Consider the following 576,716-nt stretch of genomic DNA (forward strand, 5'->3'; position numbering starts at 1 on the left):
AGGATATATTTTCTATGTCTTTAAATCATTGATAAAAATATCGAACAGTACAGGACAAAAATAGGCCCTTGACACATGTCACTATAGAACTCCCTCTGGGATAAAATCAATACATTAATCAATATTCTTTGGTTATGCTTTTAAAATCAACTAGAAATTCATCTAAATGTACTATTAACCAGCCCATATTTCTCCATTTACAATCCTCTTCCCCTCAGGATACAGAACAGTGTTTGTAACCTGGCGTCCTTGAACTTGGATGGAAAAAATGCCGTGTTTATTTTCACTAGCCTCTAACTGAAATTTAGCATTTCCTTCCATTATTTAAAACCATTATTCTGAGAAAGGGTCCATAAGTATTGCCTAAGGAACCCATGACACACAAAATACTAAGAACCTTTGATATGATCATTCAATGTTAACAGTGGAATTATCATCATTTTATAGGTGAGGAAAGTGGATTCCCAAAAGGTTAAGCACTTGCCCCAAATCATGAAGCATTTTATTAAATCCTCATCATGTACAAAGCAGTTTGCTAAGCAAAAGAACTACAAATAGAAAAATAAGTCAGTCTCTGCTTTCAGAGAAGTCACATTCTTAATATAAATATTATATGTAGAGAAGCAATATACAGAGACAATATAAATGGAAAGTTTCCATTTCAAGAGAAATGAAAGAGTCCTATAGTTCTTAGGGTACAGTAGCAAAGCAGCAGTTAGTAGTAGACTTGATTCCACATTTTAAGATTTTGTGAAATATCTTGCTAAAATCCCTGCATCTACTGATGGGGCAGGTAAGGCAAGCTAACTAAAACAGCAAAGCACCCAGAGGAAGAGAAAGAAGGCAACATGTATTGTCAACACCTTCCCTCCACCCTTTTGGACACAGCCTAGGACCCTGAACCCAAGAGACCCAAGAAGAGCAGTTCCCACCCCACCCCCCCCAATTACTGTCCCTGCTTCTACTTCTCTCCCCCTGCGATCCTAAAGGAAATAGTGATTGTCAAGAAAGTACCCACCATACCTACCACTAGGAATGCTGAAGGCTGACTAACTGATAGCAATGGAGAGATAGGCCCCAAAATTATAGGAATAGTAGCACCCACCTCCCACCCCCCATCAAAGTATCCTGATTTCAGTATACTTGGCCAACATCCACAGGAGGAACACTTGAAAATGAAACCTTTACCTTGTTACTGAAGATCAGAACCCACAATGCTTTTCTATTTCACAATTTTTTCCATTCTTTTAATTTTGTTTTATTGTTTCTTGATTTCTTATAATGTCATTAGCTTCTACTTGCTCAATTCTAATTTTTAAGGAATTATTTTCTTCAGTGAGCTTTTGTACCTCTCTGTTTGGCCAATTCTGCTTTTCAAGGTAGTCTTCATTGGATTTTTGTACCTCTTTTTTTTTATCATAAAAGTATTTATTATTTTACAGTTACATGTTAACATTTGTTTTCATGAGATTTTTAGTTGCAAAATTTTCTCCCCGCCCAAGAAGAAAGCAATCTGATATTGGTTATATATGTATAATCACATTAAATATAATGTGCATTAGTTATGTTGTGAAAGAAGAATCAGAACACAAGGGAAAAACCTCAAAAAAGAAAAAAACAACAACCAAAAAGTAGAAATGGTATGGTTCAACCTGCATTCAAAATCCACAGTTCTTTTTTTGGATGTGGAGAACATTTTCCATCATGAGTTCTTTGGAATTGTCTTGGATCATTTGCACTGATGAGAAGAGCCAAGTTTGTCACAGTTGATCATCACACAATGCTGCAGTTACTGTGTACAGTATTCTCCTGATTCTGCTCACTTCACTCAGCATCAGTCCACTTAAATCTTTCCAGGTTTTTCTGAAATCTGCCTGCTTGTAATTTCTATTTTTATTTTATTTCTTTGCAAAGCAATGAGGGTTAAGTGACTTGCCCAGGGTCACACAGCTAGTAAGTGCCAAGTGTTTTAGGCTGGATTTGAACTCAGGTCCTCCTGAATCCAGGGCCAGTGCTTTATGCACTATACCACCTTGATGCCCCCTCCCCATCACTATTTCTTACAGCACAGTAGTATTCCATTACATTCATATACCACAACTTGTTCGGTCATTCCCCAATTGATGGGCATTTCCTCGATTTCTAATTCTTTGTCAGGATTTTTGTACCTCTTTTGCCATTTGGCCTATTCTGGTTTGTAAGATGTTATTTTCTTCAGTATTTTTTGTGTGCCTCCTTTACCAAGCTATTGACTCTTCTTTCATGATTTTCCTGCATTGCTCTCATTCTCTTCCCAATTTTTCCTCTACCTTTCTTGATTTTTGAAATCCTTTTTGAGCTCTTTTATGGCCTGTGACCAATTAATATTTTTCTCCAAGGCTTTAGATAATAGGAGTTTTGACTTTGTTGTCTTTGTTTGAGTTTGTGTTTTGATCTTCCCTATCACCATAGTAACTTTCTATAGTAGGGATCTTTTTCTGTTGTTTGCTCATTTCCCCAGCCTATTTCTTAATCTTAAACTCTATGCTAAAGTGGGGCTCTGCTTTTGGAATGGAGGTTGTACTGTTCCAAATTTAAGGTTTTTGGTGCAGTTGTTTTCAGAGATAATTTTGGGGATCTATAAGTTTTTAGTTCTTCCAAGGTGGTATGATCTAGGGAGAAGTGTGTTTACTATTTTTCTGGCCTGTGCTCTGACCTGGGAGTGACCACAAGCAATCTTTTCTGCCTGGGAACTGTGACCAGGGTCCAAGCTTCCCTGTAGCCACAGGCTCTGGTGTGTTGGTTTTCCTCCTCACCCTGGAACTGAGACCTAGGACTTCAACCCAGATCCAAATATGGGCAATGCAACAGAGTCCTGTCCCCAGTGTCAGAAAAGGGACTTCTGTAATCTACTTCTGACCCTCTTACAGTCTGTGGGCTGAGAGAACTGGAAGTAAATGCTGCCTCTACTGATTCATTCACACCCGAAGTATACTGCTGGTTTGCTGGGGCCCATCTGCATTGGTATGGCCTGTGCTAACTGTGCTCTAGAATTTATTTTGGGGCATTATTTTTAAATGTTTGGAGGGACTTGGGGGGAGCTCAGGAGAATCTCTGCCTTTTTTCTGCCATCTTAACTCTACCTTAACTATCATCCACAGGGGCAGCACTTAGAAATGAAACCTCTGCCTCCTCTGGGCCATTGCCAGTCCTCTTTACATATGTCTTGCCACTGGACCCTGATGACTCTGGGGAAGAGAGTGAGGCTAATGATTTTGCACAGTTCTGTCTCACTTAAATCTAATTCACTGAAAGTCATGACCTCATCTTCCTGATGCCATTGGTCCTCTTTGAGAATGAAGGATGAATAACAATAACAATCTACTTCCTCAGCAACCTCCTGGTTACTGAAGACCCAGAGAAGAAAGTTCTCATGACCAAATACCTTAATGCTGTCAAATGGTTCAACATTAGAAACAGATATGGTTTTATCAATGGAAATGACATTTTTTTTTTTTAGTGAGGCAATTGGGGTTAAGTGACTTGCCCAGGGTCACACAGCTAGTAAGTGTTAAGTGTCTGAGGCCGGATTTGAAGTCAAGTACTCCTGACTCCAAGGCCAGTGCTCTATCCACTGCACCACCTAGCTGCCCCAGAAATGACATTTTAAAAGAGGCATTGCCATTCACTTTACTGCTGCGACTTAAGGACCATGGACCTTTCCACATGAGTTGCAACTGAAAACTCCTATGTGTATTGTCTCCCCCTTTTAGAATGGGAGCTCTTTGAAAAGAGCCAGAACTGACTTGCTTTTCTATTTGTAACCTAGCACTCAGCAAAGTCCTCTGCACATAGTAAGTGCTGGGGGCAGCTAGATGGCGCAGTGGATAGAGCACCAGCCCTGGAATCAGGAGTACCTGAGTTCAAATCCGGCCTCAGACGCTTAACACTTACTAGCTGTGTGACCCTGGGCAAGTCACTTAACCCCAATTGCCTCACCAAAAAAAAAAAAAAAGACATAGTAAGTGCTGAATAAATACTTATTCATTCATTCATGGTATCCTTTAATGTATCAATCCAGTAACTATTTTTAAAAAGAAATGAAATTAATTTGGTATGATTGTTCTTAGTGAACCCCTTCCAACTCTTCTTGATCACCTATTTATTTTCTTTTCTTTTTGGTGAGGCAATTGGGGTTAAGTGACTTGCCCAGGGTCACACAGCTAGCAAGTGTAAAGTATCTGAGGCTGGATGTGAACTCAGGTCCTCCTGACTCCAGGGCCAGTGCTCTATCCACTGTGCCACCTAACTGCCCCACCTATTTCTTTTCTAAGCACTCACAAACCACCTGATTAATAATTTATTCAAGACTATAGGTATAGAATATGGCCAAAGTGATGTAATATTTTGTTTAATTACATTTACTTAACTAACTTTCCTTTTTTTGGTACAAAAAAGGATGACTATGGGGAGTGACACTGGGAAATTATAGCATTAAAAATCAATAAAACAGGGGCAGCTAGGTGGCACAGTGGATAGAGCACCGGCCCTGGATTCAGGAGTACCTGAGTTCAAATCTGGCCTCAGACACTTAACACTTACTAGCTGTGTGACCCTGGGCAAGTCACTTAACCCCAATTGCCTCACTAAAAAAAAAAAATCAATAAAACAGGGGGCAGCTAGATGGCGCAGAGGATAGAACACCGGCCCTGGATTCAGGAGTACCTGAGTTCAAATCCAGCCTCAGATACTTGACACTTACTAGCTGTGTGACCCTGGGCAAGTCACTTAACCCTCATTACCCTGCAAAAAAAACCCCAAAAAACAAAAAAACAAAAACAATCAATAAAACAAAAAAATATATATTCTGGAATTTTGTCAGGGTCTAATTAAAATAGCAAATTTATAATTTCCATAATATTTCCTTTCTTCCTTTTGAAGAATCAGGATATTTACCAATCTCTGGCCTTCTGGTACCTCTTACTTTTTTCTAGGTTTTCCCAGATTACTGATAGTCTATCTGCAGTCATATCTTCAAGTTTTTTTTTTTCTTTCCTCACACTGAGGACCTTTTTATCTTTACATTGTATGTATACCAAGGACTTACCTACTGGTCATACGTTTCTTTGATAACATCTTTTATATCTCAATTGTACATTTCTTCATTGGCAATATGCAGAAACCTCTTCATGCCACCCACGTGTTTCTTCATTGCCTTTTGGATGACCTGTAATGTCATTAGAGACCTTAGTTTTCTCTACTTTACAACCATGTAAACATCGCTGGAAGAATACTAGTGTGTATTCTTTTAAAATTTGACCTTAGGAAACAACATGTTTAGCCATATTGGTTTCCTTGTGTCCACCTCATCCCATTTCCTTTCTCACTAGGATTGTTTAAGATTATACACAATCAAGAATAACTGTTCAGTTGCTTTTTTTGGGGGAGGGGGAGTCTTAGTGTTTTTGAATCTCCATCATACCTCTTTTCTCTGGATACATTTAAATCTGCATCATGCTTCACCCCCGCCCCCCATCATGTGAATGGATTTTCACAGAAGTTTATATCTTGTCATTGATAGTGTTTTCCAGCTGCCCTTTCTATCAGCTCTACTCTTTTTGAACAAGATATTTTCTCTATTTACAGTATGCTGCCTATGAGGTCAGATTTATTTTTCCTCTAGAATTTAGAGTCTGACTTAGCTCAACAATCTTTTCTTTCATTATCCCAAACTCCAAGCTTTAATGACTTTCTGGTCAGTTTACAGTAAAGTGAACTTGAAAATTTAAAAATGAGAAGCTGAATCATTAATCCGAATTCATTGGTATTACTGAGACTTAGAAAGATGGAATTCATACCTGTGTCTTGCTTAAAAAAGAGAAGCCCGATTTTTGCTGGTTATATTCACAGAAGCCAGAGACAAACTATATTGCAGTCAAGCTATTGTCCTGTTTGAACAGGTGAAAATCCGAAGAAAGCCTCTCTCTGCTCTGTCTCATTAGAGAGAATGAAGAATTTAAAGGCTATAATTAAGAAAACCTAAGAAAAAAGGTTCTGAGAGAGTGTAGTAAATTCAAAGCAAAGGTGAAGAGGTTGCTGAGCAGAAGAATGTGAAGTAGGAGAAAGAGCAAAGATTCTGAACCCAAAGTACTGTACAGCTGTGGTGGCAAACTCAACTAGAAATGGGGCCACTAAACCATACATTGGGACAGCTGGGTGGCTTCCTGGATAGAACACTGGGCCAGGATTCAAGACCTGAGTTCAAATCTGGCCTCAGATACTTACTACCTCTGTGACCATGGGCAAGTTATCTAACCTCTCTTTGCCTCAGTTTCCTCATCTGTAAAATAATCTGGAGAAAGAAATAGTAAACCAATCCAGTATCTTTGCCCAAAACAACAACAACCAAATGGAGTCATGTAGAGTCATATACAATTGAAACAGCTGAACTTAACAACAAAATATACTTAAGGATCCCTGCTGGAGGTACATTTACTCGGGAAACCACATATTAACATCACCTATGTTCTATTGCATTTTTATTATTTTGTTAAATGTTTTCCAATTACAAATTAATCTCATTCTGGCAGCATGCTGGGAATATTGGGGGTATAACTCATGGGTGTGCATTTGATAATTCTATTCTACAGCAAGTTTGAGGCTTTTCCCCAGAAGATAGACTTAACCCATCTAAAGATGTGTTTCATGTCCCGTAGAATAAGGGATCTCCATAGTTCTAGCAGTTATAAGGAAACTTGTCACTGACTCCTCAGAGGTGGTGGTCAGTGACTCAAATATAGTTAACAAACAGTAAGCATTTATTGAATATCTTACTGTGTACAAAGTACTGTTGTGACTTAAATTTAACAAAGGGATAAATTGAGGCAATTATCCAAGCAAAATAACTTCTATTAACACGGGCATACTGCCTGTCAATAAATGGGTCAATAGGGGTGCAGCTAGATGGCGCAGTGGATAAAGCACCAGCCCTGGAGTCAGGAGGACCTGAGTTCAAATCCGGCCTCAGACACTTAACACTTACTAGCTGTGTGACCCTGGGCAAGTCACTTAACCCCAATTGCCTCACTAAAAAAAAAACAAACAAACAAAAAAACCCAAACAAACAAAAAATAAATGGGTCAATGACTTGCCTCCTTCCATTCATGCCATTTATGAAAAAACCAAAACCAAAACCCAGTTCCTCTAATTTAGGTTTTGTTTAGTACAGAAAAAAGAACACAACAGGGTGGATGACATCATGGGTTTGAGGGCAACATTACTGGTTATAGAGCTGAGGTGCAGGGAATGACAAGATTGGTTGGAATTTTGGTAATGGGGGCTATCAATGACTCCCCTTTCACAAGAGACTGAGAAGTGCTCATTATGCAAATATAGCTGCAAGGTTTAGAGGTAACAGACCAGTCATTTTTGGGCAGTAAACCAGACATCCTTGAAGGATGGTATAAAGATACTAGCCTGATTTCCTTGCACTCACACACATACCCCAAGGTCTGTTCAATTCCTTGAGGCAAGAGTAGATCAGAGATGAGGAGAGTTGGATTTTTTTTTTAAGTGAGGCAATTGGGGTTAAGTGACTTGCCCAGGGTCACACAGCTAGTAAGTGTGTGTTAAGTGTCTGAGGCTGGATTTGAACTCAGGTACTCCTGACTCCAGGGCCGGTGCTCTATCCACTTCGCCACCTAGCTGCCCCGAGAGTTGGATTTTTAAAAGGTAAACCCATTACAAACTTGATGATTTCAGGACAAATTTCAGTGGCAGAGAACCATGACTTAAGCAGTTATAGGACAAAAGCAATTAATTGTAAATAGGATCAATAAGAAAATGATACAAAATCAATTCACTCTCCTCAGTACTGTGCATAGAATTTATAATCAGTAGAGAAATGTGCTGTTTTACAGTGGGGTATGAAAGCCTTTTGAAACATCAAAAATGGAGATCCATACCCAACCCTGGTAATTCATGTAGTCCTACTCTTCCTTTCTAGCCATATTATACATATCCCCCTACACTTTCTATGGTCCAGTCATGCATGCCCTTCTTCCTATTCTTCACACAGAGAACTTCAACCTCTATCTTCACCCTGGCTTTCCCCCAAACCTTGAATGCAGTTCTGTCCATTTGCCAAGTCTAGGAATTCTTGATTTCTTTCCTTTAAGACTCAGCTTTGGTGGGGGGTGGCTAGGTGGCACAGTGGATAAAGCACCAGCCCTGGATTCAGGAGTACCTGAGTTCAAATCTGGCCTCAGACACTTGACACTAACTAACTGTGTGACTCTGGGCAAGTCACTTAACCCCTGTTGCCCCACACAAAAACAAAAACAAAAACAAAAACAAAACAAAAAAGACTCAGCTTTGGGAAAATGGCAGAGAGAAGCTAGGAACATTCCTGAGCTTTCCCATATTTCCCTCGAAAACAACATTAAATCAAGCCTCTAAACAGATTCTGGAACTACAGAACCTACAAAAAGAGAGACAAAATCCTGCTACATGAGATAATTTAGAAGACTTCAGAAAAGGTCTGTCTCACCTGGGGTAAAAGGGGAGAGCAGCACACCTCAGTAAAGCTCGGCTCAGTGGCAGCTCAACACTGTTGCAACTCGACACAGCTGAGAGTGGGGCAGCTGAGAGCAGTAAGAAGCTTGAAACCCTGAACTCTGTGCTCCAGGAGCAGATTTCAACTTGGTAACTTAAAAAATAGCCTACAACATGAGCAAGAAACAAAAAAGGACCCTTACCATTGACAACTTCTATGGTGAAAGGGAAAACCAAAATTCAAACACAGATGAGTTAGTCAAAATGCCCACAAGTGGAAGACTCAAGAGAGAAGATGATCTTTTCTCAGGACCAAAAAGCCATCATTGAAGAGCTCAAAAAGGCTTTTAAAAATCAAATAAAAGAGGTAGAAGAAAAAATGGAAAAAGAAATAAGAGAAATGAGAGTTACACTGCAAAAAGAAGGACAAAAAGTGACTGAGGAAAACAATTTCTTAAAAAATACAATTGGCCAAATGAGAGAAAAAATGAGCCAAACAGAAAAAGAAGTGTAAAAGCTTACTGTGGAAAATAAGGCCTTAAAAATTAAAATTGAGCAGATGGAAGTGGATAACTCCATGAGACAACAAGAATCTGACGAGCAGAATCAAAAGACTGAAAAAATAGAAGAAAATGTGAAATACCTCATTGGAAAAACAACTGACCTGGAAAATAGGTCCAGGAGAGGTAATCTGAGAATTATTGGACTACATGAAATCCATGATCAAGAAAAGAGTCTAGACACCATATTCCAGGAAATTATTATGGAGAACTGCCCTGAAATTGTAGAATCAGAAGATAAAATCTTCATTGAAAGAACCCACCAAACACCTCCTGAAAGAGACCCCAAAAGGAACACTTCAAGGAATATAGTAGCCAAACTCCAGAATTATCAGGTGAAAGAGAAAATATTCCAAGAAGCCAGAAAGAAACCATTTAAATACCATGGAGCCACAGTCAGGATTGCACAGGACCTGGCAGCTTCAACATTAAAGGATCGCAGAGCTTGGAATTTGATATACAGGAAGGCAAAGGAGCTTGGATTATAACCCAGGATCAACTACCCAGCAAAACTGATCATTCTCTTTAAGAGGAAAAGATGGACATTCAATGAACAGGGGGACTTCCAAGGCTTCCTGAGAAAAAGACCAGAAATGAACAGAAAAATTGATCTCTAAATACAAGACTCTAGAGAAATATAAAGAGGTAAACAGGGGGGAGAAAAGGGTAGTTCAATGATGTTAAACTGCTTGAGTCCATATGAGGGAGGATAATACTTTTAACTCTTGAGATCTGTATCTCTGTAAAGGTATTGTTATTAAATCAACTTCGATATGATGATATAAAGAAACTTAAGGGACAGAATAAAAGAAAACTAGGGGGAAGAGAGGAAGGGAGAAGTGGAATTGGGTTAATTATATCAAAGGAAAGGCACAAAATAACCCATTACAACAGAGGGAAAGAAGGGAGGGGTGGGCATTGTTGCAACCTCACTCTCATCAGACTTGGTTCAGGGAGGGAATAAAATACACTCCCATTTGTATAAAGAAACTTAGCTTACTCTTTAAGGAAACAAAAGGGGAAGGAGAAAAAGGGTGGTATTGATAGAAGGGAAGGCATGGGGGGGGGAAGGGAGCAAGAAAAAGAAGGGCAGCTGATAAAAGGGAGGGCAGATTGAGGGAGGCAGTGGCCAGAAGCAAAACACTGGTCAAATGGAATAGGGGGAAAGAAGGGGGAAAAAGAGTACAAACAGGAAAAGAAGATGGAGGGAAATAAACAGTTAATAATTTTAACTGTGAATGTGAGTGGGATGAACTCTCCTATAAAATGGAAGTGAATTGCAGAGTGGATTAAAAAACAGAATCCTACAATATGCTGTTTACAAGAAACACATTTGAAGCAGAGAGATGCACACAGAGTAAAGGTAAAAGGCTGGAGCAGAATATATTATGCTTCAGCTAAAGTAAAAAAAGCAGGGGCAGCAATCCTTATCTCAGACAAAGTGTAGGCAAAAATAGATCTCATTAAAAGAGATAAGAAAGGAAACTACATCTTGCTAAAAGGTACTATAGATAATGAAGTAATATCAATATTAAACATGTATGCACCAAGTGGTATAGCATCCAAATTCTTAGAAGAGAAGTTAAATGAATTGCAAGAGGAATTAGACAGTAATACTATACTATTGGGGGATCTGAATCTTCCCCTCTCAGAATTAGATAAATCTAATCACAAAATAAATAAGAAAGAGGTGAATAGAATACTAGAAAAGTTAGACATGATAGATGTCTGGAGAAAACTGAATGGGGATAGAAAGGAATATACCTTTTTCTCAGCAGTACATGGCACATTTTCGAAAATTGACCATGTATTAGGGCACAAAAACATCATAGTCAAATGTAGAAAGGCAGAAATAGTAAATGCATCCTTCTCAGATTGTGATGCAATAAAAATTACATGTAATAAAGAGCCATGGAAAGGTAGACAGAAAATCAATTGGAAAATAAATAATTTCATTCTAAAGAATGAGTGGGTCAAACAACAAATCATAGAAACAATCAATAACTTTATCCAAGAGAATGACAATAATGAGACAACATACCAAAATCTATGGGATACAGTCAAAGCAGTGCTTAGGGGAAATTTTATAGCTCTAACTGCTTACATGAATAAAAAAGAGAAAGAGGAGATCAATGAATTGGGCATGCAACCTAAAAAAGCTAGAAAAAGAACAAATTATAAATCCCCAATTAAATATTAAATTAGAACTCCTAAAAATTAAAGGAGAAATTAATGAAATTGAAAGCAAGAAAACAATAGAATTAATCAATAAAACTAAGAACTGGTTTTATGAAAACACCAATAAAATAGATAAACCACTGGTTAATTTGATTAGAAAAAAAGAAAGATGAAAACCAAATTACCAGTATCAAAAATGAAAAGGGTGATCTTACTACCAATGAAGTGGAAATTAAAGCATTAATTAGGAACTATTTTGCCCAACTGTATGCCAATAAATTTAACAATCTAAATGAAATTAATAAATATTTACAAAAATACAAACTGCCCAGGTTAATTGAAGAGGAAATAAAATCCTTAAATAAGCCCATATTAGAAAAAGAAATTGAAAGGTTTTGTACAAACAGAAGCAATGCATCCAAAACTAGAAGGGATGCAGAAAGCTGGGAAACAATTTTTATGGCCAGTACCTCTGATAAAGGCCTCGTTTCTAAAATATTTAGGGAACTAAATCAAATTTACATGAATCCAAGTCATTCCCCAATTGAGAAATGGTCAAAGGATATGAACAGGCAGTTTTCTGATGAAGAAATCAAAGCTATCTATTGTCATATGAAAAAATGCTCTAAATCACTATTGATTAGAGAGATGCAAATTAAAACAACTCTAAAGTACCACCTGACACCTATCAGATTGGCTAATATGACAAAAAAGGAAAATAATAAATGTTGGAGAAGCTGTGGAAAAATTGGAAAACTAATGCATTGTTGGTGGAGCTGTGAACTGATCCAACCATTCTGGAGAGCAATTTGGAATTATGCCCAAAGGGCTATAAAACTGTGCATACCCTTTGACCCAGCAATACAACTCTTGTGTCTTTTTCCCAAAGAGATCATAAAAAAGGGAAAAGGACCCATATGTACAAAAATATTTATAGATGCTCTTTTTGTGGTGGCAAGGAATTGGAAGTTGAGGGGATGTCCATTAATTGGGGGATGGCTGAACAAGTTGTGGTATATGAATGTAATGGAAATCTATTGTGCTGTAAGAAACAATGAGCAGGGGGCAGCTAGGTGGTGCAGTGGATAAAGCACTGGCCCTGGATTCAGGAGGACCTGAGTTCAAATCCAACCTTAGACACTTGACACTTACCAGCTGTGTGACCCCCAGCAAGTCACTTAACCCCCATTGCCCTGCAAAATAAAAGGAAAGAAACAATGAGCAGGTGGAGTTCAGAGAAACCTGGAAGGACTTGCATGAACTGATGATGAGTGAGATGAGCAGAACCAGAAGAACATTATACACAGTATCATCAACATTATGTGTTGATCAACTGTGATAGAGTAGATTCTTCTCACTAATCCAATGGAACAAGAATGTTCCAAAGGACTCATGATGGAAAAGTCTCTCCAAATCCAGAAAAAAAAAAAAAAAGGAACTGTAGAATATGGATGCTGATTGGACCATACTATTTCTTTTGTTTTTGATGCTGTTGGTTTTCTGATTTGAGGTTTTTCCTTTGTGCTCTGATCTTTATCATATAACATGACTAATGCAGAAATATGTTTAATGTTATTATGTATATATAACCTATATTGGATTGCCTGCTGTCTAGGGGAGGGGGCGAGGGAGGGTAGGGAGGGAGAAAATTTTGAAATTGGAAATCTTATATAAACAAATGTTGAAAACTATTTCTACATGTAACTGGAAAATAATAAAATACTTTTATTTTTTTAAAAAAAGACAGCTTTAGGACAGCTAGGTGGCACTGGCCCTGAAGTCAGGAGTACCTGAGTTCAAATTTGGCCTCAGACACTTGACAGTTACTAGCTGTGTGACCTTGGGCAAGTCACTTAACCCCAATTGCCTCACCAAAAACAAAACAAAACAAAAAGACTCAGATTAAATGTCACACTATTAACCAGGACTTTCTTTTTCCTCCTAAGGTGGTGGTGGTGTTCCATCATTTTTTCAATTGCATTTGGCTCTTTTTGATCCCTTTTGGGGATTTTCTTGGCAAAGATACCAGAGTGGTTTGCCATTTTCTTCTCCAGCTCATTTTACAGGTGAGGAAACTGTGGCAAATATAATTAAGTAACTTGGCCAGCATCACATCAGCTAGTAATGTCTAAGGCCAGTTTTGAACTCAAAAGTTGAGTCTTTGTGACTTTCAGGCCCAGTCATTTTATCTTCAGCACCACCTAACTGCCCCGCCCCTCTAAGGTCTACCTTGTATCTGTTTTGTATATTCCTTATGTAACACCAGTTTCTGGCCTCTCCAACAGAGACTATAGAAATTGTTTACTATCTCTTAGAGAGGTGTTTGGAATGTTTATAAACTTTTGAGAGTTTATCTTCAATCCTTATGAAGAAGGAGGAGCATGAGTTTTATCTTTGTTCTATGAACAATCATTGAGAAGATGGAGTTTAACTTGTCTGTGAAAAGACTTTTTTTCTGTCACGGTTAAAAACTGTGAAAAAAAAAGATCTTATTTCTTATATAGGACTGAGTTTTACCTTCATATTCTGAATAAATTACAGATTCTTGAGAAACTTGGGGCTACTATTCTTTCAGAGAAGTTTAATTTTGCAGAAGTTAAGTCAAAAATTAAAGTAATAGAATTCACTGGTGATGATCTTTCTCACAGCTAAAACAATGTAATAAGTTATATCTTCTTGTTATTATTTACTCCATTAACAGTTTTTGTATATATAGTAACTTTGATATTTATTTAAACCTAAGAGATTAGGGGTTTTGGAATAAGTTGTTCCAAAAGTTTCAGTGAAGTTTTAAGCTTCTGCTCAGGAATCTTCAGTGATTCCCTTTATCTACTATTATCCACCTGACATTTAAGGCTATCTCCAACATGGTACCATGCTACTTTTATAACCTTTTCTCATACAACTCCCTTCCATACACTCTACATTTCTACCAAATATGTATTGTGTGCTCACCACTCCATTATCTTACTCTATTTCTATACCTTACTATTCTCTACTCTATTACTATGTCTTACCTTACCTATTACTCTGTTTCTATACTGTAAATAACATCCCTCCTTCTTTCCACCATTGGACTGCCTTTAAAGCCCAGCGCAAATACTTTGATCTACAAGAAAGCTTCCACTGTTCTTCTTGGATCAATTCAATTCAACCGGTCTTTATTACATGCCTACTATGTGAAAAGCATTATGAAGGGGCTGGGAATACAAAGATAGAGACAAAAACCAGTCCCTGTCCTCAAAGAGCTTTCTTTTTACTAGAGGATGCAATATAAAAAGTTAAATGAAAGAAAGATAATTGGAGGAGATGAACATTGAAAATACAGAGAAGAAATATAGGAAACTGTTTGAAAGGTGTCAGGTTCACAAAGTTTTGCCCTAATTCTCTTCTTTTCTTCCTCTATAATTACTTCACTTAATGATTTCATCAGCTTCCTTGCATTTTAAGACAATCTCTATGATGATGATTCTTAATCTACTTTTCTTTTAGGGGCAGCTTGGTGGCACAGTGAATTGAAGCCCTCGACCTGGAGTCAGGAGGACCTGAGTTCAAATCCAGCCTCAGACACTTAACACATTTACTAGCTGTGTGACCTGGGCAAGTCACTTAACCCCAATTGCCTCAACCAAAAAAAAAAATTTAAATCTATCTTATTTTCCCCTAACTTTCTGCTGTCCTCCAATCTCAATCAGACATCTTGAACTATATGTCCAATCTTCAACTCAATATGTCTAAAATTCAAACCCATTTTTCCTCCTGAATTCTCCTACATGTAACTGGGAAAAAATAAAATATTATTAAGATTGAAAAAAAAATAAAAGTAAATTATTTTTAAAGTAAAAAAAAAATTATCTTACCTCCACTTCTCCCATTACTGTAGAAGATGACACCATATTCCAGTCTCTCATACTCTCAACCTAGATGCCATTCTTAACTCCTCACTATCTCTCATTCCCCATATCCAATCTGTTGCACAGGTCTGCTGATTTAACCTTTGTTAACATCTCTTGAATACACCCTCTTCTCTCCTTTGACCTGCCACCAGCCTGGTGTAGGCCCTTATCACCTCATGCATGAACTATTGCAAGAGCTTCCTGGTGAGTTTGCCTGACTCAAGTGTCATCCCACTCTAATCCATCTTTCATTCGGGCATGAAAGTGATTTGCCTAAAGTTCAGATCTAGCCATGTCACTTCCTATTTACTAAACTCCTTTGGCTCCCTATTACCTCCAGGACAAAATACAAAATCCTCTGTTTGGTATTTAATGCCCTAATAACCTAGCCTCGTCCTACCTTTCCAGTCTTCTTTTATCCTACTCCTAAATATTCTTTGATTCAGTGATCCTCCTAGCTGTCCCATGAACAAGACATTCCATCTCTTGCCTCTGGGCATTTTCTCTGGCCACCTCCCATGCCAGGAATGCTTTCCTTCCCCTTATCTCTCTCTGCCTTTTGGCTTCTTTTAAGTCCCAGCTGAAAGCCCATCTTCTACAGGAAGCCTTTCCCAAACCCTCCATCCCAATCCTCCTTTAATTATTTCCTGTTTATCCTAGTCTGTAAATAGCGTTTTTTTTGTATATAGCTTTTTAATATTTGTTTGCTTGTCATCTCTCCCATTAGATTGCGAACTGCTTGAGGGAAGGGACTATATTTTGCTTCTCTTTGTATCCCCAATGTCTGCTCAGTACAGGGTCTGCCATATAATAGATGCTTTATTCAATGTTGACTGACAGATGTTTTGAAGATAGCATCAACAGGGCTTGTTACTAGGTTGGATATAAGAGAGAGGAAGGAAGAGCTCAAGGATGACACCTAAATTGCAATCCTCCATGACTGTGAAGATGATGGTACCCTCACTAGTAATAGGGAAGTTAGGGAGAAGAAAGCATTTTGGAGAAAAGACATGTACAGGATACTTTAAAGGTGATGTCAGAGATAAGTCACTAGAATTAAGAGGGAATGGGAAAGACTTCTCAGAAGGTGTGATTGCAGCTGAGACTTGAAGGAAACCAAGAGGTAGAGACTTGCATTATAGGTGTGAGGGACAGTATTTTCCTAGGCTCTGTCCTTTATCTTCTTTTTTTTTTTTTTTTTGTGAGGCAGTTGGGGTTAAGTGACTTGCCCAGGGTCACACAGCCAGTAAGTGTTAAGTGTCTGAGGCCAGATTTGAACTCAGGTACTCTTGACTCCAGGGCTGGTGCTCTATCCACTGTGCCACCTAGCTGCCCCTATGTCCTTTATCTTTTTAAAAAATCTTTTTACATCTTTTCTTTTGAAAAACCCATATACTTTTATGACTTTAGCCATCACCTATATGTTATTAACAATCACCTTTAGTCCTAACTTCTGTCCAAATTCTGTTCTTCTACTGGACATTTGCACACAAATATCTCCCATCACCTTGAAATTAACATGTATAAAAGATAAACTTGCAATTCCCATCCCCCCCCAACTAGCTCCTCCCTATACCTTCCCTAGTTGTCAACCATATTTCTCTATTTCTCATTTTCCCTCTGTCACCATGCCCCTGTCAACCCAACTAAAAACACATCCAACAATTTATTTAGCGCCTGATTTAAAGGTAGGTGCTGGGGATACAAAAACAAAAGAAAAACTATGCCTGCCCTCAAGGAGATTATAGTTTGCTTTCATCCAAGTCTGAAACCTTGATGTTATCAATGACTCCTGCCTCTCTATGTGCCATATACATTAAGTCACCATAATTTCTTTATTCTTCTTAAAGTAAAATCTTTTGAATAATCTATTCTTCTGCATCCTATTACCCAAATTTGGGCCCTTATCTCTTCACTCCTTGAGCTCTAATCTCTTCTCTCTATTCAATGTATCCTATCTGTACATTGCTGACAGATTAATCTTCCTAAAGCATGATGGCACTTGACTTCGCAAAAGACATTGAACATTCCTGAGGAATCTCTAGATTCCTGAGTCAGGCCTTCAGTGCCCTCTCCCTTTTTAACTTTATCCCTGACTGCTCTTCAGATTGTTTTACCTGCTTCTCCCCTGCACACAACCAGTGCCATGTTCATTACTTCATTACTGAAATAAGGAAGTAATCGTTTTGCCTTTGCTCAAACCATTTCCCTGCATTCTTGCCATAGGCAACTTCCCTCTCCTTGGAGACTGTACCATTGGTCTCTGGTCCACAGATTATACTACCTTCTCTCCTTTCCATCAGTTAGATGATTGAGTCCTCAATTCAATTCTGTAATTTCTGGAATCTCCATTTGAACAGTGCCCAGGCTAGTCATATCCTTTCTTTTTTTTTTTTCTTTTCTTTTTTTTTGGTGAGGCAGTTGGGGTTAAGTGACTTGCCCAGGGTCACACAGCTAGTAAGTGTCAAGGGTCTGAGGCTGGATTTGAACTCAGGTCCTCCTGAATCCAGGGCTGGTGCTCTATCCACTGCGCCACCTAGCTGCCCCTAGTCATATCCTTTCAAACCAGCTCTTCTCCAGATTTTCTGGACTTTTACACCTTGCCCCTGTGTGGGAGCATTTCCCCCTTTCCTCCCTTTTATGCAGACTTTCCCTATTAGGATATAAGTTTCTTGAATGTAGGGTATGTTTGTCTTTTTGCTTGTATTTTTTTTTCTTTTTTTGTGGGGCAATGAGGGTTAAATGACTTGCCCAGGGTCACACAGCTAGTAAGTGTCAAGTGTCTTAGGTTGGATTTGAACTCAGGTCCTTCTGAATCCAGGGCCGGTGCTTTATCCACTGTGCCATCTAGCTGCCCCCTTTGCTTGTATTTCTATTCTCAGCAATTAGCACAATGCCTGGAACATAATCAGCACTTAATAAATTCTGTGTGTGTGTGTGTGTGTGTGTGTGTGTGTGTGTCTCTCTGTCTCTGTCTCTCCCTCTCCTCCCTCCTTTTCCTCCTCCTCCTCTTCCTCATCTTTCCTCCTCCTCCTCCTCCTTCTTCTCTCTCTCTCTCTCCCCCTTTCTTCCCCTCCTCCATCTGCCTACTAACAATAGTTTCTCCTAACCACTCTGACCAACAATGAATATTCCTAGTCATGAACTCCCATAGCATTTACCATCTGTACCAATCACCATACTTAGCTTTGCACTGCTATTTCATGTTATTTGACTTTTAAAATTTGTGAATATATATATTTTTCCCATCTAGATTGTAAATTCTAAGCCATGTAATTCTTTATATTCTTGATAGGTTATTGCACAGTGCTATTGTTTTTGTTATCTTAAAAATATTTAAATACTTAAAACTATTTCCAGTCACATGTAAAGATAGTTTTCAACATTTGTTTTTATAAGATTTTGAGGGGGCAGCTAGGTGGCACAGTGGGTAAAGCATCGGCCCTGGATTCAGGAGGACATGAGTTCAAATCCAGCCTCAGACACTTGATACTTACTAGCTGTGTGACCCTGGGCAAGTCACTTAACCCCCATTGCCCCGCAAAAAAAAAAAAAAAAGATTTTGAGTTCCATATTTTTCTTCCTCCCCCCTCCCCAAGACAGAAAACCATCTGATATAGGTTATATATTGCACAGTGCTATTGTAACCAGGGCTTAAATGGACTGGTATGGGCTAGGGTCAGAGTATGAGCTCTAGCTAAGAATCTTGGGTTTTATAGTCCCACGCAATGGCCAAGATTCACTGCGGAGCTAGGAAGATATACTAGGGGAGCTGAGGGGCTAAATCATGGCAGTCAATCAGGTCCATGGGGCCATCTTGCAATGTCTGGTTAAGGATAAGAGGCTGAGTGGCAAGGTAGCCTCAGGGGCTCCCTCCTCTCCAGAGGGGGAAAAAAGATGAAGCTGAGTGGGAGGAACTCATGGAGGGGTGGGTGAAGTGGGGGTTGGAGGGGGAGAAGAAAAGGTAACAGGGATAGGGTAAAAAGAGGGTCTGAGAAAGAAAATAGTGAATAAAAAATAAGCTGAAGGGAAATTCACAGAGAGTAATTATAACTTCAAATGTGAATGGGATGCATACAGCAGCTCTCTTTGTGGTGGGAAAAAAATGGAAATTGTATGGGTCCCCATCAATTGGGGAATGGCTGAACAAGTTCTGTTGTGTGGTTGTGATGGAATACTACTGTGCTATAAGAAATAATGAGTTCAATGATCTTTAGAAAGACATGGGAAGACTTGCATGAAGTGCTGAAGAGCAAAGTGAGAGCAATATTGTTGTTATTGTTGTTGTTGTGGGGCAATAGAGGTTAAGTGACTTGCCCAGGGTCACACAGGTAGTAAGTGCCAAGGGTCTGAGGCCAGATTTGAACTCGGATACTCCTGAATCCAGGGCCAGTGCTTTGTCCACTGTGCCACCTAGCTGCCCCAGCAATATTGGATTTTTTGTTTGTTTTTGTTTTTGTTTTTTTTTTCACCATAAATATCATTATTAAATGTGAAAATACACTGGCATAAAAATAGTACCCACATTTGTAGACATGACCGAGACCCAGTTCATTGCATTTTTAGGTTCCTTTCCTTTGTATATAAAACATTCAAAAATTTTAAGGATGCATTAAGTTAGTCATCTCACTCAAATTGCTGAACTATAGCAGCAATATTGTTTTAAGAATGACTTTGACTATTATAAATACACAAATTAAAAATAAAGGACAGGGGCAGCTAGATGGCACACTGGATAGAGCACTGGCCCTGGATTCAGGAGTACCTGAGTTCAAATCCGGCCTCAGACACTTAATACTTACTAGCTGTGTGACCCTGGGCAAGTCACTTAACCCCAATTGTCCTGCAAAAAAATTAAAAAAAAATAAAGGACATATAAAGAAAGGCACCATCTGCATCCAGAGAAAGAACTGATAAATAGAACTAGTACAGAATAATTTTACATACATGCATACATACATGTATTGTACACACATACACATATACATACACATACATACCTATTTGTGTCTAATGGTAGCCATCTCTAGAGCAGGGGGAAGGAGGGAAGAAAAAAGGGGGAAAAAGAAATTTACATGATAACCTGGTTGTATATTTGGAGGGAATAGCAAGATGTGCATGGTAGATTTGCAGTTCCATGTGCAATTGTATTTTTTTTTTTACATTGTTATAGACATGCTTGTTTTGTTCCATGAATTGAAAATAAAATAAATAAAAAAGATTAAGTTTGGTAAGTGGTCACCTTTCCAGAGCTTTAGAAGAGCAACTTAAGATTTCTCTTCACTTCTACCCCTTTGCATCCCTTTCTCTAGCTAGGTGCATCTGGTAATTGTTTCTGATTTATTTCCTTACTTTATTATTATAAGTTGTTCTTTTAAATTGACCTTATTTTACTTCTCATAAATATCTATGATTGACCAGGAAAGCTATGCACTATTTGTTTGTATCTTGCCAGGATAATAGAAAGGTTAGGGGAAACATGGTTGAGTGGAACCAACACAAAATTTAAGATAGGGCAGAGATTTGAGTTCTTGGCTGATGTTTAGAGGGAATTTATTCTCTAACTTTGGGGCTCTGAGATTTTTCTTATTACATTTGATTAATAACCAGTTTTAAGAGCCTGTCTTTTGTAATCTCTCCAAACCAGCAGAGAAAGAGATTAAGGACATTACCTCTGGTGGGAAAAATAAATGTGATGTCATTTCTGTTATCTGTAGTAGTCTGATTTGCTCTTAATAGGATAGTCTGAGCAGTATCCACAGCCTGTCAGTGGAGGGGAGAGGGAGGAGAAGATTATAACAGGAACCAGAGGCCAAAGTCCTTTCTCTGAGCCAGCCCTTCTGGTGGAGACAGGTGTGGTTTGGGAATAATTGGCCTTTCTCCTTTCTGTTGGGAGGGAGGAATAAGGAATAAATGCCAACTCTACAACTTTCTTTAGTCATTATAGTAGAGATTTGGACAAGTATTTAGCGTGTTTATCGAGTGAATGAGGTGACTAGAGAGCCTTAGCTTCAAAAGTCTCTTGTGGCTACTAAACCAAGAGACTGATGATGCCTCAAAAGTGTCCAAGTAGGAAAAAGAGAGTGGGGGGGGGGGATGCATGGAAAATGAAAGGGATATCCTTTCAATAACTTTTTTTCCTTCTGATTTAATTCCTGAGTTGCAGGTATTGGCTTATCAGTTTATCTTTCCTCTTTCTTATATTCATTAGCCTCACTGTGAAGTGAGGTAAGACCTTCACATTGATTTTAAAGCAGCAGCTAATTTGGTCTCCGCTACTAACAATAAATGATGTTGAGTTTATTTGAAAAGATGTAAAAAGAGATCAGCAGAAGCAAAGTGTATACATGCTCACGACAACTCTTTAAAAAAGAAAATGAAAAGTTCTGAGAGAATTTTAAATGGACTTCGCAGGGGATGAATAACAAAGGATTTTTTAATCTTTGCTGATTCTGACTAAATAGATTTCATTTGGTTAAATGTGTAGTACTATAGCGAGGGTCTTTGTCATTTTTTTCTTATTTTTTATGTTTGGATTTTTTGCTTTTGTTGATGTAGATGTCGATTAAATTTATAATGGAAAATGTAAGAACTTCAAAATCAACAAATTTGACTAAATAGCAGCTTACACATGACCCTAAATTCCTCATTTTCTCACTCCATGGTTCAGGTATAGAGACTCATGATAAGACATGGAAGGATGCATGTAATACTACAGACAATTTTTGTCAACCATAATTGATGACTCTTTCATGTGCAATTGAAGGTTTTTGTATTAAAGCTGATAGCTTTGGGGAGCATTTCAATCAAAATTGTTATGATTAGTCTATCTTGGGCAGCTAGGTGGTGCAGTGGATAAAGCACCGGCTCTGGATTCAGGAGGACCTGAGTTCAAATCTGGCCTCAGACACTTGACACTTACTAGCTGTGTGACCTTGGGCAAGTCACTTAACCCTCATTGCCCCACCCCCCAAAATGATTAGTCTATCTAGACAATTGTGATTTTGCAGACTGTCCCTTAAGAAGCATGTAGATATGAGAAGAGAATAAGGCATTTTAAAAGGGGAGATAAAGTGCACTAGAATATAAAATAGATTCCAGGGATTGACTCATCTCATTGAAGGAAATAGAAAATATAACATTTATGCATTCCTTTAAGGAGCTGTATAGCACAGGAAGCCAGCAAAAAATGTTTTTGTCATTCCATAATAGCAGTTGTTCTCACTGACAGTGGTCAAAATATTTATATGTACACAGAATTTTTCTCTGATACATTCTACATGATCTCCTACTCAATTCTTCACAGCAAAAATGGTACTCAATTTCTGACATGTCAGTCTTTTCTCTAGCAACAGTAATGGCATAAATACAGAATGATGATTTCCATGTAGATCGATTAGAAAGAGAGGCTAGGAAATAATCATAAAGAACAATTGCTACATTTATGGTAAATAGCTATGAAATAATTTTAACACAAAATTAAAATGGATTTGGCTGGTTGTTGTTATTGGTGGTTTTTTTAATGACAGGTTTTGAATTTTCCTATATGTAGCATAGTTCTGGTTCCAGAATGGCATTGAGGGGCCTTCTGAGCAAGCTTCTACTGCATCTCCTACTGTGTGGGTGGGCAGCCTCCTTTATTGGCTCTCTCCATCTTTAAAAATGGTGAGACTGAGCTGTTTGCTCTCTTTTCAGTGACTTCTATCTCCTGTGCCCAGCATGGACCATAAACCAAACCAGAGAGGGGGAAGAGGCTTGTCTTTCCCTGCTTGCACTCTTTTTACCCCAGCTCTACAAAAAATTGGCCCCTGGGGCCGATTGTTTCTGCCCTATCTTGTTTATCCTCTGTTTCAGGTATCAGAGAAGATCCTCACTGGATACAGAGTTGAAGCCATGGTGACATTGAATCTAGGGTTGCAGGTGATTCAGTACAGCCAGCTACATCAGTTTGGAAGTCCTGAGAAGCCAGCATGCCTAGAACTGGAGCCTGAGGGGGCTTTGGGGCTTGGACCTGGGACCATGCTCTATGGGAACTAAGCTAATTTATTTATTTTTTCTTTTCATTTAATTTCTTTTCTTTTGGTGAGGCAATTGGGGTTAAGTGACTTGCCCAGGGTCACACAGCTAGTAAGTTTCAAGTGTCTGAGGTCAAATGTGAACTCAGGGGGTAGCTAGTTGGCTCAGTGGATAGAGCACCAGCCCTGGAGTCAGGAGAAACTGAGTTCAAATCCAGCCTCAGACACTTAACACTTACTAGCTGTGTGACCCTGGGCAAGTCACTTAACCCCAATTGCCTCACCAAAAAAAAAAAAAGTGAACTCAGATCCTCCTGACTCCAGGGCCAGTGCTCTATCCGCTGCACCACCTAGCTGCCCCTAACTGAGCTAATTTATGAACCTGAAATTCCCTTCCAGGACCTAGAGAATGAGGTTATAGTGCTAGAGATGTGTGTAAAGAGCATTATGCCTCCCACATTTTGGGAGGAGTAAGTATGTTTGTGACTATCTTTTTGTTAATTTAATAATATTTTTTTTCCAATTATTTGTAAAGATGGTTTTTAACATTCTTTTTTTTTTTTTTTTGCCGGGCAATGAGGGTTAAGTGACTTGCCCAGGGTCACAGAGCTAGTAAGTGTCAAATGACTGAGGCTAGATTTGAACTCAGGTCCTCCTGAATCCAGGGCCAGTGCTCTATCCACTGAGCCACATAGCTGCCCCCTCAACATTCATTCTTGCAAGATTTGGAGTTCCAAACTTTTTTTCCCTCCCTCCCCTTTCCCCCTCCCCAAGAAAAAAAGCAATCTGATATAGGTTACACATGTACAATCACATTAAATCTATTTACACATTAGTCATGTTGTAAAAAAAAATCAGAACAAAAGAGAAAAACCACGAGAAAGAAAAAACAAAAAGCAGACCAAAAAAGTAAAAAAAAAAAGTATGCCTCCATATGCATTCAGACTCCATGGTTCCTTCTCTGGATTTGGAGAGCATTTTCTCTCTTGAGGCTTTTGGAATTGTCTTCGATCATTATGTTGCTCAGAAGAGCCAAATCTATTGTAGTTGATCATTGCACAGTATTGCTGTGTATGATGTTCTCCTGGTTCTTCTTACTTCACTCTGCATCAATTCATGTAAGTCTTTCCAGGTTTTCTGAATTCTGCCTGCTCATCATTTCTTACAGCATAATCATTTTCCTTTACATTCATATACCATAACTCTTTCAGCCATTCCCCAATTGATGAGCATTCCTACAATTTCTGATACTTTGCCACAACCAAAAGAGCTGCTATAAATATTTTTGTATATGTGTGTGACTATGTTTTGAAGTAAATATTCCTTCATAAAAGCCCAGATGTGTATATGCTTGCATGCATACATACGTACACATGTGTTTATATGTATCTGTGTATATACACATATATGCAGATAATTCCATAACATATACATGTGCATATACCACATAAAATTTTTGTATGTCTGTTTTCTCAGGATATAGATGTCTATAAAATATATGTGGCAAAAGACTCTGGGGGGCAGCTAGGTGGCGCAGTGGATAGAGCACCAGCCATGGATTCAGGAGGACAAGAGTTCAAATCTGACCTCAGACACTTAACAATTACTAGCTGTGTGACTGTGGGCAAGTCACTTAACCCCAATTGCCTCACCAAAAAAAAAAAAAGACTCTGGAGCTATCTTCCAACCTATATTAGTAATGTTGACCCCTGAGGTCTTGGGGGAGTTATCTTTCTTATGTGATCAACTTGAGCCTCCCTGGTGTATTCCCGAAGTGCCGCAATATCATTTAATCCATTAATATCTCTTCGACATCATTGATAACCAATTAACACCAATTAGCTTTTAGAATAAGGTATTTAGTGAGAAGATTATAGCAAAAATAAAAGTACAAACATCTCCCTGAACCAGGGGTACATTTTCCCTTCTAATATCTCAGTTCCTGGAGAGACCGGGCCCAAGCTTAAAGTAACCACCAAAAATTTTCCTTTGAACACAAAATTCTCTTCCAGGTCATTGCAGAGTTAAGGGGAGAGCTGATCCCTTGTTTGCAGGGACAGTACATCTTGGGTGACAGGTCATTTCACTACTGTGTTGGCTTAAGGGGATCACTCCTCAGGGCTGGCTCCTTGGGGGGCTCAACTGCTGGACCTTTGGTGGATCTTCATACCTTTTATAATTCAAAAGATCATAGCCTGGTCTGATCCATCACCAATACTCATTCACCTAAAAGCGGTAAATACATTCAAAAAGGACAGAAGAAATAGCAGCACCATGTATTTAAGATCATATGCCTCTCTCCCTCCCCACTCTACTTACAGTAAAAGTTTTCTCATCACCAGGAAAGGAAGAGATCTATTTTTTGAGCTGGGGGAAAAATGAATGGCTAACATATATATATGTAAATGGGCTCTGATGAGAAGAGGAAGGCATGACTTAGTCTCACGTTTAATATAACCACATACACAAAATGGGTCCTCATGTGTAAATAATAATACATATATAGCATCACTTGTGAGACTTAATGGGGAACTTGGGTTGATGCTAGATGTCTTTCTAGCTCATTTCCTAGCAACAATATAAAAGCAAACAAATAGCCTTAATTTAAGTCAGCAGCTATTGCATCAGTTTCCCGACCCTGGTCCTATGTGATCTCTCTCTCTGTCATTCTTTTTCTCTGTCTCTGTCTCTTCTCTCTTTCTCTGTTTCTCTCAGTCTCTCTGTGTCTCTCTCTGTCTTTCTCCCTTCTCTTATTGGATTAGGGGATAATAGGATAATGATGGCTCATATTCTCTCTCTCTCCTATGGGGATTCAAGACTTCCTCCTCATTAACCTACCCCCCACCCCACCCCATTTCAGGGTCATAATGTCTTCCGTCTCATTAAGGACCAAAACCTTTTCCAGTCTCATGACATGACAGAAGTAAGTGGCCTCCTGTTTTCTTTTATGTGAATGGGAATAACTAATAAACAAGGAAGTGATAAAAAAATCACTCTAGGAACAGTTTGTTTAATTTACCAGTTGCCTGTACTCACAACTGGTTGGGAACAGAATAGGCTTCCATCCCTTAATTACAACCAGGGAGGGGGGAACAAGCAGTGAATCCTCAGTGGTCTTGGATTTGATTCCTCTCCACATGCTTGATGATCCAGGAATACCAGCCAACTTGCTGTTCCTTGAACATGACCCTTCAACTTCTATCTATGCACCTTAGCACTTTCTAACCCCCATGCCTGGAATGTTATTCCTCCTCCCCTCCACCTCTTAATTCTCTTGGTTCCTTCAAGATTCAGCTCAAACCAGAACCAGGAGAACATTGTATGCAGTAACAGCAACACTGTGCAATGATCACCCTGATTGACTTAGCTCTTCTCAGTGACACAATTATCCCAGACAATTCCAAAGGACTCGTGGAAAATGCTCTCCACATCCAGAGAAAGAATGGATGGAGTCTGAATGCAGACTGAAGCATGCTATTTTCACTTTTTTCCATGTTTTTTTTCCTTTTGTTCTTTTTTTCTTTAAGAACATGAGTAATATGGAAATATGTTTTATATGTGTTAATATGAATGTATAGATCACCTGGATTTGATGTAGCTGCCTTATTTATTCAACACATGATTGCACATATAACCTGTATCAAATTACTCTCTTCAGGGGGAGGGGAGAGAGGGAGGGAGAAAAATTTGGAACTCAAAATTATATATAAAAATGAATGTTGGGGCAGCTAGGTGGCACAGTGGATAAAGCACTGGCCCTGGAATCAGAAGGACCTGAGTTCAAATCTGGTCCCAGACATTTGACACTTACTAGCTGTGTGACCCTGGGCAAGTCACTGAACCCCAATTGCCTCACCAAAAAAAAAAGATGTCAAAAATGAATGTTAAAAATTATTTTTACATGTTATTTGAAAAAATACAATATTATAAAAAAAAGATTCAGTTCAAACCCCAACTCTGCAGGAGACCTTTTCTGGTCCTCATTATGAGAATACCTTTCCTTTACATTGTATTTTCTTTCCCTTTTTTTTTTTTTTTTTGGCGGAGCAATGAGGGTTAAGTGACTTGCCCAGGGTCACACAGCTAGTAAGTGTCAAGTGTCTGAGGTCAGATTTGAACTCAGGTCTTCCTGAATCCAGGTGCTTTATCCACTGGGCTACCTAGCTGCCCCCTACATTCTATTTTCTATGCATTATTTGCACATTCCTTCCTGCATTAGAATGTGAACTCCTTGATGATGCATTCAGCCTCTTTTACTCTCTTTGCACCCCTAGCATTTAACCATGTCCGACACATAATAAGTGTTTAAATGCTTATTGACTATGATTAAGTGGAAAGCACACAAACAAAAACTCAGGTGTTAGTGACAAGTAGAAGTACATCCTCCCTCTCAAGATGGTTGTTACCTAGGGCCTTGCAGAGCTTGAATTGCAGCCACTTGGTGGTGCTTCTTCTCTGGAAACCCAGACCTGTCAGTGTGAGGAAAGGTTGGCATGACTGAGTTAGCTAAGAGGATGGTTGCTCTATGTGAAGAGTTATACTGTGAGAGTCCGTGCCAGGTGTGTCATGTCATGCCAGGTCCATGCCAAGTATGTTACAAGGTGGAGGCTCATCTGAGGTAAGCTTCACCTATTTACTTTTCTAGGTCCTAAGCTCCCACCAATAGGTTCCCATTCACACATACCAGTCACTTGGAACGATGTCACTTTTAGATTTTAAATATTACCATTTACTTAGGAATAAGGCAAAATACATAATGGCATTGCAAGCACTAATATATTAGGATAAATGCAGGAGTAATAAACACATAATAATACACACATAAACCTAGGTCATACTGTCCTATTTATGCACCCAGTATTTATGGGAGAGAGCAGGGACACAGAAACTGGCAGGAAAATACATGAGTAAGGAAAACCAGTGTGCTCAGAGTAACTCCCAACTCTCAACTCTCAACTCCAGGGTGTTATACCATTGAGCCATTTAGGAAATTAGTATCACATGAAGGTGTTTTTCTACTAACTTCTGTTCTGATCGTCACCATGGTGTAGCTTGACAAACCCTCTCCTAGTCCTGCTCTGACAAAGTATTTACAAGCTCTTTCAGCTCACAAATCACCTTTAAAAGAATGCTGAGAAAGTGTTAACTCTGATTTTGGGCAGTAGTTCCCTTTAATTCTCAACCACAGCTCCACTTTTTTTCCTGCTCCTATGGATTGCTTTTGCAGCTCTTGCACTTCCTTTTTTAAACCTACTGATTCTTCATTATATGTCAGGGCCAACTGTAGTAAAAGTAGCTAAAAGGTCATAAGCCAGAGAACTGCAAATCTCATCAGGCTCTCTCTTCTCTCTCTCTGTCTCATTCTCTCTCTCTTTCCCTGTCTCTCTGTTGCTCTCCTGACTTTCTCTGTTTCTCTCTGTCTGTCTCTTTTTGTTTCTATTTCTCCTTTCTCTCTTTCCCTGACTCTGTCTTTCTCCCCAACTCTCTGTCTTCTCTTTGTCTCTCTCCTTGTTTCTCCTCTCTGCTCTCACTGACTGTCTTCCCCCATCTCTCTGTTTCTCCTCTCTTTCATTTTCTCTTTCCCTGACCCTGTCTCTCTCCCCAACTCTGTTTCTCTGTCTCTCTGTCCTCTCTCTCTGTCTCTGTCTCTGTCTGTCTCTGTCTCTCTCTTGGCTCTGTGTCTGTCTCCCCTCCCCACCAAGGCAGCCCAGCCCAGCCAGCTCTTCACTAACCAGAACTGTATATTATCCAATTATATCTCAACATTTCTTCCAATAGAGCAAAGAAGTTGTAAACATTCTTTGCTCCTTTTTCTTTTCCCTTTCAAAACACAGAGGGCAGCAAGGAGCAACTAACACACTCTAGGTGCTACTGACAGGTAGCACTGACCCTGAAGCTCTCATCCAAGGAGTTCCAATGCCGTTTTAGCCAATCAGGAATCTCATAGCTGAAGCCTTCTCTCAGAGGACAGTGCCACCTGACTGAGTTGACTTTTCCGGGCTCTGCTGCCTTTTTTTTTTTTTTTTTTTGCCCATTCAAGATTAATCCTGCAAGTGTTCTTTGGGCTCTTTATTATATTTTCAGCAACTCAAATCAGTATCTCCTGATATTCAGTGCTTCATTTCTACTTAGGAGGTTAAAACTCACCAAATTTCCCCTATAACACCAACAATTCTTAAAATTACCTTTTAGTCTACAAAGATTTGCATGATTTTTCTTTTTCAGAGCTTTACTCTCTTAGACCACTACGTATAAATGAACTAAGGGACCACAGTGCTTTGCAGCTCCAGCCATTAATTAAACAGTTCTCCATGTACTTCTTTCAGTATTTCTTCATACTCATATTTTATACTTATGTATTTCTTCATGTTCACATTTTGTAAGTTTTTAATAAACAAACATTTGTCCTCTTAAACTGTTCACCTAAAAAAAAAGGCATCACCCAATATCCTTTAGAAGGTGGTTTAAACCTTTATATTTATGCTACAGGTATTTTTTTTGCCCCAAAGTGCTCATGTCTCATTTGAAAATTTGTTTATTTATTTATTGGGGCAATGAGGATTAAGTGACTTGCCCAGGGTCACACAGCCAGTAAGTATCAAGTTCTGAGGCCGGATTTGAACTGAGGTCCTCCTGAATCCAAGGCTGGTACTTTATCCACTGCACCATCTAGCTGCCTCCTTGAAAATTGGTTTTTAAGCAGTTTTATTTGTAATTCACTCATGTCTGATTCTTCATGATGCTATTTGGGGTTTTCTTGGCAAAGATACAGGAGTGGTTTGCCATTTCATTCTCTATTTACAGATGGGGAAACTGAGGCAAATAGAGTTAAATTACTTGCCCAGGATAACCCAGCTAGTAAGTGTCTGAAGCCAGATTTGAACTCAGGAAGATAAATTTGCCTGACTCCAGGCCTGGCACTCTGTCCACTCTGTGACTGTTTAAATTATACTAAAGTTCTTTTCCTATGCCTTTAAAGTATTGGATTGTTCATGTTTTATCAGTTTTATTTTTTTCTTTATGCAAAAGTAATTTTAATGCCTCTTTCAGTACAACCTACTCTCTATATAAAAAGGCTGTATTAAAATTTTTTTCACTTAATAGTATTTTATTTTCTCCCCAATTACATGTAAAAATAGTTTTCGGGGGCAGCTAGATGGCGCAGTGGATAGAGCACTGGCCCTGGATTCAGGAGTACCTGAGTTCAAATCCAGCCTCAAATATTTAACACTTACTAGCTGTGTGACCCTGGGCAAGTCACTTAACCCCAATTGCCTTACTAAAAAAAAAAAAAAAGAAAAAAATTGTTTTCAACATTCATTTTTGTAAGATTTTTGAGTTCCAAAATTTTCCCCCTCCTTCCTTTCCCTTCCCTTTCCCCAATACAACATGCAATCTGATATAGGTTATATATGTTCAATCATATTAAACATATTTCCACATTAGTCATGTTGTGAAAGAAGAATCAGAACAAAAGGGGAAAACTACAAGAAAGAAAAAAAACACCCAAAAGTTAAAATAGTATGCTTCAATCTGCATTCAGATTCCATAGTTCTTTCTCTGGATGTGGAGAGCATTTTTCATCATGAGTCTTTTGGAATTGTCTTGGATCTTTGTATCACTGAGAAGAGCTAAATTTATTATAGTTGATCATTTCACAATGTTGCTATTACTGTGTACAATATTTTCTTGATTCTGCTCACTTCACTCAGCATCAGTTCATGTAAGTCTTTCCAGGTTTTTCTGAAATCTGCCTGCTCATCATATTTTACAGCACAATAGTATTCCATTACATTCATGTACCACAACTTGTTTAGCCATTCCCCAACTGATGAGCATTCCCTCAATTTCCAAACTTCTATAAATATTTTTGTACATGTTGGTCCTAACAGGGCTGGATTTAAAAGGGATAGGATCTTTTTTTTAAAGGGGATAGAATCTTAGAGAGATAGTACCAACAAAAAGAAAGGCCAAAAATAGAACTTCAGAAAGATCTGAAAAGCAAGACAGAAAGAAAGCTTCTTTTTCCTGTTTATTTGTAATTTATTTTTTCATTTGGTTTTATCCTGTTAAATTGAAAGGATTCTACGTAAGATTTTATTTTTTATTTTGAATATTCATAAAATCTGTATAATTGATAGATCTTAATTTTATGACAAAATTAAAATTAAGTAAAATAATGATAAAATATTTTGCTGAAACATTACAGAATTTATAGTTGTACAATGATTGTCTAGAAAGGCCATAATCACTAACTGGAAAAATGACATACTGTTAAAATGTTGCACCTTGTATCCATATGCAACTGCCTATCAGAAGCCACTTAGTTACTTATTTTCAGATTACAACATATTTACATTGTAGGGTGCTACAGTGCTACAGTAATCCATAAAATAGCTGTCAAAATGAAGTTAAGGCTTGTCTGATATCTTTTTTTCTTGCTCAGATTTTAAAAAATATTGCCCTCCATGTTCCTTCAAAGTTGAATAAAAGTCTCACCTAAAGGTCAAAGAAGATCTTTGGGTCTGGGGTCAAGCTTACTTGGTTTTAGTCCTTGTCAAGGCAGTCCCAGAAAAGAGGGGGAGGTGTGTGTCAGACTGTTCTCACACTCTCTGACTCACCTTGGAGTTTCTAGAAAAGCCTCTTCAATAAAGTTTATGTATGGCTTATATCTAAGTTCTCCCATGAAAGGGGGTGAATATCCCTTCTAGAAAGCCAATTAATGTACAAAGTAGATATAAAGTATAGAATGACTAATTTATTTTTTCTGCCACAAGAGAAATGCTTAAATCACAAAAACATTTGTTGACAAATATTTAAAACAGGAAAGTAACCTGTTATGGAAATATCACCTATTATACCCTCCTGGGAGATTGGTTGTTGTTCTTTCTCAAAGAGGTCCAAAGTGACATCACTATATTGGAGTCAAATTATAGTGTGTCTGACTGTGGCTGATCAGACCAATATAAGTTTGGAAGGCCCTAGCACAGGTTGGGCACAAATAGTCCATATGAACTTTTGGGGTGGATTGTCTAAAGTTTCTTTTGAGCTACTTTAATTCTGCTTTGTTCATAGAGCACAGCACCTTCTCTGATGAGGACATGGCATGCTGGGTGGCCCTGTGTCAGTGTCTCCCATGTCCCTCAATCAATCCCAAAGTTCTTCAGAGAGACATTGAGAGTGATTTGTATCACTTCTTCTGACCGCCGTGTGAGCGATTGCCTTGTGGGAGTTCTCTGAGTCTTTTAGGAAAGCATATATTTGGCATTTGAGTTTCAATGCTTGGCAGTTTAACGAAGAAAGGACTTCAGTGTCTGGTACCTTATTCTGTGAGGTGATTGGAGGTGTTTTTCAGAATCTTCCTAAGACAATTCAAATGGAAGCAATTCAATTTCCTGGCATGGCTCTGGTATACTGTTCAGGTTTCACAGGCATACAACATTGAGGTCAGTGGCTTTGCAGAGCTTCAGTTTGGTAGGCAGTCTAAAACCTCTTCTCCCCCACACTTTCCTTTAGAGCATCCCAGGAGATAAACACAACTTGGTAGGACTACACAACAGCTATTTCACAAGTCCCCTGACTACCCATAGCAAACTCCTGATGATGGTGATCTCCTTAAAGAAAGGTGTATTAGTGGGGGCAGCTAGGTGGTGCAGTGGATAAAGCACAGGCCCTGAATTCAGGAGGACCTGAGTTCAAATTTGAACTCAGATACTTGACACTTACTAGTTGTGTGACCCTGGGCAAGTCACTAACCCTCATTGCCCTGCAAAAAGGAAGAAAGAAGAAAGAAAGAAAGAAAGAAAGAAAGAAAGAAAGAAAGAAAGAAAGAAGAAAGAAAGAAAGAAAGAAAGAAAGAAAGAAAGAAAGAAAGAAAGAAAGAAAGAAAGAAATGTGTATTGGTAAGGAACATTTCCCATTAGGCAATCAACATTCAACTTCTCAAAATTATGACATGACTTATAAGGCTGGAAATGCTCCTTTCTCCAAAATTCTGTTGAGTGACCTGGACTCAGAGAAAGAAAAAAAAGGCACTTGAAGGTCAATCTTTTGTTTGGCTGGGCAGTCTCCTGCCACATCCATACAGTAGCCATTGCTGTTGTGGAGGGGGAAGGGAGAGAAATCACCTCACTTCACATTGGAGATCCAAGGGAGAGCTGGTGCTGGCATCTTGAAAGAGAGGGAGAGTTTGTCTTTAGCATCTTTTACATAACTGTGGAGTGGGTGGTACTTCATGGTTCAGGAGTCAATCATCTTTGACATAGACTTCAGGTATGAAATGTGTAAAAGCCAAACAGGAGTTGCTAGCTCTCTGTCTCATTCTCCCTGTCTCTGTCTCTGTCTCCACCCCCTCTCTCTCCTTTAGTTGAATGGTGCAATAAAATATGTCCCTCCCCATGTAACTAATGTCCATATATCCAGCTCTATGGGAAGTAACATAGTCCAAGAGATTAGAATTTCTCCTATCATCCTCATTACAAAAGAACATGCTATATATATATAACCTATATCATATATATATATAACCTATATCAGATTACCTGCTGTCTAGGGGAGGGGGGAGGGAAGGAGAAAAATCTGAAATTGGAACGCTTGTATAAACAAAAGTTGAGAACTATCTTTACATGTAATGGGAAAAAAATACTTTATTAATAAAAAAATAAACAAACAAAACAAACAAACAAAACCCAAAAGAACATGCTAAGAAAAGACCACTCTTCATTCTGTTTCTTGGACTTAGCATATATAACCATGTGATAATTAATGTAAGGGTTTATTCTTGTTTTCCCTAAAGTCATGAACATTCATGACCTTGAAATCTATGTAATAAGTATTTTATTTGTGTCTTCCTAGGTATGACTTCAACATAGAAGAGAGATTGCAAGAGGGTGAAAATTAAAGTATGGGAAGTATGGAAGGAATCAGAAATTAGACCTCAATGAAGAATAAATATAATCAAAATAGAGGATGGGCCAGGCCTAGCTCTTATGAATGGCATATATAACTGATTCAATCCCTTTGAAGCATGGGTAGACATTCTTTTTTTGTGTGTGGGGGGGCAATGAGGGTTAAGTGACTTGCCCAGGGTCAAACAGCCAGTGAATGTCAAGTGTCTGAGGTCAGATTTGAACTCAGGTCCTCCTGAATCCAGAACTGGTGCTTTATCCACTGCGCCACCTATCTGCCCCATGGGCAGACATTCTTTAACTGGTTTCCATCCACTAATCACATGGTGAAGAGATGGACTTTGTATTGGCTACTTTGCTGAAACTGGGGTGCATTCAAAAATTTTTTCATGCCAGACTGTACTGGAGTGAGAGAGACATGCTGAAAGTCTCTGGTGAGGAAAAATCAGATTCTCAAAGTCTAGGCCTTACATATGGCCAGTGAAGAGATCCTTATATTAGTTCTTTTACACTAGCTTAGTGCCTCTTTTCATTTGCTTTTTCCTACTTCTAGGTGAAGGATGATTAGAGACAGTTATGACCTTCAGAGTTTCAAAAAGTTGGAATGGAGAGTCACCAGAAGTTTGAAAGCCAGAGTCTATATCAGATTCTGCATTCACCTATGAGGAACAAAATCCCAAGTGATCTATTTGACTGAGAACAGATTGAAGACAGCCAATAGGGAGTGACATCAATTCATACATCAGCTATGCCATATTTGTTTTGTTTTGTTTTGTTTTGTTTTTGCGAGGCAATGAGGGTTAAGTGACTTGCCCAGGGTCACACAGCTAGTAAGTGTCAAGTGTCTGAGGCTGGATTTGAACTCAGGTCCTCCTAAATCCAGGGTCAGCGGTATATCCACTGCGCCACCTAGCTGCCCCCAGCTATGCCATATTTGGAAATGATTTTGGTAGAACAATGTTCACAGCAGCTATAATAAGCTTGAACTCATTCTCCCCAGAGCTTTAGATGGTATAGGGAATAATGCAGTTCTGAATGTGTGTGTGTGTGTGTGTGTGTGTGTGTGTGTGTGTGTGTGTGTTTGAGAGAGAGAGAGAGAGAGAGAAAGAGAAATTATAATTCTGTTGTTGCTATATTTTCCCAGCAACTATTTCTTTGTAAAAGTCAACTGATGTTAATTGATTAAATGAAATAGGAACACTGGTAACCATCAATTAATAATGGGGAGAAAACATCAGAATGAAGGCTTGAGCCAATAATAATTTTTTAAAAGATGCCCCCAATCTTTAAGAGGGGGAGATGATACTGGTCTCACTCTGGGAATTTAAGTGCAGAATCTAGCCACATAATGAAAATGGACCCAAAAGGAAATGTACTCAGTAGGTCTTACAGTACCTCTCTTGGCTACACTCAGGCTCAACCTGATATTTGGAGATGATAACTAACCTCAATCTAAGCCTCAATCTGTTGCCAGCCTATGCCAATACAGAAAGCCAAAGGGGGAAGGGAGGACATTTAGTTAAAACACAAAGGAGGATAAATAGCAAATAAATGAATCAGATAGGAAAAAGTATTCTCAGTACCACACAAAAAGGGATACAAATATCCTATATTTCTATGGGAATTATAGTTTATTTCTCCTCCAGTGCTTCTGGCTCCCCAGCATGGTGGGACAACACAGTCACTTTGCACTTACTGGCACACCAATCAATCAATCAATCAATACAATTCAATTCAATCAGCATTTATTAAGTGACTACTCTGTGCCAGGCACTATGCTAAGCACTCTCTCAAAAGAGTCCTTGTCCTCAAGGAGTTTATAATCTAAGAAGAAACTTGACATTCACTGCAATCTCCTGAAGAATACTGACATTTAGTGCAGTGATCCAGGACAATTCCAAAGAACTCATGATGGAAAATGTTCTCCACATCCAGAAAACAGAACTGTGGATTCTGAATGTGGATTGAACCATACCGTTTCTACTTTTTGATTGTTCCCCCCCCCACACACACTTTTTGGGGTTTTTCCCTTGTGTTCTGATTGTTCTTTCACAAGATGACTAATGCAGAAATATGTTTTGTTTTTGTTTTTGTGAGGCAATTGGGGTTAAATGACTTGCCCAGGGTCACACAGCTAGTAAGTATTAAGTGTCTGAGGCCGGATTTGAACTCAGGTCTTCCTGACTACAGGGCCAGTGCTCTATCCACTGTGCCACCTAGCTGCCCCTAGAAATATGTTTAATGTGATTATACATATATAACCTATATCAGATTGCTTTCTGTCTTGGGGCGGAGGAAGGGAAAGAAGGGAGGGAAAAAAATTTGAAACTAAAAAATCTTAGGAAAACAAATGTTGAAAACTATCTTTACATGTAACTGGAAAATAATAAAATACTTTTATGATAGAAAAAAAAGAATACTGCTATTTTTTGCCTTGGCACTGTATTTGTCCTCATAGTCCATTTGTGGGGTTTAAGATGCCATGGCTTCTGTGGGTATTACGGTTTTCCCTCCTTATATTACTTTGGTAGCTCTTATAATTCCCTCTCAAGACTACTGATTCTTCATCATATGTCAGGGTCATCTGTATTAAAGTGGCTAAGAGATCATAAGCCACTTACATGTCTTTGTCCTAGGCTGGAAATAGATACTAAGGTTCTCCTTGCATCAATACCTTCTCAGTATTCTCTGGACCACCTGGCAAAACTTCTCCCTTTCTAGGAGTCCCAATAATGGGGTGATTCGAAATCTTTGCTCCTTTAGAGTGTCTGCTATTTTGCTGCAAGGATATGTCACAGTTTATTTAATCATTGCATAACATTTCTTCCTCCTTCTTCTGAAGAGGCTGAATATAAAGATTCTCCCTCACCTCTATCCAGGTGGTGCTGTCGCTTTTGCTGCCAGTGCTGTCTCTACTGGCTCAGCTGGTGCTGGGGCTGCCCCTGCTGTTACAGAGGAGAAGAAGGAAGAAAAGATGGAGGAGTCAGAAGAGTCTGATGATGACATGGGCTTTGGTCTCTTTGACTGAGCAACCACCCTGATCCTGGAGTGAACAAACCTTTTATTAAAGGAAAAAAAGAATTCAGAAAAACTTCCTATAGGAAGGATTTCTCTGAATTATCCAGATGGAAAAGAGATCTGCCAATTCAGGAGGACATAAGGTATTTCCCCAGGGTGTATGGAATGCCCAAATGGAGCAATGACCTTGAGACCCAGGTGACTCTGTATAGGAGATGTGACAAGAAAGGACCTGAGAAGGTGAATAAATATGTATAAAAGTTATCTATTCTTGGGCAGCTAGGTGGTGCAGTGGATAAAGCACCGGCCCTGGAGTCAGGAGTACCTGGGTTCAGATCCAGCCTCAGACACTTAACACTTATTAGCTGTGTGACCCTGGACAAGTCATTTGACCCCAATTGCCTCACTTAAAAAAAAAGTTATCTATTCTTATTAGGTTCCTTCTTCCTGAAGCCAGAACCAAGAAACCACTGGGCTAGAGAGCCCTTCCAATTCTGGGATAGTGTTAATTGGTTGAGATTTTTGGGAAGTGAGACACTGAACTATAATATTAAGGAATATGATGATGAAATTGTTTCAAGAGTCTATTTCTGCATTCTAGAATGTCAGTTACCTCAGGATGGCACATTTAGGAGGAAAACTCAGCAGATGTTATGGTGCTAAGCCTAATCTCAGACCTCCTTCATGGTGAAGTGAGTCCGCTGATCTGAGCCAATGGCACACAGGTGCGATAATGTCATGTTTTGATGATTATGCCATGGTAGCCGACAACTGGTGCAACAATACCATAACCTGAATAAGAATGGGCCGTCAGGGTAACTCATTTTGCCTTGAGAGGAAGGGAGGGGGCCAATATAACCAGTTTTCCAGTCAGAGGCAGGTCAGGAACCACCTGGGATCATGCTATACTGGTATTTCAGAGATGGGTGCTCTGACTGGCATAAGGAGCACATTTGAGTAGAAGTAGCTGCATCATCCTTTGTTAGTGGGATAATGTGATATGGCACCAACCACTCCTTGACATCATGGCCTTTTTGTGCAGATTATTGATAGAGCTACTACCCAACTTCTGCTGTTCTCATAAGGGCATGGAACCTACTTATTCACTTAAGTGGAGGGTATATGATGTCTCTGATGGATTCTGACAGGTTCCTCCCTTCCCCCATACACACAAATGTATTTGGTGAGATGCATCAGCGAAATTCCTCCATTGGTCCTGATCCCAAGGAGAGAGCCTCTGATTGTCTAGACAGTCCTGTATTCTCCCGGCTCAGAAGCATATAGCCATAACCATGACCATCACTCAGGAAATAGTGGAGATGATGAGCTGATCTGCCAAATTCCTCAAAGCCAACCATCCACTGAGAAGGCTTGCCAAGACCCCCATCCCTTAGGGTCTCTCTTGTCATTAGATTAATGGCTGATGAAGCCAAGTTTTACACAACTCTCTTGAATCAGGAAGAGCTCTCAGTAAAACATGCAAAATAGTATTCCCCAGGAGCCAATTTCTCATAAATGAGGTCCCCCTGGGATGTCAGAGGAGGCAGGGTGTCTGGGATTGGACTGGAAGTCTCAATCCCTGCCAGACTTGCAACCTATTTGTGAAGGACACTAATGCCCAAGGACCTGGGCTGGCTCAATCTTGAATGTACCATTTCTGTTTAACCACAGAAACCTCCCATGCTTTACCCACCTTGTGAGAGCCATCTTGGAATGATCAATTCTTTTTGTTTGTTTGTTTGTTTTTGGCAATGAGGATTAAGTGACTTGCCCAGGGTCACACAGCTAGTAAGTGTCAAGTGTCCCAGATTTGAACTCAGGTCCTTCTGAATCCAGGGCTGGTGCTTTATCCACTGTGCCACCTAGGTGCCCCCAATGATCAACTCTTAATAGGCAACGCTAGGTGAAAGCTAATGGTTTGATGTTGCATCATCTTCCCAGGAGGGGAAGTAACAACATAAAGTAATAAGAGAGTAACTACTTTTTTTTAAAATTTTAATTTTAGTTTTATTACTTTTTCTTGGTGGGGCAATGAGGGGTTAAGTGACTTGCCCAGGGTCACACAGCTAGTAAGTGTCAAGTGTCTGAGGCCGGATTTGAACTCAGGTCCTCCTGAATCCAGGGCCAGTGCTTTATCCACTGTACCACCTAGCTGCCCCCGAGTAACTACTTTTTAAAAGCTGGTATAGCAAATGAATTCTTCAAGAGACTTTTGACTCCAGAAACTTAATGGTCATTTCATCTGGCCATTCCTACATGCCTGGCAAAGGTTCCACTCTACCTCTTCATTGTGGACAGAGACCTTCAAAAATATGGGCCTCACAGGGTCAAAGGGCACTAGAGGCAGACATTACTGTTCATTCTATCTTAGGTCTCCAAGGGCTGTAGTCTGTTGTAGGCCCCATGTAAAAAAGTCAGCAAATGGGGGCTATCAGAATGCCCAGGTGGGGAATGTGGGTTATTTAGAACCTGAATAATCTAATTAGCATCTAAGTTTCCTTTTTAGATTGCAAGGAAATGAGTGTTAATCGCTATATCCAGGGTTATATAGATTCTTTCCATTCACAGTATTCCAGAAATCCTGATTAAGTTGGACTCTAGATTTTCTTGTTGTTAATTTCCTGACTATCGTCCCTCATACAGACCACCATTTGATGCTAGGGGCCAAATCTTTGCTTTCTAATTTTTGGCTACCATGAAAAAAGGCTGCCATAAATCTTTTTGTGTCCACATATCCTTTCCTTCTTTCTTGATTTTTTGGGAGAGTGCATATAAGTCTACCAATGGTATAACTGGGTCAAAGAATATGCACTTTGGTAACTCTCTGGTCATAGTTCCAAATGACTTTCCAGAATAGAATAGCTGGACCAATTCATAGCTCCACCAATAATGCACCAGTGGAACCATTTTCCCACAGTCCCTCCACATTTGTCATTTCCCTCTTGTTATTTTTGCCAATCTGATAGGTATGAGGTAGAGCTTCAAAGTTGCTTTAGTTTAAATTAATCTAATTAATATTGATCTGGGTCATTTCCCCCCATTTGACTTGGGTATCATTGATTTCTTCCGAACTTTTGGCATGTTTCAGATTCTCAATCTTCACATTCTACTTGACTGAAACTGCTCTCTTCCACATCACCAAAGATCTCTTAATCACCAAATATGATGCTTTCCCCCTCAGCCTTTCTTGACTTCTGTGTATCATTTGGTACTGTTGACTACTCTCTCCTGCAGGATACTTCCTTTCTTCTCTTTAGATCACTGAAAATGACACTAGTTCATCACATTTGAAAAAACAAAGGTGTTCCTAACCTATTTAAAAAATTTCCTGTAATGAGTGTTGCACAGAACACGTGCAGAGATTGTTTGCCTCCTTCCAGCCAACCACATGTGCATGACTCAGTGCTTGAGCAAGGATCTTGCTCTGAGATGACAAGGTTTCTGGCCATGTATGACTCAGTGCTAAAAGGATTCAGTGCTTTGAAATAAAGCAGCAAACCCTGGGTGGTCCCTTGATATCCCTGCCTCCTTCTCATGACAGTAATACGGGAGCAGGGTGTAGGTAAAAATAAAGAGACATCTGGCTCTCTCTCCTCCTTCAACTCTCACTCGGTCATTATTTGGCTTCTGATGACTTGTGGTGAGTGTAAATAGCGATTGTTTCTGTTTTGGCCAGAAACCTGGAGGTTCTTCATCTCCCAGATTGATTTTTTGTGTGTTTGTTTTTTGACTAGGTAAAAGAGGCCATTCTTTGCCTCATCTCTTTTTGTGGTGGTGAAGAATTGGAAATTGGGGGGGTGCCCATCTTCTCAATATATATAATTCTAATGGAATACTATTGTGCTATAATAGAGTGATCTGACTTCAGAAAAATCTGGAAAGACTTATACCAACTGATGCAGAGTAAAATGAGCAAAACCAGAAGAATATTGTGCACAGTAATAGCAATAATGTATCATGATCAACTGTGAATGACTTAGCTATTCTCAGAAATACAATGACCCAAAACAATTCCAAAGGAATCACAATGAAAAATGTTCTCTGCCTCCAGAAAAAGAATTGATGATGTCTGAATGCTGATCAAGGCATAATCTTTTTCACTTTCTTAATTTTCTTTCAATTTTTCCCCTTTTTGGTCTATGTTTTCTTTCACAACATGAATAATATGGAATATGTTTTACACGATTACGCAAATATAGCCTATATCAAGTTGCTTACTGAATCAGGGAGGGTAAAAGGGAGAAAGGGAGGGGAGAAAATTTGGAACTCAAAATTTAACAAAAAATGAATGTTGGGGGCAGCTAGGTGGTGCAGTGGATAAAGCACTGGCCCTGGATTCAGGAAGACCTGAGTTCAAATCCAGCCTCAGACACTGGACACTTACTAGCTGTGTGACCTTGGACAAGTCACTTAACCCTCACTGCCCCCCCAAATGAATGTTAATTTTCTTAACATGTCCTTAGGAAAAATAAAATATAAAAAAAACATTTATTTTGTTTGAAGTATATAATATATGTACAAATACATATATGTATATATGTATATCCTATACCTGATCTACAGTGTACACCAAGAACCTTTTCATTCCCCAATCTCTCCCCTCTCTCACACTCTGTGAAGATGCTAGACATGAGCCTAAACCTATACTTAAACCTAAGCCTTGAGAATTTTCCCTGCAGAATGCTGGGATGGAAATGTAGTGACCCAAAGATAATGAGAAAAGATAGCCTAACCTCCTTCTCATTAGAAGCTACAACCTCCCAGGGTTAAATCTGGTATGGATTATATGTGATGGTCCAGAGAAAATATTTCCTTTAGTGGTGAAGGGAGTAAGTACTATGATGTTTAAATTCTAATGTGGGTCCTTACCTGCCCCTGCCCACCCAGTTTTGCAGGGAAACTAGCTAAGATTTACTCATAAATTCATCAAGAGTTTAGGCTTTTAAGTATTTATTAAAGTGTATTAGAAGTTAGTGAAGAGAGAGGGTGAGAACAGATCTCTTATAGAAGGGAAAACCCTCGCTTAGATCTATGCGGGATAGACAGAGAGAAAGCCACACCTTTTTTCTATCTGCCACCAAACCAAAGTCCCATACTAAAAAGAACCAGAGCTATCGAACCAACCTCCCTTCCTACTTCCTGTCTCCCTTCCCCAAAAGGGGAGGTCCTTCAAGCTGATTGGTTGAGGGCGGTCTCCTGTTGATGTAGTAGTCCACAGCCTCTGAGTACAACACCCCACTCAGGGCCAGCCAGGTATGGTCTTGATTTAATCAACCTTAAGTAGGTTTAGCCTCTGAGAACAAAACTCCACTCAGGGCCAGCCAGGTGTGGTCTCCATTTAGTCATCCTTAAGTAGGTTCCCAGTCAGTCTCTTAGTCTCAACCAATTCAATCAATTCCAAATGAATCTTCAGGTGGGGCCCTGGGGTATCTGCCAAATCCCATTATTTTATCACAGTGCTATAGCAGAGCCCCTTTGGGCATACCAGTGATTGCTAAATTAGATTATAATTGAGGTGTTTCCATTTTTTTTAAAAATAGGTTTTTATTGATATTTTCTCTGTCTTATATCACAATAGTTATCCCATATATCCCTTCCCTCCCCCTCCCAGAGAACCATTTCATATGACAAATAGTATTTTTTTAGAGAGGGAAAAAAAAAGTCAGTAAAACAGATGAATACATTGAAAAAGTCCAGAAGCATGTGTAATGTATAACACCCTTCCACAAGGGGGTGGATTGAGAATATACTGATATCTCTTCAAGCAAATGCTGCTTAATCTTAATTATTTTGCTACATTTACTTTTGATTTTTTAGTGTGGAATTCTTTCCATTTACATTGCAGTAGTTATTGTGTATGTTGTTTTTTGACTACACTTACTTCACTCTGAATCAGTTCATATAGATCTTTCCATGCTTCTCTATATTCATCACACACATCATTTCTTAACAGCACAGTAATATTCCATTATATTTATGTACCACAATTTGTTTAGCCATTACCCAGTAGATGAGCATCTACTTTGTTTCTAATTCTTACCTATCACAAAAATACTGCTATGGATATTTTGAAATATAAGGGGATTTTTTTTTTTTGCCCTTATCAATGGCTTCCTTTGGATATAAGTCCAGTAAGAGAATCTCTGGTTAAAAGAGTATGGACATTTTAGTAATTTTATTTATGTATTTCAAAATTGCTTGCCAAAAGAGTTGTACTATTATGCTATTATTGTACCATTACAGTTACACTGCAACATATTCAAGTGCCCTATCTTTTTTTAAGTGCAAAATATATTTTAAAAGTGTAATGATTGGAATGATGCCACCTACTGGAGACTTGCTGTGGGAAAGCTCCACCATGAGGAAAATGCCTCAGAGACACTGTGGCTTTTCCTTGGCGTCAGGAAATGACGTTTGCTCATGGGTGCTGTCTATCAAGGCTACCAGCCAATCAACTTGAGGAGCCTCCTATTTTCTGGGAGGAGACAGGAAGGAGGAAAGGGAGCCTGCGTGGAGAGCTCTGGGGCTTTTTGGGTTCCTGACTTGGTGGTGGTGGTGGCAGAGGACTTCACAGGAAATTTTAGGAAAGATAGGAATGCCAGGCTGTTGGAATTCTGTTCTCAATCTTTTTCTTTCTATTTTCTAATAAACCCTTAAAAACCTAAACTCATTTTTATCAGTGATTTTAGTTAGTTTCCCCCAAAACTGGGGGAACAGATTAGAATCCACATTTAGAATCTTAAATTACACAAAAGCTAATAGGCTCACTCACTCCCCCACGCACCTCCCCCATCTTCCCCTCCACTCCATAAGCTTTTTCTTGCTTCTTTTATGTGAGATACTTTACCCCATTCCACCTCTCCCTTTCCCTTTCTCCCAGTGCATTCCTCTCACCCCTGAATTTAATTTTTTAAAAGATATCATTCCTTCATATTCAACTCACACCTGTGCCCTCTAAATAAATATACTCCATCCACCTGTCCTAATAATGAAAAAGTTCTTATGAGTTACAAGTATCATCTTCTCATGTAGGAATGTAAAAAGTTTAATCTTTTAATATCCCTTATGATTTCTTTTTCCTTTTTTACCATTTTATGCTTCTTTAGGGTCTTGTATTTGAAAGTCAAATTTTCTATTCAGCTCAGGTCACAAATGTCTGAAAGTCTTCTCTTCATTGAATTCTCATTTTTTCCCCTGAAAGATTATATTCAGTTTTGCTGGGTAGGTGATTCTTGGTTGTAATCCCAGTTCCTTTGCCCTTAGGAATATCATATTCCAAGCCCTCCAATCCTTTAAGGTATAAGCTGCTAGATCTTGTGTTATCCTCACTGTGGCTCCACCATACTTGAATTGTTTCTTTCTGGCTGCTTGCAATATTTTTTCCTTGATCTGGGAGTTCTGGAATTTGGCTATAATATTCCTGAAGTTTTTCATTTTGGGATCTCTTTCAGGAGGTGATTTGTAGATTCTTTCAATTTCTATATTACCTTCTGATTCTAGAATATCAGGACAATTTTCCTTGACAATTTCTTGGAAAATGATGTCTAAGTTCTTTTTTTGATTATGGCTTTCAGGTGGTCCAATAATTTTCAAATCATTCCTCCTAGATCTATTTTCCAGGTCAGCTGGTTTTAACATTTTTTTAAGTTAAAAATTTTTTTGGTCTGTTTTTGTGGGGCAATGAGGGTTAAGTGACTTGCCCAGGGTCACACAGCTAGTAAATGTCAAGTGTATGAGGCTGGATTTGAACTCAGGTCCTCCTGAATCCAGGGCTGGTATTTTATCCACTGTGCTAACTAGCTGCCCAGCTATTTTTCCAAAAATACAATCTATCTACAGAGAAAGAACTGATAATATCTGAATACAGATTGAAGCATAATTTTTTTGTTAGTTCCTCTAGCTGAAGTTTTATTTTTCTCTGTTTTCTTTCACAACCTTGCTAATATGGAAACATGTTTTGCATGACTACTCATGTATAACTTATATTCAATTGCTTGAGTTGTTGGGAGGAGGTTGAGGGAGGAAGAGAATTTGGAACACAAAGTTTTAAAAAATTGATGTCAAAATTTGTTTTTACATGTAATTTGGAAAAATAAAAATTCTAAACACAAAAACTAATAGGTAGTAGAAAATAGTGTCATAATAAATCATTTTATGTGATTTAATCAGCTTTCCCCCTTCTACTTATTTTAAAATTTTTATTATTTATTTTTAACATTAAAAAATTTTTTTTGAGTTGCAAATTCTCTTCATCCTAACCTTCTCCCTGTAATGATTGGAATGACGCCACCTGCTGGAGACTTACTGTAGAAGAGTTCCACCCATAAAACGAAGGTCTCTGAGGGCAAGACCAGGAGTCTTTTCTTTGGCGTCAGGAAGTGATGAGGGCTAGTGGGAGGAGGAAGGAAGAGACTGGCACTCGGTCTCACGCTCTTGCCTTTGGACTCTGGTGGAGAGCGGAGCTAGAAATGTGCTCTCCCTTTAATAGATAGGAATCTAGGCCTTTCTCTCTCTCTTTAGCAAATTCTTATTCTCCTTAATAAATGCTTAAAAGCCTAACTCTTGCTAAAGCTTATAATTTATTGGTGACCACTCATTAGATATTTTAGACAGTTTAGCTAGAACTTTAGCCCTTAACATCCCACACATGGTAAAGACAAGAAATGTGATATCAATTATACATGTGAAATCATGCAAAACATATTTCCATGTTAGCTATGTTGCAACCAAAAAATAGCAAGAAAAATGAAGAAAAAAATTATGCTTCAATTTGCAGCCTCCATTCATTCTTTCTCTGGAATTAAAAGCATTTAGTGATATACAATTACTCCTAAGTAGTACTCTGGTTGCATCCCATAGATTTTGGTTGTTGTCTCATTGTTATCATTCTCTTTAATGAAACTATTGTTTCTATGATTTGTCTCTTGACTCACTCATTTTTCAGAATTAGGTTATTTAGTTTCCAATTAATTTTTAATCTATTTTTCTAAGGCCCTTTATCAAGAGTAATTTTGTATCGCATTATTATCTGAAAATGATGCATTTATTATTTCTGCTTTTCTGCATTTGCTTTTGAGGTTTTTATGCCTTCATCGATGGCCAGTTTTTGTGAAAGTGTGATGTATGGGTGAGAAGTATTCCTTTCTATTTCCACTCAGTTTTCTCCAGAGATCTATCATATCTAACTTTTCTAAAATTCTATTCATTTCCTTAACTTCTTTCTTATTTATTTTATGGTTAGATTAATCCAGTTCTGAGAGGAGAAAGTTGAAGTCCTCCACTAGTATAATTTTACAATTTCCTCCTTTAACTCATTTAACTTTTCCTTTAAGAATTTGGATGCTATGCGATTTGTTGTATTTATGTTTAGTATTGATATTACTTCATTGTCTATTGGACCCTTTTAACAAAGTCTAGTTTTTCTGCTTGTTTCTTTTAAATAGGTCTATTTTTGCTTTTGCTTTGTCTGAGATCATGATTGCTACCCCTTTCTTTTTTTTTTTTTTTTGTTAACCTCAGCTGAAGCATTATAGATTCTGTTCCAGACCCCTTATTGTTATTCTGTGTGTGTCTCTCTGTTTCAGGTGTGTTTCCTGTAAACAAAATATTGTTGGACTTTGATTTCTAGTACATTCTGCTTCTGTTATATACAGGAGTTCAATCCATTCACATGCACAGTTGATTTCTGTGTATCTCCCTCCATCCTTTTTTTACCTGTTTATCCATCTCACTCTTTTTTTCACCCTGTCCCTCCTCCAAAGTCTGTTTTGCTTCTTACTATCAACCCCTTTAATCCATATTTTCTTCTATCAGCCCTCCTCCTCTTATCCCCTTCCCCTTCTATTTCCCTGTTAGGTAAGATTTCTATACTCAACTGAGTGTATGTCATTCTCTCTTGGAGCCAATTCCAATGAGAATAAGTGTTGCCAACTTCCCCATTTTTTCCTCCACTGTAAAAGCTCTTTCTTGGGACTCCTCTTTTATGTGAGATAATTTCCCCTGTTCTTTCTTTCTCCTCCCAACTTCTATTGTAATGTTTGGGTTTTTCATATGATTAATTATATTGATTAATCCCCTAATGTTGAATCATCCTTGCATCCTTTGTATAAGTCCTACTTGATCATAACAAATGATTTCTTGGACAAATTGCTGTATCACAAAGTATTAAACAAATAATTCAGCAGACTCAGTCATGCCATTCTTATTAAAATATCATTATCAATAATATTTTAGTGAGAGCATTCACATATACCATTCATATGCAAAATTATTTTCATAACATCATTACCTTATCCTTTAAGTTTTTATTAGCATTTCATGATCCTGTGGCTTAGTGATCTTAATACCTGCCAATCAACTGCCACTTACAGAGGTGGTCCAACCTAGTTCAAGCAACAGGGCAACCTGCAGGAAAGACAGGAAGCAGAATGTGCAGACAGTGATCCACCAGCACCACCGACCACCATTTCCCCTCAGACCCTGATGGAGACAGCCCAAGAGTCTTGGAAAAGCTACACTTCCAGACCAATATCCCCAGTTATCATCCTGGAAAGCAACCACTGAAGGGATGTAAGCTGGCAACTGTTCCTGCAGATAACATATAGCCAAAGTTAATGAAGACCAGAAAGAAAAGTTTTGTCACCAAATTCCTTGCCATTGTCAAATGGTTCAACATCAGAAGCTGATGTAATTTTTGTTTTGTTTTGTTTTTTTTAGTGAGGCAATTGGGGTTAAGTGACTTGCCCAGGGTCACACAGCTAGTAAGTGTTAAGTGTCTGAGGCCGGATTTGAAGTCAGGTACTCCTGACTCCAGGGCTGGTGCTTTATCCACTGCCCCACCTAGCCGCCCCAGAAGCTGATATAATTTTATGAGTGAAAAAGACATTTGATTTTTTTTAACCAGTTCTGATCTTTTAAAAACTTTTTCCTAATTACATATAAAAACAACTTTAACATTCCTGTGAAGGGGGAAATTGGTGGGTGTGGAGGTCTTAGGTATTCCTCTTTAAAGAATTACACCCTGGGGGCAGCTAGGTGGCGCAGTAGATAGAGCACCAGCCCTGAATTCAGGAGGACCTGAGTTCAAATCCAGCTTCAGACACTTGACACTTACTAGCTGTGTGACCCTGGGCAAGTCACTTAACCCTCATTGACCTACAAAAAAAATAAATAAATCTACAAACAAAGAATTACACCCTCTCACACACAAATCCAATTTGAATAATCTTTTATCTGGTGCTAGAGAAAGGAAACCAAGAGAAAAGTCCTTGGACTTCTCTCATGGGGAGATGCTTCAGAAACCTGGTTCTCTGAGATACCTATCTCCAAGAACAGGAGAAAGGCAAAAGCTTTTATAGAGGATGGATGGTGGAGGGACAGATGGGGTGATCATCTGACTCTGAAAAGTTCCCTTTGGGATTGGGGGAAGCTGGAATGAGGGGAGGTGGTCCTGACTTCTGGGGTTATCTGTCCCTTTGGTGTCACTCAAGAAGCAGTCTTGCCTAATGGGCTTATCTCTCTTGCTTCTTAAGGTGTCCTTCAATTTAGCTGACCAGTTTAAACTTTAATCCATGGGGTTTGAGGGTTGTTTTCTAAAGTCAGTTTGTCAAGTGAATATCCTAGTTAGTCAAAATCATCCTCTCCGTGGCATTTCTTTAAGGTGAACAGCCTCTGACATTTTTTTTTTTTTGGGGCAGGGCAATGAGGGTTAAATGACTTGCCCAGGATCACACAGTAAGTGTCAAGTGTCTGCGGCCGCATTTGAACTCAGGTAGTCCTGAATCCAGGGCCGGTGCTTTACCCACTGTGCCACCTAGCTGCCCCCAGCCTCTGACATTTTGCAAAAATGTAGGTGAGGAAAGCCTGCAAGCCTGATAAGCACCTTGAGAACAAAGGGAGGTTATTAGGACTGGGTGGAGGACAGAAGACTGGGCAGCCTCATCTACCACATGCTGCCCTATCACCTCCTCTCTCCTCATATGTCTGCCCTCATCCTCCTATGCCCTTTAGTGCAGTGTGGGAAGGGGAAAGGAAGAGAATTCAAAGTTCACTGTATGTATTTTGGAGCTGGGGGGTGGCTAGCTGGCTGGACAGCAAATTCACTCTCTCAGCTCCTGATCACGTAGGGGTATCAAATGGTGGACAGAATCAGTGGCACGATTTAAATACTTATTTCTCTCTGTTTTTCCTTGGTTTGTCTCTACCTCTTTCTCTGTCACTCCATCTCTGTCTCACTCTTGTCTTGCTCTTTTTGCCCAATTCATATGGTTGAATTAGAAGAACACATGATATGACTCCATTTAATGAAGCCTAAAAGCACATTACCTTTCTGGGTCACAATGCCATACTGTTTTCATAAACTGAATGTTCAGTACATGAGCATCCTGCCTGTTTCACATGAACAACCACACCTCCATCCTCCACTTGTACTGTTCTTTTTTTTCTTTCTTTAAACCAGAGCACAAGACTTTATATGTATCCATGTTAAACTTAATCTTCTTATATTGGGTCCATCATTCCAGCCTGCTCTGGTGTTTTTGGATCCTGGCCCTATCATTCACCATCAGTTATCTCTCCCAGTTTGGGGTTCTTTGCAATTTTGATAACCATATCATCTACCCCCATCACAGAAGTAATGTTAAAATGCTGAATTAGACATGGCCAAAGATAGAACAGTATATGCCTTGGACACCTCTCTGTGTGTTGACCTGAATCCACTAACCATTTTTATTTGAAAAGGATCAACAAAGCAGTTCTAACTTTTCCTTTTTTGAGACTGACTTTTCGTATCTTCCAGCTGGGTGGAACAGTGAATAGAGCCTGTAGTCAGGAAGACCTGAATTCAAATCCAGCCTCAGACACTTACTGACTGTGTGATACCAAGCAAGCCACTTAACCCTCTTTGCTTCAGTTTCCATATATTAAAATGAGCTGGAGAAGGAAATGGCAAACCACTCCAGTATCTTTGCCAAGAAAACCCCAAATGGAGTCATGAAGAGTTGGACATGTCTGAAACAACAGAACAACCAATAGATGCAGTTTCAAATTTAAATTTGTTTAAAACTAATAATAGCAACCTTTTGTAATTATTTATCTTTTCAGTAATATTTGTAATTTAATTTTCAATATTTATAAGTAGTTATAATCCTGTCAGTGTCCATTATTCATCATTAAAAAGGGGACTTTGATGAGCAGAACCATACTCTAAAGATATTGACTTATGCACACACATTTATTTATTTATTTATTCATTTATTTATTTATCCATCTATTTATTTGTTTGTTTGTTAATTTTTGCAGGGCAATGAGGGTTAAGTGACTTGCCCAGGGTCACACAGCTAGTAAGTGTCAAGTGTCTGAGGCTGGATTTGAACTCAGGTTCTCCTGAATCCAGGACCGGTGATCTCTCTACTGCGCCACCTAGCTGCCCCCCACACATACGTTTAAAAAGAAAAACAAAAAAGAAAGTCCAGACTTAGGGACCAAAAGGAGACATAGAGGCTCATTTGCTTGTATGCTATTTATCGAGCCAAAGATTTTTAACCAGAATGAACCTTTGTCAGAAGTAGGCACCCTAAGTGAGTTCAGGTTTGATGTTGGGATGAAATAAGGTACTCTTAAGCTTCTGAGCAGTTAATAAAAGGAGATTTACTTGCACAGATATGCAACAAAGATTGGTGGAGCTTAGTTTCTATAGACACAGTCCCCCAGTCTCCATTTGGAATTCCATCTGTTCAACAGGACTGGGTGTGGTCTACAGATATGGACCAAATCAGAGTGGCCCAATCCCAGGAGGGTAGATTCTTTTATTTCCCTAGATGACTAGGAAGCCAAGTCAGTCAACACAGGCAGAGGCGACCAGTAAATAGTTACAAGGAAAGCCCAGCTTGAGACTTGCCACACCCCTGGGTCAATAGACTTGGCTTTGTAGACTTTTTCTAATGCAAGTGGATGTGCAGAGAGGGAAACCCTGGTAGATATTGGTTCTATCACACACCACCCTTAGCTCCTAAGAGGGTTTTTGGTTTTTTTTTTTTTGGCAGGCAAATGAGGGTTAAGTGACTTGCCCAGGGTTACACAGCTAGTAAGTGTCAAGTGTCTGACACCAGATTTGAACTCAGGTCCTCCTGAATCCAGGGCCTGTGCTTTGTCTACTGAGTCACCTAGCTGCCCCTATCCTAAGGGTCTTTTTAAAGGATCTCCCATGATTTAAATGTTTTCAGGCTTTTACTAAATATCCTTACAATGTTGTTTAGTCATTTTTCTGCCATGTCTGACTCTTCGTGATGCATTTTGGAGTTTTCTTGGCAAAGATACTGGGGTGGTTTTGCCATTTCCTTCTCCAGCTCATTTTACAGAAGAGGAAACTGAGGCAAACAGGGTTAAGTGACTTTCCTGGGGTCAAACATCCAGTAAGTGTCTGAGGCTGGATTTGAACTCAGGAAGAGGAGTTTTCCTGATTCCAGGCTAGACACTCTACCCATTGTGCCACCTAGCAGCCCAATCTCCTAGCATAGGCAGTACTAAAGGGGAAAAAATATACATAGTCTTCCCCCTGAAGACTCACCATAAAGAAAAGGAAGACAAGAAAAAAAGTGGGAGAACAAAAGTCAGAAATACTTCCTTTTTCCTCCCTTATTCAGAACTGAATCATAGACTGCAACAATCTGGTCCATGTAGTGGGTGATGCCAATTCTTTGCAGTTCACAGTGGGTCTCCTAAGGCAAGGCACCAGCAATGAGTCAGAGTAGCCCCAGAATCACCAGGGCCATTACACAGATGATAATACTTCAGATACAATCAACTATCTTCCTCCTGAATCAAGGTGTGATGTTTAAAATCTAAATGTGTGATTGCCTTAAATTAGAAACTTTAGCACCAGTCTTTGGGCATTAAGCATTTATTAAAGCATACCAGGTATTCACATGGAGTTCAGAAAGTTAAGAAAAGGCCTATCTAGTCTAGAGTTCCAGCCTGGTTGGGTTCTTCCTCAAGTTCTCCACCATGAGCCTACTTCAACCTCGAACTCTCCTCAGACTGAATGTGGAAGCTTTTTATAGTTCTGGAGGTGGTCCTTACACAGTGCTTCAAGCTGATTGGTAGGTGTCATCCAAATCCATTGGTTCACTGGACCTGAAGGTGGTCTCAAGTTGAGTTCAAAGTCCTCAGCTTCTGAGAACAATACCTTCTTAAGGGCTAGCCAGGTGTGGTTACAATCTATTTAACTTGAAGTAGGCTAATCAGCAAAGTGTATCACTCTCACTTAATTCAATCAGTTTAGATTAATCTCCAGGTGAGCCTTTGAGTATCTGCCAAATCCCATTATTTTCTCACAAAGGTCATCCATGGCTAAGTGAACAAGAGGACAAAAGCCTCTTGCATGTAACCTCAGCAATCTAAACTGATACTGAGGTTCTCTCCCACATTTAGTAATCCCTGGTTCACTCCTGAAAACTACCCCTTCCTTGAGAGCCACATCAAGGTAATAATACTAAATCTTGGCCCTTTAGAACCTCTGTGGGGATGTTGTCCCCTTCTACTGAGGCTAAAAAAGGACTCTCTGAACTGTCCAAGGACTTAGAATTACCAGAAAGACAAATGAATACATATTCAGTATATAGTTATATAGAGACAATGTCATCTCTCCCATTCAAGCTATTTTACAACAATCTGGTCCCCCAAGCCCAATCTGGTAAGGGATTGCTTGTACCATCCCAGAGGAAAGGAAGCTTGCCAATTTAGGAGGACCTGAGCTATTTTTCTAGAGTTTATGAAGCTGTCTGAGGGGCAAGAATCTTGAGGACAATGCAGACAAAGAAGGGCCAGAGAGGGTCAGTTGGAACTATGTTCAAAAGCATTCCATTCTTATCAGTTAACTCTTCCTGGAGATAATTCAAGAAACCACCAGACCACAGAGCCTTTCCCCTTACTAGGGTAGAATTGATTTGTCACAGTAAAGGCTTCTGGGATGTTGGACACATGACCCAGCCAGTCATTTATGCATGCTGATGAATCTGTTGATTAACAGGAACAGATCTTTTGTTCTGAAGTGGGAGAGCGCCATTTTGCCAGATGGGAACAGGTTGAGGACCACTTGGGTTAGGTTGGTGTTCCAAATGGCAAAAGGAGCCCATTCATGTAGAAATAGCTACCTTATCCTACACTCAACACAATATGGCATCACCACCCTAATGTCCATATGAGCAATGGACCCACTCCCTGACCCCTGCTGTTCTTGTAATATCAAGGCAGTCAGGTCATTTAGTATCCGATGTTCCTGACATGCCCCATAAACAATTGTATGCAGTGGGAGGCCTTGGCAGAATTCCTCCACTGGCCTGCATCCCAAAGAGGAGAGCTTTTCATTGTTTGCTTTGCCAGACCCATAACTACCTTCATCCCATAAAGGAGTATAGATGAAGATCTTCTCTGCAGCACCCCTCAGGATTCCCTTATATATCAGCCATACAGCCTGGAACTCACCCCACTGGGAGGACAGGCTAGAAATGGGCTGGTAGAGGAGGCAGGGTTCTAGAACCTGGACTGGAAGTCCAGGTGTTTGTCATAGTTGCAACCTATTTGTGATGAGCACTAATACCAGAAGGACCCAAACAAACATGATTTTGAATGGACTATTTCCATTTAGCAACAGAAACTTCTTCTGCCCTACCCATCTTGTTACAGGGACCAGCTTTCATCACCTAACTTATAATAGGCAATTCTGGACAAAGGGGAATTGTATCACTCTGAATCATCTCTTTAGGAACAACTAGGGCCCAGTAATAGGTAAGCAACTGATTTTCAAAAGTGCAATAGCATATGGGGGAACTTGTAGGTTCAGAAGTCTAACAGTTGCTTAATCTGACCACCCATTGGTGCCAAAGACTATAATCAACCTGTTCTTTAGGGGCCCATACCTCCAAAACCATGTGCCTTGTAGAGTCATTAAAGTCCCCAGGAGAGACATTAATGGGTTGTCCGCTTTAGATTTTCCAGGGCTGTAGGTTATTCTGTGCCCCACTTAAAGGAGGCAAACTTCAAGTGCCTCAGAAAATGGAGGCCATTAGGATGCTCAGACTGGAAATGTGGTGTCTCTAAAAACTGAAGAATTCAAAGTCTCTGGGCTTCCTTCTTAGAAACAGTAGGGTCAATAGATTATTCTGCTCTGTGCCTAGATTCCTGTTTCTGGGGGCTGTTAGGTGGCACAGTGGATAGAGCACCAGCCCTGGATTCAGGAGGCCCTGAGTTCAAATCCGGCCTTAGACACTTGACACTTAGTAGTTGTGTGAACCTGGGCAAGTCACTTAACCCTCATTGCCCCACAAAAAACAAAGGAAAAAAAGATAGATTCCTGTTTCTGCCTTCCATTGTATTCCACCAAATTTAACTGAGTAGGTTGGACCCTAAATTTTCATAGGGTTTATTTCCTACCCCCTTGTCCCTCACAGGGGGCACAATCAGATCTAGGGCCTCTGCCACTGTGGTCTCACCTGACTCAGTCAACATTATATCACCAACATTATGGCATACATCAGTGCCCTAAGGAAGGGAAGACTCAGGTCTATAATGTGGGAATAGGAAGGAGAATTCAGGTAACTGTGGGGTAAGGATGGTGAAAGTATATTAGACTGCTTCTAAGGTCAATGCAAACTTTCTCTGACTACCTTCAGCCACAAGGATAGAGCAACAAGCATTGGTGAGATCAATAACTCTATACTACTGACTCTGAGTCTGGGCCAGAAACAGCTGGACTAATTAGGCACGAGGACTTTGTTCTGCTCCCTGTGGCTCACTGTAAGCTGCCTTCCTCATGAGAAACACAGGGCCATTGTAAGAGGAGCTTAATTTAAAGAAGCACTCCGGCTTCCTTCATCTCCATCCCTAGAGAAGAAATATCTTTCAGTCTCTGGGGGGACCCAGTACTGTTTGGTGTTGACTCTGTGGGATGATGGTGACAATTCTAATGGTTTCCATTGGGTCCAACCCACAGTAACACCCATAGAGAATACAAAAGGGTCTGCACAGATACTGAGTCCTAGGATTCCATAATACAGTTATCACTTCTACATCAGCGTTTCACTATATCTTGGATTAGCATAAGAATCAATCCTTCAACTCCTTCCCCACAAAGACACAGCTCAGGAGCAGATCTAATTGTGACCAACCTAGGGTTTCCCTGAATCATGGGATTTTGTTGGCTGGTGGGGGGGGAGGTAAGGGGGAAGAGAAGCAGACTTCTTCCTCAAACAGGTCTGGATTGAGAGGAGCCCAACCCACATTTCCTCACAGGATCCCTTTAGCCTTTAGGCTTGTTAAGCCTCTGGACTCATTCTCTGAATAAAATGTTGAAATGGGGGCAGCTAAATGGCACAGTGGATAAAGCACTGACTCTGGATTCAGGAGGACCTGAGTTCAAATCCAGCCTCAGACACTTGACAGTTACTAGCTGTGTGACCCTGGCCAGGTCACTTAACTCTCATTGCCCTGCCAAAAATAAAATAAGATGTTGAAATGCATAAAACAAAATACATAGTGTTGTTAAGGAAACCAGTGATATTGAAATAGTTATCTGTCATTCATCCATCTATCAACCAATCAACCAAAACGAACCATGTTCATAGAACTCAGGCGAAGAATTTCTGAATTAAAGTGACATGAACAAAAAAAGTGAGATCCACTAAGGGAGACAATTCAGGGAATAATGTGCTCATTAAAGGGAGTGCAAGATCTCCACTATTAAAAAGACAGAAGTCAAGGGAAAGAGGAGCAAGGTGACAAAAAGTACTATAAAATCATGAGTAATGAGAAAAAAGTGTAACTATCCATAAATGTAGAAAAATGAAATAAATTAATAAGTATTTATTAAGGTTTACAATATTAAACTTGAAAGGGATTTTTAGGGGCAATTTAAGCTAATTCTCTCCTAGTAGGGATGAGGAATGCCAAAACCTGGGATTGGAATCCTGCTTTTCTAACTCCAGACCCAAAGATAGTTTCCCTGTACCCTGTTTTTGGATTAGGAAATTCCTGCAATATTTGGAATGCTAAAGTTAAGTGAGACTCTGTGTGTGTGTGTGTGGGGGGGGCAGCTCCAACCTTGATTTTGAAGGAAAAAAGGGAAAGGGCCTAGAGGAATGAATGAATGAGTGAGTGAGTGAGTGAGTGAGTGAGTGAGTGAGTGAGTGAGTGAGTGAGTGAGTGAGTGAGTGTGTGAGATAAAGACTATTTATGGAGAACTGATCCCCACCAAATCCCCATTCCCAGGCCAAAGAATTGCCTGGGGACTCTTGATTGCTTTATGATTCCCCCCCCCAAACAAATTTGTATTCCTAGGACTTAGAATTATTAAAAGGATCTATTTACATTAAGTAGTTTCTATCTAGAGTTAAGTAGCTTCTGTACTTAACTCAAGGGCAGTCTCATAGCTCCCTTTTTTAAAGGTTCATTTACAATAAGTTTCCTTTGTTCTGTTACCCCATCCCCATCTTTGGGTATTCCTAGCATTCTTGCTTTGTCATACTCCGAGTTATGGCTCCACTGCCCTGATTAGATTAAAGACCTTATTTCTCCTATATTGATTGTTTCATTAATTTTCAGGTTAACAAATAAATGAATGAATGAAAGGTTACTAGGTGCCAGAGAATGCGGAAATATAATTTAATAAGGTGTGTGTTAGAAACCAATTTGCTTCCTCTTTGCAATATTTAATAAAACAAAAAAAGACAATATTTTTATCCAGAATGATACCTTTCATGTTCCCTTTAACTCCATAATCAATCATGGCATAGCGATTATTCAGCCCTAAGTGTGATTTCCTTTCCTCCTCCTTCCCCCTTTCCCTTCCCCCTCTCTCTTTCCTCCCTCCCTTCTTTCCCTCTTTCCGACAAAAGCAAAAAAGGGGAAAAAAGAAAAGAAAAGAAAACCAATCCAGCAGAGACACAGTTGTTAACATATATAAATTATCAGTCAAGACAGAGGATCTCTCGGGAAGTAAGGTAAAGGAGCAGGTAATCTCATTACAAAGATAGTATCTGCATATCAAGAGAGGCTTGAGACCGGTCTAAAGTGACTGCCTACAACAATCTTGCCCGAGGGATCCCGAAATCCTTCTTTACCCTCCCCCCGCCGAAATACCTAAGAAATACGCCCAGTGGGAGAGACCTGCGGACTATCTCGGCTAGCAGCTCCTCTCCCTCCCAGGCCGACTTCATAGATAACTTATTGACAGACTCTCTCTCTCTCTCTCTCTCTCTCCCCCTCTCTCTCCCTCTCTCTCCCTCTCTCTCTCTGTCTCTCTCCAGGGCTGCGTCTGCCCGGGAGGACCCCGGCGGGCTGCCACCTTCCAGGTGGGCGGGGCTGTCCGCGGAGCCCGGCCGACTTGCTCCCCGCCCCCTCCCACCCCCCTCACCTGCAGCCCCACTCCGGGCCAGCTCACCCGGGTTTGACTCATCCTCAGTGGAGGGGTGGCGGCAGAAACCGAGAGCGGGAGGAGGGAGTGGAGGCGGCCGAGCCGGCCCTTCCCCCAGTGCCAAGGAGGAGGAGCCCCAAGGGTTCAGGTGAAAACCGCGCACGCACGAGCCAGCCCGGGCACCTTTGCCGGCCAGGACGCACCGCCCGGCGATCGGCCCGAGCCCGCGCCCCCGCCCCCCACCGAGGGTGCCGGCCGGCGCGCCCCCAGCCCCGGGACTCGGCGCCTCCAGCTGATGGAGGGCGGCGGGCCTGCCCCCGGGAGCAGGTGACACGCACCGGCGGTCGCCCGGGCGCAGGAGGAGGAAGATGGCCCGGGAGCTGAGCCAGGAGGAGCTGCTGGACTTCCTGTGCCAGGCCGGGGGCCGGGTGACCAACGCCGCCCTGCTGGGCCACTTCAAGCGCTTCCTCCGGGACCCCAGCGCGCCCCCCGGGCAGCTGCAGCAGCGCCGCGAGCTCTTCAAGACTTTGGTCAACTCCGTGGCCGCCGTGCGCCAGGACCCCGACGGCACCAAGCTCGTGGTGCTCAAGAAGAGGTACCGGGACCTCGTGGGGGAGGAGGGGCTGCGCGGGCCCCGCGGCGACCCCCCGCCCGCCGCTGCGGAGCGGCCGCAGCCGCCGCCGGGACCCTCGGGAGCCTCACCGGCCGCCTCCCCGGGAGCCTCCCCGGGAGCCCCGGCCGCTTCCCCGGGAAGCCGGCGCCGGGCGTCCCGGCTGCGGCAGAAGCCCCAGTCCCCACAGCAACAGCTTCAGCTTCAGCAGCAGCAGCCCCAGCCCCAGCCGCAGCAGCCCCAGCAGCCCCAGCCCCAGCAGCGGCCCCAGCGGACCAGGAGGCAGCCTAGGGAGAAGGAACTAGAGACTGAGCCTTCAGGTGCAGGAGCCCCGGAAATAGAGTGCAATGGACTCTCGGCCAGGCCCGGGGATGCTCCAGAGTCCACCGAAACCGGGAGAGAGGGAGGCAGTGTCAGCCCTGGGAGGCCGGGGGAGGCAGCCGCTGCAGGCCCCTCACCTCAGGCTAGGGTGCGCTGTGCTGCGGCCGGGGCTCAAGGTGGCTGCTTTGGGGACCGTGTTCAGGAGAGCCCTTGGGTTGACTCTACAGAGCCACGCCCCCATTCACATGGGAGCCCTCGCTCAGAAGGGCAGCAGGCCGTGGAGCCCAGCTCAGGGGGACCACTCGAAGGTACACCACGTTCTAGCTCCAGCTCATCCACCAAACCCTCACCGGTGGTCACAGAAACCTTCAGGGCCTCAGGAACTATCCCTTGCTTGGCATCCCTTGATTTCCCTGGGGATGGCACAGAACTATTGACTCCAAGTGGACCACATTCCTATGCAGCCCAGCAGCAGCAACGCACCCTCGAGTGGGTGGCCAACCACTCCCAGCTCTCTCCACGCAGTGTGGCAGAAAGGATACAGCAAAGTCCCAGCCGGTTTTGGTGTGTGCTGCCTGAGAACTTCCCGGAGCTGCCCTACAGCAGGGGCCACCCAGCCTCAGAGAGGTTGCCACCTGCTCTCCCTGTTTCCCCTCCTCTCTTACCTGCTGGGCCTTCCATTTTTCGGAGCATCCGTTGTCAACTAGATCTCCAAGATCTGGAGAACTTTGTGGAAGAAGAGAATCATGACAGTGAGGAGAGTACCAGTGGCCCAAGGGAGTCTCCAGGGGAGTTGGAGGAAGCCCCTAGGGTTCCCCTAGAAAACGGAGGCCAGCAAAAACTCAGGACGCCAGCTGGCCATTTGATCAAATCCCAACAGGACAATAAATCCCAGGGACCCATATTTCGGGGTAATTACTCCCTTCAACAGATCCCAGCAAGGGTTGATGGTCCTGGTGTTATCTCAACCAAATCACCCAGAGAGTCCCGTAGCCTGCCTCAAGACCCTATGCCCTGTCCAACTCTCAGGTTAAAGAGATCTCTGAGGAGAAGTTCCAGAGCAGAGAGGGGCAGAATCTCCTCCTCCGATGAGGAGTTGCTAGATGAAGACTTAGTAAAAAGGAACCGTAGGCCACCCCGATCCAGAAAGTCATCTAGGGCAGGAGCAGTGCCCTGTCCAAAGGTGGATGCCCCTTTGACCCTGAAGCCAACACATTCCAAGGGTGTCTCCAGGCAAAGACTGGCAGATAGAATTTGGGTTCCCCCTGGGGATGTGTCTTCTGTCTTAGTTTCACTTAGACCTACTGTACACAAATCCTCTTTAGTGCCCTTGGACTCCCGGGAGCATGAATGGATTGTGAGACTAGCCAGCGGCTCGTGGGTACAGGCACTGGCTCTGTTTTGGGAAGACCCCCAGCTGGCTCTTCACAAAGACTTTCTGACTGGGTATACTGCATTGCACTGGATTGCCAAACATGGGGCTCTCCAGGCCCTTCAAGACTTGGTCAAAGGGGCCCAAAAGGCAGGGATCGTCCTTGACACGAATGTGAAGTCCAGCTGTGGGTATACCCCTTTGCACCTTGCTGCCATCCATGGCCACCAGAGTATCATCAAACTTCTGGTGCAGAGGCTGGAGTCTCGAGTGAATGTACGGGACAGCAGTGGGAAGAAGCCATGGCAGTATTTGACTAGCAATACCACTGGGGAGATATGGCAGCTTCTTGGTGCCCCTAAGGGGAAGCCCATTTTCCCAGTTTATTCCTTGGTTAGAAGTCCTTCCCCCACTAGGAAGGCCAAGAGTCATGATGTAGCAAGGAACATAAGCAGAAAGGCCTCCCTTGCTGCATTACTCAAAAATCAGCACAACAGATGGAAAATGGCCCACCAGCATGACAAATCCCGCTCATCAGGGGAGAGAGAAGAGTACAGTGACTGAAGCGTCCCCTCACTCAAGTGTGCCGGGACATTCTGATCTGGAGTTAGCTGGGGAGCAAACTCCACACTCTGCCAAGACCAGAGTCGCTTCTGGCTTAAAAGACTCAGAAGATGAATTGCTGGGGAATTGGGTAGCTGATTTGCAGGGCACATCTCCCTAGACTTGGGTTGGTAACCCTGCCAGGACTTGCCTAGTCTTGGAGGCTCTGCTTTCTTAAGCATGAATAGAAGACAGGGGGCCATGGGAGAAATATGGAAATCCTCAGGACAGACTCTCCTTTGTTACCACTGAGTGAAGCACCAGACGCTTGAGCAGATGCCCCAACAGGAGAGCCAACCATCTAGAAGGCACTCAGGGCTCCAAGACTTCAACTATGGCTCAGCCTATTTTTGTTCAGTGCCACACCCTCCCCCCCCCCATCCTTTGTAATAAATCTTTCTCAAGGGTATTGGGAAGGCACAAAACCCCCCCATATTTCACAAATCAGTGTTGACCTTTATTTTGTGTACTTTGGTAAAATCCATTCTATGTATGAAAAAGAGGAAGTAGGTTCAAAATCCCTCCACCTCCAACCCCTAGTATTTGGTTGTTTCTGCAGTTCCAGGTGGAGGGGATTGGTGAAGCTTTGGAGAATCATTTCTCTGACCATTTTTTTTTTTGTATCATGGACCCCCATCCCTACCTCTGGTCAGTCTGGTGAAGCCTATGGACCCCTTCTCAAAAAATGTTTTTAAATATTTAAAAGAAATGTTGAATTTTGGAGGTTAATGAAAATAAAGATGTATTTTTTTCCCATCCAAATGTAGGGACTCCCTGAGATATATCCATAGACCTCCCTTGAGGGTTCATGGACACTCCCTCACTTTTAGGTTAAGTGGGAAGGATGGCTGATTAAGGATTTGAAAGAGATCCAATCATGATCTTGTGCCCCTCCAAAAATGCATCAAGTTTTGAATGGCCAACCAAGGAGTCCCTGATTATAGTGGGTACTGAATAATTGAGTTAAAGGATGAATATTGCCTTATCCACATTGTGGGGAAGGGGAGGGGATGAAATGCAATTTCTGGAGCTGCTGGTAAAAATTGAATTTGCACTAAATGTATCCAGTGAAGACTGGATGGAAGCACATCATCTCAGATCTATTCTAGGAAAGAAGTTAGCCCATGTACCTTGTAATGGGATGGAAAGATTTCAGGACATAAATGGAAAGAATGAATAGAAACACAATCTAATTCTATGCAAAAAAATGTTAGTTCTAAATGAATGGCAGAGGGGAATGTTAATTTTATTCTGCAGTCTTTTAATGGACAGTCAATAAAGCAGTATTTTAAATTATGTTTTTGTTTCATTTGTGTTTAAGTTCAATTACCATTAAATAGCAATGAAAATTTTTGCAGTTTAGGATAGAGAAGTCCTTAACACATTTTGCTTTACATGTCCTGTTTCCCATACTGAATGAAAAAATTCTTTGAGAATAGGGAATGTCTTTGCCTTTTATCCTTATGGTTCCCAAAGGTAAGGCTTAGTGTATTAAGTGCCGGGCACTGCTAAACATCACTGATACAAAGAAAGGTAAAAACAGGGTCTCAGCCCTTTAGGCATTCAGCCTAAATGGGGACATAGCCTACTAGCTACATGTAAGATGTATACAGAGTACATGGAAGGCACTAGCCGTAAGAGGAAAGACCTGCTGCAGAAGGTGGGATTGGAGTTGTTTGTCCTTCTTTCTCCAAGAGGACCAAGGACAACACGAAGGCAATTTTTTGACTTGCAAGTGAGGCAGGACTGTGCCAAGTCATCAGCCTCACTCTCTCTGGAACCATCTGGGTCCAGTGGCAAGACAGATCAGGATGACTGGAGATGGCCCCCAGGATTTGAGCTAAGTCTTGAGGGAAGCCAGGTGGTGGAGGTGAAGAGGGAGAATGTTCTGGGCATGGAGGAGAGCCATTAAAAAGACATGGAATTGGGGCAGCTAGGTGTCGCAGTGGGTAAAGCACTGGCCCTGGATTCAGGAGGATCTGAGTTCAAATCTGGCCCCTGTCTTTTTACACTTACTAGCTGTGTGACCCTGGGCAAGTCACTTAACTCTCACTGCTCCACAAAACAAAACAAAAAAAGAATATTGAGTCCAGGCTTACACAACTATTAAGCGTTAGAGGCTAGGTCTGAACGCAGGTCTTCCTGTCTCCAGGCCACCTAGCTGCCTGTTTGATCTTAGGCAAGTCATCTGAGCCTCTATTTCGACATGTAGGTTGGACTAATTGAATTGCTATGGCCCTTTCCACTGTTAGGATCCTAGGATTGCTCAGGGAGGGCTTCATGTAGACTCTGAAAACTACAATGACTCATTTATGCTCCCAAACCAGACTTATTGGTTCTGCCACATTCTTATCTTCTTCAGGGCCTGATTTATTGCTAGCACTTCTATTAATTGGTTATTGTCTTCTTTAGGGGATAGGACTTGGTCTCATATTTGGATCATATATGCTAGTTAGGTATCTTCCACTCCCTGGCCTTTGACTAGACCTCTAATTCCAGTCAAGTATTCTCTATCTGTGTGTGTGTGTGTGTGTGTGTGTGTGTGTGTGTGTGTCTGTCTGTCTGTCTGTCTGTCTGTCTGTCTGTCTGTCTCTCTAAATGGGAGTTAAGTGACTTGCCTAGGGTCACATAGTAAGTGTCTGAAACCAAATTTGAACTCAGGTCCTCCTCCCCAGGGCTACTGCTGCACCATCTAGCTGCTCCTTCTGGCCAAGTTTCTTTCTTTTTCTTTTTGTTGTTTGCGTTGGTTTTGTTTTGTTTTTTAATCATAAAAGTATTTTATTATTTTCCAGTTACATGTAAAGATAGGTTTGTTTGTTTGTTTTGGTGAGGCAATTGGGGTTAAGTGACTTGCCCAGGATCACACAGCTAGTAAGTGTTAAGTGTCTGAGGCTGGATTTGAACTCAGGTCCTCCTGAGTCCAGGGCCAGTGCTCTATCCACTGCACCACCTAGCTGCCCCTAAAGATAGTTTTAATATCTGTTTTTTATTATTTATTTGTTTGTTTATTTATTTAGTGGGGCAATGAGGGTTAAATGACTTGCACAGGGTCATACAACTACTAAGTGTCAAGTGTTTGAAGCTGGATCCGAACTCAGGTCCTCCTGAATCCAGGGCTGGTGCTTTATCCAGTGAGCCACCTACCTGCCTCTCAGCATTTGTTTTTATAAGATTTCTAGTTCCAAATTTTTCTCCCTCCCTTCCTTCCCTTCCCCCTCCCCAAGAGAGCAAGCAATCTGATATAGGTTATATATGTACAATCACATTAAACATTTCTGCATTAGTCATATTGTGAAAAAAGAATCAACACAAGGGAAAAACCTCAAAAAAGAAAAAACAACAACCAAAAAGTAGAAACAGTATGGTTCAATCTGCATTCAGAATCTACAATTCTTTTTTCTGGATGTGGAGAACATCATGAGCTCTTTGGAATTGTCTTGGATCATTTTATTTGCGTGAAAAGTGTTTTGTTATTGTGTTCATAGAGTTCCTAGGTTTGTCTGGGCAGGTAGACTCCCAACTATTTTATATGGTCTACAGTTACTTTAAATGGAATTTCACTTTCTATCTCTTGCTGCTGAGTTTTGTTGGTCATGTATAGAAATGCTGATTATGTGGATTTATTTTCTATCCTGCAACTTTGCTAAAGTTGTTAATTGTTTTAAGCAGTTTTTTAGTTGATTCTTTAGGATTCTCTAAGTATACAATGTTCTTCTGGTTCTGTTCATTTCACTCAGCATCTTAAGTCTTTCCAGGTTTTTCTGAAATCTGCCTGCTCATCATTTCTTAAAGCACAATAGTATTCCATTACATTCATATACCACAACTCATTCAGCCATTCCCCAATTGATAGGCATTCCCTCAGTTTCCAGTTTTTTGCCACCACATCGAGAGCTGTTATAAATGTTTCATGCACAGTCCAATGGCTACTTGGTTTATCAAATAGTAGATTACTATAGTCATTTACTACTCTGTCTCCTGTGCCTAACCTATTTCATCACTCTATTTCTTAGCCAGTACCAAATAGTTTTGATGACTGCCACTTTATAGTATAGCTTTAGATTTGGTACAGCTAGCCCACCTTCCTGTGCATTTTTTTTTTCATTAGTTACCTTGATACTCTTTTATCAGTACCACCCTTTCCCCCTTACCCTTTTACTTCCTTAAAGAGTAAGCTAAGTTTCTTTATCCAAATGGCTGTATGTTATTCCCTCTTAAAGAGATCTGATGAGAGTTGAAACAATGCTCACCCCTCCCTTCTTTCCCTCTATTGTAGTGGGTTTTTTGTGCTTTTTCATATTATGTAATTAACCCCATTCTCACTCCCCTTCCCACTCTTCCCCCTATTATTTTTATTCTGCCCATTAAGTTTCTTTATATCATCGTATCAAAGTCTGTTTAGTAACTATACCCTAATAGAGCTACAGATCTCAAGAGTTAAAAGTATTATCTTGGGTGGAGCCAAGATGGAGGAGGAAAGGAAGTGACTCCTCAGAGCTCTCCCCCAAATCCCTCCAAATCCTTTCAAATAATGCCATAAGACAATTCCTGGAGCAGCAGAACCCACAAAAGGATGGTATGAGATCATTTTTCCAGCCAAAGATGGCTTAGAAGGTTGGCAGGAAAGATCTGTTATACCAGGGTGAGAGTGGAGTGCAGATCCAGGCCATACCTCATAGACCTAGCCCCAACCCCAGAGAATCAGGCCTCCAGAGCCTTGGAATCAGTTGAGGCAGTGGCTACTTCTGGAACTCAACTCACTGGTGAGGGAGTAGAGGTTGGAGGGGGAGGGGGGAAGGAACTGCAGGGGTCTCTGCTTGTGCTGAGGTGGAACTCTGTTGTGTTGCCTGTGCCCAGGTCCAGGAAGCAATCTCCAGTGGTGGTGGCAGGGGGGTGGGGGTGGGGTGGGGTGTAGGCTTGCAACCACGGTGAAAAAGAATTCTATTCCTGGGTTAAAGAACAAGCAGGTGTAATGTTTAAAATCTAAATGTGTGGTTACCTTAAATTAGAAGCTTTAGCACCAGTCTTTGGGTGTTAAACATTTATTAAAGCATACCAGGCATTAGAAAAAAAAAGAATATGTGGATTTAAGAAAAGGCCTATCTAGCCTAGAGTTCCAGCCTGGTCTGGTTCTTCCTCAAGCCCTCTGCGATGAGCCTGCTTCAACCATGAACTGCTCTCAAACTACCTATAAAAGTTTTTTCTCAGATGATTCTTGGGATGTCCTCTGGGTGTAATTGCGGAATCAAAGTCTTTCAGGTGTGGATGCTGAAGATCAACTAACAAGTCTCAGCTGTAGAGTTTCGGATGTGATTATAAAGTACTTCAGGAGTTTCAGATGCTGGTAATCAGCTGGTAAAGTTTCCTACAAGTTTTGCCAATAATCAAATCAAACAATGAGAGTTCTCAAAGACATGTCTAAGGAAATTCAGAATATTTTTTAAAGATTTTACAATTATTGTCCAGTTGTTATGCATGAAACATAATAAAAACAAAAATGGAAACATTCTCTAAAACTTAATATTACTACATTCCCCACTGTGGGGAATAAATTGAGAAGACAATTGTGATATTAAGAAAAGATTTTTTTTAATCTTCATTTCATTACTTTTTGCATCATCTGCCTAATTATCCTCATGCCATTATGAGAAATTAAAGGATCTAATATAATTGGTAACAGATGTCAAGGCCAAATCTAACATTGTATTTATCATGACACCTGAGATAATTATGGGGGTTACCATAAAAGAATGGAAAAATAATTGAGTCAGGCTTAATCAGATGCATAGGATTGAGATGTCCATGACATATAGGAGGGGGAATTGAAGTTAGGAGTCAAATGAGATGGTATAGTCCGGCCACCCAGTGCCATGTGGGGAAAAATTAAACCAAAAGAATCCAACCCCAGCTCTTGCCAATAGTCGTTCTCTCAGTTTTTTTCCCAAGGCAGTGCACTACCTGAACTTTGTGCAAGTTTCAGGCATGAGGACTCCTGGTTTGTTCCAAAGCACCCTTCTCTCAAACACCCATTGGTATTTAGAATGTGCTTTAATCTGCTTTCCAGGGATTCTGAAAGCTACTTTCCTGCTGATAGGTAGAGGTGCTGGGGGCCATAGCCCCAGAGGTACAGTGAAGAGAGTGGGGTCATCCCCCAAAGTACAAATGCTTCAGAGGCCTTGACTGGTTTACACAGTACTTTCCTGGACTTCTTTCTTGGTGCTTTCTTCTGTCTGCTCTCAGTTCTCGTCCTCCAGGCCCTCTAGAAGAGAAGTGTCCTCCTCCAAGCTCCCTGTGCCCTCCTTTTATATCAGGGGGCCCAATGTAAATCTGACGGTCAAAGCGCCCTGGTCTCACCAGTGCTGGGTGTAGGATGTCTGGGCAGTTGGTTCCCACAGGTACCACAACATTGGTGCTGGAGTTAAATCCATCCATCTCAACAAGCATCTGGTTTAAGGTGTTTTCCTGTTCATTTTGCCCTCTGACCTCATTTTCTTCCAATTGCATCAATCTCATCAATGAATAGGATGCAGGAAGCATTTTTTTGAGCCATTGCAAGCATGTCCCTAACCCTCGCAGGCCCAACTCCCAAGGACATCTCCAGGAACTCAGAGCCATTCACAGTGATAAAAGGAACATTGGCCTCCCCTGCAGTTGCTTTGGCAAGGAGGGTTTTCCCAGTACCAGGAGGCCCAGTGAGCATAGCCCCCTTTGGAATCTTGGCTCCAAGGTCCTGATATTGTTTGGGGTTCTTGAGGAAGTTCACAAACTCCATGACTTCCAGCTTGGCTTCTTCGCAGCCCGCCACATTGGCAAACCGCACATTGATGTTGTTCTTCAGGATTCTAGCAGTTGTTTTGCCAACACTGAAGAGGCCCTCTCCTCCTTATCCTCTACTTCCTGCTCCCATTGGGCCTAGCCTCAGAGCATAGAGGAAAATCTCAATCAGAAGTAGAGTGAGAATCAGGCTTTTTAAGAAAGAGCCATCACTCTCAGTGGTATAAATCACTGCTGCCTGATTGGCAGCTTCAATTCCCAATTCCCACTGGGTAGATTCCAAATTCCTCTCAAACATGTCAACACTGCCAATGTTAAACCACCCAGATTTCTCAGAAGATACTCCAGGAGTAGGAATCACATGCACAAACTGTTCACAACTTTAAGCCAGTCCACTAGTCCTCTGGCCAAGTAATAGTGAACAAAATGCTTCCAAGTGATTTTTTCCCCAGAATCTAGAAAATGCAAGTAGAAAAATCCCATGGCCAAGCCTGCTCCCATCTGATCCTTTTGTGAACTAAAGCTTAGAGGCTCCTTTCTTATTGGCCTGGGAGAAATATCTAAAAAGAATAGTTCAGAGGGGAGATTAAACCTAAAAAGGCCCCTCATATTTCTGGGACCCCAGTAATAAGGTGAGCCACCCAAATAATGCTCAGTATATGTAATTTTGGCCCTCACAAGTAAGAGGGTGTAGATGGTTCAATCAAACCAAGCTTCACTCCTGGAAAAACAACTAAAAATTGTACCCTACTAATAATGAGCCAGTGTCAGAATTTTCCCATTTCAACATCTTTACTAGTAAATATTATGCTTTCCCCCAGCTCCCTATTCCATTTCACAAGGTTCCAATTCTGTAGTGTTTGGGCATTTCATGCAAAGCAATTGTATCAAATGTAAAGAACCCAAGAGACCCAGGGGCTTTTTAAGCTATAAAAGTACATCTTTAGATAGTTCTATGACTATGATGACAGTCTAGGTTCATGGTGTTTGGAAGACATATGTTTTAGGTTCAAACTGTGTAACGCTACTTAGCCTTTTTAAATCAAAAAAGAAAAGGACAATTCTATTAATGATGCCAATCTGCTTCAGAGTCTTGGTAGTGGTGTTAAAATATACATAGATTTTTGTTTTAGAAATAATCAAAGTAGAAACACAAGAAACCTGAATTTGATCTTTCCTTCAATCAGATCTGGCTTTTGGGGATTCTTCTAGGAACTGGGAGAAGGGCTAATTTTAATTTTGTTATTTGTGGTTTCAGGAAGGATTTTGGGGGAGGTTGGGGGGAGAATGAGGCAGGTAAAAAGCACTAGTTAAAATTTAACTTTTGGGGGCAGCTAGGTGGCACAGTGGATAAAGCATCAACCCGGGATTCAGGAGAACCTGAGTTCAAATCTGATCTCAGACACTTGTGTGACCCTAGGAAAGTCACTTAACCCTCATTATCCTGAAAAAACAAACAAAAAAGACCAAACCCTAAAATTAAACTTTGGATTATCCACATGTTTTAAGAATGTGAGAAAATAATGGGATTTGGCAGATACTCAAAGGCTCACCTGGAGATTAATCTAAACTGATTGAATTAAGTGAGAGTGATTGACTTTGCTGATTAGCCTACTTCAAGTTAGATTGTAACCACACCTTTCTGGCCCTTAAAGAGGTATTGTTCTCAGAAGCTAAAGACTTCAAACTTACCTCAAGACCACCTTCAAGTCCAGTGAACCAATGGATTTGGATGATGCTAACCAATCAGCTTGAAGCAGTGTGTAAGGACCGCCTCTGCTCCAGGCCTATAAAAAGCTTCCACACTCAGTTTGAGGGAGTTCATGGTTGAGACAGGCTCATAGTGGAGGACTTGAGGAAGAACCAGACCATGCTGGGACTCTATTTTAGATAGGCCTTTTCTTAACTTTCTGAACTCCCCACGAGAATACCTGGTATACTTTAATAAATGCTTAATGCCTAAAGACTGGTGCTAAAGCTTCTAATTTAAGGTGACCACACATTTAGATTTTAACATCATAATAATCTGTACTTTACTCTTTTCTAACACATAAAAAAATATATGTAGCAGAAAAAAAAATTCTGCACTTTGCATTTTGGGCATAAATCTGGAAGAGATCATTTACTGATCAAACTATTCTAATCCCAAGCATCTCTACACAGAGAGGAAACTGAAAAGGGACAGAAATTTATCTTACTTTTGAAAACCTGTCTCTGACAAGCCATTTTGAAGTTACAAATTATAATATTCCTAAACAAAGACAAAATTCCATCTGGAGAGAAAACATGGTTATAGACTGCAGGTGAAAGATGAGTTGGCATTTTGATTCATCAAACAGAATGATAAGTCACCTAATTGTTGGTTCTCCCTTTGTAATCATTTTCCTAACAACATTGAATTCTTCTTTGACCACTGTCTGGAAGGATTTTCCTTTCTACCTCAGTAGAGGTAAACTCGAGACATTTCTATTAACTGGGAATGATCAAAGACTTCTTTCTTCCTCTGGTCTTACCATTGCTTTAATCATGTGAGGAGGACTCCTTCCAGCACTGAACTGGACTCTCCTTTACTAGCTAAGTCCTTGATAACAGTGTTTTCAAAATGTCAGTATAGGGCATTGTTTGGAAATTGATAGTTAAAGAAAGACTGATAAGGATGTCTCATTCAGGTTAGACAAAGGACCTCAGATTATAGTATTGTCCTAGTTGTATTTTGTTATACATAGCCTGTGAAGGGAAAGGGGGGGAGAGGGTAAAGAGCTGTTTATATCTAGATACATCATTATTTTTATACATTATTGATGCCTTGTATGATGTTATTTAATACATTCTTTTTTAAAATAGAAAAGAAATTTGATAGATTAAGGGAAAAGGCATCAAATGGGAAGGGATTAATTCCCCAGCTTCAGGCAAAAAACAAAACAAAACAAGAACCCCCCCCCCCCCAAACAAACCAGACATTTAATTTCACAGTTGTAGTTTTGTCCTCATTCCTATAATCATAGAATCTTTCTGTTTATGTCATCTGATACTTTCTTGTGGTCTCCAGGGGCCAGGTGCTTATCTGTTTAAAGCTTCCTAAAAGCTCCTTGAAAAGTACACATGCAGAACAGATGGAAAGTTATTCCCCGGAAATCCTTGAATTGTGGGCACAGAAATGTCTCCTATTCCATCATACTTATCATTTTGCTTGTTCTCTTGACATACATCTGTCTCTGGGAGTTCCCCAGGTCCCTGTGGGGGGGGTTCTCAAGTTCAAAGCTTCTTGGGTCTTTGTTTCTTTCCTTCCAATTGAAAAAATAACATTTCCCTCTGCTCAGAAACCACCGGTTAATCTGTAAGAATCTGGATCATTCCTAGCACCTGGATAATTACTGAAGATACTATTCTAAGTTGTAGTTTGTTGATGTTCCTGACAGAAGTAGGGGGAAGGAATTAATTGGGTAGGAGATTGAAAACAATATTCCATATATACAATACTTGTTTCCAAGGTTTCTTTAAAAATGTTTAATTTCTTCTTTTTCCCAGTTAATAATCAGTCAATTCATAAACATTTATTGGGCAGTTACTTTTTTTTTTTGAGGCAATCAGGGTTAAGTGACTTGCACCAGGTCACACAACTAAGTGGGTGAAGACAGGTGCTTCTAACTCCAGGGCCAGTGCTCTATCCACTGTGCCACCTAGCTGCCTGGTGTACTTACTAAGCTCCAGGCACTGTGTTATGTACTGAGAAAACAAAAGAAAAGAAAAGAAATGAGAGGAAAAGAGAAGAGAAGAGAAGGAAAGAAAAGAAAAGGCTTTCCCCATACGACTCAAATTCTAATATGGGAGACAACAAGTAAACAACTATGTACAAACTCTGTGTGTGTGTGTGTGTGTGTGTGTGTGTCTGAGAAAGTGAGAGAGAGAGAGAGAGAGAGGAGGTCATCTCAGAGGGAAATACTAGGAACTAGGTAGGATTTTAGCTAAGACTTGAAGGAGGACAGGAAAGCAAAGATGAAGATGGAGAAAATTCTAGGCAGAATTCTAGGGGACAGCCAGGGAAAAATCAGGGTGAGAGAGAAATGATAGAGGGAGGCAATCTGCTACTGATGACAGGGTACAATGGGATCACTTGTAGAATTTTAGAAATTTGTGGGTTTTTCCTTGGCAAGGACTATATCTTTATATGACACAGGGTAAAGCTGGAGCTGAGAGAGTAGGGGAAGAGGGAACTGTTATGGGCACAGAGCACCCTGGAAGTTCTCTAGGGTACATCAAAGAACCTTCTCCTTGAGAAACTAATCCAAAGGACAGACATACCTAAAGAGATAAGTGAAACCAGAGCTAGCTCTGAGACCCCCACCCTTCATTCTAGTCTCCCTCACCCCATGGGAGATAAGTTTGTGTGTGGCTGCTGCCTTTGTGTCCTGAGGAGAGAGATGGCTTGAGAGATCTGCAGTGACCCCTCACCCACCTCTCCCAGCCACCACCAGTGGGGGAACTTTCCACAGTCAGACGATCACCTCATCAGACCACCATCAGACCTTTATAAAATTATCTGCCTGTCTCCTGCTCGAGGAGATTGGTATTTCAGAGCCATGCTTTGTGCCATGCCTTCTCCCCACGAGAAGTCCAAGGATTTCTCTCTTGGTTTCCCTTTCCCTGCCCCTAAATAAGCTACTATCTTATTCTATTGGTTTTGTGTGCAAGAGGGTATAATTCTTTAAAGTGGAATTCCTAAGGACCCCAACCCCTACCCCCATCCCCAACCCCCTACCCTATTTTCCCCATATCAGAACTATAGGAAGTTTGAGAGGAATTAGTGTGTTAGTGGCATAGAGTCAATTAGAGAGGTATAAAAGGACAGTGAGGGCCCAGTTGCGATTATGTAACATACATTTGTTGTGGATCTAATCATGGTGGTTTCTCAGTTTTCTTCATCTCTGTTCAGCAGTAGGTGAATAGGAGCAGAGGCAGCAGGGGCTGGGAATAATCCAAGTCTGGGGCTTGGCAGAGCAAGATCAGTGATAAAATAATGAGGCAAAGGACTAGAAAAGAAGATAGTACAGTACTGAAACTCATTCACCAAGGGATGAACATAGGGAAGGGTGAAGAGTTATAGCTATTGCAAGTAGTGATAAAGAGTCAATGGGCATAGGGGCAGCTAGGTGGCGCAGTGGATAGAGCACTGGCCCTGGATTCAGGAGTACCTGAGTTCAAATCCAGCCTCAGACACTTAACACTTACTAGCTGTGTGACCCTGGGCAAGTCACTTAACCCCAATTGCCCCCCCCCCCCCAAAAAAAACCACACACACACACACACACAAAATATCTGTGTAGGGAGCAGCTAGGTGGCTCAGTGGATAAAGCACTGGCCCTGGATTCAGGAGGACCTGAGTTCAAATCCAGCCTCAGACACTTAACACTTACTAGCTGTGTGACCCTGGGCAAGTCACTTAACCCCAATTGCCCCCCCCCCCCCACAAAAAAACCACACACACACACAAAATATCTGTGTAGGGAGCAGCTAGGTGGCTCAGTGGATAAAGCACTGGCCCTGGATTCAGGAGGACCTGAGTTCAAATCCGGCCTCAGACACTTGATACTTACTAGCTGTGTGACCCTGGGAAAGTCACTTAACCCTCATTGCCCTGCCCCCCCCCAAAAGAATATCTGTGTAGCTGAAGTAGGGTGGAAGGGTAGGATCATATATGATCTCATTTCTGCCTACTCTTTCCTTTGAGAATGTTTATTTCTGAAAGAGGATGCCATGTGTTTATGGAGGTCAGATTTTCTTACCCCCTCTATTTCATTAAATGCCATTGCCTTTGAACTAGTCGCTTCCTTTAGCTAACGTGTAAAAGTAAAGATATTGGGCAAAGAGTGGCTATGGAGCTGTGCTTTTCAGTAAATGGAGCAGCACAGAGTACCTTTGACCTGGAACAACATTTCTAAGGTATGTGGGCATGCCCCAGGTGCTACATATATTATTCATAACATCCAACATAAGGAAATGGTTAAGAATGATCTAAGTAAAGACCGTAGAGGCAATTGTGTGCTTCCTTCTCTAGAATTCAATCTCTGAAAGTGGAGCAGCTTGACATTCACAAACTATCAGAATTTCTTCCCCAACAGTAATTTTTTCACAACCATCTGTTGCACCATGGTCCTGTCTTAAATTCAGGTTGTCCTCCTTGTTCTGCCCTCTCTGCCCCCTTTTCCTTCCCCTCCCCTCTTGCATTCTCCCCTCTCTTCTTCCCTTTCCTCTTCCCTACTCCTACCATTTTTTTGGACTGAAAACAATGATTTATCTTATTTCTAATCAGGATCTCCAGCTGATTACCACTGGGAATGTAACAGTGCTGGGGTGGGGGTGGGGGGACCACTCCTTCAGGAAACAGCTTTGCAGAGCTACCAACCGGAGCAGGAAGTAAAGGGAGAGAGGGAGAGGAGTGTTTGCTGCTGATTTACCACCAGGGATAAGCACTAGTAAAAACAAAACAAAAACAAACAAACAAAAAACAAAAAGCAAAATTTCTGTTTGCTTTTGTAGGGGGAGGGGATTAAGGTGTAAAATAGGTGTGGGCTAAGTATGATGGATGGGGCATACCAATGCTTGCTCAAGAATTGAATGAGATCAACTCTCCCAGAATAATTTGTCTGCTCTCTTTTTCCTTTTCTGTAGAGAAATAACCTGGAAGATACTTTCTTGGTAAAGTGGGGATAAGAATTGGGAGGGAGGGGTGAGTGAGGGATCATTTCCTCTATGCTTATCATTTGAGCTGGGATTCTTTTAACCTTTTTTGTGTCATTCATACTCCCCTTTGTTGAAGCCTGTTTCCCTTATCAGGGTGCTTTTAAATGCCTAAAATAAAATACATAGAATTTAAAAATTAGATTGAAATACAGTTATCCTGTGAATGACTTAACTATTCTCAGTAATACAATCCCAAAGGACTATTGATGAAACATACTACCCACCTCCAAAGAAAGAGCTGATAGTGGTTGAACACAGACTAAAGCATGCTATTTTTCACTTTCTTTCATTTTTTTCTTTTATTCAAGTTTTTTTGCACAAAACGACTAATATGGTAACACAATCGCACATGTATAACCCATATTTAAATTGCTTACCTCCTCAGGAAGGGTGGGGAGGGAGGGAAGGAGGGATAAAAATCGCAACTCAAAACTATAAATAAAAATGCTTATTATTTTTTCTTTCTTTCTTTTTTTTTTGGTGAGGCAATTGGTGTTAAGTGACTTACCTAGGGTCACACAGCTAGTAATTGTTAAGTGTCTGAGGCTTGATTTGAACTCAGGTACTCCTGAATCCAGGGCCAGTGCTCTATCCACTGCGCCACCTAGCTGTCCCCCTTATTATTATTATTATTATTATTATTATTATTTTTGCAGGGCAATGAGGGTTAAGTGACTTGCCCAGGGTCACACAGCTAGTTGTGTCAAGTGTCTGAGGCTGGATTTGAACTTGGGTACTCCTGAATCCAAGGCCAGTGCTTTATCCATTGCACCACCTAGCTGCCCCCCCCCTTATTATTTTTTAAAAAGGAAATACAGTTATCAAAATATTTTTTTAAAGTTCACAGACCCTACATTAAGAACCTCTAATTTAGATTCTTTTTCTAATGTATTATTTGGAAGTTGTTGTATACTGATTAAAGTGTCTTCTTTTGGGGGGTTTTGTTACCTGGTGTTTTATATTGCAATGTTCCAAATGCCCAATTGTTTTGTAGTATTAACAATAAGCAATGTAGCCAACTTTGTTAAGGGTTTTCCCTCAGTTTATTTGCTCATCTGCTACCTTACTCAATTTCTCTGCAGAGGAGAATGACGCTTACACTGGAAATGAGAGAACAAAAATGACTAACTGGGAGCTGATACTTGAGATGAGAAAGGAGATGATAAGGGAGCACCTAGCTGCCTTAGGTGAATTCAAGGCACCTGGCCCAGATGAACTAGATCCTTGAGTGCTGAAAGAACTGACTGATGTGATTGCTGAGCTACTATCAGTACCTGAAAGATTATGGAAGACAGAAGAGGTACCACAAGACTGGGCAGCTAGGTCATGCAGTGGATTGAATGCCTGGCCTGGAATCAGGAAAATTCATCTTCCTGAGTTTAAATCCGGCTTCAGATGCTTACTTAGTTGTGTGACCCTTGGCAAGTCACTTCAACCTGTTTGCCTCCGTTTCTTCATTTGTGAAATGAGAAGGAAATGGCAACCCCCTCCAAGTATCTTTGCCAAGAAAACCCCAAATGGGGTCATGATGATTTGGGTCTGTATGATAACTATTGGACAACAAGAAAAACCACAAGATGGTGGAAGATAAATCTCATTTTCAAAAGAGTGAGAACAGAGTCTGCAAACTAAGGCCAGCTATTTTGATGTCAATTATTGGGAAAATCGCAGACTGGATCATTAAATAGGTAGTTGGCAAACATATATAACACTTTTTTTGTGGCTCATTCACCCAACTCACACTGCAACTGGATAGTTGGGTCACCTGAATGTGGCTTTTACTACTCTTAAAGTTCTAGGAGTAATCCTATAGGTGGCTATTTTCCCAAACAGTAGCTCACAGGCCCTTCCTTAAATAGTGTGCTTCCCCATAATAATCAGCCAGTACATTTAATAGAATTGCAAGAACACTACAGTAATTATAATTCATTTCCTCCAACACTAGTGGGCGCCATTTCTGACAGATACATACAGAATAAAGGGGATGAAGAAGAGATAAGACCCAAAGTACAAAGGTAGTGAAATAGTCATATAGGGCCAGAATAACTCACAACTTCATAAGGGAGGGACTTTCATGTCTTTTCTCTCTCTCTCTCAGGAGTCCTTGTGAAATTTGTTGTGAATTGCTCCACTCTTTAGCTGGACTGAACTTTTGAAGGGCGTGGTGTCTTCACTGGACTCATAAATTATTTGGGCTTGCTTTTCCTGGGATGTGATATTTAAGCTGGATGGACTGAGAGTGGCTACTAGGCCACTGGGAAATGGCTTCCAGATAAGGTTGGGCAGTGGCTCTTGTATGGAGCAAGGCAGATTGCTATTAGTAGAGGGCAGCATCTCCCAGGCTGGGCTGAGTGGGCTGTTCTTCCCTGGACTCTTCTCAGGAAGTGGCATCTCTGTTTTGTTTTTGTTTTTGTTTTTTGTTTTTTAGTGAGGCAATTGGGGTTAAGTGACTTGCCCAGGGTCACACAGCTAGTAAGTGTTAAGTGTCTGAGGTCAGATTTGAACTCAGGTCCTCCTGACTCCAGGGCCAGTGCTCTATCCACTGCACCACCTAGCTGCCCCCTAGTGGTATCTCTGTTGAACCCATTGCCCTACTGGTCTTCTGGGCTTGCTCTTTGATGGGTAGCTCCATCTTCAGCCATAGACTAGACCGAGGGATGCTGGGATCCCTTTAGCTGGAGGGTTAAACCTGTTTTGTATTCAGCAGGAGTCTTACAAAGGTAGTTCAGTGGGGACAATGATCTTTAGTTTAAGACTGGCAGAAGCTTGACTCCCTCAGAGCCTCTAACTCTTAGCCAAATACCTGGCACATGATAGGGACTTAATAAACCATGGTTGATATTTTTATGAAGACCTTCTCTTTTACATTTTAGTATCTGTCTTTTAGCCTAGAGAGACTTTAGTCTCATTGGAATACCCCCTCCTCCTTACATATGCAATGGAAAGCAAGGGATTACAAAGAGCTAGGAAGATTTCATCAAGAACACCTTGTCGAGGGCCAACTAGGTGGCTCAGTGGATAGAGCACTGGCCCTGGATTCAGGAGGACCTGAGTTCAAATCCAGCCTCACACACTTGACCTGGGCAAGTCACTTAACCCTCACTGCTGCCCCCCAACCCCAAAAGAATGTACACATGTAACTCAATTACATGGGTAAGATGCAAGTTGCACAAAGAATATACCAAGATGCCTTTGCTGCTTCTTGCCATGGCAATCAGTGCTTGGCCTTTTGGGGAATGACTGGGCCCTTGACTGCTGCTAGTCATGTGATAATTTAGTGCTGAAAGGGGTGAGGAAGGGGTATCTTGACTCAAGAAGAAGAGATGGCTTGTGGGCTCTCTGTCACCAAACTGCTATCACAGGATAAGAGAATGGGGACTACTCTTTCCCCAGCTCTCTGGCCATTCCACATGGAGTATGGAGTCTACTGGAGCTTCTTCCTCCACCCTCCTGGCTACCTTTTCCACTGTGAGGATGATCCTTTCCAAAGTAGATGCCCACACTTGGAGGTAACCTTGTCAGCTTTAGAGGTCTGGAGGTCCTTGGTCCAATGAGTGGAGCTGATTGGCAGCAAGGGAAGCTTCTGTTTGCCTTGGTTTCTTTGACTAAAATGGAAATAGCAATAGCACCTACCTCACAGGGTTGTTGTGAGGATTAAATGAAAGAATATTTGAAAGAAAAAAAAAGCACTTAGCAGAGTATAAATGTTTATTCCCTTCCCCCTTTATATCTCGGAGGTCTGCCACCAACAAGAGGAGGATCCCAAGTCTTGGTTTGCAAGAAGACATGATATTTTAGAGAAATAAGGAAAGAGAGGGAAGGGAAGAGAATGGAAGGGAAAAGAAGTGAAGCATTTAGAGAGTGTCTATTATGGGCCAGGCACTCTGCTAACAGATATTAACAGATATTATTATTATTATCATCATCATCATCATCATCATCATCATTTTTCAGGGCAATGAGAGTTAAGTGACTTGCCCAGGGTCACTCAGTAAGTGTCAAGTGTCTGAGGTCAGATTTGAACTCAGGTCCTCCTGAATTCAGGGCCTGTGCTTTCACCACTGCACCACCTAGTGGCCCAATAGTTATTATTTTTAATCCTCACCCTAATTCTGTGAGGTAGGTATTATTTCTACCCCCATTTTACAGTTGGGGAAACTGAGGTAGAGAGAAATTTGAATGAGTTGCCCAGGATTACACAGCTACTAAAGCTAGATTTGAACTTAAGTCTTTCTGACTCTAGACCCAGTACTCTAACCACTGTACCACAAAGCTGCACAGCAGAGGTAAAAATGTAAAACACCAATAGGCAGTCCTTCAAACTGCTTCTTGTTTAGATGATGTTTGGGTATTAGTTTAGCCTCCCAATAGATTGCTAAAGTAGCTATAATTTAAGTGACTGAATTCTATGTTCTCTTTATTAAATAAGTGCTGCAACTCTTTTGTGTCCTTTACCATTTCTTTTGGGTGCAGGAAATAACTGTCCCATACCAGACCTATGTTGTAAATTTGCATAGCTTTCACTTTTGGGGAGCAAAACAAAACAAGCATTTATTAAGCTCTTACTATGTGCTAGGCACTGTACTAAGTATTTTACAAATATTATCTTGTTTGATCCTCACAATGACTCTGGGAGGTAGGTGTTGTAATTAATCCCATTTTACAGTTGAGGGACTTGAGGCAGATAAAAGTTGTGACTTGCTCAGGGTCCCAAAGCTAGTAAATATCTGAGGCTGGATTTGAACTGTGGTCTTCATGGTTCCGGGCCCAGGGCTCTATCCATTGTGCCACATAGCAGTATAACCTGTGCTTTACATAATTTATACCCTAGCATCAGGGTGGTGTTTAAAGAGTAGAGACCATGAGAAAATGAGCCTAGTTTCCCTTCTTATTAAAAGCCTGGCTCCCTCAGGACTGAACTGGATCTACACTGCTATGTTTGGGGGCATAGGGCTGAGGGGTCACTTAAAGGAGAAAGGATAGTGCCCCGGTGCCTCCTGCCCAGAAGCCGTTATCAATATGAGAACTGTAAGAAGTCTGAGACACTTCACACGCATGGGGAACTTGATCACTTGGAATGTGGAGGTGCTGACCCATTTCCCAGCCCCTGGGGCTGAGTTGTCCTTACTAAACAGTGGGGCTCTATCTGAGCACTCAAAATTAGTTTAAAGTACAAAAAAAGTTACCATGGCTTGTCCAAAGTCCACCTTCAAACACTTATTGAACATCATGGTCTTAGGAAAGGCTATTGAACATATTTAAGTCCTGTTTTACTTTTATAACCAATCCAAGAAAAAAGGGCAGAGTTAGAGTCTTGGACTATGGACTGTTTGTTTATCTTTTATATTATTGGCAGGTAATTTTAAGTTAGATTAGTTCACAAACAGAAATTCATTCGGAAGTTTGATGGGAGCTCTGCTGGTAAGACTCCCCAGTTCCCAGAGGCCCCTGAGGTCAATTGTTCTTAGGTAAGCTGTTTTTTTCTCTCCATCCTCCAATAGCAGAGGTTGTTTGTATTCATGGCCTCTGAACTAGTGAGCTCACAAAGCTCTAGATTTCCCAGAACATTAACCCTGACCCTGACTTCCTCTGTGGCATTATCACACTTAACATTCTCCAAGTACTATGTAATAGAGAAGAAAAAAAAATCATAAGCAACAATGCCAACTATTCCTTGTCTCCTAGCAGTAATATAACATTTTAGTTGCTTTTTAATTAAGCATCTTAAAAATGCTATGCGCCACAGAGTATTATCTTACAGTATTTATTTCAGCTTTGACTTAAACTTTTCACAGCATCCTGCCAAAGGGAACATTCCGACCAAAAACTGCATTTGAAATGACATTGGCATTTGCCTTTAAAGCCGTTACCACAGCTGGGCATTTTTTCTTCTTCTAATCTGGGTGCCATAGACAGGACTGTCTTTCTTCTTGCTATAATTTTGATGGGTCTGTACTCAGTCCTTCAATAAACATTTGGTGAATATGCACCATGTGCCAGTGCCTGGGCTAAGCAGAGGGGATAGATACAAAGAAAGAAAGGTTCCTGCTCTAAGGGAGGAGAGATCATGTAAACAGCTGTGAACCAACAAGCTATAGACATTGGGAATAATCAACAGAGGGAAGGCTCTAGAAAAAGGGGGATTGGAAAGGCTTCCTGTAGAAGGTGTGGATTTTTGTTGGGGCTCGAAGGAAGCCAAGGGAAACCAGGAAGTGGAGATGGGGAGTGACATTCAATGAAAATGTGCAGGCGGGAGACAAAGTGTCCTGTTCAAGGAAGAGGAGGAAGTCAGTGTTACTGGAGGAAAGAGTCTTGGGGGTGGGGAATATGTGAGGTGCACAAGACTGGAGAGGTAGATGGGAGCTAGGTTATAAAGGGCTTTGAACATTAAACAGAGCATTTTGTATTTGATACTGAAGGCAAATCCAGCCTCAGATACTTGACACTGTGTGACCCTGGGCAAGTCACTCATTGCCCTGCAAAAACCAAAAACCCAAACCAAACCAAAACAGAAAGATACTGAAGGCAATAGGAAGGCATTTATTGAGTAGGAGGGTGACATGATGGAGTTTCGCTTTAGGGAAATCACTTTGGTGGCTGAACAGAGGATAGACTTGAGGCAGGGAGACCCATCAGCAGCTGTTAGTGTAGTGCCCACGTGATATGATGAGAGCCTGCACCAGAGTGGTGGCAGTGTCAGAGGAGAGAAGGGGGCTGTCATTTTGGATGAATAGACTTAGCTGGAAGGACTTTAAAGACGATCTAGTTGAATGTGGTGCTGTTTAGGTGTTGGCAAGGAGACCAGAACACTGGAGGTGGATGCCTGCTGGTTCTGGCTGAAGTCACATGAACATTTCTCTTCTCAATTCCTGGAGAATTGGCCTTAACTTGAGGATTGGTAGACAGGGTCTGATTTGACTCATGGACCAGTGTAAGGGATGGGGAGGCAGCTGACATCATCTGAAAGGAGGAGGGGAAGTGGGGGGAGACTGGGATGGGGGTGGGAGGTAGGAAGGGGTGAGGAGAAAACAGAATCTTTTGCAGAAACAAGAAGGATATGGAGAACTACCTTAAAAAGCAGGAGAAAGGAAGAGGGAGAGTTAGCAGCATTAGTAGTGAGATACTTAATGTCAGTCTTGGGGACCCAGGGCTTGCTCTCACTCTCTCTCTTTCTTTCTTTGTTTTGTCAGCTAGGAGTGTTGGGATGTATGCTGGATTACTTAAAGTTTCCTGGACTGTTCTCTCCTTTCCCTTTTTCCCAAGAGGATGTGGACCTGTTTCCTGAAACTTTCCCCTGTTTGTTAAAAGTTTACTTATTTGGGGGCAGCTAGGTGGTGCAGTGGATAGAGCACTGGCCCTGGAGTCAGGAGGACCTGAGTTCAAATCTGGCTTCAGACACTTAACACTTACTAGCTGTGTGACCCTGGGCAAGTCACTTAACCCCCAATACCTCACTAAAAAAAAAAAGTTTACTTATTTTTCTACTTTAAGTATGCTAAGTGAGGGTAATTATTGCATTGCTGGAGCCAGCTAGGAGGCAAAGTGAATAGAATGCTAGGTCTGATGCCACAAAGACTTTACCTTCCTGAGTTTAAATTCAGATACTAGCTGTGTCACCCTTGTCCAGTCACTTAACCTTGTTTGCCTCAGTTTCCTCATCTCTATAATGAGCTGGAGAAGGAAATGGCAAACCACTCCAGTATCTTTGCCAATAAAACCCCAAGTGGAGTCACAAAGAGTCAGATAGGACTAAAAAATGACTACACAACCACATTGCATGGCTGATCTATACTCAAATGAGTATATAAAGTGTCTGGAAGTATATTGTCTGAGTGGTTATCTGACTAGGGGCTCAGAGCTGAAAATTTTAAAAATGTTTTTAATTCATCTTTTTTTATTGAATAGAATTTTATTTTCCAAAATATATGTAAAAGCAAATTTTAACATCAATTAAAAAAAAAATTGTGTTCCAACTTCTCTTCCTCCTTCATTGCCACCCTCCACCCACTAGAACTCGAGCATTTCAAAATAAGTTATACATGAGTAGTCATGGAAAACATTCCCATATTAGCTGGGTTGTGAGAGAAAACAGTCAAAAAACTCGCAAAACTTCAGACTGAGAAATTGTCAAAGAGAAAATAAAAATTTTTTAGAAGGTGTTTCCAGGGGCAGCTAGGTGGCGCAGTGGACAGAGCACCAGCCCTGGAACCAGGAGCACCCAAGCCCAAATCCGGCCTCAGACACCCAACACCCACCAACCGTGTGACCCCGGGCAAGCCACCCAACCCCAATTGCCTCACCAAAAAAAAAAAAAAGAAAAGAAAAGAAAAGAAAAAAAATGTGTTTCCATCTATTTTCAGATACTACCACTTCTTTCTCTGTAGATGGGTTGCCATTTTCATAAGTCCTTCAGGGTTATACTGGACCATTGCCTTGCTGAAAATAACCACATGCTTCCCAGCAGATCCTCTTACACTATTGCTGTTATTTTGTATTAATTCATCTTTTACAATTTCTTAAGGTCTTGGAGGGAGCACGTTACTCTGGGATTTCTCTCCAGGCAAAGAGTCAGCGGTACAGTGGGAGCTGGGGACTTGTGACTGGCTGAGCTGGTACTAGAGGCTGACCCTTCATTCCTCTCCCATCTTTTAGAGAAGAAAACCCTTCTCAGGGGGTGGAGCTAAGGGAATGGCTGAGAAAGTCGTGCCAAGGGTATGCCTTGAAAAGGTAAGGGGAATAAGAACAAGTCACAAACTTGCTCACCAGCACAGCACGCCATTGTACTGTGCAGATGGTGTATAAGCTAATGGGAGAAGAAGGGAAATTGCTGATGTGAGTTGGGATCTATACTGTTGTTAAGTTGTATTGGTAAGCAAGGATGTCTGGGTGCCCTTCTGCTCAATATCTCAGGTGACCATTTGATGGGGATGTTGTAGGGAGTGGGGGTGGGATACTCAAGTCCATGTTGGACTAAATGGTTCCTTCCAATTTTGAGATTTTGTGATTCTCAGATTATGAGTGAAATAACATTTGATCATGGGGACCTGGTGATTACTTCACTACGATTAAGAAATGTCTAGTGGCAAATGTCCTTGTGAAGAGCTCAGGAAAAAAAGACAAATTATGTTTCTTTTTTTTTTTTTTTGTGGGGCAACGAGGGTTAAGTGACTTGCCCAGGGTCACACAGCTAGTAAGTGTCAAATGTCTGGAGTCAGATTGGAACTCAGGTCCTGCTGATTCCAGGGCAGGGGATCTATCCACTGCACCACCTAGATGCCCAACAAACTATGTTTCTTTTTTTCTTTTTTCTTTTGGTGAGGCAATTGGGATTAAGTGACTTGCCCAGGGTCACATAGCTAGTAATTGTTAAGTGTCTGAGGCCGGATTTGAACTCAGGTCCTCCTGAATCCAGGGCTGGTGCTCTATCCACTTTGCCACCTAGCTGCCCCCAAACTATGTTTCTTAATGAACCATTCTAATTATATCACTCCTCTGCTAAAAACAAAACAAAGCAAAACAAAACACCCAAATATTCAATGATTCTATATTGCCTGTGAAATTGGGTTCAAACTCTAGAGCCTGGAATTTAAGGCCTCTGCTACCTGGTTCAAATCCATATCACCAGGTTATTGTCCTAATTCCATTTCTGGACTCCCCTCTCTCTTCTCTTAAGTCTTACTTCCCACAGTTCCCTTCTTTTTCAAGTCTGGAATTCTTCCATGCTGCTACTGTTTTCTCCAACCCACAAAGCACACCACCCAGCCTTGCTCTCCCTTTAAGTGCTTCATGTTCTTGAAGCCTATATATGTTCTGAGGCATCCTTATTCCAACTCCCACTTGCATTGGCAAGTTAGTTTTTCCTCAAGACAGTGGTTACTACTACCCTTCCAGCATCCTAGGAATAACCCTGAGGGGCAATGAGTGATTAGCACCCCACCATCAATTTAACCAGTTAATATGAATTTGCTTTTACAAAGGGATATTTGCTGAAAAGATATATCCAGTATAGATAGTACAAAACATTCCTTCCCCTTAGCACTAGGGACAGAGTCTGCTTCTACCACCTTTATGCCTGGGGAGGATGAGCTCAAACTTAAAGCAATTGCTACAAAGCATTTGCTCCTCCCAGTTCATTTCCAAATGTGACATAACTACTGGACAAGTTCCTCCATTGCTGTAGGACATGGTATGTCAAATATTTGGGGAACAACTGTTGGGTTAGATTAAGCTGGTCACTCCTGAGAGCTATACTCACAATGCTTTGGACTTAGCGACCAACAGACTGTGGTATGCTCTTTAATTTCTGGCTCTCCTGACATTTTGAATCTCACAAGGTTGTGGTCTAGTCTGGTCCATCTCCAATACTAAAAGTGGGAAAGAATAGACACAAAAGGGATACATGCAATGATAGGGCTGTGTACTCCTAGACTTTCCTACCTCTTTTTCTCCTGCCCACTCATCTCTGGAGACAACATTTCACATACCTCACTTGGGCATGGCCAAGAAGAAATCTCATCATGGTGAAGAATGACTCAGGTTTTGATACTCCACACCTCCTCAACCTTATCACCACCACTATCACATCATCCTCACCATAACAGGCACTGTCACCATCACAGTCGTTGTTGTCATCATCATCATCATCAGTTGCCTCTTCTCTCTGATTGGAGGGCTGGAGGGTGAGCACTAAAATCCTCCAAAAGCCTCCCTAAGAGGACTCACAATTTTCCTGGTACCTCCATTTTCCTTCAGCAACTCTACTTGGTTTCAACTCCATAAAACAACATGCCCCTGTATCAGGAACCCACTTTGCCCCCTACCCCTGTTTTTTAGCTTCCTTTTGTGTGTTGTCTTCTTGCATTCAACTGTAAACTCCTTGAGGGCAGGGGCTGTCTTCTCCTATATGTGCCTGGCATATAATAGGTGCATAATAAATTACTGAAGTGAATTGAAGAGAGAACAATTTGCCTGGTTAGTGCCATCTATGTACACATCATTTCTGGCTCAGGAATTCACCAAATGGGGCAGTTAGGTGGCACAGTGGATAACGCACCAGCCCTGGATTCAGGAGGACCTGAGTTCAAATCCAGCCTCAGACACTTGACACTTACTAGCTGTGTGACCCTGGGCAAGTCACTTAACCCCAATTGCCTCACTAAAAAAAAAAAAAACAACAACCAAAAAACCCAAAAGGAACTCACCAAATAACCCTTTCTTCACCAGGTAGTCAGTGAACTGGAAGCAGTTAGAGGTTACCTACACATTCACTGAAGGGGAGACCTGGGCCTTTCCATGCCATGTCATCACAAACTTCCATAAGCAGCCTCCCCAGACATCCATAGGAGTCCCCTGCATATGTCCTCAGGCCTGGGCTTTCATTGGCCTTATTATACTTCAAAATTCCATTTTCTTTCTCCCTTCTCTCACCATCCCATCCATAGAACAAATGCTCGGTAATGGTCTGCCTGGGACTACATTTCATCTCTGTCTCCCTAACACTATTCAAACTTATGTCACTTATGGCTTTTCAAGATTTCTCTGTGATCACTAGACTGTGAGTCAGAAAAACTCAATGTAGGGTAGAGAGTTTGGGATAATCCCAATGTAATCCCAGTCCCAAAGCCCATTGGTATGGGACTCTTTCCAAATTGGTAGAGATCAATGTCCTTAGTCTTTGTGAACAGCAGGACAGAGTAGACAAGAGTGGGAGAAAGAGGAGCTCTTAATTCTCTTCGAGCTTTGAGTTGTTTCAGGTGCTTCTGGCTTCCAGCTTCAAGAGACAAGATGGAAGATGCCAACCCGTCCTTAGGATGCTGAAGGAAAAGACTCTGGGGAGAAACCAGCATGAAAGGAGCTGACAGTCTGCATCATGTCCCTATGCCCAGGTTGCTACACTAGAGACTTTGGGGAACTTCCCCTTGGGTGAGATCTGGGACTTTCTGTCTTGGTTGAGCTGAGTTACCTCATTCCCAATGGGAGTGCTCCTTCATTAAGTATAGTCTGGTATATATTCTCCTATAGATACTTTCTCTGACTTCTCTTTCGATAAATGGGTTTATCTGATAATTGCTATATATGTTCATGGTGACACTGATGTTTGGTGGGAAGGGAGTAAAACCTTGGATGGAAAGCTTGGGTTTCTCTTTCTCCCAATAATGAAAAAGGAATCAAAAGTTAGCTTGAACCTGAAAATCTCAACCCTTAGACAAATAGTATTTAAGGGAGCTTTTGTTGCTTTTCAGTTGTTTCAGTCATGTCCAACTCTTTGTGACCCCATCTGGGATTTTCTTGGCAAAGATAATGGAATGGTTTACCATTTCCTTCTCCAGTTCATTTGACAGATGAAGAACCGAGGCAAACAAGATTAAATGACTCGTCCAGGGTTAACACACCTATTAAATATCTGAGGCCAGATTTGAACTCAGCAAGTTGTCTTCTTGACTCCAGGCCAGGGGCTCTATCACTGTGCCACCTAGCTGCCCTATTTAAGGGAGCAAATAGATGTAATTCAAGTCTGGTATTGCCTCTCCTTCCCCCTGCCCCCCCCCCCCCCCGCGTTCCCCCCCCCACCTCTAAGGAGAGCAGAATGGCCAGCTTTTGCCCTCCACTTCCTGTTTCCCTTGACAGGAATTAAAGTCTTCCTTGAGGAAGGACAGAAGAGGCTAGAGATGTCTGTCTTACCTCCCTTCCAGTCATACAGTGAACTTCCCTTGATGTATGTGGGAGATAGCCCTTACCACACTAGGTGTGCAAATATAGCTCAATCTCCCCAACCAGTAATTCTTTACCATCAGACCAGGGGCTATCAGTCATAAAATAAGACTTCATTAGGACAAAACAGCCAAGTAAGGAAAAGAGAAAATTGCTCCTTGTATAGTGTGACACTGTATGTGTATATGTGTGTGTGTGCGTGTGGGGGGGTATTCTTTTTTTTTTTTTTTGGTAGGGCAATGAGGGTTAAGTGGCTTACCCAGGGTCACACAGCTAGTAAGTGTCAAGTGTCTGAGACTGGATTTGAACTCAGGTCCTCCTGTATCCAGGGCCAGTGCTTTATCCACTGTGCCACCTAGCTGCCCCTGGGGTGGAGGTATTCTTATAGATGTTTATGTTACCTAGTGGGAGAGGGAACAAGGAAACTTGTCCCTTGAACAAGTCAAGATTTCAAGGCTTGAACAGCTCCTCCTAGCTTTGGCTTTGCTTCATGGCTGGTCCACTCTGCCTCCAAAGCTGCCTCATTTGCATTCACATAGATCTGTTTTCATAATGTGCTACTGGTCACCTTTATTGCTGAACTGTCACCATTAGCTGCTGGTTTCTTCCCCACTGCCATCTGCTGGAATTGTCTTCAACTGCAGGGATTTCTTCCCCAAGGTAGTGTTACTCCCTCCTCCCTCCCTTCCTTCTTTCCTCCCTCTCTCTCCTCTCTCTCTCTCTCTCTCTCTCTCTCTCTCTCTCTCTCTCTCTCTCTCTCTCTCTCTCTCTCTCTTTCCCTCCCTTCCTTCCTCCATCATGTTTACCTTAGTTTTATCAGTCAAACCCAGCGCCAACCCAGAAGAATGATACTTCTTGTCAAGGTCTTTCTTTTCCACCAGAACCACTTGGCATTTAGGTTGTGGTGGGTAAATTCTGGTATTGAGTAGCCCCTGGTGGCTTTCACCAAGACCACGCAACCTGCTTTAGAAGTTTGCTATGTCTGGAGGAGGCCCTCAGCCATACTGAAGCTGACCTTTGGTCTACAGGTACACTAGATCCAGTGGTATGCTGGGAAATGTTTAACAGCTAACTGGTTCTCTGGGGAAAAAAAAAGATGTATGCAGGACATACTTTAAATTCAATCTGTAATAACATTTTCTCCATTACTTCATTAGGTCTAAATAATCAACAACAAACAAATAACAAACAAATAGATAGTTAACAACAAAATAGTTACTCAAACCTTGATTTGTTGCATTCACTAATTTCCAAGGTTTAAATGCTCACACTGAGAATTCTCTGGAGCTAATGACAGTCTTTTTACACTGGGTTGGAATCCTCTCTCACCCTACTTTGTTGTGAAGCTTTGATTAGATATGAGGTCATTTAATCTTCCTGAGTTTTATTTCTCTCAAAAGTAAAATGTAGATGATTATATCAGCACTACTGATTCATGGGGACATTGAAGAGATAAAATGAAACAATACAGACTAGGAAGCTGGCTGGGTGGTGTGGTGGATAGAGAGCCCAACTTGGAGTTAGGAAATTCTGATTTCAAATCCTGCCTCAGACACCCGTTAGCTGCATAACGCTGCCTAAGTCATTTATTCTCTCTCAGTCTCAATTTCCTCATATGTAGAATGAGGACAATAATAGCATCTTCCTGACCGGGTGTAAAACTACTCTGTAAACCTGATAAGTATATAATCATTGGGAATTCTCTAATGCAAAAAGACTTTGCGGAAATTTAGTGCTTTGTCAATTTTTTCCCTTTCTCCCCTTCCATAAATTTAAAATTAAACAAACAGATAAATAAATGAACAAATAAATAAATAAATTTTAAAAAGAAATTAAGTGTTTTGTAAATATGAACTAGTATGAATGTCTGAGCCCTTATTTCCAGGTGTGGGCATCTTTCTGGCCTCACCAAAGAGTCTCCACTTACTTTGTCAGGGATTAGATAAGAGGCAAGGAGGTTATCTCCGTTCCTTCAGTTGACAGTGGGCTGGAGCTCAAAATAGGTTCATCTGACAACGTTCTGACTACCAACTTTCTTGTCCTGAATTTCCCTCTTTTGCATATATTTTAAAGCTGTTCTGGAGCTAGTTCCTAAAGAATAGTTTTATAAATCTAGACATTGGCCCTGAAAATGAGGTGGTGGAGAGAGGGGAATGTGCCAAGGAAACATGTCAATCACAGTCAGGTGGTGAAGTATGGGGGGAAGAGCACTGGAATCGGGTTCGATACAGCCTAGGTAACCTCAGGCCTCAGTTTCCTTATCTGTAAAATGAAGCAGCTGGACCAAATGGCCTCTGAAGGCCCTTTCAACTCTAGAGCTATGATGCTTTCACCTTAACCCATCAGCTCATCTTCATTGTGGTCCAAAGAGCATGGTTCATCTTCATATAAATGGAAGTTCAATGCAGATAAAAGAGATTTTGGTGGAGTCAGGAGTCCACTAGTAGATAGAAATTTCTCTGCTATTTACCAACTTGAGCTTCTGGAAAGCAGTGAAACTAGGACTGAATGCCTTTGAAGGAGCTCCTAGGGAGTGGGGGCTGTAAATGGATTGCTGGCCTGGGCTTAAATAATGGTTTAACAATGGGCTTGGGGGGGTGGGGCCGGAATGTACACATGACACACTTTTAAATATCATCAGCATTCTTAACATTTTCTCCATGACTTTCTTATCAATCTGGCTCTGATTTGTGGCATTTGCTGATTTCTGAGGTGTAAAGGGTCACATTGGAAATTTTAATTATCTGCTCTACCAAGCTGGCATGAGCTGGCTCTAGCACACCCCTGCAGGTACAGAATGTGGAGCACACTGGAGAAAGAAAGAGGAGACTTTTTTTTTTTGGTAGGGTAGTGAGGGTTAAGTGACTTGCCCAGGCTTACACAGCTAGTGAGTATCAAGTGTCTGAGGTCATATTTGAACTCAGGTCCTCCTGAATCCAGGGCTGGTGCTTTATCCACTGCACCACCTAGCTGTCCCAAGAGGAGACTTTTAAAAACATAACTTTATTTGGCTGTGAGAGAAAAATATGGATTCTCTAATCACTGGGACATTCCTAATTCTTCTTATAGTGGTAAAATATTGTCCTTAAAAGAATATCAAGGGTCAGCTAGGTGGTGCAGTGGATAAAGCACCAGCTCTGGTTTCCTTTCTTCTCTTCCTTCCTCCCTCCTTCTTCCCTTCCACTACTATTAAATAAACACTGAGATAAATAAAACCTATCAGCTAGGTGGCAAAACAGGTAGAGTTCTGAGTATAACCTTGGGAAGACCTAAGTTCAAATACTGCCTCAGATACTTAATGGCTGTGTGATGCTAAGCATGCACTTAATTTCTGTCTGCCTCAGTTTCCCCATCTGTAAAATGGGGATAATGATATCTATCTCCCAGGGTTGTTTTGAGGATCAAATTGAGATAATATTTGTAAAATACTTTTCAGACCTTAAAATACTATAAAAATGGTAAGTTTTATTATTAGAGGGACTGTGCAGGGGAAACTCAAACTGTGGTGGGAAGAATATGAAGTTCTTCTGCTCAGTCCAGCTCCATTTCCTCATGTGGTGGCATTACTCAGCACAAGAGCAAGCCCTCCATCATGATCATCATGGTTATAACATTATATGATGATCATGATGGAGGGCTTGCTCTTGTGCTGAGTAATGCCACCACATGAGGAAATGGAGCTGGACTGAGCAGAAGAACTTCATATTCGACTGGTAGAAAAAGATGCTTTAATTTCCTAAATTATTGAGAAAGTCAAGTAGAGGTGACTAGATCAAATTCCAGGTGCTGCCAAATGTTGCAAAGACAAGAATGTTGTTCTCTTATAGTGGTAAAATATTGTCCTTAAAAGAATATCAAGGGTCAGCTAGGTGGTGCAGTGGATAAAGCACCAGCTCTGGTTTCAGGAGGACCTGAGTTCAAATGCACCCTCAGACACTTGACACTTACTAGCTGTGTGACCCTGGGCAAGTCACTTAACCCTCATTGCCCTGAAAAAAAAAAAGAATATCAAACAGCCTACTGTAATCACACCCTTTTAAGGAGGAACACAAAATGGAGTCTTAAAGGAAAGAGAAGAGTTCAGAGAAACTGGAATACCAGAGGAAAATAGATAATTGGAACTTGGTCAAGAATTTGGAATAATTTTCACTGATATCCCAGTTATCTGATTCATCCAGGTCAGTCTCCTTTGCTGGCTTATTATCATGCTTCCTAACTCTGGGTTTTCCCCCAAGGCTCTGTCCTTGACCTTCTTTCTCTATATGCTCTCAGTGACTCATCAGCTCCCTTGGGTTTTTAGTATCATCTCTAATGATAATGCAGATGACTATCATCACATTTATATAACTATGTTCAGTCTCTTCCCTGAACTTGAGTCCTGCATCACCATCTGTCTCCTGGACATTTCAAATGGGATGTGCCAGAGATATCTCAAACTCAGTATGTCCCAAGCAGAAAGTATTATGTTCCTCCTCTTGTGAACTTTCCTTATTCTGTTAAAAGTGCTATTATTCCCCTAAGCCTCCCAATTTCATGATCTGTTCCTTTCCTTTGCCCCATGTAAATTAGTTGCCAAAACTTATCATTTCTTTCTTTCTTTCTTTCTTTCTTTCTTTCTTTCTTTCTTTCTTTCTTTCTTTCTTTCTTTCTTTCTTTCTTTCTTTCTTTCTTTCTTTCTTTCTTTCTTTCTTTCTTTCTTTCTTTCTTTCTTTCTTTCTTTCTTTCTTTCTTTCTTTTTTTTGGTGAGGCAATTGGGGTTAAGTGACTTGCCCAGGGTCACACAGCTAGTAAGTTTCAAGTGTCTGAGGCTGGATTTGAACTTAGGTCCTCCTGACTCCAGGGCCAGTGCTCTATCCACTGCACCACCTAGCTGCCCCAAAACTTATCATTTCTGCTTCCACAACCTATCTTGAGTCTGACCTCTCCTCTCTATTCATATAGCTACAACCTGAGGTCAGGCATTATCATGCCTTACCATGTATGTGTGTGTGTGTGTGTGTGTGTGTGTGTGTGTGTGTGTGTGTGAGTAAATTGGGATTAAGTGATTTACCCAAGGTCACACAGTTAGTGTCTGAGGCCAGATTTGAACTAGGTCCTCTTGACTGCAGGGTCAGTGCTCTATCCACTGCTCTACCTAGTCCCTGACTAAAGTCTCTCTACACTGTATTCCATCCTCTAATTTCTAATAATTTCCACTCAACCTTTATTAAATGCCTACTATGTTCCAGGCACTGTGCCCAACATATTGTCCACACTCTTGACAAAGTGATTTTTATAAGCAAAGAGTTTAGGGAGCATAGACTCCCTATTTTCTCTGGAATAAAATAAAAATTCCTATCTTTAGATTTTATTTATTTACAGATATTAAAAATTTGGTAGTTGAGGAACATAATGAAACATGAGGATTTCCATATAAACAAAAGAAGAGAAAAATAGGATCATTGATGAAACCATGAAACAATAGTTTCATGTATATAATAATATGTAGCTTGCATTATATATATGATATATAGATATATATATACACACACATACATACATAAACTAAAGCTTGTAAGTTAGTTTCAAAACAGTCCTGTTTTAAAATATACAATGACTCATTTCTTTTCTTCTTCTTCTTCTTCTTCTTCTTCTTCTTCTTCTTCTTCTTCTTCTTCTTCTTGTCCTCCTCCTCCTCCTTCTTCTCCTTTTTCTTCTCCTCTACTTCTTCCTCTTCCCCCTTCTCTTCCTCCTGTCCATATCTCTAATATCCCTTTCTTTCATAATTAAAAAAGTAAAAAAACAAAACAAAACAAAACACCCTTCTAAAAAGAGGCATAACAAGCAAACCATATCTATACATTACCATGTCCAATAATATTGTTTCACCAGTACCCCACCTCTCTGTCAGGTGGTGAGATACAACCTTCACCATCAGTCCTTTGGAGTAAGTAGTTCATTGGCCATTGACCTGATCAGAGGTAAGTCTTCCAAGTTGTTTTTCTTTACAGTGTTGTAAGTACTGTATACATTACTATCCTAGTTCTGCTCACTTCATTCTGCATCAATTCACTAAGTCTTCCTAGGTTTCTTTAATTCTGTCTCTTTTGTCATTTTTTAATAGTGCAATAATATTCCATTATATCAAAGTTGTTTTTTTCTTATAATGTTGTTATTGTAAAAATCAATCTATTTCAATTCACTCTAGTTTGTATCAGTTCATAGAGGAGTTTTTAAAAAATGAAACTGTCTATTTAGTCATTTCTTATGGCACAATAATATTACAATATGTTTTTTAGCTAGCTATTCCCCAAGAGGAGGACACTCTCTTGGTTTCCTATTTGGGGCTAAAAGTAAATGTACTGCTATAAATATTTTGTACAAGTCTTGTCATTTCTACCTTTGTAACATCTCTTATATATGTCCCATTTTATCCTCTGACACTGGCATTACCCTGGAGCTAACCCTCATCAACTCAAGCCTAGGTTATTTCAATGGTTTGCTGCTTTCCTGCTCCCCAAATCCCTTCCCACTCCATTCCACCTTCCATTCAGCTATTTAAAATAATATTTTATTTTTCCCAATTACATATAAAGACGACTTTTAACATTTATTATTTTTTTTTAATTTGAGTTCCAAATTCTTTCCCCTCCTCCCTCCTCTCTTCCTTCCCTGAGATGGTAAGCAATTTGATATAGGTTACATGTGTGAAATTATTCAAAACATATTCCCATATTAGTCAAGAAGACATAGACACCCCTCCTTCCTGCTTAAAAAAAGCCATGAAAAAAATTAAATTAAAAACAATATGCTTTGATCTCCATTCAGACTCCATCAATTCTTTCTCTGGAGGTGGATAACATTTTTCATCATGAGTCCTTTGGAATTGTCTTGGATCATTGTAGGGTTTTTTTTTTTTTTTTTTTGGTGAGGCAATTGGGGTTAAGTGACTTGCCCAGGGTCACACAGCCAGTAAGTGTTAAGTGTCTGAGGCCGGATTTGAACTCAGGTCCTCCTGACTTCAGGGCCAGTGCTCTATCCACTGTGCCACCTAGCTGCCCCCATTTAGGGTTTTCTTGGCAGAGATACTTGAGTGGTTGGGCATTTCCTTCTCCAGCTCATTTTACAAGTGAGGAAGCTGAGGCAAATGGGGTTAAGTTACTTGCTCCTTAGCATTTGGAGTCCCCAGCAGACTAGAAATGGAAGCCAAGGAAAGGAGAGTTAATATATTGGATCAGTGTCAGTAGTTAGGGATGTACATTAGAGACCCTGAGATGGCATTGTGGGTAATGCTAAAGTAATAGATAAAATGCCAAAGAAGATAGGGATGTATGGCATTTTCTGTGTGTTCTGGTCTAATAGTCAGACACTGCTTCTGGCCCCACAGGGGCCAGGGTATTATGTAATTCTCTTCCCCCTTAAGGGGATCTCTGCTCTGGGTCCAAGGATGCTACTTGTAGAATTCTGTCCTGTTTGTAATTAAGGGGATTAGTTTCTCTTTCCTTACATTCTTCAGTTCATCAAGTTCCCTCTCTAGTGGCCTGGGGGAAAGCTGCTTAAGGCTAGGGTATTGGCTCATTTTTGTGTCCCTAAAGAGGAGAGAAAAAGAGATACTCTGTGAACAGTGTAAGTCAGGGTATGGGATAGGTGATTCATTCCCACCCAGAAAATGTGTCATGTTAACAAAACAATTAGAACAGAATTCAGTAACAACTTATAATGTGTTCCAATCATGTGTTTCATCAGAGCCCAAAGCAATTTGCAGGGCTGCTAATCAGGCATTTCACATTTTACCTTGTCTTGGCACTGTCCTTCAACTCTGCTGGCAAAATGGCCACACTTGGCCCAGTTCTCCTGTTGGAAGTTTCCCTTGCCACCAGCCAGCTCCAACCCAATAAGACACAAAGCCTCTAGACCTTTTCAACTCACAAGATTGCTTCCAAACCTGGAAGCACCTAAAAAAAAAAAAGAAAGAAAAAAGAAAAAAAAGAACAAACACAAGGGAGAAAGAGGTTGCCACTTAGAAAAAGCCCTCACCTCTTGTCAAATCACATAATGTGGCCAGAGAGTTGTAATTGAGAGGGACTCAGCCCGAAGCTGATTCCTCTTTGAAAATATCCACTGAGTCATTAATTTTTCCAGCTCCACAGGCAGTAAGGGGACTCCTCATCACCTAAAAGTGTGAACCCTATAGTTCTGAGTCATATGTGGCTGGAAGTTATACATGCCCCAAAGTTCCCACATTGCTGAGCTGAAGAAGGAAGAGCAGCTCTGAGCACGCTCAGGGAGATGAATGGCCCCTGCTACCCTCATCCTTGACATTATTATTGGTTCTTTCATTGCTTCAAAGGCCCTGCTCTCTGCTTAGCCTCATTCCTAACCATTTCATTAGCAAATACAGCCAGCCAAAACTTAAGAGGGCCTTGGAGATGCACACACTTACACTTGAATTGAATTGAAATCAATTAAGGGCACATCTTGCATTTCTTCTTTGTGGATGTTTGGGGCTTCTTACATTTCCAATTTGCTTTTTGCTCTTCACCCCAGGAATCCCAGGGTCATGCTCTTCATTTCCTTTGTCCTCTGTTGTACAGAAACCTTTCTCATGCTGCATTCATTAATCCATGCTAAAGCCTTAGCGGAAGGCACTCTGCTTTGGGCCATCAGTGACTGGCCGATGCACCATCCTGATATCCAAGCCTGGTTCTTCTTGATAACCTTGTTGAGGGGAAGCTGCAGGAGACAATTTTTCTCCTTCTCCATGGGCTTACTCTTTGTCTTCCATTACTGTGCAAGGCCTGGGGAGGCTCAGTTCTCAGAAATCACCAACTGGGTGGTAAAGTTTAAGATTCTGGGGTGAGCCAAGAAATTATCCATCACAAAAGAAAGAATGCACTTCAACTGAATGCTAACATCAGTTTCCCTAGTTGCACTGAAGAGTATTTTCTTTGCAAACCTACCCCCAACAGTGCAGGCAAAAAGACAAGTATCTGGAATGAAGCAAAGAATTCTTGAAGATGTAAACAGTATTTATAATTATACTTTACTTTGTGCCCTTGGACCTTGAGGGATCCTCGGATTGTCATCATTTAAGGGGTACCCAGACAATGTGGCTAGGATCCAGCGTCTGCTCTGTGGGAAAAAAAAATGAGAGAAGCCACAGAGGATTGTAAAAAAGCCTGCCTAGAATTTCCTTCTGGAATTGGGGAAAGTGGCAAGCCATTCTCCCAGTTGGAGTTTAGTTATCATCACTGAAGTCCAGGCCTGCTATTCTTGTGAATGCTCTGGGGCCAGGACTTCTACAGATTAAATTCTTACGATTACTGTTTAATATTCATGGAACATTCTCTGGGTTTATGACCCTTTGGAGTTTTCACAGGACATAGAAAACGTGCATTTCTTATCCTCAAGCAAATAAGCATTCGTGTACTCTAATCTAGGAGAGATAAACTGGGGAAACCTATAGCTCAGAATATCAGCCATTGTATTCACATTGGTGGAAGGGAAAACATAAAAAAAAAATGGACCTTGATGTAGTACTACTGGGATCATCAAGTCATTCATCAAATTTTAATTGCTTTAAGGTATTTCTGTCATATGTCTCTGGGAGATACTAAGATACACAGGAGATAAGGATGAAGGGTGTGTCGTCGTTGAGTCATTTCAGTCATGTCCAACTCTTCGTGATCCCATTTGGGGTTTTCTTAGCAAAAATACTGGAGTGGTTTTACCATTTCTTTCTTCAGCTCATTTTACAGATGAGTAGACTGAGGCAAAAAGGGTTAAGAGACTTGCCCAGGGCCACACAGCTAGTAAATATCTGAGGTTAGATTTGAATTCAGGTCTTCCTGATGCCAGGGCTGGCCTTCTAGTCACTGTTTACAATGTAGTATGAGAGACACACCCACTAATAACTATAGTAGAAGGCAGCATATGAGGAGTAACACATAAAAGAATCAGAGAATTTTTCAGGAACTGCTGAAGCCATCTAGTCCAACCCATCCCTAAACATGAATCTCCATTCAAAGATGCCTAACAAGTCTCTGGCTCTCCTTTAGTGAAGAGGAATCCATTACCCCCTGAGACAGCTTTGTTCCATTTTGAGCGGCTCTAATCAGTAGGAAAAATTTTCCTGAAATCAAGTCAAAGTTTGCTCTTTGTAACTTCTAGCCATTGCTCCTTGGCCCTTCTGGGGTCAAATGAAACAGGATTCATTTCTCATCCATGACAGCCCTTCAAATACTTGAAGACAGGGGGCAGCTAGGTGGCGTAGTGGATAAAGCACCGGCCCTGGATTCAGGAGTACCTGAGTTCAAATCCGGCCTCAGACACTTGACACTTACTAGCTGTGTGACCCTGGGCAAGTCACTTAACCCCCTTTGCCTCGCAAAAACCCCAAAAACAAATACTTGAAGACAGCTATCATGTACTCCACTAAATTTTCCCTTCTCCAGCTTAAACGTCCCCAGTTTATCCAACCACACCTAATATGACACTGGATTTGAGGCCCTGCTGTTCAGGGTGTCTGAAAAGTCTTAGTGCAGTTGAGTTCTAATAGCTTACAACTGCACTAGGACTTTTGGGACACCTTGAATATCAATCAATTCTCATTGTAGTTGGATAATCACGTGGAGCGTTCCTCTTTGCAGCCTCTCTAACTTGTTATTATCCTTCTTTTTTTTTTTTTGCAGGGCAATGGGGGTTAAGTGACTTGCCCAGGGTCACACAGCTAGTAAGTGTTAAGTGTCTGAGGCTGGATTTGAACTCAGGTACTCCTGAATCAGGGCCAACGCTTTAACCACTGCGCCATCTAGCTGTCCCATGTTATTATCCTTCTTAAATTGTGGTATCTAGAATTCAACACAATGCTGCAGATGTGGTCTGACAAGGGCAGAGTATTATCATTTCTAAGATTATTATTATTATTATTAATTTTTTTTGTGGGGCAATAAGGGTTAAGTGACTTGTCCAGGGTCACATAGCTAATAACAGTCAAGTGTCTGAGGCTGGATTTGAACTCAGGTCCCCCTGAATCCAGGGCTGGTGCTTTATTCACTGCGCCACCTAGCTGCCTCCCAAGATCATTATTATTAACATATTATCATCATCATATTCTTCCAGGAAGTTATAGCTTCCCTTAATTCAGCACCCAATTGAATTAGCTTCTTTTAGCTTCCACATCTCACAGCTGACTCCTATTGTCCACTAAAACCACCCCCCACATCTCTGTTAATTCAACTGTCAGTTAACTATGCTCACTCCATTTTGTACCTGTTTTTGAAGTTTGGGGAGTTTTTGAAGTTACAAAGATTCTCTATGTATTCGTATTGAATTTCATCTCATTAGATTCAGTCAGATGCTGAATGCTTATCAAAATCTTTTTGGATGCTGTTATGTGGGTCTCAACTAGACCTTTCAGCTTTGTGTCACATGCAACTCTAATGAGCCTCTCATCTGTGTCTTCACATTCAACAAGTTGGGGTCAAGGCCAGAAGTGCCCTGGGACACTCCTCTCCATACTTGACTAGAACTATCAGTGGCTACACTTTAAACATAGTCATTCAACCAGTTTCAGATCTATCATACAATGTTCCACTATTGTCTCTACAAAAATAGTTTGGGCTATAAATATCAGAGGTTTCTGGCAATCTTAGAGGGAGCTTCCCTCATCTGAGAGTTCCCTTTAATCAACAAGATCATGTCTGCATCCTTTCCTCATCCTATTATATGCTACTATCTTGGGTTTTTGAATGCTCTTCAGACTTGGCATAAATTATTCCCTAAACTTGAAATGTCCTTTCTCCCATCTATACCTATTGAAATTTATACTTGGGGCAGCTAGATGGTGCAGTGGATAGAGCACTGTCCTTGGATTCAGGAGGTCCTGAGTTCAAATCCGGCCTCAGGCACTTGACACTTACTAGCTATGTGACCCTGGGCAAGTCACTTAACCTCAATTGCCCCACAAAAAAAAAAAAGAAATTTAAACTTAAAGGCATTCTTCAAGTGACACTTCCTTCATGGAGTCTTCCCTTATCTACCCAGAGTTCCCTATTCTGAATTCTCACAGCATTTTATGGGCCTAGTATGTATTTGTGGTTATTTTAGTTTGTATTGTATTTATTTATGTTCATGCCCTATCTCCCCATTTTAGCTCTTTGAATACAGAGGCTAGTTGTTGTTGTTGTTGTTTTTTCTGTGCATCTCCCCTGGTGCCTAGTAAAGTGCCCTAGACTTAGTAACTACCAAAATTGATATTTGTTAAAGACATGAATGAAAAAATATCACCAATTCAAAACAATTTAGTCAATTCAGCTAAATGTAGCAAGAATATACTGAGCAGTATTGGAACTTGATCATACATACAAAATTAATTCTATATTACTAATTATATTAATATAATTGATAATTAATCATACTCCATATAGTTGAAATTTAATAAATCTTTATTCAATTGAATTTGTTTATAGATACACTGTGTTGTGTATTCAATGACTGTGGCAATATTACTATAATTTAAAGGAATTTGATGGGGAAAAAAGACTTAATGAATATAAGTAAATATTCCAAAAGGAAGGAAACTCAAATGGCATTTGGATTTCAGCTTCTCTGTGTGCTGTACAAATACTGGGAACTGTTTCAGCATTTTTGGAAAGGACCTGAGTAGACTTCATTGTTTACTTTGTCTACATTTGTGTAACCAACCCATTTAGACTTGAACCAATTAAAAAATAACTCAACAACACAGAAACAGGAAAAAGCAAATATCAAAGAGCAAGGAGCCCCCCAAACTGGATGACCGATATTATTTTCACCTTTTTTGATGAGTAGGACACCTCCCAGACATGGTCCCCTTCCTTAAGAACTCTGCATGCAAAATTGGGAGCATCCCAGTTACTATTTTGCATTTGTTTCCCCTCCTCCCCAAATTCCTACCTTTACTGACATCCCAGGCAGCATCCTCCCCCTGTTATAGCTGGGCTGAGTCAGCAGAACTGCTTCAAGGGGACATTTCAAAGGGATGTCTGCCATGAAATCGGTGAGATAATGCAGCGAGTCCACCCCTTGAACTCCCAGGCCAGGGCTAGAATCTGTGGGAACTGGAACTCTCCAGTTGAAGAAGAAAAGGGAGAAGTTGCCAAGTAATTAGAAAGCTTTTCTATTTAGCCTTTTACATATTCATGGTATCCCCAACCAGAGGCTAGTGACACTTAGCTCCAATGGGGCACAGTTCAGGCTTCAACTGTCCAAGATCCCAGATTGCTAAGTAAGATATCTGGACTAGAAAATTGAGGACCCATATTTTTCTGTCTTTTTTTCTTATGCATTGGGCTCTCATGGTTTCTAAGTTTCCCCCCTTAAATTCCTCTCCTCTAGGAGTTTGCAATTACTTTGCTGTTAAAATCCAGGTCTACTCTTTCTTCCTTTCTTTTTTTGGAATATTCTTTCTTATATGAATTCTGAAATGATTCTTATTTTGTATTTCCTGTCGACATTTATGGCTCATTGCCAGAGTCCTTGTTTTTTCCCATCATCTGTCTAAATAACATATTTCTAGTGGCACTACCCTTTGGCTTTCTAACCTCTAAAGCAGTCTTTCTGCACGTTCTAAATGTGATGTTACTGTGTCAGGTCAGTAATAGCTATTTTTGTAGCCTCTTTAAATGCAGCCTGTGCTTACTGACAGATGAGGGCTTTTTGCTCACACATGGGAGTTTCACACCTCAGTGCTCAGGCAGCATCTCCTATGTTATGTACTTTTAGTTAAGGGGTGAGGTTGAGAAAAGGGTCTGAATCACAGTATCTCAGCCATACTTGATAGTGACCAGCCAGCCAGCCTCCTCTTGAACAGTTCTAGTAAGGAAGAACTCATTATCTCCTTGGCAACCCATGCCACTTTGGTACAGACCTAATTGTCCAGATCGTCTTTCTGACATCAAGCTTAATTTGCCTCTTTGTATCTTCCACACATTGCTCCTAATTCTGCTCTGTCAGGCTATGTGGACCAAGTATAATTCCTCTTTTACAAAACAGCCTTTCAAGTACTTGAAGACAGACATTTGAGTTCCCTTTTCATGTTCTCTTCTGCAGGCTAAATATCTGTATTGCTTCCAATTGGATCCTGCTATGGTATGAAAGTGAAGCTTTCAGTCATCCTGACTCTCTGAACATCCTTCAGCTTATCAGTGTCCTCCCTCAGGATGCGACTAGATAGCTAGGTGGTCCAGTGGATAGGGCACTGGCCTCTCTAACATTGATTATTTTTAGTTTTTGGTCATCTTTGCCACACTGATGGGTGTGAGGTGGAATCTCAGAATTGCTTTAACTTGTATTTCTCTAGTTAATTTCTCTAATTAATTAATTTCTCTAATTTGGAGCATTTTTCACATGTCTATAGATAACCTGGGTTTCTTCATATTTCTTTGTTCATATCCTTAGGCTATTTATTAATCTCATTTATCATCCTTATTTCTTCTTCCTAGCTTTAATTTCTTCTTCTTTCTGTATCCACTCTCTATTTTCTCAAGTAATTTTCAAGTATGGGTCTGATCTGGTCACTGAGTATATCTGCTTTGTAAATTCTGATGCAAACAACTGGTACATCAGACGTATTAGCATAGAGGGTGTCATGGGAGGATTATGGGCCCCGGCTACCCCAACAGTTCTCTGGGGGGGGGGTTCAAGGAAAAAGTTCCTCCCATGACAAGGGTATTAGCTGAAAGAATATGTATTTGACTATTTCTGATTGAGAAATACCCTGATCTTTTCTTAGATAACAGGTAACAATCGAATGGGGGGGGGGGACTATAGAAGGCAAGAGGTTTATACCAAATTATGTTGCAATGTTCTTTGGATTTCTTTTCTTGTTCCTCCTAGCTTTCAGCAACTTGGCTAAATTGGATGTTTATTCTATAACCCAGGGGACCATTGGGGATAGAAAAGAAGGAGGAAGGGGAAAAATGAACTAGTAGGAGAAGAAAAACAGCTGGAAAATATCTCCTGGGGCAAGGCAATGCAGAGGGGGCCCCAGGCCATGGGAAATTGTGCTGCCTGTTCTTGCTCAGAGACCCTCTTGAATTTCCTCTTTAGCCTCTGAGATCCACAGGGGCTCTGGCTACTCAGCTGCCACAGACCTGGCAGATGTCCCAGCAGTTAATGGAAGCTCCAGTCAGAGAGGAGGAGGTCATGGGGAAGGCAGAGATGTGTTACTGGACCAGGAGCAGCCGTTTGCCATGAGCTACATACTGAGTTTCTGTTAATATATTTCTACATTTCAGAGTGAAAGCAGATTTCACTCGGTCATAAATCCTGTTAGGTTCAGAGAGAAGTACCACTGACAAAGACATAAATACTCTGTCTAAAGGTTACTAGAAATTCACTTTCCTTATTCCTCCAAACATTTTCACCCTCTGAGGTAATGATGGAGGAGGCTAAAAAGGGTTAACAGACAACCTAAGATCGATCTGAGCTCTAACTAAGACCCGAGCTCTAAAAGGGGCTAACAGATAACCTAAGACTTGATCGATAGTAACTAAAAGGGTTAACAGAGAAACTTAGGTTTGTGTTCTTACAGTAACCAAAAGGGTTTGTCCCTATCAACCCTCGCCATCAACAGAGACAGTAACTAGGGACCATTAACCATTAATAGCCATTAATATTCCTAGATGACAGGACACCTAGAAACCAGATCTTAAGTAGAGAGAGATCATAAACACAGAGACTCTCTGGGTCTGACAAGTTTAAGCATATCTTTAGGAACATGTGCAGAAAAGGCCAAGTGTGTCTTTATGATGTGAAAAACCCCCAAAACATACCTCCAAGGAAACATACCTGCCTTAGGAGTTGTCTTAGGACCCTAGGAAGTCCAAATTAGGATATGTACCTCCTTAAGGAAGAGATTAAGATAATGAGGAGATAATCTACTTTTTCTTACTATAAATATAACCATTTCATCCGCCTATTGGAGATACTTATTTCCTTGGTGTCTCCCTGTGGTCATCACAGTATTTCAATAAAACTTGGGAAACTGAATCACTGAGTCTTGTAATTCTTTGGGATGTCTCACGATCAATTTGATCAATTAAACCCATCCCTATTACTACTTCAGTAATAAGACGTTGAATGGAATGGGAGGAAAAGAAAATATGATAATGACCAAAAAGGAATATAATAAACTATCTTCTCTTACAGTTGGGGGTGAATTAGTTAAGTCAAAGAAGTTACAAGTGTCTCAGTTATCAGTGGATAAGGCCAGGTCAAAGAGAAAGTGAAGGAGTAAGTAGGCAGAAAGGAAGAGGGGAGGAAGAAAAAGGAAATGTTGATTTATGAGGAAAACAAAATTATTTGGTTTAGTCTAAATCCCAAAGAGAGGCAGCAGCATAGTGGCCATAGGTTCACAGTTAAGGAGTTCTGAATTCAAATTCTACCTCTGAATGCTCACTGGTTGCGTGACCCCAGGCAAGTCACCTACTCTTTTGGGTCTATTATTAGCCTTGAGGTTCTTCCTCTTTTGTTCTTCCAGATGAATTTTATTATCTTTTTTTCTAGCCCTATGAAGTTCACAGCATGTTCTTTTTAAGCGGGGGGGGGGGGGGGGGTGCGGGTGAAGGGCAATGAGGGTTAAGTGACTTGCCCAGGGTCAAACAGCTAGTAAGTGTCAAGTGTCTGAAGCCGGATTTGAACTCAGGTCCTCCTGAATCCAGGGCTGGTGCTTTATCTACTGCACCACCTATCTGACCCCTAATAAGCATTTATTTAATGCCAAGTGTTAGGCACTGTGAGTACAAATATGAAAGTGAGACAGTCTCTACCTTCAAGGAGCTTGTATCCTAATGGGAGGAGACATATTCATATACACATATAGGATATACGCATATATATTATATGTATTTATGGATATATGTGTGTATGTTTATGTGTATTTATGTGTCTATCAGTGTATCCCTGACCTTAAACATGTAGTTAAACTCAGAGATGATATGTACATATATAAAGCCTTAAATACATAAAATTTAAATACACAACCTTAAATTATATATATACACACATGTAATATACTTTATACAAATATATACACATATACACATGTATATATAATACACATATATTGGAGAACCTATGTTATCCCTGTGGATTATACATGTTCACATTAGTCTGTCTATGTGTCTCATGGCGATGCATGAATAGACATCTCTAGAATCTCTTCTGACTACCCTTCTCCAAAGAATACTTTGATTCTTGCCAGAAGAGGAACCAAGGGGTTGAGACCAGAGGCTGACCACCCTGCTCTTCTCAAAGAAAGGGTACTAGGCTAGAATTATATCTATACTATTGTTAGTCTAGGGAAAATATATTTTAGGTTCAAGGTGTAAAGATTTTTACTAAGGCTTTGATTCCTTTCCTACCAAATGCCACTTACAAAAAGACCACACATAGTAAATAACAAATCAACCCACTTATAAAAGCAAACAGAAATCAGAGAAGGTATACATGACAATATAGGAGATAATATACAGAGTGAATAAGCTGTCCCTTTGGGAGCATGGAATATCATCAGTTCAACCAAGAGAAAGATAGTCCCAGATCTCACCCAAGAGGAAATTACTCAAAGTCTCTAGCATGGCAAACTGGTGATGAAGGTGATAGAGGTGATGGCTCCTCTACACATCAGATTCTTCCCAGGGGTCAATGACCTCTCCTTGAAGAGAATCTAGAACCTCATGTCTTTTCTCTTGAAGCTGGAAGCCAGAAAACCAAATTCCAATCATTGGAATTCCTCCTGTAGGAGCAGAGCATTGAGTAATGTTTCTACCAGTGGGGAGAGTCTTATGCCAATGGAATTTGAGCAGCCGTTTACATACAAAAAATAGATAGTGATGGGGAACACTGGAGCAATCAGAAAAGTCTATGAAGGGAAGTGGTCCTAGCAGTGATTCTTGAAGGGAATTATGGTTTCCAGGAGGTAGAGGTGAGTGGGGAGAGCATTCCCGGCTTGGGCAGCAGCCTGTACAAGGCATGGAGGTGTGGGGAGGGCTATAGTGTGTGGGGAACAGCAAGCATGTCAAAATAACATTGACAATGTTCTGTCCTCTCAAGCCAGGATACAAGAACACCGATGTGCAGCATCTAATCTTATGCTAAATCAATTCAAGCTTGTATGTGTTCCTTAGGCTTAGATAGTAACCACAGAATTACAGCCACTCCAAGGAGGGTGTGAGCTGTCTCATAAAAGAAAAGGAATCTTTAGCATCAGCAGTTTCCAGAGCATGTTTTCTGTGTCTGTGCAGAGCAGCAAGAGTTCACAGTAGCTCAGACCTAGGGCAAGTAAGGAATTCCCTTCCTAGTGCTTGCTATGAGGGAATTTGGCAAAGGTAGGGCTAAGCATTGCTGCCAGGTTGTGTGATGCCAGGGGACCAGGAATTCATCCTCCCTCTCTGTGAACATTCCCTGTTCCACCCCTAGGCTAGGCATGGGGACCACCTGGGGCTGTGATCAGGGGAGAAGTGGGTTTCCTGGGAGAAGGACAGTGTTGATAAAAGGGGAGGCTCAATGAGATTTAAAAATATCTCCCTTCTAACCTTTCCTACATTCCCAACATGCACTGCAGACTCCAGAACTCCCATATGGAAGCAGGAAGACCTGAAGTGCTTGATGCTGGGAGGGGGATGGGGGGAACCGGGATGGGAAGAAAGGAACATGCACATAAGAAGTGCCCAACAGGATCTCAGATGGACTAGACAATGGAGAGATTCCAGCAGGCAGCCCTTTGATGAGCTCATCTGTCTGGGCAGGTGGAAGTCTTGGCACATAAGAAACATTTCACACGGCATGCTGGGAGACCGTTCAACAATACTGTATGGCGCAACTACTGTGGGATGGTTTCCATTAGGGTGTGATTCATCAGGGAGGGGGAAAGAAGGCAAGAAGTCCAAGAGAGAGAATGTGTCTTTCTTTTTCACTGGCAGAGGTATAAAAAAGAGAACAGTGTAATCTAATTTAGACATTTTATTGCAGAATTGTTTTTTGTTTTTGTTTGTTTGTTTGTTTTTTGGGGGGCAATGAGGGTTAAGTGACTTTATTCCAGAATTCTTAAAGCAAAGTGATGACTAGTTCTCTGAAAATAATCAATGACTTAGTGCCCCTCCCCCAGCTTTTGACCTGGAATCAGGAAGACGAGTTCAAATCTGGTCTCAGACACTTACTAACTCTGTGACCCTGAGCAAATAACTTAACTTCTTGCTGCCTCAGTTTTCTCATATGTAAAATGGGATAATAATTGGACCTACCTTCCAGGGCTATCTTGAGGATAAAATGAGATAATATTTGTAAGATGCTTTGCAAACTTTTAAGCATTATATTATATATTACTAACTTTTCTCCACCATTTTTTTTTGGGTGTGGGGCAATGAAGGTTAAGTGACTTGCCCAGGGTCACACAGCTAATAAGTGTCAAGTGTCTGAGGTCAGATTTGAACTCGGATCCTCCTGAATCCAGGGCTGGTGCTTTATCCACTGCTCCACCTAGCTGCCCCCCACCATTTTCTTAAGTCTAGACAGTCAACAAAACAATAAATCAAGCCAATCTGATTCAATAAATATTTATTAAGTAACTACTATGTGCTAGGCACTGTCCTAAGTGCTAGAGATACAATTAATAAAAAGACAGTCTCTACCCTAAAGGAGATTCCAATCTAAAGGGGGAGGCAACACAGAAAGGGAAGCAGAAAAGGGCAGGGGGAGAAAAGAACCAGGCAGTACCTGGTTCAGGGGCATCTTGTTCCATGGAGTAGAAACCAGGCAGAGCAGCAGGTGCAAAGAAGAGTGAGATGAGCGCTCAAGGAAGAGGAAGGGATTGCAAAGAGCTTGGTCCACCCCCCCTTCAGTCCTCCAATCAGAGGGGAGAGGAGAGTGGGGGAGGTAGCGTCAATCAAAGCTTGAGTTAGCCCCAATTTATGGTGTTTATTGATTTCTGAGGTGAAAATGCTCATGTTGATTTTTTTTTTTTGGAGAAGGGCAATGGGAGTTAAGTAACTTGCCCAGGGCCACACAGCTAGTGAAGTGTCTGAGGTCAGATTTGAACTCAGGTCCTCCTGAATCCAGTGCTGGTGCTTTATCCACTGTGCCACCTAGCTGCCCCTTTCAGGCTGTTTTGAGTTTGATCCCATACAACCTACTGATATACAACCTCTCCATCTCCCCTCTCACTTTCACTAGGTTTTGAAATAACCTCATTTCCTTCTTCCTCTCCCATCTGGTCACTCTTCTACATAACAGTACAGGCTTGTCAATGACCTTCTTTGTCAGGTATTTATCTTTTTTTTTTTTTTTTGGTGAGGCAATTGGGGTTAAGTGACTTGCCCAGGGTCACACAGCTAGTAAGTGTTAAGTATCTGAGGCTGGATTTGAACTCAGGTGCTCCTGACTCCAGGGCCAGTGCTCTATCCACTGTGCCTCCTAGCTGCCCCAGATATTTATAACATACAAATATACCTGTACAGATGTCTTTCCATGGCACTGAAGAAGAGTAGATAACATAATTCAGAGGTTTAATGAAGGTTAGGAAATTATATACTTCCTAGGTTATGTTACCAGATAAATCCTTCTTGAAATAGAAAGGAGGAGAAACTACATTTTCTCTTGTCATTTCTTATAGCATAATAGCATTCTATCACAATCTTGCTTAGCTATTCCCTGAATGGTGGACATCCTCTCAATATCTAATTCTTTGCCACCAAAAAAGCTGCTATATATTTTTTAATATATATAAAGATCCTTTTCATTTTTCTTTCATTTCTTCAGGATACAGACCATGTAATGGTATTGCTGAATCAAAGGGCATACACCTTTTTATAACCATTTGAAATGCCAAATTGTTCCCCAGAATGATTGGAATCAGTTCACAATTTCACTAACAGTGCAATAGTGTCCTGGTTTTTCCACATTTGCTCCAACATTTGTCATTTTTCTTTTCTGTCACGTCAGCTAATCTAATAGATTTGAGGTGTTTTAAATTGTATTTCTCTAATCAATAGTGATTTAGAGCATTTTTATTACTATAGATAACTTTGATTTTTTCTTCTTCTGTTCAATAAAATGACAACTATTGGAGGCAGTGTGGGAAAATTAAAAAACTAACATTCTATTGGTGAAGTTGTATACTAATTCAACCATTCTGGAGAGCAGTTTGGAACTATGCCCAATGGGCTATAAAATCATTCATACGCTTTGACCAAGTAATACCACTACTAGGGCTTTATCTCAAAGAGATAAAAAACAAAAAGGAAAGTGACTATATATACAAAAATATTTATAGCAGCTCTTTTTATTGGTGGCAAAGAATTGAAAATTGAGGGGATGTCTATCAACTAGGGAATGACTAAATAAGCTCTTGTATATGATTGTGATGAAATACTATTGTGTCGTAAGAAATGATGAGCAGGATGCTCTCAAAAAAACCTAGAAAGACTTACATGAACTGATGAAAAGTGAAATAAGCAGAACCAGGAGAACCCTGTACACAGTAATAGCAATATAATATGATGATCTACTTTGAATAATTTTACTATTCTCAGCAATACAATAATCTAAGAAAATTCTGAAGGACTTATAATGAAAGGTGCTGTCTATCTCCAGAGAAAGAACTGATGGAGGCTGAATGCAGATTGAAGATACTTTTTCTTTGCTTTCTTTGTTTTTCTTGTGTTTTTAAATTAAATTTTATTTTTTTATGGCATGACTCACATGTAAATGTGTTTTGCATGACTGCAAGCAAATTGCTAGTCTCCTCAATGTGGGGGGGAAGGAAGGAGGGAGAAAATTTGGAACTCAAAATTTGAAAAAAGAATGTTAAAATTATTTTTACATGTATTAGGGAAAAATAACACATTAAAAATTTAAAATAAAAAATAAAAACTTCATATCCTTTAACCATTTATCAATTGGGGAATGACTCACATATTTATAAATTTAACACAGTTTTCTATATCTTTGAGAAATCAGGCATTTATCAGAGAAACTTACTGTGATTTCCTCCTCTCAGTTTCTTGCTTTTCTTCTAATCTTGGCTGCATTGGTTTGTTTGTTCAAGACTTTAAAATTTAATGTAACCAAAATCATTCATTTTACTTCCTGTGATCCTCTGTAACTCTTGTTTGGTAATAACAAATTCTTCCCTTATCCATAGATCTGACAGGTTAAATTTTCAATACTCCCCTCACTTGTTTGAGTTATCAAAATTTATGTTTAAACCATGTATTCCTTGACCTTATCTTGGTATATGGCATAAATGTTGGTCTATACCTACTTTATACCAAACGACTTTCCTGTTTTCCCAGGAATTTTTGTCAAATAGTGAGTTCTTGCCCCCAAAACTCACATCTTTGGGTTTTTCAAACACTAGATTGCTGGGGGGCAGCTAGGTGGTGCAGTGGATAAAGCACCAATCCTGGATTCAGGAAGACCTGAGTTCAAATCTGGCCTAAGACACTTGACACTTACTAGCTGTGTGACCCTGGGCAAGTCACTGAACCCTCATTGCCCTGCAAAAAACCCAAAATAAACAAACAAACAACCCCCCCCCCACCACTAGATTGCTACAGGAATTTACTATTATGTATTGTATTCTTAATTCATTCCACTGATCTATCACTCTATATTTTAGCCACTACCAGATTGTTTTCATGATTACCACTTTGTAATAAAGTTTAAAATCTGGCATGGTTAGTCTGCCCTCCTTCACATTTTTTCACTGATTCTCTTGATGTTCTTGACTTTTTGTTCTTCCAGATGAATTTTATTATTATTTTTCTAGCTCTATAAAATATTCTTGGTAGTCTGATCAGTATGGCATTGAATAAGTAAATTAATTTAGGTAGAATCATCATTTTTATTATATCAGCTTGGCCCACCCATGAGCAATTAATATTTCTCTGTTTGTTTAAGTCTGTCTTTGTTTGAATACTGTACATATAGTTTTGTAGTTGTGTCCATATAGTTCCTGGGTTTCTCTTAGCAGGTAGATGCCTGAGTATTTTATATTATCTGTAGCTATTTTGAATGGACTTTCTCTTTCTATCTCTTCCTGCTGGAATTTGTTGGTAATATATAAAAAATGCAGACACTGGGAGGTGGAGCCAATGGTTTTTGTGGATTTTTTATATCTTTGCTACAGTTGTTAATTGCTTCAATCAGGTTTTTAATTTATTTTTTACAATTCCCGAAGTATATGAGCATATCATCTACAAGGAGTGACAGTATTTTTTCCTCATTGACATTCTAATTCCTTCAATTTCCTTTTCTTCTCTTATTGCTATAGCTAGCATTTCTATGGCAATACCAAATAATAATGATGATGATGGACATCCTTGCTTCATCCTGGTCACGTTGGAAAGGCTTCTAGCTTATTCCTATTATAGATAATCCTTGCTGAAGGTTTTAGATAAATAGTACTTATTATATTAAAGAAAGCTCCATTTATTCCTATGCATTCTAGTGTGCTTTTTAAAAATTGGATTGAGTATTATGCTTTATCAAAAGCTTTTCCTGTTTCTATTGAGACAGTCATATTACTTTTGTTGTTTTTGTTATTGATATAGTCAAATACCTTCCCAAATATTGAACCAGCCTTGAATTCCTGGTATAAATCTAGCCTGGTCATAGTGTGTGATCTTTGTGACATGGTGTTGTAATCTCCTTGCTAGTGCTTTATTTGAAAGTTTTGCTTCAATAATCATTAGGGAAATTGGTCTATAGTTTTATTTCTCTGCTTTTGCTCTCCTTGATGTAGGTTTCAGAAGCATATTTTTTCATAAAAGGAATTTGGTAAACTCCTCCTTTGCCTATTTCCCCAAATAATTTATATAGTATTGGAATGAGTTGTTCTTTAAATGTCTGACAGAATTAATTTGTGAATCCATCTCTTCCTGGGGATTTTTTTCCCCCAGGGAGCTCATTTATGACTTGTTTAGTTTCTTTCTTTCTTTCTTTCTTTCTTTCTTTCTTTCTTTCTTTCTTTCTTTCTTTCTTTCTTTCTTTCTTTCTTTCTTTCTTTCTTCCTTCCTTCCTTCCTTCCTTCCTTCCTTCCTTCCTTCCTTCCTTCCTTCCTTCCTTTCTTTCTTTCTTTCTTTCTTTCTTTCTTTCTTTCTTTCTTTCTTTCTTTCTTTCTTTCTTTCTTTCTTTCCTTTCTTTTCTTTCTTTCTTTTTTTGAGAAGCAATGGGGATTAAGTGACTTGCCTAGGGTCACACAGCTAGTAAGTGTTAAGTGTCTGAGGCTGGCTTTGAATTCTGGTCCTCCTGAATCCAGGGCAGGTGCTTTATCCACTGCATCACCTAGCTGCCTCTCTTTCTTTCTTTTTTAATGATAGGGTTATTTAAGTATTCTATTTCCTCTTCTGTTAATCTGGGCAATTTATATTTTTGGCAAATTTATATTTTTGTAAATATCCACCCATTTCACTTAGATTGTTAGATTTATTGGCATATAATCAGGCAAAGTGGCGCCTAATAATTGCTTTAATTTCATCTTCATTGGTGGTGCATTCATTCTGTTCATTTTTTATACTAATGATTTGGTTTTCTTCCTTTTTTTAAAAAAAAAGTCAAATCAACCAAAGGTTCATTTATTTCATTGGTTTTTCATAAAACCAGCTCCTATTTTTATTTTTAGTTATTATTTATTTTACTATTTAGTTATTATTAGTTCAATGTCCTTTTTTTTTTTTTTTAGTGAGGCAATTGGGGTTAAGTGACTTGCCCAGGGTCACACAGCTAGTAAGTGTTAAGTGTCTGAGGCCGGATTTGAACTCAGGTACTCCTGACTCCAGGGTCGGTGCTCTATCCACTGCGCCACCTAGCTGCCCCCCCTTTTTTTTTGCGGGGCAATGGGGGTTAAGTGACTTGCCCAGGGTCACACAACTAGTAAGTGTCAAGTGTCTGTGGCTGGATTTGAACTCAGGTCCTCCTGAATCCAGGGCCGGTGCTTAATCCACTGTACCACCTAGCCGCCCCCAATGTCCTTTTAATTTTCAATTTTATTAGTCTTTCCTTTGATTTTCATTGTGGTTTTTAATTTGGGACTTAATTGTTTTTCTAGTTTTAAAAATTGCTGTCCAATTCTTTGATCTATTCTTTCTATATTTTATTAATGTGTTTATTGATATAAATTTTCCTCTTAGTACTACTTTGACTACATTCCATAAATTTTGGTATGGTTTCTCATCATTGTCATTCTCTTTAATGACATTATTGATAGTTTCTATGATTTGTCCTTTGACCCCTCATTCTTTAGGGTTAGATGATTTAGTTTCTAATTAACTTTTAATCTATGTTTCCATGGCCCTTAATTGCTCTGTTTTTTCTTTTTAAAGTTAGTGATTCCCAGTGGAGTTGGAACTCTCTATAACCTTCTTTTCCCTGACCTCCTTACCACTCAGTGTTGTATAGCTTATGATCACTTCAAAAAAAGAGACAATTGAGGCAGCTAGGTGGCACAGTGGATAGAACACCAGCCCTGGAGTCAGGAGGATCTGAGTTCAAATCCAGCCTCAGATACTTAACACTTACTAGCTGTGTGATCCTGGGCAAGTCACTTAACCCCAATTGCCTCACCAAAAAACAAAAACAAAAAGGAAACAATTAACATTTAGGTTTTTTGCTATTGCCCCTTGAGATAATTGAAAAAAAGGTTAGGGCAGGGGCTCTTAACCTGGGGTCCATGAACTTATTGTTTTAAAAAAATATTTAATAGCTATTTCAATATACTTAAAATTTTTTTTGGTGAGGCAATTAGGGTTAAGTGACTTTCCCAGGGTCACACAGCTAGTAAGTGTTAAGTATCTGAGGTTGGATTTGAACTCAGGTCCTCCTGAATCCAGGGCTGGTGCTCTATCTACTGCACCACCTAGCTGCCCTTCAATATACTTTTTAATCAATCAATTAATATACATTTATTAAGCACCTATTATGTGCTAGGTACTATGCTAATTGATGGGGATACAAAAAAAGGCAAAAAGTCTTATCTTTGCCCTCTAATAATCTTCTGCTATATATTTTATTTTATGCTTTAAAAAATATTCTTCTGAGGGGGCAGCTAGGTGGCGCAGTAGATAAAACACTGGCCCTGGATTCAGGAGGACCTGAGTTCAAATGCAGCCTTAGACACTTCACACTTACTAGCTGTGTGACCCTGGGCAAGTCACTTAACCCCCATTGCCCTACCAAAAAAAAATTCTTCTGAGAAGAATATTGGACTTCACCAGACAAGGAGTCTGTGAGGTTAAAAACCGCTTCCTGGCAGGGTTGTAAAAACTAGAAGGGGAATTAGAACTATGAATTGGTCTGATTATTCTGGCAATCATTTTGGAATTTTGCTCCTAGTTACTAAAATGTATAGACCCAAAGATATTAAAGTGAGAAGAAAAGGACCCATATGTAGAAAAATATTTATATCAATGAGAGGAATGGTGTGTCTGCCTCATTTGGTAGGATACATTATTAAAGTCCTGAGGGCTTCTCTCCCCCCTCCCCCCATCTCCAGCATTCCTTCCATTTTCCTGCTGAGTTGACAGCTAACTAATAGAGCATGTTCCTCTCAGATAAGAATAAACTATATAATTGAAGCCCTAAAGGCTTATTACCACTCCCCAAAATTTCCCTTCCTTTCCCTGCTGAGTCAACAGAGGTTTTCTAAAGTTAGAGAACAAAGAATCATAAAATCTCAGGGTCTGGTTGTCCCACGGGCTGGGGGCAGCAGTGGCATCACATCTTGGGGGGGGGGATCTACATGTTTAGAAGTGTTGTGAAGAATGTGAACTCAGATGGGGGAGGGACCTTGAGTTAGATCTAGGATAAAAAGGGTAACTTCACTGGGGCAAGTTGCACCACTCCTTTGGAGTGCCTGCCCAATTTTGCAAGATTGTAAATAAATGGCTTTCCTTTTTTGCACCAGACCGGAAGTCATGCCTCAGTTTACCTATTTCTAATAGTCAACATCCTTTTTTGTAGTAAATAATTTTGTTGTGCCTGTCAACTGAAGAATGACTTAATTATGGTAAACTAATGTAACAGAATAGGAAAAAAAGATATGATGGAAGGAATGGATCAGAGAAACCCAGGAAGAACTGTATGAACTGATGCAGAGTCAAATGAGCAGAACCAGAACTATTTCTACAATGGCCACAACATTATAAATGAAAACAACTCTGAAAGGCTCAACAATTTTTTGATCAATGCAATGACAAATCCTGACTCCAGAAGACTGATGAGTCATACTTCCCACCTGTTGGTAGAGAGGTGGTAAGCTTTAGGGGCTGAATGTAAAATACATTTTCAGATATGACTGGTAAAACATAAATATGTTGTATTGTCTGTCTACTTATTTGTGTATGTATATCTACTTGTTACAAGGGAAGGTTTTTATTTGGTTTGTGGGGGATAGAGATGCTGACAGTGACAAAAAAAGAAAATAAAGAAAAAAGTATTATTGAAACATAAACTACATAAAAGAGAACAGAAGGAGGTTTTCCAAGGAGACACCAAAAAGTAGGGCTGTGTTGGTCTTACTGTGTTATCTTTGTGCATAGAGAGCTTTTCTTCCTCTTTAGACTTTTACCCCATCCAACTGTCTTTTTTACATTGCTAGGAGTAATAGTGAGGCTTTATATAGGTGCTTAATAAATACTTATTGATTAATTTGTATATGTTGTAAGTCATAGATTCATGTTTTCACCAATAATTCTCTTTATCTGGCCTTCTTTCTATACAGAAGTTATTTTTTTAATTAAAAAATTTTCCCCAGACCTTTATTTTTTCTATTACATATAAATATACTTTTCTTTCTTTCTTTTTTTTTTTTTTTAGTGAGACAATTGGGGTTAAGTGACTTGCCCAAGGTCACACGGCTAGTAAGTATTAAGTGTCTGAGGCCGGATTTGAACTCAGGTACTCCTGACTCCAGGGCCGGTGCTCTATCCACTGCACCACCTAGCTGCCCCATAAATATACTTTTCAACATTCACTTTTGTAAGATTTTGAATTCCAAAAGGGAGAGGTGGACTGAGGAAAAGTAGCTCACAAAAAAGAAACAAGAAAAAGCTTATGGAGTGGAGGGGACGATGGGGAAGGAGTGGGGGAGCGAGTGAACCTTACTCTCATCAGAATTGGCTCAAAGAGGGAATAACATACACACTCAAGTGGGTATAGTAATATAGTGTGCCCTGAGGGAAAATTGGAGGGGAAAGAGATTGGGCCGGGGGGGGGGGCAGTTGAGAGGCAAAGGAAGGAAGGGCAGAGTGGGGGAGGTGGCAGTAAAAAGCAAAACACTTTTTTTTTTTTTGCGGGACTATGGGGTTAAGTGACTCGCCCAGGGTCACACAGCTAGTGTTAAGTGTCTGAGGCTGGATTTGAACCCAGGTACTCCTGAATCCAGGCCCAGTGCTTTATCCACTGTGCCACCTAGCTGCCTAAAAGCAAAACACTTTTGAGGAGGGATAGGGCTAAGGAAGATAGAAAATAGAATAAATATCAAGGGGAGGGAATAAGATAGTAACTGTGAAAGAAATGATGAACAGTATCATATCAGAAGGATGTATAGAAAATGCAAACCATCAACAGAGAAAGAACTGATGGTATCTGAATACAGATTGAAGTATAATTTTATTTGTTAGCACCTCTTTCTAAGGGTATTTTTTCTATTTTCTTTCACAACTTGACTAATGAGAAGATATTTTGCATAACAGCACGTGTATGACTTATATTGAATTGCTGGATTTCATAGGGAGGGACGAAGAGGGAGGCAGGAAGAAAATTTAGAACACAAAGTTTTAAAAAATCAATGTGAAGAGTAATGATGAGCAGGAGGAGTTCAGAGAAACCTGGAAGGACTTACATGAACTGATGCTGACTGAGAGGAGCAGAACCAGGAGAACACTGTACACAGTAACAGCAACACTGTGTGATGAACAGTGAAGATAGACTTGGCTCTTTTTAGCAATGCAATGGTCCAAAACAATTTCAAAGAACTTCATGATAGAAAATGTTCTCAATATCCAGAAAAAAGAACTGTGGTTTATGAATACAGATTGAACCATACTGTTTCTACTTTTGGGCTGTTTTTTTCCTTCTTTTTTGAGGTTTTTCCCTTGTGAGCTGACTCTTCTTTCACAATATGACTAATGCAGAAATATGTTTAATATGATTTCACATATATAACATATATTAGATTGTGTTCTGTCTTGGGGAGGAGGGAAGGGAGGGAGGGTTGGAGAAAAATTTGCAACTAAAAATCCTATGAAAACAAATGTTAAAAAACTATCCTTATATGTAACTGGAAAATAATAAAATACTGAACTATAATTGTTTGTTTTTTTTTTTACCCAGGGTCACACAGCTAGTAAGTGTCAAGTGTCTGAGGCCAGATTTGAACTCAGGTCCTCCTGAATCCAGGGCCGGTGCTTTATCCACTGTGCCACCTAGCTTCCCCCATTACTGAACTATTATTTTTACAAAAAGGTTTTGAGTTCCAAATTTTTCTCCTACTCTTCCTTCCCTCCCCCTCCTGAAGGAAGCAAACAATCTGATATAGGTTATATATTACAATCAAGTTAAACATATTTCTACATCAGTCATCTTGTAAGAGAAGAATCAGAACAAAAGAAAAAAAGAAACATGAGAAGAAAAAACAACCAAAAAAGCAACGACAAAAGTAAAAATGGTATATTTCAATCTGCCTTTAGACTCCATAATTCTTTTTCTGTATGTGGAGAGCATTTTCCATCATGAGTCTTTTGGCTTTGTCTTGGATCATTGTAAGTGTTCATGTTTCTTGATGTTCATAATATTTTTTTTTAAAGTTGGGAAATCAGGACTTGAAGTATTTATATTCTTAAAAGATAGGTGATATTCCCAGGTAGCTAGTAAATAGAGTGCCTGGTCTGGAGACAGGAAGACCCGAGTTCAAATTTGACCTTAGACACTTAATAGCTGGGTGACCATGACCAAGTCACTTAACCCTGTTTACCTCAGTTTCCTCAGCTGTAAAATGAGCTGAAGAAGGAAATGGTGAATCACTCCAATATCTGTGCCAAGAAAACCCCAAATGAGGTCATGGAGAGTTGGACATGACTGAAATGTCCTAACGAAAACAGCAGCAGCAACAACAACTGAATAGACACACGGTGGTGAGAGAGCATTTCACTGAGTAGAAGCGGCAGGTTGGTTAACATGCAGGAGCATCCTGAAGACACCTCATTTAGACTCCAGAAAGTTGATTGTAAAATTTTTAGTGTAAGCGATTACACTTTAGATATTGGCAAATGCTCCAAATTGGGGCTTGATTTATTGTTTTGCTGATTGACTAGAGTTAAGAAAGTGATGGAGAGATGTTAATACTGAAAATTTAAAACCCTGGATGTGTGAAATTGTGTCCTACATATATTTTTTTTTTTGGAGAGCCAGTTCTTAAGCATTGCCAACTCACTCCTGTTCATACCATAATGTAAGAAGACTTGTACAAAAACCATTCTCTATTCTCCCCCTATCCCCCAACCCTCAAGCTAATGCTTCCCACATCAACCCATTGCTCCTGGTTCAAATCTGTTTATAATCTTTAGATATTTTGCAGAGTAGTGCATGCTCGAAATCTCTGACTCACTACAGACAGGCGCCTGCTATTTTCCATCCTAGATCAAAGTATCACAGGAATTGTTATTCCTAGCAAAGAAAGGTGTAGAGTTCGATGAGCTAAAAGTCTACAGAAAAAAATGCATAAGGTTACAGGAGCATAAAAAGAAACGCTAGCATAAAGGAAAGGTCCTTAACATATACATATACATACATATATATATATATATATTTGTATATATATATTTGTTCTTCAGTTGTTCTTCAGTTGTGTCCAACTATTCATGAGCCCATTTGGGGTTTTCTTGGAAAAGATACTAGAGTGGTTCACCATTTCTTTCTACAGCTCATTTTACAGATGTGGAAACTAAGGCAAACAGGGTGAAGTGACTTGCCCAGGGTCACACAGCCAGTAAGTGTCTGAAGCCAGATTTGAACTCAGGAAGCAGAGTTTTCCTGATTCCAGACCTGGATGGCAACCCAAGATGATGACACCCATGTAGAAGACTCTAGGAGGGTTGCTTTTGGGAGAACTGGAACATTCTGCATTGGCTTACAACCTGGTTGGGAGCAGCTTTTTTCCATTGGCTATGTGGCCAGAACTGTTGGTGTCCTTACATCAGCCTGACTAAGCAACAGTTGGGGCTTCTGTTGTGTTCCTGTCAAAGGATTCCAGTCACCCCATGTGGTAAAGGGGTCGGCCTGGAGGGCTGCTTCAGTCTGTGACCCTCTCCTTTAGGTCATGTGGCCTTGAGAAAGGGGTAGGGGTCTTTCACTTTTTTTGGTGGGGGTGGGGCAATGGGGGTTAAGTGACTTTCCCAGGGTCACACAGCTAGTAGGTGTCAAGTGTCTGAGGTTGGATTTGAACTCAGGTCCTCCTGAATCCAGGGCCAGTGCTCTAGCCACTGCACCACCTAGCTGTCCAAGGGGTCTTTCACTTTTTACTAATTCTTTTCCATCCTAGGTGACTGGAATGGAATCTTTAATCAGGCCTGGGAATGTGTCATAGATTTCTTGGAATCAGGGGAATATAAGCAGGATGTTGCAGCTAGCCCCGTATCTGTGTCTTGAGGAGGGTCCTGGGTCCTAGGTCCTGGGACCCAGTCTAGCAGAGGCCAGCACTGGTGGGTTTTGGCTTGAATTTGGTGGGACTAATGCTATGGAGGATTTGAGCTAAGCTGTGAGCCTAACACTTCTCTGTTAACCTCCATACGGAGGTGGTAGAGGAGGGATTATGCCCAGGGGGTGTTAGGGAAAATTGCATTTGCTCTTCCTATATCTGTAAAGTAAATGTCTCTTTATAAAAGCTAAGTGGTGGGGCAGCTAGGTGGCATAGTGGATAAAGCACGGGCCCTGGATTCAGGAGTACCTGAGTTCAAATCTGGACTCAGACACTTGACACTTACTAGCTGTGTGACCCTGGGCAAGTCACTTAACCCTCATTGCCCCGCAAAAAAACAAAACAAAAATAAAAGCTAAGTGATTAAATAGAAGTTGGGGGGGGGGCTACTCACTGGGCCCTTAAAAATGAGGACAACTTTTACAGTGAGGACTTGAAGTTGATGGCAGAATTCTTACAAACTCTTCGAGGTCTTTTGTGTGTGTGTATGTGTGTGTGTGTGTGAAGTAAAATGTAACAGGTCTAGCCCTGAGAGACTGGGGGCAGAGTGAAGCATTATAACACATCAAATAGCTGGTTTGTCACCCCACTTTGCTCCCAGCATACCCCTTGTCTCCAAGCATCTATTTTCTTCCCATCATAACTTGTGCTGAGGAAAGGATCTGAAATATTTACAACAGTTCTAGACCTGTGGACCCTAACTTTATTGAAGTGTCTGGGAATGTATGAATTAGCAACTTTCCTTTAGCCTGAAAAAAAACCACACATAATACTTATTGTTTTTCTTTTTGAATTCATTATTTTATTCTGAACTTTTTTCCCTTCCTTCCTTCCTCTTTCTTCTTTCTCTATCACTATTTCTTTTCCATGAATAAAAAAAGAAACCCTTGAAATATATAAACATATTCAAGCAAAACAAACCTACACAAAAGCCATGTCAAAAAAAATGTTTATTTTCATCTGCTCTCTGAGTCCCTCCCCTCTTTTTCAGTAGGTGGGTAACATGCTTCATCATTGGTCCTCTGGAGATGTGGTTGGTTATTGCATAGATCAGAATTCTTTCAAAGTTGTTTTCTTTATAATATTGTCCTTATATAAATTGTTCTTGTGACTCTGTTCACTTCACTCTACATCAGTTCATACTTCTTGGGATTCTCTGAAACTGTCTCTTTTGTCAATTCTGAAGGTGCCATAGTACTCCATTACATTGATATGTCCTTTGTTCACCCATTCCTTAATTGATGGGCACTCCTTTTCCCATATAATCCTCTTGCTAAAATCAAGAATTTTAGTTTTTCTTACATCTATGCCTCCTTTGGAATATCCTTCTTCTTAAAACATGCTCCCCCTCCGCCATCCTTTTCTTTGTCTCTTTCCTTTTGGGCTTTAATTTGTTTCTACACCATACGTTTTTGGGTGCATATATTCAACTCTCTATTATCTAGTTCAGATTATCTCTGAACCCCCACCTCCTCCGTATTTGTACATTTGTCTTCTCTTACTAAATTATGAGAAATAGAAAGTTCCAATCCCCTTTCCCTCCTTTTTATACTGGTGTAGTCTTCTTTTTACTTTCCCTCTTTTTTACCTTTTCAAATTCTCACAACAGAACCAAACCAGCCCAAAGTACTATTTAAAAAATATATATATATATATATATATATATATTTAACACTCTCAATACTCTTTGAAGACATTAAGGTTCTGAAGGGATAATTATTTCTTCTTCCCCATTAGAATGTTCACCCTTTATCATCATATAAGTCATTCTAACTTATCAAATAAATTTATCTTTCTGTATTTCTCTTGTTTTTATTTCAAAGTCCCCACTCTGGTTTTTTCAATGGGGATGCTTAAAAAACTTCAATCTCATTAAAATTCCATCCCCTCCATCCCTCCCTCCCAACACACACCTTAGGCTTCTACACAGCTTTGCAGGGTAAGGTTTTTTGTTTTTGTTGTTGCATACACACACACACACACACACACACATTTAGAATACTATATTCCAAGATCTTCTCTTGTTTATAGTAGAAACTGCCTGGTCATGTGTAAGTGATTCCTAGTTATTTGAACTCCTTGTTCAAAGGTTTGAGGCATTTTTTTTTTCAACGTGGTAGTTCTGAATTTTGGCTATGATGTTCCTGGGATTTTTCCTTTTGGGATTTTTCTTTTAGGAAGTGATTGGCAAAATATATCTTTATTTTTCCTTCTTTTTTTTTTTTTTTTAGTAAATCTGAGCCATTTTCATTTACAATTTCTTGAAATACAATGTCTAGGCTTTTAAAAAAAATAATGATTTTGAGGAAGTACAATGACTTTTAAATTCTTTCTCATCTATTTTCCAGGGTCAGTTTTGATATCAAATAACTTAAATTTTTTCTATTTTTTCAATCTTTTGATTTTGCTCTACAGAGCAATTTCTGTTTCACAGAGTTATTGATTTTTGTTTGATCTATTCTAGTTTTCAGAGAGCCCATTTCTCAGGTAAGTATTCCCACTATCTGTTCTTTTTAAAAATTATTATCATTATTAGTATTTTTTTTTTTGCGGGGCAATGAGGGTCAAGTGACTTGCTCAGGGTCACATAGCTAGCAAGTGTCAAGTGTCTAAGGTCACATTTGAACTCAGGTCCTCCTGAATCCAGGGCTGGTGCTTTATCCACTGTGCCACCTAGCTCTCCTATCTGTTCTAATCTGTTCTTGTTCCACTTCTTTCATCCAGAATTAAAAAAAAATCTCTTCCTTCATTCCTTCTAGGCATTCCTGTAATCCTTGTAGAAAATCCTAATTTCCCTTTGAGTCATGGCTTGCAATAATTACAAGATTGCTTTCTTCCTACAGGTTGGATTTTGCATGTTTCTGGATCTATTAAAATTCTTTAAAGTGATTGATGATTTTTCCCCATTTATTGATCTATCCAGTCTTAGGGTTTTTAGTTTTGTTTTTGTGAGGCAATTGGGATTAAGTGACTTGCCCAGGACCACAGAGCTAGTAAGTGTTAAGTGTCTGAAGCCAAATTTGAACTCAGGTCTTCCTGACTCCAGGGCCGGTGCTTTATCCACTGTGCCACCTAGCTGCCCCCCTCCCCCCTTCTTAGTTTTTGAATTGGGACTTTGTCCCATAATTAGACACAGTCCCTTGCTGTGCTTTTTGTTTAGGCAGTTGAACAATGGCTTGGTCTCATCCTGTATCAGCTGGGATCCTGTGCTGACTTCCTCTGGTTAGCTTCATCCTAGGTCTTTGAGTTTCAAAGTGCTGAATCATGAGGAATGTTGATAGTCTCTGAGGACAGAATATTAGAGACCTCCGAGGCTCTGGGGTGTTTTGATGTGAGCACTGTGGCAATCATGCTGGTGGTGCATAGGGTGGTTTTAGACAACCCTGGGGCTCTCCCATGGTAGCTATGGGTATCTCTAGCCTGTCTTCCATCCTGTTCATCTGCATGTTGATATTGGCTTTTATGGTGATTCTCCTCGCTCCTCCCTTTCTGAAGCCTGCAGGCTTCTGGCTGTCTTTTTCTTCAGTTCTGGGGTGAATTAAATCCATTTGAAATTTATCTTTGGATTTCCTCATAATAATTTTTCTACTGCTATTTTTTGTTTTTCTTTTCTGTCCTTCCTTCCTCCTCCCTCCTTTCCCCCTCCTTTCTTTTTCTTTCTTCCTTTCTTTCTCTTTCTTTCTTTTCTTTCTTCCTTCCTTTTTTTCTTTCTTTGTAGGTATGTGAAATGATTGCTGAATTTTGAGTCAAAAGATTACTACTACCTCTCTCTCTGGGCCTCAGTTTCTTTATTTGTAAAATGAAGAAGTTGGGCTAGAGGCTTTTCTAATGTCCTTTTCAGTTATAAATCTATGATCCAAATGATTCTACAAACTATGGGTAGTTGGGGGGCGGGGATGGATGGTGTGGGAAAAGGTAGAGATAACAGAATATCTATTCTGTAAGAAAAGGTCCCATATCCCTAAAGAATGTTTCAGTGATTTCTAACTTTCCATTTTTGTGACATTCTTGGCTTTGAGGTTGAAGAATTTAGGGGTAATTTAGGGGAATGCTTTGGAGAAAAATAAATGAAAACAACAACCTTTTTATTCAAGAGCTACAAGCTGCTGTTCATTCCATAGGCGCATTCTTGTCTTTATTGTCTGTAAAGCTTCTTAAAATGTCGGCAAGTAAAGAATTCTGCTTAATACTGCTAGATAATACCAGGCTAAGAAACTTGCAAGTATTGATCCATTAGACATCACTGGCAAACACAGCAAGAACAAAGGTCAACTGAAAGGTGATTTTATGGGACTTTAATCTCAATGTTGGTGATCAGACACTGTCCCAAACAAGAATGTTGGCTGTAAGCTGATCAAAAAAGGTGAAAGCTTAACAAATCTCCTTGGCAAGGCACATCAGAATGCTGCATAGTCGGTTGAAATGAAGAAAATAAAAAGAGCAACAGAAAACAAGCCAAAATACATTAGATCATAAAGAAGAAAACCTTGGTACCAGTTCAATTTGTAAGAGAAACAACAAGGAGTTTTCCTGAGAATTCCCAAGGAATCTTTGAATATTAGTGTCTTGTGCTCGGAACTTGTTTTGTGTAATTTCAGCTCCTTGGAATGTCACTATGGAAGATGTGTGTTTTTCTAGAAGGGTTACTAGCTAAGGAATAAGGGAACAAGTATTTATCAAGGGCCTACTATGTGTTGGGCATTGTGCTAAACACTTTACAAATAATTCTCTCTCTCTCTCTTTTTTTTTTTTGAGGCAGGGCAATGAGGGTTAAGTGTCTGTTAAGTGTAGTAAGTGTCAAGTGTCTGAGGTCACATTTGAACTCAGGTCTTCCTGAATTCAGGGCCAGTGCTTTATCCACTGCGCCACCTAGCTGCCCCCAGATAATATCTCATTTGATCCTCATAATGATTCTGTGAGATCAGGAGATCATAATAGTGTAATTGGGGCAGCTAGGTGGCGCAGTGGATAGAGCACCGGCGCTGGAGTCAGGAGTACCTGGGTTCAAATCCGGCCTCAGACACTTAACATTTACTAGCTGTGTGACCCTGGGCAAGTCACTTAACCCTATTTGCCTCACTAAAAAAACAACCCCCCCCCCAAACCCATAATAGTATAATTATTCCTTCTGAATTGTGACTTTTCCCACCACAGTTTTGCTAGATCCTGGGTCAGCATAAGAAATTTAATGGGAATTTTGGGGAAGTTTTGCAGAAGCCCCAGCTTTTGCATGAAGGCCAACAGATGACACAGAGCCTATGGCCAAATACTTAACCTAAATTTTATAATTAGGTGCTGTAAACACCCCACAAAAGATTTCTTCTCTGGTATGAAGGAAGGGCCAAAAAATTTTATATGGATTTTCCAGATCCAGTGTGGGGTGTGGAGGTGTGGGAGGCTGTGCTGTGCCCCTAACCCTGCAATGTGGAATGGATGAATGTTCTATTATGATTTCCATTTTACAGTTGGGGAAACTGAGGCAGACAGTTGTTCAGTGCTCTGCTTAGGATCACACAGCTAGTAAGTTTCTGAGGGTGAATTTGAACTCAGGTTTTCCTGGTTTTAGGTATAGGAACCAGAAATATAGCTGGGCAAAAGCTTCAAGGGCCACCAAAAATAGCATACTGCTTGGAAGCTGTGGTTCCTTTGGTCTCATGAAATTAGAAAGTTCTCATATGGGGCAGGAAGAGAGGGGAAAGAAACTAGAATTCTACCAATGTGTATTGTGGAGTGTGAATGTCTCTTGACTGAGGGAACCTGAGTTAAGATCTCATCATTGATTATAATTACTCTTTTGACCTTTATGACTTTCCATAGTCATTCCTCCATCCCTGATATTTGAATCTCTAGTTTCTGTCAAACCTTTTTAAGGTTGCATAACTTGTTCTCTTTCCACCATTCCCAAACTACCTTATTTTAAAATAGATTTCACATGGAATATCGATTTTGTATACATACATATTATATGTATATAATACATACGTAATGATTATCACATTGCTGAACTTAAGAAATGCTTATTGAATGGAATTCTAAAACCATATGTGTCAACCTTGTGCACAAATCAGCTTTTCACAGCATCCTCCTGTGCCTACTTTGGAGAAATACTTATTCTGAAAAAAAAAATGGAAATACTATACCTTTCCTGATAAGTGTTTCAGTAAGGTACCCCTGAGATGTAATATTGTGCCCTAAGAAACATCAAATAATTCAGAATAATCCAGAACATTTTTTACTGGGGTCCTTGGTACAGAAATCCATCAACAGGGTATATTTGTTAAAAGAATTCAGAAGATGGGGGCTGAAGATTGTAGCTCTCTGAAACAAAGGACCATTCTCTCCTAAAAAAATGGGTAACTGTTAGATTGATCAGGAAAGTTAATGTCCAGAGGACACATGATCCAAGAGGTGGTGATGTAAGATGGAAACAATGTTAAGCTAAGCAGTGGGAGCAGGAGACATTCTTGGATTGTTATCTTGACAAAGGCATGAGGAAAGCCGGTGAAGTTTTCATGTGATATACATTCATGATTGTTTTAGGAATGAAAGTATACACAGGTGCCAATAATTACCAGGTGCCCTGAATTTATGGAGTATTGATAGGGGTTCCCTTCTCTTCTAGACTTGAGCTTTAGTCTCTACTCCCATACCCCCCCCCCCCAAAAAAAATCCCTTTCTGAAAAATACCTCTCAGCTTCAGGTACCATCTTGTATGCTCCATGGATTCAGATTGTTATTGGGTTGTTTCAGTCCTGTCCAACTCTTTGTGACCCCATTTGGGATTTTCTTGGCATAGACACTGGAGTGATTTGCCATTTATTTTTCCAGCTAGAAGAGGACAGGGTTAAGTGACTTGTACAGGGTCATATACCTAATAAGGCTGGATTTGAACTCATGAAGAAAAGTCTTCTTGATTCCAAGCCCAGTGCTCTATCAACTGCACAACCTAGCTGACTCTGTAAATATAAATGTGGGAAAGGGCATGCTAATTCTCTTTGGGAAAAAAAAAGGGTCCAAAACAGGTACAAAGTAGGAAAGATCATAATATTTTTCATTTCCTTCTCCCTTTCTCTGCACCCCCACTTACCTTTTTTTTGTGGGGAGGGGGCAATGAGGGTTAAGTGACTTGCCCAGGGTCACACAGCTAGTAAGTGTCAAGTGTTTGAGGCTGGATTTGAACTCAGGTCCTCCTGAATCCAAGGCTTGTGCTTTATCCACTGTACCACCTAGCTGCCCTCGCACTTACCTTTTCTTTTTTTTTGTTGTGGGTTTTTTTTTTTTTTTTTAGTGAGCCAGTTGGGGCTAAGTGACTTGCCCAGGGTCACACAGCTAGTAAGTGTTAAGTGTTTGAGGCTGGATTTGAACTCAGGTACTCCTGACTCCAGGGCCGGTGCTCTATACACTGCACCACCTAGCTGCCCCACGCTTACCTTTTCTAATGAAAAAAAACTATGGTCACTTTCTGGCATTTTCTCAAATTGGTAAGATGCAAAATTGATTTGTCATTTTAGGAACTGTTTATTACTTCTCCAATCATATGAAGTAAACTTGACTGACTCCATACAGTTTGAATAATGCTGACCTTTCACAGAATGGCTGGGGGCCATTATAGAGAAACCGTAGCATTCAATTCAGTTCAGTGCTTCTTCTCTAAACTAATTCTGACTTGAAATTGGATTTTAGCCCTTTTTACTCTCTCCGAGTCTCCACTTTACAAAAAGAAATCAATAAGCTAACCTCCTCACCCCTACTCACTTTTTCTTTGGTTAAGCAGATGTCAGATCTGAGCCAAGGGAAATCCTAACTGGTACACACAGCACATGACTACCAGAGACGTTTCAAAGATCTGGGTTAGGGTACTGTACTCTGAAAGGGTTAGTTGTGGCCAAACTAAAATCAGTTCAGGACTCTGAATCACTGGATTCTTTTTCAAACTCTATCACTTAGGGACAAAAGGCTTTCAATTTGTTTGACTTTTCAACAGCCTGTGGGGAGTAAACAGAATTATCTTCCATGCATAAAATGGGAATAGGGGTAGTAAAGAGGTTAGTCTGGAAGACTAAGCTTTTGGGTATAGTGTATAAGGGAGGAAGCTTGGTGATGCCATAGAGTGCATAGAGCACTGGGCCTGGAGTCAGGAAGACTCATCACGAGTTCAAATCTGACCTCAGCCACTTATTAGCTGTGTGACCTTGGGCAAGTCCCTTAACCCTGTTTGCCCTAGTTTCCTCACCTGTAAAATGATCTGGAGAAGGAAATGGCAAACCACTCCAGTACCTTTGCCAAGAAAATCTCAAAAGGGGTCACCAAGATTTGGACACGACTGAGCAACAAAAATAATAAGGGTATAAGAGATCCTTTTTGGACAAGAAACTGGGTTTACTTTTGATCTCTGTTTTGGGTGACCTTCTTGAAGGTAAGTAGGGGAGGTGGGGCTACCTCTGTCCCTGCAGAGAGGAAAACAAATTGGCCATGGTTTGATATTCAAAAAGGAGAGGTGATCTGGAGGAATGGAGAAAGAGCTGACCTTGATACCCAAAAGCCCCAAGCTGCAGTCCAGCCTTTGGCATCTATTGCCTGAGTGACCTTGGGCAAACTGAGAGTTTAATTGGTGCTCCCAGTTAACTCTCTAAAATGATAATCTACAGTTAGGGGTTGGCAAATTATATGTTTTGTTGTTGTTCAGTAGTTTGTAGTCATGTCTGACTCTTCATGACCCCATCTGGGGTTTTCTTGGCAAAGATACTGGAGTGGCTTACTCTTTCCTTTTCTAGCTTATTTTACAGATGAGGAAACTGAGGCAAACAGAGTTAAGTGACTTGCTCAGGGTCACACAGCTATCCAGATTTGAACTCAAGAAGATGCTGCCTCAGAAGAGTTTCAGGGAACTTGTGATGGAAGAGGATCTCCAAATCCAGGAAAAAAAAAAAAGAACTGTAGAGTATAGATGCTAAATGAACCATACTATTTCTTTTGCTTTCGATGCTGCTGTTTTTTTCTATTTTGAGGTTTTCCATCATTGCTCTGATTTTTTTCTCTTATAACATGACTAATGCAGAAATAGGATTAATGTTATTATGTGTGTATATATATATATAACCTATATCAGAGTACCTGCTGTCTAGGGGAGGGGGGAGGGAGGGAGAAAAATCTGAAATTGTAAAGCTTGTATAAACAAAGGTTGAGAACTATCTTTACATGTAACAGAAAAAAAATAAAATGCTTTATTAATTAAAAAAAAAGAAGATGCTGCCTTCCTGAGTCCCAGGCCCGAAGCTCGGTCCACTGGGCTGCCTATTTAGATTCTTTTTTTTTTTTTTTTTTTGCGCGGGGCAATGGGGGTTAAGTGACTTGCCCAGGGTCACACAGCTAGTGTCTGAGGCCAGATTTGAACTCGGGTCCTCTGAATCCAGGGCTGGTGCTTTATCCACTGTGCCACCTAGCTGCCCCACCATTTATATTCTAAAATAAAGTTTTATTGTATTTAAAAATGTAAAAGTCCCTCTTAGCTAGCTGGGTGGTTAAAACAAACAGCTGGCAAGGTTCAAGTTGTAGTTTGACACCCCAAGTCTACAGAGAAGCTTCAGCACCAGTTTTCTCCACTGATAAAAACACAGGTGTAGATGTGAGTCTTCCCTACTTCCTTTCCCCTCCTCTCTCCCTCCTTCACACCCCCTTCAAAGGATGCCTACAATAGCTCTACTCTTGAGAAAGTATTCAGTAATGAATGAGAGCTCATGTTTGAGTGGTTATGAGAACACTTACTGTGCTCCAGACTAGCATGGACATCAGAGTGTGATAATGGTTGGCAGAAAGCTCCCACAAGATAGGGAGGTCTAATGCCTTATTGTACCTTTGTAGTGACTTGAACTATACCCTTCGTATGGGCTCACAGTATGCTATTAAGTGAAGCTTACCTACAGAGGAGGGGACGATTCCAGCGCTCTTTTCCAAGGTGGTTAGACAATAGTCAATACCATCATCAATCTAGAGTGGACAGCTAGGTGGTGTTGGCCCTGGAGTCAGGAAGATTCATCTTTGTGAGTTCAAATCCAGCTCCAGATATTACTAGCTGTGTGACCCTGGACAAGTCACTTTACCCTATTTGCCTCAGTTTCCTCATCTGTAAAATGAGCTGGAGAAGGAAACAGCCAACCATTTTGTATCTTTGCCAAAACGAGGTCATGAAAAGTCGGACACAACTAACAACAATAAACAACCTAGAATAAAAGTAATAATAAATTGCTCTTTCTGAATGAGTCACACCCGGAGAGGACTCTTTTGGTGTCATATTACTTCACTCAGTGAGATAAATAAAAAGGGAAATTATTTCTCTTGGAAGAGACTTTTTTTTCTTTGTAGTTATAAGGGGTCATTTAGGAACACTCAATGTCTCAGCTGAAAGATGCTTCTGCTTATCTTTAGAAGTCCCATCCCTTACTATATCTGGGACCAGGATATGAGTGAATGCCAGGTTCTGATGTGAAGATCTCATCACATGCTAGCCAGGCAAATTCTGAGTTGTCTTCCAAAACCTCAGTCTCAAGTCTGCTCACGATTAAGGGGAATTGAGCCAGAGAGAAATGAATTTGAGACAGCACAAAAATCAAATTGGACCTTTTCCAGATACCAGGAAAAGCTTCAGTTGCTACTTTAGACATATCAAAAGGCCTTAGAAGGAACTTATCAATGGGCAGGGAGATGTCCCAGGGTGAGAAGACCCCAGAAGCTGAGGGAAGTCCCCTGATGAGACAGCTGAGTCATGATGGAATTTATCTTATATTGTAAAAATATAAAAGTAGTTCAATCGCTCAGGAGACCTGTGGAACCCTGGGCAATGCTAATGTTTATTGCAATGCCCATCTTCATGACAGGCAACTTTACCTCTTAAGATTCCATGGAAAGTCCTGCTAGGTGACACAGTGACTGCCCATTGTTTCTTCTAAGGCCTCCATTTTGGGAATGGGCCCAGGCTGGTCCGTTATTGCATGCCTGGCAGGAATTCTGACTCTCTGAAATTTGTCACCATGAGCACAGCATGGACACAGCCCTCCCTTTTTCAATGCTCTCTTCCTTTATTAAGAATGTAAGCTGGGGCAGCTAGGTGGTGCAGTGGATAGAGCACCAGCCCTGGAGTCAGGAGTACCTGAGTTCAAATCTGACCTCAGATGCTTAACACTTACTAGCTGTGTGACCCTGGGCAAGTCACTTAACCCCAATTGCCTCACTAAAAAAAAAAAAAAAGAATGTAAACTCAGGGGCAGCTAGGGAGTGCAGTGGATAAAGTACCAGCCCTGGATTCAGGAGGACCTGAGTTCAAATCCAACCTCAGACACTTGACACTTGTTAGCTGTGTGATCCTGGGCAAGTCACTTAACCCTCATCGGCCCAGAAAAAAAAAAAAGAATGTAAGTTCCCTGAAAGCAGGCATTGTGTTTGTCTGTTTTTTGCTTATATTTGTATCCCTAGTGCTCAGCACATAGTGCTTAATAAATACTTGTTAGCTGTCTGTTTGCCATAAGCTCAGAGATGGATAGGAAGAGTTAACTACCTGAAGATGAAAATTGAAAGGCAGCTTGACAGTGAACAAACACATCTTCAATGAAGATACCTGTGACTAAAGTTTTAAGTCACATTTCCTTGGTAATGTTGGGAGGAAAAGGAGGCTCTTTTAGGGATGGAATTGTTAAGCAGAGAAAGGGAGAAAAAATAAAGGAATGAATGAAGTAGATGTCCTTTTCTAATGGGTCCTAAGAGTAAATTTACCCAAACTGGTCACTATCAATAAGGTGGGGGTTTTTCCCCCTGAAACTTCCTGGCATAGAAGTAAATTCTGGTTACAAGAGCTGTTATATCTGCATAAGAATTAGATTTTAAAGATCCAGTTGGCCACTTATTTCAAACAATACTTAATACAACAAAATTCCATGACAACAAAAGAATTAGGAAAGAATTTTGGAAGATCACAAGAGGGGTCTTTCTTGAGGTAATGTTAAAATTTTTGTACTTTGCACTTTGAATATTTTGCACTTTGAATTTTTTTTTTTGCACTTAGAAATTTAAAAAGTCAGCAAGATTTACTGGACTATTAAAAAAAAGAAGACTGGATTATTTAGAAAATGTTCTGACTTGGTGTTGGCATTTTAGCCCCAACAGCACTGCTGAATTTCACCAAGACAGAGAGCCAGAAGCCCACAACCACCCTTTCTCAGTGAGACATGCAGTTGATTTTCTGGAGTCTTCCTCCTTCAGTTTCATTCTATAATTTCACTTAGATGACCAATTTACCTTTTTTCCTTTTAAATTATGGAGTTTTGCTATTAAACACTCTTGTATGTCTATGATAGGGGCTACTTGAATGTAAGTTCACAGAATCAGGACTGGAATAATAATAACTAGCTTTGATGTAGCACTTGCTATATATGCCAGGCACTGTGTTGTGCTTTACAAATATTATCTCATTTGATCCTCACAACAGCTCTGGGAGGTATTATCATTCCCATTTTATAGATGAGGAAGCTGAGGTAGAGAAGAAATGACTTGCTAAAGGTGATACAGCTAGAATGTATCTGATTTAAACTCTGATCTTTGTAATTCCAGATCCAGCCCTGTATCCGCAATGCCACCTAGTTGTACTTTCAATTTATGTACTTGAAAAACATTAAGGGCCCATCCACCTTGATATGCACTGAATTGGATAAGCACACTTAACACTTACTAGCTGTGTGACCCTGGGCAAGTCACTTAACCCCAATTGCCTCACTAAAAAAACAAAAAAAAAATGTTGAAAATAAGACTTTCCTGATCCACTTATTAAAAAAAAATCTTGGGGCAGCTAGGTGGCACAGTGGATAGAGCACTCTCTATGACTATGAAAAGCTAGGTGGCACAGTGGGATTGAGTGCAGACCCTGGAGTCAAGAGGACCCAAGTTCAAATCTCACCTTAGACACTTACTAGCTGTGTGACCCTGGGCAAGTCATTAATCCTGATAGCCTCAAACATCTGGGGCCATCTCCAGTCATCCTGATATCAGATGGTTCTGGAGGAGAGAATGAGGCTGGTGACTTTGCACAACCCTCTTATCCAATTCCACTTATCCAATTCAGTGCAAATCATGACATCACTCCAATGTCATGATCCTCTTTGAGAATGAATGACAAACAACAACAATGAAAAGAATGGCTATCTTGGAAATAAAGTCTTAATGTTTTTCTAACATCAAAACTTTCATAGAGATGATCAACTATGACAGATTTAGCTCTTCTCAGCAGTACAAGGATCCAAGACAATGCCAAAAGACTCATGATGAAAAATGCTCTCCACATCCAGAGAAAGAACTATGGAGTCTAAATGCAGATAGAGGCATACTATTTTCCCTTTTGATTGTTTTTTTCTTTCTTTCTCATGGTTTTTCCCTTTTGTTCTGATTCTTCTTTTACAACATGACTATTGTGGAAATGTTTAACATGATTATAGTGTATAACCTCTATCAGATTGCTTGCTGGATTGGGGAGGGTAGGAGAAAATTTTGGAAATCTTACAAAATCTTACAAAAATGAATGTTGAAGGGGTAGCTAGGTGGCGCAGTGAATAGAGCACCAGCCCTGGAGTCAGGAGTACCTGAGTTCAAATCCAACCTCAGACCCTTAACACTTACTAGCTGTGTGACCCTGGGCAAGTCGCTTAACCCCAATTGCCTCACTAAAAAAAAAAAATGTTGAAAACAAGACTTTCCTGATCCACTTATTAAAAAAAAATCTTGAGGCAGCTAGGTGGCACAGTGGATAGAGCACCAGCCCTGGATTCAAAAGGACCTGAGTGCAAATCCGGCCTCAGACACTTAACACTTACTAGCTGTGTGACCCTGGGCAAGTCACTTAACACCAATTGCCTCACACACAAAAAAACCAATCAAACAAACAAAAACGAAAACAAAAACAAAAAAAATCTTGCACAGAAAGTGGAAGCTTCCAAGTGTAAGTCAACATACTTTGGTGACCTTTGAGGTTTTGCCTTATGAAAAAGTTTAGGGTGGATGTATTGGGGAGCAAAAAAAAAAAAAAGTGATTATTTTGTTTTAGAGTCCAAAAATCATGACTTTTTTTTTAATGAATAGAATACTACCAAGAATTAAAAAAACACACACTTATTACCATTTAATATACACCCCTCTGCTGCAAATAAATTAACTTCACTCTTCATCCTCTTACCTACAATCCATGTTCAGTGATCTATAGATGCCTTACTTCTGTGCAACCTGGGAAATACAGTAAGGCACAGAAATCAACTGTATCTGGTGGGCCACCAAATAGAAAAGATATCAGAGCTATGAGCAGCTGACCCAAGAAAAGTGAATCTAAAACACGGATTGTGCACTCTTTATTTTTGTCTTTATAGATCACATAGTAATAACAATAATTATAGCTGGCATTTATATGGTGCTTTAAGGTTTGCAAACATCTTGCTCTTTCATTCAAAGCAACCTAGAGAGGTAGGTGCTGTTACTGAGTCAGTGAAGTGAGAGTCACATAGTTACTAAGTGTCTGAGGCCACATTTGAATTCAGGGCTTCCTGACTCCAGGCCCAGATCTCTCTTCATGGCAACACCTAGCCGGATGTCCTTTTTTTTTTTTTTTTTTTTTTTTTTTTTTTGCGGGGCAATGGGGGTTAAGTGACTTGCCCAGGGTCACACAGCTAGTAAGTGTTAAGTGTCTGAGGCTGGATTTGAACTCAGGTCCTCCTGAATCCAGGGCCAGCGCTTTAACCACTGCGCCATCTAGCTGCCCCCCGGATGTCCTTTAATGGAATAGTTTGGCCTACCTAGCTACTACCAATTAAGTAGGCACTTAATAAATGCCTTTTACTTGATTCAGTGGCAAATTCACTGAAAATGCTGGGGTGACCAGAAGTTCTTGGTATTTTGCTTTCGTTTCCATCTTTTCTTGATGTACTTGTTGATGTTTGTCCTTCATTCTTGAAGAGGACCATGACATTGGGGCTATGTCATGACTTGCACTGAATTGGATTTAAGTGAGGGAGGACTGTGCAAGATCACCAACCTCACTCTCTCCTCCAGAGACATCTCGGTCCAGTGGCAAGATATACATCAGGACAACTGGAGATGGCCCGGATGTTTAAGGCAATTGGGGTTAAGTGACTTGCCCAAGATTACACGGTGTCTGAGGTAAGCTTTGAACTCAGATTCTCCCAACTTCAGGGCCAGTGCTCTATCCACTTCACCACCTAGGTCAAATCTATCTCCATCAAATTAATGGCATGACAATCCTGTGAGTCTGAAATATTCTCTTAAAAAAGAACAATAAAAATAAAATCCTCTGACATAAGGAAGAGAGGTCAGATAAACATTGCTAGAAGGTTCTACCCTTTCAGAAAAAAAAAAAAAAGCAAGCAAACAAAAAAGCATCCTTAAGACATCATGCACATTTCATTAGGAGGTTAAAACAAGCACACCAGAACACCAAGTTGTCAGGCTGTAGAAATTCCAGGTATGTGCCAGTAAGTGTTTAACGACTGGCTCTCCCTCCCGTGACACCTTACTTAATTTTTCTCCATCACTTCCATAAGTCTAGATCATCAGCAGAACAATAAACCACACCCTTCTTTGTAGCAGTTTGCTGACTTCTGAGATAGAAAGGCTTGGACTGAAAATTTAACACTAGGATCTCTATCAAGCTGGCTTGAGCTAGTTCCAACATATGTCCAGTTTCAGTCCAGGTCCTGAACTGGGGGGATCGGGAAGGAGTTCAACTCTGCACTGCCTAGGGAAATGATGTCATTTCCATTTTGAATTTCCCTCCTCCTTTAACAGACTGTGGCTGTATCCTGTACTGTGGTGGGAATGGAATGAACATTACGAATTGCTGAGATGATAGGTTAGGAACTGGACCGTAACTGCTTAGGGAACTCCCAATGAAGAATTCTCTACCAGGGCAGGTCCGCACCTTCTCTGCAGTTTAGAGTTGCTTGGAACAGTGTTGTCCGATCCAAATAGAAATTGATCCCTTGGGCTGCATGTTCACTTAAAAAAACCACACATCAACATCACGTTGTATTTTAATTTATTTTTTGTTGAGCACTTCCCAATTACACTTTAATATGGTTTTGGTGGCACAGCTACTCGGCCGAGTTTGACACAGCTCAGAGGTGAAGCGGCTTCCTCGGGAAAACATAGTCACACTAAGTGTCAGACATGGGCTTTTGGGCTGTGATGCCAGTTCTAACCTTCATGACAGTGATGAGATGATAGCCCGGGAACATTGTCTGCTCAGGGTAACCTAAGTGGGAATAGAATATTCTCCTTGTCATTGTGTCCCTTAGAAAACTTGGACAAAGAGACATAGACAGAGACAGAGATGGGGGGGGGCAGAGAGAGCAACAGAGAGACACACACAGAAGAGACAGAGGCAGAGACAGACGAGATTACATATAGAGGGAGAAAAGAGGAAGACAGGAGGAGAGAGAGAGGGAGAGTGAGGGGAGAGAAGGGAAGGAGGGAGGGAGAGAGAAACAGAGACAGGGAGAGGCTGAGAGAGAAGAGAGAGATAGAAGAGAGACAAAGACAGAGAGGGAGAGATAAGAGAGAAGGGGAGAGAAAGGAAGAGTGATGGGGAAGACAGAGAGAGAGAAGGGGGTGGGGGGAAGGAGGATGGGGGGAGGAGGGAATGAAGCAGAATTCCCAGGCTTGGTGTAATTATCTAGGCTTTTTTGTCACATTAAAGATTTTTTACCAAAGGCATCATTCCAACAGGATTTGCTGTGTCCACCATAGAGTCAAGTAACCGATTAGCATATAAACAAACATTTACACATCCTCATTCATTTAAAAAATATAAATAGTGACAATGTTAGGGCCTTTCCCCCCTTTCTCTTCATATTTTTTAAAAGACTTTATGTTACAGACCCTTTATTGCATAACTCTACTCTATCATATATAGGGCACTTTGCCCAGGAGAAGGCAGACCAGGACACATTCCTGAAAGTGAAATTTACTTGTTTCATGTTGACCCAGTCTGGTTAAAAACTAAAGAATCAACCACCCCTTTAACCAACCCCCAGTTTCATTACTTTTCTTCCTACTGTGGAAAAATAGAAAGAGTTATATTTTGGGCAGCCAAGAGAAGGAAAAACAAACCAACCCACAACTGTGTATTTTTCTGTAGTTACCTTTCCTCCCCCCACCCCCCAATTAAAAAATGCCCAAACCCTATCATTTTTCTAGTGGACTGTAATTTGAAAACTGATCAGTTTAAATAATCTTGAGAATCAAGCTGAGTTCTTCATTGGGTCTTTCCGGAGAGGCTAAAGTGAAGAGGTCAGAGTGCTTCTGAACGTGCAGCCCCCATTGGAGGGGACCTCCGCTTCAGGAGGCGGAAGGGCAGCCGGGGCCCTGGCCTTGGAGAGGAAGTCCCTGGGAAGACTTTCCAACAGGCAGTTGAGCTGCTCCTGCCCTAGTTTGATCTTGTCGTCCAATTTCCGCTGCTCAATGAGGAGCGTCGACTTCATCTTCACAAAATGTTGATAGTCTTGGAACTGCTCCTTGGTGAGGTAATTGGCCAAGATGTCCAAAACCACCCGCTCTCTCCGGTCCAGGTTCTCCTTGAGTTCTCGAGCATCTTCGTGCTGGCCAGCCAACACCTTTCTCTTCTCATTTAGAGAGCTCTGCCACATCAAAAGACGGGGAGTAATTAGAAAAAGGCAGGAAACAGTAAGGAAGGAGCAACTTGAGTCTACCTAGAAAACACAGAAACTGATTCTATTAAAACCTCTCCTAAATTTATTGTTTCTTTTCTTTTCTTTCTTTTTTTTTTTTTAAAGTGAGGCAATTGGGGTTAAGTGACTTGCCCAGGGTCACACATCTAGTAAGTGTCAAGGGTCTGAGGCTGCATTTGAACTCAGGTACTCCTGACTCCAGGGTCGGTGTTCTATCCACTGTGCCACTTAGCTGCCCCACTAAATTTATTGCTATACTTTTCTAGCACCAGGCCCGAAGGCAAGAATTCAAATCTAGCAAGTCATTTAGCCTCTGTTTGCCTTTGACAGTTTCCACAACTGTCAAACTGAGATAAGAAAAAGCACCTCTTTCCTAGGGTTGTTGTGAGGATATGCCCATACAACTAGTAAGTACGGTAGGCAGGATTCAAACTCAGGTCTTCCTGCCTCTGAGTCTAACAATCTATCCACTGTGTGACCCAGCTACCTAAAAGAGAAAAGATATTGATAAAATAAATTTTTCTTTAAATCAAGGTATCAGACAATCCTATTACAAAACCAATGCAGGCAAATTCTCCTGAATTCAGCATTTGTTTTAGGGCAAGTAGGGAGGTGACAGGAAAACCCTGTGGGAACCTCGCCCTTCAGTCAAGTACGATGAGGAAGGGCTTGGCATTTTTGAATGACCAAGGTTCTATTCCTGGAAAAGTCCTGGATATCTGTGTTAAAAACCAACCTTTCTCTTTTTTTGTCCTGCTCCTAGGAACCCAGTGAGCTAATTGTGTGAAGGGTGAGAAAACAGAATGTTGAAAAATAATTAGAGCATGGGTTGGAAAATAGCATTGATATAGCACTTTAAGGCTTAGAAAGCTGTGTGTGCGCGTGTGTGTGCGCGCGCGCGCGTGTGTGTGTGTATGCGCGCATGCACACGCACAAACACACACACATTGAGAGGGAGAGGGAGAGGGAGAGGGAGAGGGAGAGAGAGAGAGAGAGAGAGAGAGAGAATCAACCTCAAAGGGAAAAGGACATTATATGAAACTAAGTTGGAAAAAACCCCAGTATCATATATTTATATCCCAGTAGGTTTATAAAAAGCTTTAATAGGGTTTGGTCCAATGTGTGATATGCTAAGGGATGGTTTTATTTTATAATTTCAAGTTTAACAAGAAAGGTAAAAAGAAAAGATTTTTGACATTTAGGAGAAAAATTATTTGCAAAGGTTAAACCAGAAACCAACCAATTCAAAGGTTACAAAGATGTACTCAAGCACGCACACACACACAGACACACACACTCACATGGGGGGAATCCCCTAAAGATTAATTAGTGGCTCCCTGCCCCAAACCCCCCTGACCTTCTCCCCAAAGACCTGATCTAAAACTTAGAGAAACATAAAAACAGAAATTTTAGAACAAATCAAGAAAACAATTTTAAAACAGTACTGGCAACTTAGAACATGAAGTTGAAAAGACAGACTCTAAAACATCCTTGATATTTACATTTAATCCGCTATCACATTTCCCTCTTTAAACATGTGATAGCCATGTTGCAAACCAGATCAAGATGGCTTCTTTGCACCACTCCCACAATTGAGATATCAGTATAGCAGCTGAACAAGTGAGGACTAGATTGGGGTTGAAGGGGGAGAAAAATTTGGAAGGAAGGAAGTAAGAGAGGGAGGAAGGGAGGGAGGAAGGAAGCAAGGGAGGGAGGGAGGAAGAAAGGAAGGAAGGAAGGAAGGAAGGAAGGAGAAAACACTCTTTTCAGAAATGTCCCTTAGGAGTGGTGAACGTTCAGAGCACCCCCATCTCCCCTGTGTTTATGGAATGGTGAAATCGAACTAGGTTAGCAATCTGGTGCTTGCAGTTAAACTGCTAGGTTTCTTTTCAAATGAATTTTTTTCCTTTGGGAAGAAACAAGAAAAGACTTTGAAAGGATTCTATGGAAATCATTCTTTGCTCCCACCCAACTGCCACTTTGACTCCCTTTATGACTAGTTGAATGAAAGGTGATAGAAATATGTGGGGGAGGAGGAATAAAGAGAGGCCACAAAAACACCTAATGTGTTCATCCTATAGCTGCAATTCCAGTTGTTTGGCATCTGATAATCATAATAAGTGACCATCATACTAGTCTTTAAGTTTACAAAGAGGGGTACAACCCTTATGGTCCCTGCTACCAGGGAGGCAGAGGCTGGTAGATTGCTTGAGCCCAGGAGTTCTGAGCTGAAATGGGGATAAAGACAAATGGATATCCACTAAGTCCAGCACCAATATGGTGAGCCCTAGGGAGCAGTTGGCCATGAGGATGTTTAAGGAGGGGCAAACAAACCTAGATTAAATGTGGAGCAAGCCAGAGCTTCAGAGCTATTTGGGGGGTGCGGGGGTGAGGCAATTGGGGTTAAGTGACTTGCCCAGGGTCACACAGCTAGTAAGTGTTAAGTGTCTAAGGCTGGATTTGAACTCAGGTCCTCCTGAATCCAGGGCCAGTGCTCTATCCACTGTGCCACCTAGCTGGCCCTTCAGAGCTATTTTGTAGTGGGATCACGCCTCTGAGTGGCTGGTGCATTTCTACACTGGGTGAAATAGGGAGACTCAGTCTCCAAATAAAAAGGATCATGTTTGGTGGCCTTGGACGGCTTCTAATTTCTCCCCATGCCTATCTAATTTGTCCTATAACTCCTCTAAGACTTCAGAAATGTGGCAGTACATACTGATATTTAGCAAATTTTTAATCCAAACTCTGAATTCCAGTCCAAGTGCCAGTATTAGATTGCTATGGAATCTTGGATAATTCATGCCCCCTCTGCAGATCTCAGTTTCCTTATCTGAAAAATGGACAAAAGATCTCAAATGTCCTTTCTAGCTTTAACAGTCTATGATTCTATGATTGAAAAGGCACGTGGTTCTCCTCTGGGTGCCATGGTAGTTGGGGAAATTCAATGGCTAATGCTCATGTATTCAACAGAGCATTGTAAACACGGTGGCAGAGTTGGGGAAAGCTGCTGGGAGACCCCCAAATAGTAATTCATTTCCCAAGGTGTCAGATTTGGGCCTTATTGCTCAAATTAGTTCTTTTCTTGAGTCCACTGCACCTTGCCCCAGCTCTCCCACAATGAATACAACAGGGCTCTGTAATTAGAATCTCCATGACAATGATCCCTTCTTCCCTTGTTGCCATGGTACATTTGTACTCAATGAGATGCAGCCAACCCATGGTCCCAGATGCAAGCCTTATACCCTTGTTAGTTTCCATCCTTAAAGTTTTCTTTTTTTTGCTTTTGTTTTAAATTTTTTTGGGGGTGGGGCAATGAAGGTTAAGTGACTTGCCCAGGGTCACAGCTACTAAGTGGTAAGTGTCAAGTGTCTGAGTCTGCATTTGAACTCAGGGCCTCCTGAATCTAGGGCCGGTGCTTTATCTAGCTGCTCCCGAGGGAGCAGATCTTAGGAGAAGTCAATTAGTCTGTGAGTTCCTAGAGAACAAGGACTGTCTTTTGCCTTTCTCTGTACCCCTCAGCATGTGTTGACCTGACTTTTATAGAGGTGATAGGTACACAGCAGGCACTCCATAAATGCTCAACTGATGAGTTAGGTTACCTACCCGCTCTTGACTATCAGCATCTTCTCCCAGGCCACTGAGGACATTTTCTACTCGGGCCAGTCGTCCAGAGAGGGAAAGCAAGAGGTTCACAACCTTGTCCAGGTCTCCTATGAACATCTTGTATTTGTCAAATTCATTGGGTTTGCAGAGTTTGCTGATCAAAACTTCCACGTCTTCTCCCAGGGCATTGTTGAGCTTGATGTCCATCAGCAAACTTTCCTTCGCTTCTTTCAGGGACTCCAGTTTAAGCCTCAGGCTTCCAATGAGTTTTGCCTGTAACAATAATGGAGTAAACACACTGGGATGTTAAAAACCAGAGCAAAATGGGGGCCGGTACCAAGCTTCAGTGCCTTTCCCTCCCAACCCAAATCCCACACTGCCAAGGAGCAGTTGGAGAGAGAGAGAGAGAGAGAGAGAGAGAGGGAGGCTGTGCACAGCAAATGGGAAAAACACTGCTAGACCTGGATTCAATTCTCAGCTCTTCTATTTACTCCCTGTGGGACCTTGTGCAACATTAGCCAGCATCTGAGCACTTTGAAGGCTTGCAAGGCTCTTACAAATCCCTCGTTTTATGCTCACAACAACCCTGTGAGTTAAGGGCTATATGTATCCCCATTTTGCAGATGAGAAAAAGGAAGCAGACACTGTTAAGTGACTTGCCCAGGGTCATATAGCTAGTAAACATCTGAGGCTGGATTTGAACTCAAGTCTTCCTGACTTTGTGTCTCATGCTCTATCTTTCAACCTTTTTTAGCTTCCCTGTCTATAAAATGAGATGGCTGGATTGGCTACCCTAACATTTTTGCCAGCTCTAAATGTAAAGGTCATAGCCTGTATCCTTGAGTGAACTCTAGTCAGGTACTATGGGCTGTGTGGAATACATGATTTAAGGAACACATTGCCTTTCCTTCAACAGTTTATCATTTAGCTGGGGAGGCAAACAAAACAACTACAGAACAAAAGAAGAAAATAGAAGTGATAGTTCTAGAGGAGGTGGGATATAGGAATGAATGACTTCTAAAGTCACTTTTTTTTAAAACATTTTTTAAAAAACATTTTCAACATCCATTTTTTGATAAAGTCACTTCTGGCCCTAGACCTCTTATTTGTGTCCCAGTGAGTAAGTACTTGGGAAGATTGAGAAAAGTGAGTGTCCCAGTTCCTTTTATTTTTATTTCCACTGGCATTCCCTCTACTCCAAATGTGTTTAGGTATTAGTGGCCATCATTAAAGAAAAGATGGAAGAGTATGGAAACTGTGAGAGCATCTGTGGAAATAGACGCAGTTGCATCTCAGTGATTAGAGACTCCATCAGGGAGGGTGGCAAGACCACAGCTATGGAAGATCATGCAAGAGATTCATCTCATGCCTTGCAGGAATGCATGTAGCAGGTACATTATCTATTAGATCAAGAGCTAGCTGGAAGAGAGCTCTAGAAGTCATCATCTGAACTCTTCCCTGCCTGTCTTTGCCTACTTTCTCTTCATTTCAACATCTACATTGGGTGGTTCCACCCAACCCAACACTTCCTTATTTATATCCTTATTTTGTTCTCTAGCTGTTTTGTGTTCTTCCCTGACTAAATTGTCTCCTCAAGGGATGATGCTGTGTCCTCTAATTTATGTATTCCCCAAAGCACATAGTCACTGAATAAACTTGGTTTTAATATTCTTAAAGGAGATAAATATTAAAAATACCTTCTAGGGGCAGCTAGGTGGCACAGTGAATAAAGCACTGACCCTGGATTCAGGAGGTCCTGAGTTCAAATCCCACCTCAGACACTTGACATTTATTAGCTGTGTGACTCTGGGCAAGTCACTTAACCCTCATTGCTCCACTCAAACAAACAAAAAAAATCTTCTAACATTAATAAATATATTTGGGTGTATAAATGGTTGAATTCTTTGTTATTACCTACCTCTACCTCTATCTACTTGGATTATCACATGACGTGAAGAGATCTAGTCTATCCAGTATGTTGGATAGACCCCTTAGTGGGAGGGCATTTGATGGGAAGGCATGGAATATGGATTCATAGGACAAGAAGATCTAAATAGATTGCAACCCTCAGAGAGTTTACTCACAATGATGAGATCAAGAACCAAAATACAGAAATAGCTACTTACCTATTTCTAGGGGGAATTATAATATGAATGAATATGGTTTTTTTTTTTTCCCTTAAGTGAGGCAATTGGGGTTAAGTGACTTGCCCAGGGTCACACAGCTAGTAAGTGTTAAGTGTCTGAGGCCGGATTTGAACTCAGGTACTCCTGACTCCAGGGCCGGTGCTCTATCTACTGCGCCACCTAGCTGCCCCGTGAATATGTTTTTGAAAAAACAGAAACAGGCAGTCATTGCTAAAATCAAAGGTATTGTCCAATCTGACTGCATCTGTATCACCTCTTCATCACCTTCAAGATCAAATATTAGTTTGTCCATTTGGTATTTAAGGCTCTTTACAACTTGCCCCCCTCCTACCTTTCCAGCTTTATACCTGACTGACTCCTCCCTGATCCAAGATTTCTACAGTCCAGGCATGCTGAATTACAACTAGGATTTTTTTTTTCTGTTCCCCTTCCTTTTCAAAGGCAGTGCTTTGTTCCTACAAATTCATTTTGTTTAATCTATTTTAATGAAACTCTATTCCCACAGGCTCTCCTTTAGCCCTCCATTAAATCTCTCCATTCCTGTGTGCAAACCTTTTCTCCAGTTTTGGAGTTTTACTTAAGATATTGACTTATTCTCCACCAAGAGAATAGATGTAACACACACTCTGGTCCATTGAAAAGAAAAAAGATATTGGTTTACTTTATTTAGTTATCTAATTCATTGACTCCCCAAGAAAACTCCAAATGGAGTCATAAAGAGTCAAAACGAACTATTCCCCTCTTCTACTACACATATCCACCTCTGAAAATCTTTCTCTTCTGTCAAGGACCAATTCAATTGTCACTTACACAGTTATCTGTGTTCTCCACACAGGGAAAAGTGATTTTTTTCTCCTCAAGTTTCCAGTAATACTTTGGAACTCTCCTTTGTGCTGACCACTCTATGCCTTCTATCATAGTTTTTGCAAATTTCTTTCCCCTTGAATTAAGTTGTAAGTGCTCTCTGAGGGAAATGTTTATATCTTCCTCCCTCCCTCCCTCCCTCCCTCCCTCCCTCCCTCCCTCCCTCCCTTCCTTCCTTCCTTCTCTCCCTTCTTTCTTTCTTAATACAAATCTGTTGGAACTTAACTTGGAACAAATTGGAAACATTTTCCACTAATTTCCAAGTAATCATCAAACTAGGGGAGGGGGCAAAAAGCAACATGTAAATTGTCATCCTGGCATTGTAAGATAGGCAACCCAACTTGCAAAGATGAACTGAAAGTTTGGTTTACAAGAGACTCTGGCCAGAATATGGTGGTGAATATCCAATAAGAAATGCCGGGGGTGGGGGTGGTGGGGGGAGGATCTAGTAGATCAGCTCCCCTGGCCCCACATAGAATTGTTTTTAAAAGGAGACCATATGGGGGCAGCTAGGTGGCACAGTGGATAGAGCACCGGCCCTGGATTCAGGAGTACCTGAGTTCAAATCCGGTCTCAGACCCTTGACACTTACTAGCTGTGTGACCCTGGGCAAGTCACTTAACCCTCATTGCCTCACTTTAAAAAAAAAAAAGGAGACCATATGAATCTAACACATCTGATAAACGAACACAGGAGCCCCATCCTGACAAAAACATCCAAATAGACCTTTTAAAGGAGGCTGCTCAGCACATAGTCCTATCACAGGAAGATGCCACGCAGTGGGTATGCTGTGATGTAGGTGTTAGAAAAAGGGTAAAATGATCACTCTCCAGGAGGAGATTGTGTCACCCTAATCACAGAACCAGCTGAGGAGCTGCCAGCACCCAATGCCAAAAGGGAAGAAAGGAAGACCGTGCTCTTGACATGAGTACCCAGACTAGAGACACTTCTGCCCATTGAGATAACTAGCTTTCTAAAAGAGGAGCAGATAGGTTTGAGAGGTCTAGAAGTACAGGGGGGAGTAGAGAGAGGTGCAAAGGGCAATAGACTCATGTTAGAGGCGTCACTGGAAAAAATCAACAATAACCCATATCCAAGAGGGAGTCAAAACCTTACAACCAATTCCCATTGAGTGTTGGTATCTCAGCCATGCAGGGACAGGAGGCAGCCTCTGGAGTGGGGGGGATGCCCCCCACACAGAAAGCAGCCCACTGTGAATTCTCCCTATTGAAGACCCCAGATTAGGGATGGGAGTGTGGGTGAGCACCTTCACCTTGAGAATGACAACACAAATGTTTCAAGACAAATCCCATGACCAACATTTTCTGTTGTTGCTGCTTTGAACCTTCATGAGGGCCAGGGTAGGGAAATCTTATTAGGGTTAGACAAGCTGTGAATTCCTATAAAGAAGTACCTTCTGGTAATTAGCAACCTGCAGAACCTGGTTCTAATTATCAGGGAGGAGGGACTTAAAGATACAAAATCAACTCAGATTTTTGTCTTGCATGTGGTAATAAGTGACTTTATATAGGTCTAAGCTTTGTAAAGTGTTGTAGACATTTTATTTGCAGGGAATGCAATTATAATTACCCCCACTTTACAGATAAGGAAACTGAGGATCTGAGTTTAAGTGACCTGTGAATGGTCTGTGAGTACCTAGGCAAGATTGGAACTTAGGTCTTCCAGACTCCAAACCAAGTACTCATCCCTTAAAACAGAATTTTAACAAAAAATTGTTGACCTTGCTCAATTAAGAACCTTGGGGTTTTCTTGGTTGGTTGTTTTTAACTAAGTAGCTTATTATATATTTTGGATTTAATTTGCTACGGGGTTTTTTTGGAAAAGATAGTGGAGTGGCTTGCCATTTCCTTCTTCAGCTCATTTTACAGATGAGGAAACTGAGGCAAACAGGATGAAGTAATTTGTCCAGGGTCACACAGGTAGTAAGTATCTGAGACCTGATTCAAACTCAGGTCTTCCTGACTCCAGGCCTGGCATTCTATGTACTGTGCCCCCTAGCTATGTGTCTGGGTAATACCATCTATCCCTTAAGAATATAAATAATTTAAGTCTTGATTTCCCAACTGCTGCAAACATTTTTATCCCCTGTATCCCCTAACTGCCCTTAGAAAGGGGCCCCTTACTTCAAATGGCCAACACAGTTATCCCTAAGTCTCATCATATAGTACAGGTACCCTGAGCGACCCGAGAGTGACCTGAGTCACTCTGAGTGAAGCCAATGGACTTCCTTCTTAGAAGGTTTTAAAATTCATAAAATAAAACACAGGATTACAAAGGAAATCAGTGATACCGTATTGCAGATATTAAAGTTTGGGTTTTTTTTTTTTCAGTCCACAGATCCAGAGGCAGAGGATGTGGATCCAAATCTCTTCTTTAGTCCTCAGTTTTCTCATCTCTACAATGGGTGGGTTGGGCTCGGTGGCCTTTGAGGTCCCTTCCAGGTCTGGACCAAAGTACCTTTGGTCCCTTGTCCTATTGAAGTTGGGCAGACTGACTATGGCACAGGTGTCAGGCCAACCACTGCCAAAGTACCAGCCTTCATTTTCTGGTGCTTGTTACCAGCCAGGTAATGGCTGACTTAGGAGACAAAGATTGTCTCAAGTGTGGAGAAGGTGAGAATGTGATCTGGTAAAGGAAATACTCCATGGACAAAACCGAAGATCTTTTGAAGTCCTGGAGTAACATCTTGTTAGTAATAAGTGCTAGTTGGTGTCCCTGCCTCAGTCTCCCCACTCTGCTGTCATTGTGATCTTCTGGCCTGACTAGCACAGGTCTCACCGTGTCCCATCTCCCCCTCTCCCAGCCTGCCCCATTCGATAAACTCCAATGGCTTTCTATTACCTCCAGTATCAAACATAAAATCTCTTTTTTGGTAAAAACCTGGCCCCTTCCTGCCTTTCCAGTCTTCTTACCACTTACTGCCCACTACATACATTTTTGCAAAGCAGGGACACTGGATTGTTTCTGTTTCATCTCCTGACTCCTAGCATTTTCACTGGCACTCCCACCAGGGATGCCCTCCCTCCTCACCTCTGCCTCCTGGAGCCCTTCGAGCCTCAGCTAAAGCCCCACCCCTGCAAACAAGCCTTCCCCAGTTCTCCTTAATCTCAGTGCCTTCTCTCTGAAATGACCTCCATTTTATCCAGTATATAGCTTGTTTGCATGTTGTCTCCCCTTTTAGACCGGGAGCTCTTTGAGAGCAGGCACTGGTTTTTTGTTTATTTGTTTTTCTTGGTAGCTTAACACCCAGTGCCTTAATAAATGATTGTTGACTGACTGACTGACCACATTCTTGCGTATAAAACAGGGGAACCCAGCTCTGAACTTGCCTTCTTCTCATTGACGTCCAGGTGGTCATCATCCTCATTTCCCTCTATAGGCATGGATTTGAGTTTGTTCAGAAGCTCCGCCTTGGGTGCAGACACATTATAGTAGGCAGGACAGTTGATCAACATTCCTGCTCTTTCTTTTTCTGGGCCCCTAGATCACAAGGAATAAACACAAAAGCACAGTTACACCTATACATAGAGGCAACGTCATTTCCCCTAAGATGAATTTTTATTCTAGTCCAAGCTCCTTTCCTGGCAAAGGAGAATTAAACACTTAATAAATGTTCATTTTTTTTTTTTGAGATGAAAAGAGGTAAATAGGGATTAAGGGACTTGTCCAGAATAACACAGCTAGTATGTGTCTGAGGCTGGATTTGAACTCTGATCTTCCCGACTCCAGGCCCAGTGCTCTATACCACCTAGCTGCCCCTAAATTAGGTACTTTTGGATAAGTATGACTTCATTAGCTTTTTGTATTATTGAAGCCCAGTTCATAATTTGTCACTGAAAGGCCTTCTAGTTAATTCCCTTGTATTTATGCTATAACAGGCCAAACCAACACAGATACCACTTAGCATGGCATATGGTAGGTATTTAATAAATGCTAGTTGCCAACAAAAAGGCAACTGTTTTCATAAACTAGCTTGTTGGAAATGAGGAGGAAATAAAGTCACACCTATCTGTTCTAGTTAACTCTAAATGTTTTTTTTTCTGTCAGATATTTTATGTGACTGAATATGATACATTCTGATTTTTTGATGTTTATAGAAGCTTGTGCTGAAACATACAAAGTAAAATGCTTCCATCCACCAGTAGGTGGCGCATGCCTGCCTGTTGGAAATTTCAGTCTCAAGTACTTGAAACAACAAAAAATGCATTAAAATCTCATTTGTGTTGGTAAAATCAAAATATGTCCTTAATAATTCACCAAATTTAACATTTTATTGGGAAACCCCTTTAAAGGGACTTATTTTAAAATAAAAATGTCATTTCTGGTAACTTCTTCATATTGATAGGCTGAACCATTTATTTCAGAAATCCTAAAAATGGGTAAATTTCTGAAGTATCATAATGATTTGGTTGCTCAAACAACATCTTTCTGATTTAAGAGTTCTTTGAGTCACTGGATAGGAGGACAAAATGGTGGTACACAGGCTCAGTTCAAACAATTGCTTTCCCACCCCAGCAGTTGCTAGTACTCCAAGATTGCCTTGCATTTCCTTTGTCTTTCTGTCCATCCATCTATCATGTATCTATCCATTCTTCTCTCTATGAAAATTAATAAATATTTATTCCCTTTTCTTCCCCTTTAATTAGTGGCATGTTGGTCTGCTAGCTAGTATACATCTGGGAAATAGTCTAGTCTACGGTTACAGAACAGAGGTAAATTCCCTGGCCATTATAAAGGTGAAACCTATGAATGACCATGTTCTAACTAGCTGGTGGTTAATGGAACTGGGAAGAATTTATGAGCTCATACAAAGTCAAATAACCTTAGAAATAAGACACAGCTCTTTTACAGGGGATTCATATTTTAGGTGGGGGCAGATGGCTTCTGAGGTTCCTTTTCACTCAAAGATTATGATTGTTTCCCTTTCAAAATGCTATTATTTCTGTTTGTTATTTAGAATGAGTTGGAAGTTTCTAATAAGCCAGCTCATATTTGAATAAATGACTATTCACTTTTATTTAGTCTGGAATGTTTGCTAGATTTGTGAGACTACTTGTTGCCAAGTACCCAGGATGTCAAGCCACAACATTTTCATTTAAAGATTGAAAAAAAAAGTTAAAAGAAAAAAAAACACTTTAATGAAAGAAAACAGACAAAAGAACATCTCATTATCTTGGAGGACTAGATTGATCTAAGTAAAAGAAACCAAAAGACTTAAAAACAAAAAGGGGTACGATGGGGTGTTGTGGCTCATTAATGTTGCAAAGGCATTCATTAAGTGGGGCTCCTCATTAGCTTTATCAGTTTGCTCTCATTCAGAAGTTCCCAGATTTCCAGGATGAGAAACACCTACGTGATGAACTTGACCTTCCCCCAACTCTTTGGAGACAACCAGTGGTCTTACTTTTTATTCCTTCCCTTCCTTTGCCCACACATTGAAATTCTTAATCTAAGTTGTTTTCTACCTCTTTTTCTGAACCCATTTTTCATGAGCTTTTGAAACTTTCCATCATGTCTTCCTTCCCCAGGAAACTCATCATTGGGAAATCTCATCTGCTGCAAGACTGAATCTGCCCCAAACTGACATCTGATCAGTAACCCCTGCTTATATGAATAAAGGACAGAGCCCTATTGAAAAGGGTGCTCAGCACAGTCTTCTCTCTATTTCTCCAGCTACGATGCTTTGGACTTCTTCACCAGATGGTTTCTGTTGCCTTCCAAACCTACTTCCTGCCCTCCCTTCCTATCTTCTCTTTTACCTTACTTTTGTGTCATCTTGTGCCCCATTAGATTGTAAGCATCTTGAGGTCAAGGACTGTTTTGTTTTTATTTGTATCCCTAGCACTTAGCACAGTGCTTGGCACATAGTAGGTGCTTAACACATTTTTATTGACTGACTGTACATTGATCCTGGAGGGGTAAACTGCCTGTAACCATAGTGTAACTGGCCTATGAAATGAACCCTTAGTTACCAAAGGTTCAATTATGATCTATGGAAGCTAAGGGGCAGCTAGGTGGCACAATGGATAATGCACCAGCCCTGGATTCAGGAGGACCTGAGTTCAAATCCGATTTCAGACACTTGATACTAGCTGTGTGACCCTGGGCAAGTCACTTGACCCTCGTTGCCCTACAAAAACCAAAACCGAAACAAACAAAAAGATCTATGGAAGCTGAGTCTGTCTCTTTCCCACCTTCAGCCCCCGCCCCCCATTTAAAAAAATTGGACGTAGGCTTAATGTTGGGAGGGACTGTCTTTTATTCTACTGCTGTGATTAATAAATGTTTGTTGAATGAATAAATTGAACGATACTTGGAGAAAAGCTTTCAAGGACAAAATAACATTATGGCATTTGGGCAAGGAAGATATCTGTGGGTCTAAGATCTTCACTAGTCACATATTGATTGATTCTAGGAGTTGAGGCCAGTCATGTGCCAATTGTCTCAAGAAATTTGAGTTTAGGGGCAGCTAGGTGGTGCAGTGGATAGAGCACTGGTCCTGGAGTCAGGAGTACCTGAGTTCAAATCCGGCCTCAGACACTTAACACTTACTAGCTGTGTGACCCTGGGCAAGTCACTTAACCCCAATTGCCTCACTAAAAAAGAAAAAAAAGAAATTTGAGTTTATTTATAAGCTCATAGGGTCCTAGAGGATTCAGAGCTGGAAGGGACCCTTTAAGTCACCTTATCCAACTCTCCTCCTTTTATAGATTAAAACCACCAAATCCTGACTCCAAATTCAGTGATCTTCCCACTATGCTACCCTCTCTCTTGTCAAAGGTACTATCGACATTCCCAGTTTTTCAGATGAGGAAACTTGAGTTGAGAAAAGTAAAATGATTTGCTGCAGGTCACCCAGCTAGTGTAAGAAGCTAAATTTGGATAGAGTTCTTCTTGACCTCTGAGTCTACTACTTTTTCCATTTCCTGCATGCTGAGCCAATAGGCAAACTGTAAATCTTATGCTTAGTGGGGACTTACCTACTCCCTTCAGATACTGGGAAACTGGTATTTCTCTGTATTGCCTTCTTCCGCATATTGTTTTCCTTCAGGAAGCTTGGGCCCTGTGGAAACAGACCTTCCATCAGATCCATGGTAGTCTTCATTCTGGAATCTGGATCCAGAATACCTGCTAGGGATTTGTCTTGGTGAACAATCTGCTTGGCCAGAGTCTCTCTCCTGATGTCCTCTGGAGTCTTCTCAGAGCTGGGGCTGCCCTTTTCTGATTCCTGAGTCAGGTCCCCCAGCTTCTGGATGAGACTTGAGGCCTGGGTGGGAAGCATCTGCTCTGGGCTAGACCGCTCCCCAAGAGTTTCAATTGGCTGGTTCTGGGCATTGGGAGTGGATAATAAGCTTGTCTGTTTGGCTCCTGGAACCTTGATGAAAGGGTTGGGTCTGGAAGCTGGGGTTGGGCTGCTCCTTTGAGTATCTGTAATTGTCAGTTCAGACAATCTGATGGAATTGCTGTGGGAAAGCAAAAAGGATGAATAGTGAAGTAAGAATTGAGAGCAAGGGGCTATGGGAGGGTGGGACCTTTCATAGAAAAGTAGAGAAGGGACAGGGAGAGTGGCTCCCTAGAGGGCAGAACTATGACAAACGGGTACAAGGAAGTAACAGGGAAATTGTAGAGGAAGAATTTCAGACTTCACAATATAATCCATCCTCAAATGGAATGTGTTATTTTGTAAGTTCCCCACCCAACAAGATTAAAATGTAACTGGGAAATATTTAACAAAATAAATAAAAATACAAGGCAACATAGATAGAAATCCTTTTCTATTTGAATTTGACATCACTTCCCCTAGGGTGATCTGTAAGTTTATTTTATCTATCTATCTATCTATCTATCTATCTATCTATCTATCTATCTATCTATCTATCTATCTATCTATCTATCTATCTATCTATCTATCTAGAGTGAGGCAATTGGGGTTAAGTGACTTGCCCAGGGTTACACAGCTAGTAAGTGTCAAGGGTCTGAGGGAGGATTTGAACTCAGGTCTTCCTGAATCCAGGGCCGGTGCTCTATCCACTGTGCCACCTAGCTGCCCCTGCAAGTTTATTTTTTTTAAAAATTTATATCAACTCTGAGGTTTCCTAAGCTTCTAGGATCAGGACTGTTTGTTTTGCTGAGCTAATAAGCACGGGGTTTCTTTCTTACCATGAACTTGTTACTTTAAATATTTTGATGACTATTTTAACATGATCAGTTTCCTTTGTAATTCCATGTGTTTTATTTGAAACACAAAACCTGCTTTTATAAAAGATTTTTCTGAAACGGGGTTGTTAAACTGTCAAAAGGGTCCATGATATTACAAAACAAGTGAAGAATCTATAAGAAGACGGTTGCTCTGATGATTTTATTTCCTTAGGGATTCTGAACTCTAGTAATTTTCCTCTTCTGTAAATAAGTTGCAAACTACTGAAAGGGAAGCCAAATAACTTTTCCCAAGCTCTGTCAGTGAGAATGTAAGTTGTGGCATTCTTGCCGCTGAATTTCCAGGACCCTTAGCATGGGTAAACTAGTAAGCGGTAGATGAGTAAATCTACTTTGATGGATCTATACTGGGCTTGTTTCTTTTTCTTTTCTTTTTTTTTTTTTAAGCAAGGCAATTGGGGTTAAGTGACTTGCCCAGGGTCACACAGCTAGTAAGTGTTAAGTGTCTGAGGCCGGATTTGAACTCAGGTACTCCTGACTTCAGGGCCGGTGCTCTATCTACTGCGCCACCTAGCTGCCCCTGTTTCTTTTATTTATTTATTTAGGGTTTTTTTTTGTTTTTTGCAGGTCAATGGGGGTTAAGTGACTTGCGCAGGGTCACACAGCTAGTAAGTATCTGAGGCTGGGTTTGAACTCAGGTCCTCCTGAATCCAAGGCTGGTCCCTTATCCACTGTGCCACCTAGCTGCCCCCTGGGCTTGTTTCTTATTTCACCTAGATCACCTGTCCAAGGAAAGAGAAATCACTCCATGGACTGGTTTTCTCTGATCACTGGCTTTCCTCTCTACAATCCGTCAGCCCTCTGGAAGGATAAAGTTGGGGCACTCTTTGTAAAGATTCCATGGGCAAACAGTGGGACAACCCTAGTGGCATCTCCCCCCTGGGTTGGTTTAGTATACATTTTCCTCCAAATTAGGCTATCTTGCAGACATTAGAAAGAGCATTAGCATGAGGTAGAGTCTGAGGAGGATCTCATATGATGTGGAAAGCTTATCTGTCCTGAAGGCACGGCCTGTCCTAACCAGAATTCTCCTCACCTGGTACAGGTCTCTTCACAAGTCTCATTGCTCGGGGTCCCCAATGCTTCATATATAATTGAGGGAGGGGGAGGAGGAAAATCTTCCAGGCTGGCCCCCAGTGCCTTCAGGTCTATTGGAGGAGGTAATGGGGGTGGTGGAGGTGGAGGTAACACGGGCAAAGTTTTCAAAGTGGGACTGGACGTGGAATTGGGTCTCAAATTCTGCACAAACACCTCATCGTCGCCTTCTTCCTGAGGGCATGGGACGGCCTGAAGGGCTGACTCAGATATTCTGAGGGAGCCCTTTTCAGGTGTAGTGAAGGGTCGTAGGGGACTGTTGGGGTTAGATGTGGTGCTTGGGCTAGGCAGACTCTGACGTTGCTGATAGTGCTTCTGATTTGGTGTCCCAGGAGATGAAGAGGGCTCTGAGAAGACGTCCTCTCTGAGTGAGTGGGCCCATTTCACTCGGGGGGGAGGGGGCCTCTGAGGTAGAGGGCCCTTATTTTTCTTCACCCCATTTGAAGCTAAATTCTCAAAGCAGTTGTCCTCAATGTCGCTTGGACTCTGGGGCCGTGGTGGGATATGACCATTACTTCTGAGGATGGCGGCAGGTGCGTCCACTGGAGAAGGCTGCTTCCCAGCCAGGACATCTCTTTCTGCATGCAGATAAGGCTGAGGAGAGTAGGTGGAGTTGGCCCCAGAGGTCTGAGCTGATTTCACAGGGTTGATCTGTGAGTTTTTTGCGTCTACGAAAGGACCTGGCCTTCCTGCCATTGGTGGCCCAAAGGCTGGAGATCTGCTGCTAGGCCTTTGAGGTTCCAAAGTCCTAGAACACTCCATGAGAACCAATGACCCATTTGGTACTTTGTGAGACCCTGGGTGATGTGTAAGTGATGACTTCTCTTCATTGCTTCTTTCAGAATAACTGAACTGCCTGGAGTGAGATATAAACACATGGGCAGCAAATGTGAAATGATTGAACAAAAGCTGAGGGAAGAACATACCTCAGAGATGACCCAATGCATCCAATGGGTTAAGAAGGCTCTCTCAGGGAAATGGCTTCCTCTGATCTCAGAGGAAGTCAACTATTTTTGCAAAGTCAGCTCAGAGATAAGCAATGGATTCTAGGAAAAAGCTGATGAGGCATTTCCTATTAGGTCAAAACCAACACCTGAGGTGATTTTGAGGAAAATCTATTAAGAGGAGAGAAGAAGAATAGAAAGCAACTCTTTGGCTTATGAGCAGAGAGTCACTCCTCTTGTATGCATGCATGCATGTACACATACTGTATTATATATATTATACATAAATCACATACATAATTCTTCATTGGGAAGGAAGACTTGGATAGAAAAATATTGATATGGGCTGGTTAATTTAGAACTTTTATTTACAAGCTTCTATTAAGTTCCTAATATTCTTATTCTTCAAATATGAAGAAAGGAGTTTTGGGTCCTTAAAAATGCATCATTGAGAGGGGCAGCTAGGTGGCGCAGTGGATAGAGCACCGGCCCTGGAGTCAGAAGGACCTGAGCCTCAGACACTTAACACTCACTAGCTGTGTGACCCTGGGCAAGTTACTTAATCCCAATTGCCTCTCTTAAAAAAAAAAAAAAAGCATCATTGAAAGGTGTGTGTGTGTGTGTGTGTGTGTGTGTGTCTGTCTGTCTGTCTGTCTGTCTGTCTGTGTGTGGGGGTAGGGCTGAAATGGGAAAGGCCCAGGATGAGAGTGAGAGAGAGAGATCCTAAGTTGTTGTTTCTGCCAAAGTGAAACATCTGGTTGGGGTCTCAGATTCTAAGGAGGGAGCTATCAATGTATTTGGGGGGGGGGCAATGAGGGTTAAGTGACTTGCCCAGGGTCACACAGCTAGTAAGTGTTAAGTGTCTGAGACCGGATTTGAACTCAGGTCCTCCTGAATCCAGGGCCGGTGCTTTATCCACTGTGTCACCTAGCTGCCCCTCTTCCCATTTCTTCTTCTTCTTCTTTTTTTGTTTTTGCTGGCAATGGGGGTTAAGTGACTTGCCCAGGGTCACACAGTTAGTAAGTGTCAAGTGTCTGAGACCGGATTTGAACTCAGGTCCTCCTGAATCCAGGGCCGGTGCTTTATCCACTGCGTCACCTAGCTGCCCCTCTTCCCATTTCATCTTCTTCTTTTTTTTTTTTTTTGCTGGCAATGGGGGTTAAGTGACTTGCCCAGGGTCACACAGCTAGTAAGTGTCAAGTGTCTGAGGCCGGATTTGAACTCAGGTACTCCTGAATCCAGGGCCGGTGCTTTATCCACTGCGCCACCTAGCCGCCCCCCCATTTCTTCTTAAGCACATCTCTCTGGCATGAGAAATACTTTCACTCTGAAAATGTTATTTAATTTCAGTTTTCCTTTAAGGCTTTTGAATTTGAAGTTAAATTTAGCTCTCAGTTTTTCTTATTGTTTTCTGGAAAGAATTTGGGGAGATTTCAAAATTTTGATATACAATCTGAGAGATACTCCCCTCTTTCACTAGTTTTATAGTCTGGTTTTTAAAATCCTATTAATATTTTTTAGTTTTTATTTTTGAGATTTTAGTTTTGAATTTTTTCTTGATGTCCTATACCTAATTCCTTTATAAAATCAATCAACTGCATTCCTCTGATGAATACAGATTTAAAGGTATGCTATTCAATGTTGCTAATAATGCAGTATGTTTAAAAAACAACCACTCTATATGGCTATGCTGGTGATTGTGAGTTTAATGCATTATATAATTAGATATAAATTATGAATATATCGGTGTGGTTCTTCAAAAGTAAAAAAGGTAGCAAGGTTCCCCAAAAGAGGTAGGGAATAATTACTTCTGGAAAATAAGATTAAAGAGCAGATAGAATTTGATGATTTGTGGGAGGAGCTATTTTATGCTAAAATGCTGTGTAAGAATTAATATCACGATTGGAGAGGGGAAAAATTCCAGTAAATTCACAGATTGTAATGTGTAAATTCCCTGAGGATACTTGATTATCTCAGTGAGTTTGAAGACAAAGAGAGTTTGATATTTACACACTGGGAATTGCCAGTCCGTAGGCTCCTTCCCTAATGAGTAGGTCTAGATTAGAGGAATAAGCAATAATCTTTAAAAATCATCAGATGCCACACATGAATAATACAAAAAGAGGAAAGAAAAAATACCATTAGAAGCCTCCAACTATATGCAATCTGGGCTGGTTCTTTTGTTGTTGTTGTTTTTAAATATCATTGGTTGATTACATGTTTGTAGGTATGAGTTCTGACAGATCAGATGTAAGATGTGAACCTTCTAAACCAATACAATAATCTCTTTCCATGGATCCTTATTGAATGAAAATAGCTGATCTATTCCTACTCAAGGGTTTGAAAATTTACAGTAGAATTCCCCAATTGAGAAATGGTCAAAGGATATGAACAGGCAGTTTTCTGATGAAGAAATCAAAGCTATATATTGCCATATGAAAAAATGCTCTAAACCACTATTGATTAGAAAGATGCAAATTAAAGCAACTCTGAGGTACCACCCAACACCTATCAGATTGGCTAATATGACAAAAAAGGAAAATAATAAATGTTGGAGAAGCTGTGGAAAAATTGGAACACTAATGCATTGTTGGTGGAGCTATGAACTGATCCAACCATTCTGGAGAGCAGTTTGGAACTATGACCAAAGGCCAAAAAGCTTTGCATACCCTTTGACCCAACAATACCACTATTAGGTCTTTTCCCCAAAGAAATCATAAAAAAGGGAAAAGGACCCACATGTACAAAAATATTTATAGCTGCTCTTTTTGTGGTGGCAAAGAATTGGAAATTGAGGGGTTGCCCATCAATTGGGGAATGGCTGAACAAGTTGTGGTATATGAATGTAATGGAATACTATTGTGCTGTAAGAAACAATGAGCAGGCAGATTTCAGAGAAACCTGGAAGGACTTGCATGAACTGATGATGAATGAGATGAGCATAACCAGTAGAACATTGTACACAGTATCAACAACATTGTGTGTTGATCAACTGTGATAGACTTGATTCTTCACAACAATACGATGGTCCAAGATAGTTCCAAAGGACTCATGATGGAAAATATTCTCCAAATCCAGAAAAAAACCAAAGAACTGTTGAATCGGGATGCAAATCAAACCACACTATTTCTATTGTTTTTGTTGTTGTTGTTTTTCTTTTTTGAGGTTTTTCCTTTTTGCTCTGGTTCTTCTCTCATAACATGACTAATGCAGAAATATGTTTATTGTGATTGTACATATATAACCTATATTAGATTACTTGCTGTCTTGGGGAGGGGGGAGGGAGGGAGAAAAGTTTGAAACTAGAAATATTATAAAAACAAATGTTGAAAACTATCTCTAAATGTAACTGGAAAATAATAAAATATTTATATGGAAAAAGAGGAAAATTTACACTAGAGGATGCATATGCTTTGTGGTTGGTTTTTATCTTTGGACTGCCATATTATCCCTGATCTGACACTGATCCTCAGGGCTTGCCATACCTAACCTAGTTTTTAAAATTAGATTTCTCCAGCAGGATAGTAATTGAAATCATAATCTGATGTTTAATGATACCGATCTTTTAATTAACTTCATTACACTACTTGTATCCTGAGGCTTCTTAGAGATGTACCAGTTTAAAACAGGCAAAAGCCAAACATTAACATTAATCTTTCAGATATCTAGTCTAAGAAATGATAAATAGGAAAATTTTAGGGAAGCGTGAGAAGATTTATATGAATGGGTATAATGTGAAGTAGGGAGAACTAAGAAAACAACATACACAATGACTATAACAAAGAAACTGGAAAGAAGAGTCATATATCCCTAATACATGGTCAATTTTGGAATATGTACCATTTACTGCTGAGAAAAAGGTATATTCCTTTCTATGTCCATTCAGTTTTCTCCAGACATCTAGCATATCTAACTTTTCTAACATTCTATTCACCTCTTTAACTTCTTTGTTATTTATTTTGTGGTTAGATTTATCTAATTCTGAGAGGGGAAGTTTCAGATCCCTTACTAGTATACTTTTGCTGAAACAGTCATATATCCCAAAGATGCCAAAGGCACTAGAAAAGAACCAATAGTCACAAAAACACTTAGCAGGCAGGCAGACAGACAGACAGACACACACACTTTTGAGCATTTTCACTGGTTGAACCCAAGCCTGGAATTTTCTCCTTGCTTCTCTTTGCTTCCTTCTAATTTCTGCTAGAATTCTACTTCCTGCAAGAAGCCTTTCACTTGATGTTAGTGCCTTCCCTCTATTATCTTCATCTTATCCTGTCTACATCTTTCTTTTTTTCTTTGGTTTTTGGGTGAGGCAACTGGGGTTAAGTGACTTGCCCAGAGTCACACAGCTAGTAAGTTTTAAGTGTCTGAGGTCAGATTTGAACTTAGGTCCTCCTGGATTCAGGGCTGGTGCTCTATCCACTGTGCCACCTAGCTGCCCCCCCCCTTTCTTGTACATATATGCAATTGCATGTTTTAATCACCCATAGGACTGTGAGCTCCTTGGGGGCAGGGACTATTTTTTTTTTTGCCTTTCTTTGTGCCTCCAGTGCTTCATACAATGCCTAGCACATAGTAGGTTCTTAGTAAATCCTTGTTGACTAGTTGCAATGACCAATCATGACTCCAGAAATTTGATGATAAATCATGGTCCCACCTCTTGGCATGAATGTAATGGATTAGAAGTAGAGAATGAGTCAGCCAGGTGGTGCAGACCTGGAGTCAGGATGACCTGAGTTTAAATACAGCCTCAGACACTTACTAGCTAGGGGACCCTAGGCAATTCACTTTAACCCCATGTCTGCCTCAGTTTCCTTACTTATAAAAAGAGAATAATAATAACACCTGTCTTTCAGGATTGTTGTGAGGATAAAACAAGATGACATTTTTAAAGTACCATGTAAAAGTTATTATGCTTTCAGACACAGCCAACATGTGAATTTGTTTTGTTTGACCATATTTATCTGTTATTAGGGAGGATGTCTGTTGGGGTGCTGGGTAGTGATAATGGTGGACAAAGAAAGAATAGAATGTCAGTGGAATATTTGAAAATCCACCTAAGAGAACAGACATTCAGAAAGACTGAGAGAAGGCAGGGCAGTTTGGTTATTATCACGCTAAATTTAGCAAACAAAAAACCCAATAATTGCTCTCACAATTTCATATACAATCTGCCTTTTCTGTTCTTTGTATATTGAAATGTTCAGGTTTGTTGATGTCTGTCTAGATCATAATTAGAAAAAAACACTTTTTAAAGAAATGAGTTATGCAAAAAAAGATATTAACAATTTTCAAGTCAAGATTCAGTCTTACTTGGTGATTATTCTGGAATCAAGAGAAGGAAAAATAAATTTTTCACAACGGCCCATTTTGTAGAAGGGGGCGAATGGTCCCCATACCTCTTGCATGTCATCAAAAACCCGAGGAGTGTGAGAACTGGAAGGTTTCGTGTTGGTCAAGAGGTCTAGCTCTTGATTTCAGACCAGACAACCCTGAAATTGTCTTTTTTTTAACCCCTTCTCATTTTCCACCCCAACTCTTATGGGTCTGGATAGACTCTCAAAGAAGGGGCTGAGCTTTGACTAGGGATGAAAGATTAGCTTAGCACATGCCTCACCCTAAGTCCTGCAGCCGGAAAGACAGCTTTGAGATGAAATTAATCCTGGTTAAGGCAGCAAGAATAATCTTGGAATGCTGCTCTTGGCAGACTAGCAGGTAATCTAATAACCTACTTCCTGTTGGAGTGCATTGCAGAAAGGACTAATATAAACTGGGAAAGGGAACAATGGTTGTTTGAGATATGGAACACAACTGTGGAACTGGGATAGAATTCAGGAATAGAAGTGGCAAGAGCATTTTAATGAAGTCACGCAGAAGCAAGGAAGGAAACAAGCATTTATGAAGACCTACTATCTGCAAGGCCCTCTGCTAAGTGATTTACAGATGTTACCTCATTTGATCCTTACAACCCTGGCAGGTAGGTATTATTATTATCCTCATTTTTACAAATGAGAAAACTGAGGCAGACAATGGTTAAATGACTTCTAGACCTGGTGTTCTATCTACTACATCACATGGCAACACACACCTGTAATCCCAGTTATAAAGGAGTCTAAATCTAGAAAAAGTGGGAGTTCTGAGCCCCAGTGGGCTGAGCAGATGGGGTGTCCATATTTAACTCAATATTAGTATGGTGTGCGTTTAGGAGGATGAACCGGGCCCAAAGCACTAATGGAACAGATCAAAGCTACCAGGCTAATTCAAATAGGACCAGCTTCTGCATCCCCCTGGTCCCCAGCTATGGACAAATTCCTTAAGCTCTCAGTGTCTCAAGCAACAACTTGAAACTCTTATGTTACAGCAGGGTTGCTGACCTGCACCAGAGGACCAAGTTTCCACACCTATAATTTCACACATTCAAGACCAAAATCCAAACAAAAGCAGAGCAAGACCACACGGGATAGCTCTATTCTGACACTAGAATCACAGCGGAACACTGCACCACCTCGCTGTCCCCTGTCAAAGGATTTTTGACAGCCAATTCCTTGGAAAAAATAAACAAACCAACAATACCACAAACAATATTAATAAATGCTTATTCTCTTCCCTTTTCTCAAAGGATTTTTTTTTTTTTGGTGAGACAATTGGGGTTAAGTGACCTGCCTAGGTCACACAGCTAGTAAGTGTCGAGGGTCTGAGGCTGGCCTCAAAAGATTTTTAATAGTTAATTCTTTGAAAAACAAGGCAACACTCTCTGAAGTCCATTATTCTAGGATTCTAGAAATTCTGCCTCTGAGGTAATTTTCCATTTCACATTTTCCCTATTTCAGTGTCTCATTTTGTGGACTAGCTTATGAAGGGTTTCTTCTTACAAGGGATTTGATACTCTTGGTATTAAGTCAGTGAATATGTAAGACTTCCTTAGGACAGATAGGAGAAAAGGAGTCTGTCCTGCCATCAGGACACTGACCTCCAGGAAGGGAAAAAGAATATATTAAGTGGGGGCAGCTAGGTGGCACTATAGTGGATAAAACATAGGCCCTGGATTCAGGAGGACCTGAGTTCAAATCCAACCTCAGACACTTCACACTTACTAGCTGTGTGACCCTGGGCAAGTCACTTAACCCCCATTGCCCTGCAAAAAAAAAAAAGAATCTATTAAGTGCCTTCTTTATGCTGGGCATTGCGTGAAGTCAACTACAAGTATTATGTCAAGGTTGATCCTCTAAAAGCAAATGAATTTTCTTCTAAGGGTATCACACTCAAATCTTCATAGAAAAAGAATATCAAAAATGCAAAAATAAAAAAGATGCATTGATTTAAACAAGTGGAGTGTTAAGTTCAGGCAACACACTGGCTATGGTGTATGGTACTGACAAAATTCATGGATCCTATCTCATTCGGTTATAGGGTTGTGGGAAAAAAGTGAGTAAGAAAGAGAGGGAGGAAGAGGAAGAGAGGAGAGAGACAAAGAAAGAGAGAGAAAGCAGAGAGAAAGACACACAGAGAGACAAAAACAAAGAAAGATAAAGAGACAGAGAAAGAGGGAAGGAGGGAGAGAGAGGGAGGAGAGGGGGGGTGGAAAGAGAGACAGACAGAAGGAAGGGAGAGAAAGGAGACAGAGAGAGAAGAGAGACAGAGATAAGAGGGAGGGAGGGAGGAAAACAGGGAGACAGAGAGAAAGACAGAAAGAAAAAGACAGAGAGAGGAGAGAGACAAAGAAAAAGAAAGAGAGAGAGAGAAGGAAGGAGGGAGGGAGAAAGGGGGAAAGAGGAGGAGAAGGGGAGAGGGGAAAGAGACAGACACAGAGGAGAGAGAAAAAAGAGACAAAGGGGGGATGGAGGGAGAGAGGAGATATGGAGATAAAGAGAGAGGGGGAAGGGAGAGAAAGAAAGGGAAAGGGAGACAGATATGGGGAGCGAATGAGGAAAGAAAGAAGAAGGAGAGGGAGGGGGGGAGATAGGCACACACACACACACACACACACACACACACACACACACACACACACACACGGAAAGAGAGCACCAACAGCTGCAGGAAAGGAGGTGTGCGTACCTGGATCCCGGGCCAGCAGTGCAGGAAGGAGACTTTCCCAGAAGGCTGTAGTCACTGTTCCCCCTCAGAAGCACATCCTTGAACACAGAAGGATCCCAGCATCACTGACCACCCAGAGGTTCCATCCCAGAACAAGGCTCTTCCTTAGGAAGAGCCTGTGCTATCTCCCAACCGCCACCCCACCGAGTTGAGTTAGTTGTGAAGTTTGGCCTTTGATGCCCAGATCAAATTTTAAACGGGATCTTTTGTTTTCCACTGGTTTTATCCTCTATGACATCTTAATGTATGAAGCAGCAGGAGGGAAAGAAGGCAGATAAATGGGAGAGGCAGGTAACACACCTGCCTTTTAAAATGAGAAAAACCAGGGGCAGTTAGGTAGTGCAGTAGATAAGGTACTGGCCCTGGATTCAGGAGGACCTGAGTTCAAATGTGACCTCAGACACTTGACACATACTAGCTGTGTGACCCTGGGCAAGTCACTTAACCCTCATTACCCCACAAAAAATAAATAAAATAAAATAAAATGAGCAAAACCCCTCAACTGAACTAAGTTGGACCCAGCTCACAAAGTTAAGAGGATTTTGGCCTAACTGATAATCAGAGTGAAGGAAATTCTTTTGGAGGGATTCCCCATCCTATATCATTTCCCCTTGGCAACACAAGATCATAATTTTAGAGTGAGAATAGACTATAAAGGCCTTTAAGTCCAACTCCTTTCCACCCCCGTCTTTATTTTACAAATAAAGAAACTGAAACAGAGTGGTTAAGTGACTTGACCAGAGTCATACAGCTAGCGAGTATCTGAGGTAGAATTTGAACTCAATTTGTCCTCAATTTGTGTCTTCTCCAACTATCCCAATGCTGCCTCTCACAGAGGCATAGTTTGTTCCATAGGTGTATTTAGATGTCAGTATTTTGAAAACAGCACAATTCGATGCTTGGAATCAGGCTTGATTATGGTAATGATGTTAATATCATCCTTGTCTTTGACTTTTCTGAGATGAAAGTCACATAATGATCCCTTCTTTTCTTACCTCAAAACTTTATTTATTTATCTTCTTTATTTACACATTCCTCACTCTCCTCATTAACTTTGGCTGGACTTCTGAAAAGCAGATAAATCCTCAAAAGCAGAGAAAATTCTACTTAATTACTGATACTTACACCCAGGGAGGTACTGATTCATGGGGCTTAAAATTAAATTAGCATCCAGAAATGTCGACCACCCACTTTCTCATTTTAATTGGCAGGTGGCTTCTGGGAGGTCATTTAGATCTCTCTATGATACAAGGGGCAGCTTGGCAGCACAGTGAATGGAGCCCAGGCTCTGGAGTCAGGAAGACTTGCATTCAAAACCAGCCTTAGACCCTCACTAGCTGTGTGACCTTGGAAAAGTCACTTTACCCTGTTTGCTTCAGTTTTCTCTTAAAATGAACTGGAGAAGGCAATGGGAAACCACTCTAGTATCTTTGCCAAGAAAACCCCAAATGAGGTCACAAAGAGTTGGAAATGACAGAAAAATACCTAAGAACAACAAAAAATACATATCACAAAGACCCCTCATAAAAACTTTATGAAATGATGTCAAAGAAGTCATTGGTCCTTTGGAGGATTAGACCTATAATCAATGTACTGGGAATAAATAAGATAGTCATATTGAAGAAAAAATTCTGCTTTTAATAATATTAGCCATGAGGGGCAGCTAGATGGCGCAGTGGTTAAAGCACCAGCCCTGGATTCAGGAGTACGTGAGTTCAAATCCAGCCTCAGACACCTGACACTTACTAGCTGTGTGACCCTGGGCAAGTCACTTAACCCCCATTGCCTGCAAAAACAAAAAAACCAAAACAAACAAAAAATAATATTAGCCATGTATGAGCAGAGGGTCTGATAAAAGTGAATTTGGGGCTGGATCTCTTATCCTTTGGAGGACTTGTAGAAGGGAGAACAGATATTATATAAATGCTTTTTTTGGGGGGGTGGGGTGGGGCAATGAAAGTTAAGTGGCTTGCCCAGGGTCACACAGCTAGTAAGTGTCAAGTATCCGAGGCCAGATTTGAACTCAGGTCCTCCTGAATCCAGGACCAGTGCTCTATCCACTGTGCCATCCAGCCGCCCCATGCAAAAAAACAGTTTTAATCTTCCTGTATGAAAAGGAAAATGCGCAAAATAAGGGAGGAAGCTGAGGCCATTAATGGCTACACTTTCCCATGAGAACAGAGTTACAATTTTTTTTTTTGTAGAGTTACAATTGCACATACCTGACATTTCTTATCCGAGATGGGGGACGACCTGGACCTCGAATGACAAGGGACAGTCAGAACATCTGACCTGTCCAGCAGATCTTCAGCAGACATGGACTTTCCTGCCCTCTTGGTCACAGTGACCAGGGCAGAATGCTTGTCAAGAGCCCAGGTGACTTTCTGTGGATGACTGAGCTGGTCACCGGCCTCTCCAAGCCAATCTGCCTGTGCAGGTTCCCTCCTGGGATGCCAATACCTTTCAGCACGGAGATGACCGTTGGCGAAAGAACTGCTCCGATCTCGTGGCATGCTCCGTGTCTCGAGGCTGTGTCTGTCCAAGTTTCCCACCAATTCTGGGGGCAGGGTGGCAGACCCTCTCCTAGAGAATGGGATTTGCTCCTGCAAGGAGTTCACACTGGAGACTGAAGTGAGGCTACGGCTCTCTCGTCCGTGATTGACCGAAGAGGATGGTCTCTTCCCGGTTTTGCGTTGAATGTAGTCGGCCAGGGCGGTCTGCTGTAGTTGCTTCAGCTCAGGCCTGGAGAGGTTAAGGGTGGAGCAAGCTTTCCCCTCTCTCTCAAAGATGCGGCGCCTATCTGCCACTGTGTTCTCTGGGAAGCCAAAGGGAAGATCCTTCCTCTGGGGACAGCAGGCAGCTGGCTCTCCTGCCCCAGATACCCCAACTTCATTCATCTTCTCAGGCTCTGAATAGGAACGCTTCTTTTGTTCAGCTGTGAGTCGCTTCCGGCCTCCAACCCGGGCCACCAGGGCTGCTGCGTCTTCCCTGGGTGGGCTCCCCTCAGTGGGAGTGATGCTGTGTCGTTCCTTGGGGATATGAGGTGAAGCAGACATCACTGTTACTTCTGGGCTCCTCATCCCCAAGTGGGCAGAGGCTGGCCTCTGCCTTGCCCCTCGCCTTGACTGGGATACTACGGGGGGACCCAGATCGAGATCCCGACGTTGGAAGGAAGTGGCTCCCAGGACCCTGGACTGAGCATCCTTGATACTATTCCGATAGGCCTGGTTTAAGGGAACCTCAAGAAGTGGTGACTCAGGGCTAGTAGGCCTACCTCCTCTCCACAGGGTTTCCTCCTCCACCTTGTTGGAAAGCTGGAAGGTGCTTTGGCTGCGTTGTAGGAGAGGCCCACTTCTGAGTGGCTTCGTCTCTGGGTGTGCACGGCCACCATTCCCAACCCTCCTTGGCTGATGTTCAGGTAGATGCCAGGAAACGCCTTCAGGTTTCTTCTTACCCTCTTTGACCAGGTTCTCCCCAGTGCTCCCAGAACTTATGGATGAACCTGCTTCCGAGAAGCTTATTTCATCCTGGGGATCTTCAAGGCCGATCATGGAGCTTCCACTACCAGGTGTGTGTTCCAGCTTGCTGGCCCTGTAGATGTAGCTGCTCACACTCAAGGGTCTCCGGTTCCTTTGTTCACGTTGCTCAATCTTACTGACCTTCTCCAACACGGAGCAGTTGGGTTTACCATAATGAGAGGTCTGGAGGGTGTTGCCTGAACTAAGCCGCCTCCGGTTCAGGCTGGATGTCTGCCTGTGGGCCTCATGCCTTGGTTGAGAATTATGGAAAGGGGGCGAGCCTTTAGTTCCTCCCTCAGTCCTGACATGGGAAGCTTGCCAGTCGGAATGGTCCCATTGTTCAAGAACTGTCTTTTGGGGCTCTTGTTCCATTGGACTCACGTTGATCCTACTGTCAGGGTTTCCCTCCTGAGGACCCATTGGTAGGTCCAGGCTCTCTTGCTTCCTGGTGCTTTCGGAAATAGTCTGTCGAGATAAAAAACTTGAATTTGTTTTGCCTGAAGTGCTCCATGAGTCTTCTCTTTCTGGTCGTGGTTGAAGGCGGGCATTTTGAGACTCCTGGAATTCTGCCCTTCTGGGTTCTGAGGGTCTGCAAAGTACCTGGCCTTCATTGGCTTCCTGAACCTGGATCTGCAGGGTCTGAGGGATGTGATGGTTGGAGTGCTGTACACTCTCGTGCATGCTTTCTCTCCCATTGGAGAGCACACTGTTGCCCTCTGAAATCTGCAGCTCATCCTTCCTCAGGGAAGTGCCCCTGATGTTCTCAGACTCTGATATGAAATGTGGCTTATATGGGGAAAACTTGACTGTGGCTTCTGGCTTCTCCACTGGGGGTGGTGAGATATACTCTGGAGCCTGGTAGAAGATGGCTGCAGACTTACTGGGGCCATTTTGATTCCCATTCTCAAGATGAGCCCCCTTGTCACAAGTGCTCAGTGTGGCGGTATAACTGCATTCCTTGACGAGTGCTGGGTATACCATCCCATTGCTGCTCACAGAAGGCTGGGGCATCTGGGCAAAGTGCGGTTCAGGTGAAGGTACAGGGTAGATGCCAGTAGGGAGCAGTGGCTGGCCTGGTTGGGATGCTTGGCCATAGTTTTGCTTGGGCTTCACTGGGGGACTACTCTCTGGACTTTTCTCTAGAAGAGGATGCAAATGTTCTTCTGGAAATGAAGTCTTTAGAGATCCAGGGAAGCCTGAGTGGGGCCGGCCACACCTGCTGTACTCGAGGCTAGAACAAGAGCTGGATCTCTCATAATGCCTGAGAACCGCATAGCTGCCACTCCGAGTTGGGGGCATGGGAGCACCCACCTTGTGGGGTAGGCTGTTGGATTTTGTCTCATGGGACCTGCAGTACTCTTGGTTCCAGGAGAGCAGGGGTGTCCGGCCCCCTCTAGGATGATTATGCCACCCATCATAATCCCGACCATCCGCTGACTCCTGGGATTCTCCTGTGGGGAGAAGCAATGCTGAAGAGTTCACCTCATACTCTGCTGAGACGCCTCGCCTGGTGTCGTAGACTGTCTTGACATACCGGATGTCAGCCTGTTTCATGCCTTCCAATAGGCTGCCTTGGGCGGGTGTTGTGGCCACTGTGTCAGAACACTCCTGGGCAGAGAAGCTGGTGGGGGGATACTCGAGGATGCTAGAACTGGTAGAGAAGGAACTATAAGCAGAGTCTCTCTTGTTGTGGAGGTGGGTGAGCTGGTCGATGCTACTGGTAGACTTGGCAGGAGAGAGGAGGTGACATGGGGGGTAGCCACCGCTGTGGTCCAAACTCTCCATGCTCCCTTGGGAGCTGTACTGATCGGGGCTCCTTCTTGGATAAGCATGGCTATAGTTAGAGACATCGCTTGTAGAGGAACTGCGAGGGAAAAGAGAGAAAACCGATTAGTGACATGGGAGAGTTATGATTTAGCAGACTCTGGAAGCCAGCTCTCAAAGAGACATTTTGGGACAGCAAGGTGGATAGAGCACTGGGTCCGAAGTCAGGAGGACCTGAGTTCAAAACTGGCCTCAAGCACTTACTAGCTGTGTGACCCTGGGCAAGTCACTTAACCCCAGGTGCTTCCACCCTCCTAAAAGAAAACCAAATTAAAGAGACTATTCAATGTGTGTATATATGTGTGTGTGTGTGTGTGTGTGTGTGTATTTAAGAACTGAATAGCCCATAGAAACCTTTCCTTATTGAGATAAGTGAAAAAAGGTACAGGAAAAGAAAACTAGTCGTGTACTTGTATGACCCCTGTCCCATCTTCTGTGAGTTATTTGCACTTAAACAACTTTCCTTTAAAAGGACTCATAATAGAAAAGGGAAGGACATGTTTCCCAAGGAAAGAAGATGATCCAGCTTGGCCAGAGCAAAGTCTGTGGAGGTGGAGCCATGGGAAAAGATTGAAAAGGTGAAGTGCTGGCAGATTGTGGAGTGTTGACGTGTTGAGCAAAAGGGTCTGAATTTTACTTGTGAGAAAATAGGGAGCCCCCAGAAGTATTTGAGCAGAAGGACGGAATATAGGATGGCACCAGAATCTGGATCCATTGGAACAGGCAACCTGAGCTGACTCTTGAAGTGCCTTGAGCTTCATGGAATATTTCTCTGTAGATTAAAGCAACTTCAACTCCTGAAATGCAGTCCCCTCAGGTCTAGGAGAAACTCCCTCCTAACATCTGCCTTTTAATCTGTAGTTTCATTGACCATTCAGCTCAAGGACCAAGCTCCTACACGAAACCTTTCTTTATATTCCTCCGGCTGCTAGTGCCTGACTCTCCTCACCATCACCTTTTAATTCTTTTGGATCTATTTAGCTATGCACATTGATTCATAGTAAAAGATTGAGAGATCAGAGGATCATAGATTTGAAGCTGGAAGAGACATGTTGGGTCATATAATTCAGCTCCCTTAATTTTGTTATGGAAACTGAGGCCCAGAAAGGTTAATTAACTTGTCCAATATCAAATAAGTATGAAGTTGCAGAGGTAGGATTTCATTCCATGTTCCCTGACTCTTTATCAAGTGTTCTTTCTAGCACATTGCCTACATGTTATTTCCCATGACAGAGTATAAACTATTTTGGGGCAAAAACTCTTCCTCCCTCCCTCCCTTCCTTCCTTCCTCTCTCTTTCCTCCTTCCTCCCTCTCTCTTTCTTTCCTTCCTCCCTCCCCTCCTCTCTCTTTCCTCCTTCCTTCCTTCCTTTCTTCCTCCCTCTTTCCTCCTTCCTTTCTATCTTTCCTCCTTCCTTTCTATCTTTTCTCCTTCCTTCCTTCCTTTTTGCCTTTATCTTCCCAGAATCTAGCACAGTGCCTAATAAAAGTGTGTTGATTGCTTGGGTAGCTTGAAGAGTTCTGAGAATTATTCCTTCTCATTCTCCCCAATGAAAAAGCCTCCATCCCCACAGAATCCCTGGTTCTTGGATGACTTGGGAAGTTGGACTCAGAGGTTCTTGAGATCGGTCTCTAGATGCAAACTCTTCATTTAGCTCAAGGAGTCAAGTATTCCCAAAGTCATCTTGTTCTCCCCTTCCAAAGTAACTGGGCTTTTAAAAGATGCACGGGTAGAATTAGACACTGTATCACTCGCACTCACATACAAGCCCTGCTATTGCTATGTTGCTTATGTGTGTGTACACAGCAAGATCTCTTTGGGAATTTGTCTTAGACACAATGTGAACATTTTGTAGCAACATTACACTACACAGATGGGGAGATGATGACAACACAAGTAACTATGTTCAGAAAATTATTGCTTCTCCCATTCATCTCGGTTAGAAACATACAATATATTGCACTTGGGCAAAATAATGGCAAAAAAATTAAGATGTTACACTTTTTACCCAAGCCTCATCACATCTTCATTTGGGAAATGGGATGCAAGAAATAACTAATAAAATCGTTTGGGGGAAAAAAAGAAAGAAAAGAAAAACTATCATAAAACTGTAATTATGTTAATAGTTGAAATGAGCAGAACCAGGAGAACATCAAACACAGTAATGACAATGTTGTATGATGATCAACTGTGAAAGTCTTAGCTACTCTGATCAAGATATTGATTCAAGTCAATTGCAAAGAACACATGATGAAAAATGCTATCCCCTCTAGAGAGAGAACTGATGAAACTTTGAGTGCAGATTAAAGCACATTCATTTTATTTTTCATGTGTGTGTTTGTGTGTGTGTGTATATGTATGTGTGTATGTGTGTGTGTGTTTTCTTTTACAAAATGGCTAATACGGAAATATGGGGCCAGTATAGCCAGTCTACCAGACTGTGCCCTGGCATTATTTTTTTAAATTTTAAAGTATTCATTCATTCATTCATTCATTTACTTATTTACTTACTTATTTATCTATCTATTTATTTATTTATAAGCAGGGCAATGAGGGTTAAGTGACTTGCCCAGGGTCATACAGCTAGTAAGTGTCAAGTGTCTGAAGCTGGATTTGAACCCAGGTCGTCCTTGGGGGCCAGTGCTTTATCCACTGTGTCACCTAGCTGCCCCCTGCCCTGGCATTTCTTGTTGGATATTTACCACTATATTCTAATCTAGACCAACAGTATTACTTCCACCTGACTTCAAACTCTCCCTCCCTCCCTCCCTCCTTCCTTCCTATAGTGCTTTTCCCCATTTGACTTGGTCACCTCCTGAATACTACTGAGTGAATTATATTATTGGGTCTTATATGAATGAAAAAAAAAATTAGTAACCCTATGTGATAAGCTCTGGAGAAACAAATGGACAAGACAGTCCATGCCCTCAAGGATATCACATTCTAATGTGTTACATAACAAAGAGGAGGTTGCAGGTTTGAGTCAGAGAGAAAGATCCAGCGGGCAGCTAGATGGCGCAGTGGATAGAGTACCGGCCCTGGAGTCAGGAGTATCTGAGTTCAAATCCGGCCTCAGACACTTAACACTTACTAGCTGTGTGACCCTCGGCAAGTCACTTAACCCCAATTGCCTTACTTAAAAAAAATAAAAAAAGAAAGATCCAGGTCCCACACTTCAGTTTCTTATGTTGAGCCATTTGACAGTACCAAGGACTTTAGTGACCAAAACTTTCTTTGCTGGTTGTCATGTGTTGTCCTAGGAATGGCCTCATCCTCTTGGGGTTTTTTTAGAGAATGATGACTGTGGTGGTCTAGGATGAAAGCAGCACTCATGGTCTAGGGGTGCCATCACTTGCTGGGCACTTGAGCTTATCTGTCCACTAGTGGGAAGTGGTCAGCAGCTGGTATGGGTGATTAGCAGCAAGGGTTGCTAGCTGCTTCTATACAGTGATAGGCTATAGTCAATGGGAGTCTGCACTGGAAGCAGATCTAGCGATCTTAGGGCCACTTCTATTCCCAAGCCTCTTGGGATCAGGGTCCAGGGCTATTTCCATAGGTGTGTGAGGGGAGGTGATGGAAGGGGAAGGGAGGTCAAGAGATTAGTTAACTATATGACCCTAGACAAGTCAGCTGACATCTCTAAGCCTTAATTCATAGCTATATAAATTATTATCTGTCATATCTACCTAACAAGATTTTCGTGAGGATAAAATGAGAAAATGAAAATCCTATAAAAAGTTTAAAGCTCCTTCCCTTCTTCCTTCTTCTTTCTCTCATGTATGTGTACATGTGCACACACACAATACACACACACACACACACAGTACATAGTATGATGCTATCTTGAGATAATGCTGCTTGAATTCAGGGACTGTTTTGTTCACAGTCATTTTCTTTAAAAAAGCATACAAGAGGGGTGGCTAGGTGGCGCAGTGGATAGAGCACCGGCCCTGGAGTCAGGAGTACCTGAGTTCAAATCTGGCCTCAGACACTTAACACTTACTAGCTGTGTGACCCTGGGCAAGTCACTTAACCCCAATTGCCTCACTAGAAAAAAAAAGCATACAAGGTGGCAGCTAGGTGGCACAGTGGATAAAGCACCAGCCCTGGATTCAGGAGGACCCGAGTTCAAATCTGGCCTCAGACACTTGACACTTACTAGCTGTGTGACCCTGGGCAAGTCACTTAACCCTCATTGCGACCCCTCCCCAAGCATACTAGGATTCTACTGATACCACTTCATTACTGTCAGAGCAGCAATCTAGACCACGACGGGCTATAAAAGGGAGAGTGTTGAGAAATGTTGATTTATTTTAAGTATAATCAGTAGAATGCAAACTTCTTTAGGGAAGGGACTGTTTTGATTTTGTCCATTGCCTAGTAAAATAACAGGTATACAGTAGGTGCTTAATAAACGCTTGTTGAATTATTGAATCTTTGCAATGGGCAGTCACTTTGAACCCCTTGAAAAACATACTCATGCTAAACATAGTATTGTGGCATCAGGTCTCACTAAAACCTTTTTGTACCTAGTTGTTTGCACATTGTCTCCCCTATTAGATTGTGAGCTCCTTAAGAACGGGAACTGTTTTGTGCCTTTCTTTATAGCCCCAGAACTTAAAGTTCCTGGAACAGAGTAGGTACTTAATAAATATTTACTGACTAAATGATCTGATAAAGGGAGTATTAGAGGGTTATCTCAGCGAAATCCCAAATGTAACAGCTTGTAGGCACTCAGCTTTCTGGTCTGTATATTCTTCTCCCTACTGTCATTACCATCCTGCCCCCACTGCACCTTCCTCCTTACCCATTTCACTTCCTGCAGCTAAGTCCCTGAGCCAGGGCTAGGGTTTGGCAGAACAAGGATGATGACCATCCACTGACTTGGCAACTAGACCACTAGATGCCACTGGTGTGCCTCGGAAAAGCTCCTGGCAAACACATAGGCTCCATACAGCTGAAGGCAGGCCTGGAGGCTGGGTTCCAAGCGGGATGGGATGGGGCCATCTGCCAGAACTGCCGTTGCTATCATAGAAAGCCTTCGGCATGAAATGAACAGATTACGGGATGATTTGTGTGGGGTGATGGGAGAGAACACAGATTTCCACTGTAGTTTTGGAAGTAATATGAGCCTTTCTTTCTCTAACCCCACCCCACATGGTGCTTTTGAACTGACAAGTTGTTGTATTAAGAAAAGCCATTCGAGAAATGGATGGGCAGCTCAAATGACAAGGGGCAAAGGTGGCGGAGAAAGTTGGGACAGACACTCTTGTCAAATCACCTCCAGCATGTGGGGAAAAGGGAAAAGGAGAGGAATCCCCCTAATGCAGAGCTCTGCCCTCCCTCCCAATTGACCTGGAAAGGGAAAAGGTGGCACTAAATCAAAGGGTCTTAACTTGGGATTCACAGATTCCCCGCAGGGGTCCATGAATAGATTTCAAGGGACTGATAAGTGTGGATGGCAGAAAAATAACTTTATTTTTACTAGCCTCTGACTGTAATCCAGCATTTCTTTTAATCATTCAGAAACATTCCTCTGGGAAGGGGTCTATAACCTTTACCAGACTGCTTAAGAGGTCAGTTACATACAAAACATTAAGATGAACTAGATTTAAGTCCAGGCTGTGATACACAGAAGTCACTTAACCTCTCACTGCCCCAGGAAACTCCTGAAGACTATAATATGTCGAAGAGGTAGCTCATCTGCCTTGGAAGATTTCCTGAGAATTCCTTTTAGTAAGGAAATCACAGGTTCTATTTTTAAAAAGCACCATAAGCACACGGTACCTATGTGGCACACTGGATAGCATGCCTGGTCTAGAGTGAATTCAAAAATGGCCTCAGACATTTACTAGCTGGATGACTCTGGGTTAGTCACTTAACCTTGCTTGCCTCAGTTTTCTCATCTGTAAAATGAGTTGGAGAAGGAATTGGCAAACTGCTCTAACATCTTTGCCAAGAAAACCCTGAATAGGGTCATGAAGAGTTGAACGTGATTGAAACAACTGAACAGCAACAGAATTCTTCACATCTGTGGTGGTGGATAAATTCTTTCAGGGCCAAGGGGGGAAAGGTAATGGATAAGGAGGAAATAGGGGGTGGTGAGGAGGGAACATTGTAAATTCTTATTTTTCCTACCAACCAAAGGCTATCCAGATTGACTGAAAGAAGTTCATTCTCAACTGATTAATCAGTTTTCTGAACAGTGAGGTCTGGATGTATGTTTAGTGCTCACCAAATACTTGACCATCATCCATTAGGTAAGGTATACACTTAGCCTCAGACAAGTTTTTATGATCCTCATTTATATGGGTGGCCTGCAGGCTGTTTACATTCCCTTTGTTCACAAGAAAAACCCCAAACTGAAAAACATTCCCTTGGAACTCCACCTCTGCAATTTTAGGAAAGCGATAACCACCCCCTCCAGTATTGGAGTCTGGTGTCCTGGACAATGAGACAACTAACTGATTCTAGTTCACTCAGGTTCCAAGTTTGTAGGCCTGAGGGAGCTCTGACTTGGCTTTCTATCCTAATGCTCTTGGAAGTTGGCACTTGGCCCTCTCCTAAGTGACAAAGAGATTAAAAAATTATTTTATGAAGGGGGAAGAGGAAGAAGAAATGTTAGGGGGTAGGGAGAAGGAGGCTGTCATATTTAAACAATATAACAGACAAAGAATAACCGTTTTCCCTCAGAGACGCCAATGGTTAACTTTTAGAAATCTCTCAGTAAAACTCGTCACCCATGGAGGACTATAAGAAATCATCATGATTTCACTTAAAGACACTCATCAAAATGACTCCATACTCCAATGGGCAAGGCTTCCCTGCTGGCTGAGCCCTTTATTTTATGTGGGAATCTGGATTTACTTCTCTTTGGGAGGTGGCCAGTTGCAGAAGCAACAGAGATAAGGAATGTTGGCTTGGATTAAGCGTATCTTAGCGAGGAGGTTGGCATGGTTTTTGGATTGCCCCTTTCCATTCCTTGCTCCCCCTTCTCCCAGAAAAGCATGTGTTCAGTCCATCTTCCACGCTTCAGTTTTAAACCTTGCTGGAAGCTGGAGTCATCTCTTCTAATTGTATTTTTAAAAAAATATTGCCCATTTAAAAAATTGCCATTTAAAAAGCATCTACTAAAGTTCCATTAAATTTGACAAATACTTATGGACCTACTCCATGCTAGACCTGGGGCCAGGTTCTAGAAAGAGGGAGATGATGGTGGTTAGGTGGAGAATGAAGTGGTAGTAATGTCAGGAGAAAGGTTTACTTTCTTCTAACTTGCCACATGACCTTCAAAAACCTGGATGAAACACTTTTCTGTTAACTTAGTGGGAAAATGTCTACTTTTTTTGGCAAGCACAAATCATGGGATAAGTCAAGGTTTATTTCCCTGGCTTTGGAGTCATTTGTCAGTAGCTTTGGGAAACTCTTTTAATCCAAGAGGAAGAATAACTCAGTGACTAGAGTCCTGGACCTGGAGTCAGGAAGACCTCTTTTCAGATCCCCCCTCAAACACGTACTAGCTCTGTAACCATGGGCAAGTCACTTAATTTTATAAGCTGCACTTTTGTCTTTTGTAAAACGACAGAGTTGTCTTGGTGACCTTGGATCTAGAATATTACTTCCAGATCTAAATCTATGATCCTGGGGGCAGCTAGATGGTGCAGTCGATAAAGCACTGGCCCTAGATTCAGGAGGACCTGAGTTCAAATTTGGCCTCAGACCCTTGACACTTACTAGCTGTGTGACCCTGGGCAAGTTACTTAACCCTCATTGCCCTGCAAAAAACAAACAAAAAAACAAAAACAAAAAAACCAAACCCAAAAAACCAAACCAAAACAAAATCTTTTCTATAGTTTTTCCTAATTATGCACTAATCCTATTAATTACATTTGGCAGACAGTAGGTGCTTAAATACTTGCTGACTGGCATAAAATAAACTGGTTCAAGACCCTGACTATATTATAAAGTAGGCAATGATTTGAAAAGCAGGGAGATAAGAAAAGGGAAAGAAGAAAAAAAAATTAAGTAGGATACCTAGGTAGAGGGAACAAAGCCAAGGGAGGGGTATAGTAGAGTAGAAAGAACATTCTAATGAAAAATGGGTGTGCTTTTTAATCCAACAGGCAAAGCCTCTGTAATTTTCTCTTTGAAATAAAGAAGAAAGATGTCTTAATGATAAGCCAAAATTTGGTAGTATTCCCCTCAGCAAATAGGCTTTGGCAGGGATGGTGGTTTATGTTTGTTGTTCTTTCTAGGATAGTTTTAAAATGGTTTAACAGAGAAACATCCAATCTGAAAATGTATAGATTCTGCAAATGAGCAGTCAGTTCTTGGAATGATTCTGGCTTCTTTGCTTCCTACTCAAAACAAGGATTTAACATCAGTTTCTCCTCACATATAAAGTTTTTGGGAGGGAGAGGTTGGTAGGGGAGGAGAGTGGCAGGAAGGATAATTTAATCCTTAGAGTTCATAGAAAAGGTATAATCTTTTTAAAATTTTAAAATAATACTTAATTTTTTCCAATACATATGAAGATAATTTTTGACATTCATTTTTTTAAAAATTGAGTTTCAAATTTTCTCCCTTCCTCTCTCCCTAAGACAGTAAGCAATTTGATATAGGTTATATATGTGCAATCATCTAGAACATATTTCCATATTAATCATGTTGAGAGAGAAGAAACAGACCAAGATGTGGGGAGAAACATGTAAAAAATAAAGTAAAAAATAGTATGCTTCCATCTGTATTCAGACTCTATTAGTTCTTTTTCTAGATGTGGATAGCATTAAGAAAGTATTGGGTGGGCAAAAAGTCATGTTTTAATAACTTTTTGAAAATTATCTTTTCTTTATTTTTCGCCATTTATGAGATTTGCTTTTTCACACATAAGGGAAATTCATTTCCTATATATGCTGTATATGATGCTATGGTACAACAAATTAAAAACAAAAAGTAAAAGCGTTATTAAATATTGAAACTTCTTCATGACTTTTGGCCCACCCTGTATAACCTTATGGAAGAGAGAAAGGGACGCAGGCTGGGAATGATAGACAAAGGGAAACTAGAAGAGAAGAAAATGTTCCTTTCTGGAAGAGTTGTCATTCTTTGAGTCCATTCAGTCATAGCTGAGGTGCCTGCTACGTACCTGGAATGATAATTTTGGTGCCAAGGAGTACCAATCGTACCCTGAGATATTTGCATCATGCTGGCATCAGGCTTATCCTCCCCAGATTTGGTTGAATGCCAGGAGTGTGGTTGGCTCACAGGTTCACTGCACCTGGAGAGAGATGGGAAACACATTCCTTCAGTGTCAACAACATAGACTCTCCATGAAGGATAACAACATGAATTTAGAAATTTAAGCCAGTATATTTTCAATTATCTTGATGCAACAAGGCTCCTTATAAAGACAGTATTTCTACCAGTAATGCTCCTACATCTTCAAATGGCCATGCTACTTTCTAATGTTGTTACTCTTGAAGTTGATGATGATCATCATCACCATTGTGTCTCTCATTCTGCTTCAATTACTGCATGGACCAAAAAAACGTGAATAATAACTTTCTTTTCGATCTCTGGGAAGATGAATTTTTACCTACAGGAGTTGAATTCCTCCTCTCTGCTAGATAAATACAAATGTTATCATCATTTCAAATTCTGGGCAAGAATCGGGTAAGGGGAAGCAGCTAGGTGAGTACCAGGCTTCTTTACTCCTTGGGCAAATGAGAGTAAGACTCGTTATGGTCCTCTGGTTTGCAAAAATTGTCCTCATTTTTGTAGTCGACTGGCTTTAACTTTGGACCATCTTAAATTAAAAAAAAAAAAACAATAGACAAGCAGAAAGAGAAAATGGGCATAGTTGTAGTTGTAGATTGGTTGGAAGGCAGAAGAATGAGTTTGGTGAATGATGCTATGTCAAGCTGTTCATCTTCCTGAACCTCTGCCATCTGGACGTCTTATATGTGGAGCTCTGTGAAGTTTTTTTTGTTCTACCCCCTGGACTTTAGATGCCTTTATCAACTTTTTGCTAATGATACTTATGTTGTGCCTCTCTGTGTTTTCATGTTCATGTGTTTCTGTTTTCATGCATTAAAAACAAAAAACCACTTTATTCCCACATTCCCATTCAAAAAATAATGAGGGGCAGCTAGGTGGCACAGTGGATAAAACAAGGCACCTGGATTCAGGAGGACCTGAGTTCAAAACTGGCCTCAGACATTTGACACTTACTAGCTGTGTGACCCTGGGCAAGTCACTTAACCCTCATTTCATGCCAATAAACAAACAAACAAACAAACAAATAAATAAATATTTTTTTAAATAATGAAAACTCTGGCCTTGCTCTATTTAGACCACCAGCCTAATGATGAAATCTGGCTGGCCTTTTAATAATAAGCTGGCATCTACCTTTTAATAATAAGCTGGCATCTAAATCATACTTTATGATTTATAAAACTTTTCCTACACAAGGTGCCTCTTTCTAATTTAGACAGCTGTATTAAGAAATAGGAAAGAAAGAAAAATAGTTGTGAGAAACACTGAAAAGGGAGCTCCTCAGAGGAAAGACATGTACTAAAAATAAAGATAATTGAACTATTGTATTTCCCAGGATCTAAATAACATATGAGTTAGATAAGGACTTTGAGCTTGATTGTTGGGAGTCTTTAATACCTAGAACTGTTTGGTGACTATAGGACAATTGTATGTTGCCTAGTTTTGGTTGAGCTATTAGAAATATGGGTTCAGTTTCTCATCATAAGATAAATGATGTCATTTGACAAATGATACTTTGGATTGCATTGGTAGGGTTGGTGGAGACCATAACTCAGAGAAGGAAAAAAGAAAACCCACTAGATTTCTGAACAGGTCTGACAGAGTGTGACTAAGTTAGCCATGAGGAAAGTGGGGATGGAGTGCTATGCTCGCCACACTACATGTCCATTCTCATTTGCTCCAAACAAGTACATTCTGAGGTAGGTAGAGGCAGGATACTTATTTCTATTTCATAAATGACTAAGCAGAGACTCAGAGAAACTCAACAATTTCTCCAGTTACATAGTAAATAGCAAAAATGGGAACTGAACTCAGTTCTGATCAGAAAGAGTGTTACTTTATATATAAGACAACACAAAACAAAAACCACACAGCCTTCAGAAATCTGCCTTATCCTACCCCTACCCATGCCTTAGTTCTTTTCTTTTTTTGGTGGGGCAATATGAGGGTTAAGTGACTTGCCCGGGGTCACACAGCTAATAAGTGTCAAGTGTCTGAGGTCGGACTTGAACTTAGGTCCTCCTGAATCCAGGGCCTGTGCTCTATCCACTATGCCACCTAGCTGCCCCACCTTAGTTCTAAAGAAGTGGGAAATAGATGATTTGTTACCTTAGGGCAAAGTTTAGGGAGTGCCTCTCAAGCTTACAGAATAATAACCAGTATTTATATATCACTTTAAGGTTTTCAAATGTTTACAGATATACTTTTATCTTCAAAACAACTCTGTGAATAGATGCTATTACTATTCCCATTTTATAGGTGAGAAAACTGAGGCATATAGAGGTTAAGTGATTTGCCCAGGTTTACAGAGCTAGTAAGTAGCTGGTACTGGTATCAGGAAGACCCTGGTCTTCCTGGCTCCAGGTCCAGGCTCCTATCTACTCTGAAGCACCTAGCTGTTTCATGTGAAGGGCAAGTCTATAGATTCCCACATATTGATTCCAGAGAAGATTTTTGCCTTGGAGGCAACTACTTGTTTAAACTACAGGACCAACAGCTTCTCAGGGGTGATCCTCTAACTCCTGAACTGTTTCCAGTTTCAGTGGAGGTCTTGGAACTTTCCCCAGTACTTCCGAATTCAAGTGCCTTCCCTCTGTTAATTATTTCCTATTTATCCTGCATATAGCTTGCTTTGTATATATTTGTTTACATGTTGTCTTCCTCATTAGATTGTAAAGTTCACATTCTCTCAAGTCTTTCCCTAGAGTAACTTCCCCTGGCCTTGATTGTATGTTCAGCCATCAAACCTAACCTAACTTGGTGGGTATACTTACTCTATGGTCCCTTCTTTTCCCAGTCTAACCTGTTCAGTTCCATTGCAATCCAAGCCTCAGTTCTGACAAGAGGAGCCTGAGGACTAGGGAAGGAGATCAGAGAAGTGAGCATTGAAAAGAGATTATTTGATCTTTTAAATATGTGCCAAGCTCACTTAGTAACATGAGATGGTACCATTGACTGGCATCAACTGTACAAAGTTGAACCCAGAGATTGCCCCATTAAGTCAGGAAAATTTCGTTTATGTACCCATATTAACCATGCATGATCAACTAGAGTACCCAGAAGGGAAGAGGGATGGATTAAGGAAAGAAAATGGACAAAACTTAAGAACCTAAAACAACAATCTTTGGAGGAGAAACATTCCCACTTTTAACCCTGGGGTGGTGAGAGAAGAAGCTTATGCTGAGAACGGTAGTAGTACAATAGTGGGTGAGTCCCCTGTTTCCAGAGAGGCTGCCCAAGGTTAGGGAATCTTGTTTTGTTTCCAGTTGAACGGACATTGTTTACTTAAGACTTTAATGAGAAAGAGAAATTGAGGAAACAGAAATTGAGGAAAGCAGAAAAAGAAAAAACACAACTATTGCTTTCTGCAGATGAGAACGTAGAAAATTCTAGAGTCAAGCAAAAAATTAATTGCAATAAATTCAACAAGGTTGTAGAATATAAAATAAATGCACAGAAATTCTTGTTGTTAACATAAAGCTTTATATTACCCACAAAACCCAGGAAAGAGTTAAAAAAGAAATGGCATATAAAATAGAGACATAAAATATTAGAGAGTCTATCTATCCAAGACACATCCCAAACTAGAATCCAACTATGAAACATTATTTGCAGAAATAAAAACTGACAAATAACTATATAAATATTTATTGCTCATGAGTAGGTCAAGGAAATAATAAAAAATTACAGTAACAGCTAAATTTACCTATTCAATGCACTACGAGTCAAACAATAAAAAGATTACATTACAATTAGAAAAAATAATAAAAATTTATAGAGGAATAAAAGTTCAAGAATCTCAGGAACAAAATGAAATGAAAAAAAGTGGCAAAGAGGGAGTCTATCAGAACTAGATCTCAATCTCTATTACAATCAGTGATTTAAAAAATAATTTGATACTGGTTAACAAAGAGATTGATTAATAGGACAGAGTAGGCAAACAAAATAGGAAAACACAGCACCCTAGCATTCAGAAACCCTAAAGACCCTAGCTGCTGGGGGTAAGGAATCATTATTTGAGAAAAATTACTAGGAAAGCACTTTGGCAGAAATTGAATATAGTCCAACCACTCACACCATATACCAAGATTAATTCTAAATGGACATATGACTTAGACATAAAATGTGACAGACATTAATAAATTAAAGGACAAGGAAGAAATCACCTTTCAGATCTATGGACAGAGGAAGGGTTTGAGTAAACTAGTGATAGAGAGGATCACAGTACATAACATGAACAATTTTGATTACAGAAAGATCTATTATCTATATGTACAAAAATATTTTTAGCAGAACTTTTCCTAATAATCTCAAATACGAATCCAACATTGGGGAATGGCTACACAAATTAGAGTATATTAATATAATGGAATACTACATAGAAATGGCATCGTTTTAGAGAAATTTAGGAAGAACCATGATCTGATGCAGAGTGAAGTCAGTTGAACCCAATGAAAACAACATTAAAGAGAAAAACATCTTTGAAAGACTTTAGAATTCCAATAACCCAAAAACAAAGAAATACCACCCTCCTCCTGTCACAGAGGTAAATGGAATTAAAATTTGGAATAAAAACATGCATATTTGAACTTGATTGATGTAAGAATTTGTTTTGTTGGACTGTGTTTGTCACCAGGGCTTTTAAGTATTTCACAGTTGGGATGGAGGGATAGAGGGAGGTAGATACAACAAATGCTTGTCAAAATAAGCTTTTTCAAAATGAAACAATGTAGTTTGGAGATGGAGCGCACTATGAACAGGGGAAGAGAGGGGTGAGAAGTAGGAAAGATGTCACGCAGAAGGTGGCATTTGAGGTAAATCTTAAAGGAAACCTTGGGTTACGAAAGGCAGAGAGGGATAAAGAAGTTCATTTTAAGCATCAGAAACATCTAGTGCAAAGGAATGAAGATAGGAAATGGTAGTGTTGTTAGAGGAATACTTCAAAAATGAGAGGTACGGGGCAGCCAGGTGGCGTAGTGGATAGAGCACCGGCCCTGGAGTCAGGAGTACCTGAGTTCAAATCTGGCCTCAGACACTTAACACTAGCTGTGTGATCCTGGGCAAGTCACTTAACCCCAATTGCCTCACACCAAAAAAAAATGAGAGGTATGCTGGATCCCTGACCTCAGAGAACTTACATTCCATTGTGGGAGAAAACATGGGACTGCAGAGACTGATCTACATTGGCAAAGAAAGTTTCCTCACTGGAAGTTCTCTATACCAATGACATTAGTGGTCCAGTTCCATATCTCATTGTGATTTTCCTTGTGAAGATCTATCTGACCATGTCACCGCCCCGCCCCCAACACACACAAACACTCAATAATTCTAAATTATTGCACAATGTATTCCATGAATTTTAGCATGTCATAATTTGTTCAGCCCTTCCCTAGTTGATGGGCATTCCCTCAGTTTCTGATTTTTTTTTTTGCCACCACAAAAGGAACTTATATAAATATTTCTGCAGGAACACAGCCTGGGAAATGAGTCTCAGATCTTCAGGGAATCAGGACAAGTGTTAACAGCTTTGTTCTTTTCCCCATGGCTATATGTGAGGTGTCCTCTTCTAGCTTAGCCTGGTAGAGATGTGGCTCCTGAACCTGGGGACTGAGTCCTTAGTTTCAGATTCCTCCCACTCCATGTCCTAAGACCCTGTTCCTTTGGGGACTGAGTTCAAGATCCCAGTCCTGCTATTTTGCTGGGATCTTGTTCCACCATCCTGGTTCGTACCTGTTCTACAGGCCCTGCCCTGTGGAAGAACCACGTGCTTGTGGTTCAGATTTGTGATCCTGAGCTTGAAAAATGACCCAGTGTGGTTACTCTTGAGATTTTTATCACTACTTTGTCTGACATCCATCAGAGATGTTTGGTTGGACAGTTTTCAGGGAGGCTGAGCTCCAATGCTTCCTCCAATTTGGCCATCTTGGCTGGTCTTTGACTTTGTCTTCCAGCCTCATTATACATTATTCCCCTTGTTTTGCCTGATGACACAACCTTCCTACCTCCTTTTTATTTTGTATTTTTTGGGGCAGCTAGGTGGCATAGTAGATAGAACACCGGCTCTGGAATCAGGAGAACCTGAGTTCAAATCTGACCTCAGACACTTGACACTTACTAGCTGTGTGACCCTGGGCAAGTCACTTAACCCCAATTGCCTCACCCCCCAAAAATATTTTGTATTTTTATGTATGTTGTTCTACACATAAATCTGTGCACATATGTCTCCTGTGATAGAAGGTAAATTCCTTGAGAGTAGGGATGATTTCATTTATATTTATATCTCTAGTTCTAAAACAGTGCCTGACACATGGTAGATAATTATTAAATGCTTGGAGATTGATGGAAGAATTCTACATGCCCTCAGATTTTGTGACATCTTTAATTTTTAGAAGGAAATATTTTCTACAGCACATCATACTGAGTATATTAAGCCAGACCATGACCCCTTCTCTCCCTCCACTCCATATCCTTTTTCCATCTGCCCTCCTTCTTTCTCCTGTTCCTGTTCCACCCACCCATCCATCCCTCCTTCCCCCCACCCATCCATCTACCCATCCTCCCTCCCTCCCTTTCTTTCTTTCTCTTTCTTTCCTTCCTCATCTAAGACTAAAATTTTCTTTTACATAAAATTTGAACAGAGCCTTTTTGTTCTGTTCTGTACCACAACACAAGGAAGCCAATACTACACAATAGGGGAGGACGATGAAACCAGATTGTTAACTGACACAATCTCACCCTGTCTGGACCCTCTTGAGATGCTGCTGTTATATCCCAGGGACAGGGATATTTTTGTTATATTTGTATCTTGGAGGTTTCAATTTAACTCAGCTATCTATTGAGCACTTACTACATTCCTTCCAACATGCTAGAGGAGATCTGGGATACAGAAATAATATATGGCCTAGTCCTTGCTTTCAAGGACCTTCTAATTTTGTTGGGGATAAATTGACATACTCATATATAAAACAAGGGACAGGGTAAGACAGCTTTAAATGAATTGCCAAAGTAAAGATGGTCAAGCATCATGGTACATCAAGTAGAAGAGGTAACCAAACACATGATTAGTCTTGCCTGGATCTAAGTCTTCCTAAAGGAGCAACTTGAGATGGGTTGAAGATGTGTTCATAGAAAGAGGCAAATGATAACAACATATGTATAACTTATATTGAATTGCTTGCCTTCTTAAAGGGGTCGGGTGGGGAGGGAAGAAGGAAATTTGGAACACAAACTTTTTTAAATGGATGTTAAAATTGTTTTTACATGTAACTGGGGGGGGAATAAAATGTTAAATAAACCAATAAATTTTTTTTAAGTTAAAAAAAAAAGAAAAGAAAAAGGCAAATAACATTTGAAAAAGGAACAAGGTAGAATGAACATTACTCCTTTCCTCGTGCTAATGATTACCCAATTGGGGAGAGGGCTTACGGGGACACCTTAGCAAGCCTAAGGATGGGGAGGCTATGGCTTGGATTAGGCTGAAGGGCCTCTACTGTCCATGGGCTGGATTTCACAGTATAATTTTACTAGCACTCTGATGAATTATGGATAGCTTATTGATCATCTTATCAACCTCTTGTTTTGGGAGTTACAAGCAAAGTTCTCTGGGAGAGGGCGTCAGTGCCATTTACTCAGAGAAGACCATGACACTGGAGTGATGTCATGACTTGCACCGAATTAGATTTAAGTAAGGGAGGGCTGTGCAAGGTCACCAACCTCACTCTCTCCTCCAGAGCCATTGGGTCCTGTGGCAAGATATACATCAAGACAACTGGAGATGACCCCGGATGTTTGAGGCAATTGGCAGATACGAAGAAAAACAACTCCAACAAGGAAAAAATGGAGTGGTTATCCAAAAAGACCCATGTAGATGAACTAGGAATCACCAACCAACCAACTTACATTTAAAAGACACAAGTTCAGAAAATGGAAACAAAGGGAAGATAATAGAAAATAAAAGTGCAGTGAGGGGGCAGCTAGGTGGCGCAGTGGATAGAGCACCAGCCCTGGATTCAGGAGTACCTGAGTTCAAATACGACTTCAGACACTTAACACTTACTAGCTGTGTGACCCTGGGCAAGTCACTTAACCCCAATTGCCTCGCTTAAAAAAAAAAAAGTGCAGTGAGATCCCATAAAAATCATGTCAGGAGGGGGCAGCTAGGTGGGCCAGTAGATTAAAGCACCAGCCCTGGAGTCAGGAGGGCCTGAGTTCAAATCCGGCCTCAGACACTTGACACTTACTAGTTGTGTGACCCTGGGCAAGTCACTTAACCCTCATTGCCCTCCAAAAAAATTAGCATCAGGAGTGCTGAAGCTCAGAATGGTAATTGAAGGAAACTAAAAGATTTGTTGGAGAAAAGAAAAGCACTGAATAAGGGTAAATAAAATAACTAATTGGAGCAAATGGGATAATGAGGATTAATAACTGAGAAGTCAGATCTAATCAACTTTCACTGTATTTCTGTTTTCCCTTCCAAGAATTCTCTTTAGAGTGGAAAAGCAAGTACAAAAATGGCTGATGGGGCTTGGTAAGTAAAATTATAGTAAGAAAGGATCAACTGTCCTTGATAAATGACATCTTAGATGACTGTAAGAAGTGGAAAAAGTGATTGCTGAGTCACTGTTAGTGACCATTTTAAATTCTCAGAGGACAGAAGAGTTACTGTGAGACCAGATGGGGAAATTCTCCAGTTTTTTTTCTCATTTCTTTTCTTTTTTTTTTTTTTTAGTGAGGCAATTGGGGTTAAATGACTTGCCCAGGGTCATACAGCTAGTAAGTATTAAGTGTCTGAGGCTGGATTTGAACTCAGGCCTTCCTGACTCCAGGGCTGGAGCTTTATCTACTGCCCCACCTAGCTGCCCCCAATTCTCCAGTTTTTAAAAAAGGGAAGATGATTAACAGTCTGGACACTATAGGGTGAGCTTGACTTAATTCCTATTAAAAATTCTAGAATGGGGGGCAGCTAGGTGGCACAGTGCATAAGGCACTGGCTTTGGATTCAGGAGAACCTGAGTTCAAATCTGGCCTCGGACACTTGACACTTACTAGCTGTGTGACCCTGGGCAAATCACTTAACCCTCATTGCCCTTCCCCCTCCCCCCCATTCTAGAACATTTTCTGAAGGGATGGTTAGTGAACAACTAGAAAAGGAAAATTCCAAATCTCTGGCTATCTGTAAGGTAGCAGAAGTCCACCTTACCCAAACACACTCCAGAAAATATCTGAAAATCCTCCTAAGTAGAGGAAAGAGAAACCACATGATAAAAGCTTCAAAAGCCCATTTTGAACTGCACCAAAGGAAGTAAGCAGCGACTGGGAAAAAGATTATTTATTCCTGGGAACCAGAATAAATTCAGATAAATAGACCTGAGGCCTGAGGACACTGGGAAAGGCCTGCTTTAGGGAAGCCAGAGCAAACTCTAGTAAAACAGGCCAGAAGGCTGTGGGTGATGAGAGGACTCTGAATGAGGATGCTCTAGGGATACCACAAGCCAGTGTGAGTGCCTATACTCAAGGTCTGAAGCCATATCCTGGTCTTGGCCTGGCAGAGCAGAATTAGGGGACAGAGCCAGTCCCCATAAACCCTCTACAAGGAGACAGTCCCTGGCCATGTATGTTCAGATCACTGGTATTAACAGAAATTAACTGAAGATCCTGGGGACCTGCTGTGGTGTGACTCAGAAGAGACCCCAAAACATCAAGATCTCCAACACTGAAGGTCAGCCTGGCAGGGCTACAGCAAGGAATGGGTACCAAGTCCTGATTGTAGATTTTGCAAAAACAAGACAGAGACAGGTGAAAACTGAGATAAGGGAAAGTGTAGTAGGACCTAGTGGGAGCCACAGCATCCAGGCTACATAGGGAATAAGTTCTATCAGGGCTTTGTCAAACCATTCAAAAGTGCTGAAGGGGACAGAGCCTGGTCCTGACAAAGTCTCAAAGCAAGCACTGAGACTGGAAATATAAGTAAACAGGAGAAAATGTAAAACGCAATGAATAAATTCCATGAGTTGAAAAGTACAAGAAGTAAACGCAGGGGCAGCTAGGTGGCGCAGTGGATAGAGCACCGGCCCTGGAGTCAGGAGTACCTGAGTTCAAATCTGGCCTCAGACACTTGACACTTACTAGCTGTGTGACCCTGGGCAAGTCACTTAACCCCAATTGCCTCACTAAAAAAAAAAAAAAAAGTAAACCCAGATGAATGTAATGCCACAACAAGTACAAAGTCACAAGGTGAAAAAAAGTCTCGGTCACAAGGACCACAAGAATGGATGGGAAAAAAATGGTAGTAAAATTTAAAACTCATGGAAAAACAATAGAAGGAGATGATATAACTCAGAATAGGGTAGTAGACTCTCTGGGATGAAGCAAACCAAATTCAGTGAATCCAAGGAAAAACAAGAAATATTAGAACAAAATAAAAATAACAGTAAGAAAACTATGAAAAAGATTTTCAATAAGATATTTTTGCCCTCAAAAAACAACCATCTCTGTCTTGAAAAGAGGTCAAAGAGAGATAAATGAAGAACCATCAGGCCTCTGAAAAGCACGACCAAATGACAAAAACGAAGACAAACCGAAGCCCTAGACCACAAATACAGATACCACATTTCAAGAAATCATGATAGGGAGACTACCCAGATCTAGTGGAATCAGAGGAAAAAGGAAAATAGAATCTAATTCAAAAGGGTTAAATGATGTAGTATCTTATTAGAAAATGGGATGAATAGCCAATGTCCCATCAGAATCAGAATTTCAGAAGCTAAGAATTGAAAAGTACTCACTCGTTTCAATGGTCACAGAGGGAGCTCAATTAGACAAGCACAGGGACAAGATGTTTTGTTTTTGTTTTTTACTGTTTTGTTGGTTTTAAGAGAGGAAAGAAAAGGAAGGGAAAAGGCATACACTAGGGAAGAAATGAGGAAGAAGGTGCAACTGTTGTTTTATAAAAGGCATCTCACAAACCTCCCTCTTAAGTGAACCAGAAAAAGAGTTGAAGATGTGTAGAAATACATTAAACTCAACAGAGGGAGAAAAGGAGCTCAAGAGGTAGAAGGCATAGTCAGAGAAAGAATAAAAATAAGCAAACAAACTTCCACTTCAGAGAATGGATCATAAAAGGAGAATTATAAAAAGAATAAGAACCAAAGATTGCAGGAAGATTTGGAAGTGAAACTGAGAATTGGGGGAATTTTTTTTTAAGTTTGCAGCAGATTTACTTCATAAATATTTCATATCTGGGGGCAGCTAGGTGGCACAGTAGATAAAGCACCCACCCTGGATTCAGGAGGATCTGAGTTCAAATATGGCCTCAGACACTTACTAGCTGTGTGGCCCTGGGCAAGTCACTTAACCCTCATTGCCCCACAAAAACAAACAAAAAAATTAAATATCTCATATCCAAGAAATTCAAGAGAATTTTACAAATATTTAAGATCAATAAACATTCCCCAATAGATAAATGGTCAAATAGCAACATGCAGTTTTCAAAAGAAGAAAGACCAACTTATGAACTACCCTATGAAAAAAACGTTATGAGAAAAATTCAGATTTATACAATGCTGAGTTTCCACCTCAAATCCATTGGATTGTCAAGGATGATATAAAAATAGAAATGCTATTTGTTAAAGGGGTTATGGGAAGTTAGGCATACCAATGTACTGTATGTGGAACTATGAATAAAGAATCCAGACATTCTGGAGAGCAATTTGCAACTATCACCAAAACCTTACTAAACTGTGCGTACTCTTTGACGCAGCAATACCACTACTAAGCATGTATCTCAAAGGAACAAAACAGGGGAAATATCTCTATGTACAAAGATACTTATAACAGCACTTTTTGTTATAGCAAAGAATTAGAATCTAAGGGGAGTGGAAAGTGAATGAACCAACTATGATATGCAAATATAAAACTATTGTTCCATAACGATGAAAGGGTCAGATCCAGTGAAAGGAAACCCAGTAGGACTTAATGAACCAATACAGGTTGAGGTGAACAGGCTGAAGAGAACAATTTACATGGTGATGATAACATTGTGAAGGAAAATTAAGCTTGTCAAGACTTAAGAACACTGACCAATGCAATGACCAATGATGATTCCAGAAGTGTAAGGATGATTACCTTTTGGCACAGAGAGGAAGAATTAGGGATGCAGAATGAGACATAACTTTTTTTGGGGGGGGGGAGGGCAATGAGGGTTAAGTGACTTGCCCAGGGTCACACAGCTAGTAAGTGTTAAGTGTCTGAGGCCGGATTTGAACTCAGGTATTCCTGACTCCAGGGCCGGTGCTCTATCCACTGCGCCACATAGCTGTTTTTTCTTGGCATGGTCAATGTGTAGATTTTTATGTGTGTAATTATATTTGTGTCAAGAGAGAGATTCTGTTTTTGTGGAGGGAGGGAGAATTATGGGGGAAATGAGGGATGGTGATACAAAAAGAAAAAAAGAAATCAAAGAAATTTTAAAAAATATACACAAGAGATCAAAAGGAAATTCAGTTGGGGTACAGATAAGCAGGGAAATGTTGTAACTATTGTACTAAATGTAATACATGTCACAAACAACTCTGTTTTTTTGTAAGGAAATCTTTGTTGATCTATGTGAAGTGCATAATAATATTTTTTTCTAAAAGAAAAGGAAGTAGTGATAACAATGAGCTTGCACAGGTTCACTGAGAGGTTTTATCAGATGAACTTTATCCTCTTTCTTGATGGGATTTCATTCAATCCAGAGAATGGTGTAGATGGAGGTTACATAAATTTTATATTATTTTATTTTATTTTTTTGCAGGGCAATGAGGGTTAAGTGACCTGCCCAGGGTCACACGGCTAGTAAGCGTAAAGTGTCTGAGGCCGGATTTGAACTCAGATCCTCCTGAATCCAGGACTGGTACTTTATGCACTGTGCCACTTAGCTGTCCCCTACATAAATTTTAGAAAAGCATTTGACAATATCTCTCATGTTTTTTCCGTGGAAAAGATGGAGAGTGAGGACCTAGAAAATATAACAGCTGGTTGAATTCAGATTCAGTATTCAGAACCAGTAGAGTGGCTGGACCCAAAGAGTGATGGTATGCTATCAACTTGGAAGGAGGTCTTTAGTGGATGTCCCAAAGATCTGTACATTAGACATTTCTATCAGTTCCTTGGATAAAAGCACAGATAGCATGTTTATCAAATTTGAAGATAATGATGATGACATCAAGCTGAGAGGGACTGGGCTGAAAACAACAAAAACAGCTAATATTTTCTATAGCATTTACTCTGTGTCAGAAATTGTGCTAAGCATTTTACAAATATTACCTCATTTGCTCCTTATAACACCCTTTAGAGGGGGGTGCTATTATTATCCCCAATTTATAGCTGAGGAAACTGAAGCAAAGAGAGGATGTCAGTTTAGTAAGATTAAATTTGATAGGGACAGATTTGAAATCTTATAATTAACATTAAAAAAGTAATTAGTGTAGAATGATGGAAGCTGTGCCTAGCTAGAAGTCATCTTGTCTAAAAAAGATCCAGGAGTTTGAGTGGACCACAAGATAAATATGAATCTATAACATGATATGACCGCTGGAGTCAGGAAGACTCAACTTCCTGAGTTCAATTTGGTCTCACACTAGCTGTGTGACCCTGGGCAAGTCACTTAATCCTGTTTGCTTCAGTTTCCTCATCTATAAAATGAGCTGGAGAAGGAAATGGTAAATCATTCTAATATCTTTGCCAAGGTAACTCCAAATGGGCACACAAAGAAACAGATATGAATGAAAAGGACTGAACAACAACAAATACCATGATGTACCTTCCCCTTCCTACATGTTTGGGGTTGAGGAGGACACAGCACACAACATTCTCCCACTGCTACATAAACCTACAGAGTCCATCCTCTGAACATTTTATGGGAACACAAAGGCCAATTCACAGATTTGCATTTATTTACTTGTTTTAAGTAAAGATAATGAAATTTTCCCAAACAAATGAAAAAAGTGGGCCTGGTCTCCTTTGTGACTTTTTACACCAACTACATTGGCCAAGTATTTTCTTTATTCCTTCATGAATCTACTTTGTTTTAAGTAACATCATTTGCTTTCCTTCCTTTTTTCTTCTTTTCTTCAGTGGAAAAGTCATGATTGCCAGAAGGGGAAAGGGTCAGCCACAGAGAGAGGACCAGAACTAGAGCCAAGCGTTTATTGAATACTACAAGGCGGGCACTGAGCTAAGCACTCATTTACATATATAAGAAGAAAGGCAGTCCCGGCCCTCAAAAAAACCTTACATTTTAATGGAGAAAGAAGCAGGCTGAAAAAGTAGGGTCTATATTATGGCATGAAAATAGACCTTTTTAATCCAGGTGAAACTTGAATGAAAACATTAAGTAAATCCTACTAGTGAAAATATGAAAATGCAGGAGTTGTTCAGTGTTGAGAGTCCTCACTATTTTTGGCTTCAGAGGACCTGGGTTCAAATTCAGCCTCTTACACTTCTTTGACTTTGGGAAAGACGATTCCCTGCTTAGAAAGAACAACTCTAATAAGCATCAAAAGAATGCTTCCTTGTTTACTTTCAAGTGAATAAACACTAAGCAAAAACTGGAAAAACCAGCCTCGTGACTCCTGTAGATATACTTGCTGCTCCTATGCTTGGTAATGGAGTAGACTTCCCTTTGAGAAGCAAAAACATCCTTAGCTGGATATGTCAAAAATAAATGGGTTTCTTACTAGCTGTGTGGCCCTGGGCAAGTCACTTAACCCTCATTGCCCCATAAAATAAACAAACAAAAATAAATGGGTTTCTCACTTTTGGCTGTCTATAAATTTGAAGGAATTATCCCTGATATAACCTTTTCAAAATGGGAAAAGAGACAAGGATGACCTCAAAGTTCAGTTTAGTAAATGCAACAGTGTGAGAAAGAGGTTCATGGGATTTGGAGTGCAAAGGGACCTGGGAGATCTCGTCCAAAGCTCTCTCCTCCCAAGGGCTGGGAGGTGACTCGTCTGAAGGTCAGAAGAGGTAGACCCAGGGGTCCCTACTCCTACTCTAGACTCCCTAAGACACCACAATCTGGAGTCAGTAGCCATGTAGGCAGAAGGACTCGGTGACCTATACAGCAGGAATGTGCCTGGCGCCAAGATGGTTGGTTCCTCTTAGATTCCTCAGGGAAACTGTGCCAAAGTCTCTAAGCAAAATGGTAAAGTAAACATCACACACTAAATTCAACTTCTGAAGCACAGAACAGGATATACACCAGAGGTTCTGTTCTTAGGAGGGGAACAAGGAAGGAAAACTGCTTCCTAACCCAAGAGGCAACAAGTACCTAGAACAGCAGGCAGCCAGGCTCAGCGCATGAGGAGTTAGATAGAGATAGAGATAGAGATAGAGATAGAGATAGAGATAGAGATAGAGATAGAGATAGAGATAGAGATAGAGAGAGATAGATATATGGATAGATATATACACATACACACACATATACATACCTATTTAAATTTTTATTTTTAATTTATGGAAGAAAACAAGCATTTCCATAACACAGTACAATAAAAAAAGACGATTGTACGTGAAACTACAAATCTACGATGAACAACTTTCCATTCCTTTCAAGTATACAAAATTAACGTGTAAATTTTTTCTTTCTATTTATAAGTATTTGAGTAAAACTCCTAATCCCTAGCTGAACTCTGTGTGTATTCTGTATGTGTAAGCATAAGCTATATAGCTATTATATAGATATATATCTAGACACACACATATATGTTGCATATATATAATTGTGAGTGTATAATTATATATAATGTATGTATAATATATATGTAAACAATATGTTCTGTATATTAGAATATATAGGTATATATATAGGTATATTATTCTGTAATATTTCCCCTAAACATATATTATAAGCATTAAAAAGATGCTTTGGCAAAGGCCTTTCAGCTGCTCTGATTTTTTTTTTTTTTTGCCCACAATATGTAAAAATTAAGAGGATGGGGTTGGGCAGCTAGGTGGTGCAGTAGATAAGTAGATAGTAAGCACCGGCCCTGGATTCAGGAGGACCTGAATTCAAATCCGGCCTTAGATATGTGACCCTGGGCAAGTCACTTAACCCTCATTGCCCTGCAAAAAAGAGGATGGGGCAAACCCAACATAGAGAGTCTAACTAGCAGAAAACACAAGCACCTCTGACTGCATCCCTCTGCCCAGCTTGATAAGATGCCTACAAGGTGCTGCAGAGAAACTGTTTCCATCAGCTCCTGGGCTTGTTTTACCCCCCTCCCCCTGGGGTGTAGAAGCCTTCTCAGCAGCCCCAGGGTCCACTGGCCTCAACCGTGCTGAATGTGCTGGCCTCAGGATGGAGGGAGTCTCATCCCCAGCCATCCGTTGAAGCTTGTCTGGGACAGCCCCATTCTAGCTCTCGGTCTGGAAAATGCTCAGAACCCATTCTCCCCAGGAAGGGTTAATCAGATGCTCGCTGAGCACACTCAGTAAAGAAATATGTATCCTCTATTCTTGGGAAGAGAGAAAGGCCTATCAAGAGGGAGAAGGAAACCTCTGGTAGGCAAAATGTCTCACAGAAAACGCAGAAAATTGCTTTCAATGTGTTCCCAGGCCAGGACTGTAACCTCCTACACACACAAAAATGACAGTCTGAGTGTCTTCAGCTGGGATTTTTTAAAGCTTCCGACAGAGTTGGGCTGGGGGACGGGGCACGTCTCAGGCCCCAAATGAGAAAACTCCACCAGCTGGTTGTGTCTCTTTCTGCTTACACTTTGTCTGGATGACACGGGAGCCTAAAGGTTTAAGCAGCTTTTTCTATTTTCCCTCCAACTAACACAGACAACTTGGAATTCTCCTGGGGCCCTGGTTTCTATTCAGTAAGAGCTCACAGCTTTCAGAAGCCAATGTGTCTCATGGTTTCTGGGAAGGCACCACATCTGATGCCAAGAACAACAGGGCTACCTGAGCCACCTCTGACCCATTCTCTAATTTTATCCTGCATTCTATGTTTCAAGGAGAAATAGCAGAACTGTTTTGTGTTCCCTGAACCAAGTCTAGTGCCTGGCACATGGTAGAAACCTAATAAAGACTTCCTCAATTGAATTAAACTTTCTCCACCCCCCCCCCAAATTGGGTGAAGTGACTTGCCCACGGTCACACATCTAATAAGAGTCTAAGGCAGGATTTGAACTCTATCCATTGAGCCACCTAGCTGAGCCTTTGAAGTGAACTTTGAAGAAGGAACTCAGAACATTCCCTCTTAGAAGGCAGGCACTGTTTCTGTCCAACTTGTCTGGGGCTGGAGAGACTTAGCACACCTTACAGGATAGTGTTTAAGATGTTCTGTTTCACTTGCATGATATGATTAGAGGCATGATGCATCGTGGGAGGTTGGGGAAGGGGTCAGGCGCGCTACCTGTCCCGTACTCCATGTGACCACATGTTTATAAGGATAAAAGAAAAGCAACAGAATCAGTTTAAAAATGCCACGTTTGGAGTCTGCCCATTTTTCTTCCCTTGCTTGGTGTTCTCACCCTGCTGTCTCAGTGTGGCTTAGGGAACCTCGTCTCTGGGAAGTCCTACCAAGTGGCAAAGTCGTCAAGGGCAGGACCGGAGATGTAGTACATTTTTGTCCCATAGGAACCAGCCTGGCCCATAGCCAGAATACTGGACACCAGGAGATTATTATTTGGTTTTTTTTTTTACTATAATAATTACTGAAAGTGTCCATTGTAAGTGTCCATGTAAAGGGCTTGTGATTTGCCTTGATGGAGGGCATACCTTGCCAGATGAAATCATGGGACCTTGAAGCATTCACTCATAGACAGATGTGTTGATTACACTACAAAGAAATCAAACAGGACTGACTGTTCCCCGTCCCACTTCCAGGTCTCTGCTGGCTCCGATTCTGTTTCCTGGAATGATTTCCTTTCCCCTTTTTTGCCTGCCGAACTTCCTCCTCATCCTTTAAAGCCCAATCAAAGCCTTCCCTGAGTCTTTCAACAACAACCTTCCCCCTTGTTCCCTCCATGGTTAGGACTAAGGGGCTCTTCAAAAGCCTGAAAATTATTTGTTTTTATCATTCTTGCACCAGAATGTAAACTATGTGGGGTCAAAGACAAGGTCTTTTTTTTTTTTTTTTTGCGGGGCAATGGGGGTTAAGTGACTTGACCGGGGTCACACAGCTAGTAAGTGTCAAGTGTCTGAGGCCGGATTTGAACTCAGATACTCCTGAATCCAGGGCCGGTGTTCTATCCACTGTGCCACCTAACTGCCCCAAAGACAAGGTCTTTTTCAAACTCTATTTCCCTTGGAGACTAATATAATAATACTCTCACACAGTATGTATTATAGAAATTTCCAAAGAGGTCATTTGTTTGTTTTTTGTTTTTTGCTGGGGCAATGGGGGTTAAGTGGCTTGCCCAGGGTCACACAGCTAGTAGGTGTCAAGTGTCTGAGGCCGGATTTTGAACTCAGGTACTCCTGAATCCAGGGCCAGTGCTTTATCCACTGCGCCACCTAGCTGCCCCCGGTCATTCCAGTTGGCAAGGTAGCAAAAAGTGAGGGTCTGGGTGGCTTTAGCACTCAGTGAGAACTGGGTCTTGGTATTTGGGAATATTAATCAGTAAGGCATCTTGCTATCAGTAAATTATAATACCCTCCCATCAATTTGCTGGATTGCCCCTCACTGGCCTTGGGTGCTTTGGACTCTGAAAGGCAGGGTGGATTTTGGAGATAAAGACTATTACAAAGCACCAACCCTGGATCCAGGAGGACCTGAGTTCAAATCCGGCCTTAGATACTTGACACTTACTAGCTGTGTGACCTTGGGCAAGTCACTTAACCCTCATTGCCCTGCCAAAAAAAAGGAAAATAAAGACTATGGCAGCCAGCAAGTGAAAGTTAGAGGCTCCTGGTTGGCACGGTGAATGGAGTCCTCAGCTTGGAGTTAGGGAGATCTGAGTTCAAACAATTCATACCAGAGTTAGAACAAGCACAGGAAGAATATAGTTTTGTTTCCAAGGAAGACAGATGGTACAGTAGATGGATGGTATAGTAGATGGAACACCTTGCCTTGAGTCGGGAAGGCCTGAGATCAAATCTGGCCTCAGACACTTACTAGATGTGTGGCCCTGAGCCAGTCACTTAACCCTATTTGCCTCAGTTTCCTCATTTGTCAAATGAGCTGGAGAAAGAAATGGCAAACCATTCCAGTATCTCTGCCAAGAAAACCCCACTCGGGGTCACAGAGTCAGACATGATCTAAACAACCATAAGATGCTGATACACAAATTATAACTGATGGTCCTTCATCCAGCGGTTAATCTGAGATAATTTGTTAAAGTCACAGACTGACTTTAGTCCACAGAAAGGCTGAAGAGCAAAAATGTTCCTGGTACTTATCCATTTCCCTCTTCAGCCCTGTCTTAGCAGCATTCCCATGGAGCCTTCATTGTGCAGGACATAAATTTTCCTAAGTAGAAAAGGAAATATAAACCCACTCTCCAAACTAAACGCAGAAGTGAGAACACGGATTATTTTTAGGGTGGACATATGCTCTAGTCCCAGAAGATGATTATGTCATGTCCGTCATGACAGGACAGAAGAGCGATATCTTGGGTAATGATTGTTACCCCCAACAGGGATACAAGGCGAGCTATCTGTGCGGGCAGGAAGGCAGCAGCCATTGCCAATGGCCTTGATGAAGATACCCACCTGTCTTTAGCTATGAGGATTCATATAAGCAGCAAGGGAGAGTGGGATGAGCCAGGGCCTCTGAGCGGATGCTATTTAGGCTGGCATATTGTACTGCAGTGGGAGAGTACGCGGTTGGAAGGAGAAGAAAGAGAAAGAAAGAGGAAAGAGAAAAAGAGAAAGGAAGAGAAGAGGGCTTTCCCCGTGGATTTGTACTTTCCACAGGCATCTATGTCCCTGGGCAAGTCCTGTGTGGAGGGCTGTGCTACCAGCTGCCCAAAGTCTTGGGCACAGAGAACACAGAAAGGTTAGGCACTCCTGATTATGTTGTTAAAAGGTCAGTGACAGCTGTGTCACTGGGGGTATGCCTGTTAGTGCAGCGACAGAGCCTGGCAATGAGAGCTCATGGGATTCTCATAAGTAGGACCACCCATTGAACAGGGAGGCAACAAACACATGACTTGCTGGTCCTGTCTGGGGGACGGGAATTGGGTGGGAATTACAGAATCCTGAGGTTGTAGAAGTAGCCCCTGTACCAGCTATATTTGGTTTCTCCCTCTACCTTCTATAACTCTGCACATTTATAAGGTATTTCCTCTTCACTTCTCCTCCCCTTCCTCAACCCACCCTCCAAGATCACAGCAAGAGGTGCTAAGATCCTGCCCTTTCTCAAAGACAAATACAAAAACTCCTAAGAATGACAAGACTAGTGGCCTTCTAATCTAGCTCCTAAGTGGCCTCTACTTCTTCAAGAGGAAAAATAAAATGGTGTCCTGACCTAGAATCAGAAGGGACCTTAGGTGCCAGCTAATCCAAGCTTCTAAATTTACAGAGAAAGACAAGGACCCAGGCCATTTGGAAGACTTGCCCATGGTCACACGGTAATTGTCAAAAGTTGGATTCGAACTCAAGTGTTTTCAACTCCAAATCCAGAAGTCCATCGATGACGCCATGATTCCTTTCCACATCAGTCCAGGCAGAAAACAGATGGACCAATGAATATTTCTGCAGAGTGAACCACCCAAAAGTTAGTTCACTCAGAATGTAGGGGTAGCTATGGATCATCCACATGAACAGTCCTCTGTTGCCCACACTTTGACCATGAGTGTCCCATAATGCTTGGTAAGAGGTGATCTAATGTACCTAACAAACATACATGGAAGTTCATATGCAGCAGCCAGATGTGTGTGTGTGTGTGTGTGTGTGTGCACACACACTTGCATGCATGCCAGAGAGAGAGAAAAAGAGAAAATGGATGTGTGTGTCATCTTGTTATCTTGTGCCCTGGCATTCACCAGCCTTGCTAAATGGTTCTTTCTTGGGGTAGCTAGATGGTACGATGGATAGAGCACTGGCCCTGGAGCCAGGAGGACCTGAGTTCAAATCTGACCTCAGATATCTGACACTTATTAACTGTGTGACCCTGGGTAAGTCACAACCCTTATTGCCTCAAACATCTGGGGCCTTCTCCAGGTGTCCTGGTATATATCTTGCCACTGGACCCAGATGGCTCTGGAGGACACAGTGAGGTTGGTGACCTTGCACAGCCCTCCCTCACTTAAATCCAATTCACTGCAAGTCATGACATCACCCCAATGTCACAGCCCTCTTCAAGACACTGAAAAAGCTGATACACAAATTACAGCTCTGATGGCCCTTACTCCAGTAGTTACTCTACAAATATCTGAGAAAATGTTTTAAAGTTACAAAATCACGGGAAGGAACCTTAGGTTGGTCAGTCAGTCAACAAGCTTTTGTTAATGCTTTACTGTGTGCCAGGTACCTGTCCCCTCCGCCAAAGAGCTCCCATTTTAAAGAGGAAACTAACGTGCAAATAACATATGTGCACAAGACCTATCTATGTACATGACCTATCTAAGTACAATCCAAAGGCCAAGGAAGACATATGATTTCCCCATGGTCACACAAGTCCTTCTGCTGCATCTAAACATTCTTCCAGAACAGTTACTTCCCTTTTCAGAGCTGACTGAAACATACCCTGATTGAGAACGTTTCGATCTCGTGGGATTTTATACCCACCCCCATGCCCCTCTGACATGACTCCAGCTGTCTCTGGCGGGCCGTTGCCCAGAGAACAAGAAGGGTGGAATGTGACGCTGGAGGGGGGCTCTGGCTTCTCTAGGGCCTCTCTCTCTCATTCTTTCCTGTCTGCTTTGATTTCACGGTACTGTTCCCAAAGGGAAACGGAAAGAAGAGAATGGGAAAGCAGGAGCCCCTTGCATTGGGACACCTTTGGCATCTTTTTTCAGTAAGAAATTGCGATTTAAATCTCCTCTTTGCTGAAAGGTCCATGATATTTCTCAGTGCCTGGGAAAAGAGGCAGCCCATGTTTTGGTTTGGCCATCACCAACTACGTCTCGAAAGTACGTTGCCCGGGGGGCAGCTAGGTGGCGCAGTGGATAGACACCGGCCCTGGAGTCAGGAGTACCAGAGTTCAAATCTGGCCTCAGACACTTAACACTTACTAGCTGTGTGACCCTGGGCAAGGCACTTAACCCCAATTGTAGAAAGAAAGAAAGAAAGAAAGAAAGAAAGAAAGAAAGAAAGAAAGAAAGAAAGAAAGAAAGAAAGAAAGAAAGAAAGAAAGAAAGAAAGAAAGAAAGAAAGAAAGAAAGAAAGAAAGAAAGAAAGAAAGAAAGAAAGAAAGAAAGAAAGAAAGAAAGAAAGAAAGAAAGAAAGAAAGAAAGAAAGAAAGAAAGAAAGAAAGAAAGAAAGAAAGAAAGAAAGAAAGAAAGAAAGAAAGAAAGAAAGAAAGAAAGAAAGAAAGAAAGAAAGAAAGAAAGAAAGAAAGAAAGAAAGAAAGAAAGAAAGAAAGAAAGAAAGAAAGAAAGAAAGAAAGAAAGAAAGAAAGAAAGAAAGAAAGAAAGAAAGAAAGAAAGAAAGAAAGAAAGAAAGAAAGAAAGAAAGAAAGAAAGAAAGAAAGAAAGAAAGAAAGAAAGAAAGAAAGAAAGAAAGAAAGAAAGAAAGAAAGAAAGAAAGAAAGAAAGAAAGAAAGAAAGAAAGAAAAGAAAGAAAGAAAGAAAGAAAGAAAGAAAGAAAGAAAGAAAGAAAGAAAGAAAGAAAGAAAGAAAGAAAGAAAGAAAGAAAGAAAGAAAGAAAGAAAGAAAGAAAGAAAGAAAGAAAGAAAGAAAGAAAGAAAGAAAGAAAGAAAGAAAGAAAGAAAGAAAGAAAGAAAGAAAGAAAGAAAGAAAGAAAGAAAGAAAGAAAGAAAGAAAGAAAGAAAGAAAGAAAGAAAGAAAGAAAGAAAGAAAGAAAGAAAGAAAGAAAGAAAGAAAGAAAGAAAGAAAGAAAGAAAGAAAGAAAGAAAGAAAGAAAGAAAGAAAGAAAGAAAGAAAGAAAGAAAGAAAGAAAGAAAGAAAGAAAGAAAGAAAGAAAGAAAGAAAGAAAGAAAGAAAGAAAGAAAGAAAGAAAGAAAGAAAGAAAGAAAGAAAGAAAGAAAGAAAGAAAGAAAGAAAGAAAGAAAGAAAGAAAGAAAGAAAGAAAGAAAGAAAGAAAGAAAGAAAGAAAGAAAGAAAGAAAGAAAGTTGCCCTTGGTTGTCAAGGCCCAAAGAATTCACTACCAAGTGGTCGTCCCAGTAAGCATCGAGGTGACCAAGTGGGTAACGTTGGGTGTGAAGTCAGGAAGACCCGAGTTTGGAATCCTGCTTTGGGTACTTTTAGCACTGTGGCCTTGGAAGAGTCATATGGCCAGCCTCAGCCTCAGTTTCATTACATGTAAAATGGGAATCGTCACCATCACCACCACCACCACAATGGCACCTAGCTCACAAAGTTGTTGGGAAGATCAAATGGTAACAGAGATGACAAACCTGAAGTGCTTCAGAACCGTAAAGCTTTCTATAACTGCCACTGTCATTATTCATTACTAACACCATTTCTGCCAAAGATGGGTCTCTCTAGGCTGAGCTAAGTTGGTCTTGGGAAAGCTGACAGTTGGCTGCTGGTACCACCTTGCAAACTTGTGCAGCAGACTCTTCCAGGACCTTATGATCTACTGGCATGGTCTCCAAAGACCAGGGGCCATCTCCATGCCATGACAGGGCACCCCAAATACACCAAGAAAACCATCCTGCTGATAAGATAGTTGGCAGGCAGGTAGACATAAGAATGGGGAATGACACTGTAAGTAGAGAAGGAGCAACACAACACTTTTCAGGAGCAATACTAAGTATTAAATAAACACAATATTTTTATAAGTAAAAATATTCTGATAAGGGGGGCAGCTAGGTGGCGCAGTGGATAAAGCACCGGCCCTGGATTCAGGAAGACCTGAGTTCAAGACCAGCCTCAGACACTTGACACTTACTAGCTGTGTGACCCTGGGCAAGTCACTTAACCCTCATTGCCCCTTGCAAAACAAAAATAAAAACAAAATATTCTGATAAAGATGAAGTGCTTACTCATTTTATTGGGCAGGGGGGCAGCTAGGTGGCACAGTGGATAGAGCACTGGCCCTGAATTCAGGAGGACCTGAGTTCAAATCCGGCCTCAGACACTTGACACCTACTAGCTGTGTGACCCTGGGCAAGTCACTTAACCCACAAAAAACCAAACAAACATTTTATTGGGTGGGGCAATGAGGGTTAAGTGACTTACCCAGGGTTACACAGCTAGTAAGTGTCAAGTGTCTGAGGCCAGATTTGAACTCAGGCCCTCCTGAATCCAGGGTCAGTGTTTTATCCACTGAATCATCTAGCTGACCTTCAATTTCTTTTTTTTTTTTTTAGTGAGGCAATTGGGGTTAAGTGACTTGCCCAGGGTCACACAGCTAGTAAGTGTTAAGTGTCTGAGGCCGGATTTGAACTCAGGTCCTCCTGACTCCAGGGCCAGTGCTCTATCCACTGCGCCACCTAGCTGCCCCTGCCCTTCAATTTCTAATAGTTTGAATGGAGGTGAGAAATGAAGTGTGAAAAGTGTGGTTGTTGGTACTTTGTTTAAATCCTACTCAAGTATTACATGAGAACTTTGATTCACCTCAGCCACTAGTGCCCCCCCCCCCAACTAAAATGACTCCATTTACATGTGCATGCAGTCTCTGAAGATGGAGTGTAAGCTTCTTGAGGACAGGTAGTGTTTCTTTATTTTCTTTCTTTCTTTTCCAGGGCAATGAGGATTAAGTGACTTGCCCAGGGTCACACAGCTAGTAAGTGTCAAGGGTCTGAGGCCAGATTTGAACTCAGCTCCTCCTGAATCCAGGACTGGTGCTTTATCCACTGTGCCACCTAGCTGCCCCCATTTTTGTTTTTGTAAGCTTAGTGGCTAACATCATGTCTGGCACATTGGAGCGTAATTAATGCTTGGTGGCTGAGAGTAGAATTTGGTGTGCCAACACACAGACCTTGATAATTGTATGTGAACCTATGGGCAATTCCCTGTGGAAGGGGGAGGGACTGTGTGCGCAGGGCACATAATGGGGGCTGAAGGCTGCTGGCCACAGTGAAGGAGAAGAAACCTGAGGGAGGGGGGGGCTCAAGAGACTGGTAAGAAGGTTTCCTTCCATGTGGAAGCAAACATGACATCTTAATGAGACCACATTTCCCTATTCTAATGTGAGTCTTTCCTATGCCTTCCCAGGGGGTGGGCTGGGTGGGGGAGGGCAAGCCAACTCAACTGCCTACCCAGGGGATGTGCCTGTGCCTCCATTCCCCTTGGAACAGTGGTAGACTCTGGTTGCCAATGTAGCCTAGTTTGTCTGAGTTTTGGAAACAGTAGGTATGCAGGGAGCCCTGAACCCCAGTGCCACCCAGGGGGATATACATGTGCAGAGTGACCACAGCCTCAACTGCATCTCGGTAGAGGAATCCTATTCCCCGCCAAAGCAATGGCTCCTGCAGAGATCCTGGGCTCCTAACAAATCGGCAGAAAGTCCACTGAAAAAACAAGGATCAGGGGACTATAGTTCTAGTCCAAACCCCTCATTTTACAGATGAGGGAATTGAATTGAATTGAATTCCCAGAGAAGAGAAATGAATGGCCCAGGGTCACACAGGAGTTGTGTTTCCTCTAGTATCTATCTCTGAAGAAAATGTGCACTCGCTGAGGCAAGGGGAGATATTTTTGCCTTTCTTTTTATTCTCAGCAGTTAGAATAGTGCACAACACATAGTAAATGCTTAATATTGTCTAAGGAAAATAAAATGTTTCCAAGCAGTATCACATTAGGGCCCTAAAATGAACATTCATCACCCCAAATGCACAACAAAAGGACACATCTTGGAGTAAAATTATTTCCTACCATAGAATAAGCCAACAGTTTCCAAAGCAGGCTGTCAGACAGAGAATCTGCATTTAATCAGTGCCTAATATGAGTCAGGCATGGCACTAAGCACTGAGGATACAAAGAATAGCAAAAGACAGTCCCTGTTCTCAAAGACCTCACCCTCTAATCACTAGACTCTAGCAGGGAAGGACTCCATGGGGCAACCAATTTCAGAGTGGGAAGATGGTTTTTATGCTACTTCTCTGAAAATAAACACGCTTGGGGCTGGTATCCAACATCCCCTTACCACACCATCATCAAGACACCCTCATTCCAATGCCTCTGTGCTTGTCCCCCATGGCTCTGCAAACTCACTCCCCCTCCCCCGCCATTTTAAGGAATTACTCCCTGAGCACCTCGGACAGGCTCCATTCAGGCAAAATCCCTTCTACCCCACTGTATCCACACCCAGTCTCCAAGACAGCCTCATGGCTGTGATAGGACCCTTCGGATGTCTCTGAGGTCCTGAGCAGAAGCTTGTAAAAGCCCTGCCCTGCCCCCATTCTTTTTTCTTTTTTTTGCATGGGGCAATGAGTGTTAAGTGACTTGCCCAAGGTCACACAGCTAGTAAGTGTCAAGTGTCTGAGGCTGGATTTGAACTCAGGTCCTCCTGAATTCAGGGCTGGTGCTCTATCCATTGAGGCACCTAGCTGCTCCGCCTCCATTTTTTTTTTTTTTAGTGAGGCAATTGGGGTTAAGTGACTTGCCCAGGGTCACACAGCTAGTAAGTGTTAAGTGTCTGAGGCCGGATTTGAACTCAGGTCCTCCTGAATTCAGGGCTGGTGCTCTATCCATTGAGCCACCTAGCTGCCCTGCCTCCATTCATTTTTTTTTTTTTTTGCGGGGCAATTGGGGTTAAGCGACTTGCCCAGGGTCACACAGCTAGTAAGTGTTAAGTGTCTGAGGCCGGATTTGAACTCAGGTACTCCTGAATCCAGGGCCGGTGCTCTATCCACTGCGCCATCTAGCTGCCCCCTCCATTCATTTTTAATGAGAGTGAATACAGAATGAACTACAATCTACATCATAGATCTCTCATTACATGATATTTCCTCAATAATCCACTTCTTATTTCTGTTGAGGACACCACCTTCAGTTTTCCAGGTTTACAACCTGGATGTCACTGGCCTTGGAGTCAGGAGAACCTGAGTCCAAATTTAGCCTCAGCTACTTACCAGCTGTGTGACCCTGAGCAGTCACTTAACCCTGCTTGCCTCCAAAAAAACCAAGCAAACTGCCCCCCCCCAAAACCCTTGATGTCATCCTAGACTTCTCTCTATCCCTCATAGCCAATAAAGTCTTGTTGATTCCATTCCTACCATAGCTCCTATGCTCTCTCTGTCTACTTACATGGCCACTGCCCTTATAACCTCTCACCCAGACTAACTGGTCTCCCTGCCTCCTCTCTCCACACTACAGCTGATTCTATACACAGCTACCAAATTAATATTATTTTTTTTTGTGGGGTGGGGCAATGAGGGTTAAATGATTTGCCCAAGTTCACACAGCTAGTAAGTGTTAAGTGTCTGAGATTGAATTGCCTCAAAAATAAGTAAATAAGTAAGTAAATAAATAAAGTAATCTTTACATTTGTAAAGAGTAAAGTATCTTGTAATTGGAATTATGGTCCTTATGACATTTAAGGCTTGGCCTAAAATAAGTACTTTGGACTTCTTTCTACTCATTTAACACTTCCATTCGGGGAAAGGAAGAATGAGTAAATTCACCAATTAATCAGTGTGGAAGTCTATGAATTTCTTAACAACCCAATAGAACTGGGGACTCATTTTCTTTCTCCCAACCCTGGCCCTCTCATCCAATTTTCAAAATTCTGTTAACGGTACCATGACTTTCTTAGGCACTTGTGGGCAAACTCTTCAACTTCTCACTCAAGTTCTATATGTGACCATTTTCTAAATTATTTTTATCCTTAGCTTGATGTCTCTTGCTCTAATTCTCTTTTTTTAATTGAAAACTTGTTTTTTATACTACCCTCATTTCTGAATATCTCTCGCCTTCCCATTAAAATTAAAAGCCAGCCACCACATCAACTTTGAGAATATATTTGATATTCCACAATCCCTTACCCCCAACTCTTCTCTGAGCCACATTGGATCATGCTGATCATACAGCACTTGGGGTTTTTAGTCTGTTTTGTTTTGTTTTGTTTTTCTTCTATAGTCATTGTGTAACTTGCTTTCCTGATTCTGCTACTTTACTTTGCAGCAGTTATAGGAGAAATCATAGATCAAGAAGGGACCTCCCAGGCCACCGAGTCCAAACCCCTCAAGCTCAGGGAGAGGAAGGATTCTGCCAAAGGTCACCCAGATAGCAAGGTCAGAGGCAGAAACAGAACCCATTTAATTCCATTCTGTTTATATGCCACTATTTGTTTAACACTTCAATTGTGCCATGTACGAGGTTTCCAATTATCTAGAATGAAAAGTGCTGCTTCCTGGGTCATGTGTATGCCTAACAATGGGCTATCTTCCCCCTTCTGCCCCACCCCCCTTTTTTAAAGGGCATGAATCTATACTGATTTTTCGTATATATGGACCAATTTACAATAAACCATCATTTGTGTGCCTTTCTTTTCACAAACCCTCCAGTACCAACAATCTATCTTACACGTCATTGCCAAAGAAATCTTTAATGTTTGTTGACTTCTTCAGTAGCTCTTCACTGCAGAAACAATTAAGTCCAAACTTGAAGCTTGTCATTTTTGCCTTTAAGGCATCTCTCTCTCTCTGTGTCTCTCTGTCTCTGTCTCTCTGTCTGTCTGTCTGTCTCTCCTCCCCCCTTCTGTCTCTCTCTCTCTTTTCCAATGGGTCTCCCTACCTCTTCCCCCTCACCTCCAACTTGATCCTACTGATCAAGCCCTCTCCCTTATTCAGTAGTAAACTCTAGTGCTTTCCTATTACCCTTAGGATTAAATATAAACTCTACTCTTTGGCATTTAAATCCCATCATCTCTTTCCAATATTCTTTTTGTTGTTGTTGTTGTTGTTGGTTTTGGTGAGGCAAATGGGGTTAAGTGACTTGCCCAGGGTCACACAGCTAGTAAGTGTCAAGTGTCTGAGGCCGGATTTGCACTCAGGTCCTCCTGACTCCAAGGCTGGTGCTTTATCTACTGTGCCACCTAGCTGGCCTCTTTCCAATCTTCTTACATTTTGTTCTCCAGGTTCCAGCTACCTTGGTGTCTTGTTCCTCCCACATAATCCTCCATCTTCTGATTTTTTAAAAAACTCAGTTCAGATCCCACTTTCTGCAGGACACCTTTACCAGCCTCCTCCTCCCCCATGTCCCCTTTCATTCTAATATACCATTTACACTACATATGTTTTCCAGCTTCCTTTAAGTGTCAGTTCAAATGCTATCTTCTCCAAGAAGCCTCTTGTGGATGTCCACAATGCTGTGTCTTTCCTCTGAGATTATCTCAAATTTACCCTGCCTATCTTGAATGTATCTAGGTCATTATTTCCACATTGTCTTCCCCATTCGAATGTGAGCTACTTCCACTTTTGTACCCTTAGTGCAAACACAGGGCCTTAAACAAAACAAAGGCTTAATAAATGCTTCATAACAGAGTATGACACTGCACAATCCCGAACCCCTGTGTGTACTGCTTTATCTCACCTACTAAATTGTGAACAACAAGTCTTGGGTATCTCCTCAGTGCCTGACACACTAATACACATAAATATTTGCAAAATTAGAGCAACATAATATAAACTTCTCTTGTCTTTCTCAGATACCTATGAATTTTCTGCTATTTTCTACTGGGCAGTTTAAATAGGAAATTTTTACTAGCTGTGTGACCCTGGGCAAGTCACTTAACCCTCATTGGCCAATGAAAATAAACAAACAGATAGATAGATAGATAGATAGATAGATAGATAGATAGATAGATAGATAGATAGATAGATAGATAGATGAATAGGAAATGCTTGTGCTTTCTGTTTGGACTAATAACCATATGAAAATGAATGCTCAGATCTGGTCTTCAAAACCATGTTGTCAAGCCACAAATCACACGCAAAAAACCCAGTGAAATAGGTCAGCTGACTCATCTCAATGACTGACCTGGATTTCCATGCTGTTGGTTCAACTGACTGATCCAAGATCAGTTGCTGGGATAATCTACAGTAGCTACACTGTACGTGGTCCTGGTGGCTGGGATTGGAAGTGATCTTTGGGATCTATTCTTTGGTAATTTCAGTGATTCAGTCAAACACCTAGAGGGTTCTAGTATATAGATTGCTTCAGTTCGATGAGAGAAAAAATACCTCTCCGTAAAATGAGGAGTGTAGTGAAATGATCTCTAAGGTGGAATCTGTGAGCTTTTTATTTTTTTAATTTATAGCTCTGGTTCTGGAGTCAGGAGGACCCTGAGGTCAACTCTAGCCTCACTTACTAGCTGTGTGACCTTGGGCAAGTCACTTAATGCTCTCCCACCCCACCCCCAAATGGGTAACTATTTCTATATAACTGGTTTTCTTTGCAATTCTATGCACTTAACAACAACATTAATATGGGAAGGGGTCCATTGGTTTCATCAAGTTGTCAAAGGGGTTCATGGCTCAAAAGAGGTTAATCCTTGCTCTTTTGATGCTAACATTCTGTAATTACAAGTATTTGTTGAATATCTTTTTCTCGTAGAGACCCTAAACCAAGAGATGATCAGGAGTAAAAAAAAAAATACCTTTGATACCTTAGACATGCCTTTCACCTAGCAGAAGTATCCAGCAGAAACCCTGCAATTCTATCCTCTTCACTCAGAGCATTTTGCCCTTGAGTGATCTATATCCTATCAATTTCTATATGTCTACATATGAAGGGATCTCAGAAATCATCTAGCCCAACTACATCCTTTTATAGAAGATGAAAATGACACCCAGAGAGGTTAATCAACCTCATAAAGGTCCCAAAGGGAGAAATATGGACCGGGGGTCTTTGACTCCAAATCCATCATTCTTTGGCATTTACTGAACCCAAGTTCCTTTCTAAGACTCCAGGCTCCCAGTCTTCTGAACTGGAACATTCTAGCTTTCTTCATTCAGAAGTTCTAATAGGAACATGGTAACTGGGGAAAGTCTTCTGTCTCCTTGGGCCAGTCCCCAACAGCAATATCCAGAGTCTTGAATCCACTGTATAGTCTCTGTTGGCCTCAAATGTTTTTCCTTGTACCTGAGTCTTAGCTCTGAGCAAAAAGTCTTTCCCAGTTTTCCTTAATCTGAGTGCCTTTCCTTTGTTGATCATCTCTAATTGATCCTGCCTATATCTGGTTGGTTCAGTCATTGGATTGGTGTCTTCCCCATTACACCAAGAGCACCTTGAGAGCAGGGGCTATTTCTCCCCCTTTCTTTGTATTCATAGTGCTTGGCACATAGGAAGCACTTAATGCTTATTGAGTTGACTTATGGGCCATTGGTTTTCTTATACCCTCAGAATTCTGGCCTCCTCATTCTAAGACCATGAGCTGTATTCTGACCCCATTTCCTGCTAATCTTCTCTGCCAGTTGGCCAATAGGATCCTCTTCCTGAGGCTTACAGACAGTATCTCTTTGGGTCTCTTACCTGTTCCTCAAAATCAGTTGAATTCCTCCATCTGTTGCTATCCTGTGCTGGAAGTCAGGGGTGAAAGACCCTGGGCTGTGAGGGGGAGAAACTTCAGGCTTCTGGTCTGCATCTGCATTCCTGCAAAAGGAGAAAGACAAAAGGCTACCAATAGAGCTCAAGGAACATGTATTTATTTTAAGCATATACACTGAAATTTGTCAAATGCCGTACAGAAGAAAAAGCCATTGCTTTTGCAACTATATTTCATCCCACCTCACCTCCCCAAATCTCTAATCTGGGCATACCCTTTGAAGAAGCAATAGCACAGTGGCAGCTAGGTGGTGCAGTGGATAGAGCACCGGCCCTGGAGTCAGGAGTACCTGAGGTCAAATCTGGCCTCAGACACTTAACAGTTACTAGCTGTGTGACCCTGGGCAAGTCACTTAACCCCAATTGCCTCACTAAAAAAACAAAAAACAACAAACAAACAAAGAAAAAAAGAAGAAATAGCACAACAATCCTCCCAAAGAGATCAGAGAAAGAGGGCAAGAACCCACATTTACAAAAGTGTTTCTAGCAGCTCTTTTTGTGGTAGCGAAGAACTGAAAACAAAGAAGATGCCCATCCATCAGGCAATGCCTGAAATAATTAGGTTATATGAATATGATAGAACTCAATTGTGCTGTAAGTAATGAAGGGAAATGTTTTCAGAAAAACTTGGAAAGACTTGTATGAACTGATGCAGAGTGAACAGAATGAGAACAATTTACATAATAGCCAAAAGAACCTGCAATTTTCAAAGACTTGAAAACTCTAATTAGTGAAATGACCAGTCACAGAAGAACTGATGAGATAACTCGCTATCTACTTCCTGACAGATAATCGACTGACAAAACATAGAATTCATCCTAGGTCAATATTACCATTTTATTTCTTTGTTGACTGTGAATGTGATTTCAATATCGGTAATCAAATAACACATTTTGCTGTTATCAATTAGAAAGTTTTCTTAATTTGCATATGACCTATTGTCTAAATGTTATGCACAGTCTTTTAAAAACTAATAAATTATTCTGCTATATACAATTTTGGGTATTGCTAAATATATATATATGAAAAAATAAGCTTGAGGGGCAGCTAGATGGCGCAGTGGATAGAGCACTGGCCCTGGATTCAGGAGAACCTGAGTTCAAATCCGGCCTCAGACCCTTGACATTTACTAGCTGTGTGACCCTGGGCAAGTCACTTAACCCCAATTGCCTCACCAAAAAAAAAAAAAATAAGCTTGAATCTGAATCTGCCATTTTTTTTTTCTGTCGCTTTTGTATTCCCAAATGTTTTCATTTCCAAGCATTGTCAGACATAAATGGAGATTTCCTTTATTTGACTAAATGATAGTGAAGTCATATATAGCATTTTTGTTACAAGGACTTTTTTGGGGGGCTTTGTTTTCTTCTTAGGGGTAAGAGGGAGAGCTAGGGAGAGGGTATTTGGAAGAAAAAAAAGAGAAAGAAAAAGCATCATGGAAACATTTAAAAATGCTCAAGAGAAGATAGAAGGAAGGCCAGAAAGATTAGTGACAAATAGTAGAGCTCTAGAGGTTACATGTTGAATTTATTATCTATTTTTAAATCAATGCAATCTTATCATAGTAGAAACTTGCTGTTTCATATACAAATCCTCCTTTTCGATTCTACTATGGATATGGAAATGTCCATTTTATTTTGTTCAGAATATTTAAAAAATATTTAAAATCGATTCTACATTCTAAAAAGAAAATAGAGTTTAGGGGTTTCACTTTCCCCTTTTCTGTTCTAATTTCCATATAGAAATTTTTGTTTAAAACCACTAATAGGTGTCAATAGCTCCCTTTTCTACTCTTTGTTTATTGAAGAAAAGTGTGGAGGTAACATTGTTTTTCCCTCAAAAGAGTAAATCACAGATCCCTAACAAAGAAGACAGATAAATTAGTTATTCCTTGGAGGGTGGTTCACCCACAATTTAGCAACTATATAAACAAATAAAAATCAGGTTCACTAACTCAAACAACCAGAGCTGTTACTGAGTAATAAGACAAGTCTGAGTCTCTTAAAACCAGACGATGTTTCATCTTTACTATTTAATGCTATGCTAACTAGCTCTGTTGATAACTGCCTTTCTTTTTTTCCTTCCCTCATTCTCCTTTCTTTTTTCTCTTTCATTCTCCTTTTTTCTCTCATTTGTTCTTCTCCTTCCTCTTTCTTTCCTTCTCTTTTCCCCTCCCTTCCTCTGCTCCTTCTACCTAGGCTTAACTTCTCTCCTAAAACTGACTTTCCTCCCCCTCACTTGATGCCTTTTGTCTCTCCCCTCCTCCTAGCTCCATCATCCCCACTGGTGACACCCAAGGAAAGCTATGGCCCAAAGAGTGGTGTGATGGGCCTTTGTTCTCTTCCATTCAGCTGCAGCCCAGAAATCACTGCCAGTTTCTGAGGCTGGGCTACTTCAGATTGTTCAGATTCCAATGCTGTAGGAGACAAACCTTCATTGTGTCTAGTTAAATCCACCCTTCCACCATTCCTGGGACACCTTTCCTCCATGCCTCCCATAGATCAGGCAAAGACATCTCATGGCCAATGGGAACAAATGCATTTTCACCCACTTTATAGAATACTGTAGGTCCAGCGTTACCAGATGCCCTGGTTGTCCTCCTGCCCTTGAAGGTCACCTCACAACCTCCTCTGACTTGGTTTTTGTCTACATGCCTCTCTTGGCCTTGGCCTCGTGGAGCTTTTCCTGTTTCTGTCCTCAAGGACTTCTCTTTGGCTCTGAGTGGTGACAGCAAGGATCATCATATAAATAGTACCATGAAGGGAGAACATGAATGTGAGCCCCCTGACTTCCATGGAAACTGTGGCTGAGAGGAGCTAGAAGACTGTGGGGCAGCCCTTCACACTAACTCCATTTTTTTCTTTTTGGGTGAGGCAATTGGGGTTAAGTGACTTGCCCAGGGTCACACAGCTAGTAGGTATCAAGTGTCTGGGGCCAGATTTGAACTCAAGTCTTTCTGAATCCAGGGCCAGTGCTTTATCCACTGTGCCACCTATCTGTCCCTGAATACAAGTATTCTTCATTTAATTTACCTAAATTTTATGTAAGCATTTGACAGTCTCTCCAACCATTCTTTCAGGAAAGTTAAGAGGGTGGGTGGTTGAGACAGATGGTAATACAGTTAGGTAGAGTCAGAGCTGGTTGAATGGCTAACTCTATTACTTAACCACTAGTCATTGTCAGCTTGGAAAGAGGTCTCTCACAGGCTACCCCCAGGTCTCAGAGATTGCTCTCCACAGGCTATTATATGTGTGTGTGTACATACATGCATACACATATACATATACATATATATACATTATATGTGTGTGTGTATTTATCAATGACTAGGATAAAACAGAGATAAGATCTTCCAGTCAAGATGATGACCCTAAAAGGTTACAACTGAAGCTGGTTCCCCTAAGCATCCTCCTTGCAAAATTTTTTTAAAAATATATTTCAATTTCCCCCCCAAATATATGTTACAACAATTTCTTAACATTTGTTTTTTTTTAAAGCTTTGAGTCCCAAATTCTCTCTCTCCCTCTCCCCCTACCCCCACATACTTGCAAAAATTTAAAACAGCATCAGATGAAGCAAGAACCAATAAAACCAAGGGGAAACACCATGAGCATGTTTCATCCAGTCCAAGACTGCACAATGTTAAGGGCTAAAATTCTAGCTAAACTGTCTAAAATATCTAATGAGTGGTCACCAATAAATTATAAGCTTTAGCAAGAGTTAGACTTTTAAGCATTTATTAAGGAGAATAAGAATTTGGTAAAGAGAGAGAAAAAGGCCTAGATTCCTATCTATTAAAGGGAGAGCACATTTCTAGCTCCCTTCTCCGCCAGAGTCCAGAGGAAAGAGCGCGAGACTGAGCGCCAGTCTCTTCCTTCCTCCTCCCACTAGTCCGCGTCACTTCCTGACTCCTGAAGAAAAGACTCCTGGTCTTGCCCTCAAAGACCTTCCCTTCATGGGCAGAACTCTTCTACAGTAAGTATCCAGCAGGTGGCGTTATTCCAATCGTTACAACAATAACAAAAGAAGTAATAGCTAACAGTTTTTTGAGAGCTTTTAAACGTTTGCACAATGCTTTACATGTATTATCTTATTTGAGCTTTCCAACAAACCTGTGAGGCAGGTGCAATTATTATTAGCCTTCACAGGGGCTCATAGCTATTAAATCTGGGTCAGACAGAACTCAAGCTCAGGTCTTCCTACAGATGTTCTGAAAGAGTCATGTGATGGGGGTCAAACACACACCCAATGACATACTCACAGGCTCCTTGACTCCAACCTCCCCCACCACACACATAAGAAGAATTCTTCCAACAAATCAAAGCAATTTCAAAGCACTCAGGGTCATTTCATTTTTAGGTAATCTCAAAGAGGGGAAGACTCAAAAGTTCACAGTTTGGGGGCAGCTAGGTGGCGCAGTGGATAAAGCACTGGCCCTGGATTCAGGAGCACCTGAGTTCAAATCCGGCCTCAGACACTTGACACTTACTAGCTGTGTGACCCTGGGCAAGTCACTTAACCCCCATTGCCCTGCAAAACAAACAAACAAACAAACAAAAAGTTCACAGTTTGTACTTTTACTAAAACAAGCAAATGAAAAAATGCAACTGAGAAAATAACTGATTTTGCATATTTCTTTCATGAAAACAGGAGAAGGGATTGGGTGAACTCTCATACACAATTTTTTTCAAGTAGAAGACAACATAAATAACAAAAATAACATTACACAGTTGCTTGTATCTTTACTCTTTATCATATACTTAAGGAATGAGGAAGCCAGGTTATCCGACTGGACCTATTAATCTCCCTATTGAATTAGTAACCACATTTATTCATAATCTTGTATTTTTCCTTTAAGTTTTCATGGAACTCCCCCAAAATATCCTGTTTCTTTCCACTGTGGCCCATTGGATTTTAATTCACCAGTTAGCTGCAGCTAATGTCAGGTCTTCTGAATTTTAATAATTAATTTTTTAAAAAATTACCAGATGTTCCCGTCTCAGTATCATGCCCACTTCTAAAGAGATTGAGGGGAAAGAGAAAGACCTGAAGTGCTGTATTATTATGCGTAATTTAATCCCCCAGCCAGTATTAAAAAGGCCAGCCTAGATTCCTTAAATGCCTGGCTGGCTTCTCTACATGTAAAATACTCTTTACTTTGTCCATTGCAAATAAATAACTCATGAATTGTTTTGCTTGACTACACTTATTTAAAAGGGTGAATTTCTGGACTGGGGTGGGGGGGCAAGTGGTGGTGATAAGTTAGTCAGTCAATAAACATTAAGCACTTACTATGTGCCAGGCACTCTGCTAAGCACTATGGGGATACAAAAAGAAGCAAAAGACAGTACTGCCAGAGACAACAGGTAACAAATATGCACATAACAAGCTACACACAGAACAAACTAGAAATAATTAAATAATTAACAGAAGGAAGGCATTAGAATCAGGAGGGGTTGGGAAAGCCTTTTTGTAGAAGATGGGGTTTTAATTGGGACTTAAAGGAGATGGGGAGGAAGAGATGGGAGTCTTGTTCATGAAAGAATAAGGAAGCCTATGTCAGTGGATCCAAGAGTATATCATGGGCTTAAAGTATAAGGAGATCAGAAAAGTAGAAGGGGGCTAGGCTGTGAGAGCACGTGATTGCCAGTTTTTTTATTTGATCCTAGAAGCAATAGGGAGTCACTGGAGTTTATGGAGTAGGGGAGTGACATGGACACCTGGACTTTAGGAAAATCACTTTGGTGACTGAAAATGGAGGATGGATTGGGGTGGGTAGAGACCTGAGGTAGCAGACTCACCAGTAGTGACTGTAATAGTCCAAGTGTGATTTGATAGGGTCCTGCACCATAGTTCCGTGTCAGAGGAGAGAAGGGGGCATATTCAAGAGATGTTGCAAAGGGGAGAAAAGTCTTGGCAACACATTGAATATTGGGGGGGGGGGCGGGTTGAGAGATAGTGAGAAATCCAGGATGACTCCTAGGTTGTAAGATAGGGAGTTGTGATAAATTATGCAACAAAAAGAAAGACTCTCAGTAAAACACTGTAAAAAATACATAGAAGAAAATTGGGGCAGCTAGATGGCGCAGTGGATAGAGCACTGGCCCTGGAGTCAGGAGGTCCTGAGTTCAAATCCGGCCTCAGACACTTAACACTTACTAGCTGTGTGACCCTGGGCAAGTCACTTAACCCCCATTGCCTCACTAAAAATAAAATAAAATAAGAAGATAAATAAGGGGCAGCTAGGTGGCACAGGAGGACTGAGTTCAAATCCGGCCCCTGGGCAAGTCACTTAACCCCAATTGCCTCACCAAAAAAAAGAAGAAAAAAATATATATATACATACATAGAAACACACATGTGCAGACACCCCTGTAAATGTGTGTCTAATAAACATACCCCACAAAAATGGCTTGAGACCAAATACTTCCTTATGGTCTTAAGAGTAGCTTTTGGTTTAATTTAACCTATAAAACCAAGTAAGGTTTCTTCTGCCTGTTACCAATTATGTTAGTCCAATAAGGAATTTTAAAACCTGCTGGTGAGGATTACAAAGGGGGTTGATTGATCGTCTGTGTGGGAATAAAGCCTTTAACTCAGGACTCAAGGGGTAGGATAGTTAGCCCAGTGCAAGGGGGATGACTGAGTTCTTTCCTCTAGGAAAAAAGATTGAGCTTGGTGGGGGGAAGGTGGGAGGCTGATCAAAGGGTTGACAAAAGACCTTGGGAAAGAGAACAGGAATTTGCTGTGGGAGGCTGTCAGATGGTTCTCCAGAGCCAAGCCTGGGCAGTGACTTCACCCAGGAAGACAGATGGCTGACATAGCATGGAGGGGCTGCTCACATGCAAGCCAGAGGAAGCTGGGCTCTGTTTCTCTGTTGAGTGGCGCTGGTTTACTTGTCAGTCCTAAGGTAAAAATTGCAGATAATGTGTGAAGCAATAGTCAGATCTGACTAGCTAGAAATGTGGATGATCTGGTAGGTCAAGTAAGTCTCCCCCCCCCCCAAAAAAAAAGCAGACCAACATTCATATATTTATGAATTCTCCCCCTAAACCTATCCTTCTCTTCAAACTCCAGATCTTAGAATATGACCCTCCAAACACCCTGTTAGGATAATTAGCTCAATTTGGGTGGAGGAACATAATGTGCAATTAAGGGTTCCTTCCTGTATGCTTCAGGTAGTTTCTAATGAATGAAAAGTTAGGAAAAAGTATTGTTTTGAGCTTGCAAATTTTCTAACATTTAGACAAAGGTTTGATTCTTTCCCTTAATTCCATTTATTTATCTCTACTTAACTCCTGACCACTTTATGACTGTGGCAAAATTCAGGTTATTGGAAAGGTTTAGGTAAAGAAACAGCAGGATACATTGTATGTCTGGAGGTAGTCCGGCAAGAGCAGCACTTTTTTCAGCCCTTTCCTTAATTCTAGAGGAGGTTCATATGATTGGAACTGATAGGTCTTCCTGACTCCAAGCCTAGAGTTTTAAGTTTGAATCTGCTTTCACACACTTACTAGCTGGGTGACCCTGGGTAAATCACTTCATCTGCTTGCCTCAGTTTCCTCAATTGTGAAATAGGGATAACAGCACCAACCTCAAGGTTTGTTGTGAGGCTCAATCAGGATATCTGTAAAGTGCCTGCACACAGTGGGTGCTCTATCAATGTTTATTCCCTTCTTTTCCCTACTCCTAGATTTTTTGCTCCAAGATACCTATGGAACCAATGGAACTATTTCTTTCCCTTCTTTGCTAGGGCTCAATCCTACCTTCTCTTTCTCCTTTTTGCCATTTGTCCCTGGGCTGCCAATTCTTTTCTGCTCAGTTCCAGATGTCCCCATTCTTTCCTCTCAGCAACCAGACCTGGGAAATCTCTCCAGGGTTCTGAGTTAGCTCCTCCCTCCTTCTTTATATAAGCTCCTTAGGGCATAACAAGGGCCCTCGCCCAGTCTGAACAGACTTCCTGTTTCAATTGATTGACTCGTCTTTGATTGACTCAGTGAAAAACCCGAAATATTCTCACCTGATAAATGGAGCAGGGCTTAGCCTCTAGACGAACTTAAATGGGGGTAGGGATGGGGTGATTTTTATTGGTCTCCTCAGTCCATTCCTACCCTTACACTCTCCTATCAAACTTGAATATAAGCTGTAGGAAAAATGGCAAATTACTAGTCTATAGACATTTCAGTCGGGGTGTTAAAATAATAAGGTAAGAATAACAACAATAATAAAGCTGGAAGAGACTTTTGAGGTTAGACCAAACCCTTAATTTTAATGATGAAGAGACTGATGGCCAAAGTCACCGATACTAACATTTCCTCAATAAAGAAGTCCAGGGGACAGCTATTTGGCACAGTGGATAAAGCACCAGCCCTGGATTCAGGAGGACCTGAGTTCAAATGCGGCCTCAGACACCTGACACTAGCAAGTCACTTAACCCTCATTGCCCTGCAAAAAACAAACACACACACACACACACACACACACACACACACACACACACAAAGAAGTCCAGTAGTAATCCTTCTGTCCACTAAGATATGTCCAAGACATGCCCCCTCCTTAGCAAAAGGGATAAGAAAACAGACCTAATGGAGGAACACCTGGGCCATAGGATCACCTTCCTTCCTCCTTTGCTGACAGAGGCTGCCCAGATATCATGGACAGGAAAAGCCACTAAAAGTGATGCCCCCACCCCACCCCCATAAATCTGTGAGCCCTAGAGAGCAGGAACAGTCACCTCCCTTCCTTCATATCCCCAGCACTTAGCACAGTGCTAGGCACAGAGCAGTCACCTAATAAATGATCATTCATTGACTTGACTTCTCTTTCTGACCCAGGTCATACAAATCCCATCCAGGCTGTCTGGGAGGAAACGACAATCAGGAAAGCCCTATTTCTTCCAGATTCCCAGATTGGGCCCCACTCTCTTTCCACTTTTCAGGCTGAATGCTACACCTCCCCTCCCCATAATTCCTATCCCAGCAGGAGGAAAGCCAGCATCCCCATTAACTTGGACCCTCAGACTCACTCCCAGCTTCCTAATGGTAATGGGTTAGGCCCCCCACCCAGGGCTATCCTTTCCCCTAATTTCTGGTCCCCATTAGACAAGCAACATTATTTGCATCTTGATTTTCCTTCACCCCTAGAAACCTGAGGTCAACCATGAAGGCCTGGAAAAAATTCTTAATTTGTGCAGAGAAAAGGGGAATGGAAGAAACCAGAAGATAGAAATAGACAAAATTTAAAGTATGGCACAGAGCTAAACATCTGTCCAAATACAGCTGGGAGTTCTGCACAATTGTGATTTTATTAATACATTTTCATTTGATAGAAAAGAGCAGAGAAAGGGGACATGGAGACTTGAGAGTCATTTATATTGCCACAAGGCTAAAAGTGAGCTAATTGTTATAAGATCCTGTGCCAGATTAATTCTCCAGAAGAAAGGCAGAGAGGAGAGAGAAGTGAATAAGAATAAACATGTAGGGGCAGCTACATGGTGCAGTGGATAGAGCACTAGCCCTGGAGTCAGGAAGACCTGAGTTCAAATCTGGCCTCAGACACTTGACACTTACTAGCTGTGTGACCCTGGGCAAGTCACTTAACCTCAATTGTCTCACCAAAAAGAAGAAGAAACATGTATATAGCACTGAGCACTTTACAAATATTATCTCATTTGGTACTCACCATGACCCTGCACAGAAAATACTATTATCCCCATTTTCACAGCTGAGGAAACAGGTGTAGGGTAGTGAAGAAAAGATGACACCCTAGACTACCCCCCCTCCCCCCAGAAGGAGCTAGACTGAGGTCTGGAAAGCATTTGGTTCTGCCTCTTTCCAGAAGGGAGGAAGTAGTAGAAAGTACCAAGTACCAGGTGGCCAACTCAACACTCTACAATGATGGTGGCCAGTTGAGTTTCACACAGACACATATAGACACAAAGATTTTCCCCGGAGCAAAAAAAGAATTTAAGTCCTTCAGAAGGAGATTTTCTCGGAACTATTTAAGGATGATGATGTTGATAACAATTAGAATGCATATGCACATGTATTTTATAGGTGAGTTTGTTGTTCTTCAGTAGATCTTGTCCAACTCTTTGCAACCTGTACATGATGTGGTGGAAAGAGCGCTGGGCTTGGAATCAGGAAGACTCAGCTTCCTGAGTTCAAATCTGGCTTCAGACACTTACTAGCTGGGTCACACTGGGCAAGTCACTTCATCCTCTTTGCCTCAGTTTCCTCATCTGTACAATGAGCTGAAGAAGGAACTAGCCAACCACTCCTGTATCTTTGCAAAGAAAACCCTAAATGGGATCATGAAAAGTCACTGAAAAGTGACTTAACAACAAATCCAGCTACCACAAAACAAAACACAGTAAAAAACTAGTTGGTGAGGAAGAGATACGGAGTGGTAGGTTTCACTTTGGATTCTCTTATCAGTGGCTACCCTAAGGTATTTTTAGGGCAATCAAATCACATCAGGCAATAGCCAATAACATTGAAATCAGCTAGAAAGAGCTAAACTATGAGTCAGGACACCTGGGTTCTAATTTCACCTATGCCAAGTCACTTCATACAATCTAGTCCTTATTTTATTCTTATATTAAAAAGGGAGTTAGACTCGATTTCTCAGTAACGTTCTTTCCAGTTCTAAAATCAATGATTATATGCCCTCCAACAAAATACAACCTACATTTCTTTTTTAACTACTATAAGGGAGGAGGAGGAGCAGCAGCACAACTGATGTTGAACTTACTGCATTTAGCCCATTTGGGAAAGCTGAAACCACAGAGTTAATGTACTCCCACTCCCTTCAAAACTGACAAATTAATGTCATGGCACTATCAGCTCAGTGTGACTATCTGAGAAGATACTTGGGACACCTGAGTAAGCAACCCAACCATTGTGTCTTCACTTATTGGCAATCTAGTCTTTAGCCCTAGAGTCAGGAGGACCAGAGTTCAAATCCAGCTTCAGAAACTTACTAGCTGTGTGACCCTAGGAAAGTCACTTAACCCTGTTTGCCTCAGTTTCCTCATCTGTAAAATGAGATTTAGAAGGAAATGGCAAACCACTCCAGGATCTCTGCCAATAAAAATATCTGAAATGGGGACACAGAAATTCGGATAGGACGGAAACAACTCAACAACAGCTATGCAGTAGATATTTCATAAATGTTGGTTGAATTGAACATTCTTCATGTAATGAATAGTTTGCATTCTAGTGGAAGCAAAAAAGAAAGTGACTAAGTAAGATGAACCACAACTCAGATTCCTGAGATATCCTAGCTCCCACATTCACAAGATAGGTGGTTTTCTGACTTTCAGAAAGTCAGTGTCCTCATGACAGGACTGTCCTGGCTCCAACACTACCAGATAGGTTATTTTCTGATCCTCAGCTCTCTCACACCAATGAGTTTCACATGGACTGGGGGCAGAATTGGCTGAGTTTGTCCAAGATCCTACCAGCAGATTGGGGCAGAGCAGAATTCTTCTAAAGTCTTTTCTCCCAGGGGAAGGTTTAGGGTGTGACCTTTTTTCTAGTCTTCACTTTTCCCAATCCAGTACTCTAAAGGAGATTTACTCAGCCACACCTAGTCACAACAATTAGACCACTTTTAAATTAGAGACATTATCAAGGCCCTCAAATCCTTCTCTCTGTGTGTGTGTGTGTGTGTGTGTGTGTGTGTGTGTTTTGGAACTTAGACAGAAAGTTATTAATGTAACCATAATAGCTCAGAGTCCCCAGTTAGGAAAATTCTCAACATTCAGACACAGGGTTTTTTTCTCTACTCTACTCTAATTTTTTTTTTTTAAATCTCTAACTAACCCCTGTCTTCTTTCTATTGGAAACAAAATCAGGATCCAGGAAACATTGATGCAAGACATAAATACTACGGTGACTATTAGCTAAAAAACACAGGGAGGGGGGCAGCTAGGTGGCACAGTGGATAGAGCACCGGTCCTGGAGTCAGGAGTACCTGAGTTCAAATCCGGCCTCAGACACTTAACACCAGCTGTGTGACCCTAGGCAAGTCACTTAACCCCAACTGCCTCACCAAAAAAACAAAAACAAAAACAAAAAAACAAAGGGAGGGAAAGTTGAGGGAAGTACAGACCTTTTTCTTGGACTTCTGTCATGGCCAGTAGCTTCAGGCTGAGCTCTTTGCTCCAAGATGTTGGTAGGGGCCAATTGACCCTTCCTCATCTTTCTCTTCTGTCTAGCAGCTTGAGTCTTCTTACCTGGTTGGTAGTGCTACCACTTCTTTCTAGCTAAATTAATTAAGTCTTGAGAGGGGCTAGTGAAATTGTCTCCCCACTGCCGCTGTTGATCAAAGCCACAACTCCTTCCTCTTCATCTATGTCTCCCGAGACTATACAGTCCCCTTAAGTACTTGGGAGCAGGACTCAAGTATGCCTTCAGGCTTTAAAGATCACAATAGCCACAAATTCTTCTCTGGGACGGAGAGTGAATGAAAACTAGTGCGTGAGAACTATACAGACTGTCCAGACCAGGACAGTCAGTTCTCACACCTACTAGAAGCACTTTACAAATATTATTTCACAACTCAGGGAGGGGAAATGATGTTATCCCCATTTTGCAGATGAGGAAACTGAGGCAAACACAGGTAAAGTGACTTGCCTAGGATGACACAGCTAAAAAGTGTCAGAGCCCAAATTTGAACTCAGCTCTTCATCACACTAGGTCTAGGATTCTATCCACTTCCACCAAATACCTCTAAAACAACCACAGACTTTTAAGTTGGGAATCAACAAATATTTCCCGAGTACCTGTCAATATAAGGAATGTTGGTGAAGGTATTGGTGTGGGATGGAGTACAAGGCTGGACGAGACAGTACCTGCCTTGCAGAAATAAACCATCTAGTCAGGGAGATACAACATATACCTATGAAAAAATTATGCACACAGTTTAAAGGAATGTAGACCATGTGAGAAAGGCAGATAAACACAAGACTCAAGCAGACTGATAATGGCTTCCTTATGCCATTTTTCAAGCTAAAAAAAAAAAAAAGCTTTCTGAAGACCTTTATGACAAATGATTCCCACTAGTAGAATAGTAAGAGAAAAATGCATTTTATAGTGCTTAATATATGCCAAGAACTGTGCTAAACACTTAAAAAAAATAACAAATATATCATTTGGTCCTCACAGCAACCCTAGGGGTGGAAAGGGAGGGAGGAAGAGAATTTGGAACTCAAAAAAATTTTTTTCAAGGCAATGAGGGTTAAGTGACTTACTTGCCCAGGGTCACACAGCTAGTAAGTGTCAAGTGTCTGAGGGTAGATTTGAACATAGATCCTCCTGAATCCAGGGACCGTGCTTTATCCACTGCACCACTCAGCTGCCCCAGGGAACTCAAAATTTTTAAAGACAAATGTTAAATATATAAAAATTATTCCTCCCCCCACCAAAGAACTGTATACAATTTGTCCTAAAACTCCCCAAACAGAAGAAAGACCCAAAGTACTGACAAATAAAGCTTCTGTGGTGCTATCAATAAGAGGAAACAGAAGGCAAAGTGTGGGTTCAGCAAACAAAATCTAGGAACACTTAACAGTGCTACTACCGATGAGATGTTTGATAAAATGGAGGCTGAAACATGGGAATAGGCATTAATCACCTACACCATTGGCTCAACTGTATGAAAAGGGTGAGCTTCTATTGAAGGACTGGATATTAATTAGGAGATGAAAGTAATGGTGAAAATGGAAAAATGGGAAACTTTGAAGGAATATTTAACAAGAGTGGAGTCATTCATAAATCAATGCTGGGATGGGAACTAGAAGCAGAAAAACATTTCTTAGTCTGTTAATTTCCTGTGGATGTACTTCACAAGATCAGTTAGTTGATAGACATTTATCAAGCACCTACTATGGTGCAAGGACTGTGCTAAGCACTGGAGATACAAAGAGGCAAAAGACAAGCTCTGCCCTCAAGAAGCTTACAATCTATTGGGGGAAGAAAACAAGAAAATAACCATGTAAAAATACACTGTTGACAGATAAATAGGAACTCAGCAAGAGAAGGAAAGCACTAGAATCAAAAGGCATTAGAGAAGCCTTCCTGGAGAGGGTGAGATTTTAGCTGAGACTTGAAGGAAGCAGGGAGGCTGAAGACCACTCCAGGCATGGGTGATAGCCAGAGAGAATGCCCTTTGAAGACATATTGAATGTTTTGTTCATGGAATAGCAGGGATGTTAAATGTATATGTTAATTTTTTCCACCACGAAATGAAATGTTTTCAACATCTCCAAATTCAATTAAAAATTAATAAAAAAATAAATAAAAATAAAATAAATAAAAATAAATTTAAAAAAAGGGGGGCACAGTGGATAAAGCAACGTCCCTGGATTCAGAAGGACCTGAGTTCAAATCTGGCTTCAGACACTTGACACTAGCTATGTCACTTAACCCTTATTGCTCTGCAAAAAAAAAAAAACCCAAAACAAAACCAAAACAAAACCCCACAAACAACAACAACAAAAGCTGGGGGTGGGGGTGGTTTGAATCTCAAATAAAGGATTCTGGTAGGTATCGAATGGGTGCAAGTATTGGCCTATCAAAAGAGCTAACCAAGATCTAAGTATGGACAATCATGATCCACTGATATTCCCTTTTAAGAGGTAATTCCCATTAGTCAAGGAAGATGAGCTCTAGCAAATAGCATCAGGAAAGAAAGAAATAAGCAGGCATTTAATACCACTGTGTTAAGTGCTTTCTAAATATGATCTCATTTGATCCTCACACTTTGCAGCTGAAGAAACCAAGATAGATAAGCGTGAAGTGACTGGCCCAAGATCAGACAACCTGGAAGTGTCTGAAGCTGAATTTGAACACAGGCATCCCTGGCTCCAGATTCCAAACTCTATCCAATGTGCCACCTAGCTGCCTCGACTGGCCATTTAATAGAGTAGCAACTTTATTGGGAAGCCTCCAGCTGTTAGGAGTTTTTTGGAGAACCCAGTGAAGTCCACTGGGTGACAGGAAAGACTAGCCAATGGAATTCTTATCAGTTCTCAAGGAGTTAATTACCATTTCTATGATGATTCTCATATCTACCTTTCCTTTCCCGATCTCTCCGCTGACCTTCCATCTCACATCTCCAATTGTCTTTCTTTCTTTTTTTTTTTTTTGCAGGGCAATAGGGGTTAAGTGACTTGCCCAGGGTCACACAGCTAGTAAATGTCAAGTGTCTGAGGCCGGATTTGAACTCAGGTCCTCCTGACTCCAGGGCCGGTGCTTTATCCACTATAGCGCCACCTAGCTGCTCCCCTACAATTGTCTTTCAAGACATCTCAAACTGGATGTCTAGTAGACATCTTAATTTCAATATATCCAAAATTGAAGTCATTATCATTGCCCTTAATCCCTCCTCCACCCTACCGTCTCTGTTAGGGTAACAAGGCAATACCACCCTCCCAGTCCCTCAGGCTCACAACCTAGGAGTCATCCTGGACTTCTCACTCTCTCTTACTTGCCACCCCTTCCCCAAATCCAAGCTGTTGTCAAGATCTACTGATTTCACCTTTGCAACGTCTCTAGAATATGTCCCCACCACTTAGTGCAGATCATCTCCTCATTCCTGGGTAACTGTAATAACCTGCCGGTGAATCTGTCTGCCTCTAGTCTCTCCCCACTCCAATCTATCCTACATTGAGCCACTAAAGTGATTTTTCTACAACACAAGTTCAAATATGTCACTAACCCACCCCCACCCAATCAATAAATTCCAGTGGCTTTCTCTTGCCTCCAGGAGCAAACACAAATCACCATTGAAATACCTTCATAACGTCTACCTTTCCAACCTTCCTCCCCAACACATACTCTTCAATTCAGTGACACAGGCTGTTCAAAGAACAAGATATCCATCTCTCATCTCCTGGCATTTTTTCTTACAGTTATTCTTCCTCTTTGACTACTGATGTCCCTGGCTTCCTTTAAGCCCCAATTAAAGGGGCAGTTAGGTGGTTCAGTGGATAAAGCACTGGCCCTGGATTCAGGAGGACCTGAGTTCAAATCCAACCTCAGACACTAGACACTTACTAGCTGTGTGACTTTGGGCAAGTCACTTAACCCCCATTACCTCACACACACACACAAAAATCCTTCCTTCTACAGGAAGCCCCACCCTTTCTTAGTTCTAGTGCTTTCCTTCTTTTAATGATTTCCTATTTATCCTGGATATAACTTGCTTTGTATACATTTGCATGTTGTTTCCCCATTAGATTGTAAGCTCCTTGAGAGCAGGGGTTGTCTTTTGCCTCTTTGTGTGTACCCAGTGCTTAGCACAGGGCCTGGCACATAGTAGGCACTTAATATTGACTGAATTATGAGAGGAGCTCTAAGAGGATGGTATTTCCCACTGACAGCATGGAAATATAGAAGGGATTATGCATCATTTTTCCTTGCTACTCTGTGGCAGTTAGGTAGCAAGGTGTTAGAGGGTGAACTAGGAATAAGGAAGATCTGTGTTCAAATCCCACCTAAACCACCTAAGTGCTGTGGAGATAAATCACTTAAATTCTTCAGACCTCAGTTTCTTCATCTGTAAAATGAGAGGGTTGGAATCAATGACCTCTAAGTTCCTTTCTAGTTCTAATTTCATGATCCTATATATATATATACAATTTGCAATCTTAGTCTGACAGAAAGAGATACATTGTGGGGGGTTTGAAACTATAATCTAGAGGAGGAGAGTATGCCATGAATTGTAGTTGAGTCCAGATTACACTCATTAATATCTTGGTGATTGCCCATTGCTGCCAGCTCTGTGACGTATTTATCATAGGCTAGTTTGTATTGTAGTTATTTGTATATGTCTCACACCTCTCCCCCTAACCACCACCTCCCATTAGACAGTATACTCCATAGAGACAAGAACTACCTAAATTTTGTCTCTTTCCCTAATAATTGGCACCACATTCTACACATAGTAGATGTTTTATAAGATATTTAATTATATCATTAGAGATTTTTTCAGTGGTACAACCCAATACAACAGTGCTGTTCTTAAATTATTTCAGTGGTGTTTGACTCTTCATGACCCTATTTGGAGTTTTCTTGGCAAAGACAGTGGAGTGGTTTGCCATTTCCTTCTCCAGCTCCTTTTACAGATGAGGAAACTGAGGCAAACAGGGATAAGTGACTTGCCCAGGGTCACACAGATAGTAAATGTCTGAGGCTGGATTTGCATTCAGGAAGCTGAGTCTTCCTGACTCTAGCACTGGCATTCTATCTATTACGCTACCTGGCTGCCCCAAATCTGACAGAAATTATATGTAAAACAGCATTTACTTTTCAACAGAAGTATCTGGTCTTCTAATTATGAACAAGGTGGACATAACTCTGGGTGCCACCATTTTCCTATGCTCTCATGGGTGGAAGGTTTTTGTCCAGAGATATATATATATATATTTTTGGAGACACTTTCCCCTTCCTTGGTATAAGGGGTACTGGATAAAGGTTCCAACCCTGGGGATAGAAAAAGTAAGGAAATCTCCCTGTAGTGACAACTTCCAGAGCAGGGTGGGGTTTATCTTTCTGGTTCCTTGGAGTTCTTCTCAGCTCAGCCCCTAAGTATGGGTTACCCCAAAACAGACAGAGGGCAGAGAAGCTGCGCCATGCTCTGTGGGCGTAGGCAGTGAAGCATTTTGGCTCAGCAGACATCTCAGCTTTCAGCACTTTCCAGATGCCATTCTTTGGGAACTGGGTTTGGCCCTCCCATTTACATGCAAACAAATTGCTTCCATTCTGTACCTACCTGCAAGACGGTGGACATTAAAACTCTAAATGGAGATTCTTTCATTTGGGGGAAAAATGGGTTCCTTGCTAAATTTGGCACTAACTAAGGAATCTGAGAGAAAATGAATCCACTCTCTTGTTTGTGAGGGAGGCTTAATCCTTCCTTACTTTGCCCAAGAGGATTACTGGGATTTAGAAAGATGCTCACACAAACTTTTTTTTCAGCTTGTGCCAACTTCATTTGTGACCACAACATCCAAGCTGCGTTCTTCATTTTAGGGTAGATAATGGGCATTCCATGCTCTTTAAATACCTCCACATTTAAACTTAAATGTCCCTGACCTCTGCCATCTCCCTCAGCTAGGGCCCTCTGTCTCTGAAGCTTTTTTTTTTATCCAGCTGTAGTCTCTCAGTTGCTGTTAGAAGCTGCTCAGTTAGTAAGAAAGATGAAATGCAAAAATGCAGGCAATAGGTTGAAAAAGCAACACTGCAGCTTCTAGAACACCTTCCCTAGGTGCTTAGGACACTATGCCAAAGGTATTTTAATTTTTTTCCTGACATTCTGCTAATGTCAGCAAAGTCTCCATGTGCCATCATCATTACCTTCATTTGTTGTTAAGCTGGGTTATTTTAATTTATTTTAGTTTTAAACTGCCTCAAAATTCAGTGGACTCTCTTGGTCTATAAATAAACACTTTAAACACAGAGTAGGTTTGAATTTATGGCAATAATCAGTCTTAGGGAGTTGGGAAAGATAATTAATCTCTTCAATTGACTACTCTCAAAAGTAATCCACTCATCTTAGATTCAAATGGCATCAATTTCTCTCTGTCTCTCCATCTTTCTCTGTGTCTCTGTTCTCTCTCTCTCTCTGCCCCTCTGTCTGTCTGTATGTGTGTCTCTCTCTCACGCGCGCACACACACACACACACACACACACACACACACAGACACAGACACAGACACACACACACACAGACACAGACACACACACACACACACACACACACACACACACGACATGCATACCTGTTCCCAGAAGAACAGCAGCAGCCAGATCACCTGGGGCCCCATCTCAACACCAGAAGAACTGAATGCCCTCCACACAGTAGCCTGGCACATTCCCATGATGGCAGGCGACTTGGCAGAGTGTACCCAGATCAGTGAACACTTCTCCCCATCCCGAATAGAAAACTGCATAAAAATGAAAGTCTTTATACAGATTGCTCAACATGCCGAGCCATCCTCTGAAGAGATTCCACCTTAAAGGCCAATCTCAGAAAAAGCAGCACTGTGTTCTAGAAATCAATGAGCTGGCATTTCTGAGAGAAAAGCTCAAAGGGAATTCTAAAGATTCATGGGGCAGTAGTGAATAGAGAACTGGACTGGGAGGCAAGAAGTTCCGTTCAGTCATTTTTCAATTATGTCTGACTCTCCATGACCCCATTTGGGGTTTTCTTGGTGAAGATACTGAAGGGGTTTGCCATTCCTTCTCCAGCTATTTTATATATGAGGAAACTGAGACAAATGGGGTTAAGTGACTTGCCCAGGGTCACACAGCTAGAAAGTGTCTAAGGCCAAATTTTAACTCAGGAAGATGAGTATTTCTGACTTCAGGCCTGATGATCTATCCAATGTAACTAACTTAGCTGCTCCAGGAGAGTCAGGAAGACCCAAGTTCAAATCTGGCCTTACATACCGGTTATGTGATCCTCTACAAGTCACTTAACTTCTGTCTGCCTCAGTTTTCCCAACTTTAAAATGCAGATCATGGGGCAGCTAGATGGCGCAGTGGTTAAAGTGCTGGCCCTGGATTCAGGAGTACCTGAGTTCAAATCCAGCCTCAGACACTTGACACTTACTAGCTGTGTGACCCTGGGCAAGTCACTTAACCCCCATTGCCCTGCCAAAAAACAAAAACAAAAAAACGCAGATCATAATAGCATTAGGATTTGGTTTTGTCTGTGTGTGTGCATGCACGCGCGTGATGATAAAACGAGACATTTGTAAAAATGCTTTGCAAACCTTAAAATGTCATGATAAATGCCAACAATATTAATGGAAATGGAGTTGTTCAGACCTAGGGATCAAATATAGCTCTCTTACTTCTTGGCTCATACATATGTAATAGTCTGATGACATAATTAGAAAGGACCTCTGAACTCATCTAATCTTATTCATATCTGAAAAAATCTCCTTTATAATATTCCTATGATAAATAATCATCTAGCCTCTATCTGATAACAAACATCTAGTGGCCAGGAACACACTGATTCCCAAGAGATGATCTCACCTTTATGCAACTTTAAAGTAGAATTCATTACTTTACCATTTCTACCATTTTTCTCATCCTCTAAGTTTGCACTCTTAATCATCTCCACTCTCCCCTTTCCATCGCCTCCCATATCCAAATAGTTGCCAGATCTTGTTGAATCTATACACCCACAACCTTTCATATTCATCCCCTCCTTTCTCCTCACACCTTCTCTACTCTAGTTTGGGCTCTCATCATTTTTTGCTCTGGCCATTGACATGAATGTCCTCCTAACTCTCCCTGTCCTTTACTTTTTGAACTGATCCTTCACATAATTACCTCCATTTTTCCCCCCTACATCACAGACCTATGTCTCTTCTCTAATCTACTCAAAAATCTAGAGGTCTTCCTTTATTTTTGTACTCTGCCTCCTGCTTACCTTTCCGGACTTTCCTTTCTTAGCCTCATCTTTCTCATCTGTAAAATGGGGAAAATGATAACACCTCTCTCATAGGATTGTTGTGAGGTTTAAATGAAACAGGATATGAAAATAGTTTGCAGAATTCACTCCCATTGTGCTTCTATAGTTTTCTTCAGTAAGAGAGCTTGAATTTAATAGAAGTTGATAGACCATTCCAACTAGAAAACAGGATAATAAAATGTGATCCAGAATTTTTTCCTAATAGCCACCTCTGAAGAATGTCAGATTGTAGCCCATAGAAAGAGACCTTAAAACCTCTCAGGACAAACCTTAAATCACTACCACTTCTCTTCATATTCCAGAAAAACTGCCCTACTGGCTTGTTCCTGAATTCTGCATCCTATCTCCCACTTCCATCTCTTCCAATATGTGTTGTTTCCTTATTTCTACCTCTTAAAAATCTTTAGTTCCTTTCAAGGTTTACCAAAGCTGCCACCTCTTACAAGAAGCACTTCCTAAATTGCATCACAATGTCCTTTGGAACAGAGGCATTAGGGATGAAGGGGGAACCCAAGGAGACAAGCATTCAAATTTATGTGTAATATTAAGGCCTGACTTATATGTTTCTCTGAGGAGTTAAAGATGGAGATGTGGGCAGTATCTCTGACATGGAGAAAACATCTCAGATACTGCCAGATTGTCAGCACTAATGGGGACTATTTGCTTACATTTAGAATTGATTTCAGGTTTCACATCTTCTATAGATTTGTCACTAAGTCTGAACATATCCTGACAAAACTTCCTCTGTTTGACTGCTTGATCAGTTCTGAGAGGTCCTCGGTGGCCAACCAAATAAGAGAAAAGATCAGAAACAGGAGAAAACAAACCACTTTGCCTCATTGGGTAAACTACAGTCAACCACTACCTGTCGCTTTAGTCGGCTCCCTTACTTACACTGTTTGAAAAACAACTAGCTCACATTGTGCGTTAGGATTGACTTAGCTCTTCTCAGCAATACAACAATCCAGGACAATGCCAAAAGATTTATGACAGAAAATACTCTCCACATCCGGAGAAAGAACTATGGAATCTGAATGCAGATCAAAGCATACCATTTCCACTTTTTTAAAGTGTTTACCCCCGACTTTTGTTCCATTTCTTCTTTCACAATATGACTAATATGGGAAAATGTTTTACATGATTACATATACATAATCTAGTTATCCCTTCCACATCGCAACTTTCCCCATTCTGGTTTTGATGTATCATTGGTTGGTATTAGAAATTGAATGGGAATTTGGGGGGAGTTTTGTGGAAGCCACAGATGACGTGCAAAGACTATAAAACATAGAAAAAGTTTAGAAACTCCAAAATGCATAAAGTATATGTGTAGTATTATAGAATACCAACTCAGATTTTACAATAAGGTATCATAAACACCCCCATAAAATAGAGAAAAAATTCAGACTTCTTCAATGGTATGAGGGGAAGGCCAAAAACATGTAAGCAGATTTTCAGATCAAAGAGGCACCACACCCCTAACCTCTTTGATGTGGAAGGGATCAAATTTACATCAAATTGCTTCCTATCTTGGGGAGAGGGGAGAGGAGGAAGGCAGAAAATTTGGAATTCAAAATTCTATTTAAAAAAGAACGTTAAAAATGTTCTTTACATATAATTGGAAAGCTAAAATACTATTTAAAACAAAGAAATACAACTAGCTTGGAGACAGAAATGTATAAAGGGGAATAAACATTACTTAGCAGTTGGCTAAGGCCTTTACAAATATAATCTCATTTGATCCTTGGGGATGGGGGGGGGTGCTATTATTATATCCATTTTACATTTGAGGCAAAAAGATTAAGTGACTTGCCTAAGGTCATGCATCAAGTAAGTATCTACAATTGGATTTTAATCCAAGCCTCCTTTTTCCACCTAGCCACCTAGGAGAGAAGAATACAGAATGTATTCTATTTTCCTTCTCTCTATATCCCCCAAGGCACATAACATAGGAAGGTTATAGAATAGTAGACAATGAGAGGGAACTAGACCAGACCAGTGTTTTATGAGTCTAGCTAGGGACGAATGGCTTCCAGGTTCAGCAAGACCATGCCCGGTAGGGAAAGAAAAAAGAAAATACTTCCAACACTAGGGCATTTGATTTTCATCTAGTTAATGTTGTTGTGAGTCAGCCTAGTGTCAAAAGGAGAGAACTCGAGCATACACACACACACACACACACACACACACACACACACACACACACACACACACGCGCGCGCGCGCGCGCACACTCACACAGACATGACCAGGATATTAGAAAATTCAGCCATGTCAAAATTACTGCTTAGCCAAAGACACATCCCTGAACTACATGATTGCAAACATCATATTGGCTGGCTTGAGAACACAGAAGATAGAACACTGGATTTGTAGTAAGGAAAAACTAAGTTCGAATCCAGCCTCAGACTTTAACTCTGTGACCCTGGACAAGCTTTTGACCTCAATTTCTTCATCTGTAAAATGTGGATAATCACAATAATACCTAACTCACTCACAGACTAGGCAGCTAGGTGGTGAAGGAGATCAAGTGCTGGGCATAGAGTTGGAAAGACCAGAGTGCAAATCCAGCCTCAGACACTTACTAGCTGTGTGGCTCTGGGCAAATCACTTAATCTTGTTTGCCTTGTTTGTTGAGCTGGTGAGGAAATGGTGAACCACTCGAGTATCTTTGCCAAGAAAACCCCAAATGGGGTCATGAAGAGTCAGACGCATATGACTGAACAACAATAACAACACTAAGGGAGTTGTGTCAGTCTAATGATAACATATGCAAAGTGCTTTAGAGTACTATTTCACTTTTTTTCTTTCTTTTTTTTTTCCAGCAGGGCAATGAGGGTTAAGTGACTTGCCCAGGGTCACACAGCTAGTAAGTGTCAAGTGTGTGAAGCCATAGAGTACTATTTCAATTCATTCCCCTCCCTCCCTCCCTCCCTGTTTTCCTTTCCTTCCTTCCCCACTTCAACCCTTCTTCATCTTTTTAGGAAAAAAAAAGGTTCCATGAAACAAATACCATCTCAATCTACTTCTGGTCGTTAGTCCAGGCTTATGACTAAGGAGTTCTTCAGAATTTTAGTAGAAAGTTTGTCTAGGAATTTGGACGGTAGATCTACAGGAACCAGAATTCCTTCCATTTTAACATCTCACAGGTCGAGCATTGTCCTCACTTCCTCTTCATAAAAATCAAGAAAACAGTGAATCTATGGCAATACCCTTTTTTCCATGTTATGCAATTTCCACATCATTCTGTGATCGACTTACTCAGTTGGCTAACCAATGAAGATCGCAAAGTGTCTAGTGAACTGAGAACTAAATCCTATTATGCAGCCCCTGTTGTCCATATTTGTTACTTTAAGTTAGAATGACCGGTTTCTTAATTGGGTGCTGGAGGGGGTGGGGGATGGGGAGAGTACAAAGAGACACAGAGAGTACTCAAGAGAGAAAGAGATATAAGCAGGTCAGGGTGGAATCATGGGAAGCTGTAGGATGACTCTGCCACATTAACTATCACATCTCTTGTCTGTGTCCTCCAGGACTAATGTAGTAAATCCATTAACCACTGAAGCTCATGATTCATAAAGGAAGTTCATCCTGATAATTCTATTTCTTACATTTAAACTGCCATCTTAATGGTGGTCAAAGCCATAACTAGGGTGAGACAATCAGGTCTTTGCCCCAGGTTATCTGACATTAGGGTGTATTTCCCTATACTTTCCCCAAGGCTGTCTTATGACCCCTAGCTCCCAGGGTCCTTGTAAGGATCAAATGAGATGATTGAAAACCCTTAAAGGCACAGTGCCTGGCACATAGTAAGCACTATGTAAATGTTAGTTGTTGTTGCTGTTACCTTGAGATCTTCAGGTAGCCTCAAGCTGCTACAACACCCTCTTTGCTTCATTCTGCAACCTTGCCCCCACATACCCTTTTTCTGTTGACTCAATACTTCCCATCTCTCCCAAGAGGGTATTGTTGTCCTGGAGTTTCCTATGCCATGTGGCCTTATAGGCTGAGGTTAATGGTCTCTCCTGAAAGATACCTAGCTTTCTCCTGGTACTAGAATTGCTAGTATAATATCTACTTCCCCCTAAGTGAGCTGGGGGAGGGGCTGCTCTCTGCAGCATGCGACGTATGCGGAAGATGTGACTCCTGAAACGCTGAGAGAATGCTGTATGTGTGTGTGTGTGTGTGTGTGTGTGTGTGAGAGAGAGAGAGAGAGAGACAGAGAGACAGAGAGAGACAGAGACAGAGACAGACAGAGAGACACAGAGAGAGACACACACAGAGACTGAGAGATAGAGAGACAGAGAGAGACACACACAGAGACTGAGAGACAGAGAGACAGAGAGAGAGACACACAGAGACTAAGAGACACAGAGACACAGAGAGAGACAGAGAGAGACAGATAGAGAGGCTGGTCATGTATGGGGACAGTATTCCTTAACTTTCGACTCTAGACTGCAAAGTGTGGACCTCCTCTCTGTGTGAAATACTTCACCTTCCTCATATCTCCTTTGATATTCTCTCATAAAGATTCTGCAGTCAAATATGAATGAACCCTTTAGTCAGGTCTACTTTGTCCCTTTCAGCATTCTCTCAGCCAATGAGGAGTCACAGCTCCCTGCAAATTCACAGCATGGAGTAGAGGTTGTCCCTCCCCTACTTCATGGGTACAACACTAGTTATGAGACTTGATATGTTGACAAAGACTTATTTTACTTTACTTTCTCCATAAAAGCCCAACGAGGTTGATCTGACCCGCTTCTTACTCTGATACACTTGGTTTATTTACTTATGCATTATCTTTGCATTGTCCTAGGCTTGGCAATCCCAGAAGAAAAACTCTTTGATGCCACTTGCATATAGAAAGATGTGACTTCTGATTGACGGAGTAATTGAAGGAGAAGCAGACTTCAAGAAAGGGAGAGAAGCAGAGAGAAGGCTCTGCCTTATCACACACTGCCACACCAGAAGCCAGCCCCAGGCATTTTGGAAAGCTCCCTTGACCAGGTCCCTTGAACCTCAACACTTGTACCCCCAGAGAAGGCTAAGAGCACACTGCTTAGCTAAAACTGTTCTCTCCTTCATTGAGCTAAGATTTCATCTTGCTTTCAACTCACAAATAGATGCATATGTATTTATAAATACATGCACTCACTCATATTGCCTATATATTACATGTACAAAATAGAAATACTTAGTCTATGTATATATGGTGCAAAACCCCTTTTTCTATCACCAAAAGATTTAAAATAATGTTTTTAGTAAGAGCAATTTGATTGAATATAGTTTTGGGGGCTTTAAAAAAGTTTTTAAAGGTTCAAGAATTCAAGTCAACTATCAAGGTTGATTATAGTTTTTAAAAAATATTTGAAGAAAATTTGATTTATTCTTCAGTTATGTCTGACTGTTTGAGACCCCATTTGGGGTTTTCTTGGCAAAGATACTGGAGTGTTTTGCCATTTCCTTCTCCAGCTTATCTTTCAGACAAGGCTAAGTGACTTGTCCAGGGTCACACAGTGTCTGAGGCTGGATTTTGAACTCAGGTCTTCCTGACTCTGGTTGAGGTGCTCTATCCGCTGCACCACCCAGCTGCCCTTGATTAATCTGATTAATACAATGACTTAAAGGTCTTGTTCTAAGTTCTGTATTTTTGATCATTGGTTTTAAGCTGTCATAGATGGAAAAAGATACAACACAAAAATACCAATTGAAATGGAAAGAATATATGAGTAGGGGTAAGGGGAAAGGAATATACATTTTCTGAGTGCCAGATAAAACCTCCCTTCCCTGAGAGGTCTTCACATTAGATTATAACCTCCTTGAAGACAGACCTTTTGCCTTTGAATCACCAGGGTACACAATGTGTAACTGCTGAGGAAGGTGTTAAATGTCCCTTGATGATAAGAAGCTGACCCTTGGTTGGAATTCTCTAAATAGCTATTTGAATTCTTTCTTCCCAAAGGAGTGATTTTTATTTTAGATAGCCTGAGTGGGTTCTCTTCCTACTTTTTACACATTTGGAGAACAAATGCCTAACTCGGCCAGGAGTCAATTTCATTTCTTTATTTTCTTTGGTCTAATTATTGGCTAGAAAAGTAGTAGCCTAACCCTTTTCCTTCTTCTAGACAGTAATGAGCCTAAATTGTTGAAAATATGGATGCTTACTCTAGTCTTAAAAACTTCAGGGAAGTAGATTCTCTATAACCTTTGTAACTTGCTCTAATGATTTATTGCCCATAAAGTTATAAAATTCTTACATAGAAACCAATCAAGGATGTTGAACCTATGTATCTATCAAAGGATCCCTGAAATTAAGTATAAGCCAAAAAGAGAGGCATGATTTTTAGCTCCTTATCATTAATGGAAGAAAGATGTGTTGACATGACACGGTATGTAAACAGAAACCGTTTGCCATGAACAGATGTAGAAAGCTGACTTAGGAGAAATGACCCCAATGAATTCTGTTTCAGTCCATGAAGAGTGGAGATAACTTGTTGGCTATAAAATTAAAAATAAAGATTTCCCCCATGAACATTTTAAAAATTTCAGCTCTTAGTAGAAGTTTATGGCAAAAGAAGACACTAGATAGAAATATAAACAAATGTTCTCATAGCTATGAAATATATTTCAAAAGATACAGATTTTATTTGGAAATAGGCCTTAAGGTAAGTTAATTAATTATCAGAGCCAAATGAAAACCCATTTATCTTGGTCTTTATTGTGGGGCAATTCATGTGTGACTAATGCTATCTCTCAGAGATGTTATTCCTTCCTTTACCCTTTTAAAAAAAATCAAGCCTTAAAGAATCGGGACTAGGAAATAAATGTCCTACAGAGAGGAATATAACATTTATATATGTGTGTATACATATGTGTGTATATATATATATATATATACATATATATACATATGTATTTAAAGGCTCTCTGCTGAGAATTAATATTCTGCAAATTATGAATAGATACCACTACACTTTGTGCAAATTATCCAAAATAATAATATATTTGTGGAAGGAATGTTCAATCCACATGCAAGGATTTTATATCTTTAAAGTCTAAAAAGTTATATTCTTTTATTAAATTTTTTTTTGTAGGGCAGTGAGGGTTAAGTGACTTGCCCAGGGTCACACAGCTAGTAAGTATCAAGTGTCTGAGGCCAAATTTGAACTAAGGTCCTCCTGAATCCAGGGCTGGTGCTTTATCCACTGCACCAACGAGCTGCCCCCTCTTTAATTAAATTTAAAAATTTAATCCAACTCTAGTTAAATTAAATAAATAATAATTATTACATGCAAAACAGGTGAGGCCATTTGTCATAGAAAAGCAGACCTCGGTCAGAAAGTTCTGCCTCTTGATTGACTTGGGGAAATCGTGTATTCCTTATGAGGAGTTCTAGCTTTTTCCTGAAGACACATCATGTTGACAACATCTATGAATGATGCATTATGGCCATAAATCATGAAATGCCACAGCCTCTGAAAAAATGAAATTATGGGTAATCTAAAGGATAATGCAGGGAGGTATGGCAAGAGTAGCAAAGTAGTTAGCAAAGAGACAGCATGTCTGAAAACCAAGGGTAACTGAGATGGCCCATCTGCTCCCCCCGCTTCCATGCAATATGAACAGAACTAGGAGACCCCCAGTAGCTGGAGTGGACCTTCTGTAGAGGATTTACAAGAAGACACAGACAAGAGCCTCACAGAATAAGAAGGCCCATGAGGGCTGACATCTGAACCATGGGAGGGAATGACCATATCAATAGATTGTGGAAATATTAAAGTAAGGACAGATTAAGTCATCCAACATGCCAACTCAAATTTACTCATTAGGAATTGGTTCAGGAGAGCAAAACACCAACTCTAAGGCTCTTCTCCAATATTGCTGAACCTGCTAGAGGAGGTCTATGATCATTCAAGAGTTCAGTATAATGATCTACACTGGAAAAAACTGTTCAAGAAATCTCCATGCCCCCTTTTTCAGGCTGGGATCAGGTATAGCAGTTGCAACTCTCTGTTGAGCCCCATAGTAAAAAATGTCTCCATCAAAGATTCTTCCTGAGTCCTTTATACAGACCTTTGGAGTCTATTGAAACCTATGGACCCCTTCTCAGAGTAATGTTTTTAAATGCAGAAAATAAAACCCAAAGGACCACAAAGAAAACCAATTATACTGAAATCGAGGTATCAAAAATATTTTTAAAAACAATTTAACAGATCCTAGGTTAAGAACACCTGGTATATAAAATCAGATCACTTCATTTCAGTAATAAATTTTACTTCATTTATTTTTTACATTTAGCTGTTAAAAATATCTTTGAAAATCTCATGCAATTTGCCAGAGAATATGTAGTGGACATAATAACCTACTGTCCTGAATGAATTATAGATTCATCTTTTCCTCACAGAAAACACAGGGAAGATGACAGAAGGCAATAATTTGGTACCAGTTAAAAAACAGAGGTTGATCAGTGGAACAGATTAGGTACACAGTGTACAAAACCAAAAATTAGTAGCCTAATGTTCAATAAACCCAAGGATAATGACAGCTAGCATATTTATAGAACTTTAAGATTTGTGAAGCACTTTACAAATATTAGCTCATTTAATTCTCACAACCCTTTGAGGCAGGTGCTATTATTATCTTCAATTTAAAAATTAAATTGAGGCTGGCAAGTTACATAACTTGACCCCATTTGCACAGACAATTGTTTTAGGCTGGATTTGAACTCAGGTCTTCTGGACTCTGAATCAAGCACTCTAGCTACAGAGGCACCTAAGAGGAAGGATTCATGATTAAAAAAAATTTCTGGGGAGACTGGAAAGCATGTTACAAATCAAGTTTAAACCAACACCTCACACCCTGTACCAAGAAAAATTTACAAATACATGTACAACTTAGGTTTTAAAAACTTTATATCATAAACAACTTAGAGAAGCAAGGAAGAAATTACCTTTCAGATCTATGGATAGGAAAATAGTTAAGGACTAAACAAGGAACAGAGAAGATCACAGAAGATAAAACAGATAATTCAAATGACATAAAATTTAAAAGTTTTTGCATAAACAAAACCAAAGCATCTTAGAAGAGAAGAGAAACAGGAAACTGGGGGTGTGGGGGGAAGGCCGGACTGAGAATCTTTTAGCAAGTTTTCTCTGATAAGGGTCTCATTTCTGATATTTATAAGGAAATGATTCAAAGTTGCAAAACTAAGAGCCATTCCCCGGCTAAAAAAATGATAAAAGGAAATCAACAGGCAGTTTTCAAGGAAAGAAATCCAAGCCATCAGCAATCATATAAAAAAATGTTCCAAATCACTAACAGAGAAACACAAGTTAAAACAACTCAGTTTACACCTCCTCTCCTCCCCACATCAGATATAGAAAAACAACAACAAAAAGAAAAATAACAAATGCTAAAGGAGGTGTGAAAAAATAGGTATATTAATGCACTGTTAGTAAAGATGTGAATTGACCTTGCCATTCTGAAAGATACTTTTAGAACTATGTTCCAAAAGATACTGAATAGGGGGCAGCTAAGTGGCACGGTGGATAAAGCACCAGCTGGATTCAGGAGGACCCAAGTTCAAATCTAACTCAGATACTTGACACTTACTGGCTGTGTGACCCTGGGCAAGTCACTTAACCCTCACTGTCCTGCAAAAACAAAACAAAACAAAACAAAAAACAAAAAAAGATACTGAACGGTATAGCCTTTGACTGAGAGATGCCACTAAGTTTACACCCCAAAGAAATCAAAGGAAAAGGACACAAAGAACTGGAATCTAAAGGAACTGATTATCAAATGGGGAATGGCCATAAATGGTATATAAATGTAGAATATTTCTGCATTACAAAAAATGATGAAAGGGGAGGTTTCAGAGAAACCCTGAAAGATTTGTATAAATTGATGCATAGTGGAATAGAATCAGAACAATTAAACAACAACCCTGTAAAAGTAAGCAATTTTGGAAGAGTTAAGAATTCAATGATTTGGGCCAGCTAGGTGGCACAGTGGATAAAGCACTGGCCCTAGATTCAGAAGGACCTGAGTTCAAATCCAGCCTCAGACACTTGACAGGAACTAGCTGTGTGACCCTGGGCAAGTCACTTAACCTTCATTGTTCCACCAAAAAAAAAAGCTTAAAAAAAAAAAAGAATGCAATGATCCAGTGTACCAATGACAAAACAGGCTGCTTCCCTCCTGACAGAACAGGGAAAAGATAGAATCAAGATGAAGACTAAGAATACACTACTAAACATGCCCAATGTGGAAATGTGTTTTGCTGGAGTTAAGACTGATTTTTTAAAAAATAATTTTTAATTTTTGGAAAGAGAGGCGAGTGGGAGAGAGAAAATAAATGCTTGTCAATAAAAATTAATAAAACAAAAAAGGAATTCTAACTCAAAATGCATGTTCATGTAAACTCATGTATTAAAACCAAATACTGAATAATAACTTTCATTAAAAATGTTAATGCTGTTAATAATAATCATTTAGTAGTTCTTTTTCTGTGGGCATGGCATAGTCTAACAAGTCTCTGTGACAGAGGGAGGTACGGGCCATCAGAATCCCTTAGTTCATGGTTATAAGGAGATCATGGCACAAAGAGATGTTAACTGTGAAAATCTAGCCCCGGTAAACATTTCCTTTTTACAGCCTGGGTAGAAAGTTAAGTTCTCCGACGAAAGGACTAGCACTTATTGTGAGAGAGCAGAGGGATATCGGGGTCAGGCCTGCTTCCCATTCTTCCACCACCAATTCAGGGTCGGTTTATATCCCTTTCAGTCACTAAGGATTGGGGATGCTTTGGGGGTAGAGGAAGAATCGAACCCATTGGGCACAAGAAAGTCCGAAGGCTTAGAACGGGAGAAGAAAACCATTCTCAAAGCAGTAGCACTTACCGATATCCGATCCCCCTTGAGCTGGAACCTTCCCCAGTGATGTCTGGAGGGAGAGCTAAGTTCTGTCAGAAGCCCAAGTTCAAACCTCTCCCGCTCCAAAAGCGGTGACAAGAGAAATCGAGGAAGCTGAGAAGTTCCCCAACGTTAGCAAGATTCCCCTCGCTCGTTTTCCCTCGCGGCAGCGGAGGCTCAGAGCACGGACAGCTCCAGCAGCCCGAGCAGCGTGTGCTCAGAGCTCCTGACAGTAGTGATTAATTTCATCCCGCCCCTGCGAGAGAGGCCGGCCCCGGCAACTGACCGGCGGCCAGGTGGACAGCACCAGTCACGAGACTTCCCCGGCACTGGCTCCCAGAGCCTTCCGCAACCCGCGGATCGAGTAGGCAAAGTTCCCTCCTCCTCTTCCTCTTCCTCCGGCTCTCCCACTCTTCCTCCCTCTCCCCCCTCCCCACAGCCCCCGCCTCCTTTCTCTCTACCCAGGTAATCCCACAGGCAACTTCTCTGATTGGCTCCAAGATCCCCGGCCCTCATTTGCATTTCAATGGCAACCGGGGCTCCGGAAAGTTTGAAAATGGATTCTAGCTCTGGCCAGTCAGGCTCCACTCTTTCTCTTCTCTCCTCTTAACCCCCCCCTCCTCCTGTCATCCAGTTCCAAAGGATGCCCACCCACCCACTCACTCACACACACGGGGAGAGAGAGAGAGAGAGCGCGAGAGCGCGAGAGAGCACTTCCTCCAAACACCGAGTGTTTTAATGAATTTTTCGACTTTCTCTTTTTTGGGAAAAAAAAATGGATGTGAAACTTTAAGACGTTCCAGCTCAGGTTTCAGCTTCCAAACAGTATGTAATTGATGAAATGAGGCATAAATAACATAAGGTAAAAAGTTCACAGCTTTAAAAAAAGAGGTCACATTACAAGGAAAATAATCATCTTTTCCAGCAAATGCTCTCTTTTGCCCATAAGTCAACCAGGGAGATCTGGGTCGAAGTTGATGAGGTAGGGCCGATTAAAACCTCTTTCTCCCAGTTGTTCTTGGCTGGCATTGTGTCTGACTAGACATGCACATTATTATCCCTTCCTCGCCCCCAGCCACCCCCCACCACCTCCTTGCTGTTCTTTGCTTGCATTGTCTGATTAGACGTGCACATTATTATTACAAATGTTAAGATGATAATCTTCTGATTATCAGCAAAATCTTGGGCTTCGAGCAACACGAAGATGCACAGAAATGCAACCCCCAGCTTCCCTCCAGCCACCTTTTCGACAGGAAAGTGTTACTGGCCCTTCTTTCCATTTTTACCTTTTCCCAAACTCTTTCCAATTAGCATACTTCTGTGGAGTTAAGACTTTTCCTTGGAGATCTAGTTTCTTAATTGCCTTCAGTTGTCATTCCTCCAGAGATTAAATCAACAAAAACAACAACGGTTTGAGACTAGCTTTCCTAGCTCACTCCCCTCTCCTCCCCGAAATGGAATCTCCCAAGCTAAATTTCCAGGTATTTGCAAGAAAAGACTCACATGTATATAAAAATATGCTGCTACTTAGGAATAAGAAGACTCAGTTAATCAGCAGTCAAATACATTCCATCTACTTGGATGTGTCCTTTGTTAAAGACTGCCCCAATGTAGGAGCACAACCGAGGGGAGTAACAACTGATGTGACCTCCCTTATCCAGCCCTGCAGAGAATTCTTTATCCAACAGGGCATTTTTGCCCCTTAGGCAAAACACAGCTGCCTTTTGTTTTAAGAACATGGTCCTGGGTCCTCCAATGACAGGGGGTGTACGCATATGCTTTATCACTAGGAATTTGAGGGTTAAAGTGAAGGATCTACCCTTTGGGAAATCCACCTTTAGATCTGTCTGGCAGTGTTCAGAATTCAAATCCATTAGAGTCTACCACCCACAGCACATAACTTACTTTGCTATACATTTTCACATCGAGAAACTGGAAGTCAGAAAGGAATATTGTGAGCAGAATAGAGCTCAAATCGTCTTCACAGGTTTTCTTTATCTTAATTTCCTGTGTGTTCCAAGGGAATTAGTAAAGCTCAGCTGAAATCCCTTATTTGGATCATTAATTTAGATAAGCGATCAAAAACTTTAGGGTATAAAACTAGTCGCCTATATGATCTATATTTATCCAAGATACCAGTGCAATTCATCATTGTAAGTCAGAGACCTTCAGGTATGCTTAGAAGTCTGAAAGAGCTTTCATTTTACATGTGGGAACTAACGTGCTTAACAGGGCAAAGAAAGTTAAGTGATACACAGACTTAAAGAATAAAAACAGCCATTATCTCTTTTGGTTCTCACAACAATCCTGTCAAGTGGGTTAATCCCATTTTACAGAGAATAAAACCGAGTCCAAGAAAAGTTATATCTTGCCCAGGAGTACAGAAGTCTCATATGAGACTTTCTGTTTTTTGTTTTTTTCTGTGGGGCAATGGGGGTTAAGTGACTTGCCCAGGGTCACACAGCTAGTACATGTCAAGTGTCTGAGGCCGGATTTGAACTCAGGTACTCCTGAATCCAGGGCTGGTGCTTTATCCACCGCACCACCTAGCCGCCCCCTTCATGTGAGACTTTCTAAGGACACATCCACCAGCCTATCCTCCAGGACAAGATTAATGGTATCAAACATCAAACAGAAAATGAAATAAATAGCAGCTGAAATGAGTTGTCATTAGACATAGTGCTTCACTCGACCATCTGTAAAACTTTGTTGTCATTAGATTGTAAACTCCTTGACAGGAAGGACTGTCTTTTACCTCTTTTTATATTCCCAAGAATATGGAACAGAGCATGACATGCAATAGATTTATTGATTGGTTGACAGTTACCCTTTCCTAGGACTTCCGGAATAAAGATCATGAAACATTATGGCAGATAAAAAGGGTTTGCTACATAAATTCCAAGCAACTGCCACTTTGAAAAATTTTCTGTACTTGTATAAACTTTCCAAATCCTGAGTCATAATTGCTTTTGGAATTGTACTTTAGATTAGAAACTGGATTATTCATTTTATGTTCATTCATTCACTCACTCACTCAACATTTATTATTGTCGTTTAGTCTTTTTGAATCATGTCCAACTCTTTGTGACCTCATTTGGGGATTTCTTAGCAGAGTTACAGGAGTGGTTTGCCATTTCCTTCTCCAGATCATTTTACAGATGAAGAAACTGAGGCCAGTGTCACACAGCTATTAAGTGTCTGAAGCCAGACTTGAATTCAGGAAGAAAAGTCTTCCTGACTCCGGGCCCTATCCACTCTCACTCACTCAACATTTATTAAAGCAAGCTAAGCACTGAGGATACAAAAGAAAGGCAAAAGACAGTCCTAGCCCTCAAGGAATTTACAATCTACTTGGAGAGAAAAGCTAACATAGACAAAGCAAGCTATATACTGGAGAAAGGGGAAATAATTAACAGTGGGAAGGCTCTAGAAGTGGAAACAAATATGGGAATCAAGAAATCCCTTAAATAAGTGACATTGAGCAAATGCACTTTATATATAATGGGAATAATCTAGGAGTCCCCCAATATTCTGAACCAGGCCATCTCTCATGCACTTTAGGATGACAAAGTGCATGAGAGATGCACTTTATATGCACCTTATTGGTGCTCATATAACGGAACAGGTGGGGAGGGGAGTATGTCAAGGAGAGATGGCAATTGAATCACATTTATTTCTTTTCCTGAATAAAAGATTAAGAAAGCCCAAACTGTTCTGCTGTTGCTCTGAAGAGCCCAACCTTGGGAGTGATACAGTCAGGCAGGTTCAAGGTGAAAGTGGAATATCTGTTCTATAGTTGTTTTTACCTGTAGTGAGAGTATAATTGGGGTGAAGGGTTATTGTTTTATTACTTAAGTATTTGTTAATGTATTTGTATCAGTCACTGAGGTTTTAAGCATATTTTTGTTTGTGGTGGAGGGAAATAAATAGCTGTCCTATACCTGATATTTGTTGTTGTTGTTTGTCCTATATTCTCAAAGAGGACCATGACATCAGGGTGATGTCATGACTTACAATGAATTGGATTTAAGTGAGGAAAGGCTATGCAAGGTGACCACATTAGGAGGACTGGAGATGGCTCTGGATGTTTGAGGCAATTGGGATTAAGTGACTTGCCTAGGGTCACACTGCTAGTAAGTGTCTCAGGTGAGATTTGAACTCAGGTCTTCTGAACTTCAGGGCCAGTGAGTGCTCTGAGTCACCTAGCTGCAGCTGCCCTTATCTGATATTTACTTTGTACCTTAACCTTTTCTAAAAGATACTCTGTCGGGGGTGGCTAGGTGGCGCAGTGGATAGAGCACCGGCCCTGGAGTCAGGAGTACCTGGGTTCAAATCCGGCCTCAGACACTTAACACTTACTAGCTGTGTGACCCTGGGCAAGTCACTTAACCCCAATTGCCTCACTAAAAAAACAAACAAACAAACAAACAAAAAGATACTCTGTTAACTGAATGTTGACTGAGTCAGTTCCCTTTTGGGGGAGACCCTAGACATGAATCCCACCTACAGTTTGTTTTAGATATTTTTCCTTGATCTATAGAGTTGGGGTACATAATGAGTGAGCCTGAGAGAAGTGAAAAAGAACCCTGACTTACCCCTTTAGTAAGGAGACTTCCTGCATTGATCATCATCTAGTAAAAGTTATTTTTCTCTGAAGGACTTTGGGCCTTATCTGGGATCTGTGAGGTAAAATCAACCCTAAATATTTAGTCCTTTCTGGGAATGTCACATATGTTCAGGAAACTTCCGAATTTATCAATATATTTTCTGAATTAGCAGCCTGCTTGTTGTATTGTCAGATGGGTTCAGACCTTAATTTGGAACCCACTATGTTTCTGCAGGGATCCATTGGAGATGTGGGATATTCTGTGTGTTGTAGGAATCCCTGGACAGATTTTGTCTGGAATACCATTTGGAATGTCATGTGCATTGCAAGTTTAGTGGAGAAAGCTATGTGCTGGAGAGAGGGTTTAACATAAAATCCCCAAATTCCTGATAAGAGAATCCCACCTGCTCTAGAAGGTTATTGGTGACTAGACTTTCTGATGGAGGAAGTTTTTTTTCCCCCTTCCTTTCCTTTCCTTTCTTATTTTTGTTGCTTAATTTTATTCTTTTCTAATTGCCTTTGGCTTAGGATAGGTCCTTACATAGGTCAGACAGGTGGAGGCTGATGAGAATCTTGTGAAATTCTTTTGCCACCCAAGGGCATCTGAGCAGGCCTTCAATGGAGGCAACATGGCTGAAAGTGTTAGAAATAATCACTTCCCCTGGAATTACACAATCTTGGAGAAACCCGCAGATACCAGTAGCTTTTTCTTTTTCTTTTCTTTTTTTTTTTTTTGTGAGGCAATTGGGGTTAAGTGACTTGCCCAAGGTCACACAGCTAGTCAAGTGTCTGAGACTGGATTTGAACTCAGGTCCTCCTGACTCCAGGGCCAGTGCTCTATCCACTGCACCACCTAGCTGCCCCCACCAGTAGCTTTTTCAATCAAAGGGCTCAAGAAATGAAAGATTCCTTTTGCATGACTTCAAATTCTAGGTTCAATAATTATTGTGTATGGAAGGGCTTTAAAAGCTAACCTATCAGGGGCAGCTAGGTGATGCAGTGAATAGAGCACTGGTCCTGGAGTCAGGAGTACCTGAGTTCAAATCCGGCCTCAGACACTTAACACTTACTAGCTGTGTGACCCTGGGCAAGTCACTTAACTCCAAATGCCTCACTAAAAAACAAAAGCTAACCTATCATTCATATTACACTCTAGGTCAACTCGGTGTTTATAAATTCCCCTCATAATTTGTATTATTATATGGACTGTGTGTGACAGCGGTAAATGACTTTATTTTATAAAAAAGATAATGTTTCTAAAATGCTTTGCCAATCTTAAAGGGTTATAGAAATGCTAGCAATTATTATTATCATTTCTATAATTTAGATCTCATAGGCCCAATGGGAGGTAGCTGTGTGACCCTGGGTAGGTCACTTCATATCTGCCTGACTCAGTTTTCTCAACTATAAAATAAAGATTGTAATAACACTACCTCTCAAGGTTATTGTAGGATGTCAGTATTTGGAAATCACTTCTTAGCACTGTTGGGGAACCCAGGAGGCTCTCTGTTTCCCCTATGACTGAGTTCCCCCTCCCCATGCTTGGGCTGTGGTCACTGAGGCAGCAAGAGATTCCAGAGACAATGCTTGGCTGGCCTCCTGGGTCTGAAGATAGCTGTGCAAACTTTGCTCTGCCTAAGCCTAGAACAGGTTCTGACAGGTCAAGGCTGAAAGGTTGAAAGATTACTCTTATTCTCTAAAATTATTCTTGCAGAGATTTTATTCGATTAATTTTGTGGTTTTCTGCTATAAATACTGAGCTATCCTGGATAATAAAGTGCACACAGTTTATCACACATAATGCGGTGCTGATGTGTCAATGATTAATCGTCTCTGATCCTTAACCCTGTCATTAGGGCATTGGCCCGAGACCCCAACATAGCACAATATCTGTTAATAGTCTAAGTCACTTTTTAAATGAATAAAATACACAGTATTACAAAGGAAATTATTATACTAACTATACTCTTTGACCCAGCAATTCCACTATTTGGTTGATTTCTGTAGATAATTAGGGAAAAAGGAAAAGAATTTATATGTTTTAAAATGTTTATAGCAGCTCTTTGTGGTGGCAAAGAACTAGAAATTGCAGGGATGCCCATCAATTGGGGAACAGCTGATCAAGTTGTGGTATATGATTGTGATGGAATACTACTGTGCTATAAGAAATGATGATCTCCTTTAGAAAAACATGGAAGGTCTTGTATGTTGGTGTTGTTTTTCCTTCATTCTCAAAGAGGACCATGATATTGGGGTGATATCACCCCGATATCATGACTTTCAGTGAATTGGATTTAAATGAGTCAGAGCTGTGCAAGGTCACCAACCTCACTCTCTCCTTCAGAGCTATCTGGATCCAGTGGCAAGATATATACATAAATACATACATACATACATATATGTGTGTGTGTGTGTGTGTGTATGTATTTGTGTGAGTATGTGTGTGTATCAGCATCTCCCAGATGTTTTAAGGCAATTGGGGTTAAGTGACTTGCCCAGGGTCACACAGCTAGTATCTAAGTTGAGATTTGAACTCAGGTCCTCCTGATTCCAGGACCAGTGCTTTATCCACTGCACCACCCAGCTGGCCAAGGAAAGACTTGCACAAAAGAGCAATTTATATATATATATATATGATATATATATAAACACCAAGTTCATGAACCCCAGGGTAAGAACCCCAGCCTTAGACTTTGGTATCAGTCATATCTCTGATTAATGCCAACATTCTTCAGAGAGGCAGGTCAATATCTTAAATGAACAAAAATGCAGAAAGCATGCCCTACAGGCATGAATTGTCATACCCAGAGTATAAATTATAGGTAGCATGCAGACATGAAATTATAAGCACATTTTTAAAAAGTATTTTGATTTATTATACATTATACAATCTCTAATGAAACAAACATTGCATTTGTCATAAAATATTGCAGTCTAAGTATTCTATTCACATCATAAAAAGTGAAATCACAGAGAAACTAGTAATTACTAGAGAAGAAAACTTAACACACTAAAACAAACCCTAATGAATGGATCACTAAAATAGGAAGTCCCATTTGATATCACTAAATCTTCTTCCAGTTGATGATTATGGCATCAGAAAAGCCCATCATCATTTGGGACTTCTCACGGCTACTTAGGCTCATTCACATTTTAAGCCTTTGACTATCCCTTCTAACAATAGTATTTCCCTTTCAGTCTCCCAGAATGCCCCCAATTCTCAGAACTGCCACCCCTTAGGCCTCTCTGCTCATTTAAGGCAACCTCAACAGCTAGCAGCCGATTAATTCTGACAAAGGCGACTCACTGTTTGCTATTGTTCTTTGTGTTTTCCACAAGGCCAAGAGTCCCAAGTAACTGGCCTTTCATACAACTTGACTGTTACCCAGAAAACTATAGAGGAACTTGTTATCGGGCCCAGAAGAGGAGGGCAGGACAGCTAGGCAGAGAGGATTGCATTCACTCTCAAGACCCTACATACATACAGGTATTACATGGTCAAGCACTAACCTTCCAAGGGTCGACTTTCCCTGGAGAATGTTTGGGGATGCTCACCATTTTAAAGACAACTGAAGAAGATGAATATTTTGAGCCTTTTTTGAGAAAGCTTTCAGATTCATAAGAGCAAGACAGGGAAGACAAATAATATGGAAGAAAGAATACATGATTCTGGAGAAAGCTCTCAGAACAAGCAGAGGGGGACCAATGGAAACTTTTTCTAGGCAGCCCTTGAAATGATCAAGGATCTGCCTTAGGGCTATATGTACAAAGAACAGTGGTAAGAAACAAAGAGCATTGTTGATATGGTGGGTGCTTTTGATGGCGGTGGTGGGGTCAGATGTGGAGGGGTGGTGTCAGTTACTCAAAGCAGAAGACCCAGGATTGTGGAGACAAAATTGACAGCTCTCATTTACAAAGTCTATATTGACAGAATGGCATCTAAAATGTTTGGGACCAGATCCCAATATTACAAAAAAGGGAGTGGGAGGGAACACCTGCTTGTACAAAAACAATAAACATTGATTTATTTTTAAAAAATACTAGAAATATGTCCAATTGGAAAATGGCTAAAATATTAATGAATGAAATATTAATGCTAATGAATAAAATATCCCATTCAAATGAAAAAGGAAGATGAGTAAGATGAATACCAGAAAAATGGAAAAAAAACACACATCAAGTAACCAGCAAATAAGAATCAGTAGAAACAGAAAAACAATATCCATCTTGGATATAGCCATTTAAAAAAAGCCACAAAACAATAAGTCCACAGATTTAGGGACAACGTGGAACAGCTAACTTATCATTGTTTTGATTTTTAAAAATGTATATCATTATGATTTTACAATTCAAAATGCCAATTGTTAGAATATTAAGTTTCTATTTGAACAATAGATCCATATTTTATTTGTATCTGTAAATGTTAAATTGGATTGAATTGTGTTTGTTGAGAGTGTAGTTTGAAATGTGTCATTATGTTACGTCCCCATGATCTTTTTAATTTTATTGTTTAAATTAAAATAAGTTATACATTACAAGTGTTAAACATATTTTTACATTAGTCATGTTGTGAGAGAAGAATCAGAACAAAAAGAAAAAGAACACAAGAAAGAAGAAACAACAAAAAAAAAAACTCCACACAACAAAAGTGAAAATAATTTGCTTCAATCTACATTCAGACTCCAACATTCTTTTTCTAGATGTGGAAAGCATTTTCTCTCATGAGTCTTTTGGCATTGTTTTGGATCATTGTATTGCTGAGAAGAGCTAAGTCTATCACAGTTTATCATCACACATCACACAATGTTGTTGATACTTTGTACAATGGTCTCCTGGTTCTGTTCACTTCACTCAGCATCAGTTCATGTAAGTCTTTCCAAAGGTTTTTCTTAAATTTAGCTGCTCATCATTTCTTCCTGCACAATAGTATTCCATTACATTCATATACCACAACTTGTTTAGCTATTCCCCAATTGATGGGTATCCACTCAATTTCCAATTCTTTGACACCACAAAAAGAGCAGCTACAAATATTTCTGTATCTGTGTCCCTGTGATCTTGAAGGTGAGGAAATGGTTTCCATCTGTAATGTATAAATAAGCTTGAGCAAAGTGATTTGCCCAGGGTCACAGATCTGCTAAGTAGCAGAAGGATTTAAAACCAGGTTACTTTGATGCCAAGTTCAACATTCTACCTAGTGCACATAGCTATAGCTTTACTAAAATTTAGAATTTAAAAAAATGAGCTTTTGATTACCTTAATTCAACTAGTCTCTCAGTCTGAAGAGGATAATGGATATTTCCTTTTTGAGTTTTAGATGAATTTCTGGCTAATTCAACATGATATAACAAGTCTATATGGGAAAGAAGAATAGGGTAGGAAGAAAAAAGAGGGGGAGGGAGGAAGGAGCCTACTATGCACCAGGCACTATTCTAAGCATTTTACAAATACTATCTATCTCTTTTGATTCTTTTATTATTATTATTTTTATAAAAGTATTTTATTATTTTCCAGTTACATGTAAGGATAGTTTTCAACATATGTTTTCATAGGTTTTTTGATTCTTACAACAACTCTGTGAGATAGGTGCTACGAACCCCATTTTTCAGTTGAGAAAACTGAGGCAATCAGAGGTGAAGTGACTTGCCCAGGGTCAAATAGCCATACTAAGTATCTAAAGTTGGATTTGAACTCAGGTCTTTCTGAGTCCAAAGCGAGTCATCCTATCCACTGCACCATCTAGCTCATGCTAAATGTTAGTAACAGAGAGAAAAATAGAATAAAAAATAAAAGAAAGGATCCACAAAAGGAAAAAAGAGAGGGGGAAAGAAAGAAAAAAAAAGGGATCAGGAGAGAACCTACACCTTGGAAGATTAGACTTTCATAGCCATATACTCTGTCTCTTCACATCTGCATTCCTAAGTGAATAAAGCAAAATATGATCCATGATAATCAGTAGTATTTGTATATCAGTGTGTATCATAAACCCTTTGTTTGCTATTGTACAGGGGTCCAGAATCTGTGGTGCATGAACTTGTTTTTAAAAATATTTCTAGAGGGGCAGCTAGGTGGTGCAATGGATAAAGCACTGGCCCTGGATTCAGGAGGACCTGAGTTCAAATATGGATTCAGACACTTGACACTTACAAGCTGTGTGACCCTGGGCAAGTCACTTAACCCTCATTGCCCTGAAAAAAAAAAGTACTATAAAAATATTTCTAGAATTGTATTTCAATATAATTGGTTTCCTTTGTAATATTATGTATTTTATTTGATGCATTTAAATAATTATTCTGAGATGAGGTCCAAAGACTTCAGAAAACTGCCAAAGGAATCTCTTATACACATACAAGGTTAAGAACCTATGCCATGGACAGAAATAATTTTTTTGGAATGAGGAAATTTACAAGGAAGGAGGATATTTATAAGGAAGTGAGATTGCCAGGCATCAAGAGCAGGGGTATGCTGGTAAATATTTAAGAACTGGCTTGCTAAAAACAAAAGACACCCTTGGAAGGTGAATTTGCATCATTACATTTTGCCCATCAATTTCTTAAGTCTAAATAATCCACAAAACAATGAAGCCCTGAGAGTGACAACATGTAGAGAACAAAAGCAACACTTGCAACGGCAGTCTATAGAGTGCATAGCCTGGAATCAGGATGATATGAGTTCAAATCCAGCCTCAGACACTTACTAGCTGTGTGATCCTGGGCAAATCACTTAAACTCTGTCTGCCTCAATTTCCTCACCTATGAAGTGGGGATAACAGCACCTCCCTCTCACTGTTTTTGTGAGAATGGAATGACATTATCATTGTAAAGCACTTAGAACAGTGCCAGGCACACAGAAAGTGTTAGCTATCATGATTATTATTTTGAATGATTCCTAATCATAGATGTGACAAGCATGACCCACATTTGCCATTGTTCTATACCTTGTGAGTCTGTGCTTGCATGGGGGTTGAGGATGGTTGGCTGGGTGGTCCAGTGGGCAGAGCAGTGGAGGGATTCAGGAAGAGTAGAATTCAATCTATTCCCAGTTACTAGCTATGTAAGTCACTTAACCCTTCTCAGCCTCAGTTTTCTTATCAATAAAATGAAGATAATAGTACCTACTTCAGAGTTGTTGTGAAGATAAAAATCACACAATTAAATAATTTAACATTAAAGGACTTTGCAAACGTTAACTAGCTATTATTTATTTATTTATTTTGATGAGGCAATTGGGGTTAAGTGACTTGCCCAGGGTCACACAGCTAGTAAGTGTTAAATGTCTGAGTTCAGATTTGAACTCAGGTCCTCCTGACTCCAGGGCTGGTGCTCTATCTACTGCGCCACCTAGCTGCCCCAACTAGCTATTATTAATTTTTCTTCCTTCCTTCCTTCCTTCCTTCCTTCCTTCCTTCCTTCCTTCCTTCCTTCCTTCCTTCCTTCCTTCCTTCCTTCCTTCCTTCCTTCCTTCCTTCCTTCCTTCCTCTCTCCCTCCCTCCCCCCACCTTTCCTTCCTTCATTTTGGCAAAGGTCCAGACATGTAAAATAAATTCTGATATTCCTAGGGTTAGCCCTTGGGTGAGAACAAAATGATATAAATTCTTTTGTTCTGAGGAGAAGTCCTGAGGTGAGGCACAAGTCAGTCAAGGAGGCAGTTTATTAACCTAACTACTTACCATGTGCCAGGGACTTTGGTAAATGCTGGGAATACAAAAACAAAAAACAAAACAGTCCTGTCCCTGAGGGAATTTACTTTCAGTGGAGAAGATAACATGCAAATAGATAGGTAGAATTAAGCCATATAGAAAGCAGGTGGAACAGGGGGTACTTAGAAAAGTCTCCCGCTGAAGGAAGGAGGAATTTGAGCTGAATTTTGAAGAGAGGGAAATTAGGAGGCAGAGGTAAGTTAGCAGGGCATTCTAGGTGTGGGGCACAGCCAGTACAAAGAAAAGGAGATGTCACATGAATGTGGCAGGTACACCAGGTGACCTGGATGGTAGAGAATTTAGAGAATCCAGTGTAAGAAGACAAGAAAGATCCTCTGACATTAAATTCAGTGCTCTAGTATAGCATATGGCCTTTTAGGAGTAAGAATTCACCAATATCATCAATATTGTTGTTGTTTGTCCTTCATTCTCAAAGAGGACCATGGCATCTGGGTGATGTCATGACTTGCCAAGAACTGGATTTAAGTGAGATAGGGCTGTGCAAGGTCACATGCCTCACTCTCTCCTCCAGAGCCATCTGGATCCAGTGGTTAGATATACATCAGAACAATTGGAAGTGGCCCTGGAAGTTTAAGGCAATGAGGGTTCAGTGACTTGCCCAGGGTCACACAGCTAGTGTCAAGTGTCTGAGGCCGGATTTGAACTCAGGTCCTCTTGACTGCAGGGTCAGGACTCTATCCACTGCGCCACCTAGCTGTCCCTATGTCATCAATAACAATCTATAATAAATTTGTGTCTACAATTCCCTGCCCCAAATCCAGCATTAATATGAAAATAATTTCTCCATTGCTAGTTAGAGTATCCCTTTTGTGTCTCATGAGATGTGCTTAAATTACTTTGGGTGTTTCAAAGCTCATTATTTTATTTTTAATGATAGTAAAAATATAATTTCGAATTGCAGTTTCTTTTTCTTCATAATGGGTGCTTGGGCGAAGAGAAAGACCGGTCCTTAGGAGACTCAACAGTGTGCTTTGCCTGATTCAATCACCCACGTGGACTTTCAAACCAGAACAGATATGATTGTTTCCTGTCAGATTAACAGGGAGAAAAGGAGCCTCTTTGATTGACTACTGAGCCAGAACTGAGCAGAATCAAAAAAGACTCCCAGGAGGATTCTCTTTTCTGGTGGTGATCAAGGAAAGAACTTCTATAAGCATCTGGATGGGATAAAGGAAATAAGTAGCATCAATGGTTCGCAGCCTCTTATGCCAGCTGCCTATCTCCTTACCCAGGCTTTACAATATGGTTATGTACATGCTGCCACAATTACTTTGTCTTTTCTACTCTTTCATGAAGGAATATTAAAAATAAAGGGGAGTGGTGGCAGCTAGGTGGCACAGTGGATAGAGCACCGGCCCTGGATTCAAGAGGACTTGAGTTCAAATCCGACCTCAGACATTTGACACTTACTAGCTGTGTGACCCTGGGCAAGTCACTTAACTCTCATTGCCCAGCAAAAAAGAAAGAAAGAAAGAAAGAAAGAAAGAAAGAAAGAAAGAAAGAAGGAAGAAGGAAGGAAGGAAGGAAGGAAGGAAGGAAGGAAGGAAGGAAGGAAGGAAGGAAGGAAGGAAGGAAAGAAAGAAAGAAAGAAAGAAAGAAAGAAAGAAAGAAAGAAAGAAAGAAAGAAAGAAAGAAAGAAAGAAAAAATAAAAATAAAGGGGAGGGGGGAAGCTAGGTGGTGCAGTGGAAAAGGCACTGGCCCTGGATTCAGGAGGACCTGAGTTCAAATTTGACCTCAGAAACTTGACACTTACTAGCTGTGTGGCCCTGGGCAAGCCACTTAACCCTCATTGCCCCGCAAAACAAGCAAACAAACAAATAAATAAAGGGGAAGCTGGAGTCATGAAGACCTGAGTTCAAATCCCACCTCAGACACTTACTAGCTGTGTGACCCTGGCCAAGTCACTTGACCCTATTTGCCTCGGTTTCCTCCCTGTAAAATAAGCTGGAGAAGGAAATGGCAAACCATACCAGTATCTTTGCCAAGAAAACTCCAAATGGAGTCACAGAGAGTCAGACACAACTAAAAACAACTGAACAAATAGCACAGTACCTGGTCCATAGTCAGCACCATATTTATTATTACTGCTGCTGGGGTTGCTAAGGTAGCATTTAAGAGGCTAGAGTTGTAAGCTGGCCATCCTTCCCTACTGCTTGGGTTCTTTTCTTCCAGAGATTTTCCTATAAAGCTTCCACTGTTTTTCATTCTTATCAACAGAGCCCTGAAAACCAACCACTGTCTCCCCTAGGGAGAGGCAGTGTGGCCTGATGTAAATAGCCCTTGACTGGCAGTTGGGAGACTTGTGTTCTAGCTGTGGCTGTGCCAAGGTGTTAACTTTGAACAAGTAATTTGACCTCTCTGAACCTCAGGTGCCTGAGTTTATAAAACAAAGGACGGGGACTGGATGATCTATTTACAGATGATGCCCTTACAAAGGCAAGGTCCCCAAAGACTTTCAAAGGGTTCTAGGAGAGGACACATCTTTATTTTCTTTTTGTCTGATATTTCTTATCCTACTTTGAAATCATGCTGCTTCTCAGTTAGATGAAATGGCACACAGAACAGTAGAGACTTGAATGAAACATCAAATAAAACAATCCTCTTTACTATCCTAGTCTTTAAAATTACCTAATTTCCATTTGGAAGCCTCTTATTTCCCTCATCCTCAGCCACCTCTCTATCCTCCTCCCCAGCTACTATTTCCATTCCCCCATTCATATACCAAGTACCAAGAATAAATCAAGACTGCTATTGTACCTGGATGGGGTGTGCCAGTCTACTCCTCCATGACCTCACTCCCCATTCCAGTAACTTTCCAGACCAAAGTGCTCCTCCCAAACTAACACTTCCCCAAGTGTGCTATTTCTCCAAAGTAAGCTCCCTGGGGGCAGGGACTACTTTTGCTTGAGTATTTGTATTCCTTGTACTGAGTGTAAAGCATGGTAAACATTTATTAAATGCTTTCTTCATTAGTTCAATAACTTATGCTTTACAGATAAATTTCCCCGATTAGCTTCTTTACCTTCAAAAAAGTGCCTTATATCAAGAGGAAAAGAGGGAAATTCATGATTGCTAGCTATTTTGCTTTTTTTAATGATACCTCAGCTGTGATCCAAGTTCACCCACCAAAAAAGAAGATTGAAGTAACTGACTGAGAAAAGGATAACCACAATCCCTGTGTCCTCAAAGGATTAACCTTTTGGGAAGGGAGGGTTTGGACTGAATGGAAGAGTGGACCTTTGATTTCACTGCTATAGGGAACTTCTGGTGAGGAGACTCCCCGTGTGAATGAAGATCTGCATCCCTTCTCTAATTGATTAGAGTCTTAGAGAGTTGTCTAGGGCTCTCTTCACTTCCCAGGTGCATGACATAGGATTTCCAACTACCTTTGACTCAGCCTTTGAGCAAGGGGTGAAGTGTTGAGATTACTGAGAATGGGAAGAGGATGATACTTTAGGGAAACTGAGCATCCTGAGCGGAGATAAATCACAAAGCTAGTAGTCAGTGGGGCCAGAGCTTGAGCCCATCTCACTTCTGGAGACCTGGACCTATCTCTCTGCAGCCCACCAAAGTACCTCTGACTAAGAATAAAGTAGCAAAAGAGGAATTTCAGGGCCCATTTCTCTCCCCACTTAATTGGTTAAGTATTGATTTAGACTTCATAATTTTATGTGACAATATTTCAATAGACTTTTCAGAAAGACCTGTGGATATTTCTAGATCTTCATTCAATGGGCCAGACTGACCACTGTCCCTGCTCAACTGGGAGCAGAGTGGAAAGAACCCTGGATTATAATTCAGAAGGAAAATTTATGGTCAAGTTTTGGTTCTGCCACTTATTGTTTTGTTTTATTTTATTTTGGTGGGGCAATGAGGGTTAAGTGACTTGCCCAGGGTCACACAGCTAGTAAATATAAAATATCTGAGGCTGTATTTGAACTCAGGTGCTCCTGAATCCAGGGTCAGTGCTTTATCCACTGTGCCACATAGCTGTCCCCTCTGCCACTTATTAAATGGTGCACCTGTGAGCAAATCAATTAACCTCTCTGACCTTCAATTTTCTCATTAGAAAAATAGGGATAATGATGCTATATAAGCATAATATTATGTTATGAATTCAGTCTCACAAGGACCTTCAGGAAGTGCAGCTTCATGATGCTATATCTCTTATCTCCATGTGTGTGTTCACTAGTTGTGCATCGTGCCTGGAATCCCCTCCCTCCTCAAGAATCCTTGGTTTTCTTCAAAGTTCAACCCAAGCATCATCACATCTGAGGTCTTTCCTGAATTCCTCTAACTGCTAGGACTCCATGCCCCACCCCCAAATTATCTTGTATTCATTTTGAATATGCCTGTGAATGTATGCATGTTGCCCCCCCCCCCAAATAAAAGAATGGAGACTGCTTGAAGGCAGGTACTGTTTCACTTTTGTCTCTGTATTTGGGACATGGCTGGTGCTTAATTAATGCTCATTAATTGATGGATACACAAACTCTCTCTTTTAGTGGGTCCACAGTCAAAGCCTTTTCCCCTTGGTAGGCTCTGCCAAAGCTTCAGGAGGAAAGGGATGATGTCTTATCTAAACTGTTTAAAAAATCTCCCCCAGGGCCTAGCACAGTGTTCTGTAAGCAATAGTTACTTTATGGTTTTTGTTTTTTTTTTGTTTTTTTTTGTTTTTTTGGTAAGACAATTGGGGTTATATGACTTGCCTAGGGTCACGCAGCTAGTAAGTGTCAAGGGTCTGAGGCTGGATTTGAACTCAGGTCCTCCTGAATCCAGGGCCAGTGCTTTATCCACTGCACCACCTAGGTGCACCAGCAGTAGTTACTTTAAAAGAATGAATGAATAGATGGATGGATGGATGGATGGATGGATGGATGATAAATGACTGGCCTTCAAGAAGTCTGGATCATCTGCAAGCCATCCAAGTAGCTGTTTGGAAGAGCAAATATTGCTTTTGTTTAATTGAGCCAATTTATGCGGAAGATGGGAAATGGAGCAAACACTCCAACACCATGGCCCAGCATCCTGGCAGTTGGGAGACTGCCATATTTGACATTTAGACTATTATGTAGTTGGTATCTCACTGGAAGATGCCTTTTAACCCCTGAAGCCTTCTCAACCTAGAAGATCCCTCCATTCCTGTGGCCCCTCCTCTGACTGAAGAGTTCTCACAGAACTTCTGTTTTGAGGAAGTGCTCATTCAGGAATGTTTACTCCTTTCACTTCTCTCCCAGTTCTACTCCTGATATCCAGATTTCCCTTCCATGCCTCTGTGTGGGTACTTTCTCTCTCTTTCTCTCCACATTCCAGACACTTTTTAGCTTCCTTTCATTTGTCATATTCCTCTATTAGAATGTAAGTCCTCTGAGGGCAGGAATTGCCTTTTTGCTTTATTTGTATTCTCATTTAGCACAATACCTGCTCTCTCTCTTCCTCTCTTCCTCTTTCTCTCTCCTCTCTCTTCCCCCCTCTCTGTCTCTTTCTGTCTCTGTCTCTCTCTGTCTTTCTGTCTCTGTCTGTCTGTCTGTCTCTGTCTCTCTCACCCTCTCCCTCCCTCCCTCTTCTTTATTGTGTGGTAAGATGTGATGAGTATGAAGGATCAAAGAAACATGAGAAGATCTATATGAACAAAAGCAGAACTCTCTCTCTCTCTCTCTCTCTATATATATATATATATATATATATATATATATATATGTACACACACAATGACTACAGAACAGTAACAGAAAAAGATCACTAAAAGGAAGTTGGATTCTGAATAACTGAAAAAACAAAACTGTTTTCAGAAGTATGCCTCCCTCTTTATGGCATAGTTGGGGGTGGGGGACTACTGATGCAGAATGGTACATACACCATCAGATATGGTTACTGTAGTGAGTATTTGCACTTAATTGTTTATCTTTGTTGCAAGGGAAGTGTGTGTGTGTGTGTGTGTGTGTGTGTGTGTGTGTGTGTGTGTGTAGTGGATAGAGTACTTCAAGAAATGATTGTAGGGGGGCAGCTAGATGTTGAAGTGGATAAAGCATCAGCCTTAGATTCAGGAGGACCTGAGTTCATATCCGACCTCAAACACTTGACACTTACTAGTTGTGTGACCCTGGGCAAGTCACTTAACCCTCATAGCCCTGCAAAATATAAAAACAAAACAAAACAAAAAGAAATGATTGTAAATGAGATGTAAAAACAAAAGACATTAATAAACCTTTCTTAATAAAATGCTATGGAAATGCAATTGCCACTACCATCTTACTTAGAATTCAAAGTAAAAAAGTATAACCTTTGGTGGTAAATATTTGTTGATTGATTTATTGGAGGGTGAAAGAGTAGCACATTAGCCATCTGCTTCCATATTTGACATTTAGACTATTATGTAGTTGGTGCCTCACTGGATGAATGTCATGGGGAGAAAGAGGGTCATAGAGTTACAGTCCTCTTTGATGTTTGGCGATTTTTAAATTAGCAACAAACATTTCTCCATTTGATATGGCAAGTGTCCCAAACCTATTTCATTTGACCTCCATAGACTGCCCTAAAAGACGGTGATATCTTGGTGGTATTGAAGTCCCCAGCCAACATAGACTCAGTAAGCTTGGAAGGGTTATAAGGAGTTGTTGCCTTGTGCTGGAAGGGCTCTGCAGTCTAGAGCCTACGTCTGTTTTGACTTGTTCAGTACAGCGCTCAGAGCAGCAACTATGTTTTTAGTAGGCACTTGCTTAGCAAAGGTTTTTGTTTGTTTGTTTGTTTTGTTTTTTTTTAGTGAGGCAATTGGGATTAAGTGACTTGCCCAGGGTCACACAGCTAGTAAGTGTTAAGTGTCTGAGGCCGGATTTGAACTCAGGTCCTCCTGACTCCAGGGCCGGTGCTCTATCCACTGCGTCACCTAGCTGCCCCAGCAAAGGTATTTTTTAATGATGCTATTGCTTAGGACTTATTTTTTTTAAGCACTAGGTTCTTAATGCTCGTGTTTTAGTTATGAGTTTTATTTGCAGGAGTCCCTTGGAGCTCGTTAAAATGGAATACAGAGCTTCTTAACTCATAAATAAATAGACTTGCAATCTCTACACATGGAAAGATCTCTATCTTAGCATGGAAAATTTAGTTCTTTGTAAGGAATTCATTAGCCTTCCCACTCCCCTAAACAAGAAATGATTGGGAAGGCTCCAATTCCCAGTCACTGCCCCAAAGAAAGGCCTGCAGTAAGTAAAAGTCTCTTTCCTTCCACTGGGGAGTTTGGATCTCAACTAGCCAGTAATTCGCCAGGTGTTTCCCACCCACCCTATCTCACCCCAAGCACAGCAATAATTAGCACCAGTTCCTGAGCCATGACCTATTTAACAGATCTGGGCTCCCCAGTGCCTTGTTTTGCTTGGCCCAGATTAGAAGCCTATACAAATCTCCTGGGTTTCACTGGGTTGGAGATCCTATTCTATCAGGGGTTCCAGCAGAGCTGACCTGTTTCCATCCTCCTTGAGAATCTCTTATTCTATTTCCCCTCAGTAAAGATGATATGCTTTGCTTTAGGGAATATAAGTAGCACAATTTCCTTGAGCTGTAACATCTCAGTACAGCAGATGGAAGGAGTAGTCTCAACATTCTTGTTTGCTGCCATAGGGCCAGATTTCTGGTACTACCAGAGGATTTAGAGAGAGGTAGGGGCCTGAATTGAAGCTCCTATTAGGTCTGTTAATGATGAGAGAGAGGTCCTTATTAGTTCACCAGAAGTAGAACCAAGATATAATTTCAAATGTACACTTGAATGACAGTGATTTCCAATGGCATTTCTGCAGGCCATTATCAAAGTGTTCATATCCTCAAAATGGATAAACAGTCCATTTTCTGATTTTCCTCTACCATGCTAACACAACTCTTTCTCTGTCTGTGTCTGTGTCAGTGTCTGTCTGTCTCTCCTTCTTCCTCTTAGCCTTTAATACACGCATAGTAATATGTAAAAGGGAACTTACTACACCTGTACTGTCAGTATAATAATAATAATAATAAAACTACTACTACTACTACTACTACTACTGCTGCTGCTGCTGCTGCCACTACTACATATATTGCTTTATAATTTACAAAGTGCTTTTTTTCAAAACAGCCTTGTGAGGGAGATAGTAGAAGTGTTATACTCTACCAATACTATACTGTACCAAATAACAATTATACTGTATTATAAAGAGGGAGAAGTTGAGGTTGAGAGAAATGAAGCCTTGCCCCAGGTGATATAGCTAGTAAGTGGTGGAGCCAAGTCTTGAGTCCAGGTCTTTTGATTCTACGGCAGTACCTTCCATTGCACTACACAAAATTAAAACATTCTCTTTTTATAAAATATACTGATACTAATGGACATTTTTCTGAGGATATTGAAATGCAAGAATTCTGATACAGGCTCAAAACCATGACCCTTGATGGGCCTATGTAAACGTAAAGATTTCTGGCTGGAATGTAATGATACAGTTTGCGAGACATCAGTCTCCCTGATATTTTGGGGTTTTTTTTTTTTTTTTTGGTGAGGCAATTGGGGTTAAGTGACTTGCCCAGGGTCACACAGCTAGTAAGTGTCAAGCCTCTGAGGCTGGATTTGAACTCAGGTCCTCCTGACTCCAGAGCTGGTGCTCTATCCACTTCACCACCTAGCTGCCCCTCCCTGATGTCTTAAAGATAAAAGACTTTGACAAACATTCTAGTTTTCCCTAATTTTCCTTCTCTTTCTTTTGTTTGCTCATCTGTAAAATAAAGGAGATGGAATTAATAACTTCAAAGATCCCTTCTAACCTTCAAATGTTAGCATTCATTATGGACCTGTCATTTGTGAATTAATCTAAGTTTTGTTTTTGAAGCTTACTGTGTTTTCTTTAAATTTTATTTTTTCAATGAACAAAAATCTATTTTTTCCTTCCATCATTCTGTCCTCTTCCCTTGAAAAAAACGGAAAAACAAAACCTTTGTAATAAATACACACAGTCAAGCAAATTCCTACATTGGTTATGTCCAAAACTCTAAGCCTTGTTCAGCACCCCAAGTCTATAACTTCTCTGTTGGGAGATGGATGGATAGCATTCTTCATCATCAGTGTTTAAGACATAGGACATTCTTGCTGATCCTCAGAGTTATAGGTTAAAAAGCTGACATTTACTTCTTTTTTTTGTTTTTTGTTTTTTGTTTTTTTTGGTAAGGCAATTGGGGTTAAGTGACTTGCCCAGGGTCACACAGCTAGTAAGTGTCAAGTGTCTGAGGCTGGATTTGAACTCAGGTACTCCTGACTCCAGGGCTGGTGCTTTATCCACTGCACTACCTAGCTGCCCCGACATTTACTTCTTAATAATGGAAATTAACCATAGTGATGAATTGCTTGCTGTCTGTTGTATAAAGTGGTACCGTGCTTCTTTTTATTTGTCCTAAACATATTGCCCCCCCAATTTACCCCAAGTCCTAGTATAATGATATTTGTTTAACAAGTGCATACGTGAACATGGGCAATGTTCTACATCAAGAGCTAAGCTAATCCAGCAAAGAGAATGAATGACATGAGCATTGAGCAGGCTAGAGGACTAGTTCACAAAGATGGAGAACATACAGTAATTATGAATTCTAAGCATAAAGCTGAGCTCAGAACAGGTTGGTAGGCCATGATGGAGAATATGGGTGTGATTTTGAGAAGATGTTGGTGAGCCAGGATTGATGAGCATCTGGAGAACCCCAATGGCTGAGGGCCACTGGAAGAAGTGTGGCTAATGTATATGGTCCAAAGGTTGACCTCTTAAAGGTCAAGCTGAGCAAGAGGGCGAGAGGAACAGAATCTGAGTGCCCTGGAAACAGTCAGGATTCTGGATTTAAGCCTAGCACTAAAAGACAGGGAGAGGGCGAGTTCAACTGGGGATACTGACAACAGAATCTCGAATCAGGACTAGGTGAGTGTATCCATAGCACACAGTTCAACAGAAGAATGCCTGTTGAACCTAAGGTGTGACTTATTGGCAAATAGTCTTCCCAACAGGGATGGTTAAAGGCCAGTAGGTATTTGTTACAGGGAGTCAGGACTCTATGGTTGCTGGGAATTGTTGCAGAGGGCTGGATCTTCAAGGTAACTCCCCTACACACCCACCACCATCCCCCCAACAACACACACACACACACACACACACACACTATAGCAGTCTTAACACCTTCATGATTTCCTGAGTTTTTGTTTTGGCCCATAAAAAAATAGATAAAATGTATTCTTTTTAGTCAGATAGCAAAAACATATTTCAGTTTTGTTTCTGATAAAGCAATGTTTTTCCTTCCTCTACCCCATGTGTCTCAGGAATATTAACTACTGAAAAAAAATGCTTATCTCTTCCTGATACACAGAAATGAACAGATCTGAGTGGAATACAAAAGACCTATCAAAAGAAGGTGCCTGGACCCCTAGTGAGTAGTGTTCCTGGTATCTCTCCAATGCAAAGTGAGTGTCCCATGGAAGTCGGATAAGGAGACAAACTGGTGAGAAACCTAGGTGTGCAGGGAGACGTATAAAGGTATATAGATCTCAAAGTCTCCTATTACATTTCCTCTGTCCTTGAAAGTGACTTCCAGTCAGTCAGTCTGTTGTTCTCTTCCCTAACAGTCAGAAGCAGGGGGTAGAGATACCTGTGGAACAGACAACCTCTGCTGGCCAATTGCTGCTATTGCCACTGAGGCATCTCAGAGACACCTGTGGATCTGACAGTCCCTGTTGGCCTCTTGCCGATGCTGACACTGAACTGCCTCAGAATAAGCTGGGAGCGGGGAAGGCAGAGATGGGACAGATCTTAGGGAGTTAGAAGGGCAGAGGCAGACATTTTCAAAGGGGGAATGAGAACAGGAGGGGTGATTTTACTTTATTCTGTTTGGTCACACTTGAGTATGGCCACACTGGGATACAAATATAGAGCAAGGTTCTGAACCTTGTCATGAACCTTTTGCAGGCTGGTGAAAGCCTACATACCCTTTCTAAGAGTATGATGATTTAAGTGAAGAAAAGAAAATACGCAGAATTACAAAGGAAACCAATGATATTGAAATAATTAAGAAAAAATTTTTAAAAATGCTCATGGATCCCAGGTTAAAAAAAAACAATAACCTGATATGGAAGGTCAGTTGACTAAAGGTAACGTTCCAGATTCTAAGTGGGGCAAGCCAATCAAGATTTCTTAAGTTTCATATTTCAGAGCAGTATTTCATTTTGTTTTCATACTCCTTGATCAATATCACATCAAGGGCAGCACCCAGTACCATGAGGTATGAGAGCTCAGAGAGTTGAAATTGGGGTGGGGAAATCTTTGAAGAGTAGGATAGATGTTTTTTAACGAAAAACCAGGATAAGGCAATATTTGGGAAAGCCCAGTTGGAACACCAGGGCTTTCTAATGGGACTACTTGGCTGGGGGACAGAGAGAAGCCAAATTATTTTATTACATCCTTTATTGGTTTACAGAAAGTGCGACATCCACCAGCCACATACCTAGCCTTCACCATTGGCACATTAGCAAACTTTCCTTCAGATTTCACTAAAGTAGTTCCAAACCATATAGTCCTTCTATCAGTTAAATGAAGTGAGAGATTAATGCTTGCTTTCCTGTTGAGGAAGAAAGAATATTAGGTAGGTGGGAGAGAGGAAATTGCTTCTGGAAATAAGATATGTGAAATAAGGGAGGATAGCTTCTTCAGTGTAAAGAATGCATTGCAACTCCCCCATACTCTCTAAGAAGTGGAGTGAGAGGGATGGTAAGTTGCTAAGAGGAAATTATCAAGGACATTAATTCTTGCCTCCTGTCTTGGGAGGGGGGAGGGGGAAAAAGGAGAAAGAAAAGGGAAAAGAAATAAATACAGACAAGAATCCTGTTCATAGGAAACAGCCTTGTTTTTCAGACATAAAGTTTGCTTTTTAGTGGACACAACAAGGTCACAGGCTTTATACTTAGTAGAATCAATGTTGCAAAATTCTTTCAAAACACCTACAAAAGGGAAAAAAGAAAAACAAAAAGGAAATGAATTCAGAAAGTGAAAAAGTAATAATTTATTCAGCAGTTGAAGGGCTTTCTTTCCATCTAGTACAAGACATTTTTAAAATGTCCATTAAATTTATTTTTTTATTTTATTTTTTATTTTTTTGCGGGGCAATGGGGGTTAAGTGACTTGCCCAGGGTCACATAGCTAGTAAGTGTCAAGTGTCTGAGGCCAGACTTGAACTCCAGTACTCCTGAATCCAGGGCCAGGGCTTTATCCACTGCGCCACCTAACTGCCCAGTCCATTACATTTAAATGTATTTTTCCTTAGTCAATGCACAAGGAAAAGGGAGGGAAAGGTGAGAAGATTATTTGGAATAATAGAAGGGAGAAGTAAAAGGGAGAAAAGGATTGGACTTTCTCCTCTGTTCAGTATTGGATCTGAGAGAAAAATGAGGGGGCCCTGTAGCTTCTTCTCTCCATTGGAAAACAAAGGCTGTATGAATATAATGGGATACTACTATACTGTAACAAACAAGACAAGAAATGAGTTTCAGAGAATCCTAAAAAGATTTGTGAGAAGTGAAGCGGAAGCAGGAGAATAATCTATATTATAACAACAATGTTGTAAAGAAAAACAACTTTGGAAGACTTAAGAGCACTGATCAATGCAATGACTAACTGCCAGTACATGTCTGAGTCTGCATTTGAATTTAGATGTTCCTGACTCCAGGGCCAGTGTTCTTTCTACAGTTCTATGAGCTGCCTCTGGAAAAACCAAGGTTTATTAGCTTAGCTAGAACTGGAAACCCATTCTCTATCCTCACTGCCAGTAACCACAGGCAATATTCCCTTCCTTTAAGTATGTCTTCTCTGAAGTTTGTTATTTAAGTAACATAAGCTATTCCTCCCGGGTATTACTACAAGCTTTCAGCTCTGCTCAAACTCAAGCTCAAGTTACAACTTCAGCACCCACTATGTGCACAGCCACATAATAGGTCCTGCCTGGTGACCTTATGGCAGCTCATTTCTGGGCTGTTTATGTTAGCTAGCTTCAGATTTCATTGAGGTGCTAGGAAGTAAAACCCTCTATTTGTGTGGTGATATTTGTTCTCTCTATTTCCCTAATGAAGAAGGCAGTGCATTATAGGAAGCATTCTCCTCAGCCTGTGTAAGGATTCCAATGATTCCATATATTTTCAGAATGTAAAGGTAGACTGCTTTGGGAGGTGCAGATTCCCAAAATGCATGGTGCTGGATATTTGGGGAGGAGGAACTCCAGAGGCTGTAAGTGTATGTATAGACTGCAGTTGATTCACGGAGATTTCTGGGGGGACAGAAAGGAGGGGGAGGAGGAGGAGGAGAGGGAGGCAAGGAGTTTCAGAGGAGTAGATTTGATCTCCATTTTGAGGGAAAGAAACATGCTGGGCAACTTGTTACCTCTTCACAGGTTACATAAGGAAGACTCTGAGAAGCATAGTTTGAAGAGAGTCTGCAGGAGAGGGTGTGCATCTTTCTGTTGTAAGCTTCTTACCCTTCCGGATCTGAGTCCCTTCAACCATATATTCATGAGATCAATCCATGGCTTTGCAACCGCAATATCATCATCGCCATCTTCTTCTTAATAATAGGTTTTTAGGCAATCAGTGTTGATTAAGTGACAACCAGGGTCACACAGTATGGTGTTGGAGGCAGAATTTGAACTCTGGTCCTCCTGACTCCAGGGTTGGTGCTCTATCCACTGGGCTACCTTGCTGTCCCCAGCAGTAAAATTCTTAAATTAAAAAAATATATATATAATAAACAACAAATCCCAGAAAAGATCTCAAGTCTCTAAGATTCTTTGGGTGTAGCCAATTCAGAAGTGAATCTCTTCTGGGTCAGTGTTCACACCTTGTGGAGAAAGATGTAATAGGAGTTCTGTAGGACTGCCACTTCTGTTGACTGCCTCAGTCTACCTTCCTCTAGCCAATCCAAGACTTTTATCCATCCATCTCTCCTCTTATTCTTTCAGGGACTCACCAAAAACAATGATGTTGTCAAGATACATTATTAACTCTTCCAGGTAGTTCAGGTCTCCAGCTACTTTCTCCATCAGCCCAGACATTGGAAAGTAGCAGGTGGCCCCAAGCTACCTTGGGACACATGTTAAAATTGTTGTTGTTGTTTTTTTTTTAATCCAGCTGCACAAACACAGTCAGTGTTCTTGTCCTCAGACATAGGAATCCAATACTATCTACTATACAAGTGCAAGACTGATGACTACCAGCTGCCTAGCAGACAATCAAGGGTACCTTGTACCTGGGGCTTAGTTTACCAGTCCACTTTAATTACTTTGTTCAAAGTCCAATAGTATACACATATATACATACATGCATGCACACACATACTTGTATATAATACATATATACACATATATATGTATATGTATGATGTATGTGTATGTGTATAACAGCATCTCCATCTTTTTAAAGTATAGTCCCAATTGGTGATACCCAATGGCTGTTAGATTTTGTGATTAGCCAGCACTTCTCTGAGTGTTTCTGAAGCCTTACATCATAGATAAAGGAATTTTCTCAGAATGTTTGGGAATTGGTGAGTTGTATTCTGTGGCTTGCATTTCAGCCATATGTGGTGTGAGCATCCTACATAGGCAGTTAGAACATGCCTGTCCTTGTATCTGTAACAATTGGAATGATGCCACCTGCTGGAGACTTACTGTAGAAAAGCTCCGCCATGAGGAGAAGGCCTCTGAGGGCAAGCCATGTGGTCAAGGTACTTAGTGTCAGGAAGTGATGTTTGCTCGTGGGTACTGTCTATCAAGGCTACCAGCCAATCAACTTGAGCCTCCCATTTTCTGGGAGGAGGGCATGAAGTAGGAAGCTGATGCTGGCGGAGGGGTTCTTGCTCTTTTGGTTCCTGACCTTGCCATGGTGGGTCGGATGATAGGGTCTCTTAGAAATAGTTAGATTTTTACCTTTCTTTCTGATCCTAATGCTCTGTAATAAATACTTAAATACTTAAATACTCTTGATAAAGCTTATAATTTATTGGTGACCACTCATTAGATTTTAGATAGTATAGCTAGAATTTTAGCCCCTTACATATCATCAACTCAACCAATCTTTCTACTCTTGTGGTATTGCAGTTACCCATGTCAAATCTCAGGATCCAGTCAGAGGTTGAACAGTCAGGGTTCTACTCACTGGTTACCTGTATCCTCTTGTAAGCCTCTGGACACTCAAAGTGTGGGATTATTGAGTCCCAGATTGTTGCTTGTAGTATCCTGCTAGCATTTGGAAGAGTCTTGAACTGGTTCCAATTGGTGGTAAGAGTCCAGTGAATCTTGGTAGATATACCAGCACCACAGGGTTGATTTTCCTGCCGAAATCAGTAACTCCCTCAGGGAATCTTGGGTTCACCTGATATATCCCAAGTATGTAGTCTTTTTTAAAAACAGATTTCTAGGGGGCAGCTAGGTGGTGCAGTGGATGAAGCACTGGCCCTGGATTCAGGAGGACTTGAGTTCAAATCTGACCTCAGACACTTGGCACTTACTAGCTGTGTGACCCTGGGCAAGTCACTTAACCCTCATTGCCCCACCAAAAAAAAATAAAAGTTCATTGCAGGCCTGAACCCATTCTTCTTCACAACAGCTTGACCACAGAAAGAAGAGGGAAGGGGTTTTTAACCTCATTTTGGAGATGTGACATGGTCACTAGATCATACAACCACAAGATGAACACCATCATAGTTGGAACAAGCTAAAACCAGACTGCTCGGTACTAGTTCAGTCAACTCCATTGGCTTTCTCTCACTTGTAGGATTAAATACAGATGTTTCCATTTGACATTTGAAGCTCTTCACAACTGGCTGCTACCTATTTCCCAGCTGTTAACATTACTTCCCTTCACTTACTCAATGCCACCACCTCTCATCCCTGTGCCTTTCCATTGGCTATTTCCGAGCCCCACAATGCACTCCTCCTCCTCACCTCTACTTAGAATTCCTAGCTGCCTTCAATTTCTCCTCAAATGCCTCTTCCTATGGGAGTCCTTTTTTGGATCTCCCCAGCCTATTCACCCCTCTCCCCATTACCTTGTATTAATTTTGTGCATACTTGTAGGTTTGTAGACTTAGAGCTGGAAAAAACCCTCGAAGTCATCAAATCCAAAAATCTCATTTTACAGAATGCTCAGAGGAAAGTGAAGCAGAAAGAAGTGATTTGTTCAGGGTCATATGTCTAGGAAAATGTCTGAGCCTGCATTTAAACAAATGTCTTCTTCTAAGTCCCAGCATTCTTTCCATTCACTATACCATGTTGTTATTATTCAGTTGTTTCATGTCTGAGTCTTTGTGACCCCATTTGGGGTGTTCTTGGCAAAGATTCTAGAGTGCTCTGCCTTCCTTCTCCAGCTCATTTTACAGATGAGGAAAGCAAGGCAAACAAGGTTAAGTGACATGCAAAGGGTCACACAGCTAATAAGTAAGTGGCTGAGGCCAGATTTGAACACGGGAAGATAAATGTTCCTGACTCCAAGCCTGGCACTCCATCTAAATCATCATCATATTGTCTTTCTAATCGTTTTCCTTGATAAAATTAGTGGTATAGTAGATAAAGTATAAAACGTGGAGTCAGAAAGACCTGGGTTTAAATCCCTGACTCTGATACTTACTAGCTCTGTGACCCAGGAAATATCCTATCTATAAAATGAGGAGGTTGGAATACATGGCCTCCAGTGTTCTATATAGCTCTAAATCTATGATCTTATAAATATAAGCTCTTCAACAAAGGGATCATTTTATTTTTCTCTTTGTATCTTCAACACCAAAGACATTGCCTGGCACACAGTAGGTGCCTAATTGATGCTTGTTGTTTGATAGACTAGAATGACTCCTGCTCTGGTGAAACTAACCTAAACACTAGTTCTAAAAATCACAAAGTTATCTTTGTGAAGTACTTTGGAGACATGTTTTTAAGTTAACCACCTAGGATGTTGGTACTCCAATAAGATAATTTATTTTCCCAGGAGTTCAGCAGGCTATATCTGACTTTGTAGCCAAATGGTTAGGTTATCTTAATGTCCTTAAGTGTCACTTCAGGACTGATGCAGTGAAATTTACCTGGGAGCTTGGTATCAGTGTCCATGGATAGGGCATAGAGTCAGAATATCATAACTACCAACAGCTAAGTGAAAGATTAGACACACAGAGCAAAAATGGAGGAAGTGGGGGTGGAGGGAAGGAGGAGGAGAAAGGGAGAGAGAGGGGAAGGGAAAGAGGGAGGGAGAGGGAGAGAAGAAGAGAGAGAGATTATGCTTTGAACATGTCAAAGAAGCACCCACATTGATAAACAAGGTTTCACTGGATGGGATCGCCAAAGTATATGCATCTCTGTGTGTGTGGGTGTGTGTTTGAAAGAGGAGACAGAGGGATAATTTCAGTGCCACTGTGCTTATTCCCAAGAGACACATCCCTAAAGGTAAAGATTTAAGCATTTTTTTTTAACATCTTATCTGCCTCCTCCAAACTGTGTTGTCGCTCAGACATGAGGCATAGCAGAAACATGCAGAAAAAGAGCCAGGCAAGACAGGGGAGTGAGACTTCTCCCAAGGCCTCAGGCTTCTCAGCAAATTGGAATGATATGGTCTCGATAAGCTAATAAAGTTCGTGAGGAAATAAAACACAAGTGTCCTAGAATATCTCATTTCAAGTAGTCTTCCCAGGGATTGTGGCAAAAAACAAGGCGAAACCTCTTTAGAGTTCAGAATCTGAGGCAGTCTTAGGCCTAGGGGTGTGGCTTTGAAATGACTCCGGCACTGAGGCAGGGAGCTTTGCCCAGGAGGTTTCAAGGACAAACCATTCGGGACCACATCCAATTTCAGCCACACCCTTCTGGCCCTCTTTCTCTTTTCTTCACCAAGTTCAAACTTCACAACCTCCTGGCATGCTTGCCCAGATGCTTCACACCTGGCCAATCAATATGAATGCCAGTCACAGTCTGAAATAGGGAGGGGGAGTGGCTCCTGAGACAATGGATCCAGGTACATTTTTTTCCCCCACAGTGTTCTCTTAGAAAATCTCTCTGGTCTATGTCCATACTTGGAGAAGCCCCAGACATATTGCTACCTGAATTATTTTGCTCTCTCCAAAATGGCTTTCAACTTCCCTGCAAGCACTCAGGCAGATAAAATATTGAATATAGATCAAGTTTTATTTTACTCAAAATTAAAAAATATAGAATGAGTTCATACGGCAGCTCTGGGGCCAACCAACCAAGTAACACATAAGCATTTAAAAAATACTTAGTAAGTGGGGGCAGCTAGGTGGCGAAGTGGATAAAGCACTGGCCCTGGATTCAGGAGGATCTGTGTTCAAATTTGACCTCAGACACTTGACATTTACTAGCTGTGTGGCCCTCAGCAAGTCACTTAACCCTCATTGCCCCTAAAAAAAGAAATACTTAGTAAGTACCCAGAAAGGAAGCTAGGTGGCACAGTGGATAGAATATTTGGCCTGGAATCAGGAGGACCTGAGTTCAAATTTGACCTTAGACACTTACTAGCTGTGTGACCCTGGGCAGTTCACTTAATCTTGTTTGCCTCAGTTTCCTCATGCCAAACCACTCCAATATCTTTGCCAAGAAAACCCCAAATCGGGTCACAAAGAGTCAGAAATGACCTGAAATGACTGGACAACGAAGTGCCAGGAACTGTGCTTCAGGCTGGAGAATTAATGTCAAAAATAATCCACACCCTCAAGGAGCTTACAATCTAATGGAGGAATCAACATGTAAATCAATAAGTGTGTACAAAATATACAAAGTATGTGGAAGGTCACATGAGAGGGAGAAGGCACTGACACCTGATCAGGGAGCAGGAAAGCCCTTCTGGAGTAGGTGGGTCTTGGGCTGAATAAGCCAGAGTAAGAGACAGAGAGAACTAAGAAACATCTTCATAGAAGCCATGGGAGATCATGAGCTAATCAAGTGAAAGGGTTGAGAAAACATTCTGGAACAGAAACTTGGGGGATACACATATAGAGTGGATGAAGGAGAGGTCGGAGATATTAGGAAAAGAAGCCAGAGAGCACAGTCCTACAACCACCCAGAACAGAGACGCTATCAGACAAGATCATCAGCAATATTTCCCCCTTATCCCAAGGAATCAGACTTTTAATGCCTTCCAGCGTGGTTCAGGATTATTAGGGCATTCACTCGAACATATCTTAGTACCCACAGTACTGAGGTTAACTCTGGATGGTTCTTTGGTGAACTGATCTCTCTGGTACTAGCAAGGGAAAGATATGTTTTCACTTCTTTTGAGATTCTCTCCATGTTTCAGCATCTCCATCTGGCATAAACTACTTGTTTTCCTTCCTGCATCAACTTCACGAGCACTTGAAGGAAAATGAACATAGGTTTGCTCCTTTTCATGGTTCTATTGCTACATTAATTTATATTCTGGGAAAGAAGGTGTAATAAATAAACAAGTAAGTAAAGAAATGCATGTTACCAGATACCATTGTTAGGGAGAGAAGATATTCAGAAATGTCTTAGCAGTTATTAAGAATGATTAATAACAACAGTTGATATTATGAACAATTATTAACACCAACAGTTATCATTAGCAATTATTAACAGTTAGAAAAACAATAATTATTATTATTAACAATCATTCATAACAACTGTTATTAACAATATTAACAGTTTACACCCTGTACACCTTTAATGAGCAGACATGCTTACAGATTAGTTCTCAGCTGAGGACACTGATAAGGTAGCCAGGCCATGCACTATCCAAGTGCAGAGGTTATATGATCTTTACTTGGGAGCAGAGGATACTGTATTGTTTGGGTCTTCAGCTCATATTTATTGCTAGAAGTCTGTGACAATCACAGGAACACAGATGAGACATGATGGGGTCTTGGCAGTATAGAAGGAAACAAAGAGATGTCTTTATTCTACATTATTATTATTATTATTTTTAGTGAGGCAATTGGGGTTAAGTGACTTGCCTAAGGTCACACAGCTAGTAAGTGTTAAGTGTTTGAGGCTGGATTTGAACTCAGGTCCTCCTGACTCCAGGGCCAGTGCTCTATCCTACATTATATATATATATATATATATATATTTTTTTTTTTTTTTCAGGGCAATGGGGGTTAAGTGACTTGCCCAGGGGCACACAGTTAGTAAGTGTCTGAGGCTGGGTTTGAACTCAGGTCCTCCTGAATCCAAGGCTGGTGCCTTATCCACTGCGCCACCTAGCTGCTCCCCTACATTATATTTTTAATGAAACCTTTGGAGAGGAAAGCAATATTAGCTTTTATTTGGAGTGAGGAGGAAGATGAGTTTCTCAATGTAGGGACAACTATGCATAGTGGAAAAAATATTAGCCTGCGAATCAGGAGACCAGGGATCTTGTCTCAGCTTAGCCACTTGTAGCTACTCAGGAGACCATGGGCAAGCTACTTAATGTCTTTGGACTCAAGATTGGGAAAGACCGATGAGATGCTCATTGATTCTCCTCCAAGTTATTAGATTCCATGATTCTATTTTCTCTAGACAATTTCCCAGAGGGAAAAGATTCAGTCTCTGGGCTTCAGAGAGAAAACTACATAGTATCAAACACCAGAGCTATATTCTTTTAAGATAAAAAACTTTGAGTTCTTCCTTCTCCATTAGTTCCAAGACACCAGAAAATAACTTTCCACTCACTCACCATCTTGGATTTAGCCATTTGGGCAATCTTGATCCCAATAATGAAGAAGAATCCTCATTCCATTAATCCTCATTCCTCCTAAACTCATCAAGTCCACTAGAACTTTTATATGGTAGCTTAAACCAGGATATTGTCATGCAATTTACCCATAGGAGTCATTCCTGGGGCACAGTGGAAATGAAGGAGAGCAGAGCATTAGAGCTGTAGCTTGCAACTCATTGATCACTTCTAAGATCCACCAGTGACTGACAAAAATCCATCCACCTTGGACACTTCAACTTAACCTATGAACAAATTTCCTGAGGTTAAAACCCATAGCTATCTATCTGATGAAAGTGTAGAAACTCAACTGTTGCAAAAACACGTAGATATCCTCAAATGTAGACAGAGATACGTAACTGCAAAGATCGCCAAATGCTAGAGTAATAGAAGAGATGCTTACTGAGAACCTAGTGGTCCCGTTGTTTAGGAGGAGTCTTGAATTCCTAAGCTTGGTCAGCACCTTGGATGATAAAAGATAGTGCTGGTTCCTTTTTTCCTTTTCCTACAGTTGAGCTGTTATTTCATTAATATAGGGAAGTTCTGGGGTGAAAACTCTTTTTAAAAATTTATTTATTTATTTATTTATTTGCGGGGCAATGGGGATTATGACTTGCCCAGGGTCATACAGCCAGTAAGTGTCAAGTGTCTGAGGCCGGATTTGAACTCAGGAACTCCTGAATCCAGGGCTGGTGCTTTATCCGCTGTACCACCTAGCCTCCCCGAAAACTCTTTTTTACCAATATATGTCAACAACTCATCTAAAACTTTTTGCCTTGGAGATTTGTCTGGGGTGGGGCAAGGGGTCAAGTGACTTGTCCACGGTCTTATAGCTAAATGAGCAAGTGTCAGAAGTAGGATTTGAATTCTGGTCTTCCTGAATTAAAAATGCTGTCTCTCCACTGTTTTCTATGTGAAAATGTAAACTTCCATCAAAATCACATCCATTGAAACCATTTTTTCACATATATGGGCAAGGCTGAAAATTTGGAAGTTGTAAAATTTGAGTAGATATAAATAAGAAGTAATAAAAACAACAACAGGTAGTATTCATATTGGGCCTTACAAAAACACTCTACAAATATGATCTCACTTGATTCTCACAACAACCCTGGGAGACTGGTGCTATTTTTCTTTTCTTTTCTTTTCTTTTTTTTTGTGGGGCAATGAGGGTTAAGTGACTTGCCCAGGGTCATGCATCTAGTAAGTGTCAAGTGTCCAAGGCTGGATTTGAACTCAGGTACTCCTGAATCCAGGGTCGGTGCTTTATCTACTGCGACACCTAGCTGCCCCTGATTGGTGCTATTTTAAATTCCATTTTACAGATGAGGGATGATAAGTGTCTGAATTGGGATTAGAATTTAGGTTCTCCAGTGTTCTATCCTAGCCACCACCGGAATTAATTAATACATTCTCTTTTTGCTTTACAACAATACTTCCAAGATAACAATTGCAACTTGAGGACTTTTTGTACATCCTTTTCCTGTAGATTATATGTTACTTGAAAACTGATGTCTTTTGTTTCTTTCCTTAAACAAAAGCCCATTAGTAATATTGTTTCTATCATTCAGTTTTCTATCTACACAGTCCTCGCTGCCCCATTGCTATGGTTTTGAATGCTAGTCAAACATTCAGCAGCATCCTGAACCCAGGTTCCTGGAATTCTTTATTGTCTAGTGGAAAATGGTATCTGAATGGACAATTCTGTTAAGGTTGGAGGGTGATTGATTTCTTTAGAAAATGATTTATTACATTTGTCTTTGCTTCAATTCTATTTCACCTTACACAAAACTTGGTAATCTGTCCATGCTGTGTATTACTGACTATAAAACCAGATTCAGCCACCAAGCTCTGATTGTGAGCTAACACAACGCTAACACAAGATGACCATAACAACCACAGGCCTTAAACAAAAAATACTTAAAATTTGTAGAGAAAACCAAATTAGAATAAATCGAGAAATATGCCAGGATTTTGCCAGAATTCATAGACACTCTATAAATTCACAAATTGACATCTCTGTTACTTGGCTTACCCCCAAGGTGAATGCATCATAAAGTAGAGAACAGGACTTTATAGTTTTGGGGGGTGGGTGGTGGGTGGGGAGGAGGCAGGAAGTGATGATTGCTTCTATGTAACTCAAGGTAAAATCTATTGATTAAAATTTCTTAGTTCTTCAGAGGGAAATATAATCATTAAAATAAGGACAATGATAACAAAAATATTTGCTTTTCAAATATTTGAAATATTGAAGTGGAAATTTTGAATTCAATTCAAATTGAAATTCAAAATATTGAAAACTGAAATATTTGAAGTATTTGGAATATGGAATTTGGAAATATTTGAATATTCAAATATTTGACAGGTTCAAGCTAAGGGAAAAAAATAAAAACAAAGCTATCAGTCTAACTTTATGTTCAATGATGAAACCTCAAAGGAGATAGATGGCAGGGGGAAGACCAGAGCTAGCCCAATTCAAAACTATCATGTAAGTAAAGTTCATGCTCTCTTCTTCTTCTTCTTCTTCTTCTTCTTCTTCTTCTTCTTCTTCTTCTTCTTCTTCTTCTTCTTCTTCTTCTTCTCAGAGCAATGAGGGTTAAGTGACTTGCCCAGGGTCACACAGCTAGTAAATGCCAAGTGTCTGAGGCCGGATTTGAACTCAGGTTCTTCTGAATCCAGGGCAGGTGATTTATCCACTGCATCGCCTAGCTGTCCCTCTGGTGTGTTTATTAATGCCAGAGGCTACTATTCTGCCTTAGGAGAGGGCAGGGTAGTTAGATATGACCCTTATTGGTATTAAAATAACCTACACTAATCCCTCCTTCAAAGTGACTGGGGAGCCCATGGGGTGTGAGCACTCCAGACAGGTAGCTGGGGTTGTCATGTCCTTAGGACTTTGATTTCACTCTGGCTTTGCCACGTAGAGAAGGGGTGGAGAAGGTTTTCTGTGTTTGGGTTGACCTCTGATGGCCTTTGAAAGGGAAATGGCGGCCATCGCCAGCTCTTGTTTATATAATGCTTCACTACAAGCACATTCCTCACAACAACCCTTTGAGGCAGGTACTGTGAGGACTGTGACTGCCTTTTTCTAGATAAGGAAAAAGAATCTCAGAAAGGTTAAGTGGTGAGACAAAGGTCACACAGCCAGGAACTCTGGTCTTAGGCATCCAAGTCCATGTCCTTTCCATTAAATCATGGTTTGGCAGAATAAATGAATGTTCATAAGGTTTGTTCCAGACATGTTCAGAACGTGATAACTAACTTTTGGTTATGATGGTGACATGACACGTAGCTCTCCTGCACAAAGCCCAGCAAATATATGACAGAGACCCCAGAAGGAACAATGAAAAGGGGCAGGGACAAGAAAGAGAAGGAAATTCCTCCATCCATGAAAACAACTTTGGAGGAAGGGAGAACTGTATGGAGCTATGCCAGGGAGACCAGAGCAAGCTCAGGGGAACAGCTGAGCCATCCTAGGACAGCCAGAGTGACCTCCCACAAACAAGCAAGATGCCAGCCCCTCAAAGCCATGATTAATTTTTAAAAAAAGTATCTTATTATTTTCCAGTTACATGTAGAGATAGTTTTCAACATTTGTTTATATAAGATTTCCAATTTCCAATTTTTCTCCCTCCCTCCTCTCCCTCCCCCCCTCCCCTAGACAGCTGGTAATCTGATATAGGATATATATATATATATATATATATATATATATATATATATATATATATATATATATAAACATTAAACATAATACTGCATTAGTCATGTTATAAGAGAAGAATCAGAGCAATAAGGAAAAAGCTCAAAATAGGAAAACGACAGCACCAAAAACAAAAGAAATAGTATGGTTCAATCAGCATCCATATTCCACAGTTTTGTTTTTTCTTTCTGGAGTTGGAGAGCCTTTTCCATCATGGCCATAATTCATTTTTTAAAAACCCTAGATACTATATTTCAAGTAATTATCAACTGATCAATTAACAAACATTTATTTGGCCTTTACTATGTGCCAGGCACTGTGATAAGATAAAAATGAAAGGCTAAAAAAGTTTCTATTTTCAAAGAGCTTACATTCTAATGAGGAAGATAATATAAAGAAATAGTCGCATATGAGATACATACAGAGAAGATGAAAGCTAACTTCAGAGGTTTAGATGCTAGCAGCTATGAGGCCAGTAGAGGCCTCCTAGAGAAAGTGGCAGATAGGTGGTGCAATGGATAGAGCATCAGGCAGAAAATCAAGAAGACCTGAGTTCAAGTTTGATCTCAGACACTTACTAGCTGTATGACCCTGGGCAAGCCACTTTACCCTACTTGCCTCAGTTTTCTCATCTGTAAAATAGCAAACCATTCCATTATGTCTGCCAAGAAAACCTCAAATGGGGTCGAGTTGGACACAATTGAAACTACTCAACAACAACAATGAAGTGGCATTTGAACTGAGTCTTGAAGGAATTCAGAGATCCTAGGGGAGAGGTGAGGAGAGGAAAGCATTCTAGGCATGAGAAACAGCCAGTATAAAGGGAGAGAGATGGGAGATGGAGGTCATGTGTGAGTTTTTTCAAAAGAAAAGTGCCTAGATCTGTTAGAACTGAGTGCAAAGTGAAAATAGAAATAATTTACAGGTCATTTCCTAAAAGGAACCTTAAACTCCGGAGTTTCCTGTTCAAAGAAAAATATTGCAAGCAGCCAGAAAGAAAGAATTCAAATAGCAAGAAACCACAGAATCACATAAGCCTATGCCACAACTATTATAAAGGAGAGAAAATCTTGAAACATGGTATTAAAAAGGGTAAAAGATCAAGGCTTATAATGAAGGATAACTTGAATTGCAAAACTGATTAAAATTCTATGGGGAGGGAGAGAATTGATCCCTAATAGAATAGGGGACTTTTAAGCATGGTTCTTAAAAAGACAAACAATAAATGAAAATGTTGAAATGCAAACATAGGAGTCAACAGAAACCTAGGGAAATAAATATATCTGAACAAAAAGAAGGGGCTAAATGATGGAATGCTTTTATTCTAATAGGGAGAGAAGAGACAAATGTCTTTTCAAAGTCCAAATGTATTCAAAAGTCATAAAGGAAATAAATAGAGATAAACATAGGGCTTGGATGTGGTTTGGTTCTGCTTTGTTAGTTTTAAGAGAAGAAAGAAAAGGGAAGGAAGGAGGAATACAATAAGATAGAAATGAAGAAGGGGGAGGAACTTGTTACAGAGCATGTTAGAGAAATACATTAATCTCAACAGGGAAATGGGGAAACAAAATTCATCTGGAAGAACAAAAGGTCAGTAATCTCCAGGAAAATAATGACAAAAAGTGGCAATAGAAGGGTAAGGCAGTGCCCAGATCTCTAACTACACTATAAAGCAGTAATCATCAAAACAATTTTGTACTGGTTAAAAAATGGAAAAGCTGATTTGATTATTTTTGGGGGGGCGGGGCAATGAGGATTAAGTGACTTGCCCAGGGTCACACAGCTAGTAAGTGTCAAGTGTTTGAGGTCAGATTTGAACTCAAGTCCTCTTGAATCCAGGGCCAGTGCTTTATCCACTGTGCCACCTAGCTAACCCCAAAGTTGATTTGATTCTGTAGCAAAAAAAAGATCTGATATAGAAGATTAAGAAGCAATCAAGGAGGGTAACAGGATTTCATATACCAAAGGACTCCAACTACTTGGGACTCACTATTTGACAAAGTTTGCTAGGGAAGTTTGGAAGTAGTGTGGCAGAAATTATGTTCAGAACTAGTACCACCATGGTACTTTTTCTTCCTTCCTTCCTTCCTTCCTTCCTTCCTTCCTTCCTTCCTTCCTTCCTTCCTTCCTTCCTTCCTTCCTTCCTTCCTTCCTTCCTTCCTTCCTTCCTTCCTTCCTTCCTTCCTTCCTTCCTTCCTTCCTTCCTTCCTTCCTTCCTTCCTTCCTTCCTTCCTTCCTTCCTTCCTTTCTTTTTTTGTGTGGGACAATGAGGGTTAAGTAACTTGGCCAGGGTCAAGTCTCTGAGAACTCAGGTCTTCCTGAATCCAAGGCTGGTGCTTTATCCACTGTGCCACTTATTGCCCCCTACCACCATAGGCTCTTAATGCATGAATGATCTCAGTATAAAATATAGATAAACTAGAGGCATAGGAAAGGAGATACCCTTAATGATTATGTCTAAGAGAAAATTTTGTTGCCAAACAAGGGGTAAAGAGAATCACAGGAGAAAAAATGAACAATTCTGAGCACATAGAATCAAAAAGGTTTTTTTTCCTCACAAACAAAATCAATATTAGAGGTTTTTTTTTTTGTTTTGAAATATTAGAATTAAAAGTGAAACTATGAACTGGGGAAAATGTTCATATAGGTAAATTCCTCTAAGGTATGATATACAAATTATATAGGGAAATTATGCAAGTATAAGAAAAATAGCTATTTCCCAATTTGTAAATAGTCAAAGGATAGTGTGATAAAATAATGGGATTTTAGCAGATACTAGAAGACCCACCTGTAGATTAATCTATACTGATTGAATCAAGTGAGAGTGATTGACTGCTGATTAAGCCTACTTCAAGTTAATTGGATTGTATCAAGTTAATTGGATTGTAATCACACCTGGCTATCCCTTAAGAAGGTATAATTCTCAGAAACTAGACTATGAACTCAACTTGAGAACACCTTCAAAGACAATGGATTTGGATGACGACAACCAATCACCTTGAAGCAGGGTGTAAGGACCGCCTCTGTTCCAGATGTATAAAAAAGCTTCTACAAACAGTTTGCAAAAGGGTGTTCCTGATTAAAGCAGGCTCGTGGAGGAGGACTTCAGGAAGAACCCAACCAGGCTGGAACTCTAGGCTAGACTGGAGCGGAAGCTTCTGATTTAAGGTGACCACAATTTAGATTTTAAACATCACAATAGGAAGAAATGCTCCAAATTACTAATAACAAGATAAATTAAGATTAAAATAATTGTAAGCTTCTACCCACACTTATATTGGCAAAGTTGATCAAAAATGTAATGGAAAACAATGGTGAAAGGGTTAAGATCTATATAAGCTATGCCATATTCAATCATTACTCCAGAAGACTAATGATAAAACATACTTGCTTCCCAATGCTCTGAAGAGAGCTGATGAACTCGAGGTGTGGAATGAGATACACATTTCCATTTAAAGTCAATGGATTGGTTTTATGTGACAATATTTATTGGCGATATTTAATTTGGGAGAGGGGAGAGGACTGTTAAGTGGGTTGAGACAGTGATACTGAAAAAGGAAGAACAGAAGGAGCAGATGAATAATTTTAAAAATCAAAACATGAGAGCAGAAGGAAATTCAAAAAGAGACATTGACCAACAAAGCAGCATTGGAACTACTTCCTTTGAGCATTCAAGAAAAGAAAGAAATTTTACTGAGTGGACCTTTAGATTCACTCATTTTCTGTTCTTTGTATAAGGAAATGTTCATATTGTTTTGTTGATGGTGGTCAAAATGGATGTTACTCATTATTGTTATAAATTTGACCACACTGGACTCCACCATTAGTAAAAACAGCCTTAGGTTACAACTGACCCTAAAGTCAGGGGGTGCATTTCTGTACATTTTCACCCTGAGTTGTGAAAACAAGGGCCTATAAATAATGCAATCTTAAAATCCAATAGGAATCAAAGTTGTATATAGCTCATTATATCTTCTTAATTAAGTCTAAGGATATGGGAAGAATGTCAGGCTGGTATGTTCCATTCTCTATAATTGAGTATCCAATGAAAAGCAATCTAGTTTTAAAAAATAACCATAATGAGGAAAATTGGGGAAAAAGTAATAAATTTATTATTATAAATAAGAGGTAAGTTTGAATTAATAAACAATGATACTAAATGTTCTTACTGGGCCATTGACTCCTTTTTTTTTTTTGGTTGGGCAATGAGGGTTAAGTGACTTGCCTAGGGTCACACAACTAGTAAGTGTCAGGTGTCTGAGGTCGAATTTCAACTCAGGTCCCCCTGAATCCAGGGCTGGTGCTTTATCCACTGCACCACCTAGCTGCCCCTCAAACAATTGACTCCTGAAGGGAAAATGAAAAGAATTTGCAGAACAGAGGTAGAACAAGTCATACTTTATATTTAATCCTCAAATGACTTCAATAACCTTTCCACTGTCAATAATGTAGTTCTCTATGTGCATGGTACAAAGGGGATTACAAATTCCCTAGCTGTTTCCAAAAACAGCATGCTAAATGCAGTTGGAATGGGGGAATTTTAATTCTCTAAGCTAAGTATTTTGAAGTTGCTCCATTAGATCGAATGATCTAATTGATTAATTAATTAATTAATTAATTAATGATCTTCTTGGATTTGACATTGTATGAACATTTACTTTCATGCATTTGAGTTGAATTTAGTGTATTATCCTCTTCTGTTCCAAGATTCATAGATTAGTAGCTGCTCAGCATCCATTGACCATAGATTTTAGAGTTGAATGAGATTTTGAGAAGTCTTCTATTCTATACTAAAATATTCATGATATGCATATTGTATTCATATAAGGATTTCTTCTATTATAAGGATTATGTTCTTTTTAACATAATTATAGCATGTATCTATGTATCTCTCCATCTATCTATCTATCTATCTATCTATCTATCTATCTATCTATCTATCTATCTATCTATCTACCTATCTATCTATCTATCTATCTATCTATCTACCTATCTATCTATCTATCTATCTATCTATCTATCTATCTATCTATCTATCTACCTACCCATCTATCTATCTATCTATCTATCTATCTATCTATCTATCTATCTATCTATCTATCTATCTATCTACCTACCAACCTATCTATCTATCTATCTATCTATCTATCTATCTATCTATCTATCTATCTATCTATCTATCTATCTATCTATCTACCTATCTATCTATCTATCTATCTATCTATCTATCTATCTATCTATCTATCTATCTATCTATCTACCTACCTACCAACCTATCTATCTATCTATCTATCTATCTATCTATCTATCTATCTATCTATCTATCTATCTATCTATCTACCTACCTACCTACCTACCTACCTACCTACCTACCTACCTACCTACCTACCTACCTACCTACCTATCTATCTATCTATCTATCTATCTATCTATCTATCTATCTATCTATCTATCTACCTATCTATCTATCTACACGCATAGTATATGTATGTATATGGGGGCAGGTAAATGGCAAGGTAGATAGAGTAGCAGCCCTGAAGTTAGGAGGATCTGAGTTAAAATTTGACCTCAAACACTAGCTGTGTGACCCTGGACAAGTCACTTAACCCTGTCTGACTTAGTTTCCTCATCTGTAAAATAAGCTGGAGAAGGCAATGGCAAACAAGTGAAACATTATCTTTCTATCTATGAACTTCAGGGCCACAGCTAAACAAACACCCTAAGAGTATCTATTTTGACATTAAAGATCTACAGAGGGATGCCTCACCCATCATCTATTCCAATTTAGAGAAATCTAGGCTGTTGGGAACTCTTCTGTCTATCCTAATTTCCTCATATTCAATTTATACCCATTTTCTTGCTCTCATCAGAGATGAAGAAAAGTTGTGTGCCAAAACACTTTCTCAGAATCATGGAATTTTAGAGTTGGACAGCACCATAGTGACTGTCTAGTTCAACCTACACTTGAAAAAAGAAGCCCTACAAGTTACTCAGCAAGAGGATAATTCATTGGGTTTCTCACCTAAAAGTCCACTCCTCCCCCTGAAGCAACCAATTCTACATCTAGCCAACAGTAATCATTAGGAAGTTTTGGCTGACATCACACTTAAATCAGCTCTTTGCAACTTTCACCCACTGCTCCTACTTCTTCCCTCTGGGATCAAATAAGCTTTATAGATTGCCTAAGTTGTTAATTCTTTCTCATAATTATTATTTTTCCCCTTTGGAGAACCTTTTCATAATTGCAAGGTTTCTGCAGAATTGCAACCTGGGTAAGCCTGACAGTTTGAATCCACTTAGGCTCACTCTATATTTCAGTTCTATTTGTTTCACCATTCTCCAAGGCTAGACCAACAGCAAAAGGACTGACCTTCCCCAGACTCAACCAAAACTAGTCTAATGTACTCCAAGAAGACTGGATCACTTCCAGTATTATGCCAGAAGTCTGAGGAGTCTTCTCAGTGAAATACTGGAAGGTTTTGGTGGCATTGGATAGAATTAATTTAATAATAGATGGCATTTATACAGTGTTTTGATGTTTGCAAAGTGCTTTATACATGTTAATTCGATTTGGACATATCTAAATATACCCAAACCTCCTCCAAGAGGATTATGAAATTCTTGGGAAGTTTACACAAACGATCCAGTCTGGGGAGGATGGATGCCCAGAATAGAGCAAACATTACTTTCACATGTACATTGATCCAGGGACATTTTTTGTTTGTTTCTGGGTCACACAGATTTTTGCATCAGAATGCTAGAGATAGGTCTCTTCTCTAGTTAATATGACAGACCACTGGATGTCATTGTGTTACCATGAAAATTGACTCTAAAATAAGACTCGACAGATTTATAGTTGATTATTTCAGCTAAAGTCCATCTAAGCACATACTTTGTCTAGGACTTTGGAGATAGAAAAATATAGTAGATATGGCATACATCCTTGTGACAAAGAAAAACGATCAAGTCAAAGCATATGCTCACAGCGAAGACATAGAAGAATATCCTAGTAGCGTCCTTCTGGTTTGCCAGGAGACAGGAATGGTCCATCATCAGTTCTCAGGGACCTTCGCACGGTTTTCATTGATTCAGAGTTCAGCTTTCCCTTCCTGACGATTTCACCTATTGGGCACTCACCATTAGACTGTGCTTTGGGTTCCTTTTACATCTTTCTCCATCAGTTCATACAAATCCCCACATCATTGTCAAGATGTGAGGTGGAATCTTGGCACTGTTCTCAGCTGAATTTCTCTTACTCTTAGTGAATCAGAACATGTTTTCAGGTGGTCATCGGCACTTTGCACTGCTTTTACACCGTTCATGTCTTTTGACCACTTGTCTATTCATTTAAAAAATATTGCATTGGGGGTGTGTGTGTGTGTTACATTTTAAGTTCCAGACTGTCTCCCTCCCTCCCTACCCTGTGCTAGAGAAACCACCATTTGACACAGATTTGTAAATATATGTAAAATCATACTATACATATTTCTATTGATCAGTTCTTTTTCTGGAGGAGGAAAGAATCTTCCTTCCTAGGTCCTTTTTAGTTGATTTTAGTATTTAAAATCCTCAGAAAATTTTGGTTGTTCACAGTTGTTCTTTTTGTTTTGTTATTTTGGTGAGGCAATCAGGGTTAAGTGGCTTAGCCAGAGTCACACAGCGAGTACCAAATATCTAAGACTAGATTTGAACTCTGGTCCTCCTGCCTCCAGGACTGATATTTTATCAACTGCACCATCTAGCTGCCCCATTCACAGTTGTTCTTTGAACAATATTGCTGTTACTGTATACAAATGTTCTCTTGGTTCTGCTCGTTTCACTTTTCATTATTGCATGCGATTCTTTCCATGTTTTTTTTAAAGTCAACTAGCTCATCATCATTTCTTTCTTTTTTTTTTTTTTTTTTGTGGGGCAATGGGGGTTAAGTGACTTGCTCAGGGTTACACAGCTAGTACTGAATCCAGGGCCGGTGCTTTATGCACTGCGCCACCCAGCTGCCCCACTCATCATTATTTCAAGTACTGCTTTCTTTTTTCTTTTTTTCAGGGTAATGAGGGTTAAGTGACTTGCCTAGGGTCACACAGCTAGTGTCAAGTGTCTGAGGCCAAATTTGAACTCAGGTCCTCCTGAATCCAGGGCCGGTGCTTTATCCACTGCGCCACCTAGCTGCCCTCCCATCATTTCTTACAGCATGGGGGGATGCTCTGTGTGTGTGTGTGTGTGTGTGTGTGTGTGTGTGTGTACAATTGGAGTTAAATGACTTGCCCAGGGTCACACAGCTAGTAAATGTCTGAGGATGGATTTGAACTCAGCTCAAACTGACTCTGGGGGCCAGTGCTCTATCTATTGTACTACCTAGCTGAGCCTTGGGGAATGCTTTTTGCATCATCTATGTAATCTCTCTGTCTCAGTCCTCTCTATTCTCCCATCTCTCCTCCGCACATTTGCCAAAGCAATTTTTCTAATGCATTAGCCTGACCACTGAATCACTCTTACTCAATGAACTTCAAGGACTCTCCCTTACCACTAGGACCAGCCTTTCCCAAACTGGCTCCCAGCCATCATACCAGGCTAATTAGCCGTCCCTTCCCTTCATGCCCTCCACATTCCAGCCAAGCTGGCTGTCTTGATCTTCTTCACATACAGCATTCCATCCGCCATCTCAGACCTTTTATATAGCCTCTCCCTATGCCTGGAATGTAATCCCTCCTCACCTCCTGCCTCTTACAGGCCTTTAGTTCCCTTCAAGGTTCAACTTAAACACCACCTGCAAGATGAGGCATTTTGGGGGTCCCTCCACCTGTTAACAGGACTTCCTCCCCAAAATTATTTTATGAAAAATTATATGCAAACATTTTCTGTCTATTAATTTGTTCAGTTGTTTTTCAGTCCCATCCAATTCCTTGTGACCCCATTTGGGGTTTTCTTGGTAAAGATACAGGTATGGTTTGTCATTTCCTTCTTCAGTTCAGTTTACAGATGAGGAAACTGAGGCAAACAGGGTTAAGTGATTTGCCCAGGGTCACACAGCTAGTGTCTGAGGCCAGATCTGAACTCAAGAAGATGAGTTCCTGAGTCCAAGCCCAGTATACTATCCCCTGCACCATCTAGCTGCCTTATGTATATGTCTATGTTTATATTATATGTATTCTATATTACAGTATATATTATTGTATATTCTGTTATATTTATATAAATATACATACATACATATATATATATATATTTATATAAAATATTGCATGTAAACATTTCTCTCCCCATAGGGTGCTACATCTTTAAGGGCAGAGTTACAAATAGGGAGTGACTCTGGGATTTCATTGGTTTAGGGAGTTTCCAGGTGAGTAAGCTCCCTCGACCACACAGATTGGCCCCTTCTCTTATGTCAGAGTCAGGATTCGAAGTAAGGTCCTCCCGGTTCTGAGGCCGGCTCTCCGGACACTATACCACATTCCCTCTCTTTAGGGCTGAGATGATTTCAATTTTGTCTGTTTTCCTGCTACCTAGCACATCGCCTGACACATATTAGTTTCTTGATCCTTGCTTGATCAATACTTGTGTCATGGACATCACTCTATGCATACGATGATGAGGCAGCTAGGTGGGGGCAGCAGATATGGTGTTAGATCTGGAGTCAGGAAGACCTGAGTTCAAATGTGACTTCAGACGCCTACTATCTGTGTGACCCCAGACAAGTCACTTGCATATCTCTATGCCTTAGTTTCTGACCTCCCAGAGTTGTGAGGATAAAATGAAATAATATTTCCAAAATGCTTTGTAACCCTTAAGGTGATGTGAAAATGCTAGTTATTATTATTATTGTTAATTATTATAACAATGCAATATATTTTATATAAAATATATAATAGATTATATATTAATATCATTCTTAATATTTCTGAGTTCTTTCAATTTGAAGGTATCATACCATTTGAACAAACCAATGAATTTTCCCTTAAAAAAGAAAAAGGGCCCTATTAAATTATAAGATTTTTGAGGGCAGGGAGTATATCTGTGTTTATAATAGTAACAGCCAGACGTGGTTATTGTCTATAGTTTGAGCTTTCAGATAGGCTGATGCTGTTGGATTGCATAAGCTTGGGAGCTCTGAGCTGTGGTGGACTAGGTTGACGGTGATAATGATGGAAACTAACATTTATGAAATGTCTACTATATGCCAGGCACTGTGCTAAGAGCTTTACAAATATCTCATTTGACCTTCACAAACAACCTGGGAGAAAAGTGCTATTTTTATGCCCACTTTATAGATGAGAAAACTGAGGTAGACAGAGGTTGAATGACTTGCCCAGGATAACACAATTAGTAAAAGTGTCTGAGTTAGATTTGGACTCTGATCTTCTTTGTCTCCAAGCCTCAGTGTTCTACCCACTACACCACATAGCTGTCCCCATAGCTATCCCCACTAAGTCTGGTACTAGTATGGTACTAGTACTAGACTGTCCTCTGGAGGGGCAAACAGGTCAAAGCTCCAGGGTGAATCAGTAGTGGATTAGGCTTGTGAGTGGCAGTAGCATGTCCAGTCTAGAATGACAGGGAGACCCAATCTCCAAAATAGTAATAATACTAATAATAGAAAAATAATAATGGTGATGATATAATAGAAAAAGAATGATAGTAAATAATTTACAAACTACTTTTTTTTTTTTTGGTGAGGCAATTGGGGTTAAGTGACTTGCCCAGGGTCACACAGCTAGTAAGTGTCAAGGGTCTGAGGCTGAATTTGAACTCAGGTCCTTCTGAATCAAGGGCTGGCGCTCTATCCACTGCGCCACCTAGCTGCCCCAATTTACAAACTACTTTAAGCAAATCACTGTACACATATTATCTATGTTCACAGCAATCTTGTGAGGCAGATGCTATCACCATCCCCATTTCACAGATGAGGAGGGAGGAGGGGGGAGGAAGAGGGATCCTTACTATTCCATGTAGGTAAAGACTGGGTGAGGTGGGGGTCTGTAAGAAACTATCCCGGAAGGGGTATCTTTGTTCTAGCCTGAGAAGGGAAGGGAACAAGAATGTTCTCACTGTGTGCTAGGCATTAGGCTAAGAACTTTATAAATATCATCTCATTTCACAGTTGAAGAAACTAAGGTAGACAGAAGTTAAATGACTTGCCCAGGGTCACACAGCTAATAAGTGTGTGAGTCTGGATTTGAACTGTCTCCAGGGCCAGTACCAGCTAGCTGCCTTAATGATTCTTTTATAGGCTCCATTTCAATAAGCATTGGTGTGTCTGGACATTGAATGAAAACAAAGGTTGGAAAAATACACAAATGTATTTATGGAATAATTTAAAGTCTCATATAGCCTTTCCATTTTTTTTTAACATTTATGTAGCTCTTTAATTTTTTTGTTTTGTTTTGTTTGTTTGCTTTTTGGTGAGGCAATTGGGGTTAAGTGACTTGCCCAGGGTCGCACAGCTAGTAAGTGTTAAGTGTCTGAGACTGGATTTGAACTCAGGTCCTCTTGAATCCAGGGCCAGTGCTTTATCCACTGTGCCACCTAGCTGCCCCTAGCCTTTCTATTTTGATTTCATCACCTGCTCTCTCTGGCTTGGGAAAAAGAGGCATTAGTAAGGAGAATGAGCTCCATGTCATCACTTGTTGATGGTTTTTTTGGGGAGGGCAATAACAGTTAAGTGACTTGCCCAGGGTCAAACAGCTAGTAAGTGTCAAGTGTCTGAGGCTGGCTTTGAACTCAGGTCCTCCTGAATCCAGGGCTGGTGCTTTATCCACTGCGACACCTAGCTACCTCCATCCCTTGTTGATTCTTACAGGCTCTTAGACTTGTCATATGTCCCGACTCTGAACTTCCTTATGACAAAACATGTTACTGTTGCCAAACAGGCTTAAATGACCTTCTCTGTCACACTCTTAAAAAAATTAAATCCATGACATATTTATTGAACATCTACTAATCAATAATAATAACTGTCTGTGACACTCAAAGAAAAAAAGATTTCCTGCCTTTTTGCCTATGGCTTTATTAGGGCTCTCAAGTACAGATTTAGGGGGCAGGAAGTTTAGAAGGGGAAGGCGTCATCCCAGAGAGAAGTAACATCGGAGGCATGTTCTGTCTCAGTAAGCCAATTACCACTACCCGGATTCAACCTGCTTCCCTTAGACCCGGTTTTAGTCACCACGTACTTGATGGAGATGAAAAGGTAATAGAACTTAATCTCCCACTCAACTTTGAATGGCCTGTAATTTAATATCAGTGTTAATGAATAAGGTCCACATTATTCCATCATTCCTCAAGCATTCGTTGAGACTACTTTCATGTCTATCACTGTGATGGCAATCAGAAGGCCAGGGTTACCTATTCAAAGCATCCATCCGGGCTTAGTGGAAGAGCAGCGGGAATTTGACCCCTCCAGGCTTAACTTGCAGGTGCTAAGAACATATTTCAGAACTACAGAGAATGATCTATTGAAGAAGTGGCTAATCCCTCCTCCCCTCTTCAGTCCAATCAGGGAAGTTTTGTATGTCTCTTATAAAGGGTTTAAGCTATTAAAGTTTTCACTAAGGCTTCTGGGACACTATTTCTATACTGGTATAATATGATAATAGTGATGCAGGAAGGAGTTAGTGCCATAGAAATTATTCTAGATAGGACCTGAATCCACGTCTTAGCTCTGTTGCTTCCTAGCCATGTGACCTTATGCCTCACTGGGGTTCAGTTTCCTCATGTGTGAAATGAAGAGGGACTGAGCAGATAGCTTTTAAAAATCCATGGCTGGGGCAGCTAGGTGGCACAGTGGATAAAGCACCAGCCCTGAATTGAGGAGTACCTGAGTTCAAATCCAGCTTCAGACACTTAACACTTACTAGCTGTGTGACCCTGGGCAAGTCACTTAACCCCAATTGCCTCACTAAAAAAAAAAAAAATCTATGGCCTTTTTTTTTTAAAGGAGCTAATCCATTTTTTAAAAACCAACACAGCCTAAACTTAACAATGTCACAATGATTGCATACCTAATATTAATACTTAGTCAGTAGAGCACCCATCATCTGAGAAAGCTTAGGACTCATGAGCAGAACCAAGAGAACGTTGTGCACAGAGACAGTAATATTGTTTGATGAAGAACCGTGAATGACTTGACTATTCTCAGCGATATGATGATCCAAGACAACCCCAAAGGACTATTGATGAAACACACGATCCACCTCCAAAGAAAGAACTGATATTGATAGAACAGACTTTCTTTCATTTTTTTCTTTTAATCAAGTTTCCTTGTACAAAATGACAAATATGGTAATGTTTTACATAATCATACATGTATAACCCATATCTGATTGCTTGGCACCTCAGGGAGGGAGGGAGAGAGGGATAAAAATTAGAACCTAAAATTATAAATAAAAATGTTTATTATTAAAAAAATTCCTTCCCTTCCCCTTTTTTGTAATCCAGACCTATGATTTCTCTTTTTTTTTTTTTTTTTTTTTAGTGAGGCAATGGGGGTTAAGTGACTTGCCCAGGGTCACACAGCTAGTAAGGGTCAAGTATCTGAGTTCAGATTTGAACTCAGGTCCTCCTGACTCCAGAGCCGGTGCTCTACCCACTGCACCACCTAGCTCCTCCAGACCTATGATTTCTCATGTCCTGCTGAGAGACCTCCTCCTCCACCAAACAGATCATCAACCATGTGAAAAAAATCCATTTCTGAGTTCACATAGCTCTTGTTGTTGTTTGTCCTTCATTCTCGAAGAGGACCATGACATTGGGGTGATGTCATGACTTGCAGTGAATTGGATTTAAGTGAGGGAGGGCTGTGCAAGGGCACCAATGTCACTCTCTCCTCCAGAGCCATCTGGGTCCAGTGGCAAGATATAGATCAGGATCACTGGAGATGGCCCCAGATGTTTAAGGCAATTGCTGTTAAATGACTTGCCCAGGATCACACAGCTAGTGTCTGAGTTGAAATTTGAACTCAGGTTCTTTTGATTCCAGAGACAGCACTCTATCTACTGTGCCACCTAGCTGCCCCCACATAATTCTTAAGTGTAGAGGAAAGAGTTGACCCAAGACCTCTTTTTTTCTCTAAGGCCTGGCTCCAACTGGACTCTGCCCACTTCACCGTGCTGCAATTGCCTATAAAATGCCAATTTTATAGGTCACACTTGACATTTACCACAAATAAGGCTACCTTGCAACCTGCCTACAGCCCTGAGGTGGCCATCTGGAATGTTTGTGCACTAGGAAAGGTTATTTTCCAGCCCTTTTTTTGGGGTGTCCTAATTGCTTTTATACTCAAGGCCTATTGCCTTGTGCTAAGTATCCCCTCTTAGAAATAGCAGTGTTCTTTCTCTAGTTAAGGGTCAGATTGCAATACTTCTCAGGGGACAGCTATAAAACCCAACCATGTGCCATCTTCAAGGCAACACCCCAGCAAAATGGATGGATTCCCAAGGTTTATTAAAAAAACAAAAAACACCTTCTCATTGATAAGCCCTGATTTTAGTGCTAAGTCAGTAAAGGCACAATGTTGCCATGAGAAAGTTTAAATTCTGCTCTATTCCAGCATTAAAGTTTTAGGCTCCCACTAGGCCAGGGCTGGAGAAGACAAAAATCCCCCCTTACTAAATGAAAGATCACCAGGTATTTTCAGTTTGACCTGGGCAGGGGCTGGGGGGAGTTGCAGCAACTTTGTCAGAGACAGATTTCTTCCCTTGTCCCAAGGGCGGGGAACTGTTTGGCTTCAGTAATTAGTCCATTTATAAGTTAAACAAACAAAACTCCAGCAGCAGCCTCCTCTCAGGTTTCGTGACTGCTTGCCAACCACCCACCCAGGTAACTAACAGCTACGTGGCAAGCCTGCCACCCATTGATATGCTGGTATGGCAGGAAGCCCAGCTCTCTCCCCAACATAGGAACTGCAAGCTTTCTCATAGACTGCTGGATGGTTATAATAATCTCCATTAAGCAGTGAATTATTGACCCAACCTATTATTATGACAATCCTAGGTCATCGCCTGAGGATTATTATCATAGGCGTTATAGGTGGTTCAAAAACTAGCTTGACCTGGGAATGATTGGAGGGGCAGGGGAGGTGGGAGAGTGAGATGGGAGAATCAATAGAATGTCAATCTCGTATCTCAGAGGATCTTAGCCTTTTTTTGGGGGGTGTATTAGAACCCTTTGGTAATCTGGCAAAGCAAGCCCGTAGATTACTCATAATCATGCTTTGAATGCATAACATTAAATAGTTCAGATTACAATGTAAAGCAATTATACTGAAGGAGTTCAGCTATCAAGTTTTTAAAAGATAAATCAAATTTATGAAACCCCCAAATCCATCTATGAGCCCCATGGACCCTGGGTTAAGACTCTTTGCCTTGGACATTATTTCTTTTCTTTGATTGCATCCAATGAATTCCTTGAGGCAGTTAATCCACTTTTGGGGAAAGTACAGATTATTCTTTAATAACAATGCCTCAAAGATACACAGCACCTGTCTCCCAATGAGTTCAAAGGACTTAATACAAAATACCTTATTGCTTTTCAAAATATCTGTGACCCAAGCTAAGTATAGCTCTCATTGTACCATTTTTCATTGAAGAATAGTAGTGCAAAGTCAAGTTTTGCTTTCTCTTAGCACCTGGGATGGGAGGAGCAGCTCTCTGATTTGATTCAGAGATGATTTGCTTTTACTCTGCTCTTTTTTTAAAATCCCAACTACTTCCAAGCATCATCTGAGTTTGTTAAGAGAGGGTTCAATGCCCTTTGATCCATATTTCAATCTTTCAAAATAGTCCCCACTGATTGGACTGGAAAAGACCACCTTGGGAAAAAACACCAAGGCAAAACCACCTCATACATGTTACAAAGTCAGTTGTGGGCTTGAGAGGACAAGTGAGGCAGGTAGGTCTAGTCTTCAATTCAGAGAGTCTATTGTCGTGTAATTGCATTTGTAATTCCATCAGCTATGATGCTTATGGGCATTATTGACCACTAGGCTGTCCACTGCAGGGTTTTGCCCACGTTAATTTTTTTTTAATTAAAAAAATGTTTTTTTCAAGTGTCTGAGGGCGGATTTGAACTCAGGTCCTCCTGAATCCAGGGCCAGTGCTCTATCCACTGTGCCACTTAGCTACCCCAATTTTTATTTTTTTTTAATGGTGGAGAGGAAATTCCCTATAGCAATCAATGTAAAGTCCCCACTTCTTATGGAAGTTGTAGTTTTAGAATATGTTTAGAAAACATCTTTAGAAAGATGGGAGAATTCAGGGGCTAGTGACCTGCCCAAAGCCAAGCTAGACCTGAATCCAGGTTTCCCTTACCCTGAGATGGTCTTCCTATCTCCTTATACCATTCTGTTTTGCCTCTCTGAGCTCACACATAAATAACATTTAATAAATGTTAGTTGAAGGAAAGATCACATGGAAATGGTGTAGACTGAAAGGAGCAGAATCAGGGAAAAAAATTATACAATGACAACAACAGCATTATAAAGAAAAACAACTTGGAAAGAAATTAGAACTCTGAGCAATGCAATGACCAACCACAAGTCCAGAGGACAAATGCTGAAGCTTGCTACCCACCTCTCGAATGTGATATGATGGATTCACAATGCAGAATGAGACAAATAGGTGTGAGCAAGGCCAGTGAAGGAAGTTGCTTCACATGCCTATTTGTTAGAAGAGTTTTCTTTTTATTGTGGTTGCTTGGAAAGCAAATAAATGCTCAATAATTGGGAAAAAATAAAATAAAAATTGAAAATGTTGAATAGTTGTTTGTTTTTAATGTTGCCTGTCCCTAGCACATAGTAGGCATTCACTAATTGCTCACTGCTTGACTGAAAAATTGTTCTGTATGTAGATTTTGTTCTTCCTTTTCAACTCATAACTGATTTGCACAGCGACTTAAAGTTTGCAAAGTGCCCCAGCCAATAACTAAGAGGCAGGACTAATTAGGCCAGTTTCCACTGTATTTCCTTACTTTAGAACATACCGTCCTACATAAAAGTGAGTCCGTTGCTTTTTGGAAAGCTATACCGGGAACACGCAGGATATTATTCCATGTTCCCCCTCAGATTGTGTTATCTCAGCAATAAATTCTACAGAGATGTCCGGGGAGCTGCCCAAAGCCTGTAAACACATGGACACAGTTTCTAATCAAAGGGAATTTTTTAGAGCAAACCATTCCTATTATGTTTCTTCTAAGGTTACTGTGACTGGTCTGGAGACCCAACCTAAATCTTCTGATGATGAAAGGAAATGAAGCCCACCAAAGCCCTCTTGAAGAAATTCATGGGAATAAACTCCTGCAGGTACTTCTTCTTTGTTAACAATGATTTCTTTGTCCATGTTGAATAGGATATTTTTTTCTGTACATGGGGTTAAGAATTTCAGGTGCTGGGTCAGAGCCCCTGACTCCCCTAAGGTTCTTCCCACAGTTCTTATACTCCGTTAAGCCAGAGGCTACATAAAATAGTGAAAGAACGCTTGTTTCTGAATGTGTATGCCAGTTCAGTAAGTGCTAGAATCATCAGAGCCAACTAGTTACCCCAAGGGATTATTGATCTGAAATGCTCTAGACAGGTATTTCATTAATAGCAAATAATAACACCTTTCTTCCGAGCAGCCTAGGAAGCCTGATCCCTCGATGTTCACTAATCATACAGTGGTAGAATGTTCAGATCATTCCCATCATTCCCAACTAAATTTGTTGTAGTTGTTCAATTGTTTCAGTCGTGTCTGACTCTGTGTGACCTGGTTGGGGGTTTTCTTGGTCAAGATGCTGGTGTGGTCTGCCATTTCCTTCTTTACCTCATTTTACAGATGAGGAAACTGAGGCAAACAGGGTCAAATGACTTGCTTAGGGTTACACAGTTAAGTGTCTGAGGCCAGATTTGAACTTAGGACGATGAGCCTTCCTGACTCCAGAGCAGGTGTTTTATCCACTGTATGACCTAACTGTCCTGTCACTTAGCCCCTCTCCACCTCAGTTTCATCATCTGCAAAGTGGGGACAATAAAGGCACCTATTCCACAGAGTTGTTGTGAGGATCAAATGAGGTAATTTATGTGAAATTCTATGGAAAGCTTAAAATGCTATATAAAAGGTAGCTATCATTTGCGGTTCAGTTGTCTCAGTCATGTCTGACTCTTTGTGATACCATTGAGGGTTTTCTTGGCAAAGATAGTGGAGTGCTTTGCCATTATTTCCCCCAAGCTATCACCACCACCACCATCTTTGCTGTTGTTATCATTGTTGGAGTGAGTACTCACTTGGATGAAATCATAGAACCATCAGAGAACTAGGGTATTCACGAACACTTGCCTTGTTTTCTCATTGGGAAGGTGAACTCCTCCAAGACAAAGATCCTCTCTTTCCTATACTCCCTTTGAATCCCCCCTTCTTCCTCACACCCTGAATTTGCAGCTCTGTGCTTAACATGAGAGTGCTCAGTAAATATGTTGATTGATGTTAGAGGAAAACAGTAGTGGCATCTTCTCTCCTCTTAATAGCTGGCTGTCTTAGGCTTTCCTCTCCATAGGCACTCAAAAGCAGAAAGCTGGTTCTAAATCTGCTTGAGATCTTAGCTTTAAAAATGGTCAGTGGCAGGCTTTGTCCTCTGTGTTGTCATCAACCCCTCCCTGGAGGACATTTCCATTTGTCCTCCTGTTTGTTTAACATCTGTCCATCTATTTATTTAGGGCAGAGACAATAATCCAGTTCTGCATTTGGCATGGAGTCAATGCCACAAGTATATTCTATAAGTGATAACAGTAGCAGCAGAAACAGTATCATAATAATGGCAATAAATTCATTCTTATACTTAATATGCTTTTGCTAGAGCAGGGGCTCTTTTTTTTTGTGAGGCAATTGGGGTTAAGTGACTTGCCCAGGGTCACACAGCTAGTAAGTGTTAAGTGTCTGAGGCCGGATTTTTTTGAACTCAGGTCCTCCTGAATCCAGGGCGGGTGCTCTATCCACTGTACCACCTAGCTGTCCCTAGCAGGGGCTCTTAATCATGTATCCGTGGAGTCCCACTGGAGGGGGTCTCTTGATAAATATTTGGAGGGAGAGTAAATGTGGATGGTAAAAAATTAAATCTTTATTTTCATACCCCCTAAGTGAAATTTGGCATTTCCTTCAATTGTGAATATATTTCAGCGTTAAGGTGTTTAGGACTTTTCCCAAACAATCTGATAATTGAGTAGGTCATTACTTGAACAACCAGGCAATGGAGTATAAATAACCCAATAACATTATATAAGGCTTTGACCACCTGATAAAACCAACTGGCTAAGGATCAGTAATGACCCCGTGTCTGTTTTTTTTTTTGGGGGGGGCAATGAAGATTAAGTGACTTGCCTAGGGTCACACAGCTAGTAAGTATCGAGTGTCTGAAGTTGGATTTGAACTCAGGTCCTCCTGAATTCAGGGCCAGTGCTTTATCCACTGCTCCACCTAGCTGCCCCCAATTGTGAATATAGACGACAAATCTCTAATGCTAGATTCTATCGAGTTCTGCTTGAATCTAAGAGTACAAAGTATGTGGTATAGTCCAGCCACAGGGTGTCCAAGACTGGAGAACCCCAAAGAGTCTAGAAGCAGCTATTTCCTTAGGCAGACTTATTCAGTGATTATCTAGGTGTCCTGGGGGGAGTTTCCTTGCTGTCACAAACTTTGTGTCTTGGGACCTCCTTAGGGTGTGACCTTCCACTACTCCCCACATACTTTTCCTTGATCCTATCTCTACAAAAAGTACACAAATCCTGTCTCCCTTTAGGCACACAGGTGCATGTTTACTTGGCTTAACTGCGGAAACTCTCCTTCCTGTGAGTGGGTGGTTCTGGGAGGGGTGAGACAGGAATCTATTGGGCTGAGTGTGTCAATCTCAAAGGGAGAGTAACCAGTGACTGCAACACATGGACCATATCTGTATCTAGTGAACATAGCATCAAACTGCATGGATTCAGGGCGTTGGGGGTCACTTTTCAGGTCTTACTCTCTTGCCCTGCCTTTGGGGAATTTTTAAGAAAGCTTGGGGTTATTTCTAAAGGGGAAATTTTCTAACAATTAGACCTAGCCAAATATAGAATTGCCTGCAGGAGGTTGGTGGGGGTCATGCATAAGAGTAACAAGTTCCCACCAGTAGATTGTTGTTTTTTTAATTAAAACATTTTTTTTTTTTGCAGGGCAATGAAGGTGAAGTGACTTGCCCAGGGTCACACACCTAGTAAGTGTCAAGTGTCTGAGGTGGGACTTGAACTCAGGTCCTCCTGAATCCAGGGCTGGTGCTTTATCCACTGCACCACCTAGGTGCCCCCCAGCAGAGGTTTTTTATGTGAAAGCATAAGTGAGTCCTTGTTGGACTTATAAATTAGCAGGGCTTTTTATTCTTTTTTGACACTTAAAATCCTTCATAACCTCCCTCTTTCTACTTTTCTAGTCTTCTTACACCTTACTCCTCCCCAAAATGTGCTCTGAGTTCCAGTGACACTGGCCTCCTTCCTGTCCCCTAGAACATGATGTTCCATCTCTCTGTTATGGGCATTTTCACTGGCTATCCTCCGTGCCTGGGATTCTAATTCTCCCCATGTCTGCCCCCTGTCTTCCCTCAACTCCCAGTCAAAATCCCATTTTATGTAACAAATCTTTTCTGGTCATTCTTTTCTTTTCTTTTCTTTTTGGTGGGGGAGGGGCAATGAGGGTTGACTTGCCCAGGGTCACATAGCTAGTAAGTGAGAAGTGCCTGAGGCCAGATTTGAACTCAGGTCCTCCTGAATCCAGGGCAGGTGCTTTATCCACTGCACCACCTAGCTGCCACTTTTCTGATCATTCTTAATTCTTCTCTTTGTTTATTATCTCCAAACTATCATCCTTTGTATATAATTGTTTGAATGTTGTGTTATTTCCTCTCTCCCATTAGGTTTTGAGCTCCTTGAACAATTCCCAGCACATGGTAGGCACTTACTAAATGCTTGTTAACTTGACTTTGACTTGGTAGGGGTTCAGATCTCCAATGTCTTTTTTTTTTACTTTTAAGATTCTTGCCCATGACTTGGTCTAAGTAGATTTTTTTTTTGGTAGGGCAATGAAGGTTAAGTGACTTTCCCAGGGTCACACAGCTAGTAAGTCTCAAGTGTCTGAGGTGGGATTCGAACCCAGGTCCTTCTGAATCCAGGGCTGGTGCCCTATCCACTGCACCACCTAGCTGCCCAGTCTAACTAGATTTTGCCTTAATTCTCCTTCCCCCAACTTTCAAATGAGGTAATGATAACAAAAAGCTCATAGATGGTACAAAAAGCTCAGGTCATCCTTGTAAAGGACAATGACTAGTTTGAAAGAGATGATGTACTAGCTACAAAGTATTACTGAGAAGAGAAAATTGAGTTTCACCATCTCTACCACTCTAATTCCAAGGCCCCGCTTTCCATGCTCATGGGCTTTGGGCACATTACCTCCCTGAAAGAGGTCTGGACAGTTTATGAGCCTTGTATCAGCAAGTCTGGAACACCATCTTTAGACTGGATCTGGCGCACGTGAGAACACCTGTGAGTTGGAGCTGGCTACTAACAAATCCCATGCTAGGTAGGTATGGAAAATGGCTGGGTTGGAGAATTTCCCATCCAAGAAAGACTTTTTTCTTTTCTTTTCCCTCACTACAGAGCTGGCATTCAATTACACAGCAGCTTTAAGACACAACACACACTCAACTCCAATAAGAATCCAAGACTGTATTTCAGAACACTCATTAGAATCAGAAAACCCATTCAGAGAGCATGTTCCAGGTGCAGATCGTTTCAAGGACACGAGCCAAGTGCATAAATAGGGATGTTTCCCTCTGGTACTTCTCCAAAAGAATGCATAACTCTATGGGTGTGGGCCACTCTAAAAGAAAAATGCTCTTAATCGTCTGGAAGGTGACAAGACACCAGAGATTACACGATAAAGGGGCTCAAATCTGAACCAACTACATTCACCCAATTGGAACAGGCAGCCTCCAAACCAGAGAATCTGTAACCACCACTGCCGACACGCTACAATCTTTGAACTGACAATAAGGATTTATGATTTCAAAAGAAAGTTCCCTGGATGGAAGTAGGCAGACTTTGCCTCAGAAAAGGCTGTCCGGGCTAAAATCAGCACAAGGTCTGTCCAAGGTGACACTAAATGCCTCACTTAGTCCTCAGTCCTCCAATTCTAAGGAGAACTATTAGCATTTCCAGGGAAAGATAAACTGAAAGCTGAACAGTCGCGCTCATTTGCCTGTACCCTGGTTCTCCCTCTGAAACACTTTGGCATCCTTACAAATCCCCCTTCCACCAGCATGCCAGACTTACACATTCCGCCTCCTTCCCCTGATCTGGGATCCAAGTCTGGACAACACCAAAGCCAAGCAGTCTTCTTTACCTAGTGCCATATCTAGGTCAGGTCGGCAAAGAGAGGCAGTGAGTGATGAAGAGGAAAGTGGCCCCAAGCAAAGCGGAAGAGACTCTTACTCATCCTGCACAGCCTCGGTGCTGGCAGTGATTAGGAAAACAAAAATCCACGGGGAATGGACACCACCCCTCAGCCTTGTCTCATCACCACTTTGCAGTAACTCGTAGTGAGTGAGTGCTATGAGCACAAAAGTGAAAACATTCCGAGAGGATGGATGGAGAGCTGAAGAATAACAGAGTATGGAGCAAGTCGGTCTTGATCGGCTCCTGCATTTCAGAATGGGCGCTGTCCAACTAAAACATCCATTTTTGGAGTGGAGGGGTCATGCCTGAAGTATTCTGCATACGTCTTGTGTGTACTATGATGCATTCTGGCTGGTTGGGTTTGACACCCAGTAAAATTCCCTGGGCTAAATACAGGAGGCTCTTTTTGTAGGGAGGTTGGCCATGAGCGTATGCAGGGACTATATCTGCTTTAGGTCATACATTTAGAGCTAGAAGGGACCTCGGAAGCTGTCTAGTCCAACCACTCATTTGACAGATGAGGGAATTGAGGCCCAGAGAAATGAAGCACCTCGATACGGGGAGCGTCACATCAAGGCAGGGAATACAGAACCCTTTGCAATGTACCACGTTATTTAATTGGGATTACAAGTATACTTTCAGAAATGCCCAAAGGGCATTTCATCTTGCTGATTTCAAAGGTATTTTCCTTGGTGTCAAGATTCCCAATTAGGGATAAGAGAATAGCCAGAACCTTCTTCTTCACCTCCAATTAGCCGATTCTGATTCTAACCAGGTGTATGCCCATGATGCTTTGCAACATAGTTAAACTCTCCTATTCTAAAGGAGAAGCCAAAGCAGCTGTGGATCTCACATGGGTCATCAAGTTTGGGTGATGCATCCAAGTCAGAATCTGGGGTTCCAAAGTCTATATTTCTAGATCTAATCTGGTGGGGGTCTGTATCATAATCAAACAATCATAACACCATAACAGGAGGGCAAAGGGCATATAGAAGTCATCTTTGCCTCCCCACTGAAGTTTATTTTAATTTGTTACCTTCATTTTTTTGGGGGGGCAATGAGGGTTCAGTGACTTGCTCAGGGTCACACAGCTAGTGTGAAGTGTCTGAGGCTGGATTTGAACTCAGGTCCTCCTGAGTCCAGGGCCAGTGCTTTATCCACTGTGCCACCTAGCTGCCCCTGTTACCTTCATTTTTTTTAAAGTGAGGCAACTGGGGTTAAGTGACTTGCCCAGGGTCACACAGCTAGTAAGTGTCAAGTATCTGAGGCCAGATTTGATCAGCTACTCCTGACTCCAGGGCCGGTGCTCTATCCACTGCGCCATCTAGCTGCCCTGTTACCTTCATTTTAAAGATTTTATTACTATCCCAAATCCATATATCCTTATGGATTCCTATACATCCCCATATATTCTCTCCCCTGAGCTACATGCAGTCCTTTTGGAGCCCTCAAGTTGGATGTCCTATAAGACTCTTAAATTGAACACGGCTAAAAGAGAACTTAGGTCTTGTTACCTCCTGTCCCCTTTCCAAATCCTTCCCTCTTCCCAAGTATTTTATTACTGTCAAGGGCAATACTGTTCTCCCAGTTGCCCAGGCTCAAACTTTGGTGTCATTGTAAACTCCTTATTCATTCACCCCACATATCCGTTCCATCATCAAAATTTTGTCATTTCTACCTTCACAATATCTCTCATATGCATTCCCTTCTCTTCATATACAGCCTTTTTCTGGTCCTCATCCCTCTCACCATGACTATTATTATAATGCTCTAAGCCATCTCCCTGACCCAATTCTCTCCCCATTCCAGTCCATTCTCCACTCAATCCCAAGTTCATTTTTCTAAAGCATACATCTAACTATGTCACCTCACTCCTGAATGAGCTCCTATTACCTCCAGGATGAAGTATAAATTCCTTTGTTTGGCATTAAAGCTCTTCACAGTTTAAACCTTTGCTTCTAATACCAAGATCCTTACACTGTACTCTCACCCATACGCTCCACATTCCCCCTAGTAACCTACTGGCAGTTCTTCAAACATATCACTCCATCTTCTTTTTCAGTGCATTGTCTACCCCCTCAGTTCCATCTATTAGTTCCCTTGACTTTCTTCAATGCTCATCTCAAATGTCACCAACTCTACATCTTTGCTGCCCCACCCTCACCTGCCGATGTCCTCTTTTTTCCTCTGGTTACAACTTGAATCTACTTAGTCTTCTACATGTCAACTCCCCCGGTGGAAAAGTGGGACTGTGTTTTTGCCTTTCTTTGTATCCCCAGCACTTCAAACCATGCTTGGAACATAGAATCCCTTAATAGGTCTTGACTTGACCTGGCCCTGCAGACACAAACTCAGAAGGAAAAGTAGAAGGAAATATTTCAAGGACAAACCTGGAAGCTGTAATTCACTCCCTCTTCGGTCCCACTCTTTAGTGAAGCAAGATGACTCATCTTCCTTAATATAGCATTTCTTTTGTCGTAATGGAATATGTTGTGCTGTAAGAAATGATAAAGGAGATATTGTCAAAAAACCTGGGAAGACTTATATGAGCTGATGCGAAGTGAAGTGAGCAGAACCAGGAGAACACTGTACACAGTAACAGTAATATTGTAAGGATGACCAACTGTGAAAGACTCAGACACTCTGATCAATAAATGATCCATGACAAAAAATACTATCCAACTCCAGAGAGAGAAGTGATCTCCTCTGACTGCAGGTTGAAACATATATTTTTCTACTTTATTTTTCTTGCTTTTTCTCCCACACCATGAATAATGTGGAAATATATTTGATATGACTTTATATGTATACTGGGTATTGTATTTCTGGCCTCAACAGGTAGGGGAGGTAGGAGGGAAGGAGAAGATTTGGAAGTGAAAATTTTAAAAAATTAAAGAGGAAAATATACACACACACATACATACATACACACATATATAGTTTCTTTTAGGTTCTCTCCAGATAGTTAAGGGAGATGGGGATGGGAAGAGTTCTGAATCCAGTATCATCCATGCAGGGAAGTTAAAGTGGAGAAATATCTCTGTACTGAGAACTAGGGTTACACAAGACAGGATACATTCAAGTGTTCTTGACCTGGTCTTTGAAGCCAGCTCTCTAACCACTATACCATAGCTGAATCTCTGGAAGATTCTTGGTGAAAACATTACCAAATAATTTATTCCAACACTTATGCCCCAAGGATCCTGAAATAATGGTTCTGAAATTACTCAAAACATAACAAAACCCTTATGATACAGTGGGTGAGAGTATTGGACGAAGTAAGGAAAACCTGAGCTCAAATTTGGCCTTAGAAATTTACTAACTGTGACTCTGGATAAGTCACTTGACTTTTGTCTGCCTCTTTTTCCTCATCTGTAAAATGGAAATGATATTAGTATCTCCCTCCAAGGACTGTTGTGAAGATCAAATGAGATAACACATGTGGCACATTTTAAGTGTTAAAGCGCTATTTAGATATTATTGTTGTTGTTGTTTTTACCTGTGAGCTCTTAGAAATCATGTTATAGATATCCAAAGGCCAACAAGGCACACTGGGCATTTTTATATCCATTTAGTGTTAATGAAAAGGATAAGATGGGCAGGACTAAAAGCCAGGGATTCTTTACTAGCCCAGAGAGCAAGTGCCAGAGAAGCAGGTCCCTTTGACCTGGAAAAACATCTCAGGTCTCTGACTTGACAGTGTACTCCACCCATGGCCCAAACTTGCAGTCGCAGTCCTGGTTTCAGTGATGTTATTCTTGGGTAATATCGTCCAACAGCATTTGCCTGCTTTGTTTGAAGCCCATCTACTATAGAAACCTAGATTCAATTAACACCTACTGAGCCTAAACTCAAACTTTGAGAAAGGAAAAAGCATCTGTAAAAGATGTATTAAGCTGAGTTCTCAGTACACTACCATCGAAAGAGACCAACAGACTGGAAGGATGCTATTGAGTCCTGGAACCACTGGGCATCTCCCTCCCAGAATAGCATCCACTTCCACATCAGCTATACAGAGAATTGTAAAGAAGAACCACTGCACCTTATATGGGACTGCCTCAAATCTCCCCCATTGTAGCCCATCCTTCATATGTCTGCCAAAATAATTTTTCTTAAGCATAGTTTAGACCACGTGACTCCCCTACTCAACCAACTCTTGTGGCTTCCTGTTGTTGCTAGGAGAAGATGCATGCTCCTCTGGTTGTCTTTTAAAGCCCTACACAGTGTGGCTTCAATGACTCCCCCACACCCTGTGAACTAGCCAAACTGGCCCTCTCCCTCTCAGTTTCTCCTACATGACACTCCATTTCTCATCTCTTTGCCTTTGCACTGGCCAATTCCTCTGCCAGCAATGCATTCCCAACTTATCCCCACCTCATAGAGTCCCTCTCTTCCTTTAAGACACAAATTAGGTCCCATATCCTTCATGAAGATTTTCCCCATCCTTACCACACCCCACTCCATCCTTACCACACTCTCCCCTCCTAAGCTACTCTGTATTTATTCACTTTATATTTCTTTTTAAAACTGTATTTATTCCCTTTATATTTCTTTTTTAAAATGTCTATCTTTTATATGTAATTATACATACATATATATAATTTTATATGTAATTGATTCCATATTAGAATTGATTGTGTCACTTGAGAGACACTGGCACAAGACCCCCCAGCTTGGCATACCCTCATGGAAGAAAGTGCTGTGCTCTGTGAGCAAAGCAGAATTGAAGTAGCTCAAAAGACATGTGAGATGTGCAAATTTAGAGCCATCTCCACTCCAAATGTTCACATGGACTATTTGTGCCTGATCTGTGGTGGAAACTTCAACGCTCATCTTGGTCTGATCAGCCACAGTCAGGCACACTGTACCTTGACTCCAACATAGTGATGTCATGCTGGCCCTCTTTGAGAATGAAGGACAACTATTTTGTTTTCATTTGTCATCTCCCCCATTAGAATGAAAGCTTCCTGCGAGTAGGGAGTTTTAAATTCTTTGCACTCCATCATCTAGAGTAGTTCTTGACACATAGGAGGTGTTTAATAAAGACACTGATTGATTCATTCATTAGCTAGAAAGAAAATTCTCTTTCATTACCTAAAACAACCTAGAGTATCTTTCATAGTCTTCCTTCTCTACACATGACAGGCTGCTTTGTTGTCTTCCCCAATTACAACTATGGACCTATCTTTTATTCCATTCTCAATGTAAAGACTAAATCCCTCAGTTTACCTAGGTCCCATTAGTAGAGGGTAATGACTTGCAAGCATGAATATTTCAGACAATATACCTGGTAGACCCAGGTGACTGTTTAGTTTTATTTAGAACTCTGGTTATTTCCCTTTCCTGGTCCCAAGCTTCTAGCGCCTTCCGTTGAAATTTCCTTTAATTACTTTGTAATTACATCATATATACTAACAAGTATAGGTAGAATACAAGCTCCTTGACGGCAGGAACTCTTCTGTGTTTTTTGTCCTTCATTCTCTTCTCTTTTTTTCTTTTTTTCTTTTTTTTTGCAGGGCAATGAGGGTGAAGTGACTTGCCCAGGGTCACAGAGCTAGTAAGTGTCAAGTGTCTGATTCCAGATTTGAACTCAGGTCCTCCTGAATCCAGGGCTGCTGCTTTATCCGCTGCACCACCTAGCTGCACCTGTCCTTCATTCTCAAAGAGGACTATGACATTGAGGTGATGTCATGACTTGCACTGAACTGGATTTAAGTGAGGGAGGGCTGTGCAAAGTCACCAACTTCACTCTCTCCTCCAGAGCCATCTGGTCCAGTGGCAACATATATCATCAGGATGACTGGAGATGGCCCCGGATGTTTTAAGGCAATGAGGGTTAAGTGACTTGCCCAGGGTCACACGGCTAGGAAGTGTCTGAGGTGAGATTTGAATTCAGGTCCTCTTGATTCCAGGGCTAGTGCCAAGTGCTACAAGACTGTTTGACTGAATTGTTAAGTTCCTATTAGCATCATTCCTTCAATGTTCAGTAGATGCAGGTGTTTCTCATGGCAGTATTCTCCCATACTGTAGTTTTCATAGAAATGCATAAATTACAGCACAGATCATCCTTGGGGACCAAGAATGAATAAACAGATTGTGATTCATCGGCAATAATGGGTAAATGAGATTTTCTGAGCACATCAACAAAGTGATTTTCAAGCAAAGTGGTAATTGAGGGGATAAAGAAAGAACCTACATTGAATTTCCCATTAAATTTTATGCAACTGTATAACATTGTTCTTAACCACTGGCCCAGGGGTCAGTCACTCTTAGCCATAATCAGGCTAGAATGCTCTCTACAAAATCCTCAGCAAGTGGGTTCTGGGTCATTGCTGGAAGAATTTGAGAATTCTTTTAGAACACACACCTCCTTGGGGAGCCCATGCCCATGCCTATGCCCATGCCACTGTGATTACACTTTCCAGTTTGGGTTCTCCTTTGGAGCCTAATGGCTGAGAACAGAGATGTGGCTGTTTAACAACTAGGTGTGGATATTTGTGTGTTTGCCATAAGGTTTAAAAATAACCAAGGGATACCTGACACAGGTATTACATAGCAGGCAAAATGCAAGAATAATAAGGTACATTTGGAAACTTTATACTCTTTACTGAAGAAAGCAAGCTTCCAGTAAAAAGGGAGAAGGCATCACACTGCCTTGTTTAATGAGCCATAATTATATTCAACAACCACATAAAATTGTGTGGACCTGGCTTTCTGATTCTGGGTGGGAAGACCTCTTGCAAACTCTTTCTGAAGTTTAGAGGGTGCCCGGGACAGGCCTAGCTTCCTGGTCTAGAGATCTGTGGGATAAACAAGGGCCTAAAAGGTAACTTAAAAACCTAAATATCAAGGTTAGGTCCTCTGGGCTATTATTAGGACAGTCCACACTGGATATCTGGTCCAAGGACCAGGGTCTCACAGGTAAATCTCCTGGGGTTTTGTTATAAGCTCAAGCTAATTCTGAGGTGCCTGTGGATGCCCACAGAGAACTGGTAAAGGACAAGTATTCACTCAGTAAACTGATTAGGATTCCATTCTGTCCTGAGGAAATTCTAGTGGATGAGGGTCCTAGGTGGCTACAGCAATGGACTTGGAGTCAGGAAGACCTGAATTCAAATCCAATCATAATATGAGATAGTAACATCATCTACATTGCAGGGTTTTTGTGAAGATCAAATCAGATAATATTTGTAAAGTGCTTAGTATGCTGAGCAATGTGCCTGGCACATTGTAGGTTCTTTTTTTTTTGTGAGTCAATGAGGGTTAAGTGACTTGCCCAGCGTCACACAGTTAGTAAGTGTCAAGTGTCTGAGGTCAGATTTGAACTCAGATCCTCCTGAATCTAAGGCCAGTGCTTTATCCATTGCACCACCTAGCTGCCCCACATTGTAGGTTCTTTTATTTTGTTTTATTTTTTCTTGTGAGGCAATTGGGGTTAAGTGACTTGCCCAGGGTCACACAGCTAGTAAGTGTTAAATGTCTGAGGCCAGATTTGAACTCAGGTCCTCCCGAATCCAGGGCTGGTGCTCTATCCATTGTACCACCTAGCTGCCCCCATTGTAGCTTCTTAATAAATTCTCCTTCCTTCCTTTCACCCCATATATAGATAGTGCCTAAAAACTGCTCCATTCCTTGAAAAATGCCTTTGATTGATACCTCTTAGGATTGTCCCTCAGTCAAGGAAATGGTTGAGGCCAGAGTTGACCTCTTTGTGATGGCTCCAGATGTTCTGAGATTTGAGCTTCTTTGAGACTCCAGAGCTCGACCAGAATCCTACCTTCCCCCAAAAGATACAGAACAAGCAGTCCTTGACATCATGGTGGATTGCCAGGAAACTGAATGACAAAAGGCCTGGAAGGGGAGCAGAAAGAAACCAACTGTTGTTTCTCCACGAAAACATTGTGATTTTTCTCTCATAAGATGGAAAAAGGAATGTTCTCTGGGGGCAAATGTAACCAGGAGCCCAATCAAGCATAGCCAAATAGGTGATGAAAGGGTATGGGTAGGGTAAAAAAGGAACTATTTCAGGCATCTGAGTAGTTGCTATATATTGGCCTCTGTCTTGGGGCAACCTCTCTCTGAAGAACTTTGGAATTGATTGCGGAACATGGGAGATACTGTCACAGGACCACCCAGCATGGCATGCCCACATCAAAGAAGGCGCTGTGCTCTATGAGAAAAGCAGAATTGCAATGGCTCAAAGGAATTGTGAGATGTGCAAATTTAGAGACCTCTCTACTCCAAATGTTCATATAGACTATTTGTGCCCAACATATGGTAAAGCATTCCGAACTTCTATTGGTCTGATCAGCTATAGTCAAACACACCGTATCTTGACCCCAACATAGAGATGTCATTTTCATCTTTTTTTTTTTGTGAGGCAATTGGGGTTAAGTGACTTGCCCAGGATCACACAGCTAGTAAGTGTCAAGTGTCTGAGGCTGGATTTGAACTCAGGTCCGCCTGACTCCAGGGCCGGTGCTCTATCCACTGCGCCACCCAGCTGCCCCCATTTTGGTCTTCTTGAAAATAAAGGACAACAACCAACCAAGTATGCATTCTGGTCTATTCATGCAACTGGCCTTCTGACTTTAGGAAGAGGTGAAGGATGTTGAAGAATTTAAATGAATAACTGTCCTTAGATTGTTAGAAGAGATACAGTAAGAGCAATATCGTTTTAAGAGTGACTTTGAGTGACTAAGTCAGTTTGACTAGTATAAATACACAAATCAAAAATAAAGGACATGTGAAGAAATTTGCATCCAGAGAAAGAACTGATAAATAGAAGTACATATAGAATAATTTAACATACATACATGAACATATATACATACACACACATATATATACACACACACACACACACACACACACACATATATATATATATATATACCTATTTATGTCTAATGGTAGCTACCTCTAGGGCAGGGCAGGGAAGGGGAAGGGGAAAAAAGAAATTTACATGATAACTTTATCATATATTTAAAAGGAATAGCAAGTTGTACACAATAGATTTGCAGTTTCAAGTGCAAACATCCTTTTTATTATACTATGTTACAGAAATGTTTGTTTTATTCCATAGACTAAAACCTTAAAATTCAATTTTTTTAAAAGAAGAGATAGGGGGCAGCTAGGTGGCATAGTGGATAAAGCACCGGCCCTGGATTTAGAAGGACCTGAGTTCAAATATGGCCTCAGACACTTGACACTTACTAGCTGTGTGACCCTGGGCAAGTCACTTAACCCCAATTGCCGAAGAAGAAGAAGAAGAAGAAGAAGAAGAAGAAGAAGAAGAAGAAGAAGAAGAAGAAGAAGAAGAAGAAGAAGAAGAAGAAGAAGAAGAAGAAGAAGAAGAAGAAGAAGAAGAAGAAGAAGAAGAAGAAGAAGGAGGAGGAGGAGGAGGAGGAGGAGGAGGAGGAGGAGGAGGAGGAGGAGGAAGGAAGGAAGGATGGAAGGATGGAAGAGTTCAAAAAGAAAGACAGATGATGGCAAGAGTAGAACATGGAAGAACATGAATCTGAGGAGAAAGAGAAACAAAAACAGTAGGAACAGGGGACCCTGGGATGATGTAAGGATCTTCCCATGGAGGATCAATCTCCATTTATCCTCTTTAAATCATAAATCAGCAACATCATCCCAGACTCCACAGAATAAACAGGATTCTCAGGTGTGAATGACAAAAGGTTGCCAAGGATTGGTGAAGGATTCCCTCCTGAGTGAGTACAGAGGGAGGACACCTCAGGGCTATTTTCCTCTTCCTAGCTATGGGCTCTTAAGCTGGAGTCTGTGAATTTGTACGTATTTTTAAGTATTTTGATAATCATGTTTCTATATAATTGGTATCCTTCTCAACCCAATGGATTTTTACTCCATTAATTTAACAACATTTTTTGGGATAAAGGATCTCCTTTGACTGACAAAGGGGTCCATGAGAGAAAAAGAGTTAAGACTGTGCTTGGAGCTTTTGTCCCAGTTGTGATGTAGTGCTTTTTGGACCTCCTTAAGCCCACTTCACATCTGCATGGGAGACCCCTGGCTGAAGTTAAGCTTTAAGGCCAGATTCTGTTATCTGGAACTCCCCCTCTCTCAACTTTCCTGTTTAGCTGGTAGTTTTCAAGTTTTATGGATTCCACCTTCATAATATCTCTCTTCCCTGTGCCTGATTCCATCTCTACCGTATCTCCCTCTCCTGTTTCCTCCTCTCTGTTCCATCCTAGTTCAGGTCTTAATTAGCACTGCCTGGGCTATTGACATAACCTGCTAACAGGTCTTCCCCTCTTTGTTTTCTCCCTGCTTGAGTCTATTCAACCCATGCCTTGTGCTTCCCTGGGCCCATATCTACTGCCCCTGCTGTTTCCTAGGCCTAGAAATAGCCTTCTTCCTCCCTCTGCCTATTGAATTCCTTCCCATCCTTTCACACCCAAGTGATCTCCTTCATGAAGGCTTCTCTGATATTCCAGAAAAAGCATTGATCTTTTTCCCCATAAGACTTACCAAGCCACTAGGTAGAGCAGTGTATGGAGAGCAGGGTCTGGAGGCAAGAAAACTCCACACTTACTAACTGTGTGACCTTGGGCAAGTCACCTAACCACTGCCTCAGTTTCTTCAACTATATAAAGTGCCTGGCACAAAGTAGGTGCTTTAAATAAATGCTTGTTCTCTTTATTTCCCCTATAAAGCAGGTTTTTCTTTTCACCTTTTGTAATGAACTTAACTGAAATCAGTTGATCAATAAATAAACATTTATTAAGTACCTACTATGGGTCAGGCATTGTGCTATGTGTTGGGGATACAAAAAGGGGCAAAAACCAGTCCCTGTCCTAAATCCCTCATAATATACAAAATCAGCGTATGTGTCATCTCCCTCTACTAGACAACAAGGGCAAAGATTGTATTTGTATATGTCACAGGATCTAGGGCACAGTAGTTGTTGGATACAAGTTGATCAGCTGAAGTGTGCAAGAAGAGATTGGAGATAAGGTTGTGTTTGAGAGGATTCCTGCACAGGGTGGAAGCCATCGTGTTCAAAGACTTCCAACTCAAAGATTCTATAATTCTATGTAAGATAACATGATGGATGTAAAATTATTGGTTTTTTGTTTTGTTTTGGTTTTTTGGCAAGGCAATGAGGGTTAAGTGACTTGCCCAGGATCCCACAGCTAGTAAGTGTTAAGTGTCTGACGTCGGATTTGAACTCAGGTCCTCCTGAATCCAGGGTTGGTGCTTTATCCACTGTGCCACCTAGCTGTCCTAAAATAAAGTTTATAGTCATTAATAGCTTTTTATGGGGGTTTTTTGGGTAGAGTGGGGCAATGAGGGTTAAGTGATTTGCCCAGGATCCCACAGCTAGTAAGTGTTAAGTGTCTGAGGCCGGATTTAAACTCAGGTCCTCCTGAATCCAGGGCCGGTGCTTTATCCACTCTGCTACCTAGCTGCCCCTAAAATTATTGTTAAAAATTAAGAAGAGTTGACTTCAATCTTAACAATGTTACTGACCATTGAGAAAACCATGAGGAAGAAGTTTGGGGAGAAGACAAGAGGCCTGATTTTGATGGGAGATGGAAAGTTTCTACTGGGAAGAAGAGTTATACTGGCATTCTACTTGACCCAGAATCAGGAGATCCAAGTTAGAACCCTTGGCTCTACCACTTATAGGTGTGTGACCTAGTGTGGGCAAATAATTTCCTCACTCCATGCCTCAGTTTCCTCCTCTGTAAAATGAGTGGGTTAGACCAGATGATCTCTACTTTCCTTCCTGCTCTAATATTTTATGATTCTATTGCTAGCAATGCAACTGACTTACTATGGAAACAGGCCAGTCCAATTTAATCTATGATCCCCTCAGAGAATGGTGTTCCTCCATACAGAAACGTGAGCATAAGGGCAATCATTGGACAAAGGGAAGATTTATATCCTCCATTAGGAAGGGCTTATCAAATTCTTCAATTCTAAAATATGGGCTGTTGCAGCAATTCGACGCTGGCCAGATGGTTCTCTGCTCTTCTATCTCTCAACAAAACCAGTCCCTGAAAAAAAAAAGTTAATGGATACAAATCCATATGAAATATGGTGGAAGCCTCCTCCGAATCATTTTGGAATCTGGGGACTGCTTTCTCCTTTTGCAACACTGCAAATGGAGAACTTGAAATTTCATAAATTATAAAGCTGATAAACCTAACGACTCTTCCAACTCCTCTAGCCAGTCATTAACTGCAAGGAAGCGATGATTACTGTTTAATTATAAGATGAAACTCATCTTGTTGGGAAATGCTGAAAGCTATCTGATTGACTTGGGTCCCGGGGACTAATGTTACAGGCAGGACTTGCACCTGCCAATTAAAGTTGAGGCACCCATCATAAAAGGCTGTGATCCTTGCTGTCATTTTCAGATCAGAGCAACAAAAACAAAGCCTGTCTGAGGCATTTCCTGGGCACGCAAGACTGTTTGGTCTTTCTAGCTCTGGGATACTAATTCCTCCCGGTTGATCCTCAGGATATGCCTCATCTTTTTATTCAGGTCAGATGCAAAAACCAAGAACAGGGCCTAAGGACCACAAGGGTCTCTCTGTCCATCAGTGATGAGCATAGCCAATTCACCAGATTCCCTTGGTACAAGTTCAGAAGCATTTGGATCCTACTTTTCAGAAGATCCATGAGAAATGCAGAGGATTCTATTGGGTACTTCCCTGTTGCCTACAAATATGCAGATGTATCCCTCATTCTCAAGAAACCCTCACTTTATTTGGCTATCCCTGTTAGCTTTCATCCTCTATATCTCCTCCCTTTCATGGGCAAACTCATTACATCTACATCCAGTGTTTCTGCTTTTTCTCCTCCCTCTCCTTTAAACCTTCTGTAGTTTGCCTTCTGACCTCTCATCATTCAACTGAAACCTTTCTCTCCAAAATTGCCAAGAATCCCTTAATTCCTAAATCTAACTACCTTTTCAGTCCTCTTCCTTCTTTGTTTTTAATTTTAATTTTTTGCAGGACAATGAGGGTTAAGTGACTTGCCCAGGGTCACACAGCTAGTAAGTGTCAATTGTCTGAGGCCAGATTTGAACTTAGGACCTCCTGAATCCAGGGCTGGTGCTTCATCTACTATGCCACCTAGCTGCCCTCAGTCCTTTCCCTTCTTGCCCTCCCTACAGTCTTAGATACTGTTGAACACTCTCCTCTTCTGGATATTCTCTCCTGTTTTTCTTCCTACCTGTCTGACTGTTTCTTTTCAGTCTCCTTTCTGGCTCTTCCTCAAAGCCACACCCTCTAACTGTGGGTATCCCCCAAGGCTCTGTTCCTGAGGCCTCCTCTCTTCTCCTATGCTATCTTACTTGTTGGCCTCCTCATCTCCCATGAGTTTAATTATCATTTGTATGAAGATGATTTTCAGATCAAGTTATCCAACCCATGCTCTCTTCTAGGGTAGCTAGGTGGCAAAGTGGATAGAGTGCCAGGCCTGAAATCAGGAGGACCTGAGTTCAAATCTGGCCTCAGACACATAGTAGCTGTGTGACCTTGGGCAAGTCACTTAACTCTGTTTGCCTCAGTTTCCTTGACTGTAAAATGAGCTGGAGAGGGAAATGGCAAACCAGTCTAATATCTTTGCCAAGAAAACTTTAAAGGGGTCAGGAAGAGTTGGACACAACTAAACAACAACAAAATCTCTCTCCTAACCTCTAGTCTTGCATTACCAAATGTCTCTTGGAAATCTTGTGCTGAATATCCCATAGGCATCTCAAACTCAACATGACCAAAACTTTCTTTCTTTCTTTCTTTCTTTCTTTCTTTCTTTCTTTCTTTCTTTCTTTCTTCCTTCCTTCCTTTCTTTTTTCTTTCTTTGTTTCATTCTTTGTTCGTTCATTTGTTCCTTCCTTTCTTTCTCTTTCTTTCTTTCTTTCTTTCTTTCTTTCTTTCTTTCTTTCTTTCTTTCTTTCTTTCTTTCTTTCTCTCTCTCTCTCTCTCTCTCTCTCTCTCTCTCTCTCTCTCTCTCTCTCTCTTTCTTTCTTTCTTCAGGGTTAAGGGACTTGCCTAAGGTACATAGTTGTTTTCATGTTGTCTCCCCCATTAGACTGTGAGCTTCTTGAGGGCAGGGACTGTCTTTGTATCCTCAATGCTTAGTACAGTGTCTAGCATATAGTAGGTACTTCACAAATGCTTGTTGACTGAGAAAGGGCAGAAACACAAAGAGTAATATACAGACATGTGATTCTATGGTCTCCTGGTCCTGTTGTTTTTCAGTCGTGTCAGATTTTCTGTGATTCCACTTGGGGTTTTCTTTGTAAAGATACTGGAGTGGTTTGCCATTTCCTTCCCCAGCTCATTTAACAGATGAGGAAACAGGGCAAAGAGGGTTAAATAACTTGTCCAGGTCACACAGCTAGTGTCTGTAGTCAGATTGGAATTCAGGAAGATGAGTCTTCCTGACTCCAGGCCTAGTGCTATATCCACTGGGCCAGCTAGCTTCTCCTGGTTCTTTCAGGATTCAAGTTTTGTGGAACAGGAGTAAGGGACCCAAGGGGAAATATTTTCCATTCCCACCTTTCAATTCAATGCAACAAATATTAAATACCCAGTCCTTTTAAAAATACTTTGCACTATCATGTGTTCCTACTGAAAAATCTCCTTTTGACTTCTCTTTTCTTACACCAGTGGCATGCAGAGCAATAAAAAAGGCAAAGTACAAGAAACTCAGAATTTAGGAGTTTCCAAATGCATGAACATCAATGAGTCTCCATGAAACAGTTCACATTTAGTATGTTGTTTACACAAATGGGTGTCTGAGTCCCAATAAAATTTATCTGCTCCTTGTCCCCAAGCTAAGATTCAGAAATCTCTCTAGTAGTATACAAGACTACATCCCATACTCAAATTTCTAGGTTCAATTCCTGAAATGGTCACATGCAGTTGTATTTGGTTTTTGTCAATTATGTAAAAATGGTAATTGGTTCTAGCCCAGTGGAAATATGCAAGGCAATTCAAATAATGCCATCATCTCAGGGAGGGTATTCTCTCTCTCTCTCTCTCTCTCTCTCACTCACTCACACACACACACACACACACACACACACACATACTACATTTCATAGGCAGTGAAAATTATTTTCAGTAGTATATTGGTGTGTATTTTATTTCTCTTCTTTCTTTTAAATAATTGAAAGTTGACCTTCCCAACATGCACAGTGACAATAATTTTGATACCCCTACTCAAATTAATCAACATTTATCCAGTTTATTGTGATTTGCTGGGTATCAGTGAATGTGTTGGTAATTAAGCAGAATAGGATTGAATTTGTTAGCTATATTAGTTAATTCTGTTAGAATAAAACATGATTGATTAATCTACCATTATGTGATTATATTAATTATATTAGAGCCATTAGATAGATTCATATTGTGTCAGGCAAATAATACGGATCCATTAATACTGCACCCTGGCCAAAGTACACTGTGTTTGAAATTAGTTTCATGTGTTCTACATCCTACCCCCTGACCCCTATGAATCACTACAGTTCACTCCCTTGTGACCTTTGCTTCAAACCCACAACTTCCTGGACCTTAGGATACTGCTGTTTGGACACTAGAGTCTTATGACTTGTAGAAAGCCCTGTTAAGCTGTTGAAAGGGTCTTATGACCCTTGGAAAGCGCCTTTTGGGATGATCTAAAGTTGATGACCTGTGGAAGGTCTCATGACCTGTGATAGGCCTGTTGACAAAGTGGTTATGATTGATGGACATTTCCCTTAGCCAACCATGACATTTCCCCACTTCTGGAACTGATTAATCAGTGAATTGTACCTCCTATTTTTAGTGTTCTCTTAAGTGTAAAAAGGTAGCTTGCACCCAGAGGGAGAGGTCCCTGGCTGGGAGGAAGGTCTTTTTGTTGTTATTGTTATTCTTCAGTCATGTCCAACTCCCCACGACCCCATTTGGGGTTTGATTGGCAAAGATACTGGAGTAGTTTGCCATTTCCTTCTCTACCTTGCTTGACAAATAGGGAAACTGAGATAAATAGGGTGGAGTGACTTGCCCAGGGTCAGGCAGCTAGTAAATATCTGAGGGTGGATTTGAACTCAGGAAGATGAGTCTTCCTGATTCTCAGCCTAGTGCTCTATTTCACCACCTTGCTGCCCAGGAAGGTGCTGGACCCAATTAACTAGGGGACCACCAGATCCCCTAATAAATTGATTGATCATGTTCAGATCTCTGTCTCAATGACTTTTAGAATTTTGTATCCCACAGCACTTTTCCATTTTCTTTCTGAATAGTTTCTTCCATGACTCCAAATGACATTTTATTATTCTAAGAGAAGGAAATTCATAGAATGCAGTATTTATATACAGTGTATATACAGTGTAAAGCCATAATATAGATGGGGCTCAATTATACACATTGTAAAAGGAAGTCATGCTTTGAACACTGTGAAATCTGTTTAGGTTAGAATAAGGAAAAATTCACAGTCATAGGGTTCAGTCCTTTAAAACGATTCTCCAGGGACTCAGAATATTATAATTTTTATTATATTTGAGTATGTGTTATATTAAGTTCTGTGAAGCCAAAAACTATATCATCCATCTTTGTGTCATCTATGAGGCCTCCCATAATTTGTTTCACATAGGAGGTACTTGGTACATTTTTGTTGAATGAATGGATGACCTAAAAATGAAACAAGGACTAATGTAATTAATCTTCATTTAATAAACGTTTCATGAAAAAAAATTAGAGCCAAAAAGAGAAACTTCCACATATTCTTCTACTCCTAGCTTCTAGTTCAAGCAAGAGAAAATATCTTTTCTCATTTCTTTATTCCCACTCAGGTGAAACAAAAGCTTCCAGCTGATCCCTAGTTTTTTCATACTCATGAATTGAGAGACAAGGATGGCATGGTGGATAGCATATTGGACTGGGACTTGGAGTTTTCAAAGCCCACCTCTGACACTAGGGTTGTAGGGATCAAATTAGGTAACTTAAGAAGCATGTTTTAAGTGTCAGCTTTTACAATAAAGGGTCAAAAGGGCTGTCACTGCTGACAGATTAAAGACCTCTCCCTAGATGTGTGATTCAGATTTGCTGGAACTAAAAATACTTCCTGACCTTTGCCATCTTTCCTTTTTGTCTTTCTAATTGAATTGTTAGCCACGTGGATCTAATTCCATGTATTTTATAGTACCATTTTGGGGTAGCTTATAAAATGATGAAAACAATTAAGGCTGCCAAAGTGGGGAGAAATTTGCTCACCAAGCAAAGAAAACAAACTCCCATGAGGTGAGGCGATTAGATAGGACATTAGATTAGAGGTGGAAATCTAAGGATTCATAGTTGCACCTTGGGGTGGGATTGGGGGCAGTTTGGTGACTAGCTCTTTGGAAAAAAATGTCCCGGTCTATAGGCCATTAAGAATTTCATCGATTTCCCATTGGGCTGATCCCAATATCAGAATTCCCAGGAGGGTTTCACACTTCTTTAGACAACTACAAAGATATGTAGGAGCTGTTTTGTATCACAGTCCTGTCCCCTGTGCATATGGGAGTTTAGAATCCCATAATGGTTACCAAAGGTATTGAAAATCACTCTAATTTAAGGAGCAGAAATTAGGTTGGTTTTTTTTTTTGGGGGGGGGGTGAAGCAATGGGTGTTAAGTGACTTGCCCAGGGTCACACAGCTAGTAAGTGTCAAGTGTCTGAGGCTGGATTTGAACTCTGGTCCTCCTGAATCCAAGGCTGGTGCTTTATCCACTGCAGTACCACCTAGCTGTACCTAGCAGAAATTCTTTGGAAGTCACTCTCCCAGGGGCAGCTAGGTGGCACAGTGGATAAAGCACCGGCCTTGGATTCAGGAGGACCAGAGTTCAAATCTGGCCTCAGACACTTGACACTTACTAGCTGTGTGACCCTGGGCAAGTCACTTAACCCCCACTGCCCTGAAAAAAAAAAAAAAAGGAAGTCACTCTCCCAAATCTGCTATAAAACTACACTGAAATCATTACACCTCTGTTTGGCTGGCAAATTAGCTAATGCAGCATATATATATTTCAAAGGAAGTTCTGGCATGTAATTCAACATAGGTTTTTAAATGATCAAATGTCAGAGTAGTTAGGCAGCTGGTGAAACAGAGGATTGAGTCCAGAGCCTGGAGTCAGGAAGACTCATCTTCTTGAGTTCAAATCTGGCCTCAGACACTTACTAGCTGTGTCACCCTGGGCAAGTAACTTAACCTGTTTACCTTAATCCACTGGAGAAGCAAATGGCAAACCACACCAGTATCCTTGTCAAGAAAACCCCAAGGACATGATGGACATGCTATGGTCTGCTAGGTTATGAAGAATTGGCTACGACTGACCAACAATGTCAGAAAGTAAGGTCATCTGGAAAGAGATGTCAATGGCAAATTATCTGGTCCCAACTCTAGGCTCACACTTTGTTAAAACGATCACACATTAAAGATATTGCATTAATCTCCTATATCCAAAGGCTGTCTTCTGCATTCTTTGTCCACAGAAAATATCAATAAGACTTCTATGAAAAAAGAAAAAAGAACGCATCCTTATGAATGCATGGTAATCTTGGCTCTCCATAAATGTATTTACTTTTAGGAAACTGAAAATAAGCACCATCCCTTAAGCCTTATACTTACTACCTGGTCAAGGAATGCATAGGTATGACCATATCAACCCCCCCCCCCCCCATTCAATAAACTCCAGTGGCTCTTTATCACTTCCAGGATCAAGTGAATGGGCATTGGCTAAGACAAACTGAGACCTGGGAAAGACTTTAGCTTGAAAAGGCCAAGGTCTCCCAGTGCATCCTGGGCCATCTCCAGTGGTCCTGAGGTATATCTTGCCACTGTACCGAAATGGCTCCAGAGGAGAGAGTGAGGCTGGTGACTGCACAGCCCCTCCCTCACTTAAATCCAATTCACTTCAAGTCATGATATTACCTTCCTGATGTCATTAGTTCTCTTAGAACAAAGGACAAATAACAACAAGGATCAAGTATAAAATCCTCTGTTTGTATTCAAAAGTCCAACATAACCTGGCCCCTTCCTCCCTTTCCAGTTTTCTTTTACTTTCCTTCCCTCCACGTACTCTGACATCATGACATTGGGCTCCTTGCTATTCTTCAAACAAGCCACTCCATTTATTTCCTAACACTGTATTTTTTTAGGGGCAATAAGGGTTAAGTGACTTGCTCAGGGTCACACAGCTAGTAAGTGTCAAGTATCTGAGGTCAAATTTGAACTCAGGTCCTCCTGAATTCAGGGCCAGTACTTTATCCACTGTGTCACCTAGCTGCCCCCACCAATACACTTGCCATTTTACTATGCTACTTCTTTATCAGTTATAAAATGACAAAAATTATTCTTCTCTAGAGAAGAGACATTTAGATATACCTGATAAGAGTAACTATGATTTAGATGAAAGGAGCTTGAGTTAGATCAGAGTCAATGGAGCTGAATTCTTAAATCTTCTCCTGCAGGCTCATGAGTACAAAGTGTTTATTGTGAAAATCTTAGGAATAGACTTGAGGAAAGAAAATGTGATGAAAACTTGATGTTGAGTACCTAGGGGATAGAAAGGAAACTAGCCTTCTTTTGGCAGCTAGGTGGTGCTGCGTTGGATAGACATCTTCCTGAGTTCAAATCTGACTTCAGACATTTACTGGCTGTGTGACCCTGGGCAAGTCACTTCACTCTGCCTCAGTTTTCTCATCTGTCAAATGTGCTAGAGAAGAACATGGTGAACCACTCCAAGTATCTTTGCTAAGAAAACCCCAAATGGGGCCATGAAGAGTTAGACACGATTGAAATCACTGAGCAACAAAGACTTCTATTGTGTCCACCACAGTCCTCTTATGGGTTTACACAAGATCACATGGTTTTACATTGTACAAATCAGATGTCCCATTGCTAGAGGAAGCAGAAGGAATAGCTACATTTAGCCCAATTTGACAAAAAGTGTGTGTGTGTTGGGGGGGGGGCTTTTGCGTAAAGTCTTGAGGTAGCCTGAAAATCTAACAGGCAGACTCAGAAATGTTTACAAAAGAAGCAAAGAGTAACAATTGTAAGAAATTTAGGGAGATAATGGAAGAAAAGAGCCATTAGTCGAGCAAATGGTTTTTCCAGGGACACTGCAGCTCAATGTTGTTCATCTCTGCTAACTCAACACATCTCTAATCTTACTAATGCAAACTACAACTCCTCCGCATCCTTGGCAAATGCTTGAGTTTCATTTGCAAAAGAAAAAGGAAGAAAGAAAGATAGAAAGAAAGAAAGAAAGAAAGGAAGGAAGGAAGGAAGGAAGGAAGGAAGGAAGGAAGGAAGAAAGAAAGAAAGAAAGAAAGAAAGAAAGAAAGAAAGAAAGAAAGAAAGAAAGAAAGAAAGAAAGAAAGAAAGAAAGAAAGAAAGAAAGAAGGAAAGAAGGAAAGAAAGAAAGAAAGGAAGGAAGGAAAGGAAGAAAGAAAGGAAAGAAAGAAAGAAAGGAAAGAAAGAAAGAAAGAAAGAAAGAAAGGAAAGAAAGAAAGGAAATAAAGAAATAAAGAAAGGAAAGAAAGAAAGAAAGAAAGAAAGAAAGAAAGAAAGAAAGGAAGGAAGGAAGGAAGGAAGGAAGGAAAGAAAGAAAGAAAGAAAGAAAGAAAGAAAGAAAGAAAGAAAGAAAGGAAAGAAAGAAGAAAGAGAAGGAAAAAGGAAGGAAAGAAGGGAGAGAAAGAAAGGAAGGAGGAAGGAAGGAAGAAAGAAAGAGAAAGGAAGGAAGAAGCAAAGAAACAAAGAAAGAACACCATCACCTAGTAACCAAGTTTGTGGGGATGAAAGTCATTATTAATATCTGCAAATACAGAGGCCAATGATCCAGAACAATTTCTTTTCTTTCTCCTTTCTTTCTTTCTTTCTTTCTTTCTTTCTTTCTTTCTTTCTTTCTTTCTTTCTTTCTCTCTCTTTCTTTTTCTTCCTTTCTTTATTTCCTTCTTTCTTTCTCTTCCTTCCTTCCCCCCTTCCTTCTATCCTTCTTCTTTCTTTTTTTCCTTCCTTCCTTCCTTCCTTCCTTCCTTCCTTCCTTCCTTCCTTCCTTCCTTCCTTCCTTCCTTCCTTTCTTTTTTTGTGGGGCAATAAGGGTTAAAAGACTTGCCCAGGGCCACACAGATAGTAAGTGTCAAGTGTCTGAGGCCAGATTTGAACTCAAGTCCTCCTGAATACAGGGCTGGTGCTTTATGCACTGTGGCACCTAGCTGTCCCCAGAACAGTATCTTTCAATTCTGTTCAAGCATCTGCAGCAGCAAAAAGGAAAAAAAAAATCCTAGAGAGGCCTACCCTTGCCTCATGCCATATAACAATGTTTATTCCTTGGTGCTAAGAAAAAATAACAAAAAAAAATTTTTTTTAAAGACCTCTTAGATTTGACATCCCAAATGACTAAGCTTTACATGAACAAGAGCTACTAACTCCTGCTATGTTCCTCATGGACCTAGAAAGGTATTCTGCCCATGAAGCAGAAACCAATCCCTTTTCCTTTTTGCCCCATATCACTGTGTTCCTTGAAGTTTTAGCACATTTTCTTCTTCCTTGGGGGTCAGAACATAGCTTAGCCCCTGAAGCAAAAGTTTTTAGGATTTTGAAATATATAGAGCCAACAAAAGAAAGAATGAAGCCAAGAAGATCAGTGATCACCAAGATTTGTTCCCTGTTTTTTCCCATTTGAATTCACCCAGCTGTCACATCACAAAGCAGGGAAGCGTTCAGAATTTGGAGGAAGGTTGCTTGAATGGAGATGCTATCAAAGCGTCTCTGTGGCACCTAGCTCCCTTGACTGAGATACTTGGATTGTAAATGTCAAAGTGAGGGCAAGGAATATATTCCCTGAAAGATTATGTTTCTCTTAATAGCACACATAGATTTTTTTTTTTTTGTATTCTCCACCTCCTTCCCCTGCTGGCTCAAGTTCATTAAAAGACTCAAAGTTCAATTATCTGAGATAATGAGGAGGATGTGAACAATTGAAATATATAATCCCTCAAACTCACTTTAGGCAACAAAATTTTCCCCCAGAATTGCTTCCAAGAAGCCCAATTAATTGATCTGATTTTCAAATTCTCTCTTTGCCTTGTCTCTAACACATACTCTATTTTAGCAAAGCTACCTAAACTGTGGGTTGCAATACCATATGGGGTTGCATAACTGAATGGGGAGGTCATGAAAAATTTGGCAACAGTAAAAGGTTATGTATACCTATTTTATATACCTATATATCTGGGATCATGTAAAAATTTCTTGGTTGAAATGGGGTCACAGGTGAAAAAAGTTTAAGAAGCCCTGTTCTAAGAACTCTCTAAGAGCAGAGTACTCCTAGTACCTAGCAAGGGGTCTCCCCATACCCTAAGAATTCTATGTATACTTTATACTTTAAGTATATTATGAATATACTCTAAACTCTGCAATCCAAATAGCAAAAGGTCCAAAGGTAGATGAGATAAGGCAAGATGAAAATCGGTGGACCAGTATAATCCCCAAACATGGTTAACTAGTCTCCAAATAATACTTTGTAACTTATGTAAACCTCAATAGGTCCTTCACAATTACTAGGCAATATTGTCATTAAAAATAATTAAACAATTCTCCCTTCCACATCACAACTTTCCCCATCATAGTTTCAATATACCTTGGGTAGACATAAGAAATTATATGGGAATTTTGGGGGAGTTTTGTGGAAGTCACAGACAACATGCAAAAACCAGAAGACAACACAGAAATGCATAGAATATGTGTATAGTATTGTAAAATATAAACATATTTTATATAATAATTCAGACTTCTCTGGTATGAAAGGAGGGCCAAAATATTTTACAAGGATTTTCCAGATTGTGGGGGTGCCACGCTTCTAATTCCCTTGATATGGAAAGGATAACTGTACTCTTACTTTACTGAAGAAACTGAGACCTTCCACAGTGTCCCTCAAATCCCTTCCTCTCACCTCAAAACCTCCTCAATTATACTCCCAGTTTGGGTCCCCTGAGGATGGCTACCAGGTTTAAATTACTTTGAAGTTTTATACCACTAAGACTATATCTTAAAAGCCCCTACTGGTGTTTTTTTCCCTTTCATATCAGCCAGAGGCCACACAAATCAAAAGTATTTACTGAATTAGCATAGGAAGAATTACAATAGAACAGCTGCTCCTCCCAATTCACCTCCCCATACACAAATTAAACTTAGGGCACAGTCTCACACAAATACATCATTAGAAGGAAGAATGAGCAAATACAGGATGGTAAAGGAGGGGTTACATGTGCGAAATACATGGGGATGCTGCAGTATCTCTAATATATCTGCACTACTTTCTAGGTGAGACATATTTGGCTGGACAGAGGGCTCTGTTGAACACAGTGGGTCTGTTCTCTGCAAGGAATGTTTCTCTTCTGGTTGGTCATAGTCTCCATCACCTTCCAGCGCTGGGTAAGCTGAAATTCTTGGCCAGGGCACTGCTATTAAAAAACCAAAATCCTTTCCCCACGACCAGTGAAAAGTCTTCCTAGTTTTCTGAATGGTAGCATCTCAGGTGTCAAGTTCTCTCTCTTCGAACCCCTAATTGTACATACGGTTGTGGATCAGGAAGCAATATCTTTGAATTCCTCTCAGACTATATGCATGCACATATCTCACATGGCTATATGCTTCTGCTGCAGGATGTCATTGCTGATGCTGGTGGGGTGAAAAGAGATATCCTCTCCACAAGCTGATGGGACAAGTGAATCCCCAAGAGCTGAGAGTTTTCAGCTGACTCAACCAGGTTAGGGTTAGTTTTCCATTAAAAAATCATTCTTTCCAGTGTGAGAAGTTAGAAAAAACTCCCAGGGTTGTCTATGTATCTAAATTGTCCATTATTTCTGCCAGTAGCATGCACATGTGGCTATTCAAAGGCTGAAATAGCACACCCTTACATCAGAATGTCTCCATTAACAACCCCTTATACCTTTTAATTTCATCAAGTAAACCAGTGGACTCAACTGAGTAATCTGTCTGCCCACAGGTATCTTTAACTTCCCTTTTCTTCAGCCTCACCACAGTCAACAAATATTTACTTAGCCCCTACTATATGTCAGGCATTGTGCTAAACACACATAACTTCATCCATCTGTCTTGAACTCATTTACTTCTGTCTATCTTCTTCATCCATTTCCACTTTCTCTTGGGTCTCTGAACTCATTATCCATTAGCTCATTTCTATTTTGCCTACAAACATGCCCAGATTTTCCCTAAAACTACTTTCCTCCAGATTTTCTAAAACTACTGTCAGCTGTTCCCTGGACTTTTCAATTTGGATGTCTTTTTGGTACCTAAAACTCAACATGTCCAAAAATGAACTCATCTTCCCTGCTAAAGCTGTTCTTCCCTATTTCTATTACTGGAATTACCATTCTTCCAGGCACTCAGAATTAGAAATCTTTGCTCTTCTCTTTGACCTTGTTCTTGCCTTTATTTCCCATATCCAATTAATTCTTTTTTTAAAAATTATTTATTTATTTACTTTTTTGCTGGGCAGTGAGGATTAAGTGACTTGCCCAGGGTCACACAGCTAGTAAGTGTCAAGTGTCCGAGACAGGATTTGAACTCACGTCCTCCTGAATCCAGGGCTGATACTTTATTCACTGCGCCACCTAGCTGCCCCCACCCTTTTTTAAAAATTCCAATTAATTCTTAAGCTCTTTTCCAGTCTATCTTGACAGTATCTCCACCATCTTTTCCTTTCCAGTCCCATTAATACCATCCTAGCTTGGCTACCCCATTTCCCCAGTATAATGTGGGAAAAGGACTATATACATTATTTTTTTTTTGTCTTGGCATCCTCAGTACCTAGCATAGTGTTTCCCCAAGACAGTGCAGTGCTTTGCACTCAATAGGGCAGCTAGGTAGCACAGTAGATAGAATGCCAGGCCAGGCCTGGAGGAAGGAGACTCATCTTGCTGAGTTCAAATCTGGCCTCAGACACTAGCTGTGTGACCCTGGGCAAGTCACTTAACCCTATTTGCTTCAATTTCCTCATCTGTAAAATGAGCTGGAGAAGGAAGTGGCAAACCACTCCAGTATCTTTGCAAAGAAAACCCCAAATGCAGTCAAGAAGAGGCAGACACGACTGATTGACCAAACAACAATGACAACAGCAACAGCATTTGTAAAACTCAAATTTATCACTGGACACACAGAGCAATTCTTTTTTTTTTTTTAATTTTCAATTTAAAGATTTTATTTATTTATTCATGTGTTTGTTTGTTTTGCAGGGCAATGAGGGTTAAGTGACTTGCCCAGGGTCACACAGCTAGTAAGTGTCAAGTGTCTGAGGCCAGACTTGAACTCAGGTTGTCCTGAATCCAGGGCCAGTGCTTTATCCACTGCGCCACCTAGCTGGCCCACACAGAGCAATTCTTACCAACTTTTCAGCTTCTGTGTGAAGGAGAAGAAATCATGAAGGACTTTGGAATTTTTGAGAAATTAAAGAAGAGTCCTTTAGGAGGAAGAGGATGAGAAGGACTCAAGGAGAAGGTCATTGAAATCAAGGGTGTTGTGAGTCTTAAATGAGTTAATGGAAGCAAAGAACTTTGCAAATCACAAAACACTACATAGATGCCTGTTGTTGCATAGTTCCTAGGGTTCCAGTCTGGTGATGACTTAATTCCTTCAGCCTTCATTACTGAACCACTGATGAGTTCAATATTTATAGTACAATACAGGTATATGCTGGTAAATGTTTAACAACAAGGTTAAGATGGGGGTGTCTGAGGCTGGATTTGAACCCAGGTACTCCTGACTCCAGGGCTGGTGCTCTATCCACTGCACCACCTAGCTGCCCCAAGTACATATACTTTTAAATTTAATTTGATTATTAACACTTTCTTAAATTTGCAGTTAACGGAATAGTAAATTGAGCCCCATTTGTCAATTTCTGAGACATAAATACTCACAATGAAAATGTTGCAATCGGCTTTCACAGGTTAGATCTGGCTCCAGCACACCCCTGATAATGATGCACTATGAACTATTTGTAAGAAAAGGGAAAAGAAATTGGGTGTTTCTTTCAAGGTGCTAAAGTGGTGCTAACCAGGTCAGAAAGAAAAATAAAACAACGCCAGAGTTGAAGACACCTACAAGTAATCTGCCTCAGTTTTCTAAGAGAGATACAAGTAAGAGTAACAAAAGCTGAGAATCTCATTTCAGGTGAGTATGGGGATCAGTGTCAATGTTGTGGCAACATGTAGAGAGTATGCATTTTTTTTTTGCGGGATGATGAGCGTTAAGTGACTTGCCTAGGGTCACACAGGTTGTAAGTGTTAAGTGTCTGAGGCAGGATTTGAAGTCAGGTCCTCCTGAATACAGGGCCGGTGCTTTATCCACTAAGTCACCTAGCTGCCCCAAGTATGCAGTTTTTAAATAAACAAACAGTTAATAATGACTTTTATTTTTATATCACACGTATTTTGGGATGTGCCAAATCCCTGTTCTGAAATTGAGCTTTTCCTTTGTAATTACATAAGAAAATTAAGCAACAGCAACTGATATAGTGACTGCATCTACCAATGTATTCACCATTCTGTCCTTACAGTTTCTGCCTTTTGGGGGAGATAACCATGGCATGTTTTATTATCTATATCGGGGCTTCTTAAACTTTTTTTTCCTTATACCCCCTTTTCACCCCAAATTCTTTTGTGTGATTCCAGGTATATAGGTATATAAAATAGGTATACATAACCTTTTACTGTTGCCAAATTTTCCATGACTCCCACATTCTGTTACACAACTCCATATGGGACCACAACCCACAGTTTAAGAAGCTTTGATCTCGGGGGCAGCTAGGTGGCACAGTGGATAAAGCACTGGCCCTGGATTTAGGAGGACCTGAGTTCAAATCCGGCCTCAGACACTTAACACTTACAACCTGTGTGACCCTAGGCAAGTCACTTAACCCTCATTTCCCCACTAAAAAAAAAAAAAGAAGCTTTGATCTATATTCTCTAGGTCCATTATTGCTTTTTTTAAAAGTTATAGAGTATGCAATATTTGTCTTTCTGTCATGGTCAAGTGGTTTCCATCTATACTCAAAGATCAGGCTGGTCTCTTTCCTAAAAGAGAGAGAAGGTAAAGAGACAAGAGGAACAACTGACTGCTCTCCAGGTTATCAGGGATATAAACAACAATGAAGTTTGCTCTTTGAAAATGATATGAGTGTAGACATTCATATAATATATACACAATAATAACAGTAGAGATTCTAAAACATTAACAGGAGACAAGCTCAAGAAAGGATCCAGTTATAAATGTCATCAGTATAAAGTATGCATAAAGTATGGGTGAAAAAACAACAAGATAAATTAGAGGATCTAGCACTGAGAAGCAAATTTGCCCTCAGCACTATGGTGGGTTGATTTCCAATACTGGAATGTTGCTCTAAAAGGGTGTGCCATATGCAAAGGGAGCAGAATGGGCTAAAAGGGGAAGATGGTGGAGTAATATTGCACATTAAGAAATACTCGTGAAAAAAATCTAGGAAGCAGAATGAAAACGCATGTTGGAGAAATTTGGGTAAGGACGAACTGAGGCAGCAGTTGTTACAAAAGTATATTGACAAGCCATCTCAGAAAAAGGAAACAGAAGAGGAGTTTGGGAAACATAAATCTTTCACTGAGATATGACATAGTCATGATAAGAAGTTCTGATTATCTGGATGTCTGCTAGAACTCTCTTGTGAAAAAGTGGGAAAGTTTCTGTGTAGTTGGATCCAGAAATGTTGGAATGGGTTGACATTAAGGTAATCATTAAATGGTTCAATGACAACTTGAAAGGAGATGGCCACTGGAATTCCTCAGGAATCTGCTTGGCCCTGAGTGGCTTAACATTCATATCAATGACTTGGATAAAGGCACAGATACCATCCTTATCAACTTTGCATTTGGATGACAGTCAGAAAACTGCCTCCCCTGCAAAAAAAGATCTCAACAGTCTAGAACACTGTGCCAAATCTAATAAGGTTCAATTTAATGGTGAAAAATGTAGTTCTTATATTTGCATTAAAAAACCCTTTCAAGCACAAGATGAGGGAAATGTAAGGAGGAAAATTTAATCAAGACAGAAGGAAAAGACTTTCTAGTAATGTTCTATCCAAACACACACACACACACACACACACACACACACACACACACACACACAGAGTCAAGAGGTTCATGGAACACCTGGCTATCCTCCAGGGATTCAGGGAGAATGAAGTATTCCTTTATTATTATTATTATTATTATTATTATTTGTGGGGCAATGGGGGTTAAGTGACTTGCCCAGGGTCATACAGCTAGTAAGTGTCAAGTGTCTGAGGCTGGATTTGAACTCAGGTCCTCCTGAATCCAGGGGCAGTGCTTTATCCACTGCGCCACCTAGCTGCCCCCCCATTATTATTATTATTTTTTTGTGGGGCAATGAGGGTTAAGTGACTTGCCCAGGGTCACATAGCTAGTAAGTGTCAAGTGTCTGAGGCTGGATTTGAACTCAGGTCCTCCTGACTCCAGGGCTACTCCTCTATCTACTGCACCACCTAGCGGCCCCCTGCCCTTACAGTTCTAACACTCATTTTCTAGTTCTATGGAGAAAAAAAAATGTTATGTTCAAGAAACAGGACAACCATCAGAGCTTAAAGCATCTCGTAAGGCCAGTCTGAAAACCCTGACCTGGCTAAAGCATCGCCTCATATATCTAGATCATGGGATGGTAGATTGAGTGCTAGAGGAGCCTCATAAATCACAGAGGACAAGCTCTGCATCTTAGAGATGTCAGGTACTAAACATCAATCATGACTATGGAGACAACCTCAAGGCAAAACTTGATGCTGTCAAAATTGAAAACGAGGCGCTTCAGATCTCCAAAGCATGGAGAATTGACTTAATTCTTATTATTTTCATTTTGCATAACCAAGCCACTAAGGTAAGAGTTGGGCAACCAAAAGTAGATTAGTTGGGAGGGCATGTTCAAGGCTATGAATCTTTTGCTAGGAAATTGAAAATCACATGATGCCACTATTTGTCCCTTAGGCTGACAGTGTGGAGTTAAGGGATACTTTTTTTTTTTTTAAGGCTGGGCAATGGGGGTTAAGTGACTTGCCCAGGGTCACACAGCTAGTAAGTGTCAAGTGTCTGAGGCCAGATTTGAACTCAGGTCCTCCTGAATCCAGGGCCGGTGCTTTATCCACTGCGACACCTAGTTGCCCCAAAAGGGATATATTTTCAGATCATTATTAAAGTCCTTCTTTGCAGTCATCGAAGGAGATTGCTAGAGGCTCTAGTTAAGTCTAAGGCAATTGGTCCCAGGTTCTGTTTTTGATGTTTCCTCCCTTGTAAAGTCCATTCCTTAATACCAAATGGACACTCAAAATACAATATAAAATAGGTTTATCTTTATTTAGAGGCAAAGCCCCTTATGAAAGTACAGAGAGCAGGTAAACAATGCTTCAATAAAACAAGGGAAACTCTTGAAGGTCACCATGCCAGTTGGACAGGCAACAAGGATGTAGGGGAAAAGGAATAATTCTGCAACATCACACAGGTACATCCAAAGAAAAAGCAAATCCTGTGTTGGCAGATCACCTTTTTTTTTTTTTGCAGGGTAATGAGTGTTAAGTGACTTGCCCAGGGTCATACAGCTAGTAAGTGTCAAATATCTGAGGTTGGATTTGAACTCAGGTCCTCCTGAATCCAAGGCCAGTGCTTTATCCACTGCACCACCTAGCTGCCCCCTGCCAGATCACTCTCTCTCTCTCTCTTTTTTTCAACGAGGTAATGAGGGTTAAGTGACTTGCCCAAGGTCACACAGCTAGTAAGTGTTAAGTGTCTGATTTGAACTCAGGTCCTCCTGAATCCAGGGCTGGTGCTCTATCCACTGTGCCACCTAGCTGCCCCCTGCCAGATCACTCTTTAAGCAGGTCTGTGAGTCAGAGAAGGCTCCAGATGCTTAAGATTATATTCAATCTTGGTTAGCATGGACCTTCCTTGCTGATATTCACCATTGATATGCAGAGCCTCTGTTCCTCTCTCCTCTCCACTTGGAGGAAAAGTCCTCAGACTGTGGCTATCATGATCCTTGTCCTAGCTGGAGAAAAAGTATACTTCCCATCAGCCCCTTTGCTGATAAGGGGCTACACTGCAATTTCTGATATTATTAATCATCACCTTTTCTGCAAATTATAATTTCAGAGAGTTAAGCATCTTGCCCAGGGTAACACAGCTAGTATCTCAGAATTGAGACTTGAACTCAGGTCTTCCTGATTCCTAGGTTAATTCTCTATTCATTATGCCACACTGCTTTTTTTTTTTTTTTTGGTGAGGCAATTGGGGTTAAGTGACTTGCCCAGGGTCACACAGCTAGTAAGTGTCAAGCATCTGAGGCTGGATTTGAACTCAGGTCCTCTTGACTCCAGGGCCAGTGCTCTATCCACTGTACCACCTAGCTGCCCCCACACTGCCTTTTAATTTAAAACTTTTGCAAATATGGTGACCCTAATTATATGGGCATCATAGTAGATTGGAAATGACATGGGGGGGCAGCTAGGTGGCGCAGTGGATAGAGCACCGGCCCTGGAGTCAGGAGTACCTGAGTTCAGATCCGGTCTCAGACACTTAACACTTACTAGCTGTGTGACCCTGGGCAAGTCACTTAACCCCAATTGCCTCACTAAAAAAAAAAAAAAAAAAAAAGGGAAATGACATTGGGCTTTGGAGTTAGTGCCTTAAATGAACAGATCTTGGTTCTAGTCCCAACTCTGACCTTGTACATATGACTTACCCTCTTGAGGCCTCATTTTCCTCATCTGTAAGGTGAGGAAATTGGACTAGATGGTGTCTATTGTTCTTAGGGGTACAATCCTGAATCAGATGCTTAACTCTACTGTGATACACCATTTTATACATAGGCAAATATATTTATTTGTATAAACATATGTACCATTAGGATGCTAGAGATGTATGTTTCCTAGGTAGGACAGAAATCACCCAGGATTTCTTCCCTTGACTCTGCTTCTGTAGAGTCACCCTGGCCCCATGGCTGAGGGGGCTAGAGCCTACTGGCAAGCTAGGTTCTCCCATCTTAAATAGATGTGAAAGCAGGGAGAATTTGTGAGAGCAGCGCCTCTTAGAGAATGTGCCAGGAAGTGAGCATGTGGAATAGGTACAGGGATGATTGCCTCAGTAGGATAGAAGAGGGTTCAAAGCTGCGTAGAGCTGTGAAGAGTGAATATCATTGAAGAGAAGAGAGGAAAAGAAAAGGGAGAAGGAAGAAGGAGAAGTAGAGAGGAGAGGGAGAGAGACAAAAGGAGAGAAAGGTAGAGGAGAGGTAGATGGAGATAAAGAGAAGGAAAGAGAGGAGAGAAAGAGAGGAGAAAGAGGAGAGAGGCGAGTGAGAGAAGCAGAGAGAGAAAGAGAGAGAAGGAGAGATGGAAGAGGAGAGAGACAGAGAAGGAGGGGGAGGTTGAAAACATCTTAGTATTATTGTGAAAATGGTTTTGACTTTGAGGGCACCCTGAGTCTCAGAACTCTATATCACACTTTGAAAAGAATCAAGGGAATGTCTGAAGAGAAAATCATTCCCAAGGGGAGGAGTCAAGGAAATGTCTAGGAAAGAGCAGTTTTGCCAACAAAAGGTTTGGGGAGGGGTGTGAGTGCCAGCCCTAACAACCCTGCTTACCAATATATCCTGGCAGTAGACTCCCACCACCACCCCGCTGCTAGATCTCTAACTGTTTGATCTATTTCCATATTTCCAGTTCAAGCCGTCTTTCTCCTTGTCATTCTTAAGCAAGACTGGCTTTCACATGAAAAATAACTCTCTATCTAGCCCTGACAGTGTAAAGGTACGTGCTACCTACTCCTTGACATCGTAATAATTGCCATTCGAAATTCTCATGCCCCCAGCCCACCCTTAGAAACCTTCACAACAAAACGGAGCTGAAAGGCTTCAGAAATAATTCAGACCAAAGCAAATGTTGTTCATGATTTATCTCCCAGGAAACTCAGAAACTTTCCAAGAATGAAGTTATGGGAGCAAAATAGGCATGGGGTAAGCCATGAGCCTGTAGGCTCTGTCTTTGGGAGATAGCAATTCAAAGAAGCAGGACCAAGGACAGGCATCATACAGGAAAAACAGTTCTATCAGCAAGACCCTGATTACAAACAGGTGGCTCCAACCAGAGACGACAGAAGGGCAGTTAAGTCAAAAATAGCCAAACCCTGAACTATGTGCACATCGTTTTTCATTCTGGCATTTTAATGAAAAATAAAAGGGTAGGTTTTTTCCTTGCCAAGGAAAAATGTGAAGTTTTTATGATTTCTTTTATGTCTTTAAAATAACAGGTAACTCATTTATACAGCACACAAGCTCTCTGGCTGGGTTTTTCTAAATTTATTTTAAGATGCTCAACAACAAAACAATTTATGACTAAAAATTCAAGTGGACATCCATGAATCATAAGAGTTCAAGCGCTGTAGTTTATTCCAGGTACCTGGAGAAGGAAACTGCTGAAGTCCCTCAGTCATGGTTCATCTAAGTATTTAGGGAATATTGGATTCTTCTTCCTTTTTTTTTTTTAAATGAAGACCTCATCTCATTTTCTAGACATATTCTCATCCTCCAGATCTGCAGAGAGCTTTTGAAGTTAAAATGCATAGCGTACGTGGATTTCTTCATGGAAAATGTCATGTTTGTTATTTTAAACAGGAAAGCCTTTCTTCCCAAATCTGCCACTTAATTACTTAGGATCTCATTTAATTTTTTTTTTAAAGAGAATAAAGTTGGGAAAAGAGTGAAGACAACTTCATTCAACTTCCCTGAAAGAATAACATATATAATATAATATATTATAATGTAATGTAATAATAATACAATATGACATGACATGATATGATATATAAGATGTTATACATATTATATCTTATATAATACATAAGATTTGAAACGGAATTTTTTTTCTTCTTATACTATCTTGGCAATTAATGTTCCAACTAGGAGCCCAATTTCATAAAAGTGCCAAATGACCAAACAGAGAGACTATCCCAGAAAAGTAATATTTGCCAATCTGACTCAAGCATGTGATAGAATCTTTCATCATAAAAGTCATTTGTGTCCCAAGTATCCTCACGTGCCTTCTAAAGGTGGTATATTGAGTGATATAGGAAGGGATGAGCTGGCAGATGTTTTAACAAGTTCTCTGGGGGCTGGGGGGAATGGTCAGACACATGTTTGTGTTTAAGTTTAATGTTTATGTTTACATTTATGTTTAAGTTTATATTTAAGTTCTTGCTTCAGACAATTACTAGCTGTGTGACCCTGAGTAAATCACTTAGCCCTATTTGCCTCAGTTTCCCCAACTGTAAAATGAGCTGGAGAAGGAAATGGCAAACCACTTCAGTATCTTTGCCAAGGAAACCCAAAATGGCGTCATGAAGAGTTAGTTGGGCACAACTGCAAAACTGCTGAACAACAACAACTGTATTATTAACATTTTTTCCACTGCTGTATTAAGTCTAGACCATTGACAAAACAATAAATCTAGCCCAGATTTGTAGGGTTTGCCAATCTGCTCACACTGAAAATTTAGCAATCAGCTCTCCAGTTCATATTGGCTTCAGCATACCCCTGGATCCAAATGATAAATTCAGGTCATTGATGGATGATAATCTTCCTCTCTGACATTTACTGCAATGGGACAGTAGGGTGTCACAAATATGGCTCCCCTCCTCACCCAATGCAATATTTATTTTAAGAGCAAAGTGTTCTCAAACATCAATAAAAGAAGCCAGAGACATGGAGTAGGCCTTATGAGGAACAGAACCCTTTAAAAGACACACGTGTATCAATAAAATGGCAAATAAACAGATGACCCATAAACCAAGTCTTGCTCTACTAGCGCCTTCCTAGACTTTCAAAGAGCATTCATGAGCTGAAAAATTGAAGCTATGAAGAGTAGATTAATTTTCTTTAAGAAGAATATTTAGGCAGTTATAACATTTAATAACTGAGAGAGAATAAGGAAGGAATAATGCCCATTTGTTTCTAACTGTCATCTCTACCAAGCAAATTAAGCAGAAGATGGTATGCTTTAGACAATAAAGCCTGCTCTTCTCTAGTTGTTCTTATCCTTTGGTAAAGGTCATAGAAGCCTTTGTGATCATACCTTTGTCCTTATTCAAGCCAAACTCTCATGGAACTCAAGTGAGTGGGGGTTTTTTTGTTTGTTTTGTTTTTGGTGAGGTAATTGGGGTTAAGTGACTTGCCCAGGGTCACACAGCTAATAAGTGTCAAGCGTCTGAGGCCAAATTTGAACTCAGGTCCTCCTGAACCCAGGGCCGGTGTTTTATCCACTGCGCCACCTAGCTGCCCCTGAACTTGTTGTGGCAAAATGACTGCCTGAAAAATCCTGGCCTGGGAACAGGTGTCGCAATCTACAGCCTAACCTTTGAGAAGCTTTGATAAGGACACTGGTGTGGATGGTTAAACATTTACAATGTCATGACTTATACATCTGAGCTCAAATCCCCTGCCCCATTTGCTGAGAATGTCCTCTTATTGAGAAAAGCCAAGGTATTGACATTCCAGTAAAAGATTTGGTTCCAGGTAAAAGAATGCAAAAGGATTTAAAAAGGCTCCATCTCTCCCTTGAGCAGCTAAAGAGCAGACACGGTTAAGAGCAGGCCAAGTCATGATAAGTCTGACTCCCTTTCCAAATAATGGTGGAAGCAGGAAATATTTCATAGCACAATGCATGGCAGGGACCAGTCACTTCATAAATAAAGGCTTGCTTAACTTGAATGATACCAGAAGGGGATCAGGTAGAAAGCTTCTGAATCATAAACTCCATCAATGTACTCAAGACATGTAAAAAACCCAAGATTTTTCTACAGATTTCCCTTAAAGAAACCAGGTAGAACAGAAGGACATTTTAAAGAAATAAAGCATCAGATGAACACAACCGAATGTGAATTTCTCAGCGTTTCTCTTCTCTTCCACCGCTTAGGGTGTTACTCCCCAAGACCCCAAGACCACTAAGACTCACTAAGGCACCTTCCTCTGCAGAAAGTAGAAATTCTGCCCAAATATCTAGTCAATCGGCAGGCCAGTCATGCAATCTGAATGAAATGCTCTGTCTCAAATCAACTCCTCAGGCATCTAACTCTACCACTTCCCAAACTCTGAAGGAAGAGAAAAAAATCCATTTTATTGAAAGTTTTGCATCTGTCTTTTTAATGCTTTAAAAAGAAATTAATTTTTTTTCCAAGGCAGAAGCTTTGATAAGGACACTGGTGTGGATGGTTAAGGAAAGGAAAACAATTTGACTTTCTCTGTTGCAGATGACTTTTCTAGCAGCCAGTTTTTGCATCAGAAGCATCACCTGCTCTCCAAAAGCCTTGTATTTATCACAGCACATTGGATACAGGATGTCAGGAAGACCTAGTTATGTCTCCCCTCTGACGTGTGCATGAGAGGAACAAAACCACTACCACTGCTACTACAAACTTTGTATCAAGTCTTCTAAAAGGTTGCCTTAGAAAGGTTTAGATTTGGATTTATGAAATTTTAGAGGTAAAATTACAAATAGCCGCTCAAAAGGGGTTCTATTATAGCTTGTTGGGTGACTTCCTTGGCACCTGCCCATTTGGGTCCATATGACACCTTTCTTTCTTCCTTCCTTCCTTCCTTTCTTTCTTTCTTCCTTCCTTCCTTCCTTCCTTCCTTCCTTCCTTCCTTTCTTTCTTTCTTTCTTTCTTTCTTTCTTTCTTTCTTTCTTTCTTTCTTTCTTTCTTTCTTTCTTTCTTTCTTTCTTTCTTTCTTTCAGTGAGGCAATTGGGGTTAAGTGACTTGCCCAGGGTCGTACAGCTAGTAAGTGTCAAGCATCTGAGGCTGGATTTGAACTCAGGTCCTCTTGACTCCAGGGCTAGTGCTCTATCCACTGTGCCACCTAGCTGCCCCTCATGATACCTTTCTAATATCAGTCCATGGCTCCTGTTCTCCTGAGGAGGCAAAGACCTGAGAAGGTGTAGCAAGAATGAATGCAAGGCAAAGGATAGTGCCTCTACCCCGTGTTGCTAAGTGTCTTCTTGAGGCTAATTCAGGCTTCAGGATAATTTACTGGCTCCGGTGCTGGCTTCTAGGAGCATGGCAGCGTCAAAAGGAATTGACACCTCCAAACTAAATATGACAGGTCCAGGGGGTTTCTCATCCAGGAGATTGTTGGAGGAAAAGATGACAAGAGAATGACCCATGTATGTTGTCAGCCTGGCCAGAAGACATAGATAGACCTTGTATAAGTTGCTCTGATAGCAAATTTGGGATGAAAATGAAATGCCTACAGGCATTAATGCTATAAGTATTTATCAGTTTGTACTTATGAATCTTGTAAGTTTTAAGTATTGTTTTTTGGTGATGATAAATAGCTATCTGATAGTGATCTAATTTGTACACTGATTACCTTTGTAGAAGGGACCTTATTAATTCTTTTTGTTTGTATTTTTTTATTTTGTTTTTGCTTTGTTGTGGGTTTTTTTGGTGGGGCAATGAGGGTTAAGTGACTTGCCCAAGGTCACAGAGCTAGTGCCAAGTGTCTAAGGCCAGATTTGAAATCAGGTCCTCCTGAATCCAGGGCCGCTGCTTTATCCACTGCGCCATTAATTCTTTTTGAAAGATCCTAAACATGAGTCATTCTTAAGCTTCGTTTAAGAGGTTTTCCCTAGAATTTCCAGACATAATGAGCCAGGGAGTACAAGGTCAGCCTGACTACCCAGGCTTGAGTCCATAGAGCACTTTAGTGAGAGGGTCACCATTGTTTAAGACATTGTGCTAAGCACTGGATAATAGCTCATAAGGCCCATGAGAATGTGATAGTTTTTGCAAAATGACCTATTGTTAAATGTGCTAGTATATTCCAGATGAACTGAGATATAGGAATTCTTAGCTAACATTCCCACTGAATCACAGAGATAATAGGAGGTACAGAGGTAGCCTGACATGCTAAGTTTGGGTCACTCTAAACTCAAAGACCAAACAACGGGCTCAAGTTATCACGACTTAATTATTCATAACAATGCCAGTGGGTCTACTTCTAGGGTTGAGCAGAATTAAGAACTAATTATATTTTGATAATGACATAAAACTAACAATAAAAGGTTAGTGAACTAAATTAGATCACTATGTCTATGGAAATTAGTGTAAACAAAACAAAAAGGTTTTCATTAATTTGTCTAATCTTTAAAGGAAGGGAAACATTTCAATGTCAAATGTCAGGATGAGTGAATTTTTAAAAAAAAAATATTCTTTTTGGGGCAGCTAGGTGGCGCAGTGGATAAAGCACTGGCCCTGGAGTCAGGAGGACCTGAGTTCAAATCCGACCTCAGACACTTAACACTTACTAGCTGTGTGACCCTGGGCAAGTCACTTAACCCCCATTGCCTCCCCAAAATAAATAAATAAATAATAAACAAACAAAGAAAGAAATGATCTTTTCCATCTAAACTTTTATTTGAAATTCAGATCTCAATTTTTATCCCATTTTGAGGCCAAGAAATAACAGCAGTTTATAAGGACATGACATTTTACAGTTAACAAAACCCATTTCATTTGCTATATCATTTCAAACTCATAGCAATCCTATAAGATAGTACAAATGTCACTATTTCCAATGTAACGACAGGGAAAGGATACCTTTGCTTAACTCCTGTATTTATTGGAAAAACTTCTAGTGTTTTATTGTTGTATATAATGCTGGGTTTTGGATTTAGACATCCTTTTTATTGTATTCAAAAAGTTCTTTTATGACTATGTAGGGTTTTTAGCATTAGAATCTTGTACCTTGTCAAAGGCATTTTTCTGCATCTATAGATGTAATCATATAGGTTTGGGTGGTTTTGTTTTTAATATCATCATGTTGTTGTCTTAATGTTGAACCATCTTTCATCCCAGCTATAAATCCATCTGGATGATATCGAATGGGGTTAGAGACAAGTTTCTGGAGTCTTTTGGAAAAAATTTTGTTACAACTGTTGAGTTGATGTTCATTTATTTTTTTTTAAATTTAATTAATTATTATTATTTTTTTTTTTTGGTGAGGCAATTGGGGTTAAGCGACTTGCCCAGGGTCACATAGCTAGTAAGTGTTAAGTGTCTGAGGTCGGATTTGAACTCAGGTCCTCCTGAATCCAGGGCTGGTGCTCTATCCACTGTGCCACCTAGCTGCCCCAATGTTCATTTATAATAGTAGCCTGGAGTCCTTTAGTTTGTCCTTCTTAGTTTAAGAATTAGAACCTTACTTGTCTTGTAAAAGGAGTTTGGTAGTATATTTTCCTACTCAATTTAAGAATAATTTTTATAGTATAAGTATCAAATTGTTTTTTTTATTGGTCTGATAGACTTCTTTAAACAGTCAGGTGGCATGGTGGATGGAGGGCCTGGAGTAAGGATGACTCATCTTCCTGAGTTCAAATCTGGCCTCAGACACTTACTAGTTGTGTGACCCTGGGCAAGTCACTTTATCCCGTTTACCTTAGTTTCCTCATCTGTAAAATGAGCTTGAGAAAGAAATGGCAAACCACTCCAGTATCTTTGCCAAGAAAACCCTAAATGGGGTCACAGAAAGTTGGATACAACTGAAACAACTGAACAACGACAGACTTCTTTAAATCCAGCTGGACCAGTTTTCTTTTTTTAGTAGTTCCTCCAGCCAGTTCAACTTCCTTTTTTGAAATAGTGTTGCTTAAGATAGCTATTAGGTGCTCTGCTAACTGAGGCATTTTATAATTTTTGTAAATAATCCTCTACTTTAAATTTTTTTCATATTGTTGGCATAAGATGATGTATAGTAGGTTCTGATTAATCTTTTATTTTTTCTAGGCTATGCTTTCACCTTGTTCATTTTTTATTTCATTAATTTAATTTTCCTTCCTCTTCTTTAATCTGCTTGGCTAATGGTTTACTATTTTATTAGTCTTTCCTTTTGAAGATCCACCTTTTAGCTTTACCAGTTCTCTAGTCTTTTGTTTTTCTAATTTATCTACATAGCCTCTAATTTCCAAATTCCCTTGTTTGTGCTTATTTTGTTAGCTTCCTAATTTTTAAAATTGCATGTTTAGTTCTTGAATCCTCTTTCCATTTTGTTAACACATATTTTTAGGGGTATCTGTTTTTCTCTCAGTGGACACCTTTATCTTGATCCTCGAAATTTTGGTATGTTTGTTGCATGGTGTGCCGTTTAAAAAGGTTCTAGAGACATAATTTCTGGGTAATTTAATCATTTTATTAATAATGCCAGAATTTTAACAAAAGGACAGTCATTTGACCCTCTCTCTCTTAAACCAAAGACAATCATGGCGGCAGGCTCTCTAGTGATATACCGTTTTGCAAAAGGAGTGTTTTTGAGGGTGGCAATCAATTCTGATTGGTTAACAATTTATGAGAGGTGGGCTTTATAAAGAAAAGTGAGCTCCACTACAATGAAGGGCAGAGAGTGACTTCATGTCACTCTTGGACAGTGACTATATCTGTACCCAGACTATTTCCAGCCGAGGGCAATCTAAACAAAGGGATCTCTCTCCACCAAAGCTTGATTGAAGGAAATTGATCTTAGACTAGAGAGTCCTTGTAAGGTTGGATGGGGTCAGTTAGAGAAGGTTAGCTCAACCTTCAGAGAATGAGATCTTGAAATAAGGATAACAGAAAAAGGGGGAAATCTGAATCTCCCCAAATAATTTGTTATTAATAATCATCTCTCAATGGTCTTTATCATTGTCTTTCACACAGTCATTACTGTGGTTTGTTCTTTGGCCCACTCATTGCCCTGAATTTAAAAAAAAAATCAAATCCTCATTTATAATGATATCTTTGGCTTGGGCTCTCTGTACCGATTACTGAACTGATTGAAATATGCTTTATACCTTGCCACCACAATACCCTCCTCCAGCCTGATTTAGTTTTTTGTGTGGCTTCCCTAGTAGAGAATTAATTTACAACAAAATTCTAGGTGTGGTTTCTAAGCAACTGAATGATGATTTGCCCTTGTCTTCAAACAGGATCTGTAATCCCTGAGATAAATGGGAAGAGGCACAAAAGCTGGATGCTTTCAGAGCTCCCCTTAAACGGAAATACATATTGAGTTACCACATCAGTTGGCGAGAATTACTCACTTCAAATCAGGACAGAACTTCCTCAAGGGGTTCTGTTTGTCATCCTTCCTATCTGATGATTAGGGGCCAACAACAACTGCCTTATTGCAAATGACCTGATGTCGCAGATTTCAAAGCCACTGCTTTGGGTGCAATCAGAATTATGCAAAGGGAATTATGTTTAGGGAAGGCAAAACTTCAAAAGATTCCGCACTCCAAGAAAAGGGCCAGGCAGTACTCTAAATCTTTTTGATCAGATTAAAATGACTCATCTTCCATATTTCTCTCCACCTTCTTTTGGTCTTTCCCCCAGATCCCTCAACTCTTTTATGTGTTCTCTCAGCAGCATGAGCCTATTCCAAGGGGCACCCAGGCATGAGACAACATATGTTCTTTTTTTTTTTTAATTTATTTATTTGGAATTTTCCCTACCTTACATGTAAAAACAAATTGAAACATCATTTTTTATAACTTTGTGTTCCAAATTATCTTCCTCCCTCCTTACCCCCCTTAAGAACTCAAGCAATTTAACATAAGCTATACATGTGCAGTCATGAAAAACATATCAGACCAAAAAATCTTTAGAAATAGGAACTAACGACAACAAAAAAATACTTTCATCCGTATTCAGATATCATCAGTTCTCTGTAGATGAATGGCATTTTTTTCATAAGTCCTTCAGAGGACAACCTATGTTTTAGTGGAAGACAATGGGACCACACATCTGGAGATGGAAAGGACCTTATAGGCATTTGAGTCTAATTCCTCTCGTTTTATAGAAGAAGAAATTGAGGAGAGAAGGGAGCAAGCATTTATTGAATGCCTACTATGTACCAGGTAATATAGTAAGCACTTTACATTTGAGAAAATAAAGATCTTTCATGAACAAAGGAAGAGCCCCATCATTTGCTGCCCTGTTCCCCACTTTTTTTTTTTATTCAGACCTGTGATTTCATTGGTATGGGGACTTCTGATTGAGTAAACGCCTGCCCATTTCTTTGGAACTTATAGTCTTTGGTATCTGAGGTTAAATGACTCGCCCAGGGTCTCACAGCCAGTATGTATCAGAGATGAGACTGGCACTGAGGTCTTAGCAACTCTAAGACAGACTAGGGGGTTCAGTGAATAGAGCCCTAGCTTGAAGTCAGGAAGACCTGGTCCCAGACTCCTCCTGGTGGTGTGACCCTGGGCAAGTCATTTGATCTGTTTGCCTCAGTTTCCTCAACTGTAAAATGAAGATAACAGTACCTGCCTTACAAAGTTGTTTTGAGGATAAAATGAGATAATATTTGTAAAGCACTTATCAATAGTGTTCTGGCAATAATGCCTAAGGGCACTATGTAAATGTTTATTCTCTTCTCCCCACCCCAGCTACCTCACATTGCCACTCCTTAATGAAATTATGTAGATTACCAACAGTCCCTATCCTAAAGTCTGCCTAGGCCACCTCAAAGTTCTGTCCAGAGCCTCCAAGTTATGGGAATTAGCCACTTCCTGGGAAGCAGAGGAATGAGTCTTCCCTTAACATCCAGCTGGCTCCCAACAAACATCATCGATGGATTCCCCAGGTTCCTGTTTGGACACTCCCATTAGAGGATCCTTGTTAGGACCCCTCACCATTCACATTCCAACAGGGGCAAACGGGGTCTAAAGGCAAGAGAGTCAACCCTCAGTATGTGACTCTTCCTGAAGCCCCATCTCACTCTCCCAAGTTCAGAATCAATCCAGCCACTGTATTAAATGTGAAGCCATTTGAGGGTACTGGGGGGTATTTTACTTAAGTAAAAAAGGGAGAAGGTTGACATTAAAGCATCAGGACATTCTTAACTTAATTATAGCATCTGACTCTGTAGGAATAGCATTTTAATAGAACTATCAACACACCAGTGTAAACATTTCATGCAGATTACACATGTTAATAAACCCTAACTGTGTCTGGCAAGGAATCCTAAATCAGGTTCCTAAAGGGAAAGAAGAATCTAGGACTTCTTGATTCAATTCTCTGCTCCTTTTTTATTATTTCCCCCTTACCTTGACTAGTTTTTCTCTTACCCTCTTTGCTCAACCACAAAAGCAACTAGGTGGTGCTGTGCCAAGCTTAGAGTCAAGAAGACTTGAGTTCAAATCCAGCCTTGGATATTTAGTAGTCGTGTGACCCTGGGCAAGTCACTTAATAGTATTTGCTTCAGATTCCTCAGCTGTCAAATGAGCTGGAGAAGAAAATAGCAAACCACTCCAGTATCTTTGCCAAGAAACCCCCAAAGGGGTCACAGAGAGTCAGACACGACTGATACAACTGAACAACAACCTAGCCGTAAACTGGACGCTCGGCCAATCAACAGGCTTTTATTAAGCACCTAACTATGTGGCATACAGTTTGCTAGGCAATAGAAATATGAAGGCATAAAAAGAGCTCACATTCTATCAATGAATAATAACCATGATAACAATAACTTGTCTATGTATAGAATGCTTTACAGTTTACCAAATGCTTTCACATACATCATACCATTTTGTTCTTACAACAGTCAAGAGGCAGTTATATTATTATATTATATTACAACAATCCTGAGGCAGGAATATTATCTCTATTTTGCAGGTGAAGAAGCTAAGCATATTGGGTACGACAATGGCATGAATACTTCCCTTACCCTTCTCTCTCTCTGGGCTGACTCACTCACTTCATACTTAATGCTGGCTGGTTTGGGGGAGGACAATGGTTCCTAGATGGGAATGACCATGTGCCTACAACTAACTCTTATGGTTCTAGGGGTTTGGCAGAGTCAAAGGCAGAGGGAAGCTATATATCTGCTATTCATGACTAGAGTTCCTGAGCTCCCACTGGAGGGCATCCCATTATTTCTTTTTTTTCTTTTGCAGGGCAGTTGGGGTGAACTGACTTGCCCAGGGTCACACAGCTAGTAAGTGTTAAATGTCTGAGGCTGGATTTGAACTCAGGTACTCCTGACTCCAGAGCCGGTGCTCTATCCACTGTGCCACCTAGCTGTCCCCCATTATTTCTTAATCATAAAACATCTACTGAACAGATTATAAAGAAAGAATAGTCACAGCCTCCCCCACCCAAACTATTAATTTGGGTCCCAAAAGTACACACAGTGTCTGTGGGAACAACTGGGTACAAACTCACAGAAACCAGTCAGAGAGGTTCACACAAGTAGGGAAACTATATGCCCAGGCAACTCACAACTCCCATTTCTTTAGGGAACATTCTATACCAAAAGTCACCAGTTGGGTGGGGCCTCTTCTCAGCTGGCTGCTGTGCTCAAACTGTTCCTTGGCTGAGGTGTAAAGAATTACTTTGTTCTTTTAGCAAAAACAGTTCCCATGAGCCTAGGATCTACAGGTCTTAGGTTATTGTCTTGGCTCCCTTCCTCATGCCATATGTGACGATCCAGGACAAAGAAGACAAAACCTAGAGGTGGTTTTCCTGCCTTAAGCCCGGGAAGCAGTAAGGAAAAGGCAAAGGAGGCTCTCCGTTCCCATACCACCTCTGCAGAGGAGTGCATTGTCCTTTTTCTCTAATTAGTTCCTACCAGGAATACTTTTCTTCCAAAAGCAAAGCTTTTCCTCTAGTCATTTCCACTCTCAAAGGCAGGTGCAAAGCAATTGGGGCTAAGTGACTTGCCCAGGGTCACACAGCTAGTAAGTGTTAAGTATCTGAGGCCAGATTTTGAACTCAGGTCCTCCTGAATCCGGGGCCGGCGCTCTATCCACTGTGCCACCTAGCTGCTCCTCTCCTGGTAATTTAAGTCCAATACTGGAACAAAATGAAACATCTGTGGGTTATTCATCAGTTGACAAAAGGAGGTTTATTTAGCCATGGCATAGAAAGGATTGTGAATAAGGACATATAGCATGGAGCTTAGGTATATGCATAGCACCTTATCTCTATATGGAAATGTGTCTGGTCAACTAGGCAGGGTGTCGTGACTCAGGTGGCCTTGGGACATCTGCCAACTCCAAAGGGTCCCGTTTCCACATAGGTGAGACTTTTTATGCCCTTAGGTAATATGGTGCCATTTTGGCATGGTCTGTGGCCACCAGGGTGCTGAGCTAACAGACTTGAACCCTCAACCCTAGGCAGATCAAGACTTGAGAACAGTCTCTTTCCATTTTAGGAAAAGAATTAGCCTGACCTAAATGGTAGAGAGGGGGAATACTCTGGAATATATCAATACTACTAAAGCCTGTCTTCTAAGCAGCCTGGCCAGGGTGAGGCAGGATCTGATCTCTTCTCTTAGCTTTCAGTTCAGCAATGGGTAACAAACAACTGACCCAGAGCCACCAAAAAGGTAAAGAGTCATCAGGGTTTTTCAGCTATCAGCCTCGAAGTCCTCATAATAGTTGTGGGCAAATTAGCTGCTGAGAAACAAGACACGGCAGCCGTCTCTACCTGCAATGAAATACTTGCATCTCCTTTCTCTCAGCTTCACTTGGAACTTTCTGTGTTTCTGCTCCTCTCTACAAATGAAAACTGTCCAAATCTGAAAGCGGCAGGGCCTCACAATTACTAAATTAATTTCTGGAAAATTAAAAAAAAATAGCAATTGATGCTAGAAACTTTCAACCATAAACAATTGTCTGGAGCAAATGCTTTAGGCTTAACTCCATTTATAAGAGCTACTGGTTACCTTGTTTGTTTATTTATTTATCTATCTATCTATCTATTTATTTATTTATTTTAGTGAGGCAATTGGGGTTAAGTGACTTGCCCCGGGTCACACAGCTAGTAAGTGTTAAGTGTCTGAGGTCAGATTTGAACTCAGGTCCTCCTGAGTCCAGGAAGTAACATCCAAGGGCCGGTGTTTTGTCCACTGCACCACCTAGCTGCCCCTAAATGGCTTTTTCTATTGGGGTCACTGACACTATCCCAGTCATCCAGATTCCCTATCTCAGAGTCATCCTTGACTCTACTCCTTCTTACCCTGCCAAGATCTAAACACAAGCCAAAGGTCTACTCTCCCCCATAACACCTTTCCCCTTGCCGTCTTCAAATCCCTCCTCCTTTTCCCTCACGATGTGCCCACCTTACTTTAGGCTCTCAACGCCTCTCTTGTGGATTATTACAGCAGCCCCCATTCCAATTCTTCCTTTGTAATAATGTTTCTAAGGCAGGTTCTGGGTCAGCTCATTCCCTTCTCAATAATCTTCAGTGGCTCCCCATAGTCATTTGGATGAACCACAAACTTCTCAGTCCCAAGGTCTGGATCCTGACTCTCTTTCTAGGCATTTGACTTCAAGTTCCTTCATACACTCTATGCTACAAGCAAACTGGTCTAGAAGCTCTTCCCTGAACCCACAGCTTTACATGGGCAGTCACAACCCCCAGAGTCCTGTGTTTCCTTCAAGGCTCAGCTTAAATGCCATTTTCTAGAGGAAATCTTTCATGATCCCTCCGGTTATATATGTTCTCTCACCCTTCAAATGACCAGGTAGGATGGTGGACTAGGTGAAGACCTGGATTCAAATCCAGCCTCAGACCTTATTAGCTGTGATCACGAGCAGGTCACTTAACTTCTCTGCCTGCCTCTGTTCTCTCTGTAAAATGGGGTGATATTAGCCGCTTGAGCCCCCAGGGTTGAGCACAATCCACAACAGTCGTTTAATAAAGGTTGAGCTCAGTAGGTATCACAATCCCCTCCTACCTTCCTCTTTTTTTTTTTTTTTGGTGGGGCAATGGGGGTTAAGTGACTTGCCCAGGGTCACACAGCTAGTGTCAAGTGTCCGAGGCCAGATTTGAACTCAGGTACTCCTGAATCCAGGGCTGGTGCTTTATCCACTGTGCTATCTAGCCGCCCCTCCTACCTTCCTCTTAATGGGGGGAAAATTCTCCACACAAGAGAACAAGATGGAATCTTCCACCAAAGGTCCAAGGTAATTAACGGTACCCATTTGGGAAGTGTAAGGGAGTCGGCTCCAGACAGTCACCATAAATATTGGAGGGGAAGAGCTTATGGTGTTTTAAGACCAAAAATGTATCTAAGCAAGTTTCTTCTTTTGCAAATGCTTGAGGGGCAGCTGGGTGAAATCAGGAGGACCTGAGTTTGAATTCAGCCTCAGACACTGTGTGACCCTAAGCAAATCACTTAACTCCAATTGCCTTCACATAAAATAAAAAGAAGAAAATGCTTAAAATGGATCCAGAGAGGTTTCAAGGAGAGACAGATGAGACCAAGTCAACAGATACATGTTTCAGTGTGAATTTCAAAGATGAACTTATATGGTTAAAAGCTATGGGGTTGGTGAGGAAGCTTATTGTTGGTATTTGAGACTTATCTCAGAAACCTTGAACACTGTGGGCAGCAGGACTCTCTCTAGGGACACTAGCTACTCTGTGGGTGTGGTTCCTCCTGTCCTCTAGATCACCTTTAAAGGCTAAGTCTAATTCAGCATAACTCAGGTATATGAAGTACCTTGTGTGATGGATTAGATTCCCCCACCCTCAGCCTCTCTATGGTATCTTAGTTTTTGTCCTACAAGTCAGGGAAGCCCAATCCCCAAGGTTTGATTGGCCCAGGGGGCTCAAATTCAAGATGATCCACATTGGATGAAACTCCCTGATACTCTCAGGCCATATTGAAGAGACCTCCAGTTCATCTCATTGCATAAAAAAGTCATCCACATGATATTGGGCCCTTCAGATTGGGTGGAAGTCCCAAAATGAAACAAATACCACATCCCGCCCTGCTAAGCAGATGAATTTCCATATGGAAACAAGGAAGGTCATGTACATTCCAGCTTTGGTCTACGTCCCTTCTAAGTAAATCTCCCTTCATTAACTCTTGAATGACCTATGAGTGTTTCATTTCAATATTTGACTTAAAGCACCAGGCCTGGCCCAGCCCACCGCTATCAATCAATCAATCAATCAATCAATCAATCAATCAATCAATCTTTCTCAAATGTGTGATTCAAAGATCTGCCAGTATCCAGGGAAGGCGAGCCAATTTCCCTAATAAGGTAACATCCAAGTTACCCTTATTAACAAGGAGTTAACTATGTCAACAGAATCTCACACAAGGGTTTCACCATAATACAAAGGTGAGTGCTTAATAGATTCATCTTCTGTAACTCACTTTCCAGAATTAAACTCTACTTTTCCCAAGAGTTAGCACTAGACCTGCCTTTTTATGAAAGACCTATTGCATCACTAAGAAAAACAAAACAAAAACTCCACACTCATTACTCATGGAAACCGGGTCTAATGCTGTTCTTCCAGGAAGCCTTATACTTTGTTTTCAACTTTACAGATGAAAACCCAAAGCATGGTGATGTGCACACAGCAAACCTGAAAGGGAAATGTGGATGGCATAGGGAAAGAAGCAAATAAAGAATGAAGAAATTGGCTTTATTCATCAGCAGGTGTTTTCATTCCCGATAAGCCTCCACAACAGAAACAGAATTAAGAAGCAAAATGAATACCACTCCCCTCTTTGTTGGCCCAAGCCTGGGAATCTATTCATATTCAAATGAATATCTGTCAAACTAATTAAGAGAAGATCCAATGCTTTCATTTTCTCCTCATTAGAGAATAACTTTCTGGTCATAAATTCCTGACAGAGCGGGAGGGAAGGGGTCCCCAGGCTTCCCTGATTTCCAGTTGACTTGTTCATCTAAAACACAAGGGATTAAATTAAATGTTAAAATAGAAAAGTACATGAGATGCTGTGATTGACACACTTATTCAGTGCAACTGGGAAACTATGAGAGACAGTCATTTGTATCTAAAGAGTATTTTTCCTTTAATAAGCTCAAAATGTTTTACAGATGGTAGTTTCCAAAATCTCCCACATCATCCTGTGAGGTAAACATTTTAGCCCCTTATCACATATTTTTAAACTGAGGTTTAGACATTTTCCATCTTAAAGGTCATGCATGGGTAGTATAGACAAAATTTTTCTTTGTATGTCTTGTTTTAATATATGCTTGTTGATTGATTGGTAAAATCTAGGATTCCTACACTTTTAACTGCACCCTGCCATATAGCAGGCAGTTAATAGAAATGAAAAATCATGACAGTGTCATAATAGTCTACCTTCTCCAATGTGTCACCTTGTTTTGTGGTCCATCATCCTTCAACAAGCTACAGATGACCACATTTATCATCAGTGGTTATTAATAGCAGATTTTATTACATAAATGTGCACAAATGCATATTTTATACCACTAAAATATTTTTTCATATCTCAATAACTTAAATATTGTCAGACATGACAAGCTTAATTTTCTTGTTACAATAAGAGCTTTTATCTGCTATTGTCTTATTATTTTGAGTTTTCACTCTTATTACCTAATTTCCCCATTTATCATATATATTTTTTCAATTATATGTAAAGACAATATTTAACATTCATTTTTTGGGGTGAGACAATTGGGGTTAAGTGACTTGCCCAGGGTCACACAGCTAGTAAGTGTCAAGTGTCTGAGGCCAGATTTGAACTCAGGTCCTCCTGAATCCAGGGCCGGTGCTCTATCCACTGCACGACCCAGCTTCCCCCTCATATGTATTTTCTAATGAGATAATATATATAATGTGCTTTGCAAACATTAAGACATTGTTACAAATGCTACTGCTGTTCAGTTGTTTCAGTTGTGTCTGATTCTTCATGACCCCGTTTGGAGTTTTCTTGGCAAAGATACTCGAGTGTTTTTGCCATTTCCTTCTCCAGCCCATTTTATAGATGAGGGAACCGAGGAAAACAGGGTTAAGTAACTTGTCCAGGGTCACACAGCTAGTAAGTGTCTGAGGCTGGATCTGAACTCATGAAGATGAATCTTCCTGATTCCAAACCCAGAGCTCCATCTACTCTACCACCTAGTTGCCCCATCACAAATACTAGCTATTATTATCACACAATTATGATTGTATTTCAGCTTTACCTAATTTAGAGAAAAGTGCTAGTCTCACCTACTCTTTGATAGTATACATCTGTTTCATTTAGTTAAATAAATCAATAAGCATTTATTAAGGGCTTATTGTGGACTGGGGAATACAAAGAAAGTAAAAAACAGGGTCACTACGGGCAAGAAATTTACATTTTTTTTTTTTGGAAAAAAATTGGGGTTAAGTGACTTGCCCAGGGGCACAAAGCTAGTAAGAGTCTAAGGTCAAATTTGTACTCAGGTCCTCCTGACTCCAGGGTCAGTGCTCTGTCCACTCCACCACCTAGCTTCCCCAGAAACTTACATTCTAAAGGTAGAGACAACATGCAACTAATTATGTACACATAAGATCTATCCAGTGTAAATGGGAGGTAATCCAAGTGTGAAGGTACTAACCATTTAAAATATCGTTGGACTTTTGGACTCTCTGGTGCCTCCCTAACTCACATCTAGTTTATGATACCTATAAAATTAAAATGCTACCTTCCTTGAGTTTGGCCTTACTTCTATTGAATGAAAGATAAGAATAAGATCTTTTTTCCTTCACTGAATGTCATTTTGTTATGTCTACAATTTTTCTTGACTTCTTCACTAAATAATGCCATGATTTAAAATTCCTATTTTAAATTAATTAAATGAAATGTCACCTTGCTGTGTTGTTAGCAAAATTATCCTTATTGTCTCTCCCATTTAATTTACAATTTTATAGAAGCCCAGCTCAGTTGTCTACCTCGTCTATGTATGAAGTTTTTTCTGATATTTTTTGTTATTAATGGTCTCTCCTGCTGCAAAGTACTTTGGGTTTACTTATCTGCATGCGTATTGTCCTCACCCCACTTTACTTCAATATAGTGTAAACTCCTTGAAGTAAAGGACTGTTCAATGTTCTGGTATTTGATCTCCGGTGCTTAGCAGATTGCCTTAAACATAGGAGGTGGGCACTGAATTAAATAAAATGGGGCGCATTTTTAATTATTATTTTTTAGTTTTCCTTCCACATATCCCCAGATGGATGTACTTTGGGGCCCTCTTGTTTATTTGAGAAGAAGTCTGCTAGAAATACTTGTAAACTACAGCATCCAATGTGAGTTTACTTTATTCCAGGATAATTCAATTCCCCGAGAGATTTTAAATTTTCATTAGATAATTGAATTTTATAGCTGGAAGGCCCTTTAGAGAAATCCTTTTATTTCACAAATAATTTCATACATTTTTTCACTAATGTCCTCCACTTCTGTAAATTATAGCCTTAGAGAATTTGGGGGCAGCTAGGTGGCACAGTGGATAAAGCACCGGCCCTGGATTCAGGAGGACCTGAGTTCAAATTCGGCTTCAGACACTTTACACTAGCTGTGTGACCCTGGGCAAATCACTTGAGGGTCTACATACAACCAGTAGGCCCTGAACCTCCTGTTTCCTGACTCCAAGGCTGGTCCTTTATCCACAAAGCCATACTGCTTCTTAGCCTGGCACATGGAATGTGATGATAAAAATGGCCATGTCCCTGCCCTCAGGGACCTTTTCATCCAATACAGGAGATTAAACATGTATTCAAATTCCCATAATAGGCAGGTTGTTTGTGAGAGTAAGATGAGTGCTACGAAATACTCTTTGTGTTGAAGGGACAGAGGGTTGTCTTCATGGAGGCTACACGGGATCAAGTTTTTGAATAATGGGCAGAAATTAGACAACTAAATCCAGGAGGTAGCGCCATTTCAAGTGGAAGGAAATCACAGTCAAAGGCCATGTGGGAAAAAAGGAATTAGGTGGGGTAAAGCACAAGGTATATGGCTGTTGGAGATAAAGTTGAAAATAGTTAAGTTGAGGCCAGACTGTAGAGTTCTTTGAATGCCAGGCTAAGGAATTTATACGTTATTCAGTGGGCAATGGGGAGATCGCTGGAGGTTTCTGAACAGGGGATGACAAAGTCAGAGCAATGCTTTATCCCTCTAATTATTTTTACATCAATGTTATCCGAAAGTCATGCATCTCTACCATTCTCAGGGTCATTCCTTAGTTGGATGGTATTCAAACATTTAAACAAGGAAATGTGGTTTTCACATTCCAGTATGAACCAACACCTTTGTTTGTTGAACCAGGTAACTCCGATAGCAAATTCAATAGAAGGTGTATACCAAAATTAAGTAATTAAGTTCAAAATTGTCTTTATAGGGGCAGCTAGGTAGCTCAGTGGATAAAACACCAGCCCTGGAGTCAGGAGGACCTGAGTTCAAATTCAGCCTCAGACACTTGACACTAGCTCTGTGATCCTGGGCAAGTCACTTAACCCCAATTGCCTCACCAAAAAAAATTTTTTTTTAATTGTCTTTATAAAGAAGAAAGCTTGAGACAGGCAAAAAAAAAAATGAATTGAAAAAAATCTAAAACCAAACTATCATATCCTGATTTCATATAGTAGACCAAGTCCTTCCTGTTTTGTGACTAACAAATATCAGTGACGTTAGAAATATAGCAGCTACCATTATTCTTTGCTGTATAATCATCCATCTGATACTCACCAGTATCATCTGAAAGCAATAGGGCAAATAACATTTACTTCCCAGACAAGCAAAGGCTTAATGCTGCTGCACAGAGTAGATGTCAGATAGAAGAAAGAAAACAGAGAGGCATTAGTTATAGAGAGGTCTCTCACCTTCTCCTCTCAGCTGATCCTAGAAAAATCTGCTTTTGAAAAGAACAGTGGAAAACCGGGAGGATAGAGACTCAAGGTAGAAAGTATTCACCTTTTACTTGCTATCACCATGAATTAAGTTTATTGAAGGTGAGTTTTTTTAAGTGTATATGTTAGAAATAGAATATTAGCTATAGTTGATTACTAACAATAACTCTTTGACTTTGACGTAGAACAACCTTCACTCAATCAACAAGCACATATCAAACACCTATGTGCTATGGACACAAAAGCAAAAGCAAAAGCAAAGAGATCCTGACCTCTAGAAGCTTGCATTCTATTGGCGGAAACAACGTGTCCATAAATAGAAATAGGGGAGGCCCTGAAGAGACTATTCCAACTCACACAGATGAGTCAGGTCCCTAGAGCATAAATAATATATCACGGGGCAGCTAGGTGGCGCAGTGGATAGAGCACCAGCCCTGGATTCAGGAGGACCTGAGTTCAAATCCAGCTTCAGACACTTAACACTTACTACCTGTGGGACCCTGGGCAAGTGACTTAACCCCAATTGCCTCACCAAATAAATAAACAAATAAATGAACTAATGAATGAATGAACGAATAAATAAATACATAAATAAATAAACAAACAAACAAATAAATAAATAAATAAAATATCACTCCTCAGGTTTCTAGGGATAAACCCAGAGAGCTAAAGGGTGTATCTTTTCTAGTGTTATCACTCAAGAGCCCCTATCAGTGTACATCTCTCTATGGTTATCAATTGATAATTGGTTAGTCAGCCAGACTTAATTAGTATTTAGAAAGGAGCATTTACTATGGGGTATATAGTAAGAAAGAGCAGTGTTAACAAAAACCCAGAGAGAACAGGGTATCTAGGAAGATAGGGTAGTCCTGAAAGTGTCAAATCCCGCAGAAAGATTAAAAGGGATGATGATTGTAAAAAGGTTATCAGATCCGGCAAACAAAAATGCTAGTAATTTGTCAAGTATGGTTTCAGTTGATTCAGAAGCCAGATGGCCTAGTTAAGAAGTGAAAGGGAGAAGTAGAGGTAAATGAGTATAGGGAGCTTTTTCTTGGAATCCCTCTACCTCTTTGGGCCTCAGTTTCCTCATCTGTAAAATGAAGAGATTGGTCTAGAGGATCTCCAATTTCCCTTACAACTCTTAGTCTATGATCCTAATTTTATCTCTTATTCTGCTTAGGACATGGGTGAGGGTTACACAGGAAGGACAGGCTAGATGCACTGTAATCTGCACCATTAGTGGGAGTATCCCTATCATGAAATCACAGATGCACTGGAGCATCTTGTGCGCTATACTTGGCTTAACGTAGCTAAGATGACATTGCATTGTTTACTCTGTTAGGCAACCAGGCTATATGCTGGGTTCACACTGAGCTTGATTCATACTGACATAAAATTCTGGATTTTTGTTTGTTTTGCTATGAACTGCAATTAAACCAGGTACTCCATCTATTACACTTTTTTTTTTTTGGCGGGGCAATGAGGGTTAAGTGACTTACCCAGGGTCACACAGCTAGTGTCAAGTGTCTGAGGCCGGATTTGAATTCAGGTCCTGCTTGAGTTTTGGGGGTTTTTTTGGGGTTTTTTTTGTTGTTTTTTTTTTTGTTTTTTTTGTGAGGCAATGGGGGTTAAGTGACTTGCCCAGGGTCACACAGCCAGTAAGTGTCTGAGGCTGGGTTTGAACTCAGGTCCTCCAGAATCCAAGGCTGGTGCCTTATCCACTGCGCCACCTAGCTGCCCCCCTGCTTGAGTTTTGATCGAATCTTCTGAAGTGCCCAGTTTGCTGCACAATCCTCAAACAACAGTCTGAGCATAGCACCTCACAGTAGCTACTTTTTGCCCTCCATATCTCTGGGCAAATCATACTAGTTGCCAGGAAGAACAATTAAGAGAACCATTTTCTTGCTGTCATTTCTTTCTTTCTTTCTTTTTTGAGGGGCAATGAGGGTTAAGTGACTTACCCAGGGTCACACAGCTAGTAAGTGTCAAGTGTCTGAGGCTAGATTTGAACTCAGGTCCTCCTGAATCCAGGACTGGTGCTTTATCCACTGTGATCTTGCTATCATTTCAAAGAAGGTCTCATCTTCTCAAGAATCACTATATAGGGGGCAGCTAGGTGGCACAGTGGATAGAGCACTGGCCCTGGATTCAGGAGGACCTGAGTTCAAATCTGACTTCAGACACTTGACACTTACTAGCTGTGTGACCCTGGGAAAGTCACTTAACCCTCATTGCCTCACAAAAAACAAAAACAAAAACAAAATAAAAGAATCACTATATGCTTATCACGTTTCATTGATATTTTTGTGCTCTGTCTCCTCAGATCAAAACAGTCACCAAAATGGATGGCTAACTTTAAACATTACCACAAGAAATGGTAAAGCTTCCTCTCCCCATTTCTATCTTTTCCCCGAGGCAAAAAACATTTTCAATAATAATATAGAAAATCATATTTTTCTCACTCTTTCATCTCATTTGATTCTCATGGCATCTCCAAATATATTATTTATTGCCCACCCCATCTCAGGCAGATTTGGTGGTTCCTGGAAGGACAACTTAATAGTGCTAGATGCTATATACACAAAGGGAGAGATGATTTTGGATTAGCAGAGAGGTTATGAATTTGAGAGAGATAAGAGGCAAGGTACAGACTTTGGATGGCCTGCCCTGTAGCCACAGGCATCTAGGGAAAGTTTCTACCCTAAAATGTCCCTTTATTCCCAGCATCTGAACCCTATGAAACTACTAAAATATATTTCTCACCTTGATGGAGCTGAGATTTGATCCTATTCCCAACTCTTGTGTGTTCCATTGTCCAATGTAATCCATATAACCTCTCTAGTTATGGTTTTACTACTTGCTTTGGTAAATATGTTTACTTTTAATCCATAATTCTCTATAAATAATAAGTATTTGGTAGAAGGGAAGTTAAGCTGTCAAAGAGTAAGTTGTTATCCTCCCCTTTGGAGAGAATATGGAAAGTGGATTTTATCCTGAGCCTCCATTAGGACATTGTACAAATATTTGAGGTATAGTAGATAGATAGAATTCTATCTATGCTCTTCTTGGAGATAGGAGAATGAAGGAGTGACACCTAGCCGGAGCCCAACTCCTGCTCACATCAAAGAAAGAAATCAGTCTCCCCAGGGTGGGACAAATCCCAGATTGGGTCTACTTAGAAATACGTTGTACACGCATGGACCAAATCTCAAATCATTTCTATAAATCCAGGCCCCATTTATCTTAGGTGTGGCAGCTAATCTAGGATTTATTTTCACAGTTTTCCTGGTTCTCTAGGCATGTAGTTGTCCCACCCCAGATCAGGAGGAAATTGTATGATATATTCTGCCAAGGTGACATTGCCACCATGGCCACATAATTATTGGGAAGCTAGTGCTCAGCGTGGGAATAAATTCTCACTGAGAATTGTTGATTGATGCTGATAAGGATATTACAGTCATTTTATGGTCACATGGGGGATTCTTTCAGGGAGAGTGGGCAAAACATGCACGAAGAAAGATAGAAGCGACTGTTCTACTTTGTGAGAAAAAGCTTGGGAAGCACTGAGCCCCCCAGATCAGTAGGAATCCCAGAGAAATTCAAATTCCACAGTATCTGAGGAATGGAAAAAATATCTGAAGAAGAAACTCACGTCAGTATAGAAATGGGGTTTGAAATATACCCAAGGAACAAAGCACACAAACCACCATGATGGATGACAAACCTTTTCAAAAGTGGTTTTAGAAATTCTATCTGAAATGTAGGACCTTAGGAAGCTCCCTGAAAGAGCTACTAGTCAATGGTATCATCATGGAGTTCATGTTGGACTTGTGCAATTGATATTATCAGATCCACATGGCAGAGGATTATGAAAAAATGGCTTTTGTCTGTCCCACAGGATGCTACCAAATGGAGTGCATAGCCCCAAAATTTCTGAAGCCCCTACAAACCCACGTTACACACTTATGGACCAAATTCCAGAGCAGATCTATCTATAAATCCAGTGTATATTTGTTTTTTGTTTTTTTTTTGTTTTGGTTTGGTTTTTTTTAGTGAGGCAATTGGGGTTAAGTGACTTGTCCAGGGTCACACAGCTAGTAAGTGTTAAGTGTCTGAGGCCAGATTTGAACGCAGGTACTCCTGACTTCAGGGCCAGTGCTCTATCCACTGCACCACCTAGCTGCCCCTCCAGTGTATATTTGTGTTAGGTATGCAAAAAAACCTAGGATTTTTTCACACTTATTCTGGTTCTCTAAGCATGAAGTGAGCCTGCCCTAGAACAGGAGGTAATTTCATGATATATCAATGGCTTATGGAAAGAATAGTTGGTGACATGAAGTTCTTGGGATATCTGAAACCTCCCATTCTAGTCAGAAAGACATTGGAAGAGCTTGAGTAAAGACTAGTGATATTAGATTATTTAGAGGCAACTCTTTTAATTGACAAGTGCCTCGTTTGCAGAGCCACTGTGATGGGTCATATGACATCTCAGGAAGTAGCATTAACCTTGAGAAGATAGAAGTGCCTCTTACTTGGGCACGGCTGAAGAAATGAAAGCTAAAGATTTTCCTAGGAGCCAGTGGCTACTACTGTAAGCTTGCTTTCTAATTCCAACATGCTACATTGTGCTTTGCATATGACTTCTGTATTTTTTTTTTGCAGGGCAATGAGCATTAAGTGACTTGCCCAGGGTCACACAGCTAGTAAGTGTCAAGTGTCTGAGGCCGGATTTGAACTCAGGTCCTCCTGAATCCAGGGCCAGTACTTTATCCACTGCTCCACCTAGCTGTCCCCCTCTTTTCTCTTGCAAAAGAAACTACCTTCTACAGGAAGCTTTCCTGACATCCCTTCAAACAATTGCTAATGCCTTTCCTCTAACCTGCATTGTTTGTACTCACATTGTATTTATATTTCTTTGTATTGATTCTCTTAATATTTTTGTCTTATATAATTCCCTATGTTGTCTCCTTACTTTGTCGAAAGTAGGGATTGTTTCATTCTTTGTGTTCATATACCCAATGGCTAACACAGCACCTAACACATAGTAGGTATTTAATAAACATTTGTTGATTAATTTATTGCATAATTTTACTGGGTGGAAGAGAGTCAATAATTTTACCATTATTTATGGAAATATATAAGCATAATGTATTTTAAACTTCTGCCTCTTTTGACATGATACATTTTATTCTTCTTTTTTACTTCTCATCAATCTTCTTTTTTCCTTTCCTTCTTTTTTTGGAGTCAATTGGGGTTAGGTGACTTTCCCAGGGTCATACAACTAATAAGTGTTTGAAACTGGATTTGAACTCATGTCCTCCTGACTCTAGGGCCATTACTCTATCCACTGTACCCCCAACTGCTCTTCTCTTTGAAATTCTCTTTTACTCTCCTTCTCCCACTTCTTACTCAATAACAATCACATAAATTTTCTAGAACCACAGCTCTCAAATACTCTTGTTTTTTGTTTGTTTTTGTTTTTGTTTTTTGCAGGGCAATGAGGGTTAAGTGACTTGCCCAAGGTCACACAGCTAGTAAGTACCAAGTGAATGAGGCCAGATTTGAACTTGGGTCCTCCTGAATTTAGGACTGGTGCTTTATCCACTGTGCCACCTAGCTGCCCCCTCAAATACTCTTATAATAAACCACTAAGCATTTATTAGGTTCTTACTATGTGCCAGGCTGTGGGCTGAACAATTATGTTTTTATCTTCCATGGGAATTCCATGCCTTATCCTATTTGGTTCTACTTACTGGTACACCCATTTCTGGCAACATTTTTTTTTGCTTTATGCTTTCACCAACCTCTCCCATCCATCCTCCCCACGAAACTTAATCAACTCCCTTAAAATCAATGGAAAGCACCCAACTTTCTGTTCTTTCAAACAAATACAGCCACTTACATAAGTCTCTAGGCTCAGAATGCGGAAAACTATTCATGGCCAACATAATTAATATTTTAAAACTTAGCAAAGGAAATATATAAGCCATTGACACAACCAGTCTATCCTGATTCCACTTAAGAGGTGGTTTAAAGAGAAGGCTATATAGACAGTAAAATCACATGGAAAAAGGAATAGCAGTTAATGGAAATACAAATAAACAATTTTGAGACAAAAAAGAAGTTAAAATCCAATATTGATAAAGATGTGAAAATCAGGGGCAACTAGGTAGTGCAGTGGATAAAGCACCGGCCCTGGATTCAGGAGGACCTGAGTTCAAATCCAGATTCAGACACTTGACACTTACTACTAGCTGTGTGACCCTGGGCAAGTCACTTAACCCTCATTGCCCCCCTCCCAAAAAAAAGAAAAGCTATAGTGACCTACAAAACTATACATTGCTAGTGGCCTCAAAATGTGTAATCATTTTTGGAGAATAGTCTGGCAAAACATAAGAAGAGTTACAAAACTATTCAAAACCTTTGATCTAATAATTTCATTAAAGGCAATATAGCCCCATTGGGAGTGGAGAGGAAGGAAGGAAAAGTTAATTTGTGCAAAGATAGTTATGGAAGTCTTACATATAATAGCAAAAAGTTACAAATAACTCAGATGCTCCACAATAGGCAAATGACTAAGAAAACCACGATATAACATTTTCAAAGGAGGAATTGGTCGGTATTAGACACAGGGAGCCCTCCCACCCCCCAAATCAAAAATGAAATTGACTTTAACAGACAAATACAGAGACTAGACAGAAAATGAAACCAACATTTTAACAAACAGCAAATGACTTGTTAATATGGCAGTTATTCCTGAGTCAGCTATCCATAATCATCTGACCCTTAACCTTTTAGACCTAAGATAATAATGTATAATAAACAAGAAGAAAGGATGAGGAAAGTTTGGGTGCACAATGCCAAAGATTTAACCCTGAATTACTTGTACAAGATGCTGAAAATTAAAAATGGGAAATGGACAAGAGATATGACATAGACAAGAATTATAATAATTTTATTCAGAAGTAAAGCCAGTGTAAATTACTTGCCACAACACAAGGAGACCAAAAGAACCCAGAAAGCAGATTAGTCAGCACAGCATACAATAGACTTCCTTCAAATGCCTGGCAATCTCATCCAGGAATTTGCCTTAGTTCCTGATAATTCTTTTTCCCTGCAACATCCAACTTCTGCAGCCTTCTCGACCTGTGACATTTTCTGTAAAACCCATCCCCTTCTCCCACAGACTAGTTCCTCTGGGAATCTAGTTTCTAGATTTCAAAACAATGCCTAAGAGCTGTGTACTTTCACCTCTCCTTCCTCTCTGCTAGCTTTTCAAGCTCCCTTTAGTGTCTACCCCCAGTAGAATAAACTGGTTGAGAGCAGGGATCGTCATTTTTTTTTTTTTTAGTGAGGCAATTGGGGTTAAGTGACTTGCCCAAGGTCACACGGCTAGTAAGTGTTAAGTGTCTGAGGCTGGATCTGAACTCAGGTACTCCTGATTCCAGGGCCGGTGCTCTATCCACTGTGCCACCTAGCTGCCCCGGGGATCATCATTTAAAAAAAAATTATAATTCTCAGAATTTAGCACAGTGCTTGATAACAGTGCCTGTTTCCTTCATTTCTTTCCTTCCCAAAAGGAGAGAGTTAACAGTTAAAGGCAATACTGAGTTAGAATATAAACTTGTTGGTATAATATTAGAAAAGATGATGGGTGATTTCATGAGTAGTATTATCTCATAACGCTAACAGAAGTAGTGGAGGGTAAAATGAGTTTCAAGAAAACTTAGCAAGATAGCCAATTCATCAAAGACATCCCAAGGAAATTCAAGTGGGAAGATGACAACAAACAAAATGGAATCACCACAATAATAATGGAACCGTCATGAATAATGCAACAACCATACTTACATCCTAACTTCACAGTTCTTGAGGTGCTTACAGAGGTAGAAATGATACTAAAGGGAACAAAGATGGGAAAACATCCAGATCCAGACTAGTGGCAACACAAGTGTGGGGGCATTGCCTCACCAATATACAAGTTATCTGAAAGAGGGAAAATATCCTGAACTGCATCAACATAAGAGAAAATGACCAAGAGAATATGAATAATTATCGATTCTCCTATGCAAAGTCTTTAGGAATGTCATCTATACATGAATTGAGAACATCCTCATTTAGCAAATAAGCAGGCTTTCACATGCAAAAAAATATCCAACAATGGATATAAATACAATTATCTCATAACTAACTCAAAGCTTAAAGGATACATGTTCTCATTATGTTTATTTTGTGGACTACAAAAAATACTTGACTTGGTAGAACAAAATACCTTTGGGTGGGAAAAAAAAAAAGCATACTCCAGAGCCTATGCATAAAAAGAAAAATCAGTCAAGTGGTAAGCCACTCCATTGGTAGAAAGGTTCCAGGTCAGAGTTCTAGTTTCAGTTGGAACTAAGTCCCTCTGAAGGAAAAGTTTGTGGGTGTGGAAGGAAAGAGGGGCCAAGGGTATATGGAGATATATATTGGAGATAAGCCCCATGATAAGGAAAGAAGGTAGGGAGGATGAAAGAGAAAAGGAGGAAGACAAAAAAGGAGGGAGGGGTGAAAGGGAACAGAGGAAAAGAAGGAAGAAAGAAAAGGGGAGAAGGACAGAGGGAAAGAAGCATTTATCAAGTGCCTACTATGTGCCAGATACTGTACAAAGTTTCTTTTTTGGGGGGGGGGTGAGGCAGTTGGGGTTAAGTGACTTGCCCAAGGTCACACAGCTAGTTAAGTGTCAAGTGTCTGAGGCTGGATTTGAACTCAGGTCCTCCTGACTCCAGGGCCGGTGCTTTATCTACTGCGCCACCTAGCTGCTCCACAATGTCTCTTTTGATCCTCATGACAACCTTGAGAGGAAGGGCCTGTTATTATCTCTACTTTACAGATGAGGAAACTGAGGTTTGAGGCCAGATTTGAATTCAGTCCTTCCTGACTCCAGGCCTAGAGCCTTAGACATCATCTAGCTACTTCTAGGAGACAGGAACCAAGTCCTCAGTAGTGGGCTTTTTTTTTTTTAGTAGTGGGCTTTTTTATAAAGATTTCATCTGTTTCAAGTAGCTAGGTGGGCACAGTCAGACAGCTAGGTGATGCAGTAGATAGAGTGCCATCATGCCCAGAGTCAGGAGGAGCCAGATTCAAATTTGACTTCAGACACTTCCTAGCTGTGTGACCTTGGGCAAGACATGTAACCCTGTTTACCTCAGTTTCCTTATATGTAAAACGAGCTGGAAAAGGAAATAGCAAACGACTCCAATATCTTTACCAAGAAAATCCCCAAGGGGGTCATGAAGAGTCAGACATAACTAAACAATAAACTTTGTACCTTTTAAAAAAAATCTTACCCTAAGAACCTAGAGAAATGCCTAGAAATATTCCCTAATGTTATACTATTAATGTAATTCAAGTTCAACTCCTTTCCCCCTATTAGCATGTCTGAAATCAGGTCATTTTACTCCTTCTGAGTCAAGGCTCTCTCTTCTTTCGGAGGCCATGCTGGCCCTTCCTAAGATTAGCCCAAATTAGGCTCCAGGTGTCTGCCTCACCCCCAAGATGTCATTATAACATTGAAAGGCTGTACAGTGGGGGATGCAGGTTGTGCTGAGGACCACCGGTGAAAGGCATTCAAGTTGAATTCAATGGATTATGAATCATGCACGAAGGAAGGTCATTTGTATTGCACCCTTCTTGGTGCCACCTCCAACCTAAGCCTTCCCTAACAGCTGTCAGATAACCTGCCCCTTTTATAACCACTTGGAGCAATATGACTTATCAGTAAAATCAGAAGGCATAGAATACAGGACAATAGCTGGCAACGATTCATAAGAATAGTTAGTAGATGTGGTCTTTGCTTCTCATTTATTCCACTCTATAATTTCTTCAATATATGTTGGCTGGGACATTTTCAAATCATGTGACTCCTTCTTTCTCTTGCTCCTAAACCTACTTGGGCGTTTTTATAGCCCTTCTCCTCTGCCCTTCCTTTGACCTTGCTTTCCAATAAGTCTATAGCTTATAGTCAGGATTCAGTAGTTTTCCTCTCAGTCATTTGTTTTGGTGCCAAGTCTTTGCTTGGACCCTTCTATAAAGATGCATTCTTCTCTGATCAATGAACTTTGTCTAGTCCCATCCCCTAAACCCTGAGCATAGCCCTTGATATTATCATATTAATAAAATATTGTGGTTTTAAGGAATTTCCCTAAACCTGCTTTTAGAAAGTAATTCCTCTGAGTCAGAAGGGAATGATGATAAGCTAAGCAAACAAATTAGACACACCTAGCAGATAAAAGTACTGGGCCAGGAGACAAGAAGGCCTGAGTTCAAATTCAACCTTAGACACTTAGCTGTGTGATCCTGAGTAAGACACTTAAATTCACTCAGCCTCAGTTTCTTCAGGTATAAAATAAGGATTAAATAGCCTCCATGATTTACTAGCTGTGTGGCCCTGAGCAAGTCATTTAACCCTGTTTGCCTCAGTTTCCTCATCTGTAAAATGAATTAGAGAAGGGATATGGCAAACCAGTCCAGTATCTTTGCCAAAAAATGCCAGATAGAGTGGCAAAGAGTTGGACATGACTGGAAAAATGACTGAACAACAACAAACAACAAAGCACCCATCTCACAGGGTTGTTGTAAAACTCAAATGAGATAATATTCTTAAAGCCCTTAGCAAAGAGCCTAGCACATAGTAGGTGCTTCAAAATGTTTGTTCCCTTCTCTTCCCTGGAAGTTTTAAATAGGTCAACCCTGGAGAGTAAGACCCCTGCCAGAGAAAATCAGGGAGTTTCTCTCCCTCCACCTCTACTTTCCATTAGCCATGATGCCTAGAAACTGATTAACTCACCTGGAAGGAAACACCCTTTCCAGGAGATGAGAGATCCCTTTGAGAGTGTTTGAGACCCATATTCAGAGAGAGAATCATCTGAGGAAGGAAGCAGTTTCAACTAGTCCTGAAGATCGGCTATGGAGAGGACTGTTAGAGAAAGGATTTCTAAGCCCTGTCCTTCCAAAGTTGCAAGCTGCCTTGGCACTTGTCACATGTACCTCACTATAACTGTGAGGTTGCGCCTGCTCTTTTGCAGACTCCTTGTGTATTTGTGGGAGGGTGCACCCCAGTTTTTTGTGGAGAAATATTTTGTAGTTACTCTTCTTACTAAATGCTAAGAGCTAAATGAATTTACTGACTTCAAAAAGTAGCACTCTGGTGGGGGCTGTTGAGTGGATAATCTTTACCAGTGATTTTTTGGGAGGGCAGGGCAATGAGGGTTAAGTGACTTGCCCAGGGTCACACAGCTAGTAAATGTCAAGTGTCTGAGGTCAGATTTGAACTCAGATCTTCCTGAAACCAAGCCTGGTGGAGTGTATAATCTTTTTTTTTTAAGTGAGGCAATTGGAGTTAAGTGACTTGCCCAGGGTCACACAGCTAGTAAGTGTTAAGTGTCTGAGGCCAGATCTGAACTCAGGTACTCCTGACTCCAGGGCCGGTGTGTATAATCTTTATATATTTTTAATTTTTTTAATTTTTATTTTTTGCAGGGCAATGGGGGTTAAGTGACTTGCCCAGGGTCACACAGCTAGTAAATGCCAAGTGTCTGAGGTCAGATTTGAACTCAGATCTTCCTGAAACCAAGCCTGGTGGAGTGTATAATCTTTATATATTTTTAATTTTAATTTTAATTTTTGCAGGGCAATGGGGATTAAGTGACTTGCCCAGGGTCACACAACTAGTAAGTGTCAAGTGTCTGAGGCTGGATTTGAACTCAGGTCCTCCTGAATCCAGTGCTGGTACTTTATCCACTGTACCACCTGGCTACCCCTGGTGATTTCTTTTCAAACATCCTGGCAAATGTTAATTGGTGATGGTGGGGGGTGGGGGTACTTCCTGACATCTATGAATTTATATCACACATCCTTAGCTACCTACTTGGCCAGCCTATCCAAGACTGGCCATGCCTCTGGAACATGGGAAGAAGGAGAGAAGAACTCTTTGTTTTCATTTATATTTTACAATAGGCCCCTTACCTGACTATTCCTGTAAAGAGGAGAAGAGACTTAATACCTTTGAAACTCAAAGCATGAGGACATTGTGAAACCACATGAATTCAATGGAATGCAAGAGGACTCTTGTAGCTGTAATTTTTTTTTTTAGTGAGGCAATTGGGGTTAAGTGACTTGCCCACAGTCACACAGCTAGTAAGTGTTAAGTGTCTGAGGCCGGATTTGAACTCAGGTACTCCTGAATCCAAGGCCGGTGCTCTATCCACTGTACCACCTAGCTGCCCCATAGTTGTAATTTGAACTCAAATGTGTTGATGAACACTGGTGTGGATGAAATATGAATGAACAAAAGAAAAAAGTGAATAAATGAAAAAGCTTTTATTAAACACCAGGGAGATATATATATAGTCATACATGCATATATACACACATATACGCATACATATACATACATTATATATATATGTGTGTGTGTGTGTGTGTGCATGTATGTATATCTATCTATCACCCAATCATCCCCCTCATCCCTCTTCCACTGGAACCAGGACTTTCCCCCTGGGACCTTAGGTCCTCACTGGGTAGTTTTTACCATATTTTGCCTAGAGCCATATATATGTATGTGTGTGTGTGTGTGTGTGTGTGTGTGTGTGTGTATGGAAACCTTTTATATGTATAAAAGGCTATATATCTAGAAATAAGGCTATATATTCTATATTTATATATCTAATCTATCCACATATATATAAGCAAAAAAGATAGTCCTTCACCTCAAGAAATTTATATTATGATATTATGGAGAAAATGACACTTAAAAGGGGAACTAGGAAGAAGATACAATGATGGGGTGAGTGGCATTGTTTGGGAAGGGTCAGGGAAATACGATGGGGCCAGGGAATGATGATGGGGCTCTGGCTCCAGGCAAAATATGGTGAAAACTATCCAGTGAGGACCCAAGGTCCCAGGGGAAAGTCTTGGTTCCAGTGGAAGAGGGATGAGGGGGATGATTGGAGTACATGCTTGTCAACTTTCATAATCAAATGATGATTTAATTTTAACTAGGCTGTTTTAAAGGAAATCATTCTTTCACTGGAGCATAATTTCAATGGGGTTAAGGATGTGAGTTCAGTTCCCACAAGGATTATTGGATTTAAACAAAACAAAAATTCTCTTCTAGGAGCATGGACTACAGCATAGAACCAACATGGATATCCTTGACTGGTCGTGAGGAGTAATGGTAGAGTGAAAAGCACTCTACCTCTGAAATCAGAGAGTCTAAAACTTACTACCTGTGTGACCTTGGACAATTAATCTCCCTGGGCCTCAGTTTGTTCATCTATAAAATGAGACCAACAGAGAGATCTAAGCTCTCTTCCAGCTCTTGAGCTATGTGTGATTTTATGATTAATATAAAATGTTTCATTTTGAACCCATTCTCAATATTGGAATAACAATGTACTCAGGCACTTTTCTTACTGATGATTGTTATTGTTCAATATTAATCTTTTTGTATCAGAGAAAGGACATGACTGTATGATAGTTTTACTATACACACAAATCCAGAATCTAGAATTGCATCCTAAAATTATACCTTCTAGGAAATTTTATATATTTCCATACTATCGTTGTGGACAAGATAGAGAGGTATGGGGTAGAAGACAACACAGTTAACTGAATTCAGAACCAGTTATATTACTGGAGCCCAAAGAAGGATGGTGGCCCTGATGTCAGTTGGAATGGAGCTCTCCAATGTAGCACCACTCCAGGGATCAGGGATCTGGGGTGGTTCCTGTGCTCTTTGCCATTCTTGTGTGTGTGTGTGGGGGGGGGCAATTGGGGTTAAGTGACTTGCCCAGGGTCACACAGCTAGTAAGTGTCAAGTGTCTGAAGCAGGATTTGAACTCAGGTACTCCTGAATCCAGGGCTGGTGCTCTATCCACTGAGCCACCTAGCTGTCCCATTCTTTGCCATTCTTAACCAATTATTTGGATAATGGATAAATTTGTGCATGATACAAGCATAAGGACTGATAAACTAGGTCCCTGAGTCAAATGCAAAAAAGACCTGGATAGTCTAGAATACTGGGTAAAATCCAATAAGATTCATGGGTCAGGAACCAATGAATAGGGATAAATGTAAGGTTGGGAACTCATGTTTAAGAATTTAGTTTTATAAGTATTGAGTCAAATAGATCTTCAAAATATGTAATGTATTGCAAGCCTTTTATGTGTAATCAGTGGGATGTGGCACCAAAAAGCCAGTGCAAACTTAGGCAGCATAAAGGAAAAGTCTGGAGAGTAAGGGAGGTGACAGTCCCACAATACTCTTCTTTGGTCCCATGACAGCTGCAGTACTGCTCTTCACTTCTGGCCACAGCATTGTATTTTATTTTCTTATTTGCCCTCAAAGAGCTTATAATTTAATGAGTTAGACTGGAATAAAGTTTTATGCACAGTAATATTCCATTACATTCATATATCTTAATTTATTCAGCCCTCCCTGGTTAATGGGTACCCCCTTGGTTTAAGTTCTTGGACAGCACAAAAGGAGGTGCTATAAACATTTATGCATGTTAGTCAATAAACATTTTATAAAGCACCCATTATGTGCCAGGCACTGTGTCAAGCACCGGAGAGAAAGGCAAAAGACAGTCCCTGCCCTCTATCTAAATTGGGAGTCAACATATAAACAACTATGTAGAGATAAGCCACATGCAGGATGAATAAGAAGTAATCAGCAGAGGGGAGGTACTAGAATTTAGAGAAATTGAGAAAAGTTTCCTTTAGAATGTGGGATTTTTGTTGGGACTTGAAGGAAGTCAGGAGAGGGAGATGAGGAGTACTGGGTACCAGGGACAGCCTTCGAAAAGGAGAGATGGAGTGTCTTGTTAATGGAACAGCGAGGATGGCCACAGCATTTTAAGAAGGAAGTTGATAGGGGCAGCTAGGTGGCACAGTGGATAAACCACTGGTCCTGGAGTCAGGAGTACCTGAGTTCAAATCTGGCCTCAGACACTTAACACTTACTAGCTGTGTGACCCTGGGCAAGTCACTTAACCCCAATTGCCTCACTTAAAAAAGAAAAAAAAAGGAAGTTGATAAACTGGAGAATGTGCTAAGGAAAGCAATCAGAAGGGGAGACATGATAGTGATTTTCCCCCTCCCCTCCCTACTGTGGGAAAATGTTTATATTTGGCCACAGAAATCAGAACTAAAAGTAATGGATGAAAGTTAGAAAAATACTCAGGGTAAGGGGAAAAAACTCCATCCTAATAACTGTACAACTGTATTCACTCATTTTCAGGTATGTCTGGTTCTTCATGGCCCCATTTGGGATTTCTTGGCAAAGTTATTGGAATAGTTTGCCATTTTCTTTTCCAGCTCATTTTTCATATGAGGAAACTGAGGCAAACAGTGTTAAATGACTTGTTTAGGGTCACCCAGCTATCAAGTGTCTGAAGCCAGCTTTGAACTCATGAAGAGGAGCGTTCCTGAGTCCAGGCCCAGCACTGTATCCACTGCACCACCTACCTGCCCTACCTGCCTAACAACTGGAACGATATAAAATTGGAATAGGTTTCCTTAGAAGGTAGCAGGCTCTTCTTCATCCTCAGATAATTATTAGTAGGGGAAGTGAGACAGCCCCGTTAATGGGAGCAGAGGTCAAGAATCATGTAATATTCATGAATTATGGTTTGTAATTATTATAAAACAAAAACAAAAAGAAAACAAGTATTTGGCTGTGTGGTTCCGCCCCAGAGCGAAGAGATTGAAATGGCTTATTCTAGGGTGTATCGGTCAATTTATCTCTGCCAATAACGGAGAGGCAGAGAGAAGTGCAGCCATGGAATGGGGGTGGATGAGCTCATGTCCAGATACATTGCTCAGGTATGAGGGCCATATCCCAAGTCTGGTTGAAGAAAGAGACAAGCATACTATCAGGGTCAGAGTAAGCTAACATCCAGTCTAAGCTCAAGCCATCCATGGAAGGGCTTTTCCAAAGTGTGGTTGGTAGAAGAAACAATCACACCATGACGGGCAGAATAAGCTCACAGTCAGTCAAGAAATATTTATTAAGCACCTATTATGCTTCATTCAAGCATTGTGCTGAGTGCTGGAGATACAAATAAAGGCAAAAGTCGGTTCCTACTCTCAAGGAGCTCACGGTCTAATAAGGAAGACTACAACTTGGAAATGGAAGTGACTGATAGAGGGAAGGTACTAGAATGAAGAAGGATTGAGAATGGCTTCCCATGGAAGGTGGGATTTTTTCCCGGACAGAATAATTCATTCCAGATTGGTCAACAGAACTGAAGTGAGGGAGTGAGCAATTTCCAAAGGGGGCAGGATGTACTAACCTCTAGGTGAAGATGGAGAATCGCATCAAGAATTTTCTCTCGGGGCAGCTAGACGGCGCAGTGGATAGAGCACCGGCCCTGGAGTCAGGAGTACCTGAGTTCAAATCCGGTCTCAGACACTTAATACTTAACTAGCTGTGCGACCCTGGGCAAGTCACTTAACCCCAATTGCCTCACTAAAAAAAAAAAAAAAAAGAACTGGAAGTTTGGGTAGGGGGACACAGTGAAAGAGGTTTTCTTGGGTCAGGACCTGTCAATTCAGCTTGAGGTATCTCAAGATGACCCAAATAGTTGGGTGCTATTTGGGGGAAAAATACTGATCTAAAATCTGGACTCCTGAATCATGGAAAAGGCCAAAGAGGAAAGGAGATTCTGGAGGGCCAAGAGCACACAACAATGTTTGAAGATAGGGTAGAGAGCTGCCTCATTTCGTTAGCTCATCCAATCTGGCTACTTTGATTTTACAGATGAAAGAACTGAGGCCCAGGGGTCTAGTGAAGTGGCGGGGTTTATGTGGGTAGCAGCAAAGGCAAGGTCAGCCCTCAAACTCTAAACCTACTGTTCTTTCTCCCCTTGCCCTAACCAGGAAGGTAGCAATTAGGCAGGAGGGAGCTAAAAAAGATAGGGTAATCCTGCAGCTGTGATGAAAACCAAAACAAATGATAAACATCCTAGTAACCTGTGAAACTGTTTGCCTTTTTATCTGATACTGTAACTCTAGTCCCTCCCACTCCCCTAACCAATTCACCCTATTGTATGTTTTCCTGTGATGTTTCAGAGTAACTCCCTTCAAATCACTTCTGGGTGGGAAATTAGGGGTAAGGGAACCTTGAATTAGTTAGTTGACCCTGTTTGCCTCAGTTTCCTCATCTGTAAAATGAGCTGGAGAGGAAATGGCAAACCACTTCAGTATCTTTGTCAAAAAAATGCCAAATGGGGTCATGGAGAGTCAGAAAATGACTGAACAATAAGAAGTTAGAGGGAGCAATAGCAACCAAAAACCTGATACCATTGATAGAACTATGAGCAGAGACCCCGGTTGTTGTTGTTCATCCTTCATCCTCAAAGAAGACCAATGACATCAAGAGCATGGTGTCTTGACTTGCAAGTGAATTGGATTCAAGTGGTAACAAATAAACAGGGTTTGGAGGAACCAGGATGGCTGCTACTACTTTGAAACCCCAGGGGACCAATGGGTCAATTTAATTTCCACTAGGTGTGAAACAACAGTCACAAAAAAACAGCTGTGATGAAGACTTATTTTTTGTCTGGAAGCCACACATTGTTCCAAATGACATGGTGTCATCTTTTAGAACAGTAATTATGACCAGAGGCTATACTATTTCAATGTCTTCTCCCTTGGAGAGTTATCATCTTCATACAGCAAAGCTTCAGATTAGACCATATATCTAAGCTTTTTCCTCCTCTGCTGTGGTGCCCCAGACCAGGGGGATGGAATTTAAGCAGCATGGAACTAACGGATAGCACTTTGGAGTCAGGAAGACCTGGGTTCAAATCCTATCCCGATAGATACTGATTGTGTGACTCTGGACAAGCATCTCAACCTCACCATGCCCCAGGCAACTCTAAGAGATCCTAACTAGTTGTTCTCCATAGGCAAAGGGAGTTTCCTCTTTGGGAGGTACCTATCCTGATGAAATCACAGACTTGGATAAAATAAATAAATAAAGATTGAACTCCTTAGACCTTGGTTTTCTAAAACAACAGAAATAACCCCCTCCCCCTCTCCCTCCCCCCACTACCCAAGCCTGGTTTTTGGTGAAGTAGAACATTACGCACATTCAGTGTTTCTGTTGGAGCATACTCACTGATACAGGAAAATCAGTCTGTCTGTGGTTCATTTCACTAACTAAACAGTCAAGTTTATAAAGCTTGCATTATTATAGAGAAGAAAAAATAACCCTGCTGCTGACTTGAGGAAGAACATTCAAATACCAAGACGAGCATTCCTTAGCTGTGTTTTCCAATTGTTTCCTCCATAGTTTGGAAGAGGGGATTTTTTCCCCCTAAGAAGGTCAGGGAGAGGGGAAGGAAAACCTCCAAACTGTGGACAAATTGTGCATTTAAAAGGAGGGATGCACAGGAGGGTGGGGTGCATGGAGAGGAGGAAGGTTTTTCTCCCTTAAATGTTCATCACTTTGTAGAAAGAATACCAACTCTGTCCTGTTTATTCATGAGCAGCTATGTGTGTATGTATGTATGTGTGTGTGTGTGTGTGTGTGTTTTAAATAGAATTCTTGAGAAGTGGTTGCTATGAAACTCCCTAGTACACAACAGATGGCAGCAAGGGTTATTCTCAGCATTGGGCTCTGAAGCCCTCCACTCAAGCATACCATTAACATTCCTCAAATACCTCCAGATTCAATGCGGGCCCAGCTTGGCTGCAGACTAGCTTCACACTGGCAGCCCCTTCTCTGGCCTTTTACCATTTTGGGCGCTCAACCCAGTCTGCATTGAAATTTGTAATAAATGAATGACTTGGCCACTCTTGGGCAAAGGTTTTCAGAAGAATCTGCTTCCTCTTTTCAACTTGTTTTTTTCCGGATAGACCAATTTTACCAACAAAATACCATCCCCTCGTGTTCTTAGAGACAAGAAATTTAGTGCCTGTTTGATTTAATTGTTTTAACTGAAATTCTTCCATCTCCCCTGATCTCCCTCCCAGAATGGTGAGGGAAAGAAAAAGCTGCTGGGTTGTCAGCTTCCTTTTCTTTACCATTCCAGAAGTTCCATTGTATAGTCAGTCAGATGACCACGCATCCCAGATTTCATAAAGAGAAAGGAATAACTCCTTTCTCCAATCACATGTCCTCTTTGGGGCTCAGACAGCATTGTCACTTCTAGTGGAAGAAGAAGTTGAAAACACCTGGGTTCTCTTGGATTTTCTCCATGGGAATTCGGCAAGTCATTTGGGATAACAGGGTGATCATAGACCTGGAAGGTCCCTTAGGTGCCATCTAATCCAACCTGCTCATTTTACAGATGATAAAACTGAGTCCCAAGGGGCGGCTAGATGGTGCAGTGGATAGAGCACCGGTCCTGGATTCAGGAGGACCTGAGTTCAAATCCAGTCTCAGACACTTGATACTTACTAGCTGTGTGACCCTGGGCAAGTCACTTAACCCCTCATTGCCCCGAAAAAAATCTGTCTCAGTTTACTTTCTCCCCTTCCCTCTGAGATTACCTTCCACTTATATACTATATACCTAACACATATGTGTATCATATAACATATAGGAGACATATCATATGCAACATATATACACATACATACATAATCTATAGCCCAAAGCTTCTTAAACTGTGAGGTATGACCACATATGGGGTTGTGTAACTGAATGCGGGGGTCATGATAATTTGGCAGTAAATGTTTCATTTATATATCTATTTTATATACCTATATACCTGGAGCCACATAAAAATTTCTTAGGTGAAAGGGGTCACAAATGTAAAAAGTTTAAGAAACCTTGATACAGATAATCTCTCTGTATTATCTATCTATAATCTTGTATCTATGTGTGTGCATGCATAATTTTTTTGGATGTTGTTTCCCCTAATAGACTGGGAGCTTGTTGAGGGCAGGCACCATATTTTTATCTTTGTATTTCTAGTGCTTAGCACAGTGCTGGTCACATAATAAGCAATTAACAAATTCTTGTAGAGTGAAGTAATGAGGCATGGCTTATTAAATACTCAAAATACAAATTACAAAAGTAAGTAAATGTAGGTCTTTCCACCTAAATCAAAAAGGGAAAGTCCATTTAAAAACCAGGTTGAATAATTGCCTCAGTCACTATTTGTATACTGAAGTCATGTAAAAGAGTTGCTAGAAACTTTCAGAAGCTGAGGTCTCTGGTGGAATGCTGAGAACAATTCAATGTTTTAAAAAATGTGCCCAACAAGTGATTCCAAACAGTCAGCTGCTCAAGGTGTGGTCATTGAAATTTTATCCCCAACGGTCTTTCTAAAACACTAATAATGCCATCGTGTAATTGACAAAACAGTTTTCACATATGGTATTTCATTTGATTATCACAATGACCTCCCCAGACTCTACTTTCCCCATTACAGAATGAAAAAACAGGTTAGGTTGCTTGCCCAGGGTCACAAATCTGTGAGTGGCAGAGCTGATAATCATGATTCCAAATATAATACATTTCCAACTGTACTGTGATGATTTTACATCCAATCTTTCACTAGAGAAAAAAAATCACAGATTAGAGCTAAGAGGACACCAGAGCAATCCCATAACACAAGTTTCAGCTCACAATTTTGATTTAAAAACGGAGAATGCCACAAATCAAATGCTATTCTTCCTTCCTTCCTTCCTTCCTTCCTTCCTTCCTTCCTTCCTTCCTTCCTTCCTTCCTTCCTTCCTTCCTTCCTTCCTCCCTCCCTCCCTCTCTCTCTCTCTCTCTCTCTCTCTCTCTCTCTCTCTCTCTCTTTCTTTCTTTCTTTCTTTCTTTCTTTCTTTCTTTCCTTCTTTCTTTCTTTCTCTTTCTTTCTCTCTTTCTTTCTTTCTCTCTTTCTTCCCAATTGGGTACTAAATTGCCCAGGGTCTCACAGTTACTAAGTGTCTGAGGCTATATTTGAACTCAGGTCCTTCTGACTCTAGGGCTGGTGCACTATACACCATCCCACCTAATTGCTGTTTTTAACTAATTTTCTCACTATGGCTGTCCCCTTCCCCTCCCCAACTTTGATTTTCATTGTTAAGTACAGTCAAATAATCCTCCATACTCAGAAGTGAAACTCAAGTCTAGTTTCACATTATTACCCTCCACCCTAATTTTATTTATCCTCATTTCAAATCACCAACATATCCTGAGATATCTTCTAGGTTTTCTGACAATATTTGTATGATTCTAGAAATTTGATTTAGGTTCACTCTGGATAAACCACGTAGGTGTCAGTAAATTCATCATAAATCAGAGTGGAGAGGTTACTACTGTATTATATACTTTTTTTTGGTGGGGTAATGAGGATTAAGTGACTTTCCCAGGGTCACATGACTAGTAAGTGTCAAGTGTCTGAGGCCAGATTTGAACCCAGGTATTTCTGAATCCAGGATTTGTGCTTTATCCACTGTGCCACCTAGCTGCCCTAGTCATCTTTTTTTATTATGCTATGTTATGGAAATTCTTGCTTTATCCCACAAATTAAAAAAAAGAAAAAGAAAAAGCCAAGTGACAAAGGCAAAAATGGAGGCTTGACTTTGGGGAGGCAAGGGTGGCATCTGACCTATATAGCTACTTGCATAGCTGATCCTTTTAAACAGAGCTCAAGTGGGTATACATGTAAACAGACATACAAGTAGGAACTTTAGGTACACCTTATTATGTCTTCTAGTAGGCTTTCCTTTGTATGCCTTTGGATTTTAGCTTGTGCGTTTTAAAAACATGATTCCCAGAAGAGCCCACTGATTTCACTAGATGGACAAAGGGATCCAGCATGTGCGCGCGCGCGCGCGCACACACACGCACACACACACACACACACACACCACAATGTTCTGAATCCCTGTCCTAGAGTTATTTTTCATTCAGCTTTTAAAAGGTTCCTATGATGATGATGACATATTCAGAAGACATGGTGGTTCTTCACAGCTATGCAGAAGGGCTTTCTGTGCTCATATTTTACATGAGGTTCAGGTCAATTCAATAAACATTTATCACGTGTTACCTTCAGGGTACTCTTTATTATTTATGAAGAAAGAAGATGGTTTACTAATAGCTTTCTCAACTTTTCAGATAAAGTTTTACTAGATTCTTGGTATCCCCTGTAGATACTGGGTAGGACCAGTATTATCCAGGATAAAGATCCTGGAGTCGTTATTTACCCATCAAGGAAGAAGAGAGAAAAAAAGGAGGAAGAGAAAGAGGAAGAGAAGAGGAGAAAGAGAGAAAAAGAAGAGGAGAAAGAGAAAGAGATGAGGGAAGAAAAGGAGGAGAAAATATATTATGTCCAATCTAGAGTAGTAAAAATTACAGTCACAAGCCAACATTGCAACAAGTAAAGGACAAAAAACAGTATCAGTGAAATGAAATACTTAGAGCTCCCACTTAATGTCCCAATGTGCTGGGAGCAGCCGGTCCAATCACCTTCATGGGTTTGTCTTTCAAGGTCCAGCTCTTAGAGCCAGGAAGTATCTACCCCAAGGCTTCAGTCTAACCTCCCCCTCACCCCCAGAACCTACAGAAAAACTTCTGGTTGGGATGGCAGTGTGAAAGATCATAGAGGAACATAGCCTTCCCACAAACACCTGTACAAATATCCCAACGGGTCTTAGAAAGGGCAATGATAGAAAGAGCTGTAGGTGCACTTCACCCACTCAGAACCACACTAAAAATGGCTGAAAGCCAGAAGCAGAGAGAAGTCAGACCAGGAAAGCCATTGCCAGCTCTGGTAAACAGACAGAGCTTGAGGATTCTGGGAGGAGGATCACACTGGGGAAATCAGGACAAACCTGTAGGGTAAATGAGCCTGAAGCTCATAAACACCGGGAGAGCAGTTGCCAGAACAAACCTGGCAAAAGCCAGCCAGGGCTTTGAACAAGAACATTCCAAGGGGGTCACGGGGCAGAGCAAACTGTGGCAATCAGGGCCTGAAGCCAGAGCTTGACCTATTAGGGCAGATATGGGGGACAGATCTCATCCCCATCGATTTCTGCAGGGGGAGACAGGGTGCACCCGTGCTATTCTCAGAACACTGGGAGCCAAAGCAAGAAATAGAATCAAGGCAATACCTGGATACCCATGCTGTGGACCCTGCAAGAGGCCTTAGGCCACTGTGTTTTACAGCCTGAGGGTGCTCAAACCTGTCAGGGCCACAGCAAAGGACAGAATCTTAAAGCATTAATTAATTTTTAGCATTTAATATTATGAAATTTTTAACTATCCCTGAAATAATGACAAAAACAGCAGTATCATAGGATTATATCAATAGATGGAGAAAAGGTTTTTGTCTCAATACAACATAGGAACATTAGGTTCCAGATATGTGGTGACTCAGCTCTGAGAGGACTTTGTGATTGAGTATGATGTAGCAGACCCTGAGTAGTCTCTTTGTCTTCCTCCTCCACCCTCTTCCTCCATCCAGCCCCCAAAAAGTGCAATATGGGGTAAAGATACAGCATGAGTTAAAAAGAGACAGTTTCTGGTTTGGGTACTTTAACCAGATTCTCATTTGGTAAGTGGCACAGGGGATAGAGCACTGTCCCTGGAGTCAGGAGGAACTCAGTTCAAATCTCACCTCAGATACTAGCTGGTGTGGCCCTGGGCAAGTCACTTAACCCAAATTGCCTTAAACATCCAGGGCCATCTCCAGGCATTCTGATGTATATCTTGCCACTGGACTCAGATGGCTCTGGAGGAGAGAGTGAGAGACCTTGCATAGGCCTCCCTCACTTAAATCTAATTCACTTCAAGTCATGACATCACCCTGATGCTTTGGTCCTCTTTGAGAATGAAGGACAAATAACAACATGTGATAAATAGTATATTTTCTCTCTCCCCACCCCCATTACCATTTCTACATGAAATGTGGATCCAACTAGATGAGTTTTTGCCTGGGCTCCGGGCTGCTTTTTCTTTTTTTTTTTTCTTTTTTCTTTTTCTTTTTTTTCTTTTTGCTCTGTTTCCTTTCCTGAGCAGGTAATAGAAGACTGGACTTAAGATGGGGTAGTACTTCTGAGTTTAAAAAACAAAACAAAACAAAACAAAACCATGGAGGAGCCATTAGTTGTGGAAGTGGCAGAGTTTTGGTTTGCAAAAGAGAGATAAGTAAAAGTGAAATGCAAAATTACTAGTTTTATTTCTGCAAAATGGTTTATGTTCTAATGAGGTTTAAATATCAAGTACTGTAATAGCAATTACAAGTTACTAAACTCTGTTTAACTCATTAAACTCATCTAATGTCATTCTGTTAAATGCACTCTGTGAGTCTTATACCTAGCATTTCTTTTGTGTATAGGGATAAATTACCTGTCCCACACCTGACTCATATTGTACATTGTACCTTGAGTAGTTTTTTACTGCTCCCCTCCCCACTTTTGGGGGGAAACCATAGATATGGGCTATAATCTAGTGAGCCGTAAATAAAATCTTTCTGAGCAGCAGGGGTGGGGATCTGATGAGTTACTGAATGTGAAAATAAGGAGCTTGGTTCCCTCTTATTAGCCACTGGCCTCCTGAGTTCTGTACTCAGTCCAAAGTATATACCAGGCATACTCAGTTTCTATGGTCCCAGAATCAGTTCCTCAGGGTTAAACCAGTAAGAAAGACAGAAAGGGGTATGGACCTAGAGATAGGATATTTGAATTTGGGAGAGAAGAATTATTATGGTAAAAGTAAGAAGTAGGACTAGTCTTCACTTAGGATATCAATGATTCTTGCCACACACTTTCCATTTCCTAATGCTATCTTCATAAATCGATGTTTCTAAGAGCAAAGTTAAATTGAAAAAGACTCTAAAAGAAACAAAACAAAAAGTAAAATAAATACACAAATAAAGGGAAATGTAAATGAAGTGAGATCTATAAATATAACAGAAATAGAGCAGGAGGAAGGTCAAATTTGATACTTAAGGCTAGAAACTCAACCTTAATGAGGGATAAAGAAATAAAGAAGGAAAGAGTAAGAGTACTTCATGAATGGGAGAACAGAATTCAGAACAGATTAGAAGGGGATAGAAATAAGGAAGAGGCCAAAGTAAATGAAAATTTCCTAGGAAAGGGTAACATAAAAGAACGTTGCTTAAGCCAAGAGTTCAGAGAAGGTGAGAAGAAAAAAAATTTAAACATGCTTAATTGGAACATGCTTATCATGTCTCTATCTAGATAGGAAAGTAAAAGATAAAAATAAGAGGCCAAAACAATTAAAAAGTAAAAGTAAACTGAACAAATTTAGGAGAGGGGATCCTGTGGAAATAGGCTGACATCAAGATTATATAATTAAAACTAATGGCAAGAGTGAAGAGTTAACTTAAAAGATGAAGAGGATTTTAAAAAAAAAAACATACCATAATCAAACATGAGATAGAGAGGATCATGGGAACTAAAATGGATAATTTTGATTATATTAAATTAAAAATCAATACAAAACAAAAAATGATGAAAAATGCAACTTAAACCACATGACTATATCATGATATATAGTGATCTATCTATATCATGATATATTGTATACTATTTATCTATCTACCTATCTATCTATCAATAGGTAAGTGTGCCTATATGGGTTAATCCATCAATCAATTACCCCATTCCACTTAAATGAACAAAGTACCTTGGTTCCGATACCTTTATCAAGTAACAACATCTCTAGTGAATCAAACAAAAGCCTTAAACTAATTTATGTCCTGTCCTTCTCTGTGGGCCTTCTATAAAATAGAAAACAAATATGGAACTCAACAATCAAGTGTTTGGAAGCTAGAGGAAAGAATAGTTCTAGCCAAGCTCCTGAGAGGGAATTGCTTGGGACAGGTGGAAAAGGGAAGCTTCTGTCTCCTTCTCTCCCTCCCCTTCTGAGCAGAGGAAGACTATGTGAACTTCTCACAGACATACTAGCAGTGTGCCTGGAGCACTGGTGATTGGTGGTAATATCTGCACCAAGAACAGAAGACAAATTAGACACAATGAAGAATGGGAGCTTCAAGGGGCAGCTAAGTGGCACAGTTAAAGCACAGACCCTGGATTCAGGAGGACCTGAGTTTAAATTTGAACTCAGACACTTGACATTTACTAGCTGTGTGACCCTGGGCAAGTCACTTCATTGCCCCACAAAAAAAAAAAAAAGGAGCTTCAAGACTCTAAAAAGAGCCCAGCAGAAAAGTATTTCATACCTAAGGTGGGGGGGGGGAGATCATAAAAGCCCCATTAAGGGAAGAAAAGGACTTCTAGCAAAATGATTTATGGGAGGTATGAGTTATCCTCTTTGTTTCTTTTACTGGAAGCCTCCCCTATAACCCTCCTTAATGCTAGTGTCTTCCCTTTATTTATTTCCTATTTATCCCAGATATAGGTTGTTTTGTACAGGGTGGGTCAAAAGTCACAAAGGGGATTCAGTATTTAATAACTCCTTTATTTTTTGTTTTTAATTTATAATACCATAGTATCATGTATAGTGTATATATGTATACATATATGTGAAATGAATTTACATTACATGTGAAAAATAAAATCTTGTAAATGACATAAATTATTTTAAAATAACTTTCAAAAAGTTCTTAAAACAGCATGACTTTTGGCCCTTCCTGTATATATTTGTTTGCATATTGTCTCCCCTACTGGAGGGCAGGGACCGGTTTTTGCCTCTTTTTGTATCCCTGGTTCTAAGCACAGTGCCTGGCATGTAGTAAGTGCTTAATAGATATCTATTGACTAATTCATTGATTGATTTTGATCTAAGCTTGAACCCACTTTCCTCTGCACCCTGCTTATATTTGTAAGAGAATGTGCCCCTGGGGTAGTGGGGATATTTGTGACAATGGTTCTTACTAGACACCTTAGTAAATATCTATTTCTAAAAGCTAATCAACTTTGGCTTGTAAACATATCAGATGATAATCACCTCTATGGGAACTTATGAGCTACTGCAAAAGACACTTTCCCCCTACTCCACCCCTACACTCCAGATCTTTAGGTTCTTCTATAACCCTGAAGGCAGAAATAACAGCTGCCCTCTAGGGACCCAGCCTGAGAGTAGGGGTTGGTATAATATTCCCAGAGCATGTGCTACAAATAGATGCAGAAAAAATCTTTTGAACCCCTTAAACATAGAGAAAGAGGGATCATTTCACAAAATGATAGAAGTTTGTATCAAAACCCTCATGCTAGCCTTATTTGCAAATGAGGAACATTAGAAAGTTTACCAATAAATATAGGGGTAAAACAAGAATGCCCTTAGTGCACTCTGGTTTGGTAATACTAGCAATAGAAAGGTGAAAGACACTAAAAGTATAAACATCAGTAAAGATGAACCAAAGTTATCCCCATTCACAGATGACATGATGGTTTACTTAGAAAATCCTAGAAAATCACCAAAAATCTAATTGAGACATAGCAACAGTATACAAAAATAAAATCATTCAGATACCACTAACAAAAACAGAAGAAACTATAGAAAGAGAAATCAAAATAACTGAAAAATATCTGCATGACAACTTACTAAAAATACTCAAAATTTACACAAATGCAATTATAAAATAATTTACAGAAATAAAAAATAGATGGAAAATCAATAAGGATATATATTACCCACATTTTAACCATGTCATTATAATGAAAATACTACCAAAATTAATCTACAGATTTAGTGTTATACCAAACCACTAATCAATTACTTTGCAGAATTAGACAAAATAACAAATTTAATTTAGAGGAACCAAAAATTTAGAATCTTTAAGGGGAAATGAACATTAAAGTAATATATTTTAATGCCATAGTCACAAAAACTATTTGGTGTTCAGAGAGAGAGAGAGAGAGAGAGAGAGGTACATCAGTGAAACAGACTAGGTAAGGAAGAATAAAACAATAAATTCAACTTAGTGATCAAACAGTTGAAAAAACCCCAATCTCTCTGGGGAAGAATTCAAGAAGTGCTTGGGGGTGGGGGGGTGGTTAGGGGGAGAGAAACAAACAAAAAAAAATAGACCAGAAAACAGTTTGGCAGAAACTAGATTTGAACCAATATCCTAAGTCAAACACTACAATTATCTCAAAATAGATCAATAATCCAAATATAAAAGTTCACTTCCTTTTTTAATGAAAAGAAAATAGGTAAAGGTATCTTGCTAAACTCTCTCCTTCCCCCCCCCCCCCGCCCCCATCAGTGTGAAGTGACTTGCCCAGGGTCACATAGCTAATAAGTATTGGAGGTCACATTTGAATTCAGGTTCTCTTGACTCCAGGGCCAGTACTCTGTCCACTGCGCCACCTAGCTGCCCCTAAGGAGAATATTTTTAACCAAACAAGGGAAAAGATAAATGACATGAATTGAAAGAAATTTCAGTGACATGAAATTGATTCAGTATAAACAAAATCGATGCTGCTAAGAAAGGAAACTGTCCAAGGGAGGAAATTCTTCATATCTTTGACAAAGTTCTGATATTCTACATATATAGGGAATGACCAAATTCCTTATAGATAATGAATGGTTCTCATAGGATATGAATAGATGGTTTTCTAAAGAAGAATTGCAAGCTATTAACAACTATATAAAATTTACTCTTACTAATAAGAGAAATGAAAATCAAAACAACTCTTAGTTTTCTCCTCACAGAGAGAAAATTTTCAAAGCTGACAAAAGACGAGAAGAGGAACCTAGAAGAAAAATAGGTATGTTGATTCACATTAGTGGAGTTTTTAATTGGCCCAACTGTTCTGGAAAACAATTTGGAATTGTGCAACAAAAAATAAAAGTGGCTAAAATGTTTATATATAAGATTCAGATCCTATATATAACAAAATATTCCCAATGTAATTTTTAGTTATAATAAAGAACTGGAAACAGCATGTACCCATTAACATAAGAAGGCTTAAACAACCTGGACATAATGAAATGTTACTGCATTTCAAGAAATGAATATGAGGAATTAAGAGAAGATTGGGAAGATTATATGAACTAATGCAGAGGGAAGTAAGCAGAACCAGGAAAAACAATATATGTCACTAAGACAATCTAAATGAAAAGCATAATAAAATGAAATTAAATATTCTTGCAAAGTTCTTTGCATAGTTCCTGGCACACAAGTAAAAACTTAATAAGTACTTCTTCCTTTCCCTGGTGGGATGACAGGTATGAGGTCAGATATGGTCGCTGCATTGGTTGGTTTTCTTGAACTTAAAATCATTTTTTTCATTACAAGGGAAAGCTGCCTGGTCAGGGGAAGAGGAGGGAGGTGTGTGTGTGTATTTTTATTTTTGCAGGGCAATGAGGGTTAAGTGACTTGCCCAGGGTCACACAGCTAGTAAGTGTCAAGTGTGTGAGTCCCGATTTGAACTTAGGTCCTCCTGAATCCAGGACCTGTGCTTTTCCACTGCAGCACTTAGCTGTCCCAAGACAGAGGTATATTGAGAAATCAGTGCGATGTAAAAGCAGAAGACATTAATAAAACTGAAAAGGAAAACATGTTTTTGACAGTAGAAAAATCCTTGGGATCTACTTGAGGCATGAAGAGGTTCAATCAAGATCACCTAGCTGATAAATGGCAGAAGCTTTGAAACAGGTCTTCCTAACTGAGCCCAACACACTAGCCATTAATAACAAACAAAAATTATATTATATTAAAATTACTTCTGCCAATGTGCCTGTGAGGGGTGGTGGTGGTTAATTTTGGCAGTACTTCCCTTCATTAATTCACATACACCCTCAGCTTCAGAAATGTTACATTGGTCTTAGTGCATTCACATATGCTTTGAATACTTCTGAATATTCAAAGTGAGTTCAAAATGAAGTATAAAAACTGATTTTTCCTTTTCTCTTTCTTTTTTTTTTCAGGGCAATGAGGGTTAAATGACTTGCCCAGGGTCACACAGCTAGTGGCAAGTGTCTGAGGTCGGATTTGAACTCAGGTCCTCCTGAACCCAGGACCGGTGTTTTATCCACTTTGCCACCTAGCTGACCCCGATTTTGTTTTTCTTAACGTGGAAAATTTCCAGAATTTGTCCGTGAACGTAAGTACAAAAGATAATGACCTCAGACTCTTAAGTGTCTTGGTTTTTCTTGGGTTTCAGTGCTTCTTGTCTCCTTTTTTGGCACCCTCTCTCTACCCGCTTTCTCCAAACCTGTTTCTTACTTAAATTGTTGAAACACCTTTACGTCAGAAAATTGAGCGCCCTTGTTAACAACCTAGTGGACGAGGGAATATTACACCTCAGTGCTGCCATGGAGTCGTTAAGGGACTAGAACCTGCTTACATAAAAGCTTTCATTTTTTTTTCCAATCCCTAAAACAATCTTTCTTCTTTCCTGTTACTACAAAACAAGTGGCAATAAAAGATCAGTGTTAGTTTGGGGCTTTTACTAAGTCCTAGAATTGCAAGCATGCTGACAATAATCCAAAAAAAAAAAAAAAAAAAAAGGCAGGCGAGGGTAGGTTTGTCCAGTATGTCACTTATTCACAAGGGGAATGAAATCGGAGCGGCGCCCAGGCTTAATCAGAAACCTGGCTTAACAGTCTTCGCCAGCATCTGAAATTCAGGTGTCCGCATGCAGAATCCGAACTTTTTCTATGGCTCCGGAATGATAGATGAGTGTCCTCCCTCCTCCCCCGTGCATGCGGCATTGAAATTCACCTTAAACAACAACAAAAATGCTCCGACCCATAAAAGTTGATGAAGAGGAAAGGCAAGACGTCTCTTTGAAAAGAAGATCAAAACGAACGGGAATGTTTTACATAATCATACATGTATAACCCATATCTGATTGCTTGCCGCCTCAGGGAGAGGGGGAAGGGAGGAAGGGAAGGAGGGATAAAAATTGGATCTCAAACCTATAAATAAAAATGTTTATTACAAAAGGAACAGGAACTGCAAACAAGAGTCTGCTGCAGAGAGCCTCAGATTCTTAGCACAGATTTTGTCTGCCTCTGCTTAGTCACTATTAATTAGAAGTTCCTAACTGTTTTTTCGCTTTTAATTAGAGATCCTAAGTGAGATCTCTAAGGTTTGGATACTTGACCCCTCCCTCAAATATATGCACCTTTAAGTGGTGTCCGGAAAAGGCAGTGGTTTCTTGCAAAGTGCACAGATCCCAACCCTTCTCTCCTCCCTCTGCCTCCTCTTCTTCAATACTGCTTATTCTTTCCATCACGATAAAAGCCGAAATCAGGCCGCGGTGGAATAGCTACTTTAAAAACGGACTTACTTACCTTAAGGAAGCCTACGGAAGACAAAGCGTCTCCTGGCTCGTGTGCTGGACAGAGAAACTTGACACTACCGGCTGAGTCAGACACAAGGAGGGGCGCCGGGGTGGGGGTGGGGGTTTGGGGACCTTGGACTAGTTACGCCCCACAGCCCTGGGAAACAGGGAAACCAGCGGCCAGCAGGGAGAATGAGCAAGCACAGGTGACTTACAACACCAGGCACCTCCGGACTGAACCTTCAGGCAAACAACGGCCCGGATTATTAGCCAAGTACAAAAGGCAGTTCACATTACTGCCCTCCTACCAGCCAATAAGCAGCTGGCCTGACTGACAGCAGGGGAAAAAAATAAACCCAACTCTGGTGGACGAGGAAATAAACTAAGTGGGGGGCGGGGGGGGGCGCGAATCGATGTCTGCTGTTTCTGGGTGGATGTGGGCCTCCTCGTGGGCATTCCGGGCCCCAGACCCAGGGGAGAAGTTACTTTTTAGACTGGGTGTTGTAAAGAAGGTTGTAGTGGGTAAATTCTTTCTTACCTCTCCTCTACTTACTGTTGCTTAGTTCTCGAAAAACTAAGCAGCATACTTTGGTAACAATCAAAATGAAGGTAAGGAAAAAGGATAGGTTAATGGAGATCCAGAGCTTTAACTCCCAGGTGCCCAGGCACTCTTGCCCACGTCCTATTTTTTATTTGGGTTTCTTTGCAGCTGAAAAAACCCTGAATTTTTATTTAGCCACTGTTTCCTCAAATAACACTTTGATTTAAAAAATTTTTTTAAATGAGCCAATGAAAGGGGGTGGGAATTCTAAGTATTTTCACTCTGTCTTGAAGCAAGGAAATTTACTTGAGAAGAAAGCACCACTGAATGAGATTAGTCTAAAACCTGACTTTTAAAGGCCATTTAAAACAGTGAAATAATGTCGCACCTGCACACTCTTGTGGACATAATGGAATTATAGCATCTGTCCTGTACTACAATCCATTCAAGGCCTCATACTTCAATCTCTCATCAGAAGCCTAGAAAGTACAATCCTTTGCAGCTGGACCAGTAAGTACCACCTGACTGAAGTTCTGTCTTTGCCCCAGACTGTAGGGGTCGGCTTAGCAGCCCCTGTAGCCACAAGGATACAGAGAAAAGGAATAATAACATCCACAGAGAACAAAAATGAAATGGAGAATGAAAATACCTCTGAAAATGTATGCTTGTGTAATAAATGAAGTTTTAGCAGCTCACAGCTGGAATGTGAGTGGGAAATAAAAAATAGCCTCCTCACATGATCTGCACAAGATTGAAAGGGGGAGTTTAAAGACAAAGAAATATTTGAGGGAGTAAAGGGAGGAGGGGAGTGGATAACCTTACAGAAAAATGTGTCAAGTGGCTCAGCAATCACATTGACCAGTTCTTCTAAGGACTTCAGAATCTGAGCCAGGTGATTTGAATTCATCAAGGTGTTCTCTTATTGTCTCCTTACTTATCTTGGGTATCAACTCCTTGTTAGTCATTTTTGTGCTGTTAATCTTCAGTCTAAAGGTCATTCTCCTTCCCAGAGAAAAGATATGTTCTTGACAAAGTCATCTCTCTCTTCTCCTTTTTCTGCAATTCCCAATTCACACTACAAATGGATACTTTTTTCTTTGGGGCTAATTGAAGTGCATTTCCTTCCATACCATACTTGATCTAACAAGTCAGAGTTCAAGAGCAGCCAGGGTCAGGGCTGTCCCCCTTGCAAGTGTCAGATCTAACACTCTGCTGCTGCTGACAGTCAACATTCTATTTCCACACTACACATTGACAAAAGGTGATGTTTGAGATTCGTTTCTCACAGCTGGCCATAGAATGAGAATGACCGTCCCCCTCCCTAGCAAAGTCGAGCGTACATTGTGATTTAAAGAGTTAGCTCATTGGAATACTTCATATTCCTTCCAGCATGGCAGCTGTCCCACATTGTAACCCAACCCTGTCCAAATTGGGAGACTTATGACGCTATCTTCAGGTATTTGCTGTCTGAGTGCTGTGAATATTCTATCTGTCCTTGTGGATGCTATGTAAGGTAAGGAAAATTATAGCATAAGTTTGAAATATAGAAACAATTATGAAAGCCAAGCATTCACCAGAAAAAGGCATTTCATAATTATCTCATTACCAGAGAGAAACCTCTGTTCCCAGAATCACAGAATTTCAAAGTTGGACAGGATCTCAGTGGTCATCCAATCCAAAGCATAAACCCAACAAGTGTCATTCAGCCTCTGCTTAAAGACCTCTGAGACACGGAAATCTCAAGCTCGGGAGGAAATTCATTACACTTTTGTACAGCTTTTCTTTTTTGTTTTGTTTTGTTTTGTTTTGTTTTATTTCGTGGGGTTTTTCTGGGGGGGCAGGGCAATGAGGGTTAAATGACTTGCCCAGGGTCACACACCTAGTAAGTGTCCAGCGTCTGAGCCGGATTTGAACTCAGGTCCTCCTGAATCCAGGGCCGCTTCTTTATCCACTGCGCCACCTAGCTGCCTTTTTGTACAGCTTTGGTACAACTCTGCTAATTCTTTGCAGAGTGTTCCTGGTACTTCCCTCTAAAGCCAAAGCCTAGTCCCTCCTCACCGAAGCAGTCTTTAATACCTGAAGAAAGCTAGCATGTTCCCCTTCAGTCTTTTCTAGATTAAAGCTTCATATGACATGCACTGAATGCCTTTCATTATCCTGGTTGCCTTTTTCTGGATGCTCTATAGTAACATCCATCTTACACTGTGGTATCCAGAACTGAAAACAGTACTCCAAATGAAGTCTGAAGAGGGCAGAATGTAGTGGGATTGCCAGCAACCTCTCCCTGGAAGCTATGTCCATCCTAATGCAGCCCAAGATCTCATTGGGTTTTTTTGACTGCCATATCATCCTGCTGACTCCTACTGATTTGCAGCCCATTAGAACCCCCAAATCCTTTTTTTTTTGATGAGGCAATTGGGGTTAAGTGACTTGCCCAGGGTCACACAGCTAGTGTCAAGTGTCTGAGGTCGAATTTGAACTCAGGTCTTCCTGAATCTAGGGCCAGTGCTCTATCCACTGTGCCCCCTAGCTGCCCCCCAAATCCTTTTGAGAACAATTGCTGCCTATCTATGACTCTTATCCTTGCAAAGTGGAATTTTATCCTCTTAGATCAAGTCCAATACTAACCTCTTAAGATCCTATTGTCATTCAATGTGTGTTCATACCTTACTGTCATCAGCACACTTGCTTTTATCCAAGTTATTTATAATAACATTAAACACTACAGGGCCAAGCACTGATCTGTGGATTACTCCATTGTTGACCATTGACCAAGTTGACATGAGACCAAGAACAAGCACCCTTTGAGTCTAGCCATCTAACCAGTTTGAAATGGATCTAATTGTGTTATTGTCTGATCATACTAATCTTCTCCATGAGAATAGCATGACTGACATCGTTTTGCAAAATCTAACCATCTCTATAACAATCTGCTCTAGAATTTTCCCAGAAATCATAATCAAACTCACTGGCCTAGAATTTGGAGATTCTGTTCTTCTCTCTCTCTCTCTCTTTTTTTTTTTTAGAGAGGCAATTGGGGTTAAGCGACTTGCCCAGGGTCACACAGCTAGTAAGTGTTAAGTGTCTGACGCCGGATCTGAACTCAGGTACTCCTGAATCCAGGGCCGGTGCTCTATCCACTGCGCCATCTAGCTGCCCCTCTTCTCTCTTTTTTAAAAAGCAGAACATTTGCCTTTCCCCAATCTTATGCTACCTCTCCTATTTTTCCATGACCTTTCAAATGTCACCAATGTCAAGCCCATTCTTCTGTAAATTATTTTTGTTCTGTCATTTCTAGTATAAAAGTCATTTTCCTTTGAAGGGAAAGCAGAAAGAAATGAAAAATTGAGCAGCTTTTCCTTCTCTCTGTTAGTTATTCTTGTTCCATCCACCTTGAACAAAGTTCCTATTTTTTTTCTTTGAGCCTTTTTCTCCTATTGCAGCCTAAAAGCAAGGAAACAAAAATGACCCTTTTAAAAATAAAAATATTTTATTATTTTCCAGTTACATGTAAGGATAGTTTTCAACATTTGTTTTAATAGTATTTTAGTTCCAAATTTTTCTCCCACCCTCCCTCCTCCCCAAGACAGAAAGCAATCTGATATAGTTTATTTATGTACAATCACATTAAACATATTTCTGCATTAGTCATATTGTGAAAGAAGAATCAGAACACAAGGGAAAATTTTCAAAAAAGAAGGAAATAAAAAAGTCCCCAAAGTAGAAACTGTGGTTCAATCTGCATTCATAATCCATAGTTCTTTTTTCTGAATGTTGAGAACATTTTCTATCATGAGTTCTTTGAAATAGTTTTGGATCTTTACACTGCTGAGAAGAGCCAAGTCTATCACCATTGTTCATTACACAATGCTTCTGTTACTGTGTACAATGTTCTCCTGGTTCTGCTCCTCTCAGTCAGCATCAGTTCATGTAAGTCCTTCCAGGTTTCTCTGAATTCCTCCTGCTCATTGTTTCTTACAGCACAATAGTATTCCATTACATTCATATACCACAACTTGTTTAGTCATTCCCCAATTGAAGGCCATTCCCTCAATTTCCAATTCTTTGCCACCACACAGAGAGCTGCTATTAATATTTTTGTACATATGGGTCCTTTCCCCTCCTCTATGATCTCTTTGGGATACAGACCCAGCAGTACCACAGTCCCATAGCCCTTTGGGCATAGTTCCAAATCACTCTCCAGAATGGTTGGATCAGTTCACAGTTCCACCAACAATGAATTAATGTTCCAATTTTTTTCACAGCTTCTCCAACATTTATTGTTTTCCTTTTTTTGTCATATTAGCCAATCTGATAGGTGTGAGGTGATATCTCAGAGTTGTTTCAATGTGCATTTCTCTAATCAATAGTGATCTAGAGCATTTTTTCATGTGGTAATAGATAGCTTTGATATCTTCATCAGAAAACTGCCTGTTCATATCCGTTGACCATTTATCAAATGGGGAATGACTTACATTCTTATAAATGTGATTTAGTTCCCTACATATTTTAGAAATGAGGCCTTTATCAGAAATACTGGCTATAAAAATTGTTTCCCAGATTTCTGCCTCCCTTCTAATTTTGGCTGCATTGCTTCTGTTTGTACAAAACCTTTTTAATTTAATGTAATCAAAGTCATCCATCTTGCATTTCATAATATTCTCTATCTCTTGTTTGGACATAAATTGTTTTCTTCTCCATAGATATGAGAGGTAAACTATTCCTTCCTCTCCTAATTTATCTATGGTATCTCCCTTTATGTCTAAATCTTGTACCCATTTTGACCTTATTTTGGTATATGGTGTAAGATTTTGGTCTATGCCTAGTTTCTGCCATACCATCTTCCATTTATTCCAGTAGTTTTTGTCAAATACTGAGTTCCTATCCCAGAAGTTGGAGTCTTTGGGTTTATCAAACAGTAGATTACTATAGTCAAAAAATGACCCTTTTTTATCCTCAACTTTGCTCACCAACCTTCAATTCTGAGATTTAGCACTCCTCACACTCTTTATAGGACTATGCCATATTGTTATATTCATCTTCTGTTACCTGACCTAGGCTCCATTTTATACACATATTTAGAAACACTATCCCAAAAGTCTTAGAGCAAATGAGCAACCCCTTCCCCTCACTGTGTGTGAATGAATAAAACACTTTTTAGGCTCTCACTATACATGTGAATCAGGGTTCTAAGCATTGGGAATATGAAAAGAAAAGTAAGACAATCCCAGCTCAAGGACCTTGATTTGTAGGAGAACTCTCTCTCTCTCTCTCTCTCTCTCTCTCTCTCTCTCTCTCTCTCTCTCTCTCTCTCTCTCTCTTTCTCTCTCTCTCTCTCTCTTTCTGTCTCTGTTTACACATACACAATATACATGTACATGCTTCATTTGGAGTACTGTGTTCAGTTCTAGATACCACAGTTTAAGATGGACACACATATATACATATATTTACATACATATACATCTACATATAGATGTATATAGAAACACATATACATATATGTGTATGTATAGAATATATTAATATATTTCTATATGAAATATTTCATCAAATCATATGGAAAGCAGATGAATATTTAACAATGAGCTCTCTAAGAAAGTACTGGGGGGCAGCTAGATGGCGCAGTGGATAGAGCGCCGGCCCTGGAGTCAGGAGTACCTGAGTTCAAATCCGGCCTCAGACACTTAATACTTACTAGCTGTGTGACCCTAGGCAAGTCACTTAACCCCAATTGCCTCACTAAAAAAAAAAAAAAAAGAAAGTACTGGGACACGCTTTTAAGTTTAACCTGCATTATTAACATTTTCTCCATCACTTTTTTAAGTTTAACAACAACACAATAAATCCGACCCTGATTTGTTTTGAGGTATAAATGCTCCCCATAAAGATTTCTTTTCTTTTTTTTTGTAAGACAATTGGGGTTAAGTGACTTGCCCAGGGTCACACAGCTAGTAAATGTGTAAAGTGTCTGAGGCTGGATTTGAACTCAGGTTCTCCTGAATCCAGGGCCGGTGCTCTATCCACTGCACCACCTAGCTGCCCCTTCCCCATAAAGATTTAACTATGGTTCTTTAAGCCAGCTCCAACAAACTACTTTCTCATAACCCTTCTGGGGAAGGAGCCAAGCATCTGATAATGCCTCTTCTTTACTGTCATTTCCATTGATAAAATCCTATCAGTTTCAGACACTGAACCAGTTGACAGTGCCAAGGTCTCCAGTGGCAAGAACTTTCTTTTCTGGTTCTTCAGCAGATGTGGCTGTGGCCCTGAAAGAGCAGTTTTCAGACTGCATCTCCTTGGGGGATTGCTACCCAGAGCAATAGCTGCAGGCAATAGGATGGAAGCTTGACTATTCCAAAGACTCTTGAGTTGAGTCCTGTGTGAGCTACATCAGGGTCAGAGGGAAGATGGTGATCAAGCTGGTGGTAGTGGTTTAACATGCCTGGCTGCTGCTCCTTTAGGATGTCCTAATACATATACTTTAAGGTGAGTTCGTTCCTTAAGCATCCACCTTAGCCTCTTCAGACCAAACCTATATTTTACCCTGTACACTGGAATTATTCCCTTTTATGTCTTCAGAATTTCACTCTTGACTATCTCCCATCCCCACTGGGCTGACTTTCCCTATAGCGTTTTACTCCCCCTCCCACTGCATTTCCTACCTATCTTTCTTCTGAACCCGTTGAAATCTCTTTTCCTGAAAGGAAAGAATTTGATTTGATAACCGGCTCTAAAATTACACTGGGAGCAGAAAGAGGAAGCCAGGAGATATTTGAGTTCAATAATTATTTTAAAGCACCTGCAATGAATAAGGTTCCTTTCAGCAGAAGGGCTAATTTTGAAGGGAAAAAATGTAGTGTGATGCCCAGTGTAGTATAAATCAGCTTTGGTAAATCTATATTTAAAAAGGTTTATTTTGAAGAGTGTTTTTATTTTTTGGTATGGCAAAAAGATTGCAAAGAAAAATTTCAACCAGGAAACCTCCAAGCAGAAATAATGCTATAGAGACAGTAGCAGGCTTGACCCTCAATGGGATGTGTAATAAAAAAAAATACCCCATCTTTTAAAAGTAAGGTCTTGAATTTTATTGGCAGGTTCAGAAAATCCCTTATCCCATAGGTATAGGGATATATGTTCTGCACTTTGAAAGTCTTAGAGAGTCACCTAGGGCATGGAGAGTTACATCTTGTAGCTAAGCCTCACTGCCTTCCATGTCAGCTCTCAATCCAGTGATTCCTTTTTCTAGCAACCCATAATGCCCTTAAATTAAGGGACACAAACCCTATTGCTTTTAAACTAAATTGTGTGATGGGATATTAGTTTCTCTTCATTAATGATGGTTTGAATATTACCCAATTTCTTGAAAAAACTTTATTTTTAGGTTTTTCTTTCTATAAAACAATGCATTTTTAGGTATTAGAGCATTCTGGGAAACCCTTCTAATTCTCCTAAGAATAGTGATTGATTAAATGGGCTCATCTGATAAACACTGATACTATAACTGCTCTTTCATTCATATAGTTCTTCACAGTTGTTATTTTGAAGCCTTCATTTTATAAGAGGACCAATGATATCACAGGATGATGTCTTGACTTCCCCTTGAATTGGATTTAAGGGAGGCAGAGTTGCACAAAGTCATGACTTATACTCTCTTCCAGAGTCATTGAAGTCCAGTGGCAAGTCAAAAGTCAAGATGGGGGCAGCTAGGTGGCACAGTGGATAAAGCACTGGCCCTGGATTCAGGAGGACCTGAGTTCAAATCCGACCTCAGACACTTGACACTTACTAGCTGTGTGACCTTGGGCAAGTCACTTAACTCCAATTGCCTCAATTAAAAAAAAAAGTCAAGATGGTGGGCGATGGCCTGAGGTGCAGTGTATTACCTTGGTGTCTTCAATGTCTAACCAAGCTGTAAGCGCTCCACAGCACCTACCTCAGCTACCTTCATAGTCATTGGAACAAATTGTTCTCATCCACCCATTCTGCCTGGGGAAGTATTCACATGCTTGGAATAGACATCCCCCATCTCATTGACATGCTTAAGGCCTGTAGGTTACTCTTAACTTGGGTTAGCCCATCTGCTGACATAGTTTTGCCTGAATGTGGTCATTGCTCATGCTACAGTTTCTTAGAGCCACAGGTGAGAGTTGGTGTTCATCATCTATCTCAACTTGATAGAGCTCAGCAAATCCTCACATCACAGGGGCTAGTCATTCCTCAACACCCCATATGCCCTGGTAATCCAGTGAAGAAGGCAGTATGAATCTTACCTCTCTTTTTTGTCCCCGGAGGAGGAAACACCTTCAGAGAAGAAAAATACCTTAAATTCACACAACTAACAAGTGTCAAAGTTAGAATTAAAATCCAGGGCTCCTTTTAAAAAAAATATGTCCCACTCTGCTAGGTATTAGGGAAGAATATGAGAATAAATAGATATGACTACCTGCTCTCCAGAAATTTACAATCTCCTAGATTTTTCTGGAAGGCATTGAGAAGGGACTTTATTTCATAATCACAAAATTTAGCTACCATAGTTCATGGAGAGTCTTCTGCAAGCTTAAGAATGCATCATGTTGTAAGCTTAGCGTTATGAATGATGAGAAATGCAACCTATTGAAAGAGAAAGATTTAAGTGTGAAGTCTTAGGCTTTAGGGGATTCTTGACAACAGGTAAACTAGGTCCAGATAAAAGCTTTTTTGTTAGTCATCAGATTAAAAACTAAAAGGAATGTACTGAAATGAAACCAGGGATCTTTGCTAATTCTCTGATAGTCCAGATTCTTGCTTGTCGTCCATTTTACCAGAAAAGCTAATTCAGTGTTTCAGGCATCAAATCAGGAAAGTCTCCTTTCCCTCTAACTGGGCTTTGTTAAAGACTCCCATCATTCTCTCCCAGATGCTCCAAGAGATTGAATGAAACTGAAGAAGTGTGTCTACATCACCCTCTGGTGGTTGGACCACCCTAAGAAGGTGAAACTCGAACATGAAATAAGCCATTGCCTTAACCCAAGCATGCTCTGTATAATCCATGGAAATGGGGTTTGGATGAAAGTCCCGCCCCTTCTGTCAGGGCTACGTTTCATCCCTAAAAGCCCTTTAAAGTCAAGGTGCACTAAATTAGTCCAGGGCAAGCTTTTTTCCACTATTACTTAAATAGGTTCAACCTAGAATGGCAAATAATCAATGTCATTAGATTCTTTGTTTTTGGGTAAAACACTTCTTTTCCAGTCTCCTGCTTCCTTGCCTTGTTCTTATCCTCTGTCTGTCCCTTAACTACCCATGTGATCCTGGGCTGGGGACTTAGCCTCCCTGGTCCAGATTTCCCTTATGGGGAGGGGACAGGAGTTGGATAGTCCCTGAGAACCTCATTCAAGAATCCTGAATATTTTCACACAAACTCTGGGATTTCAATGTGGTTCCTGCTCCCTATAAATAAGCTAGGTCTCTTTCATCCTTAATTACACAGAATGCCTGGAATGGTTCCTTTTACATATGGGCCTCCTATCATAGCTAACCAAGGGTCAAGGATCCATAGCCTTTCAGGATAATAGTTTATGAGTCCTCACTAAGTGATTACTTTCTTTCACTAGTCAGGGGACACAATAAAAGCAAAAGCTTTTAATGGAATAATATAGTAAGAAATCTTGAAATAGAACATTCTACCCCTAAACCTTACGTATATTATGGGAAGCTAGGTGGCAAAGTGGATAGAGTACTGGGTCTGGAGTCAAGAAGTCTCATTTTCCCGAGTTCAAATTTAACCTCAGATACTTACTAGCTGTGTGACTCTGGGCAAGTCACTTAACCTCGATTACTTCAGTTTCCTCATCTGTAAAATGAGCTAGAGAAGGAAATGGCAGATCACTCCAGTATCTTTGCCAAGAAAATCCCAAATGAATTCCCAGAGTTGGACAAAACTGAAAAATGACTGATGAACAACAAACAACCCTAAACCTTTCTCTCTCTCTCTCTCTCTCTCTCTCTTTTTTTCTCTCTCTCTCTCTCTCTCTCATCCCATATCCATTACCTCAAAATACCTGTTCCTCATCCTCTATCTCTCTTCCTTTGCTCCAATTTCAGAGGAGCCAGTTTTCCTTCTGCTTGTCCAGGACAAATCCATGACTTGTGACCTTAAACCCCTCTGGGAGTTTGCCATTTTGACCATGATCAACCCTACCATTTCAGTCTCTTAGAAGAAGGCTTTCGGGGCAGCTAGATGGCGCAGTGGATAGAGCACCGGCCCTAGAGTCAGGAGTACCTGAGTTCAAATGTGGCCTCAGACACTTAACACTTACTAGCTGTGTGACCCTGGGCAAGTCACTTAACCCCAATTGCCTCTCTAAAAAAAAAAAAAAAGAAGAAGGCTTTCAACCCAATCTGTTGTTGTTCAGTTATTTTTCAGTTGTGTACAACTCTTTGTGACACCATTTGGGGTCCTCTTGGCAGATATATTGGTATGGTCTGCCATTTTCTTCCCTAGCTCATTTTACAAATGAGAAAACCAAGGCAAACAAGGCTAAGTGACTTGCCCAGGATCACACAGATAGTAAGTGTCTGAGGTCAGATTTTAACTCAGAAAGATGAGTCTTTTTGACTCCAGGTGTGGCATTCCATTTACTATACCACCCAGCTGCCCTTTGACCCAGTCATGTCTATGGTAATTCATGGTTGGGGTTGACAAGGTATGAGCAGGGAAAGACTTAAGAGAATCAAGACTAGAGAACAGTATGTTATCCAGAGGTCAAGACAGCAAAGATGAGTGCTCTAAGGTGACCATAATTACTTAATCCAATGGCTTTTTCTCATTCCTTAACCTTCTTGTCTTCTTTACAGCTTCTGATATAACCTCTACTTGGATATTCTCTCCTCGATGAGTTTCCATGACTCAGCTCCCTCCTGGCATCCCTCCTAGCCATCTGACCATTTCTTCTCAGTCTTATTTGTAGGGCCATTTTCTATGTCTTAAACATAGCTATCCTCGAATGATCCATCTGGGCCTGCTTCTCCTCTCTCTCTCTCTCTCTCTCTCTCTCTCTCTCTCTCTCTCTCTCTCTCTCTCTCTGCTCTCTCACAGTGATCACATATGTTCCCCCAAATTCAGTTATCTCTATGCAGGTGACTTCCCAAACTATGTATCTAAACCCTAATTTTTCTCCTAAGCTCCAATCACCATCACTGACCACTTGCAGGGCATCTCCCATTCAATGTACCAGAGGCATCTCAAACTCAACATATCCAAAATGGAATTCACGAAACTCACCACTTCTCCAAATTCCCTATTTCTGAGGGCGTCACTAATCTTCCCAGTCATTCAGAATCTCAATCTTGGAGTTTTCTTTAGCTCTTCACATACCTGCATTTTCAGTCAGTTGCCTATTTGTGTCAAATCTACCTCTCATATCCATCCCCTTCTATACCCTCACATGGCCACCACCTATATTTGGTTCCTCATTGCCAATTGCCCAGACTGTTGCAGTGGCTTCCTAATAGATCTCCCTGCCTCCAGTTTCTTCCCTCACCAATCCAGCCTCCATAGATCTAGCAAAACAAACAAACAAAAAACAAAACCCCAAGGAACAACAACAACAACAAAAACCTTCAACAACAACAACAACAAAACTAAACAGCAGTTCTTCACGTCACTCCCATGTTCAGAATCTTTTAGGGTTTTTTGTTTTTGTTTTTGTTTTTTGCAGGGCAATGAGGTTTAAGTAACTTGTCTGGGGTCACACAGCTAGTAAGTGTCAAGTTCCCTGTTCAGGATCTTTCAATGATTTCCTTGGCCTCTTAGGTAAAATGAAAACCCTGTTAGTTGACATTCAAGGCTCTTTACATTCTGGCCTACCTTTCCAGAATTATTTTCTATTTTTTCCTTTCACATGGTCTGTTTCCAGTAAAAGTGATCCACTTGAAGGGGCAGCTAGGTGGCACAGTGGATAAAGCACCGGCCCTGAATCCAGGAGGACCTGAGTTCAAATCCAGCCTCAGATACTTGATACTTACTAGCTATGTGACCCTGGGCAAGTCACTTAATCCTCATTGCCCAGCAAAGGGAGGAAAAGTGATTCACTTGATCCCCTAACTCAGAATTCTATCTTCTACCTCCAAATGTTTGATCTTCCCATGCCTGGAATGTACTTCCTGCTCACTGCCACCTCCTAAAATCTTTATTGTCTTTATTTCTTTAAAAAAATCTATTTTATTTCAGTTTCAGTTCCAAATTCTCTCCTTCCCTCCTTCCTCCCCTTACACATTGAAAAGGTAAGAAAAATAAAACCCATTACAAACATGTATAGTCATGCGAAACAAATTTCCACATTAGCTATGTTTAAAAGGAAGGAAGGAAGGAAGAAGAAAATAGAGGAAAATGTGTTTCAATCTGCAGTCCAAGTCCATCAGTTTTCTATATGGAGGTAGATAGCATGTTTCATATGAGTCCTTTTGGATTGTGGCTGGTCATTTTGTCAATTAGTTTCTAAGTCTTTCAGAGTTGATTATCTTTACAATATTGCTGTTACTGTACAAATTGATATGGTTCTGCTGACTTCACTCTGCATCAGTTCATATAAGTCTTCCCATATTCAAATACTTTTTCATCAATTTGCTAATTGATGGGCATCCCCTCAATTTCCAATTCTTTGTCACCACAACAAGAGTGGCTGTAATTTTATTTTTAAATATGGGTCATTTCCTTTATCTTTCATTGGTAGATAAATAGGTATAAACCCAGTAGTGGTATCACTGGTCAAAGAGCATATACAGTTTCATAGCTTTTGGGGAATCATTACAAATTGCTCTTCACTGTGATTGTTTCACAGTTGCACAAACATTTCCTTATATACTCTCTAGCATTTATCATTTCCATTTTTGTCATCTTAGACAATCTGATGGATGTGGGGTGGTATCTCAGACTTGTTTTAACTTGCACTTCACTAATTATTAGGGATATCATTTTTATATGGTTATTGATAACTATGATTTCTTCCTCTGAAATCTGGCTATTCATATCTTTTGACTATTTGCCAATTTGGGGAATGACTCATTCGTGTAAATTTGACTAAGTTTCCTATACATTTTAGAAATAAGACCTTTAACAAAGAAACTTGCTGCAAAGATTCCCCTCTCCCCAGTCTCCTCCTTGTCTTCTAATTTTAGATGTATTGGTTTTGTTTAAGCAAAACCTTTTCAATTCGATGTAATCAAAATGATCTATTTTAGCTTGTGTGAGCCTCTTTATCTTTCCTTTGGTCATGAAGTTTCCTCTTAACCATCCATCTGACAGGGAATTTCTTATATACTTTACTAACTTGCTTGCGATATCATAATTTATGTTTAAGTCATTGAACCATGTTGAACTTATCTTGGTGTCTGTTGCGAGACGTTGGTCTATGCCTACTTTCTGCTAGACTACTCTCCAGTTTTCCCAGTAGTTTTTGTCAAATAGTGAATTCTTTCCCCAGTAGCTGGGATCTTTGGGCTTATCAAACACTACATTACTGTGCTTATTTGCTTCTCTTTATTGTGTACCTAGTCTGTTCCATGGATCAATTTCTCTATTTCTTACCCAGTATGAAATTGTTTTGATTATTATAACTTTGTAGTAGACTATACGATCTGGTACTGCTAGGTCAACTTCTTCCTTTTTGTTTCATGGATTTCCCTCAGGTTCTAGACCATTTGTTCCTCCATATGACCTTTTTTATAATTTTTTGAGCTCCTACTCTCTATATCTTTTGTTCAATAGGGTGATTAAAAATATAATCTGCAACAAAAAAATTTCAAAACCTTTCCTGTTCCCTTCTCATATTTTCATCACAGATATGCTTGATACATAATTGTACTCATCAATATTTTAAACAGATGGGATAGTTGGTACACAAGTCAGTAGCTGCTGATAGTCTTTCAGTTACTTTTTTTTTTTTTTGGTGAGGCAATTGGGGTTAAGTGACTTGCCCAGGGTCACACATCTAGTAAGTGTGTAAAGTGAGGCTGGATTTGAACTCAGGTCCTCCTGAATCCAGGGCCGGTGCTCTATCCACTGTGCCACCTAGCCTCCCCTTTCAGTTACTTTATTAAAAGTATTTTCTGTATATGCCTTTAAAATCTTTACCTCTTTGAAATATCTTGAAAATTATTCCCTGAATGCCTTTAAAATTGTATAGCTTTTTTTTTCCATTTGGGAAAATCCATATGGTTTTCCTAGTTTTGTCTTTAGTAACTGCCATTAACACTTTCTCATATGGAAGTGAGAGAGATAAAATGTGGTAGTCATCAATGAAACCAGATCACTATAAAAATTCCAACAGATCTGACTCATTCCATATCTATTTGTTGCTATTTCTCTATGTGGGGACCATTCTATGGATAATCTGATGTAGCCAAATTTAGCACCAAGCTTTCGGCAAGCTTGCTTTCTCCTCAAATGCCTTCCCCTGTTTTATTATGTGTGATAATATTGATCATAATCTTCTATAATCCACCTTTGTAATGTTCTGTGAATGAGATCATATTTTAATCCAATTTTGCCCTTCGTTCCTATGTTTCTTCACTTTGCAAGGGGAGCAAACCTTGGCTAGCAAAGATGGTTCCTTGCCTTTTTTGGTATACTCACTACGGTTCTTGTTACTTGTCTAAAAATGACAATAGTCATTTCCTTTGCTCTTGTCCATCTACAAAAAAAACGACAACTTGTTTAAATAGGATAGCTGAGCTGCTGCAACCACATGTGATACTTTCATCATCGATCTCACAAACAAACCTTAAGGTGCTAGATACATGAGTTGTTTTAATTTGGCATTGAGTGTGATCTTCACTCTAACCAATTGATGAACTGAGGGCACACAGCTGATTCTGAAATGATGTCTATGTCTGTAAAGAGTAGGTTCCTCAATGTTGAATTCCAATCAATTTAATTTTTTATGGTGTCTTTTGGTACTGGTACCTTCCAACTTTTTTCTTGAAGAAAGTGCTAATGATGTCTGTTTATGAGGCTTCTGGGTAGTCTATAGACTTATTGTTCTCATTTCTTGATCCCAAATTATATTTTCCAGCATAATTTTTTCTTTTCCCCATATTCCCCTTTATTTCTCTTCACTTCAACATTTCCTTATATACTCTCTAGCATTTATCATTTCCATTTTTGTCATCTTAGACAATCTGATGGATGTGGGGTGGTATCTCAGACTTGTTTTAACTTGCACTTCACTAATTATTAGGGATATCATTTTTATATGGTTATTATATTATATCAAAGTCACTGAATACTGAATCATTTGTTGACTGGCTTTTTGAGGGTCTTAAATTCTGCCAGGAATTTCTCTTCAGAGAAATGGTTATTAATAACTAATGATTTGGGGAGATTCCAATTTCCCCCTTTTCTGTTATTCTCAATTCAAGACCTTACTTTCTGAAGGTTGAGCCAACCTTGTCCTTTATCCAGATCTCACCTGGGTGGGGAAGTCATTGTGCTCTATTCAGGCTTGGGTGGGGGATATCTTCTTTGAATAGATTGCCCGAGGCTGGACGGAACTTAGAAGTAAATGACATCATTCAAGTTCAGGTCCAGTCCCTCATTGTAATATTCATTCTCTCATTAATTGTTAACCAATCAGAGTTGATTGCCATCCTCAGGAAGACCTCCTTTCCAATGAGCATATAAGACTGAGCCCACTGCCATGATTGTCTTTGTCATTATACCTTTGAAATGTCTCTCTTCAGGCTAGTGCCATTCCTCAACTGATGATCTCCAATTTATCCTTTCTATAGCTTGTTTGTATGTAGTTGTTTTCATGTTGTCTCCCCCATTACGCTATGAGCTCCTTAAGTGTAGAGCCTGTCTTTTGACTCTCCTATCTCCAGGGTTTAGCACAGTATCTGACATAGTAGGAGCTATTGTTTAGCTATTATGGTTAGTAACTTTTGGACTAAATATTCCTTTATAAAAGTGCATCTGTTAAGTGGGGAAATGGAACTGGGTTCTTGGGATCCCTACAAGTTGGGGAAATGGTATTAGGGAGGTTTTGAGCCAATGGCATAAAGTGGACCTCTTCCTACCCCACTTAAGGGTACCAGAAAATCTTGTGGGATAGATGAAATATAAACACTCCTGACTTTCAATTAGTTGGGGACTGACCAGGGTAATGACTATTATAACTTGATCAGTGGAAACAATATCAAAGAAGATGCATTACTCTCTGCTTCACCACTGCAGCCTAATGACTGAGACCTTTCTATCTGACTGGCAATTAGAACTTTAAATATGTATTGTGTTCCCCCTTAGAAACTGAGCTCCTTGAAAGCAGGGACTGTCTTTTTAAAATTTTTGTTCCCAGTGTTTAGCACAGTGCTTTGTATATAAAAATGTTTTTTATTCATCCATCCACCTATCCATCAATCCATTTATTCATTCAGAGTCACTTAACCTGTCAGTCCTAGGCAACTCTCTAAGACAAGGGATAATTATTTTTTAAAGCAAAACTGGAATAGGTTTCTATGTTATCTTCATCAAATAAGTCTATCTTTTTTTCTCAAACTTCCATCAGTAAAACAGAAAGGCAGTGTTTTACGCTAATTTATGTAGCTTGAAGCATAAATCCCCTGGCATTATCAGGAAAGTACATCCAAGCAGGCAATCCTCCTTTACTGAAAGTAGCTGCTAGTTACAACTTTCCCCACATAACCGAGGGCCTCTGTGTCATTAAACCTTAATCTTGATTTTCTAAGTGTTCATGTTCTAAAGGTATTTGAGCTGAAATGTAGACCCTCGGTGTCAGGATCAATGAAAAAAGGCTTCACATTTTTGTCTGGTATTTAGAACATCTCATCTCTATCTGCACGGAAACTAGAGGAGGTCAAATGGGATTGTATGATGTTACAGAGAACAGGGGAGAGATGCTCTGACCGATAAGTGGTAGACCAAAGCCTACTGCCTCCCTCAGATTTCAGGACCATAGATATCTCGTGGTCTTGCTCATTAATGGCTTACATTTGTCCCCATAGGTTGGGTTGCTTTTTGCAGTGTGGGTGGTTGGGAGGGGGAAGAGAAGGAAAATCTACTGGCAGTCCTGTTGCAAATGTGGACTCATTCATTTTAATGAGCTTCTTTCTTTCATCCAAATCTTTTACAATGTTCACTGAGTGGCTATCTGTCAGTTTTAAAATGTAAAGTATATTTGCGTGCTTGGAAAATACTGTGAAGTCCCCTGGGTCTTATTTTTTTCTTATGGTATTTCTCCAACGACCCAGAACACTTTATTTCAAACTGCCCACAAATGACACTAACTTAACTGCATAGCACTCGTGGGCACAGCCTAACACTTTATAACATTCACAGTTTATAAATGGAGACATGAAAATGTCATAGGGATAGAGCTCTAGTTTGGAAGAGTCCACAGGGACCATCTCATTCATCTCCCACTGGTGACTTTGCTCAGACCTTCCTCACTTAAATTCAATTCATTGCAACTTATGACATATGTCACATTCTCCTTCAAGAATAAAGGACAAACCACCACCACCACCACCACCACCACTCAATTTTACAAGTGAGGAAACCAGGACCCAGGCAGGATCCTTGCCCAAGGATGCACAGTTAGTAAGGGTCAGAGACCAGACTTAAACTCAGGTCCTCTGACTTCAGAACCAGAGATAAATTCATACTAGATCCTGTATCCCCTTTGATAACTGATTTTTGGGGCAGCTAGGGGGCACAGGCAGTGGATAGAGTACTGGGCTTGGAACCAGGAAGACTCATCTTCATGAGCACTTACTAGCTGTGTTACTGTGGGCAAGTCACTTAACCCTGTTTGCCTCAGTTTCTTCATCTGTCAAATGAGCTGGAGAAGGAAATGGCAGTCTACTTCAGTATCTTTGCCAAGAAAACCCCAAATGGAGTGACAGAAAGTCAGACATGACTGAACAATAAAGATGTACTGTGAAGCTCTGGTGTCAATGAGATTCATTAGACTCACTTTGGGCTAGATGTCTTAGTCAATAAATATTTATTAAGTGCGTGCTGTGTGCCAGGCACCATGCCAAGGGCTGCGGATACAAAAAAAAGGCAAAAGATGCTCCTGGCCCTCAAGTAGCCATGTCTTTAGGAAAAAAATATTAAAGAATTATGAAGTTGAGAATAATGGACCTTTGCAAGTAAACTGTGTATAAAAATCAACTGAAACCCTATTTTTTTAGTCTGACCATGCACATTAGCACAGGTCCTGGGATGAAAGAAGACTAGAAGGAGAATTTAACAATGTTATTTCTGCTTTTGAAACCATTTTTGTGGGGTCTGTGATTGTGGAAGAGCTTGTCTATTAGGTGTGTTCTTGTGTTCTTCATGGGACATGAAATAGGGAGGATACTCAGGAGGACAAACATGCCAGACCCAGTGGCATGTTTACCAGAAACAAAGCTGCTAGAAACCTTTTCACGCCCATGAAAATCTTTCTATGCAAACATAATTGTATACTGATACCACTTTCTAGCAACCTCTGCACCATGCCTTCTGTTCTGGGACCATCATTCAACTCTCCTTTTGTTTTTTGTTTGTTTGGTTTTTTTTTTTTTTTTTTGGTGCAGGGCAATGAGGGTTAAATAACTTGCCCAGGGTCACACAGCTAGTGTCAAGTGTCTGAAGCTGGATTTGAACTCAGGTCCTCTTGAATCCAGGGCCGGTGCTTTATCCACTGTACCACCTAGCTGCCCCCCACCTCTCCTTTTACTAGAAATCTGGACTCTGCCTCTGGGTCCCCTGCTTCTGATAGGTGAGATTTTTCCTTCTCTTGCTTGGGTCCAGGTTTCTGTAACACTTCCCAGAGATCTCCTCATCATGTCATAGTGCCTAAAATCCTCACCCTGCCCCCTCACAGCACCCCTTTGTGTTGTCTTCCCCTCTTGGAATGTAAGGTCCTTGTGGGAAGAGACAATATTGTCTGTGTTTATTTGTATAACCAGCACTTAGCATGGTGCCTGGCATATAGTGAGACTTTAATAAATGTTTTATTTATCTGATGTTGAAAAGATGGGTGAGATAATGTCTATAGAGCTCTTGGAGTTCTTTAAAACAATTATATTGGGCAAGTCCAAAGTGTTTTTACTCAAGACTACCGGCTTTGAAAAATAGTGGCGTGTAAGCCACTTAGTGATAGGGAGCTCAAATCATGTGATCCTCCTGGAGCAATCCATTGCAGACATCTGTGATTCAGGTCATTGAATCTTTCGATTTAAACACGTTTTGGCATCAAGAGGGACAGACATCTTCTGTCCTTCCAACCTTCTTTCTCCATTACTCATTTTATACTTATTCTTCATCTTCATCAGTATCCTAGATTCTTAGATGCCTTCCTATTTCCCTTGTCTAAAATCTATGCTGGCTCTTTTAGTGGTGGCAAAAAAAAAAAAAAAAAAGGAAATTGAGGGGATGTCCATCACTGGGGAATGGCTGAACAAGTTCCTGTTTAGGACTGTGATGGAATACTATTATGCTATGAGAAATAATGAGCAAAATGCTCTCAGAAACACCTGGAAAGACTTACATGAACTGATTCAAAGTGAAATGAGCAGAACCAGGAGAACATTATCCATAGTAACAGCAATAGTGTATGATGATCTACTGTGAATAACTTAGCCATTCTTAGTAATATAATGATCCAAGATAATTCTATTTTTTGTTTGGGTGGGGCAATGAGGGTTAAGTGACTTGCCCAAGGATACACACCTATTGTCAAGTGTGTGAGGCTGGATTTCAACTCAGGTCCTCCTGAATCCAGAGCTGGTGCTTTATCCACTGCGCCACCTAGCTGCCCCAATCTAAGACACTTCTGAAGAACTTATGATAAAAACTGTTATCCCCATCCAGAGAAAAACCTGATGGAGTCTAAATGCAGACCAAAGCATACTTTCTTTGTCTGTGTTTTCTTTCACAATATGACTAACATAGAAATATGTTTTGCATGACTGAACATGTATTACCTATATAAAATTGCTTTCTTTCTCAAGGGAGGAGGATGGGGAAGGAAGAAGGGAGAGAATTTGGAATGCAATTTTAAAAAACGTTAAGGAAGGCAACTAGGTGGTACAGTGAATAAAGCACAGGCCCTGGATTCAGGAGGACCTGAGTTCAAGTCCGGCCTCAGACACTTGACACTTACTAGCTGTGTGACCCTGGGCAAGTCACTTAACCCTCATTGCTCTGTCAAAAAATAAATAAAATAAAACAAATGTTAAAAATTGTTTTTAAAGCTGTGATATATGATGGTAATGGAATATTCTTGTGTTATAAGAAATGACAAGTAGGATGATTTCAGAAACACATGGAAAGGGGCAGCTAGGTGGTACAGTGGATAAAGCACTGGCCTTGGATTGAAGAGGACCTGAGTTCAAATCCAGCCTCAGACACTTGACACTTACTAGCTGTGTGACCCTGGGCAAGTCACTTAACCCTCATTGCCCAGCAAAAAACAAACAAATGAATGAATGAATGAATAAAATAGAAATGCATGGAAAGACTTGTGTAAACTGACATATAGTGAAGTAAGCAGAACCTAGAGAAGGCTGGGCACAGAGACAGCAATATCGTTTGATGAAGAATTGTAAATGACAACTATTCTCAGCAATACAATGATCCAAGGCAATCCCAAAGGACTAATGATGAAATGTACCATCCACCTTCAAAGAAAGAACTGATATTGATGGACACAGACTGAAGCATGCTATTTTTCTACTTTCATTTTTTTTCTTTTATTGGAGTCTTCTTATACAAAATGCCTAATATGGTAATGTTTTACATAATTGCACATATAAAACCTATATCTGATTGCTTACTGCCTGGTGGGGGGGGGAGAAGGAAGGAGGGATAGAATTTGGAACCCAAAACTATAAATAAAAATGTTTGTTCTTTTAAAAAATATGTTTATATGTAATTGGGGGCGTAAAATATTAAATAAAAAAAATAAAATCTATGCTGGCCTCACTTTCTACTTTTCCCAGTCTACACAGCTGGGCAAGTGACTTCTACAATATCTTCTTCTTCACCCTTGAACTCTTTACCCCTTTTGATCATCTATGTTTCTCAATTCGTGGTAACAACAATAGCAACATCCCCCTGACCAAGTTGTCTTTGCAGTACACTTGTATATTCCTATTACTTTCTCACAGTTTCTGAAAATATTACAAAGTATTCATCTTGGCATTCCAGGCTCTCTAAAATCTGGCTTCAACCTCCCTTTGCAATTTTATCTCACGCTCTTCTACTTCATGTGTTCTATGATCTGGCCAAATAGAATTATTCTGCAATCTGCATTCTCATCCTGCCATTTGCCACCACCACACCTTTGTTCACATCCATCCCCTGTCTCAAGTCAATACACATTTATAAAGCATTTGCTATATATCAGGCATTATACTAAGCACCAGGAATACTAATACAGGCAGAAAAAAAAGGATACTCCTCCCACTTTCCCAACTTCCACATTTGTCTTTTGAAGTTGCTCACATTAAGATCCACCTCTTCCATGAATCCTTCCATGGCCTTGGTGAAACTGATCAACTTCTCTCGAAATTTCTGATAGCTCTTTGCCTGGACCTCGAAATTATCTCACATTCCCTTGTATCATAGCTATTTGTGTAATGTATATGGACACATGTATGTATATACACATCTCTCTATGTATGTATATATACACACATGTACATATATGTACATAAACAAACACTCCTTAATAGATTATAAACTTCTTGAGAGCAGGTCATTTCATTCATTCATTCATTCATTCATATATGTGTGTATAGATGCACAACACACAGACATACACATAAATTCCTGTATATGTATGTATACACATATTTGTGTGCATGTGTATGTATGTTTGTGTATGTGTGTGTACACACACATGCACACACATATATATCATCCACTACAAATACGGGGCATATCATGTTAGCTGGCCTTCACTGCTGCTTTTCTCATCATTCTGCTACACCATTATTAACTTTCTTAAATCTTATAAGAATATCTCAAGTAGAAATAGACCAATCATGCCCTATCAGTTTTTCCAAGGGCCATTTATCAAGTGAGCCAGTGGGGTACAATGGAAAGAACCTTGGATTTGGAGTCAAATGACCTGGGTTCAAATCCTGGCTTTTCCACTTACTAGCAATTTCTATTTTTCTATCTTTCTCAGGGATGGAATGTGATCTGGGGTTGAGTGATCTTGAGCAAATCATTTAACCTCTTCAGGCCTCAGTTTTCTCATCTATAAAAGGTAGGTATTGGCCTAGATTAATTCAAACTCAAAGTCTATGAGTCTATGACTTTTTCTTTTCTGTTGATACTGTAAAGAATTAATTGTTATTTGAGGTTTTTATGACCCCACCTTTGGGCTAGAATTTTAAAAACCCTGGCATGGGCACTGGCCTGGGGCTCAGGTGCCATGCCTCCTCAATGGCATGCTGCTCCACCCACTGGTTTTAGCTGTTGCCATGGGTCTGGCAAAATTATAATGACTGGAAGCCCAGTGAGGGCAGTCATATGACTGTCAGTCAGGGCTGCCAGCCAATTGGCTTGGGGCTGTGTGTGGTCAGGCTGGGGTCTGCTGGGAAGGAGAAGGGAGGAGTTTCGCCATTCTAACTTGAAGCTGGAAAGCGACAGGACGCAGCCATGTGTTCTCAGCTGATTCCTGGGTGGTGGTGTTATTCATGTTGTATCATTTCCCTTCCCCCATTTTTTTCCTTTCCCTTAATTCTACTGATCTTGCTTGTGTTTTTAAGTTTGTTCTTGTTAATAAGCCCTGTTCTGTTTTTGAGGGAGGCTGTTGGTCTCCTTCCTTGCCCCAATATTGCGGTGAGCCGCCTAAGCTAACACTCCCCAATTAAAACTTGGCCCCTACAATACCAATGACATACCTTCCCTCTATCTCCCAATACATGCTAAGCACTGAAGACCCAAACCTCCGGCTTTACTGAAAAGATTTAGGTTTTCTGATATGACTTGCATCTACCCACCTCCTTTCATCCAACCTCAACATCATCACACTCTTCCTCCTTTTTTCTAATTACAGAAGAATTAGTAAGTCTATCAACATTTCATTTAGCAGATCACCTGGGTAATTATCCCTTCTCAATAATGTACATCTTCCTTTTTTTTTTTTTGCGGGGCAATGAGGGTTAAGTGACTTGCCCAGGGTCACACAGCTAGTAAGTGTCAAGTGTCTGAGGTCAAATTTGAACTCAGGTCCTCCTGAATCCAGGGCTGGTGTTTTATCCACTGAGCCACCTAGCTGCCCCCATCTTCCCAATTTGTACAAAAATATTTATAACAGCACTTTCTGTAGTGGCTAAGGATTGAAAATCAAAGAAATGCCCATCAACTGGGGAATGGCTAAACAAGCTGTGGTATATGATGGTGATGGAATATTATTGTGCTATAAGAAATGACAAGCAGGATGATTTCAGAAAGTCCTGGAAATTCTTGTATGAACTGATATATAGTGAAGTGTGCAGAACCAGGAGAATGTTGTGCACAGTGACAGCAACATTGTTTGATGAACAACTGTGAATGACTTAACTATTCTCAATAATACAATGATCCAAGACAATCCCAAAGGACTTATTATGAAACACACTAACCTCCTCCAAAGAAAGAACTGATATTGATTGAACACAGACTAAAGCATGATATTTTTCACTTTCTTTCATTTTTTCTTTGATTCAAGTTTTCTTATACAAAATGGCTAATATGAAAATGTTTTATATAATTGCACAGGGAGGGGGGAGGATGGGGGTAAAGGAGGGATAGAATTTGGAACTCAAAACTTTAAATAAAAATATTTGTGGTTTTCAGAAGAACATTGTACACAGTATCATCAACATTGAGTGTTGACCTACTGTGATGGACTATATTCTTCTCACCAATGCAATGATACAGAAGAGTTCCAGGGAACTCATGATAGAAGAGGATCTCCAAATCCAAGAAAAAAAAAAAGAAAGAAAGAACTGTGGAGTATAGATGCTGATTGAACCATATTATTTCTTTTGTTTTGGGTGCTGCTGTTTTTTTTTTCTATTTTGAGGTTTTGCATCACTGCTCTGATTCTTTCTCTTGTAACAGGATTAATGCAGAAATAGGATTAATGTTATTATGTGTATATATATGTGTGTGTATATATATATATATCTATATGTATATGTATAGAGATATATAGATATAACCTATATCAGATTACCTGCTGTCTAGGGGAGGGGGGAGGGAGGGGAGGGAGGGAGAAAAATCTGAAATTGTAAAGCATGTATAAACAAAAGTTGAGAACTATCTTTACATGTAACGGAAAAAATAAAATATCTCATACAAAAAAAAAAGGGAATGTAGGAAAAAAAATATTTGTGGTTTAAAAAATTTTTTTTTTAGCAACAGACATTTATTTTCTTTTTTCCAGTTACATGTAAGGATAGTTTTCAACATTCATTTTCATAAGATTTACAGTTCCAAATTTTTCTCCCTCCCTCCCTCCCTCCACAAGATGGCAACCAGGTTATATATGTACAATCCACAAGTGTTCTTTTTATCAGTTCTTTCTATGGGGGTGCATAGTAAGCTTCCTCATTAGTTCCTTGGGATTGTCTTGGATCACTGCATTGCTGAGAGTAGTTAAGTCATTTACAATTGCTCACTGAACAATACTACTGTCACTATGCACAATGTCCTCTCAGCTCTGCTCACTTCACTATACATCGATGTTCAATAGTCTTTCCAGGTTTTTCGGGGATCATACTGTTTGTCATTTCCTGTAGCACAAGATCATTCCACTACAATCATATAGCACAGCTTTTTCCATCATTCCTCAATTGATGGACATTCCTTGATTCTCAATTCTTAGCCTCCACCAAGAGTTGTTATAAATATTTTTTGTAAAATTTTGTTTATTTTTTTAAAAAAGAATGCATCTTCAACATTTTCCCTATCACAGCTCCTTTCTATCTGCCTGCAAATATCTCCAGGTTTATGCACAGAAACAAGCAGTAAGCAACAAATAATGACCTCCTCATGAAGTTCAATATACAATACTTACGTTGTTGTTCAGTTGTGTCTGATGCTTTGTGACCCCATTTGGGGTTTTGTTGGCAAAGTGGTTTGCCATTTCCTTCTCCAGCTCATTTAACAGATGAGGAAACTGAGACAAACTGGGTTAAGTGACTTGCCTGAGGTTATGCAGCTAATAATTATCTTAGGTCAGATTTGAACTCAGGGACATGAGTCTTCCTGACTCTAGGCCCAGTTCTCTATCCACTGCACCACCTAGTTGCCCAGTTATTGTACATTATTTTTTTTTAATGTATGAGGTATTTTGTACATTATTTTTCATATATTCTCTACATTCCAGTCAAGCTGGCTTACTTGCTGTTTTCCCCTCTATACAACATTCAGGAAGTTCAAATCTAGCCTCAGATACTTCTTAACTGTTAGACTCTAGGCAAATCATTTAACCTCTTTTTGTCTCAGTTCCCTCATCTGTAAAAATGGGGATAATAATAGGACCTACCTCCCAAGGTTGTTTTGATTATTAAATAAGATAGTATTCTTAAAGCTCTAAGAATAGTGCTTATTACAAGCTAGGCATTTAATAAATGCTTATTTCTTTCCTTCCTGCCTTTTGCATGCCCTCTGCTTGGAATGAATTCCCTCCTCTCCTCTATTTAATGGAATCCTCAAGCTTCCTTCAAGCTTCCTACAGGAAGCCTATCCTGATTCTCACCGCCCCTGTCATCAGTTTTTCTCCTCTCCTCTCCTCTCCTCTCCTCTCCTCTCCTCTCCTCTCCTCTCCTCTCCTCTCCTCTCCTCTCCTCTCCTCTCCTCTCCTCTCCTCTCCTCTCCTCTCCTCTCCTCTCCTCTCCTCTCCTCTCCTCTCCTCTCCTCTCCTCTCCTCTCCTCTCCTCTCCTCTCCTCTCCTCTCCTCTCCTCTCCTCTCCTCTCCTCTCCTCTCCTCTCCTCTCCTCTCCTCTCCTCTCCTCTCCTCTCCTCTCCTCTCTCTTTCCACTCTCTCTCCACTCTTCTTCCTTTTTCTTTCCTTTTTTGTATTTCCACAATGCCTGGCAAATAGTCAGCATTTAATGAATGCTGGTTGGTGAATGAATAAATAAATGTTTTTGTTGTTCGGTCATGTTCCGCTCTTCATGATCCTTTTTGCAGTGTTCTTGGCAAAGATATTGGAGTGGTTTACTATTTCCTTCTCCAGCTCCTTTGACAGAGGAGAAAACTCAGGCAAGCAGGGTAAAGTGACTTGCCCAGGCTCACCCAGCTATGAAGTGTCTGAGGCCACATTTGAACTCAGGAAGATGAGTCTGCCTGACGCCCAGCCTTTTACTCTACCCACTGAGCCACCTAGCCTCCCCAGGTAAATGAATAGACCTTTGATTTAGCCTGGAAGGGAGTTTAGAGGTCATCTAGGTCCACCCCTTTCATTTTACAGATAAAGAACCTGAAGCCTAGGGATGCTCAATAGCCCTCCCAAGGTGATACAGGTAGGAAGTGGCTCCCAATCATAGACCCCATTTCCCTGAACCACACCGCCTCACCCAACTAGCCTGACCTTCTTGTTGCTTTCAGTAAGACACTCAACCCTGCCTAGAAAGTGAATGGGGCTCAGTGTCAGCTGAACAACAGCAGATCTATGTGGTCTGCTGCCCCTCCTCAATGGCACCCAAATAGTGTGTGTGAGGTAGCGGGGTGCCCAGACCACACTCCTCAGACCAGCACATTTCTCCTGGGTGAGAGCATGCCTCGCCTTCCTCCGGCTGCTATCAGTGGAGGAGATCTGGGTGGCGCCAGCCAGCAGTCATCCGAGAGGCTTAAGGAGGCCTGAGCACAATAAAACCGGCTTCCAATCTTAATTTCAAATGGTCAGAGCAGAAAACTTTCTTCCTTTCATTTTCACCCTTCATCTGGAAAGATGGTTTTACTGTGAAAAGAAATGAGGCAGGAGAAGTCCAAACAGCAGTCAGGGAGCGTGGTGGGTTTTCAATAAAAACCAAAACGAAAACCTACGCTGTGGCTATGCAACTATTGCATCCTAAGATAAATTGAAGCCATGAGTTGAGGAATAAATCATCTTTTTGTTTTGTTTTGTGGGGCAATGGGGGTTAAGTGACTTGCCCAGGGTCACACAGCTAGTAAGTGTCAAGTGTCTGAGGTCAAACTTGAAATCAGGTCCTCTTGAATCCAGGACTGGTGTTTTGCCCACTGTGTCACCTAGCTCCCCCCATCCTTGTTGTTTTGATGAGTGTTTGGTAATGGTGGGTAGAACTGTGGCATTTCTTTTTATATTATCTATAAGACTATATAGTAAAACTGTTGTGCTCTCATCACAAGAGTTGATAAAACTCAAGGGTACTTGGGAGGAAATTGAAGAATCTAGTTTGGCAAGAGTGAAGATTATGAACAGGGAATAGGATTAGAAGTATGTGGGGCAGCTAGGGGGCACAGTGGATAAAGCACCGGCCCTGGGTTCAGGAGGACCTGAGTTCAAATCCAGTCTCAGACACTTGACACTTACTAGCTGTGTGACCCTGGGCAAGTCACTTAAAACCCTCATTGCCCAGCAAAAAAAAAAAAAAGGAAGTATGTGACGACGTGTGTGACCAGCTCAAGGCTATTTTGGTGGAAGAATCTGAACCAAACACAAGGAATTTACTTCAGCATAGAACTTAGAATTTTATCGAAGGTAATTCTTTGTTTTCTCTTCTCCTAATAGAAATCAATACCTTCTCTGTATCTAATAGTTTTAGAACACAAAGAAGGGACACTGAGAAGTAAAATGACTTGCCCAGGGTCACTTGGCCAGGTTGTGTGGACACGAACCTAGGTCTTCCTGACTCCAAGGTCAGCTCAGGACACCATGTTGCCTCATAGTCACGTGTTCAGATCATCCTCATCCATTCAGGAGTTCTCCTCTACAATTCAGACTGTAACCCATCCATGCCTGCGTGACTCATCCATAACCTCCCATAAGTTGACCACAGGGGGTCCACCTACTGTGCTAGAAGCCTTCCTCAGTTTCTCCTAACATTACAAAGGTAGGAACCAGTGGGCCACTCTGACCATCCCCTTTGTCATCCATTGCTATTGCAGTGTAATCATAGATTTTTTTAAGAATGACAAAGAAATCTGCACCTCCCCCAAACCCCCATCAAACTTCTCTCTTAAAGAAATTCAGGAGAATCCAATTCAGAAAACAATTATAAAATCACACATTTCATATTTGAGTTAACCTTTGCGGTACTCTGCAGGGTCTTCTTGCTCTTCTTCATTAGATCCCAGCATTTCCTCTGGGGGCTCTGGAGGTGCTGGTGGTGGAGGGGGTAGAGAGGGAGCTTTTGGTTGTGGCTCCGACTTTTTCAGATGTTTCTCCCTCTTTGGCCTCTGATTTTGGGCCTGAATGGACAGCACTTTCTGGGAGCTCATCCTGCATGGGGGAGGGGTAGTGATGGGGAGCTGGAGCCAGAGCCAGAATCCATCTTTTTTTTTTTTTAACTGTCATACAATTCCTCAATGACCTTTGTTACTCCTGTTCTTCAAAGTTCCTTGTTGGTTACATGTAAAAGCCCGCTCTCACCTACCATTTGCTTCTCCCTTATTCATCTTTAGTTCTTTGCAGGCAATGGCGTTCTATGTCTCATCATCATAAAGGAATATGGGTAAAATATTAATATTGAAAAGATAGGCCTTTGCTTTCATTCAAGCTTGGATCAGTAAAACAACTTTGCATTTTCCCAAAAGCAATTCAGCCCACTCTCCTCAACTTTGGCCCCAGTTAATTGTCCATTTTACTTTCTGTCCTGAGCAGCTAGATAGCATAGTGAATAGAGCATTGGGCCTGGAGTCAGGGAGACCTGCGTTCAAATTCAGCCTCAGACACTTATTAGTTGTGTTACCCTGGGCAAGTCCTTCATCTTGTTTGCCTCAATTTCCTCATCTGCTGAGTGAGTTGGAGAAGAAAATGACAAATCTCTTCAGTATCTTTACCCAGAAAACCTCAAAAGGGGTTATAAAGAGTCAGACACAACTTAAAACAACTAAACAGCAACACTGACTGTCTTAGTCCTCGGGTGTCCATTTAAATATATGTTAAAAGTTGGCCATAGACATTTTTCATCCATTTGTTCTTTCCTATGTAGATAGGCCCAGCTCCTTTGAGTGATTACTAAACTTGCAATGTTTGGGGGCTTGATATGATATATATAATGTCATGTGCCAAAAGGAGCATCCAGAAGACCTCATCATCTGTGGAAAATTCTCTTTAAATTGGACTCTGTGATGGATCTTTTCCACCACAGTGGAAATAACATCTTTGGTGAGCAGACATCTCTTCCTATCTTATGCTTTGCATGAAGTATATTATCAGATACTAATCAAACTGGGTTATTTCTATTTTTACATGTTCCACAGAATCTTGCATGTAATGATGGGACACACCTTGTTGCAAAAGCCTGCAAAATGGCATTATATTCTATTGAATCAATTTTTTTTTGTAATCAAACAATAAGCAAAATGGGATCTTATATTCTCCATATCTTTCCATTAACTGTGAGATGGAAACAATATGGTCCATTGTTGGATACTGCTTATGAACGCCTGCTTGTTCCTTATTAATACCCTCATCATGCATGTCCCCAATTCACATAGAGATGACTCATAAAGATTTTGTACAGATGAGAGAATAATAACAATCAATGATTAATTAATTAATATTAATGTTCTTTCAATCACTTTATATGTGTATATCACACACATATAGTCGGATATTTTCCTGCCTTTCATATCTTCTCTTCCAGATGTCTTTTATGGTTGTCCTGGAACCCCCTCACAATATTGTTGACTCCAGCAGGGGTCTCTATTACAGTGATGGAGCATACCAGGTGCTTGTTGAATTTTTGAATTGATGCTTGTTGAATTGAGTTGAATTTTTCTGATCCCGTAAAAGAGACATTAAGATACTTGTACTACCCGGTCTACACCCTGAAGACCATGAAGGTCACACTCCCTATCTCACATCAATCAAATGAGATGATGGTTATAATGCTATATAACCACAGCAGCTGACATTTAGCAAGACCTTTCTCCTATGTTATGTCATCCTATCCTCAGTACAACCTTGTGACCTTGGGTAGACCAATGCTATCAGCCTCAGATAAAGACAGGGAAGCTCAGAGTAATTTAGCAACTTGACCAATGTCACCTGAGTAGTAAGGGGGACTGGAAACCAGGAAACCATGAGATACTTGTTTCTGAGGTCACAGGAGAACTACAAAGGATTTTTTTTTCTTGTCATCCTAGTATCTTCGCATCACATCCCCCTCCTTTCATTATCACACACTGTGTTTCTCTGCTATTGCCTCTGTTATTAAGCTGTCAGCCTTGGCTCCCCAGGCTCACTTCTTCACTGTCTCATACTCACCTTATCAGGTAGCTTGCCACAATACATTATGTATTTGATTGCTTTTGCTTTTTAAAAAATTTTGTATTTTATTTTTTCCCAAATACATGTAAAGATCATTTTCAACATTCATTTTTTATGAGATTTCGAGTTCCAAAAATCTCATCCTCCCTTTCCCCCTCCACAAGACAGCAAGCAATCTGATACAGATTATACAATGCAATCACATAAACAGATTTCCACATTAGTCATGTTGTGAAAGAAGAAACAGAACAAAAACAAAGGAAAAGAAAAACCCACCAACAACAAGGTGAAACTAGTCTTCTTCGATCTACATTCAGGCTCCATAATTTTTTCTCTGGATTGTGGAGAGCATTTTCCATCATGAGTCCTTTGGAATTGTCTTGGATCATTGCACTTCTGAGAAGAACTAAGTCTATCACAGTTGATCATCACGCAATATTGCCATTCATATAGGTATATTTGAAAATGAAATTTTCTTATCCACTTATTTATTCTACTGCCCAATTTTAGACAGCTGATTTATTGGGTATGTGTTGTGAATGCATAGCATTTTCTTACTCATTTATAGTTGCTTGAGGGTGTCTGTTTATTGCTTATTTTTTAAAAATTTATTTTTTCTTATGTTTATTGCATATACAAGAATGTTTTTATATTGTTCTTGTGAAGCCTCTAGTGGATAGAGCTCTTAGTCTGAGCTTTGGAGTTCAGGAAGACTTGAGTTCAAATCTGACCTCAGATACTCTTAGCTGTGTGACCCCAGGTTAACCACTTAACTGCTGCCTGGCTCAATTTCTTTATCTGTAAAATGGGAAATACAATATGACCTACTGCCCAAGGCTGTTGTGAAGATAAAATGAGATAGTATTTGTAAAGCACTTTGTGAACCTTAAAGCATTATATAAATGCTAGCTATAATAATATTAATAGTATTAACATCACTATTCCACCAATATTAATGATTTATTATCATTTATCAAAGGAGCATTTGGGGGGGGGGCAATGAGGGTTAAGTGACTTGCCCAGGGCCACACAGCTGGTAAGTGTCAAGTGTCTGAGGTCGGATTTGAACTCAGGTCTTTCTGAATCCAGGGCTGGTGCTCTATCCACTCCAAGGAGAATTTTAAAAGTATTTTCTGGGGGGTTTTCAAGTATACTCCTCTCAATCCACTTTCATCGTTTACATTGTATCACACTCAGTTTTGTAAGTAAGTTATTGTTTTTCAGTGTCTGACTCTTCATGACCCCATGGGGGTTTTCTTGGCAAAGATACTGGTTGGAGGACTTTGCCTTTTCCTTCTCCATCATATCCCCATTTTAAAGATGAGCAACTGAAGTAAATAGAAGTTAAGTGACTTGTCCAGGGTCACAACTAGTAAGTTTCTGAGGCAAGATTTGAACTCATAAAGTTGAGTCTGCCTAACTCCAGGCCTGATGCTCTATCTACTGTTTCACTTAGCTGTCCAATTGTGACTTGGGGCTCTTATTCATTTGCTCCCCCCCAAAAAACTAATTTTGCTTCTTTTCCCACATCACCCTGAGTTTCGACTGTGTTCTTTGAAACTTAAAACAGGGTCTCCAAGGTAATTTGCTACTTGTCAATCAATCAGTTGATCAGCAAGCATTTATAAAGCCAGCAATGGGGAATGAAATAAAAAGAATGAAAACAATCTCTAACTCACAAGTAACTCCTATTCCAATGGGAAAAGAAGAAGGGATCCTTTGTCACTAGTGGGATCTCACCCTCCTGCCCTGGCAGCTCCTATTGGAATTCCTCATTAATTATATCAAAAATACAAGTAGCTAAGTGGTACAACAGAGAGAACTCGGGGCCTAGAGTCAGGAAGGACTGGGTTCAAATCTGACTTTAGACACTTACTAGTTATGTGATCCTGAGCAAGTCTCTTAACCTATATCTGCTTCTGTTTCCTTGTCTGTAAAATAATAATAATAATAATAATTAATAATAATAAAATACTATCACCTACTAATAGAATAATAGCAGTGAACCCTCAGGGCTGCTGTGAGGATCAAATGACATATTTTTTCAAATAGTATTTTATTTTTCCCAAATACATGTAAAGACAGTTTTTTCAAATAACATCCATGAAGTCTTTTGCAAGCCTCAAAGAGCTATTTTAATTTATTTGTCTGAAATAAAGGCCTGCCATCCCAGAAAAGAGATGGCTTGTGAAGGTGCCGGCATAGGATATCTCAGCATTGAGCATCTTCTTCTTCTTTTTTTTTTTCCAGGGCAATGAGGGTTAAGTGACTTGCCCAGGGTCACACAGCTAGTAAGTGTTAAGTGTCTGAAGTTGGATTTGAACTCAAGTCCTCCTGAATCCAGGGCTGGTGCTTTATCCACTGCACCACCTAGCTGCCCCTAAAATTTTGGTGTCCAATGCCTTCCCCCCTCCCCCCCACCTGTGTTCTCTAATCTTGTCCCCTTCAACTCATTTTTATCTGTTTGTTTATTTATGGAGGGCAATGGGGGTTAAGTGACTTGCCCAGGGTCACACAACTAGTAAGTGTCAAGTGTTTGAGGCTAGATTTGAACTCAGGTCCTTCTGAATCCAGGGCTGGTGCTTTATCCAGTGCACCACCTAGAAGGTGAACATCTGCTCTGAAGCAAGGGGATCTCCCTTGTATGAAAAGAGCTTTGTAGTGAGATTGTAGCAGATAGAAGGCTGGCCTTGGGGTCAGGAAGACCAACTTCCTACCTCAAACTCTTGCAAGTTGTGTGGCCTTGGGCAAGTTGCTTAAACCAGCTGAGCCTTTCCCCTCTTCTACTTCAAAACAGGGAAAATAATAGCATTTATTTCACAGGGTTATTGTGAGGGTCAAGTGAGATACTGTATGTGAAATGTATTGAAGGGCTACCTACATGTCATATGTGTATGTTAAGTACGTAGCATCATGTTCTGATAATAACGATAGTAATCATTCAGGAGGCAAGAGCCCTGGGTTCCAGTTCCTCATTCTACCATTCACCAGCTGCTTGACCTTGGGTTTATCTGAGCCTTGGGGGCAGCTAGGTGATGCACTGGATAGATCACCGGCCCTGGATTCAGGAGGATCTGAGTTCAAATCTGGCCTCAGACGCTTGACACTTACTAGCTGTGTGACCCTGGGCAAGTCACTTAACCCTCATTGCCCCCACCAAAAAAAAAAAGAGAGAGAAGGAAGGACAAACCATAGCAACAACAATCTGAGTCTTGGCAGCCTCATCTGTAAAATAGCGACTTTTCTGAAAGTAATGGTCAGACCAGATGGTCCCTTGAGGTCCCTCCCAGTTCTAACATGTTATGGGAATAAGTAAAGTTGCTTTTATCCGCCTCATTACACTCAGTGCGTCTCATTGCATACTTCTCAGGAAATCTAATAATGGGTCACATTAATTTTCCATGGGAAGGAATGATCTGGTAAGGAAATAAAATACTGTACTTCTGTATTGTGCTATTCAAGCCTAGAGGTATGTCAAAGCCAAAAATTGGCCCAAGTATGGTCCCAGCCGGATTGAAATACCTCCTCAAAGCGTACTGAACAAATTCATATGATGTCAGATCACTTGGCAGGGTTCCTAGGGGGTAAAGTTTGCAACTGCCTTCCTCTATCACCCCTCCTGTTCTGGGCCAAGCCTGACACAGGCTAGTCTCATGGTTCAGGCTTGGGATTGGAAGGAAATGAGATATTCATGGCCCATCTTGCATGTAATGAAAGAAATTTACTTAACAATTAGCATGGAGAGCATTTTCACTAAGGATAAAGCATTGATTCAGTTGGGTTCAGCTCCTTTGACTGCCATTTGCTGTGGTGACCCACCCAATCTGAAGGTGTGCTTACTCCCATGGCAATGGAAGCTACACCAATAGCTATTGGAGTCTTCCCTAATTAAGGATAATTTACTTGCTTTTTTTTTTTTAGGCAAAAACTAGATTCTGTGGTGTGGACCTCCTAATCTTAGCTCCATGGCTCTCAACCAGATTAGTAGCAAATGCTGTTTTTGCTACATCTCCCAAACTGCTTACATGTACATGATCATAGACTTTGTTGTTGTTGCTTGTCCTTCATTCTTGAAGAGGACCATGACATTGGGGTGATGTCATGAACTTGCTGTGAATTGGATTTAAGTGAGGCAAGGCTGTGCAAAGTCACCAACTTCACTCTCTCCTCCAGAGCCATCTGGGTGCAGTGGCAAGATATACATCAGGATGACTGCATATGGCCCTGGATGTTTGAGGCAATGGGAGTTAAGTGCCCAGGGTCACACAGCTAGTAAGTGTCTGAGGTGAGATTTGAACTCAGGTCCTCTTGACTCCAGGGCCAATGGTCTATCCAGTGCATGCTCCGGGATCTTGTACATGATCATAGATATAGAGCAAGAAGAGATGATAGCATGTGGTTCAACCCACTCATTTTTCTCATTGAGGAAACCTGTAGGTGTGTAGTGACTTATACAAGGTCACACAGGTAGCAAATAGCAGAACCAGGATTTGAACTCTGTTTTATGACTCCAGTGCTCTTTTCTGCTAATCCATGCTGCAGCAAGTATTTTGTAAGGGCTTTAAAAGACAGCATGGTATGTTCTGGGACTATAAAAACAGGACATGAATACTTAGAGGAAATGAAGCAAGAAGTTAATAATGAAATAAAGTCCTGAAGGAAAGAACTGGGAAAAGAATAAATAGCTTAGAAGAAAAAGTACAAGTAATACATTCTGAACACTAAAATGGACCAAATAGAAATAAATGACTCCACGAGGCTGCAAGAAATATTAGAACAAAATTAAAAGATTAAAACAACAGATAAAAAATACGATATCTGATATCAAAAACAACTCATCTGAACAACACATCTAGAAGAAATGAATTAAGAATCATGGGATTCCCAAAGGCCAAGCCTAGCCACTCCATTTGAGGAAAGCACCATGTCCCACAAACAAAGGAGCGAGTCATTCATCAGCTGTGCTGTATCCACAAGTAAACCTGATGGGAGGAATGCTTTGTAGTTGTCACTTAAAGTTTGAGTCTAGTCCCCTCCTAGGGACTGGGGTGATAGAGTGTGCTCTGGTTCAGAGGAAACACTTTGAAGAAGCACTCTAATTGTGATCTTCTCTCCCCAAGGACCCAAGAATAAACAAGAAAGCCTTCCTCTCCCACCCAGCTCAAGAGGGATATTGTGTAGTTCTGGTCTTTTAGGCAAATATCCTTTTGCAAAAGCTAACTGATATCAATTGTTTAGCAATGATATCAAGGAGATATTAGTGGGTAAATGGGGTGCTCATACTGGGATGCTGATCATTGGTATCAGTGATATTAAGGAGACATAAATAGGTCAATTGACATTGGAGGAAGATTCACTGGATGTGGGTAGTAAGTGATAGTATTTGAATATCATGCCAATCTTCCAGGGTTACCCTTAGATCTCTGAGGGAGAGACTGGCCTTGTTCTATGGATCCAACCAACCTATGTGAGTTTGGGTTAGGGTCGGGGAGGAGGGGAAGTCTAGAGCCTCCATATACCACACAGAGTCATTTTTCTTAAAAGAAAAGAAAGCAGCGATCTGTATTTAAAGAGTCGACAGTGTGGGCAGCTAGGTGGCACAGTGGATAAAGCCCTGAGCTTGGAGTCAGGAAGACTAATTGTCCTAAGTTCAAATCTGGCCTCAGGTGTTTACTAGCCATGTGACCCTAGACAAGTCACTTAACACTGTTTGCTTCAGTTTCCTCATCTGTAAAACGAGCTGGAGAAGGAAATGGGGAGTATCTTTGCCAAGAAAACTCCAAAGGGGATCCCAAAGAGTTAGACGGGACTGAAACAACTGAGCAACAGTGACTGTGTGGGCAGGGCAAAAAAATAATCATAAACTGATTGTAATCATAAACCTATTCTAGATTAAGGGGGAGAAAATAAATACTTTCTTGGGAGTGGAGTATCTATCCAATCTAGTTATTTAAGTAGAATACTCGGGTAGGGAACTAGAATTTTTTAATAAACATTTTTATTTAAAGTTTTGAGTTCCAAATTCTATCCCCTTTTCTCTGCCCACCCTCCCTGAAGTATTAAGCAATCAGATATAGGTTATACATGTGCAATTATGTAAAACATTTCCGTATTAATCATTTTATATAAGAAGACTTGAATAAAAAATGAAAAAAAGAAAGGGAAACAGCATGCTTCAGTCTGTTTTCAGTTAATATCAGTTCCTTCTCTGGAAGTGGATAGTCTGTTTCATCATGAGTCCTTTGGGATTGTCTTGGATCATTGTATTGCTGAAGTCAAGTCATTCACAGTTCTTCATCAAACAATATTGCTGTCTCTGTGCACAAATGCACAAAGTTCTCCTGGTTCTGCTCGCTTCACTATGCAACGGTTTTTATAAGTCTTTCCAGGTTCCAGGGAACTAGATTTAAAAGCTTGGCTTTTTGCTTTGGCTTTAACCACTAGCTTGATGCCTTAGACAACTCCTTTCAGTCCCTTCTCACAGGTAAAAATGGCGATGATATTACCTTCCCCAATGACTGCACAGGGTAGTTATGAGGCTAAATAAGGTAATAAATTGGAAATCACTCTGAGTGCTGGGAATTATGGTTAATGATTTATTTCTTCACCTTTCCTTTATAACAGAAACCATGCTCAGAGCAGTTTTGGTCTTTAACAAAGTTCATGAGATCATAAATTTAGACCTGTAATGAAACTCAGAGGCATCTAGTCCAACCATTTTGCAGATTAGGAAATCAAAACAGAGAAAGGTAAAATGATTTGTCCAAGGTCAAACAGGTTGTCATTGTCAGAGGCAGGATCTAAACATTGGGGCCCCTGACTCCAAAGTCACTGCCCTTCCCCCACTATGCCAGGCTGTGTCCCCACATTTTATCTTTCTTTCTTTCTTTCTTTCTATCTATCTATCTATCTATCTATCTATCTATCTATCTATCTATCTATCTATCTATCTACCTACCTACCTACCTACCTACCTACCTACCTACCTACCTATCTATCTATCTATCTATCTATCTATCTATCTATCTATCTATCTATCTATCTATCTATCTACCTACCTACCTACCTACCTACCTACCTACCATCTATTGATCTATCATCTATCTATCTATCCATCTACCTATCATCTGTCTGTCTGTCTGTCTGTCTGTCTCTATCATCCATCTATCTATCCATCCATCCACCTATCTATACATCTTTCATCTATGTATCTATCTACCTACCTACCTATTTACCTATCACCTCCAAATTCTGCCTTGTCTCCCATACAGCAGAACAGAGGCATAGATCATATGTTTTAATGATGCAAAAATAACTGCACCCTAACTTTAGTTGCCTTTTGAATACCTCACTTATCCAACCAAATATAAGTGAAGGCATGGAGAAGAACCTAGAGAGACTAGGGCTGACAGACGTGAGAGTATCCCAGAATGTTACAGGACAGAAAGATGCCTCTCTTCCACCTATACTGTACACTCACAGTTGTGAATAGGCATAGTCTGGCAGCAGTATGCAAGCAATCATCCTAGCTACTTAGCAAGCAAAAAGTAAGCTTACTGATTTTTTTTTTTTGGTAGAAAGTCAAATCGACTTGTCAGAGAAGGCAGATTTGTCTCTCACTGCATAAAAATGGCTAAAATGTCTATAGTGCTTACTTTGTGCCAGGTACTGCACTAAGTACTTTGTAATTATTATCTCATTGGATCCTCACAACAGCCCTCTGAGGTAGATTCTATTCTTATTCCCATTTTACACATGAGGAAACTGAGGCAAACACAGGTTAAATGACTTGCCCCGGGTTACACAGCTAGTAAGTGTCTGAGGTCAGATTTGAATTCTTGTCTTCTAGACTTCAGGTTCAGATCTCTATCTATTGCACCACCTAGTAGTTTGTTCAGAGAAGAATTTAAATCCTATTAACCTTGTTTAGAGTTAAGTACAGACAACATTAAGATGGCTGTGGGTTGTGGAAGATAGAGGTTAGAAAATCAAACTAATCTCAGTCCTCATTCTTTTCAACAGTCAGTCAACAATCATTTATAAATGGTGGCAGCTTAGATGGCATAGTGGATAGAGTGCTGGGCCTGGAGTCAGGAAAACCTAAGTTCAAATCCAGCCTCAGACACTAGTTGTGTAACCTTAAGCAAGACACTTAGCCTTATTTGCCTCAGTTTCCTCATCTGTAAAATGAGCTGCAGAAAGAAATGGCAAACTACTCCAGTATCTTCGCCAAGAAAACCCCATGAACAATATTGGCATGCTAAGGTGTACAAGGTCACAAAGAGTAGAACCCCACTAAACAACAACGGCAATAATATGCCAGGTACTGTGTTAAGTGCTGGAGAAATAAAGACTCTCTCCATGCCCCACCAAAAACAATAATTAGCAGTGCCTGTTCTCAAGGAATGAACATTCTAGTGCAATGTCAAACAGCCAATGGCCACTAGAGACCTCCAAAACCATGTTGCTTTCTGAAGAATTGAACTACATTTTTCTGGACTAACAATAGTCTGATACTTAGCAGCTTTTAGCTCTGGCCACATTCAAGATGGTGACCTGGGTCACCATCCACAGATAGTACAGTGGAAAATAAACATGTGGGTCAATTAAATTCTGGGAAAACCAATGATCCATAGTAAAAAATGGCCACCCTCTCCTTTCCCTAAACTCTGCCACCAGTATGTATCAGTGAGAGGAAAAAGACAAGATGTGAATGACTATGACTTGGCACTTTCCCAGAATGGTCACTAACAAGGAATAGTGAGCTCCCTTGGAGATGTGTGTGACACGACCGGGGTTAAGGAGAAATAGTAGAAATGCATGAGCATCTATAAACATCTCTACCTTTGGACACCTGTAGTCTTGTAGTATCCCTTCCCAAGAGAGTTGGCTTCCTGCTTGGAGCAGCATCCCCCCCCCCCCATTTCATTAATGTGTACAACCTCACACCCAGAGGGGGAAGCTCTAAATTCACCAAGCTGTCAATATGTTCAGAAAAGGAAAAGAGCTGTGAGTATGGTCTTGGATTCCTAGACAGGGTTACCATTCAGATATGGCAGCCTTCTTGCAAATAGTCTATCCCATTTAGTTATAGGGCAGTTAGGTGGCACAGTGGATAAAATGACAGGCCTGGAGTCAGGAAGACTCCTTTTTGTGAGTTCAAATCTGACCTTGGGTACTAACTAGCTTTCTGACCCTGGGCAAGTCACCTCAGTTTCCTCACCCATAAAATGAGTTGGAGAAGGAAATGCGAAACCAGTCCAGTATCTTTACCAAGTAACCCCAAACGGGGTCAAAAAGAGTCAGACATGGGGCAGCTAGGTGGTGCAGTGGATAAAGCACTGGCCCTGGATTCAGGAGGACCTGAGTTCAAATCCAGCCTCAGACATTTGACACTTACTAGCTGTGTGACCCTGGGCAAGTCACTTAACCCTCATTGCCCCACAATAACAAAAACAAAACAAAACAAAAACAACAAAGAGTCAGACATGTTTGAAATGAAAAAAAAAAGTTGGCTGTAATTCAGTCCACAGGTGAAGTCTTTCCCTCACCTCTCACTACTTTACAGCATCCCATTGTCATTAGCTTTAGCTTCCAAAGTGTAGATTAAAGTCCCCTCTTATCTTCTGAAGAACTAAGCTCTCTTGTCTGGCAATGTATATGTGTGTATTTGAATAGCTCTTATTTTCATGAAGCATGTGTAACTTCAATATTAAATTAGAAAGGCAAGCATTTCTAGTCATCCATAGAATGGATTGCTACCCCCTCTCATTATTCTGGGAATCCTCTGGATATAATAAAGTATATCAATGTCTTTCCTAAAATTTGACACACCAAACTGAGCCAAGACTCCAAATATGTTCTGATGAGGCTAGAATACTGGGGGCTGTCACTCTTCTTCTGGATCTCAAACCTCTGAATGCAGTCCAAGCTCTGGCTTGCCACTTGTTACCTGTAGGCTTACACTAAGTTTACAGACCACTAAATCTCTATGGTAGTTTCCAATGAAGAGTTAGCTAGCCTATCTTCCTCAACATTTATAGTGAATTTTCTGAATCCAAGTAAAAGATTTTACATTTTTCTTATTATACTCAGCACCTTATTTTAGTCCATCAAGATCTTTTTTGTTTTCTCTTTGCTAGCCAGCATGTTAGCCACCACTTTCTTCTTTGTGTCAATAACAAATTGGATAGGGGGCAGCTAGGTGGCACAATGGATAAAGCATTGGCCCTGGATTCAGGGGGACCTGAGTTCAAATCTGGACTTAGCCTCAGACACTTGACACTTACTAGCTGTATTACCCTGAGCAAGTCACTTAACTCTCATTTTCTTGCAAAAAAGGAAGGAAGGAAGGAAGGAAGGAAGGAAGGAAGGAAGGAAGGAAGGAAGGAAGGAAGGAAGGAAAACAAATTGGAGGGGCAGCTAGGTGGCACAGTGGATAGAGCACTGCCCCTGGAGTCAGGAGTACCTGAGTTCAAATTCCGCCTCAGACACTTGACACTTACTAGCTGTGTGACCCTGGGCAACTCACTTAACCCCAATTGCCTCACTAAACAAACAAACAAACAAACAAACAAACAAAACAAATTGGATAAATGTGCTGTCTATACCTTTTTTAGTGGAGGGGTTTAGTATTATAATCCCTGGAAAGTCAGGAGATAAACTTCTCAATTCAGTTTGATTCAATAAACATTTATTAGGCATTTACTATGGAAGGTACTCTGATCTAAGGGTCTGCTTTCTTCCCAAGTGGAAGCTTCAGTACCCTTCTACAACAGTTTATAGTACCTGCATATAGGTAGCCTTCTTCCCATAAGCTCTTAGAGCATCAGGAATTGTTCCATTATTTGTTTTTGTAGTATCTGAGACAAGCACAATACCTGGCACATAGTAGGTGCTTAATAAATGCTAATTGCTTGTTGAATTCCATAAGAGAATGGCATGTGTTTGTGTATGTTGTCCAAGTAGTTTATGTGTGTTCCCATGGCTTGAAGGGAGGCAAGAACTGCTATCTGTAGAATCTTTTACACCCATCCTTTTCAAAGGGAGACTGATTTTTGCCAGGAGGAGAAGCAGGGGATTGGGGACAGAGGTTGGCCACTCTGCTCTCCTCAGAGAAAGAGTAGATACCAAGCTAGAATTTTATCTGACTACCCCAAATATTGTTAGCATAAATAAAATAATTTTTAAGTTCAAGCTGTGATTCCGATCACTATCTCCTAATAAGGAAGGTGTACCTCAAACTATATATCCAAGATTTGATTTCTTTCCCACTAAATTTCAGCTTCACAAAGAACACACATAGCAAATATCAAATAAACCCATTTATCCAAGCCAATAGTAAACAAAAACATCAGAGAAGATATACAGATAAGAATATACCAGACAATACACAAAGTGAATGAATTCTCCCATCAGGAGTAAGACATCACCTCAACAAAGAAAGAAAATCAGAGTTTTCACCCAAATGGAAACATACATGATCAGAGTCCCAGGTCTACACATGAGCTTCTGCTTAAGTCTTTCTCTCCCTTTGGTTACCTGAAGAGAATCTAGAACTTCTTTCTCAAAGCTGGAAGTCAGAAGACCAGGACCTCTCTTCTCTTACAAGATCTTTCCAACTCTGCCCTTTCCATAGGCTCAGAGCAATGAATAATCGATTCTACCAATGAGGAAAGACCAATGCAAATGAGCTGTGAGTTACAAATTATTGATCCCATTATCCAATTGGGAAATGGTCAAAGGATATGAACAGGCAGTTTTCAGATGAAGATATCAAAGCTATCTATTGCCATATAAAAAAAATGCTCTAAATCATTATTGATTAGAGAAACTCAAATTAAAACAACTCTGAGGTACCACCTCATACATATCAGATTGGCTAATATGACAAAAAAGAAAAATAATAAATGTTGTAGAAGCTGTGGAAAATTGGAACACTAATGCATTGTTGGTGAAGTTGTGAACTGATCCAGCCATTCTGGAGAGCAATTTGGAACTATGCCCGAAAGGCTATGGGACTGTGCATATCCTTTGACCCAGCAATACCACTACTATGTCTGTAACCCAAAGAGATCATAAAAAAGTGAAAAGGATCCATATGCACAAAAATATTTATAGCAGCTCTCTCTGTGGTGGCAAAGAATTGGAAATCGAGGAGATGTCCATCAATTGGGGAATGGCTGAACAAGTTGTGGTGTATGAATGTAATGGAATGCTATTGTGCTATAAGAAATGATGAACAGACAGATTTCAGAAAATCCTGGAAAGACTTAAGTGGACTGAAAAAGCAGAACCAGGAGAACATTGTATATGGTAACAGCAACAGTATGCAATGATCAACTATGATAGACTTAGCCCCTCTCAGATCCAACTCATGATCAAAAATGCTCTTCACATCCAGAAAAAAGATCAGTGGAATCTGAATGCAGATTAAACTACATTATTTCTACTCTTTTTTTTTCTTTTTTGAGGTTTTTCCCTTTTGTTATGATTCTTCTTCCACAACATGATTAATTGAGAAATATATTTAATGTGATTGTACATATATAACCTATATCAGATTGCTTTCTGTGTTGGGGAGGGGGGAGGGAAGGGAAGGGGAGAGAACAATTTGGAACTAAAAATCAAATGTTGAAAACTCTCTTTAAATGTAACTGGAAAATAATAAAATACTATTAAGATTTTAAAAAATCAAATTATTGATTCAAGTTAGACTTAGCTCTACTGGGAAAAGCAGAAGAACAAAGAAGAAAAGATGCAAGGAGAGCAGTAGGACTTACAAGTTCTCTGAATCTCAATGGTTACCTAGTAGAGTCAAGAAAACAATTCTCATTTCTCCCCCTTTCCTCTTCCTTCCTTATCCAACAAATTACCAAAACTAGACAATGTTTCCTTTGGAATATTTCTCAAATCTATTCCTTCGCACTTTAGACTTCTGCCACTGAGACTGTTCGGCTTTCCTGTAGTCTCTCATACCTCCAATCCGTCTTACCACACACATGTGCCAGCTTAATCTTCCTAAAAACAAAAAAAATCAAACAACTCCTTTTCATTTAGAGTTCAGGGGCTTTGGACCAGATGAATACTTGGAGCACTTTTAGTTCCAATAGTGTATGATCCTATGCCAAAAATTTTCACTAGCTTCTCTTTGCCCATGAGATAAAATGCAAACTTCTTAGCCCAGCATTCAAGACCCTCCTCATTCTGGCCCAGTCTAGCTTTTTGGCCTTCTTTTTTGCTATTCCACAAAATAAATCCTTGGCTGTAGTCAGATTGATGTAGTCCACATCTCCATATCTTTCCATCTTTGCTGCATGCATCCAAAATCCACTGTTCTTTTCTTTTCTCTTCTCTTCTTTTCTTTTCTTTTTTTGTATGTGTGTGAGGCAATTGGGGTTAAGTGACTTGCCTAGGGTCACACAGCTAGTAAGTGTAAAGTGTCTGAGGTTGGATTTGAACTCAGTTCCTCCTGAATCCAGGGCCAGTGCTCTATCCACTGCACCACCTAGCTGCCCCCACCTTTCTTTTCACCTGCGTAAATCCTACCCACCCTTCAGTCCTATCTTTTCCATGAAATCTTCCTTAAGCATACTTATCTCTCCCTCCTTTGAATCCTAATAGCCCCAAATTGTACCATCCATTTGGTTATAATAATAGCTAATATTTATCCACTGCTTTACCATTTCCAAAGTGTTTTACAAATATATTCTCATTTGATCTTCACAACAACCCTGGGAAGTAGGTGCTGTTATTATCCCCATTTTAGAGATGAGAAAGATGAGGTGAAGTTTCTTGCCCAGAGTCACATAGCCTGAGTCTGGATTTCAACTTGTTTTCCTGATTCTAGAACTAGCACTCTATCTACTGGGTCACCTCTGTGTCTGCTTGGTCCTCAAAACACTCTACTTTTCACAGGAAATTAATTTGGAATTGACTTGTGTTATCAAAGCATCCATTGTTTAAAACTTTGAAACATGTTTTCCCAAAGAAACACAGATTGAGCATGCTTTCAAGCCTGGACACTATTTACCCCCATAGTATCACTGAAATAATTGAGAATAAGATCCTAGAGAACAGAAACTGTTATCTTTTGTCTTTGTATCTCCAGTGTATAACACAGTTCTTGGCACATAGTAGGTACTTTATCCACCAGCAAGCATTTATTAAGTGCCTACTATGTGCCATGGATATGCTAAGGACAGACAACAGGCTATCAGAGGAGAGGAGCTGAATATGTATATGTATATGGAAAAATACAATTTTTAACACTCACTTTTTAAAATTTTGAATTCCAAACATACTTTCTACATATATACATATACAGATAGATGATAGATAGATAGACAGACAGACAGACAGATAGATAGATAGATGGATAGATGGATGGATAGATAGGTAGATAGGTAGGTATGCAGGTAGATATATAGGTGGGGAGAGCAACTGGGTGGCACAGTGGGTAAAACACCAGCCCTGGATTCAGGAGGACCTGAGTTCAAATTTGGCCTCAGACACTTGACACTTACTAACTGTGTGACCCTGGGCAAGTCACCTAACCCTCACTGCCCACCCCCCCCAACAAAGGAGAGATATAGGTAGGTAGGTAGGTAGGTAGGTAGGTAGGTAGGTAGGTAGATAGATAGATAGATAGATAGATAGATAGATAGATAGATAGATAGATAGATAGATAGATAGATAGATAGATAGGTAGGTAGATAGGTAGGTAGATAGGTAGGTAGATAGATGAATGTAGAATTATCTGGGGAGGAGACACTAGCAAGTGGGGAGAGGTATGGAGGAGATCAGGAAAGGTTTCATGGAGGAGGTGATGCCTGAGCTGAGCTTCAAAAGAAATGGGGGGTTTCCTGAGGTAGAAGTGAGGGCAGTCCATTCCAGGCGTGGGGCAGAGCCTATGCAAAAGTGCAGAGAGAGGAAACAACATCACATGTGAGAAACAACAAGAAAGCTGGTTGGCTTGTACTGAAGAGTGTTTGAAGGGGAGTTGGGTGTACTAAGTCTGGAAAAGAAGGCTGGAGCCAGGTTGTGAAGGGTGGCCAACTGATCCCTGAGTGCCCCTGAACCTGCTTCCTGGGTCCTGGGGCCCACTGGGAACTTGAGACCTGCCTTCTGATAAACCCTCATGACAAGCTGGAGAGTCCCATAATAGCAGAACAGTAAGACCCCATGATCAAGGAGATAGGGGAGAGGCTTGAAAGAAGCTCCAATGGCCACTGTAGCAACAAGGAAGAGGGGATCTCAATCGTAAGGAGTCAGGCAAGCAGTGATTGCTCATTCATCTGGATTTTCATGGGCAGAATTCTTATAACTTGGGAACTGCCTTCATTATTAATTGATTCTTCACTTATGTATGTCTTAAGTCTCTCATCTCCCCACCTAGACTGTGAGCTTCTTTATCAAGCACTTATCAGGTACCCAGCAATTATTTCTTCACTGGGTTACGAGCCAAGAATCTATTTCAGCTTACCCTGGTGTGGGGGAGGAGGGGAATTCCTCCCAGAGACAAAAGATAATTAAAATGTAGCGAGACCCTAAAGAAATGAACATGGACACTCAGGTCCTTCTCACTGTACCCGGATAGTTTGCAGATGAGCTGAAAAAAGCCGAGGGTAGGAAGCAAACATAAGGAAGATCAATGGACACTGGCAAACTGCAGCATGGGCATTTCTTTTAAACAAACCAAAAATAAAACCCATTTAAAAATATATAGTTATCAATTTTTTAGAAAGTTTTTGGACTCCAATTTTAAAATCCTTAAAAGGTCCCTTCTAGTATTAAATCCATAATTCTATGAACCTTTAAACTAGAATGGAGGTATTAGGCAGAACGTCATAATTTTTAATAACATTTTATTTTTTCCAATGGCAGGTAAAAACATTTTTAACATTCACTTTTTAAAACTTTGAGTTCCAAATTCTCTTCCTCCCTTCCTCTTCTCCCCCCTCCCTGAGCAATTTGATATAGCTTATACTTGTGCAGTCATGCAAAACATATTTCCATATTAGTTACAGAACATCATTGTCTTCATGAGATTTGAAGACTTTTCAACGGCATTGTTTTATCAAGGAAATTTTCTTTCTTGGAACAGTGATGAGGAATGAAAGCAGAAGAGTTATTATGGCAGGCATGAGCCTTGAACATGTCAGACCAGAGGAAATGTCCAGTGTCAGCAACAGTGTTCCCCAGAACAACTTGGCGTCAGACAATGTTGTTGTTGTTCAGTCATTTTGGTCTTGTCCGACTTTTCATGACCTCATTTGGGGTTTTTTTTTTGGCAACAATATTGGAGTGGTTTGCCATTTCCTTCTCCAATTAGACAATCACTTTAATGTAATTGTAAAGAAGGGATTTTTTTTTTTACCTTTACAAAAATCTTTCTGAAATTTAGGAGTGAGTCATCTGAATTGGAAGGAATATGTATTGCCTAACATGAAAGCATCAAGGGAGGAATTTTTCTTTTTTTCTTTTCTTTTTAGCTTGATAATATTTTATTTTTTCTCAACTACATGTAAAGATAGTTTTCAACATTCATTTTTGTAAGATTTTTGAGTTCCAAATTTTTTACCTCCCCCCCTCTCCTCCACCTAATGACAACAAGCAATCAGATATAGCATATACATGTACAATCATGTTAAACAAATTTCCACATTAGTCATGTTGTGAAAGAAGAATCAAAACAGAAAGAAAAACCACAAGAAAGAAAAAAATGAAAAACAACAAAAAAGTGAAGATAGAATTTGATCTGAAGTTAGACTCCATAGTTCTTTCTCTGGATGTGGATAACATTTAAGGAAGGTATTGTGTGTGTGTGTGTGTGTGTGTGTGTGTGTGTACATACACCCATTATATATGTATATATATGTACCTATGCTTGCATATATACACATACATATATCCCTTCTGTGAAGGAAAGTAAGATACATAAAGAAAAAGTATGAGATGCCAAATAAAGAGATTTCTTCCCCAAAAGTCCAGCTATTCAAAATCTGTTTTATTCTGTGTCCCCTTAGTATGCATGTACACCGTTTGGATGCTATACTATAAAAAGTATTGGATATGGAGAAAGACCTAGGTTCCAAAGCCTATTTTGCTATTTGACTTTCTATGTGACTTTGGGAAAGTCTCTTACCCTCTCTTGGCCTCAACATTGAATGAGTTGGTTGGAATAGATCAAGAGTGCTTAACATTTGGAGCGTGTGCTGTAGATCTCTTTATCAGTCTGGTGAAGCCTATGAATCCTGTCCTAGAATGTTTTTAAATACATAAAATAAAAAAGACGGGATTATAAAGGAAACCAATTGTATGGAAATAAACATGAAATTTTTCCCCATTTGAATTCACAGACCTTGAATTTATCCATGGACTCCTGACAGACTCATAGACCCCAGGCTAAGAATATCTGAATTAGATCATTTCTAAGATCCTTCATCACCACTAAATCTTATGATTCTCTGTAGAATGTTAAGTTACACTTACTTATGCCTTCCTTTATATCTGTTTCACGTCTGTATTATACCTAGAATCCTGAACTGGGGCCTCCATTTATATTGCAACTAATGAATCACTCTACTAAGAGTCTAGAAAACTGAGTTTTAGGCTCAACTCTGCTGTGTGATGTTGGGTGATTCAATGCACCTTTCTGGTCCTCCTTTTGTTCTTCTATAAAAGGATTTGACTAGACTAGATGACCTCTGAGGCCTCAGAAATTCTAAATTCTAATCCTTTATTATTCCTCCAGATTAGGCATCCTGTCTTATTTCCTTACTGACCTTTCTCCATCACCTATCTTGTGCTACCTCCCTTCCATTCTGATGAATTTCCTAGAATCTTGAGAGAAATGATTATTTTTCTCCTGTTAATAACCATTTACTAGTGGGGAGATCCAAGATTTTTTCCCCTCTGTGTTTCCTCCCACAGAAATCATCCCCTTGTAGATTATTCAGGCCAGCATGGGAAGGACATTGCTGATAATGAGATTGGATTAATTTTCTCCTCAATCTTGTTCAGACCCCACCCAAATGGGGAGGCCCATTGTGTTCTACTCAGACTTGGGGGGTTGGGGTAGATCCTTTGTTTACATTGTCCAAGGCTGGGAGTGGTCCGGGAATAAGAGTGACATAATCAGTCATGTCCTCCAGCCCCTCATTAGAATAGATCTACCTCTCATTATAATATTAATTATTCTCATTAATTGTTTTTTTAAAATATTTTTATTTTTATTTTTTGGTGAGGCAATCGGGGTTAAGTGACTTGCCCAGGGTCACACAGCTAGTAAGTGTCAAGTATCTGAACCCAGATTTGAACTCAGGTCCTCCTGAATCCAGGGCCAGTGCTCTATCCACTGTGCCACCTAGCTGCCCCCTATTCTCATTAATTGTTAAGCAGTCAGAGTTGATTGCTGTCTGTCAGAAACACCCAGTTTTCCAAGGGCATATAAGCATGAAGAAGCCACCATTGGTTTAGGGGAGATGGCCAAATGACCCTTTTATTAATTATCTGCTAGCCATAATTAATACAATGTTTGTTAATTACCCAGAAACTGTGTCTCTCAAACATTTCTTTTTGGTGGGGTAATGAGGGTTAAGTGACTTGTCCAGGGTCACACAGATAGTAAGTGTCAAGTGTCTCAGGCCGGATTTGAACTCAGGTCCTTCTGCATCCAGGGCTGGTGCTTTATCTACTGTACCATCTAGCTGTCCCTCAAACTTTTAAAATATTACCCTCTACTCTTTTTTTTTTGTGGGGCAATGGGGGTTAAGTGACTTGCCCAGGGTCACACAGCTAGTAAGTGTAAAGTGTCTGAGGCCAGATTTGAACTCAGGTACTCCTGAATCCAGGGCTGGTGCTTTATCTACTGCGCCACCTAGCCGCCCCCTACACGCTACTCTTTTTTTTTTTTTTTGGGTGAGGCAATCGGGGTTAAGTGACTTGCCCAGGGTCACACAGCTAGTAAATGTTAAGTGTCGGAGGCCAGATTCGAACTCAGGTCCTCCTGACTCCAGGGCAGGTGCTCTATCCACTTCGCCACCTAGCTGCCCCTACACGCTACTCTTAAAAAAATGTCTTTGGCTTACTAACTGGCTGATGAGAAACTTCTGCATTCTGGGTTTATTTTGTTGTTGTTGTTTTTTTCTTCAGAGATTACTGATACTGCCTAAAAGACAAAAATTCCAATATCCAAGAAGAGGCCTGTAGGAATGGTCCAATGCTTATCTATCTCTAAATTCTGGAGGAATGTTGGAAGCCCCTGGATCAGGTCCCTCTCCTCCAGAAATGTGGTGCTTGAGGATTCCCCACTTCCTCAAGGAGCAAACAAAAAATTCAACTTTTCTCTTGCCCTCTCAGAGAACCTGTTAAAGCCCGGGCTCCCAGTATAGTGCCCCACCTACAGGAATCCAATAGAATTATGAGGAGAGAAAGGCCTACTATGCCAAGTAGAGGTCCCTTCATCTTTCTCCTTTTGGAGAGATGAATACAATGCAGAAGATTTGGGGGGGGAATATATCCAATAGTTCTAATGAATTCTCTCTAGCAAGCCTTGTTAGCTGGTTGAAGTAACAACTTATAAATCTTTTTACTCATTCATGAAATTGTGGTCCTTCCCTTACCCACTCAACTGGGGGACAGAGATTACGGGAGAGAAATGAAATCTCAAAGTAATTTTTTCTTAATTTTTTAGAAATAATTTTTTTTAAACCTCATATTAGTTAATAATTCCAACCTCTTGCTTCTCCAAACTTTGTCTTGAAGGAGCTGCTGTCAAATTCCAATGGACAATGTGATGAACAACAAAGGAAGCTGGGGGTGGGGGGAAAGCCTTGGATATATTCAGGAACTAGACCATCAATTTCTAAATAATCAGACGTGTCCAACATTGAGCTCTTGGGGAAAAAGACGGAATCTATAAGATTGCATAGTTTCACTGGTCCAAGAAAAACCATTAAAGCCTTCCCATTCAATCACGGCTAATCCGGGTTTTCTACCTACTTTCCAAAAGAAAAGAACATCTACCATGAATTTATTATGAGGTTTTAAAAAAAAACATAAAAAAGAATTATTTGTGAGATGTTACAAACTTGTATGGTTTCTAAATAAAGAGTAAGAATTCTGTCTTGGCTTATATAGTAATTTTTGGAACTAGAATTGTGACAGCTGGAAGGACAATTTATCAGGAATGTGATTTATTCCAGAAAACACTTTCCTCCTCCAGTCCTTCATCATGGCTTAGAGGTAACCCTAGGGTCTCAAAAGTTATGTAGCCAATGCAGAAGTTGTGGTAAGTTCTATCAAACTGAATAGGGGCCTTAAGATGGATGGTGTGACTATTGTTTGAAGACCAGCCTACTTAATATATATATATATATATATATATATATATATATATGCCTACAGGATTGCTGAAAGGGAGATGAATGTGTTGGCTATAGCAACCAAGTAAAGTGGACTAAAGTACAAAATGGCTCTTTCTGCTATTTCATTCATGATGGCTGAGTGTGTTTTTTTAAAAAAAGGAAGCACAAGTTGCCAAGGATCGCACAATTCCCACACTGCTTACAAAGGTTATTTCAATTGTTGGCATTTTTAATATGTTATCTTTGTCAAATGGCCAATGAAGCTGGTACTTCATTGGAAGAGTTGAAATTGAATCATGTCCATTGTGAATTCTTTCCTTAAATAAAAAAAAGTTATGATAATAATAGCTAGCATATTTCTATACATAGCAAAGAGCCTTTCATTATATTATCTCATTTGATGTTCATAACCCTGGGAGGCAGGTATCATAATCATCATTCCTCATCCTTTTTCAGATGAGGAAACTGAGGCTGAAATTAAGTGACTTGCCCAGGGTCACACAGCCAGGACCTATCAGGCAAGATTGGAACTCAGATCTTCCTAATTCCAGACCTAGTACTCTACCCATTTAGTCCCCGAGACACCCATAGAGTTTGTCCCAAAAGTCATTGTGTATTCTTAATCTTTAATAACATCAGAAGAATAACTGTGACAAGCTTAGCAAATCCCCCACAAAACTGGAAAATTTTTTAAATGTGTAATTATTATAAATTTAAAATATCGATACATTTATTATTACAATTCAACATATCCTCTATCTCATGCTTTACATCATTCTAAGTTGATCTTTAAACTTTATACAAATTTTCATCAGCTGCTGCTCAGGCAATCCCTAGAGGAAGATTGTATTTGTAATTACAGCCTTAACATCATACAAAGGATGACATTTGGATGCATATGTGAGTCCGCATGAAAAAGTCTGCTGGGGATTGATAAGTTGAGTGAGGGGGCCAAGCATGAGGACTTCCTCTACAAATCACTAGTCTGAGAACGTGCCGTGCAGAAACCGTCATGCAATGTACAATAACCGGTTGTCTCATCTTGTTGAAATGAAAATTTTAAAAAATATGATTCAAAATTCACAAAAGTGAATAAGTATAAAAGAAATTTAAATAATTAGACTTTCCTTTTTATCATATGGGGTATTTATACTTCTTACGTTCTTATATTATAAAACTACACTAAGATATTCTACATGATAATTGTAATCATTATTACTATTTTACCCTACACATTATTACAAAATCCCAGCTGGATGTAATCATGGATTGCATTTGGAGAAGTGATTGGAGAAGTTGGTGAAATTGCTCTCATTGTGATCCTAAATGAAGCAAGAAACATAATGTGGTATAATCCCCTTGAAATGTTCATCAATCATGAAAAGTACCACAAATACAGTTTCCATTTTGAGACCAACATCAGTCATAAAAGAAAGAGGAAGAAGAGACATTCTATAAAGGACTTAAAAGGATATTCCAAACTAAATAGATGCATCCCAAGGTCCTCTGTGACTTCAGTGTGAAAATGGGCACAGAGGAGAATGATGAAAACTATGTTAGAAAATGGGCAGCTAGGTGGTGCAGTGGGTAGAGTGCCAAGCCTGGAGTCAGGAAGACTCATCTTCCTGAGTTCAAATCTGGCCTCAGACACTAGCTAACAGTGTGACCCTGAGCAAGTCACTTCACTCTGGTTGCCTTGGTTTCTTCATCTGTAAAATTAGCTGGAGAAGGGAATGGCAAACCACTCTAGTATCTTTGTCAAAAAAACTCTAAACAGAAACACAAACTGAAAAATGACTGGATAAAAATGTCAGAAAATAGGGTGTGGGATCCAAGGTATGCAAGAGAGTGGAAAATTGTATATTTCTCAGAAGGAACACTTTATTTTAGAGGAGGACCATAAGGTGTTGAGTGTGGTAAGCATCGAGAGTCACCATTAAAAATGAAATTGATGTGATGAGGGGGCATTTGCTTGTGTCAGAGAAGACATCCTCTGCAGGGTCCAAACGAGAGAAGAATTCCTTCCTGATAGCACAATTCACCAAGTGCTTCTGTCCATAGAGGGCATTGAGCCCCTGGACTATAAAGCTTCCTCTGTCAAATCTCCAGCAGAACCAAGTAAATTGGGCTCACTATGTGCACAGAAAAAAGAAACCAAAGTGGTGTGAAAGCTACAACTATTGTCTTGGTGGTCTTTTTATAAATATGTAAAATGAGCACTGGAATACAGGATAGGCATGTTGCCTGTGAAATAGTATTTGTTTGGGCAGCTAGGTGGCACAGTGGATAAAGCACAGGCCCTGGAGTCAGGAAGACCTGAGTTCAAATCTCAGAAACTTATTTGCTGTGTGGCCCTGGGTAAGTCCTTCTATCCTGATCGCCTCAAAATAAAGAAATGGTAGATTTTACTGCCTTTGAAAGCTGGATAAACCAACTCTACTAATTCCTTTCCATGTCTCTCCAAGGCAAACCTATGTTGGCCTTTCCTTTGTCTTTTAACTTCCTTCTGTCTTCTGGTTTTGTTTATGTAACAGGAGGGAAAAGGGACAGGTCAATGAGGGTCCAGTCTTTTGAGCATGCACATTATGCTCTGCCTGGTGCAAAGAGCTGGGTCCTCAATGGTCAGTCCTCCTCCCCTCCATCTTCCAATTATACTTATAACAAGAATGACATGATTGATGTGATTCCTTTCCTCTTTTCTTTATGACAAGTACCTGGTAATGCAGTGGCTAGAGCCCTGGGCTTGATGTTGGGAAAAGCTGAGTTCAAATTTGGCCTCAGACTCTTCCTAGAAGTATGACTCTGGGTTCACTTTATCTCTATTTGCCTCAGTTTCCTCAACCATAAAATGGGGATAATAATACCACATAATCCCCAGGGATGTTGTAAGAATCAAATGAGATAATATTTGCAACAGGTACCTGGCACATATTAAGTATTATATAAATACTGTTGTCATTTATTTATTCATTTATTCATTTATCCATCCATCCATTCATTTATCCACTCACCCATCCAATTATTTATTTTTACACACTCATTTACTTATTCATTTGTTTGTTTAGCCACTCATTCATTCATTCATTCATTTATTCACTTGTTCATTCATTCAGTTAGTTATCTATACAACCATCTATCCATTCATTTATTTTTAGCGGGGGGGGGGGGGTTTGGGGGGGCGGGGGGGTGTCAATGAGGGTTAAGTGACTTGCCCAGGGTCACACAGCTAGTAAGTGTCAAGTGTCTGAGGCCGGATTTGAACTCAGGTCCTCCTGAATCCAGGGCCAGTGCTTTGTCCACTGTGCCACCTAGCTTCCCCCTAGTTTCATGATTTATAAAGGAATTTGCCTTTGGTAAGTAATAAATGTATCATCATTCCCATTTTACATTTGAAAAAATTAAGATACAAAGATTAAGTCACACAGTGAATAAGAATTGGATGAGAGCCTTATAACCCCAGTCTTCTGGAACTACATGTAGCACTGGATGCAGCTGAATAGGCAATGACCAGTATAGAGACTTGTTAAAAAAATAACAACATCAAGGCCGTTTATTAATGGGTTTCATTGGATTGCCCCATTTCCCCAGCATTTTATATGATAAACCGAGAGTTTCCAAAGCAGAATTTTGTAGCTCCTTCAGAAAGTAATGTTCAGCATAAGTTCTCTTCTTGTGCCCATGATTCTATCTATCACACACACACACAAAGCCATTTATCTTCCAGTTATCAGTTTTCCATTTCTTCCTCCTCCTTTTTCCTTTTCTTTTTCTGACCTCTGGAAAACATATTGACTTTTCCCTATCTGGAATGCTGGCCAAAGCTAACTGCAATCACTCATGTAATACCAAGCTGCAAGGCAAGGGGGAGGGAAGGCTTATGGGAGAATTATTAATAACAATCTAAGGTCCAAAAAGAAAATTGATTCCTGTGATTCACCCCCGAGTAATAAACCAAGTCCTTTGGTGGTGGGTTATTTGTTAACTGAGTAAAAATCACCTAGGGAGAAAGTTATCCTAGCTTAGGTCCTTGCTCCTTAAATGTTCAATCAAGCATGCAATAATAGTCAGGTCAAAACTTCTGGCTTGCTTTCCTTGCTTTCCAGTCGGGCATGGAAGGAAGAGAAGGGTAGCTAGAGCACTGTAGAAAAGGAACTCAAAAGGAAAGGAAGTCCCTGTATGACTACTTTCTGAGGTCTTCACAGAATCTCAGAAGTGGTGAGATCTAGCCTTCTTGAAGAGTACTCATTCATTCTTTGCTTGAGTACATCCTATAATGGCAGCTGGGTAGTGCAATGGATAGAGCACTTGCCCTAGAGTCAAGATGATGAGTTAAAATCTAGTCTCAGATACTTCCCAGTTGTGTTACCCTGCACACTTAACCTAGATCTTTCTCAGTTACCTCAACCGTAGGGACCATAATTGTCCCTATCTCCCAGGGTTGTTAGGATCAAATGAGATCGTATTTATAAAGCACTTAACGTGGTGCCTGACACAAAGTAAGCACTTAATAAATGCTTACTCATTTGTTTCCCAGTCATACATTCCTTTTTGGAACACCCTGCCCAGAGCTATCACTTAGAATTTTGGCACCTGGGAGAAGCTTAATTTGGTCACAGAGAATAAGGATGGAAAACAAGGGAAAAAAAGACAAAATTATAGGGCTCATGACTGCATGGTTGGGGAGGAGATCTAGGACACCAAATGCTGGGGAGGCAGATGTATGTATAAGCACAATCATCTGGGGTACACAAAAGCCTCCTGTGCTCCAATATCACCAGTTGTGCAGTGATTCCCCAGGCTTGGCTATTTGGATACAGGGTGCAGATAACAGGCCAGGAGAAGGCATTGCTCATCTTCCAAACAGTCTGGCCTGAGCCCACATATCATAACCAACAACCCAGAACTTTTCAACCTCCAGGAGGAAGTTGAGGGTGAGGAAGTTAGGTTGTAGGTTAGGTGCACAGTGGAAGACAAGCGTCAAAAGAGGTGAACCACATTGATGAAACCTTGGGATCCTGGTGGGTAGCACCTCTTAATGGTTTGGAATTTGCCAGAGGTAGGAAGTTTATATTCCTGTACTCACCTCCTTATATCAGCATCCTTGGACAAAACCCTAGTTCTGGCTCTGCATCTGCTTCTCAATTCAGTCTAATATTATATTAGCTTTTTTGGTTGTCAATCTGGCATTCCCCTAATAGCTACAGCTTTCTTCCACACGAACTGCTGTCAGCATTATCATCATTAACACACATTTATGAAGGCACACCTACTGGGGACAAGACATCAATCGTGCTATATAAAATGTTTAGAGAAATAATCCGCAGACTCTCATGGTCTAGGTGGGAAGACAGTGTGTATATGTAAAAAGGATAACTATCCATGCCGGCAACTAGGTGTCATAGTAGAGAGAATGCTGGGCCCAGACCCAGGAAGATATGAGTTCAAATTCGACCTCAGACACCTTCTAACTGCGTGATCTTGAGCAAGTCACTTATCCTCAGCTTGCCTTAGTTTCTTCAACTATAAAATGAGCACCTTCCTCCCAAGGTTGTTGTGAGTCTTAAATGAGATAATAGTTATAAAGGGTTTAGTATAGGACCTACTGGCACATTGTTGGGTTGTTCGGGCATTTTTTAGTCATATCTGACTCTTTGTGACCTTGACAAAGATATTGGAGTGGTTTGTCATTTCCTTCTTCAGGTCATTTTACAGATGACAAAACCAAGGCAAACAGGGATAAATGACTTGCCCAGGGTCACACCTCTAGTAAGTGTCTGAGGCCAGATTTGAACTCAGGAAGATGAGTATTCCTGACTCCAGGCCTGGCATTCCCATCCACTGTGTCGCCCAGCTGCCCTGCTGGCATATAGAATGTATTTAATAAATACTTGTTCCTTCTCTCTCTCCCCACACAAGATGTCCAATGATAGCTATAAAAAATAAGAGTAAAAGTACTTCTATGTAGGAAGAAAATGAATAATCAAGATTGAGATATTTTGGAAGAGTTCTTACAGAGAAGGTAACATTGAGACAGGACCATGAAGATTTGGGAATCATTTGCTCTAAATACTCTGTTAACTTCACTTTAAAAAATTAATTTTGAATGATTTCAGGTAAAGTTGAGGTGAAGACAATGGAGAAGGTTAGAAGCCAAACTCCATCTTTAGGTTGAACCTTTGGAACCTTTGGAACCCAATGGATTTGTGATAGGGAGCAGCAAACATTAATGGGTTCACCACTTCTATCCAGTCCTTCTCAGTCTCATTTTCGAGCTGATCCGAATGAGATCCAATGGCTTAATTTACAGGTTGATAATCTATGTACTGAAAATCTAGATAATCTCCTCTCTTCAGCTTCAGTCTGATTCTTTTCAGGTTTGCCAAGTGAAGTCCTGGCGATGTTTTGAAGGGGTTCCAGGTTAGTGACATAGTACTATAGGCATTAAAATAAATTTTGGATGAGAACTCAGAGACCATTTACAATAGGACTGTCTCGGTGCTAGCTGGGCAAAGAGAAGTTCAGAAAACAGAGTTAAAAATACCAGAAGGCTTCTCTAACTAACTGGCTGGATTGCACTAGTTAAGATTTCTATCCCATAAGCTAAAGATCATTTCTATTCCCTATAAGCTAAAGACCCCTTCCCCTACAGGAAAGAAACTGCTTGATCAATGGGATCATCAACAGCTCCAAGTGTCTTGGAGCCCCAAAGATCCTAAGGGGAAACCTTCCCTACCATGTTGCAGTCACCTGGACCCCACCTGCCTGCCAATAGAAATTGTCCCAACCTCAATTTTAGATTTGGTGTTGACCTTATGTTGGAATTGAGTACCTGTTGCGTAGTAGAGACAGTAGGACTCCAGATATCCTGGCTTCTCTGGGCTTTTAGGCTTCGACTCTGGGGGAAAGTTTCTTTCCATTTCCACCACCTTTGCAATGGGGAAATTTGGGGATGGGGGATGGAGAGGCATGAGTTGCTCTGACCACTTGGTGCCTCTCTATCATGTTCCATATGTCATACCCTGTTATAATAATTAGCTCATAGCTAAGGATAATATAAATTCCCCTAAGGTCCATAAGGTTTCCTCCTTTGGGGCTTTGAGTAGTTTACTTTAGAGAAAATGTTATGAGTTCAATTACAATTGCTCCAAACCCCCGGTTAGGAAAATTCCTAACATTTAGGCAGAGGCTGGGCTGCTTGCCTAACTTTCCATTTCTAGCTATCTCTAGTTAACCTCTGGCCTCTTTGTGGTTGGAGCAAAATTCTGTTTATTGGAAAAATTCATTACTGGGCAATGAAACAGAGATTATATTTTCACATCTGTGTATATACAGGCAGCGGAAGTTGGAGAAAAAGTCAGCCTTTTCTCAAGACTTCCCTCAGTTCAAGTCTTCTGAGATGTCTGGGGAGCCAATGACCCTGACCCATACCTCCCTTTTTTGCCACAAGCTTTGTCATATATTTGCTCCTCCAGGGTGTCAGGAATGACACCAACCTCTTGAATAATTCTAGTTCTCCAGCTTGATCATTTATAGATGATCTCTGGCCCATAGCCAAGTTTCCCCAGCTTAAATGAATATCATTCTCTTGAAACATTTCTTTAGTTTGAAAGACTTTCCCACACTTTAGACTAACTAAAGCTGATGAGCGAGGTTGGTTGATTGAACAGCTGATCATTTATTTTAAGTCAGAGTGAGGTTGAATAAATCAATCATCCCACCCTTACACACATATCTGTCCCCTCCTCTTCTGGTGCCACGCTGACCAATGGACAGTTGACCTCTATGTGCAAAGAAGATCATTCTTGTCACTTATCTTGCTATGATACTTGATTAAATATCTTTTGCTTTAGGGGCGGCTAGGTGGCACAGTGGATAAAGCACCGGCCCTGGATTCAGGAGTACCTGAGTTCAAATCTGGCCTCAGACACTTGACACTTACTAGCTGTGTGACCCTGGGCAAGTCACTTAACCCCCATTGCCCTGCAAAAAACAAAACAAAACAAAAATGTCTTTTGCTTTAAACATGTGTCCTCTGGTTGGCCTAGTAAAAGAAAATATATCGATTATAGCTCATAAGCTATGCTTTTCAGTGGATTTTGATTGAAAGTGCCTTGAACATGGGTTTTTTCTAAGTAGTGACCACATGTGAAAGTAGCCCTGGGTGCTCCCTATATTCACTGGTTGTGTGTTAGTGAACTACTTATCTATTTCTGGAGGTCTCAGTCAGGTCTGGTAATCCCACCATATGTAACAAAAAGCAGAAGTAGGTAGCTACCATGCTTGTGAAAGGTAGTAGCATGATATGAAGCTGGAAAGGTAGGAAGCCAGATTGTTGAGGGCCTTAAATGCAGACTGAAGACTTTGTATTTTGTCCTAGAGGTAAAAGGAACCAGTGAAGGATTTTTGAGAGGGAGAATGACATGGTCAGACCCATGCTTGTGGAGATTATTTTGACAGTTATTTGAAGATTGAATTGTAGAGGGGAAGAGACTGGAGGTAGGGAAACTAATTAGAAAACTATTATTAGAAGAGTTTAGGCAAGAGGCAGTGACAACCTGAACTAGGGTAGTGGCTGGTTGAGTAGAGAGAAGGAAATCATTATGAGAGATGTTGTAGGGATTGGGACATTTATGATTATGTAGGGTGAACAAGAGGGAAAAGTTATGGTGATTCCAAAATTATGAGTCTTAATTACTAAAGGGGTTGTGATGCCCTCAACAGAAATAGGGAATTCAGGGGAAGTGGTATACAGGAATGAGAACAGTTAAATGTCCTAATTAAATGGTTGTTTTTAAATTTTGGTTTTGAGGGCAAAAGTTGTAACATGTTTTTTTTTATTATGCTTCAAAACAGTTTTATATTGATATATTTGAATTTATACCTTATTTGCTTAAGGTACCGTTAAAAATACAGTGAGCATTCGGCATGGTGTGGTAAAAAGACCATTAGAATTGGAATGGAAACTGGATTTGAATCCTGGTTCTGCTGCTTTCTACTTGTGATGACATTGGCTCACTTGCTTCACCTCTCTTGGCCTCAGTTTCCTTATTTGGAGAATATGAGTTTGTTAATCTCTGAGAATCTTTTTAGTTCTACATCTATGACTCTCTAATATCTATCATAATGGACTGATTATTGTTGTTTAATTGGATCCAACCCCGTGTGACCCCATTTGGGGTTTTCTTGACAGAGATACTGGAGTGGTTTGCTATTTCTTTCTTTACCTCATTTTACAGATGAAGAACTGAGGCAAACAGGGTTAAGTGACTTGTCCAGGGTCACAAAGGGAATAAGTGTTTGAGGCCAACTTTGAAGAAGAGTTTTCCTGACTCCAGGTCCAATGCTCTATCCAGTGTATCACGTAATTGCCCATGGATTGATCAGGAAGGTGGCATTTTTCATTTTGCATGGTAAAGGGGCTTCATAAGTGTTTGTTGAATTGAATTGGTTCAGGAAAAATAAGAATCTTCCTCAAATGCCATCTGGAAATAGCAATACCTACTAGCATTTATATAATGCCTACTAGTGCTAAGCACTTTACAAATATCCTATTTGATCCTCCACAACCCAGTGGGGTAGGTGATATTATTATCCCCAGTTTACATAACCAAGAAAAATGGGTGAAGTGACTTGCCATGGGGCACACAGCTAGTAAGTGTTTGAGACTGGATCTGAACTCAGGTCTTCCTGACTCCAGGTCCAGCACTTTATTCACTGCACTTCTGAAAGCTAATTTAGTTCCAAAGAGGTATTGATACAGTAATGTTTCTGAAGTATTTTGAAAATGTTTCCAGGATTCAAAGGGAGGAGTAGTAATGTGAAGCATGGCTGAGGCCAGCCTAGTGAGAGAAATGATTATTTCTCTCTTGTATTTAATAAATAATTATGGAATTAGAACCAAGACTTTTCCCCACATTTTTCTATTTCCTCATTCAGAAATCAGCCCCTGTAAGTTATTTAGGCAGCCTCGGAAGTGCAAGGCTGATACTGAAAGAGAGAACTCAGATCTGTTCAAGAGGTAAAGGTGAGTGAATTGATGGATTCTGGCCACCTCTCATTATAATATTCATCCTCTCATTAATTGTTACCCAATTAGAGTTGATTTCCAAGGGTACATAAGAGTTGAATGGGTCCCGTGAGGAGTCTTTTGTTCTAAGAGAGAAGGCCAAATGATGAATGTTTTATTAATGTTTTATTAATAATATGTTAGCATTATTAATAAAATGATTAATTACCCAGAAACTATGTCTCTCAAACTTTTTATACACCACACTAGCGATCATGGTTCTTCTTTGCACTCTTCAAATAATGTAATGACCATATGATATAAATGTGATGCAGCCAAAATATGGCCCCAGGGTTCACATTCCAGAAGTAAAGTCCTCCAGTGCATGGTCCCTGTTCAGGGTGGCAAGGCTGGTGGTAAGGGGTTGGCTGGGGAGCATAGTATCGGAGCTATTGATTTCTTCAATTGATTTTTTCATTGATTCTTTGGTTCTTTCCCAGTCTATCACACCTGCATTAATTACACCTCCTCCATTCCCCATCTTGACCTCCTTAGTGAACCAGTTCAACTCTACACTGTCCTCTTCTTTTGAGTTCCAGGCCCCTTTATCCTGAAGCCAATCTTGCCCTTCCAAACCTTAGTCCTGGGTCACTCTCACCATTTGTTTCCTTCACTCCTACTTATGTTGCTAAATGAACCTAGAGAAAATCACAAACTATACTAATTAGATCCACTACAAATTCATGTTACATTATCTCAACTGGGTCCTCCCTATATCGAGGCAATCCTTTTACACCTCCCTAATTGATTCACTTCCCCAGTCTCCACAGCAGTTCTTCCAAATCTTTTTCATCAACCCCTTCTCATGGCTTCCCCTTCCCCCACCCTCTTAGCTGGGAACCTTGCCTCATATTTCACTGATAAAAATTGAGTTCACCAAGAACTCCGTCTTTTCCCTTTCTCCTCATCTCATGTGGCCTACCTTCCTTCTTCACTAATTCTGCCTTCACCTCTATGTCTCATAATGAGGTAGCTCCAAGCTAAGCTAACCCATCTATATACACAAATAATCCATTTCATCCTGTCTTGTCCGGGAGATTGCTCACATTATCATCCCTATTCCCTCACTAATCTTCAATCTCTGTCTGTCTACTGGCTACTTCCCTGAGGCATACAAACATATAATTCCCCCATTCTCAAAAAAAAAAAAACCCAAAACACCCTAACTTGATCTATTCATCCTCACTAAATATCATTTCCTGTCTTTCCTCCCTTTTGTAGCTAACCTCTTGGAGAAGGCTGTCTGTAACAGATATCTCTACTTCCTTTCCTCTCAATCTCTTCTTACCTCTCTGCAATCTGCCTTCTGACCTCATCAATCAACTGAATCTACTCTATTCAAAGCTACCAAAGATTTCTTAATTGCCAAACCTAAGGGTCTTTTCCTCAAACATCCTTCTTGACCTCTCTACAGCTTTTGAAACTGTTGATCACATTCTTCTCCCCGATATTCTCTCCTGTCTTGGTTTTTGTGATAATACTCTCTCCAGGTTCTCTTCCTACCTATATGGCTGCTATTTCTCAGTCTTCTTTGCTGGATTTTTACCAGGTCATACCCACTAACCATTTTGCTTGGTTTTGCTGGATCTTCTCACAAAAAAACCAAGTACTTTGGGTATTCTTAGAGAAACAGAGAAGGGACATTCTTCTCTGGCAAATTTCTCCCTTCCCATAAAGTCCACCAAAATGATGTGGAGAACAAAACTCTAGAAGGTTTTTTAATCTTGGTCATTACCAGTCCTGCCTCTGTGGAGGGTTTAGAAAAAGAAAACCCATTCCAAAAGAATAACTACATAATGAAGTCCTCAAGGGGCAACTAGATAAGTAAACTGGATAAAGCTTTGGGCTGGAAATCAGGAAGATTCGTATTTGTGAATTCAAATCTGGCCTCAGATACCTACTAGCAGTGTGACCCTGGGGAAGTCACTTAATTCTGTTTGCCTCAGTTTCCTCATCTGTAAAATGAACTGGAGAAGGAAATGACAAACCAATCTACTATTATTGCCAAGAAAACCTCAAACAGGATCATAAAGAGTCAGACACAACTCAACAACAACAACAAAGGAGCCCCAATGTGCTGGAGACAAATGCCCAAATTCAGTTTATAAACCAGTTTGGAGCTTTCCAATCTTAGGTTTGTAGCCTTGTAGGCATGTCTCCAATTACTTCAGGTAGTGTTGTGAAATTATTCAAAAGGATGCATTTCGATTTGTTTTTGTTTTAAAGGTAAATGGTAGGGGCAGCTAGGTGGCGCAGTAGATAGAGCACCCACCCTGGATTCAGGAGGACATGAGTTCAAATCTGGCCTCAGACACTTGACACTTACTTACTAGCTGTGTGACCCTGGGCAAGTCACTTAACCCTCATTGCCCTGCAAAAAAACAAAACAAAAATAAAAACAGGTAAATGGTCCTCCTTTATAATGCGTTCATTGAGGGGATACAGTTAAGATCCACTCCTCACCTCACTTGTTATCTGTATTCAGTTCTAACTGGCTTACTTGCTGCTCCCCATATATGATATCCCTTCATGTTCTTGCACAAGCTGTCCCCCATGAGTGTACATGCCCTTACTCCTTATTTTTGTCATCTAGAATCTAGCTTCTCTCAAGGATCAACTCAGGTGCCATGGCCTCCTTGAAGCCATTAGTGATCCCCAAAGTTATTATTAATTTCTCCACTCCTATAAAAATATTATTTTATATATGCATCATTGTATTTAATTGTTTATATGTTACATTCTTCTAATAAAATGTTATTTTTTAAAATGTATTTCTTCTCTTCTCAATTACATGTAAAGACAATTTTTACCATTAATGTTTTAAAGTGTTAAGTTCCAAATTTTCTCCCTCCCTATCTCACCTCCCCACTCCCTAGGATGGTAAGCAATTCAATATATGTTATATATGTGCAATCATGTAAAGCATATGTCTATATGGTATGTTGTTTATGTTTAGTTATGTTGCAAAAGAAGAAAAAGACCAAAAAGACACACACACACACACACACACCAATGAAAAATAGTATGCTTTGATTTTCATTCAGACTCCTTTCTTTGAATAGGGATAGAATTTTTCAGCATGAGTCCTTTGGAATTGTCTTGGATCACTGTGTTGTTGAGAATAGCTAAGTCATTCACAGTTGATCATCATACAATATTGCTGTTACTGCCCACAATGTTCTCTTGTTTCTGCCCACTTCACTTTGTATCAGTTCTTATAAGTCTTTCCAGGTTTTTCTGAAAGCATCCTGCTTGCCTTTTCTTATGGCACAATAGTACTCCATTACAGTCAGAAACCACACCTTGTTCAGCCATAAAATGCTATTTTTAAAAGTTAATTATTATTATTAAATAAAAGCATTATCCTGATAAAGCCATTAAACTTTTTATTAAGTTACAGACATTATGGAATATGGTGAAAGGCAAAAAACTGTCTTTGCCCTTGAGGAGTTCACATTCAAATGAGGGAGGCAATATATAGAAAACTTGGCTTATATAAGATATACAAAGTGTAGATGAAATCTAACTGCAGAACACAAGGCACTAGAAGTGGGGAGAATCCAGAAAGGCCTATGCCAGAAGGTAGGATTTGAGCTGAGTTCTCAAGGAATCTAGGGAATCTAAGGAGCAGAAATGAGCAGCCTGTGCAAAGAGATGGAGTTGTGTGTGTGAGGAACTGCAAGTAAGTCAGTGTAGGTGGGTTGTGGGCTGCACAGAGAGGAGCAAAGTGTACATAGAGTAGAAAGATAGGAAGGGATCATGTAATGACGAGCTTTAAATGCCAAACAGAGGACTTTGCATTTAATCCTGGAGGCAATAAAGAAGAACTTGAGTTTATGGAGTGGTGGGAGTGGTGACAGGGTAGGATTTGACTTTTTAGGAAAATCAATTTGGCAGGTTAGTGGAGGATAAATTGGAGTGGGAAGAGGTTATAGCCAAGGAAACGAATTAGAAGGCTGTTGTGGTAGTCCAAGCAAGAGGTGATAAGGACCTGGACTAGAATTGTGGCTATGTAAAAGGAGAGAAGGGGATACATGCGTGTAATGCTCTGAAGGCAGAAATGTCAAGATTTGGAAACCAGTTGGATATATGAGGTGAGGAAAGGGTCAGTGACGACACCAAGATTATGAACCTGGGTGAATGAGAGAATGTTGGTGTCCTTGATAGTAAAAGGAAAGTTAAGAAAAGAGAAATGTTTAGGGTGAAAAATAACTAGTTCTGGTTTTGGATGTATTGAGTTTGAGATGATTATGGGGCATTCATTTGAGATGTCCAAAAGGCAGTTGGTGATGTAGACTAGAACTCAAGAGAGTCCATTGTCCATTTTGGTTATTCAGTTGTGCTGGGCTTCTTGTGACTCCATTTGGGATTTCCTTGGCAGAGATACTAGAGTGGTTTGCCATTTTCTTCTCCAACTCATTTTACAGATGAGGAAACTGAGACAAACAGGATTAAATAACTTGCCCAGAGTTACAGTTAGTGTGTCTGAGGCCAGATTTGAACTCAGGAAAATGAGTCTTCCTGACTCTAAGGCCAGGACCCTATCTCCTGAGCTGCCCCAAGAGACTAAAGGGGGCTAAATAGAGTTGAGAATTATTTTCAGATAGATGAAAATTTAGTTTATCAGAGCTGATAAAAATCACTATATGAAATATTACATAGGGAAAAGAGAAGAAGGCAAGATACAGAGCCTTGGGGGCTGCCTATACTTAGTGGAAGCAATGTTAATAAAAATAAAGGAAAGGAGGCTGAGAAGGAATGACAAGACAGGTAAAAGGAAATAACAGTATCATTAAAATCAAGAGAAAAGAGAATATCCAGCAGGAGAAGAAGGTGATCATTGGAATCAAAATACTGCAAACAGGTCAAGGATGAGGCCTGAGAAGAGGTCAGGAATCATTGCTTCAGTGTAAGTTAATTTACAATGGTAAAATCTGGAAGAACAAGTTTACTCTTAGGTAGGAATTTCCTCAACAAACATTTTTTAAGGCAGACATCATAGATGATCTAAGAGATTCTACAAAGAAACTGAATTAGAGCCATTACCTTGAAAGCGTTCCATAAAATAGCTGGCAAATATCCAGGACTCTCATGTTCGATGCTTACCATTATAAAAGGTCAGCAGCATTGTCCTGTAGGATGCCTCTTGTTTGTCTGCTCAACCTCTAGTCTTCTCTTCATCCTCCATCCTCTCCAACTACCTTCTTGAGGGAAAGAAATTTACAACCTGGGGCTCTGTTCACCAAGTCCTAGCCATGTTTCAATTCACTAGGGAATCCATATTCATCTTGTCACCTGCTGCCTTGCCCTCAAGCTCATATCCTTTCTTGTACATTCTGCCCCCCACCCCCACCCCACACTTCCTTTAGGTCATAAATCAATACTCCCATTTTTCCTAGATGGAGTGTATCCAGTCTACTTGCCTAAGGTCCACTTTCCATTCCTGTAGATTTTAGGACCAAAATGCCCCATTCAAAGCCATTATTATTGTTTGCCTGTCATTTCCTCCATTAGAAAGTAAGTTCCAGGGGCAGCTAGGTGCTGCAGTGGATAAAACACTGGCTCTGGATTCAGAAGGACCTGAGTTCAAATCCAGCCTCAGACCCTTGACACTAGCTGTGTGACCCTGGGCAAGTCCCCTAACCCCAATTGCCTCACAGAAAAAGAAAAGAAAGAAAGAAAGAAGGAAAGAAGGAAGGAAGGAAGGAAGGAGAGAGAGAGAGAGAGAGAGAGAGAGAGAGAGAGAGAGAAAGCTCCTTGAGGGTAGGGACTGTATTTGGTAGTGCAGTGGAGAATGCTGAGTCAGGAAGACTCATCTTCTTGAATTTAAGTCAGGTCTCAGACACTTAGTAGCTGTGTGACACTGGGCAAGTCACTTGACCCTGGTTGCCTTAATTTATTCATCTGTAGAATGATCTGGAGAAGAAGGAGAAGGCAAACCACTCCAATATCTTTGCTAAGAAAACCCCAAATGAAATTACAGAGAGTTAAACACAACTGAAATGACTGAACAACAATAAAAATTTGTATCTCTAGAACATAGCACAATGCTAAATTAATATTTAGCATTATGTATAGCTATGTTATATTCTCTTGGGAGGATGATACTTTAATATCATCAGAACATAAAACCGTTTGTGGGACTGCTGATGATGCATTGTTACATTTCACCTCAGCTCAGCACTATCCATCCCATCTATGTCCATGTCCACTGGCCAACCAGACCAAGGCTTGGGCTTCTCCCTTTATTAGTGGTCATTTTCTTCTAAGGAGAAACTTCTGCTTCCAGTTAGCTCTGCCTGATGGACCTAGGACCTCCAGGCATCTTGAAATCCTCCAAGTTTAGACATGTCCATCTAGAAGGCTGATATTTGGTGCCAGGGCTAGGCAAAAAATAAAGAGCAGAAGAGATAGATGCTTGAGTTCCTGAGCCCCAGCTCTAGCTGCCTTTTGGCAGTAACTGACCTGCTGCTAGGCTGGAGAATGGCCAACCTTTTTCCACCCCTTAGAGACCTAGAATTCCATTGTGCCACCTGGAGGGTTGAGGGAAGAAAGAGTCAAGAACAAAGTCTTCCTGGTCAATGGTCATTTAGTGCATTGATTTGTTATTTCCAAACCATCGTTCAGTGCTGAGTTATCATGATTAGCTGGAAGAAATTAGGGGCTTCATCATCCCTCCAAAGCACTGAGTTAGCCCATGTAGTCTGCCAGAATAAGTCAGGAAAACTCATCTTTTGAAGTTTTGTGAGGTTTCCCTGTAATTACTAGAGATAAGGAAATGACTAACAATTGGCCCTAGGCAAAATCTTGACACTGTCCAAGGCAAAGGTTTCTCAAACCACCTACTCTTTCCTACTTTTGACTCTAAAAAGACTAGACACATACACACACACTCACACACCTTGAGAGCTTTAAGCAATCTGTTCCCCCCTCCTTTACTTTCAATGCCTATTATCCAAAAGATCTATTATCAGTCTTACAAACCTTAGCCTCAATTGATGATTTGCCTTTCCTTCAAATTGTGAAATGAAGGGTTGCATTCCCCCTTTTTTTTTTAAAGCCAAAGCTCAGGGAGATGGTAGGGGTGGTTTTTTTGAGGGCAGTGGTGGTAATGGAAAGTGAGTAATTTTTTTTTAAATCATACTTTATTTTAAATATTCATTTTTAAAAAAAATATTGAGTTCTACCTGGAAAGACATATCAACTGATGCGGTGTGAAATGAGCAGAACCAGGAGAACATTATACATAGTATCAACAAGATTGTGTGATGATCAACTGAGATAGCAATACAATGATCCAAGATAATTCTAAAGGACCATGATGGGAAATGCTCTCCACATCCAGAAAAAAGAACTGTGGAATCTGGATACAGATTGAACCAGACTGTTTCTACTTTTTTTGTTTTTCTTTTGTTGTTGTTGTTTTTCCCTTTTGTTCTGATTCTTCTTTCACAACATGACTAATGCAGAAATATGTTTAATGTGATTGTACATATATAACCTATATCAGATTGCTTGCTGTCTTGGGGAGGGAGGGAGAAAAATTTGGAACTAGAAATCTTATAAAAACAAATGTTGAAAACTATCTCTACATGTAACTAGAAAATAATAAAATACTTTTATGATTAAAAAAATTTTAATTGAGTTCTAAATTCTCTCCTTCCCTGCAGCCTCTCCTCCACCCACTGAGAAGGCAAGCAATATGGTATCTATTATACATGTGAAGTTATGCAAAACATATTGCCATGTTACAAAAAAAAAGGCAGAAAAATAAATTAAGTGAGAAAAAGTATGCAAAAAAGTATCTGCACTCAAGAGTTCCTCAGTTCTCTCTATGGATATAGATAACATTTTTCTTCATGAATCCTTTGGAATTGTTTTGGATCATTGTATTGATGAGCATAGCTAAGTCTTGCACAGTTGCTCTTTGCTACAATATTTCTGTTACTGTGTAAATGTTCTCCTGGTTCTGTTCACTTCACTTTCCATCAGTTCATATAAGTCTTCCCAGATGTTTCTGAAACCATCCCTTTTGTCATTTCTTATACCACAATAGTATTCCATTACAATCATATACCACAACTTGCTCAGCCAGGGAAATATAGTCATTAAAGGGTTTTTGGGCAAAGAGGGAGTTATTAAGGGGGCTGCTCAGCTATATAAAGGCTGTCTTCCAATGATAATTATGGCTCCTTACAGCCACTTAATATTCACTAGGCAAAAATTATACTCTAGGCTCTTTACAGAGCTCTTTACAGAAAAAAACAAAACAAAACTAGTTAATCTGAGCTTCAACTGGGAGCAAGGAACAAGAAACTTGGAGGAAATCTTATGCCAAGTAGAAGAAAACCAGTTTCTGAGTAGCAATTGTCCTGAGGGGAAAACTAACCCTTTGAACTTTGAATGTGTCCTTGCTTTCTCCTCCTCCAATTTAAGGCACAAGCAGCAATACTTATAGGGACATAATTCTCCCAACCAGCCAGTTTAGGGGCAATATTCCCGGCAAATTTAAGAATGTGTGGTCCCATTATTCAGAGCTACTGGAAGACAGACCAAACAACCCATTCCTGGAATTCCATTACCAGCTCTTTGCAAACAGTGAAATGGAAGATAAGTTGATTTCTTTGACCATCATAGTTTTCAAGGATGAAAGTTCAATCAATATTATAAGTCCACTCCCAGATATCGTCTCTTATGCACTCCTCCCAAGTTCTTCCCTCCCAATCCAGAATTTGGAACAAGCCCATTGACAGATGATTATCAAAATGCAAATATTTACTCTAAAATGTGGCAGTTAACAACAGGTGTTTGCCAGAGAAAGAATGGTATATAGGTGAAAGTGATTGTCCCAGGCCCTGGGAAGCTTACATGGATTTCCTCTAAGGTAGGGATTTTCTATCCATGCTATGTGGGTTGATTTTCAGGGGGTCTGGGAACTGAGAAGCTTCAATATTTAGATAACTATATTTCAACATATTGGTTTCTTTTGTGACACTACGTATTTTATTTTATACATTTTAAAACATCCTGAGAAGGGGACCATGAGCTTCAATAGTCTGCCAAAGGGGTACAGGACACAAAAACAACTTCTAAAATCTTCTTTTGTGCATTCTTTGATTTCCTTCTCAATGATACTCTTTGGTCATGGCAAGAAACCACTATCCAGGGGGGCAGCTAGGTAGCGCAGTGGATAGAGCACCAGCCCTGGAGTCAGGAGGACCTGAGTTCAAATCCGACCTCAGACATGTGACACTCATTAGCTGTGTGAGCCTGCCCAAGTCACTTAACCCCAATTGCCTCACACACACAAAAATAATCCACTACCCACTGATTCTTAAATCATGTTACCAAGTTCCTGACTTTTTTTTTTGTATTTGGGTAGCCCAGACAAACCACAAGTCATACAGTACAGAAGAATTTTTTTCTGCTAATTTAATATTTTATTTTTTCCCAAGTACATGTAAAAATTTTTAACATCCTTTTTTTTTTTCCTGGGCAATGAGTGTTAAGTGACTTGCCCAGGGTCATGCAGCTAGTAAATATCAAGTGTCTGAGACCGGATTTAAACTCAGGCACTCCTGAATCCAGGGCCAGTGCTTTATCCACTGCGCCATCTAGCTGCCCAACATTCATTTTTAAAAAGTCTTGAGTTCCAAATTAGTACAGAAGAATTGAATCTGCCATTCTTTCCTACCAAACTGCCCCTTTTACCTAGAGATGGCTGGGTTGTACAGTGGATAGAGAATTGGCTTGGGGTGTTCAAACTTAGCCTCAGCCCTTTTTAGTTGGACCCTGGAAAAATCTCTTAATCTCTGACTCAGTTTCTTCAACTATAAAATGGGATAGCACTTCCTTCTTAAGGTTGTTGTTAGGATCAAAGGAGATTTGTAATGTATTCAGCACAGTACATATTAGGTTTTAAAATTTCAATGAGGTTTTAAAATTTAATCCATGATTTTATAAACCTAAGAACAAAAGGATAGTTCCTAGGGATTTACTTCCAGAAGTCTTCCCCTCTGCATCTCCTCTACACAGTGTCATTTCCCCAGTGAAGTTCAGTTGAGAAGGTAGATGGCAATAGATAGGATCAGCTCTGGGTGGTCTTTATACTGAGTACAAGGTCCTTTTACATATGAAGGTAAGGTGGTGGTTTATTGTTTGTCCTTCATTCTCAAAGAGCAAGATGACATCAGGGTGATGTCATGACTTGCAGTGAATTGAATCTAAGTGAGGGAGGGCTGTGCAAGGTCACCAACCTCACTCTCTCCTCCAGAGCCATCTGGGTCCAGTGGTGAGATATATTATCAGGATGACTAGACATGGCCCCAGGGATATTTTAAGGCAATTGGGGTTAAATACGGAGCTAGTAAATGTCTGAGGTGAGATTTGAAGTCAGGTCCTCCCAACATCAGGGCCATTGCTCCATCCACTGTGCCTCCTATCAGTAGTCACTGGGGAGATAGAGAGGAACAGAGGAGGAAGGAAATGATGGAGAAAGATGGATGCTTTAAAATTTTGTAGGTCATGGAGCAATCTTCCCAAGCTCACTCTTTTTCATTGTGGACAAGGCAAAGTGCAGGGTTATCACCCTAATAACTCAAGCTGAAATGGAATCTTCAATACCCTCCACCCCTGGGACGCTTCTCATGGGACATTCTCTCATGAGAGAGGATGGAGGGGGGATGTCACAGAGCTTCTCCCAGATCCTCAGTTTAAGGAGAAGGCCCAGGGTGGCCACCTCATCATTTCCTACCTGGCTGCAGACTTCGGGGAGTACCTTCCATCCCTCCCATCCCCTACTGTTCTACTTCTTTTTATGTGTTGTCTCCTTCTATTGGACCATGGATTACAGAGGACAAAGGCTGCCATTTGCCTTTTTTTTTGTATCCCAACACTTAGCATGATGCCTGACACATAGTAAGCACTTAAATGTTCATTGATTGATCAATGGAATACATCTTAGGGTTAGAAAAACCTTGTTTGAATGACTCTTTTCAACTCTACTGAGGGTCTCTTGTTTTAAGATAGAATATGTGGACCACACATTTGGTGACTGCTGATCAAATGGGATAAGGCCATGAGTTTAAACCAATACTGTTTTTCATCACTATTCACCTACTGTAGTTCTTCATAATGAAGGGGGTTGGGAGACAAGTGGTAGGTAGGGGGAGAAAGCAAATGCATAGCTCATTGATGGGTCTTCAAAGTAGTGTATAGAGGATAGAGGTCTGGGTTTAGAAGACCTGAGTTCAAATCCTGCCTCAGGCACTAGCTATATGACCCTGGGCAAGTCACCTAACCTCTTTCCACCTTGAAAGAACATTACCATTTCTCATATGCTTCTTGTCTTATTTCCAGTTTTATCTTTAAATTCTGAGGATGATTTACGTTAATTAGCTCTTTTCCCCAATCTTTTTGTAAGTTCTCTTCTATAATTAAGCTGACCTCTAATGAGGAGGAATCCAAATGCCTTTCAAGGCAATTTATTCTATTTTGAGATAGTTCTAATTTTAGGAAGTTTTTTTTCCCCCTGATATCAAACTTAAATTTACCTCTTTGAAACCTCCACCCATTGCTTTGAGTTCTGCCTTTTGGACCAAGTGGGGCAAGTGTAATAATCCCTCTTTCATGCAACAATCCTTCAAATCCCGGAAGACAGCTGTCTCGTTCCTCCAACCCTTCAAATATTTGGAGACAGCTGACATGTCTTTTCAATCCTTCAAATACTTGAAGACAGTTGTTGTGTCCCTCCTAAGCCTTCTCTTGTCCTGGTTACACTTCAACCAATCCCCATACTGCAAGGACTCAAGACCCACCCATGACATAATGAATACGGCATTTGCCTTGGAGTCAGGAAGACCTAAATTTAAATGCAGCCCCAGACACCTACTGGCTGGATAACCCTGGGCAAATTACTTCATCTATCAGGGTCTCAGTTTTCTCATCTCTGTAATGAGGGGATTAGACCCAACAACCTCTTCAATCCCTTCCAGTTTGAAATTTGTGATCTATGATTATCTCAATTGTCTCTTTCCAGCCAATCTCCATATTATCAATGTCCTATCTAAAATAGGATATATCTGAATAAATTGTGTGTATATATGTATATTTAATAATACCATACACATATACATAGTATAGAACATATGAAATATAATGGTATATGTGTATTACATGTAACAACACACATATAACATATGTGTGATATATAATATGCTTATATATTACACATAATGGTATATAATATATGAGTGTACACACACACCTATATACAAATATAGATATAGATAGATAGATAGATAGATAGATATACATATGGGCAGCTGGGTGGCACAGTGGGTAGAGTGTCAGCCTTGAAGTCAGGAAGTCTCATCTTCCTGAGTTCAAATACAGCCTCAGATACTTACTTAGCTACGTGACCCTGGGCAAGCGACTTAACTCTGTTTGCCTCAGTTTCCTCATCTGTAAAATGAGCCAGAGAAGGAATGGCAAAGTGTTCCAGTATCTCTGCCAAGAAAATTGGGTCACAAAGAATTGAATTTGGCTAATATGACTCAATCAGTGTGTTGTCATATATGTTGAGTTATATGTGTGTGTGTGAGTGTTTTTTTAAAAAAGGAAGCATAAATTGTTAAGGATCACACGATTCCCACACTGATTACAAAGGTTATTTTAATTGTTGGCATTTTTAATATGCAATCTTTGTCAAATGGCCAACAAAGTTGGTACTTTTTCAGAAGAGCTGAAATTGAATCATGTCCATTGTCCATGTCCATGTCTTTGATACCTACCTCCCAGGGTTGTGAAAATCAAATGAGATAATACACAGACATATATGTAGTTAATGCAAGGCAAAACACCAAGGAGCCACCAATGGGTTATAAATGTCTTGGTTGCTATGTCACACCCTGGAGACATATGGAGTCTACAGTCTGATAAACCCCCAGATCTTTGTTCTAAATTACTTCTCGCTGTTTGTGAGGTGATATTGCCATCAGTCCCCCAGTTAATAACTTCTCTTCTAGCCCTGCTAATGACAAGGTAGATTCCAGTTAATTCCGAGTACAGAATTCTACATATAATTTCTCTACCTAGGGGGCAGCTAGGTGGCACAGTGGATAGAGCACCGGCCCTGAAGTCAGGAGGACCTGAGTTCAAATCTGACCTCATACACTTTACACTTACTAGCTGTGTCACCCTGGGCAAGTCACTTAACCCTCATTGCCCAACCAAAAACAAAACAAAACAACAGAAAAATTTGTATACCTACACATCACTGTGACCAATGTTGATATACCAGCTGCCGTAATTTTCAGGGTGGGGGTCATACAAATATTCATCACAAGCACCACAGTATGTAGGAGGTGCCCATTTGGCTTCTCGTTGCCTATTGGCACATAATAAAAACAACTGGTACAAATCCTTTGCCTGTCCAAGGAGAACCTTTGAGTCATCTTTCCATTTAAATGCAACATCCTTCTTTCTTCTGGTTTTATTTATAAGTAGAAGGCCAAGGTTGACATAACTCATTTTCTCTAGTAGTAAGTCCATTCACTGGTCAGTGTTCTTCCTAAAATATGGTGCCCAGAAAAACTCAATACTTGAGATCTCAAGGCAAAACAGAGTGGCACCATCACAGGTGTCTGCTGGTCAATGTTTAACAATTGCCTCTCCAGAGGGGCAGCTAGGTGGCGTAGTGGATAACCGGCTCTGAATTCAGGTGGACCTGAGTTCAAATCCAGCCTCAGACACTTGACACTTACTAGCTGTATGACCCTGGGCAAGTCACTTAACCCTCATTGCCCCCCCAAAAGAAAAGAATGAACAAACATGCCATTGCCTGATCTTGTAAAGGGAAGTAATTTTGTTTCCTCATCTGTAAAAAGAGGAGGCTAAATTTGGTCATTTGTAGGATTCCTTCCAGCCCTAGAATTATGAGCTTGACATGGAATCAAGGTAGGGGATCTCTAAGGCCTCTTCCAACTCTCTGACTCTGGCTGACTATCATTAGTAGGAAGCCATATCATCTTTAAATGTCTTATGTGGTAAAAAATATGAAAGTTTTTACCAGTCGGTTAGGATAACTGAAAGACGCCAGTTTTTGAAGGCCCACCCTTTTGGGGAGGAGACCAACAGTCCGCCTGCTGCGCACGTCAGACTGCCTGCGGGGACTCGACTTCCGGGGTGGAGAGAACGGAAGTGGGGCTTTTTCCTGCTTGGCTGGGCTCCTGACGGCGCGGCACAGACTCTCTCTCTCCAAGGGTGGCCTTTTCGGTTTGGTGAGTTTTTATAAGGAATATAGACTAAGCTTAGACTTAAGACGATTTGTAGTGTGTTTCTACTTTCCTATCCTTTTAATCAACATCACCTTGTGACTACCATAACAATAAATAAAAGGTCTATCTAGAAAACCAAAAGCTTCTTCCATTTACTAGTCTGGGAGATAAATTAAGGGAAAGGTTAAGTAGGAGAGATTTATGATCTAATACCAATTTTAAATCTCACACTTACTTATTTCATTTGTCAAATGGGGTAAAAGGGCTTTGCTGTTGTTGCTTATCCTTCATTCTTTTTTTTTTTTTTGGTGAGGAAATTTGGTTTAAGTGACTTGCCCAGGGTCACACAGCTAGTAAGTGTTAAGTGTCTGAGGCCAGATTTGAACTCAGGTCCTCCTGACTCCAGGACCGATGCTCTATCCACTGCGCCACCTAGCTGCCCCATCCTTCATTCTCAAAGAGGACCATGACAGATGTCATGACTTGCAGTGAATTGGATTTAAGTGAGGCAGGGCTGTGCAAAGTCACCAACCTCCCTCTCTCCTCCAGAGTCATCTGGGTCCAGGGGCAAGATATACATCAGGATGACTGGAGACAGTCCCAGATGTTTGAGGCAGTTGGGGTTAAGTAACTTGCCCAGGTTCACACAGCTAGTAAGTGTCAAGTGTCTGAGGCTAAATTTGAACTCATGTCCTCCTGACTAACAGGGCCAGTGGTTTATCCACTGCGCCACCTAGCTGCCCCATAAAGAGTCAGACATGACTAAAGCAACTAAACAACAGCAAAAGGAATTGAAGATTGAGTTAATATTGATGCTTTTTTCCATTTTTAAGATAAATATAAAATTCTGTGAGTCTGCTTTTTGTAACATATCTAACTTCAAAAACTGGAATGAATTACAAGAACATAAATGAAATTTCTTTGGAGAAAAATATGAGCTTTTTATTTGTCAGTCAACAAGCATCATTAAGTCCCTACTATGTGCCAGGCACTGTCCTAAGTAGTGGGGGTACAAAGAAAGGCAGAACATAGTCCCTGCTCTTAAAGAGCTCTCAGCCTAATTGGGGCGGGGGGGGGGGGGGATGGGGAACAACAAGCAACTATGTACAGACAAAATATGGTCAGGATAAATTCGGGATAGTCTTACAAGGAAGGCAATGGGAAAGGCTTTTCCCATAAGCTAAGGCTAGAAGAAAACCAGGTGGAGAAAAGAGGGAGGAAATTCCAGGAATGGAGGACATTAGTAATAGATGATGTGGTAGATTAAGTACTATGTACTGAGAGCCTCACCAGCTGTGTTACAAAATCCCCAGACTTGGGCTCTAATTCTACATAAGCTAACTATGGCATAACACGACTGTCCTTTCTGTATAGATTTTACTTTCACTCAGCACATCTGTACTGTGCTGCTGATGGTAGCAAAGCCATTTGGGGTCAGCTAGGTGGTGCAGCAGATAGAGCACTGACTCTGGAGTCAGGAGGACCTGACTTCAAATCTGGCCTCACACATCTGACATTTATTAGCTATGTGGTTTTGGGCAAGTCACTTAAATCCAATTGCCTTAAACATCCAGGGCCATCTCTAGTTGTCCTGATGTATATATATATATTTTTTTGTTTTGGCAAGGCAATTGGGGTTAAGTGACTTGCCCAGGGTCACACAGCTAGTAAGTGTTAAGTGTCTGAGGCCGGATCCAGGGCTGGTGCTCTATTCACTGCAACACGTAGCTGCCCCTGATGTATATCTTGCCACTGAACCCAATTGGCTCTGGAGGAGAGAGTGAGGTTGGTGACTTTGCACAGCCCTCCCACACTTAAATCCAATTCAGTGCAATTCATGACATCACTCGGATGTCATGATCCCCTTTGAGAATGAAGGACAAACAACAACAACTACTCTTCATGACCCCATTTGAGGTTTTCTTGGCACAGATACTGGAATGGTTTGCCATTCTTTCTCCAGTTCATTTTGTATATGAGGAAATTGAGGCAAACAGGGTTAAGTGACTTGCCCAGGGTCACACAGCTAGTAAGTGTTTGAGGCCAGATTTGAACTCATGAAGATGAGTCTCCCTGACTCCAAACCTGGCACTCTAGCCACTGTGCCACCTACCTGTTTTAATTCCTACCAGACCCTTTGTAGCTCTCATCTCTTATACATCATGATTGATATAATTATTTATCCACTGTTCACAATAGTGAACAGTTTTAATGAACCTTATTCTAGCCCTTTAAAGATGATATGGGAGACTGAATTATGTGACTTTTTAAAAATGGCTTTTACTGTCTAGGGATAGAACATTAAATATATGCTGTTGGCTAATATCTTATGAGCGTTTACAAGAAGACACAGAAAGTCACCTTGGATACAAAGAATTAATTAATGGAGCCTAATAATAAAAATACAATAATAATAAATATTAATATCAATAAAAGAAATTAGTCCATGATTCAGTCGAATTTCTCTTCCAGTGACAAAGAAACATTTGTTTCATCTCCCATAGACAAAACTGCACCAAATCAGCAGTGATTGCTCTAACAAGCCTACCCAACAAGTCATATGAATCCCAGCAGAGAAGTTTTCAAATTGGTGAAGAAAGGTGTAGATTTTCCTTTGGTCCAGAAACAGAGAATTTGTGATGTTTTACAGTTCATTCCTTTGTCTGAGCAGATCTACACTCAAATAATGCTTGGTAGGCACCTGTTTCTCCACAACTTCCAAAAAAGGTGATGGGCAATATTTTCCAGTGTTTCACAACCTTTCTGTCCAGGAAAGCCATTGTATCCATAAGTGGCTAGATAAATAGGTAATAAATAATGGGCAAATAATTTAATTGTAAACTCAAGAAGCTTGAACAATATGGAGTTTGGCAGGAATTATGGGGAATGGGTGACCTAAAAATATAGGAGAGTCAGAAACAAAACTCAGAGTCAATCAAACGGGCCAGGTGAAATGATTTTCCCATGGTCACATAGGTAATAAGTAAGCAGTAGAGCTGGAATTCAAACTTGATTTAGCTGATGAGAGATCTAGCATAATGACAACCATGCCTTGCTCTTAGAGACCAAGTTCTCTCTTCAAGTGACCAAGTCCTTTGAGAAATGGATCATGGGATTAGAGAGGATGCCAGCATTTGAGAGCTGGAAGGGAGCCCTATCTATGGTCACTGAGTCCTCAGAAAAATCTCTCACTATAATATAGTTGACAAGTCACTATAAAGCCTTCTTTGAAGATCTCTCATGAAGAACTCAGTATCTCCAAGACAGACCATTCCACTTCGCGGCAGCTCTGTTAGCAAGTTTTTCATGACATAAATCCCAAATTTGTTGTTTTGTATAACCCTCTCATCTTGCCTGAGGAAATAAGTTGAGGGATTCACTCAAGAGCATATGGGTAATGAGTAGCAGAGTTGGGATTTGAACCCAATTCTTTCCGGTAAAAACTTGTTCCACTTACGGACAAAACCCTCTCCACAAGGCAATATGACATGCCAACTCAACCAATTTCTTCTGGATTCTACGTTCTAGGTTTGTTGGGGGCAATTCCAAATCTTAGAGAAGTGATCAGGTTCTTCTATTTCCCAACATTTAGTAATTAATGCTCTCTAAATGGATGTTTATATGGTAAATATTACCCTATAACTATTTTTAAAAATGCAAGGGGCAGCTAGATGGCACCGTGGATAAAGCACCGGCCTTGGATTCAGGAGGAATTGAATTCAAATCCGACCTCAAACACTTGACACTTATTAGCTGTGTGACCCTGGGAAAGTCACTTAACCCTCATTCCCCCCCCCCCCCAAAAGCAAGTAAAAGATACTAAACAACTTGAGCATACTTCTGTGAGTTTTAGTGAAGGGTATGAATTATTTTGGAGGTAAATTTTATCTGGACACTTTGGCTAGATAGCAAGCATTTGCAGGTCAAATGCTACCCTTAGCTCTTGAGTCCTTCCACATTGAGGGCTTCAAGTCTGTAAGTTTCTTCTAGTCCTATGCCAGACTTTCCATACCCTTACAAGTGCCCATATCCACATGGGAACTACAGGGGGTGTTTGGCAGCCATGTAATTTGAGGTTGGATTGCTCCCACTTAGAGAATTAGAAATGCTCAGTTTCTGACATAAGCTTTTATCAGTGAGGCCCTTCTCTTCAAATAATCTTGAAGATTTATGAGTGCTAATTAGTACTTGCCTGAACCAGTGGACTGTCTTTTTTTCTGAGTGCTAATTGACCATAGTGCTTGTGGACAGTTTTTTCTGTATTGATGACTCTGTACAAATGCTCTTTGACCTTCAGTAGTTTGTTGTCTTGGGGAAAACCTACAATGTACTGATTCCCATAATTAATCGAAAGTAATGTATAGTCAGTGACATTGGGAGGTGGTGGTTATCTCACTATGGGAAATCTGCTCAGCTTGGATACTGATAAATATCCTGAGAATATGCTTGACAAAAGCTATAGTTATCTTAGGTGGGGAGTAGAGGATGGTAGAAGAGGAGATACAGAACTTCTAGCAGAAGTTGGAGGAAAAGAAAAAATTATTGAACTTTTGGCAAGCAAATTTAAAAAAATTTTATGTAAGTTAAAACTATTAATTCATAGCATAAAAACATAAAGGATCATAATAAACCATACTTAATATAAAAGTTGTTTGTTTTTCCCTACATAGTAATTCTCTAAAATAGGTGTTGTTGTTTGTCCTTCATTCTCAAAGAGGACCATGACGTGAGGAGGTGATGTCATGACTTGTAGTGAATTGGATTTAAGGAAGGGAGGGCTGCACAAGGTCATCAAGGTCACTCCTCCAGAGCCATCTGGGTCCAGTGGCAAGATGTACATCAGGATGCCTTAAGATGGCCCCAGGTGTTTGAGACAATTGTGGTTAAGTGACTTGTCTAGAGTCACACAACTAGTAAGTGTCAAGTGTCTGAGGCCAGATATGAACTCAGGTCCTCCTGACTCCAGGGCCAATGCTCTATCCACTGTGCTACCTACCTGTCCAAATTTCTAAAATAAGACAATAAATCAAGCCCCCATTTGTGGCATTTGCTGACTTCCATGGTGTAAAGATTTGGTCAGTACAAGTTAGCTCTAGCACACTACTGGTCACCCCAACAACACAGCCTCTGTTAGATTCACCCTTGCCAAAGGTTTTTGTGGTGTTTAAGGAATGTAAAATTTTGCTGTCCTCTGCTGCCACCTTGTGTTGAAGATGAGACCTACCAACTGTCATTTGGAAGTGAACAATTCTAGCTTCTTAATAACACATGTATAGAATTTTAAATACTTTAAAGATTACCAAGAACCATATACAGGAAGTATTGAAAGTACTACTATTTTGATTTTACAAATGAAAAAGTGAAAAGTTGAACAGTGAATAAGATTACACAACTGGCTACCAGCACAGCAGAGGTCAGAATGAAAGTCTTCAGAATTCCAAGTCTGGCGTCTTCTGCATGTAGGCTCTCATTCTGTCATAGGGACAGGTAATCATTCTTTTAGTAGAAAATCACTCAGTGATTCCCCTTCCTCCATTCCTCGCTCCCACATGAGGAAATTAAATGGGAAGAAATCTAAGGTTTTTTTTCTTTCCATTTGTTCCTAAGGCTTTCTATCCATACCAATGATCCACACTTGTTAAACCTATAGAATGACCTAGTTTTGATCTGCAGTATTCTAGCAATCTCTGCAAAGATCCATTATCAAATAGTATCTGAGAGCCAAAGCAAGGGAATAATCTCAGAAAGCTGAGGGAAGAGCCTTCATTACTTTTGTATAAAATCCATAAGACTAGGAAAACATTTTCTTGGAGAAAATATATTCACACTGTTATTAATAGAGGTGAACATTTCTTTCCCATTCTTTATTTTATTCCATTCCCTTTTGGCATAGGACTCTAAGGAGAATGGGGACCATTACTCATAAACAGAAGTCTCATTATCTTTCTTCCTTGTTTTTCCTCTTGCTGATCTAATCTTCAATGCACCCTTGATATTGCTAAAGTGCAAATCCCATCATGTTACTCCCCTACTCAGTAAATTTCAATGGCTCCCTCTTACCTCCAGTAATGTGTGTGTACACACACACACACACACACACACACACACACACACACACACACCGCTCCTCTTTTTGACATCCAAAGCCCTTCTCAAAATGGTTTCAATCTACTTTTCTAGCCCTATTGCACAACAATCCTTTTCACATACACAGAGGTCCAGCTAAAATGGCTTTCTTACTTCCTCTTAAATGGCATTCCATTGTGTTGCATCCGTACCTTAGCTCAGACTGTCCTCCATACACAGAATGCCTCCTTTTCTCATTTCCATTTCTCAGAATATCTAGTTTTTTTCAAGATTCAGCAAAACCAGCACTTACTTTATGAGTTCTTTCCTGATCATTCCAGTTGCTATCGATTCTCTCTTATTGTTATCCATCCCCCATTTTCAAAGAGGACCAATGACATCATAGGTGGTCTTGACTTGCATGTGAATTGGATTTAAGTGAGGCAGAGTTCTGTCTCTATTTTTGTGTATATGGGATATTCCAGAGTTTATACCACCTTGCAAAAGTTGAATGTTAAGTTTTCAGTGTGAAATTAGCAAATGCTAGAAATCAAGGCTTGATTTATTGTCCTGTTAATTCTCTGGACCTAAAATGATGGAGAGAGTGTTAATAATGCAGATTAAACAAAAAGTGTGTCATTTGGTTTTCAGAAAGCTGGTTTACCAGGACATATGTTTATGGTAGCCTCCCCACCCTCCAGACTATAAGCTCTATCAAGGCAGGAACAGAGATTTCATTTTTGTCTTCATATCCTAAGTGCTTGACACAATGCTTAACAAATGCTGATTCAGGGGCAGCTAGGTGGTGCAGTGGATAAAGAACCGGTCCTGGATTCAGGAGTACCTGAGTTCAAATCCGGCCTCAGACACTTGACACTAACTATCTGTGTGACCCTGGGCAAGTCACTTGACCCTTATTGCCCCACAAAAAAAAATGCTGATTAATTGGTTGATTTTTGATATATAGAGAAAAGCAGTATCTGAATATGCTGAACAAACAAATAAACTAGAGGAAAACCTGTGGAGAACCATGCACCATCACCACCCCTATTAACTCCACCACCATCAACAGCAGTAGCAGTAGCAACAACAAAACACATGAGTAACTGGAGTCCCAAAGCTTTGACAAGAGATTCTGTCCTGATTGTTGCTGATCAATGCCCTGCACCTGTATGAGGGGTGGGGGCAGCGTTGGCCAGAGCAGGAGAGCAGGAGAGAAAAGAGCCCTTCAGTTTACTTCTAGTCTCATGTACCTTTAGTCTCTTCCAGTTAATCCAGTGTTGGGAGAGAAAATGGGACAATACCAAGCACACGTCAAGTTGCTGAAGGAAAAGATTCTGGAAAGAAATTGACATAAGAGAAGCTAGAAGTCTTCTTCTTGTGATTTCTACTAATAAGGAGAGATCGTACCAATGGATTTGGGGACTTGGGTTATACATGGTTGTTTGTCCTCTGTTCTCAAAAAGAACCATGACATCAGGGTGATGTCATGAATTGCACTGAATTGGATTTAAGTGAGGGAGGGCTATGCAAGGTCTCCCACCTCCCTCTCTCCTCCAGAGCCATCTGGGTCCAGTCGCAAGATATCAAGACAACTGGAGATGGCCCTGGATGTTTAAGGCAATTGGGGTTAAGTGATTTGCCCAGGGTCACACAGCTAGTAAGTGTCTGAGGTGAGATTTGATTTCAGGTGCTCCCAACTTCAGGGCCAGCGCTCTATCCACTGCACCACCTAGCTGCCCTTGGTATATATATATAGTACTGTGGGAAAAGCACTGAATTTGGAGTCAGAAGACCAAGGCTCCAGGTCCACCTCTGTTCTTTATTACCACTGTGACCTGAGGTGAGACATTACAACTTGAACCTTAGTTTTCTCATACGCAAAATCAGAATTTTATACCATGTGATGCTTGAGGTCTCTTTTCACTCAGTATTATTTACCCCATTCCCTACCAAGACTTTTGTTTGCTAGAAGCATTCATAATATTGATCGACTCCTCCCTATCTGAGGGAACTGGGAAGAAATGATCAAGGAAGAAATGTCTGCATCAATATGGTTTCGAATCACAAGTCAAGGGCAAGAACTAGATGGATAAATCAAAAGCCAGAGGCAAGAAAGGGAAAGATCAATCACAAACCTGACTGGCTAGAGCGAGGCAGGGCACAGAATGCAGGATGCCATCATCTAGCACTGAGGAACTAAGAGGGTGCTAAATGATCTAAAGAGTTAGTTTAATTTATCAAATTCAATAGGTACAGGTTCTTATGATCCAATCATGTGAGGCTAAGCCTACCCTCCAGTTTCTCATGAAGTCCTTTTAGTTTTGGATCCCCCACTGCTACCACCCTCTGTTTTTCCATGATAAGAGATAACCCATCTACTAAAGCATAAAGGCATTGTAGCCAGTAGAAGGGGTGTACCCATCTGTGAAAGCAAGGATTATTGAGGTATGGAAGTCATTTGAAATTTTTCCATGCAGCCTTTAAGAGAGGGAGTGTGGTCTAAAATTATCTATCAATAGTCCTAAAACTCCAGGAAGGCTGGAGTAGATAATACTGGTCTAGGAAATAGCAACAACAACAACAAAGATGATGATAAGAATATATGATTTTGTATGTAAAAGTGTGCATGCTAAAACATATCCAAAGCCTATTACTAAAATATACCCAAAGCCTATATATTGAGGCATCTGTGAATATTTAAATAGGCCTGAAAGAATTTCAGTAGTTCCCTATAATCTCCAGGATAACATTTAAAATGTATCATTTAGGACCACTTTCATTACTTGGTGGTTTTCATCGTCTTTCCCTGGCACAGTAGCAGAAATCTTGAGAATACTAATAACATGACAGCTCTCACAAGAAGTATTTATTTATCCAATGAAGCATTTGAAAGCCAATATCTTGAGAACTATACCTTAGTTCTCAAGTGGAAGCAATCTAATCCTATTGCTTTCCTCAAAGTAAAGTTTACTACTCCCTTAAAAACGAAAACTTTTACATCTTTATCATATCACATTTTTATTCTGTCCCTGTTTTGAGGTGCTCTCTTCTCTCTCTCTCTCTCTCTTTCTCTCTCTCTCTCTGTCTCTCGCTTGCTCTCTTTCTCTTGCTCTCTCTCTTTATATATAAATACACACATATGCACACATAGATGCATGTGTATATATGTATGAGTGGGTGTATGTGTGTGTATTCACACACATACATACACATGAAATTTTCTATCTCTCCTCTGAGGGTATATTACCATTATGTTATCCAGAAAAGATGTTAATACCGTATAGACCTAATATTATATATGAATATATAACTCTTAAACCAATACACAAAGAGATAGAAAGTCTAAGAAGTGAGTTTTCCCAGTCATCCAGATTTGGAAATTGAAATATGTAATGATCACAAGTATGTACCAGCAAATGCAAAGTAATAGGATCTTTTTATACTTGAATTGCATTATAGCAGTTCATAGATACTGGCTGGTTATAACAAAAAGATCCATTATAAAACATTTACAATTCTTCTACACAGAAAAAGCGTTGCTATAAAAGGAAGAAGGACATTGTTGCAACAAAAACAAGATTGTTCTCTCAGGCCCATGCCTAAAGTCATAGACTGACCTATCATAGGTATACCAAAGGGAAACTTCCTTATCTCTGTTTGAGTTCAGATTAAAGTCTTAGATCCTTTGTGGAACAGACAGTCACACAACAGAGTGCCATATTATTCACATATTGCAGCCAGGTTCAGACTTAACCAAGTAGGAAACAGAAAGGAAATAACATAGTATGGAAACTGAGTCAAGCAAGAGACTCCTGCCATTGCCTTTGGAAGGCCATCTTCTCAAACTTGAAAGTCATTACCATCTACCAGCAGCATTTTCCATAAGATCTTCTCTCTGAACACTTCTTGGCATATCCCTTGAATGATGATATATTGGCTTAAAAATATTCAAATTCGGGGCAGCTAGGTGGCACAGTGGATAAAACACCCGCCCTGGATTCAGGAGGACCTGAGTTCAAATCTGGCCTCAGACACCTGACCCTGACTAGCTGTGTGACCCTGGGAAAGTCACTTAACCCCCATTGCCCCGCAAAAAAACCCAAAAACAAGCAAAAAAATATTCAAATTCAAAACTCTGAGCAAATCAAATTATAGTTAAATTCTTTAAGTTCCAACTGGTTATGTGACTATCTTAAGGAAATGATGGTCATAAAGCCAATACAGAAAAATTTTAATCACTGTTTCATTTTTTCCCTTTGCATCTCCAGTGCCTAGCACATAGTAGGCATTTAATGAATGCTAGTCCATTGATTGATTGTCAAACCTTGGAGACTATGAATGGTCCGAATGTTCTGAATTAAGGCTACTAGGTAGTTCAGTGGATAGAGTTCTGGGCCTGGAATAAGGAAAACCAGAATTTAAATCTGGTCTCAGATACTTAACTAGCTGTGTGACCCTGGGCAAGTCATTTAATTTCTGTCTGCCTCAGTTTCCTCAATTGTAAAATAGGGGTGATAATAACACTTGCCTCCCAGACTTGTCATGACAATCAAATCAGATGAGAATTTTTTATTGTTATTTTAAATTTTTATTCAATTATATTTTATTTTCAGTTCCAGGTTCTCTCCTTCCCCATCTCTCCTCTGCCACCCACTGAGATGTCAAAACACATAAAACTCATTACAAATGGAAAACAAAATTCCACATTAGCCACAAAAGGGGGAGGGGACAAGAAAAAGAAAGAAGAAAAAATATGTTTCAATTTACAAACAGAACTGATGAACTCTAAGTGCAGATTGAAGCATACTTTTTCCCATTTTAGTTTTGATGCTTTTTTTTGTAGCATGGTTAATATGGAAGTATGTTTTGCATGACTTCACATGTATAATTGATATCATATTGCTTGCCTTCTCAATGAATGGGGGAAGGGCTGGTGGGAGGGAGAGAATTTGAAACTCAAAATCTTTTAAATGCATGTGAAAATAAATAAAATATGAAAACTACACCGAATCCATCTGCTATCTAGGGATGGATAGCATTTTTTATTTAAGTCCTTTGGAATCATGATGGATCCTTGTGTTGGTTAAATTTACTGTCTTTCACAGTGTATTATCTTATTAGATAATATTTATAAAACACTTAGCATAGTGCCTGGCACATAGTAGGTGTTAAATGAATGCCAGTTATTAAAGTGTTATCATCATCATTTTTTTTTAAGTGAGGCAATTGGGGTTAAGTGACTTGCCCAGGGTCACACAGCTAGTAAGTGTTAAGTGTCTGAGGCCGGATTTGAACCCAGGTACTCCTGACTCCAGGGCCGGTTCTCTATCCACTGCGCCACCTAGCTGCCCCATCATCATTTTTATTATTTGAATGGTTACATGAAGTGACAGAACCTTTAGATTTCATGTATAAGAGTTAAATTTGAGGAAGTCATCTCTGTAGTTAGAGTGAGAGGTAGAATTCTCAGGGAAGCATTTCTGGCTTCACTGAACTGAGAAACATCTGCTTATTTTCATAGCTAACAAAACTACATTTTTTTAAAATCACATGTTAAATTGGGTTAGCCAGTAGACTATATTTTATATTGTCACAGACATGACTGAGCTCATCTGCAATGGTACACTGAGTACTCCTCAAACCCAAGAGACCTTCCTGAATAACACACAAAATTGGAACTATGCCACAAAATGAGCTAATGGCTCATTGTCTTTCATTTGGCCTAAATCAACTGGCCATAAGCCCACAATATTTCTTCTAGGTCTTCTCAAATTTATCAACATTAAGAGTGCTATTGTACAAATGACAAGGAGTATGAATCATCAAAACCTGTTTGGTATTAATTCTCATTTTCAAAACTTCTATTCATTTTTCCAAATTTTTACTTTCCAATACAACTTTATTTCCTTTGGTCCCTGGATATGTACAAAATTAAGCACAGCTATCTATCATTATATTATCCTACTTTTGCCTTAGTTCATAATCAAGACATATAGGGAAGTGGAGGTTTATAGAACAATTGATTTATAAGGAAGTGAATTTTTTTTTCCTTCTGTTTCATTGGTTGCCATGGCCAAAGAATTCAGTTCTAAACCATAGGAGGATATACATCATAGATTGTCTTAAGCAGACTCACAGTCTGGTTGGTAAGACCATAAACCAAAACCTTTCCAGAACGATACAGAAGCTTACACTCTGAAAGCTTGGGCCTGTTTCCTCAGAATGAGGCGAAGAGTTCCCAGAGAAGTTCTCAGGATCAGCCATCTTTGTTTCCTAGTTGTTACATCTTCAGGGTGTTTGGGTATTATATATTCAGGGACTTATCCAACTTGCTGGGGTGACCTGTGATGCAACTACATGTAACATCCCCTTACCTCCCAAACCTACAGAGGTACTGTGGGAAATCTATTTATAAAGGCTTTTGAATTAGAAAATTCAACACTGACAATGGACAGAGCGAATTTCTTGTTGTTGTTGTTTGTCCTTTGTTCTTGAAGAGGACCATGACCTTGGGGAGGTGACGTCATAAATTAGATTTAAGTGAGGGAAGGCTGTGCAAAGTCACTAGCCTCACTCTCTCCTCCAGAGCCATCTGGGTCCAGTGGCAAGATAGAAGGACAACTGGAGATGGTCTGGGCAATAAATTGTTATCCTGAGTATATTCCCTCAGATACAATAGAGTGCAGGAAAATTAATATAAACATAAGCCAAACCAGTAAAATTAAAGTCAATTCAACCTAATTGATACTGAAACTGATACCGATGTATTTATCACCTTTTATTTGTAAGGCACTGAGTTAGATGGGAGGGAAATAACAATCAAAATTAAATGCTGCTGTTGACCGAATTCACATTGTCCTAATGCAAACCAATGACAAGGTAATTTGAGGAAGGAGAGAGCATAAACAATAGATTCAGAAAGGCTCAGTGTGAGAGGCAGAGCCTGATGGAGAAAAAGAAAGCTTCTGAGAGGCCCTGGTAGAAGAGAGAACATTCCAAGGGAGATGAAGGCTTGAATTTGGGGAAGAGACTATTGTGACTAGAACAGAGAAAGTATAACTAGTATATAGAGATGGCTCCCAGCAAATATGGAAAGATTGAAGAAGACAGACTGACATATAGAAACAGAAGTAAGAGGTGGGGGAGGGAGAAGGAGAGGGAGAGAGACAGAGACAGACAGACAGAGACAGGCTAATGGAGCAAGCTCCTTAAAGAACAGGGAAGGAATGAGAAGGGATGATTATCAGGGGCAAAACTAAAAGAATGTTTATCCTGGGCACCTTCTGTGTTAGGCATGAAAGATATGCACAAATATAAAACAAATTCCAATGAGTCCTAATATAGAAGTTAGAAACAGGTAGGAGAAATTAGAGGGGGAGGCAGACCCTTTAGTTGGAGAGGAAGATAAGGAAAAGCTTTATTACTGATTACCATTTGTCCTGGGCTTTGAGGTAAAGGAAGGCTATTTCAGCAGTCTGATATGTGGGAGGCATAGTTCAGGCATGGAAGAAAACAATATTCAATTTAATAAAGCTGTTCCGTTTTGGTCTCAGGCAGAGTAAGCAAAGGGGAGTAGTATGAAAAAAAGGCCAGAAAGGTTGGTTGGAGCCAGATTGTAGGAAGACCAGATGATCAGATTAAGGATTACTTCCCCTCCCATGCTCTGGTCCATGGCCATCTCTTAGGCCCTTACAAACAATCCATCTCTCATCTCTGTGTTCTTGCATTGGTGATTCACTACTTTGAGTCTGAACTCAGCTGCAGTCCTTAGTGAGGATAGAACATTTCTGCAACCTTTCAGAGAGAACAGAAGCCTCTTCAGGGCCTTAGATAAGAGGCTGGCCATCTCTCTAACTGAAGGGACATTTTGCCTTGCCCCTCCAGTTCTTCCTGGATCAGGGCTCGGTTCCCCAGGTGAGAGATGTCGCCCTGATTTATAATGATCATCTACTACCTAGCTTCTTAAAAGGTGGGGGTCTCGAAAAATTGGGCAACAGTAAAAGGTTATGTATGCCTATCTTACATGCCCCTATACCCAGGGGCTAGCTGGCTAATAATCACCTGAGGGATCCCAGGGGTTCAGGGTTTTCTAATTTGTTTGTTTAACTCAAGATTCTCCTTTAGGTCTATGCAAATGAGTGACTGTAGAAAAGGTGCTGGAGGCAAGTTCCTCACCTCAGCTGTCAGCTCTGCCTCTTTCCTGGCCTTTTCACATGCAAATGAGCTACTCAAAGCTCAAGGTCCTTTACAAAATGATCTTCCTTAAAAGGTTTCGCTCTTTTATCTCTTTGTCTCTGTTATTTGCCCCTTATATCCCGCAAACCTGACGGTAGACCTTGACAACTGGTTGAAAAGAGATCATTTAAGAATCTCATACTGAAAACCATGACCAAAACAAACAAAAAATAGCTTATCCTATGTTAAGAAAGCATAAATAAAAGTCAGATAGATGAGAACCACAAGACAAATTGAAAATAGAAAGAATCCATTAGTCACCAGGTGAAGAAAAAAAAAGGCAAACCCTAACTCGATATACACAGGGATGTCATCGTCAAAATCCAGAGCTTCCAGATTAAAGAAAAAATACAAGCAGCGAAGTGACAATCAAATTCCACAGGGGGGAAAATGAATTTTGAGCAGAATAGAGGATTTTCAAGCATTCAGGATGAAAAGGCCAGAACAGAGTAACATCTTTGAAATGCAAATGCAGGAGATGAGAGAAATCTAGAAAAGTAAATATATTCCAACAATTGAAATGGGCTAAATGATGATGACATGCTTACAGTTTAATAGAAGGAGGAGAGCATGGCTCTTTTCAGAATTCCACTATTCTAAGGGGAACAGAAGGCTTAAGGGAAGACAAAGACAGGGATACCACCCCCCCTCCCATTTTGCTGATTTTTAAGGGAACAAATAAAAGGGAGGTGAAAAAGGAATGTACTAGGGGGAAATAAGGAAGAAGGAACTTACTACTCATAATTGGGGTAGACAAGAGGAGTATACAAATATGGGGGAAGGACTGGGGAGAGTAGTCATCTTGTGATCCTCAATCTTACATGAAGCAAGCGAAAAAGGGTGGAAGACACACATTTACAAAGATTTAGATGTAGAAATAGATGAAATTTAACAGGAAAATGAATAGGGATGGGGGAAAGGTAGGGGAGATTAAAGAAGTAGGGCAGACTTGGGAAGGGAAAATCACAAGTACAATGCCAGTCTCAAAGTATATTGATCAGTGTCTCACACCTGCAGGAGGGGCGGGTGGAAAGAACAGGAGAGAGAAGAGTTTTTTATATCTCTTGAAACTCTTGAGTATCTTCAGGTTCTTCAGTCTCTTTGGACAATACTGGCTTCCCATGTTGAAAGAGAAGATAGAAGATGCCAATTCCATTTCAGGTTGCTGAAGGAAAAGACTCTGGGAAGAAGTCAACATGACAGGAGCTGTCCTAGTTTGCTACACTAGAAACTTTGAATAAGTCTCTTTGCTTAAGATCTATGACTCTGTGTGCCTCTGTCTCTCTGACTCTTGTGTTTCTGTCTTTCTATCTCTGTCTCATTCTTTTTGTGTCTGTGTCTGTGTCTCTTTCAGTTGTTGCTGTCAATGGGAGAGCTCCTTCACTCTGTTTTTTTTTCTTTTTTCTTTTTCTTTTTTTGCTATCAACTTTGATAAATGGGCTTCTTGGATACCTCCTATTTGTGTTCATTGTGGTACTGGTATTTGTTGAGAAGGGAATCAAGACTCACACATAAAGCCTGGGGTCCTGCTCCCCACCCCACCTCCAACACACAAAGAATGAAATAGAGATCAGAAGTCAGCTTGCACCTTAAAACCTCATGACTAATAATATTTGATATCTAATATTTATAATTCCTGCCCAATATCTCTAATCTCTGAGGAGAGCAAAATTGGCCAAGTTCCTGCCCCCAGTTTCCTGTTTCTGCTTCTGTCATGAATTAAATTCTCCCTTAGAGAAGAGTGGGAGGAATAGAGCCTCAAGATGTCTATTCTGCCTCCCTTTGAGACACATAATGACGCCCCATGGTACTTGTGGGGGACAGTCCTCAAAATACAGGAAAAAATAAACTCTAATCTTGGATGGTGGATAATAAAGAGGGGAAGTAGTTTAAAAGGAGAGAAAGAAAGCAAAAGAAGTAATAATCAAGGTCTGGGACAGGTGAAGGGAAGAGAGAAAGTCATTATAGACTACCAGTACAGATAATGATACTTTCCTTTGACCAACTATTTCTTTGTAAATAATGTTTGGGGACAAAGATGGGGGGAAAGTATAAGAGGTTATATTGGAAGAGGAAATACCACACAATTAACAATTGCAACCAGTGAATGTGAAGGACAACAAAACATGAGATGAATAGATAAGTATTTTCTGCTAAGCATTTAAAGAACAGTTTGTTCCAATATTACAAAAAACTGTTTGGAAAAAAATAAGAAAAGAAGAGATCTTACCAAATCCCCTCCATGATACAAATTTATTCTATATATACATACACACATACACATGTATGTATATACATATTGTAAAGCCTAAAATTCTACCTGTGATGTTTAAAATCTAATGTGTGGTCACCTGACCTGACCCCAAAGTGGGGAAGAAACTAGCTAAGATTTACTGATAAATTCTGCAAGAGTTTAGGCTTTTAAGTATTTATTAAAGTGTATTAGAAGTTAGTGAAGAGAGAGAGGTTGAGAACAAATCCCTTATAGCATGGAAAATCCTAGCTTAGATCTATTTGGTATAGCCAGAGAGAAGCCCTTGCTTTTCCTAGCAGTCCACATGAAGATCTGCCACCATGCCAAAATCCCAGACAAAAAGAGCCCACTTCTCAGTGGCTTCTTCCAGAAGCCCTCTGTGAAACAGGAAGCAGGGGCGGACACACACACACACACACACACACACACACAGCTCCAAACTAATTGGCTGGTAGCTTTGATTTACGTGACTATAGGTGGTTCTATAAATGTAACTTCCAGATGCCAATCTGACCTTCAAAACCCCAGAAAGGTCACCTCATGCTTTCTCCTCAGGGTGGAGCTTCCCTGCAATGTCTTTCTCAGCAAGATGGTAATACTCCAATTCTCACAATATGCATATATACACACATACAGGGAGAGTCAAAACAGAAAGAAAACTATAGATCAATATCCCTAATGAACAGTGACACAAAAATGTTAGCAAAGAGCCTATGTCAATAGTTCAAAAAATTATACACTATGACCAGGTTGGATTTATACTCAGAATGCATAGACTTTTATATATTAGTAAAAGTAAATATGTAATTGACCATATTAGTAACAATAACAACAAAAATAATAGAGTTATATCAAAACATGCAGAAACCGCTTTTGTCAAAATACAATGCCCATTCTGTTAAAAACCCTAATGCACATAAAAATAGACATTTCCTTAATATGATAACTAATATCTATCTAAAAACAAAAGCATGGTATGTACTATTGGCAAGTGAGAATCCTTTCCAATAAGATCCCTGGTGGAACAAAGATGTCCATTGCCACCTGTAAGATTTGATAAAGACTAGAAGCTCTAGCTTAAGCAATCAGACAAGAAAAAGAAATCAAGAAAACAAGCATTACTAAGAGGAACCAACATTAGTAGATGATGGATGATATATTGGTTTACTTAGAGCAGTGGTATCAAACTCAAATAGAAACAGGATCCCTTTGGGCTCATATTGACTTAGAAAACCCTATGGCCCAGACCCAAAATCAAAAAAGGAGAAAAAAGACCATAGCTGTGAGAAATACACCTGGTCAGGCCTGGAGATGGGTCACCTGGTCCAGCTCTTCAAGGAGGATGCTCATTCTTTCCCAGTTTACCTGCGATCCTATGAGGTCAAGATAAGCCTGCCAGAGGAGTTCAAGGAGGGATAAGCAGCTAGGCCATTGGTCAGTGATCCTCCACCAGAAGCAGGAAGGAGTTAAAAAGAGAAGAAAGATCTGAAATCAGGAAAGAAGCTTAACTTTAGAAAATCATTCAAAGGGAGTACAGGCTGGTAGCAAAAGTAGAGGTGCCTTAAAGATAAACCACAGAGTACCGTGAAACATTGGCATTCTGGGAATTGGAACCATTCAATTGGGGTGGACCCATGTCCATTTGACTATGTGGCTTAGCAATATTCCTCAGCCAACCTGTAAGTGAAGATAGAAATAAACAAAAAAATGAGCTAGGATATATTATTGCTTCTATAAATAAAGTCATCAAAACTGTTAGGTTTCAGTTTAAAAATAGAGAGTTTGATCAATTTAACAGATCACATATAGAACATACAGAAGTAAACAAACTCTCACATCATAGCAAGATAAATTCCAAATGGAAATATAACAGATAATAAACAAATTAGAAAATAGGTTTTGGATGCACAGTCAAGATGGTGACATAGCAGGAAGAAGTATAGCCTAGTTCTCCAAGCCAACTACTCCACAATGTTCTAGAAAACACAACAGACTTAGTTCTTATCTGGAAACTCAAGGAAAAAAGGTGACAGGAGTCATTTCTCCAGAACAAGTTGGCACAGGGAGATAGGGGAAAAGGCCTTTGAAGACTGGACAAAAGGGCTAGCTAGCAGCAAGCCTTGGAGAGCATTCAAATATATCAACTGAAAGATGACTTGGGATATGTACCAGAACAAGAAGTCCCAGAACCACACAAAGGGGCTCAAGCTTGTATGCCAACTGGTAGATCTATCACTCATTACCTATTTTCAGGTGGCCTGAAAGAAGATCAGGGTTTAGAGACAGGATACCAGGGTGAGGAGTTGTTATGGGATCTATGTTGAATATTGAGGATGAAGCAAGTTCAAGAGCAAGCAAAACCCATGTGGCTCTGATCCCCAAAGAAGGAAGTTCCAGCTATTGGCCTAGTCAGAAGCTGGCAGAGAATAACCAAGCTAGGAATCCCAGACTAAAGGGGAACCTGAAGTTCTATCATCTTTTACCTGCAGAGCTTTCAACCTGGATGATAGTAGCCATATATAGAAATATATTTCTATTGGAATCCAAACAGGAGTAGGCCCATAGGTGTATTGCTTATACCTAAACCCAGTACAGAAAGTTCGAGAGCTCAGGTCAGGAGAACAATAATTAGATTTTGCATGAGACTACTGTGGAAGCACTAAAACTTTCAGCTTCTAAACCTGAGCTGTTCCTGAGATCTTGGAATAACACAATACTCAATACCCCCAGAAAACATCAGAAGGACCTAGGAAGACACAAACTAAGCACAGATATTCCCTCCAGAACTTTTTATAGCCTGGCCCTAGCATAAAACCCAAAGTCAGGAAAGAGGTACGAGGAAACAAAAAAGAATTCCACCATAAAGTGTTATTATTATGACAGGAGATTTTAACTCAGTCCCTGAAAAATATTGATTTCAAAATATTCACAAGCAAAACCTCAAAGAAAACAGAACTTGGGCACAAAGTCAAGTAGAATTTATAGAAGACATGAATGAAGCAAGAGGTTTTTGTTTTTTTTTTAACTTAAAATGATTTTTAAAATAAAATATGAGCAATAGAGAAAATGTAAAATAAATGAGAGCCTTAGAAGAAAGAATTTAAAAGATAATTAACATCTTTAAACAAAATGGAAGGTAATGATTCTGTGAGACAAAATGTCAAAAGACTAAAAAACATTTTGACCTTATTTTAGTATATGGTGTGAGGTGTTGGTCTATACCTAGTTTCTGCCACATTGTTTTCCAGTTTTCCCAGCAGTTTTTGTCAAATAATTAGTTTTTGTTCCAAAAGCTTGGATCAAGCACTATATCCGTCTCTTTTGGTAGGGCCCCTTCCTCATCTATTTTCCCAAATAGTTTATTTAGTATTGGAGTTAATTGTCCTTCAAATGTTTGGTAGAATTTGCTTGTGAATCCATTTTATCTTGGGGATTTTTTCTTAGGAAGTTCATTGATGGCTTGTTGATTTCTTTTTCTAAAATTGAGTTAAGTACTTTATTTCTTCTGTTAATCTGGTTAATGCATTTTTTTTAGGTACTTATCAATTTCATTTAGATTGTCAAATTTATTGGCATATAATTGAGCAAAAGTTTCTAACAATTGTCTTAATTTCTTCTTCATTCATGGTGAGTTCACCCTTTTCATTTTTGATACTACTAATTTGGTTTTCTTCTTTCTTTTTTTTTAAACCAAATTAACCAATGGTTAATCTATTTTATTGTTTATTTGCTTTTCATAAAACCAGCTTCTAGTTTTATTAGTTCAATGGTTTACTTACTTTCAATTTTATTAATCTCTCTTTTGATTTTCAGGATTTCCAATTTGGTGTTTAATTGGGGATTTTTAATTTGTTCATTTTCTAGTTTTGTTTTTTTGTTTTGGTTTTAGTTGCATGCCCAATTCATTGATCTGATTTTTCTCTATTTCATTGATATAAGCAGTTAGGGATATAAAATTTTCCGAAAATATTGCTTTGTTGCATCCCATAAATTTTGATATGTTGTCTCATTATCATTTTCTTTAATGAAATCATCAATTGTTTCTATTATTTGTTCTTTGACCCACTTCTTATTTTAGGATCAGACTATTTAATTTCTTTTTTTAATTTAATTTAATTTTTATTTTTTTGTGGGGCAATGAGGGTTAAGTGACTTGCCCAGGGTCACACAGCTAGTAAGTGTCAAGTGTCTGCAGCTAGACTTGAACTCAGGTCCTCCTGAATCCAGGGCCGGTGCTTTATCCACTGTGCCACCTAGCTGCCCCCAGACTATTTAATTTCTATTTAATTTTTAATCTCTCTTTCAATTGTCCATTATTAAATGTAATTTTTATTGAATTATGATTTGAAAAGCATGCTTTTACTTTTTGTGCTTTTCTGAATTTTGTTGTGAGGTTTTTATGCCCTAATACATGGTAAATTTTTGTATGAGTACGATGTTCTTCTGAGAAAAAGGTATATTACTTTCTATTCCCATTCAGTTTTCTCCAGAGATCTACCATATCTAACTTTTCCAGAATCTTATTCACTTCCTTTACTTCTTTATTGTTTATTTTTTGTTTGATTTATCTAGTTCTTTTTTTTTTTTTTTGGTGAGGTAATTGGAGTTAAGTGACTTGCCCAGGGTCACACAGCTAGTAAGTGTCAAGTGTCTGAGGCCAGATTTGAACTCAGGTCCTCCTGAAACCAGGGCCAGTGCTTTATCCACTGTACCACCTAGTTGCCCCTGATTTATCCAGTTCTGAGAGGGGGAGATTAAGGTCCCCACAATAGTATAGTTTTATCATCTATTTCCTCCTGTAACTCATTCAACTTCTTCAAAGATTTAGATGCTAGACAATTTGGTTTATATATATTTAATATTGACATGATTTCATTATCTATGGTACCTTTCAGCAAGATATAGTTTCCTTCTTTATCTCTTTTAATTAGATCTATTTTTGCTTTTGCTTTGTGTGAAATGATTACTATTCCACTTTCTTTGCTTCAGCTAAAACATAATAGATTCTATCCCAACCCCTTACCTTACCTTGTGTGTATCTCTCTGCTTCAAATGTGTTTCTTGTAAACAACATATTGTAGAATTTTGTATTTTAGTCCATTCTGCTATCCAGTTCTGTTTAATGGACGAGTTCATCCCATTCACGTTTATAGTTATGTGTGTTTCCCTCCAGGCTATTTTTCAGTTTTTTTATCTGCCTCTCTCTCTTACCCCCCCCCCCCACCTTTCCCTCTTTACAAGTGTTTTACCTCTAATCACTGCCTTTTGCAATATACCCTCCCTTTTATCAGTCCTCTCTTACTCCTATTATCCCTATACCTTGTTTACTTCCTTACAAGGTAAGATAGATATTTATATCTGACTGAGTCTGTATGCTATTCCCTCTTTGAGCCAATTTTAATAAGAGTAAGTGTTAAGCTTAGACTGCCACCACCCTCCATCCTCCCTTCCACTATAATAACTTTTGTACCTCTTTTATGTGGAATTATTTACCCATTTGATTTTCTCCCTTCCTTCTTCCAGTACATTTTCTTCCTCACCCCTTTATTTTGTCCCTTGGGGTATCATCTGATCATTGTCACCTTATGTCCACACCCTCTGTCTACATAAACTACATAAACTCCCTCCAAATGCTCTTATAAGTAATAAACTCAAGTTACAAATATCTTGACATATAGAAATGTAAACAGTTTAATCTTATTGAATTATTTTTTGTTTCCTTTTTACCTTTTGATGTTTCCCTTGAGTCTTGTATTTGTAGGTCAATTTTTTATTCAGCTCTGGTCTTTTAATCAGAAATATTTGAAAGTCCTCTATTTCATTAAATATCCATCTCCCTCCCCCCCTTGAAAAGATTATATTCAATTTTGCTAGGTAGGTGATACTTGATTAAACATAATTCATTTGCCACCTGGTATATCATATTCTAAGCCTTCTGATTCTTTAATGTGGAAACTGCCAAATCCTGTGTAATCCTGAAGCTCCATGATACTTGAATTATTTCTTTTTGGCCGCTTATAATTGCTTTCTCCTTGATCTGTGATCTCTGGAATCTGGCTGTGATATTCCTGGGAGTTTTCATTTTGGAATCTCAGGCAGTGATCAGTGTATTCCTTCTATTTCTATTTTGCCATCTGGTACTAATATCAGGGCAGTTTTCTTTGATAATTTTTCATAGATATTGTCCAAGATTTTTTTATCGTGGCTTTTAGGTAGTCCAATAATTCTCACATTATATCTCCTGGATTTATTTTCTAGGTCAGTTGTTTTTTCAATGAGAAATTTCACATTTTCTTCTATTTTTTTTTTGGTGGGGCAATGAGGGTTAAGTGACTTGCCCAGGGTCACACAGCTAGTAAGTGTCTGAGGCTGGATTTGAACTCAGATCCTCCTGAATCCAGGGCCAGTGCTTTATCCACTGTGCCACCTAGTTGCCCCTTTCTTCTATTTTTTAATGTTTTGATTTTGTTTTATTGTATCTTGATGTTTCATAGTCATTAGCTTCTGCTTGCTCTATTCTAATTTTCACGGAATCATTTTCTTCAGTGACCCTTTGTACTTCCCTTTCCATTTGGCTAATTCTGTTTTTCAAGGAGTTATTTTCCTTGGTAAATTTTTGTATAGGGGGGACAGCTAGGTGGTGCAGTGGATAAAGCACTGGCCCTGGAATCAAGAGGACCTGAGTTCAAATTTGGCCTCAGACACTTGACACTTGCTAGCTGTGTGACCCTGGGCAAGTCACTTAACCCTCATTGCCCCCCCCCAAAAGTATATTTTTTCCCATGCAATTGACTCTTTTGTCATGATTCTCTTGCATTACTCTCATTTCTTTTCCAAAATTTTCTTCTACTTCTCTAATTTGCTTTTTAAAATCCTTTTTAAGCTCTGCCAGGAATTCTTTTTGGGCCTGAGAACAATTACATTTTTCTTTGGGGTGGGATGCCTGATGAGGGTCCCTGCTATTCTGCCTGAACTGTCCACTTGCCTAGGGGACTGCTGGTTTTCAGGAGGGTGGGGCCTCACTGGTGGCTTGCTATAGAACTAAACACTGTTTTCACATTCCTTCCCTGTGCATATACTAAAGGGGCAGCCCAGTGCCAAGATGGCAGAGTGAGGAAGGAACCCCCTGAACCTCTCCCAAACAAATTTCCCCTCTAAACAACTAGATAACTGCCTCTGATAAATTTTTGTTTATTGAAAATACTTTTTTAAAAAGGAAAATACTTAAATTAACAGCAGCAGGAGGCTGTATAGGGAGATGGTGTGGGGTAGTGGCATAGGAAACTCCTTAAGATCATGGGTTGGATCCAGGTAGAAACCTCATTTAGAAGGAGTCCCTTTTAATATAAAATAGAATTATTTCTCTCAGAATAAGGTCAGCAATTGGTTCTTCCACAACAGGTGTTAACAACAGGTATTATCCAACACATTAAGGACAAATAAAGGAATTCTACTGTCTGGGTTTGGCCAGAGGTCACACTACATGTCTTATAACAAGGGAGGCCCTTTGTTCAACTTGTTTTTATGTAAATAAATTCTCCTGAAAATTTTACTCTCCGCCACAGTGCTGCAGATTTATATTGGAGATATTTCATTGCTAGAGTAAATTCCTTAAGTAAATGCCTTTGCTTTGAGCTAACCATGTTCTCTGATCAACTAGAAACAAGGTGAGTCCTCCCTGCTGGGGAGGATTTATGAATTATAATTTTAGGACCCTATGTAATTAACTCCTCATCTCAATAAACTACAGTGGCTCCCTATTATCTCTGCTAAAGAAAACTCATCTGTTTGGCATTTAATGCACTCTATTACCTGGATCCAACCTACCTTTCTAGCCTTATTATTATACATTATACTCCTTTTTGTATGCTATCAGGTCCAGTCAAACAGATAGAACTTTTCCCTGCCTGGAATACACTTCCCCCGACCTCAGCCTTTTAGAATACCTAGTTTTGTTCTAAACTTACCTCAAAATCCACCTTCTACATCATATTTTTCTTGATCCCCTCAGCTATTACAACCTCCCCCTCCGTCCCAAAATATATCTATATCTATATCTTGCATATGCTTTTATATATATATGTGTTGTCTCTCCCAATAGAATGTAAGTTTCTGGCTCACAAAGGGTGTTTCTTTTGTCTTTTGTTTTTGAGTGCCTAAAACAGTGATCTTAGGCGCTTAACAAATGCCCATTGATTAATCAATGGATTGATTCGTTCCTTTTAAAACATGTTACCATTATTTGCTTCTAAATTATTTGCTCTCCTGAAATTGCAAAATTCAGTATCTAATAATAATAGCCAGCATTTATAGAACATTGGAAGGTTTGAAAATTACTTTGCATATATTATGTAATGTGATCCTCACAACGACCCTTTGAGGGAGGTGTTATCCTCATTTGTAAAAGGGAGAAACAAGTCTGAAAGAGGTGGGTCGTGCAGCTAGTAAGTGCCTAAAAAAGACTTGGAACTCACATCTTTCTGCCTGTAGGCTTTCTCTCCACTGAGCCATCCAGCTACCTTCAGAGCAGTGGTATCAAACTCAACTAGAAAGGTGGGGCCACCAATCACTACTTTTTTTTTTTTTGGCGGGACAATGAGGATGAAGTGACTTGCCCAGGGTCACACAGCTAGTAAGTGTCAAGTGTCTGAGGCCAAATTTGAACTCAGGTACTCCTGAATCCAGGGCCAGTGCTTTATCCACTGCATCACCTAGCTACCCGCCTAATTACCTTTTTTTTCTAAATATTTTTTAATATGGTTCCTGCCACACTGGAACATGCTGTGGGTAGCATGGAGTGTCCCGTTCGACACTTCTGCTCCACAGAACCAATGTGGCAGCGCTTGATCTTAATTAGGAATGGACAAAAGAATCAGAACAGTGCACCTTCTCTCCTCCTGGCCATGAAGTATGGCATGGATGGAAACTTCTGCCTCCCTGCAAAGGCCAGCCAGGGCTCCCAAGGCACTTGCTGCAGGAAGACTGACACATAGGATTCTTCTGAGTCATCTTTTTCCTTTAGTGTCTGAAATAGTGTGTCTTATGGTCACAAAAAGATTATCAAAAATCTGCCAGTCCCAGGGTTCTTCTCCTTCTTACAATAACAGATGGTGCAACCATGGGGGTGGGGGTGGGGAACAGTCGTGAAACTCAAGGGCAATCGCAATACCCTTAAGCACTCACAAAGTACAGTTATCCCTTCCACATCTCAGGGGTTGGGGCACTGTAGCCCCGCGATCTGGAAAATCCATGTAACATTTTTCATCCTTCCCTTCATCCCAGAGGAAAAGTCTGGATTATTATGGTATCAAAAATAAAAGATGTTGATATTATGCAATACTATAGATAGATTTTATGCATTTCTGGGTTTCTAAGCTTTTTGTGTGTCATCTGAGGCTTCCACAAATTCCCCCCAAAATTTCCATTTAATTCTTGTGTCAACCCATGATATATTAAAAACATGATGGGGAAACTCACAATGTGTAAGGGATAAGTGTAAAAGAACCTCCAAAGTAGGACTCCATGACAGTGCCCCATTGTTATTGTCTTTTGTTCTCAAAGAGGATAATGACATGGGGGGAGGTGATGTCATGACTTGCGCTGAATTAGATTTAAGTAAGGGAGGGCTGTGCAAGGTCACTAACATCAATCTCTCCTCCAGAACCATCTGGGTCCAGTGCAAAAAGATATATATTAGGATGACTGGAGATGACCCCTGGATATTTTAAGGCGACTGGGGTTAAATGACTTGTCCAGGGTCACACAGCTAGTAAGTGTCTGAGGTGAAATTTGAACTCAGGTCTTTCCAACTTCAGGTCCAGTGCTCTATCCACTGCACCACCTAGCTGCCCCTTCCACCCTGGTAGGCATGCTTCAAAGTAGCAGTTATCAAAGTGTCATAGATACCCCCTGAGGGTCCACAAAATCAAGACTATTTTCATAATAATCGTAATAAAAATAATATTTTAATTTCTAATGTGGTAAATATCAATAGCTATAACTAATATAAAGCTCTTCCTCAATATATTTTTTAAAGAACGTAAAGGGTCCTGAGACCAGAAAATTTGAGACCTGATGCTTTACAAGAATGACCTCAGGAGAGGCTGGACACATCAACCATTGGTGGTCTGTGCTGGAGAACCCCTTCATGTGCTGGTGGTGACCATCAGGAGGTAACAGTGTTATCTCACCCTCAGGGGGAAAAAATGGAACCTCTACAAAGTCATTCAGGTAAATGTATGCATGCATGCATGAAGTATTTTTAAAAATATTTTTCCAATTACACAAAAAAACAATTTTTGACATTTAAAAAAAATTTTGCATTCCAAATTATCTCTCTCCACCCCTCTCTAAGAAGGCAAGCAATTTGATATATTATACATATGTAGTCATGCAAAACATATTGCCCTGTTAGCCATGTTGTGAAAGAAAACACAGAGAGAGTAAAAATGAGAAAAATAAAGAAAGTAAAAAATGTATGCTTCAATCTGCATTCATATCATCAGTTCTTTCTCTGGAGGTGGCTAGCATTTTTCATCTTAAATCAAAAGGTAAGAATTAAAAGAAAATGTATGATGAGCTACAAAATGACAAAATACCCAAACTAATAAAACAATAAATTGACACATTAAGACCTTCATCTCAAAAAAAAAAGAAATCAAATAAGTCATAGATGAATTGATAAAGCAGGAGTGAAAAAACTGGTATGTATTAAAAGTGCTCTATGAATAGCTGATGACACAACTCCCTTCTCTGTACTAAAAATCCTTTTGTACCAGGGCTATCATTTCCATTGTGATTATCTCACTCTATAAGATGGTATAAGCACCTTCTCTGTCATGGTATGATCTCAGAACACTATAACACATAAGTGTGGTTCCACAATGAGTATATTTCCTGCTCAACAGGTATGTTGTAGCTTACTCTGGAAATTAAATGCATTATCTCTATTTTTCTTAAACTACTCGATCAGCTCAGTCCTGTCACCAGGAATCACCCAATCACCTTCTAAGTGTTTTAATTTTTTTTCTTTTTTTTAGTGAGGCAGTTGGGGTTGTGACTTGCCCAGGGTCACACAGCTAGTAAATGTCAAGTGTCTGAGGCCAGATTTGAACTCAGGTACTCCTGACTCCAGGGCTGGTGCTCTATCCACTGTGCCACCTAGCTGCCCCCCCCAAGTGTTTTAAATCTAGCAAATCCTGATCCTAGATTATATGAAAAATAACCTTTGTTCCATAGAAACCCCATAGCCTATGGTAGCTTTCTCAACTTCATCAGCAGAAAAATTTAAAGAGTGTATGAAGTGTGGGGCAGCTAGGTGGCACAGTGGATAGAGCACCAGCCCTGGATTCAGGAGTACCTGAGTTCAAGTCCATCCTCAGGCACTTGACACTAGCTGACAGAAGTCACTAAACCCCCATTGCCTTACTTTTTTTTTGCAGGGCAATGGGGGTTAAGTGACTTGCCCAGGGTCACACAGCTAGTAAGTATCAAGTGTCTGAGGTCAGATTTGAACTCAGGTTGCCCTAAATCCAGGGCTGGTGCTTTATCCACTGAGCCACCTAGCTGTGCTTCCCCCACCCAATTGCTTCACTTTTTTTTTTAAAAAAGAGTGTACGAAGTGAATGAGGCTAATGTTTGAGGCTTTGATTTCTACACATACTGGTTTTCCACAATGGGACAAAGAATTTCAGTTACATTTTCTACAGTGACAGGTGTCAAAGGATAAAGCATCCACTCTCTGATTTTCCATTACATGTACTAAAGGTGAACTTTTTTCAGATCTGATCATTGTGAATTTCCTCACAAGCTGGTCCCCCACGACCCACACTCTTAGATTCTAACTCCTGCTGAGATTCATACAGATGTGCTACAGAAATTTAGCTGGGGATATGCATGCTTCTACATATATTGGAACTATGTCTTTCGACGGGGTGAGACTCTTTAAAGGGCCCCAGATGAAAGACATACTTGGTATCTTTTTCAACATAAATGCAACAGATTAGACTCCAGACACCCTGACATTTGTTTAGGAGACAGTTTAAACAGCTGTCACAAAATTTCCAACCTTTGAATTCTCTCGCCTCGGTAGCTGCTACACCCTAGCAAATAGGCATGGGAATGACAAAGGGCATGTTGGTGACAGATGAGTCTGGCAGAAACCCAGGCGGCTTTGCTTCTGCCTATGTCTGTATGAAGTGTGATACCAGTCGCAGAGGTTCAGAGTCGGGACCAAGCAGTAACTTTATATCTAGTGTCCACAAATAATGCTTCTAATAGAGCAGCAGGGAAATGAGTTTTGACAGGTGCTGATTCCTGGTGGAAAAATGTTGCTTCTCACTTTCGTTGTGATAATGAAACCATGTTCATCAAAGCAACTGTGTGTAATGAAGCAATAAAACCTATTTGTATAAATGGGCATCTGCCTGCAGCCTTTTCTAAGAAGAGGCATGAGGTTAACATTCGTGTGGTTTAAATCTCTAAGACCGTGACTTGCACAACAATCGCCTGGCCAGGAATAGATCTCATTACTTCATCAGAGCCTGGATATTTCAACTCAGAAGATCTAGTTTCAACCAGGGCCAAGGGGCAGGGCCTATGATAGCTAGTGCTGGGCAAGTACTTGGGGTCAGGGCCTGAGGACTAGGGTGGACAGATGGACAGGCCAAAGGGGAAGGGCCAATGATGTTACAGGATAGGCCAGGCCTGAGTTTAATGAATGGTTCTGAACAGGGGTAAGCATTTTGACAGATAATATGACTCTTTATAGCTTGACTTCAGTGTTTGAACCTTGTTGCCTATGAAGGGTATCCTGAACAGAAAGAGGGAATTTTGGAAGAGGAGTTAGTTAAGGGTAAAGATGATGAATTCATATTTGGTCTGTTCAGTTTAAAATATCAATATAGTACCCAGGTGGAAATATCAAACAGGCAGTTGCAATGCTGATCTGACATTTAGGGGAGAGATTGAAAGTATGGTTATTTCAGAATACATAGAGAAAATAATTAAACATGATTTCCCAATTATGGGAGGTGGTGATATCACAGAGAGACAAGAGACAGAGGACATAGAGAAGATGGCAAAGAGCCGGAAACACAGAGAGAAACAGACAAATACAAAGACAGAAACAGAGAAGAGAACCATGTAGTGAAGAATAAAACAATACTAGAACCTTTAAGAAGACACCAATGCTAATAATAGAGTTGGTTCTATATCTCTTTAGCAAAATTGAGCAATAAGAAGTTGTTGTTGAGTCATTTCAGTTGTGTCCAACTCTTTGTGAGCTTTTTGGGGGTTTTCTTGGCCGATACTAGAGTGGCTTGCCATTTCCTTCTCCAGCTCTTATTACAGATGAGGAAACTGAGGCAAATAGAGTTAAGTGACTTGTCCAACGTCACACAGCTAGGGAGCGTCTGCAGACAGATTTGAACCCAGGAAGATGAGCATCCCTGACTCCAGGACTGGCACCCTATCCACTGTGCCATTTAGCTGCTATAAGGATTTTATGATCCTGCACACCTTATTCATTGGTATATGATACAAAAATTGCTCTCAAAGGAATGTTGTATTGTGTTTTCATGACCTATGCTATTATTGATCTTTGTGATTTGGATAAGAAGTAGAAAGGAATGAAGAGTGATGGGATATAATACATACAAGAATGTTCTATTTGTTTAGGTCAAGTCAAACATCTGTAGGAAGGGTAGGAGAAAAGGGTACTCTGGGCCCCGTGACAGAAGGGAAGCAGTTATATAGTGCCTATTATATGCCAGGTACTGTACTAAGTTCTTTTTACAAAGATAATCTCATTTGATCCTCCCAACAACCCTGTAAGGTAGGGGCTATTATTATCATCTCCATTTTACAGTTTAGGAAACTGAGGCAGACAGAGATTTTTTTTTAAGTGGTTTGCCCAGTGACTGAGTGTCTGAGACTGGTTTTGAACTCAGGTCATCTTGACTCCAAGCCCAGTGCTCTATCTGCTGAACCACCAGATGCCTACTGATGAAGAGTGAATGATTTCATGAGGAACAATGAAGAACATTCAGGAGCATTCTGAAATATAGGCATACAGGCAGGTGATCAATGACATAAAAGGAAATTCTTTCTAGACTGTTGAGATTATTGCTATAATGGTTTTCCTGATAGAAGAATACCTTTCTTTTTTTATTCTCATCCCTTGAGGATTCAGGTTACTCTGGGACCTTTGTAGCCACAGCTATAAAAGAAGGGGATATTTAGTATGACCCAAAAACCCTGGTTGGACAATGACTCAGCATGTAAGGAAAACTGATTCCATGACAACATTCCTTGTGGCCTCTGGGGAGTGTGGAATTCCAACTCCCCTCACCCTTGTGTTCCTTTTCTCTTGAGTATTGACAGCCTCATCCTATTCAGTGAATGGGACCCAGAGGCCAATTTGCAGGCTGTGAATAAAGGGCTTAGGTTGAAGTCTGGACCCTGCCACTCAATGTAGGCTCCCTGAAACTCTGGCAAGTGGAAGAATCCTTTGTTTTTGATTAGATATGGAGGGAGGGGGGGGGAGAAGAATCCTAGCCAGCCCTCTGTGTACTGTGTCATTCAAACATTCCCTGAGAGAAGAGGTCAGCTAAGGAATTTGGCCTTTGAAAAATGTAACTATTAAAAAAAACCCATGCCCATAGCCTTACTAAGAACTGCAAATCACAGTCTTCATTCATTAACAGGACTACATCTGTTACTACAGGTGTTCCTTTCAAAAAGGTCTTGGCTGCTAAATGTAAAGCAAAATTAATTGAAATAATAGCAAAGTTCTTTAATATGATACAATCACATAAAGCTGTAACCTTCCTGCATCATGTAACTAACAACACAGCAAAATGAGCTGAGAGACAAAGAGACAGAGACAGAGACAGAGAGACAGAGAGAAATTCCATTAAAAATAAGTACAGGACCTATGAAATGTTTGGGAGTGTATCTTCCAGTCTTCACTCATGGACATATGAATCTAACTATAAAACAGTATTTTTAGAAATAATGAAATAACTGGAGAAACATTAATTGCTCATGGATAGGTCAATTCAATGTAAAAAATCTAATATCATGTAAATTAATTTACTTAATCAGTAACAAACCAATTAAGCTACCAAAACAATATTTCATTGAGCTAGAAAAATATAACAAAATTAATTTGGAGCAAAATGTCAAAAATCTTAAGTGTAACTTTTTTAATGCAAAGGAAGTCTTTTATTACTATATCTCAACATGTACTATGAAACAGTAATCATTAAAATGATTAGATACTAGTTTAAAAAGAGAGAAGTTGATCAAGGAACAGAATGGGGGCACAACATATAAAAACAAGCAAACAGAGGATCATCGTGTTTGATAAACCCAAAGACCCAAATTACTCCAGTAAAGACTGTAATTGACAAAAACTCCTGGAAAAACTAGATAGTAATCTGGCAGAAATTAGTTTCAGACCAATATCTCACACCATATACCAAGAGAAACTCCAAATAAATCCACTACTTGGGTGTAAAAAGTCACATCATAAACCAATTAGAGGAGCAAGGAAGAAATTACTTTTCAGATCGGTGAGGAGGGGAAGAGTTTATGACCAAACAAAAGGTAATGAGGATCACAGAAGAGAAAATGGACAGTTTTATTTTTCAAAATTGTTTAAATGTGAACAAACAAATCTAATGTAGTAAAAAATAGAAGGGAAATGTGTAACTAAGAAAAAGTTTACAGATATCTTTATAAATATCTTTGAAAAAATCTTATTTTCAAGATATATAAAGAATTGATTCAAATTTATAGGACTAGTCCAATACATAAATGGTCAAAATATACAAACAATAAGTTATCAGAGAAGAAATCCAAGCTATCAACAATCTTATTGAAAAGCCCTAAATCACTGCTATTTAGAGAATTGCAAATGAAAGTAACTCTGAGATTTAACTTCATCCTTATTAGACTGGGAAAGATGACAAAAGAGGAAAATGACAAATGGTGATGAGACTGTGGAGAAACAAGATCACTAGTACACTGTTGTTAGAGTTATAAATTGGTGCAACCATTTTGGAAAATAATTTGGAATTATGCCTCAAAAGTTAATAAGATGTGCGTTCCCTTTGACATACATACATATATGTATGTGTGTGTGTATATCACTGCTACCATCACCACCACCCCAAAAAAGTCAAAGGAAAAAGGATCTATACAAAAATACTTATAACAGCTCTTTTTAAAAAATAAAATGATAGTCAAACATTAAAAGTGGAGGAGGAATGTGTCCTACTATTGGGGAATGGCTAAACAAATTATGGCATATGAACACAATATGATGTTGTTGTGCCATAAGAAATGATGAAATGGACAATTCAGAGGCAACTAGGAAAGTGTTATGAAATGAGCAGAGTAAAGAGAAAAATTTCCCCATGATAACATTATATAGAAAAGCAACTTGGAGAGGCATTGAAACTCTAACCAATGCAATGATAAATGAGAGGTCCAAAAAAAGGAAGATGAATCATGCTACTCACCTACTGGAAGAGAGGTGATGAACTAAAAATGTGAGAAGAAAAATCCTTTTTTACACATAGCTAATGTAAAAATTTGTTTTGCTGGACTATGTATTAAAAGACTGTTATTTGTTGTTTTAAAGTATTTATTTTACTCAATAGGGAGAGGTAGTATGAGGAATAGATTAATAAAAAATGCCTAAAAATTTAGACTAGTGGAGGAGCTGATATCAATCTGATTGAACAGTATGAAATGCAGCCCAAGTCCCCCTTCATATCTCTTCCACAAAAATCTAGAAAACACATGAAATGTCTAATGTGGAAATTTATTTTGCATGACTACACACATTTCTCAAAGGTTTTGTTTTTCTTGCCTTCTCATTGGGTATGGAAGGGGTAGAAGGAGCAAGAGAATTCAGAACTAAAAAAAAAAAAGGAATAAAAAGTCTCTAAGGAGGGGGCAGCTAGGTGGCACAGTGGACAAAGCACCGGCCCTGGATTCAGGGGTACCTGAGTTCAAATCCGGCCTTGGGCACTTGACACTTACTAGCTGTGTGACCCTGGGCAAGTCACTTAACCCTCATTGCCCAGCAAAAAGCAAAACAAAAAAAAAGTCTATAAGGAAAGGAAGAGAGGGAGAGAAGAAGGAAGGAAGGAAGGAAGGAAGGAAGGAAGGAAGGAAGGAAGGAAGGAAGGAAGGAAGGAAGGAAGGAAGGGAAAAAAACACAAGACCCAAAACTGATCAGAAATCCAAAAAAAAGAAAAAAACCAGTAAGTAATTTTTCCAGCCCAGTTTTCAAGAGACAGAGTTTTATGTGCACTGGGTATGTGATCTAGCCATCAGCATGTTCCATAGACAAATCAGGCACTGAGGAACTGAGCTATGCACTGGGATAGGAAACATCAGAGCAGGAAGTTGTCGGGGATGGGGTGGGGTGGGGGCTGAACCACTGTTGACTTCAAGAAAGATATCATCTGGCAGCTCTCTCACTTACTACTCAGTTCTGGGTCATAGATCCAGGGCAGACTGGGGAGGGGACCTGTGTTCATGAGAAGTAGAAAAGAACATTTGTGGAAACCATCTATGTGTTGAATAAGGAAAGAGCTCAAATGCAAATATAGCCATGTGGCTCTGACCCCAGGATCAGAACAAAGACTCTAGCATCTTACCCAGGCAGAGATCTGTAGTGAAATAATCAGGGCAGCAAACCCACACCAAAAAGGTAACCACAGTTAGGTTGCTCTAAATCTGCAGAGCTTGCCAGTGGGTAGATAGTGACCAATTTGAACTTCCAGAGACAAGTCAGTAGGCATCTTTCCCAGAGTCATATCTGTGTCAGGAACTTGCAGAGCTCATATCAGAAGGGCAATGAGAAGACTTTGACCCAGATCATATCACTTTGGGAGCACTGAAAGTTAGCAGGTTTCCAGCCTAATTTGTCTCTGAGATCATCCCAAGAAAGAAGTGGAAGAATCCAAGAGGACAAAAACTCAGCCTCCTCCAACATTCCTCCAAGAGAAGGACAGATCCTAAGTCTAAGAATAAGTCTGAAGTCAAGAGGTAGACTGAAAAAATAAGCAAACAGGCCAAACAAAACAAACAAATGAACGAGAATCCTAGTATAATTTACTATTATAATAACAGGGAAGATCAAAATAAAAACACAGAAGAGATTATTCTAAGACATCTTCAGTTAAACATCAAAGTGAAACACAGCCTGGGAATAAACTCAACTAGATTTTTTGGAAGAGATGCAAAGTTTTCAAAAAGCTAAAAAATTATTTTAAAAAATCAAATAAGTGTGCTACAGGAAAAATGGGATAAAGAAATGAGGGGGGCAGCTAGGTGGTGCAGTGGATAAAGGACTGGATTCAGGAGGACCTGAGTTCAGATCCAGCCTCAGACAGATGATAACTGGCTGTGTGACCTTGGGTAAGTCACTTAACCCTCATTGCCCCTACAAAAACAAAAGAAAGAAAGAATGAAAGAAAGAAAGAGAAAGAGAGAGAGAGGAAAGAAAGAGAAAGAAATGAGGGATATTGAAGAAAGAATTAGAAATGGAATGAACAGTTTAGAACTAGAAATATAAAATCTTACCTAAGAAAAAAACTTCTTAAAAACTAGAATTGACCAAATAGACAGGAAATGTTAAAACTAAGTCAAAAGCTTGAAAAAATAGGAGAAAATATAAGGTATCTCATAGCAAAAATCTCATAGATTGAGAGGATATAATTTAAGAATCATTACACTAGGGGCAGCTAGGTGGCGCAGTGGATAGAGCACCAGCCCTGGAGTCAGGAGTACCTGGGTTCAAATCCAGCCTCAGACACTTAACACTTACTAGCTGTGTGACCCTGGGCAAGTCACTTAACCCCAGTTGCCTCACTAAAAAAAAAAAAAAAGAAAGAATCATTACATTAACAGAACCCAGATCTCTTAGAACCAGAGGGCAAAGTAGGAATTGAAAGAAACCAACAGTCACTTCCTGAAAGAAAGCTCATTACTAAAACTTCCAGAAATATTATAACCAAAATCTGGAGCTCTGAGGTGGAAGAAAACACACTGCAAGCTTCCAATAAAAAAAAACAAACAATAAATAAAAGAATTCAAATACTGAAGAGCCATAGTTAACAACACACAATATTTATCAGCCACCATCATAAAAGTGTGGAGAGGTTGGAATATGATATTCCAAAATATAAAACATCTAAGTTTATAGTCAAGAAGTAATTACATATGAAAATGGATTCTAATGGGGGGGATAGATTTTTTTTCAATCTTAAATGTAAAGATAGTTTTCAACATTCATTTTTATAAGATTTTGAGATCCAAATTTTTTCTCCCTCCTTCCCTTCTTTCCTCCCATCCCAATGTGGCAATCTGATATAGGTTATATATGTATAAGCACATTAAACATACTTCCACATTAGTCATTTTGTGAAAGAAGAAACAAAACCTTGAAAAAAAAGAAAAAAAAAGTAAAAGCAGCATGATTCAATCTGCATTCAGATTCCACAGGGGGGAATGGATCTTTAATGAAAGAGAGAAGTTCTAATCATCTTGATGAAAAGACCAGGGTTGTATAGAAACTTTGACATACAAACATAGGGACCAAGAGAAATGTATATAGGTAAATAGAAGCAAGAAACCATAAAGAACTGAACAGGAATAAACTATTTACATTTTTATATTAGGTGATAAATGTACCACTCAGAATTGTATCATCACCAAGGTAGCATAAATAAGTAGAAAGTCTCAGAGTGGTTCTGTTATTTTTTGATGATCTCAAAAGTAAAATGGAAATGAAGGGGAAAAAGACAAAGGAGAGGAAGAATAGTGGAAATTATCTTACATAAATGGACTGTATAAGTAGAAATCTATACAAGGAGGAGGGAATAGACAACATTTAAATCTCATGTTTGAACTAGTCAAAGGAAGGAAATATACACATACAATTAGGAAGAGAAATACTTGGCACTCAAAAGGGAAATAAGAATGAAAATGGTTAAGAGAAAGGAGGAAGTAAGAGATGGAATGCAAAGTGACAGATTAACCAGAAGTAAAGCAAATTCTCAAAGAGTGGGTGGGGATGTATAAGAGAATAGGATGGACAGAAATACACAACAATCAACACCAATATGAATGGTAAGAAGCCAGCTATAAAATAAAAGACAATAGCAGAATTAAATTGAAACCAGAATCCCAAAATTTTATTTACAAGAAACATGTTTGAAGCAGAAGGATACACACAGAGTTAAAATAAATGTCTGGAGCCCAATCTATTATGCTTCAACTGAAATGAAAAAGACAGAGGTAGCAATCATGATCTCAGACAAAGCAACAACAACATAGACCTAATTAAAGAGATAAATAGGGAAACTATATTTTGTTGACGGCTATCATAGACAATCAATATTAACATATATGAGCCAAGTGGCATATCATTTAAATTTTTAAATAATAAAACCACAGTAGTATAGGAACTTAATTTACCACTTATTTAGTTTACTAATCTCAAACCTAGATAACCAGGGCAGCTAGGTGGCACAGTGGAAAGAGCACTGGCCCTGGATTCAGGAGGACCTGAGTTCAAATCTGGCCTCAGACACTTAACACTTACTAGCTGTGTGACCCTGGGCAAGTCACTTAACCCCAATTGCCTCAGCCCCCCCCAAATTTTAAAAACAAAACAAACAAAAAAACCCTAGATAACCTTAATTTGCCACTTACTCAATTCACTACTCTCAAACCTAAATAAATCAAACCAAAAAATTATCAAGAAAGGAATGATGAACCTGAATAGAATTTTAGAAAATTTAGATATGATAGTCCTCTAGAGTTAGCTAGTGGTGCAGGAGATAGAGCAGTGAGCCTAGTGTCAGGAATGCCTGAGTTTAAATCTGGCTTCAGAGACTTACTATCTTTGTGACCTTAGGTAAGTCACTTAAACTAATTTTTCCTCAGTTTCTTCAACTGTAAAAATAGAGATAATAATAGTACCTACCTTACAGGGTTGTTGTGAGACTCAAAGGAGATAATATTTGTAAAATGTTTAGCACAGTAACTGGTATATAATAGGTACTTAATAAGTGCTTGTTTCCTCCTCCTTTTCTCTTTCCCCCAACTAGAATCTTCTTTTACACAAAAATTGTCATGATGCCTAAAACACATGGAGTCAAAACAGAGAAAGAAAACTATACGCCAATATCCCTAATGAATATTGATGTCAATTTTTAAATAAATTATTAGCAAGAAGATTATATATAATATTAATCTATCATAAAGATTATACAATATCACCAGACTGGTTTTATCCTTGAAATACAGGGCTGATTCAACATTGGGAAAACTATAAACATAACTGACTATATTTTTAAAATCACAATTATAATAATATATGAGGAAAATTCATTTAGCAATATATAACACCTATTCCTATTTTTAAAAAACACACTAGAAAGCATAAAAATAAATGTTTTCCTTAATAGAATAAGTAGTATTTATCTAAAACCAAGAGCTACCATGATTTATAATAGGGATAAACTAGAGGCCTTGGCAATAAGATAAGGGGGAAAGTGAGGATGTCTATTATCACCATTACCATCAACATAGTACTAGAAATACTAGCTGTAGCAGTAAAAAAAGAAAGAAACTAAAGGAATAAGAAAAGGCAAAGAGGAAACAAAATGAACACTTTTTGCAGATGATATAAGTTACTTAGAGAAGCCTAGAGAGTCAACTAAAAACTAGTAGAAAAAATTAACAACTTTAGCAAAGTTGAAGGACATAAAATAAACCCCAACAAATCATCGGCATTTTTGTATATCACCAACAAAATCCAGAAAGAAGTAATATAAATTCCATCTTAAAAACTTCAAAAAGTATAAAATCCTTGAGCGATTACCTGCCAAGAGACACACAACTATATCAACATAACTTCAAAACAGTCTTTACACATATAAAGATAGATCTAAATATTTCAAGAAATATTCATTGTTTCTGGGTAAGCTGAGACAATATAAAAATAACAATACTATCTACATTAATTTGCTTATTCAGTGCCATACCAACCAAATTACCAAAGGATTCATTTATAGAACTAGAAAATATAATAACCAAATTAATTTGAAGAAACAAATAGTCAAGAATCTCAAGAGAATTAATGAAAAAAGTGGACAGAAAGGAAGCCTAACAGTACCAGATCTCAAACTATATTACAAAACTGTATTCATCAAAATAATTTGGTACTGGGTTAAAAATAGAGTTGATCAGTGGAACAGATGAAGTACACAATATGCAGAAGTAAATGAGCACAGTCACCTAATGATAGATAGAACCAAAGATCACAGCTATTGGGGCAATAATTCACTATTCTACCAAAAAAAAAAAAAAAAAGAAACTGTTGGGAAAACTGGAAATCAGTCTGGCAGAAACTCGTTATAGACTAACATTTCACACTGTATACCAAGACAAATTCCAAATAGGTACATGCACTAAACATAAAGGATGGCATCATAAACAAATTAAAGGAACACGGGAAAAAAATCATTTGTCTATGGGCAGCTGGAGAGTTTGTGACCAAATATAAGATAGAGAGGTTCACAGGAAGTAAAATGGGCAATTTTGATTACATAAAATTAAAAATTTTGTGAACAGACAAAACCAGTGCAGATAAAATATGAAGAGAAGCATGAAGTTGGAAGGAAAATCATTGCAGCAAGTTTCTCTGATACAGGTATCATTTTTAAGATATGGAAGGTTTCAAATTTATAAAAAAGAGGAACCATTATCTTTGATCATTTAATAGTTAAAGGATTGAGGGCAGCTAGATAGCACAGTGGATAAAGCACTGGCCCTGGATTCAGGAGGACCTGAGTTCAAATCTGGCCTTAGATACTTGACACTTACTAGCTGTGTGACCCTGGGCAAGTCACTTAACCCTCATTGCCCTGACCCCCCCAAATATAGTTAAAGGATGGTCAAAGGTTATGAATAAGCAGTTTTCTGAGGAAGAAATCCAAGAAAGCTATATGAAAAATGCTCTAAATGAATAATAATTAGAGAACTGCAAATTTAAAAAACCTCAGATTCCAACTCATACCCATCAAATTGGCAGTGTTAACATAAAAGAAAAATGGCTGACTAACAGAAAGGGGTCAGGCAGTGGGATAACAGGTACATTAGTGTATTGTTGGTGGAACTGTGAACTTGTCTGGCCATTTTGGAAAACAATTTGGAACGATGCTCTCCAAACTATTAAACTGTGCATATTGGATTATTAGGTCTGTACTTCAAAGAGATCAAAGGAAAAGGAATCATATGTAAAAAAAAATTATAGCAGCTCTTTTTGTGTTGGCAAAATTTCTAAACTAAGAGGAGTGTCCATCAATTGGGCTGAACAAGTTACGGTGCATGAATGTGATAGAATACTATGGTGTTGTAAGAAATGATGAAGGGGATAGCATCAAAAAAGCCTAGGAAGAACTTGTGTGTACTGATGCAGCATGATGTGAGCAGAACCAGGTCAACAATTTATAGAAAGACAACAATATTGAATGTCAAACACTGGTGAAAGTCTTAAAACTTTGACTAAGGAAATGTCCAAATGAAACATGCTACTCACCTCCTGCGAATTTAAAATATAGAAAGACAGAGATTCACTTCACCAGACAATGTTGATATGTATTGAGGGGTTTGTTTTATTATGGAGTATTTTTGCATGTATGTTTTTCTTAATTTGCTCAGCATGCAAGAGGGTAGTAGAAAGGTCAGATTTTATTTTTTTAAATACTTGTTACTCAAAAAAATGTTTTTTACAGTAGATGGTAGGAGTTTTATAACTATTCCCAAAGACAAGGGTTTAGTAATGACAGTCGGTTGCTAGTTTTCATCATTTAACACTAAGGCTAGAGGGCTGCTAGGTGTTGCAGTGGATAAAGCACCAGCCCTGAATTCAGGAGCACCTGAGTTCAAATCCAGCTTCAGACACTTGACACTTACTAGCTGTGTGACCCTGGGCAAGTCACCTAACCCTCATTGCACTGTTAAAAAAAAAATTTGCTACACTCACCAAAATGAGGAGGGATTTCTAAGCTCTTCTTTTAGCACTCCCCAAAAGATACCAGTCCTGAAATTCTATCAGAGCTCATCTGATTTAATTTCTGCTTTTAGCCTTTCTCCTTCATGCTAAACTTGCAGACATTCTAGGCCATATTGCACCCTATTTGGAGAGGCAAGATGGCAAAACTGCCTTAAGTGATTCAAAGTCTTCACCTCTAAAGACAAAAACCCCTTTTTTCTGTGACCTTTCCCTATACTCATCCCCACTGATTGCAACTTTATTCTTTTCCAGGCCCTTTATCTCTTATGGAAGAACTTTCATTCATATTGTTGACAAAATCTTCCTACTGAATATTTTTTAGAATATTTCCTCCATTTTTCTCCATTCACAGAAACCTAGATTTCTCTTATAGAAAGTTATCCTATATGTACTTTTTATAGTGCTACTTACTCTTTTCATATCACCTGACACACTGAGTTATAATTTATATACCTACCATGCCCAAGATACCTAATGCCCAAGATAAGACATCTAATGTACCTAAGATAACAGGTAAATTATATTCTTTATATCACATTTCCCAGAACTTCCCACCTTCACTCATTAATCCCTTCTCTGGTACTCACTGAAGCTATCTCACCTGGTCCAGATCTTTCTAGTTCTCAATCTGTGGTCCTGTGATCCTAATCCCTACGTCCATACTTGGTAATACCAATATACAGGATGCTGCTTCAAATTAGCCAGACAGTTTCTCAATTCCCATAGTCTCATCTGAGCCTCATCATTTTTTGTAACTTTCATCTCCATGATTTTAAAAATATTTTATTTGTCCCAAATTACAAGTAAAATACAAATTTTGACATCAATTATTTTAAACTTTGCGTTTCAAATTCTCTTTATCCCTCCCTCCTCCCACCCAAGAACTCAAGCAATTCAATATGAGCTATATACATGAGTAGTCATGCAAAACATTTCCACATTAGCTAGGTTGTGAAAGAAGACAGACAAGAACTAAACTTCAGATGAAGGAACTAAAGAATAAATTATATTTCCAAATGTATTCAAATACCATCAGTTCTCTCTCTGTAGATGGATTGCATTTTTCATAAGACCTTCAGAGTTGTACCTCATTCCCTCTTAACTTCTTTATCCTCACTGAAAACTCTAGGTCCTTTATTACTCCCAATTTGCCACCCCTGTTCTATACTAATTTTCCTGACTTCTCAATAAGAATTTATGAAGTTCTATAAAGGAGATACAAAGACAACAGTGAGTGATTAAGGAGATGTGCACACATATAGATATTCAAAACAGATATAAAGTAAACTTGGGGGGTTAGGCACTAGCCCCTAGGGAGAACAGGAAAGGTTTCACGCAGAAGCGTCACAGTCTTGAACCTCTGATTAACCAATTCCATTATAGAATGCCCTCTATCCTGGACTCTCTCTTCCTTTTTTCCTTCTGTTGTTCACTCCTTGCCAATATTCAACCTTGTATCACTCTCATCTTCTGCCTCTCCTCTATGCTGCTGAATGCATCTGGAGGAAGGCAAATAACTATGTCAAATGGATCCACTACAAATTCAAGGTATTTAATCTCATCTGGACCCTCACTAATGCATAAGTCATTTGATGGTAGGTTCCCTCAATTCTCCTTCTCCATATATTAAAATTCCTCTCTATCTCCCCTTATCCTCACTTCTTCTACTCCAGTCTTTGAGGAAGTATTGACCTCCTTGATAAGCCCAAGTTTTGTACTTGGGTTCTTTATACCATCCCATTCACTCTATTTCAAGTGTTTGCTTCATCAATAATTCATTTTCTCTCCATCTTAAATCTATCTCTTTTTACTATCCCCTTCCCTGCTGCCTAAAAACTACTAATTTATCCTTAAAATAACCTTTCAATTGATTCTGCTGTTTCTTCAAAATATTATCCCATATACCCCCGTATTATTTACATATGCCTACAAAGTACACTTGCTTCCTGTATTTTTCTATCAATCACTTCCTTGAAATATGCCTTCTGACTCAATCATATTACTGAATCTACTCTTTCCAAGGTTACCAAAAATTTCTTACCTGTTATATCCAATGATCATATTTCTCAGTCCTTCTTGATCTCTTTGCATCTTTCAGCATTGATGGTCATTCTCTCCTCCTGGATCCTCTTTCATCCCTTGAGTCACATTATTCTCCTTCTACATTTTTGACCATTCCTTTATAGTCTCCTTTGATGTATTATTATTCACCCCCCCCATTCCCTTAGGATGGGAGTCTCCCAACATTCTATCCTGGACCCAATTTTCTTCTCTCTCTAGACTCTTCCACTAGAAATCTACCTTGGTCCCCTGGTGTTGAAGTCTCCCCTGATACTCCAGTTGGTACAAGATTACTTGATGTTAGACTTATTTGTTCACATGTGTGTGTCTATCATCTTCTCTCCCTTGAAACTAAACTTCTTGAGCTCAGGAAATGTTTCACTCTTGGTTTTGTATCCCTAGCACATAGTACAGTTGCCTTGCATATAGTTGGTGTGGAATAATGTGGTCTCAAATTGAATGGGAAATACTTTAGGGCTCATTAGTTTGAAATACTCTGAATCTCAGACTTCATGGTGAGAGGAGGAGGGAAATATCAGCATCAACTCTGCTTCTCCAAAGGTTGAATATATTAACTTGCAAATGTTGGTGGTTATGGCAGAGGGTAGCATTGGGATAGTAACTTAACTAAGAAATAATTATCTATGATTTGATTGTAGACCATGAGTAAAGAACTTAACTATACAACTGTCACTACAACCTTGAACTACGAAACAACTCTTGGCCTTCTCCTATAGTAAGCTAGTTGGATCAGTTGTTGGTTTGCTTTTAAATGTTCACTTCAAAGCAGATTCTGGTTACTGCTATTCACAAACATGAAACAACAAAAATTATCAAGAAATTAGAAAGATAGTTTGAATTTTTCTCTCCCCAACAAAAATGTTCCATTCCCCCTCAAGATCACCCACTCTTCTATTACTTTATTTAAAGTTCTCTCTCATTTCAAAACATGCCTTGCATACTGATGCCTGGAGTATGGCCAATTCTTTGGTCTGGATTCCAGCAGCTAATTTCCCAGTTTCCATGAGACTGGGTCTAAGAATATGGGAATTTTCCTTAGCATAGTCAAAAGGCTATCTATCCACAGACACAAAAAATGATTCAAATTATACCACATTCAATTTCCTCAGTTGATTAATATTTTAAGCTTTTAAAAAAGACAAAAAAGGAGAAGTATTAAAATGGTGAATTACAGAATTCTAATCTTTCCTCCTACCTTTAATCAGAAAGTATTCTGGGCTTAATACCTAGAATTCTTGGGCCCTGGGTCTGACCAGCTAGAAGTATAGCTATGTTATACACAACATATACATGTATGTGTACATGTACCCACACGAACATAATTATACACGTGTATATATGCATACACATATACTTATACATTTACTCATGTACACATGTCTGTATGTGTGTGTGTGTACACAATACTCTGTGGGTATTTATCCCAACTTCCCCCAGTGAAATGGGCAGATGAGAACAATTTGTTCCAATGGCCATGAAGGTAGCAGAAGTAGGCACCTTGGAGTATAGAGCTTGGTCAGACATCTAAGATACCAAAGTTATACATTGCATCCTGGGCCATGGCCAGTCATCTTGACTTTTGTCTTTCCAGTTGGACTTAAATGACTCTGGAAGAGAGAGTGAGGCTAATGACTGTTCAACTCTGCCTCACAAATTCAATTCATGTACAAGTCAAGACATCACTCTTTGATGTCATTGGTCCTCTTCAAAACAAAGGAAAAAAAACAATATTGAACTCCCACTTCCACTCCTCCTAGTAAGTTGAATTTCCAGAGGTCCACTACTCCTTTCCTCAGGAATCTAGCAGATACCCCTGAGGGTTTATGGTATCTTTCCAAAGCTCAAGCCCCAGTCCAGTATGTTCCTCCCAATATTGATCTCCAGTTAATAGTTCAATATCATCAATGGCAGTGATTAGTCCACCAGCTCATTTCTCCATATCAGTCAACCAGTTGATATAAGCAGCCTTTTCAAAGGGCAATTATGAATAAGTTATAGCAAAAAGCAAAGTGCAAAAATACCCTTTACACTACCCCTCCCTTTCCCCATCCATAGATATACCCTTCTCAAAAAAAAAACTGGATAATTTTACACCCCCCAAAAGAAAAAAAAAGTCAACGGAACAACCACCACCACACCAAAAAAGAAAAAAAAAAGTTGGATATGACTAAAAATGTCTGAACAATAAAAATGAACATCTAGTTGCAAATATATGTGTGCATACATATATATAGTTATAGTTATAAAGCCAATGACAAAATTTCCCAAAGTCTCTAGTATCCTAGCTCTGTATATTGATCAGTTACTACTGTTTAATAATAATTTTATATATTGCTATAGAACTGCTTCCTCATATTGAGAGGATCAGTTCCCATTTAATTTTTAATAGTATTTTATTTTTTCCCAATTACATGTCAAGACAATTTTTAGAATTCATTTTTACAAGATTTTAAGTTCCAAATTTTTCTCTCTCCCTCCCCTCCCCTCTTCTGAAAATGGTAGGAAGTTTGATATAGGTTCTGCATGTGTTATCATGTAAAACATATTTCCATATTAGTCACAGATATAAAAGAAGAAATTGATCAAAAGGGAAAAAACCCATGAAAAAGAATAAAGTAAGTGAAAAAAATATGCTTTGGTCTGCATTCAGAGTCCATCAGTTTTTTATTTGGATGTGGATAATAGTTTCCTTCATGAATCCTTTGTACTTGCCTTGCATCATTGTGTTGCTGAGAAGAGTTGAGTCATTCATAGTTTTTTGTTTGTTTGTTTTTTGGTTTTTCTTTTTCTTTTTTTTGGCAGGGCAATGAGGGTTAAGTGACTTTCACAGGGTCACACAGGTAGTAACTGTCAAGTGTCAGGTCAGATTTGAACTCAGGTCCTCCTGAATCCAGGGCCAGTGCTTTATCCACTGCACCACCCAGCTGCCCCCAGTCATTCATAGTTAATCATCACAAAATGTTGCTGATACTGTGTACAATGTTTTCCTGCTTCTGCTCATTTCATTTTTCATCAGTTCATACAAGTTTTCCCAGGTTGTTCTGAAATCTGCTTGTTCAGCATTTCTTATTGTTCAATCGTATTGCATCACATTCATATACTGCAGCTTGTTCAGCCATTTCCCAATTTATGGGCATCCCTTTAATTTCCAACATTTTACCACCATGAAATGGACTTCTATAAATATTTTTGAATTTGTAGGTCCTTTTCCCTTTCTTATAATCTCTTTGGGATACAGACCTAGTAGTGATATTGCTGGATCAAAGGATATGTACAATTTGGTTGCCCTTTGGCACAGTTCCAAATTTCTCCAGAATGGTTGGATCAGTTAACAATTCCACCTAACAGTGTATTAGTGTCCCAATTTTCCTGTATCCTCTCCAACATTGGCTAATATGACAAAAAAAGGAAAATGATCAATCTGACAGGTGTGAGGTGGTACCTCAGAATTGTTTTAATTTGTATTTCTCTAATCAAAAGCGATTTAGAGCACTTCTTTATATGCCTATGGATAGCTTTGATTTCTTCATCTGAAAACTGCCTGTTCATATCCTTTGGCCATTTATCAATTGGGGAAAGGCTTATATTCTTATAAATTTGACTCATTTCTCTATATATTTGAGTAATGAAGCCTTTATCAGAGATACTTGCTGTAAAGATTGTTTCCCAACTTTGTGCTTTCCTTCTAATCTTGGTTGCATTGGTTTTACTTATACAACAGCTTTTTATTTTAATATAACTAAAATTATGTTTGACATTTTATAATGCTCTCTATGTTTTGTTTAGTCATGAATTCTTCCCTTTCCCATAGATATGACACTAAAGATTATTCTTTACTCTTCTAATTTGCTTATGGTGTCACCCTTTACATCTAAATCATGCACCCATTTTGACTTTAGTATGGCATATGATGTGAGATATTGAGCTATACCTAGTCTCTGTCCTATTGTTTTCCAATTTTCCCAGAAGTTTTTGTCAAATAGTCAGTTCTTATCCCAAAGGCTGGAGGGTGGGGGGTTACCAAACTCTAGGTTACTACTGTGATTGACTACTGTGTCTTGTGTACCTAATTTATTCCACTGATCCGCCACTCTGTTTCTTAGCTAGTACCAGATCGTTAGAGATATGGTATTGTTAGGGCACCTTCCCCATTCCAGATAATGTTTGCTGATGGTTTTAGATAGATATTGCATATCGTTATAAGGAACCCTCCTTTTATTCCTATGCTCTCTAGTGCTCTTAATAGAAATGGGAGCTATATTTTGTCAAAAGGTTTTTCAGCATCTATTGAGATAATCATGATTTCTGTTGGTTTTGTTATTGATATGGTCAATTATGCCGATAGTTTTCCTAATACTGAACCAACCCTGCATTCCTGGTATAAATCCCAATTAGTCATAGTGTACAATCCTTATGATATATTGCTGTAATCACCTTGTTAGTATATTGTTCAAATTTTTTGCATCGATATTCATTACGGAAATTGGTCTATAATTTCCTTTCTCTGTTTTAGATCTTCTTGCTTTAGGTATCTGTACCATATGTACGTCATAAAAGGGGTTCAGTAGGACTCCTTCACCTATTTTTCCAAATACTTTACATAGTCTTGGGATTGTTCTTTGAAAATTTGGTAGAATTCACTGGTGAACCCATCTGGCCCTGAGAATATTTTTCTGAAGAAGTCCATTAGTGACTTGTTCAAATTCTTTTTCTAAGATGGGATTGTTTAGGCATTCTATTTCCTGATCTGTTAATCTGGGTAATATTTTTTCATAAATATTCATTGATTTCACTCAGATGGTCAGGTTCATTGGCATATAATTTGGCACAATATTTCATAATAATTGCTTGAATTTCTTCATTGGTGGTGATTTACCATTTTCATTTTTTATACTGGATATTTAGTTTTCTTCTTTTTTTTTAGTCAAACTAACCAATGGCTTTTCTATCTTATCGGGGGTTTTGTTTTATTTTTTGTTTTTTGTGGGGCAATTAGGGTTAAGGGACTTGCCCAGGGTCACACATCTAGTAAGTGTCAAGTGTCTGAGGCCAGATTTGAACTCAGGTCCTCCTGAGCCTCCAGGGCTGGTGCTCTATCCACTGTGCCACCTAGCTGCCCCGCCTATACTCTTTACAAAAAAAAAAAAAAAGTCTGATTCAAATATCTGCTCAAGTCTAGTGATTGATATTTGATGCAATCTTCCTTAATTTTTTCACCAGTCCCTGATCACAGGTTCTTGCCCTTTTGTTTCTCCTTTCGTTTCATACTCCACCTTCTGAGGTTTTGCTTCTCACTATTTCCATCTTTAATCTATCCTCTCTAGAAATCACTCTCTCCTCTTTTCCTGGTTTACACCTGATTCCCTGGTGAGTGAGTGAGTGAGTGAGTGAGTGAGTGAGTGAGTGAGTGAGTGAGTGTGTGTGTGAGTGTGTGTGTGAGTGTGTGTGTGAGTGTGTGTGTGAGTGTGTGTGTGAGTGTGTGTGTGTGTGTGTGTGTGTGTGTGTGTGTGTGTATTCAACCTTTTTTGGTCCACTTTACTTGAAAGTGAAGTTCATGTGTAGCCCACTCCCCTTCCTCCTTCCTCCATGATTACGTGAGATAGTAAATTTCACACCCATCCTTCCCTTTTTAGCTATATTGTATTATTTTTTTTACATTAAAAAAATTTAAAGATAAACATAGCAACAGCTAGGTTGCACAGTGAATAAAGCACCAGCCCTGGATTCAGGAGGACCTGAGTTAAAATCTGGCCTCAGACACTTGACACTAGCTGTGTGACCCTGGGCTAGTCACTTAACCCTCATTGCCCCACAAAAAAAATTAAAATAAAATAAAGCTAAACATAACAAAATTTCTTCCAGGTCCTTAGTCTTGTTTATTCCCTTTATAAAACTCAAAGACAAGGGGCAGCTAGGTGGTGCAATGGATAAAGCACTGGCCCTGGATTCAGGAGGACCCGAGTTCAAATCCAGCCTTGTACACTTGACACTGACTAGTTGTGTGACCCTGGGCAAGTCACTTACCCCCTCTTGCCTCACCCCCCCCAAAAAAAACCCCAACAACTCAAAGACATTGAAATTCTGAAGGGATATTTGTTTCTTCTCCCCTATTAGAATATAAACATGTCACCACAATAGAGTCCCTTCCAATTGCTTGTTTTTTTGTGGTCACCCAATAGTTGGGGAGCTAGATAGGGTTTTTTTGTTTGTTTGTTTGTTTGTTTTGGTGAGGCAATTGGGGTTCAGTGACTTGCCAAGGGTCACACAGCTAGTAAGTGTCAAATGTCTGAGGCCGGATTTGAACTCAGGTACTCCTGACTCCAGGGCCAGTGCTCTATCCACTGTGCCACCTACCTGCCCCTAGATAGGGTTTTTATAAAATATTTCTACTTATAAATTAATTTCTTTTTATATAATAATGTCTATTGCAGCTGTTTTGGGCAGCATTTATTATTAAAGTATATTAGATATTAGAAGAGTATCGACCATGTAGCAGTTAACACAAGGTAAAAAGCCCCAGTACCATATTGTCTCTAAGAGAGCACATGGCTTCAAGCAGAGTTCAGAAGCCCTACATTGTCTACACTGGCCTAAGAGGAGAGCCAGCACCAAGAGCCAGCAGGTCCAGGTTTAGAACATGAGCCTAAGGGGCAGCTAGATGGTGCAGTGAATAAGCACCGGCCCTGGATTCAGGAGGACCTGAGTTCAAATCTGGCCTTAGACACTTACTAGCTGTGTGACCCTGGGCAAGTCACTTAACCCCAATTGCCTCACTAAAAAAATAAATAAATAAACTAATAAACTTATAATCCATCAGAGATAGCCTAAAAAAGATAGAAGGAAATTAATTGATGCTTGGATGGGTGGGCTCAGGAAAGTGTAGGGAATGACCTAACCATACAAAGGGATAAAACAACCACTTTCAAAATATCAGGGAGCTCCCCATAGCCACTGAAGATGTATAAAAGGAAATTCCTTGGAACCATTGAATGGTTCAATAGATAAGGTTTAGGGAATTGAACAGAGTTATATTTTTCATCTCTAGTAGACAGTAAAACCAAGGACTAAAATACATTTCACTTTAAATAATATCTTTGAGTTGCTATAGAAAAAAATGTTAAAACAAGATTTGAAAAATTCTGAAGCATATACAACCTCTTATCCCTAACACATTTTACTAATTTGGCCACTTGAATCAAGGATGCTTTTATGACTGTTCCATTATTTCCCTGTCTATTTTAAAATTCCCTTTAATTGTTTAAGCATTTTCACAACTACACTTGGACATAACTGAATACCACCTGTTCCCTCCCTACTGGCCAAGTTGACCTTCACTTTATCCTCACACATGACAACCTATCTCCAATCACCATGCCTTTGCACTGGCTTTCCTCCTTGCCTCTCTCTCTCTTTACCTCCTGCCTCCAGATACCCTTTTTTCCTTCAAGATGTAGAAAGCACCATCTTCTACAGGACCATTTCCTCATAAATATATTCTCTCATATTTGTCAACTAAGTAAATTTTGGATAGGGATAGGGAACATAGCTATGATTTCATTGGCATAGGAAACTTGAGGAAGGAAGGGACAGGGAAGGAAATTCCCTTTGCAGGTTGGCACTTTTTCTGAAATGTATCATCTTAGAAATTTGTAAAGACTACTGGAAGCTTAAAATGACTTGCCCAGGGTTATATAGCCAATATTTGTCAAAGGTGGACTTTGAACCAGGTCTTCCTTGTGCAAAAGGTATACAATAGTGTGTTATGTTTTGCTCATCTAAGTTATGTGTCTTTTATTCTTATAAAGAGGGGTAACAGCATGTTGGGGCCAGAGGCTGACCACTCTGCTCTCCTCAGAAAGAAAAATACAAAGATAGAATAATATCCCTTTGCCCCTCAAACATTGTCAGTCTAGAGGAGCTAATTTTTTGGTCAGAACTCATCATTCTCTCTTTTCTTTTCTTTCTTTCTTTTTTTTTTTTTGTGAGGCAATTGGGGTTAAGTGACTTGCCCAAGATCCCACAGCTAGTAAGTGTCAAGTGTCTGAGGCCGGATTTGAACTCAGGTCCTCCTGACTCCAGGGCCGGTGCTCTATCCACTGTGCCTGCCACCTAGCTGCCCTTCATCATTCTCTCTTAATGGGGGAGGAGTGCCCCTAGCTATCCAAGACTTGACTCCCTTCTTACTAAAAGATAGTTCCACAATGAACATACATAGCAAATAGTAAATAAAGCCATTTTTCCAAACCAGTAGTTAACAGAAATCAAAGTATACCGATGACAATACATATCAGAAAATACAAAGACCAAATGAACTCTCCCACTAGGAAGGAAATATTTTAGCTCAATCAAGAAAGAATCCCAAATCCTCTCCAAGGGGAAATTCTCCAAAGTCTCTAATGTAGTAAGCTAGGAATAGGGATTTGATCAAGCACTCTTCCTAGAGTCTAGAACTCTGTTCCCCAGGTAAATGAACAGAGTGTGAAACCAGGTGTCTTCTCTCTTTAAACTGAAATCCAGGAGCAGCTGGGTGACGCAGTGGATAGAGCACCAGTCCTGGAGTCAGGAGGACCTGAGTTCAAATCTGACCTCAGACACTTGACACTTACTAGCTGTGTGACCCTGGGCAAGTCACTTAACCCCAATTGCCTTACCAAAAAAAATAAATAAAGTAAACTGAAATCCAGAAGACCAGGATCTCTCTTCTCTCGAGTTCTGGATGACTCCATACCTCATGTAGGCATAAGAATTGAAGAATTAGGAGCAGCTAGGTGGCGCAGTGGTTAAAGCTCTGGCCCTGGATTCAGGAGGATCTGAGTTCAAATCTGACCTCAGACACTTGACACTTACTAACTGTGTGACCCAGGGCAAGTCACTTAACCCTCATTGCCCCGCAAAAATTAAAGAAAAGAAAAGAATTGAACAATTACCAGTTTTTCACAAATAAGATTTTCTAAATGGAAATTGATTATTTAATGTCAATTGCTTACATGAGGCATGTGGTTGCCAAGAGTTTGGGAAAAGAAAACAGGGACATATTTCTCCCTTCCATTATAATTCAAACAAAACAGAAAAAAATTAAATTCTTAGGCTATATTCCCAATTGCCATTTTTACCCTAGAAAATCGATTCCCCCAGCAGCCTCATGCATTAAAAATGTATTGATATCAGGGGGCAGCTAGGTGGCACAATGGATAAAGCACCGGCCTTGGATTCAGGAGTACCTGGGTTCAAATCCAGCCTCAGACACTTGACACTTGCTAGCTGTGTGTCACTTAACCCCCATTGCCCTGCAAAAAAAAAAAAATTATTGATATCTTTTGGTTTTAATGGTTCCTTTATTAACAGATATATCCTTCCCAACTCACCTACTAAATAAGCCATCCCTCATATCAAAGAATAAAAAAGAAAGAGAAAAAAAGCAGCTTAGCAAAACTAGCCAGACTATCAAATAATATGACATTATATGCAATGATACACACTTGTAGTACTTCACTTTTTTAAAGAAGGGAAGGACATTTTTCCATTTCTTTTTCAGAGCCAACCTTGGTTATGATAACTATACATCATTCCGTTTGAGGACTTTTGCTTATTCCATTTACCTTATTCTAGTCATTGTCTACATTCTTTTCTTGATTCTATGAGTTTATGCTTCTCTAAATTCTTCATTTTCATTCTAATGTTACAATAATATTTCATTACATGTATATGCCATAATTTGTTTAGTTATTCCCTAATCAATATGGGTTTTCTTTTGGGAAAATTCATTTTTAAGAAATTATCTTACTCCTTGGATTTGTTTTTTTATGATTTTACTATTTAAACATGGGTCATGAAATATTATGAAATTGAAACATTGTCAAGAAAAAAATTTGAAAGTTTCTGATAACTGTAATGACCAACCACAATTCTAGGTGACAAAATTCTTTTTTTTTTAATTTTGGCAGTGCAATGAGGGTTAAGTGACTTGCCCAGGGTCACACAGCTAGTAATTGTCAAGTGTCTAAGGTCGGATTTGAACTCAGGTCCTCCTGAATCCAGGGCTGGTGCCACCTAGCTTCCCCATTCTTTTTTTTTTTTTTTGACAAATTTCAAAGAAGCATGCAAGTTCCACTCCTGAACAGAGAATTGATAGAGTAAAGTTGCAAAATGAACCATACATTGTTGCAAAATTAATCATGCATTTTTGTAAATATGTAATGTTAGAATTTGTTTTACTTGACTATGCACATTTATTACAAATGTTTTATTTATTTTTTCTCAATAGGGAAGAAAAAAGGAAAAATAGCATTGCATCTCAAAAAAAGAAAGGGAGAGAAGGATAATCAAAACATGTTTCTGAAATGTACAGAAAAGAATAGAAGAATGACCAGAAGGAATGTCTTGTGTTTGTTTAAACAGGATATCTTTGAAAGTAACATGGTACCCCCAAAATTATGAAATTGTATATACCCTTTGACCCAGAAATAGCACTATTAGGTCATTTTCCCAAGGTGATTAGGGGGAAAGGAAAATAACTATATGTTCTAAAATATTTATAGCAGCTCTTTTTGTGGTGGCAGAGAATTGGAAATTGAGGGAATGTCCATCAATTGGAGAATAACTAAACAAGTTGTGGCATATGATTGTGATGAAATACTATTGTTTCATGAGAAATTATGAACAGGTTGATTTTAGAAAAAAATGGAAAGTCTTGCAAGAAATAATGCAGAGTGAAACAAGCAAAACTAAGAGAGTATTGTATATAGTAACAGCAATGTTCTTCAAAGAATAACTGTAAAGTTATTCTGAGTCTTATAATCATTTGAATCAACTACAAAGAACCTATGAAGAAAGATGCAATCTACCTCCATAGAAAGAACTGATAAATAAAATTATGCATAGCATGGTTTTACATGTATGTGTGTGTGTTTATAGTTGTTTAGTAAGGCAAAGCTTCCCTGCTTCTATATTTGCAATGGTAGTCTGTCAACCAATGAAAAGAATATGCCACACCTGAAGAGTCAGCTGTCTCCTCCTGCATTGTGAGTTTACACTTAGATGATCAATAAGCTACATAAATGTTTCAATCCTTAATCCCACTGGAAAAAATTAAAACAAAAGAATGAGGGCCATTTTTCCACTTCCACCCTGTCCCTAACCACAACCAGCCTTAAGATCCTTATAATAAGGCCAAAACCACTTCTTGGCCTCATTTTCATTTTTAGTCAAGGTGGTGATATGAGGGCTGTAGAAGAATACAGCTCTCCCATAATCACTCCAGAAAAAGAAAACCTAGGAGAAACTGAAGTTCCTCTATCTAGACAACAAATGCATAAAAAGATGGCTCAGTGAAACCTGGGGAAAAGGTCATTTTGGCGAAGCTATCATAACACACCAGTAAATAGATCTGAAATCTGTGAACACTAAAAAAGTTAGGGCTAATATGAGCAAACAAAAGAAAAATTAAACACAATGAAGAAATAATTATATATTAAGAAGCCCAAGAGGTAATCCCAGGCAGAAAAGAGTAACTCCACAATAATCACAAACAGAGCTTCAGATGTTAATTGAAAAAAATAAAACAAAAAAATTGGCTGGAAAACATGAAACAAGAGAAAAATGAAGTTAGAATAAAGATAAAAACTCAAGAAGAAAAGATTAGAGAAAATTTAGAACAGAAAGAAGAAAATGTTACTTAAGTAATGTGCTCCCTGCAAAATAGAATAGAGCAATTAGAATTCAATAATTCCATGACTCAATAAGAAATATGAGAACAAAATCAAAATATTGAAGAAAATAGAAAAGAGATGAAAAACAACTGATAGGTCAAGCAAAGCTAATTTGAGTATCATCAAACTCCCTGAAAACCATAAGTAATAAAATCATGAACACTATATTGAAAGAAATCATAAATAAAAACCACCCAGATACAGTAGAACCAAAAGGCAAAGTAAAAATAGAAATGATAATTTCTGGTAATTTCTATAAAAGTAGGGAAGAAATTGCCATTATAGAAGTGGTATATCTATAGAGAGAGGGAAGTTTGGAATAAGGGTATGTTTTTTGGGAAAGATGAGATCTTTCTTGAATATGTATAGTTTGAGATGCCTATAGGACATTCAGTTTTCAATGTTCACAGCCACTATTCTTTCTTCCCTTTTACCCAGGGAACCCTTCAACAAATAAGGTAGACTGCTCCCCTACCTAGAGGCTGTTCCCACTCCTCCTCTTCCCATTTTATCACTATCTCTGCCACCTGCACCTCCACTCCCCACCTCACCCCCCAAAACCCCAGCTCTTGCCCAGCCTTCTTCCTTAGAGAAGTATAAGTATTAATAACCTCACTTTAAATTTTTCACCTTGGGGCAGCTAGATGGCGCAGTGGATAGAGCACCGGCCCTGGAGTCAGGAGGACCTGAGTTCAAATTTGACCTCAGACACTTAACACTTACTAGTTGTGTGACCCTGGGCAAGTCACTTAACCCCAATTGCCTCACTAAAAAAATAAAGAAAGAATTAAAGAATAAATAAATAAATTTTTCACCTTGGCAAAAAGCCCCCAACAACCTACCTTAGTTCTAGCTCAGCCCTTATTTTTATGGGGAAATCATCACCACGAGTCCTAAGTGCTAAACACCTATGAAAAAATTGCAAAGGAAAGTAACAACATTAGAGAAAAACTGTCATTTTCATTTATTTTTACAAATTAACTCCACTTTTCCCTATGCAATTTGTATTATTGCTTGCTTAGGCAGTGGAAAAAACACAGGCTTTCAAGTCAGGGAACATAGGTTCAAATCCTGCTTTTGACCTAGAACATCACGTCTTGGGGCCTCAGTTTCCTCATCAGTAAATTGAGGAAGGGGACCAGATAATCTTTAAGATCCCTTTCAGCTCAAAATCCTATGAGCCCAAATTGAATATCAGTCTCTCCATTTAGGGTCAAAAACATATTTGTGCTTTTAAAGTTCTCATTGATCAACTTTCGTTTTCTGCTTGTTTTCTTCCCACTCTTTTTTCATTTGCCTTTGCCAGGGTTTTTGATTATATTTTTGCTTTCAATTTTTCTGATATTCTGTGAACCCGAGGAACCTTCCTAAGCAATTAAGCAAAGCATCTTCTTAGAAAGTAGACATGACTATAGTGACATCTACTGGTCTTCTCATTTCACTACTTCAAAAGTAAGTAAAAGAAATTAATTCTGAAACTCAGAGTTGAAAGTGGTGGCACATTAATGTAATGTAATATTACTTCTCTGTTAGAAATGAATATGGGGGGGGCAGCTAGGTGGCGCAGTGGATAAAGCACCGGCCCTGGATTCAGGAGTACCTGAGTTCAAATCTGGCCTCAGACACTTGACACTTACTAGCTGTGTGACCCTGGGCAAGTCACTTAACCCCCATTGCCCTGCAAAAAAAAAAAAAAGAAAGAAAGAAAGAAATTAATATGATGAATACAGAGAAACTAAGTGAAATAAACAGAACCAGAAAACTCATATACACAATGACCATAAAAATGAAAATGGAAAGAGCAAAAACAAAACAATCACAACTAAATGCTATAAAATTATAACGACCAAGCTTGCTCCCAAAGAAAAGGTGGCACTTCACTGATTTCTTTTTAGAAAGTAGGGACTGGGGGCAGCTAGGTGGCACAGTGGATAAAGCACCAGCCCTGGATTCAGGAGGACCTGAGTTCAAATTCGGCCTCAGACACTTGACACTTACTAGCTGTGTGACCTTGGGCAAGTCACTTAACCCTCACTGCCCCACCAAAAAAAAAAAGAAAAGAAAAGAAAGTGGGGACTGTGGGAATGAAATACCACACATAATTTCAGGTTTATTTAGTATGTTGGTTACTTTTGCTGAACTACTTTTTTCTGTTTTATAATCTTTGTTATAAAAGGGATCTGGGAAGGGGAGAGAAGGATACTTGGGACAACTATTTGTCAACCTAATAACAATAAAGAGGTTTGCTATTTTCTTTTATAAGTATCTAAAAGGTGGCAGAATCTCCAAAGATGTCTTTTTTAAAAGACTGTATTGATGTATTTTGTTTTTACATTACAAATGTTTACAGATTATTCCCACTTCATGAGAAGTCTTTTGTAACAAAGAGAAAGTAATAGTATTCATTTGGAAGTGCATGCACCATTACACATCTATAATAAACCCCTCTCTATTAAGAAAAAAAAAAGAACACAAATCTATTTTTTCCTCTCTCCCACCCTTCCCATTAAGAAAAGAAAAGTAAAATACATTTATTCTTTTCAAATGATTCTATCCAGTTTAATCAATTTACAAAACATTTCAATTCACTTTTCTAGGCAATTGAATAAATATATTTTCTTTTTTTTTCTTTTTTGACTAAAAGTTTTCATTTGATTTAGCCTTCCTCCATTAAAAAGATACAATATATGAATGTGACATACCATATTTTCTTTTTGAAAATTCAATTGTATTTCAAATTCCAAATTTCTCCCCCTCCTACTTCTATCTAAACCCTTGAGAAAACAAGAAAATCAAAGCTCATTACAAATATGGGGCAGCTAGGTGGTATAGTGGCTAGAATGCCAAGTCTGTAGTCAGGAAGACCTGAGTTCAAATTTAACTTCAGACAATTTCTAGCTAGCTGTGTGATCCTGGGCATGTTGTCCAACCTTTGTCTGCCTGTTTCCTTAGGTGTAAAATGGGAATAATAGCACCTATGTTGTAGGATTGATATGAGAATCAAATGAAATAGTCATTGTAAAGTGCCTAGCACAGTGCCTGGTACATAGTAAGCACAATACATATGTTAGTTATTGTTATTATTAAATATATATTGTTTAGAACTATACCCTACCTAGCACATAGATGCTTAATAAATGGGAAAAAACATTTCTTGTAACAAGTATGCATAGTCAAGCAAAACAAATTCCCATAATGTCTGTATACATGTATACATATATGTGTATTTTTCATCCTTCAAGTTTGCTGAAGTTGTTTATTGTTTCAATTAAAATTTTTAGTTGACTCTTTAGGATTCTTTAAGTACATCATTATCTGCAAAAAAGAAACAAAGAAAGAAAAGAAAAGTTTGTTTCTTCTTTACCTAGAGTTATTTCCTCAATTTCTTTTTTTATCTTATTGCCATAGCCAGCATTTCTGCCAATATTTGAAATAAAAGTGGTGACAATGGATTTCCTTTTTTCACCCCTGAATTTATTAGAAAAGATTCTAGTTTCTCTGTTACAAATAATGATAGCTCTTGATTTTAAATATATGTGGTATATTATTTTAAGGAAAGGTTCACTTATTTTTATGTTTTCTGTCATTTTAACAAAAATGGGTGCTGTATTTTGTCAAAAGCTTTTTCTCTATCATATGATTTTGATTGATTCTATTGTTAATATGGCTAAGTTTATAGGTTTCCTAATACTAAGTCAACCTTGCATTTTGGTATGCATTCAACCTGGTCATAGTATATAATCTTTGTTATATATTTTAGAATCATTACTAACATTTTATTTAAAATTTTTGCATCCATGTCTTTAGGGATATTGATCTATAGTTTTCTTTTTTTGTTTTTATTCTCTCTGGTTCATGGATCAAGACAATATTTGCATCATAGAAGTAATTTGATGTGATCCTATCTTTTGCTATTTTTGCAAACAATTTATATAGTATTGGAATTAATTGTTCCTTGAATCTGCTCCTGGAGTTTTTTCTTAGGGAGTTTGTGGCTTCTTTGATTTTTCCCCCTATAAAATAAAATGGATTAAACTCCCAATTTCTTATTCTATTTATTTGGGCATTTTAGATTTTTGTAAATGTTAATTTATTTCACTTCAGCTCTTGATGTCATTGGCATAAAGGTGGACAAAATGGCTTTTAATAATATCCTTTATTTCTTCTTCATTTATTAGAAATTTTCCATTTTATTTTGATACAAGCAATTTAGTTTTCCTTTTTTTCCTTTTGAAAAATATTAACTGATGGCTTCTCCATTTTATAAGTTTTTTCAAAAATAGTTCTTAGGTTTTCATATTAATTAAATTGTATTTTTTCTATTTTGAAAATTTCCTTTGCAGTTTTCAACATTTCCATTCTGTTATTTATCTGGGGTTTAAAATTTTTTGTTAGTTTTTCTAGTATAGTTAGTTGATGGCCATTTTATTGATATAGTCTTTCATGAGTGTGTGTGTGTGTGTGTGTGTGTGTGTGTGTGTGTGTTAGTAAATGTGTCTAGAGATATAAATTTTCCATGAAGGACTGATTTGGCTATATCACCAAAATTTTGAAATGTCTCATTTTTATCTTTTCTCTTTAATCAAATTATCTATCTTATCTATAATTTATTTGACCTAATAATTATCATAATTACTATTCCTGCTTTTTTGTGTTCAGTTGAGGTATAATAGATTTTACACCACCCTCTTATTTTAACTCTGTGTGGGTCTTTAGTTTTAAGTTTATTTCCCATAAACAATATATTAGTGGATTTTGTTTTCTAAGCTATTCTGCTAACCTCTTCCATTTTATTGGTGAGCTCATCCCACTTATATTCTGTTCTTATTGTTATTGTTTATCTCCTTCCATTTTATTCTCTTATATTATTTATTTTCTATATGCCTCTCTGTTTATTTCAAGTTATTACCCTTTCTGTTTTTTTTTTTAACTTTCTCTCTATTTTCCCCACTTCAAACTTAAGGTTTGATTTATTTATGACTAATTCCTCCCTGAATCTACCTCCTTCTTATATTCTTCTTTCCCTGTTTCTTGCCTATCTGTATTTCTTTTGAGTTTAATATATTTCTGCACTGAACTGTCACTCTCTTGACTAATCTAGATGAAAGTAACATTCACTGATTCCCCTTTGCGTATAGTTCTACCTGAATAACCCAATTATGTGTCTTAACAAATTCTCGTGTCTTTTTTCTCATTTTCTCTTAATTTGTCTTCTTCCTCTTTTCCTTATAATAGCTTCAAACATTTAAATATTAACATATATTTAGCTATACATACCTATATTAACTTCTTCTGTATTACTGCCTCATGGTGAAAGGACTCATGGCCGGCCCATGACAATATAACAAAAGTGACCATACTAGGAAAATTAATTTATGCTTTTAATGCTATACCAACCAAAGGTCTTTATCTATTTTTAATTTATTCATTTTTTGTTTCTAAGGCCTCAGCCGTTGAGCTTAGTCTCTTCTATTCTGGTGACTAAATTAAGATGAGAACCTTTCCTTTATCCCTGGTAGAATTTCTTTAGGCCTTTTGGTTCTTCATATACAACAAAATTGTCCTCTCCTATGATCAATCTTAGTCCAAGTCCTTTCCTTTGAATGAGAAAAGAGAGGAAGGAGAGGCTTTTTTTCTTTAATCCTCAATTAAAGCTAAGAATTCTCTCCTCTCCTAAGAGACCTAGTTAAGGTCTTTTCAATGAAGATAGAATTAAGGTCCTTTATTTCTACAATTTGTAAAAAGTCAACTATATGGATAGAGCACTGGCCCTGGAGTCAGGAGTACCTGAGTTCAAATCTGGCCTTAGACACTTAACACTTATTAGCTGTGTGACCCTGGGCAAGTCACTTAACCCGAATTGCCTCACTAAAAAAAAAAAAAGGCAACTATATGCCGGCCTAAACTTTCTTTTTTTTTTTTTTTTTTAAATCAATTCAATAAACATTTATTAAGTACTTACTATGTGCCAGACTCTGTTCTAAGTGCCTTAGTGGATAGAGGTGTTTTGTTTTGTTTTTTCTTACCATGTAAATCTGTCAATTTCACTTTACTCTCATAAGGTTTCTGAGTCAATTGAGGTTCTTTTTTGAAAAATCAACCATGTGGCTGAGCTGAAGCTTTTTTCCCCTTCACACTAAGGTGTCTTTTCCTCCTAAGTGTACAGGTTTCTCTTTTAATCTTATCTCCAAAGGTTGTAAATTTCACCCTAATCCCTCAGGAGATTTCTCCCTTGTGGGCAGTTGAACTTTTTAGGGCAAAGTCCCTCATTTTCACTTCTGCTTTCCTTCAAGAGATTTCTTACCATTGAGGTCTAAAGTCTTCACTTTCATATCGAAGGGAAGCTGGATACTATTTACTTTTTGTCTAAGAATTGAATTGTTTAGTAACCACATTGCTCAATGGTAGGGTAGAGCTGAGGTGTCCTATTTTTTTTTTCTACTTTGCCATCTTGGTCCAAGAATTTTTCAAAAACTTGTCAAAATGGAAAAATACCATCTTCCATGGGTAAATTTTATGATACAAATGATACAAAAAAAGATGAACATAGAAAGCGTTCTTTTAGAATACAATTTGAGGGTGGCTAGGTGGCACAGTGGATAGAGCACCAGCCCTGGAGTCAGGAGCACCTGAGTTCAAATCCAGCCTCAGACACTTAACACTTACTAGCTGTATGACCCTGGGCAAGTCACTTAACCCCAATTGCCTCACTAAAAAAAAAAAAAAAAAAAGAATACAATTTGAGTTCTAGAAGTGATAATTCCCTTTTACCCCTACTTTTTTCATTATTTCCCTTGATATTCTCTATTTTTTTGTTCCTCCAAATGAATTTTCTTATTATTCCATCAAGTTGTATGATGTATTCCTTTACATTTTGATTAGTATAGCATTAAAAATGTAAATCAACTTTCCTAATGGGGTCACTTTTGTTATATTTTCACGTGCGAGCCAAGAGCACTCAATAATCTGCAGCTACTTAAGGTGTTCTTTATTTCTTTAAGGAGCATCTTGTAATTGAATTTCTACAAGTATCTTGTGTTTTGGTAAACTAATTCAAATATCCTCAACAAGCAGGGTTGTTGTAAGAATTGAATGAGCTAAAATGTATATGATGCTTTTCTAACTTTAAAATGTTATATAAATGCTAGTTGTTGTTTTTCAAGAGGAAGAGGACATGGTATAGTACAGGGTAGGCTGAAAGTCACGAAAGAGTTTGATGTTTTAATAACTTAAAAAAAATTTTTTTTTTGGCGGGGCAATGAGGGTTAAGTGACTTGCCCAAGGTAACACTGCTAGTGTCAAGTGTCTGAAGCGGGACTTGAACTCAGGTCCTCCTGAACCCAGAGCCAGTGCTTTATCCTCTGTGCCACCTAGCTACCCCTGTTCCAATAACTTCTTGAAAATTATTTTTTCTTTATTTTTCATCATTTACAAGATTTGTTTTTTCACACAGAATGTAAATTCGCTTCCTATGTATACTGAATATGATGTTATGGTATTATAAATTTTTTTTTAAAAAAGGAGTTAGTAAATATTTGTGACTTTTGGTCCACCCTGTATAACAAGAAGGAAGAAGAGGTGGAGGAAAAGGAATAGGAGTGAATGTAGGAAGAGGAAGAGGAAAAAAAGAGAACAAGGGAAAGGACTGGGCCTGGTAGTCGCAAGACCATCATCACACTCTCCCCTTAAAAGATGCTATAAGCTTACATACTCATGGAAAAGTACTGACAATAACATTTTTGAAAGTTAGTAAGGCTTGTGTCCCGAATAATATTTTGTCTACCACCAGGTTGTTTTTCTCCTTGATATGCAAAGCCCTAAAATACTATTTTGTCCTAAACTCTGATATGCACATTGGCCAGCTCCAAGAATATAAAGACCCCCCCTCCCCCTCAGAAGGGCATTTTGGAGCATGTCCTTCCCTCCACTGGGAGCACACCTTCCCCCTGGAGCACGCCCTACCTTCTGAGTGGACCTAAGTCTATTTGTTCCCTAATATAGAACTAGCCTTACGTGAGTTATATTCTGGGTAAGTGTGTATATCTGAGATGGGAACTGTGGTCCTTTCTCTCTTTCCCCTTCCCCCTCTTTTCCCATTGCTTGTAATAAAGCTTGTCATTGAATTGATTCCCCAATTGTTTTACATGTTATTCTCAGCATCTAAACTCTGGCTGGCCTAAAAGCCTAACCTTAGACATAAATGGGGCACCTGGACAAGGTCCTGACCTATTGACAGCCACTCCTACATTGGGGAACTAGGGGACTGTGAGCCCAGTTATAGAAGGCAAGGGTCAGTAGGAGAACCCTACCTTCCTCCCAGGAGGGACTCCCTTATGTCACAAAACAGAGGAAAAGGAAGAAGAGGTGGAGAAGAAGGAAGAATATGGAACATGCTATCAACCTCCTAACAGAGAGGTGGTGAATTCAGGGTGCAGGATGAGACATATATTTTTTTGGACATGGTCAAAATGGGAATTTATTTTGCTTGACATGAATGTTTGCTACAAGGTGGGTTTTTGTTTTGTTTTGTTTTGCTTGGTGTTGTGATGTTTTTTCCTAGTGGGGAGGGTGAGGTGGGAAAACAGTGGAAATAATTTTTTGTTAATTGAAAAAAATTTTTTTTAATGTTACAAAAAGAATGGCGCAAAAAAAGAGAGATTTGAGAAGACAAATGCTCCCATTTCTTTGCAGATGTTGGGGGTGCAGTGGAGGAGAAGGGAGGACCTATGATTGTAGAACATTACCTGTAATGTGAATTTTCTTTCAATGTCTTGATGGGTTTTACTATATCTTTTTCCCCCTTTTTCTGTAAGAGAATTTTTTTTTTAAATAAAAGATGGCTCTCTCAGAGTGACATGGGGAGGGGTACAATGAGAAATCTAAGTGATATAAAATGTGGCAATAAAAAAATATTTTTTTTAAAGAAGTGAGACAGGCAATGGAGCTCACGAAGAGGGCAAACAGATTAAGTGTTCTGTTGATAAACACCGCATCTTATTAGCCAGGTCAGAGGTGGAAAGAAAAGCTAGCAAGAAAAGACCTCTTTACTTGCTGTTTGATGCATTAGTTTTCTTTACCACTTAAAAAGACAAAAGAAAAAGAGAGAAGCTTTCTATGAGACTGGCTACCAAGTAATGAAGTTGAAAAAGATAAATGGAACAATATTAAATGATGAGATTTGTTTTCCCTTGAGGGAAAGGTTTTTGTTTTGTTTTATTAGTTATTTCTTTAGGGACTTTTTTTTTTGGAACAGAGTAGGAGTGAGTGAGTGAGTGTGTGTGTGTGTGTGTGTGTGTGTGTGTGTGTGTGTTTAAGATAGGAAATGTGTAGAATCCATGTCTTTTGATCTGAAATGTCAAACGGATTCCTAGGAGATTTAGGTAAAGCTGCACAGCTGTGGCTTCTACTTTAAATAATATATTCTTAATGCCACCCGACTGTAAATGAGTTGCGATGAACATAATGCATTAATGAAAATGTGGCATCAAGACTTTCCCTGTGCCACATTAACCCTCCCATTGCCTGGGTACTTGAATTGTCATGAGTCTTTTCACACAGGTTACAAGATCTATCATCTCTTCATCAGACCTGTATTTGAATCCCTCTCACTGATTTAATATGTTCATGAAAGAAACATGGACTCAGGAGTAAGCCAAATGAAAGTCCAATGTGTGCCTTCAGTGTTCACACTCATCTAGTTATTGCATTATGATCAAAGTTATTAAAGTTCCGATGGGGGAAAGGAAGGAACCTGGAAAATTGGCATTGCAGATTAGAAAAAAATGAAATATTGGAGCTCTGAAGTTACATAGAGTCATCATCAATCTCTGCAAAATGTCTGGGTGACATACTGTCATGTAGTGGAGCCATTTATTTTCTGCTGTTTTTATTTTTATTTTTGAGAAAGGGACTTGATTGGGTCACTGGGAAAGGTGAAATATAGTCCAAGAGTAGGAACTGGGAATTCTGTTGCCTAGGGCAAATTTGGTTGGGGCAGAATGGAATGATGGGTTGTGGAACAAACCCTGGACCACAAGACCCTGGGTCCCACAGGGCTGTCAGTGGAGAAAGAAGATTGATTCAGACTGGAAAAGCTTCATCAAAATGTAGGAATCCTACTAGCAGGCCTGGCATTACAGCTAATCCCAGGTGACCTTCATGAAAGACATGATGTCTGTCCCTACTCTTAAGGTGTGTATAGTTATATTGGAAGAGTAGGTAGCCTTTCCCTAGAGAATCCATTCTGCCTGCCTCCCTCCCAACTTGTCTTCAGTCCAAAGTCCCAGAAGGAGAATATAGTGTGGGTAAGAAGTAGTAGATAGGGAAGAAAGGTCCCAAGAGAGGGGCATCACAACAGGGTGGGAGTAGCAAAGGGCCAAGCAAAGGAGTAGTGGTTTTCATCCCCTTTGTCACAAAGCCAATGAGAACTATGAGGATTGTTAACAGATTGGAGTACCATAGTGGGCAGGAAGGAGGGGAGAGGAGCTATCTCTTCCCCTGTGGTCCCAATGTAGGCACCCTGGGGCAAATCTTCAGTCACCTTACCTTTTCTAGAAGTTAAATACTTGCTCAGGATTACACAGCTGTGTCTGAGGCTGGACTTGAATTCAGGTCCTCCTGACTCCTGGACTGGTGCTCTATCCACTGTGCCACCTAGGTGCCCTAAATTATTATTATTAATTAGAGATAAAATTGTTCTAGGTTTGATCATTACAATAATCTGATTGTAGAAGCACCATTTCCCTTGCATTCCTATATTTTTCATTATTTTCCTTGTGGTTCTAGATCTTTTGTATCTCTAAATAAATTTTGTTATGGTTGTCTGGTTCTACAGAGCATCCTCTTGGAGGTTTGATTGATATAGAAAAATATTTATATTAATTTAGGTAGTCTTTTTTTTTTTGCAGGGCAATGAGGGTTAAGTGACTGGCCCAGAGTCACAGAGCTAGTCAGTGTCAAGTGTCTGAAGCCAAATTTGAACTCAGGTCCTCCTGAATCCAGGGCCAGTGCTTTATCCACTGCAACACCTAGCTGCCCCCAAGTAGTATTATTTTTATCATACTGATATGATCCAATCATGAGTAATAACTATTCCTTCCAATTATTTACATTTTACTTTTTTCTTTAAAAAGTGTTTGTATTTGTACTTATATAACTTTTGAGTATAGCTTGATAGAATGACTCCTAGATATTGTGAGCATTTCATATTTAGTTTGAATGGGATTTCCTTTTCTCTTACCACCAGATTTTGTAATCACAACTTAAAAAGGTTGTGACTTTGTGGGAACATTTTAAGGAAAAGCTATTCTGCCAAATAGATTGAAAGGCAAATGACAAATTTAAAAATTATATAAATGAAATACATGGTTTCATATAAATATATATATATCATATATAAGCATACATGAACATGTGAATAAAATATATGACATTTTTTAATGATTTTAAAACTTCATATGAGGAGAGGAGAACCTATTAATGCGCATTTCTTTATTGAGCTTTTATTAAGGAGAGTCAGCTAGATGGTGCAGAGTCCCAGGCTTAGAGTCAGAAAGACCTGAGTTCAAATCTGGCCTTAGATACTTACTAGTTGTATGACCCTGGACAAGTCACTTAACCCTGTTTGCCTCACAGTTTCCTCATGTGTAAAATGAGCTGGAAAAGTGGCAAATCACTCCTGTATCTTTGCCAAGAAAACCCTAAATGGGGACAAAAAGAGTTGGACATGAATGAAAAAAAATAAACAACAACAATGCTTAAGGCACTGTGCTATGGGGAAATGGCTTGGGCAGGTCTCTGCCTTTAAGGATAAAAACAGGTCCACAGAGTGACCATGAGGGGCACATATTCTTTAGCCTACAAAGACTGGAGTGATGTCTCTTTTAGTGAGTGTGTGTGTGTGTGTGTGTGTGTGTGTTCTTGCCATTAGAAAACAAAGACCATATTGTTTTTAACATGAATGCAAATGTGTCTAAACCTCCCCCCACCACCACTGTTCAAAATGGCTTTTATCTTCTTTAGTCATGAGAAGACAAGGGTTCACTGGGTTGTGACGAAAGCCACTGCTTTGCCGCCTCTATGCAGTTGGCAGTTCTGCCTGCTTACCCTATGAACTCCTGCTCCAAACAAGTCAGTCTCCCCATTGTGGGCAACTGAGTCCCAGCGTAGACTAATGGAATGTCCTGTGGTCTGCCCATGGGTTTTACATCTTGTAGCATTTCCCTGCTTATCTGGAACCACCAAAACTGTTGGATGAACAGTGGCACACCTTTATCTTTAATTAATAGCAGATTCATTTGCAATTTTTTTTTTGCAGGGCAATGGGGGTTAAGTGACTTGCCCGGGGTCACACAGCTAGTAAGTGTCAAGTGTCTGAGGCCAGATTTGAACTCAGGTACTCCTGAGTCCAGGGCCAGTGCTTTATCTATTGCACCACCTAGCCGCCCCCTCATTTGCAATTAAAAAGGTGCTTGGAAGAAAGACAGTACATAATAAAAAAGTTTACAGAGATAATGAGTATAGCACTCCCTCTGAGCTCACACAGCTCCCATTTCCATTATCAGGTTTTGTCCCTAAAAGATGGCTGACTAGTCCTCCCTTTAGGTTTCTAGTGATAACCCTGAGGGAATTTTGATTTTTAATACAATTTTACCTGAGTTCCCATTCAAGTTGATGCCCCCAACATCAATTAATCAATTGATAGCAATTAGGTTTCACAAAAGAGGATTTTTACTACAAAGAGATAGCATCAGGAACAAAAGTTTATTCAGAAAAATTCCCAAGCAGAGTGGGTTTAAGCTTAAAGTAGTTGGTATAAAACCTTCCCTCAAATCAAGAACATACTTTCTACACAAACACAAGGTCCCTCAAGAGAATAAACTCAGACTTGAAGTATAAAGGTACTGAGGGATATATGCAAGGAACACGTTGGGTTGTGAGCTATCTTAAGGCTCCTGGCCTTAAGCATCTTTTTCTCCACTCATAGAGTCTCTACCAAGTTCACATCTGAGTATAACACATTCAGTCAGACCAGCTCCTTTCAGGATGTAATATTTCCAATGGTGGGTCAACTTACTGCTGGGGGAGGTCAATTGGGTCACTCACTCCTCAAGATTGGTTCTTGGTTGGACTAAGGTGCCGCTGCTCCCTGGCAGTATCTGCTACCGAATCTAGTTGCTGAGGGAAACTCTGATGATTCTTCTGACATTTTGAAGTTCATAAGGTAGTAAACTAGCCTGATCTGTCTCCAGATGCTCATTCATCTAAGATAAGAAAAGAATAACTACACAGAAGCAAAAGAAACAGAGATAGCATGCATCTACAGCCATGAGGTGATTGGGTGGGAGATAGGTCTCACTGTCACTTCCCAACTCTGCAATTCACAACAATTCTCTTCACTTGAAAACTATTATGGAAGAGAGAAAGAATGCCTACACCCTCAGTTCTACATCAATCAACCCCTCCAGCTCCGAAGCCAATTGGGAAATTCCTCAGCAGCAGCAGCATTGCTCTCTCAATTATTTGTGGCCAGAAGAAGGCTTGTTAAATTGTCACATCTTAGGTGGAACACGAACAGAGAATATTGAGTATGCTTTGTATTATCAATGAAGGGAAAATCCATACATATTCTAAGGAGTGTGTACTCTTTGGCTAGTCCTCCATTACCTAAGTAATAGAGGTGGGATTCAAATCCAGATCCTCTGACTCCAGCCTTTCCATCATATCACTAATGTAGGTTGATCTTGATATATTTGTTTTGATGGGATTCTTGGGGGCAGGGAGTTGTTTTGGGGGTGGAGTTTTGGGGGAAATTATAAAAATAGAGAAACAAAGTTATAATTTTATTTCAAGTAACAGGATGGGGAAAAACTGGCTAAAATGGGGACTTTCTGTGACTTTTTTTGGTCAGTCAAGCCCTTTTCTTCAAGACGGTGTTTTGAGCAGATCTCTGTGGATCTTTGGGGCTTGGTGTTTAGGGTGGCTCTCACTGCAAAGAAAGAAGAAAAAACACTGGAGCAGGCATAGCTAGGAGAAAATAGAAAAAATATTTCAAAGAGGAAATAATACTCAGTCTGTTTAAAAAAAAACTTTAATGATGGGCCAGGAAAAGTGTGTATGATGGATCAAAAAAATCAAGAGACTGCAATAAAAACTGTACATGACCAACCAGAAGAGAAAAGAGGTTAGAGGGTAGAGAAGAGGAAAAAGTTTAAAAGATGGAAAGATTACTGAACTGAGGAGGAAAAAAAGAGTCTGTAAAGTGTGGGAGGTCAGACATTAACTAGAAATTGGGTCAGAAAAAGAATTCAAAAAACATCTTTGCGAGGAAGATAAAGTCAACAATAAAAGATTCTTTAAATACATCAGAGGCAGGAAATCTGCTAGAAAATCAATGGGACCATGGGGCAAAAGACACACTTAGGGATGAAAAGGGGAGAGATTATCTAAAGTATTTGCTTTGCTGAAACTGAAATTTTCCAGGGACTCAAATACTAAGCCTGTGAGGGAATATTTCAAGAGTCCCATAAGTTTATATGAGCTAATAGAAAAATCTCCAAATGTGGGCAAATATTAAAGTAATTAATCTACTTAGTTAAAGGAAATGGAAATAAAAAATGATGGTTTCACCCTGTTCTCTTCTTGACCTTTTCCATCTCTACGGTATTTCTTGTACCATCAACCTTCAAGACTGGAATGGGTTCCATGTCTCCTAATCCCCACTGTCTCATTCATTCATCAATCCATGCATGCATTTAGCATACATTTATTAAATGTATTTAATTTAATTGTGCAAGGTTCTGAGGATACAGACAAAAAAAATTAAATAGTCCCTTTTCTCAAGCAGTTTACATTCTATTGGTGAAGAGAATATGAAAATAAATAAGTATAAAATATATGCAAATTAAATTAAAATTAATTTATTGGGGTTAAGTAAGGAAGGGTACATCTCCATATATTGAAATCTTTCTCTTTTTTTTCAAAGATCAACATAGATACCACCTCTCCATGAAGTCTTTTCCAATTCCTGCAAGGGAAAGTGATATCTCAGTCTTCAAATATTTCATAGCACTTTACTTGGATTTCTCATTTGCATTTATCACATTCTCCCTTATATCATCATTATTAGTGTACTTGTCCTTTACTCCCATTAGACTATAAGCTCCTTGAAAACAAGGTCTGAGTCATACCTAACCTCCTAGTCCCATTTAGCATAGTGCCTTGCACACAGTAGGTGAACCAATAAAAGGCAATTAGTAAATGGGCCAAAAGAGGATTTTAAATAACACTTTTGTTGAATTCATTTGAACTAGTTATGATCTTTTAAAGGGGGGGGACTAAGAATAATTCTAGGGAAACAAGGTGATACAGAGAACAGAATGCAAGGCCTGGAGTCAAGAAGACTCATCTTCCTGAGTTTAAACCCAGCCTAAGACACTTACTAGTTATGTGACCCTGAGCAACTCACTTAACCCTCAGTTTCCACACCTGTTAAAATGAACTAGAGAAGGAAATGGCAAATCACTGCTGTATCTTTGCCAAGAAAATCCCAAATGGGATTTCAGTCAGGTACAACTGAAAAATGATTGAACAACACCAAAAGCAAAATCATTCTAGGTTATCTACTGCAGGAAAACAGAAATCCAAAGAACCAATAATTTACATTCACATGGCATTTTATAGAGTGCTTTGGATACAAAATCTCCTTTGAGCCTAGTAAGTATGTATGACTTGTCACTTCCCCTATTCCTAAGCCCCAAGAGGCCAACTAAAGGCCGGGTGTCAAGTATAGACAACATCTAGAAATCAATTTCTTATTCTTGTCAAAGCCATGGTTGCCACCACCTCAGAAAAAAAGAAAGATACTATATCTCTGGAGAAGTCCCAGAGAAGGGCCTAGATGAATCACCATTTAAGAAGAATTTTAAAAAATGGATTATTATTTTATTGGGTAAAGATTGAGGAGACTGAAGTCTATAAAATCATAAGAGGCATGATTGGTGAAAACACTACTTCATCCGTTCACTGAACACTACCATCCTCCTAGTCACTTCAGCTCACAACCCAGGTGGTCATTCTCCCACCTCATATCCAGTCTGCTGCCAAGTTCTCTCAATTATGACTTTGAAATAGCTCTCACATATTTCTCCCTCTCTCCTTTGACACTGACACCACTCTTGTGCAGGCCCACATCACCTCATTTGGTCTGTCTGCCTCCTCAAGTTTCTCTTCACTCCAATCCATCTTCCATCCAGCCCACCCAAGTGATTTTCTACAAATGCAGTTCTGACCATGTCACCCTCCTCATTCAATAATCTCCAATGACTCCCTATTACTCCTAGGATCAAAATAAAATCAAATATATAATCCTCTTTTAAAGCCCTTAATAACTTGTCCCCATCCTACCTTTCTAGTCTTTTTTATACCTTGCTCCACTCCATGCACTTAAGTATTCAGTGATTATGGCCCTTTTTTTGTGCCTCACACATGACATTTCAGGTTTTGACCCTGCCTTTTTAGTAACTGTCCCTCATGCTTGGAATTCTCATTCTCTCTCTCTCTCTCTCTCTCTCTCTCTCTCTCTCTCTCTCTCTCTCCCCTCCCTTCACCCACCCTCCACCTCCATTTCTTGTCCTTCCTGACTTCCTTCAAGCTTCAGGTAGAGTTCTACCTTCTGCAGAAAGTCTTTCCTAGTATTTCTTTTTTGTTTGGTTTTTTTTTTTTTTTTGGTGAGGCAATTGGGGTTAAGTGACTTGTCCGGGGTCACACAGCTAGTAAGTGTTAAGTGTCTGAGGTCAGATTTGAACTCAGGTCCTCCTGAATCCAGGGCCGGTGCTCTATCCACTGCACCACCTAGCTTCCCCTTTTCCTAGTATTTCTTAATCTTAGTGTTTTCCTCTAACATTATCTCTGGGTATTACTGTATATATCTTGTTTGCACACAGTTTACATGGCATCTTTCCCATTGGATTAGGAATTCCTTGAGAGCAGGGGCGATTTTTGCCTTTCTTTATATTTGGCCCATGCTTAGCACAATGCTTCACACACAATCAGAACTTAGTAGATTCTTGTTAACTTGACTTGACTATCACAAATGGAGAATATTGGGGAAAAAATAGTCTGAAAAAAATAAACGGGAGTCTTACTTTCTTGTGTGTATTATGGACCCTTTGGGCAGTCTGGTGTGAGTGAGATTTTCCCCACCCCTTAGTTATAAGAGATTTAATATAGTCATAAGTGGTTTAATTATGATAATATTCAGTATATTAACTGAAATTTGTGATTTACTATATTTAGATATCTTATTTTAATTGTATTAGTAGATTAAGTCTCTCTTCTTACTACTTAATAATGTCAGATGATACTTTCCAATGTCAAGCATTAAGTGGGGGCAGCTAAGTGGTGCAGGGGATAAAGCACCAGCCCTGGATTCAGGAGTACCTGAGTTCAAATCTGACCTCAGACACTTGACATTTACTAGCTGTGTGACCCTGGGCAAGTCACTTAACCCTCATTGCCCCTCAAAAACAAACAAACAAAAAAGCATTAAGTAATATCAGAAGATAGAATAGTCAGCAATATTATATTTTAGAAACCATGAGTGTTATGCTTGACTCAAGGGGGTCATGCAGCATTATGACCCTGTTGCTACAAGAAGACTGATAAGAGTATTGGAAAATGATGGCATTTGTCACATAGTCAGTTTCAATATTTCCTAAGAATATGCTTTAATTTTAGATACTTCTTATTAGGATGGTACAGAAGAATTCAAGCTCAGTGGGGGTATAAAAACTCATTGATTTTATAACTCAGTGTATTTCAGGTCCAACCCCTGAATGACCAGCTTTATTGTGAGGCCTTCTCTCAATAAATCTGTTTTCTATGGCTTGGAGACTTTGCTGTTTCTGTTTCTCTGTCAGACTTAGAAATTTTCCCGACACTGGAGAAACCTCTGCATGCCTTCTCAGAGAAATGTTTTTAAATACATAAATACAGGGGCAGCTAGATGGCGCATTGGATAGAGCACCAGCCCTGGAGTCAGTAGTACCTGAGTTCAAATCTGGCCTCAGACACTTAACACTTACTAGCTGTGTGACCCTGGCCAAGTCACTTAACCCCAATTGCCTCACTAAAAAGAAAAAAAGAAAGAAAGAAAAATAAATACATAAATACATAAAATAAAATACAAATTACAAAGGAAGTAAAATATAAAATATTATATTTTCTTATATTATTAAATTTATATATTATATATTGTTATATTTATTATATTAATTTTTTAAAAAACCAGTTCAGAGGCCCTAGGTTGTATCCCCTTCTTTAGCAGTAGATCGTAAACACACAACTCTATGTTCTATCAGCTAAAAATAATCTCTTTTAAAAAATAGAATTTAGGTAAATTCATGGATAATACAGATTCATGTCTATAATGGGAAATTGAAAAGCACTAGGTTGGATAAACCATTCATCCCTTTTAGTATAACATTTCTCATGGAGAAAACATCTCACATATTCTAGTAATCAGGCATATTGTATGCCTGAAAAGCCAAGGGTGTAAGAGGAAAGAAAGGAAGAGAGGCCAACGGTGAAGGACACAATGACAGAGACCAGTTCTGTTTACTCTAACGTAATGACCATCTGTCACAATCCCTTAGCCCTCAGGGCTTTGGCTCAGACTGGAAAACAACTCTGGCCTCTTCTGTTCTGGTCCTGGGAGAGAAATTAACCAGATTCACACTCCTGCACAATCCCAGCTTTGATTACACACGGGTCCAAATTAAAACTCCTTCTTTTGTATGGAGATATTTTTAATTTATGCGTATGTAAAGTAGATTCTGTAAGTGATGAAAGGCCCCAGGCCCCTCCTGTAGCCTCTCTCCCCCTCCATTTCTCTGCCTGCCAATGCTGTCTGTCACCTTCCTCCCTCTTGTCCCCTGCCTCCTCCAGTTCTCATTCAAACAGTGGTGTCCTCCTTTCTCACTGACAGTTTTTGAGAAGGAAAGACCATACGTCATTTGCAAGGCTGGTTTTCAATTCTAAGGCTGGAAAAACTATTGCCAAGAGCCCACCCGTAACAAAACCCTCTTTTTAGCCTGGTAGAAATTATTCAAAGTAACTGATTGTAATGCCTGGAAGCAAATGTCACACCCCAGTGTAATAATGCAATAGCACAGAAGGTATAGGGGGTGTGGAAAGAAATTATTTTAGTATCATTAATGATTAATAGAGTTGAAAATAAATGAAATGTTATAGCAGTAAATTTATAGTCAAAACACAATGGCTTGGCTAACATTAGGGAGGTCGCTTAACCTCAGTAGGACTCAGTTTTCTCATCTGTAAAATGAAGAATTTGGATTAAATTACCTCTAAGGTCCCTTTTCATGGCCAGATAGGTGGTGCACTTGTTATTGTTGATCCTTCATTCTCCAAGAGGACCAAGGAAGGGTATCAGCAAATGAACTGAATTTAAGTGAGGCAGGGCTGTGCAAAGTCATCACCTCCACTCTCTCCTCTGGAGTCATTGGAGTCCAGTGGCTAGACATAGGTCAGCATGACTGGCCATGGCCCAGGATGCGGTGGGAGACCTTAGCCTTTTAAAGCTAAGGTTTTTTTTCTCAGTTTATCTGAGGCAACACCCATTCAGTAATTAAAGACTAAGTAAGAACTGAGGCAAAAGATGCCCTAGTTTGACATCCCAAAAGACTCACTCTGGGAGGGGAAACCTCCAGGGTTTCTGGCCAGAATAGAAACAAATGCTATTTATACTCACTCTAAGCCATCATCAAAACCCTAACAATGAACAAGTGAGGCTTGGGCTGTGACCTATTATTGGCCAATCATTGAGAACCAGAGCGGTTTGAGTTTAAAGGCATACGGGCAGCTAGGTGGTGCAGTGGATAGAGCACTGGCCCTGGATTCAGGAGGACCCTGAGCTCAAATCCGACCTCAGACACTTAACACTTACTAGCTGTGGGATCCTGGGCAAGTCACTTAACCCCAATTGCCTCACAAAAAAAAAAAAAAAGTGTTTAAAGTCATAGTCAATGGATAGAATGCTGAGTCAGGAAGACTTATCTTTGTAAGTTCAAATCTGTCTTCAGATACCTAGTAGCCTGGGCAAGTCACTTAACCCTGTTTACCTCAGTTTCCTCATCTATAGAATGAACTGGAGAAGGAAATGGCAAACTATTGCCAAGAAACCCCCAATAACAGGATAGTAAATGCATTTTGGAATTGAACCCTAAGAACCTTTGGCAGTTTCCTGAATGAGTAGCCTCTAAATGGATGAAACTGAAAGATAAAATTTAAACATATAGAAACTAAGCAGTTAGTTATGAATCTTTTCTTATCTTAAATGTGTGTGGGACCTGGTGATCAGGAGATGAAAGTGAGTATGTAGATTTCAGCCTTAGGACACTCATCAACTGGAGTGACTGGTGGATTTTTCTGATGGGTAAATTTGACCTTGTAACACCATCTTCCTCCCCTCAACAACTGTGAATGGCTCCCTATTATTTCTGGTATCAGTTATAAACTTCACTTGGTAGTAAAAGCTCCCCAGGGGGCAGCTAGGTGGTGAAGTGGATAAAGCATTGACCCTGGATTCAGGAAGACCTGAGTTCAAATCCGGCCTCAGACACTTGACACTTACTAGCTGTGTGACCCTGGGCAAGTCACTTAACCCTCATTGCCCCACCAAAAAAAAAAAAAGCTCCCCAGGAGGCCCCTGCTTCCTGCTTTTCTAATCTTTTCCCACTTACTCTCCTCTAGGTAGATAACAACACCCACCTGATTGCAGATCCCAAAGTGTGTCCCCAGTGCTTGGATTGCTTTACCACCACACCTCCACTGCTGTTTCCCAGACTTCCTTCAAAACTTGGTTCAAATCCTGTCTGCTTCAGAACTTTCCCAGTTCCCACAGCTGCTAGAGCTTTTCCCTTCTATCTGCTCTATACGGGGCAGCTAGGTGACCCAGTGGATAGAACACTGGGCCTGATGTCGACAGACCTGAGTTCAAATGTGGCCTCAGATACCTAGTAGCTGCATGATCACATGTAGTACATGTACAGTAGTAGCATGCAAGTCACTTAATCCTGTTTGCCTCAGTTTCCTCAACTGTAAAATGAGCTGAAGGAAGAAAGGCAAACCTCTCCAGTACCTCTGCCAAGAAAACCCCAAATGGGGTCACAAAGAGCTAGAAATGACTCAACAACAAAATTTGTTTTGCATATATCAATGTGTGTGTGTGTGTGTGTGTGTGTGTGTGTGTGTGTGTGTATATATATATATATATATATATATATATATATATATATATATATATATATATATTACAAGTTGTCTCCTCCAGGGGAATGTAAGATTCTTGAGGGCAGGGACTTTGCATTTTACCTTTATTTTTTACCCTAGCACTTACCGCAGTGCCTGCATTAGTAGTAGTAGTAGGCCTCCACCAGTCATGGACGACTTGAAGAGCCACAGGCCGTAGTGTGGCCGTGCAGTCCGATACGGGAGCCGCAGCTCCTGAGTGATTTATAAACACTAACTGCCGCACCCCATGAAGAGTAGCTGGAGTGTCCTCTCCAGGGCACTGGCCTGGGCAGATCCATATGGAAAACAAGCTGTTGCCCATGCAGCAGGTTTTCCCTCTCCGAGACATTGGTGGATCCAAAGGAGAGGCAGAGCCAATACAGTGTGGCACCAGTGCCGCCGCAGGAGTTGCCAGAGGGATGTGATGTCCAACATCCAACTGCCTAAGGGACTCGACTCCTGATTTAACTCCAGAAGCTTTTCCTATATATGGGTATAGCTGCAAGGCAGTGGAGGTTTAAAATCAGGATTTCCTTCCCCTAAGCAGGTTGCCTGCCTGACTGCAGGTGACTGCATTAGTAAGCACTTGATAAATTCTGGTTGACTTGATTTGGTGCCTTGGGTGAAGGAGTCTTCTACTGGAGAGGAATGCCCCATTCTAACCAAAGTTAATAGAAATAGTATGTGGAAAGAAAGAAAGAAAAGAAAAGGAAGGAAGGAAGGAAGGAAGAGTATGGGATAGAAAAAGTTAAAAAAAAGATTTTTCTTCTTCTCTAGTTTGAAGATCAGGTGTTAGGGATTTCCACTTTTTCTAAAATGAGCAACAACAAAAAACTTCTGATATTTAAGTTAAAAGAAAAATGACAGGGCTCAGTTTTTTTCCTCCTTTGAGTCTCCAGAGAGAGGACAGAGAAATCCTACACCCTCATGCCCAGGGGGGACCCTCCTGGGAGCCCCTAGCTGAGACTACAGGACTGGCTGCAAAGTGTTGCATAGTCACAGATGACCTGGGAGAAATACCTCACAGGACTTAGGACTCCACACGTGGCAGAGACTATAGGCCACACAAGACCATAGGCAGCATGCCCATCAAAGACAGGGCCCCAGGAAAGCCTGCAGGTCTGAGTCGTCCCTCCACACAGGTGCCTGGCTGTTCACATTCCCTGTGTTCACAGATCCCCTCTTTCCCCTGATGTTTCCCATGTTTGTGGTAGAATGTGTCAGAGGCTTGTCGGTCAAATCTTTTATTGTTGTTCTTACTATGTGATTTCATGAAATGCTTTTGATGTGAATTAACCAGAGCTGCTGACTGCCATGGTTAATTCACATGTTGAGGGTGGCTTTGATTAGATGTGAACTGAGGCCTTTGGTCCTGGGTTTGTCTGAGGGATGCCCTGTGAGAGTTGAGGATACCCTTACAAATCTCTTACAAGGGCTGCATTTACAAGTCTCACCAACAGTAGGTCAATTTAATCTCTTTGAGGGATGCTTTTGAATTAGGTGGTGTCTGGGTAAGAGCTCCGTCTCATTGCATGCATAATTTGGACACTAGGTATTGTTCACTTAGATTTTCCTGTATGGAGGACCATGCCTAACTCTTTGGAGGGATTATGGTATCCTGGAGCCTTTGTAGCATTCAAAGGCTTAGGTTGGCCAACACAAATTTCATCCTTTAAATAGGATCACCTGGTGGACCTCTACAGGGAATCCCTCTTTAACCCAAGCTCTGTGCTGTAGCAAAAGAAACCTCATTCCCTCAGCAGAAACTTCTGCTAGGTCTCATAGTGGATACAGTTCTGGGCCTAGACTCAGGAAGATCAAGATTCAAATGCTGAGTCAGCAGCTGTGTGAGTCTAGGCTAGTCACTTAACCTCTCTGTCACTCTCTGCTGTGTAGTAATAGAGCCTATATCCCAGGGTTGTTGTTGTTGGTGGTGGTTTTTGTTGTTATTATTAAACGAATCCCTCCCTTCAAAGATCTTACATTCTAATGCAGGAGACAACCTGTAAAAAATAAAAATCTTGGTAAATATTAAATATGCAGAGCAGATAGAAGGCCATTTTAGAAAGTTTTCCCCATTTTTGTGCTAGCTATTATTATTTTGTTTGTTTGTTTTTGGTTTTGGGGGCAGGACAATGGGGGTTAAGTGATTTGCCCAAGGTCACACAGCTAGTAAGTGTCAAGTGTCTGGGGCCAAATTAGAACTCAGGTCCTCCTGAGCCCTGAATCCAGGGCTGGTGCTTTATCCACTGCGCCACCTAGCCGCCCCCAACTAGCTATTATTATTAATATTAAGCTAAAATAAGAGGGTTTATTTTTTCCCATTTCCCAAGGTAACAGTATCCATCATTTAAATAGCAAAGACTTGAGGCAATGTAGCTATCTTTCCTCTTAAGAAGGAACATTGGATTTCGAGTTAGAGGGTTCCAATTGACTTGGATGTTCCAATCATTTCTCTGCTACTTATGTGATCTTGGGCTTCTCCTTTTGGGGCCTCAGTTTCCTCATTTGTAAAATGACGGGATTGGACAAGATGAGCTCTATGGTCCGTCCTTTCCAGCTCTGAGTACCCTGACCCTCCTCTCCATGTAACCTCAGTACACAGCAAAAGTTCTTGAAATAGAAAAATTCTTTGTCATCCTTTCTTACATTTCATGCAAATCCACGCCCAAGAAAAACAGTCCAGATGTCTTCAAATCTTGTGAGAGAAGTGTAAGGAAATGTCTTTTCTGAGAGAACTTGAGTACGAAAGAGCAGTGAGCAGGATGTATAAAGACGTTTAGAGGACTTGCTTAGGATTCCTTGATGCCTTCCCGGTGAAGCAGGGTACAGTGATGTAATTGTTGGGATGTAGAGACATAACTGAAGACTCCTTAAAGATACCTGGCAGGGCAGCTAGGTGGCGCACTGAATAGAGCACTGGCCCTGGATTCAGGAGGACCTGAGTTCAAATCCAGCCTCAAACACTTGACACTTACTAGCTGTGTGACCCTGGGCAAGTCACTTAACCCCAATTGCCTCACCAAAAAAAAAAAAAGATATCTGGGCAAGTGACATGAGCCTGGAGGAACCCTGATAAGAAGAATCATAGTATGTTTTTCACTGTGCAAGATAGCTGTTGGTCACAGCTCTTTCCCAAGCTGGCTCAGTTTATCCTGGGCAAAAGGATAGAACCAGCCAGATGTGCTGTCTAATTAGGTCTGCTGCCTTGCTAGGCCCTTTTCTATCTGGACTGTTGCTTTTGATAGCTAGGTGGTGCTGTGGATAGAGAGCAGGGCCATGAATCGTCCTGACTCTTCTTCATGAGTTCAAATCTGTCCTCAGACACTAGCTGTGTGACCCTGGGCTCCAGTGCAGGACTGACACAAATCCCAAACCCTTAGGGCTGCAGATAAAGCTTTAAGAGAAATTAAGTGGGGGCAGCTAGGTGGCACAGTGGATAGAGCACTGGCCCTGGAGGCAGGAGGACCTGAGTTCAAATCCAGACTCAGACACTTGACACTTACTAGGTGTGTGACCCTGGGCAAGTCACTTAACCCCAACTGCCTTACAAAAAAAAAAGAGAAATTAAGTGAGAGGGAGAATTTAAATCTAGGTCTTCTTGATTGCCTCTTAGCAAAGTAAGTGACAAGAGTGAATCTGTACCAGCCCCTACTAAGAAGCATGCCAATTCCCATAGGTTTGCACTCCAATAGTGGTAGAAAGAACATTCCCCAGACAACTGTCACTCCCTGGTTTGAGTCTTATCCAGAACCTCTCATAGCTTCTCTGCTCCACTTCCACAGCCATCACCCCTCCTGGTCTCTTGAAGGGGCCACTTGCTATTTCTACACACTGCTTCTGGCTGCCATTGTTGCTGGGATGCGGCTGGCTAAATTCTGCCATCTGCTAGGCTTGGCTCTCCAAGAGAGTGTTCTTACTCCTTTGTGTCACTGCTTGGCCAAAACATATCTCAAAATAAGTAACATACATATTTTCTGTTAGACTGAACCATGACCACTGGAGGGCCCCTTAGGTCAATTTTTTCCCCAACCAAACTTGCAGAATTTATAAGATTTTAGAACTAAAAGGGATTTTAGTGTTCATGTGTCCATACCAATAAAAGAATCCCTACTATGACACACCCAACAAGTGATCATTCAGCCTTTGATTGAAGACGTGAGGTTACAGGAAATCCACTGAGGGTACTCATTACATTTTTGAATGTTGTAATTATTAAGAGGGGGCAGATAGGTGGTGGAGTGGATAGAGCATTGGGCCTGGAGTCAGGAAGACTTGTTAGTCTTCAAGAGCTGCCTGAGGAGAACACTGGCAAAATTCCCATATGGCAGAATTTCATATATAATTATAATCAAGGACCAGTGTTGGGAGAGAGAAGGCTCAGCAGCCAGTCAAAAGGGTACAGAATGAAAGATAATGCTGTGTAATAGAAACAACACTACCTGACATTTATGTAGAGTCTTAATTTTTGCAAAACATTTTACTTTCATCATCTCACTGGATCCTCACTACAATCCTATGAGGCAGGTATTCTAGATATTATTATTCCCATTTTATGGATGGGGAAATTAAGATTCAAAAGCTTGCCTATGGTCACTCCTAAGCCTAAAAACATATGCCCTAAGCACCGTTTTTGGTCACCTACTCTCATATGGAAACCAAAAAATTGAAAAGAACATCGGGGATCCAGATGCAAATGCATCTAGTTGATTCTATGATTCTACAGGGCACATGGGAGAGTCAAAATAATGAAAATGGGGCTGGAAGCTGTCCATTCTTTTAACTAATAGAGCCACCACTTATTTGTTGTTGCCATAGGTTGGAGAGATAACCAAGGGGGACATTTAGGGTTTACTGCATCATACTAAAAGGTAAAGTCCCTTCAATGCTGGGCCATCACATGACTGGAAGCAGCCACCAAGTATCCATGTAGACACTGAAATCAGCAAATAACAACTCTGAGCATGCTCCATGGTGGGAATGGCTCTGAAGTATATATTATTTTATAGGACAAGCCTATGAGGTCTAGAGGTGTTTTTATTGTTTTTAACAGATAAGAGAGTCTTTACACTATATTTCTTCTCACTGACATTTTTATAAAAGTTGCATACCATAGGCTTCTAGGAAATAATACACATTTAATTTGTGAGCAAAAAGGTTTTTTCCTACTGTCTAAATATTTGTGAATGGATCTGCCATTAATCTCCATAGAAGTGAAAGAATAAAACATTTCCCTCTAACAGGACACCAGGACACCATGTCAGAATCCAAGAGGTTTTATTTTCAGACCCAAACATGAAAAGCAGAAAGCTAATAACCGTAATTGCTCCCTGGAAAAAAGGTTGCCACAGACACAGGGGAACTTTCATGGTTAATTTTACAGCTCCCATGACTAATGGGATAAATTAGGGCCACTCACTGTAGAAATTGGAATGAAGACTCCATGAAGTAAAGGAATTTGAAAACAAGGAGACTTGATCGATTTCTCCTACCCACCTCAACTCCTTCATTGGGTGGTAAATGCCCTTCCAAGTGAGTGATTAATGGGGTAACTCAAGAATCCACATTATAGAGGGGGAAAAGAAACCAACCCATGCATAAGATGTATGTATCCAAAGGAGATTTATCAGAGATATTCTGGCTGGAGAAGGGAGAAGGCACCTCAAACCTTTAAATCTGCACCCAGATTGGGGTGATGGTATGGCAGCTACAAAGATATTTTTATACAAGAGAAATCCTATCTCTGATGTGTTAGATATGTAGGATCTTTTCTTTGTTGGAGAGTGGAATGTTTTTGTTTCCTTGGTTCCCATTTCTATGCTCTGAGATCTTTGAATGCAGTAATTGGCTGTAGAGAAGACCATGGGACTCATTATTTACCCAAGGTCAGCTAACAAGGGTGAATATAGAGGATCTTATCTATGATTCATTCAGGTATTCTGGGACATTTTATTGATGAAGTTGTTTTTGGACAAAGGGGGAAACCTCCTCAGCCACTTTTAGGGGTGGAAGACAAAAGTAAGGAATAAATCAACACATGGGATACATGTCTTTTATTTGGAAAGTGCCAGGAAGATGACCTTGAGTTATTCTCTCAAGTGTATAATCAAAGACCTTAGAGAAGTGCTTATGTGTTTCCTCCCCTGACCCCATTCGTCTTGAGATTCTACAGGTCAGATGTTAACTCAAATTCCACTGGAGAGGGGTAATAAACTTCTAACACACAAAGATCCTAACAAAGGGAAGGCAGAGAAGGAAGGGGAAAAGCATTTATATGGAGTGTACTATGTGCCAGGCACTGTGCTAAGTCCTTTATAAATATTATCTCCTTTGATCCTCATAGCAACCCTGGAAAGTAGGTGCCATTATAATCTCCATTTTACAGTTGAGGAAACTGAGGCAAACAGAGGTGAAATGACTTGCCCAAGGTGATGTCACTAGTAAGTATTTAAGGACATATTTGAATTCAGATCTTCCTGACTCATGGGGAGTTAGGAGCACTTTGTCCACTTCACCACTGATCTACCTCAATGCAAGCGGATTAAGGTCATTGTAATTACCACCACCATCATCATTATGTGTAAATATGTTTGCATATGTATGTATGTATGTATGCATATACTATGCCAAGTGATATTAACTGATTTACAGCCCTCAAAATGAAGAATACTTTTAGTTACAAAACTGAAGTGGCTATGTGGGGGCAGTGGATAGAACACTGGGTCCAGACTTGGAAACATCAATTGAATCTTGGAGCATAAGGAGGAAAGTAGAGCAAGTTGAGTAAAGTCATTGTTGCCCTGGCGGTGTCTACCTTGAGTGAACTCTAGGGTTCACAAGTAGTCTCAGCTTCATTTTATGTCACCTTTCCCTTAGGCTTGACATAGACATCTTGACATACACCACACTTTGTTTTTGTCAAGCCAGTTCCTCCCTTCACTTTCCTCATTTCTTATCTGTGTCTAGACAGAGCCAGTATTTGCTATTTCTTGTAGGGTGGGAGGGACCTGGTTCTTTGGGTGGGGTCACTAGAGCTTTGGGGTTCCCTACCCTAAGACAACTCTCACATAAGGTTTCAACCTAGCTTCCTTTTGCTATCCCAAGCAAGGGGGTGAGGGGATAGTGAATGAATTCTCTAAATATTAAAGTTCTCTTGTATAATTCAGAAAATCTCTATCTTGTCTTTCTACATTAAGAACTTAGTCCTAAGTACTCCATAACTGGGGAGCAAAATTATTTTGGGGAGAGGTAGGAGGATTGAAGAGGGTTATAGAGTTGGGAACATGCCCCCTATATTCTTTTCACTATACCATACCATACCATACCATACCATACCATACCATACCATACCATACCATACCATACCATACCATACCATACCATACCACTTTTGTGATCTGCTATGGTTAGGGAATAGATATTCAGCTTAAACCAAGAAAGATTAAGGCAGACATATAGTTCATGTATGTGTAACACAGTCTGTGAGTTCATTCTCCCAACTCACACTTGGATAGTGAATTGGGTTCCCAGAAGGCAGCTCCTACTTCTCCCTACAAGTTCCTAGGGTTAACCTTGATATATTTTGGCTGCTATTAACATTGTTCACAAATCCCCATCCAGAGTGCTCCCTAATATCACTTAACTAGTTGATATTTCCCCAATATAATTTAATCAATGAATATCAACTACCTTTTTCAAAGGGATATTTCCTGAGGAGATATAGCAAGGACCAAAGTTAAACAAGATCAAGTTCAACAAAAAGACTCATCTTCATGAGTTCAAATCTAGCCTCAGACACACTTATTAGTTCTGTGACCCTGGGCAAGTCACTTAACCCTGTTTTTCTCAGTTCCTCATCTACAAAACGAGCTGAAGAAGGAAATAGCAAATCACTCCAGTATCTTTGCCAAGAAAACCCCAAAATGGGCCATAAAGAGTAGGGCATGACAGAAATGACTGAACAACAAAATAATACACAGTCTAACTGATGAATGGGTCACCTCCTTGTTCAACTAGACTCAGTCAAGTGGGATGCTTGGCTACTGTATGTTCTCATCACCAGATGACCACTGCTGTCACTGCTGCTAAGAGTCTATTTATAAGTATTACCCTTGATGGATTCCCTGATATCACCACTCAACTGGGCATTCCCATTTTGATATACCCATTCACCTATGATCAGAAAAATGAGAAACACAACAGAAGCAGAGTCTCCATGCATTTGTGGATATATGGCATCTGAGTGGGGAGGAAAGCAATCAGAATTACCTTTCCCCCTCCCTCCCTCCCACCTCCACCTAAAGACTTACAGCAGTTCTTCATCTTTGAAAGGTACTGGAGAAGAGAATGAGAGATCATCTGCTTCAACCTTTGGTTTCCATATGAGGTTCCAGTTTGGCAGCAAGTTAAAAGGCATCATTCACCATGCAATAAGCTGACAGAAAACAGTCTGAGGCTATGTAAATGTATTCAAAGTGAAGGGGAAGGACCCCTTTGTTACATCTACCTCCATGAGGATAGAAACCAGGCAAGCATATTGCCCATGTTCTAAGGCTTGGAGTCTCATCGGCCAGTTCCCAAAATGGACTACTAATATGGACCACCAATTTTCAAAGAATTAGATATTATTGAATAATAAAAGATACTTAATAAAGGAATCAAATGAAAGATTATGTCACATTTCGTTGATGGCAAAAGGTGTCAGCCCAGTTCATCTCAAATGTTAAGTGGTCTGGGAAAAAGGATTTATGTCAGAGGAAATAAAGAACTAGATAGCTTCTGAACCAACATTTCAAACGTGTTCTCAGTGCCAAAGTTAAGTGAGCGATGGGGATGTTTTAGTTCCTTGGGATGATCTATATGAACAATTTAATGCTCCTTAGACTAGAGATGAGTGTGTGAACTGTGGATCAGAGTCTGAAAAGGTTTGAGACTCATTGTAATGTTAGGAATTTGAGACAAAAATGGAAGGTGATGAAGAGGCATCTTTAGAGGCTTCTTACTTATTCCTTTCCCCCTCCCACTCATTTGGATAAGAGACCAAAATAATCATTAAGCAAGAGTTTCAAGGACTCAAATACAGATTGCAGACAGATGCTGTCTTTGGTGAGCAGGAAATGGAGATTTAAAAATAGACAAAGTTTAGGAACACTATTGGGCTGGCTGGTTGTGATCCAAAGACCTTCTTTCTTGGTCAACACCCTCTTTGGGTCAGTAAAGCTCTGAGGACTGATAGACTCCCTTTGCAATGATGTAAAGCAACTAAGGGGCTTTCCCTAGTATACATATCCTGGATATGGGAGGACACTGCCTTCCTATGAGAGCTGAAGCTTTGTGAATATGGTGGTACATCAGTTCATTTAATGCCAGGCTTTCGAACACAAAGCAACCTGAGAGAGGTCATCTAGTCAAGTTTCTTCTGCTGGCAGATGAAGAAACCAAGCCCCAGGGAAGCTAAGTGGTTTGCCCATAGTCAAACAGTTGGGAAGTGGGAAAGCCAGAAATTGAACCCAAGTCCTCTGACTGTCTAGATTTAGTCCTTTCCATTTCAGCTAAGATGAAGACCAAGCAAGATGAAAGGAGTTAAAACTCCACATAGGGACTGGACCTGATCTGCCTGGCACAGAGAACTCCTTGATGAGATAACTGTCTCTATCAATGCAAGTCAGCATATCCTCTACAACTATAGTCTGATAAAGTTGTTTAAAAAATTGAGAAGTGACAGCTTAGTATGTGTTAGGGGAGGGATTTGAACCCAGGTCGTTCTGGCCTGGAGGCCAGCTTTCTAGCCACTACCCATGTTTTAGGTATTTGTAAATATGTGCTTATGTGTATTGTGTCTTAAATATTTCTTTTGTCATAGAGGAAATTAATAATTTCATATACCCCATGTTGCCTGCCTTAAATTACACAAAGCATCATTAATCCTAAAGATAAATTGCACTTATTTGAAAATGTATCCTTGCCCCTTTCTTGATGTCTACATGGTAAGCTCCTTAAGGGTAGGAATAATATAAAAATACTTTACATGTCAATTGCATTGTAAAGTTTACAAAGAAAAGTTGATAGTGTGATCATTTTTATTCCTAAGAACTAACAAAGGCAACAAAGCTGACCCTTGGACCTGATTAGCCCCAGTTTCCTTTGATGCAGTTTCCTAGTCACTTACATGACATAGTTGAGCCTTTGACTTCACAGTTTCTGAAGCCCAAAGACCATAGATTCTGCCCTACTGACCAGATGAATTTCCATACAGAGGTGGGGAGGGGAGGGGGAAAGGGAAGCTAAGAACCTAAGGAGAAGCTAAATGCCTCTTTAACTTGTTGCTGCATTTTATTGCTGTGTTAGCACAAAGTCCAACTCTTTTTGTTAAATGCTCAATGTCTTGGGAGTCCTTTATTTCATCCTAACCTAGAATTTGACCTTCAGGGTGCTAGCATTAGGCGTGGCTGTAACACATGCTCAGCTGGTTAAGAGATCAATGTTTGTAAGCTATGTAGACAGTGCAGGGCGGAGGTGAAATCATTGAGCAGTCCAACAAAACATCTTGATCTTTTGGGGAGAGTATAATAACTGATGACTGGTGTCATGTTTTAAGTGTTTGTAAATGTATGTTTATGTGTATTGTGTCAAATATTTCTTATGTGGTAGAGGAAATGAATGATGTCTTGCACCTCATATCTACTTTGTACATTGAATACCTTTTCTGGAAGGGGTCCTATTTGTCCTTCTTAGGGGAGATTATAGGCACAAACTATACCCAAGTTTTATTTAAGAGATTTTCCTTATAACTCTGGGGGCTATGGGCTATATGCCAGAGACTACAAGGAAAACATGACTCCCCCTCTTTGAGAACTTCAGGATGGAACCCCATCCCTGTAAGTCTAGAACCAGATTTCCTTCTCTGCGAGTCTTTCTCCCTTCTCTCCTCCCCACCCTCTACTCATATAGCACCCCCTACTCAGATCTGTCTCATCACTCAAACAATATAAGAATGTCCTATGTAGGATAGCACAGAAAATCTAAAAGTCCTGGACAAAATATCATTCCCAAGTTTCTGTGACAGATGAGTATCTCCCTAGTGCCCTTTTGGCCTCTCTATCCCAAACTTTTACATCAGTTTCATAAGTCTCCAATGGGACATGCGATTTGTCCTTTGGGAGAGGAAATAAAGTGGGTGGTCACATCAAAGAATGGGGAAAAAAAGAAAATCACAATCTACAAAGACATTCAGGCAGGGCAGAAAGAAATACTTAGCTCAAAGACTGATTTTAATCAGGCAGGTATCTTTGTGTCACATCTAGAATCCCAGATGGTGGTAGATGGGGATGGCGGACGGCCCCAAGCTTGTTGCTCGTCATCGTAAGCTTTGGCGGGACTGTGATAGTCTGGCAACTATGCTCCGGATTAAAGAGATGGAAGTGTCATTGTACTGACAGCTGCTCCTGCCTAAACCTTTCATTAAGAACAGAGCAGCCAGGGCAAGTTTCAGAAGGTGCCTGGCTTTTTATCTCCAATTTGGAAGAGCCCATACTTGAAACATGCCTGTTCCCCTGGGGTTTCTCAACATTTGTTAGTAGATTAATTGGGCTAATCTTTTTAGAATAAAAGGTTAGAGACTCTGTATGATGCTAGGGAGGAGAGACAAGGGGAGGGACTGAGGAGGCAATAATGGAGACTGGGCTTATTTCAAGAGAAAAGACCAAGTTTCTTTACTGTTCCTGGACAAGTGCTGACAGGTGGGCGATGGTGTTGTAATTGCTGGGTTATTGAAGGCTTTGCCAGAAAGACCCTACACACCCACCAGTAATGAGTCTGGACAGCACCAGCTGTCAGTCAGGGAGAAAGGGCTCCCAGGGCCCCATGGCAGCTGATTTTCTGCCCCTGTATGCATAATAAAGAGGGAGAATCCTGAGATAGGTAGTCCTGACTATGGAAACCAAGCATTGTCACAGTACAGTGTCATAGTGATTTTTTTTCTGTTCCTTTTTAGTTTTCTTTTAGTCTTTCTTCACAATTGAGTAGATGAGGTGGAGCATTGTGGGCTGCATTCTTATGCTACAGAAAGTAACTGGAATCAGAAATCACCCCAGGAGAGCAAAGCTAATGACTGATTATTGTCTCATGGAGGAACATTTTGTCTGGGCTAGTCTGGAGTTGAAGCATAATGTCCTGTCAGGTTTTACATTTTAAGGTATAGCAGGAGCAGGGCATCAGTGACCGGTGTTCTGCAGGAAGAAAAAAAAATCCTACCTATGGGAGTTTCAGGGATATGTAGGAATTGGGTAAGTCTTCAAGGAATGGAGTAGAAGGAGGGAGGGAGGGAGGGAAACAGGAAGGGAAAGAGATAGACAGACTGATAGACACAGAGATACAGAGAGAGAGAGAGGGGGGCGAAGGGAAGGAGGGGAGAGAAGGAAGGAGAAAGAGAGAAAAGGGAGAGGGAGAAAGGGAAAGAAGGGGAGGGAGGGAGAAAGAGAGGGCACATACATAAGCAGGAGAGAGAGACATACAGAAAAACAGAGAGAGTCAGAAAGATAAAGAGAGACAGAGAAACTGCAGATAAACAGATGAATTTCTCTGACTTATACAAAACATCCCTCAAAGACACACTATTCAAAAAAGAAAGAAAAAGGAAGGAAGGTAGAGAGGGAGGGAGGGAGGGAGGGAAGGAAGGAAGGAAGGAAGGAAGGAAGGAAGGAAGGAAGGAAGGAAGGAAGGAAGGAAGGAAGGAAGGAAGGAAGGAAGGAAGGAAGGAGGTTACCTTAAGTTATTAATAGGGTTTATTGGCAGCATTTGAACCAATGGCTGAAAATTTCAATATACAAGAAGACTGTTGCACCTGGAATCAGAAATATCTGAATTAAAATCCAGCCTAAGATATTTACTAGCTCTATAACCTTGGAAAAGTCATTTAACTTCTGTTTGCCTCAGTTTCTACAACTGTAAAATGGAGATAATAATAGCACTAACCTCCCAGGGTTATTGTAAGGATCAAATGAGATAATATTTGTAAAGGGCTTTGAAAGCCTTAACATGCCAAAATGGCATGTTGCTGCTGCTGCTATTTTTGTTGTTATATGCTTTACCACCATCCCAGATCCCAGCTTTGTTCTGGCTCTGGAAAATTAAGTTACCCATGTTAATCAAGATGACCTGCAGTTCTTATGGGCTAAGCTAGAACCTTTCCCAACTTTATTAATTTAAGCTAAGTAAGCACCAATCAAAAGAAGTCTAAGCACAAGGGCTAGTAGGATTCCTTTGGAGTCAGGAATTAGACCTCAGTCACTCTGTCTCTATCTGCATGCCCCCTGCCTCCTGCTTCCTGCCTCTGCCCTCTGGGGGAAAGCATTCATTCTAAGCAGCATGTCACCCATGACAGTTAGATGAGTAAGGATAACAACATCATGGTGAAAATTCTTTGAGATCCTTGATCATAAATTTAGGAAAAATCCATAAAATATTTAAATAAATACACATACTGAAAGTGAAAGGCTTATTCTGGATGTTAGGATTCCAATGAGATGCTGTAGTCCTTAATAAACAATAGCAAATGTAGGTGTGATTAATAGATAATTAGGCGATTGACACACATCCGTACCAATGCCTTAGACAAGCTGTACATAACAAAGAGAGAGAAATGTTATTCTATGGCCAAATAAAAATTGCAAAAGTACTAATATTTGGTACTCCCTAGCTCAGGAGGGCAAATGGGTCACAACACTTGCTCAAATGGCCCATCATTTTTCCTACACGATCATTGCCTGATGTAATTCACATGACTTATGAATAGTTTCTCTGCACAAATACAACTGCTCCAGCCTGGTGGCTGCAAAAATTTCCTTACCCTTCCCTCTTTTTACTGCTATAGATCCAATGATAAGAAATGTTTGCAAGGCGTATTCATCTGAGGTCTGCAAGGTTACCTCACTTAATTAATTACGGCTAGATTACCAATGGGCTGGCCAAAGTGAAAGGCCAGTTCTTGGTATTGTCCCATGGAAACACATTACATTGCTCTCTTTTGGAGCGCAATCTGCAATTCTAGGCTTCAAGTCATTGTCATCAATGCCATATTCAGTTATGATGACCTATGTCTTACTCCATCCCTGAGTTCCTCTAAACTTGTCTTCTAATGTAGCATACCCTTCTCCTAATGCTCACTCCCCTGCTGCACAAGGGCTTCTACTTTATGCCAATTGCATCACAGTTAAGTCCCAGGAGCTCTTTCCTTCCATGTTCTAAATTTTCCAGTGTCATTTTGGCAAAACACCTCTCTCTGGTGATATTAACCACTAAGGGATCAGCATGAGAAATGTAGGTAATAATTCTAATAACGGTCCAGTAAAGTTGTTACCTTACTGGACTCTGATCATTTTGATTCCCTGAATATAAAGGAGACTAGGATGACAATCAAAGTGGAATTTCCTCTTTCAGTGAGAAGATTTGTGTTCCTGTTCTATTCATCTTTTTCTCACACAGCTTTCACCCTAGTTCAGGTGCCCATCGATGATTTTGTGGACTGTTAAATTAATTTTGCAAGTGGTCTGTGTTTCCTTTCTCTCCTCTCTGCAATGAATCCTCCACAGAATGGTTCTCCACAAAACATTCAGCAGCTAGGGAAACAATGTTTTTCAACAGGGAAAATATAGTATCAAAGTGTAACAGATACACATACATCTACTTACCTATCTATCCATCCATCCATCCATCTATCTATTTTAAAGGCAAGAATTTGGGTTGTACAAGTAGACTCTTGCACTTGACTTGTCTTATGAAACAAATTCATTTGCATGCTAAGCCTGAAAAGAACTTAGGAATCTTTAGCCCTAAATTAGATAGTTGTCTGAGATGAAAGACTGAACTCAGTTGCAGACACAGTGGCAAAATGAAATGGTTTAATCATAGCCTGAAGTTTTGTGGGGGTTTTTTAGTTAGGTGTGGTAGCTCTTAATTCTTAGCTGTGATTAAAGAGCTGTCAATCTGCCCTTATCAAAGACAGGCTTTCTAGTTGCCACACCCTAGAAGAGTTAAATTCTAATAGCCAACAGGTGGCTCTGAAGATATGAAGTCATGAAGCTGGTAGCTGGAAGTAACATCCAGCAGTGACCATTAGACCAACAGAGGGACATGTCCAAGAGATTGCAGAGGAGCCTGGAAAAGCAAGAGAAATGGGAAACCTCAGAATCATGACATTCACTGGGGGAGTAATAGAGCTGCAAAATAATAAAGCCCAATTATAAGCCCAGCAAAGAGTCCTAAAGAGACAAAACCTAGAGAAATCAATTCAAAGACACCACCAGAAAACAGTGATGGCCCTTAAGTCTTAGAAGTTATGAGCTGATCCTACATGAGTGTGTCTTCACCACATGTATGCCTCCATATGTTATCCCTATGAATGTCTGCTTTTCACACTGATGGTATGCTTATCTATCTATCTGTCTGTTTGTTAGTTTATTTATTCATTTATTTGTTTGTTTGCTTATTTTTTTGCTGGGCAGTGAGGGTTAAGTGACTTGTCCCAGGTCACACAGCTAGTAAGTGTCATGTGTCTGAGGCCAGATTTGAACTCAGGAGCTCCTGAATCCGGGCCTGCCCCTCGGTATGTTTATTTTTGAAAGAGCAAACTCCAGTTCTAAAGGGGAACTTTCCTTTTCAAAAGAAAAATTGGGGGGGGCAATGAGGGTTAAGTGACTTGCCCAGAATCACACAGCTAGTTAGTGTCAAATGTTTGAGGCCAGATTGGAACTCAGGTCCTCCTGAATCCAAGGCTGGTACTTTATCCACTGTGCCACCTAGATGTATCCAAGGGGAAGTTTTCTATTGCAACTTTTCCTAATGTCATTCATCTTTCATTTTTGAAGAGGACAAATAACATTATGGGGTGAATTGGATTTAAGTGAGGCAGTGTTGCATAAAGTAATTAGCCTCACGCTCTCTTCTAGAGTTATCAAAGTCCTGTTGGCAAGACAAAAGTCAAGTCAACTGGTCATGGCAAGGGAATACAGTGGGTGACTTTGATGTCTTCGATATCTGCCCAAGCTCCAAGCACTCCATAGTGTCTGCTTCAGCTGCCTTCATGACCATTGAAACATTGTTTTCATCTACCTATTCCACTGGGGGAAGTTTTCACATGCTTGGGGTAGACATTGCCCTAAAGATGGGTTTGAGTCCCTCAACTTCAACATGGTTTAGCCCATCTGCCAGACTGTTTACCAGGGTGTGGCCAATGCACACATTACAGTTTCTTGGAGCCATGGGCACGAGTTGGGTGAAGGTGGACACCAAAGATGGATAAACAGTTCTGAAAAGGGCTCAGCAAGCCCTGACACCAGAAGTGTTAGTCCTCCCTGAACACCCCCACATACCCCTTTCCCTGATATACTATGACTTTAAATGACATTGCTTTAAACCATGGCCCCTGGTTGATCAGTAAAAAAATCATTGGTATGAAAAAAATTTTTTTCTTACCGATAATTGGGAAATATTTAATGAAATAACTGCCTCAGACACTTACTAGCAATGGGACCCTGGGCAAGTCACTTAATCCCAATTACCTCCTCTACCCAAAATGAAATAACTAAAAATGTGTTTCAAAAATAATTTTTTTAATTTAAAAAGTCATTGGTAGGGGTTCATAAGCTATAGATTTTCAGTATGTATACTGATAACCACAATTTACTGAGAACTGACTGATCTCCCCTACTCTCTATTAACAGGTTAATGAATTGCCTGGGGTTGACCAATCTTTGTCAATTCCAGACTCTTAATTGTCTTATGGATCTCCCCCAAACAAATTATCCCCTCCCAAAGATTCCCCACCTTATTCCCTGGACTTTAGGTATTATGTAAAAGGGTCCATTTATATTAAGTAGTCTTTGTTTAGAGTTAAGTAGCTGCTATACTTAACTCAAAGGCAGTCTCATAGTTCCCTTTGTTCTATTACCCCATATAAACCCTTTCCTCAGTCCCCATCTTTGGGTATTCCTAGCATTCTTGCTCCTCTGCCCCAATTAAAGACCTTATTTCTCCTACAATGATTGTTTCATTAATTTTCAGGTTAACATATGGGGATTCTTTCTCTGATCTGAAGACTCTGTGTCCAGCCAGCCACCGTTTTTGACCTCAGGATGCTTGGTGCCAGCAGGAATCTTTTATATTCCAGTCTGGACTCAAAATTTTGAGGCTCTGCCTGGGTAAAAGTCTCTCAAATTCAGAACTCACGTCCTTTTCGCTTGAGTTCCTAAAAGTTCTTTGATCGGGGGTCTGGTTATGTCCATGGATGACTTGGTAACTTGGGTCCCCCAAAAGAGGATGGCTGCAGTTTGCTTTTATATTTTTATTTATTTTTAATTTATTTTAATTTATTTTTATTTTTTAGTGAGGCAATTGGGGTTAAGTGACTTGCCCAGGGTCACACAGCTAGTAAGTGTTAAGTGTCTGAGGCCGGATTTGAACTCAGGTACTCCTGACTCCAGGGCCGGTGCTCTATCCACTGCGCCACCTAGCTGCCCCTGCAGTTTGCTTTTATGGACTATATATGGCCATTCTGACAGGTCCCAAAAGGATATGTTGTGGGCCCAAAGTCCCCCAGAAGTTTTCTGGGGCACATTGAGGAATCTTATCCTTGAGAAACTTATGTCTAGAGAGATGAGTAAAACCAAAATGGACTGAGCTAGCTTTGGAACCTCCACCCTTCATTCTGATCTCCCTTACCCCTGGGGAGATAAATTTGGGTATGGCTGCAGTCTTTGTGTCCTGAAGAGATCCGTAGCCACCCCTCACCCAATTCCTCTAGTCACCACCAGTGAGAGATGGTCCTCCCTCACTAAAGGAACTTTCCACAGGCAGATGGTCCACCCCCATCAGCCCCCTATAAAAGTACCTGCCAGTCTCCTGCTCAAGGAGATTGGTACCTCTGAGCCACGTGCTTTGTGCCTATCTCCCCATGAGAAGTCCAAGGATTTCTTTCATAGTTTCCCTTCCCCTCCCCCTTCCCTTCCCTTGCCCCTAAATAAACTACCATCTTATTTTAACTGCTTTTGTGTGCAAGAGGGTGTAATTCTTTTTTTTTTTTTTTTTTAGTGAGGCAATTGGGGTTAAGTGACTTGCCCAGGGTCACACAGCTAGTAAGTGTTAAGTGTCTGAGGCCGGATTTGAACTCAGGTACTCCTGAATCCAGGGCCGGTGCTTTATCCACTGTGCCACCTAGCTGCCCCAAGGGTGTAATTCTTTAAAGAGGAATTCCTAAGAACACCAACCCCTAATCCAAACCCATACCCCATTTCCCCCCATTACAGATGGCTGCCAGGTTCTGTTTTCAAATCATGTACTACATGATTGCAAGTACTTGGAAAATTAGCAGAATTCAAGTCTGAACACAAATGGCCACAGTGGGGTCTCTTTCCTTTTTTTTTTTTTTTAGTTTACCTTTGATTCTGCCAGCCCCCCAAAATTAAAGGCCCTGAGAGGGACTTTTTTATTCTTTTTTTCTTTCGATGGCATTTTTGTATCAACTAAGTGAGAATCTGAATCTGAACCTTCCTCCCTGACAGAAGAAAAAAAAAAGGAGGAAAATGGGATTTTTTGATATGACTTTTTGTCCCTCAGAAAAAAGGCCTAATTTTTTAAGGAAAAAAGAGACCAATTGACCTGGCTCAAATTAATGGGTCTTTGAGGATAGAGAAGGACTTAATTTGTGCACCCTAAATTATCTTAAGAATCTTCACCATTATTGCTTAATGTTTTTTCTGTCTGTACTTATAGAGTGCTATTTGTGTTCAAATATGTGTGTGTGTGTGTGTCTGTGTCTTTGTGTGTGTGTTCCTTGCTATTCAAGTGAAGTCCCTTATCTTGTACTCATTTAGCAATCCTCTCTGCCACTCAAAGCAGAACTGTCATAGAGAGGTCATTTACACAGAGAGGCAGTTAGAGAGTGACCGTAGCTTGATTTTATTTACCTGTTTTTAAGAAATTTGTTAAAACTTTCATTGAGAATTGATCTCTAATATTAGATACTTTAAATCCAGGTTTACAAACCCCCAAATCAAGGTTAGTCAGCGTCTATTTAAATTTGGGGAACTACCTGGCTTCTCAGGTACCAGTGTTTATCACCATGTAAAAATGAGTTTATTGATAATAATGGTCTGATATTAAAATGCTAGTGAAGAGGGGGCTAAAAAGGGTTAACAGACAACCTAAGATCTGAGCTCTAAGACCTGAGCTCTAAAAGGGGCTAATAGATAACCTATCAACTGTAGCTAAAAGGGGTTAGCAGATTACCTAAGACTTGGGTTCTTATCAACAGTACCTTAAAAGAGTTAAAAAAGAAACTAAGGTCTATGTTCTTATCAGCAGTACTGTAACCAAGAGGGTTCAAGTCCCTATCAACCAACACCATCAACAGAGACAGTAACTAGGGACCATTAACCATTAATAGCCATTAATATTTCTAGATGACAAGATTCCTAGAAACCAGATCCAAAAGTATTCAAAGAAATTGACTATACACACTTGGTTGTGCCTGATTCTTCATGACCCATATGGGATTTTCTTGACAAAGATACTGGAGTGGTTTACCATTTCCTTCTCCAGTGAATTACAACTGTTAACCTGAAAATTAATGAAACAATCAATATAGGAGAAATCAGGTCTTTAATGGGGAAAAGGAGCTATAACTCAGAGTACTGAAAAGCAAGAGTGCTAGGAATACCTAAAGATGGGGACTAAGGACAGGGTTTATTTGGGGTAACAAAACAAAGGGAACTATGAGACTCTTCTAGAGTTAAGCAGAGAAACTACTTAACGTAAAGGAACTATAAGACTGCCCTTGAGTTAAGCATTGAAGCTACTTAACTCTAAATAAAAACTATTTAATGTAAATGGATCCTTTTACATAATAACCTAATGTCCCAGGAGTAAACTGGGGAATCTTTGGGAGAGGATAGTTTGTTTGGGGGAGATCCATAAGACAATCAAGAGTTAGGCAGCTAGATGGTGTAGTGGATAGAGCACCGGCCCTGGAGTCAGGAGGACCTGAGTTCAAATCCGGCCTCAGACACTTGACACTTACTAGCTGTGTGACCCTGGGCAAGTCACTTAATGATCATTACCCCGAAAAAAACCAAACAAAAACAATCAAGAGTCTAGAATTTACAAAGATTGGTTAGCCCCAATTCATTGGCCTGGGAATGGGGAGTGGGTGGGGGTCAGTCAGTTCTCAGTAAATTGAGATTATCAAGACAAACAGAGGTTAAGTGACTTACCTGGGATCACATAGCTAGTGAGTGTCTGAAATCAGATTTTTAATTCAGGTCTTTCCTGACTCCAGGCCCAGTATTCTATCCACTGAGTCACTTAGCTGCTTCCAACTATACATACTGGGGAAGGAATGAATGGAGGCAGTTAGGTGGTACAGTAAATAAAGCACTGGGCCTGGCATCAGAAAGATTCATCTTCATGAGTTCAAATCTGGCCTCAGATACTTACTAGCTGTGCGACCTTGGGCAAGTCACTTAACCCTGTTTGCCTCAGTTTCCTCATCTGTAAAATGACCTAGAGAAGGAAATGGCCAACCAGTCTAGTATGTTTGCCAAGAAAACCCCCACATAGGGTCACAAAGAATGGGACACAAATGAACAACAACAAAAACAAAGTAATGAATATCTAAGGAAAATCTAATAAAGGAGACAGTAGGAAAACTCATAGCCTCCAATGTCCAGTATATACAGATGCCAAAGTTTAGGCAAAAAAAAGGTGAAACTAAAGATTTTAATGTAAGGAAGGAAATTTGACCTCATAAGCAAATTTTGTGGAATGAAATCTATGGCAATAATATGGCTTGAGTTTGGTATATCTTTTTCAAAACAACCATGTGAGATAAAAGGGGAGAAGGGAAGTCAAGAACAGCTTTATATTTTAAGAAGATCTATGGAAAGCCCCTAGTGACAGTGCAAAGATATCTGGTACATAAAACAAGCACTATATAAAAATGGAAAAGTAACAGTCCTTTTTTTTTTCACAATACAGTTCCGAAATTTCACAAAGCAAAATTTCCCCCACTATTGCTTAAAGCATAGATTCTTTTTTGTGTGTGTCATAGACCTCATCAGCAGTTTGGTGAAACCTATGGACCCTTTCTGAGAATGTTTTAAATGCAAATGATAAAATATATAAGGACTACAATATGAAACCAATTCTATTGAAATGCAGTCATAAAGGGGCAGCTAGGTGGTACAGTGGATAGAGCACCGGCCCTGGATTCATGAGGACCTGAGTTCAAATATGGCCTCAGACACTACCTGTGTGACCCTGGGCAAGTCACGTAACCCTCATTGCCCACCCCCTCCCCCAAATGCAGTTATCAAAATATTTTTACAAACATGGACTCCTGGTTAAAAATACTTGGTTTAATGTAAGATTTTGTTTTAGTTACATGTTAAAAATATGTATGCAGTGTGGACTTGCTATTACAAAATGAAGAATTAAGTGTTAAGAAGACCAAGAAATTCCCTGAAGAAAAGGAACTAATGAATTCTTTAAAGTTATTTTTATCACCTCCTCAGAATCTTTACTTCTCTACATAAATAAGTAAAGTGAAATTTGATAATGATGGGAATAAGAACAACTAAGATTCCTTTTCACTTGAGAAAGATAAATTTGAAAAACCTAGAATGCTGAAATTTAGGTCCAGAACTATTTAAGAATGTGAACAGTGAAGAACATCTAGATTTTAAGTCTTTTCCCAGGAAGGAGCAAGTTCCTGAACAAAGCATAAAAAGTACAAAAGAATATTGGCCAAAATGTATTCCCCAGAAGAAAAGGGGGGGAAAAGCAGTTAAAGATAAAGATGACAATGCTATAGCTAATTCAAGAGTATACAAGAGAAATATGCATAAAGTAAGTATGTATAGAATAATTTTACATATAGATATATACTTATTTGTGTCTAAATGGTAGCCATCTCTAGGGCAGGATGGGGGGAGGATAGAAAAAAGAAGAAAAAAGAAATTTACATGATAATTTTGTTGTATGTTTGAAAGGAATAGCAAATTAGGCTTAGTAGATTTGCAGTTTTCTGTACAATCATCTTTTTCATTGTACTATATTATGAAAATTCTTGTTTTATTGCATATGTATTAATATAAAAAATAAAAGGGAAAAAAGAGTCCCCAGGGTAATTCCTGCTGGTAATCTGTGGTCAAAGTAAGATGAGAGAGTTCCAGTTCTTGTAAGGAAAAATTTACATGGGGAAAGGGGAAGGGTGTACTCTAAGACATTTCCCCCACTGGATTGTAAATGAAAAAGTCAGAGAGGGGAAACTCACAAGTACCTATCTGATGTTATCCCTTGAAAGCTTTACTTTCCATGCTGTTTCTGTTGCATTAACTTGTGAATTCAGGTTTAATTACTTTAGATTTGGTGCATTTGGGAGTTTTTAATATTTAGTATTGTAGAAAACCACTACCCTTTTGTTAGTGAGCAATATCATGTGACCCTGGCAATTGCACTTACAAAGGATATTATTTTGTTGATGGCTTTTGTCTTTATGATGCAGTTATTTCAATGTTACACCACTCCCTTATGATAAGTTTAAAACAATAAGCAAGGGGCGGCTAGGTGGCGCAGTAGATAGAGCACCGGCCCTGGAGTCAGGAGTACCTGAGTTCAAATCCGGCCTCAGACACTTAACACTTACTAGCTGTGTGACCCTGGGCAAGTCACTTAACCCCAATTGTCTCCCTAAAAACAAACAAACAAAAAAAAAAAACAATAAGCAAAACATAAACTCCAGAGATGCCATCTGACAAGGCATGCAATAGTGTGTCCTGGTATCTGACAACAGATACAACATTCTGTCCTAGTAACTCACCCTCTCTCTACTCAAGGAAAAAGAAAAAAAAATATTTTCTAATGGTGAAATTTCAAATATAGTATACATTGACTGGCAGAAGTGATTTCTGAAGTCATGCTGCTTGTCATTTCTTATAGCACAATAATATTCCATCACCATCATATACCACAGCTTGTTTAGCCATTCCCCAATGGATAGTGTGAGAAACAGGTAAACCGAGGCACGACTCCCAATCTGATGCAAAGCAGGAAGGCCATTTTATTGCCATCTTGCTGGAAAGGACATACTTCCAAAGAAGTTGTGCAAAGCATACTCATCAAAACAAGCCTTATATTAGGTCCCTAAACAAAGATTCCCTTCCCCATTTCACCATTTATCTGGCTGCTCCATATGCACATTCTTTTCAACACTCCTCAACGTGTACCACCACCACCCCCCCACCCCCCCACCCCCGTGGGACAACTTCTGGATGGGGATTTCATGGATCTCCTTATTATCTAACTTTAGATAACTAACTGCTATCTCAGCAGGAAAAGGAAGGGAATTTGGGGGAGAGGGAGAAGCCCCTGGTACTTGAACAATGTGTCCTGACTACTGAGGAGAGCACATTTGACTCTCTCAATAGGCATTCCTTCGATTTCCAATTTTTAGCCACCACAAAAAGAGCTGCTATAAATATTTTTGTACAAATAGGCCTTTTTCTCTTTTTGGGGATGTCTTTGGTGAATAATAAACTTTTAAAAGAGATATACAGGGGGCAGCTAAGTGGCACAGTAGATAAAGCACCAGCCCTGGATTCAGGAGGACCTGAGTTCAAATCCACCCTCAGACACCTGACATTTACTAGCTGTGTGATCCTGGGCAAGTCACTTAACCCTCATTGTACCCCCCCCAAATAAATTCTGGTATAAAAGAGATATACAGAAGATGGAAGCAAGGGAAGGTAGCAGGATGAATATAAGAATGTACCATTGTCCTATAAAATAATTCCAGGACTCCTAAAACTCAGACTAAGTTGAGGACAGCAAGGAAAGCTAAGTGCCTTCCTTCCTAATGCCTGGAATGCACTCCCTCCTGCCCTCAGCCTCATAGAACCTTTTTTCTAAGCTTTTCCTTTAAATTTCAGCTCAAATACCAGCTATATGAAGCCTCTCCTCACTCCCCCCTCACCTGCTAGTGCCTTCCCTCTCAAATTACCTTGCATTTAACAACTTTGTATTTATTCTCTTTACATTTATTCTGTATATACTTATACCTGTTGTCTTTCCCTGTCAAAATACAAGTCCCTTGAGAGTAGGTATTGTTTCATCCTTTGTATTTATATCCCCATTCGCCGACATGCAGTGCCTATCATAAAGCAGTTCCTTAAAAGAAATACTTGTTGATTGATTTAGAACAATGAAAAAGTCTTTGACTTGAAGCTATATTTGGGGAAAGAAGAGGAAGAAGATCCAGCATGACTTGAGGTAGATTGGCTGAGGATGACTCACAACAGGAAAGAGGAGTAGAGCTAGTCAATTCTTCTGTTGATTCTTTTTTCTCTGACAAAAAGAATGGCCTTTGTATTAGAAATAACAGAGGGAAAATGTTTAACAGGGAGCTGATGCCCATGATAAATAAGGGTGTAGTAGAATACTGAGTTGCCCTTAATGAATTCATATCACCTGGTCCAGGTAAATTCCATCATTGGGCACTAAAGACCTGATACATGTGGCTTCTGACTAGTAATGATATTTGTAAGATGGTGGAGAATAGGAATGATATCATAGGACAGGAGAAGGACAAATGTCCTAATTTTTTCTTTTTTCCTTTTTTTTTTTTTTTTTTTTTGCTAAGACAATTGAGGTAACCAGGGTCACACACCTAGTAAATGTCAACTGTCTGAGCTCAGATTTGAACTCAGGTCCTCCTGACTCCACTGCTGCCACCTAGGTGCCCCACTAATTTAAAAAAAAAATTAAAGGTAGGAGAGATTCTGCAAACTCTAGTTCAGTGAGTTTGACTTTGATTCCTGGAAAAATTCTAGAGTGGATTATTAATGAGATTATTAATCTTATCTTAATTAATCTTAAGGAAGTGGTGATGAAAAAGAACTAGCATGGCTTAATTAAAAACAGGTCATATTCTCCAAGATTCTTTTCCTTTTTTATGGGCTTACTCAGCTATAATATCAGGGAAATAGAGTACTCTTGGATCCTAATTCTGTCATCCAGCGTGTTAGCTATCCCTTCCCAACTTTGTTTCAAAGAAGGTAAGAACACATCCGTACAGATTTTGTGTAGATTGATTTCCTTCTATAGGGAAATGAGAGAATGGGAAGATCATAGAGGGGAGGAATAAAAGGTAGGGTACATTACTAAAGATATTAAACATAAACAATTCTAGCCATTGAGGATAGAACATGAAGATGGATTTAAAAGGAAAGAAAGAAAAGGTAACAACCTGTGATTCATCTCAGGGCAAGGGAAAAAGAAAAGGAGTCTCTCCTATCTCACCACTTTCTTCTTTGTAAAGACTAAACAATAAAAATTAAAATTAAAAAATAAAATAACTTTTTTAAAACAAAGACTAAGCAAGAAATAAGGAGAGAGGAAAAGTATAAGAGAAAAGGATGGAAGAAAATGTACAATTGGTGATCATGAATGTGAGTGTGAATGGGATGAACTCATCCAGACAAGCAGTAGCAGCAGCAGCAGTAGTAGTAATAATAGTAGTAGTAGTAGTAGTAGTAGTAGTAGTAGTAGTAGTAGTAGTAGGTGGTGGTGGTGGTGGTGGTGGTGGAGGTGGTCAGCTCATGACATTGGGGTAATGTCGTGACTTGCAGTGAATTGGATTTAATGAAGGAAGGGCTGTGCAAAATCAGGACCCTCATTCTTTCCAGAGCCATCTGGGTCTAATGACAAGATATACATCGGGACAGCTGGAGATGGCCCTGGATGCAGTGGGAAACATTAGTCTTTTAAGCTAAGTCAATGCCCATTCAGTGATTAAGGCTAGGTAAGAAAGGAGGCCAATCAATGAGAGCCAGTTATTTGGGTTTAAGGAGTGGTCCTTAGAAGAAATATGTCAGGTAAACCCCAAGACCTCCTGTGGGGTTTTAGAAAAAAAAAAGGTCCCAAACATATTCCTTTGGGCAGAGCGCCCACAGGTAGGGTATAATTTCCTATATGGAGAGAGGGAGAGAGAGGGGGAGAGGGAGAGGGAGAGGGAGAAGGAGAGAAAAAGGAACTACATTGCCCAACTGGAGCGGACCAGTTGGTGCCTACTAATTGCTTATCACTATGCTAAGTGCTGGGACTGCAGAGAAAGACAAAAAATAGCCTGTCCTCTAAAGAAGCACAATCTAATGAGGTTGATGATATGAAAACAACCATGTGAGAGGGACATATGGATATGACCCTCCACTGAGATGGAACGTGCCCCCCCCCTTCGACCTAGTGATCTGATCTCAAAGTCTTAAAGCCCCTTAAAGCCCCCTATTTCTCTCACTCTCTGTTTTTTCTCTAGAGAGAGGCAATAACGGGAAGCTACTATCCCCCTTTCTAAATATAGGCATATCAACTTAAAAATTGCTTCATAGGGTCTGCACCGAGACATTATGTAGATATGATAAATTGTTGCTGAAACATGAAATTTTGCAAAATAACCTATGGCTGAACCCCTGAGGTTGGGGCACTCTGACCCAGGAGAAAGACTTATCATCCCAGGAGAAAGATTTATTGCTGAACCCAATTACCGCATTTTGCTCAAATTAGATGTCTGTAAAAAAGTATAAAAACTGCTTGATTTCTAATCTCGGTGTGTCACACCTCCTGGTTGTCCCAGTGAGTGTGGTACACCTTTCTTTCAAAAGAAATAAAATCAATGCTTCGGCCTCCTTTCTCCTCAAGTCTCTATTACAGGGGTCAGTGGGTGTACTTCCCATCCCACTCACATGTATAAATAAGCTATATACAAGATAAATTAAAGATAATCAGTAGAGGGAAGGCAACAGAATTAAGGGGAAATGAAGAAAAGCTTGGCATTAAAGGAGGGGTTTTAACTGAAATTTGAAGGGATTCAGGGAAGTCAAGAGGAAAACATGAGAGAGAAGACATCAGAGACAGCAAACGAAAATGTCTAGATTGGGGAGATGGGATGTTGTGTGGGAAGGACAGCAAGGAGGCCACAGTCACTGTATCATAGATTACATGGAGGGGAGTAAGTGTATAAGAAGACTGGAAAGATAGGGCGGGGGCCTAGGTTATAAATGGCTTTAAAAGTCAAACAAAACACTTTATATTTGATCCTGGAAATAGTAGGAAATCACTGGAGTTTATTGAAGTGTGTGTGTGTATGTGTGTGAGAGAGACAGACAGAGACAAAGTCAGAGACAGAGAGAGACAGGCACACAGAGACAGAGAGACAGAAACAGACAGACATGGAGAGAGACACAGAGAGAGACACAGAGAGAAACAGAAAGGGGGGGGAGAGAAAGAGAGACAGAGCGAGAGAGCCAGACAGAGTAGAAAGAGAGAGAGAGAGAGAGAGAGAGAGAGAGAGAGAGAGAGAGAGAGAGAGAGAGAGAGGGAGGGAGTTAGATGTTCAGATCTGAACTTTAGGAAGATCAGTCTGACAAAGATGGATTGAAGTGGGGAGAGACTTGAGGCAGGGAGATCAACTAGAAGTCTATTATAATAGACTAGGCAGAGATGATAAAGGCCCGCTACAGGTTATTATCAGTGTCAGAAGAGAATAGTAGAGATGTTACAAAGGTAGAAAAGGTGGAACTTGAATTTTAATTCTATATTGGGTATGAAAGAGAATGAAGAGCTGAGTATGATGCCTGGGTTCTGACCCTGGGTGACTTAGAGGATAGTGATTCCCTTGACTGTAATAAGAAAGTCAGGAAAAGGGGAGAGTTTGGGGGGCTGTATTACACTTAATTTGGAGCTTGTTGGGGCTAAGATGCCCATAAGACATCCTGTTTGAGATGTCCAATAGGCAGTTGGAAATATGAGACGAGCTTAGGAAAGAGGTTAGGTCTAGATAAGTCTATCTGTGAATCATTACTACAGAGATTGTAATATCTTTAGGATTAGAATATTCATAGATTATATATAGAGATGCAATACCCATAGATTATAATATTCATAGGAGCTAATGAGGTCAAGTGAAATGATATAGCAGGAGAAGAGAAGAGGGGGAGCACAGGACAGAACCTTGGGAGATACATATGGTTTGTGGGTTCAAGCTGGATGATGATCTATCAAAAGAAACTGAGGAGTAAACAGGTTAGAAGGAGAACCAGCAGAAAGTGGTGTCACAAAAATTTAGAGAGAAAAGAGTATTAAGAGGAGAGGATAATTGGCAGTATCAAAAACTGCAGATAGCTCAAAAAGGATGATGAAAAGGGGTGTCCTGGTATATGTTTAACAACCAGCTCTCTAGTGAAGAAAGTGTAAGCACAATGCACTTTTGTTTTGTGGTTTGGTGTTTTGTTTTGTTTTTGTGGGGCAATGAGGGTTAAGTGACTTGCTCAGGGTCACACAGCTAGTAAGTGTCAAATGTCCGAGACCAGATTTGAACTCAGGTCCTCCTGAATCCAGGGCTGGTGCTTTATCCATTGAGCCACCTAGCTGCCCCCCACAATACACTTTTAAATTTAATCTACATTGTTGACATTTCTCCCATCACTTTCTTAAGTCCTGACATTCAACAAAACAATAGATCCTGCTCTGATTTGTAATATTTGCCAATTCCCAAGGTGTAAACATTCACACTGAAAATTTAACAATTGGCTCTGAAAGCTGATAAAAACCATTTGAGCACATCTTTTTTGAAGATTAAGAAAAGACCATAAAATCTGGAAATTAAGATGGATCATTTGACACCTTTAGAGAGAGCAATTCCAGCTGCAAAATGAGGTTGGAAGCCAGACTCTTGTTTTGTTTTTTGGGGTTTTTTTTTTGCAGGGCAATGGGGGTTAAGTGACTTGCCCAGGGTCACACAGCTAGTAAGTGTCAAGTGTCTGAGGCCGGATTTGAACTCATGTCCTCCTGAATCCAGGGCCGGTGCTTTATCCACTGCGCCACCTAGCCGCCCCCCCCCCCCCAAGCCAGACTCTTAAGGGTTAGTGAGTGAGAAAAAAGGAAGTGGAGGCACTAAATGTAGATGGCCTTCTCAAGAAGTTTAGCCACAAAGGGAGGAAAGATACAGGATGATAGCTAGCAAAGCTGGATGGATCTGGTGAGGGTTATTTCAGGATGGAGGAGAGGTGGATATATTTGCAGAAGTAAGAAAGGAGCCAGTAGACATAGAGAAATGGTAGATTAGTGAAAGAATAAGGATAATAAAGGGGGAAATTTGCTGGAGAATATAGAATTTAGTGGAAGCACTTGTGCATATAGAGGGGTTTGCATTGATGAAGAGAAGGGCTACCTTTTTATGTAAAAAAAAAAGGACTGAAGGAGGAGATGGTAAGGGAAAGTATCTTGGGGATGAGGAGGGGAGAGTAGGGAACCCTTGACAAATGGCCTCCCTCTGCTTGTTTTGAGCCAGTGGATTTCTGACCTAAAGAATAAGGAACAAAGATCCTTTCCTAAGTTTTCATGGAAATCATTGCTTAAACCAATTCTACCAGCTCTTTTATTTGCTGATCGAAGGAGAATCCAATTCTTTAATTTAGACACAACTTCCTTTAGTCTTCCGACTTCATTCATAAGACAAGAGTGTCATTTAGAGTACCAACAGCTAAATTATAGTTTTTAGGCATTCTTCCAGTAGTAAATGTGTGAACTTTCATGGTTCAGGAGTGTTATCTTAAGACCTCATCCCATTCAGGCTAGACTTTTTGAAACTCTCAAGACTTACTTGGCTCAAGGGGTTACAGGTTTGGTTCACTGACATAGCTTCCTGGTATCAAAGTACAAAAGTGAAGACATGAGTGACTATGTGGCTCCTTCCTCAGGCTTCTGTCTATTAACCATCAGGAGCAACACAGAGGTAGGGAAGCTATGCCCAATTGAACAGAGGCTGTATCCTTGCCAAATAGCCTTTCTCTCTCTGAATATTCTTCTGCTATGGTTAAGTAAACCTCCCTTTGTTAAATGTCAGATGTTATACACACATTCCATTTCATTTGAGTAGCAAAGCTACATCAGGCTTATTCCACCCAAGGTCCTTTCTACTATAATACAATAATGAATTGGTGCTGGAAAGACGGAGAGGATCTTATGGCCTGCCAAAGAGAAGGGGAAACCCTGTCTCCCCCAGCATCCTGCCAGGCCAATAAGAAAGTTGAGTTGCTTTGCTTTTGTTGCTTCTGAGGCTTTTGAACTGAAGTTAGAATAGGTCACAAAGTTCATTTCCTAGTTTTAGAAACTCCTTGGGATCTGGCCTCAAACTTATGTTCAATTTTCATTCTATTGCCTGGTTTCTTTGGTAGGCTATCACAGAACCCAAACACCAACCTCAGGGAGCAATTTTGCTTGCAGCAAAATCTGACCCCCTGATGGATAACAAAGGCAAACAATTTCAATGGAAGGACACTGTTGCTTTGGGTCTAGGGTATGATTTGTTTGTGCCTCTGATATTTTTCTTACACTTTTAAGAATTCATCAATCATCATTGTACACAAGAAAAGCAATATCAAAATGATGATCAACTATGAAAGACTTAGCTACTCTGATATACAATACAATTACAATATACGATACAAATACAATGATCCAATACAATTCTAAAGGAATCATGATGAAAAAAAATGCTATGTAACTACAGAGAGAAAACTGAAGAACTCTAAGTACAAATTAAAGTATAATTTTTTTCACTTTATTTTTCTGACTTTTTTTTGGCAACACAGCTAACATGGAAATGGGCACAGCTAGGTGGCACAACCCAAGTTCAAATTAAGCTTCAGACATTTATTAGCTGTGTGACCCTGGACAAGTCACTTAACCTTTTTTGTCTCAGCTTCCTCATCTGTAAAACAAGCTGGAGAAGGAAATGGTGAAACACTAGTATCTTTGCCAAGAAAACCTCAAATGAGGTCATGAAAAGTCAGACACAACTGATATGATTGAGCAACAACAAATAGGGAAATGTGTTTTGTGTGATTTCACATGTATAACTGATAACATATTGCTTGCCTTCTCAATGGGTGGGGGAGAGGCTAAAGGGAAAGGGAATTTGGAACTCAAAAAATTTTTAAATGTTAAAAAGAAAAAATTATTTATTAAATATACATTATAGATCTTTAGCACCAGAAGGAACTTGGGGTGTCCTCAAGAGTCAAAATCAAAATGTTGTGACAGTATGTGTGTATGTGTGTATGTGTATGTGTGTGTGTGTAAGAACAGAGCTACTTACTGATAATATGTATTTATATTTGCATATAACTAGTCACTAGTTAGAACTAAAGATGAACCAATGAATTTGTGCTGTTAATTAGTTGTGTGACTTTGGATAAGTCACTTAATCTCTCTTTTGTTATCATAGGGGTGCTTTACAGATGTAGTCTTACTTCCTTCTTATGTAGATGGGGATACAAAGTCCAAAGAAGTGAATTTTTTTTTTCACCAGAAAGTGGAGTTAGCTTTTGTACTGGCAAAGAACTAGTATCTAAGGGGCTGTCCACCAGTTGGGAAATGGATGAACAAATGATGGTACTAAAATGTAAAGGAAAACTATTGTGCCTTATGAAATAAAATCTGGCAAGACTCATATGGCCTGATGTATAGTAAATAGAGGAGAAGTAGGAGAACAATAGATAAGAATAGCCACATTATTTTTTTTTTTAGTGAGGCAATTAGGGTTAAGTGACTTGCCCAGGGTCACACAGCTAGTAAGTGTTAAGTGTCTGAGGCCGGATTTGAACTCAGGTACTCCTGACTCCAGGGCCGGTGCTCTATCCACTGTGCCATCTAGCTGCCTCAGAATAGCCACATTATAAAGACAAACAACTTTAAAGGACGTGAGAACCCTGACTATAATGACCAACCCTGATTCTGGAGGAATAGTGGATGAATCATGTTTCTTGCCTCCTGGCCCAGAGGTGACAGATTCAAGAGGCAAAATAAGATAGACATTTTTTCATATGGCCAACATTGGGTTTTATTTTGCTTGACTATGCATGTTTGTTACAAGGGTTTTCTTTTTCTTGTTGGGTTTTTTTTTTTGATGGGGGATGAGGAGGTAGAGAAAATAAATGCCTTTTATTCATTCATTCATTTATCTATTCATCTATCAATCTATTTATTTATTTGCAGGGCAATGAGGGTTAAGTGACTTGCCTAGGGTCACACAGCTAATGTGTCAAGTGTCTGAGGCCAGATTTGAACTCAAGTACTCCTAAATCCAGGGCCAATGCTCTATCCCCCGTGCCACCTAGCTGCCCCCATGCCTACTAATATTTAAAAATAAAGTGAAATGATTAGACTAGGTAATATTCCATATCTGAAATACTATGCCTCTGTAATGGTCATTGTTTCATCATCTTCACTCAAAGCTCCAGGTCAGCTGGACTGTTAGTGGTCTCAGAAACCCAAAAGGTTAAGTGGTAGTTATTCTGTTGGCCTTCTTAAAAAATGGAACAAATGAGGTAGTTTGTTCCCTGCTCCTGCACTTAAAGTTAATTAAATAGATAGTGGGCTCCATGGATTCTAGCTTCTTAATTAATTTCATGATTTTGAGCCAAATACAATCAGATCAGTTTTGTTTAATGAATCTGTGTCCAGAGAGGCATCATATAAAAATACACCTGACAAAATAGACTTGATAATCCCATGGGAACCTAAGGACTGTCTGGGACCCTCTGAGGACTTTCTTCTCCTGTGTAAGACAAAAGATGCACAATAGCATAAAAACTACAGTGACCAACTTTTCTGATCCACAAATTGGGGCACATGGATAAAAGGATGTTTTCCAATTGGTACCCCTCTCCCCCAAATCAGAATTCATTGCCTGGATTTTCTTTTTTTTTTTTATGGTAGTCCTAGATTTTATGATTATTTAAGACAAACATTTATTAAGCACCTACTATGTGCAAAGCTTTGTGTTTGAGTGCTGTGGGCACTTAACCCACACCACAATGTGCCATCTATCTGTAGGGTGTACCTATGTCTCATGCTTCAGGAAGATTCCGTATATCAAATCTATGCATATTTTCATGAGTATTTCAATGCTAAGATTATAATGTTTTTCCATCCTATTAGACTATAATGTTTTATGATGTATATATTTTTATTATGAAGGTAAATTAGGGAAACCAATGATTATTTGTTGAAATATTTGACTTTCGGAGCAGCTAGGTGGCACAGTGGATAAATCGCTGGCCCTGGATTCAGGAGGACCTGAGTCCCAATCCAGTCTCAGACACTTGACACTAGCTGTGTGACCCTGGGCAAGTCACTTAACCCTCATTGCCCCTGCAAAAAAAAATCGACTTTCTGGGCTATATTTGGATAATTTGGTGGATGTAGTAGAATAAAATGGAAGTTGGAATTATCCTATGAAATATGCTACATACGATTGCTTGACCATAATTATTAAGCATCTTTGCTTATTATGTAGTTCAGAGTTGTTTTATTCAAACTGGCTGTGCGATTGGTCAGAATTTGTTCTATGAGATTCACAGGCAAAAGTTGTTGTTCAGTGATGCTGGTGGAGGTTGGTGAATTTTGTTTTACTAAGTGCCCTCTATGATGAAACAGGCCATACAAGGAGACAAAAGGTATATACCTTCAGAAGCAGTATTTATACATTAGCAACCTGTCCCTTCCATTGCTTTCTTCCTCAGTCTATCCCAAAGGTAAATTTCTCACAGCTCATGGGACATTAAGAAGGACATACCACAACTAAATAGCCATTTTTAGCTCAACATGTTCAACAACCCCCATTCAGGAATTCTTCAGATTAGTTTGGATGGCAAAGGGCACCTAGTCAAACTGTCCGAATTACAGCATTAATACAGTATTAATTATAGTTGGGAAGGCCATCCAAGTAAACAAAGTAGTATCCTGAAAGCTTTCAGAACATTTTACAACTCAACACATGGACATTATTTCTACTTGCTCCGTGATCATTTCTGCATTGTGACCTTAGATTTAAAAAAAACAAACGAAAGGAAATAAAGATTACAAGGCAGTCAGGGGAACCGGCGAGCTGTCCACTGGGTGTCGGAAAAGGAGGCGGAAGAAGGGAGGAATCGCTGGGGGAGAGAGACATCCGCCCAGGCGTCCCGTGGCACTAACCTGGCCTCTGATTTTAACGACTCCATAAGGAGGCGTTTCTGGGCACAGCCCTGCCATTTCTGGTTTCCACCTTGTGGGAAAAGTGGCATAACGACTGTCACACAGAAAAAGGTCTTATGACCACCTTGTGGAGCTCCCAGCGTAACAGTTACGAGTTTTTTAGCTCATAGATAAAGTGGAAAGGCAAATTCAAAGATTCCGCGGCCTGGATACTGCTGTAGGCAGAGGAAAACGGTGATTTTCGCGGATACCTCTCTACTGAGGCAGCCCTTACTTTGTCTACAATGGGACTTATCTGAAGTCAGCTTAGTCCCCTACCACATGAGAACTCAAATCTTGGATCATGCTGCTTGAGTGTGGTCTACACGGATGCATGTGTGTATCAACCTTTTATTGTGTTGCTTTCCCCTGCCCACCAGAAGAGAATGATGAAGACCCGCTCTTCACCTCTCCCCTTACAAGATGACGTGGATGAGAACACTCCTGTCCACGTCCACATAAAAAGATCCGGAAACCAACACCGGCCAAAAGCCAGAAATCGCATAAACGTGGCGTGAGAGGGGACAAGGCGCATGTCCAGAGGAGCTTTAGAGTGAAAACTTAAGTCCCTTGGATGCCCCCTGGCAAGGCATCCGATCGGCCCATAGGCTGCAAATGGGAGAGTCCAGCTCATCGTCTAGAGATAACTCCACCATCTTCAGAAAAACTGGTTTTAGTGATGCAATTAAGTGACCTCTCTACAAAGGATGAAGATTCTCGTCACTGCAAGCCAAACTGTCCTGAGAAGAAGATGGACAGCTTGATAAATTCAGTTGGTTGCCTTAAATCAGAGGTAAATGATGTGGGATGGAATTTAGGGTCAAACTGATAGTGAGTCGGGACAGCTAGGTGGCGCAGTGGATAGATAGAGCACCGGCTGGGGATTCAGGAGGACCTGAATTCAATTCCGGCCTCGGACACATAACAATTACTAGCTGTGTGACCCTGGGCAAGTCACTTAACCCCAATTGCCTCACCAAAAAATAAATTGATAATGAGTCGTCCCAAAAGAATTACAAGACTCAGTGACTCAGTTTCCCAAGTTTTATTGCAATACTTTGGGTGACCACAGGGAGAGAACCAGAATAGTGGAAGGGTATCTCTCGAATAGTGAAAGAAAAGACAGTTATATTTATAGTATAGATAAATTGATTATCATTCTCATTATAATAATCTCCACCTTGGGGAGTTACAAGGGAGGGCCTGTCCTACTCATTATAATATTCTCCACCTAGGGGTGTTTCAGGGGAGGTTTTATCCTAATTTGGAGTTCCTGGGGTCCTAAGCCAAACCCCGGGGCAGGTACCTTTTTCAGTGGAGGTGTATTTTGGGAGATTATACGTCATAAGGTGAATCTGGGGACAAATTTGGTCCTTTCTGCGCATGTCTCTTTCTGATTCCCATGGCTAGTTTCAAAATATAATCATTTTTCATTAGAATTTCTATAGGTTGTCTTTTTCCTTTATTGTTATTTTGACTTGACCTGCTCTGGTCCCTTATGGATGTTGATCACTATGGGTACGAGAATCTAACATAAGTTATCCAGTAACTGGGATGACTCCCTTTTAGAGCTAATATCTGTATTAGAGCTAGGGTCTTAGGTTTTTCTATTAACCCCTTTTTGCCTCCTACATCAGTAAAGATGCAGAAAAGGGAGCGCCAGATGGTGAAACGGTTCCTAGAGGAGCGGAAGGAAGAGCAGGAGGAGATGGCCCACGAACTGGCAGAGACTGAGCATGAGAAGACTATGCTTCGACCAAATATTGAGCATAGCTAGGAGGAAAAGGATTTTACAATGCTACAAAAGAAAAAAAAAGGCATTTACACCAGGAAAAAGAATGTTTCATGTCTAAGCTCGGGGAAGCAGAGAAGGATGAAGCGGTGGCTGTCAAGCAAGTAATGGCATTGAAGGACACAATCTGGAATCTGAAATCCGACAAGCACGTGACTTGCACTGAAGTCAATACACCGACCTGGCCAAAGGAACTTCTCCAGAAGCTGAGTACTTTTTTTTTCCCCAAGATATAATCATTTAAAAATTTTTTTTGTGCGTGGGACAATGAGAGTTAAGTGACTTGTCCAAGGTCACACAGCTAGTAAAGTTGAGTAAGTTGGAAGAGCCAAATCGTACTCTCAGAGATGTGTTGAAGGAGCAATATTCTAAAGAGGATTCAGAAAAGCCGATGGAGCAACAAGGAAACCTATTAAATCGACTAGCCGAAGCCAACTCAGAAAAAGTGCGCCTGCTGCTGTTTCTACAAGATAAAGACTAGGAAGTAGGAGAGTTGCTACAAGAAATTCAATGTGAGAAGGCTCGAGCTAGGGGCAGCTAGGTGGCGCAGTGGATAAAGCACCGAGTTCAAAATCGACCTCAGACATTTGACACTTACTGCCTGGGCAAGTCCCTTAATCCTCATTGTCCCCATTTTCTCATTCTTTTTTTTTTTCATACCGCCCCCCCCCCCAAAATGGAGCGCAATGGTTCTCAACATAAGGCTGAAATGGAAGCCATCATGGAGCCCTGAAGGCTCTCAAGCAGAAACGAGACCGGGACAAAGCAGCCTTGAAGAAATCCATCCGAGCACAGTAGGAGAGGACAGAGCTGAGTGAAAAGTATGCTGAACACCCGCACCTATGGTTTGCGGACAAGGATCTGTAGGTTGCTGAAGCCCTCTCTACCCTGGAATCCTGAAGGAGCCGCTACAAACCAGGTGGTGAAAGGCAAGGGAGACCTAGAGCTGGAGATCATTGTGTTAAATGACTGAGTGACGGCAGCAGCATGCCTTGGAGGAGAAAGTGAGAGAAGACCGGGATAATCTGGTGGAAAGATTACAACGACAAATAGCAGAACATTCCGCATTCAAACTTGAGAATGAGAGGCTAAAGGCTACTATCACCCCTGTGGAAGACAGGTTAAGCCAAGCCCAAACTGAGGTCCAACAGCTGAAGGTGTCAGTCGAGAACTATGAAGGGATGATCGACAACTACAAGAGTCTGGTGATGAAGACCCGGATGGACGCTGATGAAGTAGCCACTCAGCTGGAACGCTGCAACAAAGAGAAGATACTTAAAGATGAAGTGAACAAGGAAATTGAATCGGCTGGCAAGCAGCTCCAGGGTCAGCTGACTGACCTTCAGCAACTGCCTGAGATCCTCAAAATGACTGAGGCTAAGCTGGTGGAATGTCAGGATCTACTACAAGGCCATGAGAGGAAAAATGTGGAACAGCTATCATAGCAGATCTGCTCCCCGGATCGAACACCACGGGGAGAAGCTGGAGGTGGTGAGAGAGAGACATCAATATTCTCAGGGGGAAAACAAACAGCTAAGCCTGAAAGTGGAAGAGCTAGAGAGGAAACTTGAGTGTACTAGTGCCCAGAACATCGGGTTCCATCAATCCCAGCTTCGGTAGGAGGAGAAAACCCAGGAACGTGGTTCTCCAGCACGACAGCTGGAAAATGCCATTGAAGATGCCAAGAGACAGGCAGAACAAACAAGGGAGCATGGGGTTTCAAAGGAAAGAACACAAAACAAAATTTTGGATCTGGAAACACAGCTGAGTCGGACCAAAACAGAACTCAAGCAGCTACGACGGAGCCGGGATGATGCTGACCATACCAGAGCCGCCTTCAGGACCTAAAATACCGTCTTGAGCAATCGGAGAGTACCAACCAAAGCATGCAGAATGACTTCCAGTTCCTCAAAACATCCAGTCAATGTCTTTGGAGACAATGCTTTGACTGGGTATTTAACCAGCTCTCCCATCCATTCCCGATCACCTCCCACAGGATGTTGTGCTGACCCTTCCAAGGAGCCTGACGGTAGAGAAGAGCTGTATTTGGAGATTCTTTGGACTGTCCCTCTTTTCCTTTTGGTCAGAGAGGTGCAGACATCTTGTCCGAGCCTCTTGCTCTGCGAAAGCCCATACCAGATCATCTTTAGAATAGAGTGGATTATAGACATTTTATAGCTCCTCGTTTTCTCCCTCAGTTACTAGGTTGGAGTTTTTTAATTAACCCGCTAACAACTTAGATTTTATAACAGGTAAACTTTGTATATCACTTGGATATGCATCATTCTTCCAGATTCGCAATTGCTTCTTGTCCCAGTTCCTTATTACAGAGAAATTTATTCTTAGTTCCTTTGAGGCACCCCACCCCCCAAACTCCTCTTAGCCTTTCTAGAAACTGTTTGATCTCGTTTTCTCTTTTTTCTCTCTTAGGAAAAAAAGAAGCTGTTACATTCTCTGAGCCTGTCCCCATCTTGCCCCCACCCCCACCCCAAGTGTGAGCATTTCTCACTTTTAAAAATAACTTCTAATTTAAGTGCAATGCCTGTTGACAAACTTTACTTCAAGGCTTCAAAAAATTCCTTTGGATAGTTATCCTGTTCTGTTCTGTCGAATCTCTATGTATCAGAGGAACTCTAAAGCCCCACTTCTTTGCCTCTCCCCACCTCCCCAAAGCGCTTCCGGATAAGACAATTTAAGAATTTCATTTGAATTTCTTGATAGTTTGATCCTCATTTTTTTTGGGGGGGGGTGAGGCAATTGGGGTTAAGTTACTTGCCTAAGGTCACACAGTTAGTTAAGTATAAAGTTCTGAGGTCAGATTTGAACTCAGGTCCTCCTGAATCCAGGGCCAGTGCTCTATCCACTGCACCACATAGCTGCTCCCATCCTCATTATTTTTGATGTTTACTTAACTGCTTGGTTTATATCTGTTAAATGTTGTTTTTGTATTTGTCTTTTACAAGATTCTTTTATAATTTTTATCAGACTCCATTGGATGATCCTTTCCCCTCCTCCAAACAAAACAAATTATTATAAGATGGTCTGGGCAGCAAACTATTAAAGATTTTTTAATTTTATTTTATTTTAAAGATTTTTTTTAAAGGCAGGCAGGGACACAGTCTTCTAGCCATCACTCATTTGTTCAAGTGCTTAAGATCAAATTTCCAGCTTCAAATTCTATTCCTCACTGCATCTGCTTTGCTTACTTGCAGATAGAAGGAAGTTCAATATGAAACTCTTCTCACAGTAGGGGGAGTAGATTGCCCAAAGATGTATTGGTGTCATTACCCATGCCCATCTGTAACTGGTAGGAGTTTGGTTCACATTTGCCTTTATCAAGAAAATGTGACAAGATTGTTTTTGTCTTTTGATTTAATTAATGCCATTGGGAACCAGAGATCCTACCAGATGAGAAAGAAAACTAAAAGTTATAAAAGTTTTAAGTGATGGAAATGCTGTACTTTGAAACTACACAGTGTACTGTTGGAAGTCCCCACTCCATACCCCTCTTCTTCCAACCCCTAGAAACCACAAAATAAAATCCGTATATGTCTCTATACTCTTTTTTACTGAGCCATTTTATTTGGGGGGGGGGGAAGGGGCAATGAGGGTTAAGTGACTTGCCCAGGGTCACACAGGTAATAAGTGTCAAGTGTCTGAAGCTAGATTTGAACTCAGGTCCTCCTGAATCCAAGGCCAGTGCTTTATCCACTGTGCCACCTAGCTGCCCCCTACAGAGCCATTTTAAAAGGAGGAAGTGTATTGCTGTCCTCTGATTTGGATAGAGTGCTGGCCATGGAGTCAGGAAGATTCATTTCCCTGAGTTCAAATCTAGTCTCAGATACTTAACTAGCTATGTGACCCTGGTCAAATCACTTCACCCTGTTTGCCTCAATTTCCTCATCTATAAAATGATCTGAAGAAACAAATGCCAAACCACTCCAGTATCTTTGGCAAGAAAAGCCCAAATGGGGTCATGATGAGTTGAACATCACTGAAACAACTAAACAATATGTGTGCCTAACACATTCAGTCTCTCCAACTCAGGATTTAGGTGAATCTCATGTAATAACTTCAGGAGAATGGCTTAACCTGGCTGGAACTAACTCATCACCTCTGACAACCCAAAAGGCCATAGTTTACTTGATCATATAAATGTATTTGTAAGTTATTTAACTTTTGAGCCATACTTACCTCATCTGTGAAATGGGAATAATAAGTCACCCTGGTTGCTTTCTCTGTTTGTTGTGAGGGTGAAATGATAGAAAATTATATGAGAGCATTTTGTAAACAAGAGGCAGCCGGGTGGCAATGTGGATAGAGCACCAGCCCTGGAGTCAGGAAGATCTGAGTTCAATTCCAGCCTCAGACATTTACTATGTGACTCTAGGCAAATCACTTAGCCTGTCTGCCTCAGTTTCCTCATTTGTAGACTAGAGATAATATCAGCACCTACCTCCCAGGGTTATCATGAGGATCAAATGGGATAATGTTGGTAAAATGCTTTGCAAACACACTATATAAAAAGTTATGAGTTATATATTATAATCTACTCCCCCTCTGCCCCATGGCCATTAACCAAAGGCAATCTTTACCTCAGTAAGAGGCATAGTTGAGAAATCTCATTTTATCCTAGCTTTCATGAGTTTACACCTCCCTCTTTTCATAGCATTATACATTATTTTTCATCCAAAGATCAAAAAAGAGCTTTACAAAGAAATACTATCCTCATTAGAATTGCAGAATCTAAAAGTCTGAAGGAACTTCAAAGACCACCACCTGGTCAAATTTACATCTCTGACCAAGAGTTTTACTTTATGACATCACTGAATCCAGAAGCCTCCCCATAAAAAGCTCAAATGAGGGAGGAAGACATCACCTTCTGAGGCATTCAACTCACCCTCTAGGACAGGTTTAGTTGTTGGGAAGATTTTTTCCCTTAATCAATCCTAAATCTCTCTGCAGCAATTTGTTCAGTTATTCCCTATTTGCTAGACATTCTTTAGTTTCTAATTCTTTGCTAGCACAAAAAGATCTTCTATCAATATTTTTGTAAGGATGGATTATTTTCCTCTTTCATTGATCTTCTTGGGGTGTAGGCTCAGTAGTTGTATCACTGGGTCAAAGAAAGGGAATGCACAGCTTAGAGCATTGGAGAACAGTTTTGGAGAATGGTTCCAAATTGCTTTCCAGAGTGGCTGGACCAATTGATAACTCCACCAACATGTGCCTGGTTTCCTAAAGCCCCTCCATCATCATCACCACCACCACAGTTATATAAAAGATTTCAGTTCTTCAATTTTTAAATTTTGTTCTAATGGTTCTTGTTGATTCTTGGAATCACTGGGTTCTGTTTGATCAGTCTAACTTTCAAGAAGAATGCTAATCGGGGCAGCTAGGTGGCGCAGTGGATAGAACACCGGCCCTGGAGTCAGGAGTACCTGAGTTCAAATCCGGTCTCAGACACTTAACACTTACTAGCTGTGTGACCCTGGGCAAGTCACTTAACCCCAATTGCCTCACTAAAGAAAGAAAGAAAGAAAGAAAGAAAGAAAGAAAGAAAGAAAGAAAGAAAGAAAGAAAGAAAGAAAGAAGAATGCTAATCGCATAAAGGTTTCCACCTTCTGTTCTAAGCTATTTGTTTTCCATCTATTTTTCCCTGCAGAGATTTTATTTCAGTTCTAATTTTTTAAAAAAATCTTTTTCTTCATTTCTAGACACTCTTGTAGTCCTTGTGGCCAAGCTACTGTTTTTGTTTGGTTGGTTCATTGGTTGGTTTTTTACCTCAGAGACTCTACTTTTACTTGTTGTGGAGTTACCCTTTTATTCTAGCTTAAACCTCTTAGACTCCTCTTAACAGGTATTTTATTCTGTTAACTCAGATTTTTAACTCAGTCTATGGAACTTGGGTCTTTGTGCCAAGTCCAGGTTCTTTCCCCTCTAGAATTCTTGAAAGTTATCTAGGTCCTATTTGGTTTTGTCCCTGTTGGTCTAGATTCCATCATAGATGGAGTGGCTGGTACTAGGCGCCATGCTCTGCATCAATCCTTAGATTTTATCTTTAGCAGCTTCTGGTAGTCTACTCCTGGGGTTGGGTTTGGCCCATCTCTGTCTTTTCAAACAATCCCAGCTGGGAGTTCCTTCCATTCCCTGCTTTATCTCTGTTCCAGATCTTGTTGGTTTCAGGCCTTCTGCCTGGCCATAGGTGTTGAGTTGGTTCCATTTTCTTTTGTGCCTTCCATTGCTCCAAGGAGTAAACACCCAGGTCTTGTCTCCCTGTGATAACCCATGGGGGCTGGCACTGTCCACTCCTTCTGTTCTGACAGGTCACAATGGGGATCTGGCTTCAGGTTTAGAATGTTGGAGATTTTATTTATCTGAGATTCCCCTCAGAACATCCTTTTTCTGAGAACCTGCTGACTTGCGGCCATTTTCCTGGAGTCATAGTGACTTCCCTGGGGTGACCCCTCTCCCTTCATGTACAGGCTTTATTAGAGTATTTGCTGGTCTCCCTAACCTCCCTAGCATCTTTATTCTAGGGTTTCCTTATTTCAAGCCTATTTTCCCAGGCTTGAACTGGCTCTTGTGCCAGCCTCTGACAGCTTTTGTGTGTGTGTGTGTGTGTGTGTGTGTGTGTGAGACACATGCGTGCACAGAGCTCACTTTTGTTTTTCTTTGTTATTTTTCTATCTGAGGCCTTTTTCAGGTATGTTCTGGATTTATGATGTGAGGAGGAGATGTGTTCCTTTACAATCTTTCATGGAACCACTTTACTTGGAAGTCCCTAATATTCTCTTTTAAAAGGTTTATTTCTCTTTGGTATCATTCTTCCGCTTCTTGATGTTTTTCCATGATCTCTGGGGAGTCCTTAGAACTATCTTTCTCATTAGGGATTTGGGGTTTATTTTCCTTCCAGGCACAATATTTGTTCCACTGAATTCTCCTTTGGTCATCATGAACCTCATTATTGGTTGATCTGCTTGGGAGCCAGATTTTTAACCAGGCTTTGTCTCATAGATTGTTGTTGTTTTTTTAATCTTTTAGCTTTTACCTCCTACATTCTGAGTAACTTGCTTCTGGCTTCATTCCTCACTCTCCTTATTCTTCCCCATTCTGCTGACACACAGTACCTTGAGGTCATGTGTATACGGCCTCTCTGAATGTGAGGGGTATGGGAGTCCAGTTAGCTTCTTGTCTAGAATAAACTCACTGAAAGAGCATTGACCTCAAAGGAAGTTTCTCTTCCCCTTTCCTGAAAGCACAGAATCCCCTAGTGTACCATTTTTCTAACTAACTCTTCCCTTCCCTTCCTCTCCTGGAACTCTTCCTTGCTTTCTCTTGACTGGGGAAAATCATGGTCTCCCACCTCTTGTCGGGTGTGCATGCTGAGAAAAGGGGTTCAAACTGATTCACAAACAAGGGGGGACTGGCCAGAGACCCCCCACACCCACATTCTGAAACTCGAGATCTGAGAGATTGTTCATACTAGATGGTGTTTAGCAAGCCTGGCATGGGGTGGTGGGAGCAGGGCTAGAGATGCTAATATTAATTCTAAGTATTTTACTTCTCTGTTGCTACTTCACAAGGCCTTTGCCTCATAATATGTCTTTGCCTTCTGGTCTTATGGATTTAGATGAAATTTCTCAAGATTTGGGGCATGTTTTTTCTTTTGAGACCGATATGCTGGAACACTGAGCAGACAAGTTGGGAATACTAATGTGATTGTTCTGTAAGCTTATGGTGACTCTCTGTGAAGGACTCTAAAGCATCGTGATTCTTTTTTTTTCTTTTTTGTTTGTTTGTTTGTTTGTTTGTTTTAGTGAGGCAATTGGGGTTAAATGACTTGCCCAGGGTCACACAGCTAGGAAGTATTAAGTGTCTGAGGCCAGATTTGAACTCAGGTATTCCTGACTCAAGGGCCGGTGCTCTATCCGCTGCGCCACCTAGCTGCCCCTCTTTTCCTTCTTTTAAAGAATTCATTTGAGATTTTGAATAACTTCAAGATCAGTGAGGAAATATGGATCTTTTGCTTTTTGACTCATAAGAAAAACTTTATTGATGTTGGTCTCTATTGCCTCCAGATTCTCCCTTTTCCAATCCATCATTTCACATGGCTGTCAAAAATATTTTCCCAAGGCATAGGACCAATTTACTTCTCAAAAAAAAAAAAAAATCAACACTTCATTCAAGTTTTCCTAAAGCTAAAACTTGATCTTACATGTAAGAATCTCCACAGTTTGCCTTCAATCTACTTTTTTTTTGGGGGGGGGAGTTGGGCAATAAGGGTTAAGTGACTTGCTCAGGGTCACACAGCTAGTAAGTGTCAAGTGGCTGAGGCTGGATTTGAACTCAGGTTCTCTTGAATCCAGGGCTGGTGCTCTCCAATCTACCTTTCTAGAGTGAGTTTATTTGCCTCACTCCCCTTCAAGGACTCTACATTCCAGCCAAATTGGTGTGCTCTATGGTGGGTA

The 576,716-nt window shown here is 40.2% G+C and overlaps 2 protein-coding genes and 1 long non-coding RNA gene across 6 annotated transcripts; 2 read left to right on the plus strand and 1 right to left on the minus strand.

Annotated features, from left to right (window-relative positions):
• Positions 1 to 57,706: 57,706 nt before the first annotated feature.
• On the plus strand, positions 57,707 to 61,697 carry SOWAHB (sosondowah ankyrin repeat domain family member B). Its single transcript, XM_043969638.1, has one exon. The coding sequence runs from the start codon at positions 57,882 to 57,884 to the stop codon at positions 60,378 to 60,380; it is 2,499 nt and encodes an 832-aa protein (XP_043825573.1). The 5' UTR covers positions 57,707 to 57,881; the 3' UTR covers positions 60,381 to 61,697.
• Positions 61,698 to 134,941: 73,244 nt separating this feature from the next.
• Positions 134,942 to 380,954, minus strand: SHROOM3 (shroom family member 3). 4 transcript variants are annotated; one of them, XM_043971907.1, is made up of 11 exons: positions 380,878 to 380,954; positions 300,304 to 300,408; positions 207,236 to 207,355; positions 175,566 to 175,697; positions 163,302 to 166,461; positions 161,041 to 161,117; positions 151,980 to 152,894; positions 149,707 to 150,189; positions 146,056 to 146,206; positions 139,695 to 139,967; positions 134,942 to 136,040 (listed from the first exon to the last, which is right to left on the minus strand). In XM_043971907.1, exons 4-11 carry the CDS (start codon positions 175,622 to 175,624, stop codon positions 135,681 to 135,683), a joined length of 5,478 nt encoding a protein of 1,825 aa, XP_043827842.1. In that variant the 5' UTR covers positions 175,625 to 175,697; positions 207,236 to 207,355; positions 300,304 to 300,408; positions 380,878 to 380,954; the 3' UTR covers positions 134,942 to 135,680. The 4 variants fall into 4 exon arrangements, with proteins under 4 accessions (XP_043827842.1, XP_043827841.1, XP_043827843.1 ...); XM_043971906.1 differs by lacking the exons at positions 300,304 to 300,408; positions 380,878 to 380,954 and adding an exon at positions 297,791 to 298,992; XM_043971908.1 differs by lacking the exons at positions 300,304 to 300,408; positions 380,878 to 380,954 and adding an exon at positions 238,703 to 239,023.
• Positions 292,510 to 296,410, plus strand: LOC122731654. Its single transcript, XR_006353612.1, has 3 exons — positions 292,510 to 292,765; positions 295,643 to 295,683; positions 296,377 to 296,410. It is a non-coding gene; the product is annotated as an uncharacterized LOC122731654 (long non-coding RNA).
• Positions 380,955 to 576,716: the final 195,762 nt, after the last annotated feature.

Source organism: Dromiciops gliroides, chromosome 6 (assembly GCF_019393635.1).
Source record: "Dromiciops gliroides isolate mDroGli1 chromosome 6, mDroGli1.pri, whole genome shotgun sequence".
NCBI classification, from domain to species: Eukaryota; Metazoa; Chordata; class Mammalia; order Microbiotheria; family Microbiotheriidae; genus Dromiciops; species Dromiciops gliroides.

Excerpts from the sequence above, each read along its gene's own strand:
- SOWAHB (XM_043969638.1), top strand. The coding sequence starts at position 57,882 with ATGGCCCGGGAGCTGAGCCAGGAGGAGCTGCTGGACTTCCTGTGCCAG.
- SHROOM3 (XM_043971906.1), bottom strand. The coding sequence starts at position 297,870 with ATGGCACTAGGTAAAGAAGACTGCTTGGCTTTGGTGTTGTCCAGACTT. Across the intron at positions 175,698-207,235 it reads CAACTGATTTTGAGGAACAG|GTGCAGTGAACCTGTGAGCC; the intron begins GTAAGAGACCCA and ends ATCTCTCTCCAG. Across the intron at positions 161,118-163,301 it reads TCTCGGATAAGAAATGTCAG|GATGTGCTTCTGAGGGGGAA; the intron begins GTATGTGCAATT and ends TCTGTGTTCAAG.